Source organism: Peromyscus maniculatus, chromosome 2, assembly GCF_049852395.1.
Source record: "Peromyscus maniculatus bairdii isolate BWxNUB_F1_BW_parent chromosome 2, HU_Pman_BW_mat_3.1, whole genome shotgun sequence".
In the NCBI taxonomy this organism is placed as follows: domain Eukaryota; kingdom Metazoa; phylum Chordata; class Mammalia; order Rodentia; family Cricetidae; genus Peromyscus; species Peromyscus maniculatus.
In genome coordinates this window covers 89,371,467-89,948,182 of record NC_134853.1, presented here as the reverse complement: position 1 = coordinate 89,948,182, position 576,716 = coordinate 89,371,467, and positions in this window count along the sequence as shown.

The following is a 576,716-nucleotide window of genomic DNA, read 5'->3' as shown; positions in this document are numbered from 1 at the left end:
TGCAAAATAAATTGTGTGATTAGGCTGGAAGAAATGGGAACAATCAAAACAGAGATCTTGCCCAGAAGTTTGCAATTTAGAACTTTTTAGTAGAGGAGATACATGCAATGAGTGCTAATCACATATAAGAGCCTGCTGAAGTAAGGATCGTTGCAGATGCATGTGAAAACCTTAAGGGTGTTGAAAAGGAAATACTTCTTGCTGTGAAGTTGGTGAAAGATGATCAAAATGCTGCATTAGGGTTTTTGATAAACGATAAAAGTCAGAGAAACAAGATACAACAGATCCAAAGAGTGATGAAAATAAAAGTATGCCCTGTCGAACATGCTTATAGATTATCAAAGAGTATATCTCTCATTTTGCTCTGGGAGCAAATAGAGTTTTGGCAGGTTCTCTCAATTTTTCGCTCCTGAAAGCCATAGATGTTACCTGATTGTCAACCTGAGACTCTTTTAGTAATTTGACCAAGGCATGAGGGTTCAGAAGTGCCTTGATGCTGGCTTCACCCACTGAAGTTTTTAACATGATTGCCACTGTTTCTCAGCAGGGTAACAATAACTAACACTTGTTTGCAGCTAGTATCTAATTCCCAGTTTAAACCATCTGTTCACATCAATGAAGGAATCTCTACCTTACCTCTGCTACCTGCTTGCTCCTACTTAGGACCCCACAGAGTAAATGGTCTTGTTACTTTCTAGTTATAGGCAATGCAAATGCTTTGTGTGTCTGTCAGTCAGAAAGAGTACTTTACAAGAAGAAAATCCAAGGAGATTCATAGGGATGATAAAGAGATAAGCAAGAATGGGTCAAGGAGAATAATCAAAATGTATTCTGTACATTCATGCAATTTTCAAATGACAAAACATCAATAAAAATGATAGAAAACAATACAAAACTTAAAACTGTTTTATCATTGACTTGACCTACAAGCAAAGCAGCAGGCTTGGGGTAAGAAGAACTGGGTAGGATCTGTTTTCAGTTCTGCTCTGCGACTTTTGCTGTGCCATTCCTCATGAGCCTCTGGTATCTGTCATTGAAATAAAAGCAACAACATTGAACCAAAGCTCCTATGCTTTAACATTCTTGTTAATTACCTAAAAGAAGAAATCCAAGGGCATGGAACACAAAAACGTAGTTACAATTTAGATTTCCTTTGGAAGTTTAGAATAAATGGCCACTCTTCTCAAAAGTTTTTTTTTTTTTTTTTTTTTACCTTTTGTCCTATTGACCAACTGCATGTGGGGAAGAAATTTGTCCTTGAAGTGCTTTGTCTTGATCCAAATCCAAACCTTTATCTGTGCCTCTACTATGTGTATAGAACCAATGTTACCAGCCTTCGTTTTTGCTCCTTTGTTCCTTATGAGTTTTGTGATTGTAAGTTGAACACTGGTAGGCACTAGAGTCAGAAAGCCCCTGAGACCTCAGTTTTTTTCCCTTCATTTGTAACTTTCTTGCCATCCAGCCTTGGATGAATTGTTTTGTTCCTTAATTTATATTTCTGTTGAATGAAACAGTTACCACTATCTGTCTAGGTCAAGGAAGATCCTGCAAATGGCAACAGCTGATGCAAAGACTAATAGCTGTTCAAACTAGAGACAAGAAGTGAAGGTCAACTGCCCAACTGAATGTGACATCGATATCACTATTCTGAAGGCACAGAGAATATCACACAATGGATGACAGAAGAACATTTTAAAGGATGTATTTATTATTGTTAGTTGTGTGTAAATGCATGCATGTCATTTGTGTGCAGGGTGCTGGGAACTGGAATCTAGCTCTCTGGAAGTGAAGCAAGAGCTCTTAGCCACTGAAGAATCTCTCTGTTTCATGAAAGAAAGAGCTAGAAAATATCAATGAGTTTCCTGAAACATTGCCTTTCAGATATAACCTGACTATTATAGTCATGAATACATAGCAGCTATGAGTGTCTGCCCAAGATTGAGTTTATCAGCATTCAGTCATGGATATAGGAGGTGCCTGAGGCCATGTGCCTTCCCTAGGAGCTATCAATTGTTAAGAGTTGCTAGAAGAGGAACTTTCATTTATTTTAACAGGCACTGTGAGATTAGTTGAAAAGTAGGGGACAGAGGGAAAAAAAGGGGGATAGCAGAGGTAAATGGGAGACAATGTAATCACAATATGAAATTGTTATATAGGTATAAAACTGTGAAAATACATAGGAAAATTACTTAGTACAAAATCTTATAACATAACAAAACTTCAGTTACTTCAAATAAATAAATAGCAATATGTTATTGTACAGATTGTACAGATTAAATAGGACAAAGTACTTCACCTTGACTAGTATTGCCCAACCCATGCAAAAGACCTACTACAAATTATATTAAACAAACTAGGATGAACATTTTCCTCTTTAGTGTTTTGGAGTCAGTCTATAGAGCAACTACAAGAGTAAAATTAAAAATATGGCCTCGCCATCTGAGTTATGCCCCTAATCCTGTGCTCTTATGCTTTATGGAAATCTATCTAACCATGGTATTGTGAGTGTCAAATAAGGTAATGCCCATGTAATGTATGCATGGTAAAGAATAAATGAATTTTTAGCATTGTTACTGATTGGTTAATTATTCAGACTTTCTGTCATCAACAATTTTGTCCTCCAAGAGATTTATTGAGTACTAATCAAGTACTAGATCCTCTGATATGTGCTGAGCACATACCAATTATTGTTTTATTCACTCAGTTCCTCATAAGCCTTTACTCTCAGAACAAAAACAAACAGACATATACATGTTTCCAAACCAGTAATCTAGAGGTTAAACAAGAAGATGATCTTAAGCCCAGAGGTGGTGGTGCATGCCTTTAATCCCAGCACTCGGGAGGCAGAGGCAGGCATATTTCTGTGAGTTCAAGGCCAGCCTGGTCTCCAAAGCGAGTTCCAGGAAAGGAGCAAAGCTACACAGAGAAACCCTGTCTCGAAAAACCAAAAAAATTATTATTTTTGGAGCAACATAGCTACATTTGGATCAGTTTGTGTGATTTTTCTAAAAGAAAAATGTGACAAAATGTTTTTGTGTTCTATTAGAGTTACCCTTCCACCTTTGAAAGGACTCAGTCCCTAAGCTTCTTCCCATATCATTGAAAATACAAGTCCTAGGCAAGAGAACAGACTTTGGTATTTCTGATTTTGTTTTTCACTTTCAATTATTTTTTTGAGAATTTCATTTATGAGCCCTGGATTTACATTATTTCCTCTCCTTCATTTTCTGCCTCCAACTCTTTCTATGTTCCCCCTTCTCAAATTCATGATTTACAATCCTTAATTATGATTTTTACATATGTGTTACAGATATTGTTATATATTTTGTATTGCTCATGAATAGACATGTTTGGGATTGGATAACCTAACAGGGAGTTCATCCCTGAAGAAAACTGATTCTCTCTCTCTCAACAGATATTGATGTTAGCTCTTCATTTACAACCATGAGAAATTTCCCACACCCAAGTTGGCATGTCAGTTCATCCTGTCTTTATCCAGATCATCATCATCTTAGTGCTGAGATGTTCTAGGTGCAGCTTCCTTAGACGGTGATATCAAGCATTGTCATTATTCATAGGCTTGCCAGATGGGTCAGCCTTTGGGTTGTTTTTTTTTTTTTTTTTTCTTTTGGCAGCTTGCATAGCACCTCACAACACTATGAGAGCAACACATCATGCAGCTGACTTACAGATCAATTCCTGCTCACTTCCTTCACATATTTGTCCAATGTGCATGGTGTCTTCAGAAATGGAGCCTTACCTTCAAGTTCTGAGAGACAGCAGAGAAAATGACATTATCCTCCTGAACAACAACTCAAAAAAGTTTCCCATGCTTGACAATGGTGTTTTTGTTAGATAATCTATGCCTTTGAGAGACAGCACTATAACCTCATGAAAGATAATTCCATTTAAAAATATATACACACATATATTATATATGTATTTTAATAAAAGTTAACTATATTTCCCTAGAGCTTTCAAAACTTCTTAGTATCTATTGTTGACCTCTCCTTCCTCTCTCTTCATCTGTATTATTTTTCTCCCTCCTTGTCAGCTGATACCATCCCCCAGTTTCCTATTTCCCCTCACAACATTTGTGTGTTCTTAAGGCTGCCTCCATGATTTCAATGAAGATTGATTTAAAATATGGTAGTGCAAGTACTTTGTGGATAGAAAACAATCATTTTCTGAAATACGCTGGGGCAAATGGCAGGCTTTGGTAGTCCATCAATGAATCTGTTCTTACCATGAATATGGGAGTCAGTTATTGTGGAGGTTAGGGGAAAGAGAATAGTAGTCATGCTTTTGTTTTGGAAGATCTTTTCAAGCAACTGAGTATTGAATATCAGAGGGATCCAAAATAAAGAAGTTGACAATATCTTGCAAAAATATTGAGTCAATAAACTGATCCATATCAACTGAAAGCTCTCTATATATTTTCTGAGGAATATATGTCAATGCCATGCATGCTGCTCCCCAGGTTTTGGTTTCTGGATCTTTAGCATTTTCAGTCTTAGAAATGTCTACAGTTGATAATGAAATTCTTACCAAGGACCCTGGTGAAAATTCAGAGGCTACTCAGTCCTCAGGAGTAACTAAAGATGAGAAACACCAGAGAAGATGAGGCAGGAGGATTAGTAATTGGATACTAGGTTATATACTACAATCTTGTCTTCAAAGGTCCTTATTCCCCAAGAGGATCAGATGAGCTTACTAACAAGATCAGGTTTGAGACAGACATCTCTGGGTCTTCTCCTACTCTTCACTTCTCCATTTTCCCTTGTGTTCGTCTGTTTGTTTATTTCCCTCCATGTACTGGCTGCCTGCGATTCAATTTTCCCCATTTTTATTTCTGTTAAAATCAGTAATTTTATTCAGTACAAAATTGAAATGTGCCACTGATTCCCTACTATCACTGGAGTCACCGCGAATCTGAACCCATGCTGAGGAATGGGATGATTTATCCACTGTGAAAAGAGCAGTTAGGCTCAGCAAGTCTTGGGGTTGACTACTAGTAGGGGTGCAATCCCTTCCTGCACAGATGCATAAAAGCAGAGCCCTGTCAACAGCACTTCAGGGCAGATCGAGGACAGATCAGCTCATTAAGCAATAGCAGAGGAAGCTGAGGTCCACGCTGACATGCACTCATCTGACTGGACACTTCTCACAGTGAGGCAGGGAGAAAGATGACCTACCCTGACCCTAATGAAGACACACAGCCCAGGAGAAGACAAGCAGCCACGCTCAACTTCCTGCTCCTGTCTTCTAAAGAGAGACAGTCCTTAAAAGCAAGCTGATAGTTGCTGTTGTGTGACTCAACAGTGACACCCAGTGACTCTCTCTGCCAATCCCAGGTGACTGCTCCCTGTGAGTCTTCTGGCAAATACATTTCAGTCTCCATTACCTTACACTGAAACAGCGGCAGCAATCATGTCAAATTCAGTCCTAAAGGAGAAAAACCATAATAATAAATCCCAGTTTGTATTAACATAATTATCAAACTGGTGAAGCATATTCTTTTCAGTTCTTGACTCATGTCTAATGTCTAACACAGCATCACAGTGTAGATGTGTTATGCCTGAATTTGGCATCAGAAGGGACTGATTATTTCCTTCATATTCTGGGTGTAGAAGGGCTCTTATTTTCTGTCATCGTGGAACATTCAGATAAACTCACACACATTCACACACATACATATTCACACATATTTGGGTTAACAAGGTTTAGATATGAAGAAGAGAAGAACTGTGTGGAGACAGGAAGATAATCCTCTGAACATTTTTACATAGTAATAGGGAAACATGGATAGGGAGAAAATTTTTTAATTAAATTTAATTAAAATAGAATTATATCACTTTCCTCCTTCTTTTCCTTACTTTAGCCCCTCTGATATGCCCTTCTTCAAATGTCTCTCATGCTCCCCACACTTTCAAGTTGATAGCCTCTTTTTCTTTGATTTTTTTTTTTGTGTGTGTGTACTCACACGTGCAGGTGTGCCCATGTAGTCATGTACACTCTTAGGGAGAGTGAGGTTATGGACATCCTATAAGAATCTACTACTCACACCTTGCTAAGCCAGTATAATTCCCTACTACATTTTAAATCTTATCATATATCTATAGTACATCCATAGCAAAAGGAAACAATTACAGAAAACCACAACTGGGCACAATGCAGAGGTCAAAGTATTGTGGGAAGTCTATCCCCAATTAATACACATACATTGAGAAAAATATAATAATTTATAATATGTCATGAAGGAAATGACCAGCATGCCCAGTGACATTCCAAAAAGTGACATATATTGAAAAAGTGTGAATCCGAGGCTTTTTAGTGGATGATACAAAACTTGCTGATTGACTAGTGAGGAACGGATATTTTCTTCAAATATTGAAGGGGCAGGTATTCAAAAAAAGAGCTTACTGCTTTTATTTGGTCCCAGAGGACAGAGATTGAATAACAGAGGGAAGTTATATGGGAACTGCCTTCCACTCAACGTAAAGGAGCACTTTATAATGATTGGATCTACTGGGAAATGAAAGAATCTCAGAGGGCAGAGAATTTTATGCCATCAAAAATGTATCCTAGATACATCTGTCATAAAGAATTCTACTTTAAAAAACAAAAGTAAGGAGTGAGTGTATATAGAAAAGTTATAGGAAACTTTAATAAGTAAAATAGGGAGGCAGTGGTCAAGAAGGGAGGCAGCAAGATATTTGTTCAAAATATCAAGGACATACTGATTGAAGTATTTCTCTAATCATCAATTTAAAATTAGATTAAAATATACTTTATTTCTTCCCTTACCAAACTAGCATCATTTTTTCTTAATTTGTATCTTAGGTAGATGTTTTCTCTTTCTACTTATGTTGGTGCATCTGCTACAAAAAAAAAGATAATTGTTTCAACCCACAAATCATCCATATATCATTTAACATCCTTTCTATCCCTTCATTCTTTCTCAAGGGTGGCTAAATTAACCAAAATGATCTGGTACTTGGTACAGCTAACAATGACTAGCACAGAGAGAGAACTGCATTATAAAGACACCTCATCCAAGGAAGCCATTAGGCAGGTGCTCTATTAAATCCCAATGCACAGAATGATCTAGAATGGAGGAACTTAGAAGGCCTATGGAGATGAGAATGAGTACACAAAACAATAGTACTCTCTCTTCAAAATGGATACCAAAGTCTCATACCTACTGTGATTATGAAAAGAGGAGAAACCTTGAAGAGATGATAAAGTCACCAGAGACTGGATTTTGTGAATATCATCATGGTCCTTAAAAATTTGAAAGAACTTATTTTTCTCTTCTGGTATATGAAGCCACAGAGAGTCATCATATCTGAGAAAAAAGAAGCTAAACAGACATCCAAGCTGTTAATGCCTTGATGTCAGACAGTCTACCTTGCAGACTGTGAGAAATTAATATCTATTGCTCAAGGGTTACTCAGTATAAGGGTTCTTGTGGAAATAGCACAAAAGGCAGCCTGAGACAGTAATACAAGATTTCTCCTTCAAACATTAAATTTGCTGATTCTTTACTGGATATCAAATACCATCATTTGATATCTCATCTGGTTTAAACTTTCCTGACACTCTTTGCCATTAGATGTTAATTTTTCCATCATTGGATATGTGGTGGTATTGTGTTCCCGAAAATATTGTGCACCCTAACAAACTTATCTGGAGTCAGAGACAGAACAGCCACTAGATACAAAAGCTAGAAAATGGTGCCACTCATACCTTTAATCCTAGCATTTCAGAGGTAGAAATCCCTCTGGATCTTTGTGAGTTCAAGGCCACATTGGAAACAGCCAGGCATGGTGACACACACCTTTAATCCCAGAAAGCGAGCCTTTAATCCCAGGGAGTGATGGTAGAAAGGAAAGATATATAAGGCGTGAAGACCAGAAACAAGAAGCATTTGTCTGGTTAAGCATTTGTCTGGTTAAGCTTTCAGGCTTTGGAGCACAATTCAGCTGAGAGCCATTCGGATATAAGGACACAAAGGCTTCCAGTCAGAGAAAACAAGACCAGCTGAGGTCTGACGAGGTGAGGTAGCTGTGGCTTGTTCTGGTTCTCTGATCTTCCAGTTCACCCCAATACCTGGCTCAGGTTTGATTTTATTAATAAGACTCTTTAAGATTCCTGCTACAGGATTACGCACTCATTATGGAAAAAGAATGCAAAAGAAACAAGGCTTGAAAAGACACAGCAGAAATTTATAAAATAAACAAAGATCACTTGGGGGCACTAACTCAGTTGTAGGGTGTTCTTCAATAAGAACAATAAAATTAAAGTACATAGGGTTGAGATACCTATCTGAGCTAATATATTTATAAGAGGGGCAGAGGGAAGAGGTCAAGAGTGGTAGATAAGTGACTAATTAGAAGAATAAGGCTCCTAACCATGCACAGAGCAATTCCAGGTGACTCATGAGATTTAGTAGGAGTTTCAACCTTGGAACTGAGAGAGATCCCTAGCTCTTCTGCCCACTAAGAAAGTTACAACTACTGGGAATGTCCTATGATTTGATATATGAATTTTAATTCAGGTTCATTTAATTCTAGTGATATGAATTGAAATGATTAACTTTCCATTCCAAATCTTTGTCTCCCTAATTTGTAAAATAAGAGTGTGTGCATTACCCTAATGTAAGTCTACTGAGGACAACAGAGGCATTGCACATAAAACACCTCAGTATAATACCAGGCATCATGTAAATGTTTAAAAGTAACCATTAGTGTTATAATAAAACTAAGCAAGAACTGAGACAGAGGTGAACCACAGACAATCTTGTGCATATATGGATATGGGAGTTTCAGATCACTGTCTTTTCATAAATGATTGGTATAGATTCCATTGCCTTGATAATATCAATTTGACAAATTATACGATATCTGTTGTTTGAATCTTAGATAGTCTTTTAATAAAAAAAAACCCAGAGCCAGATATCAGGGTGAAAGCTGAAAGATCAGAGAAGCAGAGCAGCCAGCCACTCGTTCATACCTCTATGAAATTCTCAGCCTAAAGAGAGTGTGCTCCTGTTTCCTCATGCCTTACATACATTTCTGTAGTCTGTCCTATTACTTCCTGGATTTAAAGGCACATGTGCTTCCCAGGCAAAGGCATGAGATCTCAAGTGATAGGATTAAAGGTGCGTGCCAAAACTGCCTAAACTCTATGTCTAATTTAGTGGCTGGCTCTGTCCTTTGACCCTCAGGCAAGTTTATTAGAGTACACAATATATCACCACAGTTATCCTTGTGTGTTTTCTGTTGTTCGATTGTTCTGTTGTGTTTTGTTTTAAATCCTGTCTTATTTTGCAGCCTAGGCTGCTCTTGAACTTCTGATTCTACTGTCTCAGCTTTCTGAATTCTGGGAAAGCAAGTCGGTATCATTGTGTCTAGAGAAAAGTTCCTGATGTCAGCTCTCAAACTACATAGAGACAGGTAATGGCTTCTGTGATTCTGTGCTGAGCAACTACTTTCCCTTTCATTTCATAGTATCTGATCCTATCATGCTGCCTCTGATCTTTGCTATAGCAACCAGCCAGTCACATGTAGCCTAACAGGACCTAATATCAGCCACCTGAATATCACTTGCTTTTCCTTCTAAATAATATGTTCTGTAAATATTAACCCCCCACAGGAATTGTCCAGCTATTCTTGATCCTACACAAATTGAAGGAACCTTCCAACCTTATGGATTCTCTTTCTTCCTAGCTTCTGTTTCCAGATTCACTACTCATATGATACATAAAAAGCCTGAAAACAAACTACTCCCTAAAAAACAAACAAACAAACAAAAAACATTTCATCAGTCTGATTTTTCAGGATGAATTGTAAAGTTGTACCAGCTTAGAGTGCAAAAAATTATACAATGTTATCACTAAAGAACTAGATAAAACATCAAAGAAAACTTAGTGGATTCTCACATTTTATGGTTGGTTATAGAAAAACAGATTCACTGATTTCTTCAGAGTTATACCTATATGTACCTTGTGTGAAGAATTGTGGGGGTTGGGATAAAAGGACTGAAAAAGAAAAAAGTTGCCTGGGTGATAGTGGTTGAGAGCAAGCCATTAAAACATCTTAGCACAGTGGGGATGACATGTATTGAATCTATCCTGTCAGCAGAGCACAGTGCAGCACCCACCCTGATAAATGCCAGGTTGCCTTGCTGACACTCAGTAAAGGTTCCATCCAGTGACAGAGCAGCAGTCAAGAACAGGCTGATGGTGCTGATCCTTGCTTTCACCTCCTCTGTTCTCCTGCTTATCAGGAGCCAAATTAGTATTTGTGGGAGAAAGAGGAAATTGGTAAGGTAAAACCCTGAGTTTCCAACATGAATACACAACCCTTACACTTATGCAGCTAACTATATAGGAGAACATTTCATTTTTTCTTTCTTTCTGATTTTGTGTATGTATGTGTGTCTAATCATTAAAAATATTTTAAGTATGAGTGTCAAAGGTGATTCTTGACTTACTGTAAATACATATACATATATGTACAGATACGCATATAAAGTATCATATGTGTATATACATATACATATGCATATGTGTGTTAAACACAGAATATTATGTATATCACATAGATATGCAGCATATATATATATATATATAATATATGTACATTTCAAGTATAGTCACTCAAGTATTTGAAAATGTTACCAGACCTCACTCTTTCATTTTAATATTTCTTCATTTTTTTTACAGCAAGGTTTAGGGGTGCAGCATTTAGGACACACATTGTGTGTATGTGTTATTTTTACTTCATTTTCTTACTATCATGCGATTTGTGTGTCATTTTCTTACTGCAGTGATTTGTTTTGTGTATATACATGCATGCAGGCAGAAGTACGTGTGTGTGTGTGTGTGTGTGTGTGTGTGTGTGTGTGTGTGTGTGTTATTTTTACTTCATTTTCTTACTATCATGCAATTTGTGTGTCATTTTCTTACTGCAGTGATTTGTTTTTGTGTATATACATGCATGCAGGCAGAAGTAAGTGTGTGTGTGTGTGTGTGTGTGTGTGTGTGTGTGTGTGTGTAGGAATCAGAAGTTGAGGTTAGGTTCCTTATTCAACTGCTCTTCACCTTAATTTTTGAGAAAGACACTTTCACTGAACCTGAAGCTCACTAATATGGTAGCTAGGGTAGCTAGAGAGCAAGCTCCAGGGATTTAAGTGTTTCCTCTTCCCCAGTGCTGGGATACCAGGTTCGTTGCTCCCATTAAAAGGTTATGTATCTATCTATCTATCTATCTATCTATCTATCTATCTATCTATCTATCTATCTGCCTATTATCTATCTATCTATCTATCTATCTATCTATCTATCTATCTATCTATCTATCATCTATCTATCATTATCTATCTATCTATCATCTATCTATCTATCTATCTATCTATCTATCTATCTATCTATCTATCTATCTATCTATCTATCTATCCATCCATCCATCCAGCTAGCTATCCTCAATGTTGGAGCTAGGGACTCCAAATTAATGTTTCTGTGCTCACACATAAGCATTTTACTAACTGAGCCTACTATTTCCAGCCTCTTATGTTGTGTTTTCTTCAAATCAATACTATTTTTAAACAAGTTGTTGAAATGATTTATTTTAATCATTCAAATAACAACACAGATATAAATGAATAGCCCAGTAAGTACTGGGTCTAGACACTGCTATTTTTTAAAGCTGAACAGATAAAGGCAATCTTTACATTTAGACAGATCCTTGTGATCAAACCTTGTCCTTAAGTTTGAACTTCATTTGTAGAGAGTGAGAAAACCAACTTACTGAATTTACTTGTTAGAACAGAAAATAACTTAATTGGTTCTAACATATCTCAACTTGTGCTGCTCAAGTGTTCCAAAGTTATACAGAGCTGTGCTCTGTCTCATGGAAAGAAGGGTCTACAGAGCTAAATTAAATGCTTTCTCTTATTAAAACTATATGTCCTCTCTTAATTGTCACCTATACTGAAGAAAGTATGATGCAAAGTTGTCCTACATCATCTTTTATAATTCTTAACACATTTTCAATTACTTGGCTAATATTTTTCATTCATGATATATGACAGTATTGAACCCAGCTTATTGGAATAACATCTAAGTCCTTCGTGTGGGGTTTACAAACTTATTGTTCAAATAAACACATATTTATAGTGAGAATGCAAATATATGTTTCTGAAAACTACAGTAATATTTTATAAATATATATATATTTCATGTTATCAAATAAATTAAATAATTTTATATCATGCTTATTTAGCTGAGAAAAGCAAGGTCAAAAAAGTTTTCAAGGAAACCACGTTTTTCCTGAACTCCTAGTCCCTTTGGAATGTTAAGAAAATAAGTGTGTGCTTTTACATTATGGAGTAGAATTTTTCTTTTCTTTTTTTAAATGTTGCTTTTGATTCATGTTTTCATGTAGATACTCTCAAACTTGTTAGAAGGCTAAGGATGACCTTGAATTCCTGATCTTCTTGACTTCATCTCTGAAGTACTGAGATTATAAATACGGGCAACCAAGTCCAACTAGTATCACTGCTTTTCTAGCCTCAAGATTTGAATATGTCACTGAAGGCATCACAATCTACAAAATATGAGGAAAGAATAGCTTTATATTTGCCAACTCCATGTTTACCTTTTGAGAAAGTACAATCCTAGTAGCAATGCATTAAAGAAACAAAGTCAGAGATATAATATTTGTTGAAAATACTGGCTCCAATGAGTTTCAGACCTATTGAGCTAAAGAGTCTTGGCAGATTACAATATTTCTGCCAAGAACTCACTTCTGAGTGGAAAATAGTATCATAAAAAGTTTCATAATTGGTTGGAACATTTTGATAGTTTTGATAGTTTTCTGTCTTGTAGTCACTCTCTGGTGTTGTGGTCATCGAAAAAACTTCTGCAAGAACACTACACCAAAATGGATTATTCTGCCTGTCAATATACTCAGTCTCTTAAATTATGTTTACTTAGCAGGAAACAAAGAAAATGGGCCAGACATTTGCATTGACAGAGTGACCAGGACGATATGAATACCACCCTAGAACCAGTAAATAAATGAAATGTTGTCTAAAGCACAGGTAATGGGGGAAAATAATAAGATGCAGTTTATGAGAGTGATAATAGCATTTATGGTCTCTCAGATTCTCCTCTGATGTTTAGCATGCATTATCTCATTTAATCTATGATACAGATATGTGTTTTTGCCACACACTCTCTTTTCATCCCAACTAACTTCATCTGCATATGGGATGGGTAATTTCTAGGTTTAGAGCTCATTTCCTTAAGTACTGGCACTTTTCTGTTACTTGACTACCTGTAATGTGACTTGCAAGGATATTCTCAGTCTGTAGTGAGATTATACTTAGTATCTTTAGGAAAATTACTAACAAATGAGGATTGTGATTGATGGATGAGTGCCCCACTTTTCATGCCATTCAGTGGGACAATTTTGAGTAGCATTCTACAGGACTAGTAACAAAATAAACAGATTCCTTACTTATTTCTTATCTCAATTCCTAACCCTTTCTTGGCCATACTGTATGATATTGTTTCCCAAAGATGCTACCTGTTGACAAGACCAAGTCTTAGCATTTGTTTTTGAGAAACAATGGGTTTGATAAATGAGGAGACTTTCTTGCTGTATTATCCAATGACAGAAAATAGGATGGAAATAAGTTATACTCAATGGAAAAGAAGAAAAGCCAAATTTCATCATTTTAGCACTGGTTTGGTGACAGCTAACTAGTTCCTACAATAATATCACTAGTCCCTATATTAGTCATGGTTCTCTAGAGTCATAGAACTTATGGAATCGATTTTTCTCCCTCCCTCCCTCCCTCCCTCCCTCCCTCCCTCCCTCCCTCCCTCCCTCCCTCCCTCTTGCTTCCTCCCTCTCCCTCTCCCTCTCCCTCTCCCTCTCCCTCTCTCTCTCTCTCTCTCTCTCTCTCTCTCTCTCTCTCACACACACACACACACACACACACAAACACACACACACACACACACACACACACACATTTGTTGGAATTGCTTAAGAATGCAATCTCACAATGGCTAGCTGTGAATGGAAATTTTCAAGGTCCAAAAATCTAGTAGTTGCTCAGGCCCACAAGGTTGGTGTCTCAGCTGATCTTCTGTATATGCTGGAATCCTAAATAAGTAGGGTCAGGTGCCAGTAAGGAATTGATGTGCTGACAGGGCAAGGGCAAGGAGGTAAATAATGAACCTATCCTTCTTCCAATGTCCTTATAATGTTTCTAGTAGAAGCTATAGCCCTGATCAAAGGTATGCCTTCTTGCCTCAAGATCTGGATTAAAGGCATGTGTCATCTTACCTCAAAATCCAGATGAGAAGTCTATATCTTCCCACCTCATGATCCAGATCAAAGACATGTTTTCTTCCTGCCTCAGGATCTTGATGACGTGTGCCCCCCATTTCTCAATTGTGGTTCATTTCAAATACAGTCAAATTGACAACCAACAATAGCCACAACAGTACCTTCAAGTAGGCAGAGCTCTTGTGAACTAATTGTCTCTCACAATCTCAACTTCTCACCACAGTTTTACTAGAGAATAAGTGACTAGCATTTAAATTTGTGAATTTATATATTCCAACCATGTCACATGGTTAGAGTCAATAGCTCTGCTATGGAGCAAAACTCCACCTATAGAATATGATAACATTTACCAACAAAATTATGAGGATGGAGGACAATGTGAGTGAAACAACTCTGCCCATGTGCTTGCTCGTTGGAAATACACATTGTTTTGTAAGAATATTTGCATCCATATACAGTCTTCTCAAGTTGAAAATGCATTTCCTCCCACAAGATATATAGTCATTTCTGGGGTTGAAAAAGTTCCCCTTTGGCTCCTTATTGTCACATTGAGACCATCCTTACCTCCTTTCTTAAACTATTCATCTTTAAATCTCATTTTCAGTCTATATCTCTATCTAGACTATTACAAAAATACAATCATAATGGAAACTAACTTGGAAGTTCTTGAACTCTTGTCATCCAGATTAGTTATATTGTCACTATAGTAACATCATTAATAGTAAAAGATCCACAATCTCAAACTAACCCACCTTTGGTCTACCACCTGCACAGTTTCAGAACACTATCTCTTATAGTGAGACTTACTCTGTCAATTCTTTTTACCAAACTAATGCAACATAAAACTTAATGATCCAATAATCTAACCACATTTCTATCTTCTTTTGCATTTTCAGTGTCTAGCAAATTACATTCTGTGACTTACTATTACATTAACTTTCTCACTCTTTTATCCCTTCATTGCATTCATATGGCAAAACACTAGACACGGTGACATATAATCCTCAGTCAACTTTTATCCTGCACAACAGCAGCTCAACGTAATAGGGAATAAACAGATATGCACGTGTACTGCACTTCAAACCTATGGTAATAAGTTTCAGATGAATTCCCGTTGATGTTGTGTGACCTTTCTGTATTTGCTGATCCTAAGCAGCCTCTATACACCTATATGTCTGTTAGATGCCTTTTATATTTTGCTTAAACCCCCAAAACTTACATTGCCATCCTTATATTCAGCTACTGACCCTGAATCTGGTGCAGCTAAGTAAAAAGTAAATAGATAAGAAAACTCCACATATAAATTTTGGAAGTTGATATTATTTTCATTATAAAACATTAGATTCAGAAATACAAACTTCATATAAATAGTAGACTACATCTCATCTTACCTACTTTATTTATTCATATACAAACAGCACTCTTTTCTTTCTTTCTGTCATGGCAAATCACTCTGTGCTCATGAAATCATTTCTTTTACATATAGATACTTTAAATCCCACCTGTGCATTAAATTTATTAATATATGTATATATACATATCATTTAACCTTTCTTTAATTCTGTTCCCTCCAATTATTGCAAAGTTAATATTCTTATTAGAGAGACATTTCTATTTTAAACTTCCCTCTATTTATTGTCTTCAATTCTTTTCTTCCATTTTTATCTTAAACAAACCCAATGAAGATTTTTTCCCCAAATACATCTCAAAAATTATTCTTGTTAATGTCACTAATGGATTCTTCACTAATATTGTTTTGCCAATACACACAAATGAACACAAATGAACATCAACTATATGTGGATATGTATCATTTGTGTAACAGTGTTCATTTTATCTTCTTTTCCATCCTTGGCCTTCAGGGCATCATGTTCTATGGATTTACAGCCCATGTTGTTGCCCACTCTTCACTGTTTTTCAGCTTCCTAACACGAGAGAACTAGTGTTCATTATCTAGACTTCTCTATCTACAATAATTTTTGCTGAGTTTATATAATTTCATATATTGACAGTTATCAGGTTAATACCATAAGTCAACACATATTTCTTAAAAACATATATGTTTGTCTACTAATCTAGTAGGTACCACAAATTAATAAAACTATGAACCTACACATCCCTACCTCAAAACTAATTGTACTGTTTTAAAATTTTAATTTAAGAAACTCTATTTTTAAATTTCTTAGAGCAAAAAGCTATTGATTAACAAAAAGACAGTTATAATGAAGGCACATATAAACATATTTTTTAACTGCTACAAGAGAAATACAACATTTTTTAATCCCACAACTTTTAGCCAAGTATTTTCTCTCCAGTGAAAACATTTTTTGAAGCGAATAAGATACATACTTTTTTTTTTTTTTTTTAGTAAACCAAATCTGAGAGAATTTATTGCTAGCCAACTTAAACAAGAAAACTAAAGGCAGTTCTAATGCTGGTGGGAAAATAATGCCATCTGGAGGTTTGAATCACCAAGAAGTGAGGACATGGGTAATGATAAACATGTGGTAAATATAGACAGTATTTATTCCTCATTTCTTTAAATCTCAAAAAGTGTGTTGAAGGCTTAAAATGAAAAGAAGTCCAGATACAGAGTTGGATTTACATCATGTATATGTATATGCATGTGTATGACAGTATGGTGCTAGGATGTAAATTCATTCAAAGTATTATCTTAAAGTTTTCCCATATCATATGCTTTCACATAAGTTCAGTAAAAACTTCAAAAGATTTTAGAGTGAATATTTCAGTCTCTATGATACCTATAAGAGGAAAAATATGAATGAGCATTCCTAAATATCTAGGACTAAACAGACCCCAAAAGATTGAGGGTGAACATGGATTTTAAAAAAAAACTCAAGCAGAAGATATGGAGAAGGAGTAAAGAGGGAGAAAGGGAAGGAGAAACCAGGGAATAAGTAGGGGGAGAGAAATTATGCGCAAAATTGTCAATAATTTACGTTAATTCCAAATTGGGCAATGCACTCCTATCAAATGATTTTAAACAAAAACATTTAGAGATGTTCAGAAGCAGTAAAGTTAAATAGCAATAATAAGCTGTTTACAAGAGGCAAACTTTCAAAAGACACAGACAAAGTTAGAAGTAAGTAAAATAACAGTATGAAATAAAACTCTTACATCAATGAAAGTAGATGAAGTGGTATTAGTCACATATAAAATGGACCTCAAGACAAAGAGGGTCATCAGAAATGAAGTTGTTTTAGAATAATTAAAGGTAATTTTAAAAGAACATGGCCATCCTTATTGTACAAGTGCCTTAGAACAGAACTACAAATTCCATGCCAATAAAAGTCACTACTAAATCCTAATGTTAAAGATTGTTAACACCTTCTCATTAATAAATATAAAAACTATCATCCAGTAAAAATGTAGCAGAGACGAATAGCACCTTATATCCTAATAGGTATTTCTAGAGAGAAAATAAAAGGAAAAAGAGGATTGGAGACAAAACTCATTTTCAGAACACTTGCTAGAATACGTAATGCCTTAGGTTGAATCCCCAGTATTGCTCCTCTTTTACAAACATGTACTAGGGAGTAATACATTGCTCAATATTATCAAAGTATCAGAGTAATAAACATGGTCTTATTAACAACAAAAGAAAAATCATTTGAGAAATCTCACTAATTCCATGGAAAATTTATCAAAAAATAACACCAAGGAAATCTCTTGAGTAGATAGCAATTGATAGATAACATATCTCTAGATTTTTTTTTTTTTTTTTTTTTTTTTTTTATTTTTATTTTTTTTTTTTTTTATTTTTTTTTTTATTATTATTATTATTATTATTATTATTTTATAACACCATTCAGTTCAACATAATAGCCACAGAATCCCCTGTTCTCCCCCTCTCGCCCACCCCTCCCCCCAGCCCACCCCCCATTCCCACCTCCTCCAGATCAAGGTCTCCCCCGAGGACCGGGGTTGACCTGGTAGACTCAGTCCAGGCAGGTCCATTCCCCCCTCCCAGACCGAGCCAAGTGCCCCTGCGTAAGTCCCAGGATTCAAACAGCCAACTCATGCAACGCGCCCAGGACCTGGCACCAATGCACAGCTGCCTCCCAAACAGATCAAGCCAAATGACTGTCTCACCCGTTCAGGTGGCCTGATCCAGTTGGGGGCCCCTCAGCCTTTGGTTCATAGATCCTGTGCTTCCATTCATTTGGTTATTTGTCCCGGTGCTTTATCCAACCTTGGCTTCAACAATTCTCGCTCATATAAATCCTCTTCTTACTCACTAATTAGACTCCCAGTGCTCCACCAGGGGCCCAGCCGTGGATGTCTGCCTTCAGATTCCTCAGTCCTTGGATGGGGTTTATGGCACCACTATTTGGGTGTCTGGCCATCCCATCACCAGAGTAGGTCAGTTCCTGCCGTCTCGCGACCATTGCCAGCAGTCTTTTGAGGGGGTATCTTTGTGAATCTCCGTGGGCCTCCCTAGCTCTCTGCTTCCTCCCCTTCTCACCTTCTCATGTGGTCTTCATTTACCATGGTCTCCTATTCCTTGTTCTCCCTCTCTTTTCTTGATCCAGCTAGGATCTCCCACTCTTTCCCTCGACTGTCGCCCTTCATTGTTCCCACTCATGACCAGGCTATTCATGTAGATCTTGTCCATTTCTCCGTGTCTTTTTTTTTTTTTGGGGGTCCCGTTTTCCAGGTAGCCTCACTGGTGATGTGAGTAGCAGTCTAGTCATCCTTGTTCCACATCTAGCATCTTCCTATGAGTGAGTACATACCATATTTGTCTTTCTGAGTCTGGGTTACCTCACTCAGGATGATTTTTTCTAGATCCATCCATTTGCCTGCAAACCGTGTGATGTCGTTGTTTTTCTCTGCTGAGTAGTATTCCATTGTGTATATGTGCCACAATTTATTTATCCATTCTTCAGTTGAAGGGCATCTAGGTTGTTTCCAGGTTTTGGCTATTACAAACAATGCTGATATGAACATAGCTGAGCAAGTGCTCTTGTGGTATGATTGAGCATTTCTTGGGTATATGCCCAGGAGTGGTATAGCTGGATCTTGGGGGAGATTGATTCCCAATTTTCTAAGAAAGCGCCATATTGATTTCCAAAGTGGTTGTACAAGCTTGCATTCCCACCAGCAGTGGAGGAGAGTTCCCCTAGTTCCACATCCTCTCCAGCATAAAGTGTCTTCAGTGTTTTTGATCTTAGCCACTCTGACAGGCGTAAGGTGGTATCTCAGAGTTGTTTTGATTTGCATTTCCCTGATGATTAGGGAAGTTGAGCAATTCCTTAAATGTCTTTCAGCCATTTGGGATTCCTCTGTTGAGAATTCTCTGTTTAGTTCTAAAGCCCACTTCTCAATTGGACTGTTGGTCCTTTTGATGTCTAATTTCTTGAGTTCCTTATATATTCTGGATATCAGTCCTCTGTCAGATGTGGGGTTGGTGAAGATCTTTTCCCATTCTGTAAGCTGTCGCTTTGCCTTGTTGACCGTATCCTTTGCTCTACAAAAGCTTCTCAGTTTCAAGAGGTCCCATTGATTGATTGTTTGTCTCAGTGTCTGCGCTACTGGTGTTATATTTAGGAAGTGATCTCCTATGCCAAGGCGTTCAAGACTATTTCCTACTTTTTCTTCTAGCAGGTTCAGAGTAGCTGGATTTATGTTGAGGTCTTTGATCCACTTGGACTTAAGTTTTGTGCACGGTGACAGATATGGATCTATTTGCAGCCTTCTACACGCTGATATCCAGTTATGCCAGCACCATTTGTTGAAGATGCTTTCTTTTTTCCATTGTACACTTTTGGCTTCTTTGTCAAAAATTATATGTCCATAGGTGTGTGGGTTAATGTCAGGGTCTTCAATTCGATTCCATTGGTCCACATGTCGGTTTTTATGCCAATACCAGGCTGTTTTTATTACTGTAGCTCTATAGTAGAGCTTGAAGTCGGGGATTGTGATGCCTCCAGAAGTTGTTTTATTGTACAGGTTTCTTTTAGCTATCCTGGGTTTTTTGTTTTTCCATATGAAGTTGAGTATTGTTCTTTCCAGATCTGTGAAGAATTGTGTTGGTATTTTGATGGGGATTGCATTGAATCTGTAAATTGCTTTTGGTAAGATTGCCATTTTTACTATGTTAACCCTGCCTATCCATGAGCATGGAAGATCTTTCCATTTTCTGAGATCTTCTTCGATTTCTTTTTTCAGGGACTTAAAGTTCTTGTCATATAGGTCCTTCACTTGCTTGGTTAGTGTTACCCCAAGGTATTTTATGTCATTTTTGGCTATTGTAAAGGGTGATGTATCTCTAATTGCCTTCTCAGCTTCTTTGTCCATTGTATATAGGAGGGCTACTGATTTTTTTGAGTTGATTTTGTATCCTGCTATGTTGCTGAAGGTGTTTATAAGCTTTATCAATTCCTGGGTGGAATCTTTGGGGTCACTCAAGTATACTATCATGTCGTCTGCAAATAGGGAAAGCTTGACTTCTTCCTTTCCAATTTGAATCCCCTTAATCTCCTTATGTTGTCTTATTGCTCTGGCTAGAACTTCAAGTACTATATTGAATAAGTATGGGGAGAGTGGACAGCCTTGTCTCGTTCCTGATTTTAGTGGAATTGCTTTGAGTTTCTCTCCATTTAATTTGATGTTGGCTGTTGGTTTGCTATATATTGCCTTTATTATGTTTAGGTATGTTCCCTGTATTCCTGATCGCTCCAAGACTTTTATCATGAAGGGGTGTTGGATTTTGTCAAATGCCTTTTCTGCATCTAGTGAGATGATCATGTGGTTTTTTTCTTTGAGTTTGTTTATATGGTGTATTACATTAATGGACTTTCGTATGTTGAACCACCCTTGCATCCCTGGGATGAAGCCTACTTGATCATGGTGGATAATTGTTCTGATGTGTTCTTGGAGTCTGTTTGCCAGTATTTTATTGAGTATTTTTGCATCAATGTTCATGAGGGAGATCGGTCTGTAGTTCTCTTTCTTTGTTGCATCCTTGTTTGGTTTAGGAATCAGGGTAATTGTAGCCTCATAGAAGGAGTTTGGTAATGTTCCTTCTGTTTCTATTATGTGGAACAATTTAGAGAGTATTGGTATTAACTCTTCTTTGAAGATCTGGTAGAATTCTGCGCTGAAACCATCTGGTCCTGGGCTTTTTTTGGTTGGGAGACCTTTAATGACTGTTTCTATTTCCTTAGGGGTTATTGGACTATTTAAATAGTTTATCTGGTCTTGATTAAACTTAGGTATGTGGTATCTATCCAGAAAAATGTCCATTTCTTTTAGGTTTTCCAATTTTGTGGAGTAGAGGTTTTTGAAATATGACCTTATAATTCTCTGGATTTCCTCAATGTCTGTTGTTATGTCCCCCTTTTCATTTCTGATTTTGTTGATTTGGATTCTTTCTCTCTGTCTTTTGGTTAGTTTGGATAAGGGCTTGTCTATCTTGTTGATTTTCTCAAAGAACCAACTCTTTGTTTCATTAATTTTTTGTATTATTCTCTTAGTTTCTAATTTATTAATTTCACCTCTCACTTTGATAATTTCCTGGCGTCTATTCTTCCTGGGAGACTTTGCTTCTTCTTGTTCTAGAGCTTTCAGATGTGCTGTTAATTCACTAGTGTGCGATTTCTCCAACTTCTTTATGTGGGCATTTAGTGCTATGAATTTCCCTCTTAGCACTGCTTTCATAGTGTCCCATAAGTTTGGGTATGTGGTGTCTTCATTTTCATTGATCTCTAGGAAGTCTTTAATTTCTTTCTTTATTTCTTCCTTAACCCATTGGTGATTCAGTTGAGCATTATTCAGTTTCCATGAGGTTGTAGGTTTTCTGTAGTTTTTGTTGTTGTTGAAATCTAGCTTTAAACCATGGTGATCTGATAGAACACAGGAGGTTATTCTGATTGTTTTGTATCTGTTGAGATTTGCTTTGTGGCCAAGTATGTGGTCGATTTTAGAGAAAGTTCCATGGGGTGCTGAGAAGAAAGTATATTCTTTCTTGTTAGGATGGAATGTTCTGTAGATATCTATTAGGTCCAATTGGGTCATGACATCGGTTAAGTCCTTTATTTCTCTGTTAAGTTTCGATTTGGGAGATCTGTCCAGTGGTGAAAGTGGGGTGTTGAGATCTCCCACTATTAATGTGTGGGGTTTTATATGTGGTTTAAGCTTTAGTAATGTTTCTTTTACATATGTGGGTGCCCTTATGTTTGGGGCATATATGTTCAGAATTGAAACTTCATCTTGGTCGATCTTTCCTGTGACGAGGATGTAATGTCCTTCTTGATCTCTTTTGATTGATTTTAGTTTGAAGTCTATTTTGTTGGATATCAGGATGGCTACCCCTGCTTGTTTCTTAAGACCATTTGATTGAAAAGTCTTTTCCCAGCCTTTTATTCTTAGGTAGTGTCTATCTTTGAATTTGAGATGTGTTTCTTGTATGCAGCAGAAGGATGGGTCCTGCTTTCGTATCCATTCTGTAAGTCTATGTCTTTTTATAGGTGAATTAAGTCCGTTGATATTAAGGGATATTAATGACCAGTGATTCTTCATCTCTGTTATTTTTGGTGGTAGTGTGTGTGTACTTCTCTTCTTTGGGGTTTACTGTTGTGGCTTTATCTATTGCCTGTGTTTTCAAGTGTGTATCTGACTTCCCTCGGTTGGAATTTTCCTTCTAGTGCTTTCTGTAGGGCTGGGTTTGTGGATAGGTATTGTTTAAATCTGGCTTTGTCTTCGAATGTCTTGTTCCTTCCGTCTATGATGATTGAAAGTTTTGCTGGGTATATTAGTCTGGGCTGACATCCATGGTCTCTTAGTGTCTGCATTACATCTGTCCAGGTCCTTCTGGCTTTCAAAGTCTCCATTGAGAAATCAGGTGTTATTCTGATGGGTTTACCTTTATAGGTCACTTGGCCTTTTTCCTTGGCTGCTCTTAATATTCTTTCTTTATTCTGTACATTTAGTTGTTTAATTATTATGTGTCGAGGGGACTTTTTTTGGGGGTCTAGTCTGTTTGGTGTTCTATAGGCTTCTTGTATCTTCATAGGCATTTCCTTCTTTAAGTTGGGAAAGTTTTCTTCTATAATTTTGTTGAATATATTTTCTGTGCCTTTGAGTTGGTATTCTTCACCTTCTTCTATCCCTATAATTCGTAAGTTTGGTCTTTTTATGGTGTCCCAGATTTCTTGGACATTTTGTTTCATGACTTTGTTGGCTTTAGTGTTTCCTTCGACTGATGGAACTATTTCTTCTACTGTATCTTCAATGCCAGAAATCCTCTCTTCCATCTCTTGCATTCTGTTGGTTATACTTGCATCCGAAGTTCCTGATCTTTTACTCAGGTTTTCTATTTCCAGCATTCCCTCTGTTTGTGTCTTTTTCATTTTTTCAATTTCCCTTTTCAGATCTTGGACTGTTTCCTTTGTTTGTTTCATTGCTTTTTCATGATTTTCTTTCAGTGCTTTATTGTTTTCTTCCAGGATTTTAATGTTTTCTTCCAGGACTTTATTGTTTTCTTCTAATTTGTTTGCCCTTTCCTCTAGTTGTTTACAGCGTTCTTCCAATTTTCTTGTCTTTTCCTCTACACAAGCCTCTACCTTCTTCATGAAGTTACTCATAAGGCTACTTTCTTCTGCTTCTTCCAATTTTTGGTGTTCAGGTCTAGATGTTGGAGGCGAGCTAGGTTCTGGTGATGCTGTATTGCTCTTCATTTTGCTGTATGTACTTCTGCTTTGACGTCTGCCCATCTCCTTGTGATTCCTTCTTGGTCTTATCAGTGGACTTGTTTCACAAAGAGCTGACAGACTCAGGAAGACTCTCTCTCTTGTCCAAAAGGGAGTTCTCTTGTCCAACTCTTTGGTCCAGAAGGGAAGTCAGGGGCAAGCTCTGGTCCAGAATGGCAGTCGGGGACAGGCTGGGAGCTGGGGGCCGGTCTCTAAGTCTCAGGATGTGGGTGGGGTCTTGGGCAGATGGGCGTGGGGGCAGGGCGCGGAGACTGCAGGGGCTGCCGGGGGCTTGGAAATGGGGATCCCTCCCGGTGGGGCTAGAAGGGGAGCTGCCCGGTGGCCCGAACCTGGTGCCAAGTTGGGCAGGCCTCTCAGGAGTGGCTGGTGGCCAGGGATGGGGTCCTGGCTGGACCCAGGCACTCACCTCTGGTCCAGAAGGGAAGTCGTCAGGGGCAGGCTGGGAGCTGGGGGTCGGTCTCTAAGTCTCAGGAAGTGGGTGGGGTCTTGGGCAGATGGGCGTGGGGGCAGGGCGCAGAGACTGCAGGGGCTGCCAGGGGCTTGGAAATGGGGATCCCTCCCGGTGGGGCTAGAAGGGGAGCTGCCCGGTGGCCAGAACCCGGCGCCAGCTGGGCAGGTCCTCCCAGGGTGGCTGGTGGCCAGGGATGGGGTCCGGGCTAGACCCAGGCACTCACCTCTGGTCCAGAAGGGAAGTTGTCGGGGGTAGGCTGGGAGCTGGGGGCCGGTCTCTAAGTCTCAGGAAGTGGGTGGGGTCTCGGGCAGATGGACGTGGGGGCAGGGCGCGGAGACTGCAGGGGCTGCCAGGGGCTTGGAAATGGGGATCCCTCCCGGTGGGGCTAGAAGGGGAGCTGCCCGGTGGCCAGAACCCGGCGCCAAGCTGGGCAGGCCTCTCAGGAGTGGCTGGTGGCCAGGAATGGGATCCGGGTTGGACCCGGGTACTCACCTCTGGTCAAGAAGGGAAGTCGTCGGGGGCAGGCTGGGAGCTGGGGGCCGGTCTCTAAGTCTCAGGAAGTGGGTGGGGTCTTGGCAGATGGGCGTGGGGGCAGGGCGCGGAGACTGCAGGGGCTGCCGGGGGCTTGGAAATGGGGATCCCTCCCGGTGGGGCTAGAAGGGGAGCTGCCCAGAGGCCAGAACCCGACGCCAAGCTGGGCAGGTCCTCCCGGGGTGGCTGGTGGCCAGGGATGGGGTCCTGGCTGGACCCAGGCACTCACCTCTGGTCTAGAAGGGAAGTCGTCCGGGGCAGGCTGGGAGCTGGGGGCCGGTCTCTAAGTCTCAGGAAGTGGGTGGGGTCTTGGGCAGATGGGCGTGGGGGCAGGGCGCGGAGACTGCAGGGGCTGCCGGGGGCTTGGAAATGGGGATCGCTCCCGGTGGGGCTAGAAGGGGAGCTGCCCGGTGGCCAGAACCCGGCGCCAAGCTGGGCAGGTCCTCCCGGGATGGCTGGTGGCCAGGGATGGGGTCCTGGCTGGACCCAGGCACTCACCTCTGGTCCAGAAGGGAAGTCGTCAGGGGCAGGCTGGGAGCATATCTCTAGATTTTTAATCTGTGATAGCTATTTAATGCTTTCTATGGAAAAGAAAAGTAACATATCTTACCCCTTACATCTTGAATGTTTGATAAAATGGGAGAAAACAAAAATAGAAGTCAGAAAAGAAGACAAAATAGCATATTGTATTCACTGCAATGGCGCAGATAATCATGAAGAATTTATAGACCACTAACAGATACATATTAACAAAACAAGTGAATTTGGGATTACTACAGAGAACAGGATTAATGTACAAAAATTATGTGCATCAATATGAAGTTTTGTGAATGAGTTGTAAAATGAAGTTAAAATGAAATATTGCCATTTAAAACAGTAAAACAATAACTTTACTTAAGTAAACATTTAAGCAAATGCAGAGTTTCCACAGTGAATCTTATCACTACACAACATTTCAGAGAGAAACAAAGTAAAGGAGAAATGGAAGACACCCCTAATTTCAAGGATTTATTAAATAATATTGACATCTCCTGTCTCTCTACATCAATCCATTTTTCACTGTAGTCCTTGTGAAACTGCAAGCAAGAACTTAGTAGAAGATAAAAAGCAGAGTTATACACATATTGTGAACTTATTTTCATGAGAAAGAATCAAGGAAATTTAGGGGAAAATAACTCTCAGCAATTCCTCTTCAAAGGACTGGATCCCAATGTAATTTCAAGATTTGTAACACATATGTATACATAATCCTTGTACAGTATATAAACTTATTATAATATTTATATATAAATCTAAATGTAATAAAAGTGAAACTATGAAAATTTCAAATGTAAACTTAACACAAATCTTAATCATGTCATAAAAATTATTCAGTAACATTAATATAATTAATACCATTTGTGTTTCTTCAAAAACAAATATTGTGTTTTTATAGATAATGGTAAAAATAGAAGAAAAACAAAAGCTTGCACAAAATATTGTATGTATCCACTCTAAGAGACTATATATAATGGGTATTCATGTGTGATATAATAAAAGCAAAACTTATTTTTTAATTAATATTTTTTTGTTCATTGTACATATCAACAATAGATCTCCCTCTCTTCCCTCCTCCCACCCCCAGCCTTACCCTCACAACCCACCCCCATTCCTTCCTCAGACAAGGTAAAACCTCCCATGGGAATCCAGCAGAGCCCGGTACAATCAGATGAGGCAGATCCAAACTCCTCCCCCTGCATCAAGCCTGTGCAAGGTGTCCCACCACAGATAGTGGACTGATTATGGGGTCCCCTGGCAGTAGGATCAGGATACATCCCTGGTGCAAAACCTAATTTTAATGGACATACTATTTTAGAAGACATCAAATGAAGATACATGAGTAATAATCATAATGAAGTTTACCAATTTGCCCTAAAATTGAAAATAAATCTGCAAATATGTTTTATATCCAGTGGAATTGATGATTAAAAACAGTTAAAAAACTCTTACAATATCAATTATTGACAAGAGTGTGGAACAACTGGAATAAGTCCACACCATATGTGTGGGACAACTGGAATAAGCACACACCACTGATAATGCTGAACAGTACAGGGCTATGTTTTCTAGAAGGATGGACACTTCGGAAAAAGTAAATTACACACCCAATTGCTAGAATCCATGAATTTCATATCAATGGAAACATATAGCTACAAAATCCCTTGAATAATAAAATAACATATTTTATTATTAAAAAATTAACATTTTTTAAAAATATTAATTTTATTAATGTTATTTTTAAAAAATAACATATTTTTATTAATTTTTTGAGAATTTCATCCAATGCATTTTGAAGATATTCACACCCTTGTGTCCTCCCTTTACTATTCTCACAACAATATTCCCATCCCTTTCTTTCAACAAGGAGATTATTTGCTTTTGTTTGTTTGTTTAATTTGCTTCTTCTATTTTCTTCCTTCCCCATCAAGATGACTTTGTGTTGTCCAGCTGGTTTTGGGATTAGGAACTCTTCCAGTGTATTGTCAGCCACTAGGATATTCATATCGACATTATTTGCAATAGTGAAAACTGAACAATGCTCATGAGCAGAAGATGAGAAAAGGTTTCTTTAAATTATTCATATATAGGATGTTGTTCTGAGGAATAAACTCTGTCCTTCTCCATATATATATATGAAGAAAAGCCTGCTAAAATTGCCCCAGTAGATTTAAATAAGCACACACACACACACACACACACACACACACTCACACACAGAAACACACACACACACACACACCTGTAATATATTATTCTATTCAAAATATTTTGAAAAATAAAGCCATACTAAAAGAAATGATTTGCATGCTAGCCTTCAGGAAATTGAGGAATGAAAAACCATAAAAAATGTGCATAAAGATATATGCATACTGAGATGTGAGCATTGGTTATATGAATATACATATTCTCAATACTCATTAATGTGTATTTAAATATGTTTATATTATGTAAATTTAGCTCCATTCAATGATCCAGGTGAAGTAGTTATCATTGGCTACATCTAATATGCCAACCAATTACTCTGATCATTTATATGAATTATGTGGCTTACTTCTCAGAGAAATCTTGAGGGTGCTCTTTCCCATTTTACAATGTGTCACCAGAAACTTCATCAAGGTCAAACAGCAAAAAACCCTCTAGAGCTGAGAGTCAGTTCTAGTTAGTCTTACAACAGAACAAGGACAGTTCTCATCTCTGTTATAACCAACCCCTTCCAAAAGTATATAGCCTTTAAAACCAACACTCACTTCTGCAGGATAAATGTTAATGCTACTTCCTTACTATTTCTAAAAATGTGTCATCCCACAGTGGATTCTCAGATACTAGAATGTACCTGAAGTGAATGGTAAGGAAATATATTCCAAGTTCAAATGGTGAATAGAGTCTCTAAATAGAAATCCTTGAACTGCAGACAGTGAGGTGGACTGTCAAACAATACATCAAGGAGAGAGAATTGCTCAGTGTGAGGCTGATGAGGCAGTGCCTAGAATAATGTAAACAGTTCTGGTCATCTCAACATGAGAGAGCTGTCAAGAAATTGGAAGAGATTCAAAGAACATCAGGGAACACGATTAAAGGACTGCAAAGATTGATTTATGGGGAAAGATTAAAAGAAATAGGTAATGTCTATATAGATGGAGCATAGCTGAGGAGGCACATACTAAACACATAAATATTTGAAAGGCACATATCTGGGAGGAGGAAGCATGCTGAAATTGCTCAAAAGAATTTATAGGCATTATAGAATAAAATCCGGAAATGAATATTTAGTCAAACTATCATGAAACATACCTTAATAATAAGATCAATTAGACTTTGAAAAATCTTCTGAAAGGAAGAGTGAAAATCCAGTTCTCCAAACCATTGAGACTCAGCCCTGACATTGAAGTACAAAGTGAGCAAAGGTAAAAGTTCAAGAGAAGCTCAATGGGCAATGTTATAATTCCTGTGACATTGTGAAAGTGCAGGGAAGTTGCCAACATGATTTCCTAAAGAATAGGGATCTGAAAACATGACATCTACTGTTATATTATTCCATGCTCTTTTGCAACTCCTGACTTTTTTCTTGACTACAAATTGATTAAATAAACATTAACAAATATGATTAACATTATTATAGATGCCTGGAACACATTATTAGATATAATTTTTCAACTAAACATGAATATTTTTATGGATATGCAACAAAAACACCAACCAAGAGATCTCTCTTATATCATTTTACAAAATATGAATTGGTAACTTAGTCTGCATTTTTAACAACTGTGTGTGTTATGGTAGTTGGGTTTATCATATCATTTCAGTTTAAATTTACATAAACAGTTGAAAAGGCTTGAACAATAAGGACTAACCTACCACCTCTGGAGTGATCAAGGGCAATAACAATAACATATAACTATTTGAAAGTCTCCTGAACAACTCTGGCCAACAACTCAAAGTAGGTTTTCTCATGCTTGGCACTGGGTTTCATTAGGTATCTATGGCTCTTGTGGAAACATGGTCATTCCAGATAGGAAAATTTCTTTTAAACTATATATGCATATTTATAAACATCCAATGGGTATGTATGTATTTTTAGGTAGTTATTAATAGCATGGTTTCTTGTGATTTTTTTCAGACATCCTTTTATTTTATCCTCCTTATTTTTTGTACAGTATTCCCTTCCCCTCACTAGGGCCCCAAATATTTTCCCTTTCAGATCACTGTACTCTCCTATTTCCTATTTCTCTCCTATTACTCCTCTGCCTTCTCCCACAATGTCCCCTTTTACTCTCCTAATTTCTGCTGTTACTATTGCCCTTTTATTATCCCCCAGAGTTAGAAAGTAAATCCCTATTGCTGAAGTCATCAGACACCTTCACACAGCATCCAGAGGTACCCCAAGCTAGGTCTGACCTCAAGAACTCCTCCATGATAACTAGAGAACAACTACAAGCATGGCATGATAAACCTAAGTATGCAGTAAAGGAACACATACCGTGGTGGCAATCAACAGATCTCTGATGGCTAAGACCATATCAACAAGAGGGTCTCCATGCCTGATAGTAGAGACATATCCAACTACCCAGAACTAATGAAAGCGTGAATTGTGGTAGAAAACCTGTTACCACTACTTTAGTAAACCAGCATAAATCCTAACTACATTCTAATATTTGTCTTTGTACACATGGATAAGTGTAGTTCTCATTCCTTATCAATGAAACCTCTTTTTATAGCAAATGCAGACCAAAAAAGAAAACCACAAATACACTATAAATATATATATATATATATATATATATATATATATATATATATATATATATATATATATATATATATATAAATGAATTTTATGGACGCTATAACCAGTACTTACACCTACACCACATTTCCTGCATCTATAGCTCAGGGAACATCATGAAAGAGGAGAGAGAAAGACTGTAAGAGCCAGAGTACCAGGAATTCTGCTGTGGAAGTCTTTCTTAGAAATAGCTTCATAAACAAGACTGGAACTATGGCAAGTTCAATGGACACAGAAGTGGGAAAAGGTATATTGTGTCCCACCCCCAGACAAAGAACTACAGAGAACTGATGACTGTTGAGAGAAGGAAAACTAGTCACTTCCAGGTATGAACTTCCTGATTGGTTCTCCAATACAGAGCTGTCAGCCTTGAAATCATATTCAGAGAAATAACTAAAACATACTGGACAGGTATTATTTATATACATTTGTGTGTAAACATACATATATATGCATGTAATGATAATAATCTAGAAAAAAGGGCTACATTTTTGATTGTGGGAGTGAACCTGGAGGGGGTTGGGTGGAGGGTACCTGGGAGGTGCTGGACTGTGAAAATGGAGGAGGGACCATAGCATAAATATATTTCAATTAAAATGTTTAAAACTTTTTTTTAAATTAAAAATATGTTAAAACAAAGCATTCTTCAGATACATACAGATAATAGGAAACTACCCACTCCTGACATCTAAATATGAAAACAGATAAAAATAAAGTAGAATCCATCCTGAATTAGACAATGTTCATTCAATTGGGTTTGCATTTAAATTTTGAGTTCTTTTTGATAGATGAGTTTGTTTAAAGATCATCTGCTGTAAAGAGTGCCTGGCTGAAAGAAGATCCTTCTCAAAACAAAAAAACATTAAAAATGTTCAGGGCCGCTGGTCACTAGAGATGAATAAGAAACAAAGATAAAGCATTCTCCAATATTAATGGATATTGATAGGAAATAGGATTTCACTTATGAATTGTAGGTAACAATTTTATTTTCTCTTTTATTATCAGAACACCTGAAGTCCCACCTCCATTATAAATTGTTTTTCTGATTCTAAAGTAAAACTCAATAACAACAAAATCCTTATTTTCCTTAAATTAATCTTAAATCTAAAAGATCATTTAAATATTTATGTTTATTATTCAAAACATGCACTTCAAAGATTAAGAACACAATATGAACACAACTTTTGAATGAGTGAATGGGTAAATTAATTAAATAAAGAACGAGTGTAAAGCTTTCCTATAGTATAAAAGGAAAAACAAAGGAACAGTAGATACCAATTGTGTAGCCTGGCTTATAGTTATAACATGCTAGCTAAAATATGCATAATCTTGGGACATTTCTGATCCTTGACTTCTTCATATGTAAAATTAATCTTACTGAAATATGTAAAAGTTATGAAAGATATTTCCCAATAAAAAATACTCCATAATTCTACCTGCTTAGCTGTGATCTCTGGAAAAGATTTCCAGTTTTAATGTGTTCAGACTAACCTCCACCAATCTACAGAGCCAAAGGCAGGCTTAGTAACTTCCTGCCTTACTAGTTAGCTGCCTTCCAGACAGTGAATTTCAGCTAATATTATTCAGAACAAATACTAAAAAGAAACAACAACTGCAGAAGCCAACATTTTCTTCTTCGTTTGATTTGATTCTCAAGTTGCATAAAAAATAATACTAAAGAAAGGAGGTAAACAAAAAAATCTTTCTGCACAAACAATGAATTCACCTGAATTATGTTAAAATATATATTAAAAAACTGTACATGTGTATTGGCTTACTGTCATGAAAGTTATCAGAGCTATTTTGGGGCTTAATTCAACTCCAACTTCCCTCTGAGACATAAAGGATTTTTATTTAAGTCAACTTTATAAGAGAAGGGAATTCAGTTTTCTATAGTATGCTTCTTACTCTGAGTTTTCAAAAGAACATCACACAGCAACATGTGAGATGCTTGCTTGTGGAGAGTACAGCAGGATTCCAGAGCCTCTGAGGAGCAGGCAATGCTTCATGCTGCTCTCTGATCAGCTGATTTTTCTGTTACTAGGAGCCAGTAGTGTGTTTAGCTGGGCCTGGTACTGTAGAAAAGGCTTAAAAAAAAGCAGCAGTTCACAGAAGTTGTACATGGTGAGAAGGGCCAAAGAACTAACCAGAGCAAAAAGGTACAAGTATGGAGAAATGAAAAATAGGATGAAAAATAGTAAACTGACTCATCTTGGAGAAACCAGCTATTGATCTACCTTAAGCTAAACTGATGGGCCTGAATTTATCAGCGATTCAAAATCATCTCATTTGTGCTTTTAACTGGGATACATCTTTAATTGGAAAAAATAGTCCAGTTATTCTTAATGTTTGCTGCACTTTCTCTTCTCTCAAACATGTAGTGAAGACATTTCTCACAGAATTGTGTCATGATAAAAATTTTCATGGGTTTCTTTGAATATATTCTGTGCTGCTGCTGAGTTCACAAAACACAAATCAGAAGATTAGATTAGTCATGCCACTTTCCTGAAATGTGTAATATCCAATCCAATAATCTATGGAGGATGTAGGTGATAGCCAGCGAGCACAGAGCAATTATCAAACATAGAGCTAAAAAAGGGAAAATTGGTTCTCCATACTGTGTGCTCTCATTGTTCAGTTTCCATATTACTACCCTTGAGAGTTTGTGTTGTATTATGTCCATTTACGTATCCATTCTTTAAAACAGTGTCGATTCAGAGATTGGGATCCTTTTAAAACTATATTTTTAATTGAAAAATAATTATATCATTTTCTTTCTTCCCTTTCCTGCTTCCAATCCCTCCTAACTATCTTCCTTCAAACCCTTTCCATGTATATCCTACTCTCAAGTTGATAGTCTCTTTCTTATTCTTACTGTTATTATTGTTATATGTATGCATGCACACACACAGATGTATATATGTGGATACATATGTGCATGAAATACAAATTGCTGAGTTCATTTTTTGTTGATGGTGTGCATTTGGTTCCAAGGCTCTTCACTTCATATTGGACAACCAGTAAGTGGGGGTCATTTTTGGAAAAGGATAATTTTCCTTCTCCCCACAGTCAGTACTTTCCAGTAGTTCTTTGTGTAGGCATGGGACTTCAGAAAAACCCCCCTTTCACTTTAACATGACCATTGATAATGCCATCATTCCCGTCTTGTTCATGCAGACATTTCTAACAGAGTCTGTTCCACAGCAGACTTTCTGATATTCTGGCTATGACATCCCTTCAGCTTTTTCTTGACATTCCTTGAGCCACAGATTTGGTAACTTTAATGTAGATTCACGTTTGGGGGTTGGCTTCCTCACAATCTGTTGATATTTGCATTGTTTCCAGTTGTGGTTTTCTGTAATAGTCTCCTTTGCTTCATTGATGAGGGTTAGTAGCTACACATATCTGTGGGAATAAGAAGACAGCAAGGGGTTATACTCATTTAACAAACTGGTGGTAGTAGTAGACTCTTCTGTAAAGTCTATGACCACACTAACCCTAGGAAACTGAGTAGACTTCCAGTATGATGAATGACTTTCCTCTTGATGAGTGGGATTTAAGTCCAAACGGACAGCTGTTTGTTACCATCAAAATGCAGCTGCCACTTATTGCACATGGTGGAATATGTTTGTGGCTGGTCATTGTCATGGTTCATAGGTGTTTCAGTTGGATAGTTCTGTTTAATTGCTTCAGTCCCTCTGCAATCTGCATAATATTTTTTGGTATCATGGAAGGTAGGCTCAGGAAAAGTGGCTTTCACGTCAGATCCATCTCAGGTTGTATGATGATTTGTATTTCCTAATTTTTGGTGTTCCACCTTCTAGTCCTGATAGATAACAAAGAACTAAACCAATTGTTCACACTCATCTTCATATTTCTGTTCTCAAGTATGCATGACATGATGTGAGTTACTGTTTGAATGAGAATATAAATACATAGGTGCATACATACATGAATATATGAATAAATTAAGGTATCTTAAATAATTAAGATCCCTTCACATTGGAGTTACATGTGCTTGTGAGAAGCCTGGCATGGGGAATAGAATGTGGTCTTTTGAAAGAACAGCAAGCTTTCTTAACCACTAAGCCAAACTTCACACTCCCATTTCATTTCTGTGTCAGCTTTCTCTAGGCATTCTCCATTTTACAAAGAAGAATTCATTCTTGTCCCAAAGTCTAGTAATTATGACACACATATAATTCTGAGAATCCCTGGGGTAAAATGACATACGTTCTGAGTCTTTTAGTTACTATCGATGAGAACTATCTTAGAACTGGGAAAGTTCATAGAACCAGACAGAAGACAAACAGCTCTTAGGTTCACAAGTTCAGCACTGTGGCAGACTGAATCATTTGTCATGTTCTTGAGAGTTTAATATAAGCTTTTGATGGTGTACTCTTCTCTTGTGTTTGGAAGGTTCCAGAGGTATTTCAAACAACTCTTCTGAAGGGTTTAGGTTGGAAGGAAGGCACAGTTTCAGTAACTGAATCAAATACTGGGAATGTTTTATTCGAGATAAGGGACAGACACAGAGCTGTGTGCATTTCCCAGCCTGAGCAAATCTGAAGAAATCACAAGTCAGTTCTCAACACTGACTCACAGTTCCTGAAATGGTGAAGATGAAAACTCACTGCTCTGAGTAGCAACAAAATGAAATATTTTTGAACACCTTTTCCTGACAGGTTTAAAAAAGCAAAGGAAGCAGTGGAAGGTAGAGTTGCCGGCTGCAAAAGCCAGGAATGAATGTATTGAGAGCAGTTATTTTAGTGATGCCGGCGATAAAAATTAAATGGGGGCCTTATGGGAATATACATTCGTCAGAAAGTGCTGCGACAAATGCACGTTTTAAAGACATTCGCACCAGCTAGGCAGACATGGCAAGGAATGCCAAGCCAGAGTGGAGATGGAATGGAGAAAAGAGAGCCCAAAAAAGGATACAGCTTGCCAATGCATTTAGGGATATCTGGGACATCTTTTAAAGTGCTCAGTTCTAGAAAAGCAAAGAGAATTAAGGGTGAGGGACAAAGAAAGAAAAATGAGGTTTAAAAGTAAAAAAATAAATAAAAAGATAAAAATTTAGAAAGTTTTAAGGCCCAGAGAAAGAGAGAAAAGAATGATTGTGCATCATTGCTAATTAATGAGATATAGTCTAATAAAACTGCCAACTTTGTAGGATCAAGTGAATCAAGCTGAGAATCCACCTCTTCTACTTAGTAACTATAGACCACATAAATCATGTAAGTTCTCTGAATACTTCTTTCTCATTTTGAAAATCATAATAGGAATGAATATTCCTCATTAAGTTTAAATTAAATAATCGTCCTAAGGGTCTGGAACAGAACCTGACAAATGGATAACACTTAAGCTGGTCCACTTAAAAATTTAGTAGAGTAAATTCCTAGGCAAAAAGAACAAGGCAATATTCTTGTCAGGAGGAGTTCTAGCCAAGTATGTCAGTTTCTATTATGTTTGCAATAGGGTCATCACAGATTTGATATATGCTTAGATATTTCTGCAAAATTGATGTCCTATAGAGCATGAAACCTGTTGATAGTTCATAAGAGATTATACATATACATATATGAATAAAATAGCAATTAGTAAAAAAAATAAAATAAAGGAGGCATGAATTTGATGGCGAGTGGTATACAGAAGGGTTTGAAGAGAGTATTGAGGAGAAAATGTAATTAAATTATAATCTAAATAGTTGAGTCTAAAAAATAATATATAGATTATATCTCATGTGTGTGTGCATATGTTCATAACCTGAAATTACAAAAACAAATCCCTACTGAACCTGGGAATATGGGAAACTTAGCAGAGAATTCAAATTTCAAAGGAGGTGCTGACCTTCTCATTGTGCAGAACTAGACAATAAAATGAGCCTTCGGGGATGACTTTTCACCTCTATGGGTGGACACCAATTGACAGGATGACTTTTCTTTTCTCTTTTAACTTTCTGTTGATTCTTTGTGGAGTTCATATCATGCATCCTGATCCCATTTATTTTCCCATCCCTTTGTATCTGCCCTCTGCCCTTGCAACCTGCCCCCCCCCCAATAAAACAAAATAAAATTTAAAAGAAAAGAATTCCATCATGGAAAATGTAGTGTGACACAGTGAGTCACACAGTGTACCCTTTAGTCTATACATCTTTACTGGCAAGTGTTCATTGCAATGAGCCATTGGTCTAGTTGAGGTCTTTGGCTTCTGCTCTACTATCAATATTGTGTCCTTACTGGGACTCCTCTTGGATATCTTGTTGTTGACATATGTCATGAAGATCCCACAACTTGGATCCGCAGGACAGGCCATTTCATGTGCTCTAGCAGTTCATAGATAGGGTGGATGTTGGGGTGGGGTGTGTTGGTCAGCCTGCCATCTTTTCCTCATCCTCACCACCAGCGTTGAGCTCTCCAACACTGCCCTGGCTAGTTCACCTAATGTATCAGGCAGCAAGGGATGGGGTCAGTTCTCCTGATCTCACCCTTAGGGGCTGGCTCATCCACATACACACACACACACTGCCAGGGCCAGCTCTATTGCATTGTCTAGGTGAAGTACAGGGTCCACTCTCTCAAGTGCTATAGCTGGTGATGGGCAAGACCAGCTCTCATGCCCCGAAGGCCAGCTCTCCCACCTGCCACAGGTGGCAGGAGGCAAGGCAGAAGAGGTGGGTGTGGTCAACTCTCCTGCTCTCAAGCCCTCAAGGCCAGCTTATCTGCACCCCGGCTAAGAGAGTAAGCTCTACTGTGCCTTTGAGGCAGATGCAGGCAGGGCCTGCTCTACCACTTTCATGTTGGTGGGCCGGCTCAACTGGACCCCATCAACAGGGTCAGCGCTACTGTATTGTCCCTGTTAGCTTCAGGGTTTGCTCTCCTGAGTGCTGCCTCTGGTGAAGGGGAGGGCCAGTTGTCCCTAGTGTTTGTAGCTAGTAACAGGTGGGGACAACTCTGGGCAGTCTTATCTGCACAGCCTTCAGGGGTAACAGGAGCCAGGGACATCAATACAGACTGAGGTTGGGGCAGGGCCACAGACCCAGCCATGGCTGTTAGCAGCAGCCCAGGCCAAGACATCACCACGGCCCTGGGTGGCAAGAAGGTGAGCCATCAGGTCTGCCTCTCTCCCCAGGCCTGGAATCACTTTTTGTGCCTCTCTCTCCCATACCCCACCATGTATTTGCTCACCGAAATGGCTCTAGACTGCCTACCAGTGCAAGCACCACAAGGCACCAGTGTAGCACCACTAGGCATAGATTCTCCTCTGCACCCAGAGCAGGCAGTCACAGCTGGGCATGGGTGTCTCCTTCTACTGCTGTTTTTTTTTAAATAGTACTGTCAGGCCCTGTCCCCTGCCCCCAGTGAAATAGGACCAAGTCCTGCTGGCTTTCTATAGAAATCCCTGCAATTCTCAGGTATGCACTACCTTCAGTCTAGGAAGTAGAGACATTCAAGCACTGTTTCTTACCAAGACACCGAATCTGCTCTAAACATGGAGCAGGAAAAGTTATACTCTAAAATGCTTAGAGTAACAGGGTTTAGGGAAGGCTTCTCAGGGACGGGAATAGGGAATCTGGAAAATGACAAGCAAACAAAACTAAACAACAACAACAAAAACTACCTAGAGTAGTTGATGTTACATCTGTTCACATATTTAAGACACCAAAATATCTGCATCAGAAGAATTGTGTTCATCTTTATTTAAGAGAGCCTACTCATAACACCCTTATCCCTTTAGCCTGTTAACATCTGAACATATCACAGAACAGTCTATGATGCCCGGGGTATATGCAATGGTAGAGCGGAAGAGAAGAGTACATCGAGGTTGAGTGCAGGCTGTAAAGAATGGTGACTTTACACAGTCCCATTTCAGAAGTGAGGAAAGGTGAGCAGAAAGAAATGAAAAGAGAGGAGTGTACTGAGAGGGATTGGGTGGGGGTGGGGGAGGCAATGGAGGAGAAGAGGAAGGGGAACTTTGGTCAGGATGTAAATTAAATAAATTAATTAAATTTAAAAAATGAAAATAACCATAGCTGGTATGCAATTAGGTGGCAATAGCCCGATTCTTTAAATTCTTGATTAGCATTGTAATCTCACATCTGTTTGGCTTGCAAGGTTGTTGTTGACCAGCATACCATTGAGCTGCCTATTCCAGAGTCCTTAAGCCTATTACACTGATATTGGATATTGAGGAAAAGCCAATGGAGAAATCACAGGGATGGGATACAGCTATTCTATAAAGGGAAGAATATCTGGAGAACAATCACAGAATAGTATGCATGCTAACTTCAAAGTTTCTTCCTCCATTATTCATCAAAACATTTTAATTTCTGTGAGACAAATTAGGAGTGGTTGTCAATCACCAGTGACCTTTACTCGCAAGTGATAAGAAAGCAAGAAGCTGTGGAATATGGATGAACTCAGTGTGCAGACCAACAGTCCTTCCTGCTCTGTCTTCATGTTCACACCGACCACATTAAATAATTTCATTTTGTCTTCTTAACTGTAAACTTGATCATAAACCTTTAAGTAATTGCCTTCAAATATTATATAGCAATTTCATGTTTCATTTGTAATAAAGAACAGCTGTTTTATAAGATATGACTATTGAGTGAGTGACATTTTGATATAGATGAAGTGTGTTTATACACACATGCACACACACATAAAACTGTAATAATTAATGAACATATGAATTCGAGAGACATGGTAGGAGTTGTAGTGAAAAGAATGAAAGGAGGAATGATTTAGATACAGTGATCCTGTTTGAAAATCTTTAAAAAAAAAAACCTTTAAAGATCTTTGTAAAGAAAGCAATAAAGTAAACTTGACCTGCTCAATTGGTTGACTACATCTAACATAATCTGTTTTACACATGGTTATCAACATTTGTTTGTCTACATGCAGAGAATGGAGAACAAAGGCATGCAAGCTTAGTTATTTGTAAAACTGAGCCTCCACTAGATCAAGTATATTTTAATTTTAGTAGTGGGGTTTCTGCTTTAATGTTGTGATTGTATATTGATCATATATTTTGTTTTCAGTAACCCAGTCTGTATTTTGCAGTAACTTACCTCATTCAGGTTGACTATCACATGAATTAATGAGATGACAATGTTCTTGGAAGTATTTGGAGACCTATTTAGTAAGTGCTAATGTTGTGACTTACCTAGACTATTAATATTTATAAAATTAGACTGACTCTACTTACCATATAGAAGACCAAAATAGTATTGTTTATGAAATATTTGGTGTGTGATGAGCATTTAAAGTTATAATTATTCATTTTAGTGGGATGTTAGTTCTTCCATAACTTAATATTTGTTTATTTCTGTATTATCTCTCTTTTCAATTATAATATTCTAACTTTTCTTAGGCATGCCTGTTTACTACATCACCTAAAACCTACAGTATATCAAATTCTTACAGGCTACCTAGTAGTGCTTTATTTATTCTCCATAATTTTATGAGTATTGCCTTCAGCTTCCTTTCAGTTGAGAAAAGTCTATCTGCTGATATCACTGAGCATATCTACTTTTCTGATCTTAGTTTTTCCAATATGGTGTCTTTATCAGCACTTGTCTACTATTCTTAGACTTGATGCTGGATACTCATCACCCTAGCCATATGCCATTATCTATGTTCATATAAGACCAAAAATCAGTTGTCTCATGAAATACTTACTAAGATTTAAGAAACTAAAAAACTAAAATAAAAAACATTGTTTCTGAAGTTTTTCCTGTGTCCTGCTCAGACCCAAATAAACACATAGAAGCTTGTGTTTATTATAACTGCATGGCCCTGGCTCTAGCTTTCTGCTAGTTAGCTCTTTATCTTAAATTAGCCCATTACTATTAATCTATGTATTGTCACATGTTCCATGGCTTTACCTGTGTCCCATTATATGTTGCTCCTTGGATGGCTTGCTGGTGTTTCTCCCACCTTCTTCCTGTCTCTCCCTTTAAATTTCCCACCTGCCTCCAATCTGCCTTTCTATAGGCCAAACAGATTTATTTATCAACCAATCAGAGAAAGACACATTCACAGCACACAGAAAGACATTCCCCCATCATTCCCCCTTTTCTGTCTAAGCAAAAGGAATGTTTTAACTTTAACCTATTAAAATTATATATAACAAAACAGTTATCAAGCAAGAATTACAGTTATAATATCTAGTCTATTTGTATTTTGTAAAATTAAAGGAAATTTTTTTCTATCCTATATTTGTGACTCTAAGGTTTCATATCTAACTCATCTTTAATTATGACCAAGGAAAATTATGATTATTACTATCTAGTCTTCAACTACATCGAAAACCTCAGAATGATACAATATTATCAATGTAAATAGGAAGTGCATTGTAAGCAACTTCCAAAAATCTAGAATGACAGAGATAGCTGGCTGCTTGCACAGTCATCTAAAGTTCCTTGACAATGCTGGGGCATCCATCTTCAGCCTATAGGCTTATAGTCTCTCACTTGCTTCTCTCTATGTTCTGTAGAATGTTTGGCAGTCTTCTGTGTGAAGCAGGAACTTGAAGAACCCCTCATCTAGCAAAGTTCAGTGGTCACCTTCCTATGGGTCCTGCATGTCCACTTTATACAACATACTGTCAAGCAGTTGTCACAAGGGCACTTTTTTTGCCCAGTGGCTAATTTTTGCCACAAAGAAAGCAAACTCCATAATGAGTTTCTTCAATGCCCGTAATCTTCTCTAAAGTAGATTGGTGCTGCCTGGAGCAGACATGTCTTATTGTCCAGAAAGTCAAAGTTCTTAACACATTTTAAATGCCGTATTCTGTAGGTCTTTGAAGTGTTTGAAGATTACCTAACTAATTGAATTATATCTATGTATACCTAGAAAACTTAACTAACATGACTATAAGTTTGATTATCATAGAAGACTAATTATTAATCTGTATTTTTAATTATCTGTTACAATTTAAATGAGTGACATAAACATAATACCTTAAACAAGAGTAGAAATACATATACAGAATAACAAAATTAATTTTAAATTTATATAAATAAACTAAAATCTATAGCATGTAAAACAGGTTAAAAAAGTTGCTCTTTAAAAGTAGGCTCAATAATCTTTCCATTCATCCTATCATATCTATATACTATCCCCCTTTTACCTTCAGAAAGATATTGACTATAACCAATAACAATTTGTAACCAATCTCTAAACAAAGACAAATATCCATAATCCATTTTTTGGGAATGTGGGCATAGTGTTCTAGACTACTTCCTGCTGCTAGGGGACACTGGTAATCATATGGGGACACAATAAAACTTTTAGGATTATGGTCAAGTCCTGACAGGAGTAATCTGTGACGCTGTATTCTTTGAGCCTGCTGCCTTGAAACTGTTCTGGATGTTCAATCATCTGGGCCATGGTATCATTGAAGACCTTTCAGGGGGTCTTGGCTGGTCAAACCATATTAGCCTGGAAGCAATTCACAGGTTCTCATCTTCTGTGGAAATAAAAGCAGAACCTCTTTTCCAAAGCAACATATACTTAGACATAAATTTTGAAATCGAGATACCTTTAAAATATACATATTTATTTAACTAGGTAGCTTTTAAAATCAAATGTCTCTCTACAGTTAAAAACTCTAAAGACAACATAATCCAAATTCTCTGTGTTGATTTCCATCTTTATGTGGCTTATTTTTTATATTACCTTTACTTTCTCTTTAAAGACTTTATATTGCAAAACTATTTCTTTATATAACTGTCTATATTCATTTTCTTCTCTCTTCCAAGCCTATATACATTTTACATACATTGTAAACCATTTAAAATTTTATTCCATCTAAATCTGCCTTATTGTGAATCTACTGCTTTAAACTGCAGTATTACTAGGGCTAAAATAGCAGCTTTGGCTGCTGGCTCCTCCCACCTCAGCTTCCCAACAAGGTAAAACTATTTTTACAGACAGCTCTGGGCACCATGCTCAACTCCAACTCTGGGAAGCTGTGGGTCTATGCTTCCATCCAGCAGCATATAGCCCAGAAATATCTCTCTCTCTCTCTCCCTCCCTCCCTCCCTCCCTCCCTCCCTCCCTCCCTCCCTCCCTCCCTCCCTCCCTCCCTCCCTCTCTCTCTCTCTCTCTCTCTCTCTCTCTCTCTCTCTCTCTCTCACATAGCAAACACTATATCTACCATGCACCATGTTGCATGGCTTACAGAAACCTCCATATAACTTTGTGGGACTATGCCATGTTGCAGGTCAAGTTTACATGCCACAAACCCGACATAGAGTAGCTCAATCCCACATGTTGATCTTACCACCCACATGAGACATGAAGCCGGAACCTGTTTTTGGCTCCATTTAGAATTGTTTATTAAGTGTTCTCAGGTTTCAGGTGGAAATTTGAGTCATTGGGCACCATTTGTAGCTGAAGTTTTCTATGGTCCTACCCACAGCTGCTTATAAAATAATTACTCAGAAGCTTATATTAATTAAAACTGCTCAGCCATTAGCTCAGGCCTACCACTGACTAGCTCTTACATTTAAACTCAGCCCATTTCTTTTATTCTATGTGCCATTACATGGTGTTCCCTGGACGGTGAGCTAGCATCTCCTGACTCAGCCTTCCTCTTCACAGAATTCTACTTGTCTGCTTATACCACCTATACTTCCTGCCTGGCTACTGGCCAATCAGTGTTTTATTAAACCAGTGTACAAAAACATTATCCCACAGCAAAACATGGCATTGATATCACAATATATATATAATCTCTAAAAGAAAAATGATTCACAAATCATAGTTTCCCAAATATTATTAAAAGAAAAGGAATTATTCAACCTCTAGAAAGCTCACAGTCTGATGAAATTATTTAAAAAGTCAGTTTAAATACACGAGCTTATGAGGGAAGAGGAATGTTGCTGGCCACAAAGTGGAGAACAAAAATGCATAGAGTAGTATTGTGAATGGGAACATGTCCCTTAGAAAGGACATTAAAGTCTCCTGCATGGAATTCATAAAACCTCTAAGAGAAGAGGACAATTTAAGGATCAAGAGAAATTGATTGAAGTTAATAAAAATATATAAGGCCAATTTTTGATGGTTAGCAGATATTTATTCTTATTGTTTGAAACTACTACTGGGGAGTCATGCTATGGAAGATACCTAATATGTAGTGTATACTTAACATACACACTAGTCCAGAAAACACCAAAGAAAGAACCTCACAACATTTGAATATATATATATATATATATATATATATATATATATATATATATTCCATCTGAATCTACTGCTTTAAACTGCAGTATTACTAGGGCTAAAATAGCAGCTTTGGCTGCTGGCTCCTCCCACCTCAGCTTCCCAACAAGGTAAAACTATTTTTACAGACAGCTCTGGGCACCATGCTCAACTCCAACTCAACATATACATATATGTATACCATATACATAAATTCAAATATAATAATATAATAATTCATATATATGGTGATTATGATGAACACGATGTTTTATAAACCATATTTAGTGGCATGCTTTAGTGACACTAGTTCAGGGAGCACTGGATAAGATTATCACACTATGCAGGGTGTTCCTCCACCACTCATGTAAATCTTAATTGTTTATGGCTTCTAATGTAGATCTTTTTATTGAGCTAAGGTTGTGACCAGTGAACAGTATTCATTTTTTTTTCATATATTTCAGGTCACATGAAACAATACTTGGTCATAAACATAAAGTCTTTGAGTAAATTTATGAAAGAATAACTGATTTCTCTGCTTATCACTTCCCTTAGGCTGCAGTTTAGCATTACAGTAGGCTTCAGTTTGATAAAACAAATGAGTATGCCTTATGAGAAACTCCTAATTTGCTTATTGTTTAACTATCTTTATGATCTGACAGAGTTGATGATGCTATTCTCTGTGTGGCAGGTGTTTTCTGGGAAGATCTCTTTGTCTTTCTGTCTCTGTTTCTCTGTCTCTGTCTGTATGCCTGTATCTGTCTCTGTGGATCTCTTTCTCTCTCTCATACACACAGCCCAGAAAAGGAATCCATAGCTGACCAAAGTAACAATCACAACAAAATCCAACTTAGTGAACTTATGTGTTTTTATTGTGGTTACTAACAGGAATATGGGTGAAATGTTACAACAGCAGAGATGAATGAAAAGAAGCCATCAGAAAAGGCCACCCCAACATCAAATGACTACCCCCAAAAGCTGCACTCTCTCAGGTTCTGAGAATCTCCTCTCCACAGACCAGCTGGTTAGTCTCTTCTGGTATCTGTTGACTTTCTTGACATCTGAGAGGGAACTTTGAGATCTCTCATGTTTCTGCTTAACCAGACATGTAATACTTTGTGTACCTCCAGAATCTGATGAACCTTCCCCTCTCCTCTTAAGAAAATGTTTTAGTTCAGAGGAAACTGCTATCCAGCAGCCCTTCCCATATCTTCCTCTCCTTATATGCTCTTCCTTCCTCATTCACCCCCTCCAAGTTGCTTCTGCTGATTTCAACTTAATCATACCATCTTACCTCGAGACACAGCACTGAAATGTTTCTTGAGGATTCTTCAGTCTTTGAATAATATAATCCTTGGTTTTGAATGCCTTCCTCTCCTTAGGATTAATAAAGTTTCTGAATTAGCCTGTAATACCATATTGATCCACATTAATATCTACCAAAAATTCCCCCTTATTTTATACTAATCACCACAAATATAAAAATCACTAAAACTGAACACATGAGCTACATGTTTTCTCTACCCCAGAGACCACTTCAGAACTTTCTAATTCCAACTCTAATTTCATAACTCAAACCACATTTTCTCAGACTAAAAATCTTGAAATTTTTCATCCTTCCCCTCTTTCTTTTTAACTAATATCCGATCTCTAGCTCATTTTATATTACACTTGAAGAAAGTTAAGGATTTAACATTCACTCTGTCCTAATGGCTTGAGGCAATATTATTCTTATATGGGCTGCTACAATAGCCTTCCCTTACCCCTCTCCTTCCTCTTACCCTGACAAGCTACTAGCATTTCTAATTTTAAAAGAGACTATGAATTAATCAGGTCAAACGTGATGTGATGAATATAATGTCCATCATATGTTCTTATTTGCCAACTATTGCATCCTTCTTTTTTTTTAAACAAGGAAGTGGCTTGCAAGTTTCCATCTGGCCTGAGGCTCCTGTCATCCTCATCTAAGACAAAGCTCTTCTCTAGGCACACTGGCTTAGGTCAGTGAATGTGACAAGCATATTTTTAAGCTCTTGAATATGTATCCTTTGCTTAAATTATTTTCCCCAGATATTCAACATTTGTTACCTTGATTGAGTTGCTTAAAAATACTACCTTTTGGTGCCTACCACGACCACCTCAGTTTAAATTACATTTCTTTCTGAGTATTCTTCTCCTCTAAATAATTGTCTATAAAATGTTTCTATTGCTTTAAGCACATTCAATATTCTCTTTTAGTCTTTTTTATTGTATGGTGATCCAATGCAATGCAAATTTAAGGGGGAAAACTTTACTTTTTGTCACTAAATAATTTCTAGGGTTCAAAATTGTATTTGGAAGATAGAATTAATGATTGCATCAGTACAAAATTCTAACTACAGATATATGACATTATAGGGTTGACTATAAAAATAAGTATATTGAGTGAATATATAATATTAATACTCACCTGGGGGAAAGACTCACCTATGATAATCACTTTTGGCTTTTAAACATTTATGTGTTAACATCTGAAAAACAAAGTGATTGATCTTTAAAAAGCAGCATAGGTCTCCAATGATCTTGGAATGTCCAAATTTTCGACATTCCAGTTTTATGACATCAACAAAGTTTATGTTTGAGAACTGCACAAATGATGAAAAGAAATGCCCCAAATCCTAGAAATGATTTAAGTAAGTTTACTATATCCTTCACTATCACAAGCTTCATGTGGCTTGTAGGCAATAGGTTGGATGCATCCAGTAGACTATCATTTTTCTTCCTATATCCCACACTCCAGTAAAATCCATTTCTTGAAGCATAATATGCCTTTTCTCTTTTAATGAATATGTTCTACGTTGTTTTGAACATACTGTATTACCAAACTTTATTTCATACATGATGAAGCCACAGATGGTAAGTAAAAACAAAGTACCTTCACCAAAGTCTATTTTAACTGTGGAGTATAAATGGACAGGCATTTGAAGTTTCTTAGTTCACATAACCACACCTGCTTTTCTTCTGCTATTACACATTTTCTTGGGACTTTTCTAATAGTATGTCCACCCTGAAAATGAAAAAAAAAATCTTTATTATAATTGTGAAATAAACAACTATTTAATAAATTTAGAAAGTGCCACATCCCTAATTTATAAATATTTTTTAAACATTAATCTCCTACACTCTGCTGGAAACTATTTCAATTCCTTCTAAAATATCTCCACCTAGCTTCTTGGCCTTCTTTATATTGTAAATCACTGAGATATATTAATGCTGCCTGTGGGTTCATGGCTGTGGGGTCATTCAACTAAAAAGCTTTGATACCACAAAGAACACTGTCAATCAAGTGAGGAGGTAGTCCACAATAGTATAAAATACTTACTATTCATGGTGTTGACAGACACATAGTATTAGGAACATATAAACAACAACAAAAAAACTCTTAAATCTTAAGAAATAATAGAATTAAAAATGGGCTAACTAAATAGGAAGTTTTTAAAAGATGAAATTGAAATAAATGGCTAATTCATAGTTTAATAAGCACCCTTAGCTGTCCTTAGGTATCATGTGAAATCAGTTTGGAAGGTTCTCTGAAAACAGAAACCAGACATTAATAGACAGTAAACAGTGTGTTTATTTTTTCAAATTTTAAATATTGATAGGGCAATGGGTAAGTGTTGGATATAGTAGGCATTTTGTTTATCCCCATGATGTTTATAATCCTATTAAGCATACACATTAATAAAATAATTACACAAATTTACAACTCATTATAAAGGGTGACAAGTACAATGAGTAAAAATTCATGATGATATATATGCCTTTGAGGGTAGAGAGAGTCATGGCACAGGCCCTCTCTACCTGTTAAGGTGGATGTCAATGATAAAAAGGACTGTTGTAAGTTTGGGAAGGCATATATGAACTGAAGAGACTCCAAGAAGAAATAAAAATGTATGTGCATTTTCTGAGGGTTCATGAGATATAGGCAACACTTATAAAGAAAAGATCCTTGTATTCTTTCTTGGAATAGGGAGCAAGGACATGGTTGCATTTGTAATAAGGACAGTGCATATTGTTTTAAAGAACAAATGTAGGACTTCAAATGGGAAAGATTTAATCCCCCTCTGAACACAATAGTGTATATAAGTTAAGATGCTAAAGTAGAAATAAGAGCAAACAGGATAAGATTTTAATGATCAAAATGTAAAAAACTTGGAACGTTTTTCTCCCCTTTTTATATGTGTGTTTCATAGTGTATGTGGATGCTGATACATGAACATGCATGTAGAGGCTGGAAGTCAATCTAATGAAATCATTCCTCAGACACTGGCAATCTAGTTTTTATGAGACAGAGAATCATATTAGCCTGGAGACCTCTGAATAAGCTAGGATTGGTGGCCACATGAATTCCAGAGACCCACCTCTTTCTGCCTTTTTGGTCCTGGGATTTTTAAATCAACATCACCACATCTGATTTTTGCTATCTGAGTTCTGTGATTGGAACATGGACCATTGTGCTTGAGCATCAAGCACTTTACTGACTGAGTAAAGTAAAAAAAAAAAAAAATCCTTCCCCTTCTCTTTTTTTCCAATTAGAATATCACTCTTTGCAGTTCTAGGTCTTTGAACACAGTCATTTTCATTGTTACCACTGCATGCACACCTCTTACCTGCCTTCTTTAAAACCCAAGCTTAAGCAGATTTTTCTTTTGTTGTGTTCCAGAAAGCTCTCTTAGCATTTGAGATTTTAGAAAAAAAGAGTGAGTTAAATCTCAGTTCATTTTGAAATTTCACCTGGAGCTCACCCCAGTTCTTGATTTTTTTGAAGCACTATACTTTCTTGGGCATTATTAATCTTGCCTAGGTCTGGTCTTTAATTGAAATAGAGTTGATAGCTAAATTTCACAGGAATTCATATCAAAAGCCATTTTTCGTTCAAATAATAACAATTTCAGGGAAATATAGTATGGCATCGAAATTCTAAAACTGAGAATGATAGACTAGTGTCGGATTGACTCAAATGTTTAATTGCTTGTTGAGGGAAGGTTTGTAGAGGTTTTATTCAAGAAGATACTGTATTGATTTTATTGTTAAGGGGAGGGAATAATTTTAATATACAAAAAAGGGCAGAGTCCATTTTCTCCATTAAGTGATAATAACGAAATGTTTGTCAAAATATTGCTAATGACTGAGGAAATGAAGGTGCCAAAGAGTCATTCTTCTTTATTTCATGCCATCAATCTTGCTGGTACCAAACCTGCAGAGAATGTCACAATGATATGTTTCATTCAAGGTATTTTGAATGATATTTGAGGAAAAATACACCAACTTCTTTTTTTGTTGTTGTTTTTTGTTTTTTCTTTTTTTGAGACAGCGTTTCTCTGTGTAGCTTTGTGCCTTTCCTGGAACTCGCTTTGGAGACCAGGCTGGCCTCGAACTCACAGAGATCCACCTGCCTCTGCCTCCCAAGTGCTGGGATTAAAGGCGTGTGCCACCACCGTGTGGCAACCAACTTCTTTTGAATGTATATCTGTATCAGGCTGATGCCTCTGACTAAATATACTGTAATCACAATCCCAGCAACTTGAGACCTTATCTATATATATAAGGAATCTTGTAGTCATTTACCATTTGTAGATAATGGCCATCTGAATTTCAAGGTCTAACTGTAGAAGGAAGGAAATGAATGCATTTCACATGGTATGGATGAACAAAACCAGATGGGATTTATGAAGTAGATTAAGAATATGTAACAGAGGAAATAATATTGTAACAGAGTCTAAAGTACTCAAGACAACACAGAGTAAAAAATGTTTGGTGAGTTGAATTTTATAAGACCTAAGCTTTAGTTTTAATTTCTACTATTGATGGGTAGGTAAACTATTTGGGGGAAAAATATCTGTCTCTATGGGGCCTCACTTTCCACATTTGTCAAGTGGAATGTAGTAAAATATTCGTATATACCCCCAGAGATTTTCTCTGATCTAGAGATCACTGTGAAAATAACAGTAGAGTTTATGAGCCAAGGGTAAAGTTGTCTCAAGGAAAATTAGAAAACATGAATGAAAAAGAAAACATACTTTGCACAAAAGAGTTTATAACCCATGACTGAATTTAAGGTAGATATATAAATGAAAGACAAGGATGGGGCACTATGAGGGTAGACACAGTGTTTAAATATAAAATGACAGGAAGGAAAAGTTCTTTAAAAACAACTTGTTTCAAGCCTGAAGCCATCTGTGCTAAAATTGTCAACTCTGCTATATCCTTAGTCAGTAGAAATTCAAAATACCAATTCTTAAACATGACCATAGTTAGATATGCATAGATTCAGGTTTCTCTCAGTGGTAAAATATGATTTAGCAAACAAAAATCATATTGGTATAATGGTCATTTTATGTATACATAATTGGTATTTGAATTATCACTCCAAAAGTGAAGTGGACTTGTTAGATATGGCAAACATTGCTTCATATCTATTGAACATCAACTTCAGACCAGTCCAGCAGTATCTCAGCTCAGAAAATCCTGAAATATGTATCAATTTTTCTCATTTATATATGGAAAATGAATTGTCAAAGAAATGCATTGCAATTCTTAAGTGACAGTACACAAAACACAAAACAGATCTTCAGTTATTTTTAAGTTTAGGTAAGAGTGCTCTCAAATGTTCCTTCCCTCTGCTGACTCTTTCAGATCCCTTATACTGAAAACAAAGAATCCATAGATATCCAGTGGACTATAACTGGACTGTTACTATAAATTGAGAAAGTACTAAAGCAATTATAAGCTTTGCTGGATAGTTTGACATTTTTTTAAGTAGATATTTTCCCATAAGCTAGCCTTTGTGTGCAATTTATAACAAAGATATATTGAAGAGTTCATAAAGTAAAGTGTCTTTTACAAATAAAGACAGGTTATAGGTTAAACTATCTTCAATATAGATAAAGTAGTAGCAGAAGAGGAGTAGTGAAATTTGCAGTAGATAGTTTAAAAAGATGATTTAACTAAACTTTATAGTATGTATGCTATGGGCAAATGAAGAAGACAGTCTGCAGAGACGTCTCTGTTTGGAAAGGACTGTATAGCAGTTAAGAGCAGAAAGTATTAAACGGTATAGCAAGAGATCTTTATCTTACCACTTATCCCATTCCATTAATGTACTCTTATTTATGTGTAACTTGAGCCATAGGCATTGAGGCTCAAGTAACATATATGTATATGTGAATCTAACATAGCCTCACTACAGGCCACACTTTCTGGCATTTCTTTCCTCACATTTTTGATTTTGCCAAAAGAATCACTGTAATCCTGACTCTTTTGTTTGTTTGTTTGTTTAGAAAGGCAAAGGTTTCCATGGGAAATGAAGTTACATTGTATAGTATTATATAGAGTGTTGAATTGTCATGCATGTATCAAAACAACAAAACATATATATCTCAACTTCATGATTTAAGGTTTTATGTGATATTTAAGGATGGCTCTTGCGCCAGTTATTTTTTTTTATTCATTTTACATACCAAACACAGATCCCTCTCTCATCCCCTCTCCCCAACTGCCTCCTTCCCCTCCTCCAACAGAGTGAGTTCTCCCTTGCGGACAGCTAAGCCTGGTACATTCAGGTGAGGGAGGACAAAGCCCCTCCCTGCTTCATCAGCTGTGAGCAAGGTGTTGGACCATAGGTAATGGGATCCAGAAAGCCAGCTCATGCACCAGGGACAGATTCTGATCACACTGCCAGGGGCCCCTCAAACTGACCCAGCTATACAACTGTCTCCCATATGCAGAGAGTCTAGTCTGGTTCCATGAAGGTTCCACAGCTGTCGGTCTAAAGTTCTTAAGTTCCATTGAGCTTGGATCAGTTGTTTCTGTAGATTTTCCCATCATGATCTTGAGCCCCCTTGCTCATATAATCCCTCTTGTCTCTCTTCACCTGGACTTCTGGAGCTTGGCCTGGTACATGGTTGTGGATCTGTTTCCATTCCATCAGTTACTGGATGAAAGCTCTATGGTGACAGGGTGTTCACCAATCTGATTACCAGGGTAGGCCAGTTCAGGCACCCTCACCACTGTTGCTAGTAGCCTAATCTGGGTTTGTCCTTGTGGATTTCTGGGAACTTCTGTAGCACTAGGTTCCTCCCTTACTCCAGAATGTCTCCTTCTATCCAGGTATCTCTTTCATTGCTCTCCCACTCTGTCCCTCCCCCAGCTCTACTACCTTGTTCTCTCATGCTCTCTTTTCTTCTTCCCTATCCTCTATCCCCTCCCCCATCCTCAGTTTACTCATCACAATCTCTTCTGTTTCTCCTTCCCAAGGTGATCCATACATCCCTCTTAGGGTCCTCCTTGTTTCCTAGCCTCTCTGATTTGCTCCAGTTTATAATTTTTTAATGATTTTTTTTGTGTGTGAGTGTGTGTGTGTGTGTGAATGTATTGTGGTCAGTTATGAGTTATGTCATAGGATTTCCCAAGACTGTTAATCTTTAATCACTGGAGATGAGACAAGGATGTATTGGAATAGTCATTTTTCCAGGGTTTCAAAGACTTCTCTAGATACTTTGGATTAGAATGCATCCTTTCCCAGCTCCTCACCTCCCTACAAACTGACTAGGATTCATTGTAGTTAGAAGTGATTCAGTACATAAGAAAGGCACCTGCCATGTTCACTCATTGTTCTGAGAGATGACAATGCCCAGGAAATGAAAAACAATCTTCCTGTTATCATTGGACATTGATCTGACATCAAGACTCATAGTATGTAATAGCTTAAAGGAAGAGGGCATAGAATCAAAGAAAATCATAATAATCTTGGCTCATGTGTTTGGGAGAATGGAAACAGTTTGAATTATTAAACTGTCAAGTTGTCGGGACAAAGACAAACTCAAGTCTGGAACTAAATCCCTCTGTGGTTCTGCTGCAGGCAGCGCATAGCACAGAAGAAGGGGGAAAATATTTTAAAATCCAAACACCTTTTGTCTTGGTTATGAGTTTCCCTTGTAATTCCCCAAGAGCCAGATAGCTAGTCTGTCTCTTTCCGTCATAGGCATGTTTGCTATCCTTCGGGAGAAAAGAAACTAAACAAGAGTTCAAACACTACTGAAAGCTAAGAGAACAAAGTTCCTGAGAAGTGTAGAAACCTAAAATAAGCCTTCTTATTTCAGTTTTGATTTTTTAAACTATGCACATTTATCCATCAACAATGGTACAAGTTAGAATCTTATAAGATTAATAATAAAAAGGCACAAGCAAGTTCAAGTTCCCGGCATGTTACTGTTTGAGAGACAGGGACATTAACTTAGTATTAGAAAGTTCAGGCCTAAAAAAGAACTTTTTTTTTTCAATTTTAGAAAGCTCAGGCCTAAAATGATTTTCTTAGGTCTCATTTTTTTTTCAGAATTATAATATTGTAAACATGTTTTAACAAGCTTCACACTCCATAAATTGAGTAGTTAAGTTTCTTGATTAATAAAGTACACTAAATTTAATACTATGTATAAAGAACTATATCCCATAGGAATATTCAGTCAAAAGTATAATTTAAAATTCAGGTTTCCCAGTAAGGTAAAGACTTCATGGAATCACATGTGGACACTTCCTTTCTGAGGAGCTTTTTGCATTGAAAATGTGTTATTCCTTGAGAGATCATTCAAAGCAATTTTAGGAAGTATCATATTACATTCCATTAGTAGGCATTTTTGCATTTTGCCTTTGTTATTACTCTTTCTTCTTCTCCCTTCTAAATATTATAATATACCAAAACTCACATTTATTTACATAAATATATGCATACAATACAGGCTATGATCAGCATGTGAGAAAATATATGTATTTTTTTTCTTTCTAACACTGGGTGATCTCACTCAATATTATACATTCTAAGTTCATTTGTTTTCTCACTGATTTTATGATTTGAATTTTTTAGGTTTGAACAATGTTATTCCACTTTATATATGTACAAGATATTCATTACCTATCCCTCTGCTGTTGGCCAAAGTTGGTTCCATCTCCTTAGTGTATTGAATAGAGTCACTATAAACTTGGGGTTACAAATATATTTATGATAGGATCCATAACTCTCTGGGCTCAGCTCTAAGTTCAGTGATAAATTCTATCTCAAGGGCAAATTTTACAGACTGATTGACCAGGATATAAAACAATCTTCTCTAGCTCTGTTCATGCAATGGGACATGTGTGTACACACATATCCACAAGCCATCCACTCATGTACAGCACATGTGCACACGTACACACACACACACACACACACACACACACACACACACACACACACACACACACACAAACTCCCACCAAAACTTTTCTGTGAAATCATTCATACTTCACATCTGATTTACCACTCTACTGACCAATTGCTCTAAATGGACAAAGGAAGGAAGAAAGAGGGAGAAAGTGAGAAGGAGGTAGGAATGAGGATGGAAGCAGGATGAAGGGAAGGTAGAAAATAAAGAAGGAAAGAAGGAAGGACTTGATGTGAAAATATTTGTTGGACCTGAAGATCACAAAATAACATATAAAAAGATATTACTTGGTGATTTCTTTTATACCACTCTGTATACATATACATATATAAGAGATATTTCTAATATTGCAGAAGTTTCTCTCTATCTATATACATGCATGTGGTTTTAGTTCTCCCTCCATCTATGGGCTCTGTTGACCCTTCTTCCCTCTGCTTCCCTGTTTGATTCTCTTACTCCAGTCATCCCTCCCTCTATCTATTCATCACTATCTATTCTATTCTATTTCCTCATCCTAGGGAGATCCATTACTCCCCATAGGCCCTTACTCTACTCAGATCTGTGAGTATATGGATTATATCCTGCGTACAGAAGACTTAACAGCTAATATCTACATGCAAAAATATACATACCAAATTGTCTTTTAGGGTCTGAGTTATCTCACAAAAAGATGATTTTTTTAGTTCCATCCATTTACCTGCAAATTTCATTTTTCTTTTAATGGCTGAGTGATATCTTTCTATGTAAAGATATCACCTCTTCTTTAATCATTCATCCATTGACAGACATATAGGTTGTTTCAGATGTTTTTCTTATTATGAATAGTCCATGATAATCATGGTTTAGCACGTGTCTCTTGTATAGGAAGAAGCATCCTTTGGGCATATGCCCAATGGTATAGCTGGATTGTGAGATAGATTGATTCACAACTTTCTGAGGAACTACCACTCTGATTTCTGTGCAAGATTGCACTCCCACAGCATTGGATAAGTGTTTTGAGTGTTTTTCTTACTCCATGTCCTTGCCAGAATGTGCTGTCATTTGTTTTATTGATCTGGTCCCTTATGTCTGGCATAAGATGAAATCTCAAAGTAGTTTTCATTTGCATTTCCCTGATGAATAAAGATGTTGAACATTTTTTTATGTGCTTCTCAATCATTTGAGTTTCCTCTTTTGAGAATTCTCTGCTTAGGTCTGTACCCCATTTTAATTGGGCAATTTGGTTCCTTGATGTCCAGTTTTTGGAGTAGGGAGAGAGGAAACCATAATCTGAGTAAGTGATGTGAAACAAATCTATTTTCTATGGAGAAAAATAATATAGAGATAGTACTTTCTTTTATTCCACTCTCCCCAAATGTGAATAAAACAAAAATAAATTCAACATTAAAATCATACTCATTTATTTCAACCTAACACTACTGTTGTTATTACAGAAGAAAAGCAATGCAACCAGGTCTGGTGGCTCAGACCTATATTCTTAGCTACTCTAGAGGATCACAAGTTCAAGTGAGGTCTGCCTGGGCTACAAAGCATGCTCAGGCCAACCTAAGAAGTTTATTAAGAAATGGTCTCAAAAAAAAAAAAAAGGTTTGAATGCAACAACAAAGTATTAGGCCTTGCTGTATTTTAATATTCATTGCTCAAAGCTATTCCCAGTTGCATTTTAAACATCGAGCACATGTTTATTTTATTTTCTACAAAGTTCCCCTTAATTCAATAAACAATTATTTAATAAGCTCCCCTTCAACCAATACATCATTCTTTAGGTCAGGACAGGCTTTGATAACATTTTGTCTATGTGTCTGCCTTTCTGAATTTCTCTTCACAGTTTTCACAGAAACATATTTTTGCCAGGATAATCGGATCATCTCCTTTTTATTCTTTGTTTGGCCTCTGTAGCTTTTCATCCATGTATTATCCTTCTTGGATGGGAATGTAATTACCCATCTTGTATTACTGTCAAATTGTAATCAAGGAAGCTTGATTCAGAAAAAGGAAAGTTCAGCCTGCATAACTCCAGTGTTGATGTGAGGAGAATCTTTCCCACTCATAGTTGATTTTCTTTTTAGAGATAATATATACCTCCCTTTCTATTTGTATCCTTGTCTCCATCAGTTAGTTTATCATCCTTATCTTTTCTCTGTTTTTATTTTTTTTAAAATCTCTGGACTTTCTCTGTTATTTGCAGTGTCTCCAGGTATTATTTGTTAGCTGATTTCTTTCATTGTCTTTTGTATGAAATATATAATGTATAACTAGTTCTTCACTTATTGGCCTCCTCAGCTGGATGACATATAATTTAAAATACAAAAGAATTTCCATAATCCAAAAGATCGAGCTACATGCCTTCAGATACTTAATTTCTTCTTTTGTGTTTTTTGTTTTTTTCCTTTATTAAGAAATTTTCTACTCATTCCTCATGCTATCACAGACACCCCCTCCTCCTTCTTCCCACTCCCTAGTCTTCTTTCCCAAGCCACCCCACATCCCCACATCCCCCAAATCGAGGTCTCCCATGGGGAGTCAGCAGAGCCCAGCATACTGAGCCTAGGCCGGTCCAAGACCCTTCTCACTGTACCTAGGCTGTGCAAGGTGTTGCACAATAGGCACCGGATTCCCAGAAGCCTGCCCATGCACCAGAGACAGATCCTGATCCCCCTGCCTTGGTGCCTTCCAAATAGTTCAAGCCAAACAACCATCTTCCATGTCCAGAGGGCCTAGTCCAGTCCCATGGGGGCTCCACAGCTACCAGTCCACAGTTCATGGGCTTCCACTAGTGTGGTCTGTCATATATGCATGTCCTCCCATCATGATATCGACATCCCTCACATGCAGTATCTCTCCTCTCTCTCATCAACTGGATTCTCAGAACTCAGCCTGATGCCTGGCCATGGATGTCTGTATCTGCCTCCATCTGTCACTGGACAAGGGCTCTATGATGACAGCTAGGTTATTTGCTAGGCTGGTCACCAGAGTAGATCAGTCCAGGCACCCTCTGGACCACTGCCAGCATATCAAGGTGGGGTCAACCTTGTGGATTCCTGAGAGCCTCCCCAGCACCCTGCCTCTTCCTATTCCCATGATGTCCTCATCTATCATGGTATCTTCCTCCCTGCCCTCCCACTCTGTCCCTGTTCCAGCTTGACTCTCCCATTTCCCTATGTTCTCATCCCCCACTCCTCATCCTCTGCCATCACCCCCCGACACACACACCCAGTACACTCATGTAGATCTCATCCACTTCTTCACAGGTTCATCCATGTGTCCCTCCTAGGGTCTTTTCCTGTTAGCTAGCCTCTGGAGTTGTGGGTTGCAGTCTGGCCATCCCCTCCCTCCCATTTAGTCGGATAATTAATTTCTAATAATCATTGATTAAATACTTGACATCTCTGTGATTTCATTAAGATTACATTAGAAAACTGATTCTGACATTGTGTGAACATTTATAACATCTGGTGTATAAGAAATAGACTTACTTCTATACTATTGGCCAGCTTATATGTGACATATGATGTTATCTGTCATAAACGTTACATGTATTAAGTAATATACATATATATATACACACACATACATATACATACACACACATGCATACACACTTCCTAAATTTTAAGGTTATTATTTGCCTTTCTTCTGAGTAAAAACCAAAACTTACTGTGAATATGGATATCAAAGGAAGTAGTAGGGATATGTTTGTCTGGTAACAGAAATCATACCTCTTTTTCCTCATTTGCAAATGGAGGCAAGAGAAAATGAGTTCACTTGTGAAAAATGTATGGAGCTGATATAGATAATGATAGGATAAAAAGGTCGATTATTGAATCTACTTTTAAAGAGAAACTTGTTTAAAATTCTTTACATTGGTATAGATTTTAGTTTATTGATACAAATTTAGAGTTGATTTTGTTCTATTTTATATATATATATATATATATATATATATATATATATATATATACTCTTGTTTGAGGTGTTATGTTTATGTAACTTATTTAGACTGTAATGGATAATTAGAAATTGATTTTGTTCTAATATATATTTCTACTCTCATTTGAGGTATTATGTTTATGTAACTCATTTAGACTGTAATGGAAATACAGATTAACAATTAGTCTTCTATGAATTTATAGCTGGAGTTTTTTCCAGTCCTCCCTGGACCATGGTCAGGACAAATATCTCTCACCTGACAGTCCCTTAGCAGCTTAGACCCAACCAAGTAAATACACAGAGACTTATATTACTTATAAACTGCATGGCCATGGCAAGCTTCTTGTTATCTAGTTCTTATATCTCAAATTAACCCATATCTATTTGTCTATAAGTTGCCACGTGGCTCGTGGCTTACTGGTACCTTACATCCCATTTTTCATAGTGGCAGCTGGCAGCTTCTCTCTGCCTCAGCTTTCCACTTCCCAGGATTCTCCTCTCTCTTTGTCCTGCCTATACTTCCTACCTGGCTACTGGCCAATCAGCTTTATTTATCAATCAATCATCCACAGCACAGAGCATGGCCTGTTTCATATTTCTCGAATATGGTTTTGTGTGTGTGTGTGTGTGTGTGTGTTTATGTTTGTATGTGGTGTGTGTGTGTGTGTGTTATTATTGTGTTCATCCTAAATCATATCATTTAATTTTGCATAAGAACAACCATGTCAGTTCCATGTAACTAGAAATGATATGCTGATGGAAGATGATGGGGACTGGGTTGTATGAACACTGTGAGGAGAAACTGGTAATGGCAAATGTGAATTGGACCACCAGATATTCAGTATGGTAGAGATGTGATAAAATGAGTTAACTGTTCAAAGCAGGGCGATTGTTTTAGATACAGCATATAGTGTGTGTGTGTGTGTGTGTGTGTGTGTGTGTGTGTGTGTGTGTGTGTGTGTGTGTGTATAATTACTTCTGTGTTCAAAAGAACACTAACCCTCCCTAGACTACTAGTGCACTCTATCAGTCCACAGGCTCTACTCACAGAACAAGAGCTGTACCTGAAGAGCAGCAATATGGATGACCATGACATATCAAAATATAATTTGAAGGGTGCCTTTCTGCCTAATATTAGAATTATCCTGAGTGTTGTCACTTAGAAACACAAATTCTTGTTTAAACTCAAAGTTTAATTTTTATTATTTTTTTATTTTTTCATTAAGGAAATTTTTTTATTCATTTTACATACCAATCATAAATCCCTTTCTTTCTTTCTCCCTCCCCTCCAGCCTCCCTCCCCAAACCACCCTCTATTTCCTCCTACAAAAAGATAAGGTCTCCCATGGGGAGTCAGCAAAGCCTGGTATATTTAGTAGAGGTAGTTCCAAGCCCCTAGGCTGTGTGAGGGGTCCCACCACAGGTAGTAGCCTCAAAAAAGCCTGCTCATGCATCAGGGATGGATTCTGATACACAATTAAAAAAAAGTGACATCATGAAATTTGCAGGCAAATGGATGGAAGTAGAAAATATCATCCTGAGTGAGGTAACCCAGACTCAGAAGGACAAACATGGTATGGACTCACTCATAAGTGGATACTAGATGTAAAACAAAGAATAACCAGACTACAACCCACAGCTCCAAAGAAGCTAGCTAACAAGGAGGACCCAAAGAGGGACACATGAATTGCCCTGGGAAGGGGAAATAGATGAGATCTCCATGACTAAACTGGGGATGAGGGGTGGGCAATGGAGGGTAGGGGATGGGTTTGAGAACATAAGGGAATGTGATGGTCAAGCTGGAACAGGGATGGAGTGGCAGAGTAATGAAAGTGACACCATGATAGAAGAAGACATCATGGGGTAGGGAGAAACTGAGTGCTAGGGAATTTCCCAGGAATCCCTAAGGATGACCCCAGCTTATCAATAATGGAAAGGGTGCCTGAACTGGCTTACCCCAGTAATCAGATCGGTGAATACCCTAAATGTCATCACAGAGCCTTTCTTCAGTAATTGATGGAAGCAGATGCAGAGATCCACAGCCAAACACCAGGCCGAGCTCTAGGAGTCCAGTCAAAAAGAGAGAATAGGGATTCTATGAGCAAGGGGCATCAAGATCATAATAGGGAAACCTACAGAAACAAATAAACCAAACTTGTAGGAACTTAGGAAATTCAGATCAACAGGTGTGAAGCCTGCATGTGACTGGACTAGGCCCTCTGCATAGCAAGACAGTTGTGTAGCATGATCTACATAAGAGGCGCCCTGGCAATAGAAACACAAATTCTTAGTTTGGGTTACCCTATCCACAGTTTCCTGATCTATGAATCTATACACACCTTATATAACCTTAATCCAGTGTATCAGTGCACATATGTGAGTGTGTGTGTCTGTGTGTGTGTGTGCGCGCGCGATATCACAATATATATGATATAAAGACCTTACAAACACACACATACACATCAGAAGGAATTTCGAAAATGGTGGACAATGCTGCTCCTAAAATACCTTAATTTCTTAATGAGAATCAGATTGCCAAGTATGTGGCACCTCACTGTCTTTTTTTTTTATTTTTTATTTTTTTTTTTATTTTTTTATTTTTTTTTTTGGTACTAGGGATCTTAGAAGCACCCAAAACAAAACAGGCTACTGCTATTGTCTTTCGTCTTGGTTGCACACTACAAATATGCGATAAGATCTTATTGTTGAACACATTATCCACTTTGGTTAGGTGATACAAAATGACTAATCTTTAACTGACCAGAAAACTCTCTTTCTGCTTAAAATAAGTCTACAGTATATCTCTAAATTTATAATGGGGTTCTCAAAAGAGGTAAAAGCCATCTTCAAGGCACATATTCTGATTGCACAGCCACTGGAAGCTGTATGAATCACAGGGTACATTTCTGGGAGTGGCTGTCATATGTCTCTAACCAATTCTACTTCAGATGGGCTCTAGGATGCTTAGCATCAATTTTGAGAAGGCTACAAGCCATGGAAACCTCAGTCACCCTTAAACATTGGGAAATGAACACTTTGATCCTACCATATTCTCCCCTTGTTCTGACTCACAACGCTAATGCTGCTTTTCCCCCACTTCACATGCTTACCCTTCATTTGTTGTTCGCATTTTTCATAATGCATCTTTTTTTTTTCTCTGTGACTAGAAGACAAGCTTGGAGTTTGCTATCTACTTTTCAAAAAGAAGGAAACAAGAGACTATGTACACATTGTACATTTTTGTTCAAACCCATGGTGTAAAATATTCTTAGCTGAAATAATTTCTTGCTCTCCCTTTCCAGTTAAATGATGCTATCTGGGGTTATATTGCAAGTACTCTGTGGTAGTTCAAAAGTGTTGTTTAACTGTGATTTTTATGGAGAATACTTTATATCCAGATATGGAAATGTTCACATCTTAAACTCTGTCATCAAAGAATGCATTGTTCTCCATGAGAAGGGGACTTAATAGTTGTTAATAAGTAAAGAATACTGAGATGAAGGAATGATTCTGGTTTATCTGAGGTGGCCCCTAATATTCACAAAGATCTTTAAGGGTGGAAGATAAAGGAACTATAAAAACACTAATAACAAGTACTAAGAATGAGAGTCATACACATTCATAGCTACCCCTTCCCCCAAATGTGGACATCCTCTAGAAACTGCCCTGGGCATGGACCATGTTATCCCATCAAAGGAATACATTCCTGTTAAACTATACTTCTAAGCACTGGAATTTTAAGATAATAAAGGTCATTCCTACAAATTATAAATTTGTGAGCTTTTGTTGTACAAGTAATGAAAAACTAATGCCATCTTGGAATGATGGAGTACACAGTTACTGATCCATTAACAAAGAATATTCATAATTGATTCATTATGTACAAAGGAATAAAGGTTTTGTTATTATTACTATTAATCTACTAAAATAATGATACATAGATTTTTGCAGTAGATAAAACCATACAAAAGACCACACCAATCAAAATACAGAATTGTGGGGCACAGTCCCAAATGATACAGCTACAAAATGCCTCTCAAATAGAAGCATCAGGGATTAGTGCAGAGAAGGAGATAAAAGATATTAAGAACCAGAAGATCAGAGAGTTTACTGTGAAATTGTGTTTCTTACAAATACCAGAAGTTACACCCATAAAGTCTCACTAATATGATAATCTATATATGTATTAAATAAGGACAACAAATGTAGGCATGCTAAAGTGAACAGGGAAATACCTGTAGCCTCAAACCTACACAAGGAACTCTAGGCGACTAAGGGATGCTGAAAGTGGGTGAAATAGTTTCCCTCAGGGAAGAGACCACTAAGTGGTTATATAAAGGTAAATGTTCAGCCCTGAAAACCTACATACAAGTAACATATAGATTGAGCAGCTTATAAAACTGAGTGTTTAGGAATATCTATTTATATACATATGCAAATATATATGTAATAACAATTAATGCAAAAAGATACAATGACTTTGAAAGAAAGGAAGAAGGATACATAGGAGGGTTTAGGTGAAGAAAAGGAGAGGGAAATTATGTACTTATAATCTCAAAAATTTTTTGATGTGAGTTGTACCTTTAGTCTGAACACTTTGTCATACTGTGGAATATTTAGGGTAACAAAATCAGGTGTTAACCAACCATGGTGTTTTACTTTACTCCACTTTTTCATTCAAACTTTTTCAATGTCAAGTAAAATTGACTTCTGCTTCCTTACAGTGGCATTTATGTACTTGCCAGACACAAAATAAGTTTTCAAAATTCCTTAGGCATACAAAATAAATTAAGGAGATAAATATGGTAAAAAACAAATGAGACATCTCAACAAGAAATTGCCAAGAAGAAGCACAATTTTCTGCAGTACACCTGTTCACATACCTTTACTACCATTTTTCTCTTTACCTTTTGACTTCTCCTTCTGGTGGCCCAATTTTATTTGGCTTTTGCACAAATTTCACAGCATCATAGTTGGCATTTTAGGCAATGCAATGCATGTTGTTTATATGTGAATGTAATCTCTTCTAAGGTTTCATAGTTTTCATAAATGTGATGATGGGCTTGTTGCATACTCCAGGATGTATTTTCAAAAAGACTTTAATAATTTTATAATTGCTACCAATTCACAATTTCTTTTTTTTTTTAAGGTGTCATTCTTTTTTTTTTTTATTATTATTATTATTATTTTATAACACCATTCAGTTCAACATAATAGCCACAGAATCCCCTGTTCTCCCCCTCTCGCCCACCCCTCCCCCCAGCCCACCCCCCATTCCCACCTCCTCCAGATCAAGGTCTCCCCCGAGGACCGGGGTTGACCTGGTAGACTCAGTCCAGGCAGGTCCATTCCCCCCTCCCAGACCGAGCCAAGTGTCCCTGCATAAGTCCCAGGATTCAAACAGCCAACTCATGCAACGAGCCCAGGACCTGGCACCAATGCACAGCTGCCTCCCAAACAGATCAAGCCAAATGACTGTCTCACCCGTTCAGGTGGCCTGATCCAGTTGGGGGCCCCTCAGCCTTTGGTTCATAGATCCTGTGCTTCCATTCATTTGGTTATTTGTCCCGGTGCTTTATCCAACCTTGGCTTCAACAATTCTCGCTCATATAAATCCTCTTCTTACTCACTAATTAGACTCCCAGTGCTCCACCAGGGGACCAGCCGTGGATGTCTGCCTTCAGATTCCTCAGTCCTTGGATGGGGTTTATGGCACCACTATTTGGGTGTCTGGCCATCCCATCACCAGAGTAGGTCAGTTCCTGCCGTCTCGCGACCATTGCCAGCAGTCTTTTGAGGGGGTATCTTTGTGGAACTTCGTGGGCCTCCCTAGCTCTCTGCTTCCTCCCCTTCTCACCTTCTCATGTGGTCTTCATTTACCATGGTCTCCTATTCCTTGTTCTCCCTCTCTTTTCTTGATCCAGCTAGGATCTCCCACTCTTTCCCTCGACTGTCGCCCTTCATTGTTCCCACTCATGACCAGGCTATTCATGTAGATCTTGTCCATTTCTCTGTGTCTTTTTTTGGGGTCCCGTTTTCCAGGTAGCCTCACTGGTGATGTGAGTAGCAGTCTAGTCATCCTTGTTCCACATCTAGCATCTTCCTATGAGTGAGTACATACCATATTTGTCTTTCTGAGTCTGGGTTACCTCACTCAGGATGATTTTTTCTAGATCCATCCATTTGCCTGCAAACCGTGTGATGTCGTTGTTTTTCTCTGCTGAGTAGTATTCCATTGTGTATATGTGCCACAATTTATTTATCCATTCTTCAGTTGAAGGGCATCTAGGTTGTTTCCAGGTTTTGGCTATTACAAACAATGCTGATATGAACATAGCTGAGCAAGTGCTCTTGTGGTATGATTGAGCATTTCTTGGGTATATGCCCAGGAGTGGTATAGCTGGATCTTGGGGGAGATTGATTCCCAATTTTCTAAGAAAGCGCCATATTGATTTCCAAAGTGGTTGTACAAGCTTGCATTCCCACCAGCAGTGGAGGAGAGTTCCCCTAGTTCCACATCCTCTCCAGCATAAAGTGTCTTCAGTGTTTTTGATCTTAGCCACTCTGACAGGCGTAAGGTGGTATCTCAGAGTTGTCTTGATTTGCATTTCCCTGATGATTAGGGAAGTTGAGCAATTCCTTAAATGTCTTTCAGCCATTTGGGATTCCTCTGTTGAGAATTCTCTGTTTAGTTCTAAAGCCCATTTCTCAATTGGACTGTTGGTCCTTTTGATGTCTAATTTCTTGAGTTCCTTATATATTCTGGATATCAGTCCTCTGTCAGATGTGGGGTTGGTGAAGATCTTTTCCCATTCTGTAAGCTGTCGCTTTGCCTTGTTGACCGTATCCTTTGCTCTACAAAAGCTTCTCAGTTTCAAGAGGTCCCATTGATTGATTGTTTGTCTCAGTGTCTGCGCTACTGGTGTTATATTTAGGAAGTGATCTCCTATGCCAAGGCGTTCAAGACTATTTCCTACTTTTTCTTCTAGCAGGTTCAGAGTAGCTGGATTTATGTTGAGGTCTTTGATCCACTTGGACTTAAGTTTTGTGCACGGTGACAGATATGGATCTATTTGCAGCCTTCTACACGCTGATATCCAGTTATGCCAGCACCATTTGTTGAAGATGCTTTCTTTTTTCCATTGTACACTTTTGGCTTCTTTGTCAAAAATTATATGTCCATAGGTGTGTGGGTTAATGTCAGGGTCTTCAATTCGATTCCATTGGTCCACATGTCGGTTTTTATGCCAATACCAGGCTGTTTTTATTACTGTAGCTCTATAGTAGAGCTTGAAGTCGGGGATTGTGATGCCTCCAGAAGTTGTTTTATTGTACAGGTTTCTTTTAGCTATCCTGGTTTTTTTGTTTTTCCATATGAAGTTGAGTATTGTTCTTTCCAGATCTGTGAAGAATTGTGTTGGTATTTTGATGGGGATTGCATTGAATCTGTAAATTGCTTTTGGTAAGATTGCCATTTTTACTACGTTAACCCTGCCTATCCATGAGCATGGAAGATCTTTCCATTTTCTGAGATCTTCTTCAATTTCTTTTTTCAGTGACTTAAAGTTCTTGTCATATAGGTCCTTCACTTGCTTGGTTAGTGTTACCCCAAGGTATTTTATGTCATTTTTGGCTATTGTAAAGGGTGATGTATCTCTAATTGCCTTCTCAGCTTCTTTGTCCATTGTATATAGGAGGGCTACTGATTTTTTTGAGTTGATTTTGTATCCTGCTATGTTGCTGAAGGTGTTTATAAGCTTTATCAATTCCTGGGTGGAATCTTTGGGGTCACTCAAGTATACTATCATGTCGTCTGCAAATAGGGAAAGCTTGACTTCTTCCTTTCCAATTTGAATCCCCTTAATCTCCTTATGTTGTCTTATTGCTCTGGCTAGAACTTCAAGTACTATATTGAATAAGTATGGGGAGAGTGGACAGCCTTGTCTCGTTCCTGATTTTAGTGGAATTGCTTTGAGTTTCTCTCCATTTAATTTGATGTTGGCTGTTGGTTTGCTATATATTGCCTTTATTATGTTTAGGTATGTTCCCTGTATTCCTGATCGCTCCAAGACTTTTATCATGAAGGGGTGTTGGATTTTGTCAAATGCCTTTTCTGCATCTAGTGAGATGATCATGTGGTTTTTTTCTTTGAGTTTGTTTATATGGTGTATTACATTGATGGACTTTCGTATGTTGAACCACCCTTGCATCCCTGGGATGAAGCCTACTTGATCATGGTGGATAATTGTTCTGATGTGTTCTTGGAGTCTGTTTGCCAGTATTTTATTGAGTATTTTTGCATCAATGTTCATGAGGGAGATCGGTCTGTAGTTCTCTTTCTTTGTTGCATCCTTGTTTGGTTTAGGAATCAGGGTAATTGTAGCCTCATAGAAGGAGTTTGGTAATGTTCCTTCTGTTTCTATTATGTGGAACAATTTAGAGAGTATTGGTATTAACTCTTCTTTGAAGATCTGGTAGAATTCTGCGCTGAAACCATCTGGTCCTGGGCTTTTTTTGGTTGGGAGACCTTTAATGACTGTTTCTATTTCCTTAGGGGTTATTGGACTATTTAAATAGTTTATCTGGTCTTGATTAAACTTAGGTATGTGGTATCTATCCAGAAAAATGTCCATTTCTTTTAGGTTTTCCAGTTTTGTGGAGTAGAGGTTTTTGAAATATGACCTTATAATTCTCTGGATTTCCTCAATGTCTGTTGTTATGTCCCCCTTTTCATTTCTGATTTTGTTGATTTGGATTCTCTCTCTCTGGCTTTTGGTTAGTTTGGATAAGGGCTTGTCTATCTTGTTGATTTTCTCAAAGAACCAACTCTTTGTTTCATTAATTTTTTGTATTATTCTCTTAGTTTCTAATTTATTAATTTCACCTCTCACTTTGATAATTTCCTGGCGTCTATTCTTCCTGGGAGACTTTGCTTCTTCTTGTTCTAGAGCTTTCAGATGTGCTGTTAATTCACTAGTGTGCGATTTCTCCAACTTCTTTATGTGGGCATTTAGTGCTATGAATTTCCCTCTTAACACTGCTTTCATAGTGTCCCATAAGTTTGGGTATGTGGTGTCTTCATTTTCATTGATCTCTAGGAAGTCTTTAATTTCTTTCTTTATTTCTTCCTTAACCCATTGGTGATTCAGTTGAGCATTATTCAGTTTCCATGTGGTTGTAGGTTTTCTGTAGTTTTTGTTGTTGTTGAAATCTAGCTTTAAACCATGGTGATCTGATAGAACACAGGAGGTTATTCTGATTGTTTTGTATCTGTTGATATTTGCTTTGTGGCCAAGTATGTGGTCGATTTTAGAGAAAGTTCCATGGGGTGCTGAGAAGAAAGTATATTCTTTCTTGTTAGGATGGAATGTTCTGTAGATATCTATTAGGTCCAATTGGGTCATGACATCGGTTAAGTCCTTTATTTCTCTGTTAAGTTTCGATTTGGGAGATCTGTCCAGTAGTGAAAGTGGGGTGTTGAGATCTCCCACTATTAATGTGTGGGGTTTTATATGTGGTTTAAGCTTTAGTAATGTTTCTTTTACATATGTGGGTGCCCTTATGTTTGGGGCATATATGTTCAGAATTGAAACTTCATCTTGGTCGATCTTTCCTGTGACGAGGATGTAATGTCCTTCTTGATCTCTTTTGATTGATTTTAGTTTGAAGTCTATTTTGTTGGATATCAGGATGGCTACCCCTGCTTGTTTCTTAAGACCATTTGATTGAAAAGTCTTTTCCCAGCCTTTTATTCTTAGGTAGTGTCTATCTTTGAATTTGAGATGTGTTTCTTGTATGCAGGAGAAGGATGGGTCCTGCTTTCGTATCCATTCTGTAAGTCTATGTCTTTTTATAGGTGAATTAAGTCCGTTGATATTAAGGGATATTAATGACCAGTGATTCTTCATTTCTGTTATTTTTGGTGGTAGTGTGTGTGTACTTCTCTTCTTTGGGGTTTACTGTTGTGGCTTTATCTATTGCCTGTGTTTTCAAGTGTGTATCTGACTTCCCTCGGTTGGAATTTTCCTTCTAGTGCTTTCTGTAGGGCTGGGTTTGTGGATAGGTATTGTTTAAATCTGGCTTTGTCTTCGAATGTCTTGTTCCTTCCATCTATGATGATTGAAAGTTTTGCTGGGTATATTAGTCTTGGCTGACATCCATGGTCTCTTAGTGTCTGCATTACATCTGTCCAGGTCCTTCTGGCTTTCAAAGTCTCCATTGAGAAATCGGGTGTTATTCTGATGGGTTTACCTTTATAGGTCACTTGGCCTTTTTCCTTGGCTGCTCTTAATATTCTTTCTTTATTCTGTACATTTAGTTGTTTAATTATTATGTGTCGAGGGGACTTTTTTTGGGGGTCTAGTCTGTTTGGTGTTCTATAGGCTTCTTGTATCTTCATAGGCATTTCCTTCTTTAAGTTGGGAAAGTTTTCTTCTATAATTTTGTTGAATATATTTTCTGTGCCTTTGAGTTGGTATTCTTCACCTTCTTCTATCCCTATAATTCGTAAGTTTGGTCTTTTTATGGTGTCCCAGATTTCTTGGACATTTTGGTTCATGACTTTGTTGGCTTTAGTGTTTCCTTCGACTGATGGAACTATTTCTTCTACTGTATCTTCAATGCCAGAAATCCTCTCTTCCATCTCTTGCATTCTGTTGGTTATACTTGCATCCGAAGTTCCTGATCTTTTACTCAGGTTTTCTATTTCCAGCATTCCCTCTGTTTGTGTCTTTTTCATTTTTTCAATTTCCCTTTTCAGATCTTGGACTGTTTCCTTTGTTTGTTTCATTGCTTTTTCATGATTTTCTTTCAGTGCTTTATTGTTTTCTTCCAGGATTTTAATGTTTTCTTCCAGGACTTTATTGTTTTCTTGGAGGGCTTTATTGTTTTCTTCTAATTTGTTTGCCCTTTCCTCTAGTTGTTTACAGCGTTCTTCCAATTTTCTTGTCTTTTCCTCTACACAAGCCTCTACCTTCTTCATGAAGTTACTCATAAGGCTACTTTCTTCTGCTTCTTCCAATTTTTGGTGTTCAGGTCTAGATGTTGGAGGCGAGCTAGGTTCTGGTGATGCTGTATTGCTCTTCATTTTGCTGTATGTACTTCTGCTTTGACGTCTGCCCATCTCCTTGTGATTCCTTCTTGGTCTTATCAGTGGACTTGTTTCACAAAGAGCTGACAGACTCAGGAAGACTCTCTTGTCCAAAAGGGAGTTCTCTTGTCCAACTCTTTGGTCCAGAAGGGAAGTCAGGGGCAAGCTCTGGTCCAGAATGGCAGTCAGGGGCAAGCTCTGGTCCAGAATGGCAGTCGGGGACAGGCTGGGAGCTGGGGGCCGGTCTCTAAGTCTCAGGAAGTGGGTGGGGTCTTGGGCAGATGGGCGTGGGGGCAGGGCGCGGAGACTGCAGGGGCTGCCGGAGGCTTGGAAATGGGGATCCCTCCCGGTGGGGCTAGAAGGGGAGCTGCCTGGTGGCCAGAACCTGGTGCCAAGTTGGGCAGGCCTCTCAGGAGTGGCTGGTGGCCAGGGATGGGGTCCTGGCTGGACCCAGGCACTCACCTCTGGTCCAGAAGGGAAGTTGTCGGGGGGCAGGCTGGGAGCTGGGGGCCGGTCTCTAAGTCTCAGGAAGTGGGTGGGGTCTTGGGCAGATGGGCATGGGGGCAGGGCGCGGAGACTGCAGGGGCTGCCGGGGGCTTGGAAATGGGGATCCCTCCCGGTGGGGCTAGAAGGGGAGCTGCCCGGTGGCCAGAACCCGGCGCCAAGCTGGGCAGGCCTCTCAGGAGTGGCTGGTGGCCAGGAATGGGGTCCGGGTTGGACCCGGGTACTCACCTCTGGTCAAGAAGGGAAGTCGTCGGGGGCAGGCTGGGAGCTGGGGGCCGGTCTCTAAGTCTCAGGAAGTGGGTGGGGTCTTGGCCGATGGGCGTGGGGGCAGGGCGCGGAGACTGCAGGGGCTGCCGGGGGCTTGGAAATGGGGATCCCTCCCGGTGGGGCTAGAAGGGGAGCTGCCCAGTGGCCAGAACCCGGCGCCAAGCTGGGCAGGTCCTCCCGGGGTGGCTGGTGGCCAGGGATGGGGTCCGGGTTGGACCCAGGCACTCACCTCTGGTCCAGAAGGGAAGTTGTCGGGGGCAGGCTGGGAGCTGGGGGCCGGTCTCAATTCACAATTTCTTATGCCCTGTTTTTGTTCCTGTCTTCTGTGGGTATCTGTTTCGGTTAAGGAGGTTGGAAGCACTATGTGCCAAGGGTCTAAGTAACAACACCGTTACATAATATATGAAATCTGGGTGCCTGAGTCTAAATTGCTCAGAGAAGTTGTCTTAACTAGGGTTTTCATTACTGTGAAGACACCATGATCATGGTAACTCTGATAAAGAGAACATTTAATTGGGGTGGCTTGCTTACATACCCAAAGGTATCAATGCATGAATTTTGTTGACCATAGACCAAAACCAGAAAATAGATAAAACTTAATATATCCCCTAGTATGCATTATTATGAGAGCTGTTGTGATATTAGGAAAATCAGTACAAGGGGAACAGGGAAAATAAAGAAATGTGGAAATATGGTCAAGTATTAGAAAATCATGTATCTTTCATTCTTTGGTGCAGATTTTCATATAGCAAGTTAGAGATAAAGGTTCAAGTAATAGTAGTGATTTGACCAAGAATCATCACTTGGTTCTTGTCTCACCAAGAAATCTCCCTATGGTCATGGAATCCAGCATAATACTTTAAAGTCATGAGTATGTATGGAACCTGGGCATACATCTTGAGGAGTTTGTCCTGACTGAGTTATTAGTAACATAATTCTAGCTCATGACAGAAGTCTACAGTTATGGGAAGCGGTGACAGTAAATAGAGAAGAAGAAAAGAAAGAGTGTAGGTGAGGCACCAGGGCAAGTATCAGATAAATACATAGGAAGATTAACTGTAATTGAGAACAACATCTTTTCTCAGGAGCTAGAATTAAGCTGAGTAAGGAAAGAGAAACAGAAAGAAACATGGCCTTCGGAAGAAACTAGAACTTCACATATACAACCAATCACTTCATGTTCTCTTATAAAAGACATGTTCTCTCTCTTTTTTTTATCTTTTAAGAACAGTTTTTTCCTTTTATTTTATAATACTATTCAGTTCTATATAACAGCCACAGATTCCCTTGTTCTCCCCCTTCCTGCCCCCCTCCCCTTCGAGCCCACCCCCCATTCCCACCACCTCCAGATCAAGGCCACCCCTGAGGACTGAGATCAACCTGATAGACTCAGTCCAGGCAGGTCCAGTCCCCTCCTCCCAGATTGAGCCAAGCATCCCTGCATAAGTCCCAGGTTTCAAACAGCTATCTCATGCAGCGAGCCCAGGCCCTGGTACCACTGCCTAGATGCCTCCCAAACAGATCAAGCCAATCAACTGTCTCACCTATTCAGAGAGCCTAAAAAAAAAGACATGTTCTCTATTAAAAGACACTGGCTTATTTCTAAGACCAAAGGAAATTGTTGTTAAGGTTTCAAGTAGAAGTGTGTCAATCAAAGGATTTTGACTATAATATTAGAAAAGGAATTGAATACTAATGCAAAATATTAATGGATTACAGATTAACACATCAACAATATAAGATTCACAATAAAATCCTTCTATGTCCTTGTTGAGGAATTTCCTGGGAAAATGATGAGGTTTCATTTTCAATCATGTTCTGCTACAGAAATAATAAATAATTAACTGTTATTAGGACATGAATGGCTACCATAGGCTAGTCATTTTATTTTTCCATAGGACATAAACTAGGAGTTAATTCAACTAATTTTTGGAAGAGAGAGATAAAGTTGAAAGAGTTCCTATAACTTGAACATATGTTCATAACAATCAAGTAGGGGAGATAATGTGAATCCAAGCCAGCTTATTCCTGGATTTTTGGCCTTAAATATGGTAATATAAAATCTGAAAGACTCCAGGTAAATGAAGTTGGACAATCATCCATGTGTTCTGAACTTCTTGGAGAACAAATTGTGAGAAGCAGAGAAATCATTAGATTGTTTCAGATCTGACATTAACATTCTAGCATTTGGTAGGCTCAAAGCAAAGAGACTTCCTTAAGGTCACATATTACAGAGGCCACCCCATGTGCTTATGTTTCTTATCTGTCTTAAAGCACTCTACTCATGTGTTCAGTGTTAAAGTGCTTTCTCTAATCATTTCCCACTCCTTTCTACTCTCTGTTGTTGGAATAAGTAATGTGTACCTAGACATAAAATAGCCAAGGAAATGTCTAGGAGCCTAGCTCATATCATCCTGTGGTACATTGATTTTATACAAGATTTATGGCATTGACCTGGTCTCAATGAAGAAACTAAATCCAATTCACTAAGGAATTACAAGCCTGTCCGATCAATAATCTATTCATCTCCTTCACTTTGCCATCTTTAGATTCTCCAAACTTGTCATGGGAAATTGAAAGCATTTTAAAACTATCATTATTCAGCCTCAGGAAAAGTCTTCAACATTTCAGAAGAGTTTCAATTGCCTTTGAGGAAATACTACCCTGCTTTGGGTAATAAAGCTTTCACTCTGGTCATCAGCCAAGCACTGGGGTCTGAACTCATTAATAGAAATACAGTGTCAGGATAGTGTAAGCTCACTATCACTGTATTTCCTGAACTAGAAAAATTTACCATGGGATATAAGGTTTGAATCTGGGACCCTGGTTTTGGACTACCTAACAAAAACTGCAAAGTAGGTAATGGAAAGCAACTGAAGTGGTTGTCATGGGACATTTGTGCAATCATATGTTTGCTGTAATATTAATAGTTTTTAAATCAGACAGGCTATTGTAGAAACCTTTCTTTGTGTCCAACAAGAAGTCCTCGGACAAGTAACAGAAAGGCTATGGTAACAGCAAGTATAGTTGGAATGAATAGATACAAGGAATCATCAAAATTTTTAAGAAGAGCTCTTGTAATTCTTCTAACAGATTGTAAATATTTAATAGGTATAACATGTCCCATCCTACATAAACATATTTCATGCTGGGAGTGCAGAATAAGTATTTTCACAGGAAAAAGTCCATCCTATGGGCAATCCTTTACCAAAGGAGAGGGTGTGATAAGAAGTGGAATTAAAATAAGAAGGGACATTTGTGCAATCATGACATAAACAGTGTAGGAAAAAGACATTATCAATGGGAACATCACCCACAGTCTTTAAAACATTAGTAGGGGCATGCTCCAACTTGTCCCCCATTATCCTTGTATAATTTTAATTAGAAACCCTATACCATATAAATTTCTTTTTAAGAGGCAGGAATAGAGGGATCTCCTCTGACACATAAGGAGTTTTCTCATCGACTTTTTAGTGCTAAATGGACCCAGAGATTGTAATCTACATTATTAATTACAAACAGAGTAACTGTGAATATGTTAAATACAGTTGAAGTGGTTATTGAATCGTTCTTCCCCTTTTTATTTTAGTACACCTGTAATTTCCATTTTCATAATCCTATAAAGAATATTTGCTTGTGCTGAAGTCTATGTTACTATGTTGGGATTGGTCAGTTAGATTAGTCCATCCCAAGTATCCTCCATCCATCTGGCTAAAGATTATTTTTCCCCTTTGTCCAAACTATAGACCTTGGTGGATAAAGGCAGTCTTTTGCATGACAAGACAATATCTGGGTGTTTCCAATAATAGGGGTGCCTCTTATTTCCCCTGTCAAGGTGTATTTAGTTTCTGTTTGCATAGGTTGAAAATAAAAAAAAACAAAATTGTTAGCCGTAGGACAATTATGATTCAAATTTCAACAGAAAAATACAAAATTATGTTAGACATAACTTTAGAAAGTTTTATGTTAATTGTAGTGGGTAGCCATTCCAGCTTTGGTCTGGAAGTCCCAACCCCTATTGAGGCTTCAGTAACTATCAAGCCTACAAGGCAGGGCCAAGAGAAAGCCCTGAAGACTGGAGATCCAGATGCACCGTGCTCTCCTTTTTCCTGGACCTTGGACACTAGAGGTAGACCGAGAAGAGTTCTCCAGAGAACACCACCAGACTGCGCTGCGTCTTTCCCAGAACCCGCAACCTACCTATCTCTTCATTTGTAAGTTATGCCACTAAATAAATCTCCCTTTTAACTATGTGGAGTGGCCTTAATAATTTCACCAATAGTTAATGGTCCTTTTTTACCTTTTTGGGTTGGGCTCCTCTTCCATGGGTTGCTCAGGTGCCTTCTTGAGGTGTGAGTAATGAATACAGGCAGAAATTCCAGTGACTTTAACAGCAGTAGGAGCATGGAGAATCACAATGTATGAGACTTTCCATCTAGGTTTAAGCCAGTCAGTTTTGAAGCACAGACTAATATACCATCTCTGGGCTGCTGGAATGGGTGATCAGATGAGTGGTACCCAGCAGGTTCAGCAGACTGGACCTGTGGGAGAATCTTATCCAAAGTTAATTGCAATCCTTTTAAGGACTAAGAGATTGGAATAGGGCAATCTGAAAACAGTCCAGCATGTACTTGCTGGACCATGGGAGGTAGCTGCATGTAGACTATTTCATATAGGGTAAACTTTTATTAGTAGGCGGTACATCAGACTCTGAGAAGAGAATAAGGGAAGAAGTCAACCAAGTTACCACCAGTTTGAAGGGTATATTTAGTTAAAAGCTTCTTTAAAGTTCTACTCATCCTCTCCATCTTTCCTGAGCTCTGAGGATGATACATACAATGAAGTTTCCAATTTATATTAAGTGCCTTAGAGAGCAATTGAGATAACTTTGCCATGAAGGCTGAGCCATTGTCAGACCCCAGGATTATGGAGAGGCCAAATCTTGAAATAATTTTCCTTATTAATTTCTTAGCTACCACTTGGGCCACTTCTGTTTGGGATGGAAAGGCCTCTACCCACACATGATGATATCAACAAAGACCATCAGATGTTTGTAGTTATACAGTCCTGGCTTGACTTCAGTAAAGTCCATTTGCCAAAATTCACTGATATTGTACGTTAACTCCTATTCCCTTGGTAAAGTATGGCCCTTGGGGAAAGGTTTTGTTTTTGTCTTTCAGGAGATTGGAGGCTAAGGAATCTGAAGAACAAATGAGACATCTGAAGAAAAAGGCCAAATCATCCAGAAAAAAAAAATGTCCCAAGAGAAAGAGTAAATTGTCTACTGGTATATCATCTATAAATTTTCATAAGTCTTCCTAAATGTTTGTTTCTGCCCTTTTCTAAAGACACTTAACACAAATGGTCTTCTTGTAGTCCCAGTTCAATTAACAATTAAACCTGGCTTTGGAGTTGGAGAATGGCTTTCTCCTTCTTTAAACCCAAGCATGTTGTTAAAAGGAAAATGCAAAATCTCTTTATCATGCCAGAAGAAAAAGCCATCTTCTGATATGGGACAAAACGAAACAAAAAATTAAGGGACTAATCTATTGTCACTAATCTCAATTCTTTGAAACTTTTAATTCTTTAAACTTTTCTTAAGGTATGAATTTTATATCAAAATTTATAATATAATATATATACATATATATTAAACTTTTGTTATGATATTAATGGTCGTATAGACTACTAACTAATTCTGGAAAAAATGCTTCAATTAGCTGCCTATACATGTTTTTATGTTTGAGACTCTATCAGTTTTCTGCAGGGAATCACAACCAGGTCTAACATTGAATTTGAAGTCTCCAGAAAGATAATGAGGCTCCACAATATGGACAATAATAATACCATTCAGCTGACAAACATCACCCATGGATAAGCTTTGGGCTACAAACTGCTCAGAACAATTTCAAAATGGGGAGCTGAGATGATCCAGATTCACAGACTACTTGAACAAGGACTTGAGATAAGCCCTGAACTTTGGCATTATACAGAGTTTGGACAACGAATGATATTGCTAACTTTCCTAGAACTTGACAATTAACCCAATTTTTTTTTTTTTAGAATCCCCTAAAGATGCCTTCACCCACAACCAGCAGGATGCAATTTTAAGAACACTAGGTCCATATTCCCAAAGATGTGATATGAGGCAGGTAGTTTTTGGTCTTTCAATAGGTTTCAGGTCTGGGATAATTTTCATTGTTTAGGAGGGTTGGTTTCAAGTTGTCATTGTTAATGGTTAGGAAAAGGGCGAAGAAAAGGAGGTTAGATTTAAAGTTCTTATTTGAAAAAAAAGATACATAGGAATGATAGAATAGATGGTAGATTATTGAATCTACTCTGAAGAGAAAAGAGGATATAAATAAAAAGGTAGACTATTGAATCTACTTTTAAAAGACAATTACTAGTTTTAAATACTTTATATTGGATTGGATTTTTACATATTGCATATAAATTATATATATTGAGATTGATATTGTTAGAAAATGCTCATATGCATATTTCTAATCTTGTTCAAGATATTATATTTATACAGTTCATTTAACAATGTAATGCAATTTGTTAATCCTTGAATGTTATTATTACCAACTATTAGGATATAAAGAAATGAAAGTTAGTAGGAAGACATTACAATTGAACTTGTAGTCATATTAGGTATGTTTTCAAGGCTAAGCAGAGGTATATTTTATATAGGCAGTTCATTTTCAAATCTTTCAGAGATCTACAGAATTTGGCATTTAAAATGTTTTAATAACTTAGAATTTTTTTATGACTATGAGACATGTTGGCTCCTGGCAGCACCTATCTACTTCAAAGAATATGTGGACATTGAAGAAACTGCATATGGAGTTAACTTTCATTATGACAAAAGTTAGCCACTGGGCAACAAAATGCCCTTGTATTGACTGCTGACAGTGTACTGTCCAAAATGGACAGACAGGACACAAAACAAAGTACTACCGATACTTACCAAGACAGGTGTGGTTGTGCTTTTAGCAACAGGTGTCCTCTGAGGCCAGGACAATATGGCACCATCACTAAAGCGGCCTTTGAAATCCGGAAAAGGTACAGTGCCCCTTTCTTTGATGGCAACTCAACAGGTAATGGACCAATGGCTTCTGGTATGCAATGGAAAATTAGCTGAAACAGTTATTCTTGTAAGAGTAACTAGGTTGACAGAGTCTAACCACCATAGTAGACTGGAATTTAATAAGAGATGAAGCCACCCACAAGCCAAGAAGAATGGACAGCCGAATTCTAAAAAATATCAGCAATTTCCAGAATTTAAAATCCTGAATCATGACAGGACACTGGTGGAATTCAGGTTTATCTGGTACATGGACTACTCTTACCAAATGTGAGGTTGAACTATAGGCCTTCTGTACATCCTACTTAACAAGTGTGTCTGTCAGATACTCTAAGCCTATAGGCTGAAGAGGATGCCCCAACATTGTGGAGAAACCCCAGGTGACTACCCAGGATGCTGGCTGTTTTTGTCAACTCACTTTTTTTTTGGAAGTCGCTTGTTTGTACTTCCTATTTTATTAGGTAATATTAGTTCCTTCTTGGTTCTCTGAGGGAGTTGAAGATTAGATAGTTATAGTTATAATTAGTTGAAGATTAGATAGTTATAGTTTTTCTTCTTAAGAATTTCAGAAAAGAAACTCACTAAAGAGATGTAAAGTATATAAAGTTGAAAGATATTATAAGATAGTTCTCTGTTAGTAATAAAAGTTAGTACAAAAAGTAAATCAGGTACATTTTGGACTTATCAAAATAGGATAGACAATGGAATATTTTCTTTGAGTTTGTCAAATGCAAATATGCTAGACGTTGTTGAAGTATTTATTGCTTGTATATATTATATATAGTTATTATACTTATTGTATATAGTTTTTCTTAGATTAGTTATAACTATTTTTTATATAACTACTTTATTCGAATAAAAAGGGGAAATTTGATATTTTATTTTTGCTGAAATGTAATATATTATTTGTATGGTAATAAATAAAGTTTGCCTGGAGATCAGAGGTCACAGTGAGCTATAAACAGAAGTCAGGCAGTGGTAGCAAACATCTCTAATCCCATCACATGGCAAACAGAGTCTGTGTGGTCAAGGACACAGAGAAGCATGGTGACAAATGCCTTTAATTCCAGTACCAACCCTAGAGACCTGGAGGTATGCATAAACAGGCAGTGATGAGGAAGTGATGTGGCTGGACTTAGAGCCAATGAGAAGGCAGAACAGGTAGGCAATGAAAGCACAGGTTAGACAAGAAGAAGCTCACTCTTGGGAATCTATGACGAGGTGGTAAGCTAAGTCATGGCTATTCTTGATTTCTCTGATCTCTTTAGCTATTACCCCTGTATCTGGCTCTGTGTTTCTTATTTAATGAGACTGTTTAGAAATTCGTCTACAATGCTCTTCTTTACATTTATCTGGGCACAGGTCATGCAGCAGTCTGAAGTGCTCTAAAGTTTTTCTCAGTGTCCAGGTAGCCAGACTTGAGGGGAGATGAGTTCTGAGATCTTCTTATGTGACAGCTGAAGAGTGTGACACAAGGCACTTAGCCAGTTTGGGCCTAATACCATTGACATGCAGATTCTTCCTTCAGGCATGATCCACCATCCATTGTACTTCTCCTGAGGTCCCAAATCATAATATACCTTGATTTCTTCTGAATCATATTCAAGAATATCTTCATCAAGGCAGAGTCAGGACTCAAGGAGAGCAGATAGTTCCAGAACAGTCTGTGGTTTGGGTTCTGCAAGAAAAGCCTCTTGGCAACTTGATCTGCAACATTGTTACCTTGAGTTTGGGGGCTTTTGTCTTTTTGGTGTTCTGGCCAGTGAATAGTGGCTAGGTCAGTTGGTAGCCAGATGACTTCTAGCAATTGGACAATTTTATATTTATTTTTAATAGTCCTTCCCTCTGAGGTGAGTAAGCCCCTCTTTTTTACATATCTGTCCATGATCATGAGTTGTGGAATAGCATATTTGTTGTCTGCATAGATGTTCATCCTTTTTCCTTCAGCTCATCTTCAAGTCTGTGTCAGAGCAAGTATTTCTGCTCTCTGGGAAGATGTGACCCTGGGCAAGGCTTATACCCAAATGTCTCCCTTCTGACCTGTAACCACTACCATCCCCACATACCTGGTTACTTCTTGAATGAAGCTGCTGCCATTCTTATAGAAATCTGCATCTCTGGTAGTGAAAAGAACATCTTTCAGGTCAAGTCGCCTACCTTGGATTATGTTCAGCATCTCCAGGCTGTCAGGGATGTGCTCCCTAGGGTTGTCATCCAGCAGCAGGGTTGCGGGGTTAATGGCCAAGTATCTATAAAAATCAGTGTGTCCTTATATAAAAAAAGGGCTTGTACTGAGTTAGCTGGACAGTAGACATCTACTGGTTCATGGCATCTTTTAGCAGGGCTTCCACAGAGTGTGGAGTGTTACAGTTAGAATCTCCACCATGACCTTTACAGTTTCTTTTACAAGAATTGCATTGGCTGTGATGGTTCTTAAAAAGCTCTTGGCCTTTTCCAGAGACCCAGGGTCCCAGTTAGGACTCCCTTGGAAATGCCCTTTCTTTCATGGATGTGAAGATGAAAGGGCTTGGAGATATCAGGGAAAGTTTTTTCTGGGGGCCTATACCAGGGCCTCTTTTAAGTTGTTAAAGGCTTGTTCATGTTCCTCAGCCTATTCCATTGAGATGTTGTTCCTAGTCATAGCAGAGTACAAGTGTTTGGCAATTTCACCAAACCCCAATATCTAAAGATGGCCATATCCAACATCATTCAGAAATTACCTAACTTTTTTCTTGGTGGTAGGAGTTGGGATTTGCAATATGGCTGCTGTGTGTGTCTGAGACACGAGCATTTTTCTTTTTCTAACCTCATATCTCAAATAAATATTGTGGGGTAAGCAAATTTGTCCTTTTTTTTTTAATAGAAATTCTATACCCTAACTGAGCTAGAGTTTCTAAAAGATCTCTGGTGGTTCTAAGCAGTCTTCCTCATCTTTAGCAGCCAGTAATAAATAATCATCTACATATTGAAGCAAGGTTACTTCAGAGTATTTACTACAGAAGAGACTTAAATCTTGGTGAGTGCTTCATTGAAGGTGGTAGAAGAGTTTTTAAACCCTTGAGAAAGTTTGCCCTGGTTAGTTGTCCTGATATCCCATTTAGGGTCAAGCCATTCAAACGCAAAAATGGACTGACTTAATTTTGACAGAAGGATGAAGAAGAATGCATCTTTTATGTCCAGTACAGTGTAAACTTTATGCTTTGGTTGTAATAAACTGAGCAATGTATAAGGCTTTGGAACAGTTTGGTAAATGTTTTCTACCCTCAGGTTCACTCCCCTCAAGTCTTGTACTACTCTAAAGTCTTGAGTTCCAGGATTTTGGACAGGCTGACTGGCAAAAAATAAGTATGCTTGCTTCAAGGAGATGCCTAATGTGAATCTTAACCCATTCCCTGGATTCTGAACTGATGAAGTGCTGCTTGACTCAAATGGGCATTGTCGCAGACGTTAAATGCACTATGATGGGTGGTACATGTTTTAGTAGCAGGATTGTCCTCTTCCCAAACTGTAGGACTCTCTGGTATCAGCAACATTTTCCATTCTCCTTCCAGGGAATTGGTTGATTTTTTGAGAAGCAGATATTCCTTACTTATTGGACAGGTTATACTCAAAGCCTTACCAAGTCTTGCCAATTCCAACCTAGGAGACTCCCCTGAGAATGATATTGTTGCCTGAAGCTTCTTCAAGTGTCCTGCCCTAGTAAAAGGTAGGGGTATCCAGATTTAACAATTTTAAAAAATGAGCCACAGTTCCTTGTCCTAGACTAACACTCCAGTCAGTGGTCCATTTGTACTCTTTGACATCCCCTGTTGCCCCCTGTACTTCCATTGTTTGGTTGGTAAGGGGTCCCAGGGGCTCTTGTAATACTGAATGAGTAGTCCCTGTACCCAGCAGAAATTTTACAGGTTTCCCCTCTATGGTGAAGGTCACCATATGCTCCTGGGGGCCTAGTTCAAAGGAGCCTCAGCCTTCTAATCCTTTATAGTGAGGGTTGGCTTGGGTTTGGGTGAGCCTACCTATTTCTAGAATGTACATTCAGTTTCTTAGTGACCTACTTCTTTGCAGTTGGCACATTTGTCCTTTCGTGAAGGTCTCCTCTTTTTGTTGTGCTGTGCATGGGAAGAGTTGAGAGATGTTAGGACTTGTAGTACAGCCACAGTGAAATGCTGTATCGTCTTTATCAGAAGGTCTTCTTTACTGTCTCTGCCATCAAACACTTTCTGGGCTATCTCTATTAGTTCTGATCTGTTTGTTCCTGCAAACCCATTCATCTTTTTTTTTTAAATCTTTTTATGTATTTCAGGGGACAATTGAGTGGCAAAGCCCAGGTTAATCACCTTGAGATTTGCCAGGTCCTCTGGGTCTATAGGAGTATGTAACCAATAGGTATCCAGGAGGCGCTCCAGCTAAATTAAAGGCAATTCATCTGGGCCCTGTTTCACATCTCTTAACTCAGAGAGGTTAGTGGGCTTCCAGGCTGCCCATTTCATCCCTTGTAGCAGAACCATGTGGTATTCACTGAGTGATCTCCTACCTCTCTATGAATTGTAGTCCCATTGGGGTCTCCTTCTTGGCAGAGCTTTGTCAATAACCTCTACCCTCTGGTCATTAGCCATTGAGCTATTCTGGGGAGTGCCTCAGTTGCTTTCATTAAAATCCCTTCCCCTTCTTTGGTAGTGAAGAGAGAATGGAGAATCTTCTGATTGTCCCACATGGGGAGATGCCAGGGTCCAGCCTAGGCTCAGGTTCAGGTTCTGAGATGGGGGGGGGGATTGGTGCAGGGAGAAATCTGACCACCAGGTGAATTGTACTCAAGTGACTCTAAATAGCTGGATTCACCTTTATTTACACTTTAACAGAGTTTTTTTTTTTTTCTCTGCCAGGTGTATATGAACAGCATTGTTATTTGTTCCTATTTTTAACTTTTAAGAAATACATCATATTTTAAGAGCTACACCATGATTTTAAAAGCCCCCATTGTTCCCCTTTATGGTTCTCTGAATACATTTTCACATCCTATACCTCACCTTATTCTAGACATAGAGTTCAGCAATTTTGCAGGCTTAACTAAATATCAAGCCAGACACTTCCTGCTCTTTTAGAAGTTATGTCAGCTGGCAGCTACTTGCAGTAACAAAGTTAAAAAGTAGTAGACATGGGTACAATGCTTTTTGGACAACAGTATTCAAACCCAAATAACTCTTTCAGGTCTGTAGGATACTTCTTTATACAGTTTTCCTACAAGAAGATCCCATGTTTCAGTGTCTCTGTAAAAGACAGACTTTGACAAAGCACTTTTTTCCCATCTCACTATATACCATATTTCTTCCACCAATAGATGCTCCTATGTATAGTAAAGATGGATATCTCCATCCCATATTTTTACATTGCCTTTTCCCCCCATTTGATTATACTAGATCCTATCATTGATTCTATATATTTGGTGTCCAGGGAACTTACTCTCAACAATTGACACCATGTGTATTCCTGTAGCTAGTGTTTTCCTGGTCCTGCCTGGCCCATGCTCAGGACAAATCTCTCTCACCTGCCAGTCCCTCAGCTGCTCAGATCCAACCAAGTAAACACATAGAGACTTATATTGCTTACAAACTGTATGGCTGCAGCAGAATTTTTGTTATATAGTTCTTATATCTTTTTTTTTTATTTTTTGGTTTTTTGAGACAGAGTTTCTCTGTGTAGCTTTGCACCTTTTCTGGAACTCACTTTGGAGACCAGGCTGGCCTCGAACTCACAGAGATCCACCTGTCTCTGCCTCCTGAGTGCTGAGATTAAAGGCGTGTACCACCACCGCCTGGCATTAGTTCTTATATCTTAAATTAACCCATTTCTATTAATCTATAAGTTGCCATGTAGCTCGTGGCTTGCCAGTATCTTAACATGTTCCTTCTACTCACAGCAGCTGGCAGCATCTCTCTGATTCAGCCTTCCACATCCCAGAGTTGTCTACTCTCCTTGTCCTGCCTATACTTCCTGCCTGGCTACTCTCCAATCAGTGTTTTATTTATTAACCAATCAGAGCAACACATTTAACATATAGAATATCCCACAGCATATTCCTGAGGCATATTCCATACTTTGTGTATGCATGCCTTACTCTCCCATCCAGAACTGTGAGTCATGGTTAATGTTCCAAGTGTTATTTTCTTGTATATACCTAAGTGTCTCTATTGAGTCAGCAAAGTTCCAAGGATTAGGAGTTGCACTTAGTAGTTCCAGATAAACAATTTAAGAAGCATTAGCCCCCTGTTGAATCTTTGGGGAAAATATTTGAGAAAGAACATAATTTCTAGAGAAATTACAGCTGTTGCATGTGTGACTGACAAAGTAAAACTGAAAACTACCCAAAGAATCTCCAATATAATGAGAGAGAAAAGAGCCTGCAAGCTGCAGGAATTCTGCAAATTCCTATCTTGTCCCATGGTCTACCGGTCCTTGCCAAGTGAGAGTTCATTTCTACAGGTACCTTGCCCTGAGGAAACCCATTGGACAGGTTGCCATATTCTGATCTGAGATTAGGTTCCATGACTCCTGAGAGGAAGATGATTCAGAAAGATAGAATCAATTATAAAAATTAAGGAATTGGGGCTAATGATAAAAGGAGGGGTCTGGTTCTTCCAGTTGTAGTGATCTGTGGTGGAGAAAGGGACATAAAGGCAATTATTATTAGGAAACAACAGTAAGAAAGTGAGGACTGAAGAATGTGCCTCCTGAGAACCAAAATCAGAGAAGTCCCTAAGGCCACATGGAACTGCCTGGTGGGTATGAGGAGGGGAAAAGACAAAGGGGGGTAGGGAAGAGCTTGGTAGGGGAGAAGATAGGTAGGGGTAGTCAAGAAGTAGGTGGTTGGGTAGGGTAGGCACAGACAATGGGGCAGAGTGAGGCCTTGGTGGTGGGGACTGGGGTGGCAAAGGTGGAGGTTGAGGTGAGGAGGAGAAAAGAGGGTAAAGATGGTTATACAGAGGGAGAAGGGTTTCTTCCTCCTGTGAGTCCTGCAGAATGGTCTTCAGAGGAAGATCATTGGTCTCTGCTATAGGTGCTTGAATGGTCCATCTGCCTACAACCATAGCTTGGCCACCTTGACTGTTGCAGATTAACCAGGGGAGTGGATTGGAAGTAGCTTCAGCCCAAGGCAAGATATATCCAATTGGATCAGGCTGACTGGGAGTACAGAGGGTGACATTAACCACCGCACAGGCTATCTGAGAATCAAAAGTACTCTGGAAAGGCTGGTCAATCCCAAATGTAGGCCATTCACTTTCACAGAATGTTTGATGGCAACTCTTGGTGATAGGGTAATCATAATCCTCCTTAAGTATAGGGGGTCAAGTTCTTCATACTTAACATTATTACAATGGCTATTAGATTTGAACATGTACCAGAATCACACAGAAGACTTATTAAAACAGAGTTTTGTGTCAGAGTCTACATTTTCTGATTCAGTGGTTTGCAGTAGGTACTAAAATCTTATAATTCTACTGAGTTCCAATTAGATGTTGAGATTTCTCATTATCATGTCATGCTTTAAGATTATAGAGCTCCTAAACTCTATTTGGTAAGAAGGCACTATGACATCTTTGAGGATTGCAGTGTTAACCAATAGCATCCTCAGTGAGTTTCATCATTCTTTCTTTTAAGAATATGAACTATGCTTAATAAACTCTTTAGGAAGATCACTGTTGTATACTTATTAGATGCTAGTAACAGCTCTTACACATCATTTCAGTTATTACAATAAAAAATGATGCAATTGCCATCATGCAGTCAAATTAAAAACTATTAAATTAAAGACTACTTCTCAGTTACTTTTCTTGGTGTTAGGAGCAAATATTCTGACAAAAGCACTTAAGAAAGAGAAGGCTTATTTAATCTCACAGTTGGGTGTCATAGTCCATGACAATGAACTGATAGTAGACTAGACCATTTTAAAGCAACTGTCCATGTCATATTTATTCTATTACAGGGATATATTAGAGTCTGTTGAAATCCATAGGGTTCTAGCAAATGTAAGCCAACTTCTGTACCTTAAACTTTTTCATGATGTGATTTTTGATAAAGAAATATGAGTTACATCAGTACACTTATGTGTTCTTCCTAAAGAAGTTTACTAAAAGGTCTTACTAAAAGGATTCTGTTGGCCTACTTAAATATTTCTTTACCTTTTTTTTTAATTATACCAGTACCACATATGTGAGAAGATACCACAAGATGTGAGCATATAGCTGGGTAGGATTGTGGTTCATTCCAACATAAAATCACAGTACCTGAAGGGCAAAGGTAAGGGCATAAAAAGTTCAAAATTTTCCTAGGATATATTTCAAACTAAAAGAAGCCTGGGCTACACACAAGACTCTGTATCAAAACAAAATCAATAATTATATATAGATAGCATGAACGTGAAAAAGATCTCAGCAATTTAAAATGCAGTAATTATATCAAACTGTAAATTTGGACTTCAGTATGATAGATTGTTATTAACTTACCCTGAGAAGAAGTTGAAAAAGAGATATGCAGAAAGATTGTAAATGTTCACTTCTCTGTTTCCTATTTTTTTATGTTTTATATAAAGCATATATTCATAGTATAAATAATTAAATTATCAAATTTGGATAAATTAAAGCTATGGAGGGAGCTTAGATAATATCTTGAGAGTGGTATTAAAATTAAAAAATCTACTCTTCTATGATTCTACTGTCTGAATTTTCAGAAATGTATCATAAGACCCACTAAATGAAGGCTGCTATCTGAAGAACATGATATGAAACACAGACCAATTGTTAGCTAATGAGTAGGCATGAGGTGGGATTGGGATGTACAGCCACAGTAACAGCTAAGCGGAGGGCTTAAGGACTCATACCTCTTAGAGTAGCAGTTGGTTTTGAGTAAATGTTTGTTTGAAAAAGCATGTTCCTCCTTAAATACAACTGAGAGATCAAAAAAGAACGTCCCATATATGTTTCTCATATTGTTGTGACCTCATTATACTACATACCTTTATACTGGTCCTTGTAGAAATCTTTCAAAGGTGGTATCAATGCCTTTCTTCTAAACAAGAAAATCAAACTTCAAGGCTATAATGTGATTTCCCCAATATTAGATAATTATCACCAGAAACAAAACCTAAGACAAAGGTTTCTCATTCTATGATTTTGTTTGAACCACCATAAATTCTCTTTGAGAAATATCACTAGGCAATACATTCTTTCCCATGTGTCTGAGATACCACTTCTCTCCAAATAAGTCACTGATGAAGGTGAGATTATAAAAGTGTGTTTCTCGCTATACAGTCATCCTGAGACTAGGATACATAGTTCTCCACTACCTCTAGAAATTTCTTGATATCAGGAATTTTAATAGTGCCTTCAGTACATCAAAAGACATATACAAGACATTGACTAATCTGGAAGTTGCAGGATGATTCAAGAGTATGAAGAATATCGTATTTACTGAGTGTTCTTTACCCTAGGCCAATGTCACATTTATATCAAGGATCTTGGATGGTCTTCAGAACAAGTCTACAAAATATGCTTTGCCACTGTCTCTACAAACAAGGAGAGTAATTTTCTGTGTAGTGGTATGATGCACATCATATAGAGACCAGATCATAGTAGGGTAGTCACCTGATAGCTGTCACAGCCAGAACTCAAACCCAAGTTTATACATTCTGACTCTTACAACTATTTTCAATATCCCATAGGATGAAAAGGCATTTTATTACCTCCTGTTTATTCATTTTTTGTAGTGCAGAGATGGGTTTTGACCCGTCAAACCTGTGAGATGAAGATTTTGGGTCCCCAGTTATCATGTCCAATGACAAAGAAATATATGTATTTAAGGCAAAGTTTGATATCATTTCCTTATTTGTGTATTAGGATAATAATTTTATTTCCTTCACCTGGTCATTAAAAGTGTAAAATAACTTACCCTGTTCAATTAAAGATACATACTAAATAAAAGATTATAATGTGCTTTGTTAATACTCAAGCAGTGAAGACTACCTATGCATATTCAAAATTATATAAAAATTCATTTTAAAATTTATATAAATTACTGCACATATTCAATGCTGGGATCTTAGAGGTGGGCTATTTGGGATACATTTTAATTTGATTGAAACATTTTTTACCTTATTCAGGGAGCTATTTTCCCCCTATTTAGGCAAAGATAATGAACCTTAGATATAGAAAATTATTTGTTAACATAATGTTTTATTATAAACTATCTACTAAAAGTGTATATGATATTGGTGTTTACTTTAGAAAGGTCACAAGACTTAAAAGCTGAGAACTTTCTTGAGCACAAGAATGTATGATTATGCATAAGAACATTCCACATACAGACATAGTATTTAATGTTTCTTTTCCTAATTTTATCTTCTACTCTCATTTCTCTATATAAATGAAAAAAGACTTAATACTTTCTAAGCAACTAACAACAGCAAGAGATGTCTGCAATATATTTAATCATTGTTGTGGGGAAATGGGTTGTTTCTGCATTTTAAATACTAAACAAGGCCCAAATATTTTAAAGAACTTAGTAAAAATATACAGTAAATGACTACTAGATTTCATTTTTTCCCTAAAAGTCTTTGCCCTTCATACTGGTGACATCTCTTGGAATTTTTCATATGATACACTTTCTTGGGCTTAATATTCTGTATCTCTTTTGTTTTGTTTCTGCCCCTCAGGAATCCTTAGTTATTCCACACTAGTCATGTCAAGAGAAGAAAAATTTTCTGGGAAATGAGATCTCTCTCCTTTTCTCTATCATATTTTCATATCTATATTAATATACTAATATATGTCATAAACTTATATACATTTATCTCATATGCATGTTTACATCTCATACATACATAATAAGAGAGAGTACTCTTTCATTGATCTTATCCTACCTCTTTCATTTTTAACTACTGATACTTTGAAAGACAGGCCTGTTGTGTAGGCTGTTGTGATCACGCACTGGGACATATGGGGGAGAAAAACATCTCTACTAAGCACGGAGCAATTGGAAATATATGTTAGCACATTTTGAGCATCACAGAAAGACTGTCATCCATAATGCTCCATATGTCCCAAGTTCGACGCCCACAGCCCCAGACATCATCATGACTGAATTCGTGTTGCAATGTAGGACAGCTTGAATCATGTAGCTCATGTGTCAACATTTTACTGTGAAAGATTATCTAAATTTTGGACTTTTCCAATTGAAATTCCTGTAAAGCAATATTTCTTCTTACTGGCATATATTAGTTACCCACAGAAATTCCTCCAGAAAAAGAAAATTTTGTGCTTTTGTCAATTTTTTAATTTCCTATTTTTCATTTTTATTAATTTTCTCATTTGATGATTTTAAACATGTCTATAATGCATTCTGATTCTTCTCTTCTCATCCTTCACACACTTGGCAATCTCTTTACTTCTATAGAAATATCTTTCTTATATTCATGTCTTTTGACTGAATTTTGTTACCCACTGAGTTTAACCAGGGCTTCTTTTGTTATCATGGGTTTAGAACTATCCACTGGATCCTGGTGAACTTACCTGTGGGTACACAACTAAAGATAATGACTTCCTTCTCCTAGAATCTATAAATAGTCAATAAATCAGTAGAGAATGGTAGGACCCCAAGAGCATCCCTTCATCTGTGACTGATGGCTGACAAGACCTATTTTGACCAAGACTAGTACATATGACCAAGTTAATGATTGCAAGGTTTGTGGCATGTCCAGAAGATGGAATTTCACAGTGCTTCTCCCTATCTTCAGGCTTTTGCATTTATTTCAATCGTCATTTCACCAGTAATCCTTCACCTTTACACAGAGTGGTCTAAATGTCTTCTTCAAGGCTATATTCTCAGCTGACCCTTATTCTCCAAATTTGATTATCTTTGTGTTTTGCATATACCTCTCTTTACTGCAAAGAGAAACATTTCCAATTAAGTCTGAGAGTCATATCTGTTTATGTATACAACCACATTTTGAAGGCAATTTGATAATATGTCAGTTTAACTAAGAGCACCTAAATTCCCTACCAAAGCCTCTGACTTCCCTAATCATGTGTGTTTGATTGGGCTCACAATATCAGGTACAGCTCTGTTCTGTTGATATCAAAATATGTAGAGTTCACAGCTGAGTAAAACTGTCATTTCTTTTCTCCCTAAGTAATTCATATAGTGACTTCCTACCCTATGAAAATTACTCACAAAGGGATGGGGGTAGTTTATACCTAAGATCCAGCTTGATTTCTCTGTATATTATAACCAAAATGTATGATGTCTAAACCAATAAGTTCTTATAATCTATTGCACTGAGCAAACAAAAAAGTATATATACACCCCATCTCCTTTCTCACTCAAGTTCTGGACCCCCTCTGCTTTTTGTCCTTGGTTAGGAGAGCCTTCTAAATTTTTGGCCTGGTTTTGGGGCACCTCTCCTTTCTTGCCCTAGTTCTGGCCCCCTGGCAACAATGATGTAGACTTTTAATCTCAGGCATGTGGGGTTGGGCCCCACACTGGGTGCCAGATAAAGTGAGAAATCCATGGAGTCTGTTTAAACAGCAAATAATTTATTAAGGGGAAAAACTCATTGTACAGAACAGAATTGGCACAGCTTCTGGAATGCTGTTCCTGGCACCTGGATCCAAATCCCATGAGGGTGCAAAGAGCATGATGCCTATGTACATCTCAGGACTTGAGGGTCACTGATAGGCTACAGCTCAGGTGCATGTATTTTAAGGTCATAGACAGGTGGATCAATTGCCTGCTGCATCTCTAGGTGTTATACTTCAAGGTTATAGACAGAGCAGCTACCCACTACATACACGAGCCTGCACTGTGTTGGAGGTCACTGGGCCTCTATGAGCATCAATTCATTTGCAGCTATCTCACATCTGGCTTGAGGTTTTTGTTTAGGTTATTGTTAGACTGCTTCCTGCTAAATTGGGATGTTGAGGTTCTTGGAACAATCTTGATCTTCTTCCTCAGAATGTAACCAGGTTCTGCAGATCTCTGGCTTTGTCAATAGGAACTGGTAATCCTGTAAGATTAACTGGTTTAGTTACAATTTTTTTTTGATCTGTTGGTGAAGAAAACTAGCCAAGAGTTTTATGAGGCAGGGTGCAATTAGTGGGGCTAAAAAAAAGGAAGAAAAATAAGGATAAGATGGTTAGCATCCATTTCCATATCTGAAGACTATTGATCCACTGTCTAGAGGTGTCAAGATGTTTCTGAGATTCAAGAACTGTTTGGAGTTGTTGGATCTTATCTTTCACTACCCCTGATTGATTGACATAAAAGCAACATTCTTCCCCAAGTAAGAGGCAAAGACCACCTCTTTCCACTGTTAAATCTACTACAGTGGCCAGTGAATCTATTTATTCCTGAAGAGTAAGGACAGTCTGAGCTACCTGTTGGAAATCCTAGATGAATTGTGAGGAAAGCTGATAGTAAATAGCTAGAGAAGTAGTCAGTCCTGCTGTTCCAGTGGCTATACCTGCAGTTATGCCCAGGAGTGCTGGAAAGGTTATTATTTGGATGGCTCATTTATCATTCCTTGCAGTTATGAATGGGCAATGGGAATTGCCAAGGGTTCTTTACCAGGTACCACCCCTAGGAAAACACTGTTAGGAAACAGAATACCATGGCAAAAGTCCCAGACTACCTAGCAGGTAAACAGTGGGAGTACCACAGATAATAAAGGCATTGTGAATTTTTGGACATACAGACTGGGTGATAGTACCAAGGGTAATGGTATTATTGCAGTCTGAAGAATCCAGAGTACCCACAAAGTGTATTCCTGAGGAGTTAAAGCAGTCTATATGCTAAAGAGAGGAATTTGAGAGAGATAAACGGTAGTAACGACATTTGGCTTGGAGCAATTAACAAGTGGTAAGGTAGGAGAATCTAATAGGACAATGGATGAGGCCACAAATAGTGGGTGAGCATTTGACCCTAGGGGGACACATAACCAGCATTCTCCAATATGGTCAGTCTGAGCATCATTCAATAGCTGATATGCAGTAGTTAGGTTCTGAAACAAGAGATGGTGTGACAAGGAGGTGGGATCAAAAAGGGGTGAAGTTAAGGATGTAAGAGACTTTGAGGAGCTTGGGCAACTTCTACTACATATATTCCTAGGGTTGGAGAGGGTGGAATGTGTGCCTTCTATATTTGAGCATATCTGGTGGGTAGGTTTGATAGATGCCTTATTTGTGTAAAGCTTCCCAATGATTCCCATTTTCCAGTTGGGTTGCCATGGGTCCTTAATCAGAATGTAGAAGATTCCCCATTCTTTATAACAGAGTGTTTTATGCATTATGTTTCCAGCAGTCTCTGGACCCTTCCACATGAGTGATCTGGTTGAACTGCTGGGCATATATCTCCTGAACCTTAAGTCTCCAAATGTAGAGTTTGATAGCAATTTGAGTGAATGGGAAGAAGTAGAAGGAGAAGAAGTAGGGAATGACCTGATAGGGTGGGGCATGAACCTTGACAGGTTGATGAGGTCTCATTATTCTGAGACCAGAGGCAGGCTGGAAGTCTGTATGTAGTTTTGGGGATTGTCTCTGTGCTAATTGACAAGACAGGTTAGAACTATCAATTCAGCCTGCTGATTTGTGGTATAGGCTGAAAGAGCTTGTGTTTTGACCACTATGGTGTCTGAGATGATTGCATATCCTACTTTATGTACTCCTTCATATAGGAAAGAGCTGCCATCTGTATACCATGTGTAAGTGGCCTGAAGTAGTGCTCCTTCCTATATATGTATAAAATAAGGTAATAACTCTCCTAGGATTTTGATGCATGAGTGTGATGGAGTGTATGCCAGGACTGGTTGGGAGAGAAGATTTGAAATGTTAAGATGTGGACATGTTTGAAAAGTCCTTGTTGTGTCCTTTACCAGTGCCACCTGAAGGGAGAGAACTTGAGGAGGTAATGTTTGAAGGCCTTTTTATGTTAAAAGGTGTGACAGATGTTGAGGAGAAGTACTGTAATGGGGGACCCAAATGTTGGCTTCATAAGGAGATGCTTTCTGCCTGGGGTCTCAGGATTCAGGTTGGTACATTTCGAGAAGGCCTTTGTAAGGTGCTTGAGAAATTGAGATTAATTTTGATTTTTTTTCCTGGATGACCTCGTGGACTTTTTTATAATTACTGCCTTAAGGGCAGCTCTGTGGAGATCAGAAAGGAGGCAAGTTACAAATCTATTCCTAGCTAGGATGTCTCCTGGGGTATTGTAATCCTATTTAGGTCCCTAGTCTGGGACTGCCCTCACCCCCACTGGGTAGGTATTATCCATTTGATGCAGTTCATCTGCATGGACCTCAGCCTGATCCCAGACTCACCTATGCTATTCTTGGAGGAGACTGTTGATAAGGATCATATAAACATCATGAAAGGTAAGGTCATAGGATTGAGTAAAGTACTGGAAATTTTTAATAAAAGTGGAAGGATTGGCAGTATAGAATCCTAACATTTTTCTGTTTGGGAGAGCTCAGATAGTGAGAAGGGGGCATTTACTCTAACTAAACCATCCACCTCAGCAACCTCTTGCAAAGGGAGAACTGGGGCTGGTTTAGATTGTGGAGGTACAGGAGGTCCCAAGGTAGAGCAGGAGTAAGTAGCAGGAGGACTAGGGGCTGTCACTGAGTTGAAATTGGGTGCCAGGGAGAGTTGACCTGGTGAATGACCTCTTTCTGAGGAGGGAGAAAGGGAAACTGAAGGGACTGGAAGAGAGGGAGCTGTGGGCTTTGGCTTTGATCTATAAGGGGGAGGCTCATTAGCTGGATCAAAAGAAATTGAATCATCCTGTTCTGATCTCATAGCTAACAAGAGCTAGGTGGGAGAATTGGAGGCACAGAGGGGAGGCTTGGAGCAAAGGTAAGAGAAGGCTTTACCATATAGGCTCTCTTTCCATTTCCCCAACCTCTCACAATAGTTGTTAAGGTCCTGCATAATATTTGGATCTAGTGTGCCATTATGTGGCCATTTGGATTGATTATATAAAGGATAATGAGGCCAAACTTTATTGCACAGATGAACAAGTTTAGGGCCTTTCAAATCAGGTACCAGCTTTAAAGGCTTGAGATTTTCTAGGATGCATCCCAAGGGGATATGGCAGGGTATGGAGTGCGGAGTTATTATGGATGAGAGGTGAGGGAAATAGTCACTGCAACCTGTAGTCATGGGCATCCCCTGGACTCAGGGATGACTGAACAAGGGGCCAAGCTGTTCAGAGAGTCATCACCCAACTCAACGGGGATCCAGCTTAGCCTGGCTAAGCCAATGGAGAGACTTTGGTGCCTGGTACCAGGGCTTCTGTAGAAGTGAGAAGGTGAGAGCTCTAGGGGGAATGACTCATCCAGAGGAAAGAGCTGAAAAGGGGAGACTTTTGTGGTTCCTTTTGTGAGAAGATGAGAAAGCACAGAAAGGGATGCTTAAAACTGCCTGATTGCAGCTCTAAGCGGGGGGGGTGTGGTCAGGTGAAAAGGGCCATCTCTAGCCTAAAAGATTGTGGCTGGGGGTACCTCCACTCCCAAGAGTATTAGGGGGTGCCTGACACTCAATGGTTACTTCCTCAGACCCAGGGAAACGTTTACACTGACCAAAAGTGGAACTCAGATAATTGACAATGTTGGATGGAATGCTGAGCAATCTGTGAGCCGGAAGTTTAGTCTGTTGCAGATGGGCTGGAGATAAGGGATACAATCCTAGTGTGGCTCAGACCACAAACAGAGAGGACAGAGACCAAGGGAGTCTATCCTGGGTTTCAGAACCAACAATGTAAGTAAATTTGTTGCAACTCTGTGGGTTTGGTCCCAGGTTTTGGCACCAAAATGTGAGTTTTGCAACTCTGGCGACAGGTATCCTGACTACTTGGGGAGTGAGTCAGGCAACACCTTGAGCTGCTTATGACAGCTCTTACAGCTGGAGCTGCAAAAGAGACAGCTCAGCCCTGGAGGGTGTGGTATCCCGGATACTTCAAGCTGCTCAGGATAGCTAAGCCCTGGAAGGGAAGTTTTTCTGACTGCTTGGGAGATTTGGGCCTGGAACTGCTACAACAGGGAAGGGTATCCTGACTGTTTGGGAGACTCAGGCTATACCTGGTGTGATGGGGGATGGTTTCCCCACAGGATATAGCAATCCTTGTCCTCTCCTAGAGAGCCACTACAGCTGAGCTTTGCTTAGCCCCCACTTAAGAGCTCGGCTTCTCCAACCTAAGATATTGCTTCTTTTGCTTCATTCTGCAAAAAGAGAAACCCATGCAGAAATGTCGCAATCTTCTCTGGCTCCAGAGAAAAATGTTACTTTTTCAGCTCTCTCTTGCTCTGTCCACTGAGGGATATCTCAGCAAGGATCTTCTCTACACCACTGAATGAAGATCTTCACACCAAAAACTCTTTTGAGAAAGAGATTTATTGGGAAAGGAGGAGGCCAGGATAGTAGCTGCCTTTGCCAGGGTGGAGAGAACAGCCCACAACTGAACAGGCAGGGCAATTTATATAGTATGTTTTGGGGGTGGAGTCAGCCAGTGATTGATAGTTTTCTGTTTTTTGTTTTTTGTTTTTTGTTTTTTGTTTTTTTTCTGTCCAGGGATTGGCCAGTTTTGTGGGTTAGGGGCAGAGATGGCTCTGATTTGATTCAAACTGTGTTTCTGTCACTGGCCTTATCTGAGCCATCTTTCCCTAGTTCTGGGTTCCAGGGTAAGGGTGGGTTTCTTTAGCCAGCCCCCTTTCCCTACAAATATTATTCTCTAGTCATGTAGGGTATCACTATTGTAACTTTTTAATTTTAAAATTACATTTTTCCTTGAGACACCATGATAAATGAAGACCCCATGGGAATAGAAAGAAGCAGAGTGTTAGAGAGGTCCCCAGAAATCCACAAAGATACCTCCACTGTAGACTACTGGCAATGGTCAAGAGAGTGCCTGAACTGACCTACTCTGGTAATCAAATGGCTGAACACCCTAACTGACATGATAGAACTCTCATCTAGTGACTGGTGGAAGCAGATACAAAGATCCACGGCCAAACCCCAGGTGGAGATCCAGGAGTCCAATCGATGAGAGAGAGGATGGATTATATGAGCAAGAAATATCAAGACCATAATTGGAAAAAGCAAAGGGACAAATAGTCAAACTAGCCGAAACACATGAACTATGAACCAATAGTTGAGGAGCCCCCAACTGGACCAGGCCCTCTGGATAAGTGAAACAGTTGATGAGCTTGAACTGTTTAGGAGACCCCCAGACAGTGGGACTGGGACTTGTCCTTGGTGCATGAGCTGGCTTTTTGGAACCTAGGGCCTATGCTGGGACACTTTGCTCAGCCTTGGTGCAGGGAGCAGGGGACTGGACCTGCCTCAACCTAATCTACCAGGCTGGGCTGACTCCCTATGCGAGACCTTGCCTTGGAGGAGGTGAAAATGGGGGGTAGGTTGGGGTGGGGGGAAGGCTGTGGGGTGGAAGGAGAGAGAACAGGGAAATCTGTGGCTGATATGTAAAATTAAATTAAATATAAAATAAAAATATTTATTTAAAAAATAAAAAATAAAATTACATTTTTAAATTAGGTTACAAGGTTGTATATTTCCATATGACTTTCACATTTATTTAGTTTTATTAACCCTTCTCCTCCTCATTTCCCCACTCTCATCACTACTTAAAACTTTCTACTCTTGTAACATGAATCTTGAAAGGTTTTATTAAATAAAAAACTCAGTGCCAGCTGTTGGTGTAACTTCTGAAAGATCAGAGAAGCACAACAAGCCACAGCTAACCTCACCTCGACAAATCTTCATTGTATCTTGTTTCCAGGAATCTTCAGACTGAAAGCTTCTGAGTCCTCACCCAAATGGATTTCAACTGAACTACGGGTAAAAGCCTAAAAGTTTTAAAGGGCCTCTAGTTCCTGGTTCTCATGCCTTATATACTATTCTGCTTCCTACCATTACTTCCTGGAGTTAAAGGCATGTGTCCTTCCCAAGCAAGACATGAAAGCTCAAGTGCTGGGATTAAAGGTGTGTGTCACCATGCCTGGCTGTTTCCAGTGTGGCCTTGAATTTACAGAGATCCTAGTGGATCTCTGCATCTGGAATGCTGGGATTAAGGACATGTGCTACCACTGCCTAACCTCTATGCTTAATATAGTGGCTGTTTTGTTCTCTGACCCCCAGATAAGTTTATTGGGGTGCACAATATATCAACCACACACTCTCAGTATCTGACAACTGTCCTTCTATTTTACGTATGTTCTACTTTCAGTTCTTCCTAAAAGCATTCTCCCCCATGGCTTTTTTTAGTTTTCTGGCTTTTATAATTACTCCAAGTTAAACACATAAATCCAAATATTCAACTCTTGGATACAAATATGAGACATAACACATGATGTTTGTCTTTCTAAATCTGACTTTTCCCATAGTAAATTTTTTTCCTATTTCATTCTTTGACAACAAATTTCATTTTTTACTGTTGAATATAATTCCATTGAGTATATATACCACACTGTGATTATCACACATTAGTTAGCTGAGGTGCATCTGGGCAGATTATATTTCATAGTGATTGTGAATAGACTATCAATGAACATGGATTTGTAAGTATCAGATAAAGGTTTTTCATGAATACCTGGAAATTAAGAGACGAGGACCATAATCTTTAGTACATAATACAAACTCTTCTAAATATATTTTTCAAACCCAAACCAGTAACTTTGTTTGTGCAGTTCCAAACATCCTTTTCATGATCCTGTTTATGTCTCTGTGAACTCCACCCTCTTCTGACTTCTGATTGTGCATCTTTCTGATGCCTCATTGAATGTGGTAATGGGAGATACTTTAGCTATGCATTCTTAGCTCGTGTTCACTACTGGGGTCAATAAGCACAAACCTCAATAAATAGAAAAATAATATACTAAAATATTTGTCAACACTGAACCATTAAGAAAGTGCCATTAGATATGCCATTTTGTAGCATTATTATGGTGACTTTCTGAGGATATATGCCTTTCCCACACCCTTTTGATTATATAGCCAGTATTATCAGTTTCCAGGATCATCATAAACTCCATGGCTTTACATATACACAGAGATTTATAGTCTCAAAGTTATGGAGACCAGAAGTCTGAAAGTTAGTTCTCCATAGCCTTATCTCTTTGGCCACAAAGGAAATGTTTCATGCCTCATTAAAAAATTTTTCTGACTCCTGGGAAATGTTGCCTTCCCTTTTTTGAAGGCAAATCCTTATTTCTGTGTCCATCACCTCATTGACCACTTTCCTGAATCTTCATGTTTCAAATAAGATTTTAGCTGTCCTTTGTCATTTATCTCAGACTAAAATAATCTCACTTCATATTTGATAGCTTAATTATGTACATATACTCCTTTTTCAGATAATAATACATCCATGGCTTATGAATGGCTGGTCCATTATTTAAATAACTTATCAGAAAATCTAAGGGAGGCACTAAATTCTATGAAGTTTATTTTGGGAAGAAAAAAGATGAATGTTTATGACTTAGTGATTTAATGGTTATAATCCCATTTGAAATGTTGGAAAACTTTTATATTCATTTGGACTTGAGATTTTAAAAGGTAAAATTATAATGATATTTTCTTTGTAATATTTATTAGGCAAAAATGTAATATTAAAATTAATGCTTCAGCCAATTTATGTCTGTTTTACTAATACTAAGTATAGTCACATCGTTTTTGAATGGATCTATAATTTCTCTCATTTTGAAAATATAAACCCTGTACACATTAAATACTATCCTGTCCACTACAATTTTACAGTCTCTGGAAAACATCTTTTGACTTTCCATTTCTATGTTGATTACTTTAGATACTTCTTATGAATAAAATTGCATAGCATTCGCTGTTGTTATGACTAGCTTACTTATCATCAACTATTCATGGTTCACCTATGTTTCAGCACATGGTGTTCTTCTCTTCCTTTTAAAAGCTACATAAGACTTCATTGCATGTGTATAATGCTGTGGATGATTGATTGATAAATAAAACACTGAATGGCCAGTAACCAGGCAGGAAGTATAGGCAGGGCAAAGAGAGAAAAGGCTGGGAAGTGGAAGGCTGAGGCAGAGAGAAGCTGCCAGCCGCTGCAATAAGGAGTAGGATGTAAAGTACTGGTAAGCCACAAGCCATGTGGTAAGATATAGATTAATAGAAATGGGTTAATTTAAGACAGAAGAACTAGATAGCAAGAAGCCTGAGCCATTAGGCCAAACAGTTTAAGTAATATAAGTCTCTATGTGCTTACTTGGGGGACATGAGTAGGAAGGATTGGTTCTGACCCTGGGACAGGTAGGACCAGGGAAACTTCAGCTACAAATTGCGCCCAATGGATTGGCAAGAGTTTACACCTAAAATATGAAAAAAGAAGATTCTAAAACAGCTAAAAACAGCTTCCTAATTGTCTCTCTCAAGTTAGCAACTGCCTGCAGGTTTGAACTACTATGGCGGGTTCCTGGCATGCACGCTTGACCAGCAATATGGTGGGAATGTAGTATCTGCAAGCTGCATATTACATTGCTTGGTGGATTTAGTCTTTGCTAGAACAAATAAAAAAGGTATAGTTTAGATATGATATGATGAAAGGATAGATTAGAAATGTTTTACATTGCTATGGATTTTAGTTTATTGATACAAGTTTAATCTTAATTTTGTTATACTATATATATATATATACACTCTTGTTTGAGACATTATGTTTATGTAACTAATTTAAATTATAATTGATAATTAAGGCATAGATTAATAATTAGTCATCTATGATAATTACACTTGTAGTCATGTTAGTTAAGTTTTCTGGGTATACATAAATATAATTCAATTAGGTAGGTAATCTTCAAACATTTCAAAGACATACAGAATATGGCATTTAAAATGTTATAAAAATTTAGCCTTTCTGGACAGTGAGACATGTCTGCTCCTGGCAGCAATGATTTACTTCAGAGAAGAGAATGGGCATCGAAATCACTCTATATGGAGTTTATCTTCTTCTTGGCAAAAACAGCCATTTGGGCAAGAAACTGTTCTTGCCTGGACTGCTTGATTGACTAGACATGCAGGACCCATAGGAAAGTGACCACTGAACTTTGCTTGGCAAAATGGTCCTTCAGATTCCTGCTCCGCAGGGGAAATGGCCAGACATTCTACAGGACACAGAGAGAAGTGACTGAGAGACTCTAGGCCTGTGGGGTGAAGACAGATGCCCCAAATTTACATTGGAACTTTGGATGACTGTCCAGGCTGCCAGCTGTCTCTGTCTACTCTCGCAAGACTCCTGGAAGTTGCTTGAGTCCTTTCTCCCGTTTCTCAGGTAATAGTATAACCTTCTGAGGTCTTTGATGTAGTTGAAGTCTAGAAAGTTATAATTTCCTTAGTTATGATAATAGATAAGTTAGATATGAAACCTTAGACTCACAAATATAGGATTGATAGGATATCTTCTTTAATTTTACCAAATACAAATGACTAGATATTATAAGTAGACTGGATATTGTAACTGTAATTCTTGCTTGATAAGTGTTTTATTATATGTAATTTTACTATGTTAAAGTTAAAACTTTCCTTTTTGAACAAAAAAGAAAAGGGGGAAGTCCTGTGGATGACTGATTGATAAATAAAACACTGATTGGCCAGTAGCCAGGAAGGAAGTATAGACAGGACAAAGAGAGAGGAGAAGTCTGGGAAGTGTAAGGCTGGGGCAGAGAGACACTGCCAGCTGCCACAATGAGGAGCAGAATGTAAAGTACCAGTAAGCCATGAGCCACATGACAAGATACAGATTAACATAAATGGGTTAATTTAAGATAGAAGAACTAGATGGCAAGAAGTCTAAGCCATTAGGCCAAACAGTTTCAGTAATATAAGTCTCTGTGTGTTTACTTGGGGGACTAAAGTGGGAGAGATTTTTCCTGACCATGGGTCAGGTAGGACCAGGAAAACGTCAGCTACAATATACCACATTTTCTATCTCCATTCAACTGTTGCTTGATATTTATTTTTTTCTTCCCCATTGGTTAGAGTGAATAATGTTAGAATGAGCTTGGATTCACAAATGTGAATCTTTAAAATATTGCTCAGAATTCATTAACATACATACAGAGATATCAGTATTAAGACCATATTCTAGTTATATTTTAAGTGTTTAGATACTTTTTTACTGTTTTCTATAATGGTGGAACCACTTTAAATTCCCTGAAAAAAAAAGATAATTGTTTCAATTCATCTGCATCCTCACTAACACTATTTTTTCCATAATAGCCATCTTGAGATTTAAAGGTGCTAACTTTTTCACCCCCCTTATTAATTAAACTTGTTTTGAATAATCCCACACATGTACACAATACATGTTGACTACTCTTCCCTCTCTACTATCTCTTTAACCTCCTCTCCACTAGCTTCTTTTATCTCAATTTGCATTTTCTTAATGATTTGTAATATTCAGTGCATTACCTTGTGCTTATTGGCTATTTATATAGCTTCTTTTCAAAAAATATATGGGAGTGTGTATTTTGTGTGTTTATGTATTCTTCTGATGCCTGTCTGTCTGTGGTCATACATATGTCACAGTACACAATTGAAGGTTTGAGACAATTCCAGTCATCAGTTCCTGCTTTCACCTTGTTTGGGAGAGACTGTCTGCTGTTTATTGCTTTGTGAGCCAGCTAGCCTATTAGCTATTAAGCTTCTCCTGTCTCTGCTCCACATCTTCCTCCAGGAGTACTGAAATTATAGACATATGCTATAACTTATAAGAGTTCAGGGAATTCAAACTCTGACTCTCATGATGGCATCATAAACACTAATACCACCTGTTCCATCTCCTTATCTCCCATTCCTATTTTTTCTAGGCATGAAAGTTTGCTAAAAGCATCTGCAATTATTTGCTTTTTGTTCATTAATAGATTTTATATATTCAACACATTGTCTATTAAATATAAAAGTAGTTTCTACTCTTCTCTAAGATAACTTTTAAACACATTTGTAAATTTTTATGATGTACAGACTTTTGTTTAGCATGAGCATGTTAAACTATGTTTACAGTATTATAATTTATAAATCATTTCCCAAATACAGTGTGTTAAAGATTGCCCCTCTTTTATTCTAAGACCCTTTCTGTTTTACATTTGAATTCACTTTGAGTTAATGTTTAGACATGATGTGATATAAAGTACAATTTGTGAATTTATACAGCTTGCCATTGGCATTTGTTGAAGAGACTGTCCATTTCTGCTGTGTAGTAATTCAGCTTAGTTACAATGATAAAAACATACCTAATTCTTGATTACTATTATATTCTGGTATGTTTTGAATTAAAAATTTGTGAGTTCTCCAAATTGTTTCATTAAAGATAATTTCCATCACTCATGGTCCAATGAGCTTGCTAATTTGGGGAGGTTTTTCCATTTTTGCAAAGAACATTTTTGTGATTTTGACAGGTATTTCACTGAAACTTTAGGTTTGGTTCATGTTTGAATTTCCAGTGTTCTTATCAGAATCGGGTTTTTGGGCCCTTGGTTCACATTGGTAGTGCTATTTTGAAAGATTGCAAAAATTTTTATACATGTGACCTAGCTGGCAGATAAAAATCACTCAGGTTTGGGCGTTAAAAGTAGTTGGTTTCTTGTTCTTCCCTGGGATCTCTGCTTCATGGCTTATTACAACATGAGAGGCCTCTGCTGCACATTCTACCCGTCGAGGCTATGCAGCACCAAGTAGCTCCTAACAGCTTATCTTGTATGCCATGATGGGCTAAGATCACAAGACACTATGAACCAAAAGAAATCTTTCCTGCTTTAAATGGGTTCTACCAGGAATTTTATCACATATATGATCAATTTGGCCAAATTAATATCTCTGAGTATTCAACAAATCTAAGCACTACTATTATCAAACCATTAGCATTCATTTATAAATTTCTTTGAGTTAGAAATGTTTTATAACTTGCAATGTAGTCTATTCATTTCTCAGGCTGACTTATTGTTAAGTCGTTGCACTTTCTGATGCTCATACAAATAGGATTATTTTGTTCATTTTCTTTTCTGTTTGAATGTTGTTAGTACATGGAAAGATACTGATTTTTGTGTGATGATTTCATATTCACCAAATTTATGGAAATTTCTGATTGTTTTTAACTGTGTGTGTGTGTGTGTGTGTGTGTGTGTGTGTGTGTGTGTGTTTCTGATAGGGTTTGTCAAATTATTAATTTACTAGAAAAGGTTGTAATTGCTTTAGTGCTTGGATGAGGGAATCAGATTCTAGCAAATAAATTATTTTAAAATTGCACACTAGGCACTTGCTTTCTCTGTTTTACTTTCCTTTTAATTTTATTCCCATCCACCCCTCCCCTCTTTTCTTTTGGTGCTAGAACTCAAATCAGTGCCTTGGTGTATGCTAGAGAGTGCTTTACTATGAAGCTATATCCCAAATCTGGTCTTTTATTTGACAAAGTTTTACACCTCATTGCAAATTATTTTCTCATCATCAATAAACTGCATTCAGCCTAGAGTCTTTGATTCCTGTTATCCATGACACTTCATATGGTAGTCTACTCATAACACACACACTTTATATTCTAGCAAAATGAGACACTATGTAATACTATGAACTGATAAATCCTTAATACCTGTGCTTCCCCAAGCACTGTTCTCAGTGTGATCCCTTAACTCACTCTAATTCTTTACTGGATCCTATTCTGTAATAGCAGGAGTAGTGGTTATATTTAAAAGTCATATCTACTTTAACATTTTTTCTTTCTCTATTTTTTCTTTTATTGAAGATTGATTTTTTTTGTACAATATATTCTGATTGCAGTTTCTCCTCCCCCCACTTCTCCCAGCACCCACACTTCCAATCAGGATCTATATCCTTTTTTCCCTCATTAGAATACAGTGCATTTAAGGAATAATAAAAATAAAATAAAATAAAACAATAAATCAGAAGAGAACTAACAATCAAACAGAAGGAAAAGTGACAAAAAGTTTAAAAATCACATATAGATGCAGAGACATACCATAAAAACAAAAAAGTGGAAACTATGAAACATACACAAAGAACCTGTAAGGAAAAGAAAAACACATGCACACACACACACACACACACACACACACACACACACACACACACACACACATACACACACACAATTACAAAGCATTATGAGACGAAAGAGCCTCCAAAAGAACCCTTGAGTTTATTTTGTGTTGGCCATCTATTTCCAGGCATAGGGCCTGCTCTTAAAATTAGTTTGTATACCCAACAAGACTCTGCTGGAAAAAGTAAATATTTCATTTGCAAGTGCTTATCAATTGGAGATGGTTTGGGTTTTAGGGATGGTGGCATGTGTCCACTCCTTTCAGCTCCAGAATCACATCTGGTGCAGACCCTTGCAGGATCTGTGCTTGCTGCCACAATCTCTGTAAGTTTATATATGTGTCGGTCCTGCTATATTTAAAAGAACTTGTTTTCTTGCTATCCTCTATCCCTTCTGGCTGCTACACTCTTTCTGCTTCCTCTTCTGTAGAGTTTCCCTAGCCCAGAGGGAAGGGATTTGATGGGAACATCCAATTTATGGCTGAATTTTTCTAAGGTATCTTACTCTCTGAACATTGTTTGGCTATAGGTGCTATAGAATAATCCTTTTGTATACTGTAAATATTTGTCACTGGAATTGGTTTAGTAAAAAGTTGACTGGCCAGTAGCCAGGCAGGAAATATAGGTGGGTCAATCAAACCAAGGATGTTGAGATGTAGAAGGGCAGAGTTAGAGGTGTTGCCAGCAGTGACAGAGAGAAGCCAGAAGGGCATCCTGTACTGAGAAAACGTACTAAGCCATTTGGCAAAGCATAGATAAAAGTATCAGTTTATTTAAATGTAAGAGTTAGTTAGGAACAAGTCTGAGCTATTGACCAAATATTTAAAATTAATATTAAGACTCTGTGTAGTTATTCATGTACTGGTTGGTGGTAAAGAAATGTCTGCCTACCTGTAGGTCTCTGTCATTGCTTCCATTTGCTGCAAGAGTAAGCTTCTCTGATCATAGGTGAGTGAGACACTGATCTATGAGTATAGCAAAATGTAGTTAGAAGTTATTTTAGTGCTGTGTTCCTTTAGCAGATAGTAGTATTTGGTTTTCTTCTAAGTCCTTGGCATATCTAGTCTCAGGTTCTGGGCCACTCAAGCATAGATGGGACTGGGTTCTGATGGGAGTGGGCTCCATCCCCTTGAGTGGGCCTTAAATCAAATCAGATATTGATTGGTTACACTCACAAGCTTTGGTTACTATTGTACCAGAACATCTTGTGGGTAGGTCACTACTGTAGATTGAAAGGTTTTGTTTGTTTATTTTTGTTTACTCTGGATTGGTACATGCCTTTTTCCTTTAGTAGTATGCAGAGTACACTCTGGTACTGTGAATGCTAGTCTGTAAGGGTGAAAGCTCTAGACAGACACCAGGTTAATTTCTCCATTTTCAGTCAGTTGTCAGTTTATGGAAAGTAACCAATACCCTTGGAAATAGCCTGGATTTTGTGGGGATGGAGGTTCCAATTAAACTCAATTAGAAATAACCCATTCCCAATACTGAAAATTTCATTTGGTGATAAGAAATGTTCACTTGGGGCTCTGTCTACCCTGTTATTTGGTGATTTCATTTAGAACCCCCTTCCTGTATGTATGTATTTTAGGACTGTATTAGGTTTTCAATAAACCCCCCAAATGGCCCCTAGTTTTAGCTCTTCCCCATATCTTCTTATTTGCCCTCTTCTACCTTCCCCCTAAATTTGATCCCCCCTTCCAGTAACCCCCCCAGTTCATCTATAACTATCTTTATATTTCCTCCTTCCTAGGGAGAAGCATCCTTCCCTGCATTCCATTACTCACTGTCTAACTTATGTGTTTATATGACCTGTAGCCTGCTTGTCAAAGACTTAACACATAACATTCACAAATAAGGAAACACATACCATATTTGTCTTTCTGCATCTGGGTAACCTCACTGAGGTGATTTTCCCCCTTCATTCTATCTATTTAACTGCAACTCTTGTGATTTCATTTTTTTAACTGCTGAGTAATATCCTCCTGTGTAAATATACCACCTTTTAAAAAATTCATTCATCCACTGATGGAAATCTTTATTGTTTCTAATTTCTGGCTATTATGAATATAGCAGCAATGAACATGGCTGACCAATTGTCTCTCTATTAGGATGAAGAGCTCTTTGGGTATGTGCACAAGAATGGTGCAGCTGGATCTTGAGGTAGATCAATTGCCAATTTCCACAGGAACCACTACACTGAAAATACCATCATTTTGTGTTCCAGAAACTGCTATTCTTAGTCACATAATCAGAAAGGAATCATGATAAAGTTTATCTAGTACAAGTCTTAATCTCTTTGATGGAGATTAAGACCATTCTCTTGGTTCAATCCATTTGAGAAGAACTGTTGGAGAGGCTTCTTGAAAAGACGTGTCGTCAGGCGGTGGTGGCGCACGCCTTTAATCCCAGCACTCGGGAGGCAGAGGCAGGCGGATCTCTGTGAGTTCGAGGCCAACCTGGGCTACTAAGTGAGTCCCAGGAAAGGCGCAAAGCTACACAGAGAAACCCTGTCTCGAAAAACCAAAAAAAAAAAAAAAAAAAAACAGACAGAGTTTCTCGTTACGGGCGGTGGTGGCTCACGCCTTTAATCCCAGCACTCGGGAGGCAGAGGCAGGCGGATCTCTGTGAGTTCGAGGCCAGCCTCGTCTCCAAAGCGAGTTCCAGGAAAGGCACAAAGCTACACAGAGAAACCCTGTCTCGAAAAACAAAAACAAAAACAAAACAAAACAAAGACGTGTGGTTTCTTTCCAAAAGAAACACATTAGAGTTGGTCTGAGATACATAGCTACAATTTCAATATGATGGTAATTAAAACAGTAGGACTTAAGGTTTGATGCCAGCATGAGTTACAAGGTAAAACCTTGTCTCAACCAACCAAACAAAACAATTAAAAACTCACCAAAACAAATAAGTTATTTAATTAGTTAATGTCTCTTCTTGCTTTGCAGTATTTTGAGTCATTACTACTTCTTAAACAACTGCAGACAAAACTTCTCTGTGAGGGAAATTATTTTTAATATACTGTCTCATTATCTATCCATGGCTAGCATTGAGATGCATTTTTCTCCTCATGTGACAGGGATTGCAGACATGTATCATTACATCCAGTCCATGAGGGGAATTTTCTAGGGAAGATTTAATTTTATTTTTGTATTATATATGTATGGGTGTTTTGACTGCATGTATGTCTGTACCCATGTGCATGCAATGTATGCAGGAAGGACATTAGATCCTCTGGAACTGGAATTATAAACGGTTGTTAGACACCATGTGCATACTGTGAACCATAAGTGAGTCTTCTTCAAGAGCATTCAAGACTTTAACTACTGAGCCAATTCTCTAGTTCAGAGAAGAGAAAAGACTTGCATGTTGAGGTTAGTTGAGTAGAAAGATTTTTAAATCTGTCATAAATTAATGTGTTGATCCATTGAAATGAATGATCTTCTTATTATTCTAAAGACTTGGATACCTGTAAGAATCTTTTGTAATTAAATTACTTTAATTCACACATTTAGTTACTTAGTTTCCATATTGTAACATCTTATATAGGATATAATTATTATTATTATTAATCATATATATTGATACAGTTATTGAAATCTGACTATAATTGTCTCTCCCTTAAAAAGTTCTGTGATCATCTAAATTTCAAATTTGAAACTCATCTTTCTGTATCTTATTCATACACGGACATATTTGCATTAACATCTATGTTCTTTGTCGCCTGCATATGTGTTTCTGTATGCTTGCTTGTGGGGAGGTGCAGATGCATATGTGTGTGTAGGGGGTACAACGGAGTACAAGAATTTGCAAGCAGGCTTTGTGCTGTACATTTCCTCTGCAACCACTGAGTACCCTACAGAAGAGATATTGCCCACAATTGAATCAAGTTTCTTCCTCAATTTCTTTCCATTTTTGTTTATGGAAAAGCTCTTTATCTGAATCCAGCACTCAGATTCAGGCTAGTCTGGCTGGCTGCATTGCACTGGAGCTCCCCTAATTCTGTCACTAGAGTGTGTAGATGACAGGCAGCTAGTATGCCTGACTGTATTCTAAATAGATTCTAGGAATCTATTCTCTGATCCTCACATTTGTAGTACATCACTCATCTTCCCATATCTGTGGTCTTTTCTCTTAAATGACCAAGTTTTAGTTTTAAAGCCATTTCTTTTCAGTTCCAAATTTAAAATTCTTTATTGTTATTTTTACTATAAGAGGGAGACTGCCAACATCTCTTTTGTTAGCATTACTTATTCTTAGTCCTCTCTACTCCTTTTGTAGTTAATCTGAATTTACCAGTAAATAATTACTAAATACTATATGACAAAAATGACTTGTACATGCCTCCCTTCTTCTACTCTGCTTGACACATAGTGGATATTTTGCATTTAAGAAATACAATTAGTAAACTGATCTACAAGAGAAGAGAGAATACTGGGACTTTTTGAGGAACAAGTGTAGTCTTTGTCCACTGAATCTATATTCAAATTATTCTTTCATTAAATAGACTAATGATAGATACTGATGTGTATTGTATGTGTGGGAAAACATCATAAATACAGAGGGTCAAGTATACCATTCTAATAGAATTTATAATAAATCTATAAGTAAAATAAAGTAACAGAAAACAAAGGGTTATGGAAGCAATAAGCATCACAAGGAACACAAATAATGAATGAGAAATATCTTCATGATGCAGAAAAGTCACTACTGAAGGAGAGACATTGCACCTTGATTTAAATAATAAAGAGAACTAAGTTAAACCAAAACTAGCAAAAAGACATTTGTAATAAAGTAAAGAGGATGTGCAAATTCATGGAGAAGAAAATAGTTTGTATTTCCTAGGATTTAAAATATAGTTGGAACAAACTAGTATAGAGGAAAAGAATCATGAGATGCAATTAATGAAGAATGTACAGTATAGGTCATATGGGACAGTGGAGATTATGGTTAGAAATTGAGAAATATCCCAAATGTACTGAGAAACCACTGAAAATTTCAAAAAGATTTGGCTACTGTGATCTGATGAAACTTTTTTTTTATTATCATTGTTATTGTTCAAATTGATGGTAACTTTTGTGGTGTATGGATTGACAAGAGAAGTGTATAAAGATAAATTCATTGGGTTTCTGAAGTAGCCTTGGAAACAGCAGACTCGGAGGAGGGAAAGACTTACATACATATTTCTGGAACAAATGCAGACTCTATTTTAAAGAAATGTACATAAGTATTATTATGTAATGCAACATGGCTATACAATCACTCAGAGGATGCACAATATGAGCTGCTTCAATTAGCATCAGAGAGAGAGGTCACAGAAAGAATGGGAGAGAAACTGGTTCTTACAGTGGTGGAGACAAGAGAGTTTGTTTTCACAATCTAAGGAGCTGAAAACAGGCTTTGTGTTGTGTATTTCCACTGAAATAGCTAGGTTCCCTACAGAAGAGATATTACTGAATATGATGACCTTCCACTTATTCTCGATTGTTTGTGGTTATGATTAAACTGCCTCCTGGCAGGAGGAAGGCCTTTCTGGGAAGGGCAATGAGAGGTTTTCAATTTCCCAGAAAATCCTGGCAGTCATTAGACTCTGCTAATAGTTGCTGATGAGTTAATTGTCCCCCCTAACAAACCAACCTCTAAGAGGTAAAAATAATCACCAGCAGGACTTTGTATGAAGAAAAAAAACAGGTTCTCTGTACCAGCCTCAGAGGTCAGCAAGATATGTGTAATTTACTGTAGGTGCTCAGGGTGAATTTGCTTGTCCTGGTCAGGAAGTTCAAGATGGTGAGTAGAATGATTTAAAAGCAGATGAAAAGCTATAGTTTTATCTTCATGTGGTACAAGTATTAGTAAGTATTAGTAGATTAGTAGCAGAGTGATCTAACTCAATTCATTTCACCCACTTTGCTGAGTCTGCCTTCTGCTAACTCGTATTTTAGACTACTCAGTACCCAAGCCCTTTCACACTCTGCCACCCACACAGCCAACAAAAGTTTCTCCTTGGTTCTCAGGACCACATTAGTATGTCCTGGGTTGCTTAATGCTTGGAATTGTAAAATGGCCAACAACTACTGATTTCTGATATTCTTAGCCTAAGGGATGCTAAGAGCAATTTTGCTTAGAGGCTTCCTTAGAGGATATTCATCCAAATACTGAATTCATTACTTTTGTATATATCATTTTAGTTACTTTAGTTAGCTGCCCATGAAGGTCATCCCTAATCAATAATGCTCTATGTTCTTTACAGTTAAGAATAAAACCTAGTAATTTGTCAGTAATTATTATTTTCTTATATATGAAGCAGAGTTGAAAAAAGAGAATAAATATTATAAAAGAGCAGAGGGAAGGAGAAGGTATTTGATGTTATTCGGTATGACTAAAATCCAGGATTCCAGAGTACATGGATGCAGCCCATTTTGACTGAAAATTCCTGTATTGTTTATTATACCTCTGTATATTCCCAGAGCATACTTATGGCCAAGATTCCATAACTGCATTTGCAATCATGGTTTATGATAATTACTCATTTACTGAAACATTTTTCTTTAATATATTGTCACATACCATGAATGATGGAATCTTCAAATAAAAGCAAAACTACACCTTCAGATTTACTGCAGTAGAAACTCTAGGTTGTCAGAAATAGAGAAGAAATTAAAGACTTCCTGCAATTCAATGAAAATGACTTTACAACATATCAAAACCTATGGGACACAAAGAATGGTGTGATAAGAGGAAAGTTAATATCACTAAGTGATCACATAAAGAAATTGGCGAATTCTCATACCAGTGACTTAACAGTACACCTGAAAGATCTAGAACAAAAAGTAGAGAACAAATCAAGAGGAGAGAATGGCAGGAAGTAATCAAACTCAGGGCTGAAAATAATAAAATAGACATAAAAATAACAATATAACGAATCAATAAGCCCACCCACACCACCACCAGACTCTCAGGTCTGCAAGGTGCACATTCAAAATAGGCACTGCCCCAACTCTGGCCTGAATCTGCTATGGACACAGAGGGTGCCACCCCTCATCCAAGACTCTCATTCGGGTCTGCAGAAGGTCCCCCCTCAAGCAGGAGCCACTAGCCCATACTGAACCTGAATCATCAATGGACACAACACAGCCGAACACGGGCAGGGGATTCTAATCCCAGCCCACATCAGAACTCCAGTCAAGTACCTACCCCATGCCATGTGCCCAAAGGCACCTAAAGGCATAAATAGGAGCCTGCCTGTGTATGACTCATGGTTCAATGCTGAGCCCCGACTAGGATTCTTCTTGGACATCCCATTGATGCTCTGTGTTCTGGAGATCCTGTAACTTTGAGTCTGCCACTCAGGTCCCTTCACATGCTCCAGCAGATCATAGATGGGGTAGATGTTCGGGTCTGGGCAGCTGCAGGGTTTGTCCACTAGATGGGAAAGGAGACAGCTCTCCCATGGTCACAGTTTCAGTGCTGACTTCCCTACACCAATGCTAACAGAGCTGGCTCTATTGTGCTGCCCTAGCGAGGTGCAGGGCCTGCTCCCATGAATGTTGCAGTTAGTAGGAGTCAGGGATGGGCATCTCTCTCACCTACCTTTAACATTGATGGGTGTGCACATGTGTGCGCGCACTGGGCAGGGGGGCACTTCTACCCTGGTTCTGAAGCTACAAGACTGATAGGTAATAGGGACAGCTCTCCCATGGTCACAGTTTTCGGGTTTTTTCTCCCACTCCTACCTAACAGTGTTGGCCCAACTGTGCTTCCCTGGTAAGGTGCCGGGTCTTCTCTTCCAAATGTTGCAGCTGGCAAGGGTCAGAAATTACTCTCTCACCCTTATGGCCATAGTGCCTGCTCTCCCACCTGCCTCTGGCATTGATGGACTTGGGGACATCATTCCCCTTCCAATGTTACCTCAAGAAAGATGAGAAGTGGAGACATCTCACCCATCTCACAACTTTGGGACTGACTTACTCACACCTCCACTAACAGGGTTTGCTCTGTTGGGCCCTGAAAAGCTGCAGAGCCTACTCTTCTGAATGTTGTAGCTGTTGAGGGTCATAGATTGCCTTTCCAATCTTATGATCATAGTCCAGCTCTCCCACCTAGGCCAGTTGTTGATCGGTGGGGGAGTATCTTTCTCCAACCCACGTCACTATGTGGCAGATGAGGGGGGCTAGATTACCCACACTCCCATACTCAGAGTTGGCTCATCTGTGCTCTCCTCTGTAGCTAGAGTTTTCCTGCCTGGCCCACAGTCAGGACAAATCTTTCTCACCCGCCAGTCCCACAGCTGCTGACACCCAACCAAGTAAACACACAGAGACTTACATTACTTATAAACTGTATGGCCGTGGCAGGCTTCATGCTAACTGTTCTTATATCTTAAATCAACCCATTTCTATTAATTTATAAGTTTCCATGAGGCTTGTGGCTTACCAGTATCTTAACATCTTCTCATGGCAGTGGCTGGCAGGATCTCTCTGCCTCAGCCTTCCACTTCCCATAATTCTCCTCTCTGCTTGTCCCACCTATACTTACTGTTTGGCTACTGGCCAATCAGTATTTTGTTTATTAACCAATCAGGCAAAACATTTAACATACAGAACATCCCACAGCATTTCCCCCTTTCTTTTTTTGTTCAAAAAGGAAGTTTTTAACTTTAACATAGTAAAATTACATATAACAAAACAATTATCAAGCAAGAATTACAGTTACAATATTAAAGAAGATATCTATCTTATATTTGTGAGTCTAAGGTCTAAGATATATCTAACATATCTTTTATCATAACTGAGGAAATTATAACTTTAGTCTTCAATTACATCAAAGACCTCAGAAGGATAAAACATTACCTGAGAAATGGGAAAAGGATGCAAGCAACTTTTTGGAGTCTTGCAAGAGTAGTCAAAGACAGCTAGCAGCCTGGACAGTCATCCAAAGTTCCTTTGAAAATTTGGGGCATCTGTCTTCACCCCACAGGCCTAGAGTTTTTCAGTCATTTCTATGTCCTGTTGAATGTCTGGTAGTTTCCTCTGCAAAACAGGAACCTGAAGGGTCATTTTGCCAAGCAAAGTTCAGTGGTTACCTTCTTATGGGTCCTGCATGTCCAGTTGATACATTTTTTTTTCAAACAGTCCAGGCAAGAACAGTTTCTTGCCCAAGTGGCTATTTTTGCCAAGGTGAAGATAAATTCTATATAGAGTGTCTTCGATGCCCATCCTCCACTCTGAAGTAAATTGTTGCTGCCAGCAGCAGACATGTCTCACTGTCTAGAAAGTCCAAATTTTTAAAACATTTTAAATGCCAAATTCTGCAGGTCTTTGAAGTGTTTGAAGATTACCTACCTAATTGAATTATATCTATGTATATCTAGAAACAACATGACTATAAGTTTGACTATCACAGAAGACTAATTATTAATCTGTATTTCTTAATTATACATTACAATTTAAATGAGTTGTATAAACATAATACCTTAAACAAGAGTAAAAATAAACATGCAGTATAATAAAATTAACTTTAAATTTGTATCAATAAACTAAAATATATAGCAATGTAAAACATTTTTAAACAAGTTGCTCTTTAAAAGTAGGTTCATTAATCTACCCTTTCATCCTATCATATCTATATCATATTCCCCCTTTTCTTTTTTAGAAATAGATTGCATTTATAATTAACCTGTTTTATATAAAAATATTGTTTTTTCTCTGTCCCACACCAGAGGGTTCTTCTGATATGGGACAAAAGAATCTCTTAACTTTTTTTTTTTAGCAGTATGTTTGGGTTTAGAGAAGGAGTAAGCCAATTCCATCTCCAAAGCCAGCTTGGTTTATTTGGGAATTTGGGTGTAGCTTCTCTTACTACTTCCTGCTGGAGGGGGGTGCTGTATCTTATGGGGACACAAAGAAATTTTAGGATTATGGCATAGTTCATGAGGGTGTATCATCTGAGCCAGTTGCCTTGAAACCATTCTGGATGTTGGATCATCTGGGTGGGCCATGGTGTCGTTGGAGACCTTTCAGTGGGTCTTGGCTAGTCAAACCTGATGTATCTTAATCTGGAACAAATCCATAGCTTCTGGCTTTCTGTGGAAATAAAAGCAGAGCCTCCTTTCCAAAGCAAAATATCTTTAGATCCAAATTTTGTAGTCAAACTATCTTTAAAATATACATATTGGTTTAACTTCACTGCCTTTACAAACAAATATCTCTCTTCAGTTAAAAATCCCAAAGACAACACAATCCAGATTGTCTGTGTAATATCCATCTTTGTGTGGCTTATTTTTTATATTACCTTTACTGTCTCTTTAAAGACTATTTTTAAAACTATCTATTTATTTATATAATTGTATACATCACTTATTTTTGTCTCTTTCAAGCCTACGTATATTTTATACACATTGTAAACTATTACATCTGAATCTGTCTTATTGTGAACCTATTGCTTTAAACTGCAGCATTTTAAGACTGAAACAGCACCATGGCTGCTGGCTCTGCCCACTTCAGCTTCCCAACATGGTGGTGGTACAGTTTACTACCAGCTCTGTGTCTAGAACCATGTGTACCATCATCTATCAGAAGCAGTTCTATCCAAGCAGGGTATAGTCCAGAAAACCTTTTTTTAATAGCAAAGGCTAAATCTACCACACAGCATAATCATTCCTGCCATATTGCAGATCAAGCACACATGCCAGGAACCTTCCATAGTAGCTCAAACCAGAAGGCTGCTATTTACTTGAGAGAGACAATTAGGAAGCTGTTTTAACTCCATTTTAGAATCTTTTTTTTTCCGGTTTTAGGTGGAAACTCTTGCCAACCCCTTGGGTACCATTTGTAGCTAGAGTTTTCTTGCCTGGACCATAGTTAGGACAAATCTCTCTCACTAGACAGTTCCACAGCTGGTGACACCCAACCAAGTAACCACACAGAGACATATTACTTATAAACTGTATGGCAGTGGCAGGTTTCTTGCTAACTGTTCTTATATCTTAAATCAACCCATTTCTAGTAATCTATAAGTTTCCACGTGGCTTGTGGCTTAACAGTATCTTAACATCTTCTCATGGCAGTGGCTGGCAGGATCTCTCTACCTCAGCCTTCCACTTCCCAGAATTCTCCTCTCTCCTTGTCCTGCCTATACTTCTGCCTGGCTACTGGCCAATCAGTATTTTATTTATTAACCAATCAGAGCAACACATTTAACATACAGAACACCCCACAGCATTCCTCAACAGGGCCATCTCTGCTGTGCTGCCCAAAGTGCACAGCTTGCTTTACCACATGCCAAGGGGTCAGCTCCCTCACCATCTCAGTCCACTCCATTCCTCTCATCTTGTTACATTTGCCTCTGTCCACAAGACTTAAATCATTCAGTCTCTCTCTCTCTGTCCCTCTGTCTCTGTCTCTCTCTCCAATAAGATACCATACCATACCTCGGCTCACTCCAATAGTGGCCTTCTAGCTGATGCTGCAAGGTAGCAGGTGATCTCATGTCTTCTCTTCAGAGCCAGGGGAGGGCAGCCCCAGGGCTGCATGTGTCTCCCTGTCTCACACAGGTAGCTGTGATATAGGGCTGGGCCATGCCTCCTCATCACAATTCCTCTTTGCAATAAACACTTGCAAGTAGAGATGTATGGGAAAGGGTATACAATGTGATTTGTTGGATCACAATGCAGCTTCCATAATGAGCCAAGATTTTTAATTCCTTCCTTTTTTAAAAAAAATTCTCATTTTATTTTCTTATTTTTTTCTTTTGAATTTTGTTTTATTTGGAGGGGTACAGGGGTGGAGGAGAAATTCAAAGGGATGGTGATGAATGGGATCAAGATACACAATGTGAAAACACATAGAATAAATAAATTTTATTTAAAAAGAAAATATAGACAATGAAATATGTGAAGAAAAACAACAAATCCCCCAAAACAAAGAATTATTGGACTGTATTAATGCAGATATATATGTTAACTTTAAAAGTCGGTGCATTTTCAGAAAGAAAAAAAGGACCAAACACCAATAAAGAAAATTATCCTAGCTGACCCAGCCTCTCAGAATGCCTCTGTTTCAGTTTCCTCAAAATTCTGCATCCAGAACAACTTCAAAGCTGCTAGCTGATGTGGTTTAGCCTCACAAACTATCCAGCAAAAATTTCAGGTAAACTGTAAACTTCCCCACCACACAGAAACTAAGTGAAAAATAATACATATAGCTTTCTCAGGGCTTGATCATTATCCCAATTTTCTCAGGGTCTCCTAAAGATACTGTTGCCTTCAGACAGCAGGAACTTGTAGATAAAATTCTAAACGGTCTTAATGAATAAGAAACACAGAGCCAAATACAGTGGTAATAGTCGAAGAGATCAGAGAATTAGCGAAGAGCCACTGACTACCATTTAGCTTACCACCAAACCATAGTTTCCCATATGAGAGAAGTTCCTGCCTAACCTGAGCTTTTATTGCTTTCCTGTTATGGCTTCTCACTGGCTCTAAGTCCAGCCATATGATTTCCTCCTCACTGCCCATCTATACAGCCCTCCAGGTCTCTATGGCTAGTACTGGGATTAAAGGCTTGTGTCACTATGCTTGGCTTTGCTCTTGAACATACTGAGACTCTGCCTGCCATGTGATCGGATTACAGGGGTGGGCTACCATCACCTGACTTTTTTTCCCGACTCGATATGACCTCTGATCTCCAGGCAAACTTTATTTATTAACATACAAATAAAATCACATTTCAGCACAATTAAAATAACACTACAGGAACTAATTTTAAGAATATGATGCCCACATTCTGAAGCAGTGGTGGTGGTGGTTTTTGGTCATTTGGCGGTTTATGGATGTTTGCCATCATTTAGTGGGTTGGTTAGAAGTTGTTATTGGTAATGATAAAAAAAAAGCTGAAAACAAGATTAGATTCAAGGATTTCTTTCTGTTAGTAAAAAGGGGGAATACAGTATAGAAATGATGGGATAAAAGGCTGTATTGTTTGTTACAAGAAAGCATCAGCAAAGGTCAGTTTGGAGAAGTTTTGTGAGGCAAGTGGTGGGAAGAAGAAGTTGCTGTGAAGATATTCTCTTTTAGGGAAGAACATTCATGGTTCTGAGAGGCAGACATTTATCAGAATGTGATTGCTCCAAACCACAGAGGAGGCACAAAAAAAAAATCTTCAGGGAACCATGACCACGCCTAACAGCAACTTTGAAATCTACAGAAGGATGATGGTACCCCAAAACAATGATTCCACATGGACAATAATAATACCACTAAGCTGACAAACATCACCCAATGATCAGCTTTGAACTACAAAGTACTCAGGACAATTTTGAGATGGCTAGCTGAGATGATCCAGCCTCACAGACTGCTCGAACAAGGACTTGAGACAAGCCCTGCACTTCCCCATTATGCAGAGACTGGACAAATGATACAGCTAACTGTCCTAGGACTTGATAATTAATCCAAATTTTTTTCAGGATCCCCTTAAGATGCCTTTGCCTTTGGACAGCAAGAAGTAATTTTAAGAACAAGATGCCCACATTTCCAAAAGATGGGGTAGATGGTTTTTGGTCGTTTAATGAGTTATGGATATTGTCATTGTTTATGATGGTTGGTTACAAGTTATTAATTGTCAATGGTAAAAAAAAGCTAAACAAAGGAGATTAGATTCAGGGTTCTTGTATAAAATGAAAAAGAAAAAGGAAGATATAGATAAGAGGTAGATTATTGAATCTACTCGGGAAAAAAAGGGAAGATATGAAAATAATAATATGAAAGGTAGATTTTTTTTTAAAAATGAAGATTTTGAAAGGATAAGATAAAAGACTTTTGAATCTACTCAGGAAAAAAAAGAGAATATGGATACGATAAGAAAAAAAAGGTAAATTATTGAATCTACTTTTAAAAAGGAACTATTTGTTTTAATTAGGAAAAGAAATGAAATTTTTTTGCCTGAATTTGTCAAATGTTAGCAGATTGGACATTGTTAATGTATATAATGGAGTTTTTGTCTGAATCTGTCAAATGTGAATAGGCTAGACATTGTTAATGTAATTCTTGACTATATATATATATATATATATATATATATATATATATACTTTTTCTTATATTTCTTATAACATTTTTATTTTAAAACAAAACAGGGGAAATGTGGTTGATATATTGTGCACCCCAATGAACTTATCTGGGGGTCAGAGAACAGAAGAGCCACTATATTAAACATAGGTTTAGGCAGTGGTAGCACATGCCTTTAATCCTAGCATTCAGGAGGAAGAGATTCATCTGGACGTCTTTGAGTTCAATGCCACACTGGAAAGAGTCAGGCATAGTGACACATACCTTTAATCCCAGGAAGTGATGGCAGGAGGCAGAAAGGTATATAAGGCATGAGGACCAGGAACTAGAGCCCTTTTTTAAGCTTTTAGCCTTTAGCAGTAGTTCAGCTGAGATCCATTCAAATGAGGACTAAGAGACTTTCAGTCTGAGGAAACAAGATCGGCTGAGGAGTTGGTGAGGTGAGGTTAGCTGTTCTGATTCTCTGATATTTCATAATTCACCCCAATACCTGATTCCTGAGGGTTTTTTTTAATAATAAGACCTTTTATGATTCATTCATACAATTTTTGAGTATCCTTTTAAACTTAAAAACAGTTTCTAGTCATTTATTTTACATTGATATGGATTTTTCTATATGGACTGTATAACCAAACCTCTATCCATGCCATGTGAAAGGAAGGCATGTTATAATAAGTCATGAGGACTCTCCTTTTGTTGTCTTATTTAAGTTTTTTGTACTGTGTATATGTTTCTACTCTTGTTAAAGGTATTGTAACTATGCAGCTCATTTGAAATTGTAATGTGTAATTAAGAAATATAGGTTAGTGGTTAATCATCTATAATAATGAAACTTGTAGTCATGTTGAATATGTTTTCAAGGTTAAACAGAGATAGAGTTCCCATAGATAGTGGTCTTCAAACACTTCAGAGGCCTACAGAATATGGCATTTAAGATGTTTTAATAATCTAAGGATTTTCCTGACTGAGACATGGTACTGAGACATGGCTGCTCCTAGCAGCACAATTTATTTCAAAAAAGGATGATGGGCATTGAAGAACCTCCATATGGAGTTTTCTTTCACTGTGGCAACTGTGCAATATACTGTCCTTGCCTTGACTTCTGTTAGTATGTTATTCAAAGTGGGTGAGCAGGACACAAAAGGAGGAGACTGTCAAACTTTGCCAAGACAAGGTAGGACAGTCCTTCAAAATTCCTGCTTCAGAGAAAAGGATGCCAGATATTCTAGGCCTATAGGCTGAAGATGGATGGCCCAGTTTTACAGAGGAAACTTGGGTGACTGTCCAGGAAGCCAGATGTCTCTGTCAATTCTATAGTTTTGGAAGCTGCTTGCTCTGTACTTCCTCTTTATTCAGGTAATATTATATCTTTCTCAAGTCTCTGATGAAGTTGAAGATGCAATAGTTGCAGTTTTCCTTGTTAACCGAATTCAGAAAAGAAAGTCACATCAGACATATAAAGTGTATAAGGTAAAGAGTAACAAAAGCTTAAATATTTTCTCTAAGAAAATGTTTTGAGGTACAAAAATATAGCTTTAGGAATAGTAATACAAGTGATGATAGAAAATCGTTTCTGTATAAAACTTTAAATTCATCAAGATATACAATATAGTATTTTCTCTGACTATGCCAAATACAAATGGCCTAGACATTTTGAATGTAATCTTTCCTGATGATTGTTCTTATTGTACATAATTTTACTATTTAGAGTTAAAAATCTTTCCTTTTTATTTAGACAGAAAGGAGAAAATGTTGTGGGATAGTTGTACACTGTATGAAAATATATTGCTATGGTTGATGTAATAACAGAACTTCCAGAGACAGAGAAGACTCTGAAAAGAAGAAAGGCAGAGTCATCAGCCATGATGCCATGAAGCAGCATGAGCCATATGGAGAGCTGAGGTAATAAGCAATGCCACAGATGTAGATTAAAATAAATGGGTTAATTTAAATTATGAGAGCTACTGGGACAAGCCTAAGTTCAAGCAGTGCTTTCATACTTAATAGTAATTCTCTGTGTTGTTATTTGGGAGCTGACAGTACAGAAAAAAAACTCTTATTACATGACAGACATATTCAGTCTTTTCCAGGGAAAAGCACCCTAGGTGGTTATTTAATTTTAAGTAATCATCTCTAAATACATTTTTACATATAATCAGCACTTAATGGACTCCTGCGCCTCTGTGTGTCTGTGCATGTGTTTGTGTGTCTGTCTATTTGTCTGTCTCTGTGTGAGACAGTTTAACAAATAATTATTAAGAAGATGTCATGAATTTGAGAGGAAATGAGGTAAACACAGGAGGAATTAGACAGAAAAATGAGGGGGTAAAAATGATATAAACATAGTTTCATGTATGAAATTCTCAAGAAAAAAATAAAATGAATGGAAAACAAACAAAAAACTTAAGTGACCACAGATTTTCCTGATTCCATCCAGAAAAATTACTCAGCTTCCCACATTGTCTCTATCATACATGGGAAATGGAGCTCATACATTTGTTCATCACTTAAAGATATCTATTTTACTCAACATCTTAAACCAGCACCAAAATATCACAGGACAACATTTTATAAATAAGCAAAACAAATAAAAATTTATACAATATCTTCAAGAAGACTGTGTTTGACATAATTGGTGCTCATTTAGATATGCAGTCTTTTCCCTTTTAAAGGTACAGAGAAGACTTCTTAACATATCCTAATGTGGGCTGAAGCATCTCATTAGTTTGGAAAGGTGAGCTGTGAATAGGCTAGACACTGATGCTGAGAAACAGAAATCTCATGGAGGAGCTTCATATTTTCTCTCCCACTTACAAAAATGACAATGGGGGCTTCCTACAGCAATGATAAAGCCTTGAGATTTAGCTGACTAAGAGTACAGATCACATTCTATGAAGAGGTTACCTGGAGATCACTGGATCTTCTATGGCTTTTGACAGGACTGTTGATATACCAGAATTTACTTATCACAGAATAAGTTTTGCCTGTTTTAACTGACATCAACTAATTTGTTTTTGTTTTTTCCTTCCTACTTTATAGAAGTTACCTGTTTGCTTTATACATTAGGATAATTCAAACTGTCTCTGAACTTCATATTTTCTTCAAATGTGAAAGAGCTAATTAATGACCCTTATTTGTAGAGGCTGCTAGAATTAACTGAGAAAATATATATTCAACATCATAAAAGCATAGTAAGCACTTTGGCTTATATTTTTTTTATTTTTCATCTCCATTCTCTGTTTAAATTATTCATTTCTTTCTTACATATTTTATTCTTTGTCAGTGGTCACTATTTCAGGCTCATGGGTCCAGGTATACAACTATTAGTGGTCATGATGAAACTGTGTCTTAGGCTGGGTGTGTTATGAGTGTCATAGAGTATTATAGAGAAACAGACATAGCTCATGTGTTTCCAGTAATTGAACGATGAAGATTTAAAGACCACAGGAGGGAAATAGCAAAACTCATTATTGTCTTGTGAAATATGAAATATATTTTGTATATAATTTATAAAAAAAGTAATAATAACTACTTAAATTTATGGTTAGTAGGACAACAGAGATCAAGTGTATCCATATGTCTATATGACAATTAGACCATTAGTGTATTACCCCTAGATATAAATCACACTGTTCTTTATAGCTTTATAAATATCCTTAATGGCTATGCCAATGGTATGCTGGCCAGTGGAGGAGAGGGGACTCATCTTTTTCAATTCTCTGGTTCCATGTGTATAAGATTCTTGAAACAAATATAATGCGGTGGTATTGAATCAAGAATAGTTAATAAATGGCAGACTTTAGGAGGCAGGGAGTTTAAATTAAATCATTCTATCTTTCTCTGGAGGAGAGGCTCCGGAAGTCAATCATGCATATATGTGTGAATGAATAGGGAAGCTAGATGTTGACATTGGGAAGTTTCTCTTCATCAATTGCCTTCCAATTTACTTTTTTGAGATAAAGTTATTCACTGGATCTGAAGTTCACTAATGTGGCAAAATTAATTGGCCATCAAGGCCTATGGATCCATTTGTCTTTGTCTTCTCAGCACTAGAAGTATAGAGGCACAGTCTTACACTTGGCTTTCTACTTGGGTATGGAAGATCCCAACTCATGATTTCATGCCTGCATGGCAGTCACATTACTGGCTTAGATATCTCTATGTCAATGATCTTTCCAAATAAAGGAAATGTTTCATTCAGGTTGTTTACCCTTGCTCCTATAAAATTAATTATGGTTTCAATTAAACTGTCCATTTTCCTTCCTATATTCTTACCATTCAACCTGGATTAAGTAACCTGAGTTATAATGGAGCATAAAATGAGAGAGAAATTGAGAAGATTGACCAGGTTCTCAACTGAACAAACAATCCCCTAAGGGAATATACAGAGGATTTGGTCTAAATGTTTCCTAAATTTCACTCCCAATGGTGATTACTTAGTGTTAACATTCAGACTCTATCACCATCATAATTTTAACACATAAAGTACTATTTTATGGGGACGTTGAACTTGAAAGCATAGTATATGATAACAGTGATGAGAATATTAGCATCTGTATCTCCTTATTAGCTGCTAACCATATGGTAAACACATGGCAGGGTATTAACTCCTACCACTTAAGTCACAGTGATTTTCAAAGTAGGTGATGGTACTAAATTCACTTTAAAATGAAGAAACTGGGGTTCAAAGAGGTTAAATAACTTGTGTGTAGTGACAGAATTTTGTAAGTCTCTCAGGAGGCCTACATCAATTGTAGAAGAACCGTTTAACTGAAAGACTTTTCCCTTTGCTATAAACAATGACCTTTATCATTGTCTTTTTCTGCCGTAACAGAATCTCCATGATACTCTAATGAGCGACATTGATAAAAACTATTCACATCACTTTGAGACTTCATGGGCAACTCAGATCGACATATCTTTAAGTTAATATAATCTTTTCTTCCTGAAGTTCTCAAATCTCTTGTAACCTTAATAGTATCATATTTTTATCTCATATATTTTAGCTGAGCAAATTCAAGTATAAGGAAGTCAAACATCCTATCTATGATCTAATTCATTTCTGTGCAACCAAAAATTAAAATCTAACAATTTAATCTAGTGTATATTAAATGGATGCTTTAGGGAAATTAATTATTATATTCATCCTTATTTACTTATTTGTAAATAAGACAGAGTAATGTCCATGATGTCATATTTTTTTAATGATTAAGAAAACTATTATAAAATTTGCATCAACAAAGTCATGGGGAAGCTGGTAGAAAAGTGCTGGAGATTTTTCTATTAGTTTTATCGTCAACAGTATTTGTGTGTGTATGTGTGTGTGTGTGTGTGTGTGTGTGTGTGTGTGTATGCACAAGCATATATATCAAAGTCAGGTGTCTGCATTAGTCACTCTGCATCATAGATTTTGAGATATATTCTATCCTCCTGATGAACCTAAAGCTTCCTGATTGAGCTAGATTGGCTGATCAGGAAACCACAGTGATTTCTTTGTATCTGCCTTCAGAATTTGGGGGTTACAGGCATGCATTGCCATCCATATTTGAGTATTCTATCCACCATTTCTGAACTCTAAGATCTCTAAAATATAAATATATATCTAAAATCATTACACATGATTAATTATGTCAGAAGTATGAAGAACTTGTAAGTTCTTTAAAAATAGAGAATCAGGATGTGATATAATGAAACTATTATACTTTGACTTAAGGGAAAGATGATGTGAGATTTTGTAAGTGGCTCACTCATCAGAGTTATCCCTGTCTTATATCATCTTTGAACTACTTTATAACCCTGTAAGTTGTAGAAAACTGATGGTAATATTAAGACTCTTGTTCATAGTGTGGGAGGCTTCAGAATACTCTTCCATATGAAAGAATTGTTGAGCTGAACATAACTAAGAAAGATAAGAAGGAAAAAAAGTGTTCTGCCCTCCTAATAGTTCATAAAAACAATATATATGAATATATATAAATTGTATATATATATATACATACATATATATATATATATATTTACAAGGCTTATATGCTTTTCTGAAGGCAAGAACAAAGTTTAATCACTGAATGCAGCCTTAGACCTCTCAGCTTTTAAGATGTAACCAGAGAGATCAAGATGAACAATGTTTAGTAACTATCCTTTACCTTCAGGGGAAACAAAAGTTTAGTAATTAACCTTTGTCTTCTTGAAAAAGTTTTCATAACTAGATTTCATCCTCTTGAACAAATTTAGTAATCGGTTTTACTTTTACAAATAAGCTTCACTAACTAGTCTTTTTCTTTATAAAAAAATCTGCTAATTAGACTATCTACATGAACAAATTTGCCAACTAGCTATTAACTTCCTGCACAAGATCTACTAAATGCCTTTTCTCTTATATATAAGCTTTACTCACTAGTTATTACTTTCATGAACATGTTTCACTAGCCACCCATTGTGTACAATTTGCCTCTCTCTGCTGTGTCTCTTTTGTTCAGAAATTGGTCTAGCTACAAACTCCTAAAGTAAAAATTTAAATTATTTTATTAAATGGCAAGTATCTTCACATTGTTGACAGTGAACAGATTTCCTCCAATTTGAAACTTGGCTTGTAGCCCCATAGGAGGGTTGATTTGACTATAAATGTGAGAAATTCTGAGTTTTCCTTTAACTGAGTTACAGCTCCTTTATTAACAAGCTAAATAAAATATATAGCATGCATATTTTACATTTGCGTGAGTAACAGTTTTTAAAAGTCAAAAGAGAGGCTTCACCCAGCAACTGGTTTGAGCAGATGCAGAGTCCCACAGCCAAGCATTAGGCCAACATAAGGGAATACCACAGAAGAGTGGGCGGAAGGATTATAGGAGACAGAGGAGTCAATGATACAACAGCTCACAGAATCAACTATCCAGGGCTCAAAGGGCTCACAGAGATGATAGCAACAATCATGGAGCCTGTATGGGTTTGACCTGGGTCTTCTGCATATGTGTTATTGTTGTGTGTCTTGGTGTTCTTGTGGGACTTCCAACAGTGGGAGTGGGTGCTGTCTCAGACTCTTTTGACTACTTTGGGGCTTTGTTTCTTCCTGCTCAGCTGCCTCATCCAGCCTTGATATGAGAGTACGTGCTTAGACTATTGTAACTGGTTATGCCTTATATAGTATATTTGCCATATTTGATTTTCGTGGAAGGCCTGCATTTTCTGAAGGGAAATGGTGCAGGAGTGGATCTGGAGGGGGGGGACTGGGAGGAGAGGTGGGAGGAGAAACTGCAATCAGGATGTAATATATGAAAGAACATTAAATAAAAAAAGAAAAAGAAGTCTAAATCATAGAGTTCAAAAAATATTCCATTTTTTATTTTAACAAAACCTTAAGTAACCGTTTTATTGACTATATTGTTGGTTTTCTCTTCAACAAAATGGTAAAGAAAATCTATACCTGTGTCAATGTATAATAATTCTGAGTCTAATGAAAATGATATCACAGTGATTTAAACTAGATTTCCTTGGAGTGTCAGGGATTGTAAGCACTGTACTTGGTGAGTAGAAGTAGACTATTGTTTATTAGTGAGGAAAACTACAACAGATTGGTTACTGTCTATTTGAGTATCCTCTCTGGGTCACTATATTCTCCCATAAAGATCAGAACATGCTGGCCTAGAACAAGAGGAAACTGGGAGCAATGTGATTGTGTGTTATCAACAAGATAATAAGTTCAATAAAGCATCCATTAGTGCAGGCCTGCAAGGCAAGTGGATTTCCTTTGTAAATAATCCCGGACAGCCTCCAGTGCGACTGTTCCCTTCTGCACTGCTCTGGCCCATGGCGAGCTCTGATGGAAGAGGCAATTATGAGGGAATGGGAACTAAGATGCTGAACTCCGAGCTCACACATGTAATTTTCAAGTTTAAAAAAAGCTTACCTTATCTTCCATTTCTCTTCAACTTAACAGCTTGGAGCTGCTAAATTTAGGGAGACAACTTTCTCAGAGAACTGAACTCTTTGAGCCAGAAGAAACTTGAAAAAATTCATAATAGCCAGCCTCTCTTACCTGCATCCTATGCCTTTGTTGGATGTGGTGTTCTATTTGGATGTGTTTTACATAATTCCTTTAAATAAATATGGTATATTTTAGATTCAAATGAAGTTACTGTGACATGAAAATATTAGACCCTAAGCCCATGGAAGTATTGTGCAGGATCACAATTAGATTGCTAATTATCAGTCACAGAAAGAGAAACATCTTCCAATGAACTTTTTCTATTGAAAACTGACACAATCTGCTATTGTAGTTCTATTCATCCAAAACCAGTCAACCAGCATTGATGTGGTGATATATTGTGTACCCGAGTAAACTTTGCCTGAAGATCAGAGGACAGAATAAGCCACTAGATTAAACAAAAAGACCAGACAGTGGTGGCGCATGCCTTTAATCCCAGCATTCCTGAAAGAGAGGCCCAGATGAGACTGACTCAGTCTATGAGAGAAACAGAGCCAGGCAGTGGTGGTACACACCTTTAATCCCAGTACTTGAGATTTCATGCCTTTTCTTGGGAAGCATACACACCTTTAATCCCAGGAACTAACATGGCAGGGTAGAGAAAGGTGTATAAGACACGAGGAGACAAGAACTAAAGGCTTTTCTGCAGAAGCATTCCTTTCAGCCATAGGGTTTTCGACTGGAGCCTTTCGAGTGAGGACTCAGGATGTCATTCAGAGGTTTCTTGGAGTTGGCAATGTGAGATGTGGCAGTGGCTTGTTCCCTTGTCTCTCTGATCATTTAGTATTTACCCCATATTTACCCAATATCTGGTACTAATTTTATTATTATTATTATTATTATTATATGACCACTTAGATTTCATCCAACACATTTAAATCATGAAAAGAGAGAGACCAAGAAAGGATTAGAAAAAGGAAGAGATTTAATTTTTTTAAAAAGGAATAATATTAATCCAACACTTTCCCCAAAGACCTAACTTTAAGTAACTATTAGAAAAATGACACTGAGAAGTGATAATTCCTTCTAGAAATAGTCCTCCAATTAAAACAGATGCCTCCTCCAGGTAGCTATGTCTTTTACGATAAAGTCAAGAACATGAAATTATTTTTGTTGTTGGTTTCAGCAGTGTACTCCCAGTATGATAAGACAGAGGCATTCTCTGCCAGTGTCATCAGGAGAGGGATATTTACTGCCTCTTGCTGTGGGAAGAGACCTAAGCTCCATAGAACTCACCAAATACTAAATGGCTTACTGAAAATCCTTGTAGGTCTGCCTCCTGGATGCTAATTTATCAACTCTGAATTACCCTTTATATTACTTGACTTTGTGCATAAACCAAACTGCTATGTGGAATGAAAAATCAAGCTGCATTTAGGGACCATTTTTACAGTACATTTAAAGAGTTGCTATATATCTATTTCAAGGAAATATTCAAAAGACCCAGAGGAAAGAGTAGAAGGTTAAAGTTGAGAGAAAGAATATATACCATGTGTTCACCATGCTCTGTTTTGAAATTCTCAAGTCAAAAGACTGGAAAGGTGGGTAAGGCTCAGGAGTAGAATCAGAAGTACAGTCTTCATCCTCATTATCACCATCATCTTCTTCAACTCTATGAAACCAGATTTTCCTCAGTGTTCTTGTCTTTACTAATGGCATTATTATTTTAATTAACATCCTGAACAATATTAAATACAAAGCCAGACCTTCTGTATTGCATTTGCCTCAGCGTTGTGAATTTTCTCCTGATGCCCTTCTTTTGTATGTCAAAACTTGATTCCTAGCACCCACATTGATCCCACATTTTAAATAATTTTCTTGTACCCTAAAAGACAGGTTTTTATAATAGGGCTGGTACATGAATAATGACATTTAAATTATGTTCACTTGTTCTCCTGGCTAAAGCCAAAATCCTTGATGAACATTCCAATCTGCTCCTTTCTACTATGGAGTGTCCCTAATCACTCCAGACAAAACCACCTCTGTTTACCTCTACTCTATAGTATTCAAATTTTCTCAGATTTCACTATGTATGCAAGACTTCCAGAGATCTTGTAAAATTACTGATGCTGATGCAGTAGCAGTAAAGTCAATTTGCTCTTTTTGAAATCTGCCAGTTAGTGCTGATGATGCTGATGCATGGACCGCACTTCCAGCAGTATGCTCTACAGAATTTCAGTTGTAGAGTGTTCATGGATATTTACTGATTCAAACAGTTGTGTGGGAAGAATAAAGGTTGACTTAATTGAAATAATTAAAAAAATTAGCTGAATGATCATACATGTAAAAGCTATTCCATATTAATTATTTCTTATTATAAATAAGCCACCATTGATTATACTTTTCCCTGAATATATGCTTAATACATCCAGGAAATAATATTGTATAATTTCATATCTCTGAAAATATCTTATAAAAAATTCTACATATGAGGAACCTGGATAGTTTTATTAAATGAATAAAATATGAGGTTAGATGGGTAAGGGTTTTGCTGGTGATAAAGCTGATAAAGTCTGAGAGATGATTCGGATACCTCTCCTTAACACTATGATCTATCTTCTGAAAAAGGCTTCAGATTTTTTTTTCTGAAATGAGAGACACTATTAAAATAACTCTCAAGTACCAAAGTAGCAGAGAGAGAAAAATGATACATTAAAATAAAAGAAAAAAGATATGATTAAGTTCTCAGTGTTCTGGCATCTGTTACTAACAGTTCTTACTTCCTGTATGATTAGCACAGCATTACTTAACCTCTCAGGACCTTCTTTCCTCATCTGCTAAATGATGAGCTTGGACTACATTAGGTTTCATCCAGCTCAAACCATCAATGAGTCTGCAATGTCTCTTGTTGTGGGGACAGGAAGGAAAGGAAGATAGTCAGGGCAGAGTGCAGTGCAGTTCTCCACTCAGTCTCTTTCATTCTCAAAAGAGGTAAAAAGGGCATCCTGTGCTCTGGGCACCAAGGCAGCTGCAATTGCTATGCTCTTTTTGGACTTAATCTGTCACAGCTGCCTGTAAACTGCAACTGAGTGGTGGGTGATGGGGCTGCTTGAATGAGCTCCATCAGCGATCAATTTACTATCCTCTAGCTATTCAAGATTGCACCTCATTTACTCAAAGAATGAACTGTTGCAAGACAAAATCTCTGCTGACATGACTGAAGTAGGTCATGCTTCCACTGTTACTCAAGAAGCAGGTTGTTGGGTTCCCAGTCCCCAGAAGGGCTGCAATAAAGGAGAGGGTGTGGTTAAGCCATGGTATTTGGGGCTGGGGAAATAATTTAAACCTGCCCATTGGGCTTTGTTGGGATACAGACTCTAGATACAGAGCAAATTAAGGCATTTGATTCATAGTCAAATGTAGTTGGATTTTTCTTTGGGTTGCCAGCTCACACAAAATGACACAGAGACTTATTATTAATTATGAAAGCTTGGCCTTAGCTTAGGCTGGTCCACTAGCTCTTATAATTTAAATTATTTTGCTATTATTAATCTACATTTTGCCTTATGGCTTTTGACCTTTCTTCTCTTCTGTATGTCCGACTCCCTTCAGGTCTTGTTGGAGTCTCCCTCTGTCTTGATTGTCTCCTCCAGCTTCCTCTGTCTGTGCCCAGAAGTCCTGCATATACCTCCTGCCTTGCTATTGGGCATTAAGCTTTGTATTATACCAAACACAGCAATACATTTTCACACCATGTACAAATATCCCACAGCAGTCAAATGATTCCTAAACATGACTACTAAATGCTATCATATAATCCATATACTGAAGAAATAATAGTCATTTATTATCATTAAGGCATATGATAGTGGTAGAGTATTCAATGCAGTGCTATGTGTACACTAAGTATTTATTGAATAGGTGAATGTGCTTATTCAACAAATAATTACTAGGAACTTTGCATGCACATACCTTAGTTCACTATCATTTCTTAACAAATCATCCTCAAATGCATGTTTTACCCATCTTATTATCCTCCTCATTTGTAGGTTTAATGGATTCACTAGGTTGTTTTCCTGTTAACTGAATATAATCATTGAGATGCTTGCCAAGCCTGCACTGTCTGAGATAACTTACTTGGTGCTTCCTGCTAACACTGTGAGAGCTGAACTAGGGTTGTCAACCAAATTGTCTCAGTTCTGCAGGATATGGTCATGTGAGAGCTGTGCTCCTAAAAATATAATGTAGAGGAAGAAAGTATGAGTTCTCAGTAATCTTAATCTTTAACTTCAAAGTCCATAGGACACTTCTGCTATGCTTTATGGGTAAACTTCAACAGAGTCATAACCCTGACTGACAAGGAGAAAGAAAATGATGTGGACACACTATAATGAGGGGAAAGTTGGTTTGAGAATCTGCAGAGGCTTGATCGATTTTTTTTTTTTTTACTAATCTAGGATATTTGATTTAATTTATAGAAATACTAGAATTAAATACACAAAGACATGCAGTCACTAGCATGGTTAAGTTAAAAAAATGACAGTAACAAGTATTGATGAATTTGTGAAGCAATTAGAAGTTTCATACATGCTGATGAGAATGTAAAATGGCACAATATCCTCAGAAAACTGCTTGACAGGTACTTAGAAATTCAAACGAAAAAGACAAATAATCTATAGTGACACAAAGTAAACCAGTGGCTGCATGGTGCCATGGGGGATGAAGGATAGGGTGATTGACAAGAAAGGGCACAACAGAAGCTTCTAAAGTGAGGAAAATATTTCTTGCCTTGATTATGATGACTGTGCTGGTAGTTACATCAGTTTTTTTTTTTTTTAAAGAATTATCAAGTTGCACACCATTAGTGGTGTCCTTTACTGCTTGTAAATTATAATCCAATAAAACTGACACAAAATAAAACTCCAGATGTACACTTTTGGATGCCCAGAGTTTTCAGTGTCACCCATGGGTATGGGTAAGTGGCGGTCACCTTTCTCATGAGTCAGTCCACATATCACCTGGCTTTATTAAATTCACCAGATACTTTACTGTTTCTATTAGCAGACCCAGGCCCTACCATTGTTCCACACTGACTTATACATGCTGTGTTTAACTTTATTTCTCCAAAGCAGGAGTAGCATAGCAAACACATTTCTGCAAGATTTGAGGCATGACAGGTTGTTTATAAGTACATCCCAGTTTAAACTATGATTAAACTCTGAACACTGAATTAAGCATTGCTTTTCTGAGTTTCCTTTCCTAGAGTACCACAGAGAGGACACTGAACAAAACTTACCAACACACTCCAGCCTTCATGATTCTATAACATCCCCACATTGTTGATAAATGAGCTCCTTTTACATACCAATTGGCCTGCACATAAGTTTTCTCTCCAAAACAGTTATTCTCCTAGGAAGGAAGTATGACTTGTTCTTCAGTTATTCCTAAGCTAATACAGAAGAAGATTGACACCCTCCTTCCATTATTACCACCAATAAGAAAAAATTCTCGACCTGCAAAGGGGCCACAGAGGAGAAGAAATGACAGTGACAGAAGACCCGAATTCTGTACAATAATAGCGATGTCTACACATGTTAGAGACTGCCAAACTTGCATACAACACAACTGGACAATGAATAAGGGAAATCGAACTGTTGATACAGAAAAAGAAAGAAAAATACATACTCGTGTAAAATTCAGATCCATACAATGGCAAATAAATGAGTAGGAATTTGGTGAACAACAGGTATGGGTTCATTTATTTCCTTATGGATAGCTCTTGATACAATTTAACTCTTGCTAGCACATCTTATTTACTTTATTATTATTATTATTATTTATTTTTGGTTTTTCAAGACAGGATATCTCTGTGTAGCTTTGTGCCTTTCCTGGAATTCATGTTGGAGACCAGGTTGGACTCGAAATTCACAGAGATCCGCCTACCTCTGCCTCCTTGCTGCGGGCCGCAGAAATATATCATAAGAACTCAGCTGGTTATGGCAAAGTCACTACCTGGAGGGATCAGGGAATTCCTCCAGAGGAAGCCAAATCCCAAGGAGTTTTTGGTGTTACTTGGCTTGTTATATATCAGCTGTCTTCTGTTATGAAAATCATGTGTGCCTTCATAGTTTTCCCAATTGACTTTCCCCTAAGAAGGACTAACAGTGTAGACTGATGACTCTCTGGACATACACATTCCAGGTATTTGGAGAACAGCCTCAGGAAAGGCTTTCTCTGGAACCAGTTATCTCCCTTAGCCACTTTCAAGGACTACAGGAAACACCACCCAGGTGGACGCCCAACTGCCAAAGACTAACAATGATAACAGCCCACCTGAAAGTCTCCTGACTTAAATTCCACAAGGAGACACCATCCAGGGGGGCGCCCAACTTCCAAGGACTAACAAGTGATAGCAGCCCACGTACAAGTCTCCTGACTTACAGTAAATTCACAAGAGGACGCCGCCTAGGCCAGGTGGACACTAAGTAATAGTTTTACACAATTTAGCTTAGGCCCTCCTTTCTTACAGCCTTACTAACTTTATAGACCTCTAACTACTTACCTAACCACTTCTAGGAATATTTAGATAAACTTCTGTGCTAACAGCTATGCTCAGCCAGAACTCCCAGTTCAAGCCTCCCTGTAATTATCATTATTGGTAGCATCTGGCCAGGTCCATCACCAGATGGAGGAAAGTACCTTATCAGAGATACCTCTGTACTCTCTAAGAACAGACTTAAGCATCCAGGCTACCTGTTTGAGAAGGCCTGGCGGATGTGCAAATTAAGCCTTACTTCCTCTTTTCCCAAACCTTACCTCCAGTTCCAGATCTCCCTTTAGCTATCACCAGAGGCATCTAGCTGTACACAGGTTGCCTAGAGATTGAGCACACTTTTCCCCACCCTGCAGTAAACGGCAGACAGCTTGAACAGATAGGAGCCACAGGAAAAAAGAAGACAGTTTTATTTTCTCCCATTGACCTAGCAACTTATAGATTTTTAACATCCTTTACCAAACACATTTAAGGTTATAGTTGTGCACGTAAGATCCCTCTTCTTAGATATTACCCATATTTAGCCTTTAGTTAATTCATTAGTCACTTCCCCTTTGGGTCACAAATGGTAATTAACAACTAGTGCCCCTCTTTGTAATTCTTATCAACCCTCCATTTGATCCTGATAGCGGACAATCACTGCCTGAGGAAGTTCAGGCTGAGTGTCCTGGGTGGAGGGGAGGATTGTGATTTTGGGGAGATATATAACTGTAAAGCAGAGGACAGGACAAGGAAGAGAGAAGAAAATGGAAGAACGAGATGGGTAAGAACTGGAGAGGAACGAGCTGAGATGGGGAAGAACTAGATTGAAGAGCTAAAAGAGAGGACTAGAGGAACGAGATGGAAGATGAGGAAGAGACAGATGGGGAAGAACAAGATGAGAAAGAGCCAGATGAGAGAGAAGGAGACCGGAGAGAAGCTGATGGGGGAAAGAACTAGATAGATGAGAACCTAGAAGGGACAGAACTAGATGAAGGAATTAAAGATAGAACCTAGAGGGGACAGTAGATAAATATAGAGAGAAATCAGACAAGAAAGGAGCTAGACATGAGAACAGAACTGAAGCTGAGTATAAAGGATGTTATGCCAGAGGAATTAAAGCAAATGGACCAAAGAACTCTGTGTGCGTAGACTGATTTACCGACCTTAAAGATTCTCTGCTGGTTGATAGAGCCTTCCGCGGACCCTGGGAGGGGACTATTGAGGGGCTGAACCCCCATAGTCCTCGTTACCTCCTGAGTGCTTGGATTAAAGTACATTAATTTATTTTTAACAAAATAAAAATGAACAAAAGTGGAATATAAGCTATAATATCAAGGGGGTAAATGACTTTATTATATTTCAAACAAATAATATAACCACAATGAAGATGAAAAATAATGAATCCAAATGACTTTTAAACAACTGGTTTAATTAAGATGATCAGTGAAATTCAATCTACGAGGAAGAGCATGAGCCATGAACAAAATTATAGCATACTCTCCAGGAAATTGAACAAAAATAAATTTACTGAAGTGAGCCTCTTCCTTATTCTGAGTTTCCCTGTGTTTCTCTTCTAATAGAATAGATCAATGGCCATCATTAAATCATTGGCTATAGGACAGTGAGATGTCAAGGTTTGATTAATATGAAGGGTTTAGTGTGTCCCAGACACAAATGGAAAGTTCCATCTAAATGTTATGAGAAGCAAAGGAACACAGACAGTTGTTCAAAACAAATATAAATAATGCTACTTAAGAGAAGTGGGAAAATGATGAAGTACCTTCACAGATATTAAGGAAAGAGGTCAACACATACGATGGTGAAGTTTGCTTGCCTATTCCTTGGGTAGAATATTGACCAAAAACAACTTGTGGAAGAAAATATTTAATTGCTCACAGGCTATAAATTATTATCCAGGGATGCCTAGCCAGATGCTTAAAGTAGGAACCTGGAGGCAGGAACTGAAGTAGAGACCATGGAGGAAGACAACTCATTAGGTTGCTTCCACAGGTATGTGCCTTCTCATCTTTCTTACATAAACAACTCAGGGACATCTGCCCAGGGATGTTACTGCCAACAGTAGGCTGGGCCCTCCTCATCAATTAGCAATCAAATAAAAGCCCCTATGCACACGCTCATGGACAATATGACAGAGCCAGTTTCTTATTGAGATTACCTCCTTTCAGGTACTTTTAGGCTTTTGTGGAGCTAACAAGGAAAGGTATAACATTTACCCTGAAATCCACACACACCCTTCCTGGTGAACAGAAACAGAAGAAATTGTGGCCCAGAATTGAATACTCACTACTGTGTGTAGGCATCAAAACTGCTTTTGTTGAGTTTCGGAAATGCTCACTAATTAGACTAAACATAAAATGAAGACAAAAAGTAGATTCTTAGAGTCCAGACAATAACTGGAAACATTATCAGCAAATGCATGGAAGGAATGACCTGTTTTATAATGTTCAGACGTACTATAGTACTGGAACAAGCCAGGAATCCCAAATCTTAGTGATATTCAGCATAAACTGAGTACTTCTCATATTGCAAGTTTATTGGGCTTCAACAGATAAAATCAATAGGAGAGTTTAAATCTGTCAAATATGATTATAAATAAACTACTAAGAGGAATTGGAGGTTGGTAGTTTGAGTACATTTTGAGCATCCCCTATGGTCTATGATGGGAATATGGTACCACTTACCAAATTGTTTATAGGAGTGAAAAAGAAGATGAATTCAGGTTCAAGTGATAACCCTATTATGGGACTGACTAATATCTCTCCTAATAGTTATATAGTAGAGAAAATATTTATGTATATTTACATAGCCTATGCAATTTAAGTACTGTAACAAGCCTATAAGGAGCTGTGGATGATTGATGAGATAACATGCTTACTTAATGAAAGTTAATAGAAAGGATAGGATCTTCCTGACTCTGGGTATGGAGAATCCACCATTTTACTGACTTTTATCAGTGTATAAAGGGAAGACCAAAATTGATAACATCTCAAATCTTAGGAATTGGGGACTGGACAATTTGGTAAATATCTGCCAACTGGATATCTTGGCCTTGAGGAAAATATATTATTTGGATTGTGATAAAGACTGATCTTCTGGGAAAAATGATTAACAATGAGGAAAATCAAGTATACCAATATATTACTCCGAATATTGGGGTTGAGGTAGGCTATAGCCATTCTTAAGGAAAGGATATATCATGGACCTTGAATTATGACTGTATCATGGGTAACTCATGAGTTGGATATGATGTGTTGTCAGTCTCAAAGAACCTATTTATAAATTAAAAGTGCCAATCTTTGTACCTAAAAAAGGAAATGGTGAGAAAATAATGTGTTGGACATGTTTCAGAGGAAAAGAAATTAAAAAGCAAGTGACATGTATGGTTGTAGTTCCACATACATGGGAAATTGAGGCAGCCTCCTGCTTGGTCAGAGTTGGTTGATACTATCTTAAGCCACATTAGAAAACATGAAATAATAGAAAACATTGAGGATAGTCATAATTCTAGAGGATTTGAAGAAATCCAAATTGGCTAATTCTGTGCAAACTATAAAGCATGATTGCATTACCTACTTCTATTGTTCATGCAACTTTAAACCTTACCAGAAACAACTTAATGGAGGCAGGGCTCATTTGGTTCATGGTTTTAGGGTACAGTCCATCTAATGAGGCAGAAAAGTCATGGTAGCATAAATAGTTTTCAGAAATCAAGAGGAGCTTCTTTTCTTCTCAGGATAGCAGAAAGCAAAGAGGAAAAGAATACTGGGACTTATTTCGCTTCCTTTTTTTTCACTTTTTATTTGACTCCAGCCTTTGGGCTGGTGTCATGCACATTTTGACTGGATAAACTCCTTTCAGCTAATCTCTCTGAAATTACTCTCAAACACACACATAAGATATCTCTCATTAATGCAGGTATGTGCAGTTACTGACATTGCAGCATGTTTTTGTCATTTGCAAAATCACAGAACTCAAAAATAAAGAAAAAGCACATTTTCAATGGGATATCTGATGGATTTTCCTGAAGCATACAAGACTATGGCTTGGTATGATATGGAAACACAAGAGAAGTTGCAATCCACTCTTTTAGTTAGAAGAAACTTTCCAGAGGAATGATGATAAGAATTATAAGAAGTGAGCTCTGTCTGAGAGGTCTCAACATCCTGCAAAGGCTACACATAGTAACACAGTGGATCTAAGAAGCAGGTGTTTAGCGTGACTATTTTTTTCTAAGCCTCCTCAGTTTTCAGACTTTAAAGACATCAGTGTTCACTTACCACATTTCTCACATGGGGTACAATTCCTTTTCCATAAAGTATAATGCAGTTTGGGGAAGACAATAATACAATAACCTAACATGCTGGACATGGACAAGGACTCTCTTTTAGGCTACCAGTGAGAAAATTGGGAGTTACTCCAATACCGAGTCATTGCTTTTAGAATTCAATTTCTCCTCTGGAAATCTATTTTCACTAAGGAAAGAAAAGTTGTTTGAGAAATATGGAAGGGCTTCACAGAATTTTCCCCTATCTCTACCTGTCCTTCTCCCCCTCCTCTTTGTTTCTTTCTCAGACAGAGGGCAATTTGTATAGCAGCTGAAATAAAAGCAGCTTAACAGATGAAATCCGTGGTCAAAGCCTGTGGACATCATTGAGGAGTTAATGAAATTTCTGTGCCTGGAACCGATTATTAGGCAACAGCTGAGATTGGAAAAAGATTAAGCTACTGAATTGCTGGCAGAACCAAAGGAAGGAGTCTAAAGTCAGCATTCATCATGCCCCACAGAAGATGAGCAATTCAGAAAAGAGAATTGGGTGATTTGTTCTAAGCTCTTAAGCCATTGTACTCTGTCCCTCTCTGACCTAGATGGGTGGGCATTGTTTTACTTGCCCAGTTCTCACACCCTTCCTGCTCTAATACTCTCACTAGCTCCCCAGTGCTCCCACATTGACCCAGGAAGGACCTTTTTCTTGTCCCTTTCCATTATATATATAATTGTTTCTTAATATAAATTATTCTGGGGGTACATTCATCAATTTTTCATATAGTAGGCATTTATTGATTGATATGTTTCTACATGTTGGACAATCTACAACAAATCCTTCTTTCCATGATGTTTAATAAGACACATTATACTTCATAGATCTTTCACTAATGATGATAGATAGACTTGCTTTCCTATCCACTGCAATGTACAGACTTGTGTTGATGCCCTGATTAATCAGAAATATTTTCTGTTTGGGAATAAATTGAGTCTCAAGAGGATAGTTAAAAATTAGGATACAATTCATTTTCCAATAAACTTTTATGACATCTTCTCATCACTTTACATGTTGTGAGTGTTTGTTAAGTATCAGGATTCATATAATTAAACAACTATATGTTTTATTATAAACAGGTCGTTGATGACTCTATAGCTCTTTACCAAATTTTACATATGAATAGACTAAATAATTTTCCTAGAGCTAGTAAATAGGAAACTAGAGATATATTTGGTTGACTGCTCAGTTTCCTCTGTAGACTGAAGTAGAGATGAGAGGAGAACTCTGGAAAGGATGACTCAACAGGATTTTCTAGACAAGAGTTAACAAACACGTAGACAAAGGAGTGAAGATTGAAAGGAGAAAATAGTGATTGAAATGCCAACAACCCTTTAAATATCACCCTGTGGCAGGATGCAGATTACACTGAGGGTTGTCTTTTAAGACACTAATACTCATCACTAGGGAATAAGAGTATATGAAGAGAGAAGACAATGTACTTTATGGAAACATAAGTTTTCCTGTAAATCCACTGGCCCAAAATCTCATCTTGACAAAAGTCCTTATGTTTCTTCAAAAGAGCAATAAACCTTATGCTCTTAATTCTTCAAGCTAATGATCACTAATCACACTGGATGGCTGTCACATGCCAGAAGCACTAGCTGCTCTCCAACATGATTTCTGCTCTTTCTTTAAGGCAGCGTAACAAAAGACTCCACAAGATCGACTAGGAGTGGTCCCTCTCCCTTTAGGTTCAACCACAGTGGGTTGAAGTCAATTGCCTTACCCTTGATTTTTTATTTAACTTGTTTGTATAGTAAAATGCTTTAGATGCAAATTAACTTTCTGCACTCAATACTTCCTAATTGATTCACCTACCTGGGAGCAGAAGTTTGCCAGTCCTTTGAAAAAGAGATTGACTGGCTTCTTTGCTTCATAACTGACTCTGTAAGCACTAGGGCAAATAGGATAACGAACATAAATCTTGTCCAGTGTTAAAATCTTCCAGAGGAGTCAGAAGGAACAAAATCATTTTACATCATGAATGCTACATCCATTTTACCAGGCATTTTATCCATTTGTGCTACTGTGACATTAACTGAGATAGCATACTTCGTGGAGAACAAATATTCATTTCTCACAATTCTGGAGGTCTTGAGTCCAAAAAAATTGCTGTTAAGAGTCAAGTCTCTACCTCAAGATTGCACACTGTTGTTGTATCCTTGGGATTAACATACACTATCTTCACCTGGTAGGTTAAGGTAAAGGCAAGACCTTGTTCTTTTCTGCTTTAAGTCCACCCATTAGGTTGGATCCCTCTGAACTTATTCACTATCCAAAGGCCTATCCCTCAATATTGATACACCAGCCATTAAGTTTCAACAAGAATTTGGGTGAGTAGATGTCATTGTGCAAGACTCAATATAAGGTAAACATAGTAGTTTGGTAAATCCAGTCTGAACAGTACAGGAATTGATGTTCTGAGCATACTATGGAACAGAAACTGTATATTAAAAACACACAATATAATGTTTGTATTCCAGGAAGATCTCATTTGATAGACTTCATTATTATGATAATTGATTCACAGAGATGTTACATAATATGTCCAAAGCTGCCCAGTTAGGAAATAGTGGTAATGAAATATTTACTCAGACTTTTCAAGCACATAATTCATGTTCTTACCTTACTGTGTTTCTTTCTGCCACCGTAAAGCCATCAGACCATTTTCTTTCTTTTCAGAAATAAATTCCAACATTTGTTCAAGCTGATACTGGAAACTACAAAACCCACCTTAAGACAAAATTTATTCTCAACAATGAATCTCAACTGTTCTTTCTATGGCAGGAAACAGCATCAGCCTAAGGAGGAGGGAGGACACTTCCTTCAGGGGAGTGTGGAGAAGGTACCACTGCAGCGCAGGCCAGGGAAATGTGTTTTTGATCATTGAACAAAGGTGTCACTCTCACAAGAAAGGGCACTAGAACAAGGAGCCCCTGTCCTGGCTCCAGGATTAGACAGCAGCCGCAGGGCCTGTCTCCAATACAAAGTGAACCCCAGGTTTCCTCTCCAAACCTGGCACTGTTGCTCCTATTTGATCACCAAATGGATATACCTCCTGCAAAGAGAAAAGCCATCTTGTAGACTTTGCTCACAGTAGTCCTTATGCCTGCCTGTGCTCAGGCCCATCTCCCACATACTCCTGCAGAGTTTCTTTCAAGGTGTGTGAACATTCAAATGCACATGGTATCTTGCTCTAGCCCACAAGTCATTATACATTCAAGAGAAAGCACTTATGGAGGGAACTGTTTACTGTTGAGTTCTTTCTATCATTCCCTCGATTGACCAATAGTCATCAATTGAATGAGATGTACTTTTTTGAGCAGTGAAATATGTAACTTTGACTTTTGAGTAGCTCAGACATGTGAGAAAAAGTGATGCAATACTGATCTAGTTCCAATGAATGATGGGTTCCAGATAAATATCAAAAACAAATACACTATCTTGAATGATATTAGAAAGTACATTTCACCATTAGTGATGCAATTAAAAGAGAAACAAAGCTTTGATAACAGCAAGTGTTTCTGTGCTCTATACTCCTGGGAGTTACTGCTTTTAGATACTATGTCAGTGCTGTTATAAACATGAAGAACAGATCAGATGTGATGTCTAGTCCAATGAAGTGAAAAAGACAAGTACTTCAATGTGTGAGATAATGTCAAAAAGCAATTCAGGCTTTGAGAAAAGTAAATCAGGTTAATATTATATTGAACTGAGTGTACTCACAGAAGACCACCCAGAGATTTGACATTTAAATTAATGTTTAAAGAAATCTGAGCAAGTTGAATGCCACATGGGAAAAGTCATGCAAAAGAACTTGGTTCAAAAATATGTCCCATAACCATGTATAATGTCATATTGTTTGTTCAGTGACCTGGAGTTAAGTTAGGAAAATTCAAGTTTTCTTTCTCCTTCCATAGGATACTGATGTCCCCAAGGATATAACTTATGTCCCAAATATAGGTTCCATATATCCATCAGACCATGCTTCCACCAGCTGTTGACAGGTAATGAGTTGTTGTGATGGGGCATTTAAAGGGTCCCCTAGTGAAATAAGCAGCTAAAAGAGTGGTTGGCTTTACCTCAACTTCTCTGCATTGGTTTCCCAGGTCTTTTCCAGATTTTCAATAGTCTGGCACTCCTATTCCAGGCTTCCATTCTTCCCTTTCTGCTTACACAAGTGTTGGATCAGTATTGCAGTCTGCAACCTCTATCTTCTTCTGCTTCCAACAAAAAAATACATCTTTCATATGTATTATCTATTCTTAGTTCCTTAGGGGAGGCACATGAACATAACTGTGAGCAGAAGTTACTCAGTAGGGAGCCTGCCTTGGGAGAATCAAACTAGAAATTGATAGATAAATTCAAAAGGATACAAGGCAGTGTAATATGCACAAATGAACAGTAACATGATTTAGATGAATAAAATCAGAGATATGGAGGGAAGAAGAATGACTCTGGGGCCGATACATAAAAAATGTAAAATTTAGAACAAATAGCTCATAGTTTGAAAAAAGGCAGAGGTCCAGTGCTCATGATAGAGGTAGGGAGCTCAGAATTTAGTGGCGATGGAGTCTTCAGGAAGTGGGTTTTCTAAGGGTAGCTCTATAATTAAACTATTAATTAAAATAACTAAAACTATTGATCAGAATACAATGATTAGACTCCTGAAAACTAAATACAATTTTATGTGAATCTCCAGTCTATGTTTCTAAAAATTATTATATTGTCATACCCTTGTCATTTCTTAGTTTTATATGAAGTGAATTCCTTACTTTTGTAACTCTCCTTTACTCATTCTCTTATTTGACTCATTGATTTTAGGTAAGCATAATTATTAACAGATATGTTTATGTTCAATACATAGGAATTTCTAAAAGACACCTTATGAAGATAATTTTAGTCTTGTCCAAATTTGAAAGCTATGAGAAGTCAGAATTCTCACCATAGTAAAGTGGCTGAGACAAAAAGACCACCAACATTGTATGAAAAATTTTTCTTCATAACATCACAGTCACAAAGACATGGCAAAAACGTCTTAATATTGTAACACGTAGGTCACTTTAATCTTTTATGTATTTTTTATAGGGACTACAAGAATAAGATAGGTAGTGTTAAGTTCCTATACCTACAACTGAAAGTACAATGGGAAAGTAAGGAAACTGAGAACAAATTTGAAATTCATCAGCAATTTTAAGATTCCTGTGTAGACTATATTGAGAATATTTAGGTAGATAATCAAATTCAAAGAATTTGTTAAGAAATTAGACACAAAAAATGTAGATGGGAAAGTCATAAAAGTGTGAGGTCAGATGTGTGTGTGTGTGTGTGTGTGTGTGTGTGTGTGTGTGTGTGTGTGTTATTTGCAAGACTGATGCTCTCATTTTCTGATTTAAATTACCTGAATAATCTAGTATGTGATGTACTGTACAGAACCAGTGATTACAGTTACAGCTGATCAGCCAATAAGGCCAGGTGATTTTGAGTTGTTGAAGAAGAAAATCATAACAAATAAAAATTAATAAGTAATAGAGAGATAAAAAAGCAAGAGTCGGAGGAGAAAAATAGAAATGCCATCCATGGATGGTAACTATCAGACAACAAGTAACTGATAAGCATATATACTTAAAGAGACTCTGGAATTCTAAGTCATGTATAAGGAAAAAGTTCAACAATTAAAGGATCATGTCACTCAACTCCAGAGCTGTGAGGCCCTTTCCACTCGTCAGGCAGGCCTGAATGAAATAAACAACATAAATAAAAGTATATTCTTTGTTCATCTTGTGTTATAAAATGTAAAATAGACGGGCGGTGGTGGCACACGCCTTTAATCCCAGCACTTTGGAGGCAGAGCGGGGTGGATCTCTGTGAGTTCAAGGCCAGCCTGGGCTACCAAGTGAGTTCCAGGAAAGGCGCAAAGCTACACAGAGAAACCCTGTCTCGGAAAAAAAAATGTAAAATAGAAGTTTTTGCCAGAAGCACAACTTTCTGGGTACCGTCACTAGTAATATGCTTCCCAATATTCAATATTATGTTAATACCTTATAGGATCATCAAACTACCTTATTGAAGAATGAATGGTACAGCTGAAAGTCTAAAACCTCTAATTGTTGTGCATGAGATCCTAGACTGTGGGATGTACTTCTGAGGTAGAAGGAAAAGTGTTATAGTTAAGTTGAATGGCAGGGTATAACAGAAGCATGTCTGTAATCACATAGCTTGGGAGACAAAAACAAGAGAATCTCAAATCAAATGAAGAGCAGCGAAGCTAATACTTGCAAAAGATTTAAAAGAAAAAGCAGAAATTAAGACAGAAGCCAGACCCTAGAGTTGTCCTGCAATCATGTTTCAGCTTCCACTGAGGTTTTTTGTTTGTTTGTTTGTTTGTTTTGTTTTTTTTCACTTTTACTGGTATTATTCACTCTTCTTCCTTCTGGGTCCTTTCTCAAAAATGATCCCTTTTCCTCCTCCTCTTCACTCTTCCTCTTCTTCCTATTCCCTCAGTCTGCCTCTTTCTCCTCTTGCCCTACTCACCTCCCTCTTCCTCCTTCTTCTCATCAACTCTTCCTCCCTTCCTCCCCCTCCTTATCTTCCTCCTTCTCCTTGTCCTTTTCCCACTCCTCCTTGTCCTCCTCTTCCTCTACTTTTTCCTTCTCTCATTTGTCTTTTTTTTTTTTAACCTGTCTCTGTTATGTAAACCAGCCTGACAGGAATTTGAAAATCTTATTCCTCAGCTTCTCAAATGCCAACCCAGAAATATGCACTACCACATGTCACTCAAGAATATCCTTCTGATCTGATATGTGCCTCTAATCTAGGCGTTTGCTTGGCTGTTTCTGGTAGAAATTTTAAAGAAAGGATGAATCCTCAAATTTACATAGCTATAGGTACTTTTTGTTTTTCTGTTCTTTTTTTTCATTGCAATAATTTTTCTTTTCTTCTAGGTAACAAACACGCTTTTCAAAGTATGGGTCTCTGGAAAAGAATCTGAACCAGCTAATCTTAGCTTTATGTTGTATGACAGGAACTTCGCGTTTCTATAGTAAATGCTCCCAGCCATACAATAGTCTTTTGAGTATCCATTCCAGTAGACTCACCTTAGGTTGATGCCTAACTCTTTTTGGCTTCAACTACAATGATTCATGGAGGTGTTCTGTGCTTCAAGTACTGAGCTGAGGGACTTGTTCAGCACTGACCTTTTGTTACCCATAAGAAGAAGGAGATGCAGGGAATAGTAGAGCACCAAGAAAAGACTGGGCTGTTACTGAAACACTCAGTACTTAGGTTCACAATACTTCTCTATAAATAGCATACAAGTGCCAATGGGTAAACAGGAAAATGGAGTAATAGCTGTGGCTGTTTTTTATAGACACTATGAAGCATTGTTTTACCATGGGAGTGATTATGTTTGTAATTGCTACAGACTTGTTTAGTATTATTTTGAGCCTTTTGAGCCTTCAAATGGGCTCAAAATAGTAGACAGAAGCCCTAGTATTTTAAAGTGTACTAAAAATGTCAAGGCTTCCTTATCACTCTCTGGATTTAGATTTGGCATGTCTGTGTGTCTGTCATGGCTATCTGTCATATAAACCAAAGCAGGTGTACATTGCTGAGTGCTGTCAATGATAATGTCAGACCAAGGAATCCTGAAAACTTTCAAAATAAGTTGGGGAGTGCTATTTATTGTAGAGTGGAGATTTTGTAATCTAGAGGCTATAATAAAGACTTTACCTACATTATATCTGAAAAGGTCTCTGGAAATACATCCCAAATCAGCAGAAAGAGACATAGAGCCATGTAACAGAAACTGCTTGGTGATATGATAGGAAATGAGGACTTTTATGATATGTATTTACCTTGAATTATATATTGCTAAGAGAACTTTCATTTTTCTAACAGTTCTGTGAGCCTCTCACCAAATTATGTAAGCAGATAGTAATAGAATTAGACTATAGAGTTACATGATCAACACACAAACTGAAAATTTTACCTTTCCACATTTTTCAACAGATTGCTCCTACCAAGTATAGTTTGCAAACAACAGCTCAGCATGGATTTCTGGTTCTGATGACTTTATGCAGCCTTGCATTAGCAGTAATGCTGGCCATATACCCAAGACACCATGCTAGGTTTTTACAGAAATCATCTCAAATTCCTCAACACTCACATACTATGGTATTATATCATCATAATTTTGAGCAGACATAAACGAAGAAACTGAGCCACAGAGGAGATATACAATATGACAAATTTTGCAAGGCTTCAAAACTGCAGAAACTGAATTTGAGCTCCAAACAGAACATTCTCAAGCTTTCTCACCCTTTCCATTTTCATTATCTCTTAAATCTATCATTCCTTAAATCTTCCTTTCAGAAATGTGTTGAGTTTATATGTGTTGATTTAATTTTGGATTACTAACCATTGTTTCAAGATTTATATGGGACACAACCATATTTTAGGTACGGGGAACAGAAAAGTCTGAGTTGGGTAGAAGTTCCAGTTGAAGAGAGGAAAGAGAGCATTTTTCCCCCTGTACATAAAACAGGTCCTTCATTACAGAAATTACATAAGGTCATAGGTTTGTTAGTTTTCTTGACACTGTGACCAATTCCCTGCCACAAAGAGACTTAAGGGAGGGAGGTGGTAATTTGATTTACAGTTCAGAGGCCTAATGGAGAAGCATAGCAGGAGGAACCTGAGGCTTGTTGTCTCCTTGTATCCAGATGGGAAGTAGAGCGTGTTGGGTGGGAGTGCCAACTTGCTTTGCTTTTTATTTATTTTTTAGTTAGTTCCAGGCCTCTGATTCACAGAATGGAACTATCTACATTTTCTGTGGATTGTCCCACCTCAAATAACCCAGTCTAGAAACTCCCTCACAGACATATCCAGTTACCCGTGTCCAGTGATTTTTAGATTCTCATGACTTGATAATCTACACAAGATCAGTCAGTTGCTATAGATGTTTCTATATAGAACAGTAGTTATCTCTGTGTTTGGATAAACAGTATCACAAAATTATTGCTTTCTTTTAATTCACATGTATAATGACATTACCAGGAAAAACTAGTGTCTGGGTTTGATCCTGATGTCTTGTGAATTATAGTGAGACTACAAGGTGTGACATTTCATAAATACATCCTGCTCAGTCTGTATTTATATATTTTATAAATTTTATACATATATATGTATTTATATATTTTCAGGGCTGACCATCTGGTAAAAAGAGACCATGAATTTGAAAGAGAGAAAGGAATAGTATATTGGAATATTTGGGGGATAAAAGGAAAAATGGGAAAAGATGCAATTATTTTAATATATAAAATTAAAAGAAATAATTAGTAAAAAGTTTGGCATCTCATTGAGTACCTGCTATAGTTTCCAGGAACAATTCAGTTTTGGCAACGAAATGGATGACAGTGGTTATTAACTTGGAAGAAGAAAGGGAAAAATGGTGGAAGATGATGAAAAATATGTATTCAAATAGAAGCCTCATGGCTAAATAGCTGCAAAGAATGGAAGAGAGAACAATCCTCCAAGGGAAAACTCTGGAGCCTCTCCAATTCCATTCCTTCCTCTTGCCATCAAGTGATGGAGATTTGTCGAACATGACACCTGGCTGCTCTGCAATTTAGATTTGAATGGAGAGACAAAAGAGAGAACTAATTGTTTTCCTTGCATTCGAATTTAATTTGGTGCACTTTTAATGAAGCACTGAGGGGACAAGGAATCAGCTTCTGCATGGGCAGCACCTGACAGCAGGTGACTGTATCAGGGAAAGGGATTATTATGGAAGCCACTAAGGCCACATTGGCATCACTGCAACATTCACACAGATAATACTGGCAAAAGCCAATCTTGGTGCCAAAAGTGACTATTCAGATCAAAGGCATTTAACATGATGTGATGCATCTGAGCTCAGGCCCCAGGGAAAAGGCATCTGGATTCAAAAGTAGCATAAATGAAATCTTCACTAAGAAAGAGGAGTGTCGGATATTTTGAGGATCTTGTTATGTGACTTGAGTGCACGGAGCCATAAACTACAAGGTCTGTATTTTTTGTTATCCCAGTCATCTCTCATTCACATTAAGTTTTTTTTTATTTATTATGTATACAGTGTTCTGCCTCCATGTATGTCTACAGGCCAGAAGAGGGCACCAGATCTGATTACAGATGGTTGTGAGCCACCATGTGGTTGCTGGGAATTGAACTCAGGACCTCTGGAAGAGCAGTCAGTGCTCTTAACCGCTGAGCCATCTCTCCAGCCCCTTCACATTAAGTTTTAAATATGGAAATCACAAGTGAGTAGTGCTGAGGCACTTTCCCAGCTTACAAAGCTAACCAGCAAGAGAATCAGGCAACAGAATTGATATAGGTCCAAGCTGAAGATGAAGTTTCAACCACAGTCATTGCATCTCCCTATCAAAATCTCTAGGAATGTCAATCCTTTCTGCCTTCTATAGTAAGCAGTTAATGGTTATAGAGGTAGGAGTGCCATTTTCTTCATTGGTGAAGGCTTTGGTAAGTTTCCCTTGTTTCCAGTAAATAGCTCCCAACCCGCACACTGGCTAGAAACTTTAATTAATCTCAGTGTACCACACAAAAGTAGAAAAAATGTAAGAGCAGAATGTTCAGAAGATACTTTTCTGTCAGAGAGAGGGTGTTGAGAAAAGAGAATGAGTAAATTTCCCTATGTAAATATATGAAATTCTCAAAGTTTTAAAAGTTGAAAACTACATGTACCTAATTCCAGAGAGAATTAATACAGGTTTTATTTGTAAATTACTAATGTAGTTTATCTGTAGATTTTGGGGAGGGTTATAACTAAACTTATCTATTACATTTAATTATAAATCAACTTACTAAGTACTTTGATAACAGCTTCTTATTCAAGTTATCCAGAGGTTGTAGCAAGAGAAATCTTGGTAGGCAAGACAACGCTGTTGTAGACAAAAACACCTTTGACATGAACTACAAAGATGTGTCTATGGAATACCCAGAAGACAACAACGTGCTAAACATGTTGTTTCCTTCTATGTAAACAAGAATGTTTCCACTGAAAACAAATTTAAGTAATGTTAAGTATTAATAATAGATTGGCTAATACAACTTCTCAAGTGTTCAGTGCAAAGAAAGGAAATCGAGTAGCTACTCAAGAACTTTTTATCTGAGTGTGCTTATTCAAATAAAAATAGATGTTTTATCTGCAAAACCCACTGCAGTGGTTTGATGTGTTGTCTTATCATGTGGGAAGGTGTTAAGCTTTTAATGGTACAGCAGTCTTCACATCTTTTTTAATGACTTGAGTGTTTTTCAATAAGTAAGAAAAATGCAGCCCAATTGACTTCTCTCTGAACAAAGCTGATCTTTCTTGGAAGAGAGATAAGAAATCCTGCTGGCCTTTGCCACCACACTGCAGTGATCACAAAAGGTCTCTAACCTGCTTCCCTGACTTTGCCCTCACTTGCCTTTAAAGTGATCTCATTCTAAATGCTGGATAATATATTTCAAATTTTTATTGTCAAATAATACAGATAAAAATCATAATATGCAAAAGTTAATGAGTTATGACTAGGAAAATATCATTGAATCCACTAGCAGGGATAAATATAGATTTTTCTCACCCACTGGGAGGCTTCTCTATATATCTGACTGCTTCTAATTTCTAATGTATCCCTTTACCCAAAGCTAACCACCACCAATACTCTTAGGGTACTCCCTTCATAATTGTTTTTATTTTGCCACTAGCTTTTTAGAATATACTGTTTGTATTTTAATGTATGTTTATTAAATATTGTTGAATTTACAACCACCCTCAGCTTGGAGTCTCTTTTCCTTGTAGCTTATCTGTTGAAAAGCTCATGGACTTATTTGTTTCTAGCAGTCTAGCTTTCATTGATTTCATGGTCATATGCAAACCAGTATCTTCCTGGGATTTTAAAATTGTGAGCTAGACTAACTAAGAACCTTAATCACCCTCATATGAAGTCCCTAGGAAAACGCTAAGAGTTGCTGAGTATTGTCACTGTGAGATCCTGCATGTTAATGTGCTTTTGGTTTGAGATGTTCTCACATTTTGAAGTTCAGTACCTGAGTTTACCCACACACTCACCTGATAAACTTTGAAATTCAAATTATTTCTGTTTTCTATTTATATTGAGTGGTGCCTTAAAAGATATTCACCTTCCATTTACTGTTTTATTAGCTAGTGGTACATTCAAACTGAGAAAGTCAGAATAAATATTTAATTTTTTATTTATAAATGCTAGATTTTAAAATGAATATTTGGGTCTATCTTATATCTTATACATGTTACCAAATAATTTTTTTTATTTTTCGTTTTGTTTTTGCTTTGTTGTATGTATCATCAGGAACTCATGGACTTTGACAAGGTTGATAGATTTCAGTTAATAATTATCTTGAAATTCAATTGTCTCATATTTGCCAAGTAAATTGTCCATCTGAAACATTTCAATCTCTCCCATGACATCATAATCAAGAGTCATTTCAGATACTCTCATATCTCTAAGTATCTGAGTTCAAACAAGTGAATCTATTCCTGATAATACAGAATTAACTTCACTATTTACAAGAAAAATTTTTTAGCTGCTTCTCCTCTTCCTTCTTGAACATTCTCCCTGCTTCCTTATCTCCCCTGCTTCTCTTCTCAATTGTCTTCTTCCCCCTTTTACCTCCTCCTCTTCCCTCATTTCTCTTCTTTCTCCTTCTTTTGAAAGTGGAATTTGAAAACTAAAATCTGTGCTCTGCCCATGCTCATCAGTATTAGTGTTGAGGAAAATTACTTTAACTATGTAAAGGTGTCACATTTGTTTATGCTCCATTTGTTTATGGTGATTTGTTTAAGGTTATAAAGATGTGTTGCTTTGATTGCCTAAGGCACCTGATTGGTCTAATAAAAAGCTGAATGGCCATTAGCCAGGAAGTAGAGGAATAGGCAGGGCTGGTGGGGAGAGAGAACAGGTAAGAAGAGGAATCTGGGCTTGAGAGAGGAGAGCAAGAGAAAGAGAAGGAAATGTCAGGGCTCGCCAGCCAGGCAGCTGCCAACCAGCAAGACATGAAGAAGGTTATAGATGAAGAGAAACCCATTGTTTAAGTTATAAAAGCTAGTGGAACAAGTATAAGGTACAGCTGAGCATTCATAATTAATAATAAGTTTCTGAGTCATGACTTGGGAGCAGGTTGGCAGCCCAGAGAAAGACTGCTACATTTGTTGTTCCAAAGTGGGGCCTGGATTTCAACATAGGGCCCGAGAAAGCTGAAAACAACAATGCAGATACAGCTCCTGTAGGAGGCTCTGCTGTTCAGCAAGCACTTGAGTAGCCACTGTGTTAAGTAGAAACAAAAATCTTAGTTTAAAAAAAAAAAAAAAACGACTGCCACAGTGTAGGCATCAGCTCCCTAGAGCTAGGATGGTTAAATGCAGCTCCTGCTTAAATTTTAATGGGCTTAAGGTTCTGCTCTCATGTACCTGAGACAGGCAGAGTCACCTGCCAGTCCAAAGCCACAGAGGGAGTTTAAGGTTTGGTTCATATGGCAGAGAATACAGCAAGTGCACAGCTACAGGCACTCAGTAAAGAGGTCCAGACTACTAGTCTACATAGTTTACAGTGTGTTAAAAAATATGCATAGGCACTTAAGAAAGAGAAGAAAGTGGATATCCACAGTCACAAGAAAAAATAAATAGTTTAAAAATAATACTAAAATCTTTAAAGGGAGAGGGAAGCAATAGAAAGGGAAAAAGCCAGGTAAAGATGTGAAATATACGGGGAGTCTGGCTCTTGTATGGTGTATTCTTGACTTTTAATTTTTTTGTATTATGATGAGCATACAATAGCTACTGAAAGAAATGAGATTGTAAAAGGGAATTTCTGAATTAAAGAAACCTGCATACTTTAGGGATTTTTTTCTTTTTTCTTTTTGGTTTTTTGAGAAAGGGTTTCAATGTGTAGTTTTGGATCCTGTCCTGGAACTCTTTCTCTAGACCACGATGGCCTCGAACTCACAGAGCTCTGCCTGGCTCTGCCTCTTGAGTGCTGGGATTAAAGGAGTGCACCACTAGTGTCCCACAATTTAGGGATCTCTTAACTCCAAAATGAAAGTCAGAAAATGTATTAGGTTGGTGAAGATGTTATGCTTTTGTTTCCACAGTATTTCAAGGTTAATAAAGATCATGTTTTATCATGGGAAACCTGCTGGAAATCTTGGCTACAGACTTAAAGTAATAAACCAAGAAAAACTATTAGACAGGTGATGTATATACTTATCCCTCTGTGTGGGAACAATTCTGAGAATGGACAATGAATGTTACAACTAATTTTCCCAGGACTTGACCATGATCTCAATTTTCTCAGAGTCACCTGGGGATGCTGTGTCCTCAGACAACAAGAAGCAGTCTAGAGAGTACAATGTCCACATTCCCAAAAGTTAGGATGGTCATTCAGTGGGTTATGGATGCTTGTGGTCATTTAGTGGGGATAAAAGAATATAGGATAAAAGACAACTAATGACTTCAAATATTTTTCATTTGGTATGGATTTGGTATATTGACAAAAAATTAAAGCTATTTTTATATTGAGTGTGTGTTTCTGTCTTTGGGGTATTATACCTATTCAGATCTATGTATAATTAAGAAATACACATTAGTAGGTAGTCATCTATAAGAAATTTGTAGTCAGATAGGGTTTCAAAGTTAAACAGGTGTATTTTCGATAGATGATTTTCAAACACTTCATAGTCCTACAAAATATGGCATTCAAGATATTTATTAACATAGGGATTTTCATGGCAATGAGACATGTCTGCTCTTGGCAGCACCAATCTATTTCATAAAAAGTTGCTGGGCATCAAAAAACCTTCATATGGAGTCTATTTTCAATATGTCAAAGCTAGCCATTTGGGCAAGAAATTGCAGTTGCCTTGACTGCTGACAGTATGCTGTGAAAACTAGACAAGCAGGACACGAAGGAAAAAAAAAGCTGTCAAACTTTGCCAAGACAAGTTGGGACAGCCTTTTAAAATTCCTGCTTCACACATAAGTCTGCCATATATTCTAGGCCTGTAGCCTAAAGCTGTATGCCCCAATGTTGCAGAAGAACCCTGTTTGACTAGATTCCTGGCAACTAGAGGTCTCTGCCATTTCTAGAGGTTTGGAAGTGGCTTGCACTGCACTTCCAGTTTACTCGGGTAATATTATATCCTTCTGGGTTCTTTGATGGAGTTGAAGACTAGATAGTTATAATTACAGTTTTCCTTAGTTATGATAGAAGGTAAATTAGATACAAAACTTTGTACTCATCAAGATAGGATAAATAATGGAGTATTCTCTATGAACTTGCCAAATAAAAATTGTCTGGCTATTGTAAATGTAATTCTTACTTGATAACTGTTATTATTGTACATAGGTTTACTATATTAAAATTAAACCCTTTATTTTTATTTAGACAAAGAGGGAAAATATTGTGTAATATTACTTTAACTACGTAAATGTGTGTTACATTTGTTTCTGCAGCACTTGTTTAACCATGTTAAGACGTGCTGCTTTCCCTTCCTAAGGTACCTATTTGGTCTAATAAAAAAAACTGAATGACCACAGTTCCAGGATAGGCACACACTTAGACAGAGAAGCCCTGTCTCGAAAAACAAACAAACAAACAAACAAACAAAAAACCCTGAATGACAAATAGCTAGGCAACAGAGGGATAGGTGGGTGTCGTGGGTAGAGAGAATAAGTAGGAGGAGGAATTGAGGCTTGAAAGAAGTGAGAAGGAAAGATGGAGATTAAAAAAAAAAATAGGAGATTTTTGGGGCTAGCTAGCCAGGCAGCTGCCAGCCCAGAAGACACAGAGTAGGACATACAGAAAGAAAGGTAAAAAGTCCTCAGGCAAAAGGTAGATGAAGAGAAACTGGTTCATTTAGGTTATAGGAGCTAGTGGGACAAGCATAGATAAAGCTGAGCATTCATAATTAATATTAAGTCTGTAGTGGGTAGCCATTCTAGCTTGGTTCTGGAAGTTCCAACCCCCATTGAGACTCTGGCAACTGTCACGCCTACGAGGCGGGGCGAGGGGAGGCGCCTGGGGACCAGAGAGCTGGATGGGCCAGCGCTCTCTCTGGGCGCTCTCTCGGTGCCGGAACGCTGACCGGTGGAGATTGACTGGGCAGAGCTCCGGAGAACACCACTGGACTGCATTACACCTTCCCCAGACCCTGCGACCTACCCATTACTTAATTTGTGAGTTACGCCATTAAATAAATATCCTTTTAACTACGTGGAGTGGCCAAAATAATTTCTCCAATATAAGTCTCCATGTCACAATTTGGGATCTGGTTGGCAGCCAAAAGAAAGGTTGCCGTGTATTGGTCTAATGGTTGATAACGCTCCTTCCTTGGACAGAACCATGAGATAGAAATAAAGTTGGAGGCACTTAAAATAGTATTTTTAAGTATCTTCTGAAAGAAAGTATCCTTCTTAAAATCAGTAAGTTTTCTACATTACATATGATATTTCTTCTCTTTTATTCTTGATGAAAACAGCAGAGTATAAGTTATCAGTTTATTTTCATTTAATGTTTCCATACATACACATATATGCATATACGTGTTATATATTATTGCCACTTCCTCCTCCTACATATGTCAACATTCAAATACAAATGTATGACAAGCAGTCCATCACTGAGATATTGTTAACTATTCTTAAGATATCTGTACAAGCACTACTTCCTTCCCATCAGGAAAGGTTCATACTGTTCTCTCCATTTCTCCTCATTTTTATAGACCTATGCTCACTACAAGGAAATATAAAATAATTATATACTATGTGCCACTGTTTAAAATTTGATGTATCTTTACTTCTATCAGAATAACTCTGTTTCATGCTGGAGACTGGTCACCCTGCTAACATTCTTTCCATTGTTCAGAAGCTCCTTCACTAAGAGAGCCCTTTAGAGCATCTTATCAGAACAATGTTGAGCCAAATTTTACCTGTTGCTTGTGGGTATATTCTGCATCTTCTGGCCAATTTAATTTGATGAGAATTCTTAGTCTAATTCAGTCTCTGAAAATCAAGTAGGTTACTCTATGTTATTGTGTCATAGGAACAGCTAATGAAAGTTTCTGTGATGATTTTTCCTTTCCCTTAAAAGTTACTTAATCTGTTTGTCTAGTTGTTCAAATAATTTTCTTACATGAAGTCTAATAATTGCACTGAAAAGTGGTTTACTATGGTTCAGTCTTCCTGAGCTGATACTCTCTTATGTCTATTTTTTCATTTCAATGTGTGTTTAATTCATTTTTTTAATTTCAAGAAAGTTCTGTTGAGTTACCACTTTCATTACTCATGATGCTCCAAAGATGTTTTCTCCTTGGTCACTGTAATATTTATCAAACTTGCCTACCTTCAGCATCTGTCACAAAATACTTTTTGTTAATTTTCCTTTTCTTCTATATTCTCATGTGTATCTTTTAAATATTGTCAGCCATTTTTTCACTTTTATACTTCTTCTATTTGAGATAAAAATTATTAAATTCTCTCTTTTATTGTAATATCATCTCCATTCTAGGTACTAATTTTGTGTTTGTTTAATTCTAATTTTCTTTTATTTCCCCTTATATCATTTATAAGTTTCCTTTAACCCTTTGTTTGCAAAATAGTTCAGAGTTCTACTCTTTCCTAAAAATATGTGATTTTCTGACATGCTTTCATTGTCTAAATGGATACTACCATTCCTTATTTTATTTGGTCTCATCATTTCTTTTGAAAGATTTAGGCACAATTCTTTGCTTGACCCTTATTTGTGTGTATTTACTTTTCCTGAAATTTTCAATAAATATGTGATTAAGAACTGAGTTCTCTCACTGTTACAATTACATAATTGTCAAAAGTGTGATGCTTTGCATTGAGAAATCTATTTTATTTACAGCTCTGATGTTAATCTTAAATTGTCTTTCCTATGTCTATGTTGTCATTGTTCTGCAAAGTTTTCATAACATTCCCAGCTGGAGGTCTTGGTTTGTTGTGGATTACTGTCTCAAGCTCCCAATCTTTATCTGAGGACTTGCTTTTATTTGGCTCAAATCCCTTTTTCTAAATTTCTAGAATTGACCTGCTGTGTTTCTAATGAATATTTGTTGACTTTTATTGGTTTTTATTTTATTGTTGCTCCTCTTTTTTTCTGTCTTGCATATAGTGATGTTATATATCTTCTATGGAAGCTCATTGTTTCATTATTTACTTATAGTGTTGTGTCTCTGAATACTTTGTCACCTTGTTTTATTGTGTATGACACCAAGCTAAATTTCATTTGTCACTATTGTTTCTGATATGTAGTTTCTCTGTTTAGTAGGTATTAAGAAAGAAAAAAAGTGTGTTAACATAATTCTCTTCCTAGAATCCCCTACAGTGATTTTTTTTTGATGCAAAACACATTATATCACAGTTTGCCTAACATGTTTCTGTTATTCTCATTTTTACTTATATTGAAATTAATACTTATTAACCCAGCTTATAAATGCTTTCAACACATGTCCAATCAATGATTTTTAAATATTTTCACTTGATAGGTCTTAAGACTGTCTCCTGAAAGTTCTTTGCATTTTCTCTATGTGTTCTTTCTCCCTATTTTCATGTCTGTCTCTCTTGTCTCATTAAAATTTCAGCTGGTGTTCTTTTTCTCAGAGGTCTACCCCATTATTACAAAGCAAAGAAGCCATTACTAACCTAGTGCTAGATTACCTGTATTAATTATTTACTTAGCTTTTACCACTAACTAATATTGTCTTAGTTTGCATTCATTTATATGTTAATTCAAGAGTAAGCAAACTCTAGTCCCCAAGCCAAATCTGGCCAGCCACCTGTTATATAAATAAAGTTTCAATGTAACACAGCTATTTATTTAAATATTATCTATGACTACTTTTGCATCATAATGGTAGAGTTGAATAATTGCAAGAGAGACCATATGGTTCTCAAAGCATAAAATATTTACCGTCTGGCCATTTACAGAGAAAAATATATTTCAGCCTCCTGTTAGTTCATTACTTGTTTTCTCCCACTAGAGTTTAAGTTCCATAGTAACTTGAATCTTGTCTACCTTTTCATTACTTTATCTTTCTCATCAAGACTAACAGTCAGCATATGGTTAGCACTCTCTAAATATTTATGCATAAATTAACCCAGGTTTTTGGATTGTCAGCATCTTTTCTTAGGCCTTCACATATAACTTTAGTAGATTAATAGAAGTTTAATGATAATCATATTCAATTCTCCACTTAAAAAGCCACATGATAAAATTAAGAGTAGACACTTAAAGGCGACGATTCTAAAATAAGGACTTTAGGGAATTTGTTTTTGCATCAATTAGCAAATATATACAGACATAGATGTGTGAGTGCATTCCAACTATAAAGTTAAGATGCCTATATTTAATGCCTAGAATATTCAGTTCTAACTATAATTGGTTTAATGAACTTTTATTACTTAATTAACATAGCTAGGTCTGCATTTATTTCACTGTGAAATGCTGATGGGTTGTCTATATGAGAGAATTATCATCAGTATTAAAAAAGAAGATTGGTGCCTAATGGTCATATATATGTTGGAAGACAGTGAAGAAAAAAGACAATTATGATGGCAAGAAAGAAAACAAAACCAAAGATAGCACTAAAGGAAGAAAACTGATACCAGTGGAAATAATAAACTCAATATAAGCAACTCAATAAAAGTACTTCTGCATTCTGGACACTTGAATTTGTTGTGACCATATTATGTACAATGTTTTCATTATAATAACCTACATTAGTATCCCATACAACAGATGATTGCATACCTATTATATTCTTAAACTAAATTATTATAAGCTTAACGTATTTGAAATGTAAATCCAGAGATGTATTCCAGGCCTGAGTAAATTTCACCTTCCAAACCTACATGTACATTCAAAGATCTACTTCTTATTGAAAGGTGACTTGTATAGACCTTTTCCCACAGCTATCTTTTACTTTTCCTTTCTAAGTATATTTTAAACAAGCTCAGCTTCATTTTCTTCTATATTCAAATACTGCTCTAGACTCCAAAATCAATACTGCTTTCTTCCCCTACAGGACTCACATTTAGTCTCTAGACCACAGCTAGCTGTCAAAACAAATCAATTTTAGAGACAGATTTCCACTGAGGTGTTCAAAATGAAACCTGTTTAATTGTTGTTAATTCTCTGCTCTTGTAAGTTTGGATTTTGTAACTTCAGACTTGTTGGCCTAGGAAAGGTGCCAGCCTAGTGTCAGGGTCTATCAATTTGGTTGCTTTGTAATAAAAAAGAGCAACGGCTGCTCTGAGCCAAGAATCACTGTACCCTTCATCTTTAGGTCTCCACCTCCTGCCTTGTGCCTGGTGAAGTGTAGAAATTCATTAATAGAAATGGCAGTAGAACCAGCAGTGGTAATGGTAGTAGAAGTCTCTTTGAAAGCAGGAGCATTTTCAATAGCAAAGGTAGTAAAAGTTACAATACAGGTGCCAAAAACATTCTAATCATATTAGACCATTATTTCTTACTCTTCTTACAAAACACTTTCATGATAGGTACTTGAAAATTAAGACTAATATGTGATCTTTCAAGGGTCACATTGCAATCAAATACTGAACATGCTCTCATATTAAATTTGAACATATAGTGAAGTTATTTTATAACTATGCAATATTTTTTTGGAGTTTTTCCACATTAAAAGTCAGAACAAATCTGAGGAGTTGATATCTCATCTCATCTGACAGATGGGAGGCTTGATATCTATCTTGAGAGTTTCTCAATACCCACCAATAACATATTTATTTTATGATATATTCTAAGCTTTTCATAAAGTATACCAAGAATGTCTTCCTTAAATCAAAATTCTACATTAAGCCATAGTCTACATGCACATACAACCACACAGTTGCTATTAAACAAATATGTTCAGTTTTGTGTTGAATGAGGCAATGACCAATTATGTAGCATTTTTCAACTTGCATTGTGTAAATGTTCTCATTAGGCTAATGGCACTACCAAATATGAACACAGAGTTGGGATGTGATACTAAGGGTTTTGTGGAAGTTGGTACAAACTGTGTTTTGCTTGTTCTCCATTTCCGTTCACTTTTGTATCACACACCATATTTACAGTATGTGAATTATGGACTCTAGGTTAGACCCAGATAACTTCCTAGGTCTACACTGAGATAAACACACATGAATGGTAAATAAACCACAAAGTATTGTACAACCATGATTCTACTGTAAGGTTCCCATACACTAGAAACTATTTTTTCAAAATTAATATGAAAAGTGTTGTCGGCCTCTGCTCTGGATGGAATGTTTTTGATCTTTCAAAGTTACTGGATTGGATCTCTACACCACATTGTGGTTATATTCTGAGACAGCACTTTTACAATAGGACTTATGGTTAAATGAGCTCATAAGTGATACGATTAATGATCATATTAGAAAAGATATCACATACTCATTTCCTCCCCTGCATACTCATTTTCTAGCTATATACAAGCATGGAAGACACAGAGGAAGGTGCCTTCTTCAAGCAAGGTGCTGATCTCTTGTCAGAAATGGTATTAGCTAGCATTTTTAGCACTTACCTCAATACCCTAGGACCATGAAAACATAAATATCTGTTAAACCCACTTTGTCTATGGCATTTTTTTATGTTAGCTCCTGCAGATGAGTGCATCCTACAACAGGATCACTATGTGGAATTGAGCCTTGCATTTTCTCTGATCCACAGGAAAAAGAAATGTTTGAGGTACAATATTTATGTCTTGCTGATTTAGTTTCATTTCCCTAGCATTTCCATTTGCTCTTTCTGGCTGTAGGCCAGATTTAAAATCTTACAATATCTAAATACTACCAATGGTATACTTGAGTGGTCATTATTTGTAAGTTGGAGCATACAATGAAATATTTTAAAAATGAAAAAAGAAAAGAAAAGAAATGCCAAAGGAAATCCTAACATATAGCCTCTGGTCATAAAAGAACAAAAGATAAGGTTAAGATTTCCCAATATTGTGGCCCAGTGCCAGCAGGTGAATTAGCATTACCTAGAGTAATTTGATAAACTACAAATTATGTGTTGAATCACAGGACTAAATCTTGCTAATTTATGGGTTAATTTGCAACTATTAGTACTAAATAGCCATGATTTAGCAAAAAATAAACAAAATAAAATAAGCAGAAAGTTGGTAAATAAAAAACAGAAAGTGATCACCAACTAAAAGTTAAAAAAAAATTATGTTGTAGTTTGAATTTAGTAATCTTGATTAAGGCATTTCTTTTGTCTGGGTCTCAATTTCCCCATCTATAAAATCAATGAGCTAGGTTATATGGTCTTTAATCTACTCTACAGCCCTCAACATATTAACTACCTTCTGATCAATATCAAGGTATTAGACACTTTTTCAATGTTAAGGTGGAAAGTAGTTCACCAAGGAATGAAACTATAAATTTTTAAAGTCTGACAAATCACAGCATATTGACAATGATGTCCCTTAGTTAATATTGTATCTGGCTTTAACATAACATTCAATAACCATACTGGTGAAAGAATGGTGGTTTCAGGAAATGCCATCACCCTGAATCCTGTAACAAGACCTAATAGGTGGCCTCTTCTTTGCATGAATTAAAATTTTAATCTAGAAGAAGCAATGTGACAGTCAATGAAGGGATCCAAAAGGCCTCCCAAACCATGTTATTTCATGATGAAAAACTCTCTGTATCATTTTATAATTGTGGCATGAATTTTGTGTAGGTCTCAGTTATTAAATTTAAGAAAATATTTTTTTATTACTGAGACTTACTGCAATTACTTTTAAGTAGTAAGTATTCCTTGAGTTTTTTAAATGCTACACTGTATTGTTGTTGGTATTAATTTCAGTACTCCAGTGAATTATGTGATATCTAGAATTTTTAGGAGAAGGATATAGGAAATGAAAGTATCAATAGACTCTCCTTGGTTGTCCTATAACTTAAACACAGAAATTGTATTACTTAAATATCGTTCTGTATAACTATAATTTGGCTATTGTAGACTTATAAGTTTTCATCTACTATAGGCAGATGCTTCTTTCCCACCTGCCAATTTCTAAATAAACAACACAGAGGCTTAATATCATTTATAAATGCTTGGCCAATATCTCAGGCTTATTACTAACTATCCAATAAATTTTAAATTAACCCCTATTCTTTGTTTACCCTCTGCCATGTGGTAGAAACTTTATTAGCATGGCATGTTCATCTTCTGCAACCTCTGTGTCTGGCTATTGTCCCTCTGACTCTGCCCTTTAGAATCCAAGCATCCTCAGTTTGATTGTCCCACCGAATTTTATCCTGTCTTGCTTAGACCAATCATCTTCTTTATTAACCAGTGAGAGTAATACATATTTATACTGTACTGGAGGATTATTCCACAGAATTTCCTCTTTTGTCTAATTAAAAAGGAAGGTTTTTAATCTTAACATAGTAAAACTATAGATAACACAAACAGTTATCAAGTAAAAATTATAATTCCAGTATCCAGTCCATTTGTATTTGGCAAAATTAGAGAAAATACTCAATTATTTATCTTTTCTTGGTGAGAAACCCTGTCTCTAAAAAAAACAAAAACAAAAAAAATTTGGCTGTTATAGATGACTATTAATCTGTATTTATTAAATATATTACAATTATAGATGAGGGGCATAAAAACAATACTTTAAAAAGGAGTAGAAATATTAATACAGTATAACAAAATTAACTTTAAATTTGTATTCATAAACCCAAATCCACACCAGTGTAAAATATTTAAGGCTAATAGTCAGTAGAGCATGAGTCTCTTAATCTCAGGGTCATGGGGTTGAGCCCCACATTGGGCACCAAATGTAGATGATTTTCTAATCAGTCTTATTAAATAAAAAACACAGAGCCAAATACAGACGTAATAGCTGAAGAATCAGAGCAAATAGCCATGACTAGCCTTAGCTTACCACCAGCATTAGCTTCCACAGAGAGAGTTTCTTCCTGTCTGATCTGTGCTTTTATTGCCTTCCTGTTTTGCCTTTTTATTGGCTCTAAGCCCAGCCACATGACTTCCTCATGACTGCCTCCAGGTCTCTATGGTTGGTACTAGAATTAAAGGCTCCTGTCACCACACTTGGTTGTGTCCTTGACTGCAAAAGAGACTTTGCCTGCCATGTGATCAAATTAAGGGAAGGGGCTACCACTGCCTGACTTCTGTTTATGGCTCACTGACCTCTGATCTCCAGGCAAACTTTATTTATTAACATACAAATAAAATATCACATTTCAACACAAGTAAAGTATCGTCACAGAGCCCAAGTTCTGCTCGATGCCAGCAAACACAGCCCATCCCAGAAGATGCAGCTACCAAGAAGCCAGTACTTGACTCTGATCCCGTGTGTCTAAAATTCTTTTTTTAAATTTATATATATATTGTCTTTATTATAAAAGAAGGTTGGTTTAACATTATTATATAAGTATGATTGTCTATTTGAGAAATATAATTAGTAAAAATGCAATTAAAACATGATATAGTAAACAGAAATATTTATAAAAATATTTACCTCTCCAATGAAAAGGACATAGGTCAATATAATATAAGCAAAAACAGTCTCCATCAAAGGACAAACCGGGTTTTTTAAAAAAATCTTTTTTTGGTTTTTCTTTTTTTTTTTTCATTTTCTTTTTTTTGTTTGGTTTGGTTTTTAATTTTATTTTACAATACTATTCAGTTCTACATAATAACCACAGATTCCCTTGTTCTCTCCTTTCCTGCCCCCTCCCCTTCCTCCCAGGCCACCCCCCCCCCCCCCCCCCCCGTTCCCACCTTCTCCAGGGCAAAGCCTCCTCCAAGGATTGAGATCAACCTGGTAGACTCAGTCCAGGTAGGTCCAGTCCCCTCCACCCAGACTGAGCCAAGCGTCCCTGCATAAGTCCCAGGTTTCAAACAGCTAACTCATGCAACAAGCCCAGGACCTGGTACCACCGCCTAGATGCCTCCCAAACAGATCAAGCCAATCAAATGTCTCACCTATTCAGAAGGCCTGATCCAGTTGGGGGCCCCTCAGCCTTTGGTTCATAGTTCATGTGTTTCCATTCGTTTGGTTATTTGTCCCTGTGCTTTATACAACCTTGGTTTCAACAATTCTCGCTCATATAAACCCTCCTCTTTCTCACTAATTAGACTCCCAGCGCTCCACCCGGGGCCTAGCCGTGGATGTCTGCATCGAGATTCCTCAGTCCTTGGATGGGGTTTCTGGCCCAACTATTAGGGTGTTTGGCCATCCCATGACCAGAGTAGGTCAGTCCCGGCTGTCTCTAGACCATTGTCAGCAGTCTTTTGTGGGGGTATCTTTGTGGATTTCTGTGGGCCTCTTTAGCTCTTTGTTTCTTCCTTTTCTCATGTGGTCTTCATTTACCATGGTCTCCTATTCCTTGTTCTCCCTCTCTTTTCTTTATCCAGCTAGGATCTCCTGCTCTCTTTCCCTTGACCCTCGCCCTTCATTGCTCCCACTCATGTCCAGACTGTTCATGTACATCTCATCCATTTCTCCGTGTCTTTCTTGGGGTCCTGTTTTCCAGGTAGCCTCACTGGTGATGTGAGTAGCAGTCCAGCCATCCTTGTTCCACATCTAGCATCCTCCTATGAGTGAGAACATACCATATTTGTCTTTCTGAGTCTGGATTACCTCACTCAGGATGATTTTTTCTAGATCCATCCATTTGCCTGCAGAGCTCTTGATGTCATTGTTTTTCTCTGCTGAGTAGTATTCCATTGTGTATATGTGCCACAATTTATTTATCCATTCTTCAGTTGAAGGGCATCTAGGTTGTTTCCAGGTTTTGGCTATTACAAACAATGCTGATATGAACATAGCTGAGCAAGTGCTCTTGTGGTATGATTGAGCATTTCTTGGGTATATGCCCAAGAGTGGTATAGCTGGATTTTGGGGGAGATTGATTCCAAATTATGTAAGAAAGCACAATATTGATTTCCAAAGTGGTTGTACAAGCTTGCATTCCTACCAGCAGTGGAGGAGAGTTCCCCAAGTTCCACATCCTTTCCAGCATAAAGCGTCTTCAGTGTTTTTGAGCTTAGCCATTCTGACAGGGTAAGGTGGTATCGCAGAGTTGTTTTGATTTGCATTTCCCTGATGATTAGGGATGTTGAGCAATTCCTTAAATGTCTTTCAGCCATTTGAGTTTCCTTTGTTGAGAATTCTCTGTTTAGTTCTAAAGCCCATTTTTCAATTGGACTGTTGGTCTTTTTGATGTCTAATTTCTTGAGTTCCTTATATATTCTGGATATCAGTCCTCTGTCAGATATGGGCTTGGTGAAGACATTTTCCCATTCTGTAGGCTGTCGCTTTGCCTTATTGACCTTATCCTTTGCTCTACAAAAGCTTCTCAGTTTCAAGAGGTCCCATTGATTGATTGTTTCTCTCAGTATCTGTGCTACTGGCGTTATATTTAGGAAGTGATCTCCTATGCCAATGCATTCAAGACTACTTTCTATTTTCTCTTCTAGCAGGTTCAGAGTAGCTGGATTTATGTTGAGGTCCTTGATCCACTTGGACTTAAGTTTTGTGCACGGTGACAGATATGGATCTATTTGCAGCCTTCTACACTTTGATATCCAGTTATGCCAGCACCATTTGTTCAAGATGCTTTCTTTTTTCCATTGTACCCTTTTGGCTTCTTTGTCAAAAATTGTATGTTCATAGGTGTGTGGGTTAATGTCGGGGTCTTCAATTCGATTCCATTGGTCCACATGTTGGTTTTTATGCCAATACCAAACTGTTTTTATTATTGTAGCTCTATAGTAGAGCTTGAAGTCAGGGATTGTGATGCCTCCAGAGGTTGTTTTATTGTACAGGATTCTTTTGGCTATCCTGGGTTTTTTGTTTTCCCATATGAAGTTGAGTATTATTCTTTCCAGATCTGTGAAAAATTGTGTTGGTATTTTGATGGGGATTGCATTCAATCTGTAGATTGCTTTTGGTAAAATTGCCATTATTATGTTGGTCCTGCCTATCCATGAGCATGGGAGATCTTTCCATTTTCTGACATCTTCTTCAATTTCTTTTTTTCAAGGACTTAAAGTTCTTGTCATATAGGTCCTTCACTTGCTTGGTTAGTCTTACCCCAAGGTATTTTATGTGATTTGTGGCTATTATAAAGGGTGATGTATCTCTGATTTCCTTCTCAGCTTCTTTGTCCATTGTATATAGGAGGGCTACTGATTTTTTTTTTTGAGTTGATCTTGTGTCCTGCTATGTTACTGAAGGTGTTTATAAGCTTTATCAGTTCCTGGGTGGAATCTTTTGGATCACTCAATTATACTATCATGTCATCTGCAAATAGGGAAAGCTTGACTTCTTCCTTTCCAATTTGTATCCCCTTAATCTCTTTATGTTGTCTTATTGCTCTGGCTAGAACTTCAAGTACTATATTGAATAAGTATGGGGAGAGTGGACAGCCTTGCCTTGTTCCTGATTTTAGTGGAATTGCTTTGAGTTTCTCTCTATTTAATTTGATGTTGGCTATTGGCTTGCTGTAAATTGCCTTTATTACGTTTAGATAGATATGTTCCCTGTATTCCTGATCACTCCAAGACTTTTAACATGAAGAGGTGTTGGATTTTGTCAAATGCTTTTTCTGCATCTAGTGAGATGATCATGTGGTTTTTTCTTTGAGTTTGTTTATATGGTGTATTACATTGATGGACTTTCATATGTTGAATCACCCTTGCATCCCTGGGATGAAGCCTACTTGATCATGGTGGATAATTGTTCTGATGTGTTCTTGGAGTCTGTTTGCCAGTATTTTATTGAGTAGTTTTGCATCAATGTTCATGAGGGAGATCGGTCTGTAGTTCTCTTTCTTTGTTGTATCCTTGCTTGGTTTAGGAATCAGGGTAATTGCAGCCTCATAGAAGGAGTTTGGTAATGTTCCTTCTGTTTCTATTATGTGGAACAATTTAGAGAGTATTGGTATTAACTCTTCTTTGAAGATCTGGTAGAATTCTGCTCTGAAACCTTCTGGTCCTGGGCTTTTTTTTTTGGTTGGGAGACTTTTAATGACTGTTTCTATTTCCTTAGGGGTTATTGGACTATTTAAATAGTTCATCTGGTCTTGATTTAACTTAGGTATGTGGTACCTATCCAGAAAAATGTCCATTTCTTTTAGGTTTTCCAGTTTTGTGGAGTATAGGTTTTTGAAATATGACCTGATAATTCTCTGGATTTCCTCAATGTCTGTTGTTATGTCCCCATTTTCATTTCTGATTTTGCTGATTTGGATTCTTACTCTCTGTCTTTTGGTTAGTTTGGATAAGGGCTTGTCTATCTTGTTGATTTTCTCAAAGAACCAACTCTTTGTTTCATTAATTTTTTGTATAATTCTGTTAGTTTCTAATTTATTAATTTCACCTCTCACTTTGATAATTTCCTGGCATCTATTCTTCCTGGGAGACTTTGCTTCTTCTTGTTCTAGAGCTTTCAGGTGTGCTGTTAAGTCACTAGTGTGAGATTTCTCCAACTTCTTTATGTGGGCATTTAGTGCTATGAATTTCCCTCTTAGCACTGCTTTCAACGTGTCCCATAAATTTGGGTATGTGATGTCTTCATTTTCATTGATCTCTAGGAAGTCTTTAATTTCTTTCTTAATTTCTTCCTTAACCCACTGGTGATTCAGTTGAGCATTATTCAGTTTCCATAATATTGTAGGTTTTCTGTAGTTTTTGTTGTTGTTGAAATCAAACTTTAAACCATGGTGGTCTGATAGAACACTGGAGGTATTCCAATTGTTTTGTATCTGTTGAGATTTGCTTTGTGGCCAAGTATGTGGTTGATTTTAGAGAAAGTTCCATGGGGTGCTGAGAAGAAGGTATATTCTTTTTTGTTAGGATGGAATGTTCTGTAGATATCTATTAGGTCCAGTTGGGTCATGACATCAGTTAAGTCCTTTATTTCTCTGTTAAGTTTCGATTTGGGAGATCTGTCCAGTGGTAAAAGTGGGCTGTTGAGATCTCCCACTATTAATGTGTGGGGTTTTATATGTGGTTTAAGCTTTAGTAATGCTTCTTTTACATATGTGGGTGCCCTTGTGTTTAGGACATAAATGTTCAGAATTGAAAACTTCATCTTGGTGGATCTTTCCTGTGATGAGTATATAATGCTCTTCTTGATCTCTTTTGATTGATTTTAGTTTGAAGTCTATTTTGTTGGATATCAGGATGGCTACACCCGCTTGTTTCTTAAGACCATTTGATTGGAAAATCTTTTCCCAGCCTTTTATTCTTAGGTAGTTTCTGTCTTTGAATTTAAGATGTTTTTCTTATATGCAGCAGAAAGATGGGTCCTGCTTTCGTATCCATTCTGTAAGCCTATGTCTTTTTATAGGTGAATTAAGTCCATTGATATTAAGGGATATTAATGACCAGTGATTGTTCATCCCTGTTGTTTTTGTTGGTAGTGTGTGTGTACTTCTCTTCTTTGGGGTTTACTGCTGTGGCTTTATCTATTGCCTGTGTTTTCGAGTGTCTATCTGACTTCCCTCGGTTGGAATTTTCCTTCTAGTGATTTCTGTAGGGCTGGGTTTGTGGATAGGTATTGTTTAAATCTGGCTTTGTCTTCGAATGTCTTGTTCCTTCTGTCTATGATGATTGAAAGTTTTGCTGGGTATATTAGTCTGGGCTGACATCCATGGTCTCTTAGTGTCTGCATTACATCTGTCCAGGTCCTTCTGGCTTTCAAAGTCTCCATTGAGAAATCGGGTGTTATTCTGATAGGTTTACTTTTATAGGTCACTTGGCCTTTTTCCTTTGCTGCTCTTAATATTCTTTCTTTATTCTGTACATTTAGTTGTTTAATTATTATGTGTCAAGGGGACTCTTTTGGGGGGTCTAGTCTGTTTGGTGTTCTATAGGCTTCTTGTATCTTCATAGGCATTTCCTTCTTTAAGTTGGGAAAATTTTCTTCTATGATTTTTTGAATATATTTTCTGTGCTTTTGAGTTGGTATTCTTCACCTTCTTCTATCACTATAATTCATAGGTTTGGTCTTTTCATGGTGTCCCAAATTTCTTGGACATTTTGGTTCATGACTTTGTTGGCTTTACTATTTCCTTCGACTGATGAAACTATTTCTTCTACTATACCTTCAATGCCAGAGATCCTCTCTTCCATCTCTTGCATTCTGTTGATTATACTTGCATCTGAAGTTCCCGATCTTTTACTCAGATATTCTATTTCCAGCATTCTCTCTCTTTGTGTCTTCTTTATTTTTTCTATTTCCCTTTTCAGGTCTTGGACTGTTTCCTTTATTTGTTTCATTGCTTTTCATGATTTTCTTTCAGTACTTTATTGTTTTCTTCCAGTACTTTATTGTTTTCTTCCAGGACTTTATTGTTTTCTTCCAGGACTTTAATGTTTTCTTCCAGGACTTTATTGTTTTCTTCCAGGACTTTATTGTTTTCTTCTAATTTGTTTGCCCCTTCCTCTAGTTGTTTACAGCGTTCTTCTCATTTTTTTTATCTTTTCCTCTATACAAGCCTCTACCTTTTTCATGATGCTATTCATAAGGCTGTTTTCTTCTGCTTCTTCCAATTTTTGATATCCAGGTCTAGATGTTGGAGGTGGGCTAGGTTCTGGTGTTGCTGTATTGCTCCTCATTTTGTTGTATGTACTTCTGCCTTGACATCTGCCCATCTCCTTGTGGTTCGTTCTTGGTCTTATCAGTGTACTTGGTTCAGAAAGAGCTGACAGATTCAGGAAGTCTCTCTCTCTTGTCAAGATGGGAGCTCTCTTGTCCAAATGGGAACTCCGGGGCAGGATGAAAGCTCTTATCTGGACCGGAAGTCTGGGGCAGGATGGGAGCTTTTGTTCAGACAGGAAGTCCGGTGTAGGATTTGCTCTTGTCCAGAAGGGAAGTGCAGGCCAGGATGTGAGCTCTTGTCCAGAAGGGAAGTCCAGGGCAAGATGGTAGCCCTCTCTGGTCCAGAAAGGAAGTCAGAGGCAGGATGGGAGCTGGGGGCCAGTATCTAAGTCTCAGGAAGTGGCTGGGGTCTCGGGCAGATGGGCATGGGGGCAGGGCATGGAAACTGCAGGGGCTGCCTGGGTGGGAAGGGGGTGGCATGGAGAAGGGGATCCTTTTCTCCTTCCCTGTGTGGCTAGAAGGGAACCTGCCCAGTGCCCAGAACCTGAGGCCAAGTTGGGCAGGTTTTCCAGGAGTGGCTGGTGCCCAGGGATGAGGTTCGGATACTCACCTCTGGTCCAGAAGGGAAGTTGGGGGCAAGATGGGAGCTGGGGTCCTGTCTCTAAGTCTCAGGAAGTGGCTGGGGTCCTGGGCAGATGGGCATGGGGGCAGGGCGTGGAGATTGCAGAGGCTGCTGGGGGGCTTGGAGAAGGGGATCCCTCCTGGTGGGGCTAGAAGGGGACCTACCTGGTGCCCAGAACCTGGCGCCAAGTTGGGCAGGTCTTCCCTGAGTGGCTGATGCCCAGGGATGGGGTCCAGTTGGGCCTGGATACTCACCTCTGGTCCAGAAGAAAAGTCAGGGGCAGGATGGGAGCTGGAAGCCAGTCTCTAAGTCTCAGGAAGTGACTGGGGTCTCGGGCAAATGGGCATGGGGGCAGGGCGTGGAGATTGCAAGGGCTGCTGGGAGGGCTTGGAAAAGGGGATCCCTCCCGGTGGGGCTAGAAGGGGACCTGCCCGGTGCCCAGAACCTGGGGTCAAGTTGGGCAGGTCTTCCCTGAGTGGCTGGGGCCCAGGGATGGGGTCCGGGTTGGGCACGGATACTTATCTCTGGTCCTGAAGGGAAGTCTGGGGCAGCTAAAATTCTTTTTTAAGCTTTGTCAGATTTTATGTGGAATTCTGGTCACATGTTTGAATGCCACATATAAACTGAGGCAGAGTTTTCCTGTACCAACTGCCCAGTTCCAAATAAAACACACAAAAACTTATATGAATTACAGAATGCTTAGCTGATAGCTCAGGCTTATTACTAACTTGCTCTATTAATCAATGTATTACCATATGCCTGAGGTTTTATCGGTCTTGTAGCATCTTACTTCTTAGGTAGCTCACTGGCATCTCTCTGAACTCTGCCCCTCACCCCAGTCCTCATTTTAATTGTCCCACCTGACTTTATCCTGACTTTCTATAGGCCAAATAGCATTATTATTAACCAATGAGTTAATACATATCCACAGCGTAAAGAAGGATTATCCCACAGCAATCTACAGACTGCCATCACCTTTATTTTCCTTTTCTTTTTAATTTACTCATTCTTGACAATGGATTGAATTCCATCACTGAAAATATCTTTAATCATCGATTATAATGCTAAAAAATTAGTTATTGGAAACAATATTCTGAAAAAATATGATTCATCAAATTTCCCTCAAAGGCAGAAGTTTACACAAGCTGATCTCTAAATAAAAAAAAGTCCAAGAGTAAACTCTCTCTAGGTAAAATTGGGAAGTTAGTTAGGGTGCCATAAGGAGATAACATAAAGAACATGCTTTAGATGAATCAATTTTAAAGTCATTTGTTTCCATATCCACATGGCTTGCGTTCATTGTATGCATTCATGTAGGTGTTCATTGTTGAATAGTCCTTTGTTCTTTCAGAATCCTCCTTTGATATGTTTATTGAGAATTAGGACTTCTGGCTTCCAGGCACTCAAATAATTTACTTTTGCAGATGTGGGGGTGCTCCACTGACTGTAGATTAAAGGGCATGTCTCTTTTTTTCATTTGTCTATGGAGAGACTTTTAAGTCTTTAAAGACACATTCATTCCTACCTCATGGATTCACACACTGATAACAAAGTTAGAAAGTTATAAAACTAAAGAAAAAAATAACCTCCTCTTAAATCAATTATCAAGGTGTTAAGAGCTTCTCAGGTTCTCCAATTATGTTTTTTCTTCCAACAGTGTTGAGGATGGCTTTATTTTCTATTTTCAATGGTGTGTATTAACTATAAAAGCAATGGTTTTCATTTTTTTTTTTTTGGCTTTTCAAGACAGGGTTTCTCTGTGTAGCTTTGCGCCTTTCCTGGGACTCACTTGGTAGTCCAGGCTGGCCTCAAATTCAAAGAGATCCACCTGGCTCTGCCTCCCGAGTGCTGGGATTAAAGGCGTGCGCCACCACCGCCCAGCTGGTTTTCATTTTTAATATTTTAATTCATAAATATACCATACATAGGTAGTATTTACCCCCACTATCCTCTCACATCCCATCTCTAGTCACCCTGTCCTTTCCAGAGAGTTTCATTTTTACTTCCATGTCTTTTTAAAAATCTGTATTCTACATTGAAGGGTAAACATAGATTGTAAGGCTATCTGAGCCTAGTTTATTTCACAAAACTTGATGACCTCTAATCTCACCCATTTTTTCTGTAAAACAGTTCAGTTTTGTTCTTTTAAGTGAATAATTGTGCATGCATGGCTTTTATTTTCTTCACTTATTAGATGGAAGAAACCCTATAAAAACTAATCCATGACATAGTTGTTGTCAATAGTGTTTTAGTAAATATCAATACTGTTATTATTTAGTACTCAAGCTTGTGTTGTGAAACCATGGTCCCCATCTAATGGCACTGTTTTGGAAATTTAGAGAGGCAGGTTCTAGTTGGAGAACATAATTTTCAGTAGATATAGGCTCTTGGGTATCTTGTCTCTTGTTTATCCCCTGTCCTCCCCTCCACACAAACAAATTCTCTCTGCTTTTAACCAGAGTTACAGCAAGCATCAGATGCAGAAGAATTTAAGTAACATGTATAGTGACCAGAAACATAATGAGTTTGTATTTGTAGTAAAGAATGGTTTAATTGTTACAGATATAAGTAGCATTTTAAAAAAAGCCTCATGGCAGAAAGGATCTAAGAAATGGTGGAAGTGATGGTGATGGGATGTGCAGGAACACTGTCATACCACAACATATTCTGGAACACTCAACAGCTGTGATTGCATGCACAAGATCTACAAAAGGGTGTCCTATCAATATCATGTAATGTAACAGAAGAGGCAAACAGGCCCCACATCTCCTTGAGGAATTAAAGGCAGTCAATGGTTGCTAAGGAGAAGAGCTCATGATGTCCTACCTTTGCCCAGGGATTAATAGGCATTCAGAGGTTATTGGGGTAGGAAGAGTCATTGTCTTCAGTAGTATAGACATTGAGTACTTGCTCATGTTCCTCAAGAAACCCACTGTATTGACACAAACAAAATAAAAAATAAATAGCCTGAAAGTAGAAGATGGAAAAGTTGAGAAGAAAATAGGAAATAATTGGAAAGAGAGAGGAAGAAGATGGCAATGGTGTGGCCGGGGCCAGGGGAGAAAGAAAATCACACATGTGAATGAAAATATACTAAACTCAATTATTACATATAATTAATACCGCTATTCTTTAAGGAGACAAAAGTGTGCACAAGGACAGAAGGAAACATGCTGTGAGAACATCTCAGGGATTTGCTGCTGCCTTCTTACAACAGATGCTCTGCTGTAGAAAACTCATCTGAATGACTTTCTCTTGAGAAGAAAACCATTAAGATGTCACCCTGAGCCGGGCAGTGGTGGTGCACACCTTTAATCCCAGCACTCGGGAGGCAGAGGCAGGCAGATCTCCGTGAGTTCGAGGCCAGCCTGGTCTGCAGAGTGAGATTCAGGAAAGGCACAAAGCTACACAGAGAAACCCGTCTCAAAAGACCAATAAACAAACAAACAAACAAACAAACAAACAAATAAATAAATAAATAAATAAATAAATAAATAAAAATATGTCCTTCTGGTATGAAGAATCCAAAGAGATACTTTTGAATTAAGATCCCAGACACTCAGCTGCCACTGAATTCTGGGCCCAAGGGATATTATAGAACAACTGAGCTGGTAGTAACTTCGGAATTATCATCATGATTCTATTTCACTGCAGTGCAGACTGAGAAAGTTAAAGACTGGTCAAGGCTCCCAATCACTTTTAAAAGGAGAATTGAGAAGGCCAGAGAATGTGTTACAGGATTGTGATTCCTGTAGGAATTGTATGAGGACACATGTGGAAAATATGAGAGAGAAGCCTAAAGTAGAATCAAGAGTCCCGTATGTCAGAAATGGTGATAATCGGAGCATCTGCTGAAGAAAGTGAAAGTAATCAATGAATCTTAACTAAGAGATAGGCCATGTGGGCTGCAAAGTACAAGGATCTATTGGTGACCTGCTCAAATTTTTAGTGATCAGACCAAAACACCATATGCTCACAGTACAAAGCAGGAAACTATAAAAGATTCACTATGTTAGGTATTAATTTTTATTTGGTATGATTTTTTAGGTATTTTTTTCTCTTCTTTCTTGTTGGAACAGGTGTTTTACTCTGTGGAAGTGAACCTTGAACACACACACACACACACACACACATACACACACACATGAAATTTGCTTTATATAGTAGTCATGAAGCTTAGAGGACCAGGATTATACAATTACTGCTTGAATTTGAATTATGCCCCTAGGTTCAAGTTTTGAAATATTTTTCTACAGCTGATACACTGTTTTCAGAGTTTCTGTCTCTCTCACACACAATTAAAGAAACTTCTTCTCCACCATATGTCCCTGTTACCATGACTTTGTACATACATATGTGCAGTAACTATTAGTTAAACCTTCAAAAGAAATAAGCAAAAAAAAATATTTGTAAGTTCTTTCTATTGGTTATATGGTCATAATTGTGAAAAATGCAACTAATATTAATGTGTAGGTACATAGTCATATCTATTGTGTGCTGTCTTTGAACAGTTTTGTGTGTCTACTTAAGAGAGTGATGTAATGAGAATAATATGCTGTTCTGGTTCATTTTCTGCAGAACTTTATATTTATTTCTATAGTACTTACTTAGAGTAATTTACAACTCCATTAAAGTAATCCATTTTAAGCGTCCTTTTCTCCAGCATTCTTTCCAGTATTTGTTGTCTTTTGTGTTCTTTATGATAGCTGCTCTGACAGGGAAAGGTGTAATCTAAATGTAAGCTTTGGTTGGCATTTCCATGGAAACTAAAGATATTGAGGATCCTTTTTTATATCTTTTTTAGCTATCTGTACCTTTTGTTTTGTCTGTTCAACTCCTGTGTCCACTTATAGATTGGCTTACCTCTTCATTTGACATTTTTTATTACATAATAAATTATGGGTAATGCCCTGACAAATGAATAGCTGGTAAATTGTCTCCCTCATTTTATGTATACTGTTTTTCACAGTTTGTTAATTATGTCTTTTTCTATATAGGAGATTTTTATTGCTAAAATCCCACAGCAAGAATGAGTTTATGGGAGTGGTTTAAGGGAGAAAAGGGAGTGGGAAACTCTAATTATGTTATAGCCTAAACAAGTAAAAGCTAGAAATTTTAAAATCCCATTAGTCAATTATGAATTTTATTCCTAGTGTTAAACCCTATAAGGACAAAATGATATATCTTACATTATGACCATTGATGAATTTTGAACTGCCCATTTTTCCATATTTTGATTTTGATTGTTTCATACACTTACATAATAAATTTCAGTTATTTTTATGTCCCTATTTCCATTCCTCATCTAATTTCTTCTCCTTCTGGAGTCTTTCTTCTCTATGAATCTCACTCCTACTTCCAAGTCTTGTTTTTGAGTGTGGTTTAGTACTTTCAATTAGAATCACTTGACTGAGGATGAGTGGGAAGTTGAGGATTAAGTGTCAGGTTTCTTAGTAGACATCTAGTTTTCCCAGAACAATTTCTCAAATGTGTTATCTTTTCACCAATAGACGCTTTGCTATTTCTCCTATTCTTTATCCTTCTATCTCATTCCATTGGACTTCAGGTCTAGTTTGGTGCCAGTCCTATGCTAGTTTTGTTACTATCACTCTATAATATAACTTGAAATAAAGTATTATGATGCCTTGAACTCTGGTCCTTTTGCTCAAGATTGCTCCAGCTATCTGTGGATTTGATGTGTCACTGTGTGTGTTAGCGTTATTCCTTTGATTTCTGTGAAGAAAAGCAATGTTGATGCCATTGTATGCAATGGTTTTTATTCCTTTGTAATATGGCCTTCTTCACAATGTTAATTATACTGATCTGTGAACTTGGGACACATTTCCATTGCCTGCTGTCTTTCTCAGTTGCTTGCCTCAGAGGTTCATAGCTTTTAAAGAAGAGATATTTTACCTCCTTTGTTTGCTTTGTTTTCTGGTAATTTTGAGGAAATTGTGAGTAAACTATCTTTCTGGTCTTTCCTAGATTATTCATTATTGATTTGCAAAAACAATAACAACAACAACAAAAACCCTGCTAATTTTGTTATACTGACTTTTTGTCCTAGTATTTTGTAAAATGTTTGTCAATGCTAAAAATATATCCAATCTTATTTTTGTGTCCTTTAGTGTAATATTATATTGAAAATGAGGAATAATTTGAGTTCTTTCTTTCCTTTATATTTACAATTTACCTCATTATTATGGCTAATGATTCAAATATTCTGTTGAATTAGATTGGGGAGAACTGTCATTCCTTTCTCCTTGAATTTAATGAAGATATTTCAATTTTCTTCATTTAGTGTAATTTTAACTATACACTTGTCACATGTTGCCATTATCACCTAAAAAAAATGATCCTTTGATTCCTGTTTTTTTTTTTTTTTTATCACAAAGAATGTGAAATTTTGTCAAAGGCATTTTCTAAGTCCATTGGGATGATCATGCATTTTTTCTTGGTTCTAGATCTTTTTACGTGTTGCATTACACTTTCTGATTTCAATATATTGAACCATCCTGGTATGTCTGACGTGAAATCAAACTGACCATGACATATTTTTAAAAATCTTTTAAAATCTATGATTGACTTTGTTTGGCAGGTGTTTTATTTTGTACAACTTCATGAGTTTTCTTGAAATCAGCTATAGAATACCCAAGAATCTGTAGCAAGATGGGCAAAACATCTATCACAAACCTTGCCATTTTTCACACTTACCTGGGTTAACAGATTTGAAGGTAAGTTTTTTTCTGAATATGTTTTGTTATATCAAAATTTCATACTTTGAATTAGGTTAGCCATTACAAATTATGTTCTTTAAATTGAGTGTATAAAAATTGTCTTTAAATTGTCTTTTAAGTGTAAAACACATTAGTGCTACACTGTCTTACCTTGGATTAAGTCTTGCAACAGAAAATTACCAATGAAGGCTATGTTAGCAATATATGAATAAAGCCAGGGATTATTTAATAAAAATCTGCTGTGCCAGTCTCAATGACTTAATATTATTTCCAGGCATAAATGACACAGACCTATGAGCCCAACTCTTAGATAACCAAGGCAAGATGGTGTAGAATTTAAAGCTCTTTATCTCTCGCCATAAAAAAGTTCAGTTTCTTAGTTTTATTAAATATGCTATGGTTAGAGACTGTTGGGGTAAGGATGAGAAGGGAAGTCTGTTTGAACACAGTCAAAGGAATGATGCAGAGCAAAGAGTTTCTTGGGGAAAGGTGAAAGAGGCTCAAGGCCAAAAGGCAGAGGGCCTTTGCCCTCAGGTGCATTTTGTTCTCTTAATTGTTCTTGGACCTTTTTTCATGCCTACTCTGTTAAACATTTACATTCAATTTATAAGACATGTTTATTCTTGTTGGATGTCAGATCATAGCTATAGAACTCAATCTGGTCAGTGTGCTCTGAATCTGGATTTGTCCTTCTGCCTTGCTTTCTTGCTTTCCCAGAAATAATCTATAGTATGTGCTAGACAATTGTGTTTAAATTGGTCTGTTCTGAGAAACTTCTGGGAAAGAGCTTCTCTGTTAATATTTAGTATGTGCTTACTGCTGTTTACTTACATGTTTTTCTGTTTTTCTGAATTCAAACAACCTTCCTCGAGTCATTGCTTTTATTGGTTACATTCATGGATAAAAATACACAAAAACTGATGTAACATTATCTTCAACATTAGATTATAGTTTGCCTCATTTTGTAGGATCCTCAGATCCCAGGTCTCAGAAGCACTGATATACATGGGTCATCAAAAGCCAACAGAAGTATATAAATAACAATTTTCAATTATAAATTATGTCAAAATAAAATTTACTTAAACACATGTAATTCATGTTTCTATATCAAAAAGAGCCTGAACAATAGACACCTATCCTTGGAGAATGCATATAATTATAAAATATAGCAAAAAATAAAACTCATGCCATAAAATCTTAACTTTAAAAGTATTATTAAATCATGAACCACATCGATCAAAAATTGTACATTATATAACTGAAAAGTGATTTCAGCTTTATTTAGAATTATCAAGATAAAATTTTCAAAATTCATACTCTGTGGCTTTTACTAGTGGGAAAATTAGAAACTTGGGTTGTAGCTTTAAATATAACACCAGTAGCACAGACACTGAGAGAAACAACTAATCAACGGGACCTCTTGAAACTGAGAAGCTTTTGTAGAGCAAAGGATATGGTCAACAAAGAAAAGTGACAGCCTACAGAATGGGAAAAGGTCTTCAACAACCCCACATCTGACAGAGGACTGATATCCAGAATATATAAAAAACTCAAGAAATTAGACATCAAAATGCCCAACAGTCCAATTAAGAAATGGGCTTTAGAACTAAACAGAGAATTCTCAACAGAGGAAACTCAAATGGCTGAAAGACATTTAAGGAATTGATCAACATCCCTAATTATCAGGGAAATGCAAAACAAAACAACTCTGAGATAACACTTTACGCCTGTCAGAATGGCTAAGATGAAAAACACTGAAGACAACTTATGCTGGAGAGGATGTGGAGCTAGGGGAACTCTCCTCCACTGCTGGTGGGAATGCAAGCTTGTACAACCACTTTGGAAATCAATATGGCGCTTTCTTAGAAAATTGGGAATCAATCTCCCCCAAGATCCAGCTATACCACTCTTGGGCATATACCCAAGGAATGCTCAATCATATCACGAGGGCACTTGCTCAGCTATGTTCATATCAGCATTGTTTGTAATAGCCAGAACCTGAAACCAACCTAGATGCCCTTCAACTGAAGAATGGATAAATAAAATGTGGTACATATACACAATGGAGTACTACTCAACAGAGAAAAAAACAATGACATCCTGAGGTTTGCAGGCAAATGGATGGATCTAGAAAAACTCATTCTGAGTGAGGTAACCCAGACTCAGAAAGACAAACATGGTATGTACTCACTCATAGGAGGACACTAGATGTGAAACAAAGATGACTAGACTGCTACTCACAACCCCAGGGAGGCTACCTAGAAAACAGGACCCCAAGAAAGACACAGGGATTGCCAATGATGGAGAAATGGATACGATCTACATGAACAACATGGACATGAGTGGGGGTAATAAAGGGCAAGGGTCGAGGGAAAGAGAGCTTAGGGGAGCAGGAGATCCCAGCTGGAGATCAAGAACAGAGAGGGAGAACAAGGAATAAAAGACCAGGATAAATGAAGCCTATTTGAGACTAGGAACAAGCAAAGTGCTAGAGAGGCCCACAGAAATCCGCAAAGATACCCCCACAATAGACTACTGGCAATGGTCGAGAGACAACCCGAACTGACCTACTCTGATGATAGGATGGCCAAACAAACTAATTGCCATGCTAGAAACCCCATCCAATGTCTGAGGGAAGCGGATGCAGAGATCCATGTCCAGGCCCCAGGCGGAGCTCCAGGAGTCCAACTGGCAAGAAAGTGGAGGGTTTGTATGAGTGAGAATTGTCGAGACTAAGGTTGGATAATGCACAGGGGCAAATAGCCAAACGAATGGAAACATATGAACTAAGAACCAATAGCTGAGGAGCCCCCGACTGGAAAGGCCCTCTGGATAAGTGAGACAGTTGATTAGTTTGATCTGTTTGGGAGGCATCCAAGCAGAGGGACTGGGTCCTGTACTCAGTGTATGAGTTGGCTGTTTGAATCCTGGGGTTTATACAGGGACACTTGGCTCAGCCTGGGAGGAGGGAACTGGACCTGCCTAGACTGAATCTACCAGGTTGAGCTCAATCCTCAGGGGAGTCTTTGCCCTGGAGGAGATAGGAATGGGGGATGTACTGGGGGGAAAGGCACGGTGGCGGGGAGAACAAGGGAATCCGCAGCTGATATGTAAAATTAAATTATATTATAAAAAAAAGTAAGAAAAAAAGAAAGAAACTTGGGTTGTGAGACACTATCTACATAGTTTTTAAAAGTTCTGTGAGTAATGTTGATGTGAATATAAAAATAAGCAGGGAAGACCTGACGCCAACCCTGCTGCCATTCAGGCCCATATCCTGTACTTCTAATTGGTCTACCCCAAGATCTACTCCATCAACAAGCCACTGGAACTGGTGGAGGAGCTGGTGTGCAAAACCAGATCCAGGAACAAGTCAACATGCTGTGATCCAAGCTCATATCCACTACCAAAGAGCCTGAAAGACTCATGGAAGCTCCAATGGGAAATAAGGGGGTAACAGAGAAGTCTGCAGAGCCTGCATTCTTCCCAGATAAACTAGAGAAGGGCAGGTCTGTGGGAAGATACTCTTAAAAACTGGACTCATGACATTGGAAGGAAAGATGGCAGAACAGAGCCAGATGCACAGAGGAGAGTGGCAAAACTACAGAGCCCGAATGGTCCATGCTATAGGCAAGAAACCATGAAGAAGTCCATGATCCGAGCTGCGGCTAAGTATAAAGAGAAGGGAAGCTTCTTTTTCAAGTGGTGTGGATGATGGCAGACTCACATTTAAGAAAGAGTGACATAGAAGGCTTTTATGACAACCTGTCTCCCCAAACTCCCAACTCCCCATACCCTCTAAAATGAAACTGTATAGACAGGAAGTCATTGAAAAGGACTCTTAAAATTGTGAGCTATGCTGTGGTGGCACACCCAGCACTCGGGAGGCAGAAACAGGAGGATCTCTGAGAGTTTGAAGCCAGCCTGGTCTATAAAATGAATTCCAGAACAGCCAGAGACATTACATAGGGAAACCCTATCTCTGAAAACAAACAAACAAACAAACAAACAAACAGAAACATTGTGATAAGGAGGCTGAAGTATAGCTCTTCATAGTTGATGGTTTCTGGCAGAGGTGGGAGTAGAGAAGAGATCAGCTGTCTTTAAGGGGTTGGCCACTGAGAGTTTGACCATGCTCCAGGATGTAAATGGGCAACACAAATTGGAAATGTACTTTTTATCTTTCTTTTCTGTTTTTGTTTTGGGGTAAGTAGTAAAGGTGGAGGTGAACCTGGGAGGACTGGAAAGTGAATGGGATTGAGGAGCACCATCTGAAATTTTCAAACAATCAATAAAAACATTAAAATAAAAAGTGAAATTTGAATTAAAGAGTAAAAGGAAAGTTCAGAAGTCAAGTACTGTGGTGATATGAACACCCAAAGGATTAAGGCCCTCAGCAACACAGACTTGTGATTACATAAAATAAATGCAGACTTCTCTCTCCTGGAATGATGATATTCAATATTCATATTACCACGCATTGTTGGAGACTCAGGGTCCTTTCCTCATTCTCAACAACACTTCTGTGTCTTTGATGTAGGGTGCAGATCGTGTAAGGCAGTCACAGTGAGCTAGGCCACTGCCAGTGTCTTCAATGAAAGGCATTGCCATCCTTTTCATCACCATATTCATGTACTAAGAATGGCCGTAAAATAGGAAAAAGCCAAATTTGATGCAGAAGGGGCTCATGTTTGTGTGTGTAACCTAAATGAATGGAATAACCAAATTCATTTCCCTTTTATTTGTCACTTATTGTCTCTGTCCCAGTGTCTGAGCTGTATTTTTCTCATTACTTATGTCTGTATATGCTTTTCCATGTATGCTGGTGTAGGAGGAAGTTTCTGTCCTCTAAGATGCTCCCATGTAACCACACAGAGGCTTAACATTAATTATAAATGCTTGGCCAATAGACTTGTTACTAGCTAACTCTTACATTTTCAATTGATGATTTATTTATTTATTTATTTATTTATTTATTTATTTATTTATTTATTTATGTTTTTCATGACAGGATTTCTCTGTGTAGCTTTGCACCTTTCCTGGAACTCACTTGGTAGCCCAGGCTGGCCTCAAACTCACAGAGATCTACCTGGCTCTGCCTCCCGAGTGCTGGGATTAAAGGCATATGCCACCACCACCTGGCAAATTGATGAATATTTTTATCTACACTTTGCTACATGGTTTGGTAACTTTTCTCAGTAAGGCATGTTGATTTTGCTTCTCTCTGCATCTCCTTGCTACTCCTCTTACTCTGTCCTTCTTCACAGCATTATGTGTTTGGCTCTTCCTTAACCTTATCCTGTCCAGCTATTAGCCAGTCAGATCTTTATTAAACCAATCACAATGACATATATTCACAGAGTGCAAAGGAATATTCCACATTTCCAAATTTTTGTCTAATTGAAAATTGAAGTTTTAACTTTAATATAGTAAAATTATGTAAACAAAATACTTATTAAGCAGGAATTATAGTTACAATAATCAGTCCATTTATATTTGGGAAATTTAGAGAAAATACTCTATTATCTTTGTGTCTCTAAAGTTTTATACCTAGTTTACCATTTATCATAACTAAGGAAAACTTTAACTGTGGCTATCTAGTCTTCAACTCTGTCAAAGACCCTCAAAAAGGTGAAGTATAGCCTAGTGACAGGGACATCTGGCTGACTGTACGGTCATTCTAGTTTCTTATGTAACTTTAGGACATCCAGCCTTGGCCTACAGGTCTAGTATATCTGACAAACTTTTCTGAGGAGCAGAGAATTTTGAAGGACTGTCCTACCTTGTCTTGGAAAAGTTTAGCAGTCACTTTTTTGGATTGTGCTGGTCAGTAACCTGTGAGCAATTGAGGCAAGGGCAGGTTCTTTGCCCAAATGGCTAGATTTACCATAAAGAAAACAAACTCCTTATGGAATTTCTTTGATGCCCACCATCTTCTCTGAAGTAGATAGGAGCTACCAGAAGTAGATGTGTCTCACTGTCATGAAAAGCCTTAGTAATTAAACTTATTAAATGCCATATTCTGTTGGTCTTTGAAGTGTTTGAAAACCATCTATCTATCTAAATACATCTGCTTATTACGTTGAAAACATACCTAACATGAATGCAAGTTTGACTATTAAAGACAGCTGTTAATTTGCATTTCTTAATTATATATTACATTCTTCAATGAGTTGCATAAACATAATACTCTAAATAAGAGTAGAAATATACATACAGTATAACAAAATTAACTTTAAATTTATATCAATAAACAAAAAATCCATACCAATATATAATACTTTAAACTTGATAGTTGTTTTGAATTAAGGTAGATTTAATAATCTACTTTTTTATCTCATCATTTCTATTTTATATTCTCCCTTTTTACCTTTAGAATGACCTTTTTGAATTTAATTATTTTGGTTTTGTTGTTTGTTTCTTTTTTCTTTTTTTAAACCAAGACCAATAACAATTTGTAACCAACCCCACTTAAATGGCAATAACATCCATAACCTATCTTTTGGGAATATGGGTGTCATTCTTTAGAGTACTTCCTGTTGTTTGGGGTCATTTTCATCTTTGGGAGAACCATGAGAAAAATCAAGATAATTATTAACTCATGGCTGAAGTATTCGGTGAGGCTGGATTATATCACTCTGCAGCCTTAAAGCAGTTCTGGATGCTGGATGAATTGGGCCAACATTTTTTATTGTCTGGTCCCCTTGTTTTGAAAATACATAAGCTTTTAAAGATAACATATATATCCGCATTAATATGACTATAGACTGTGCATTGTATACAAGTCAGCCAAAGATGATTTTCTGTATATTAATTTCTAAACAGTCTTGTTAATTAAGAAACACAGAGCCAAATACAGGGGTAAAAGCCATAGAGATCAGAGAAATAGGATTGCCACCAACTAAGCTTAGCTCACAAAGCCGCTGTAGTTCCCCAAGTGAACCAGCCCCTTCCTGTCTAACCTGTGCCTTTATTGCCTTGTTATTCTGCCTTCTTGTTGGCTCTTAGCCTAACCATCTCATTTCCTCATCACTGCCTGTCTGTATAGACCTCCAGGTCTCTATGGTTGGTACTAGGATTAAAGGCATATGTCACGATGCTTGGCTGTGTCCTTGAACACACGGAGACTCTGCCTGCCCTGTGATCAGATTAAGGGTGTGTGCTACCACCACTTGACTTTTGTTTATGGATGGCTATCTATGTCCTTTAATCTCCAGACAAACTTTATTTATTAACATACAAATAAAATATCACCACATTTCAGCACAAATAAAATATCACCACAATTTTCTGTTTTCTGTTTGAGCAGGTAAAATATACTTCAAGTGTCTTGTAGTTCTTCTCTGTTTATTTCTTTATGTTTGTAGCCAGGATTTTCAGGAGGTCTTCCCTAATCAAACCTGATCATCTTTAACCTGGAATGAATCCACAGGCCCTCATTTCTTTTGGAAATAAAAGCATAAACTCTCTCCCAAAGCAACATATCTTTTGACTTACATTTTGAAGTCAAGACATTTTTTAAATATACAGGTTGGTTTATTCCAGCAGTTTTCATAATCCAATATGTTTTAGCACCTGTCATTTAATAGCAGTCAGAAAATCTAAAGACAACACAATAACATACAGAATCTGGAGTCTCTGTGTATTTTCCATATTTATGTGGCTAATTATATTTTTCTACTCTATTCCTTTTTTAAAGGACTTTATTTTTTTTAACTATTTTTTAATCTATGACTGTTCCAACTCATTATCTTTTCTATCACAAGCCTATGTATATTTTTAAACATACTGTAGCCAATTTCGAGGTATTTTTCTATGATGATATTTTATTTGTACTGAAATGTGATTTTATTTGTATGTTAATAAATAAAGTTGCCTGGGGTCAATGCTAATAGCAAGCATTGCAGAAGCTGGGCGGTGGTGGTGCACGCCTTTAATTACAGCTCTTGAGAGGCTGATCTCTGTTTGTTTAAGAATACAGCCAGCATGGAGACACAACTTTACTCTCAATACTAACCATAGAAGACCTGGAGGTCTGTACAGACAGGTAGTGACAAGGAGGTTACATGGTTGGGTTTACAACCAATGAGAAAGCAAAACAGAAAGTCTATAAAAAGGACAGACAGGAAGTAGCTCTTGCTGAGGAAGACAGCAGTGGCAGTGGAGGGTAAGGTTTTTAGCTCTGACCTCTTGGGCTTTCATCTCTGCATTGGCTCTGTGTTTCTTATTTAATAAGATGGCTACATCTACATTTTTCTGTCTGGATCTGTCTTTACCAAGTATCTGTACCCTTTTCTGTCTCAATGAGGAAAACCCCAAACCTATCATGCAGTGTGCTGGAGGAGCTCATGCTGGCAGCTCAAGTCCATGGGCTGCTGCCACATGGCTTGGTAACTTGGTATGGCATGTCTATCTTCCTTCTCTCTGCATCTTCTCACTATTCCTCTGATTCTGCACTTCTTCCCAGCATTCTCTGTTTGGCTCTCCCCACTAACCTTATTCTACCCAGTTATTGACCAGTCAGCTTTTTTATTAAACCAATCACAGTGACATATATTCACACAGTGTAAAAGAATATTTTACATGCTGGTAATATCTTTAGGTCAGAGGCAGGTCTAGCCTTTCTTCTTTCCTTAGAAGGAAAAATCTTACTTATCCATATCATTGTTAAACTATTAACATTAATGCTTCTGTGAAGCATTTCCTATCATCATTTTTCTTTTACTTTTTAAAATTTTAATATCATGTTAAGGAACCAAAACATTAACAGCGAATTTCAATCTTTCAAATTATTGATTCTTGCCTTTCACATGTTCCAGGAAACAGGAGGATATATTGGTGAGAAGGACACATTATGGTCATAGTCAATCAGGTAACCCAGTCTCCAGCCAAACTATTTCATTGATAACATGGATAGTAACATTTAGTTTGTACAGCTCTGCCTACTCTTACTGTGAAACATACACAAAATTATCTTCTCTATTATTGGTTGGTCCTCAATATTTTTCAGTTTCCTCTTCATGTCTTTCACCATTTTATTTCTTGGAAATAACATGTCTTGGAATTGATAAATTTAAAATAATGCCTAATGTGTATAGAGCTGTTCTCAGTTCATATACTCTTATAACAGTCTTGTGCAATAAGTATTCAAATTCATTTTTATCCTTTGAAAAGGTGAGGAGATCCCAAAAGGATAAATATCTTCAACAGACCTGAGAATTTATCAGAAAGCCTGTTGAAAAAGACAGGTACTTGTAGCCAAGTTTCTTCTCTCACATTTCAACAAGCTAATAACAAGTGTTGTGTAGGTTAATTATCATTTATTCTTCTCGAATCAAAGGACTTACAACTTAGTTGCCAGTATAGCAATGGAAGAGAGTTAAAATATTTGTTCATGGAACTTAGTGACTAGCAACTGGGAAGATCATAAAACAAAGCAACTATGAATAGGTCCATTGGTGTTGAGGCCACTCATTCTTACAGGATGAAGTGTTACTATGATTGATGGGCTGAGATGAGTCAGCAGCACCTCTAATAGACATAGCTTTATGATCAGCACTACTCATAGACAGTGTTAGTTCCACAACTGAAATTGACTTACCCCTAGGTCCATCAAACCTGTCTCCTTGTCCTCATTAACATATTTCAGAAATTTCCAGATGCTAAGCTGCTTAAAATTGCTATAATTATAAAAATTGTTATCATCACCTTTGTCTTTCTCTTCATGGAAAAATGATTCTTTGGTGCATAGACCAAGAGACATTCTCTCTTAATTTCATTTTTCAGTAGGCAAAAATTCATGCTGACCTTGAAATGTCTCCTCCTGTGTTTATATTTTGAGGCAATGTAACTCTAGAAAATGCATATATGGGTATCCTATACATATATGTCTTCTACCAGAGTTGTAAATTACCACCCTTAGAATGTATTCAGAATATTATGAGCTCCAGGTTTTCCTCAGCCTCTCTGAATTTCTGTATATGGCCAAAATCAAAAAAATCTTATGTTCTCACTAACATCCATAACCTGTGTGTGACTCACAGGCCGGCTTGCTCCACTCCTCTGGCAATGCTCCCCAATCCTAGGAAGAAGAGTGAGTCCTCAAAGATGCCTGACTTTAGGCAGTTACTGCTTATTCCCAACTCTCACTTCCCTTTGCTTATATCTATACATGTTAGTTATATGAAATGTGCATGACAATGTTCCTTACCTTTGAAGAAATATGAATTTATTCAATACTTTCCCTACTTATAATCTATTAAATCCATAAAGTAGAATGGTCATGGCACTTAGTGTAGCAGATTGGTTGAAAACAAAATCTAGTATGATGACTTAGTATATATAGTTTTAGAATTGCTAACACATGACCCAAAGCAAAACTTATCCTCTTTGAATTCCTTGTAATCTCTAGGGGAAAAAAATCGTGAGTTTTAGTTTCCATTCTGAATTTCTGAAGCAATTTAACTAATAGTAACTATGAAGGAAACAATGACAAAAAAAAAAGACTGGTAATTTTGTAAGAAAAATATTGATAGTTTAGAACTTATCTCCATAATTAGGAGACCCTCTTAGCTTGTTCTTAATTTTTCTGTGGTTTTGCTCTAATTAATTAAAGGATTTCTATGTGTTTTATTACATACAATTTGATTTCTCTAAGCTCTCTTGTCAATTTAAGTTTTTCAACGGCAGTTTGTCTGTGAATTAATCCCATAATTACCATATAAAATGAAAAACAAACAGCTAGCTATGATTATAATAGTATATCTGGCTCAACTTTATTTAAGATTTATTATTTTAATTTTTGTTTCTTTTATTATTTAGAACCTGAGTACATAGTGAATATTGACACAACTTATTTTGTAAGTTGTCCCAGAACATTTGGATCATTTAAGGAGCAAAATTAAGATGTTCACAAAAGTATCTGATCCCATTCTTGAACCACTACAGAACACTGAAGAATTTTAGTCAATTTTTTCTTTAGTTGAATATTGACAATGGTGGCTGTATAACACTTCTAAAACAGGGGGAAATGTAAATTAAGCTAGGATAGCACTTTTCTTTCAAACCAAACATTATTGAGAGTAGTTTAAGAGTGATGGGGTGGGGATACCAGGAGGCTCTAAGCAACAGTAAAACCTGTTTATGCAACTGAGTCAATGCCACAGCAGAACAGAGCCCCTGGAGATTCATGAGCCTATGGCTTAATCAGCACACTTGGAGACATGGCACATCAATGGCCCTGCACAGCTGGTGTGTTTTGTACCATGCTGAGAGGGAGAAAAATAATCATTTTGTATCCCACTCAGTTCTTCCTAGCTAGTTTCCCCCATAATAGCCATGTAGGTACACAGAATTAAAAATACCAGGAAACATCCACTAGGATCACAGGGACTTGGCAGGTACCTTCAGGAAATCATTAAAGATAATTTTAGGTATAACAAAGTACCAGTATTGAAGCCCACCCCTGAACTAAAGGAGACTTGGTGTGACTGATTAAATACTTAGGGGAAATTTTCTTTCAAGTCCATTTCTAATTGTTGTCCAGCAAGCCTCTTTGAACCTCATATTCACTATCAATTAAATTTAATTAGTAATATTTTATTTTTGCTCCTGTGATCTATTGCATAGCAAAGTCTATCTTTTATATTTCAAAGATGAATTTCACCATTCAATTTCCTTCACTGTGTAAATTTCATAACTAAACACATTCTATTTACAAACATGTAAGAAATCTAAGGGAATTTTTTTGGAGTGAATTAATGGATAATTAGAATATGAAAAGCAATAACAACAATAATATATTTGTATGACTTTGCTACACATAATTGTATTAAATATAAAATGTTCAGTTGAAAAGACAACATTTTAAGGCTGTTATAGTAAAAATAGAATATGGAAAATAAAGAAGAAACATTTTTTCTCTATGTATTAGGTTCATATTATTGGTATAACAAAGCAAAATAGGCTTAATTTGCCTGTATCATGTCTATATTAACTTATAGCTTGGAAGAAAAAAAAAGTTATGAAACATTTTGCTAATATAAGATCAACCTGTTATTATGGTTGTGTTTCTTTTTAGAAGGTCAAAGGGAAAGTACATTCTCTTGCTTGTCAGCTCTGAGGGCTGTCACCTTCTTTGACTTATAATGTCTTTCTATTTTAAATACCAGCGGTGGGTGAATATGTCATTCTCATGTCCTCATCTTTCAGGTTTTGAGGCCCAAACCCCTTTTTCCATAGACTGACCATTATCCATATAGCAGTCACTGGATACAACCACCCAAGTCACTACAGATATTTTCTTTAGAATAACAGATCTTATTAGAAATATTAGGATGATTCTAAGCTATCTTGTTTGAAAGATATAATTTATTGTTTAGTGATATGTGTGTGTATGTATGTCTGTATAGGGTGTATCTACATGAGTTCATGCATCTACATGAGTACACAAGGATGTCAGAGGCATTCGATTTCCCTGAAGCTGGAGTTACAGGTTGTTGTGAAACACCTGATGTTCATGCTAGAAATGAAACTCATGTCTTAGACAAAAGCTCTGTCTCCAGCACCATCAGAATCTACCTTAACTCTTAAGTCTTTAACAGTCACAAAACCCACAGACATGCTTACAAGGTCATTACCCTGTTGGCCACAGCTAACAGGTGGAAATTTACAGATGCCAAATTGACCAGGAGGAAAAAAAAAAAAAACCACCTGTGTGAAACTTTTGTTCTCAAAAATCCCTCTTTCAATCTGTCATATGGATGATGAAGCTCTTTCCTAAGTGTGACATTGAGTGATTCCCTCTCCATGGTGATGCTTGTGATATCCTTGTGGGCATCTGTCTCTTTTTTCTTGTGTTTTCATCCAATAGTTTATTTATATCACCAGTCACTATAAATATTGTATAATGAATACGTAGGCTCACATAATATATTTCTTCATTTAAAATCTCAGGCTCTTGATAATAATTCATTTATGAATAAACAATAAGATACAATTTTTCATAATTTCTTTCATTTTTGGTAGTCATAGTTTCTCTATAATTTTTATTCATAGCAAGATCAAGAGTGATCCTCTGAATTTGTATGTGAAGAACATGCACATATTTATATAAGATACTGCTGTAAGGCAGGCAGTCCACACTTGTATATTTTTTCCCAGATTAAAGTATATTCTCTGAGTATATAAGGATCTTCTTGTTCATGTCCATTACCACACACCCAGTCCCAATGTATTCCTTGACAACAAACACTTATTGAAATAATACTTAGTGTTATTAGTGGGAATTTGTTTTTACCTTCCATTTATATGTACTAGAAACCAAGTGTCCTGTCAGAACGTTACCTGGTTCATTTGTGTGGGTACATATTCCTCAACTATCAGAACTTGGCACACTGAGAGCATTACAACTAAAAATTCAAAATCTTCCCGTCTGCCTGCCTTGGGCTCCCACCACTGCTGCCTGCAGACATCATTCCCTCCATCCTCTTTATCGTGCTATAAAGACAAAGGGAAGCATAATTTCTGAAATGAATAATTGGTCTTTCTACAGAGCAGCTTACCCTACTCTACTTGTTCTCTTAATTTACTCGGTTTACACTAACTGATGACAGAATCCCATTGTTTTGCTGAAACATTAACTTCACAAAGTCATTCTGCTTCCATCTGCAGCACTAAAATTAATGATTCCCTCTGCAACATCTGTTTAATTAACTATCGGCACCATAGAAGAGGCATCCAAATACCCCAGCGACTAAATCAGGCTCAAATTAGGGAAATACTATGTTAAATTGTATCAGGGAGAAGCAGAGTTTATCCTTCAGAGTGCTGGCATTCATTAGCTAGGAACTACCACATGCATCTTTATAATGAAGTAATGTCTGGGGTGCATGGCTGTAATGTTCTCATTTAGGGGTGGCCCAGCTACCTTCAGTCATGGTCACCATTGGAGAGCAAAGAAAAAAAGGGCTTAGACAATCCAGAGGTTGGACATCCTTCTATCATCTTTGTTCCTGTAAAGAGCAATAAGGTTTCAGTTGGTCATGAGCTGACTGATGGATACTGGGAAGCAGTAGTAGTGTGGTCAAAATGACACTTGTGAGTCGTTTCTACCAGAAAAGTGCTTTTTTGTCTCTGAATCACTTTTAGTATATTGGCATTACTATTAGCAGTGTACAGATGAGCTTGTGTGTCCTTATCATACACACTAGAGATGCTATAATTGATACGTCTAAGGGGAATGTCATTGTGTTTAAAGCATCATCCCAGGCACCAGAGAATTTCAAAATCAATGCAGATCTTGATCATTAGGATTTAACCTAGGCAGAGGACCCTTAATATTAATAAAAGCTTGCATATGTAAATAAATCATCTTACACCATCCTAGCTCTTGGGTTGAAAATGGACAAGCTAATATTATTCTCCTTTAAGTGAGCTTAGGATCTAGTTTGTGTCATCACAGAGTGAGAGAGGAATAGAAAATAAAATGGCAACTAAACATAATTATAAATTAAGAAAATTACAGGAAGCATAGAGAGAAAATACAGGAAATCAGGAGCAGAGATGCCATGTTTAATTTGAGGGCTATATAAAAGAAAGAGTTGAGGTGTTGATATCTCACAAGTTGCTTTTTAAAGTAAAATGTACATACATATCTACATGAAGAACAGTCAGTTCATAAGCAGGGCAAAGCAAAAGGGAAGAGTACATATATAGTTTATAGATGACCATGATGCTTGAAGAAAGAAGTTTCTACTTTCTCTGACCCTGTATACTCTGGCCTGAAATTGACACAGAAAAAAACAAGAGCAAGTTCATAGAGAGCTTTATTCATCCAAATCCACCTGGACTCCTTACCCTTTGGGTGTGGCACCCTGCTATGACATAGCCTTCCTACATTTCAAACATGTGTCTGCTTTCCTCTCTTAACTCTGGACCCTGTGTTGCACTTTAGCTGTACAATAGAAGTTGATCTTGAAAGAAATGCAGCTTCATTAGCTGACTCATAACATCCTCTTTCAGATCTTTCCTGACTTGATTTCATATTTATGTCTCTCTTCAATTGCAGCAATAAAATTTGGATGAAAATCATTTGAGTAGGAAAGGAGACAGTGCCAAACCTATCTTCTTAAATTTTGGTTATTTTCAAAAATTGATTTTATTCACCATAGTAAGTTATACCAAAAACCAGATTTGAAGTGTGGAAATAGAAAATGTTTCCTTTGGCAAGTACCAAACTTGGACCAAATGAAAATATTATGAAAAAAAAAAGAGGGAGTTGAGATGGGTGGAGGTTAAACAACAATCCTAAGGGACTCAGGCTATAAGTTCACTGTACAATGCACCAATGACTTGTTGGGCTAGATTGGTCCAACAAGACATAAATTTGATGGCTGAATCAACAGTTTTCCTCTTTGTAGGATATTTTTGTTGCTATGGTGACAAATGTGGCATGAAATTGCAAGTTTGCAAACTGTACCATCAGGGAGCTCTGGAAGTTCCAAGGGGTGGACAATGGCAAGGTATATGAAGACAGCAGAGGAAATAGTTGAAACAGAATCATCAAAGAAGTCATGGATCCTCATAGGAGCACTTGCATTAATGGGCTCCTCTGTGACTGTTATTAGGCACCAGACTGAAGTGGGCAGACAGAGGTTTATATATCAAACATACACAGATCTGTCAATTAAGGAACATGGACTAAGAGAAAATTGCCATGCAAGGCTCTAACAGTAATAAAAATAACATGCTAATTATTAAACCATTGACAATGTATATTTATTTATTTCAGGATTGAGACATTTTTCTTGTTTCATTTTTTTTTTACTTATTCTCCTGTTCTGGAAACCAGTGTAAATCTAACACTCAGTATACTTGGTATATGTTTCAGCTAAGTTGACCATGACACACGTTGTTTGGGGATCTAATGTCAACAGGACTAGGCTCCCAATGTAGGTATGCTGTTTATTCACAGAATAAATTCTGAGCCATTAGCCTGTTATTTCTAAGCCTTAAGTCTTCACTGTTGACTATGTTTTAATTCAAAACAATGTTTTTTTAAAGTACCTACCTCATAGGATTATGATATAAAGGAAGTATAAGTCAAAAATTATTTAACATTTGTCATTAGACAAGCACTCAATTCATTTTAGTTTCTATGGGTAGAATCAAGTAACTTCTACAGTCTTTAAGGGCTTGGGTGTTCATTTTCTGTCTTTTCTCAATAAAATGAAAAGTCTTGCAGTGATTGATGTGAAAAATAAATATGGAAAATGTTTGAAAATTAATTTATTTTTACCTTTTATCCATAATTAGGCTTAACTACATCTCTAGGGGGTACATCAGAAGTTCTGCTCTAGGACAGTGACAGAAAGAATACTGTTTGGAACATAAAGATAATTTCTGGTCAAGAGAGAGACTGGTTACAAGAAGGTAATCTGGAAGAGACACAAGTGCTGGGAAGACTTAGGAGGATTCCCAGAGCAGAAAACAGACAGGGAGAACACTTGGAGAGTCTAGAAAATTTACCTGGATGATTTCAAATTTTAGAACAGAGGGTGATCTTGACATCCAGTCTATGTACAGTCAAATTTTACAACACTTTCAGAGCAGGTTTCTAGAAAGAGAGCCAAAATTAATAACAAATGCTCTGACCTCTCTCTGAGAATGAGAAATAGGCCTGCACTTGAAAGCAAGCAGAAAGGGAAGTCCACTGGTCATCAAATTCTCAAAGGAGATCAACTATAAGCCCAACTGTTACAACGTTCCAACAATGTTAAAAACATGTTTTATTAGGTTTACCAATGACTAAATGAAAAGTCTAATCCTACTGTTCTATCACTGTACAACAGACATCAAAAGCACAGACTTCTGACTACAACCATCGTGCTGTTTGGTTGGGTAGTCTTCATATATATGGATAGGTATATTTGAATTCCCAGTAGTGTTCACCACCCAATTTTTGGTTTAATATTAGGTTAGTAAGAGATAAAGACTAGGGCTCAATTACTTTAAAGTCAAGGTTGGCTGACCTATAGCACTTTAGGATACAGGAAGGGGCTTTATCTGAATATTAAGGAGGAAACTGCACAAGTGCTATGATCTGAGGTGTGCTCTTCTAGAAAATCTGGCTTGACATTGTTTCTAAGAGTGCTAGAGATAAATTCTTTTCATATTTCAACAGAGGGTGGGATTGAATCCAAAGTCTGCAGTAACATGCCTATTTTGAAGTTCTCAGCAGATTATATAAGAAGAAGAAAAACCAAAGAGAGATATTTTTTGCAATGCTATATTTTAAGTGTTTACATTTCAATTTTTATGCATAAATTCTATTTGAAACTCACTTACATAAGCATGGGTATAATACCAAAACAGCATTTATGCCAATGTCACAATTTCTTTCAAAGATTTATCAATACAAAATTTGTTATACTAAACTCTTTGTTACCTGAGATATCCAGTGCAGTGATAGTGTATTAAACAGGAACAAGGAGGAGCCAGGTATTGCATCTGTCCATAAATTAGGAGCTGTAAAATCCCAGAAAGCATCAGAGTTCTATTCTCAGCAACCAAGTCAGATGGCTCACAACTGCTTGCAATTTCAGCTCCAGGGAAACTGATACCCCCTTCTTGCCTCCAAGGATACCTACACATGTGCTTATAAACCTAGACATGTAAATTAATAACTAATAGAATAAATCTCCACAAGAAGCCTATTAGTTCTTTGGCTGGATCCTTAAGAGGCTGGGTGGTTCAATGCCAGACTGTGGACACAATTCTGTATAGCTTCCTTCCTATGACAGAGAATTAAGAAGCCATGCTTCACTATGGTTTTATAGCTTCTAACTTACCTAATACCTGGCTCCCACATGCTTCTGTTTAATGAACTGTCTAAAACTAAGTCATGTGGTATAGAACTTCAGCCCCTGAAGAATATAAAAGTCATATATTTTCTTCATGGATGTCTCTGAAGACTCCTCTGGACCTCCCACAGTCATCCTGTTCATGGACACTGTCTGTATTTTATCTTGAGCTATCTGTCTTAGTGAAACTCCATTTCAGGTTTTAAAGAGAAGTTTTTCTGTTCTTTTGAGATCCCAACATGTGTCTCTGATATGCATGCTGCCCATTTTAAAGTTTTCCCACTTGCCTATTGTCCCATGGTTATGAGCCCCTCTGCCCTAAAAAAATCTCATTTCTGAATCATGACTTCTTGTCAGCTCCTTTTCTCAAGCCAGTCCCTGGTACACACACACACACACACACATTCATGCATGCATGTGCATACACACGTGCATACACAAACACACAGGCACAGAGAAAGAGAGAGAGAGACAGATGGAGAGAGAAAAAGATAAAGAGAGACAGATGGAGAGAGAAAAAGATAAAGAGAGACAGAGACGGAGAAAGATCGAGAGTTAGAGGGAAAATAGAATAATAAGGAAAGAAAAGAATGTCTGAAATCCCCACTTGACTTGGCTTTTGAGAGAGAAGTCTGATTCTCTGAAAAAGCAATAAACATCTCTCAGCTCAAGTTTTCTTCTTGATGAGAGATTTATTTGGTCCAAGTCAACAATACAGGACGTAGATATCAAAACTGGAGCAAATAGAAAGCATACATCAATTTAAAGGACTTAAACAGATATAGATTAGGATACAAATAATGTGTGCACACACTCATAAACAAGGGGAGGACACAGGAAAACTGCAGAGATGCCTCAGTTGTTAAGGATTCTTTCTGCACCTGCAGAGGGACCAGATTGAATTCCCAGAACCCATGTCTGCTGGCTCACAACCACCTGTAACTCTACCTACAGGACGATGAATGGCCTCTTGTCTTATGTGGCACCTGCACTGCTATGCAAATACCCTCACATAGGTACACATGCTTCCCAGAAGTTAAAATAGTATTAAAAAATGACACAGGAAAAAAATCTTCTAGAAAACATATAGAATATTCACACCAAGAAGAACTGAAAGTAGCATTAGACTACCCTCAATCACCAGAGAGACATGTCAGAAAAGTAGCTGTGTTTTGCATCACTTCCTAAAAGGGCAAGTTTTATCCAGGGAAATATTTGGTGATCACTAAAATTTTGGTTTGGTCCAAGCTCATGCTTGGATTGTCATTGGTTAGTTCGGTTTTCAGTGTGAGATATTTTGTCTGTGTTTTGTTTATGTAATATTTTATTTCTAGGAAAATATACGGAGTCAAAGAGAAGATATAGTTATCTGTAAATTTCACAGCAAACAGCAATAGAAAAGCAGAAAGAACTGTAGCTATATCTTCCTAGAGAGATTTTTTTTTGAGCCAGTAAATTAGGAAGTACTGGGTCTGATGTTATATAAAGGCAAATAATTCAGTATAATAAATTATAAAATAAGAAGAACATCACTAGAAAACATAGCTTTTAAGTTTTATTTTGACAGTTCCTTATTTGCTTTTAATATATTATGATCATTTTCTATCCTACATTATCTTCTCTTAGTCTTTGTTTTGTATCTGTTGCTTCCCATCGTCTAAGTAGCTCTGCTCTTATTCTTGTGTACATGCATGCTTGTGTGTGTGTGTGTGTGTGTGTGTGTGTGTGTGTGTGTGTGTGTGTGTGTGTGTACATGTCTACTACAGGTGAATAAAGCTTTAGTTAAATATTTATATTTATACCCATAGACTTTGGAATTCTCAGCCTTAGTCAGAGAAGCCTGAATTTGATTGTTGATGGTTAAAGCTTAGTTGGAAGTGGAACATTTGAATCATTCACTCTGAGTCCCATGAAAAATTGTGGAAAAGGGGAAAAACTGTAAGATATGGACATTTGGAGGAATATTAAACACTGTCTCTTGCATCTAATAAAGCATAAAATTTATTTAGAAATCAGTCATGGTTATGTTTAAGATTAAGATCATAATTATACTGAGGTATTTCTAACAGGCAAATGCTTTTAGACAAATCTCATAACTAATTGTCTTAGTTTCCATTCTGTTGCTGTGATAAAATATTTTGATGAGCAATTTAAGGGAGAAGGTTTAATTTTGTCCACAGTCTCAGGTTATATACCACTGTGGCAGGAAAGTCAAAAGATATCAGGAGCTTGAATCACCTGGTCACTTTATGTACACAGTGAGAAAAGAGAGCAATGAATGCATGTATACTCGTCACTACTGGCTAGATTTCTTTCTTAAGTAAAAAACACCTATTTTTGAGATAATTAAATCATTTCCACCTTCCCTTTCCTCCCCTCCAAACCCTCTCATACACCACTCCTTTCTCTCTTTCAAATGCATGTCCTCATTTTGAATTCATGTAATAAAGTTAATTTTTCACAAACATACTCAGAGTCCCTTTAATATGAATCATCACACTAATGCTTGTAAATTTTATTTAAGCCCCACTGACTCAATAGCTAATAATGAATTACTAATGGAAACATTGTCTTCAGATTTAATGGACATAAAGTGACACAAACATTCTGTAATCTGGATTTTAGTTGCAATTTGAAATTGCCACTCAAGGTGCACCCCATCTGGGAGAGGAACAATATATCTGTTAGGTTGTTCATCTCTCATGACATAGACAAATTCAAATAAGGAATACCTTGGCATTCAACATGTGGTCCATATATTTCAATCATATTTTTTTTAATCGTCATGACTACTTTATGTAATAGCTATGACTTTCTCCATTTTCCAGATTGTCAAACAGAGGCACTGAGAATTATTTTAAGCTACTTGATTAGAGAGTGGAATGGTCAGCTTAGTGTTAATATCAATCCCTTGATTTTGATTGAGTATATAATATTCTCTGAAGTAACAAATTATTGAGTAATATTATTATACAATAGAACAATTCCTAAATTGGATAAATTTTAACACATGTTTAATAAGATCATTAGATAGGATTTTTCTTTACCACTAGTAGATTAGGAAGACAGATGTTAGATCATCAATCAAACACAATTAAAAATGGTAATTTAAACTATATTCATTTTTCTTATAAGTGAGGAACTTGTGGTTATAAAAATATTAAGCCATACTTTCTGCTTATAAAGAAATGTGCAGTTTGTGAAATGGAGGAAGGAATATTTTGTACCTGAAAGATACTCACTATTGAAACTTATTTGTGAGTGAGCCAAAATTACCAAACCATGGATTACTTGAGGTCTGGTACTTAAATCTTTCCCAGGTTCTTCACTTCTTTCATAAATCAGGATTCACTGTCCCTCTATGGTGCACATATTATTCAATGATAGGAACATTATCTGCAAATGTCTTTTTTGACAGAATTTCAGAGTTAATAATCAAATGACTGTTAAAGGATTTCTTCATTACAAAATGGGTTATTTTATGAAACTGTTCTATTATCCACTGATGTGCTCAAAGTAACATGTAATACAACAAACAGTCCCTGTTTCATAATCCATTTTTGCAATGTTATAGAGGAATTTTCTATAGATTGTATGAATTAGCTAGTTGTCGTCTTTACTTAAGTATTAATTACTCCAAAGTAGTTAACTAAATGAGTTTGAATTTGTCTGTGTCAAGATGAGGAATATGTCATGATCTGCCCTCCAGTTTCCCATCCATTCTGTACTATGCATTGTTAAAATATCATGACATGTGGATGTTATCAGAGTTATTGGTAATAAAATTATTCTAGAACCCCACTGTCTAGAATTGACTGAAGTTAATATATGCATATATAAATATAATATATATTACTACTTGTTAATTATATTATATACATGTATTTATACATATGAATATACTTATATAAAATATAAATGGGTTAAAATGTACTCACTTTTCTAACACAACATTTAAACAATAGAAAAAAATGATAAGGCTTTACTGATACAATACTGAGACAGAAATTTCATTTCTTAAAGAGACATTTTTAATGAATAAGAATCAAAAAGCAGTAGCTTCTCATCTCTTGCAAAGAATGATGTGAAGTATTGAAGCATGAATGAGAGGGATCTGGGTAGCTGCCCATAGTCTAATGTTTGCTATTGGTCTCTTTTAAACTGTTGGGGACATTTTTCTTCCTGGTGGGAATTATAAAGCTGGCACATACCAGGAGAGTCATAAAATCCCCTCTCGTATCTTTAATCAATCATGACTAGTATATCTACCATACATTCTCCAAGTTTAAAATAGAATGAAGTCACATAATCATCTTTCTCCCAGCAGCTAGACTGCTTTGAGCACAATGACCCACACTCTATGGCTGTATTAACAGATACGATCTATTCTTTAATGGAGCTCAGCGTGGGGATTAGCTACCTGTAATGCAGTTTGGGCTGTCAAGCACTCTACCAAACTGCTAATACATTACAAGTTACAGGCATCAATTCTTTCTAAGTAAAAAGGCATTTCACATTCAAAACACTTCAGACCTCATAATGGTGAATTATCATGATGGATCCCCTTCACCAAGGGAAGGTAAAGAGATGGAGAGAAAAGAGACAGGCACCCAATCAAAAAATTTATATCAATTCTTTTTGATCTACCTGGGGCAGATTAAACTCTAGTAGTGGATAAGACTATCAGAAGCATCACAGGAGTTCAGTGTAGATCTGAGCTGTTTTTGTTTGATGGCAGTACACAAATCCTAATTGAAAAGGAGTAAAGTCTCATAGAAGGAGATTGGTCTGCCCAGTCTGAGTGGCCTGACTGGCCCAGGACATCCAGGCAATCTACACAGAGCATCAGACTTAATTTCCCTCATGCACAATTTCCTCCAGAGCATTGCAAATGCCCAAAGAAACTGACCTGAAACTGATCCTAGAGAAGGTTCAAACTGGTAGGATCAAAGCTGCAACATTCTGTTTTCCCCATATGACTTCATCAGGCCTTCTATATATGTTTATATATTTTTAATGTCTCTTGTTGTTACTGACAGAATAAACTAGTCAGTACTATTTAAATTATCCCATACTTGGGACTATATGACAAAATGAAGGGCAGTATTCATATCTGTCTCATATCTAGTCATTAGTATGTTTATTAATTCAATTAAGTTTCCAGTGTGATTGTATATTTATAGATTGATGTACAGAATGAGATGAGAGATTATTTAAGAGTCATATTGAGGGAAACAGTATAGGATTTTTATCATTTTTGTCATTTGCATTGATCGCCCAACAGAACTTGATAATAACATCCTTTTGCTGAAAATAACATATACATTGGTTACAGCACATATAGAAACCAATTTGGTACTGACTAGTCAGGCTCCTTCTAGTGGGAGATTTCATATTGGATTGTACAGTGTAGGCTTTGGGGAATCAAAGACATCAACCGTCTTACCTGGCTTTGGACCTTATATTCTATAATAATGACTGCAATGGCAAGGTATGCCTATGAGTACAATAGTGGCAAAATGTTATGGGGTTAATCATCCACTTTTTAATCATATTCATAATCATCCAGGCAGAAGAAACACATGTCTGGTGCATTATATGTGGTTAAGAACCATAGGCAGAGACTACTGGAACGCCAAGTATCAACCTATTACTATTACTGTACTAAAGGAACATATCATCAAACTGCCCTCTAAATTCCTATATCTTAGACCTTAATAGAGAAGTGGGTTTTTTGTTGTTGTTTTGTTTTGTTTTGTTTTGTTCAGTGCATAGTAGTTAAATAGAACCTCATAACCACTCAAAGTACATATAATAAGTGTCTCTGGAGTACTCAGCTACAGAGGAGGAATTCATATCATCCCTCTACCCAAAATCCAGGTAGGACCATAGAAGTAGGACCAAAATAAATAAATAAATAAATAAATAAATAAATAAATAAATAAATAAATAAATAAAAGCCAGAGTTGGAGTGAAACATTGTCTTTTGGACATCACAGGAATATTACACCCATGAATTCACAGCAGCTGTGGTTTGCCTGCCCAGGATCAAGACAATCAATATTCTAGAATAGAGGCGGAAGGGATTTACTAGCCCAACTCCTAACAAAAGAGCTATAGGAAGCTGATGGCTTCTAGAGGAAGGAATTGAGTTTCCCATAAGTGTGTGGCTCCAGATAAACTAACCAACTCCAGTGGGTGGCCCCACAACTAGAAGGAAAATGTGGCCATGACAACGCGAGTTCCCTGCAATATTAAAATAAAAAGAACAAAGAATTCATGAGTATGTGGAGGTGAACCTTGGAGGAGTGGGGATTAATATGATAAGTATACATTATATGAAATTCTCATAATATTAATAAAAATATTTGAAAAATAAGAGTTGTATTGAGGGGACTGATTCAGAGATTAATCTCTGCTTAGTGGTTAAGAAGGTTGGCATGGTTGAAGTATATGTATAGGAAATAAGAGAAGCAAAGAGAATTTCTGTCAGCCCTTCATGTTTCTAACTCTGGCATTGGCATGCTTAGTTCTCCTCTCAAACCTTAAGAAGCCACTAAATTTTTATGTTCACCATTTGATACTGGATGACCTGGGTTAGTGACTTCATCAGTCTTAATCTTAGCTTGCAAAGTATTTAAATGCACCTTACATGTTGTTTCTATATTTTTTATTTTAAAAGAAAGCATTTCATTGGGGTTTGCTTATTTCAGAATTTTAGTTCATTATCATGGCAAAGGAGCATGGCAGCTCACAGGCAGATATGGTGCTGGAGAAGTAGCTGAGAGTTCTACATCTTGATCCATAGACAGCAAGAAGAAAGAAACATTGAGCCTGGCTTGAGCTTTTGAAACCCCAAAGCCTACTCCCAGTGACAGACTTCCTCCAACAAGGACAAAACTACCCCAACAAAGTCACTCCTCCTAATCCTTATAAGTACTGCCACTGGGTGATGACTAAGCATCCTTTCTTCTATCTTACATGGGCACCAGGCTTGCATGTGGCACACAGAAAGGTATGCAGGCAAGACACCCAAACACAATATATACATACACACGAAAGAAAGAAAGAAAGAAAGAAAGAAAGAAAGAAAGAAAGAAAGAAAGAAAGAAAGAAAGAAAGAAAGAAAGAAAGAGGGAGGGAGGGAGGATGGAAGGAAGGAAGGAAGGAAGGAAGGAAGGAAGGAAGGAAGGAAGGAAGGAAGGAAGGAAGGAAAGAAAGAAGGAAGGAAGGAAGAAAGAAAAGGAAGAAAGAAAAAGAATCAACATGATTACAGGCCAAATGCAGGATTCATGAATTAGGGCATCTAAGCTCACATTGAAAATTTTTTGAAAATACACTAGTAAAATTTTGAAGGTTCTTAAACAGAGGAGACTTCTTTATAGATAAATGTTTTAAAAACATGTAGGCAGAATACTATATGCATAATAAATGAATTAAAAAAAAGAACAAAAACTGTCTCTCACAAGATTATAGAGTTCCTATTTGGGACCATATAACAAAGAAGCTGTGTTGGACAACACCTAATCTACTTTCACCTTTGCTTCTTTCAGAGAAACATATAGGAAGACATCAAAATATTAGCTTTTTGTTACGATTAGACAAATGGTGAGATTTAAAGTATAGAGATAGTTATAAAATTAGTGATGTACACATTTATGATTTTAAATATGGAACAAAACACATTATTTATTTGTTACTTACTCTGAGCATAGTGTTTTGCTTTCCTGTGAAGAATCTGAATGTTGGTCTTAATTAACTCTTCCAAACACTGTTAAGCAGTAATTACTATAATCTTTGTTTTATCTGAGGGTGCAAAATGTACCCAGACATGCCCCGTGGTTAGAATACAAGTCTAAACTTAAGTTTCAGGAAACAGAAGGAATAAAACTCAAGAAGGTAAACTGATACCTAAAAGAAGTCTCTTCATTGGCTGATTTATCTCCACACAGGTACTTTGGGATAGCCTCTGTTCCAAAGCTCTACTGTCCTTTCCTGCCTGCAGAATATACTCTGAGTCTACAATCTGCTGCTGAATCTCTCTCTTGATACACTAACACACAATGTAGCTGAGAAGAGACACTGGGGATGAAGCTAATTTTCCTTAGATCTCATTTTCTGAAAATCTTCATGACTGAAACAGTGACTCCATTTACATTTCTTACTCTGCCTGGAGCCTGAGGGTAGGACACATTTTCAGTCCTGTCAAAAGGGACTGAGGAAAGCATGGCTGTTAGTGCAGTTAGAGGATAGTCTAAGAGACACTGCTAAGACTGTCTCATTAGTCAGACAGCATTTGCACATTGATGACTGAAGGCAGAATATGACCTTAATTACATTATCATGCTAAATATGATGTTTTTCTTCAGGGCCAAAGGAACAAGGAGAAGTTATGATTCCAAGATGCAAAATGGCAAGATGTCCTGCGACTAATAATTAAGGGAGAATGTGTGGAGTCATGGAAAAGGAAAGAAAATAGCATGCCTTAAGAGTATTTTTCTTCTAGGCAAAAATGTTAACAAGATATATACATATACACCTGCATCTGCACATAAATATACACACATATAAATGTATTCACACAATTATGTATTTCTACACACACATACACATATATATGTATGTGTAGTCAATTTGTCTTAAAATAGCTAATAATGCAACAATCCTAATTTTTTGGAGTTTACAAAGAACAGAAGAAATAGGAAGGCACCATTCTGCTATTATTTGAGGAAGATGAAAGTCAACCACTTTTCCTTCTCTTAAATTCTAAAGTAACTGATAAATACTGAAATTAGACTAATAGAAATCATTATTTTGCTATAGTTAAAACTCAATGTGTTTGAGCCTTATGTTCCTTTTAAAATATCATTTGACTAGAGTAAGCATAGATTTGAACTTAGACTTAGCTCTCTAACAAGAAGCAAGGGAGCCTGGGATAGGGTGTCTAAAGGCAGGATACTGTGTGGAACTTTTACCTGAAGACCATAGCTTTTCCATTATCCAAGACTGACATCTTCTTCTTAAAGGGATTTCAGCTGCAGGAAGGGGCCGGAAGTTTACCTCTCAAATGGCTTCCTCAGAAAAAAGCAACATGTAACAAGTTCCCATGATCATATTGGAATCTTCAAATATCCTGAGCTTAAAGAAAAACAGATGAGTCACTTCCCATGCTATTTCCTATATTTCTAGTAGTAAATCTGGAGTGGTGACATATTTTACTTCCTTTATTGAGGCACAACATAAGTGCACTATGTGGGATATATCACATCATTGTAATAAATGTATATAAAGTGTAATATTCTAATATATCTGGTAACCCTCTTTAGACACTAATTATTCTTATATAAATCTTATATATTGGTGATTTTGTCCTCTCATTCTTTAGTCATTTTATAATATAGATTTTTTTTTTTGCCTATAGTCACTCTACAATGTTAAAGATGAACAGGAGGTAACTTTTTTTGAGACTTTGCTTTCTATTTTTCAATTATACATATATGTAGGGAGATGGGTATATGCACTTGAGAAAGATGCCATTGGAGGACAGAAAAGGTGTCAAATCCTCAGAGCTTGTATTACAGACAGTTGTGAACAGGCCTATGTAGGTGCTGGGAACTGAACTCAGGTCCTCTGCAAATGCGGAAAATGTTCTTAACAACTGTGGCATCTTTCCTGGACTTGAAAATAGTTCTTCCACTTGATTTTACTGCACTTTATTAAATATCTTTATACTCTTCCACTTGTAGCAATCTAGTAACTACAATCCCCTTTGCTAAAAGATTGACTCATCGGCTTCACAAAATAAGGGAGAACATGTAATTGTTCTTTTGTGTCTGTATTATTTCACTTCACATAATGACCTCAAGTCACACAAATGAAACAAACAATAGAAGCCATTTCTTTTGTTTTTCTGTACAATATTTCCTGATATATACATATACATATACATATATGTGTGTGTGTGTGTGTGTGTGTGTGTGTGTGTGTATGTATTCTCACTCATCTAACAAAGGACATCTGATGACATGAAGATATACATAGAGAGATAAAGTTATACATAGAGAGATAAGCACAGCTATTCTACCACAAAACTGTGTGAAGTTATAAACAAACACAAAACATCATGTGATACAAAATCAGTACAGACGAAAATGTAGTAGCTTAGTTTTACAACAATAGTGAGCTTTTGGAAAGCTGTTTACAATAATTCTAGATACAAACTATTCAGAATTAAATTTAGTTACAGAAGTGAAAGACATCTACAGTAAACCTTAAAGAATACTATTGGAAGGCCTTGCTGGCTGCTCAGAGGTTGCCATCTATTATGTCCTGGCAGCTTTTTCCAAAAGCTCAGGGACATGGAGACTTCCTCCCCAGAGAAATTTCCTGATCTCTGCCTGCCCTTATCTGGAGAATGTCTCTGGGCCTGGAGGACCAAACTTACCTGAAAGCTATCTCTAAGCCTGATGCCTGATTTATCTTTAGCTTGACCATTGGCACAGATCCCTGCTAGAAGCCTTCTCTTCTGCACATATGATAACTAGGCCTTGTACTAGAAGCCTTATAATAGGACCATGACACTTAATGCAAAATTGAATTTGTTCCCCAGGCTCTCTAGTCCTATATATTCCTTATACTCTGGAATATAGTTAAGCCAATTCACCAAAGTCTGTCTCTGGAGGGCTATCTCCATCATGTTCACAGAGCATACAAAGATCTCTTCACTTCTGTGCTTTGTTTACATGGACTGATAGCCAGCAAAGTGTAAAAACAAAGGGGATCCCCAGAGAATACTATTGGAAAAACTAGGAAACACAATTAAAAATCAAAGTTATTGCATATCCAAGCATCAGAAGAATCAGCCACATGTAAAAAGTGATTTACAGTGTCAATGATATATTCACCAATGACAGTATTTAGAAGAATGAAAAAAATCTAAAACTCATTAAGTGGCAATGTCATATGTAGTCTCAGATATATACTTATTTAAAATAATTGGTAATGTTTTCATCTTGGTTCTTCTGAATTAACTTTAATTATTATCTATTGGAAATTACATAAAAATGCTGTAATAGTTAACATTTATATTCATTTCTCAGGTTTTGGTGTCCTAGGATGCTATTGGACAACACATGAAAGTTAAACAAATATTGTTTTGCTCTTGTTGTTTTGTGTAAAAGTCACTACTGTATGTGAAGACATGCAATGCAAAACAGTATATCTTTGTAAATAATTGTAACAATTTAGTAGGTAGCCTATAAATTACTTGTAGTGTTATAAATGATTTAAGGATTTAATAAACATAATCTTTAGCACATTGACAGCTCTGTGTTAGTTCTATAATCTCTCATATATGTATATGTATATATATATAGTCAGTTAAAACTATGCAATTATATTAAAAGTTTAGTTTAGTACAATAGCTAAGAGGAAAGCTGAGAAGGAATTTTAATTTAGTTAATCTAAAGAGTATATGACTGGTAAAAGGACAGTCTGCAGATTGGGTAAACTGTCATAAACAAATGCATAGATGACTTAACTTTAGAAAGGCCTAATATAATATATAAACATTTTAAAGTCTGTAGAAAGAGTATGATATGAATACTCTGGTATATGTACAGAACATGAGTAAAAGTAACTGAGTGAGCAATAGTAATTCATGCACCCCCACCAGCTCAACTAATGGACATTTGTGAAGACTTTGAAGAAACAGTAATTGCATGAGGTCTTAAAGGTTGAATAAATATCAAGAGACAGAAGTAAGTTAGTTTCTAAAGCTCTGAGGTTCAATCTATATACATCATTTTATTCTGGGGTCAAAGCCTATTGCACTATAGCTTGTCACATTGCCATGTGTGAGGAGCTGGTTGCATTTCTAATCTCTGCAAAGAGTTATTTGTTTTACACATTAAGGTCACCTAGTTGATTACAATAATTTCCCACCTCTCCCTTAACATTGTCTGTCTTCTAAATATATGCATCATGCATTTACAGCCAAGACTCAATTAAGGGTGTTTATACCCCCCACAAGTGTGATCAGCAGCATCTGAAAACAATAACAACTTGTTCCCCCAAACATGCTCTCCTTGTAAATTTTACATCACAAAATGAAAGCCAGTTATAGATACATTAAGAGAGGTTCTAATGGGAGGGAGGAGCAGGGAGCTCTATCTGGGTTGAAGAAGATAAGCTGCACTAAGTCAGTGCACCTTGCAGCTGAACATTTCTTTAAATAGCTGAACAGGAGGAGAACACGCTTCTTCTATTAATAGCACCAGTATTTGCTCCTGTCTTTGGTAGAAATCTGCACAAAATGTAAGGAAGGGGGAAGTGCAGCAGCTTAGTGATGAGGCTATGTGAATTCAGCATTGGTTGTGCCTAGTCATTTCTGCTGCATTAAACTCATCCTGAGGACAGAATTTCTGTCCCTACCTCATTTATGGTTACTCATTTTGGTCTTCACTCTACAAGTTTTCATTTCTTGGAGACACAGAGTTAACAAATCTAAGTGTTGATTTATTTTATGTGGAAAGATATTATGTGTGTGCTGCTAAGTTTATAACTCCCATTTACAAAATTCCCCTTTCATGATTATAGATTTGTGATGAAAATTTACTTTACTCTGTTATTGTATGTGTTACACATACTCAAATGAAATGTTGCAGATAGCAAAAGACAAGAAAACAATGAGGGACTGAATAGATGTCTCCACTACTGAGAAAGATAGCTTCACTTCCATTGGACTGGTATTCAGTTTCCAGCAAACACATGGTGTCTCATAACCATATGTGACTCCAACACCAGTGATTGTAACTCTCTATTCTAGCCTCTGTGCATATCACATGCATATGGTACATAGACATACATGCAGGCAAAGGACTCATTAACATAAACAAAGGAGTTAAAACAAAGGATGCTCAAAACTCACTTCCAGCAAAGAAAACCATTTTGCTGTGATGATAAATAATAAGTTCACAGTAGCTAGATATGTTTCAGAACTGCTCTTGATTTGAGCATGTTGTTTCAGAATATACTCATTATCTTCCATGCCACTCACAGCAGATTCTAAGGCAGGATCAGTGGAAATTGTGAATCTTCACATTATATGAACCTTATTGATAGATAAATTCATGCCAGGTCTAGTTAGGTTCAGTGTGCTGTGATAGTGAATATCAAGGTGTATCTAATTTGTGGAATGTTTCTGGATTTTCAAATTGAACACTAGGGCTCAAACTATTACTATTGGTCCACACTGCATTTCCCATGAGAAATAACTAGGAACAACTTTCCTTGTGAAAAAAAATGCCAGTACCATTACTGAACATCAAGATTCCACTGTCAAAAATTTAATGCAGCCATATTTGTAATGCAAATTATGCTGAAATCCCAAATTAAGATGCTATGTACCATTTTAAACCACCTCCAGAGATAACCACTGTTTACTGGCATATGCCTATATCAGCTTCCATTTTATTCCTATAATAAACTGAAAAAACACACATACACACACACACACACACACACACACACACACACATATATATGGATATTATTCAGAATGAGAAGGTTGTATTATGTAGCTAGGAATATACATACACACACTCACATAGTTAAAGGAATAGTGGTCAAAAGATTGAAAGGGTGCCAGGAGTGGTACATGGGAAACTTTGGAGGGAGCAAAGGGAAGGGGAAAATACAAAATAATTATAATCTTAGAAATGAAAAATTAATAGCAATTAATTGCTGTGGGATGGTCTGTGGTGATATTTTATTTGTACTGAAATGTTATTTTAATTTTATGTTAATAAATAAAGTTGCCCTGGGGTCAGAGCTATTAGAGCCATAGTGAGAGCGTGGTGGTTAGAAGAGCTAGGTAGATTTCTGTGTGTTCAGGGATACAGCCAGTATTGGAGACATACGCCTTTAAGACCTGGAGGGCGGTACTTACAGGCAGTGATGAGGCAGTCATGTGGTTGGGTTTACAACCAATGAGAAGGCAGAACAGAAAGATTATTTAAACAGGGACACAGGAAGTACCTCCCTCTCTCGGGGAAGCTAGGAGCACTGCAGGAGGTAAGATTTTATCTCTGAGCTCTGACCTCTCGGCTTTTCTCTTTTACCTTGGCTCTGTGTTTCTTATTTTAATAATACGATTGGTTACATCTACATCTGGCGCCCAACGTGACAAGAATCCATTAAAAACTGCTTGGGGCCGGCTCCCTAGCCGGAGCAGCCGGCTCCCTAGCCCCAGCCCAGGTCTGCTTGGGCTCAGGCCGGACTGTGAGCTGCTTGCTTAAAGCCAGTGCTACAAACAGCTCAGGCCTGCCCTGCTAAACAGGGCCCCTGGCTGTAAAGCCAAGCCTTGACTCGGCTCAGAGGGAACAAGTGGCTGGCTTTAAGCTTTAGCCGGCTACCCCTTCACTTTCACTTTCACTTTCACTTTCACTTTCACTTTCGCTTTTGCTTTCTCTCTTGCTTTCTCTCTGTCTCTCTGTTTCTCTCTCTCTCTCTCTCTCTCTCTCTCTCTCTCTCTCTCTCTCTCTGGATTTACACCTAGGACTCTAGGTGGCTGTTTTGAAATTCGCTCGGATTTCTACTGTTCTACGCAGATTTGGTAAGTCATAAAGGAAACTATTTAAAAGACAAATTTTTTCCACATTTAAAAAAATGGGTTTCCTGTGTACATTGGAAGAAAATTGGGTTTTGTTTGAAATTTTAGGCAGTCTAACAATGGAACAACTATATGAAAAGATTAGTATTATGGGAATTATGCAGTTAATCACCATGCTTATTCTCATTTTACTATTTAAAAAGATAGTCGATTTAAGTGCCAGGATAACAGCTTTAGAAAAACCTGTTAATTTTAACAGTGAAGTTGGTTCAAGTTTGGATCATAAGGTTACAGAAAGAAAGCCTGTTTTCACACAATCATCCTTAATTTATCCTGTAACCGTACAGCAGATGCCTGATCAAATGGCTACACAAAATATCTGGGCTCCAATTGAACTGATGGATTTTAAAAGGTTTAAGGAGGCAATAGTATCTTATGGCATGCATTCCCCATATGTAAAGCAAATGTTAAACTCTTGGTCAACATATAATAGGATTATACCACAGGACTGGCGGGACCTTGCACAAGCTGTTCTGGAACCCAGCCAGAGAATTCAATTTCTGACTTGGTTTAAGGAGGAAGCTAGAAACGTAGAAACACAATGGAGGGATAAAGGAATACAAGTTTGTCAGGATCAGCTTATTGGAGAAGGCCAATATGCTTCAATACAAACACAATGTTTATATGATGTTCAAACCGTAATTTTATGTCGAATGGCAGCCTTGGATGCATGGGACAGAGTTGATGAACCAGGAAAAAAACATGAGTCATTCACAAAGGTTATGCAAGGCCCTAAAGAATCTTTCACAGATTTTTTAGAAAGACTGGCTTCAGCAGTAAACAGAATGGTCTCAGGATCAGAAGCTAGTAAGGCAATAATTGAAGCTTTGGCATTTGAGAATGCGAATGTAGCATGCAAAAGAATAATCAGGCCGTTAAGGGCAAGATCTGCACCTTTGGAAGATTGGATTAGAGAAACAATTAATGTTGAGGTTGATGAGCATGATACGTGGGTAGGAGAAGTAATTTCAAAAGGTTTGAGGAGTGTTAGATGTTTTGGGTGTGGAAAGCAAGGACATTTTAAAAGGGACTGTAAACAGGTCAATCCTAGAAGCAATGTTTCTTCAAGGAACAATGGCAACAGAATGCCCCTTCCTTCTGGAGTATGCAGAAGGTGTGGTAAGGGAAAACACTGGACCAACGAATGTAGATCAACAAAGGACAGACAGGGTAATCCTTTGCCTCAGTTTTCGGGAAACTCCCGGAGGGGCCTCATGCAGGCCCCCATAGCAAAACCAGTTCAAACCTTTCCTGCAGCTGTAGAGGAAATCCCTGCTCTGAGCGATTAAATAACCAAATGACTATTGGAATAAATCAGGCTGGTCAGGATGATGAAAAAGAGAGAATAGAAAATTCAGGAGAAAACATAAAGAAAATTTTTTGGCAAACTTCTATTAATGAACAGAGACCAAAATTAACGATAAAAATAAATGGTGTTTTGTTGTCTGGTCTGGTAGACACAGGTGCGGACATTACCATAATTGCACCAGAATTTTGGCATCCAGCTTGGCCTCTTCAGGAGGTAAACGTTCAACTGTTAGGAATTGGGACATTATCTGGAGTGAAACAGAGTGCAAGATGGCTGGAATGTATAGGTCCAGAAGGACAGAGAGGAAAATTAAAACCATATGTCGCTAACATAGCTATGAACCTGTGGGGTCGAGACTTGTTGCAACAATGGAATACTCAGATTAAAATCCCTCCAATCTCAGAAACAAATCATAAACTAGCACATGTTTCTGAGAGAAATATTAGAAGGCATTATTTTGAGTGGTCACCAGCCATCCATATTATACAGGAACAGGGCACAACAACTGATAATCTTCCAAAAATACCAACAGCTCTACCTTTAAAATGGTTAACAGACAAGCCTGTATGGGTTCAGCAATGGCCTTTAACAACAGAGAAACTCCAGGCTTTAGAAGAGCTGGTAGAAGAACAGTTAAATGCTCAGCATATTGAACAGTCAACCAGCCCTTGGAATTCTCCTGTATTTGTTATTAAAAAGAAATCTGGTAAATGGAGAATGGTAACAGACCTTAGAGCAATTAACAAAGTAATTCAGCCGATGGGCTCTCTACAATCTGGAATTCCTTTGCCTACTCTGTTACCAAAAGGATGGCCTCTCATAGTTATTGATTTAAAAGACTGTTTCTTTTCAATACCCTTACAAGAAAAAGACAAAGAAAGATTTGCTTTCACAGTGCCTACTTATAATAATTCTCAACCGGTTAAAAGATTTCAATGGAGGGTCCTCCCACAGGGAATGTTAAATAGCCCAACTCTGTGCCAATATTTTGTACAACAGCCATTGGAAGTGATACGTAAAAAATTTCCTAAATCTATAATTTATCATTATATGGATGATATTTTACTAGCTGACTCAAATGCAGAAACTTTAGAAGGAATGTTTGAAGAAGTAAAGAAAATTTTGCCTTGCTGGGGATTACAAATTGCTCCTGAAAAAATACAAAGAGGGGATTCTATTAATTATTTAGGATATAAAATAGAGCTACAAAAAATTAGACCCCAAAAGGTGCAAATTCGGAGAGATAGACTACAGACTCTTAATGACTTTCAAAGATTATTTGGAGATATTTCTCATCTACGAACTATTGTTGGGGTAAAAAATGATGAACTGACTAATTTGTTCAAAACCTTAGAAGGTGACAAGGACTTAAATAGTCCAAGAGAATTATCACCTGAAGCTGAGAAAGAATTGGCCTTGGTAGAAAAGAAAGTACATGAAGGGCACGTGGATCGTATTGATCCAAAGCTGGATTGCATTTTGGTTATTTTACCTTCTAGGCATTCCCCTACTGGAATATTAATGCAGAGGGAAGATATTATATTGGAATGGATATTTTTACCAAATAAACCAAATAAAAAATTAAAAACTTATGGGGAAAAAATCTCTGACTTGATTTGGAAAGGAAAATTGAGACTTCGTCAATTAGCAGGAATAGACCCAGCAGAAATTGTCGTACCTTTAACTAAGGAGGACATTGAAAAATTATGGACAGAAAGTGAACCTTGGCAAAGAGCTTGCAGTAATTTTTTGGGAGAAATTAACAGCAAATATCCCAAAAGCAACAGAATTGATTTTATAAAGAGAGCTGATTGGATCTTGCCTCGAATTGTACGGCAAAAACCCATATCTGGAGTTCGTACATTTTATACAGATGCCAACAAACAAGGAAAGGCAGGTTACAAATCAGAAAATTTAAGTAAAGTGGTACAAAGTCCTTATAATTCAGTGCAAAAATCAGAATTGTATGCTATTCTGTTGGTATTAATGGATTTTTCAGAACCTCTCAACATAGTAACTGACTCTCAGTATGCTGAAAGAGTGGTATTACATATTGAGACTGCAGAATTTATCCCTGATGCTTCAGAATTAACTTCACTATTTATTCAATTACAAGATACAATCAGGAAAAGGAGTCATCCTTTATATATAACTCACATCCGATCTCATACTGGTCTGCCAGGCCCTCTAGCACAAGGCAATGATGAGATTGATAAATTATTGATAGGAAATGTGCTGGAGGCCTCAGAATTTCATAAAAAACATCATGTCAATAGTAAAGGTTTAAAAAAGGATTTTCCCATAACCTGGCAACAAGCCAAAGAAATAGTAAAGAAATGTCCTACTTGTTCCTTCTATAATCAAACACTATTACCAGCAGGATGTAACCCAAAGGGTACTCAGAGGAATGAAATCTGGCAGATGGACGTGTTTCACTTTGCAGAATTTGGAAAACTGAAATATGTACACCACACTATCGATACTTATTCAGGATTTCAATGGGCAACTGCTTTGAGTTCTGAAAAAGCTGATTCTGTAATCACTCATTTGCTAGAAGTTATGGCCATTATGGGTATACCTGCACAAATCAAAACTGACAATGCTCCATCATATGTCTCTGTTAAAATGAAACAGTTTTTTGCTTATTATAATATAAAGCATATTACAGGTATACCACATAATCCTACAGGTCAAGCAGTTATAGAAAGGTCAAACAGAACTCTAAAGGATATGCTAAATAAACAGAAAGGAGTAACAAAAACCCCCAGAAATAGACTGCATAATGCTCTATTAACTTTGAATTTTCTGAATGCCAATGAGAAAGGAACAACAGCTGCAGAGAGACATTGGGTAATAGAAAAAACTACAGAATTAAATCAGCCTATATACTTTAAGGATGTGCTGACCTCAGAATGGAAACCAGGGTATGTATTACGTTGGGGACGAGGTTTTGCTTTTGTTTCTATAGGAGAAGATAAGCTGTGGGTACCATCAAAATTGATAAAGGTTCGATTTGAACAAGAGAAACCTCTTAATTAGAGGAGGTGATAGTTCATCAACCAGCATGAACATCCAATTTAAACTAACTTGTACCTGTAACACATGTCTTTTCATTTAATCAGATAATAACTTGCCAAAAAGGAACATCCCCAAAATTAGTCTTGGGGAAAGGTTTTTGTTTTTGTCTTTTAGGAGAATGAAGGTTAAGGAATCTGAAGGACACAAGACAAATGAGACAACTGAAGAAAAGGGACAAATCATCTATCCCAGGAAACAGAGTATATTGGAGTATATGGCATATGGGTATATATTATCTAAAAAATTTTATGTCTTCTTAAATGTTTGTTTCTGCTTTTCTCTAAAGATTTAACACTATTGGTTTTCTAATAGTCCCAGTTCAATTAAAATTTAAAGCTGACTTTGGAGTTGGAGAATGGCTCTCTCCTTCTTTAAACTCAAGCATGTTGTTAAAATGAAAATACAAACTCCCTGTATCATGACAGAATAAAAGAGCCATTTTCTGCTATGGGACAGGACAAAAGCCAAATTAATTAAGGGACTATTCTATTACTAATCTCAACTCTTTGATTCTATTCTGATTCTTTAAACTTTTCTTAAAGTATAAATTTTATATCAAATTTTACAAGATTAATATATATATACATTTTAAACTTTGTTAAGATATGAATGGTCATATAGAGTACTAACTAATTCTAGAAAAAAGGCTTCAGTTAGCTGCATATATATGTCTTTGTGTTCGAGTCTCTTATCAGTTTTCTGCAGGAAATCACGGCCAGGCCTAACATCAACTGAAGTCTCCGGAAAGAAGATGGGGCCCCACAACAACAACAACAACAACAATTCCACGTGGACAATAATAATATCACTAAGCTGACAAACATCATCTACAGATCAGCTTTGAACTACAAGGTGCTCAGAACAATTTTGAGATGACTAGCTGAGATGATCCAGTCTCAAAGACTACTTGAATAAGGACTTGAGATAAACCCTGAACTTTGGCTTTATACACAGACTGGATAATAATGAAGGATATAGTTACCTTTCCTAGAATTTGACAATTAACCTAAATTTTTCTTTCAGGATAAAGATAACTTCACCCATACCCAGCAGGAAGCAATTTTAAGAATATGACACCCACATTGCCAAAGAAGTGGTGTGGGGCGGGTGGTTTTTTGGTTCTTTTAATGGGTTTTGGGTCTGGGATAATTTTCAATTGTTTAGGGGGGTTGGTTACAAGTTGTTGTCAAGGGTTAGGAAAAAGGCTAAGCAAAGGAGATTAGATTTAAGGTTCTTGTTTAAAAAAAAAAAAAAAGAAAGAAAAGAAAAAGACAATTACTAGTTTTAAATACTTTACATTATTACCAACTATTAGGATATAAAGAAATGAAAGTTAGTAGTTAGACATTACAATAGAAATTGTAGTCATATTAGATATGTTTTAAAAATTGAGCAGATATATTTTAGACAGGTCATCTTCAAACCCTTCAGAGATCTAACGAATATGGCATTTAAAATATTTTAATAACTTAGAAATTTTTCTTTTTTGAGACATGTCAGCTCCTGGCAGTACCAATCTACTTCAGAGAAAATATGGGCATTGAAGAAACTGCATATGGAGTTAATTTTCATTGTGGCAAAATTAGCCACTGGACAACAAAGTATCCTCAAATCAACAGAAAAAATGGACAGACAGAACACGAAACAAAGGACTACCAATTCCTGCCAAAACAAGTGTGGTTATGGCTTTATCAAAAGGCATCTTCTGAGGCCAGGACAATATGGCACCATCCCTGAAGTCGCCTTCACAATCTGGAAAAGGTACAGTACCCTTTTCTTAGAAGGCAGCTGAACAGGCAGTGGGCCGATGGCTTCTGTTGTGCAATGGAACAGCAACTGAAAGCTCACGCCTCTCAATAGTAGACTGGCATTTAATAGAGGGATGTGGAGAAGGGCATGCTTAGATGAAGCCATATATACACAACCAAGAAGAATGGACAGCTGAATTCAAAAACCATCAACAATTTCCAGAATTTAAAATCCTGAATCATGACATGACACTAGTGGAATTCAGGTGTTTCTGGTACATGGACTGCTCTCATCCAGTGTGAGGTTGAACTGTTGACCTTGTGTACAACCTACTTCACAAATGAGTCTGTCAGATACCATAAGCCTATAGGCTGAAGATGATGCCCCAACACTGTGGAGAAACCTCAGGTGACTGTCCAGGCAGCTGGCTGTTTCTGTCAACTCACAAAATTTTTGGAAGTTGCTTTTGTGCACTTCCTGTTTTTATTTTTGTTAGCTAATATTATTTCCTTCTTGGGTCTCTGAGGGAGTTGAAGATTAGTTAGTTATAGTTGAAGATTAATTAGGATAGAAAGTGAATTAGATACATTTTGGACTTACTAAAATAGGATAGATAAGGGAATTATTTTCTCTGATTTGTCAAATACAAATGGACTAGACATCGTTTAGGTATTTGTTACTTGTATATATTGTATATAGTTATTGTACTTTTGTATATAGTTTTTCTTTTGTTAGTTATAACCTTTTGCCTTTTTTCTTTTTATTAAAATAGAAAAGGGGAAATGTGGTGATATTTTATTTGTACTGAAATGTTATTTTAATTTTATGTTAATAAATAAAGTTGCCCTGGGGTCAGAGCTATTAGAGCCATAGTGAGAGCGTGGTGGTTAGAAGAGCTAGGTAGATTTCTGTGTGTTCAGGGATACAGCCAGTATTGGAGACATACGCCTTTAAGACCTGGAGGGCGGTACTTACAGGCAGTGATGAGGCAGTCATGTGGTTGGGTTTACAACCAATGAGAAGGCAGAACAGAAAGATTATTTAAACAGGGACACAGGAAGTACCTCCCTCTCTCGGGGAAGCTAGGAGCACTGCAGGAGGTAAGATTTTATCTCTGAGCTCTGACCTCTCGGCTTTTCTCTTTTACCTTGGCTCTGTGTTTCTTATTTTAATAATACGATTGGTTACATCTACAATGGTCTGTATGTCAAATTGCTCTGATTGGTCAATAAATAAAACACTGATTGGCCAGGAAGGTGGAAGGATACTGCCAGTCTCCGCCATGACAAGCAGCATGTGAAGATGCTGGTAAGCCAGGACCCAAGTGGCAAGGTATAGATTCATGGGAATGGATTAATTTAAGCTATAAGAACAGTTAGCAAGAAGTCTGCCATGGCCATACAGTTTGTAAGCAATATAAGTCTCTGTGTGTTTACTTGGTTGGGTCTGAGCGGCTGTGGGACTGGCGGGTGACAGAGATTTGTCCTTACTGTGGGCAAGGTAGGAAATCTCTATCTATAATTAATTTAATATTAATAACATTAAAATAAAAATAAAGAATTGGAATAATAAGAATCATAACATTCTATTTCTTTCTTCAGTACTGGTAACTGAACTCAAACAGAGTCTTACAAAATCAAAAGAGAAATCAGTTTGTGTTGGCATGTGTTTTATAATTAATTTGGTACTATTAATATAAGACTAGCTGACATCTTAGGAGCATACTGATAATAGTTTAAATATGTGGATTTTTCCTCACCCTCACTCCTTTCTTCTATCATTCCACCCTTTATTACTTTCTTCTTTTTAGGGTGAAAAATGAACATTGTTATCTTAAGTCTTAGGGCTGCAGCAAATAAGAATCCTTGGATTTCAAAAGCAACTATTTGTAGAAAGAAAAGCAATACTCAACACCAAAAAAATCTAATAAATGTTATCTTCATTATTGAGGTGGAACACTGTTAATAATGTGTCAATCTTGGAAGCATAGTTCTGAGCTGTGAGCTATATGAACACTGTGAGGTCACAATAATGACTCAAGAGAGAGGAATATAGTACATTGAATAAGTGAGGGTATGTGGCCAGCCAATACCTGGAAGAACAGCCAAAACAAAGAGGCATCAAGTGCAAATATTTTAGTGCATGAAGCAGCCTAGAGAGCTCTGGTGGCCTAAATTAAACTACCAATGTGGGAACCAAGTGAATAGATGGGACAACAGTGAGAATTATCAGAGGTGAAGTTTGTACCTAGAATGCAGGCCCTTTAGGTCATTATAAAATTACGTTAGAAGGGATTTTCAGAAGAATTTGAAAAGAGAAGTGAATTTTATTTTAATAGGACACTTAATGATTATTTAAATTAGAATAAAAGAAGGGTGAATGCATTGAGTTTGTAAAGCCATTGTCAGTGGCTTCTAAAATGATAGAGATAGATGAGTGTGATAGCTATTTGCTGGAGAAAGATAGAATTATAGACATATGTTGAAGTTCTCAGTAGAAGTAACCATTGTAAATGGTAAAATAGATGCTAGCTGAGATGTGTAAGAATGTTTATAGTTCAGGCAGGAATAGGTTTACCTTGGCTATACTAAGACTGACATATCTAAACACAACAAATGGAGGTGTCAAAACAGTAATTTTAAGATATTAAAACAGCTATTTTAAGATAAGAAATGATGCAATCTGTAAAGATGGATTCAAAGTTACAAAGAACGATTTTGCTGAATTGCCATCCAATTTTTAACACGATTTTTTTCCTGAGGTTGAAAATAAAAATCTACTTTATATCTATGTATTGAATATGGGTGTAATTATTTTCTTAGGTCTTTCTTCTTCCATGCTTAGTTGCTTGAACTCAGAGTTTTATTTGTTTTCAATCATTTTAGGTCTTTATGAGAGACAGCCTGTCCAATGAAGATGATTCCCAACTGTGATATTTGCCAGGACATGCCCTTTATCTCCCATTTACCAACTATATGATTTGTTCCTACAATTTATTGAGAATATCTGACCCTCTGTGCCAGGACTTAGGAAATCAACTCTACCAGCTTTCTTCTGCCCATTTCAGGTGGCTATTGCTATATTCAATATATATACTGAATAGAGATACACACAAAGATACTATTTGAAATGAATTTTATAGCTATGGAGTGTTCCACTGAATTATACTCTAAAATTATTTTGTTTCTAAATTCATTTGATGTCCATGGAGTGTATAAATGTATCAACGGTTGGATAAGGGTTTTGTTATTAGAGATTTTGACACATCTAATTCAAATAATTAATCACTTGCTGGTTGCTCCATGGTTATTGAGATTAATAACTGAAAGCAGCTTCTATTCAATTTTAACTCAATTGATAACACAGAACTCTTGCTAATCTGTGTCTTTATATGTAGGAGAATGCAAATTTCATTTTAGCCTAGATTAAATTAAAACAAAATTTGAGTTTGTGACCTTTTATTCTTTTATCAGACAATTTTGTAGATGGCTATTTTCATGTTGGTTAAAATCTTGTCCTGCCTGCAAAATATGCTAAGGTGATGGTTACACAAGCATTGTAGGAACAAACAACTAATGTTTGATTTGAGTTAAGGCTTATCTCATGAGATGGAAGCCATGACACTATTTGTGTAACCAAGAGACTGGATAGCCCAAGGACCTACATTTAAAAAAAATACTACTGGTCTAGAAAAACGTAATGAATTGATCCTAATGATATTATGTTATCCTCATAGATCATTGCCTTATTCAGCCATCATGAGAGAGGCTTCCTCCTGCAGGAGATAGGAACAAACACAGAGACTTACAGGCAGATATTACACACAGACACACAGAAAGAGAGAGAATTTGAAACACATACCTCTAAATGAAATGTTTCCATCAAATTCCTCCCCTCAGAGCTCAAGGAATCCTGCAGAAGTGGAAGACAAAGGAGTTGGGAGACAGAAAAGGAGGTAGAAGGAATTGGAGAGACAGAGGAGAAGGAGGACACCAGGAAAACAAGGCCCTCTAAAACAAGTGAGTACTCATATGAACTTAGATACTGAAGTGGCAATCACAGGGCCTAAAAAGCTCTGTATCAGGTCCTCTGCATATACACTAGAGCTTTCAGTTCCATAATCTTATGACACTCCTGAACTCTGTTCACATTCTGGTGTGAACAAGTGGTTCACTGATTCTAAAGCCTTTTCCTAGAGCTCTTTTATTTTTCTGTTGACTTGAATTGTCCAACTTTGTTATGATGGTTTTGTTTTATCTTATATTTTATTTTGTTATGTTTTGTTTTTATTTCTTAGAAGCCTGTTCTTTTATAATAAAAGGTAGGGAAGGAGTAGAAACAAATTGGATTGTAGTAGGTGGAGAAGACCTGGAAGATGTAGGAGGGGAAACTGTATTCAGATTATGTTATATGATAAAGGAATCTATGTTTAATAAAAGGGAATATAAAGTAAAAGTCTTAAAGATAAATGAAATAAAATCCTCTAAGATTTTTATTTTTTTACTTGTTAATACTTGAAAAGTCACTGATCTTCTGAAATAGAATCCAACTCTAAGAATAGAAGGCTTTCATGTCTAATAAAATGCACTATCTCATTTAGAGATATAACGTCCAGTAATTCATATGAGACAGAAAGGGACATAATGGTCAAAGGCTTGAGCTGGGTTTTCCATGTATTGCAACTTCAAATAGTAATATTTTAAGAAGATTCTGTTTTAATAAGGCCTCAAACTTTGATGCTACTGGTACATAGACTATAGCTGATACCCAGTTCACTTATTTTATTTGTTTGTTTCTTTTCATCCAACACACTTCTAACCAACATTTTCTGCATAATTTTCATATATAATCACTCTGAATAAATAAATATATCTATACCACCTCAATTCTCCAAGAGGTTCAAATGTCTTCTTTGTCAGTTATAAACTATTTTAGAGGAAAAACTAAATCTCCCAATACATAGCAAAGCAATGGGATAATATTGCATGCTTGATAAACCCCTCCTGTTATTTACTCATACTATATACGAAGACACATTTCAAATTGTTAATCAAGACTTTTCTCTAACTAACCCATGATCTTAATAAAATTTATTACATATTGTCTTCAAAGTTTTCAGACTGCCATATCTATTTCTTCATCTCCAGATACTCAAATGTTTCTGAACTCAATAAATACTTGATTTGAATTAACCCTAAAAATGCTTTTCTGAAGTGATGGTTTAAAGAACAAATTTAAACATTGTTATTCTTCCCTTTAAAATGGAAAGCCTTGGGGCAGGAGTAGTGACTCATCAGTTAAAAGCACTTGGTGCCATTTTAGAGGACCAGTGTTCAGTATCTAACAAGCATATGATGTTCTATAACCATCTGTAACTCAATCTCCAGGGTATCTGACACCATTTTCTGGACTCCCAAGGCAACAGTCATGCATATGGTACATATATGGTGCGGGTAAAATATTCATACACACAAATAGTTTTTTTTTAAATAAAAAAGAGGACTCTAAGACATAAACAACACTTTGGGTTTTAAATATTGTAACATCCAGGAAAGGTATACTAGGAGCAAAGAATGTAGGGACATTCAAATGAGGCCAGAGACCGGACAGCAGACACTGTGTGAGACACTGATTTTAAAATTTGCATTGAAAATGACAATGGGGGGAATTGGTTTAGACATTAGACTTTCAGGATGTTCTGTGATTGGCTTTAAATTCCTGCTCAATGTTCAGTGTGTCTGAGTAAAGCCATCATTCTCTGGACCTGTTTCCTCACCCAGCACACATAGATTATAAGTTTTTATACCTGTCCTCCTATTAAAAATAAAAACCTGTCTTAAATGCTTATCATATTACCTAGTGTATATTGAAAACTAAATAAATAGAGATTTTTGATGTTGCCTTAAATTGAGACATCTTAGCAGTTGGTTTATCTTATATTTCCCCATTGAATGTTGCCAGACCTTTGCCCTTCCAGCATTGTGTTTGGATCAGAGAAGAAAATATCAGACAAAGACCATTTATCTTACATTGTTGAGCCAATGCAGAAGAGAAGAGTTAAGAAAATGACCTAAGGAAACCTCTCCACAGGAGATTCCCAACACAGTTTGAGGGTCTTGTGGATGTTCAGAACACACCTCAAAGTTTAAGTTGTGAAGATTTGCCTTCCTTGAATCAAAGCCACACTCTGAAACTGTTTAGCATTCAGAAACCAGCTCCAGCTGTTTCCTCTTGGAGCAAGTTATTCACCCTCTCCTTCTGTTATCATGGTGCCCTTTGGCCCACTTTGAAGGTGTATCTATGAGCCTGGGTCATGGCTCCCTTGCATTCTCCACAATGCCTGAAAGATTTTAAATGCAATTCATTAAAAGTTGCAGCAATAGTGATTCCAGTTATTTGAAATATCTAAAAGTTTGAATAACCTTATTCAACTTCCATTTAGTATTTAGTACAGAAATAGTGCACATTCATTCATTAATTCTTCATTTAGTGCAATGGATCTCAAATGGAACAATGATTCCTTACACTATCATTGCTTGACATAGCTGGAGACTGAAACTAGTGCATATTCATCCATTCACTCATTCACTCTCTCACTCCTTCATTTATTCATGAGCCTCAGATAGAACCAAGCTCCCTGATATTTGTACAGCATAGCAGATCTTCACAAATGCTTCATAGATGTAAACTAAAATCACTGACCATGGTTCATCATCCTATCCCCAACATTGCCCAGCACTGATGGGGGATTTTCTTTTTGTATACTGTGGAAATATGTTGCTCTGATTGGTTGATAAATAAAGCTGTTTGGCAAATGGTGAGGCAGAATATGGTTAGGTGGGACATTCTAACTAGAGTGGAGGAAGGAGAAAGGCAGAACTGAGAGGAAGCTGCCAGCAGTCGCCATGAGAAGCAAGTTGTAAAGATACCAGTAAGCCAAGAGCTACGTGGCAAAGTATGGACTTATAGAAATGGATTAACATAAGATGTAAGATCTAGCTAGTGAGAAGCCTGAGCCAATAGGCCATACAGTTTGTAATTAATATAAGCCTCTGTGTGTTCATTTGGGTCTGAGTGACTGCAGGACTGCAAGGCTACAGGAGCTGGGCAGGCACAGGAAATATTTCAGCTACACAGCACACAGTAAATATTTCTTATACATCTGTCAACTAACAGTGGAAAAATCACGTAAACTCTCTAGACTACAATTTTTATGTCTATAATATCAAAATAGTGGCAAAATCAAATTCTCAAAATAACTTTGATGATTCAATGAGAAGTTACTGGATGTTCTAAGAACTGTGAGTTACTTACAATCAAATCTTAACTCGACCATGCCAACTGAAATGGAAACATTGAATGGAGGTTAAATAATTTATTAATATATTAGTTATTATGTGGATAATGTATCTTAAGTGGAAATTGCTCAGGTACCTTAAAAATATGAAGTTACTCTGATTAAGTTCAGTACTCCACAGGAAATTAGAAATCTAACTACAGAAAGGACATTTAAAAAGTAGGTTGGAAGTATCCTCAAATGGAAGTACAGAGCAGTCATTAGACTTATTCTGCCTTATAAAGAACATTCATATCCTAAACATATCAACTATCTGTCTCTGATTTCTGAAGTATTCCTATTCTGGAGATGGTCAAGTCAAGGTCTATTTACTTGAAGTAATAGGTGTTTCTGTGGTGGAAACTCACTTGACTTGTTCCTATCCTGTCCTGATCAGGCATGCCTTCTGCTCATTTATCTTTCCACAAAACTGGTCTAGGCTGACATAAAACGCAGTCTACATTGACTTTAAACTTTTGGGTATAAATTACCAGAGTGTTCTGGTTCCATTACCCAATCTTTTGTGAAATTCCTTAGTATGAATTTGGTAAACTCAGAAACATTTTTAAACAATTGATATCTAAGCCAATCATTCAGTACAAGGTCAGTCTTGGCCTTAGATCAAGCAAGATAATCATACCCATGGGAAGGATGGAAATAAGTAAACTTTGCCCACTAAACTCTTCCTGTGGTTTAGTTTTAAACACCACAGCACCAATATCTTCTTTATAGTCACTTCTATTTTATGTGTATGGATGTTTTGCCCAAATGTATGTGTATATACCACATATGTGCAGTAATCACAGAGCACAGAAGGGAATATTGAACCCTTAGAACTAGAATGATAGATGATTATGAGCTGCCATATGTATGTCAGCTATCAAACCTAGGTCCTCTAGAAAGGTATCCAGTGCCCTTGACTATTGTGATATCTTTCCAGCTGAACATACATATTCTCTATGGCTATATTATATTGTGCTGTCACTTTGCACATTAATTCAATAAAAATAAAATCATTAGACCTAGAGAGGTTTTTTTTTTTTTTTTGAAAAGGAAAGACAAGGAACATGGCTAGCTTTCAGGGATTCAGAAGTAGAAGAAAAAGGTCATGAACATGCTACACTTTTCCTTGATTGAATTTTAAGATATGGAGATGTCAGATTACTTATAAAAGGGGAGAAATAATTAAATTTATGTCCATCTACTATTGTTAATTTTTCCATTGTTATCCAATATAGCATCAAATGAAAGAGTAAATTCAATTACAAAATAAAAAGAAGCTGAACTCAGATCTTGACCGGAATAACCTTAAGTTCTACTTGCTATTTTTTCAATGTGTTCAGTGAAGCATTTCTGTTGAGGCCACAGATTTCATTTCATCACATGGAATGACCATAGACACATGATGTACTTATTTACATAGACATTCTCAGAGTTGGAAAAAATAGCCAGTAGAAACAAGTATGTGAAATTTACAAGATTCAGGATAAAACTAATAATACAAATTTTATAAAATTGTTACAAAAAAGGAAATTAAAATAAACAATTATAATTTAAAAATAAGAATTTTGTAAAATTAATAAGAGCCAATTAAAGAACAGATTAACTAAATGAAAACTTCAGAACTGAGGTTCCTGCCTGTCATCTTTCAGGGTTTAAGGAGTCAAGTTTTACTATTATTTTTTCTTTTGAGACACTTGATTTTTTTTCCTCCTCAATATTCTTCTTGGATTTGTTTCATGACTACGAATGAAGTTCATTCCTCTCCTTATGTTACATGGCCTTTCAGTTTCAATGCCAGCTGCCAAGAGCGAGTCCCTTTAATATCAGTGAATATGTACCTCATACTAGATGCCTTCATGATTTTTATGAGTTAGCTCCTTTTGTTGGTCAGTTTTATCACAACTGTCACCAAGTACTGTTCATAAAAGGAAAGGCTCATTTTGATTCCTATCTTTTGTGATTTCTGTGCACTGTCCTTGGCTCCAGCAATTCCCATCCCATGGTGACGCCAAATACCATGATGATATGTGAGTTTGAAGAAGTAACTGTTCACTTCATGGAAGACAAGAAGAATAGATATAAGGGAGGAAATATGTAGACAGATAGAGATAGATAGATAGACAGATAGATAGATAGATAGATAGATAGATAGATAGATAGATGATAGATAGAATGATAGACAGAATGATAGATAGACAGACAGCAGACACAACACAAACATATCAGGTGTAGCATTCTTAATGCATCCATACTTCTCCCTTACTTTCTAAAAGTTCACAAATGTAACAAAGTAGCATCACCAACTGGGAACCAGTTGTTGAATGTGTGTTTCTTGGGAAGTTTGGATAATCAAACTGACATTTCCTTGCCTGGAACACAGTTATCTCCATTTCTTCCTTCTATAATCCTTTACTTGTTGGATAAAATCTCCCTTATGCAGTTCAGGCTACACAACTGTCTCATGGAAGGCCTTCCCTTGGAGGAGGTGGTAATAGGGGGTGGGTTGGAGGGAGGGCTGGGGGGGCAGGAGAAGGGAGGAGAGGGGGATCTGTGGTTGGTATGTAAAATGAATAGAATATTTCTTAATAAAAAAAAAAAAGATGTTATCCTCATCCATTAAGAAAAAATAATCTTCCTTATGTACAGGATCTTTCTGAACTTTGACCTTGGTTCAAGGAATATAATTGTGTTAGCAATTTTTGGTCACTTTACTGCAAGGGACTGGAATTTATGGGAAAATGATTTGTGAAATAAGAATATAGCTATTTTAATTGTAGCTCATTAGAAGCAAGACAAAAATTATTTAAAACAAGTGAGACTGACTTCAATGCCATCAACTCACATATGTGCTGGACTCTTTCATACCTATTGTTTCTGGTTTTAATCTTTCAGTGTCCCGTTGTGTCTCCGTTCAGCCTCTCTTATGTAACTCTCCTTGGGTCAAACATTTTAAGGTATCTGAGAGGAAATCCAAGTTGTTCACTTCATCTTTGGTTTTCCTGCTGTTTTTGAACAAATCTTCAATGGGAATGTATGTCTTGTACTATTATAGCTTGTAAGTACATCATTTTCATTTTCACAGGGACTCACAGCTAAATTGGTCTTTAGTCTCAAAGAGAATTTTTGACATAAACATTTGAACTAGACAATTGTAGAGCAAAAACTACAATTAAAACTTAGGGATATATTAAATGCACCTTTCAACATGAGATCAAAGGAAGCTTCTGGAGACCAGAAACAGAAAGTTATAGCTTATATCTCAGATATTGTTCAAAGTCCTATATGTTACACACTTAGTGTTCATGTTGTGTATTTGAGAGGTAGTAGAAACTTTAAGAAATGAGAAATGGTAGAAATTTCTCTTTTCACGGGGACCATGTTCTGGAAAGGATAGTGAGATCATAGCCTCATGTCAATTCCCAGGCCCTTCTCTCTCAGGTTGTGCATCACAGTGTCAAGGATGTGGAAGACTTTGATCTGCCATGGCATTCTGTTGTGATGGACTATACCTCCAGCCATCTAAAGAAAGAATCTAAGAATAATTGATTTCCCCAATCACAGCCTGAATCTTCTAAACTATGAAACAAAAATAGCCTTCTTCTCTTTTTTAATAGATTTCAAGAAATTTCTATATAAGTAGAAAACAGACTAATAACAACAACAACAAAAAAATGCCAAAACTAAAAGCTGAAGACCTGGTATCTCCAGATGAGGTCATGAGAAATAATGTATTTTGAGGTTGGTCAGTATAACTCTGATATATCATGAGAGTATGTACATATTTCCATAATAGAACTAAAACCTTTAATTCCATTCTCATCTTTCTGCCCTATATGATTGACAGCTTAAATGCATTAATTAAATTTTCTTTGTGATTATGCATCCACTTAGCCAACTTTTTTGTTCTGTATTTAAACAGGCTTCTATCATCTCATATTCTGAAGAAACAAACTTCGAAGCTCTGTCTATGTCTTTCTATTAACAATTACATGCACACATCTCATGTAGAATGCTTGTCTCAGATGTTAAAAAGAGCTCAGAGTCAACCTGTATGGTTATACCTCTTCTCTTTACCAGGTCTGAGCACAAAGACAACCAACATCATGAAATCAATTTCCATCAGACAAAGATAAACACTTTTTCATGTATATTTACTATTAGGAATATTTTTATCAGTAAAATTGTACAAATTACATCTGGCTAAATGGATTTTATTTGTGTTTTCTCTCTACACATCAGATTTTAAAGAGCCAACAAATTATTTTTTTCTATGCTATAAGAATTAAAAAAATCATAAGATATACAACCAAACTCTACCCAATGAGTTACATTTCACATTTTTGAGATGAATGTAATATTTTACACCAAAGTTGAACATGTATCAGTGACTCACCTTCAGCCTGAAGACATTTCTGTTATTCTTACGAATAAGCTAATGGGAATACATAAAAAGGAAGCATAAAGACTACATATTCCATAGTAACTTTGAGTGCATAAACTCTAAAAATACCTATAAAATGCTTAGAGCTGCATAAATTATTAAAAGGGTTAATATGTACCTGTCTATTCTTCCAGCATAACTCTAGAGAGAAGATATCCAAAGTTATCACTTTTCTTAGTAAAAGTTCCCAGGATCAATTTTATTGTAGCTCCAATAATAACAATATCCTTGGATTACTAAAATCTGTCCTTGAGTACCTCTTGCCATTATACATCCTTTCATTTGTATTTTAACATACCCTTGTCACACCTAGCTACTGGTATTCTCATGTTTATTATAGTCATCTTAATAATTTGAGGGTTGACGACTATAGTATATGTGTTAGTCACATTCACATGTCACATTTTTGTCTCAAAGATTTTTTTCCTAGAAATCACAATTGTTTTTTTCTTAATTCACTGTAAATAGCAGCGCTACCCCAGAGCCTTTTATAGTCTTTCAAAGCCACATGGCTATATTGTATCAACTACTGCAGGAATTTTCAAAATCTATTCACATGTTGGTCTTCAACAGACATAATTTTAACATACATAATTACCACACCCACTAAGCTATGAGGCTCTTTATAAAGTTTATTTTATTAAAGTATCTATGCAGGCCTGGATGAATAATGTCAAACACTTTATTTTAAAAAGGTGTAGTGGTTATTAAAATTATAGTCTAATAGCTAATCCAGGAAAAAAAAATAGGGAAGAGGGATGAGATGAACTTAAATGCTGTGGGATGTTCTGTATGTCCTGTGGGAGCCCGTTCTTGGGTTCCTCGTGGCTTTACCCAGCAGGCCCGCATAGAGGATGATTAGGACCACAAGCCTGAGTGCAGGTGTCTGAGATGGTCTGCACTTGGCTGTTCTGGGGAATGGTCTGTATGTCAAGTTGCTCTGATTGGTCAATAAATAAAACCTGATTGGCCATGGCTAGGCAGGAAGTATAGGCGGGACTAACAGAGAGGAGAAATAAAAGAACAGGAAGGCAGAAGGAGTCACTGCCAGCTGCCACCATGACAAGAAGCATGTGAATATGCCGGTAAGCCACTAGCCACATGGCAAGGTATAGATTTATGGGAATGGATTAATTTAAGCTATAAGAACAGTTAGCAAGAAGCCTGCCAGAGCCATACAATTTGAAAGCAATGTAAGTCTCTGTGTTTACTTGGTTGGGTCTGAGCGGCTATGGGACTGATTTGTCCTGACTGTGGGCAAGGCAGGAAAACTCTAGCTACACTTAAACATCCCAGAAATCAAGAAAATTTTTGTAGTTCTTGCAAAAATCATAAAATGTCTTTAAACTAAAACTCACTCATGTCAATAGCTCTTCGTGGTTCCGAAAAAAAAAAAAAAAAAAAATAAGCTTTCTAGTAAGTTAAAATAAAAGGGAACTACACAAATCTGATAAAGAAAAATCACCTCCAGAAACTCCTCAATGAACCTCATAAACAGTGATAAAAGTCTGAGTGCTTTCTCTTTGAAGCACTCCACTCTTAACAGCAGAGCATTGAAAGCTCCCAACACTGAGCTTTTTTAGTACCAATGAGGCCCCGTGAAGAAGAGAAAGGCATGCACATTTGAAAGGAAAGCAATCTATTTGCAGAAGGCTGTGAAAGCTGGAGAGTTAATGGAGTACATACACCTGCAGGAACTAAAATTCCCCAAGAAAAGTCAACATTGGATACAAATAAATCACAATAAGTCTTATTTGTATACATTAACAGTGAACTGATGTAAAGAATTAAAAACACAGTATTATTTACCTAGAGTTACCAAATCTGTATGTGTTTATATTAAGATACAGGTATTCAACTGGCATTGTATTCACAATCTGTCTGCAAAAAACTATAAAATATCATTGAAAGATATTAGAGAAACCAAAATGGATAATAATGAATACTATCTCTACAGCTTGAATTGAAATACAAAATAATATGATATTTTTTGAGTTTATAATCAATTTCTTATTTCTAATTTAATGTAATTATCACCAAAATCTCAACAAAGTATTTTAGGAAACATTGAAGAATTTATATAAAATTTTAAATGTAAATTAAAAAAGATTCATCAAAGAATATGTCCTCAACCTGATTTTAGGAACCAACATACAGCTACAATAATCACAATAGCATAATATTTTTATTAAGAAAAAATTTTTAATGGCAACCATTTCATCCTAAGGGAAACTGAATAGTAAGTCATGACTTCCCACCTCAGGAGACCCAAGTCCATGCACATATATGATGGAAAAACAACCCCAATGCACACTTCATCTTTACACATCCACTTGTGCTGCCCAGCAGAAAACCAGGGGGGCAGCATTCCTGGACACCATTACTGATAAGTTCCTGTAGCATCAAGTAGCTGTGTCTCACTGTGTGGCCGGTGCCTCAGTTTCTCCATCTGTATAATAGCAATTTGTTGGTTAATTTTTGTCAACTTGATATGAACTGGAGGTACCTGGGAAGAGACAACCTCAAGTGAGGAATTGCCTCCATCATATTGACTTGTAAACGTGTGTCTAGTGGACATTTTCTTGAGTAATCATTGATGTAGGAGGTCCCTGCCAAATATAGGCAGTGCCGCCCCTGGGCAGGTAGGGTTGAGTTGTACAAGAGAGAAGAATAGCAGAGCAAGCCATGGGGAACAGGCCACTCAGCAGTGTCCCCCATGGTCTCTGCTTTAGTTCCTGCCTTGAGTTCTTGCCCTGACTTCCAACAGTCAGCTGTAACCTACGAGCCAAATAAACCCATGGGGGCACATTAAAGCCTACAAGAACCAGCTCAGAGTAGCCATAGCCACAGTTGGATCTGTCTGAACCTCAAAATAAAAGATAGCTGTTGATGTAATCAACAGTCTTATTAAATAAGAAACACAGAAACAATGTAAAAGAGAAAGCCGAGAGGTCAGAGCTCAGAGCTAAAATCTCACCCTTCCGCCTGCGATGTCCCAGCTTCCCGAAAGAGAGCTATTTCCTGTGTGTAAATCATTTCAAAGTCATTCTGCCTTCTTATTGGTTGTAAACCCAAACACATAACTGCCTCGTCACTGTCTGTATGTACAGCCTTCTAGGTCTTAAAGGCGTATGTCTCCAATGCTGGCTGTATCCCTGAACACACAGAGATCTATGGGATTAAAGGCGTGTGCCACCACCGCCATGCTCTTTCTATGGCTCTAATAGCTCTGACCCCTGGGCAACTTTATTTATTAACATACAATCAAAATCACATTTCAGTACAACTAGATTACCACCACAGACAGCATCAATGGATTATAATGTACCAAATAACACAGGATGCTATGCATCCATTCTGATGTAAGCATACAAACAATAGAACCAGTTCCTCCTTCCAGTAAATGCCAATAAATGTGAATGATAGAGTCAAAGAATGCTTTTGCAGGCACCATGGTCATAACGGATTTAGGAAAAAAGCATCAACGAAAGTTAAAACAGTGGGTAAAAGTCTAATGAGGAACAAAATATTCATTTACTTAAAAAAAAATTCCTCACATGGCACCTACTAAAATCAGAGAGGACAAGAATTGCTGGTGGTGAAAGAGTCCTAAGAATTTTGTTATTCACTTTACATACAAATCACAGATCTCCCTTTTCCTTCCTCCCACCCATCCAGCCTTCCCCCCAAACCCACCCACCATTCCCTCCTACCAGAAGGTAAGACCTCCCATAGGGAGTCAGCAGAGCCTGTTACATTCAGGAGAGGTATGTCCACCCACCCCACCCTCCATGCCTCAAGGCTGTGTGAAGCCAGTTCATACAGCAGGGGTGGATCCTGATTCTACTGCCAGGGGGCCCCTTAAGGAGATGAAGCTACACAATTGTCTCACTTATGCAGAGGGCCTAGTCTAGTCCCATGGAGGGTCCACAGATATTGGCCTTAATTTTCTGAGTTTCCACTAGTTTGGTATGGTTGTCTCTGTAGTTTTCCCCATCATGATCTTGGTGTTCCTTGTTCATAGAATCCCTCTTCTCTCTCTTTGACTGGGCTCTTGGAGCTCAGCCTGGTGTTTGACTGTGGATCTCTGCATCTGTTTCCATCAGTTACTGGAGAAAGGCTCTATGATGACAGTTAGGGTAGTCACTGATCTGATTTCTTGGGCGAGCCAGTTCAGGCACCCCCTCCACTATTGTTAGTAGTCTAAGCTGAGGTGATCCTTGTGGATTCCTGTGAACTTTCCTAGCATCTGGTTTCTCCCTATCCCCATGATGTCTGCCTCTATCATGGTATCTCTTTCATTGCTCTCCCACTCCATCCCTGTTCTAGCTTGACCATCCCATTTCCTTATGTTCTCATGCCCCATCCCCTACCCTCCATTGCCCTCCCATCCCCAGTTTACTCATGGAGATCTCATCTATTTCCCCTTCCCAGTGTGATCCATGCTTCTCTCTTTGGGTCTTCCTTGTTAGCTATTTTCTCTGGAGCTGTGGGTTGTAGTCTGGTTATCCTTTGCTTTACATAAGTATCCACTTATGAAGTAGTACATACTATGTTTTTCCTTCTGAGTGTGGATTACCTCATTCAGGATGATATTTTCTATTTTCCTCCATTTGTCTACAAATTTCATTACGTCATTGTTTTTTTACTGCTGGGTAATATTTCATTGTGAATATGTACCATGTTTTCTCAATCCATTCTTTGGTTGAAGGCAATCTAGATTGTTTCCAGGTTCTGGCTATTATGAATAATGCTGCTATGAACACAGTTGAGCAAATGTCCTTGTGGTATGATTGAGCATTCCTTGGGTATATGCTCAAGAGTTGTATAGCTGGGTCTTGAGGTACATTGATTCCCAATTTTCTGAGAAACTGCCATACTGATTTCCAAAGTATCTGAACAAGTTTGCACTCCCACAAACAATGGAGTAGTGTTCCCCTTTCTACATACCCAAACTTATGGGATACTATGAAAGTAGTGCTAATAGAAAAAATCATAGCACTAAATGCCCACATAAAGAAGTTGGAGAAATCTCACACTAGTGACTGCCAACTAAGTTCACTTAAATTTCCAAAATAGTGTTTCATTTGACTGTCTTTTCCCTGGGCCTCAGATGGACATATATGGCAATAGAATTGTGGACAGAAATACAGTAAATAGAGCTGAGGAAGATTTGTATTGACACTAAGAGGAACAGGATATTCCATTAGTTAAATATGGTTGGAAAGAAATTGTTTGGGTTATTTAATGTGATTAAAATATCTAGAAAATAATTTGTTTCTATTTTATTCAGTGAGTCTATAGTTTGTCTTATTCTTAGCGGCAAAAGGAAGGAAATCTTGCTAATATAATTAAAATAGAATTATGGGGAAATTATCAAGATATCATGAATATCTGGAGGTCCAGGATGTAGACTTAATGATAATGTAGCCTGTGGCAGATTGCTAGCATAAACATACTACCAGGTTTACCCTCAGGAATAGGATGGTGTGAATGTTCGGTGTGCAATCCCTGGGTTTCAGGTTTCCCTACCATACTGAAGTCATGTTCTCAAGTGCAAATACAGAAGAGAGAATTCTATGATTTTTGGTTCTATACTCACAGATGCTTTTATGGGTGTGGAGAAAGTGCACCTGTCCTGTTTAATTTATGTGAAGGAAGATAGTCTTCCTGGAATACTCTCTGAAGTCATTTTCTATTGGTATATAACAATTAAAAATTACTTCATGATCAACAATGAGAAAATATACTTATTATCTATGTAGGTCAGAGTTCTCAGCACGCTTATTTGGATATTCTACTTAAAGTTTCTAAATGCCAAAATCAGACTTTGCCTTCATTGAACTATCATCTGGAATCTCTGGGCATGAACTTCTTCCCAGCTCATCAGACTGAAACTCAGCAGTCTGAGTTTACCATTTTCTGGGTGGCTTTGTCTCAGAGGTCACTTTTTGCTCCTGGAGAATCTGTACTTTTATATTTTAGCTTTACAATTTGTAGGCACAACCTTTCAATACCACACTCATGGTCAGTCTCTGTGACTTTCTTTTCCACTAGCAATTAAGAGAGGAGCTTTTAAAAATTACTGTAGGTTCAAGGTACAAAGTGTGCGCTTCATAAGGACATTTATTCTCAAGTGAATCCTGTGTTTTGATCATATTTGCTCCACAACATGTTGTCATACACATCCTCTCCTCTCACTGATTAATTACTCTCCCCAATCATTTTATGTCATATGTATGTGCATATAAAACTATGTTCCACATGAGAGAATTCATAAGGCTTAATGTTATTGTTTCCATTTTTTTTTACAACTGACCTATTCCAGTATACTTTTGGTTGAATATAGTTCCATTGTTTCTGCATATGACATTTCCTTTCTTCATTGGGATGCTGAAGAACATATACATGCTGATACTATAACTTGACTGTGGTGAGTAGCACCAAAGTAAATATGTTTGAGTACTTGTCCCTGTGGTATGATGGCTTAAATTCCTTTTGATGTATTCCCAGGAATCAGACAGCTGGATGCTACCCTGTTAATATTTTTAGATTTTTGAGGAAAACTCTGCCACTGCTTTTAAGAATTGACATACCTGTTTATTTTTCAACTATCAATATAAACATAATCTTTTTCCTCTACATACTTAAAAATTATTTGTGTGTATGTTTGTGTGTGTGTGTGTGTGTGTGTGTGTGTGTGTGTACATGCATGCATGAGCACACTTATCCATAATCACTGTCAGTGGCGGGAGTGAAATTTAATATCAGTGTACTCTCAGCTTTCATTTTCCTGAAGACTGAAGATGCTGAGCATATTTTATATACTCTATCTCCACATGGTTTTTCCAGAAGTTTCTTTATATTATACTTTCTTTTTATTAATAGAATTTTTCTTCTGCCTTTAATTTTTGGTTAATTTTAGACTATAAATATAAATGTGTTCTGTCTATATCTGGCAAAGATTTTCTATTCTGTGTGCTCTCATTTTAGTGTTGATTATTTACTTTCTGCTACAGAATCTGTCCAAGTTAATGTGGTCCAATTTGCCAAAACTTTTTTCTGAGCTATTGGAGTCCTTCACAAATTCCATACCCATGTGAATTGTTCTACTTTCCTTTCCTAATATGATAAACCACTTTCATCAAACCAACTTATGGAAGAAAAGGTTTATTTGGCTTATAGTCTAAGGTCACAGTCCATCACTGAAGGAGGTCAGAGATGGAACCCAAATAGGAATATGAAATAGAAAAAGAACCATGGAGACGGGCCCAGCGGCGGCAGCCGACAGGGACATTCAGGCCCGGTGGAAGCCGGCAGAGACATCCAGGCCCAGCGGCGTTCCACAGAGGTACACAGGCCCGGCGGCAGAGACAAGCAGACACAGGTAGGCCTGTGGCGGGGGCCCGTGGAGGTAGACGGGCCCAGCGGCGGCAGCCGACAGGGATATTCAGACCCGGCGGCAGCTGGCAGAGACACTCAGGCCCAGCGGCGGCCCACAGAGGTAGACGGGCCCAGCAGCGGCCCGCTGAGGTAAACGGGCCCGGCAGCAGCGGCCAACAGGGACATTCAGGCCCGGTGGAAGCCGGCAGAGACATTCAGGCCCAGCAGCGGCCTACAGAGGTAGACAGGCCCGGCGGCAGAGACAAGCAGACGCAGGTAGGCCTGCGGCGGCAGCCCGCGGAGGTAGACGGGCCCAGCAACAGCCCGCTGAGGTAGACGTGCCCAGCGGCGGCAACCGACAGGGATATTCAGACCCGGCGGCAGCCGGCAGAGACATTCAGGCCCAGCGGCGGTCCACAGAGGTAGACAGGCCCGGCGGCGGAGACAAGCAGACACAGGTAGGCCTGTGGCGGCGGCCTGTGGATGTAGACGGACCCAGCGGCAGCCCGCTGAGGTAGACGTGCCCGGCGGCAGCGGCCGACAGAGACATTCAGGCCCGGTGGCGGCCCCCAGAGGCAGACAGAACCAGCGGCAGCTGACAGGGACCACAGGCCCGGCGGAGGACCGCAGAGGTAAACAGGCCCAGGGACGGAGACAAGCAGACGCAGCTTGGAACAGGGACGCCCCTAACCCCAACAACTGGGGAAGAAGCTATCTCCGTGGGTCAGAACCAGAACGAATCTGAACACTCCATCTGAGGACAACCCAGGGCCCAGCTGCTGATCCTGTGAAACCCAACAACTTGGAGGTGTTGGTGAGACTACCCTGCTCAGCTGAAACCCATCTGGGAGAGGATTCAGATGCCTACAGTTTAAAGTCTGAAGAAACAAGATCAGCTGAGGAGTTGACAAATGAACAAAAAGTGACCTGAGAACACAGAAGAAGGCGCTACCCAGACACCAAACCAGATCACCAGAATCATAAGTATATAATTCACCGATCGAAATCAGCTGCCCCTGAAGAAATAGCCCAATAGCACCAATTTAACCAAGAACCACTACTAAACCAAGACTAAAAATTAGAACAAGAGAGGCATTCTCAGACACAGACACCACCTCACCTCAATGAGGAAGAGATGAGTAGACGCCAGTGCAAAAATACAGGCAACAACATAAAGACCTATATGGCAACATCAGAACCTAGTGATTCTACACCTGCAAGACCTAAACATACCATGACAGAAGAAGCAGAAGAAATCAACCCTAAAAATGACATTAAGAAGATGATAGAGGCCCTTAAAGAAGAAATAAAACATTCCCTCAATGAGGAAATAAAAACTTTCCTTAAAGAGGAATTGAAAAACTACCTTAAAGAGGAAATAAAAACTTTCCTTAAAGAGGAAATAAAAAACTCCCTTAAAGAGGAAATAAAAACTTCCCTTAAAGAGGAAATGAAAAACTCCATTAAAGAGGAAATAAAAAACTCCCTTAAAGAAATGGAAGAAAAAACGAACAAAAAATGGGAAGAAATCAAAGAAAGCCAAGAAAAAGCAATTAAACAGATGAAAGAAACATTCCAAGATCTGAAAAATGAATTTGAGACAATAAAGAAAACACATGCTGAGGGAATGCTGGAAATAGAAATCCTGACAAAACGAACAGGAACTACAGAAACAAGCATAACCAACCGATTGCAAGAGATGGAACAGAGAATCTCTGACACTGAAGACACGATAGAGAAAATAGATTCGTCAGTCAAAGAAAACAATAAAGACAAAAAAGTCCTAACACAAAACGTCCAGGAAATTTGGGACACCATGAAAAGACCAAACCTAAGAATAATAGGGATAGAAGAAGGAGAAGAATACCAACTCAAAGGCACAGAAAATATATTCAACAAAATCATAGAAGAAAACTTTCCTAACCTAAAGAAAGAAATACCTATGAAGATACAAGAAGCTTACAGAACACCGAATAGGCTGGATCCAAAAAAAAAGTCCCCTCGCCACATAATAATCAAAACACTAAACACACAGAATAAAGAAAAAATATTAAGAGCTGCAAAGGAAAAGGACCAAGTAACATATAAAGGCAAACCCATCAGAATAACACCAGACTACTCAATAGAGACTATGAAAGATAGAAGATCATGGACAAACCTCATGCAGACACTAAGAGACCATGGATGCCAACCCAGACTATTATACCCAGCAAAACTCTTAATCACCATAGGCGGAGTAAACAAAATATTCCAGGATAAAATCAGATTTAATCAATACCTGTCCACAAACCCAGCCCTACAGAAAGCACTAGAAGGGAAAATTCAACCCAAAGAAGCTAAACACATCCATGAAAAATCAAGCAATAGATAATCCTACACCAACATACACCACAGAAGGACAACACAACACAACCAAAAAAATAACAGGAATTAACAATCACTGGTCATTAATATCCATCAATATCAATGGTCTCAACTCACCTATAAAAAGACACAGGCTAACAGAATGGATTAGAAAACAGGACCCATCCATATGCTGCATACAAGAAACATACCTTAACTCCAAAGACAGACACTACCTCCGAGTAAAGGGCTAGGAAAAGGTTTTCCAAGCAAATGGACCTAAGAAACAAGCTGGTGTAGCTATCCTAATATCTAATAAAATAGACTTCAAACTAAAATCAATCAAAAGAGACCAGGATGGACATTACATATTCATCACAGGAAAAATCCACCAAGATGAAGTCTCGATTCTAAACATTTATGCTCCAAATACAAAAGCACCCACATTCATAAAAGAAACACTACTAAAGTTTAAAACGCACATCAAACCCCACACATTAGTAGTGGGAGACTTTAACACACCACTCTCACCAAAAGATAGATCTACCAGACTGAAACTTAACAAAGAAATAAAGGACCTAACAGATGTTATGACTCAAATGGACCTAACAGATATCTACAGAATATTCCATCCTAACAAAAAAGAATATACCTTCTTCTCAGCACCCCATGGAACCTTCTCAAAAATTGACCACATGCTTGGACACAAAACAAATCTCAACAGATACAAAAAAATTGGAATAACCTCCTGTATCTTATCAGACCACCATGCCTTAAAGTTAGAACTCAATAACAACAAAAATTATAGAAAACCCACAAACTCATGGAAACTTAATAATACCCACCTGAAACATCAATGGGTCAAGGAAGAAATAAAGACAGAAATTAAAGAGTTCCTAGAATTCAATGAAAATGAAAGTACAACATACCCAAACTTATGGGACACTATGAAAGCAGTGCTAAGAGGAAAATTCATAGCTCTAAATGCACACATAAAGAAGATGGAGCAATCCCATACCAATGAATTAACAGCACAACTGAAAGCTCTAGAACAAAAAGAAACAAACTCACCCAGGAGAAATAGACGCCAGGAAATAATCAAATTGAGGGCTGAAATCAACGAAATAGAAAACAAGAGAACAATACAAAAAATCAATGAAACAAAGAGTTGGTTCTTTGAAAAAATCAACAAGATAGACAAACCACTAGCCAAATTAATCAAAAAGCAAAGAGAGAACACCCAAATTCACAGAATCAGAAATGAAAAGGGAGACATAACAACAGAAAATGAGGAAATCCAGAGAATCATCAGATCATACTTCAAAAACCTGTACTCCACAAAAATGGAAAACCAGGAAGAAATGGACAATTTTCTGGATAAATACCAAATACCAAAATTAAATCAAGACCAGATAAACCATTTAAATAGACCAATAACCCCTAAAGAAATAGAAACAGTCATCAAAAGTCTCCCAACTAAAAAAAGCCCAGGACCAGATGGTTTTAGTGCAGAATTCTACCAGACTTTCAAAGAAGAACTAATACCAATCCTCTTCAAAGTGTTCCACACAATAGAAACAGAAGGAACACTACCAAACTCTTTTTATGAGGCTACAATTACCCTGATACCCAAACCACACAAAGATGCAACAAAGAAAGAGAACTACAGACCAATCTCCCTCATGAACATTGATGCAAAAATACTCAACAAAATATTGGCAAACCGAATCCAAGAATACATCAAAACAATCATCCATCACGACCAAGTAGGATTCATCCCAGGGATGCAAGGATGGTTCAACATATGGAAATCAGTCAATGTAATACACCATATAAACAAACTGAAAGAAAAAAACCACATGATCATCTCCCTAGATGCTGAAAAAGCCTTTGACAAAATCCAACACCCCTTCATGATAAAGGTCTTAGAAAGAATAGGAATACAAGGAACATTTCTAAACATAATAAAAGCAATTTATAGCAAGCCAACAGCAAACATCAAATTAAATGGAGAGAAACTCAAAGCGATACCACTAAATTCAGGAACAAGACAAGGCTGTCCACTCTCCCCATATTTATTCAATATAGTACTAGAAGTTCTAGCTAGAGCAATAAGACAACAAAAGGAGATCAAAGGGATACAAATTGGCAAGGAAGAAGTCAAACTTTCACTATTTGCAGATGATATGATAGTATACATAAGTGACCCCAAAAACTCTACCAGGGAACTTCTACAGCTGATAAACTCCTTCAGTAAAGTGGCAGGATACAAGATCAACTCAAAAAAATCAGTAGCCCTCCTATACACAAATGATAAAAGGGCTGAGAAAGAAGTCAGAGAAACATCACCCTTTACAATAGCCACAAATAATATAAAATACCTTGGGATAACACTAACTAAACAAGTGAAAGACCTTTTTGATAAGAACTTTAAATCTCTAAAGAAAGAAATTGAAGAAGATATCAGAAAATGGAAGGATCTCCCATGCTCATGGATAGGCAGGATTAACATAGTAAAAATGGCAATCTTACCAAAAGCAATCTACAGATTCAATGCAATCCCCATCAAAATCCCAACACAATTCTTCACAGACTTGGAAAGAAAAATACTCAACTTTATATGGAAAAACAAAAGACCCAGGATAGCTAAAAGAATCCTATACGATAAAGCAACCCTTGGAGGCATCACCATCCCTGACCTCAAACTCTACTATAGAGCTATAGTAATAAAAACAGCTTGGTACTGGTATAAAAACCGACATACGGACCAATGGAATCGAATTGAAGACCCTGACATTAATCCATGCACATATGAACACCTGGTTTTTGACAAAGGAGCCAAAACTATACAATGGAACAAAGAAAGTATCTTCAACAAATGGTGCTGGCATAACTGGATGTCAATATGTAAAAGATTACAAATAGATCCATATCTGTCACCATGCACAAAACTCAAGTCCAAGTGGATCAAAGACCTAAACATAAATCCAGTTACACTAAACTTAATAGAAAAGAAGATAGGAAGCACTCTTGAACGCATTGGCACTGGAGACCATTTCCTAAATAAAACACCGACAGCACAAACCCTGAGCACAACCATTAATAAATGGGACCTCTCAAAACTGAGAAGCTTTTGCAGGGCAAAAGACACAGTCAATAAGACAAAAAGACACCCAACAGATTGGGAAAAGATCTTCACCAACCCCACATCTGACAGAGGATTGATCTCCACAATATATAAAGAACTCAAGAAACTAGACATCAAAGCACTGAACAGTCCAATTAAAAAATGGGCTAAAGACCTAAACAGAGAATTCACAAAACAAGAACTACAAATGGCTGAAAGACATTTAAAGAAATGCTCAACATCCTTAATCATCAGAGAAATGCAAATCAAAACGACTCTGAGATACCACCTTACACCTGTTAGAATGGCTAAGATCAAAAACACCAATGACAACCAATGTTGGAGAGGATGTGGAGCAAAGGGAACACTCCTCCACTGTTGGTGGGAATGTAAACTTGTACAACCACTGTGGAAATCAGTATGGCGGTTTCTCAGAAAATTAGGAATCGAACTACCTCAAGACCCAGCCATCCCACTCTTGGGCATATACCCAAAGAATGCTGATACATACCATAAAGATACATGCTCAGCTATGTTCATAGCAGCACTATTTGTAATAGCCAGAACCTGGAAACAACCTAGATGCCCATCAACGGAAGAATGGATGAAAAAAATGTGGTACATATACACAATGGAGTACTACTCAGCAGAGAAAAACAATGAAAGCATGAAATTTGCAGGCAAATGGATGGAACTAGAAAAAATCATCCTGAGTGAGGTAACCCAAACCCAGAAAGACAGTTATGGTATGTACTCACTCATTGGTGGATTCTAGATATAAAATGAACAATCAGACCACAACCCATAGAACCATAGAGGCCATATATATAGCATGGAGGTCCCTAGGATGACTGTGGCATATAATCAATTTCAGTTTTACTCAATTATTGAAAAAAATAGCCAAATGAATGGAAACACATGAACTATGAACCAAAGGCTGAGGGGCTCCCAGCTGGATCAGGCCCTCTGAATATGTGAGACAGTTGATTGGCTTGATCAGTTTGGGAGGCATCTAGGCAGTGGGACCAAGTCCTGTGCTCATTCCATGAGTTGGCTGTTTGAAACCAGGAACTTATGCAGGGACACTTGGCTTAGTCTGGGAGGAAGGGACTGGACCTCCCTGGACTGAGTCTACCAAGTTGATCACAGTCCTCGGGGGAGGACTTGTCCTGGAGGAGGTGGGAATGGAGGGTGGGCTGGGGGTAAGGGGAGGGCGTGGGAGGGGGGAGAATAGGGGAACCCATGGCTGATATGTAGAACTGAATGGTATTGTAAAATAAAAAATATATATCACAAAAAAAAAGAAAAAGAACCATGAAGAAAATGCTTTTTGCTGTCTCCCTTACAGACTCATTCTAAGCTAGCTTTTTTATACTCCTCAAATCCATCTGCCCAGTAGGTTCTATCATCTCACAGTAGTTTGCAATCAAGATAAGCACAAGGATCAAATGTGATCTGGTCAATCCTTCAACTGAGATTCCATTTTCAAATAATGAAGTTATGTCAAATTGACAATGCTAGCTACATCACAATGTATTTTGAAATAATGTCAAAACGTAGCTTTTTAAGGGCTGGTATAGTTCAAATAACTCAAAGTATATAATGTACCTGACTCAAACCAGTGTATTAATTTCTTAATTATATCTACAAAAACCTCACCACTATGTAAGTTCTATATATCTTCAGGAAGCCATTTAGAATTTTGCCTAAAATATTCTCTACAACAAAGAAATATGGTGATGAAGAAATAATGATACCAAAGAATATAGAGGTCTTATGGGTAGACTCCTTAATACCACAAACAAAGTACTTTAGAACATCTCAAGTGTATAAATCTTATTTTTAAAAATGACAATACATGCTTGACATAAACATATACATGCAGACATGGATTTTATAGTACTAACAATAAAATATTTATAACTAATATTTTCAGTTATACTCATCCTTGTGGTTATGAAGCTCCAGGGACTCTGAGATGATGTAATGAAACATTGAATGTGTTGGAAGGTCAAAACTCAATTATCTGCTTCAACACAATGTACTTAAATCATCTTGAATAAATCATTGACTTTCTCTAGGTCTCAATTTCTTGAGTTGTAAAATAAGTGAGTTGAGCCTGGCTGTGAAATATTTTTATAGTGAATCCTAAACTATAAAATAATTGTAGTAAACTACTAGAAATATCCTTTTGTTCATACCCAAATAAAAGGGTTAAGTACTTATATTCTTCATTTTCAAAACCATGTGCATAGTATAGATTTTTTATGATAGAGTTATAGGAAAATGTTGTCAATGAATATCTTCTAAAAGTATAGGGCTGATTAACATATAAAACATTAAAAATGAATTTATTTTTGTTATATGTTTTCACAAAATTTCTGATATGCATAGATAAGTTTTTATTGGTCCTCAGAAAGTATGTCTAACTAAAACAATAAATCTCTTCTAGCAGCTATTTTCTGTCATTCATCCACCTTCACTAGAACAAGCTAGAAAAAAACAATCATTTTAAGTTAAGCAGTCTAAGATAATATTTATTTCTTATGGATGAAAGAAGACACAAATTTATCTAATTAGTACCTTACATCTTTAAACAAAGTGTTACTGGTAACAATTAAAGATCTTATCTTCATTCATGTCTACAGCTGTCACTCAGTTTCTGCCATGGACAGATGGTCGCTTAAATAAACATACTATTTGTATGTACCTATTTCTACTCACCTCCTTCCAATTATTGGTCTTAAACACCGAAGTTCTTTCAATATGCACCTATATTCTGACTACATAATTAGTACTGCTTTATTTATTTATTAAAAATAAATTGTTTGTTTTTTCCATATTATAGACTGTTACTAGTATGGTATTACCAGATCTCCAGATTCAGGGTCCAGACTTCAGATATAAAGGTAAATAGAATTAATTAAGTAACATCTGCCAAGACTACAAGGTTAATAGGAGTATGAGTTAGTTTGTTTGAGAAATGCCCACAAGTTACTTTTTGTTATTTATTTTATGACAGCAACAATAAGCAATTCATACAGAGGAAGGTAAAAAGTAGCCAAGTCCAGTGCTGAGAATGAAACCAAGGAAAGAAAGAAATAGAGAGCTTAGGCTAACACATTGCTTTGGTGGTATCCTCTTAATAGCTGACACTTCTGATGAGCAATATAGAGCAAATATATGAGAGAGAGAGAGAGAGAGAGAGAGAGAGAGAGAGAGAGAGAGAGAGAGAGAGAGAGAGAGAGAGACTGTTAAGAGAACTTAAAACAGGTGAATGAGTCAAATGAAGTAAAGCACAGAACCCTAGGAAGTAAATTCTCTGCAAATACCCCCCAAAAACAAATAAATATCTCAAATGTTAGTACATCTGACTTCCAGTAATTTTCATGACTAAACACAATCACCCACTAAATACTTGTATCCCAAATTAATTCTCCAGCAAACAAAACCTACCAGATTGAAAATTTATTGGCACCTGTTGTGTTATGATTATGGCTTTTAAATTGATTCACATATGACATGTAAAATGCACAAATATATTTCACTATTGCAGAATGCATAGCATTTTAGTTATATATAATGACAGATTTTTATCTAACATGAGATGCTGCCTTTTTTATTGCTCCCTACAGAGAAAATGCTTGGAATGTTATTATTGGTTTAATATAATAATAAAATGAAATTGCACCCAACACGGAAGCCAGAAGGACATTCATGTTGAAGAAAGCAGATTAATTGATTTCTCTGAGGACATAAACTGTCTTTGTGAAGTTAAGAATAAGGGTTGTTTGAATAATTGTGTTTTTAGGTGTCTATTCTCCAAATGCAGTTTCTGATGTAAACGAAAAAATATTTTACTCAACAAATGGAAAGGTTTTATGTGTTTATGTGAACCTCTATGATTTCCAAGGTGACCCACACTTAGTAGAGGAGGCTGTAAAAACTGTGAATTGAAAATTCTCAGAGAATAGTCTTGGATTACACTAATATTTGAGTTTCATAAAGACTGTTTCCCATTTGTTCATCAGCAAATAAATCAATAGAAGATGTGAATCTGTAGTGATTTAGATTACTCAGTGCTTTGTGTCTCTCTTAGGGGATTATAACTGAAGGATACAATGAGTTTCACTGAAATGAAATAATAATATGTTTTTTATGAAATTCAAATGAATAAGAAATGAAGAAAGAGATCCAAGTGGCATTACAACACATCTCAAGCTTTCAGTAAATGATTGATACATGGATGAATGAATCACTGAATGTGTGTTTACCATGTGGTAAGAACACAGTGAGGATTTATATTGGTGCATCTACAAGACAGATACCTTAATCCTGAAATAATGAACTAAGATAGCATAATGACATCATGCATAGTTTATGCATGAATATGGAAGAATAGAAATCACCATTTCTTTAGCACATTAAGTCTCTACCTGTAGACAGGATATTTAACCTGGCTATGCTTCTCCTCTCTTACTGAAAAAGAGTGGTAGAGATTAATAATAGCTACTGTCTACACTGTGGTGGTGATTATGAGTCAGTATTCCTTAGAGACTTTGACTGTCACTCAATACATAAGAAGTAAGATTCTGGCCAACTATATATATTAATTTTATATAAAACCATTGCAATATAACCTGAGTTTTGATCTATTTCTTAATTCTCTTTCTTCTGTCCCATCATCTGAACATAATAAGACACATTAAGTAACTACTCAAATTATTCTTGAAAATTCTAATATATGGGGATTTGAAATGGAGATTTTACATAGAGTTATAGAGAGGATGCATGGAATTTTCCATTTCAATTACTTTCAAAATTCTAAGCATCAATAATAAATTTTAGAGGCTTTAAAGAGAAACTAACATCTTAAATATAAACCTGAACTTCTCAATTTCAAAAAGAAACAAAGGACTAAAGATTCCATTTTAATTAGTTTCAACTTTGTTTCTTTGAATAATCCCAGGTACCTTTCACAGAAATTTCTATAAAAAATACAGAAACATAATGAATCCCTCCAGTTAGGAACTGAATGTAAAAATGATATCTTTCACCAGAGCAAGAACTATAAAACAAAAATGTTGTGGGATAGTGTTTTTATACACTGGTTTAATAAAATGCTGATTGGTCAGTAGTCAGGCAGGAAGTATAGGTCAAATAAGCAGACAAAGAGAATTCTGGGAAGAGGTAGGCTGAGTCAGGAAATGCCACCCTGTCATCCAGGGAGCAGTATGTAATGACACACAGGTAAAGTCACAGAAAATGTGGCGACATATAGATTAACAAAAATGGGGTTAGTTTAAGTGCAAGAGCTAGTCAGTAGGAAGCCTGAGCCATTGCCTAAGCAGTTTTAATTGATATAAGCCTCTGTGTGTTTACTTGCTGGACTGGCAGGTGAGACAGATTTGTCCTGACTGCAGGCCAGGCAGACAATTCAACTCCATTGGGCCTATATTTCAAATGTCAATAGTGTTCATTTTATTTTAAATAGTGGTTTATTTCAGGAATCAGAATTTTTTTTTATGGTTTTTCAAGATAGGGTTTCTCTGTGTAGCTTTGTGCCTTTCCTGGAACTCCAGGCTGGCCTTGAACTCACAGAGATCTGCCTGCCTCTGCCTCCCAAGTGCTGGGATTAAAGGTATACGCCACCAACACCTGGCAGGAATCAGAAATATTTTTTCCCTGGACACAGGGCTTCTCTATGTAGCTTTAGCTGGCCTGAAATTCACAATGTACAAAAGCTTAGTCTTGAACTCATAGAGATCCATCTACCTCTGCCTCCTAAGTATAGGTTTAAAAGAGAGCACAACCATGCATGGGCAACACTAGAAATATTCTTAGTGATGAATTTTTTCCTGAGTTTATGGAAATACTATGTTTATATAAAAAGAAAAAAAAACTGAGACATAGTACAACTATGTACTGTAAGGCGATTGTTGTTAGCAAAAAAGACTGCAACATATTTTAAAATACTTACTGAAAGTACTACTAATAAATTTACTTTAAAGAAATGATACATGTTTTAGGAGATAGATTCATTTAACCTTATATAACCATTACATAATACATGTGTACATGTATAGAAATATCATGTTTATATTATATGCATAATTATATTTTTAAAGATACAATTAAAATTTTCAAAAGAATAATACAAAATGAAGAAATAATAAATAAAGACAGACCTGGTGAAGTGTGACTGAGTTATCATAGTATCTTCCCAATGAACTAGCACCCTGTCTGTCTCTTGTCAGTTCCCATGCCTTCTGTGACCAAAACTACAGGTCTTTGTGAATTTTATTATCTGATATTTTGTCACAACTCTCTAGAGTGTATGGTCAGCGATGTGGATTTTGCCTATCTGAGATCCTTTCCCTGTGCTCTGTTGACATGTGGGACCCCCTCCAGTGGATATAAAATTAGATTTGTGTTTGTCAGGAACGTAACATATTTTGTTCATGTCCCTCCTAGACATTTCTTTCACCAGACAGATTGTCTTCTGGATTTTCTGTAGAGCTAGGTTTATTCTTCCTTTGACAGCCTTCAACATCCCATGGTCAGAACATTTTCTCAGCTGAGGTCTATATATTCTAGCCATACATATATCATGGACCAAGTTACATCTGACGTGTTTCAAGATGATACAAGTAGCAACCATGTCCTGGGTACTTCCTTATTGTCTTTTACACAACAAAGCTCATTCAATAGTTTACCCATGAGTTTTATTACATATTATTCATTGGTTAGTTATCTTGCCGAGTTCATAGGGTGTCACTCCTGAATCACTGTTTTCTTTCCCATCAATAGAACAGCCTAAGTGAACTCAGGAAAACACAATCATATTTACACAGACACAGACACAGACACATACACAGACACACAGACAGACAGACAGACAGACAGAGAGACAGACAGATACATACACACACACACACACACACACACTTAAGTAAGATATACTGTGTATTTTACCTCTACTATGTTCAGGAATTTATAGAATGAAGACAGCAGAGGACTCTCAACACTTATATACTAAATAAAATGACTTCATTGCACCTCACCGTGGCTCAATTATCACTATAGTGCTTATTATGTGCTTTCTGTCTGTGATGCCATCATTTGCTGAGAAGGTGTGATGTCCCAAGAGAACAGCAACAGTTTCTGTCAACACTGTACAAATACAGCATCATATAAAAGACAAACACAATCCCTAACACTCATACTTTTAGTCCATTTCCATTAAAAAGTTCAGAGTGAAGACTATTCCAAATTATCAACTATGAACTGTTACAACTATGCTGTTCACCCATCATTATTATTTATGGAGACCTATAGGGTACTGAACAGCAGAATGGTTCAGGCTAGGACACTGAAGCTGACATCTAATCATCCTTTGACTTTCTACTTAATGTTGTCTTTTCAAAGTCAATATATGAATATTTGCATGCTTCCAGTATCTTGAAACATATGGTTGCATGTACTGTAATTGGGACACATAGTGAAGGGTAAAGGGGTCATTCCGTCCCTATGAGGCTTCATAATGTATGAAGTCCATAAGTGATTCCTCTGTGGCCAGTATCTATGGAAGCCTTTCAAACATGGAAGTAGACACCAGCATTTGAGGTTTTACAAGGCCGGAATTAAGAGGTAACATCAACTCTACTATAGTACATTTCGATTTAACAAGTAACATAGGTAGAAATATATGTCTCTCTTAAAGGCATACTTGATTTTTTATGTTAACCTCATGATTACAATGATGTATTTAATTGCATGGTTACATTCTACATTGCAAGTTCCATGCTTATATAAGAGACTGGGTTTTTCTCATTTATCAATATACCATATCTGTCTATCAAAGTATATGATATAAAATAAAAATTAATAAATTTTATTTGTCCTAGTAAAATCACTGAAAGCATAATGAAGACAGTTTCTTGGGAAGCATGGCCTAAGAATCAGTAAGTAAATGACATGAATAGAAAAGCGAATAATAATCTCTACTTTTCAATTCATATATAAACTTGTGGTATCACTTTGAGAAAACTATATATCAATAATCATAAAGGGAAACTTTTATTTATGTATGGGCCACCAATTAAACAAAAATTATAATTGGATGATTTCAAGAAACATTATTTGTTCATTAATGTACTTAAAAAACAAGTCCAGACTGGTTTATAGGCTGGAGAGATAGGTCAGAAGTTACAGGTACTTGCTTCTCTTGCAGAAGTCTGACAGATGTATGTTCATAACTATCTATATCTTTACTTTCACATAATCCAATGCTCTCACTGCCTTCCATGGACAAAAAACGTGCATGTGGTACACAGACATTCATGCAGATACATATACATAAAATAAAAATAAATCTTTTAAAATATCCAATACTCTTATATTCTTAATTTCAAATTCATAATGTTTTATTAATACTATAAATATTTCAGAGCCATATTACAGTGATATAATTTAAAAGCTAAACCTGAATATAAATAATATAGGACTTGTAAATGATATAATAGTTAGATGCAATTGCAAAAAAGACTAACAGAAAATTATACATTAGATAAATAATTTTGTCAGAAGCACCATAAATCAATGTGATGCATAGAGTATATCTGTATACAAGACTGAAGAAAACAGATAGTTGATTAATTAACTGAGAACAGCTTTGAGTATATTCTCTTAAAACATATTTAGAACACCACTGGATTATTACACTAACCCTGGGGATCACATTTATAATGGAAATGTATCCAACTAAAGTATGTTTGTCATGGGTAAAAAGACACCATTGAGAAAGAATGACTTGTCTATAAAGAATAAAAAGGATTATCATGAGGTATAGTAGACACAGCTGGAATGGTCTGATCACACCCTTACAAGGACTGATGAGACATTGTGAGCATGTAATTCAATACTGCTTTATTCAATCTTAAGAATAATATGTTGATTAATATTTTAAATTGAGAAGAATCTTCAAAATGGGGATTTTATTTAAAATAGGAAACTTCCATGAATATGTGGTCTATGCTATCTTGGATATATATAGAGGAATCACCAAATATGGGGCATGCCCTGTCAGCTCAGTAAAGGTATCTGTTAACAGTCTCAGTATTTTCCATGATGCCCACAAAGAATTTGTGAGTACAGAACAGCAAGAATCCATTTCTAGTGGATCACAGTCAGCATGAGTAGTGACAGCATTGTTCTGCTCACAGTAAATGTGGATGGCACAAAACAGATTCCATAGCTTCATTGAACAATAAAATCAGATCTTGAATTTCAGAACAATTCAAATATCCAGATTTCCAGACATCAACCAAGGTCTGGAAAATACCTTAGTCCAGGAATCTCTTTATGAAAACTTAACTCAAATGACTCAATATGGCCAAGTTAATACAGACTTGAAGCTACTATTTATCAGCAAGTGACCTACTATAAATATTTGCATCTGTGACTTTAGAAAGCTAGATGATTAGGAATAAACATGCATATATGCCCTTGAATATGTGGGCTCATTTTGCTTTTGTTTATTTATGCATGTTTATTCATGCATGCAACAGTCATGAGTGCCACATGAGTGAAATTATCTATGCATCTCATCCCACTGTGCAGATTTATGTGTGTTTCAGACTCCTGACTTGTATGGACTGGATGAATCATACTACCTGTTAGAGTATGAAAGAGCAAACATTAGTAAAACTGATAATACGCCTTGTGGTGGTAACTCAACCAAAACCAGCACATCTGTCACAGAGGAACAACCTGCCAGCTTTTCACCAGGGGAAATGCAATTGAATGATAATGTACCACACATAAAGACACTTCAATAATGCTTTCCACCTATTGAAATTCTCCTGGTTGGAAAAATGTGCACAGATGAGACAAATGCAAAGTCACATAATATAAACAGACTAAAAAACAAGTGTCAGACATAGAATTCAGAACTGAGGGGACAAGGGTGAATACAACATAGTCCCTACACCCTTGGTCTTCCCCGTACAGTAGGAAACATACAGAGTGTTATATTTGGAAGTGTGTTGGTTTGAATAAAAATGTCTTCAAAAGGCCCATAGGGAATGACACTATCAGGAGGTGCGGCCTTGCTGGAGCAGGTGAGGCCTTATTGGAGTAAGTGTGTGACTGGGGATTGATTTTAAGGTTTCAGAAGCTCAAGCTAGATCTAGTTGCTCTCTGTCACTTCCTGCTGCCTGTGGATCCAGATGTACAACTCTCGCTACCTCTCCAGCACCACGTCTGCCTGCATGCAACCATGCTTCCTGCCATAGTGATAATGGACTAAATCTTGGAACCATAAGCCAGCTCCAAATAAGTTTTCTCCTTTATAAATGTCTCCATGGTCATGATGTTTCTTCATAGCAATAGAAATCCTAAGGCAGGAAATAACAGAAGAAGCTGAAGCAAAACAGAGCTAACTGCATAGAGTCTTCTCCGATGAGATACATTAAGAAGTTTAACCTTTACATGTCAATTGGGAGGAGTGGCGAGTGTAGAAACTTTTCAAAACAATTAGTATAGTTTCCATCTTACACGGAACACTTGAAGTGCTAAGGATGTAGCTTAATGGGTAGAGTGACTGTATTGCACAAAGTCCTGGGTTTAATCCTTTGCCCTGCATGAGCTGAATTTCTTGAGCACTGTAGAGGGAAGTTTCTGTCCTGCCTGGTCCTACAGCCATTCAGTTCCAAATAAACACACAAAGACTTATATTAATTATAAATTGTTTGACCTGTTGCTAAAGCTTATGACTAACTAACTCTTATGCTTAAATTAACCCATAATTCTTGTTTATGTTTAGCCACATGGCTTGATGCATTTTCTCAGTCCAGCATTCACATCCTACTTCCACTGTTTCTGACTGGTGACTCCATCTCTGCCTTTCCTCTTCCCAGTCTTCTCCCAGTCTTGTCACCCTGCCCACACATCCTGCCTGGCTACTGGATAATCAGTGTTTTATTAAACCAATAGGAATGACAAATCTTTACAGTGTAAAAGAGTATTACCCCACAGCAGAGCATGCTTGTAACACCCGCACTCTAAAAAGAAGGAGACTTGGAAGTTCAAGATCATTTTAGACTAAGCTATATTATGAGAAACACCTATATTAAAAGAAAAAGATAAGACAACATCTTAACAACAAGAGAAAATGCACTGGGCTATGCTTTAGGGACAGAAGGCCAGCCATGATGTATGAAATAAATGATTAAGAAATAGATGTCTTTGTTCCCTTGTCTACATAGACTATGTTTATGTGTCATATCCATGCATGCTATAGATATGTTCCCATGAAAAGATGGTGCATTAGGCCACTTCTTCTGGATTAACAGATATTACCTCACCATTTACATCCAGTCTGAGTTCAGTGACTTCACCTTGGTGATTTAAAATTTGTGTGGCACAAGATTATTTGCCAATGCTACAGACTCTGCTTCAAAAAGATGCTGGAAAAAGTCTTACCTGCATACTCATTGATGTCAAATATATTTTTTGCTTCCCATAGAGTAAAATAAAAGCCTAACTCCAAGGACTAATTCACTGGGAAAGGATATTTCATGAGGAAAGAGATTTACTGATCAAAACCGTTACTGTTCATAAATGTATGTTTACAAAATAATTCCATACTGTTCTTCTATTTACATTTCTTCTTTTGTGAAAGAAATATAATTATGTTTTAGAGACAAAGAAGGAAAGTTTAGCAGAGAAATTGAAATTTTGAGAAAAGTGAATGAGACATCCATATAAGATATTACATAAATTATCAAGAAACCCTGTCACGAAAACCAACAAAAAACAACAACAACAAAAAGATCAAGGTATGGTGATATTTTATTTGTACTGAAATGTGATTTTATTTGTATGTTAACAAAAAGATCAAGGTATGGTGATATTTTATTTGTACTGAAATGTGATTTTATTTGTATGTTAATAAATAAAGTTGCCCAGGGGTCAGAGCTATTAGCAAGGCATAGCAAAAGCTGGGCGGTGGTAGTGCATGCCTTTAATCCCAGCACTTGGTTGGCAGAGTAAGTAGATCTCTGTGTGTTGAAGGATACAGCCAGCATTGGAGACACACGCCTTTAATCTCAATACCAACCATAGAAGACCTGGAGGTCTGTATAGACAGGCAGTGACTAGGAGGTCATGTGGTTGGGTTTACAACCAATGAGAAGGCAGAACAGAAACTCTATTAAAAAGACAGACACAGGAAGTAGCTCTCTTTTCAGAGAGGTAGGACCACTGCGACAGTTAACGGTAAGGTTTTTAGCTCTTATCTATTGCTCTGATCTCTTGGCTTTCATCTCTGTATTGGCTCTGTGTTTCTTATTTAATAAGATGGTTGGTTACATCTACATCAAGGTACATAGTAAATACCAATAAAATTTAGCTATTATTAAAAATAATATTTTATTGTGAAAACCCTTCTATACCCAGGTCTAAGAGGCTTAACTGTATTTCCTGGGTAATAGATACTGAGCTCAAAAAGCTGTAAAGAAATGACTGAGCCCTGGCAGAAATGACAAGATACTGATTAACAGATAGAAGTGGTTTTTACTTCTCTCCCAAGAGATGTCCACATTGCATGCTCAAGCTTACTATTTATTAATACATCTGGAAGTATATACAGTACATTTAATAATGGTTCTGAAATGGAGAAACAAAAGCCAAAAATTACCTTTGTTTCCATGAGAAAATATGAAAGTAAACCATTAAATACATAATAAGATAGGTGACTGTAAGAGCTGTCAAGTAGAAAATATCTGTCTGAACTAAGGACTGACAAGGGTGCTGTTGCCTTAGGTAAGATTCTCCTCTTTTCAACCATCTCAAGGAAGAGAGAATGTATTGGAGAGAACACTCTGAAAAGAGAAGACAGTTAATGCAAAGGTTCTGAGCTACCAGATGATTTGGTATCTTAAAAAATTCATGGAAAGCACAGTAAATGCAGTAAAATGAGCATGGGTGAATGAGTGGGCAAAGGAAAAAAAAAAACAGAAAGCACATGTCAGAAGCTAGATTACAGAAGCATAATCAGGTCAAGTTGTAGCATTCAGTATTGAAATGTGTGCACAGCAGTAATAAGCATGGACTGATTCGAGTAATGGGGGATGTCTCCTCTAACATTGTCAAAGTTTTCCTGGTAAGCTAATAGAATTTTTCCACCACAATTCAGAGAGTTGGTTAATCTATATGACTTTCATTAATCTCTTAGTTCTGTTTTATATTGAGTGTGTGTGTGTGTGTGTGTGTGTGTGTGTGTGTGTGTGTGTAGGTCTATGTGTGAACTCTGCTGGAGATGTCTTTCTGTATGCTGTGAATGTGTTGCTCTGACTGATTGATAAATAAAGTGCTGATTGTCCAGTAGCCAGGCAGGAAGTATAGTATAGGCGGGCTAAGCAGAGAAGAGAATACTGGGAAGTGGAAGACTGAGTTGAGAGACATTGTCAGCCACCACCATGAGAAGCAAGATGTACAGATACCTGTAAGCCATGAGCCATGTGGCAAGATATAGATTTATAGAAAAGTGTTAACTTAATATGTAAGATCTAGCTAGCAAGAAGCCTGCCATGGCCATACAGTTTATAAGTAATATAAGTCTCTGTGTGTTTACTTGGGTCTGAATGGCTGTGGGATCAAGCAGGACTAGAGAAAACTCCAGCTATAGAACTCCCATGCATACATGCTATCATGTTTTTTGTGGAGATCAGAGAATAACTTTCAGGAGTTGGTTATCTCCTACCAATGGGTCCTGGGGATTGAACTCAGGTTATAAGGATAGTGACAGTGCTTTTATTACATCTTACTGGCTGGAGTAAACAGTTTTAACTAATGAATTAACTTTTATTTAGAATGTTACTACTATGTTCATGTCATTGGGTTAAACTCTGGAAGAAATCAGTGATCTAGACAAGAAAAACTGATGTTTTGAGGCACTGACAACTCAGTAGGAAATGCATGCATTATCATAAAAATACAGTCCAGAGTAGAAAGTGCTATATGTTCAAAATGTTCGGGGAACTCTTGCATGATTCTGTGGCCATTCATGCTCATAACTACCCTGGTGCTGGCCATTTTAAAATGCTGTTCTATGGTACACAGGGTGACAGACGTCTATGAGTGAATACAGAATGCAGCATTTTTTATTTTGCCAAGTCTGGAGAAAATAGCAATAAAGACAGGAAAACATTATTTTGTTGTTGTTTTTAACTAAACTCAATAATTTAAATAATATTCCCCTAAATGAGGCTGGGGAACTTCCTCTGAGAAGTCTAAAGCCCTTTGCTAATGCTTTTCCATTAATTCTCCCTGTATCTGGAACTTGGCACCTGAAGCACAATGCATTATGCATAACCAAAGTACACTTTGCACAGAGAAAGGATTGCGTTTCAATGTTTCCCTAGTGCTTAACTTCAAAATACCAGCAGGTCTGACATCAGGACTGTGTCTTTAACCATGCTCTTGATATTGAAGTCATCCTAAGTGGCACATATAATCAAGATTTTTTTATATGCAATATAAATATAAATACAGGCACACTTACAAAGAGAGAGAACAAGACAGAGATAGACAGATGGAAACAAGATTTTACTTGGCACCCATGGGCAAAAGATTATATCTCCAATCCTATACTACATTAAAAGATAGAACTGTAGGCAGTATCTAAACTAACATCACTGTTTGTGAAGTTCTGTGAAAACTCTGAGTGCTTAAAAGCTAAGTTTACATCTGAGATGACTCTGTTTACAAAACAAGTATGAGGATCTGAGTTCAGATCCCATCCACATAAGAAACCTTCAGTGGCATGTTTGTAATCCCATTACTGGGAGAAGGGAGCCAGGAAGATTCTAGTAGATTACGAGCCAGACAGTCTGAATTAGTTGATGAGCTCTGCATTTAATGAGACTTTCTTTCACAAAGTAAGATTGAAAGTGATTGAGAAAGACACCCAATATCAACCTCTTGCCTGAATATTAAACATGTATGTCTATGTGTGCATGTCAACTATGTACACATACATGTATACAACCACAGGAGCATATATATATATATATATATATATATATATATATATATATATATATATATATATATAATTATAACACACATATACACAAAAAGCATGGGGATGGATACATGAGAAAGTAAATTTTGATACAAATACCATGTGCTTAGATACTTGATATTTTAAGACAGAAAATAAGATTAAGAGAAGCTGTATATTTCAAATTAGAAGAAATAAATGCTTTTCAAAATGGAAGTACTTCACAAAGCAAAATAGAAAAGGCTAGAATAGATGGTTTAGTCTCTAAGTGCTTCTTAGAGTTCAAAGACAGTAGAGATCAATGTCATCTGAAAGGAAGAGAAGATATTTATGATGAACAATAGATTTGAACTGATCTTTGAAGATTGCAAAATGTTCAAAGGGGCTGTTACAATACCTTTCCAGGGAGAGAGATGTTGTCTGAAATGTAGACAATCTTAAATCTGAGAGTAGTCACAAGACATCCATTCTCTGTGATGATAGAGAAGGATTCAACAACATGCAAATTATTTCCTGTTCCTAAGAAGTCCCTAAACAGTGGTGTCATTTCACTAATCTTGTAGGCTCCTTGTCTACTTCTCATCTACACTCCTTTTTGGTACTTTTTCTTTCCACGTTGCATTTTCTTTGTCCCATACTTCTTCACACATACTCTGCCATTTTTGCCATCATACCTGTGTCTTCTTCCTGTTTCTTCTCCTTAATGATTTACTTAAGTCCATAGATACATGATGTAATCTTCAGTGCTTCACTTCCCAAACAGCTGTAGCCTCTATTCCTCATACTGTGTTGCCTTACCCAGCCTTAATAGAAGGCTATAGCAGGGTCCTTGCTGTTGTTCCCTTTGTGGGCAGGGGCCAAGTAGGCACAGAGACTGCAAGAGAATGTCGAAACAATAAGCTCAGTTTATTCAGGAAGAGACAAGCCTTATATACCCTCCACCCCACCCTGGGGGGGAGGTCTAATGAATATGCATCTGCTGGTGTGACATGGCTACCTCTCATTGGTCCAGGTCATCTCCAGATCATGTTTCAGCAGCTGTTGCTAAGATCATCAGGCAGGCCCAGACTGGCTCTCAGAAAGTATCTTTTTTACTGGTTTGAGCATCTGGCCCTCAAGCCCGTTAGGGATGAGTCATCCCACACAAGGCAAGGTGCAAAGCCTTACACAACTCAATATGCCATATTTTGTCAATGGGAGTCATATCAATGTCAATGTCTATGGGGTCATGCCCTATTCTGAATAGAAATGGAGGAAGAGTGGATGGGAGGGGCAGAGGGGACTATGGGGAGGGAGTAGGATGGAAAGAGTTTCAGTTAACTTGGGTTGGGATGTAAAATAAATACAATTTTTAAAAAGACATAATAAAAACAAATTTCTTGCAAACTGAAACAAGAAAGTAATATATATATATATATATATATATATATATATATTATGAATATAGTATAAGAAACCATCACAACTTAAGACAATGAGCGTCTCATTTCCTATTCCCTCCACAGGAATGTCTTATTACATACCTTCAATTCACTGTTAGACAAAATACCTAAGGCTGCATGTCAGTAACTTCACATTAGTGTTGTGAGAACGTGAACAGTTCCATCTCATGTAAGATAGAAAAAACAGTACTTATACATGGAGTTATTCTAGGGACTGAACAGGTTTGTATAAAGCACCCAGTACTTAGGTAGTTTCGAGACTATCTGATAACTATTAGCTATGAACATTATAATGACTCCCTGAAAGCAAATAGTATTTAATATGCATATGTGTGTATGCTTATTTCCCAAGAGACCAAAAAGAAACATGTAATCTGTTATTTGAAGACTCATAAGAATTAGGCTTCCTGTATGTTGTCCCCTCTTATTATGTAATATCCATCCCTCCCTTTGACAGTCTTTCCTATTGTCCATTTAGCAATCTTCCAAAGGGAAGAGATTGTGTCCCTAAAATCAGCTATCTTCTTTAAGTGTAATTCTTTCCCTACCAGAGTTGTGAAGAATCGTATAATCATAGAAAAACTAGAGAGATGAAATGGTCCTTAGGGATTCATCGAGACCAGCTGCCTCATTTTTCAGATGAAACTGATACTCAAAACATAAATACAAGTTTTCAAGATTACTTTCCCAATTAATATCAAACAAAATTGAAGCTTTGATTTCTTCCCTCTCTCTTCGTATATCTATATATCTTCCTGGGGATGCATCACTGTCAAACTCTTTTTGTGAATGAAAATACATATGCTCAATTTGAAAACAAAGCAGGTTATATTCAAACTATGATCAATCCAAACATTTTTTTTTTAATTTTTGAAGGCCACCAATCAAATTCACTTTAATCTTTCCCTTATCTTAAATTTAGACAAGTTTTCCCCTGACTATAAGGTCTTGACTTGACTTTTCTTAGAACGTTAATTTGGAGGTGTTATAACTTTAAATTATTTCCCTGACCCTTTGAAAAACAAACTTCTTGGAGAACCTAAGAGCACGTGATCATTAAAATATATCCCATTCCCATCTCTCATTTTTTGTGGGAGGACAGGAGTCAGGGCTTATTAAGGAAAAATTAGCAAATGCAGATTGCCTCACTTTGACCCAACTCCCCACCAATTTTCTGAAGCAATTTTCCACTGTCTTTTTACAATGTTAAAGAAAGACCAAGCTTCTAATTTTTTCTTCAGTAGGGCTGACCTTAATTTCCTGAAGATCTCTTTCTTCTGTCACAGTAGCCTGAGCAAGAACAACAAAATATGTATTGCCATTTTTAACAAGTGCCCATGCAATTTTATTTTGAGACCACATAGTTTAGGACAAAAGGTTGCTCTACTATAGTTTGCCCGTCTTTTGGGAAAGTGCATGCAAGTTAACTGGAAGCAGACCAAATATTGCCAATTCATTTGCATTTAAATTGTCCAAATGGCATTTGGTAGGAGCTATTTGATGTCCAAAGAGGCTTTGGAGGCTTTTAAACTTCAAAACAGAAGGTCAGAATTGATTAGCAGGAAAAGAGCCTCTGTACTCAGTGCAGAGTTGATTCCAAGCTCCTGAGCTCAGGGGCTAGGATTGGACTGAAGCCCTCCAGAGAGGTGACTCACAGCAGCTCACTCCAGGAAGCAAAGCCATGCAGGATTGGAGAAGGAGGGTGGGCACTGTCTTGAACTATTACTTTTTCAGGTGCCTTGCTGTAGCTGCCCCTCCTTTTCCATAATTTCCTGAAGACATGGTAGAAAGGGATTAGCATACAGCTAATACTCCACTTTCCTCTTACACAATATTTACAAATGCTGAAACATCATTTTTAAACCTACTGACATGTCTGATATCCATGAAAACTGGAATTAAAAACAGTCATGCAACTGTGGTGACCCTTTCTTATTAAAGTATCCTGCATTTAAGGTTGCAGTTTACCATGTCCTGATAGCTCTCTGAGCTCTGCTTAATATGGAGGATTCCCTTTGCAACATGACTCCCTACCCAAAGCTTATTTGGATAGTGTCTCTAGACATGGATGCTTGACCTCATTAGGAAGTTGTCCCTGAGCTTGGATGTCTAACATATCTGAAGTGTGACTCTGACACAGTTCCTTGCAAATGCTCTCCCCCTGCTGCCCATATGATAATTTGCCAAACATAACTTAGGTGATGTCCCTGCTGCTGTCCCTATTCTATATATTTCCCTTACCATGAAATAAAGTTGAGCTATTTCACTGAAGCTAAGTCCTGGAAGGCTGTTTCTACCATACTCACAGACTGTACAAAGCCCTGCATGCTTCCTCTGTTCTCTTTGTCCTGGAGGAATGGAGGCCAATGGACCACAAGGGAAAAGGAGACCCCACACCTTCTTATAATTCCATTATTTGTGAGGCTAAAGGAAGGAGAATTGCAAGGTAAATGTCAGTCTAGGTAATGTAACAAGGTCAAGCCTAGTCTGGGCTATGAACAACACTAGAAAGCATGCCTGATATACTGTAGCTCAAATTACAGAATTAAAAAATGCTACATTAAGGATAGTGAGAAATCTGAAAATGTCAGAGGAAATAAGAAATGGATAAAATGTTTATGCTTCATGTTTGGTAAGTGATATGTTACAGATAAAAAGCATGATAAAAGTGTGGGGATAGGAGATTATCAGAATTCAGACATAAGGATACTGTTCTTGGGGGCATCAACATTAGCAACAATGGCAATAGGTAAGAAAGGATGCATAGAGTAGAATTTGTAAGAGTCAGGCATTATGGGATTCTCTTTGTACCAGATTAAAAACTGGACAGTCACACCTTGCTTTCTCAAACACATTATCCAAATGACTACCATTTGGTCATTTGGCAGAGGAGGAGAGGCCAAATACACAGGTTCAAACTTAACCTTCCCGTCATCAAAATCCTCTAAATTTCTGTAAGGCAGAGTGTATTTACCTGCTACCTATCCAGGTGTATTCATTTATAGGCCAACAGTTATAAAATGGGTCTTGGGAATAATCTTGCCTAATTTCTTTGTTTTACTCCTAAACACAATTTTGTTTAAAGATGGAAAGTGAAGAGGTTTACCAATGTCACACAGCTATCTAGTGACAAATATGGAACAGAATTAGGGTTAAGACCTTTTAAGAAAGGGAATTAAGGACATACTGAAATTGAGTACACTACATTTTAGAAAATTGATTTAACTTTCTTAATTAAATCATGAGTCAAATATTGTAAATGCACGATATTAAAGATTTTTTCCAAGATGCATCCAAGAGGTGCAAATAAATTGAATATAGACATCATTATTTACATTAACTCATTTAAAAGCCATAATGGGAGAAGAAATTCAAGAAGCAAATACACTAATATAAAATAAATAACATCTCCTTAAGTGAATAGTTTCTTCACTCCAGTGACTAGGAAGGAACATCAATATCTTATAAATAAATACTACAGATATTAGAAATGACATGAACAAAATGGAGAATAGGAAAGAACTGGGCAAGGGGGAAGAGCAGAGGTGGTAGAAGCAAGGATGAAGACACTTGTAAATGTTGCAGTTCATTGCAAATGACTCTATTTCATTCCCTTGTTGCATCATCTGGATTGTCTAGATTCAAATCCAACACAAACTCACCATTCTCAACACATACCACTCCTGACTGGCTGGTGTCACAGGAAATGAATGAACTACCTGGATTATCTGACTTCTTCAATAGTACCACAAATCCCAAAGTAAAGATGAAGCTGGAAAGAAATTATCATAACTGTTCATATGAGGACACGTGCTCAATTTTCTTCCTACTTCTGTATCTTTTTATTTCTACACACACACACACACACACACACACAGAGAGAGAGAGAGAGAGAGAGAGAGAGAGAGAGAGAGAGAGAGAGAGAGAGAGAGAGACTCACACACTCACACACACACCACATCTCTTTGTACTTAGAGATATCATTTAGAGCATGTGGAAGAGAAAACATTTTCTTGGGCTTAGTCAGGGTACAGATATAATAAGTTATATGCATGCAAATAAAGATGGCAAAAGATGTTAGAAGGTAGCATCAAAGTTTGTGAATTGTTAAAAACTAAAAATGGTGATAGAGGAAGTTAGGCTTGAGCTTCCACTCTTTGTCTTTTTTGTTTGTTTGTTTGTTTGTTTGTTTATATTAATTTATTCACTCAGGAAACGAAATCTAGAATCTTCACTTCATATCAATAAATTCTGTTCTACTGCTTCTTTGAGCAATCCTAAATCAGCAGTGGAAAGCATGATTTTGTCCAGAGTTTAGGCAACGCACGCACTTAAGACAAACTTATAACAGACTGAAGAATTGCTCTGTGGTTAAGGACACTTGCTGCTCTTTCAGAGGAAGACTCAAATTTTAGCACCCATGAAGAGATGCTCCCAACTGTCTATAACTGCAGCTCCAAGGAATTCAACTCTTCATGCTCTCAAGTGCTTATACCCACATGGAGGCACATAAGCCTACCCTTAAATAAAAATATTATTTTTTTAAAAAAATCATATATATTCTATAACAGATAAACAACATCAAAAGGAATATTGTCGATTTTGCTATAGGAAGGTCTTCTTGCTTCGTGTTTAAAAAAAATTCATTTTGAGTGTGTGTTTGTGTGTATCTATGTCTGTATGTAGGCCTATGTATGTATTTTTTGGCTGTTGTGAGTTGCTGTTGTGGGTAATGGGAACCAAAGTCAGGTCCACTATAACAGTAACACATTTGGAGTTTTTGAGGCATCTCTTTTGCCCTCTTGAACCTATTTTACTAAAAAAACAAACAAACAAACAAATGGAAACTCTGAGGAAGGTAAGCAAATTGCCCAGCATATACTAGTAACTCATAAACAAAGGACTTGGTACTGAATTTGTCTATATCTCAAGTTCATTTGTTGATGTGTGGCTGTTTCTAACATTAAACACCTTAAGTTATTGAAATACCCTTTGCTGTTGTTTACAGTTTCCATTATGCTTCAAGTATTTTCCCTCATAACCACAGCCTATTACCAATTCCAAATTCATAACTATCCTTTGAGGCTTCTTCCTATGTCTGTTTTAGCTGTAAAACTTTATCTGAATCTATATAAAGTAGAATACTAATTTTTCTCTTGTTCTTTTTCTTTCTTTCTTCTTTCTTTCCTTCCATCCTTCCTCCCTCCCTCCCTTCCCCTCCCCTTCCCTCCTTCCCTCCTTCCCTCCTTCCTTCCTTCCCTCCTTCCCTCCTTCCTTCCTTCCTTCCTTCCCTCCCTCCCTCCCTCCCTCCCTCCCTCCCTCCCTCCCTCCCTCCCTCCTTCCTTCCTTCCTTCCTCTTTCTCTCTTCCTTTCATTTTTTTTTGTTTATGAGCCAGTCTAATTATGTAGCCCTAACAGGCCTGGAACTCACCATGGATATCAGTCTATCAGGCTGTCCTTGAGCTCTCAGAGAACGACCTGCCACTGCCTCTGTCTCCCAAGAACTAGAATTTAATGAGTGAACCACTTTGCCCAGACTAGGAAAAGTGTTTCTTGCCTTTGGAACTTTATAGCATTTTATATCTATATTTCTTATCTTATCTCATATTAAACCCAATGCCATAACTGTTTACATAATTATACTACAATTCATATAATTTCATGCTCCCTTTTAGACTGAGAACACTTACTTTTCTCTACTACAATATATTCTGAAACTTATATAAAGTAGCACTTGTTTAGTCTATAAATAAAGCCTATGGGTTAGGTGCCATAGGCACTGTAAATTCCACTTCTATTACCTATGTGAAATCAACTGATGTTCTTCAATTTCTTAATACTTAAAACAAGCCATACAAATTTGACTTTTCTGGTCTTGGTTAGGCACACATATTTTTTTTGTGGTATAATGGGTATAAGACATTGGAAGGGTTCAAGTGATTAAAGGAAGGGGAATGATATGATTAGATTTAAATTAGAAATTTCTAATTTAAAAAAGGTAGAGAAGGGTTGTCATCCCATTCATTATCTGCTTGAGAATCAATTCAGTTGAACAGGTAAAACATATTTTATCACATATTAAGTGAGTGAGTAAAATAAATATTTGGTGTTAAGAAAGATACTCCAAAATAAAAAAGTTCCAATATAAATGAAGGTTTATTATCTTACACAAAACATTATCAAGCAAGTATTTCTTGTTGGGTGTTTTATCTCTAGTTGATAAAGTCATATAGGACTATGGGTTCCTCTGGCTTGTTTCTTCTTTCCCATTCACTTTTTCCCTTTTGAATTGGTTCTTAGAATCAATCATGATTCTGCTAGCAGAAAGAAGAAAATGTCTAGTCAAGATTCACTGCTTTCCATCTAAGAGAGATGATGCCCCAGGCATATGCAGAATTTCTTCTAATTTCAGTGAAAATAATTTAATCTCCTTGTTCAAACTCATATATGATGTCCTAAAAAAAGAGAGCTAACAGTAAAAAGGCCAGGAGTCAACTTAAACTCTAGTACTGTAAAGAAAGAGTTAATGAATCTTCATGAAAAATGTGTAATTTTTAAGCATCAGTAACCACTAAGGCATGAAAACTCAGAGTACATCTGATAGATAGGTCTTGTGTAGGCAGAATGATGTAGATCAGAGCAGCTCAATAAGCATAATGAGGTTAATTGGCTTGGAGAAATGATAGGGTTATTTGTATATGCTAATTGTGGGTATCAGTGAATTTATGTATGATTTTGAGAGCAAGTGCAGCTGGAGAATACTGTACCATCAAAGCAGGTGACGTCATGCTCCTTTCAATAGCAACTTCAAAAAATTCTTTCAGTCATCTACAGTAGAAAGGCTCATTGTTTATTAGTTTGTTTTCCCTCTCTTAGCTTCATGGTACCTGATAACACAGGTTATTAATAGAGTGGTTATTCACATGACACTTATTTTGAAGGAGGTGGGAGAAAGATTAAGAATGCTTGGGTTAAGTACTAATGAGAGGTCCCTTATTAAGGAGTGGTAAGTGGTACTAACACTTTGACTAGGAAAATATAGCATATCTCACATGTAGACAAAGGAGTAGTCAAGACTACACCAGGAGGACCTCACACATAGCCAATTGAAACAAGCAGGAATATGGGACTGATATGGTGCAGATGCCCTTTCCAAATGAATGTCAGATGTTTGGTAAGATAAACACAGGCAGCTAAGAGCAACTCTACATCACACAGTGCTAAATGTAACTTGTTATTTCTTGTTTATTTCCAGTGAAGGAATATTTTTGGAAACTACTTGGTAAATGTTAATTATTAATGAATGTAACAAAAATATTTATAAGAAAATAGTGTTGAAGTAAATCAAAGAACATTTAATTACTAGACATTCAAGAAGCAGATAAACACAGTGAGGCTCTTAACAAGTAGATGGAGACAGAGTCTCAGGACCTGAGTATCAGATCTGCTGTGGACACACATTAGCCACATGGGGCTACTTCAATATTATTGTCACATGTAACTAGAGAGAAGGTGCTGCTTGTGTTAATTTTTACACCAATTGTGTTCTGTTTTTACAGTTCAATTTAAAACTATAGTTGAACAAACTTATCTACTATAGATACTTTATGCCATAATGAGTTTCTCATGTTTAAGAATCATATATTAACAGTGAATCATAAATCATGTGGTGGTTGGGGGTAGAAAGTTTTTTAACATGTTATATCTTCTTTTATTATATTAATTCATCAACTATATTTGGGAAAATATAGGCTTTTAACTTGAAAACTCCCTGTGACTATAGCTCAAAAAAAAGGCTCTCATAGAATTCTCTAAAATGTGAATACAGATGGGGTTGAGATTGATCAGTGATACAGAGTGCTTACTACTATTGCAGAAGACCTGGGTTCCATTCCCAGCATCCTCATCAGGCAACTCACAACCTTCTGTAGCTCAGTTTCAGGGAATCCCATGCTTACTTTTGGCATCCACTATTATCTACTCACACATGGTACACATAAACTCATATAGGCACACATATGAAGATATATATATATATATATATATATATATATATATGTGTGTGTGTGTGTGTGTGTGTGTGTGTGTGTGTATTCAAAATAATTAAAGTTTATTTATATAATGGAGTCTTTGAGACCATGGCACAGGTTATAAAACACTGCTTTATGCAATATGAAGTGATTCCTTCCAGTGTTATAATTCTCTTCCCAGTTCACAGCCATCACAACACCTCTGGAAACTGATCATTTTGCCACCACCCCATGAAAATAAACAATTAATATTTAAACATCTATAGCTTACCACTTACAATCCCAACATGTATTTGTCTGTAGGACAGAATACCTATGACAAAATAATTCCAACAGTTGTCACGGCATATGGAATTAGGACTGGACTAGACATCATTTTGTGATAGATTTTATGTTTTGAAAGGCTGTGATGTGAGTTTGGCAATACTTTCAAAATTTTAGCCAAATAAATGCAAATATGTCTTTGTATAGAAAACGATAAAATCCCTGGTCTACAAAGCGATCTACAAAGCGAGTTCCAGGAGAGAATCCCTGTCTCGAAATACCAAAAAAAAAAAAAAAAAAAAAAAAAAAAAAAAAAAAAAAAAAAAAAAAAAAAAAAGATAAAATCAAAGTCACTGATAAAATAGATATAATGTGTTTCTTCTAGTCTAATAATTTCTAAATCTGTCCAATATAGATGTCTATGGATGTTTCTAAGTTTTTAAAGCCTAAACCACTCCTCAGGTCTACTAAATCCCAAATGTCAGAGTATAGGATTTGGTACCAGAATTTTAAATCTCTCTTATTCTAATGTTCTGTGGGATGGCATTCTGTATGCTGTGAATATGTTGCTCTGATTAGTTGATAAAACGCTGATTGGCCAGTAGCCAGGCAGGAAGTATAGGTGGGATAAGCAGAGAAGGAGACTTCTGAGAAGAGGCAGAGCTGAGTCAGGAGTCATCAGCCAGACACAAAGGAAGCAAGATGACAAGGCAGAATTGAGAAAAGGTACCAAGCCACATGGCTAAACATAAATAAGAATTATGGGTTAATTTAAATATAAAAGCTAGTCAATAATAAGTCTGAGCTAATGGCTGAGCAGTTATAAATAATATTAAGTCTCGGTGTGATTATTTTATAAGCAGGCCACAGGACTGCATGGGCCTGGTGAGACCAGAGAACCTTTCAGGCTACATTTGGTACCCAATGTGGGGCCTGAACACCAGCCAGCTGGGACCCAGAAAAATTTCCAACTACATTTGGCATACCAATGTGGGGCTCTCAAATTTTCATAAGGCCTAAAAGAGTTTAAAAAGGGCTTATAAACACACATAAATGGAGCCAAAAATAGCTTTGTACTTCATGACACATGTGGGCTGATATATAGAGATGCCAAGGTACAGAGATACCATAGCATGAGAATTTGAGCTACAGTATGGAGGGTCCACAGCATACGGGCTTGATTACAGCATGGCGGATTCCTATCACTGTACACAGTGGCATCTGCAAGCTGTGCAGTATTGTGAGTGGCGGATATAGTATTTGTTAGTACAGAAAAAAAAATAAAGAAAAAGTTTTTGGGTTATATGCTGCTGGATGAAAGCACAGACCCACTGCTTCACTGAGTCAGTCATGAACATAGTTACCCCATAGTTGGTGGTAAACGTAGTTCTGCCATGTTGGAAAGCTGAAGTAGGTTGTTCCAGCAGCCAAAGCTGCCATTTTAATTCTAGTAATACTGCAGTTTAAAGCAATAGATTCACAATAAAGCCCCCAACTGAATCAGGCCCTCTGAATAGGTGAGACAGTTGATTGGCTTGATCTGTTTGGGAGGCATCTAGGCCGTGGTACCAGGTCCTGTGCTCATTGCATGAGATAGCTGTTTGAAACCTGGGGCTTATGCAGGAACACTTGGCTCAGTCTGGAAGGAGGGGACTGGACCTGCCTGGACTGAGTCTACCAGGTTGATCTCAGTCCTCGGGGGAGGCTTTGCCCTGGGGGAGGTGGGAATGGGGGGTGGGCTGGGGGGAAGGGGAGGGAGGCAGGAGGGGGGAGAACAAATAATCTGTGGCTGATATGTAGAACTGAATGGTACTGTAAAATAAAATAAAAAGAAAAAAATATGAATGTTTGTCTTTGTTTAGGTTGTTGGTTACAAATTGTTACTGGTCATACTCAATATCTTTCTAGAAGAAAAAAATGGGGATATAATATAAAAATATAGGATGTTGATTTGATAAGATAAAAGGGTAGATTATTGAAGCTACTTTTAAAGAGCAACAGCTTGTTTAAAATATTTTACATTGCTATGGATTTTGGTTTATTGATACAAATTTAAAGTTAATTTTGTTATATCTATATTTCTATTCTTCTTTAAGGTATTATGTAACTCATTTAAATTATAATGGATAATTAAAGAATAGATTAATAATTGGTCATTTATGATAATCACACTTGTAGTCATGTTAGTTAAGTTTTCTGGATATACATAGATGTAATTTTAGGTAGGTAGGTAATCTTCAAACACTTCAAAGACCTACAGAATATGCTGTTCAAAGTGTTTTAAGAACTTAGACTTAGCCAGGCAGTGGTGGCACATGCCTTTAATCCCAGCACTTGGGGAGGCAGAGTCAGGTGGATCTCTGTGAGTTCAAGGCCAGCCTGGGCTACCAAGTGAGTTCCAGGAAAGGCGCAAAGCTACACAGAGAAACCCTGTCTCGAAAAACCAAAAAAAAAAAAAAAAAAAAACAACTTAGACTTTTCTGGACAATGAGACATGGCTGCTCCTGCCAACACCAAATACATCAAGAAAGAAGATGGACATTGAAGAAACTCATTACAGAGTTTGCTTTCTTTGGGGCAAAGTTAGCCACTGTGTGGGAAAATTGCCCTTGCATCTACTGATTGACAGTATGTTGTATAAACTGGAAATGAGGGACTCATAGGAAGGTGACCATTGAACTTTGCAAGGAAAGATGGTCCTTCAGGTTCCTGCTTTGTAGAGGATACTGCCAGATACTCTACAGGACACAGGAAAAATGACTGAGAGACTCTAGGCCTATAGGCTGAAGATGGATGCCTCAATGTTGCAGAGGAACTTTGGATAACTGTCCAGGTAGCCAGCTGTCTCTGTCATTCTAGATTTTTGGAGGCTGCTTATAATGCTCTTCCTGTTTACTTAGGTAATATTATTTCCTTCTTTGATCTTTGATGTAGTTGAAGACTAGATAGTTATAATTTTCCTTAGTTATGATAAAAGATAAATTAGATAAGAAACTTTAGATTCACAAATATAGGATATATAGAATATTTTCTTTAATTTTTCCAAATACAAACAGACTAGATATTATAACTGTAATTCTTGCTTGATAACTGTTTTGGTATATGTAATTTAGCTATGTTATAGTTAAAATCTTTCTTTTTGATTAGACAAAAAAGGGGAAGTGCTGTGGGATGCTGTTTTGTTATGCTGTGAATATGTGTTGCTCTGATTGGTTAATACATAAAACACTGATTGGCTAGAAGCCAGGCAAGAAGTATAGGCAGGATAAGCAGACAAGAAGAATTCTGAGAAGAGGAAGAGCTGAGTCAGGAGCCACCAGCCAGGCAGAAAGGAAGCAGGATGACAAGGCAGTATTGAGGAAAGGTACCAAGCCACATGGCTAAACATAAATAAGAAGTATAGGTTAATTTAAATATAAGAGCTAATCAGTAATAAGTCTGAATTAATGGTTGAGCAGTTATAAATAATATTAAGCCTTGGTATGATTATTTTATAAGCAGGCTTGGTGGGACTGGAGAAACATTCTGGCTACACTAATGTATAGAAAATTTGAAACTATTGCTCCTGTTAGTTTGTAATTGAGTTCACAATATAACCCATCCATGTATTATTATAATAAGATAACTTTACATTTGCAGGTCATTAAAATCAAGCAGTGTGTTCCCAATGCTGATATACTTTATATTGTATAAAACAGTGCTTTTTTTTTGTTTTGTTTTGTTTTGTTTTTTTGTATGACCTGTGCTATGCTCTCAAGGACTCCATGACATAAGTAGCCTTTAATTATTTTGGACACAAATGAAGAAACAAGATAACTTTGTCCATTACAGAATATATGACAGTATCTCTTTACTAAAACTTATAAAACCAGAACTTATTGCTAGAAGGAGAAATGTGTTCATCCTAAAAATTTATCAAAATAAATTGGGACTGAAGGAGCATAAGAGCATACTAAATTCATATCGATAAAAAAAAAGTCTGAAAAGTTACCAAGATGCAAGACTGAGAAAGAGTACAAAACCCTCATGTGGGACTTCAAAAAGAAAATACTTAACATTGCACAGTGATGGCCTCATTGACTTGCTATCTAACTATTTGATGTGTACATCAAGGACCAACAGGCAGAGAACTCCTGGCTCATCAAGAGGCTTCATCCCGAATTATTTTCAGCTGTTTACTCTGCCTACTTAAATTGCTGTTCCTCTGTCTGTCTTTTTACTTCTTCTTGCTATTCATGTAAACTCCTTCCACAGTACCTCATTCTTGATGTTCATCTCTGACACTGTGAGTTGATTCTATGGACGTCTCAGCAGTAGCAGCAGTAGTAGTAGCAGCAGCAGCAGCATCAGTGTCTACTCCCCTGGATCACTCCCCTGGATTCATTATCATATTCCTACAGAGACCATTTTTCATCTTTATCACTTTGCCAGCTTTGCACATTTGGGGAGGAGAGTCATTTTAATTTAGGAGTGTGCACACTGGCAGGTACCTCATGCTCTATTGGTTGAGCTTACACCTATATGTTTATGTGCCAAACAGTTTGATTCAGTAATTTAAAAACAAATCAATGTTTTAAATATGAATTCATGAATTTGGGATGGAGGTATAAAGTATGATGCTGTGGGGTGTAATGGATGCATATGACAAGTATATTTTATGAAATATGCAAAAATAAGTATTTAAAATGATTATGGCCCCTGGTAGGTAGAACATGCTCCAGTATACAGCCCCACAACTATGCATATAAGCCAGCACAAATTAGTCCCAATGCATAACTTACCAAAAAAAAAGACAGGAACTAGGAGAGATTAGAAGGATTAGACTTGGATTGGGGGAAAGTTGGAGGAAGGAGCTGGGATAATATGATCAAAATGCATTGTGCCCATATGTGAAATTTCAAAAAAATAATCAAATAATATTAAAAATTAAACCTCAGCAGATAGAATTTATTTGTCTTAAAAAACTATTTTAGACAATCCTCAAATGGTACCTTTATTATTTTCCACTCTTTATTTTTATCTTCAGGCTCTATTTACTGGATATTTATTAGATCTATGCACCATCTTTCTCATAAATCTTGTTAAATATATCTTTTAAAAAAGTTTTTTCGTTAAATTTTGTTTCCACTATTTCTAAGGAAAAAAATTGAAAATTTGGGGAATACATTGAGTATTTCAAGGTTACCAATGCACAGATACTAAAAAGAGAAAATGAGACATTCTTTTTTAAAATAAGACATTAAAATATGATATTTTGTCATACAGGAATTTGTTTACCTTAGAGTGTGAATAACAAAGAATCATATAAGAAAGTCAGTGCAGCTCATGACTCAGTTTCTTCACTGCCAAATTAAGGATAACACTGATTTTAAATGAAGTTAGAAGACTTTAGAGGAAACATGGCTTCCAGGTACAAAATAAGATTAGCATGACAAGAAGCATAACAAATTGATCAAGCTGCTGGTTAGACACCCAGAGTTCTCACAAAACATCATCTAGTAGCACTAAATGCCAATCAATGAGGATTAAATGGATTGAATGTTCCTTGGAGAAACGTGAGTTTTTAAAATGAAAAGGAAAGAGTCTTGGATTAATGGCTACTTAAGCTTTTTCAGACACAATACTGAAGAAACCAGGCATTTGATAAACTGATTTTTAGAAGTACATGCATAGAGCTCAGAATCATGGAAATATGAAGAATAAAGAAGTGTAAAAGGAACTATGTGAAAAAAATGTTAGTATTATGACACTAAATTGTCAGTGTATCCAGAATACAAGGAAGAGAACCATTATTCAAGTTGTATTTTAGAGTTCAGATTTTATATAAAGGATTCTCAAAGGGATATACAGAAAAGGCATAGTACTATAAAAATGCCTACAGATATTTCTAGGGAGAATAGTGTATATGAGACAGATGTTTTATCTCTGTATATCATATACTTATAAATATAATTTTAATGACGTGTGTATACTTAGTGTGGTGGTATGAATGAGAAATATCCACTATAGTCTCAGACATTTGGACATTTGAATTCCAGTTAATGGTGATTTATAAGGGAGGTTATAAAACATTTAGGATGTGGAGCCTTGGAGGATATATAGCATTGGAGGTTTACATTGTGGGTTCAGAGAGTCTTTCCACTTCCAGGTTGATTTCTCTGTTTCCTGGCTGTAGTTAATGATATGATCTCTCAGATTCCCGTTCCTGCATCCTGCTGCAAATGCCTCCCCTGTACTATGGGGTCTCCCTCTGAAACCATAAACCAAAATAAACTCTTTATTCCATATATCAACTTTGTGGTGCTGTTTATCCCAGGAATTGGCAGCTGAACTTGGTAATGTAAGAGTCACCTATTAGTACTGATTTTGAAGTCATGTAGGGGTCAGGGAGGGCAGCTGAAGCTTAATTCTGTAAAAGACCAGGAGTATCCATTGGTGGAGGTGCTTGCCAATGGTAGAGAAAAATACAGAATGGGTAGTAGAGGAAAGTAGTTATAAATATCAGCTAAGGACATGTGATCAGTTGCAGAAAAGAGGATTACAATTGACACAGTGTTTCTGTAGTATTTTGTTAAGAATGCATTTGTACAGATGTTTGTATTTTCTTTCCTCAATTTCCTCAAATTATATGTGATATAATTTCAATTAAGAAAATATTAATGGTTGTCATATTTAACTTTGAGATACTAAAAGAATGTCCCTCAAGGGTCATTGTCCCTTATTATAAATGTATAATGGATTTGCAATTGTATGAAGGATAGTTATAACATGTTGGGTGTAATGGTGACCTAATTAAATATAGAATGCATTTGCAATTTTATTTGGGATAGCTGCATCATGTTTAAGTGTTATTATGACCTGGTTGTTTTCATTTGGAAATTTAACACAATGATTATGTCTCAAGTTCACAAGGAGTGGACTTGTGATGGCTATTCTTAGTTGCTAACTTGACTACATCTGGAACTAAAACACAAAATGCTGGGAACACCTGTGTGGAATTTTTTATTAAATTTAAGCAGAAAAATCTACTTCTAATTCAGATATTTTAGGTAGATAGATAGATCTTTAATCCAGATGTTTTGAGCTGGGAAAGATACACCTTTAATCCTGATTTTAAGGTGGAGAGGCATACCTTGAATCTAGCTCTTTAATCCAAATCTAATCTGGACCTTGCCTTCTGCTAGAATCCTATATAAGGACATAGAAGAAGAAAACTTTTGCTTCTTGCCTGCTTTCCCTTCTCTTGCTAGCAAGTTAATTCCTTCACTGGCTTTAGAGCCTTCTTCGGACTCCAGTGTATACTGTAGAGCAGCTGAGACATCCAGCTTTGTGGACAAAGCAAATACTGTATTCTTGGATTTTCTGTTCACAGCTAGCCATTGTTGGGTTACCACTGCCCATAAGTCATTCTAAAAAATTCCCTTTCTATATATATTTAGAGAATCATTCTACATGTTCTGTAACTCTAGAGCAGTGATTCTCTATAGATGAAATTCTAAATGGTCTTATTAAATAAGAAACACAGAGTCAAATGCAGAATTAAAAGCCCAGAGATCAGAGCAGTAGCCAAGAGCTAAGACCACCTTAACTTATGACTTGCTGCCATCCTTCCTCTGGAAGAGAGACCTTCTTCCTGTGTCCTGTCTTTTTATTGCTTTTCTGTTCTGCCTTCTCATTGGATATAAACCCAATCACATGACATTCTCATTACTGCCTGTCTATACAGACCTCCAGGTCTCTATGGTTGGTACTGAGATTAGAGGTGTGTGTCACCATGCTGGCTGTGTCCTTGAGCACATAAAGACTCTGCCTGCCATGTGATCAGATTAAGGACATGTGCTACCACTGCCAGACTTCTGCTAAATGGCTTGCTATTAGCTCTGATCCCCAGGCAACTTTATTTATTAACATACAAAGAAAATCACATTTCAGCACAAATAAAATATCACCATAGTTCTCAACCTTCCTAATACTGTGGGCCTTTAATAGAGTTCCTCAGGTTGTTATGACCTCAATCATAAAATAAATGTGTTACTTCATAACTGTAATATTGCTACTGTTATGAATTATAATGTTAATATGTGTTTTTTGATGGTCTCAGTCAACTGCTGTTAAAGGGTCCTGTATGTTGAGAACCACTGCTCTAGAACATCCTGACTAATGCAGTAATCAATATGTTTACATACATAGAATGGCCTATCATAAAGAAAAGGGAGCCACAATGCTTATACGGACCCATTACTGTTACCTAGTGTTTAATCAAACTCAAAACACTATGCCTAATATGGACCACAAAAGAATAGGACCACAAAAATAATTTCAGTTGGTCAATCCACTGACTACATTTACTACACATTCCTTAACTAAAGATCTTTGTGTTTACCAAGTATTTGAGGGGTCTTTAAGATGCCCTAGTAAGCAGTGATCTTATATTGGTTAATAAAGATAACAGAGGTACAGTGAGGTAGATGCGTCTGTATACTTTCTTCAGCTGTTTAGTGGGGGTGCTTGACCCCGTAGATACAATGTCAACCCAGATTTTCAACATGGGGCTCTCTTTACCTTTGTCATTTCTTCTCTGAATTGTTGACTTCTCTTTTGTTTGAGCTGACAGCATCACCAGGCTGTCAGCACCTGGCTCTTACATTGGTGATCTATAGCCACCATCTAAAAGTTTCTTCTTGCTCTTAACCTTGAATGTCCCTGCCTTAACTTTAGTCTTCATTCTCAATATCGAATTAATTCATTCTGAAAAATGTGTGCATTTATTGACTCTTCTGGGATGTTAGAAGGGGCACTCTGGAGATACCACATCAGCAAGATTAGCATATTTTCTGCCCCCTTGAAACTGAAAGTTTAAAAGGAAAGACAGACGATGAAACAATCCATTCCCATTAGTGTATTAAGCAATCTTGTGGGAAGGATAACAGAAGGGCTCCTGACATGTTATATTGGAGTCACAGAAGAGATTCTGATGCAGGTAGCAGTTAATATAAGATGGTAAGAAAGATGAAAGTAAAGACAGCACAATTGGTGTTCAAGTAGAGAAAACAGCACATGCATGTGCTTAGAGGTGAAGGGGGTCAAATGTCTTCAAGGGAGAGAAGGAAATGATGTGAAGCAGGGTAAGTCATTCAGCTAGAACCTTTACTAAGGAAGAAATTAGAGGGGTGGACAACTAGCCTATGTGTAAGAGCCTTGAAATCTGGGATAAGAAATTCATAATTTGTTTCTAGTATAAGGAAGGTCCATTAAAGGGACTTAAGGGCCAGATAGGTGATGAGAAAAATTATTAGAAAAAATTATACTCATGAGTTAAGAGAAAAAGAGCTGTCCCCCTTTCCTACCCTGATAGTGGCAACAATGAAGTGAATCTTAACAAATCTGTGTGGATTGAGTTGTTGTTCTACTATGGATGCTGGCAGAGTTGGCTACCTCTTTGGGTACCATTAATAGACAATTAATATGTGCCTGGCAGAGAGTTTCCATATCTGTTCTGGTGATAAGACTTGGAAGTCCAGGTAAGTGGTATCTCTGAATAATAATAATGCCCAAGTGAGGCCCACTATTTCTTGTATAAGCAAGCAAGCAATGACTCAGACAGTAACTGAAAACCAGACATTTTATATATCATTCCAAAGACCACTGAGGGTAAATACAATTCTAAAAAATGCCATCCATCATCCATCCAGGCAATTGTCTGCTTTGACAGCTTACAGAGGAACCAAGGACATATTGCTGGGAAACTTGTGGCTGCAGGGGTGAATTTTGTGCTCTGTGGCCTTACAGGTGGGTTTTAGATTGGGACTATCAATCAATTTCTCATCTGCAAAAGTACATTTGTCTAATAATCATTGAAGAGTCTTCCTAACTGGTTAACATTTTTAATGTATATGGAAAAGATAGTAAAAGCCATCATGAATTAGCTCCAGAGATTTCAAAATTAGTATTTGTAGATCTTATGATTCAAGGAGTGTGCTTTAGTGCCAGCAACCCACCACCTGCTTTAATGAGAACAGCTCCATTATCTCAGCTAATGTATTGAGATACACTGATATATTGGATTAAGTGAGCAGTTTTCTTATTGGGGTGGGGGATACTAAGAATTAGTCTGGTGAGAAAGGAAGTGAAAGACTCAATTTTAATTACTTGTTTGATGTTTAATAAGTACCTTCTACTCTCTGAGCCACTATCTCCTGGCTTGAACATGAATAAACACTAGGGTTGCTTTCAAACTCATGATTCTAATATATGTTTTAATAGCTAAATGAATGTAATCCAAATGTATACTAACCTCTTATAAGTGTCTTTGGTGGGAGAAAATGGTCATATGTTTTATTTATGAAACACCCATTTGTATTAAGTTTTATTTAATCAATTGAACCTACATTTCCTTCATTATATCATTCTTCTCATTTCAAGCTAATTATAATAAACACACTTATATTTTTAGTCACTTGTTCTTAAACAAGTTGAAATTGTGAACATGTTTCCAAGGACTGTTCACGTATACATTTAGATTTCCATAAAACTTTAGACTCCAGTCCACCCCTTTATGAGTATGTTAAAATTAGTGTATTTTTAACCAAGTATTTACTCTGTCCTTTATTGTCTCACATTTTACTTGCAAGAAACTATATAACAGACACAATTATTCATGTAGGATTGTCTTTTATTATTGCAGAGGCCCACAATCAACAGAAGTAGGCCGATATGCAAATAAAGCAATGGCCCAATAGTGGCAGGGACTGTGATGTCAGGGCAGAGTGGGGAGTTGGCAACCACAGCCACACAGGTAATAAACAATAGAGGGAGAGGGGTTCCAGTCTTGATGGATCATTGCCAAATGATTTTTTGTATATAAGATCACAATAGTAGATAGAATTTATTCCAGTTTTTTGTTCTGTGAAGGACATCAAATGCTATAAGAAGACATTAGATGGTCCTTGACTAGAATCATTAGAAAACTAAATTACAGTGAAATAGTCCATAAATCATCAAATGAGTGTGACTCACAGTAGTGGCAAATGTGAAACGAACTTAACATGAATGACAGACACCAGAACCAGGTTGAAATTTTATAGAATACCTATAGGGCTCATGCTAAGCATACAAGGTACTTCATTTTGGCATGTATGTTTTCCAGGAAAATAATGGAAGAGGTTTCATTTCTAATCTCTAAAATCACTAGATTATCTGCGAGATCAGATGACTTGGTTTCAAATTCAGTGCATTATGTGACCTTGGACAATCTATACCATCTTTGAAAGATATTTTACTAACTCCATATTAATATTCTTTGCTTATGAAATTTTCATTCAACTATATAATAAGACATGAATCATACTCTTCCATTCTTTGCCTCTCCAATTTTTTCCAACCCTCCCTGACATAATCTCTTCTTAACTTAGTGTATTTTTTAATAACCCACTCAGTTCAATTAGTACTGCTTATGTGTGTGCTGTGGATATCGCTCTATATAAATAAAACACTGATGGCTAGTGACCAGACAGGAAGTATAGGCAGGACAAGAAGAGAGGAGAATTGGGGAAACAGGAAGAAGGAGGGAGAGACACTTCAGCCACCGCCAGGACAAGCAACATGTAAAGACGCCAGTAAGCCACCAACCACGTGGCAAGGTATAGATTTATAAAAACGGGTTAATTTAAGATAAAAGAACAGTTAGCAAGAAGCCTGCCATGGCCATACAGTTTATAAGTAATATAAGCATCTGAATGATTATTTTATACTTGGATTGTTGGACTGCGGGGTTTGGTGGAACCTGGAGAGAAGCCCTCCAGCAACAAATGGTGCCCAATGGCTCAAGTTTCAACCTTAAACCTGAGAATATTTAATAACCAATTCTAAACAGAGCCAAAACCAGGTTCCTGCTTCATGTCTCATAAGGGCATCTAGACACCACAAAACGTGGGTTTGAACTACTGGCGGGTTCCTGGCATTTAAGTTTGACCAGCAGTATGGCCATAATGAGGTGTCTGCCAGCGGCACATTATGCTGTGTGTTAGATTTAGTCCTTACTAGTATTAAAAAAAAAAAAGTTTTCTGGGCTACACGCTGCTTTGATAAAAGCTTAGACCCACTATTTCTGAGACTTGATGACTCACAGAACTGGCAGAAAATGCCATGTTGGTAAGCTGAAATGTGTGGAGCCAGCAGCCACAGCGCCATTTCAGTCTTAGAATACTACAGTTTAAAACAATAGATTTATAATAAGACTGATTCAGATAAAATCATTTACAATGTGTGAAAAATATACGTAGGCTTGAAAGAGACAAAAAAAGATAAATTAATATAAAAAAGCCACGTAAAGATGAATATTACACAGAAAATTTGGATTGTGTTGTCTTTGGGATTTTTAACTGCAAAAAAAAATTAATCGAAAAAGATGTTGAATTAAACCAATATGTATATTTTAAAGGTACCTCCACTTCAAAATTTGGATTTAAGGATATGTTGCTTTGGAAAAGAGGATCTCCTTTTGTTTCCACAGAAAGCCAGAGGCTATGAATTTGTTCCAGATTAAGATACATCAGGTTTTACCAGCCAAGACCCCCTGAAAGGTCTCCAATGACACCATGGCCCAGATAATTTAACATCCAGAGGACATCTTCTTTAATATTGTAATTGCAATTCTTGCTCAATAATTGTTTTGTTATATGTAATTTTACCATGTTAAAGTTAAAGCCTTCCTTTAAAAAAAAAAAAAGAAAAGGGGAAGTGCTGTGGATATCGCTCTATATAAATAAAACACTGATGGCCAGTGACCAGACAGGAAGTATAGGCAGGACAAGAAGAGAGGAGAATTGGGGAAACAGGAAGAAGGAGGGAGAGACACTTCAGCCACCGCCAGGACAAGCAACATGTAAAGAAGCCAGTAAGCCACCAGCCACGTGGCAAGGTATAGATTTATAAAAATGGGTTAATTTAAGATAAAAGAACAGTTAGCAAGAAGCCTGCCACGGCCATATAGTTTATAAGTAATATAAGCATCTGAGTGATTATTTTATATGTGGATTGTGGGAATGCGGGGTTTGGTGGAACCTGGAGAGAAGCCCTCCAGCAACATGTGTGTTTGATGTACAAGTTAACAACTGAAGAAATGCAATTATATCAGTATCTATACATTTTAAAAAAGAACAAGAATAAAAATTATCCCTCTGCTCATCTGTTATCAACTTCTATTAGCTCCCCAGTCAGAAAGGGACCTAGGAAACTCCCCCCATCATATATGACAGAATTTTGGCTGGGATGATCTTGCTCAGATATCACATTAGTAATTACAGTTTATGTGAGTCCATAAATATGATAGTTATGAAGTCCAGAAGTTCCCATTGTACAACATTTGTCTCCATCATCTAGCTCTTACACTCTTTCCTCCTCCTTTTCTGTGACATTCCTGCAGTTTGGTGGGGGCAGTAACATTACATTTCAGACTAAGTAAACAATCTATTATTCGCATCACTTTGCATAATTATGCATCTTAACATTGACTGCTACCCACTTAAGAGGAGAGGCGCTTCTCTGAGCAAGTCTGAATGCACTCAAATATATGGCTAAAAAAATAAATATTTATAATGTAATTTGCACATCTAGAAAAATAACAATAGCAGACTAATCTATGGACTCTGTTTTCTCGACCATATGTTTTTTTTTTTCCCCAGTATGACTTGACTCCATACCCCAGTAACATAGTGTCAATTCTGTATTTGCAGTCTGCATTTCATAGCTCTTTCTTTTTAGATATCCTTGGAAGCTTGGTATATATAAATGTGATAGGAATGCTATAATAGTATACCACGATTTGGGAGTATGAAGCCATGAAAATATGTTTACTGTTTTGGAGGCCTTGTATGTAAGATCAACATGGTATGATTGATTTATGAATGATTTATGCTATAAAGACTCTATTTAGAAGATAGTTGGTCTTTGCCTATCTTGGTTACTTTTCTATTTGTATGATAAAACATCATCACCAAGGCAACTTACAGAAGAAATAGTTTAAGTTTACGGTTTCAGAGGGTCAGGGTCCATAATAACCAATGAGAGGCATGGCTCAGGAACAGGTTTGAGCTCATAACTCATCCACAAACTGAAATCAGAAAATGAAACACAAAATTCCATAAACGTTTTGAAAACCCAAAGCCCAATTCAGTGACATACTTCCTCTGGTAAGGACAAAACTATTAAGCTTCCTCAAACATCCACCAAGTGGAGGTCAAATATTCAAATATACTCAATTCATGGAGGACATCTCAGTGAAACCACCACAATGACCTTCTCCTAAGGCCTACCTTTTGATTGTGCCCATACCCACAACCAATTATTCTTCTAAAGATGCTTGGCATGTAGGGTAGGTGCCCGTTTTGATGACTGTAAACTTCATTAACTTTTTAAATGCTGTATCTGCCTCCAAATAAAGTTGCATTCTGTAGTAATAGATATTAGGATTTTGACATGCAAAGTTCTGGGGGAGAACCATGATTTAGCTCACAGGATAAGAACACAGCTTTGTACTGCATTCTGGTTATCACTCTTTTTATGCCAAAAAAAGGTTTAATTTAATGCGAAGGCCCATGGTTTAGAAAATGTGTCTTTTCTGACCACAGACAAAAGACAATGATAATGCCAAACCTCATCAAAGAAGTAATGATCTTGAGTAAATGTGATTTCAAGATTATTGATTAAGAAGTGAATTTATGGTGTAAAATTACCTATACCTATAGTCATTGTCATGAGTGATTTTATGCATGATATGTTTAAGTTCTTATAGAAAAGGTACAAAACAATTGATGCTTTAGTGTAAGAATAGGAGTAAATTTGCCTTATCATAATCTATATTGGATTGTTGGCATTTGGTGAAAGATGCTACTTGAACTTTTTTTTTTTTTTTGGTTTTTCGAGACAGGGTTTCTCTGTGTAGCTTTGCGCCTTTCCTGGAGCTCACTTGGTAGCCCAGGCTGGCCTCGAACTCACAGAGATCCGCCTGGCTCTGCCTCCCGAGTGCTGGGATTAAAGGCGTGTGCCACCAACGCCCGGCTACTTGAACTTTTAAGTATTTCATAGGCACATATGATGGATACATCATACACTATGCTACATGCAGAAGTGGCTGTAAAGTTATGAATCTAAAATTTTGAATTTGAAGAGGAATTCAGATCAAGCGTGTCAAAGCAGAGTAGGGGAAAAGGCATAAATGTGCAATACATCATTACCTTCATTACCTTCATAATCCTGTATAATTTTTATAGTAACTATCCTTTTTTCTGTTGTGTCTCTCGGCATTTGGGGAAAGATGTAACAGAACTCATTGTTCTCCAGTCCTATCTTCCATAACATTGTCCTATTTGCTTTAATTCAAGCTACAGTCATAACTGTACAGGCTCCAACTTAATTGTGATGAGATAAGGCTGGTGTTAGGATCCCATCTTTCTCATCTCTATGCAATTGTTGAGACTGATTGCCATTTATGCTTGTAGATGGTGACAGAGTTGAGATAAGGGTGATTCAACAGGATTTGCCTGACAGAGACCACAAATTGAAGTCAGTATTATGACAGAAAAGTCATTTCAGTCAGCAGATGAGGCCATGTCCATATGGTGGAGGTCAGGGAGTCAGTGAGAGAATAATGAACAGGTTTTGGAATTGTGGTTCCTGGATGAAAACGGTTCACTCAATGTTTATTTAGAGTTTTTATTTTCCTAAAGAAACTTGATATTATGCATCATGCTTAATCAAAAATGTAAGTCGATGGCACCACAATTTGACAGAGACTTTAATGTATTAAACGTGTTAAACTTGAAAAATATTGGCATTCCCTCTTTGCTTTTTTTAACACATCCTTAAGTAGTTTGTTTACATACAGAGTTCAACCTTGTTTCTTTTATTTTGAAGGACTGTGGTATTGGTATTTACTTTAATCTCATAATTTTCTTTTCCTCTATTGATATTTTATATAGTAACTATGTTTACATACCATGGAATTTGGAAAGATCTGTAGGTGGATCAGCAAAGAATATTCTGAGGTTTTCCTTGTTGTTAAGTTTTTTTTTTAATTTATTATTTAATGACAAATTTGCCTTTCAAATTGTTCAAGGTTGCTTGCAGTTTTCAAATATCTTCCCAAGACTAAATCGGTTTTCTACATTCTCGATTTTGTAATTCTGTATTTTAAAACAATAATAGAGCAAGTTTAATTAAGAATGGGATGAATTGATGCTAGCTGAGGAGGTGAGTCTGTGCTGTGGGAAGGAGAAATTTATGATCTGCCATATGGTGAACATTCTAGTCAGTGCTGGTGATGGGAGAAACTTGTTGGGTATAATTCACAATTAATTGTACTCAGTAGTTCAATAATAATTTACATAGAAACAAATAAAATAACTAAATAAAAGTACATATAAATAAAAATCTAGTTTATCTGTTCTTTTATATATCAACAACTAACCAAAAACCAGGCTTCATTTTGAGGAATTGTGCTATTGTTCATTTGTTTTAAATTTGCTTCTTCATATCCATGTTAGCTTTGTTCCTCCATCCTTAACTTTTAACACATACATTTCACTCTTCCAGAGGCGCTCCCTTTTTAATCAATCTCTGCATATACCCCCACTACCCACTCTCTTCCTTCATCTCACCGGCCAGAGAGCAGTCTCTGACTGAAATTTCCTCCCTCTAGAATGGCAGGCAGCCCAAAGATTGCAGTCAGAGCTTATGTCAGAGTGAGATAACAAGGAGTTGGAAGTATGCAGCTATTTTCTGCCATCATCAACAGAAAATACAAACAAGTACAATTACCTGCTTAATGATAATTCTCTTCGTATTCCTTTGCTGAATGTGTCCTATGAGAAGGTAGGGAGTATTTGAAAAGGGAGAGGGTTCTTGCTGATTTTCCTAAAGGGTGATAGACAACCAACAGACATCCTTTACTCTGTCTATAATCTGCTGTGAGGGCAAGAGCAGATTCAGCAGTTTTTGCAAAATTACCAGCACAGCAAGAAAGGCAGGCAAACAGATTGCTCAGACGTACGGACTTTTAATAACTGGATCTATCAAGTCCCAGATTCACTGCTTGCTGGAAGACTTCAAAGTGGGGCTGTTTTTAAATAGGGGATTTCCCCAAATCAGAGAAAGTCCTCTGCAATATGGAGCAGTATGAGCCCCACTTTGGAAAAATCAGAAGGACTGGCTTCAATGTCATTTCCAGGACTTCACTCCTCAATTTCTCTTAAGACTTGTGTAGATACCCTTTTCTTTATCTATGAAGGAACCAACTGTGTATATTAACTGACCAGTTCCCTACATTTTCAATGCTTGTTCTGTGCCCAGAAGACTGGCTGTTATTTCTCATGAGATAATGTGGCTTATGGTGGGTTTAGGCAATAGGTCTCTTCCTTTTAGATTATTGTGGTTCAACTACATAACACTATGGAAACACTGGGGCTATTAAGTGGACTGTTAACTTTGTTAGTTATAATTTAAGAATCCAGATTCTGAAAACTGTTATTCAAGTTAATCACAGAATGCCTTGAGACTAAGGACATCAGTAGCATCATGTTTCTGGGAGGACTATAGTACTTCTTGGTTTCTCTGAACCATATTATTAAAAGTCATTACATTAAGTTCTTAACCTATTTTTAGTTTGGTACTTTGTATTTGGCCAATGAAACATAAAGGTAAGTACTACTTGCCACTGAAGGCACAGATACAATGTATAAATAAATTTAAGTTTACATATCCATATAGAGACTTGAGGTGGTTATGTGTTTTACTCAAGGTCACAAGAAATCTGTTAGTTGAAGGAAAAATTCATCTTCTGCATCTGTGTATCTGACATAAAGTTCCAAGTGTATTCCCATGGGTTAATATGTTTCTAAAGATAGAAATACATATATTTAGTAAAAGTATCTCAGGGAGTCACAAAACACATTATTACTTTATAGGCTTTGTGAAATCCTGTAGTAGGGAAACTGGTTAAATGCAATTTTATTTAAACTAGAATTTGCTACACATATACTGCAGAGCTTTTTCTTTTTCCTTCTCCTAACACCCAATTGCATCTCATAGATGTAATGGTCTGTGAAATCCTGATTGGATTTCTCTGCTCCCCTAAGCATACTTGAAAAACAGCCCCATTCTAATACTTGAAATTTTGTGTTCCTTCTTTCAACCCCCTGGAACGTGGTGGGTAGAATATCTTAGTGCACACTCAGTAATGAGATGGGATGTGATGGGGATTCTGATGAAATTTTGCTGGTGTTGGTTCCAATAATGAGTGTCCATATTGGTGAACACATATAGTTGAAATAACATTGATGAAAAGGGGTCTGTTTTGGGAATGTCTAAGGCATGTCTAAATAAAAACACTTTCTTCTGAAAGCCACCTTCTTCTCCCATTTTGTGCATAGATGTCTTTCTGCACACAGGTGTGTGCACATGCTCTCATACACACAATGCCCACTGCTCTTTTATAATACTCTCTATTTCCTGTTTCTTCTTGTGCCACTTAGTTCTAATAATACAGCTTCTGCTATTAAGATAAGAATGGAAAGGAAAGTAAGAAGTATTGAAAACATCTATATGCCAACTTGTTCATATCTTGATATTCTATTTATTCTTCAACCTACATAAGGGAACTGAGGCTTACCACAGGTTTTTTTTTTTAATTTTAGTAGGTCAATGCTATAAGGCTAACATGTGTTCTGACATCTGACTGCCTTACCTATATTCACTTATTTTATTCTGATGTTATTTAGTAATGTCTGTTGGCTATGCAATTGCTACAGATACTGAGGATAAAAAGGTTGTGTAAAAATGATCAACTTGCAGCAATTAAAATATGTCCAAAAAAAAGGAGTCTAAACATCAGACAGTAGCTAATGTAGAGATGGAATATAAATAAAGGTAAATTTCATAGGAGGTCATTTAAAAATATCTATGTGTATGAAGTGGTTTGGGGGTGTGTATATGTATATACAGCACATTGTCATCTGTGAATGAGGGCATGTACTATAGCCTGTGTGTAGAGGTCAGAGGAAAACCTCAACTGTCTTCACGTTTTCCCTAAGAGTCAGGAGCTAATGTTTCTGGCTGTGTATGTCTGGCCAGCTGGCCTGCAAGTTTCTGAGAACTCTTCTGTCTCCAGCTCTCATCTCCTTGTTGTAGTGTTTAGATTAGTTGTGGTATACCCACCTGTGTCTCCAAGGCTTCTGGGAATTTAAACCCAGTTTCTGATCCATGTATTGCAAGTGTTTTTTCACACTGATCCATCTCCACAGTTCTGACAGCTTGTTTTTCTTTTGTTTTTGTTTTTGTTTTTGTTTTTGTTTTTGTTTTTAATAAAAGAGTATTGACTGGATATGTTAAGATGTGAGTCCTAGGCAATGGGGAAGAGTGGAAGCAAATGCAACCAGCAAGGCTTTGGCAAATGTGTTCAGAAAAAGATGATTCCTTTAAGGTTTTTGTAGTTGTTGTTGTTGTAGCTCATTTAGGCTTTACCCAGCAGGTCTGCATAAAGAGGATAACTGGACCACAGGACTGAGTACCAGGTGTCTGAGATGGTCTGTGTGTGGCTGTGCTGGGGGGAGGTCTTTTGCTCCACCCATTTGCATTCCTTTAAAAACCCTAGGGCAGAGACAGTCAGATCCAGATGGATTAGGATCCAGGCCCTCTCAAGGCTATCCTATATTTTCTATCTTTTTCTCTCCCCTCTATCCTTCTAACTAATTTTTCTTGCTGCTTCTACTCAAGAGTACACTGGGGAATATGTGGGGGTGAGTGATGGCACCCACATTTTTTGAAAATAGGAAACAAAAAATCAAGAGAAGCAAGGAAGAAAATGAAGCTGTTATTGTAGACATTGTTCTAGTAACACAGAGGCACAAATGCCATTTCAAAGCTAGCAACTATTGTACAAAATGCACTAAGGCAACCCAGCAAAGCAGGCTGCATGACAGCTGTAGCAATCTGAGGTGTGATAAAGAGGACAGAGAATTCAAAACTTGGCCTGATATTAAAAGTAGAACAATAGAAGTGGTAGATATGTACTTCTCTCATTAGCTTGGTCACTTTGGTTGAAAGACCAAACATAGGAGCCTGAATTACATAAGCATCTGTCTTAAAACAATGAAAACCTACTGGCTTATTTTTGAGAATTCAGCATGCACTTCAAACAAAAGGCCTGTCTCAGTGAATATTTTCTCATTGCTCTCTATACATCAACCTATAGAATTTTTTTGGTATATGAAAAATGTCAGCAACACCTGTATAACTGTCCACGTCCATCCGTGAAACTGTGTTGTTGGACAATTGAGTTTACAGGGAACAATACTAGTTTACTTTAACACCCCTAATAGGAAGTTTATTTCCTCTACTCAAGTTCCCCACACAGGTTGTAAATTTGCTGGTTTAGCACTATTCCTGCCTATAGGTTGTACAAGTCTCCAGGACTTCTTATCCAGAAAAATATCCCAAATTCTTCTCTGTATGCTAATTGATAATATACTTTTTAAAAGTAATGTTTCCATTTTGTGCTATTTGAATTAGATTCAGTGTAAGTTAAAATAGGGAATGATACTGCTAAATATTTGCAGTTGATACAATACTAAAATAGGTGACATTCTCCAAAGTTCCTGAGAGAACTAAACCTTTAACCTCGAGATTCTATTACAAATCAAACAGAGTGTATTATGAAACTAACTAATTTATGAACTTTTAAAAATGGAATTTTGGGAAACAAAACAAATATTTTGTAAAATATACTGTGTTTGTTCCTGTAATTACTCAAGTTCAGATGCACCCATTCATTCAACGTTTAATTAGATTTCTTGTTTATAACACATTGAACTGGGCACTATTGAAAGACAATCTGGCAGTACTGTTGTAACAGTATCATTAGAATGTAAGTTCTCTAAATATAGGCACCATGAGGAGTTAAGTGGCTACATCCTGCAACACACTAGAAGTTAGAAACTGAGATGGATTTGGTGATCCATCTCTCATTTATCATTCAGTAGAGACAGTGTAAACATTTATTTATAATCCCATCTGATGTGGTAATATAGTAAGAAAATACAACTGATGTCTCATATAGTGGGTTTTGATTAATGTTCTAGAAAATATTGTATTATGCCAAATATAATGCTCTGAAAAAAATATTTGGGAGAATTCAAATTCTACTTCTTTATGTAAAGTGGTCTCTATTGTGAGTCTATTTTGCCTATCCAATGCAGGTATTAGAATTGAAATAAGTGAGTCTAAAAGTAATGGACCAATCCTCATTTTCCAAGTCTGTTCATGACAATTTGCAATGCCAGTTTCACAGAAACAAAGAGTGCTTGAGAGATTAAAGAATCCATAAATATTATACCAAAATTTCCCTACATCATGAGAGCAGGGTTACCAGGTGCTTGTATTTACACACAAATCTTTGAAATCACAGAAGTTCTGCCTACAGTTATATCAGGACCAAATAAATGTCTCAATATTCCCTGTTCAAACTACATTCTTCTTGATGGGCCTTGACTATGAGGCTTAGAAGTTTGAACTGCATCCTGCAGGCAAATGTTAGCTTTCAGTGTGGCAGCAAAAATGAAGAAGTAGCATGGAGCAGTTACTTTGTAATGCCTGAGCAGTAGTAGATGTCTCTTTATTAAAATGGTAGCAATGTGTATCTATACATGGGATTTAATCACATTAGAAGCACATGCAGAAACACAGACATACATACTTGCACACACACACATACATACATACATACACACACACAAGCATAGACACACAGACACACACACAGAGATCAGACATAAATAAGAACTGAATATTTACAGGTGTCCTGGCATTAATATGACAGTGTTGGTATTCTGATTGTGGCATAGCACTAGAGTTTCACAGCATGTCACCATTGTCAGCAAGAAGTTAGAATAATACTTGAGATCTTTGTACTATAGTCACTCCTTGAACATTTATTTCATAAAAATATTTTTGAGAAAGTTTAGATGGGGATATATCAGAGAAAGGGGCCATAAAGGAGATGGGAGGAGGAGAGAGAGAGGGGGCAGATTCCTATTTCTTCTTCACTTGTAGACTTTCTGAGTTTTGGCAGCAGGGAGTATTGACATAAAGAAAGGGCAGAGGCAAAGTCTTTCTGTGGAAACTCATTCCTCTGTCTCTTCCATTATTACATTAGCAAACATCCATTTTTCTAACCCAAAATTTTTGACTTTGAGAAAAGATTAAAAAATGTATCACAGATACATAAAATATTTAAAAAAAAATAAGTATTTTCATCATGTGTTCAAGTTTAGTACATCCACTGTGGGAGAACAGCCTAAAGTCAGGAGAAATGTGTAAATGCTAGATAGGGATAGGCTGTCTTTAGAAAACAGAGTATGAGTTCTTCTGACATTAAAGCTTTAGTGAGTCTTCACTAAGCTTTAATAGCATGTCAACATTAGTTAAAATTTCCAGATCCAGAACAAAATATAACCCAAGGCAGAGCGTGCACCATAGAAGTATAACATATTTAAGCAAAGGAGTTTCTAACACCTACATTTTTTAACCTATTTCTGGGATTGTAATAATTATTTAAGAGAATTTCTGATTAGTTCTTTAATTATCTTTATATATGTAATAATAAACTGGTTCTTTATTAACTCTATTTTACTCAGAGGAAATTGAGACATGGGGTGATTAAATGAGGGCCACTTACATCAGCCCTTAAGAAGATCAAATGAAAACTGAAACAACTCTGACCTCTGGAAGAAATGCCACTTGACCATTGCCTTAGTTAGGTTTCTGTTACTGTGATAAACACCATGACCCAAAGCAACTCACGTAGTAAGTGTCTTATTTCACCATACAACTTACAGTCCACAATGAAAAGGAGTCAGAGCAGGAACTCAAGAAACAGACACAGAACTGAAAGAGAGAATGTACAGGAATGCTGCTTTCCTGCTTATTCTCCATAGCTTCTTCCTTATACACACCAGGACTACCTGAAGAGGGCTCGAACTGTCTACAGTGGGCTGGACCTTCCATATCAATCATTAATTAATGATATGCCCCCAAAGACTTGCATATAGTACAATCTGATGAAAAATTTTTTCTCAGCTGAGAGTCATGCTTCCCAGATGACAACCCCTACAGTTACATTGATTTAAAAAAAAAAGCACAGTTGTGAGTCTTTGTGACTACACTCAATGGTTGCTATCAGAACAAACACCTTATATTGAAATATACATGAGAAAAAGACAAAGATATATGTTCTCAGGGAAAAAAAAGCGAATATATTTTTTCTCAATTTTGCAAATGGAATTGTAACCATTTGCATGAGGCTTTCATTTAGATCACAATCCAAGAATGTTAAAGTAACAGAAGTTTAACTACCAATAGTTGCTAAACTTGAGGCTTGTTGAAATCTGTAGTATAGCACAAATCTTAACAGGTCTTATTAATAAAATCAAACCTGGAGCCAGGTAATGGAGTGAATGCTGGAAGATCAGAGAAGCAGAACAAGCCACAGCTTCCTCAACTTGCCAGTTCCTCAGACTGGATGCCTCTCAGCTGAACTGTGCTGCTCAAAAACCTAAAAGTTTAACCAGGCTCTAAGTTCCTCATCCTCACGCCTTATATACCTTTCTGTATTCTGCCACAACTTCCTGGGATTAAAGGCTCACTTTCTGGGATTAAAGGCGTGAGTCACCATGTCTGGCTCTTTCCAGTATGGCTTTAAACTCACAGAGATCTGGATGGATCTCTGCTTCCCACGTGATAGAATTAAAGGCGTGTGTGCCACCATTTTCTGGCCTCTGTATCTAGTAGCTGTTCTGTTTTCTGCCCCCAGGTATGTTTATTAGGGTATACCATATTTTGGGGAACACAACATCACCACATTGTAGATTTTACTATAGATATCAAGCATATCCCTTTCCAAAAGATTATCATTCCTCAGACATAAAACACAGTGTTAATTTCCCCATATTTTGCCAAACAGTAGGGAATATAATTCCTAAATTGCTACCTAGTTCACTGTTTGGATGAAATTACAGTGTCAGGGGAAATGTTGTTCTCTTAATTGGGACTAAAGGGTTCAAAACAAAACAAACAAAAAAAAAACTGTATTAAGTTCGGGAAAGGATTTGAAACTGGTTTGTAGTATTCATCAGTTTAACTCCATCAGTTAAAGACTTAAAAGTCATGAAGAAAATGAAGTCATAAAGAAAATGAAGCAAATTTGCAAGTTTTATAGACTTCTTGGATAGATCATGAGCACCCAGAACTCTGGGATGACCACCACCTTTAAGGGGGTTTGTGTTTTCCTTTGCATTAAGGTGTCCTGTCAGGTATTACTATTCCATCTCTTTTTCTATTGGTGTAAAGATGTCTACATGCACTTTCTGTAGTAGGAGTTGGATCTCTGTCCTTGTTCACAGGCATGGAAATAAATGAAATATTGACTGTAAGAGTGATCACCCCAACTTCCTCTACTCTTTGTTGTATAGCAGATTCAAAGAGATCGACCACCAGGCAAGCAAAACAGGCTATATTGCAGAGATATAGAAACTTACTGCTATGGATAAAATCCACAAAGAAATGAAAATGTGCTTTCTGTTGCTGGGGATACAGAGACACTAAAGAAAACAACATTAAATCTGTGCTTTTATGCTCCTTTGTTTCCCATCCTGGGGTTTCAAAACCACAGATTATTGTCCTAAATGTAAAGGAAAAAGAAAAAGATAAAGACTTAAAGAAAATCACAAGAGAGCACTGAGAGTAGGCAAAGAATTTTAAACAACCAAAGAAATATCAGAGGAAAAATATAGATGGAATTATGATTAAGATCAAGTGTTTTATTCACCAAAAGATGTTTTTTTAAAGTGGTGTGTGTGTGTGTGTGTGTGTGTGTGTGTGTGTGTGTGTGTGTGTGTGTTGCACTTGTATGCAACCTCCATGTAGTCAAAAAGAGGGCATTAGATGCTCTGAAACTGAAGTTACAGGAGCCACGAGCCACCAACATGTGTACTGGGAAATCAGTTCAGATTTCTGGAAGACCAGGAAGTACTCAAACACTGAGCCATGCCCCCAGTTCAAAAGAAAGTGTGTAAAGTGTTCACACTACATGCCAATGTGGAAGAAGAAATATTACTAAGCATTAAATATATGTGTGTGTGTGTGTGTGTGTGTGTGTGTGTGTGTGTGTGTGTGTGTACAGACATCTTCAACTGCTTATAGGGATAGAAAGGGATCAGTCAATTCATAAATAATGACTTTATTGATATTTGTCAAAGTAAGATATCAAGAAATAATCAGGAAATAATAGAAAAAATTGATATATTTTATTCTTAGTAAGAAATATAAAGTGACTGATGAACAAAAGAAAGCCAAATAAACATGCTGATAATATGGTGGTACAGTTAAAATACTCATGCACTGTTAGAGGGATGATTAAATAGCCCAGACACTTTAGGTCAGTGATGGTGTCTACTAAAGCCAAATATGTAAGTCACTGAGTGTACGATTCACATATAAGTGAACAATTAGATACATACGTGCTAATGAAAACATATCTACCTATCTACTATCTGTTGGGAGCTATGCAGCATATATGTCAGCTTATGGCTACCTGTCCAATGGGCTTTCTGGTAGCAAGGCACCCGTGGAAATAGATTCTCACTTGGCAAAGACCAGTTCATGGGACAGTGTAGGAATCTGCTAAATTCGTGCAGCTTGCAGGCTCTTTTTTCTCTTATTATATTTGTGATTCTTCAGCCAGGTTTTAGTTTTAATTTGTCAATCACACTTACAATAGCTGTAATTTTCCCTGGAATTTCTGTTCTTTGTTGCGGGATGTCTTTCTGTATGGTGTGAATATGTGTTGCTCTAATTGGTTGGTAAATAAAACTGCATTAGCCTACTGCAAGGCAGCTTAGAGGCAGGCAAAATCCAAGCAGATAGACAGGAAGAGAAAGGAGAAGCAGAGAGATGCCAGCCTATGGCCCAAGGAACAACTTGCCAGCAGAGCAGTAAGCCACAGAACATGTGGCAAAACACAAATTAATAGAAATGGGTTAATTTAAGTTATAAGAGCTAGCTAGCAAGAAGTCTGCCATAAGCCATGCAATTGGTAATTAATATAAGCCTCTGAGTAATTATTTTATAGGCAGCTGTGGGACTATGGGCTGAGCAGGACCGGGGAAAAACTTCTGACTACAGTTTTTTTTTTTTTTTTTTTTTTTTTTTTTTTTTTTTAATATGTTCCCTTAAGATTCAACAGGGGTCAAGTGCTTTTTAAATCTCTTATCTGGAATAATTAAGTACAACAACTAATCCTGGGAACTTTTCTGACTCAGTAGAGACAGTTAGGTACACATGAGAAAACAACACTTGGAACATTAACTATGTCTCACAGTTCTGGAAGGGAGAGTAAGGTATGCATACGCAGAATAAGGAAAAAGCCTCAGGAATACACATAGTTGTAGATAAATTTCTAAATGGTCTTGTTAAATAAGAAACACAGAGCCAAATACACATGGTAAAAGCCTTAGAGATCAGGGAAATAGTGATAGCCACCAACCTTACCTCTCCAAGCCCTGCAGCTACCAAAAGTAAGCTACTTCCAGTCTTACCCACGTCTTTATTACCTTGCTGTTCTACCCTCTCATTGACTCTTAGCCCAACTACCTCACTTTCTTGTCACTGCCTATCTGTACAGACCTCCATTTCTCTATGGTTGGTACTGGGATTAAAGGTATGTGTCACCATGCTTAGCTGTTCCCTAGTTTGTCCTTGAACACACAGAGACTCGGCCTGCCACGTGATCTCAGATTAAGGGTGTGTGCTACCACTGCCTGAATTCTATGTTTACTTAAAAATGACTGACCTTTTCCGCCTTGATCTCTAAGCATGCTTTATTTATTAACATACCAATAAAATATCACATTTCAGCACAAATGAAATATCACCTCACATAGTATCAATTGTTAAGAGTAAGTTCCCTTACACCAAGCATATAGAATCAATGATAGGATATAGTATATTCCAATGGGGAAAATGCAATGTAAAATATGGGATGGAAAGATCTGTGTTTTACCATACCAGGAGCTTTTATTGGTGGAAGAAGTGTGGCATAGTAGGATGGGAAAAGAGTGCCTTATCAAAACATGCATTTTACAGAGAGGTTGAGACATGGGACACTCCTTCAGAAAAAGGAACTTTACAAAAGAATATCTTGCAGATAGGAAAGAATTATTTGCATTTAAATACTGTTGTCCTTGAAGCACTGTACCCATGTCTACTACTTTTTAACTTTGTAACCACAAGTAGTTGCCAGCTGACAAAAGTGATGCAAGAGCAGGGTGTGTCTGGCTCAATATTTAGTTAAGCCTGCAAAAATGCTGAACTCTATGTCTCGAATAAGGTTATGGGAAAGTGTATTTGGGGGAGCATAAAAGTCAAAAATAAGAGCCAATAATAAAGTTGTTCCTGTAACTCTGATAAGAAAAATTCTGTTTAAGTAAAGATGGCTCAAACTATTTGAGGCCACTTGAGTGCACTCAACTTGGTGTTCAAATTTTTCCTTGCGCCAATACTCCTTCCCCACATTAGGATGTGAACCAGAGCTGAGGCTGGACCCCAGCAACTATCCTAGCATATTCACCCAGTTGTTATTAGTTACTTCCCATATTCCCATCATCAAAGTTAATAAATAAATTAATAGAAACACACATACTGAAACAATGAGAATAAAAGATCCATCATTTTAAATAAAAGATAATGACTTCTGTGTTGAACACAGAAAAACTGAATTAAAATGGAAACAAATGAGTTCACAGTTGATGTCTTAGTTTATACAAAGAGTTATAAAACAAAAAGCAAACAACAATAAGAAAACTAAGCACATGTGTCTGTTGTTAGGATTCAGGACCATACTTTCTCTGTAGAGTAAGGATGGCAGCAAGAACACAGAAGACAGGTTGAAAGGTTAGATGGAATTTTCTGCTCCTTAGCTCTCAGAGGAGGTTGCCTGGATTTTTAAATCATTTGATAATTCATGGAATATTATACTTATAATGCTTGATTATCTCTGAGTACATATATTCTAAATTAAGTGTTTTCTTTGAACATTTTTTGAGTTTTTCCCTCAATCAGTTTTGCATCTATCCATCCATCCATCCATCCATCCATCCATCCATCCATCCATCCATCCATCCATCTATCCATCCATCCAGGGAATAACTCTTCAGAGAGCCTCTTCTCTGTATTTCTAGGCAAATGGGTGATTGCAGTTACATATCTCTGATGTACTTGTTTACAAGACCCTTTCTCTAGTCCACATTTTAAGTTATCTTCTTTGACTGTTGAAAGTTTCCAAACTTGCCTCTTCATTGTATACCTCACACCATTCAAATGCATTTTTTTATGATATCAATAAAATGATGTTTCTATTAGTTAGTCTTCCCTATGTCTCCTGGCAAACAAAATTGAATGTTAATTCCTTCATAATAAAAGTTATAAAGCAAATGATGACCTAGCTATAATTCATGTAATTATTATTAGGTTCCCAAAATGTATTTATTTTCAACATTTACATTTACAAGCTGTCCCTTGGTTCTGTCCACTTGTGTTCTGATAACTCCATGGCCAACAAGTATTCATCTTGTCTCTTTTTCTGAAACTCTTCCCATTGCTAGAGTCACCTTTAGAAAAGTATCTCACAAAAACCTCTTGAAAGCCCCAGTTGCCCTTCTTGACAATAGTTTGCAGGTTGCAATCTGACATTGAAGTATATTGGGCCTTGATCTTCTGTCATAAACCTTCTTCTCTATATACATTCTTAATTACTCCTGGATATTTTTTAGCCAATCCTTTCAAATTCACTTTATTTTAATATTTTGCATTTTCTCATGCCTTTAAAATTCCAGTTTCTTATTTTGGACCATTTTAATTCTACTTCAGTGTCTATATTTTGATTCTTTTAAGATCCACTGAAATACGGTTGTTATATGGTTTAGACATAAAATGTCTCACAAGTGTGATTTATAGGTTCTGTCCCCAGTTAGTGTTGGTATTGAAAAGTGATAAGAACATTAGGGTTTTGACATAAACAATGGACTAATCCACTCATAGAATCAAACATTGATTCATATTGAGCATTGGTAAAAAGTCAAGGTAGAGCCTATTTGAAGAAAAAAGATTACTGGAGAAGTAAATCTTTGAAAGGCTACACTGTGTTATTTCCCATATCTGGTGTCAAATTCCCATATCTGGTGTATTCAGTTTAATTGACCACTGTGTACAAAAAGGTATACACTGAGCATGAACAGGTTGGTGTTAGTGATAATTTCTAAGTTTCCTTCCCATTATATGGGGAAGGGGAATCATAGTATTCGTTTTGCTCAGGGTTAAAACAAAACAAAACAACAACAACAACAACAACAACAAAACAGATAAGGCATTGGAAAACAGAAAAGGAATTGGAAACAGAAATGGAAAACAGAAAAGTCATGGGAAACCAATGGTACTTTATTTGTCTGATTAAAGAATTATTCTGATGAATGAGGAAGAGTAATGATCTACTTACAGAAGCCTAAAGCAGGCTGGGCAACTATAGGCACGATTTCAAAGAGAATTTCAAACAGAATTCCCTGATCCCTTATATCCAGGGTCACTTCTTCCTCAGAGTGGATGAGACCTCACTTAATGGTCTGCATTGCAAGCTACACATTCCTGGTTGAGCTATAAACACAAGCCCTCCTATTAATTTCAAATGATGCATTTCTATCTCTGGCTATGAATAAAACAGATCAATGCCACCCGCATGTTTTATTGGGCCTCCAGTGAAATGAATCTGTAGGGAGACAGCCAGCAGGATGGAGTTGACATGCAGATGAGATTTGTAAGTGAGGACATATTGATTATTTCCATCGCAGCTCAGGCAGTAATTCCACCCAATGCCGCTTCCCCCGTTTGAGCTCATTATTTATGCCATAAAAACACTATCTCAATGATAATAACAGGCTTCATTTACAAGCCAGAACATAAAGCATCAGCGCTTAAGACTTCAGGAGTAAAAGAAGAGGGAGAGAGAAATTTAACAAGTCCTAGAGAGATTGAAACTGCCAAGACTTATCTTACAGCTTTTATTCCTCCAACAGGCAAGAATGAGAACTAGTGCTAGACTGCCAGGCTCTTTATTCATAACTCCAGACTTGTGCAAGTATTGGATTGATGGATCCCTCAGAACTTTCACCAGGTTGAACACATTTTATGGGCCTATGAATTAAATATGTATATACTTGATTCAGGGTTTTAATGTGCATCCAGGACTGACCTGGAAGCTCCTAGTTAGACTTGGGTGCCCTGTAACTCATAATCCTTCTTTTTCCTGATCCTTGGTGCTAAGATTTCCTGTGCACCTCTGTTCCCATCTTCACACCTCTGAATTTTAATATGAACAACACCATCTCCGTTCAAATTGATCTGATCTGCTTGGGATGTGCTGTCATATTCTGAAACTTGACTACTCTCATTTATCTACCCATATGTCCACTCAAGTAGAATCAGGTCATGAACTAAGTAATTCTTCAAGGTAAAGTTTAAATGATATATTCAGTGTTTAGCATAACCTACACATATGATTTTCTTATAAAAATTTTTAAGAGCCCTCTTTGTTTATTTCATTATATTTTACTTATTTATCTATGTATTTATTTGTGTCTGGGGTTGGAAGGGAACCTACTATGACGTGAGCTTGGTAGTCAGAGTCCAACTTGAAGAATCGGTTCTCTCCATTCACCATGCAGATTCCAGAAATCAAACTCAGGCCATTAGGTTTGGAAGCAAGCACCTTTACCTGCTGAGCCATCTCAATGGCCCTAAAAATCCCCTTTGTAGGTCAATAGGGGCAATTCCATTCAAGTCAACAATTAATGGCCCTAGAAACCTTTTTTTTTTTTTCTGCTATTTTTGGTAGTGAGGATGATGTCTTAGTTGATAAGACATGTGTCCTGCCATGTGAGAATTTAAGCCTTAGGTAGGAGTAAAAAATACAATACAATCAATAAATGTAATACAAAAACCACAATATAGTATGATAGTCTAAACACATATAGTAGGTTACTCTGGGAAGGTAAGAAATAATGGAAACAGTGAAACATGATTTCATTGGGTAGAAACCTCCTCAGCTAGATGTAAAAATTACTAAGATTCTTCTGCTCTGTATTTTCACATTAAATTGTTTAATTTGTTCTATTACCAAAGCAATATTTATTGGATTCATTTAAGACAATAAAGTTGTATTAGAAAATAAAATAATGAAAATCCAGCCATCAGCTGATGTAATAACTGTTACTAATGTTATAGTGTGTTGTAGATCTTTTCCTATTTTTATTTTAATTACAAAAATAGATATGTAATTTACATTGTATTTTGCACCTGTGGGTTTTCACCTAGAGATATATCAGGACCCTCATTTTATTGTCATAGTACATTTTTCTCTATTATTCTAATGACTAAAATATTTCCACTATAGGGATATCTCATGCCTTATATTATCAATTTCCTAACATTAACACAGCATTAACAATGGCCTTTTGAGTAAAAATTATTCTAACAAGCACACTAAAAGGTAACTATCTACTCATTTGTATGATGATTGCTTTACAATAAATTGCTAAAGCTGAAATAATCAATTTCATAGAGTTTTTATTTTCAAATTGTGGAGAGATATCAAACTGTCATATTTGAGAAATGGCCCATCAGTCTCTTTGCCTAGCAGTGACATAGGAGTATGATTTCACAGCCAGCTTATTCACAAACAAAGTTAATGAGGAGTGTCGGCTCAATGACTAGTTATACTTAGTTGTGATTCTGCTATTTGGAGAATTCAGGCTTCATGTTGGGTGTTGGTTAGGCACGCAAGTGAAAAGGAGAGTTGGAACAAATGAGAAAGGAAAAAAAAAACAAAAACAAAACATAAGCCTCATTTTAAAAACCAACACCAATTACATATAAATGTTTTAATTTGTTTTTATTTCATTAGCATTATTAAAATACTCATGTACATCAAAAAATCTGAATTTATAGGATTATTCGGGAATAGCAACAGTTGCATCAACATCTGGTCTGATTCTCTCCACAAATCTAATCAATTCAGAGAGGTTGGTTCATCATTCCAAAGGAATTTAGTTATTCAGTTATGATCTGTGAACTAATGACATATAATAAAATAGGAGCACACAAGAAGTTCTACTTGCAATTTGTATTTAATAATAATTATTGGAGTCTGCTATTTTGTACATATGTGGAATGATCTGTGTGTTACGGGGGAGGAACACCTATGATTTACGTTCTGAATTTTCTACCTTACATAGAGATAAGAAATAACAACAGTAGCCTTACTTTTTTTCCTACTGGCCTATGGCAAGCCCTCCTGAATGAGTTGACTTTTAAGACTGAAAACCTTAGGGAAACTTGCCCAAGCATGTATTTCTAACCTTATTGCTTTGAGCTTTTCCCAACTTATTAGCCCAAGAAGCATACAGTGTTTCCTATAGCTGGGTTTGTCTCCTGGTCCTGCCTGGCCCAAGGTCAGGACAAATCTCTCTCACCCATCAGTCTCACAGCCAAGTAAACACACAGAGACACTTATATTATTTAAACTGTTTGGCCTAATGGCTCAGGCTTCTTGCTATCTAGTTCTTATATCTTAAGTTAACACATTTTTATTAATCTATACCTTGCCATGTGCCTCGTGGCTTACTGGTACTTTACACCCTACTCCTCATGGCAGCATCTCCTGACTCAGCCTTCTTCCAACCAGCCTTCTCCTCCCTCTTTGTCTTGCCTATACTTCCTGCCTGGCTATTAGCCAATCAGTGTTTTATTTATCAATCAATCATCCACGGCAGTATCCTGTCCTTGAAAGAGCAAGGTCTGCCTTGCAAAGGATCAAAGCTTTGCAGTGGCTACTCAAGGAACCCAATTTCCCTGCAGTTAACAGCTATGCTATCTATAAGTGTCCTTACTGATATTTGGAAGTGCATTTGCTTACTACATATGCCTTTCCCCATTTCTTCAGTTAGTGTTGAACATAGAAAGGGAGATGATAGGCTGTTTTATGTGTTTTCTCAAATAACCCTGTGCACACTGGGGTGGGTAATATAAACAGCAGCAGTCTGTTCAATATACATATATACATACATATATACCTCTATATATTTATATGTGAATGTGTACATATAACTATCATCTGTCACACACAAAGTTAAAAATGCAGTTACAAAAATGTGAGTATATAAGAAGCATATAGAATGATCATTTGAAATATGTACATTCTTATAAGCTGTGAGGGAACAACATTGACCTCTTGGAATTTTTTTTTTTTTTTTTTTTGCTTTCACAAAACTTTAATCTCATAAATAGTTAAGCCAGACCTGTTTCTCTTAACCACTCAATCACCCACAATTCTAAAATTCTGATTTTTTTCTGACAAGTGACAAACAACAACCTATTAAGCATAATTTGCATTTTCTTTTTTTTAAACACTCAGTTTTTAATGAAAAATAAGCTGAATTTACAACTACCTGTGAATTACTGTGTCTATTTACACGAGTGGTTCTTAAGCTTAAGTGATTCTATCATGTAAGAAATATTCTGAAATCACCTATAAGGTACTGTTTTTCATGTTTATTGACCATTTGTATGATTCTTTTAGCAGAAGGATTGTTCAACTTTTCCATTTTTATATTAGGTCATTTGTCTTTTCTCTTATTGATTTTCAAAAGCTCTTTGCATATTAAGTAAGTATTTGGTTTTCTCTGTATTATGTACTGTGAATAATTTCTCCATTTATTACTAATCTTTTGATTACTTTTAGAAATTTTTGTCTGTTGGTTGAGACACATGGAAAATGTCCAATTATCTTCAAGACATATTTATGTATAGACAATTATTGCCAACCAAATGATCCTTAAGTAAAGATAAGAATTAAAATGCAAAATTATCAAAACAAACATAGTCAGAGGATTATAAGGATTTTGATAAATGAGCAAGACTGTTTTAAAGAAACAGAAATGAGAAGGAATTGTGTATAGTATTTTACAGAAAATGACATTGTTCAGGAAAAGCAGAATGTGACTGGAAATTGTGAAGGATAAAATCCTAATGCTAACAGAGCTGTGAGACTAGGGAGCTGTGCATGCAAAAAATAATAAAAGAAAGAAAAAAGATTGTTTTCCACTTTTCCACAAACCAAGCCCTTATACATGTTACGCAATGATTCTACAATTAAACTGTAGCCCAAACTTGGGACTTATGTGTTTCATTGCTTCTCTCTTAGCAAAAATATTTTGGCTAGTAGGTGTTCCAGTAAGTTCTTTTGAAGTGACTGTCATCCTCCCTTCATATACTATCCCTTCATGTTCGAATAAACTTTAGTAATTATAAAATATATTTCACAAAATATTTTGTTTGAATTTTGAATGTCACAATAACTCTATACATTAGGTTTTATCTCTACTTTATTAAGTAGAAAACTTGGGCTCAAATCTGTGATGTGACATTTCCAAAACCATAGAAGAGAATAAAATAATTACTACGGCCTACAGTTTTCCTCAGTGTTGTTTCCACATTGCCATTCCTCAAGTTTAGAGTCCTATAAACATCAATATGAAAAGGTTAAAAATGTTCTAAATGCTTCCAGGCTTGGTAGTTCACAAGACTAAAAGGAAGTTGTAAACAAATAATGAAATAATGATACATTTTCATAGGATGGTATATTCCAATTGCTGTGGTGACTTTTCTGTTCAGGGTCCAAAGTATTATTAAGAGAGACACTGGATTTCTCCCCCCCACAACTGGTTTCAATATGAAAATAAATATGTAGCTTCGATATTGGGTGAAGAATGACTCTGGTTAATAAGCAAGATGATGATAGATGTTTTAAATACCACTGTGACTAAATGTGGTTCTAACTCCATTTTGAAGATTTTTATTTAATTTTGCTCAATTTTATACATATGTGTTACATGTTTTTATTGTAACTCCGCCATACTACCTCTTGAATTCTTCTTTCATTTAAGACCCTGGCATAATTTCATGTCTTTAAAACAATCACCCACTGTGTTTAATTAAATTTGTTATATGTACATGGATAGGTTATTTACTACACCATTGGCAACTTACTAGTACACAAACACCTAGGAAATATCTCTCCCATTCCCCTCAATCACTAACTGTCAGTAGACTCTCAGCTAGGGCTAAGGTTTTATGCTCCTTCATCCATTCTATTCTGATGATAGGACTCTTATCTAAGTTTTGTTCAGCTAACCACAGCTTCTGTGCATCTCTAAGTACAATGCCCATGTCATGGCCAGGCACTGTTTTCAACCCTGATTGCATCCCCCAACTATTACATGCTTTTGACTCTTTTTCGCTTCTACAATATTCCTTGAACCTATGAGGTGTGTGTGTGTGTGTGTGTGTGTGTGTGTGTGTGTGTGTGTGTGTGTGTGTGTGTATGTGTGTTAGATGACCTGTTTAGGGATGGGTCCTAAACAGTCACTTATTCTCAGTGCTTTAACAAGTTATGAATCTGTATTTATCAATGCCAAGTGCAAAAATATAGCTGAAAGTTTTCCTGTGCCCATCTGGCTCCCATGGCCTTGAGTTCCTGCAGCCATTCAGACCCAAATAAAGACACAGAGGCTTATATTAATTAAAACTGCACTTTCTTAGACAATTGGGAATCAATCTCCCCCAAGACCCAGCTATACCACTCTTGGGCATATACCCAAGGAATGCTCAATCATACCACAAGGGAACTTGCTCAGCTATGTTCGTATCAGCATTGTTTATAATAGCCAGAACCTGGAAACAACCTAGATGCCCTTCAATTGAAGAATGGATAAATAAAATGTGGTACATATACACAACGGAATACTACTCAGCAGAGAAAAACAATGACATCATGAGGTTTGCAGGCAAATGGATGGATCTAGAAAAAAATCATCCTGAGTGAGGTAACCCAGACTCAGAAAAACAAACATGGTATGTACTCACTCATAGGAGGATACTAGAGGTGGAAAAAGGATAACTGGACTGCTACTCAACATCACCAGGGAGGCTACCTGGAAAACAGGACCCCAAGAAAGACACAGGGATTGCCCAATGACAAAGAAATGGATGAAATCTACATGAACAACATGGACATGAGTGGGGGTAATGAAGGGCGAGGGTCGAGGGAAAGAGAGTTTGGGGGAGCGGGAGATCACAGCTGGATCAAGAACAGAGAGGGAGAACAAGGAATAGGAGACCATGGTAAATGAAGACCACATGAGAATAGGAAGATGCAAAGTGCTAGAGAGGCACACATAAATCCACAAAGATACCCCCACAATAGACTGTTGGCAATGGTCAAGAGACAGTCCGAAATGACCTACTCTGGTGACAGGATGGCCAAACACCCTAATTGTCATGCTAGAAACCCCATCCAACGACTGAGGGATCTGGATGCAGAGATCCATGGCCACACCTAGGGTGGAGCTCCGGGAGTCCAATTAGAGAGAAAAAGGAGGGTTTATATGAGCAAGATTTGTTGAGACCATGGTTGGATAAATCACAGGGACAAATAGCCAAACGAATGGAAACACATGAACTATGAACCAATGGCTGAGGGGCCCCCAACTGGATCAGGCCCTCTGTGTGGGTGAGACAGTTGAATGGCTTGATCTGTTTGGGAGGCATCCAGCCAGTGGGACCAGGTCCTTTGCTCAATGCATGAGTTGGTGTTTGAAACCTGGGGCTTATGTAGGGTCGCTGGGCTCGGCCTGGGAGGAGGGGACTGGACTTGCCTGGACTGAGTCTACCAGGTTGATCTCAGTCCTCGGTAGAGGCTTTGCCCTGGAGGAGGTGGGAATGGGGTGTGGGCTGGGAGGAAGGGGAGTTGGGCGGGAGCAGGGAGAACAAGGGAATCCGTGGCTGATATGTAGAACTGAATTGTATTATAAAATAAAAAAAAGATTAAAAAAATAAATAAATAAACTTAAAAGACTGTAGGAAATAAAAATAAAATGAAAAACAAAACTGCTTAGCCATTAGCTCAAGCTTACTACTGACTACCTCTTACACTTAAACTCGGCCCATTTCTGTTACTCTATATGTCACCACATTTTTCTGTGGCTTTATCTGTGTGCCATTACATGCTGCTGCTGGACTACAGGCTGGAGTCTCCTGACTCATCCTTCTCTTCCCAGAATTCTCCTTGCCTGCTTATCCAGCCTATACTTCCTGCCTGGCTACTGACCAATCTGCATTTTATTAAAGCAGTGTATAAAAGCAATTCCACATCATAGAAAGTAATTTCTGTGACCAAGTGAGAGTCCAGCATTAATTTGTGAATATAAATATAAATATTTAAAAAGCATTTTAGCAATGCATGCATTTAGCAAAATGACCATAGTAGGTTCCATTTTGACTAGGTCAGTATCATGAAATACGGGGTCCATCACTGGTAAAACCTCTATGACTTTTCTTTAGGTTTTTTGTACCTGCTAGCACTATGAAAGCTAATCAGAAGGAGGAAGTTTATAAGCCAGTTCCAACTTGCTCTCTTTATGTGTTTGGTGTCTTCAGTAATAGGGTGTTACTTTCTAGTTGCAACAGGCAATCAGGAGCAATACCAATAGCCTGTACTGTTTGAGGGGACTGTGTGGCCTCCCAGACAACAAAGTAGAGGAAACTTCCACAGTGAACACTAGAATTTTGTAGTTATTTTTAATTGTAACCTTAAAATTTATATTTTTGGGGGGATTTCTACCACTATATATGTTTTAGTCAAATCCTCCATCTTTCCTCTTACTCCCACCATCATTTTTTTCTCCCAAATTCACATGCTGTTTCAAAATATTCACTGAGTCACTTAGTGCTGCCAGTACATGAATGGCTATAGTCCAATCTACCAGACAACAGGTCCCCTTGAGGGTCCCATCTCTGAAGAAAACTGATTCTCCTTTCTACAACCAGCCATCAACTATAAATGGCCCTTTAAGTAAGTCAGGTATTTCTTGGGTCATTTCTCCATCCGTGTTGACTTTGCCTGTCTTGATCATATACATGTCCTTTACATGCAATGACAGCTTATGTGAATTCTGAGTATATAGGACCTGTCATGTGTTGCAAATACTCTTGCTGTAGACATCCACTATCTTATCTTTGTCAGTCACTAGTGTTTTGTCTATTATCTCAGCGATTTATGAACATTATCCACCCATTCAGTGTACCACAATTCATATTCATTAATAATAATAATAATAATAATAATAATAATTCACTTACACAGGCTTACGAAGTGGCAGCTTTCAACAAGTCAAATCTAATTCAAATGGCAAAATAAAGCAGTTTTTTTTTATATATTATAGAGTTGCCAACTGTCTTCTTCTGGTTTAAACTGAGACTGCCCATTGAAAAATACACAATACTAAGTTACTCTTCTAACAAATGCATATAGCTTGCTAGTGCCAGCCTCTTTGCTAAGAGTCTAGGATTCTACCATTGACAAGTGGCACAACTGCATGCCTTAAGGAAAGACATGTTTGTTGCAGGAATCTTAAAAGTTCTTATTAATAAAATCAAACCCGAGGCCAGTTATTGGGGTCAATGCTGGTAGATCAGAGAGACAGAACGAGCCACAGCTATCTCACCTTGCCATTTCCTCAACTGGTCCTGTTTCCCCAGACTGGAAGCTTCTGCGTCCTCATCCCAATGGCTCTCACCTGAACTGCTGCTTAAAAGCCTGAATGCTTGACCAGGCCAAAAATCTTCTAGTTTCTGGTCCTCACGCCTTATATATCTTTTTGCTTTCTACCACCACTCCCTGGGATTAAAGACTGGCTTTCTGGGATTAAAGGCGTGTCACCATGCTTGGCTATTTCCAGTGTGGCCTTGAACTCACAGAGATCCAGAGGGATTTCTATCTCTGGAATGCTAGGATTAAAGGTGTGAGTGCCACCATTTTCTAGCCTTTGTATCTAGTGGCTGTCTGTTCTCTGACCCCAGATAAGTTTATTAAGGTACACAATATTTTGGGGAACACAATACCACCACATCTCCTCTCTTTTTGTCTAAAATTAAAAAAGCTTATAACTAATACAAGAAAAACTATCTAATAAGTATATACAATATATACAGACAAAAATTACATTAATGATGTCTAGTCCATTAACATTTGACAGATTCAGATAAAAAAACTCCATTATATATATTAACAATGTCCAGTCCAGTAACATCTGATAAACTCAGACCAAAAAATTTTCATTACTTATCTTGTTTAAAACAAGTAGTTCCTTTTTAAAAGTAGATTCCATAATCTCCCTTTTTATCTTATCATATCCATATTTTCTCTTTTTTCTTTTCATAATAGATTCATTAGTCTACCTTTTGTCATTTTTATATCTTCCCCTTTTTCTTCAGTATAGATTCAATGATCTACCTATTTATCTTATTATTTCTTTATCTTTTTTTCTCAGAGTAGATTCAATGATCTATCTCATATCTATATTCTCTTTTTCTTTTTGCTTTCTAGGGGTGAAGATATCTTTAGGGAATCTTGAAAAGAAAATTTTGGGGTTAATCATCAAGTCCTGTATCATTTGTCCAGTCTCTGGATAATAGGAAAGTTCAAGGCTTGTTTCAAGTCCTTGTTTGAGTAGTCTGTCAGGTTGGATCATCTCAACTAGTCCTCTCAAAATTGTTCTGACCAGTTTGTAGTCCAAAGTCGATTTTTCCATGGTGTTAATCGGCTTAATGGCTTTATCATAGTCCATGTGGAATCATCGTTGTAGGATCCTGTCATCTTTTTGAAGATTTCAAAGTCACTGTTAGGCATGGTCATGGTTTCCTACAGACTTTTTTTTTTTTTTTTTTTTTTTTGCCTCCTCTGTGGTTTGGAGCAATCACAGTCTGATAAATGTCTGTCTCTCAGAACCATGAACATTCTTCCCTAGAACAGAAAATCTTCACAGCAATTTCTCCCCACCATTTGTCTTGCCAAACTTTTCCAAACTGACCTTTGCCGATGCTTTCTTGTAACACGATGGTCCTGGCAATTCTTCTCTGAACCAGCAGCAGTAAACCCTTTGTCCCAGGTAGCAGCATCACCGTAGTCACCAACACGATGAGAAGGAGCTGGCAATGTGGAGCAGTAGCCACTGCTTCCATGGTCCCACCACTGTTTGTGGCTCAGTCCAGGCCAAAGCTTCTCCCAAGCCTCCTAGGCTGGCCTCAAACTCGGGATCATCCTGCCTCTGTCTCCTTCAGCAAATCCTACCAGCGTGTGCCACCACCACCACCACCGGCTGAGTGTAGCTTGGGCCTGAGCTGGGCTCACAAGGCCACAGGCAAACAGCTTTTTCATGAATTCGTAACACAAACGTTGGGCGCCAGATGTAGTAGGAATCTTAGAAGTTCTTATTAATAAAATCAAACCCGGAGCCAGGTATTGGGGTGAATACTGGAAGGTCAGAGAGACAGAACAAGCCACAGCTATCTCACTCACCAGTTCCTCAGCTGGTCTTGTCTCCTCAGACTGGAGGCCTCTGAGTCCTCATCCGGAATGGGTTTCAGCTGAATTACTGCTCAAAAGCCTGAATGCTTAACCAACCAAAATCTTCTAGTTTCTGGTCCTCACGCCTTATATATCTTTTTGCTTTCTACCACCACTCCCTGGGATTAAAGGCTGGCTTTCTTGGATTAAAGGCGTGTGTCACCTTGCTTGGCTATTTCCAATGTGGCCTTGAACTCACAGAGATCCAGAGGGATTTCTATCTCTGGAATGCTAGGATTAAAGGTGTGAGTGCCACCATTTTCTAGCCTTTGTGTCTAGTGGCTGTCTGTTCTCTGACCCCAGATAAATGTATTAAGGTACACAATATTTTGGGGAACACAATACCACCACACATGTTTAGTTAGGTGACAGAACATAGTAAATGGAGGCATAACAAATCACAACAATTTCCAACTCCTCCTGTAAAAATATAGGCTGGATAATAAGTTAAAATGGGACAAATTATGAATGAGACTATAAACAAAGTCAGAGAGGATTGCAGAGAGGAGGAGACAGCAAACTAAAACTGAATGTTGAGCTAAGTTCCTTTAGAAAAATAAACATGACAGGAAAAATATCCAGAGTTCATGAATCTAAAAAGCAGGTATGGACTTGAGTGTAGGAAGTCAATAGAATGGACATGATGTGGTTAAAAAAAATGGACAAGTTAATTTGGAGGCACAGAACATGGGAAACTATTGAGGTTTTAATCAGAAAATGAGAAACATTGATGAGTTTTAAATGAGGGAAATGTTTCAATGTCATAAGCTTTTTTTCTGTGAGTATACGATTTTTAGATAGAAAATAAAATTATATTCAGAACTATGGACATTAACTAAAATTTGTTAAATCCCTGGCTTTGGAGGAACCATCAAATCCAAGGGACATCAATTACTTTAGAACTAAATCAAAGAGGGTAATAAGTGAAAACATGTGACCTTGATTTGTTAATCACAAACAACTTCTTCTTCTTCTTCTTCTTCTTCTTCTTCTTCTTCTTCTTCTTCTTCTTCTTCTTCTTCTTCTTCTTCTTCTTTTTTTTTTCCGATACAGGGTTTCTCTGTGTAGCTTTGTGCCTTTCCTGGAACTTGCTTTGTAGACCAGGCTGGCCTTGAACTCAAAGAGATACGCCTGCCTCTGCCTCCCGAGTGCTGGGATTAAAGGTGTGTGCCACCACCGCCCAGCAAGTTTTTTTTTTTTTTTTTTTTTTTTTTTTTTTTTTTTTTTTTTGAACCACAAACTTCTTAAAGCACCCATTCTTTAGAGAATGTCTTCTAGCCATTTGTGTCCAAAATTGATCACAACACACTGGCCATTTACCTATAAGAAGTCTGAGAAGTAAAGTGGGGAATGACAGGGTTGGACCTCATGATATTCTTCACTGAAATAAATGAATAGGCAAATGAATAAAATGGGCATGCAGATGAAATGTCTACTGTGTGTCACTGCAATATTTGGTGGCAGTTTATTATGAAGCAATATACATGGGAACAAACTGCTTATAGTGTTTTGGCTGGGGATGGGATACAAATTAAAGTAGTGATTTCCAACCTCGGGCAATAGTAGGAGACATTTGGGAGGCTTTGTGAAGATTAAATCTTCTAAGTCCCACTTGTCTGGTTCCTAACGGATGTATCAGTAGGACTTTGTGCCCAGGAATCTGTATTTTTATAGATCTCCATTAGATATTGATATTAAGCCAGGTCTGAGAACCACTGAATTTAATACGCTTGCCAAGACCCATTCAGCCCATTGAGTCTGTAAATTATCAAACTGCAGTAGAACCAACATGAGACTGTAGCTTGATGGAGCTAATATGGATTGCCAAATGTTTTATTTTAAATCTCATTTGAGGAGAAAGCCAGATGATATTAGCAAATAAAAAAAAGTGATTAGTGCCAAATTCCCCCAGCTGCTAGGCACTGAAGACACAAACTATTAAACATAGATTCCAGTTATCATAAGGAGTAAGCATGTCTTGACTTATGTCTGAGGAATGTTTAGCCACAGGGAGAAGATGTATATGTCATGAAATACTGATTTTGAAAATTCAAGAATGATTTTACAACAGGTTTTATTTTTCTGAGGTGAATATCATATATTTTATTCCCACACATTAGTTTTTAAACCAAGCAGCCTAGACTTAATTGAATGATCAGCTAATGAAAACAAAAAGCACAGGAAGAGGTCAGCTACTGTCACTGTACTTTGACTGAATAATAATAATAATAATAATAATAATAATAATAGCAACTACCACTGATTAATTTTTTACTCTTTATTGGGTACTATAGTCTGGAACTGATTAGTTAACTCATCAATGGCTTCATTTTTTGAATGGTCGTGAAATGTTCTTCATGCTTCTTAAGCTCATTTTACAGATTACAGGACAGAGATTTACAGAGAGTGTTGTTTGTCTTGGCAGCCATGTTTCTAGGATCTTGCCTCAAGCATTTTAAAAAATGCCTTAGCTCTTCAACTACAGCTCAGATAAAAATCTCCAATAATTTATTCTCATTTTCTTCTCTTTCTTCCTTACCATTCATTCACCTTTAATGCCTGAATAGTGGTATTTAGAGAAAGAACAAGATCATAGACAAGGGGAAAGGTGAGAGGTGGTCTGACAGAAATCAGTAGAACAGTTATATCCAAGGATCATGGGTTTTGTTCATCTTGTTTCATATCTTGGTTTCCTTAATTTTCAGCTCATGATCTAGGTCAATTTATTTCCCAAATCTAATTCTCCTCATTTTACAAAAGAAGTTAATAAGGATTGTTGGATAAACAAATGAAATGCACATATTAACTATTGGCAGTGTACACAGCTCATGCCAAGCATTAGTCATTGTTACTAATTGTCATCACAGAAGCAGTGGTACGACTAATAACAATAATAGCATTAGCATCAGGCTGTGGATGAGAGTGTATATGCAAATTGTGCTTTTCTTCTGGGCTGTAAAATCTTTCTCCTTTATCTGTGTTTCTCTGTCATGGATCTTTTCATTGTATTTGAGCCATTTGAATAACTATAGTGTTTTGCTTTGTTTTCTAATAATATAACTGAAATATTATAATTGTGATACATTAAAGTTCTAAAAGGGAGGAGCTTCAAAATACCAACCATATGCCAGGCACTTTTTGTGTATTAAATAGCTACATTCTAAATTAAAATTTAGGTTCTTAACACTACTTGATAAATGTAAAATTTCTAAAATGATAACTTTAAGGAAATGGAAATATCCCTCTGCTGCTAATGGTACTTGCTGATTCAGAGGACCAGAACTTGGTTCCTAGTACCTACATCAAAAGGCTCATAAACACCTTTATCTGCAGGTTCATGTATACTGATGCCATTCTATTGTCTCCACAACCTATGTGCTCTCACATGCATACACACACACACACACACACACACACACACACACACACACACACATACACACACACAAATAGAAGTAAAATAATCTTTAAAATATTTTAATACGGTACAGAAATAAATTGAACAGGATGCTAGAAGATGGAGAGACCTTCTATATACCTGGATTAGTAGAATTAACACTATAAAAATGGCTATTTCAAAACAAACAAACAAAACTCTATGTACAGATTGAATCTAATTCCTATTAAAAGACCAATGTCACTCCTTATAGAACTAGAAGAAATCAATCTCAAAATTCATTTTATATGGAAACATAAAAGGTCCTCGAATAGCAAATACAATGCTGAACACAAAGAATATTGCTGGAGGAATCAAAATAGCTCATTTTAAACTTCGCTAGAGCATCTGAGTAACAAAGATAGCATGATTCTGCAAATATATAAATTAATGGAATGGAGGAGGATCAAAATATATATTCATATAGCTCTAGGTACCTATGTTTTGACAAATGTCACAGAGGAATAAATTGGTGGAAAAAAAGTCAACCTCTTTAACAAAAGTTTTGGGGAAACTAGACATTCATGTGTAGAGAAATGAAATTCAATCTATATCTCTCTTATCCTGTCCAAAAATCAAGTATATCAGGCTTTAATATAAAACTTTGAAACTTCGAAGCTGCCAGGAGAAAACGTGGAACACTCAAGATAAAGCTAAAGACAATAACTTTCTGAAAAAAACTTCAAGAGTATATAAAAGAAGTCTGAGAAATGGTGAATGGGATCCTGTGAAACGTGAAAGTTGCTGTAAAGGAAAGACTAAACACAAAAGAAAGAGAAAAAGAAAGAAAGAAAGAAAGAAAGAAAGAAAGAAAGAAAGAAAGAAAGAAAGAAAGAAAGAAAGAAAGAAAGAAAGGAAGGAAGGAAGAAAAAAGAAAAAAAGACAGTCTGCAGCATGGGAGACATTTTTTCCACTATTTATCAGCTAGGTGTTTGATAACTAGAACATAAAGAATATAAAGACAAACAGAAAAGGACAATGCTTTCATTAAATTAATGGTCTAAGGAATAAAAAAATTAAGTTATCTTAAGAAGAAACACCAATGATCTTTACATATTTGAAAAAGTGTTTAATATTGTTGTTATAAATTAGAGAAATTCTCATTCAAACATCTATAAGATTCCCTGGTACACTAGACAGAATGTCTCAAGAAAACTAACAACAAAGGCTAACAACAAATGTGGAGAAAGGGAAACATTAATCTGTGTCTAGAATACTGGTTCTCAACCTGTGGGTCACAATCCCTTAGCCAAACCTCTATCTCTAAAAATATTTACAATAGGATCCATAACAGCAGCAAAATTACAGTATAAAGTAGCAACAAAAGTAAGTTTATGGTTGGGGTTAATACTACATGAAGCATGTATTAAACTTGTATCAAGGTTTTAATACATCCATTACACATGTGTTTACATGTGAAAAAGTATCACAGCATTGGGAAGATTGAGAACCACTGGTCTAGAAGTTGACATCAGTATGGACTTTCCCTAAAGCCTAAAAATAAACCACGTTACACTACTGTACCACTCCAGGAAATGCATCTACAGATTATGAATATTGGACCTTAATATTCAAACTGATTGCTACATAATTAACAAAATCTAAGATTTAGAACCAAACAAAATGTCTACCAACAAGTAAAGAAAGAAAGAAATGATAGCACATATAAATGTGTGATTTTTTTCAACTGAAAAGAAAAATGAAATTATGGAACCTACACTGAAATGGAAAGAACAAACACCACAGCTTTTTATTTATAAATACCATATACATTAATTTTTATATAATATGTATTTATATTATATATTATATAATATATGAAAATATATGTCTCTCTGTTGGTGTGTATGTATGTATGTATATATAGGGGAGGAAGCCATGAAAGTAGTGGGGCCAGATGAGAGAGGAAATTCTCAAAAGGAGGAAGAAATAAAGGAGAAGACAATAGAGTAGTATATGTGCCATGAACACAGATTGTGTATTCTGTGCTACTGGGAGCATGTAAAAGGGCCATAGGTGTTAAATTTCAAATGGCTGAGGTTCATACTTAATATAATAAAGTATTAGACCTGGCCATCAGATTCTCCCTGCATCCCTCAGTCCCTACCCAGAGGCTGGGTTGCCCTTCCCAGCTGCCCTTCCCTATAGAATTCAAGCATTTTGTTTACCTGGTCTTTTTTTGTCTGTTCTCTTTTAGTCCTCCTGGCTGTTGTACCAGGTTCCTCTCTCTCCTCTCTCCTTTTCCCTGTCCACTCTCTCACATGGCTCAGAGTCATATCAACTCGGGACTCTCTCAGATGTCCCTGCCTCTGACTATGCTCCCTGACATTCTCTAATAAACGTTCTCTTCCACTATACCTCAGAGCAGTCATGTTCTTCCCTTTTTCTTTCTTTCTTTTTTTCCTATTCAAATAGGAGTCTAGGAGAGCATAAAAAGGAGGTAGGAGAAGGGATAAATAAAAACAACTCATGAAGAACCTAGTTCCACATGTGGTCCACTGACTGTCATACATTCATCTTTCCATGTACATTCACTCACCCTCACACATAAAATAAATAAGTATAATTAAAAAGTTGAAAGAACCAACAAGTCTATTTTTCATATCTTTTACTTTATTTAATATATATTATTTTTAGTGAAGTATATCTTTCTTTCTCAATCTAGCAGAAATTAATTATGTTGGAAAAATAAAATGAAATCAAAGTTATACAAAACTTAGATTCTTTTACTCCCATGCTGAGAACAAGCTACTACAACTATCTATGTGAAGGAGGATGATCACAGGGCAATGACTGGAAGTAGAAATCATGAGATATAATCCAACTGTGAATGTATTTTGTAAGTTAATCTGTTTGTATTTGTGGCTAGATAAACCATAGGACTTAAAAGAAACAGAAATACTTTGAATGGCTCATGGGAACCCATTCCTCATACTGAATTGCCTTGTCCAGACTGAATACGGAGGAGGGGGGGTTGTGCTTAGTCTTAAGGCAACTTGATTTTCATGCTTTCTTGATACCCATAGGAGGCCTGCCCCTTTCTGAACAGAAACAGAGGAGGAGTAAATGGGGAGGGGTATAGGGGAGAGGTATAAGGGAGGGAGGAGGAAATGGGAGGAGAGAAAGAAGGAAAAACTATGGCCGGGATGCAAAAATCAAACAATAAATTTAATAAATAAAAAATAGAAAGAAAGAGAATAAAATAAAACCAAAAACAACTCATGAACATGCACTCATGAAATCAATCATGTTGCACACTCAAACAGCTAATTAAATATATATGTATATTTCTCACCACAAGGAAAATAAAATGTAAGAGTGAATAAGAAAATGTTAAATGTGCTATATTAAGTATGGAAGTGCTGAATGTCTAAAGAAAGATTTCAAGGAAATATACAAGGTGAAAAAATTAGATATGATGATATAGGGGTAAAAGGAGTGATTCTTTTCTTGTTTTAAGAAAAAACAGTTAGCAACTGAAAAGCATGTTATAAGCATTTTAATTGTTTTACATTATATGGAAACATTCAGATTGAAGGCCCAAAGTGTAAGGGACAAAGTTAACCTGTAAACTCTACTAGCCCAGGGATGGATAACTTTCTGGAATGCTGGGGGCTGTGGATCTTGGGAAATAACAAGACATATGTTTTACTCCTCTTAACAAGTCTTCGTGGCTCAACTGCACCAGATGTGCTAGATTGGATGTAGGCTGGAGGTGTACAGGCAGGAAGTACATCAGGATATATGCTTGCCCTGATTGGACCTGATTAGAAATATGTAGCCTTATGGTTTTGCCTTTTTAGGCCTCTGCAAAATAACTCTTCCACGTTTACTGGGAACTCTGTAGTGGTCCTTGCCAGAGCCTATCCTCCTGGACAGTATTTAATTAAAGCTTATATCAAATTTGACTCAAAATTTTGGTATTGTTCTTTCTCTCATGATTCTCAGGTTTAACAAAATAATCAGGATAGATTATCCATTTTTTTTTTGAAGAACCATGGACAAATTTTAATATGACTGAGAGGGTGTGGTCAAACAGTGACACACCAGGTAACAGAACACAAAGAGCTCTCTGCATGGGTTATTTTTGGACCTTCACTTACAGTATTCATTTTCTCCCTTGGGCAATGAATAATTCTTTATCACATAGGGTTCTTATGATTTATAATCAAACAAAATAGGTCAGATCATTTATTATGACCACTTCTAACAAAAGAAGGATGAGGAAATGCAGTTATGTACTAGGGTTTTACATGTGCCGTTAGGGAAAAGAGGTGCTTTCTGTGACTCACGTTGCAAAGAATAATTCTAGTCTCTTGCCTCTATTGCTTATGTCCACAAAGAAAGATAGATGAGTGGCAGAGAGACTGAATGTCGAAGAGCATCTTTGCTTCTAAGGTTGTTTCTAAGGCCTTCATTTTGGGGTATTACTTTCTTACCTCTCCAGATACCCTTAAGTTCTCTCTTGGTATCTTACAGAACATAGACTAATCCAACTCAGCAGAAGGTTACAAAAGGATAGCAGAGCTTACATCTGTTAGGTTGATTTTAAGCACCTCTATTCCCCATTCAAGGAGCTGGTGGTGTAGTGAAGTAGGGAGAAACTCTCAAAACCTTATCACCATTCATTAATTACAAGCAGTCATTGGAGATAGAGAGGAGCTATTGTGTTTTTCTTCCCTGGGGCCTTGGCTAGGATGATTCCCCACTGGGGCATTTCTATTTTGCTTGAGTTAATGATTCCAGTGTAATCAACTTCAGCCAAAGAGAGTACAAAATAAAGAACAAACAAATGAAAATTGTAGGGATTACACAAAAACTCTCTTTGGACATATGTGGGCTTGTGCAGTTAATGAGCTCCCCATTCAGGCTCTCCAGTGGCAGCCTATTGTAATGGCCCTGAACATTCTGAGAAAAGTGCTGTGGAAGTTGGAGAGGGGTGCCTATTATGGATGGATGCTGAGGATGGCACTTTGATTAGAGAGGAAAGCCTTCCTCATGCTGGCTGCCTTTTATAGATAGGAAAGTGTAGGGCCCAGGAAAGGCACAACAGATGCTTGGCAAGATCCATTTTTCCATTGTATAAAATCACAAAGGAGATGGGAAAAGGAGTGGGGAGGGGAATAGTAGGACAGACCAGTTGTGTTCTTGGAGGACCTAGACTTTCCTGGGGTTTGAATAGAACATTTTCAGAATAATTCAACTGCATCCAAGGAAGGACAGTAAACAGAAAACTCATTACATTCAGCAAATAGAAATGGGGTGGAAAGAGATAAATTTGATGACTAATAACACCATTGCTTGTAAAGGGAAAAAAGATATTTTAGATACATGAAGTGTTATTCTTCTCATTGGATTTAACTATATGGAAAAATATTCTACACATTAAAAAAAAACATACAAGACCAAGTATCTGCAATCTTGCCTGGAACTTCAACCAATAAAACACTAATTTAGAAAGGTTTTTGAGTTTAAGAAAGATGAGCCTCTGATACCTCTTGCCCTCTAAGACCGTATAGTTATCTTGTGACACCTGCGATGTCCCAGAAAGAGTCTAGCTTGGTTTTCACATGGGTGTTGACATTACCTATGGAGAACTACTGTTTGAACTTTCAGAGCTTCTCTTCTGTTATCTTCAAAACCACAAAATGAAACCCTTGAAGACTGTGGGAGGCTTAATGAGACAGGCAGTCCAGCACTCAGAAAGGAAAAATCTTTTAGCCTATGCCACTTTTAATTTTGCCACCAAAACTCACCATTTTCTGCAATTTTTTCTTAACATTTCAACAAATGCAAACCTATCTATTCTATAATTGTTATTGCCTTTTCAATAGTAAAGCTCTGTACTATGTGACCATCTGCAAGTGTTATTATTAAAATAAAGGTTTTACTATTATTAATTATGTATTCTATACATACCTCACCACCTGTTAGAATAATTATTTTTCCTTTATAAACATACAGAATACATGAAGTAAATAAGTCAAGTGGGAGATTTAACAATTGCCTCAACCGTGTACTTTGCCTGTGGTAAAGGAAGAGATAGCCTTGTAGTATAAAAGCATGTCAACCTGGTTAGTTCAGAGTGGATCTGTGTTTGAGTGACAGCTATTGAAATAAGTCAGATGTATAACTGGGGATACAAACAGAGTGTTAAAAGTGAGCCCTTACCTTTTTAGGGCTCTCTACCCCGAAGCCTTTCTCAGCTTGCATTCTGCCTGTAAATCACAAGCCACAAAATGACTAGCATAATAATTGCCTACGTTATTACCAGCCTGATATGTAATTAGGGCATAGGAGGTTCATAAGAGAGAAGTTAGTCCATCACTTAATAAGGACTCTTGGGTCTTAAGCATGTAGTACTATTATTTTCCAAAGTATGTTTGATAATGGCTTTAGTAGAGAAAATATTTCCCATGATATCGGGTTCAAAGGGTTTAATATTCATTCTACAGGATTTGATATTAGTTCAAGAAGACAGCCAGCTTCATACTACTGGATCAGAGAGAGAATAAGGAGTTTTTAGACTCATGCATCCAAACCAAAAAATGGGTAAAGCACACAGAACTTTGCACACATGTACTTCAGATTAGTATTCCAAAGGATGCTACTTTGTCCTCTTTAACTTCTTAGAATGTGAAATACTCCACCTGTTCTAAATTAAACCATGCAGTAGCTTTCCCACATTTAAATGTGTGAATGTTTTCATGTCCACACACAGATTCCTCAGAACTCATTATTAAACTACCTGGTTGTGTAGTGACTATGTATGGATGAGCTCAAGACACTAATGGTCAAATGATGTTAGTAATGTGTGCAAGATGCTTGATCCATAGATCTTCAGGAATTAAACTATCTCCTAAGTTCTTACATGCTTGGAGAATTCTAAAGATTCCCAAATTTTGTGAAGCAAAATATAGTTTTAACAGTAAAAAGACATACTAAGAGCCCAGAGATCTTGTTGTTATTTTTATATAGTGTTTAGGACACTTTCACTATTCACTGTTAATATGAATGAAGAAGACAATATGATATTTTGGACATAGATCTGTTAGAAGAGAGAAGATATGTAGGCTCCAGTTTACAAATACTTATGAGATGTCATGTGTGTTACACTTAGCACATATGTATTTAACTTAATTGAACTTTATTAGATATGACATAGAAGGATTTGTTAGCACAATATTTGCTAATAATTCCACACTTACTTGTTTATGTTTCTATTGTCTTTTGGTCTCTTCCACTAGAAAAATTCCTCACTATGTATTCAAAATTTAAGTTGATAGTTTAATTTACTATAGTATTCACATTATTTAGGATATCTGAACTCTACTTGGTGATCAATATATATTTGTTAGATGAATGAATAACTTTTCCTTGAGCTTTTTGAAATATCCCAGGCACTGGTCTCAGCAAATTTCATCTATATAATGACAATTAACCAAATGTGTCTCCAACATTCTTGAAATGTTGTAACTTCTGAAACAGATTCTGTGGAAGAAGCTAAGATGGGTTTCTGAAGAGATTTTTGATTCTCAGAAGTTACTAGGTTCATAATAACCTGATGGTTCATGACTGCATCTGCACCAAAGAGAAAAATACACATGTTATTACATTATTTATGTATTATTTGCATTTTATTGTATAGAGAAGTATTCAGAATTCTGTATATTGAACATTATTAGAAGTCACACAGCAGGAAATAAGAACAGGAAAGTTATCTTTTCACTGCTTCCTGCATCACCTCCGTGTCATCAACCTGTTTTCTGTCTCTAGGAATGTACCAATTAGGCTATGTCTCAGAATGGAATGATATTTCACATTCTATAGTGTTGGCCTCTTTCACTCAGCTGCTGGTCTCAAGGCTCTCTAAATTATTCCATGTGTCTGTACTTTATTTCCATGCCAGAATAACATTGTATTGTACAGATTACTTCATTCTCTTTCATTTATCAGATGGAAAAGGCTGTGTTTAGCATCAGGCTATTATGAATTGTCTTTCTACAAACAGCTTGTACACTATTTTAGTTTTGGATTTTTAAAAAAATCTAATTTTAACTTTTGAATTACATATCTTTGATTTTTCCTGTTTGTAGATGTAACCAACCGTCTTATTAAATAAGAAACACAGAAACAATGTAAAAGAGAAAGCCAAGAGATCAGAGCTCAGAGCTAAAATCTCACCCTTCCTCCTGCGGTGGTCCTAACTCTCTGAAAGAGACCTATTTCCTGCGTGTATGTCTTTAAATAGTCTTTCTGTTCTGCCTTCTCATTGGTTGTAAACCCAAACACATGACTGCCTCGTCACTGCCTGTAAGTACAGCCCCTTAGGTCTTAAAGGCATATGTCTCCAATGCTGGCTGTATCCCTGAACACACAGAGATCTATGGGATTAAAGGCATGTGCCACCACCGCCATGCTCTTTCTATGGCTCTAATAGCTCTGACCCCGGGCAACTTTATTAACATACAATTAAAATCACATTTCAGGACAAATAGAATACCACCATATTCCTGTTGCTATAACAAAATACACTAACAAAGTAATTTAAGAGTATGAAGGAGTATATTTTGGCTCACAGTGCAAGGCTATAATCCAATGTGATTTAGAAGTTAGCTGCAGGAGCTTGAGCAGGTGATCACATTGTGTTCACTGTCAAAAAGCTGAGAGTGAAAAAAAAAAAACAGCTGACAGTGATGAAGGCTTATGCTTATCTCACTTTATCTTCTTTATACATTCCAGGATTCTAGTTTAGGGAATGATGCTACCTACAGTGGACAATCTTCCTAGCTCAATTAACATAATCAAGATAATCCCCAGCAGGCATACCCAGAGGCCTATCTCCCATGTAATCTTATCTCTAAGCAAGTTGAAAATTAACAATCACACATATCTACAAGTGGAACTAATGGATCATATTGGGATATTATTCTTATTTATTGGAGATATGATAGACTTCTTTCCACAGAGGCTGAACAAGTTTAGATTATCAGCCAAAACACGAGGGTCTCATTTTTTTCTACCACCTTCAACCTTATCTATTTTTCAATCAAAGCCATTTCAGTAGGGAAGAAATGTTTTTCTTGGTGGACATGATTTTAATTTTTCTAATGACTAATGGCTATAGACAATATCCTAAATGTAAATGTAAAATTTACTTCCTTTTGGATGTTCTTCTCCCCAGTGTAAGTCTTATTCTTTCTTCCTTTAAGCTTAAATCATCAAACTGTACCAAAGCTGTGGGTATCTTTGGTGTTTTGATATCCTGCATTTGTTTTCTGGTGTCCAAAACATTACCAGACTCCTTCTCGAGTTATGTTTGGCAGGCATTGCAGACCACAGTGTCTATCTATCAGAAGTCACACATATTAATCTATATGTGTAAATCAAAAATATTTTCCCATCCACATCTTCAAGAATGAGGAGATAACGGGGTCTTCTAGTGCTGAGAGGTCTCACTTAAAGGCATCTCTTTTTTAATTTCTTTACTCTTCATAATTTCTGAGAATTCCTTCTGTTCTCAGGGCATAAGTATTATGAAACACATCTGATGATATTATTTTTATAAATTCTACTTATGGTTATAATTGAGCATAATTAGGAATTATTTGTTCCTTATTTTTAACTTTTGTGTTATTGATTCTTTGTGTCTTTCACATCATGAATCTCAATCACATTTGTCTCCCCCTCCCTTAATATCTGCCCTCTGCCCTTGCAACCTCTCCCTCAAAATAAAATTTAAGAGAAAAGATAAAGGAGAGAGAGAAGAGAAGAAATAAAAATCTCATCATGGATGCTGTAGTATGGCAAAGTGAGTCACAGAGTATATCCTTTTTCCACACATCTTTACTTACAGTGTTCAGTTACAAAGAGTTATTGGTCTGGTCACAACTCCTTTGGTTTCTACACACCATCAATATTGGAGTCTCATTGCAGCTCCTCTTGGATATCCTGTTGTTGCTCTGTGTGGTACAGGTCCTGTAGCTTTGGATCTGCAGGACGTGCTCCTTCATATGCACTACCATATCATAGATTGGGTGGATGTTGGGGTTTGTCACCTGATAATTCTAGTTCTGGGCCTCAGTAGTTGACACTGTCCTCACCATCACAGTGAGCTCCAGCATTGTCCCAGCTAGTTTACCCTATGAGCAAGGGGCAGGGCCCTTTCTCCTGCTTTCGTACCCTCGGGGTAAGTTCACCCATACCTACACCAGCAAGGCCATTTCTACTGTGTTGTCCAGGCAGGATGCAGGGGCCACTCTTCTGAGTAGTTCAGTTGGTGAGGGGCAGGGACAGCTCTTCCAACTGTAATAGTCAGCGAGGGGTGGGGGGAAAAGAGAAGCCTCTTGCCCTTGTCCATGCCACATTTGGCAGATAAGGGAGGTGGGTTCAGATTGCCCAAGCTCACATGTGACGTGTTCACCCTCTTCCAGTCAACAGGGTCAGCTCTACTGTGGTGCCCAGGTGAGGAACCGGACCCATTTTTCTGAGTGCTGCAGCTGATAACAGGAGTGGTCAGCTCCCTTGTCTGAAACAGGTGGAAAGAGACGAGGGGCAACCGAGGGATCATCTCTCCCCTCGCCCACACTGCCACCTGACAGACTAGAAGTGGGGCCAGCTCTCCCACATTCTCACATTTGGGGCCTGTTCCCCTGCACCCCTGCCAACAGGGTCAGCTCTTTGGTGCTGCCCAGGCAAGGTGCAGGACCTGTTCTCAAGAGTGCTGCAGCCAGTGAGGGGCTGGATCAGCTTCCTGCCTGACACAGATGGTGAGAGGCAAGGAGAGGACATCTTTCCCTCACCTATGCCACCATATGGCAGAGGAGGTGGATGGGACCCACTCTCCCATTCTCATGCTCTTAGGGTCAGCTCAGTCATGCCACCAAGAACAGGTTAGGTTCTATTGTGCTACACAGGTGAGGTATAGAACCCACTCTCATGAGTCCTGCAAACGGGGTTATAGTGAGCAAATACATGGTGAAGTACAGGAGAGACAGAGAGACAGAGAGAGACAGAGAGACAGAGACAGAGAGAGACAGAGACTCATGTCTTGTGGACAGAGGCAGATCTGAAGTGTTGCAAGCTGTGAGGATAGGGCTGAGGAGGGTGTCTTGATTGCCACCTGGGACTATGATGATGTCTGGGCCTGGACTGCTGCCAGGGCCTATGTGTGGGTTCATGGTCCTGTTGCAGCAGGAGTCTGTTTGGGGGCTTCTGATACCACTCAGGGTCGATAGGATAGGGATGTACAGAGTAGGCCCTGCCCTTCACTGGCTACAGCACTAGGGAGTACTTGCTTTTTAATTAGTAGCTCCAGTGACAGGCTGGATTGTATCTTCTTCAAAATTTATGTGCTAGGGATGCTGGAGAGAAGACTTAGTAGGTAAGAACACTTGCTACTCTTGGTAAAGAACTTTTGTTTGGTTTCCAGCACCCATACAACAGTATATAACTAAATGTAATTTCAGTTCTAGGGAATCTGATACTCTCTTCTGGCTTCCACATGCACCAGATATGCACATGGTCTACATATATACATGTAGGCAAATTGCTCAAACATAAAATATGCACAAGTATATCTTGATAACAACAAACTTCAAAACTATTTTGGATACTAAGCCACTGTGCCTCAAATGTGATGATATTTGGATATATGATTACTATAAATTAATCATTAAGTTAAAATATAGGTGTTAAGATAGTCTTTAAATAAAGTCCTGCTTATGTAAGGATAAGAGAAATTTTTATATCCAACAAAAAAAAATCTAGAGTATGTGTACACAGAATGGCCATGTACAGGACAATAGGCTGAACATTAAGTTAGTCTTCACAAAGATCCCACCACAAGTGAAAACAAATTTCTATTGTTGAAACCACCCAGTCTGTGATACTCTATTATATCAACTCTGGAAACCTAGACAAAAAGCTGCCTTCTTCAACACCCTATAGCATACAATTAGCTTGATGATGACTGGTATCATGGACTTAATATTTTTCCCCTGGATTCATACACTGTTGTGATCTTTGGAGATAATTAGGCTATAAATGACCCTCATGGATGGAATCAATGCCTTTGTAGGATAGCTGTGTTCTCCATCATATGAGTATGCCATCAGAAGGAGACAGCTGTCTGCAAATGAGGAAACATACTCTCACTAGACATGTTGATTTATTTACACTAGTTCTTATATACTCCAACAGCCAGAACTATGAGTGGATAAAAGTCACATTTGTAACCTGCTTGGCAGCAGTATATATCTGAGAACAGCCTGAACTACAACTGGCTCTAGATTCCCCGCTTTTTGATATAGGACAGCCTTTAACCTTTACTTGGTGAGAGCCCTTGGCCAACTGACATGTATTTTAGAATAGCCAGCCCCTTATATAAAATAAGGACACTAATAGGCAAATGTTATTGTTCTGCTATTACAGAGGATTTTAAATTAATATGCAACTACTTATTCACCCCAATGAATCTCATTCCAGCATTTGAAGGATTGTGAGACTCAGATGAGATAATCGGTGAGAAGATGCTTTATATATTCTAAAGTGTTATAAAATGCTCACTAATAAAATTACCACATCTACAAAACTGCTAATGAGAGGAAGACAAAATCAATTGGTGTGTTACTTTGTTTTGAGTGTAAGGTCAAGGTGTAAAGTAGTGTACACACCCCTTTGCCCATCAGCAGCCAAAAATTAATCAGCCTTAGAGTATTTTTACACATAGAGAATCATATATTTTCCATCCTCCAGCTGGAAGACTGCCATCTGAAATAGCCAACATCAGCTACAAGTTGAGTTAATACTTGCTGCTACCAAGAATTCAATTCCTGCACCTTTTTTTTTCTCTTTAAGCCCATGCAAAACAGCCACTATACAGCTCTCTAGAGTTGAAGTCAGGCATAAATCTGAATCTATAATATTCATATCTATATTCATGGGATCACAGACCCATCATCTGGTGAGTGTCCATATGGGCTGGGAAACGTGCTAGACATTTTACATATATTTTCCCACTTACCACTCATGACAGCCCATTATGGTGAGGGTTAATAACTTGATCTTCAGTTAAGTAAATTGAAGTTAAGCAAGATCAGTGATTTTCCATGCACTCAGATAGCATGCTACTAATTGGGCACTTTCTCTTTGCTAAGTATAGAGTTTATGCTAGAGAGTGCAATACAAAACTTGCAACCTTGATGGGAAAACAGACCATGACAAAATAAAGGATGAAATGTAAATAGATGCTAATTTGACAAAGATGATTAATGCTATAGATAAAAGTTGGGCTTCCAAAATTCTGAAGGAAGAACTTGACAGAGGGAGTAGTAAAATTTAGAAGTAGATAGGGAATTACATCACTTCCCTAACAAAACAATGAGAAGTAGGCATTGGTCTCAAAGGTTCCTATGGGGGCAAAACCCAAGTGCAGTAGTTAAGCATTCACATCCAATCACAAGGAGACTCTTTGGTTCTTGTATAGGAGCTGATATAGCTACCTTTTAATAAAAAATGAAATTTTCATACATACTCAAAGACAGAACAACCAACTGAGAAGACACATTTAAAAATACATATGTGATACATTTATGGAATGTCTTATTTTCTGCAGTATTAATTTTGAAAATATTTCTATGAATGTTTCCTATTTACTTTTTTCCTTTTGTGATGCCAATTTTGCCTTTCTTAGATTCCAATTTATAAAGACTCTTATCTTAGGATAACAGGAAATAGTTTAGAAGAGGAGCACTTCAATATGCTACAAAAATGTAAAATATTACCTTAAAAAATGCATCCTCTAGGAAAGCAGTTAAGATCCCAGTATACCATTTGGGCTCATGGTTCCCGAATAGTAAATGAATTCCAGGAGAGCTGATAAAACCCATCAAAGAAGCTGATGATAAGAATACATACATATACCATGAGTGTAAACAAAGCCAATTCTTAGATACTACTACGATAATAGATTGCTTGATCACCCCCTTGCTTAGGACCCAATTGTTTCCAGATGAAGAATGTGACACCTGTTCACCCCATCAGTCTGTTACCCTCAAACTACTGTTGCTATTGTCTCTACAGAAGTACCACAGTCATCTTCAGGAGTCCATCCAGAAGTGATAAATATCCAGATTTCAGAATTTAGTTTTAGACTAGCTGAATTTTAAGCCACATATCTGTGAGTGTTCAATAAACAATATGGGTTGATTCAAGTAACTAATTTACTCCGAGAAATGCTACAAGGAATTGGATCCTGAACACATATGTAAATAAGCTTAGCCTAGGGAAATTATGAGAAAAAAAACCACTGGAAATAACTTTCAATAAAATTTCTATTTCTGTTTGTCTTGGAAATGAAAAAAGGGTTACATTTTTAATACACTTTTCCTAACTGTTTTCTGTGGTCAGTTCCTTGAGCAGAAGAAACAGTGGTCTAGAAGAACATAAGTCACCATACTCTGCACCCTTGGAAGGCCTGCCTTCCAACCTCTTACTCCACTGTTTTCTGGCAAATTGAATTACATTAATTTAAATATATATTGCATCTTCCTATATTCTACATTTCTTAATATATTGAAAGACAACATATGAAGACTCAGATGATTCTCTGTGATATGGCCTGAACTATTACCACTAGATATTGGAGAGAAGACAAGGGAAGATTGAAGAACAGAGGAAGGAAAAGAAAGAAGAAGGAAGAAGAGAAATGGAGAAGGGGAGAAAGGAAGGATGGAGGGAAGGAAGGAAGGGAGGGAAATATTTCTTAAATTTACAGTTAGAAATGTTAATGGATTACAAAACACTCCAGAATTGGGAAGCCCAACTGAAACATGTCTCTTCCATGTTTACATGGAGAACAAAAAATAGTGTTATTCTTTTTAGTGATAGTGTAACAGATTGATGTCCAATTCAAGAAGTGGCTGTCTTCTTAGAATAGGAGGGATATGATAATTTTGATAATCTTGAAATGTTCTCCAACACTAAATTTTGACAAATCCATGTTTTAACTCTTGGGAATATATCATTCCTTTGCCAAAATGGATTGAATAACAATGAACAAGAGAATATAGTGTGTGGGAAAAATAAAGATCACTATTCAGATCATCTATATATTTTATTATCACATACATAACATTTCTGAATCATTAAGACTCGTGGGGGTTGCATTGAATCTGTAGATTGCTTTGGTAAGATTGTGATTTTTACTATGTTAATCCTACCTCTATCCATGAGCATGGGAGGGACCTACCTCAACTGAATGTCCCATTCTCTGCTGACTACCCATGGGAAACCTTGCCTTGGAGGAGGAGGGAATTGGGGGTGGGTTGGGGAGGAAGGCTTGGGGGTGGGAGGAGGGAAGACAGGGAAATATGTGGTTAATATGTAAAATGAATGGAAGATCTCTTAATGAAAAACAATGAGGACTCTCGGTTGCCCATGTTGCCCATGGCTTTCCAGATTTTCTGTAATAATGAGAGAACAATGTCAGAAAATGTGCTTTAAAAGCAGAGTAGAAAGCTAGAACTGCAGGGATTTTAGGGTGGGAGAAGCAGAAAATACACAAATGAGGAATTACAGACACCTGTCTACAGAATCTGTTTTACTGATAGCATTCCATTTACTAGAGGAGGGCCTCAGACTTTTTCTTCACACCACACCACCACTGCTGAGATAACCATATGCCTCAGCCAGGTTTTTCTTCCTGGAAATTCTCTTGTATGTCATGGCTTCTAATGATTCTGCTTGGTTCATCCTCTTTCTCTTTCTATGTGGCTTCTGACACTGGGGGAAACAGATACTGAAACCGAACGCTCACTTCGACTCTTTTCTCTTTAGACAGAAATTAAAATTTGTCCTGGTTGCCACCAAAAGAATGTAGAGGTCTTTGTGATTCAGGTGACCACAATATTTGGTCTTTTTGAGAAAGAAAAACAACCTGTGTATACCTCATACCATTTGACTCACTTTTTCTCCAACTGTTGAGGAGCTCACAATTTTGAGGGGATTCAAAAGATCTTTTAACTGAACTACCAAGTTTTTCCAGCATTTGGACAATGAGGCATATTTAGTTGTTGAAACATTCTCACCTCCCTCAATCAGTTGAATATCTTCATAGATGCCCTGCATATTTCCCAGGAAACCACTGTTCATATAAAAGGAATACTGAGACTCACAGTTACTCCTTAAGAAGAACTGGACAGACAAACTTCTCATATAGAAGTCAAATACAACACCTCTGCCCCCAGAGAAAGGCAAATCTGCTTTGGAGGCATAAAGAAAAGAACTTGAAAAAAGTGACAACGAGAGATGTATTATGGAATTGATTATAAAATTGTATAAATGTAAACAAACCTGATATTTAAATAAATAAATATAAATGAAAATAATATATCATTTCTCCTCTTTCCTTTCCTTCCTCCCACCTTGTCCATGTACCACTATCCTCTCAAATCCCTGGCCTCTATTTCTTTGATTGCTAATGTTGTATACATGTATAGCTGCATATATATACAAGAACAACGTGCTGAGCCCATTTAATGCTGCTTCTATGTATGTGATTTCAGGGCTGAACGCTTGAAATTCCGTAACCAATTAGGAGCCATCACTCCAGATGACTAACTCTCCCCCTCAGCAGTCCTTGTTTACCTGTAATTCTTTGTTTAGAAGTAGGGCTCTGTGAGATTTCCCTCTTCCACTATGGTGTGTTTATTGGTGTTTAGGCAACCATATTGCTGGGGTATTTTACACCATAGTCTAGTCCAGAGTGAGACTAAATTTTAACTCCTCAGAAAGTTATCCTCAGGACAGTTTAGTTAGGTGTGGGCTGCTAATTCTCAGTATTTTCCATTATGTCACACATTACAATTATAAGTAAAATAACACTCAAGTATTGGGTCTAATGATTATTAAGTTCTCTAGTTGTACACACACAAACGCCATAAAGGCAAGGAGAATAATAGGTTTAATGTCCTCAGACCTTCCTACTATTTAGGAAACCAATAAAATATTTTGAGAGAATTTTAAATATGAATGAAGTGTGAGTGTAACAAAACTCTGAGTGCTGGTTCTGCTCATTTTTTTAAATAAAAATAGGGTCTTGTCTCATAAATTACTTATATTAAAAATAATTATTTCAAGGTTAAAAAATATAATGAAATCACATATAATACTATGAGATAAAGATGGGAAAATCTAAGCTAAAATCTCATTAAAATCCCAGCCTTTGTGGCTGCAGGTAAGTTATTTAAAATTTCCACCTTCCCATTTGTCTATCTGTGAAATGAAAATACAAACACTTCTAGATTTTTTTAGGTTTATAAAATAATAAATCACTTTATTATTTATGTCAGTTTATAATGGTTCATTCCTTGGTTGCCATCAAAAGCTTGATGAATAGTCCAGTGTTATTAACTTGTTTATTAATATAGAGGTTTCCCTATTTCAGCCCCAAGTTCTCAGTTCACTTCATCTATATTTCTATATTTGCTTACAACCACGGCTTGGATTTAAATACAGTAGGAGCCACTATAAGGATTAACATACTGAAGGTAATCATTATTTTATATTTAAACATGCATCATATAATAATCCAACACAGTTCTGATTACAAAACTCTTTCCTTCTTTAACTAAATTATAACCAAATGATAAAATATATTTGTACATATATGTGAATGTGCACCAGTACTTCAGTGCATATATATGTTCAGCTGAAACTTGCTTTCTCCATGGCTTATCTAAACTTCTTTTCATCTCTCCATACTACAGCATTTTCCTTCGGAAATCATATTGTATATCAACAGAGCAGAAATAAACTGTTGTAAATTCTAACCCCATGTAAAGTATGTGTTGTGGTGATGCAGTGTGTCCCCCAATATACAGTGTCTCCCAATAATATTTACTTGAGGTTCAGTGGAAAAAGCCAGTCACTATGTAGAAGTCAGGCAATGGTAGCACATACCGTTTATCCTATCACTTGGCAGGCAGGGATCTGTCTGGATGTCTGTGAGTTCAAGACCACACTGGGGACAGAGCCAGTGTGGTGGCACAAGCCTTAAATTCCAACACTAGTTAACGATGGAGGTCTGGAAGTCTGTACAGAAAGACAGGAGGTGACAGAGCTGGGCAGGAAGAGGAAGTGATATAGTGGACAGAGAGCAAATCAGATGGCAGAACAACAAGACATATAGGTGTGGCTAGACAGGAAGTAGTTCACCTTTGGAAGCTGCAGAGTTGGTGAGGTGAGGTATCTCTATATCTGTTTCGTGTGTTTATTTAGTAAAACTGTTTAGAAATTTCTCTACAATGTGTCATTTCTTTGTCATAATGTTGGCTCCAGATGGATAGGATTCTTTGTTTGATCATGGTGAAATCTACCCGGTTTACAGCCTTTCTACAAATACCAAAACAACCACCACACAACCAACAAAGAGACCATCCTACAATAAGGAAGACTGTGTAGAATGTGGTACCAGAAGAAATGTATGGAAGTGGAAATGAAAGCCTTGGGTTAACCATCCCTGAACCAAGCCCTCCAAATGCTTTATCTGTGTCTTGTAATCACACTCACTTTATGATTGGCGTTAATGACAAGTGATCATAAGAACAGACAAACAAAACTGTGTTGGTGAATCTTTTATTGGTACTTCTATGATAATTTTTCCATCCAGGTTTATTGCTGTATGCTTTCATATTTTCAAAATATAATTATTTTTATTTGATAAGATTGAAACTACTTCCAATGATTTTTTTCTTTCATTAACCATTGGACCTTTCACCTATTTCCTTTTCTAAATGAATATAAAATCATTTATTTGAGTTTCAAAGATAAAACCATTAAGATTTTAACTTGAATTAAATTAAATACTTTAAAAAAACATGAGGTTAATAGAAATTTCCTAATATTTTTTTCTTGTCATTTAGGATGTGCTCTCTCCAATCGTTTAATCAAATCTTCTTTTAAATTCCCTGTAATATGATTTTACAGTTTTATTTATGACTGCATATTACAACTTCAATTTATGTTTCATTATTTCACATCCTATTGCTCATATGAAAGGATTTTAAATATGTTTTCCAAATAGTATTGTCATTATGCTAATATTCTTCTTGGAATCAGATTATAGCTCCGTTACCAATTACCTTGTGTCCTTGGGAAATATACCTAACTCTACATACCTCAGACAGAACATTTATAAAATGGGACATACACCACAGGGATGTTATAAATAGGACATGAGTTAGTGCATGGAATGCAAGGTCGTATCTAACACACAGTGAACCTTATAAAGACTTAGCTGATTTTCTTATCATGATTGTTGCTGTGATCAATCAATTACTTTTATTTATAGTAGAACTGGATTGATATCAGCAAATACCTCTCTAAGTGTATATCTCTATCTGTGTTCTCTGCTCCATGGAGTATTTTATGTCAGTGTATTTTTGAATATGCATGCCATTAGGACAGGAGTGGTAAGCTTAGTAAGAGCCATATATAAAGAAAAAAAATTCGATGAGATTTCTTCACTGAACTCACGTCCAGGACAAGTGATTTTAGAGTGGCTATCTGGTATATTAACAATAAATTCTTCTTCTTTTCCTCTTTTCATTTTTTTCCTCTTTTACTTCTCAATAGGTGATATTTTTGTGTGAAAAAGAAATGAGTGTTAAAGAAAGTTGAAACTTAGTCTTCAACATTGATTCCAGCACTTATTCCTGCCCCCAAATTTCCCAGTGAGGAATGCCCTGTGCATTGTTAAAGGGTCTAGTTGAATGTTTATTTATGTATGTATATGGATGCTAATAAAATTTAAAGACTTTGGCTTACCTTATTAGTAGTTGTTCTAATTATCCATTTATATACAAATTAATCTGTATATTTATTATAATTGTTGTATGTATATTACTCCATAGTAACTACATAGTAATCAAAAGTAGTACACTGTACTTTATTCAAAAACTAACATTTTAATATCATATTGGTTGAAAGAGTAATCATTTACGCACTTTTAATTATTATATGAAATAAAAAGTCATGTAGGTGAAAATGCAAAGCTTTCTAATAGATGAAATGATGACACATTTATTTTTATTTGACATATACTGATAAGTTCTGTTTAAACATATTTTTAAGTTCATATTCTTCTTTTCAAATTCATTTCAATTAAGGGATAGATTATTATTTAAGAGCAGATACTACCCTTACAGAGGACTGGAGTTCAATTCCCAGAACACATATTGGGTGGTGCATGGTCACCTGTAACTCCAATGCCAGGGGTTTCAATGCCAATGGCTTCTGTGAGCATCTGTACTCATAGGAAACTACACAACACACACACACACACACACACACACACACACACACACACACACACACACACACATAATTTACTTAGATAAATAAAATGTAAATTTATATAAATAAGATGAATTAAATGAAAGAAAATTTAAAAAAATCTTAGGTGCTAGAGTTGTGTTGCAGATGTATCCACTCAGACTAGGCTACACAGCAATGCATTTTAATTGGTTGTAGTTATCTGTATTGGTCTCTGTCTGTTACAAAGAAAAGTTTCCTTGCTGAAGATGAGGACTACACCTATCTGTGGGTATAAAAACCAATATTTATAACATAGCTAGGAATTCTACTGGTTAGTTACTTGTACATATGTGTAACAAAATTTGATTTAAAAAAAATGAGACCATGAAGAGAGAGAGGAATGGCATATGGAAGGAAGAAAAGGGAAAAATAAAAGAGATAATTTCAAACAGAACAAATTTTAGTTACTCTTAAATATCAACTGTTAAAAAGTATATCAACTGACAAATTGCATGCACACAAATATAAAATAAAACATGCAATTTTGAAATATCTATGCAATGTTTTACATTCATGATGTTCAAGTCAGTGTTAAGAAGAAATTCTGTTTGATTTCATTTCTGGCCTCAGGCATGCATCTGTTTAAGCATTTGCATTTACTTGTTTCCTAGTTTATATGTCATTGTGATTCTTAATTTCAATCATTAGTGTATTCCTGTTCACAAATATATGCATTTTGAAAGATAAGAAAATTATAATTACAATGAGGTAATTAGGAAATATTAATTAAGCAATTATTTATGAAGACATAATAAGTAGGAAAAATTGCTTTATTTCTGACAAAAATAATAACTATTTGAAAATAAAAGATTCTGTGACTATGAATTATACTAATTAGTTGTAGAACTGTAAAAAAGAAGATAAAACTACCAAATTTTAAACCATAAATTGATAGACTGTGTTTATGTAATGTTATGAGTGTTTTTCAATAATTTTAATAATGATGAATAATTCTAAAATTGGACTTTTATTTTCTGAATCATCCTGGAATATAAAACATGCAAAAATCTATACATCCAGAGGTACTAAAACAATAAATATAAAATAAAAGTGGTTTTAGGCCAATAAAAATTGTGATTGTCAATATATTGTTACAATGATCTACGCAGCCACAGTTTCACCCATCAAAGCTGTAATGGGCACAACAGCTCTGAGTGAAAGATTCTATAAATCATTTCTGATGAGGAATATTTTTAAAGCAAGGTGTTACAATAATGATGGCTGTAAACACAGCCAGACTCACAAACTTAGAGCAAAATTACTGAGGGAATTGTCCTGTGTCCATCTTAGACATTCTTGTTAGTCACCTCAGAGTCTTAGGAATGAGTGGGCCAGAGCTCATCACAGTGAACAGACTGTTTTTTTGCTTGGGGTTCTGATGACTTATCCATATGTGCTAGGCCAGCCAAGGGAAAGAAGTGCAACCAAGAAGAGTTGTGATGGAATCCTGGATTGTACTGAACCATAGTCCAAAACCAAGAGGTCTGGCCTGTGGCATCCTATGGAGACTGGGCCAGAAATAAAGAGGTAGTCTGGTTCCACTTCTTTCATAGAATGAAAAGCTGTGCTAATTTCTGCCCCTGTCCTAGCTAACATGGTCTACATAAAAGACTTGATCTAACGTCCTATATAGATGTCTGTTGTACCATGATGACAGGGTACTTGAGCACAAATGTGATATTGATAATCATAGAAATATGAAATCAAATGCTTGGTACATAAAGAAACAACTTTCAAAACACAGAACCAAAACATAATTAAAGTTGTCAGACTCAACATCATCACAGAAAGCAGGTAATACCCACATGTAAAATCACTGAGAGTCTTCTGGACGTAGACTTGTTCCTTAGCTAAATATAACCTTGCATTAGGCAGGACATTTTCATCATTCTTCCCTCTTCTGTCTTCTGGACTCTGAGTTTATGTGGAACAGTCACAGACTCTTCTACTAAGGAAAATTTGTTAGGTCCTCTTCTTGCGGGGAACATAGGTAAAAACTAACAGAAATTTGCTTGTCTTTAAAAATGTGAAAATAAAATAAAATGCACCAGTTAAATAAATGTCCTTCCATGAGTTACTCAAGTTCTTTTTCTGTAAATAGTTCTTAGATAAAGACAATGGAAACTCTACTAATTATATTGCAGATTTAAATGTACTTCAAATTCTAAGATGAGTTCTTATGACTTAGAAATTAACAACAAGGAAGAACATTTGAAAACAGTTTTGTAACTTCAATACCAAACTAGCAGGCAAAAGGTAAGTTGAGGAAAATAAAGATAAGAAATTTTAAATATAGGAATAGTTTAAAGTCTTTGTTTCTTAAATGCTCAAAGTTTTATCAAAAAGAGTTCAAAGTTTTGAAAATCAAAATTTCTTTTTATATTTATTTATAATTGATATAATGTATATAATATATTCATTATTTTATATTTTATAACACTGAATGACCAGGAATCAATTAAAGAAAATCAGACAAAACTTAATAATTTCACAAAACATGATGCAACAGGCAAAGAGGCAACAGGTGGATCCATACTGCAAGTTTAGGGGGAAGCCTTGGCTTAAACTTATAGTTTTCAGAAAACTGAAGTGAATAAGATTTCATGGTACTATAAATGAAGCATCATTAGACCCAAACTCTCCCACTTAATGCACTGGAAGCAGCCAACACACAGCTTCTGCATATGGAAATGACATTTCTTAGTGAAATTGAAGTGAAGAGGGCTGACGGAAAGTAGATGTTATCTGATATAGCAGGAAGCAGGCATATAAAAGAAAGTGTTGCTTATATGGAAATGCACATAATGAGTAAAGAGATCCCACAGCTACTTTCTTCCTCCAACTTTCTTTGACAGGTAATGATCAGAAATTCCTCCAAAGTGGAGATTTGAGATTCTTCTTAAAGGAAATTCATCCAACTTATACACGAGAAATAAGAATTCTTCAAAATTAAATTCAAATATTTTTTTTTAAATAAAGAAACTGGTTTTTGTTCATCCATCATAGAAGAAAGGATATGATGGAACAGATCACCCCGTGACATGGCAGTCCAGGGAGCAAAGAAAGGAGATTGATTAAGCTCACTGGCTTTCTCCTTCCTCCTCCTTTTTTCAGTTCAGGCCCATACCCCATAGGATGGTGTTCCCCATCTTCAGAGTGGGGCTTTTCCACTCAGTTTATACTCTCTGAATGCTCCCTGACAGGTACAAATATTGATTTCCCTTAGTCTCCTAGGCAGTTCTAAATCCTTTCAAGTTGAACATTTGAGAAAGACAAGATACTAAGATAAAGATAAGATAGAAGAAAAGGCAGAGCATTTTGATTTGTAGAATAATCAAAATCTGTCCATATCATGAAAGTAAAAATAGAGGCTATGGAATACAGAACTATTAGGACAGCAATACTTTCAGCAATAAAGGGCGTGCTGATATGAATTAATAACTAATCATACTCAGATCTACAAAAGCATCCTCTGTATGATTTGTCTCAATATGGATTTGTTTTCACATCTCACCACATCACTTACAGTTATTCACATCATTAAAAATCCAAGGAATTCATTCATGACTCTCTTTCATCATCTCTTCGGTTTCTTACAAATTAGCATTAAGCCTCAAAAGTCCAAGTATAACATGATCCTCTTTTTTTGTATGAATCTACATTTCCCTGCTGGCCATAGCTCTGTGTAAATACAATTGAAAGAATTGTAGACTTTCAAGATGCATGACATATGTTAATATGTTTTTCAGACTAATCTAGTTAGGGTATATAGCATTATACCTCACTGCATATATACAATAAAATGATTATCAAAATTAAGCCATCAATTATTGTTAAATATTCCAAAGAAAGGCTTAATTACTATGTAAGTAGGATTATGAAATACAGAGACAGTTCAATATATGCAAAATAATAAGCATTTAGATCTTTTCCATCTTTGATATTGAGGTAATTTATCGTTTTAAATGTTCTCATCTGACTTTGGTATCAGAGTAATGGTTAGTTCATCAAGCAGCTTATTAGTGTTCTTTATTCCTTGTATTTGGGTGGCTAAAGTATCAAAATATTTCTTATTGGGTAGAAAAATAAAGGAAATTTAGTTAAGTAATTAAATACCAGAATGACAGGTTCAGTAAGAGATAATGGATGTGTACCACATTTTCTTAATCCATTCTTCAGTTGATGGGCATCTAAGATGTTTCCAGGTTCTGTGTATTATGAATAGTGCTGCTATGAACATAGTTGAGCATATATCTTTCTAGTATGATTGAGCATTCCTTGGGTATATGCCCAAGAGTAGTATGGCTGGGTCTTGACATAGATCGATTCCCAATTTTCTGAGAAACCGTCATACAGTGGTTGTACAAATTTTCATTCCCACCAACAGTGGAGGAGTGTTCCCTTTGCTCTGCATCGTCACCAACATAGACTGTTATTAGTATTTTTGATCATAGCCATTCTGACAGGTGTAAGGCGGTATCTCAGAGTCATTTTGATTTGCATTTCTCTGATAACTAACAATGTTGAACATTTCTTTAAATGTCTTTAAGCCATTTGAGATTCTTCTTTTGAGAATTCTCTGCTTATCTCTTTAGCCCATTTTTAAAATTGGATTGTTCAGTATTTTGATGTCTAGTTTCTTGACTTCTTTATATAATTTGGAGATCAGTTGTCTGTCAAATGTGGGATTGATGAAGGAAGGTCTTTTCCCATTCTGTAGGCTGTGTTTTTTGTCTTATTGACCATATATTTTGCCGTACAAAAGCTTCTCAGTTTCAAGAGGTCCCATTTATTAATTGTTCTCAGTGTCTGTGCTGCTGGTGTTATATTTAGGAAGTGAACTCCTGTGCCAATACATTCAAAAGTACTTCCTACTTTCTCTTCTATCAAGTTTAGTGTGACTGGATTTATGTTGAGGTCTTTTTTCCATTTAGACTTGAGTTATATGCATGATGACAGATATGGATCTATTTGAAATCTTTTACATAATGACATCCAGTTATGCCAGCACCATTTGTTGAAGATACTTTCTTTTTTTCCATTGTATAGTTTTGGATTCTTTGTCAAAATTCAGGTGTTCATATGTGGATTAATGTCAGGGAGTACTACTCAGCAGAGAAAAACAATGACAGCATGAAATTTGCAGGGAAATCGATAAAACTAGAAAATACCATCCTGAGTGAAGTATCCCAAACCCAGAAGGACAAACATGGTATGTACTCACTCATAAGTGGATACTAGATATAAAGCAAAGAACAATCAGACTGCAACCCACAGAACTAGGGAGGCTACATAGCAGGGGGGACCCTAGGATGACTGTGGCTTATAAAGAGTTCTGATTTTACTCAATTACTGGGCAAGCCTCAGTGAAACATTTCACTATTAGGATAAGAATTTGTACTGTATAAAGCTGATAATAGAAAAACAAACAAATAAACAAACAAACGAATGAATGAATGAATTAAAATGAAAAAAAGAGAGATAGTGAATGAATGAATTCAACTCACTGAAGCAAAATGACAAACCCAGAATGACAAAACCAGTCAGACTGTTGATTAAAATAGAAATTAAACAGAATTCCTATAACATATACTTCAAAAATTTTTGAAGATCCTTGGAACCCAAACTTACTATGCAATGTTTTATACAAGAGAAAAGATTAAACAAATATTTTATTAAATATGAGAAAAATAAAGACTACCATCAAGGAAAGCCAGGAGGGAGTTTTCTGGTTTATGATGAAACATAACCCAGTGATAGCAGATAGGAACTAAAGAGGAAAATATTCTAAGGAAAGAAATGGGATTCGGGTTTAAACATATCCAAAGTGCTTCCAAGAACAACTGAGTGAATATGAAAGCTAAACAACTTGAAATATAGTTGGCTAATAGTTTAAAGAATAATTCTTAGAAATGGAAGACATCTTATTATATTTTGTTGTTCATCTTTGCAAAGTATTTATGCATTTATTTTAGCACAATGGATGAACTATACTGATATCTATAAAGGTAATTTACTTCTAGAGCAGGGTATAAGCATGCAAATTTTGTAAATAAGGGAAACAGGGCTTAATTTTCACATGTTTAGATGGGAACCATCAGAAGGGAAAACTGCACCTAGTCAAGAAATGATAAAAGTTGTTTGAAATGAAAAACTGAATGTGTTGGGCAACTGAATCATGGGGAAAGCTATTGCTGGAGAATGCTGGATTTGAAACACTGAAAGCTTTGAACATGCATAAAAATGAAAAAGGAGTGTAGAAAGCATAGTGTGTGTACAGAGTGTACACAGAAGAACAGAACCCAATGTCCTTGAGAACTCAATACAGAACCAAGCTTTCCTGAAGTCAAGGCATGCATAGATCAGAAGGTCAAGGGAGGGAAGGAATTCCAGCATGTTGAGTATATTGTGTCTGTTAAAAAATGTACTTTCAATTATTTTTATAAATGAGAAATGTATTAGTTAGCATAGCAAATTCTGTTTCAAAAGATAAGCTTTTTAAATATGCCTTGAAAAATACTGATGTATTTTTGTCAAATAAACTGTTATGGTAATTATGTATGGATAATGCTGTGCTTTGGCACCTAGATCTATGACCATGAAGAGTGAAATCAGCATAAGAGCCTAATGGAATTATGAATATGAGAAACTTTGCTGTCTTTCTTGCCTGATTTTTTTTCACTTGTTACAGAGAAGGCTCATTGAAAGTAAGATATAACTTGGGCAACGTAGAGAGGAGATGAGAGGCATGGTTTTGCTCCTTATATTAAGGAATAGTCTAGGGTCCTCCTGGGCTATCAGCTCACTCATTGTTCTTTATTTTCATTACTTGTTAGTTTCATTGTCTTTGTTAAAAACACTTGTGTAGAAGATTTGATGTAAAAAAATGGGATTAGGTATATTACATGATCACTTGCCACAGTTACGTGTTCAAAGAAGACTCCCCTTTGCCTAAGAGAGCACTCTCAGCCTCTCCCCATTTCCGCTTTCTCTGGGTCACAATTACCTTTGTGGGTACCATACTTGATGTAATTCAAAAGCACAATTTCTCTACAAGGTATATATTTTTTCTACCATTGTATTCTAGCATTTCCTCTTTTCTTTATTTTCATCCTTTTACAATATTAATATTTTTTTCAAATCTCTATACACGTGAAAAATCCCTGAGGGCAAAAATGCCTACCATGTTCTAGTCTGTATCTAAAGGATGCTAGTATCAATGTTCCATATTAAACTTGGGGAAAATACAACCATAGTAAATCAATTTCATGCATTAATATTTTTGAACTGTTATACCTTAGGCAAAGTTTGCTAACCACTAACCAGATAGGATAGCTCACACCTACAATCTCAGTGCTTAAGAGGCTGTATTGGGAAGATTGCTGTAATTTTTAGGGAACATCATGCTACATACCGTTTTCTAAGATAGCTTGGGTAGTCAATAAGATGCTCTCAGAAAGAACAAAAGAAAGGAAGAAAAGGTGGGAGGAAAGAACAAAGAAAGAATGGTTACTAACGAAAATGCTATCATCCATTATTCATCTATTCATTGATTCTTTCATTAACACAGAATGAGTTTCAATATATATATATATATATATATATATCAGTTACCAAGCTCCCGTTCCATATCCAAATACTTCAATAATTGCTGGGCCAAACCATGAGTAAAGCAGCCAGCAACACGCCTTTCAGGGAACTTACACTATAACTGCAGGAAGGAGACCAACTGGAGCGTATTTGTTCACCACCACTTAGTTGTGCTGCCAGTAAACATTATCCAGAGGAATACTAAAGCCTAAATATAGATGCAAGCTTGTTTTAATGTTGAATTCTACCTCCCGTAACTGCAAAGAACTGCTTTCTGCCTAGCAGGTGTCAATAACATCAGCTAGAAGACTAGGTAGGAAAGCATCCCTAAGCACCTTTGGGTCTGGCAGTCATCCTGTCTTCATCACTGCTGAAGAATGCCTGTCTACTCTAGGCTTTCTGCTGCCACACAGTGAGTTAACTGTTCTTTTAAATATTGATAACCAGGCTCATATATCACAGAGCTGAGAGAATGACAGTTTCAGTGCATAATGGCTAAAGCTTTCTACAATAATCAGATACTCAATAATTCATGAAAATATATCCCCCCAAATCAAATTGGAAACTATTTTGTGTAATATATTATTTAAAATTCAATATTATCATGCACACAACTTCTCTTCAGCTAGAAGAGCACCGTTTCAGAATGTGATTATGTGGGGACTCTATTTAAAAGTGACAATTTTGCTTTTCATTTGTTTAAGGGCTTAAGCAGAGGATTTCAACTGGAACTAAGTCATCTGACAATGAAACCAGGGCGGTCTCAAGCAACCTCACAAAAGTGACATTAAGGTCTGTAAAATGCCTGAATATTTGGATGGGAAAAACATGCATGTTGGTTGGTAAAAATCTTAATTTGATCAGTTCTCTGTCAACTTGCTCCCAAATAGTCTTCTCTAAATTAACTGCAATTTATCATCATTCTAAGATGGATTGTGACCTCCGAAATCTGACAGTTAGGATGCCTTCATCTTTCCCTAGTGCTGCAGCAGCATTGGCATATTGAATCGCAGGGCGTGGCTGCCATATGCACAAGATTAGTCTGTATTCCGGTTTGTTACGATTTTCTCGTTGTAAACACTTCTATTCCCTTTATGTCTTACCTGAAAATGTATTTAAGGGAATATGATTCTGTATGAAGCTTTATCTGGCTTTCTAAGAAATGACATATCTTTCTCTTGAATAATTATGTTGTAAATTGCTTTATATATAAAGATATATATCACTTATGATATTATAATACACATGACTTGTAAGCCAAAAGCTATGGTAAGCCTGGGACCAATATTATAAGCTAAAAATGTTTCTTTAGACACTGGGTCACCATTTGCTAGCCCTGTTTTATTTCAAAGAAAACTATAACATCACAGCATTCAAATAATTATATAAAAACACAAATTGATTTAACAATTACCTAGTGCCAAGAATGAATTTTAATGTTTCATTATGACTGTCTATCTGGTAATGGAATGAGCCTTTAGACAAATCATTCACCATTGAATGACATATTCTTTCTTATCCTATAGGCAGCTTGGTTGGTAGAGGCCAACACCATTATATAAAGTGAAAAGAATGATTTCTTCTGTGTTAGGATGAGCAATGGATTTTAGAGATCAAAATTTGTATTTCAATACATACTTGTCTAACTGTGCACAAGGATATTACCTTTTATACATCTCAGTAAGCTCCTTTGCAGTGGCTTCACTCTATCTACAAGAGGAAGGCTTCCTTGAAGACATACAGAGTTATTGCTAAGAGTGTAATCTCTTGAGCGAAATGTCTCAGGTATATATTTTATCTGTGATTTACAGAGCAAGAGGCAATTTACTTGTCTCTGGGTCTCAATTTTCTCATGTTGAACATGGTGTGAGTAGTAGTATAAAGGGACTATGAGTTTGACATGCTTTCCTATATGTGAATCCTAAGAAACATTTTTACTACAAAAAAGGCTCATGATTCATTCCCTCATTATTATGTATACATAATTAGCATAAAAACATACACACAGTAGGACCTCTGGGAATGATATTTCTCAGCATCTTTGAAAATTCACTTAATTGCTCTCATTTAATTCTGTCTCATTTATTAAACATTGTTATGGAAATTGACCTTTCTCCAACTAGAAGGTTAACAGCTATCTTAATAACACTTGAAAGTCTAAGATGCCAATAGCATACATTTGCTTCAGAATCTGTGGGCCAGAAATAGCATCACCATTAAAGAGTGTTAGAATAGAAGGCATGGGAGCTAAGAGTGGTGCCCCATGCCTGCAATCTCAGCACTTGGAGTCAGAGGCAGAAAGACAGCAATGTTAGTCACCATGGACAACTTAGTGAGACCACGTCTCAAAATCAACAATAGAAAAATAGAAAGCACAAAGTCAGATACATGGAAAATTGGAGAAGAAAATAAAAGTCAAATATTTTATTTGAATATTATACAAATTGATGAGAACAGCAATTATTAAAAGAACTAAAAATGCATGAAAAGGGAACTGTTTCATACTGCTTTTCTGTCACAGTTTCACAAAGAATGACTAGTTAGATAATTTAAATGTCGCAATGCATTCCTGGTTTTAGAATAATCAAGGAAAACCTAAACACGAAGAACCTCTTTGATCATGAAGGGATTTTCTTTTAAAGCTCACAAGCTGTGTTCTATATAAAATCTTCTGCAGAGGTTAGGGAAAGGAGTTCTGCAGGGTCAAGCCACTTTACCATGTACATTCTTATGGCTATGGCTCCTTTTGGGGATAGAGCACATCCATGAATTCAGCTCATAGTAATCCCTTATATATTCTCTCTTTTGAGTTTTTGGCTGTGTTGTTCCAAACAATAATGAGTTTAATGAATTAGAATATTTTAAAATAAGTCCTTCCCTTCTCTGTAAGACTCCATTAGCATAATGAAATATGCAAATCATTCATTTTATATCATCTACATTACAACAATCACATTCTCTCCCCCTTCCTAAAAATACCTCTTAAAGAGATTGAGCTGGCCCAGTTAAATATATTCATAAAAACAGAGAAAGAAACCAGCATCCATCAAACCATAATTAGCCAAAGTGCAAAGAACAAGGGAAGGTGTAGGGCTCAATTCTCCATAGGAGAGTTTTATCATTCCTCTAAGGTTTAGGAAGCACCACAGAAGAGAGAACAGGAAGAATATGGGAGCTAGTGGATGGGAGGATATGCCACACACACAAAAAGAGGGTATGGCTCAATCATTATAAAGAACAATTGTAAAATTCTTCTTAAGACTTTCATAAGTTTGAATCCACCAACATTTTATCATGGATGGGGGATCCCAATGAGGCTTTACCAATCCCTGTGGGACTAGGGGCAGTTAATGGTTTTGGAGAGTGAGTATCATTTTCTTTCATTATTTGGCCACTGAAAAGTTGCCCTGGTTCAGTTAATAACCTCCTATGCACACTGGAGAAAGAAACTCCAATTAAATGCAACAAACTACACACAAAAAGAAGGTGAACTAATTGAAAGAAGGCCTGTAGTAGCAGTGGGAGGAAATGAGAGGGAGGTGTGATTGGTGAAAGAACTAAGATTTATTATGTGAATATAAGAAACTGTCAATCAGTAAAAGTATTGAAAAGCAAAAGAGCAACCAAGATATAATAGGGTTCGGGTGGTCCTACCTCTAGATTTAGAAAGGTTCAGACAATAGAGTATCCACAAAAATTCATGGGTATTTCAGCCTGGTATACTGCCATCAAATCCACTCAAATGTATGAGATGTGATTTAAAGATCATAGACTTTTTTTTTTCATTAGTCTAGTACAAAACATAAAATTCTTAGTGATTTCTTTCATTGGGTTCATTATTTCACCATTTCTGCCTACTTTCTCAGAGTATTACTTGAATTCCTGCTATATGTCCAACCCTGTGTTGAGACAAAGCGTTAACTGATCATGAAGAAAGACATAAATTCTGGCTTCATTGAACTAATGGTATGCTTATGGTAAAGGTTATTACATTTTTTTTATATAAAAATGTGCATGAATATTACCTGGAAGATACTGTACACATGGTATATGAATAAAATCTAAAGTAAATGTGTGTGCTCTCCTTGCCTCTGCCAGGAAGTGTCTGTTTTGAGGTGATATGAGCTATAGTCACATGTTCTAGACAAATAATAATAATAATAATAATAATAATAATAATAATAATAGCAATAATAATAAAATTACAACATAAGATATAAAATTTGGCAACAAGAGAAAACTAGGTGGGATTGTTCTAAATTTACATAAGCCTAAGCAAGTGTCAGGTGTGGCAATTCTATAAATGATGGTAGAGAGGCAAGCAGAAACAGAATAGTCTTCAGTAGGAGTTTTTACTTAATTCATAAGACAATAAGAGACTGTGGAACACTGGATATGAAAGAGAGGGAGATAAGACTATTTGTTGGTGAGAACTGTCCCTGTAGCTACAGGTAGAGGAAAATGAGAAGTGTCATAGAAGTAGACCTGTATTGGGAACTGAGAGACTTTGTCTAAATGGAAGGAGTACGTGCTACTTTTCACAAATTCTTTCCCTGAGGGAAAGAAGGTAACAAAACATGGAAAAACACTATCACAGGAAGTCACCAAGGCTGTCTCCTTGAAATTGTGACACTGTCTCTGTGTGAGTGATTAGGGAATTCCTGCTGACCTCAAGAAGCAAAACTAGGACCAGTGGGCCAAAATCACCAGTTTAATCTAAGAAAAATCTTTTTGTTGATCCAAGTAATGGATTTTCACTGGCCACCATCTGGCTGTAATCTTTTAAACTCTGCATTTTTGCCTGTCCTTGTTACATGTGGTCAAAAACTCTTTCCAACAAGAGACACTTTATTGTCTTTACTTGTTGGCGGTTTTGAGAGTATAACTAATCTTAAGAGTGCACTGAGTTTTGGAACTGGAAGAATTGAGTTTTCAGTCAATGGAAAATAGAGATAAACACCCATTGTCCCCTGTGCATGTCCAATAGGCCTACTTAACAGAGACAGCAGACACACAGTATGTTCTCCAGAAAACCAACTCAGTTCACTCACTTTTTCAGAATGACATGCGTAAAGACTCTCATCTTAACCATAGGCAAACATCATCTCTGATTTCAAGACTAATGATATTCCTGGGATCTGGTAAAACATGGATACTTAAACTAATAATTACTAGCTAGTCTCACTTTCCTGAAGATTCTGTGGCAAATATCAGAATAAAGGTGTCTGAAATGACACACATGTATTCTGTGGATTGGAAGTGTGAAATATAGTTGATTCCTGATGCAGTTTCCGGTAATAGATTTGTTCCTAGCTTGTACATAATTGCTTTCCTGTGAGCAGACTTCTTTATTTTCTTGGGTAGAGGAGTAAAAGAAGGACAAAGAGGGAGAAGTGCCTTATAAGGATATTAATCATCTCATATAGGAGGCTCAATCTTGTGAATTTTTTATCCTTAATTACTCCCATTCTTAGAACATAGCCATAGTGGGAGTTTTGGTATTGAATGTACTTATACATTAGAGTCCACCATGTATATTTTACTGAGGAGTTCTTAAGGTCAAATTTCAGTGTACTGTTTGTTCTGTGGACTAACCATGAGAAGTACAAACTTGTCTGTGTTAATGATTGGCTTTTGTTCTGCAGTTCACTAATCTTACCCACTTCCCATTTCATTCCACTTCCTTGTATGCTTATAAGCATATTTCTTTTACTCTCTGATCTCTGCTTGAAAGGTATTTTCATTGTCTTTTCTAAATGATACTTGGTTCAACCATTTTCCCACTAGTATTTCAGAGCAAGACTAGTATTTCAGAGCAGTGTTCCCTATGGCAACACTGGAAAATCCATTTCTTGCTATTTCCAAATTTAATCTTTTGAAAAAAATCACAATGAACTATGGAGATGGCTCAGGGATAGTGTTTGCTACCACTATCAAAACTAAACAAAAGGCTCTGAATTCAATTCCTAGTTCCCACCTGAAAACTGGACATGGCAACATGCACCAGCACCTGAAATGTTGAGGGAAAAATGTAATCCTACAATCTCTCTGTGATGTCTGGTTTGGCATTATGGCAAAACTGAAGACTTCCAGGTTCAATGGGATAGCCACCTCAATAAATGAGGTAGAGATTCACTGAAGAAAGGTTCCAACATTGACTTCTGATTTCAACACGCATATGTTCATGTATCTCAGAATACCTGTACCCATAAACAAACAAGTACACACGTAGACATGAACACACACAAGCATATAAGTAGAAACATTATCAGCAATTACTACCCATTTCAGCCAAAATCTCCTTCATGGGTTTGTCATTTGTATAGTCAAATGGGCATGGGAGTTAGGATGCCCATGCTTTTTTTTTTTTAACATCCATTTATTGTCCTCTTGAATTTTTAGTGCTATTTGTGCAAAAAGGTGTCTCCCCTGTATTAAAATCCACAAATGGTGGGAACGGTCAGTGTGATTCTGTCATCGACTGCCATTAAAACTTCCAAGTCACTGCTTTATAAGTAATGCTTATTATTACATTATATTCTAGAGACTTTAGAATTTACAGGGCTCTAGCTGCAATTCTTAAATTCCTTGGATAACTCAAACTTTCCTATAACTCTTGGTTAACCCCAAGCAAAGATTTACCTGACACCTTGGCATCCATATTCTTTCCATAACTCCAGACTTTAAGTGTATAAATTAAGTGATCCAAACCTTAAATCTCATTATTCAAATTCTACTTAATATTAGTAATTTTTAGACCTTCTCAATATTCCTAATCCATTCATGGAACCATTTTTTTTTCATTTTTCAGCTATGTAGAACTTTATAATTATGAAAGATTGTGTATATAGGGTTGGGAATATGACTCAGTGGATAAAGATACTTGTCTTCATTCAGACAACCTAAGTATGATCCCTGAATCCTTCATGGAGGTAGAAGAGAACCCACTGGTTTCCCTCTGACCTCCATATGTATGTAGTGCTGTGAACAAGCCCCCACCAACCCAAATAAATCAAAAGTTTAACATATATGTATAATAAAGATTCAATACGCAATAAAAAGATAATTCAGAACTTTATGGCTTAAAATATATCACTTTTAAAATCACTGGACTACACAATATGTTTCTTCTTTATCCCAGTCCCTTACAATAAAGCAATAAATTTTGTTCTTAATTACAGGTACATAATGAGTTATTTCATTTCTACACTTTTACTATGTACACACATATTTGAATACAGACTCATTATTTAATAAATTTTTCATAGTATATTTTTCCCATTCAAAGTGGTGTTTCCAAAATCCACTTACGCAATGACTAGCTATACTAACAAGAATTAATCTTAAATCCACACATGAGGACTGAATGACAGGATTATAGGAACTGTACTGGTTCCAATTAATGGCAAAGCCTAATTATTTCCTAAGCCACTTATAAAAATACATTTTTCTATTTAAAGTTACATGGAGAATGCTCTACATTCTTACCAATGATGTATGTAAAATTATCTCATGACTTGACAATCCACCAGTGTGAAGGCTGAACATTTTTATATAATTATTTTGCATCATTTTTTGTCTTCTAAAAAAAATGCCTTCTTGAGCTTTTGTCAATAATAGTAGCACATTTTTGTCTCATTTTCTAATGATTTATGAAATATTTTATGCAGTCCTTTAGCATATATCTTCCAGTTGTTAGCTTGCCACTTAATGTTGTGATCTGTTTTGACAAATAGGAATTTTAATTTTAATGCAGCTGAATGATCAGTCTTGTTGATGGGATCTTGTTGAATATGATACTCTCTAAGCAATACTCTTAAAATATTCATGATGTTTTCTAACATATTTGGAGTTTTGCCTTTCCTACTCTGTTGCTGGAGAGCTTCTCTCCAGGTTCCACCAAGCCCCACAGTCCCACAATCCACGTATAAACAATCACTCAGACGCTTATATTACTTACAAACTGTATGGCCATGGCAGGCTTCTTGCTAACTGTTCTTTTATCTTTAATTAACCCATTTTTATAAATCTATACCTTGCCACGTGGCTGGTGGCTTACTGGTGTCTTTACATGCTGCTTCTTCTGGCGGTGGCTGGTGTCTCTCCCCCTTCTTCCTGTTTCCCCAGTTCTCCTCTCTCCTTGTCCCGCCTATACTTCCTGTCTGGTCACTGGCCATCAGTGTTTTATTTATATAGAGCGATATCCACAGCACTATTCATTTATCTGGGATCAATATTTGCAAAGTTAGGTATATTTAAATGTTATTGGAGTAAAACAAATGAAAATATCAGGTGTTCAAAGTGTACAGTTGTGATGGTCTTACTACTACCACCACAGATGATAAAGAACATTTTACCTGATGAATATTTGGTTTGTTTCTAGTTTGAAAAAATGATGAGTAAAACCATTAATAACATTTGTATACACCTCTTTGTTGGTGTTCTGTGAACACATGTTTTAATTTACTTGAGACAATTACATCACTGGTTCATATGATAAGGTTATACTCATAAACTGATATTTCTCTAGAGTAATCTATACCTATCAGCAGTGCTTGGTGGACCTACTCACTCCTCTTTTCTTGTGCCTGTTATGACCAATTTTTATTTTAGACACTTTAAAAATATATATATATATAATATTTATTATATTAAGTATATATATACATATATATATATATAATATTTAAGGAATAGAAAGAAAAATCAATGGTTTTGAGTGCCTACAGCTCTTGCACAGGACCATTGTTTAGTGTCCAGCAACTACCTGGTAGTTCACAAACACCTATAACTCCTGTTTCAGGGGAACTAATGTCATCTTTTGGGGCCTACTTACTACTGCATGCACAAAGTGCACATTAACTGTCACAGGGAAACACACACAGCAAGCCAAAAATCAATTATTAATTAATAATAAAGAAATTTTTATTTTCTAACTTACTGATTAAATTCAAGGTGTGTATGTGTGTGTGTGTGTGTGTGTGTGTGTGTGTGTGTGTGTGCGTGTGTGTGTGTGGTGTGCAGGCTGCACACACATTATGGTGCAGATGAGGAAGTAAAGCAGCAAATTTTGGAAGTTGGTCTCTCTTTCTACCTTGTTAATCCTTGTGGTGCAACATTGGTGGTGAACATAACTGCCTTCTACCTTGTTAGTCCAAGTTCTCTTACTGTACGTGTTGCTATGATTTGTATCCATGAATTCCTGCCTAGCTATGTTTCAAGTTCCTAGAAGAGTCTCCTATCTCAATATCCTACTTTATCATAGGAGTGCTTAGATCACAAATATGTCCCCCAAATCTGGCTCTTTATTTGACTTTCCAGATATCAATCATAGGTAGTCAAGCTTGCAAGACAAATATTTTTACCCACTGAATCATCTGCCCAATACCCATTTTTTCCATTTTAATAACCATATACTACTAGGGCCTTGTACTTTATAATGGTTTTTATGACAATTGATTATTATCCTATTGCCACGTGCCTTTTCTTTAGCAAAATAACAGTTCAAAGTACTTGCTGGCTTCTCTCTACTTGGGTTATTTATTTATCATTGAGCTGAAAGAAAATTTGAATACTATAATAATGTTTTCCTATTAGATATTTTTATTGAAGATATATATATATATATATATATATATATATATATATATATATATATATATATATATGGCTTTTCTGGAACTGTGGATTACAGTCTGGTTATCATTTGCTTTACATCTAGTATCCACTTATGAGGGAGTACATACCGGGTTTGTCTTTCTGAGTCTGGGTTACCTCACTCAGAATATTTTCTAGTTCCAACCATTTGCCTGAAAATTTAATAATGTCATTTTTTTTTTACTTCTGAGTAATACTCCATGGTGTATATGTACCACATTTTGTTTATCCATTTGTAGCATGAATCTTAAAAGGTCTTATTAATAAAAACAAACCTGGAGCCAGGTATTGGGGTGAATGCTGAAAGATCAGAGAAGCAGAACAAGCCACAGCTACCTCATCTTGCCAACTCTTCAGCTGAACCTGTTTCCTCAGACTAGATGTCTCTCAGCTGAACTGTGCTGCTCAAAAGCCTAAAAGCTTAACTAGCCTAGTTCCTGGTTTTCATGCCTTATGTACCTTTTGCATTCTGCCATCACTTCCTGGGATTAAAGATATGAGTTACCATGCCTGGCTGTTTCCAGTGTGGCTTTGAACTCACAGAGATCTGGATGGATCTCTGTCTCCAGAATGCCAGGATTGACGGTGTGAGTGCCATTTTCTGGCCTCTATGTCTATGTAGTGGCTGATCTGTTCTCTGACCCCAGATAAGTTTATTAAGATGCACAATGTATTGGGGGACACAATATATCACCACATCCATTCTTCGGTTGAGGGGCATCTAGGTTGTTTCCAGGTTCTGGCTATTAAGAAAAATGCAGTGTGTGTGTGTGTGTGTGTGTGTGTGTGTGTGTGTGTGTGTGTGTATGTGTGTGTGTGTGTGTGTACACATATACATCTTCCTAAGTTTGTTTTTCTGGTTTGTTTCTGCATGATTTCAAGGATGAAAGGAAATCCACTCTGCATTGGATTACCACCTAGTTTGTCAATCAATCCCAGATGTGAAATTTCTTTTCCTTAATTGTGTCTTTGTGTGTTTCCTTTTATATTCTCTGGGATTTGTTGCTTGTTCTTTGCTTATTGTGGACCAATGAGTTTATTGGGGCTTGCTTACCAAAAGTACTTCTAAGGCCTTATAAAGGAGAAAAACTTACTCAAAGACATTTGCACTGCCCAAAGCCCACTCTGGCATAGATGATAGGTTATGAAAGCTAGAAACCTGGATCACATTGCACAACTTGTAATAAGCTCAGTAGATTGGAGAATGACTCTTCCAGTCAGCTCACCAGGCCTGAGTACCTTCCAGCTGCTCTGAGGGTATCTCTCAGCAGTTCTCTCTGCTTTAATATTTTAGAGAGGAGCCTAGTGAATCTGGAAGGTTTCAGGTATTTCCTGGAGGTATTAAGTTGTTCACTTTCTGAGGTTTTAGTAGGCTGGAATATACCATCTCCCTTTATTGCTTTTTTTTAAATATATATTTTTGATAGGAGAAAATAAATAAACATGAAGAAAAGATCCCAAGAAAAGGCACAAGACACAAATATAGACACAAGAAACAAATATAGACACAAAAACACACTTGTTTACACATTCAGGAACTTCAAAAAATACACAAAACAGGCATCCATGATATATACATACACAAAACCTGTAGTGTAATCAATTAAAGTAAAATAAAAGTAGCAGTAGCAATAAGACAACAGAAGGAGAACAAGGGATACAATTTGGAAAGGAAGAAATCAAAATATCTCAATTTGTAGATGATATGGTACTGTGTATCATCAAACCTAAAATTTCTACATTGATAAACACTTCAACAAAGTAGCAGATTACAAAATAAACTAACAACATCAGTAGCTCTCCTAAATACAAATGACAAATTCATTGAGAAAAAATCTGGGGAACAACTTTTATAATAGCCTCACAAAAGTAAATTGGGGTAACTGTAACCAAGCGCATGAAAGACTTGTATGAGAAAAACTTAAACACATTGAAAAACACTGCAAAAATATCAGAATATGGAAAGATCTTACATAGCCATGGACCATTAGGATTAATATGATAAGAATGGCAATCCTAACAAAAGCAATCTACAGATCCTGATTAAATCTTCAAAATACCAACACTTTTTTGCATAGATTAAAAGAACAATGTTCATCTTCATATGGAAAAACAAAAAGACCCAAATTTCTGAAATAAGCCTGAATAAACAAGGAATGGCTGGCAGTCTCACCATTTCTGACCTCAAATTGTATAACAAAGCAGCAGTAATAAAGACAATATAGTATTGGTGCATAGGGTTTTGGAGAAAATCCCACTAATAAGTCTTTTCCTAACCTGAGGTAATGAAGATTTTGTCTTTTAGATTTCTTCTGAAGATTACAGTTCTAAGTTGTATGTTCCATGTCCAATGTTAGTTAAGCACATGATCAAACTTCAAGTTATTTTAAAAATATTTTTAAAGTTTAGGATCATGTTATGGTTAATTTTATTTTAATATGAGTAAATATTATAAAATTTGTGAGATGTTATGTGTTTACTCAATTAAATTGTCTTTGGACATTTGCTGAAAATAAGCACACTGAAATGTGGAGATCCATTTCTGAATTTTCAAATTCTGTACAAGCTCATCTGTTTGTTTCTGTGCCCAAAATAAATATGGCAGAAATCCAAGTCTTAAAATTTGATAAATATATTAATCATATATAGAAAACCCACTGTTGTGGAATATTATTTTAAGGTGTGATACATTTGTTTTTGTTGTGGAATACATGTTGAATGATGCAAAGATATTTTGATTCTTTCATGTTGCATTTGTTTAACTCTATGAAGCTCTGTTACTTTGTCTTTCTAAAAATGACCCAGTTGGTCTAATAAAGAGCTGAACAGCCAATAGCTAGGCAGGAGGAAGGGTAGGTGGGGCTGGCCGGCAGAGAGAATGACTAGGAGGAGAAATGTGGGAAGAGAGATCAGGGAGCTAAAGGAGAAGCAGGGGAGACCATCAGGGGCCAGCCACCCAGCTACACAGTCAGCCATGGAGTAAGAAGACAGGTATACAGAATAAAGATAAAAGAAGCAAAAGGTGGACAGGATAATTAGTTAAGAAAAACTGGCTAGAAACAAGTCAAGGTAAGGTCAGGAATTTATAAGTAATAATACGACATAAATGTGGTCACATGTTTTCAGTCCTATCTCTTACGCTGTATTTCCCTCCTGCCTCCAACCCCAAATAAAACCAAGAAACACTCAAATTTTATTTTAAAAAAGAAAGAATTCTCTTTAAATTTTACTGTGATAACATTAAATCTAAATTCCAATTTTGAAAAAACAAATTGTTTCCACTTCTAATCCATGAGTCCTCTGTTTCTTTCTTCTTCTTTTTTAACTGCTATTTTGTTTCTTTGCATCAAATACATTTAGGAAGCCAGTTAATCAGGGTTGAATCAGAGAAGCAGAATCAACTATATGCAGAGAATGAAATGAGATGGATAGGCTGGTCAACTAGTATAACAGTATAGGAAGTATCCCTCTGATTTCGGGTTCTTCATTGCTCAAATTGATGAAAAAGGCTTATAGTAACACATTATACAACAAAAATAGTTTCAAAAATTATTTTAATATGACCACAATACAGATGACAAAATTTAGATTCATATGCTAATAACTGTGACTTGGCCCCTGTTTAACACATGACAATGTGTAAAGTATAAAATCACTAGAGGGAAAATGATGCTAACTTTAATGAATCCATTTACATGATTGTAATAATTTGCTAGGAAACCTCACCATATGTCAGGCAGGCCTCTTGGAAGGCTGAAGGCATCATGAGTTACCGGAAAAAGCCCATAAACAGCAGCTGAAACTCTGGTCTTTGGGAAGAAGCCTTAGCTTTGCTCAAAATACATTTCTGCTGAGTAACTCATGCCCACATAGATTATTATTTACAAGTTTTGATTTAAATTGAGAACTTAGAATTCAGAGATCTCTGAACTGAAAAAACTGTTGTGTCTATGTCCTAAAGCATACACACTTGTCACCCAGTGTACTTCCATCAGCAAAAATCAGATTGTAAGTGATGCCTAAATGCTTTTTATATGCTCAACTGTGTCCATTCTTTCAAGACATACATATCACATACAATTAATTCAGTTAGACAAGGTACAGTCACAAGATCTAGAAGTTAAAAGAATAATATACACAGCATCAATATACAAATATAAAGATTACATGGTTGTTGCAATAAACATATACCTACATATAAAGCATAGATTCTGCAACTACCTTTGAGTTGTTGTTTTTTGCCTTTCTGAATTTGTTGTGAAAGAAACCAAGTATGATTTTATTAGACAGCATTTTCTAAAACTCAGAAGCTATAAACATGTGGAGAGATGAAGGATCTAGTTAAAACTTTAAAAAACTCAAGGACATGCTCTTGAATATTTAATTCATACATGACATAGAGAACATTCAAAAGAGTAAGGATCATTCATAAGGTAGAGAGTCATATCATGTAGAAGACATTGGACAAATAATCTGTCAGAGAGCAAAAGCATAATCCAAAGCAAAACACTATTTTGCTGCCTGGGGAGGGCATATTTGTCATTTTTTTTTGGTTTTTTTATTATTATTATTATTATTATTATTATTATTTAACAACACCATTCAGTTCAACATAATAGCCACAGAATCCCCTGTTCTCCCCCTCTCGCCCACCCCTCCCCCCAGCCCACCCCCCATTCCCACCTCCTCCAGATCAAGGTCTCCCCCGAGGACCGGGGTTGACCTGGTAGACTCAGTCCAGGCAGGTCCATTCCCCCCTCCCAGACCGAGCCAAGTGTCCCTGCATAAGTCCCAGGATTCAAACAGCCAACTCATGCAACGAGCCCAGGACCTGGCACCAATGCACAGCTGCCTCCCAAACAGATCAAGCCAAATGACTGTCTCACCCGTTCAGGTGGCCTGATCCAGTTGGGGGCCCCTCAGCCTTTGTTTCATAGATCCTGTGCTTCCATTCATTTGGTTATTTGTCCCGGTGCTTTATCCAACCTTGGCTTCAACAATTCTCGCTCATATAAACCCTCTTCTTACTCACTAATTAGACTCCCAGTGCTCCACCAGGGGCCCAGCCGTGGATGTCTGCCTTCAGATTCCTCAGTCCTTGGATGGGGTTTATGGCACCACTATCTGGGTGTCTGGCCATCCCATCACCAGAGTAGGTCAGTTCCTGCCGTCTCGCGACCATTGCCAGCAGTCTTTTGAGGGGGTATCTTTGTGGATCATGTGGGCCTCCCTAGCTCTCTGCTTCCTCCCCTTCTCACCTTCTCATGTGGTCTTCATTTACCATGGTCTCCTATTCCTTGTTCTCCCTCTCTTTTCTTGATCCAGCTAGGATCTCCCACTCTTTCCCTCGACTGTCGCCCTTCATTGTTCCCACTCATGACCAGGCTATTCATGTAGATCTCGTCCATTTCTCCGTGTCTTTTTTTGGGGTCCCGTTTTCCAGGTAGCCTCACTGGTGATGTGAGTAGCAGTCTAGTCATCCTTGTTCCACATTTAGCATCTTCCAATGAGTGAGTACATACCATATTTGTCTTTCTGAGTCTGGGTTACCTCACTCAGGATGATTTTTTCTAGATCCATCCATTTGCCTGCAAACCGTGTGATGTCATTGTTTTTCTCTGCTGAGTAGTATTCCATTGTGTATATGTGCCACAATTTATTTATCCATTCTTCAGTTGAAGGGCATCTAGGTTGTTTCCAGGTTTTGGCTATTACAAACAATGCTGATATGAACATAGCTGAGCAAGTGCTCTTGTGGTATGATTGAGCATTTCTTGGGTATATGCCCAGGAGTGGTATAGCTGGATCTTGGGGGAGATTGATTCCCAATTTTCTAAGAAAGCGCCATATTGATTTCCAAAGTGGTTGTACAAGCTTGCATTCCCACCAGCAGTGGAGGAGAGTTCCCCTAGTTCCACATCCTCTCCAGCATAAAGTGTCTTCAGTGTTTTTGATCTTAGCCACTCTGACAGGCGTAAGGTGGTATCTCAGAGTTGTCTTGATTTGCATTTCCCTGATGATTAGGGAAGTTGAGCAATTCCTTAAATGTCTTTCAGCCATTTGTGATTCCTCTGTTGAGAATTCTCTGTTTAGTTCTAAAGCCCATTTCTCAATTGGACTGTTGGTCCTTTTGATGTCTAATTTCTTGAGTTCCTTATATATTCTGGATATCAGTCCTCTGTCAGATGTGGGGTTGGTGAAGGTCTTTTCCCATTCTGTAGGCTGTCGCTTTGCCTTGTTGACCGTATCCTTTGATCTACAAAAGCTTCTCAGTTTCAAGAGGCCCCATTGATTGATTGTTTGTCTCAGTGTCTGCGCTACTGGTGTTATATTTAGGAAGTGATCTCCTATGCCAAGGCGTTCAAGACTATTTCCTACTTTTTCTTCTAGCAGGTTCAGAGTAGCTGGATTTATGTTGAGGTCTTTGATCCACTTGGACTTAAGTTTTGTGCACGGTGACAGATATGGATCTATTTGCAGCCTTCTACATGCTGATATCCAGTTATGCCAGCACCATTTGTTGAAGATGCTTTCTTTTTTCCATTGTACACTTTTGGCTTCTTTGTCAAAAATTATATGTCCATAGGTGTGTGGGTTAATGTCAGGGTCTTCAATTCGATTCCATTGGTCCACATGTCGGTTTTTATGCCAATACCAGGCTGTTTTGATTACTGTAGCTCTATAGTAGAGCTTGAAGTCGGGGATTGTGATGCCTCCAGAAGTTGTTTTATTGTACAGGTTTCTTTTAGCTATCCTGGGTTTTTTGTTTTTCCATATGAAGTTGAGTATTATTCTTTCCAGATCTGTGAAGAATTGTGTTGGTATTTTGATGGGGATTGCATTGAATCTGTAAATTGCTTTTGGTAAGATTGCCATTTTTACTATGTTAACCCTGCCTATCCATGAGCATGGGAGATCTTTCCATTTTCTGAGATCTTCTTCAATTTCTTTTTTCAGGGACTTAAAGTTCTTGTCATATAGGTCCTTCACTTGCTTGGTTAGTGTTACCCCAAGGTATTTTATGTCATTTTGGGCTATTGTAAAGGGTGATGTATCTCTAATTGCCTTCTCAGCTTCTTTGTCCATTGTATATAGGAGGGCTACTGATTTTTTTGAGTTGATCTTGTATCCTGCTATGTTGCTGAAGGTGTTTATAAGCTTTATCAATTCCTGGGTGGAATCTTTGGGGTCACTCAAGTATACTATCATGTCATCTGCAAATAGGGAAAGCTTGACTTCTTCCTTTCCAATTTGAATCCCCTTAATCTCCTTATGTTGTCTTATTGCTCTGGCTAGAACTTCAAGTACTATATTGAATAAGTATGGGGAGAGTGGACAGCCTTGTCTCGTTCCTGATTTTAGTGGAATTGCTTTGAGTTTCTCTCCATTTAATTTGATGGTGGCTGTTGGTTTGCTATATATTGCCTTTATTATGTTTAGGTATGTTCCCTGTATTCCTGATCGCTCCAAGACTTTTATCATGAAGGGGTGTTGGATTTTGTCAAATGCCTTTTCTGCATCTAGTGAGATGATCATGTGGTTTTTTTCTTTGAGTTTGTTTATATGGTGTATTACATTGATGGACTTTCGTATGTTGAACCACCCTTGCATCCCTGGGATGAAGCCTACTTGATCATGGTGGATAATTGTTCTGATGTGTTCTTGGAGTCTGTTTGCCAGTATTTTATTGAGTATTTTTGCATCAATGTTCATGAGGGAGATCGGTCTGTAGTTCTCTTTCTTTGTTGCATCCTTGTTTGGTTTAGGAATCAGGGTAATTGTAGCCTCATAGAAGGAGTTTGGTAATGTTCCTTCTGTTTCTATTATGTGGAACAATTTAGAGAGTATTGGTATTAACTCTTCTTTGAAGATCTGGTAGAATTCTGCGCTGAAACCATCTGGTCCTGGGCTTTTTTTGGTTGGGAGACCTTTAATGACTGTTTCTATTTCCTTAGGGGTTATTGGACTATTTAAATAGTTTATCTGGTCTTGATTAAACTTAGGTATGTGGTATCTATCCAGAAAAATGTCCATTTCTTTTAGGTTTTCCAGTTTTGTGGAGTAGAGGTTTTTGAAATATGACCTTATAATTCTCTGGATTTCCTCAATGTCTGTTGTTATGTCTCCCTTTTCATTTCTGATTTTGTTGATTTGGATTCTCTCTCTCTGTCTTTTGGTTAGTTTGGATAAGGGCTTGTCTATCTTGTTGATTTTCTCAAAGAACCAACTCTTTGTTTCATTAATTTTTTGTATTATTCTCTTAGTTTCTAATTTATTAATTTCACCTCTCACTTTGATAATTTCCTGGCGTCTATTCTTCCTGGGAGACTTTGCTTCTTCTTGTTCTAGAGCTTTCAGATGTGCTGTTAATTCACTAGTGTGCGATTTCTCCAACTTCTTTATGTGGGCATTTAGTGCTATGAATTTCCCTCTTAACACTGCTTTCATAGTGTCCCATAAGTTTGGGTATGTGGTGTCTTCATTTTCATTGATCTCTAGGAAGTCTTTAATTTCTTTCTTTATTTCTTCCTTAACCCATTGGTGATTCAGTTGAGCATTATTCAGTTTCCATGAGGTTGTAGGTTTTCTGTAGTTTTTGTTGTTGTTGAAATCTAGCTTTAAACCATGGTGATCTGATAGAACACAGGAGGTTATTCTGATTGTTTTGTATCTGTTGAGATTTGCTTTGTGGCCAAGTATGTGGTCGATTTTAGAGAAAGTTCCATGGGGTGCTGAGAAGAAAGTATATTCTTTCTTGTTAGGATGGAATGTTCTGTAGATATCTATTAGGTCCAATTGGGTCATGACATCGGTTAAGTCCTTTATTTCTCTGTTAAGTTTCGATTTGGGAGATCTGTCCAGTGGTGAAAGTGGGGTGTTGAGATCTCCCACTATTAATGTGTGGGGTTTTATATGTGGTTTAAGCTTTAGTAATGTTTCTTTTACATATGTGGGTGCCCTTGTGTTTGGGGCATATATGTTCAGAATTGAAACTTCATCTTGGTCGATCTTTCCTGTGACGAGGATGTAATGTCCTTCTTGATCTCTTTTGATTGATTTTAGTTTGAAGTCTATTTTGTTGGATATCAGGATGGCTACCCCTGCTTGTTTCTTAAGACCATTTGATTGAAAAGTCTTTTCCCAGCCTTTTATTCTTAGGTAGTGTCTATCTTTGAATTTGAGATGTGTTTCTTGTATGCAGCAGAAAGATGGGTCCTGCTTTCGTATCCATTCTGTAAGTCTATGTCTTTTTATAGGTGAATTAAGTCCGTTGATATTAAGGGATATTAATGACCAGTGATTCTTCATCTCTGTTATTTTTGGTGGTAGTGTGTGTGTACTTCTCTTCTTTGGGGTTTACTGTTGTGGCTTTATCTATTGCCTGTGTTTTCAAGTGTGTATCTGACTTCCCTCGGTTGGAATTTTCCTTCTAGTGCTTTCTGTAGGGCTGGGTTTGTGGATAGGTATTGTTTAAATCTGGCTTTGTCTTCGAATGTCTTGTTCCTTCCGTCTATGATGATTGAAAGTTTTGCTGGGTATATTAGTCTGGGCTGACATCCATGGTCTCTTAGTGTCTGCATTACATCTGTCCAGGTCCTTCTGGCTTTCAAAGTCTCCATTGAGAAATCGGGTGTTATTCTGATGGGTTTACCTTTATAGGTCACTTGGCCTTTTTCCTTGGCTGCTCTTAATATTCTTTCTTTATTCTGTACATTTAGTTGTTTAATTATTATGTGTCGAGGGGACTTTTTTTGGGGGTCTAGTCTGTTTGGTGTTCTATAGGCTTCTTGTATCTTCATAGGCATTTCCTTCTTTAAGTTGGGAAAGTTTTCTTCTATAATTTTGTTGAATATATTTTCTGTGCCTTTGAGTTGGTATTCTTCACCTTCTTCTATCCCTATAATTCGTAGGTTTGGTCTTTTTATGGTGTCCCAGATTTCTTGGACATTTTGGTTCATGACTTTGTTGGCTTTAGTGTTTCCTTCGACTGATGGAACTATTTCTTCTACTGTATCTTCAATGCCAGAAATCCTCTCTTCCATCTCTTGCATTCTGTTGGTTATACTTGCATCCGAAGTTCCTGATCTTTTACTCAGGTTTTCTATTTCCAGCATTCCCTCTGTTTGTGTCTTTTTTATTTTTTCAATTTCCCTTTTCAGTTCTTGGACTGTTTCCTTTGTTTGTTTCATTGCTTTTTCATGATTTTCTTTCAGTGCTTTATTGTTTTCTTCCAGGATTTTAATGTTTTTTTCCAGGACTTTATTGTTTTCTTGGAGGGCTTTATTGTTTTCTTCTAATTTGTTTGCCCTTTCCTCTAGTTGTTTACAGCGTTCTTCCAATTTTCTTGTCTTTTCCTCTACACAAGCCTCTACCTTCTTCATGAAGTTACTCATATGGCTACTTTCTTCTGCTTCTTCCAATTTTTGGTGTTCAGGTCTAGATGTTGGAGGCGAGCTAGGTTCTGGTGATGCTGTATTGCTCTTCATTTTGCTGTATGTACTTCTGCTTTGACGTCTGCCCATCTCCTTGTGGTTCCTTCTTGGTCTTATCAGTGGACTTGTTTCACAAAGAGCTGACAGACTCAGGAAGACTCTCTCTCTTGTCCAAAAGGGAGTTCTCTTGTCCAAAAGGGAGTTCTCTTGTCCAACTCTTTGGTCCAGAAGGGAAGTCAGGGGCAAGCTCTGGTCCAGAATGGCAGTCGGGGACAGGCTGGGAGCTGGGGGCCAGTCTCTAAGTCTCAGGAAGTGGCTGGGGTCTTGGGCAGATGGGCGTGGGGGCAGGGCGCGGAGACTGCAGGGGCTGCCGGGGGCTTGGAAAAGGGGATCCCTCCCGGTGGGGCTAGAAGGGGAGCTGCCCGGTGGCCAGAACCCGGCGCCAAGCTGGGCAGGCCTCTCAGGAGTGGCTGGTGCCCAGGAATGGGGTCCGGGTTGGACCCAGGCACTCACCTCTGGTCCAGAAGGGAAGTTGTCGGGGGCAGGCTGGGAGCTGGGGGCCGGTCTCTAAGTCTCAGGAAGTGGCTGGGGTCTTGGGCAGATGGGCGTGGGGGCAGGGCGCGGAGACTGCAGGGGCTGCCGGGGGCTTGGAAATGGGGATCCCTCCCGGTGGGACTAGAAGGGGAGCTGCCCGGTGGCCAGAACCCGGCGCCAAGCTGGGCAGGTCCTCCCGGGGTGGCTGGTGCCCAGGGATGGGGTCCGGGTTGGACCCGGGTACTCACCTCTGGTCCAGAAGGGAAGTCGTTGGGGGCAGGCTGGGAGCTGGGGGCCGGTCTCCCATATTTGTCATTTATGACAATTATGATTTCATTGCTGCTAGAAGATAATGGCTATGCTTTATACCTTTCTATTTTGTTTACATTGTGGTACCAGAGATTCATTCTTACTACATGTTTATGTACGTGGTATTTGATGGTAATGTAGATATGTATGTATTCATTCACAAGTTTTTAGACTCTCAGAAGCTACACTAAAAGAGGAGGAAGTGATTGTACATGGACATGCATTTATCTGAACTATTATTCAATGGGCAGATGGTAAATGTGTGAATTATATGTGGATACCTGGATGGTAGGAAAAGTAGGCTCTGGCAAAGTATGTATATATATATATATATATATATATATATATATATATATATATATGTATGTATGTATGTATGTCCCTACTCAATGATTCCCACCTCTGCTTGCCAATTTTTTAGCCTGGTTCATGTTCATCATTCAGGAAATTATATTTTCTAGTCTTACCTATTGCTATGTATTTGGGGTAACACAGTGCAGTTGAAATTAGTTAGCAAAGAAATATCAGTTCCTCAGTTAACCATATGGAACTTATTTCCTGTGATAATGTATATTTCTATAAAATTTCATCAGAGAATTATTAGTAGAATTCCCCTTAACTTCAATTGCAACAATGAGTTTATCACAAACATATTTATTGAATATGTACACTACAATGTACAATATCTTTTAAGGTTTTGAAAAACAAACATTTTTTAAAAAGTAATTATAGCATGTTATCATACCACAAAGATAAAATCTGGAGGTCAGAAAATTTTATTTTTATCGAGAAGTTTATTTCTTCTGGTTCTACTTATTTTTTAAGGAACTTAAAAAAAGTAAATACAAATCCAAACACTACAGGGATCTTTGAATAATACTGCAAAAACTTTCATGAAATATTCTTCTTCCTCAAATGAAAAACATCTTCCTCAAACTCAATATATATATATATATATTCAATGATATATCCCCCTGTCTCCAGTTGAGCAATCTAGAATTAGCTATATCAAGAGCAACTAAGTTCTAACTCCTTTACTATAGACACTTACCTTTGAAGTAACTATTATTTATCTGGAGAAAGTTTTTGTTAGACCAACTTGCTCAAGAATATAAACATTATTTAAAATGATCTAACTATAATTTATCAAATTCTTCTGCTTAAACACTTTCTGAACATATTACAGATAGTATCTTACTTTCCCCGACAAAAAGGCTTATGATATATAGCATAGTTTGTATCTATTTTTATTTTTCATTAGTTTCTGTGTTCATGAACTATGCCTCATAGCTATTCAGTAATATAACAAAGGCTGTCTAGTTATTAAGCAATAAGTAGCAACCAGAATTTAAATTTGAGTCCCTTCTTCAAGGTCTCATACCTTCTTACTTTCTTAAAGGGAACTCTATTTCTTTTTGAGGAGTAGATACCAAAGAGAAGTATTATGGCTGGATTCCCTTCTATGAAAATACTGATTTGATCAGGGATAGGATGCATTTCCTTGACATTTTCTTTCTTTCTGTTTCTTTTTTTATTAAGAATTTTTTTATTCATTTTACATACCGTTCACAGATCCCCCTCTTCCCTCCTATTGCCCCTTCATCCTTTCCTCCCTTAATCCCTCTCATTCCCTTCTACAAGAAGGTAAGGCCTCCCAGGGGGAGTCAGCAGAGCCTGCCTGGTACATTAATTAGAGGCAGGTCCAAGCTAACGTCCCCCTCCCCCGACTCAAGGCTGTGCTAGGTGTCCCAACGATAATGGGCTCCAAAAAGCCAGCTCATGCACCAGGGATGGATCCTGCTACAGGGCATCAAGCTACACAACTGTCTCACTTATGCAGAGGGCCTAGTCCAGTGTCATGGAGGATCCACAGGTGTTCTAAATTTCATGAGTTCCACTAGTTGAGTTTCTTTGTCTATGTAGTTTCTATGAGCAAGTGGCATCAAGATCATGATGAGGAAACCTACAGAGACATTTTCTTAAACTTTACCAGAAAAGAAGATCAGAAAAATATAGAGTAGAAATTGAGGACTGCTGCAGATCATAAGACAGGACAGGTTTTTTTTGTGTTATATGATATCCTTTAATACAAACACTATAAGGTGAGGGCATGAAGTTGAGAAGGAGATATGATGCAGGGCCTGGAAGCATAGTGCAGGGAGGGGTAGAGGTGATGAAGACAAAACATATGCATATATGAAGTTTTCAAAGATTAAAGATAATTTTTGGAGCTCAAATCTTTCATCTGCATGTCAAATTTCTGAACATTTGATAGTCAGTAAGTTTTCTGTCTTCAGAATTATGGTTTCATATGGCTTTTTTCTGCTAAGACACACATTTGTGTGGGGAGTAAAATGAAGCATATTGCAAAACAATACATCATTTGATGATTATCAGTAGAATGCTCATTTTAATCTTCCATTATAAAAACTATTGCATTCATTTCTGAAGGACTAAGCAGGCTTGGGGCATATTGGGAAGGAATCAAAATGAGTGAATCATGAGGCCTGTTGGGATATTGACTTTCCAAATTCTCTTCTAAAAGTGCATCCATTTTCCACCAAAGAACAAGGTTTCTGAATGAAAGAACAACTAATAGAAGTTGTCAAAAAGGACAGACAAACTGTATTCTGACCAGCCACAGGAGAATCAAATACCAATGTTAACACAAAGCCCTTTCTAAAGGTGCAGATTCCTATGGTGGTCAAATTAGGCATAGGGCAAATCAAGTAATTAGACTTAGGAGAAATTTTAAGAGTATGAAAACCTCCAACTCTAAGAACTAATTTTCAGTGTGACGCAGTATATGGACATAGTGCATCAAAGCCTACAGAAATGAAGAAAAAGCATTAGCTGTCAGATTGTCAATAAACATTGGAATATCAGGCATTTAAGTTCAGAGACACACAGATCCTTGTGACTTGCTGACTAGTCAGACTAGTCAAATGTGTGAGCTCTGAGTTCAGTGAGGAACCTTGTTCAATAAAAATAAAGTGGTAGGATAAATGGAAAGAGGCCAACCTCAGCATCATGCTTCTGTACACAAGTGCATTTGTATACCCACATACACAGGTTTATACACAAACACATGTATATACATGTATAACACATAAACACAGAAAATACTAAGAACTATTTGTATTGTTTGTCTCCCATCGTTTCATTATTATTTTAAAAGGGTGTTTTACTTTGTATCTTTTCCATTTAAATCTAGGCTTTATCTTCTAATAGTCTTTGGCAGGTTTCATTTTGTTTCTCAACTTAAAAGCCTTTAAGGATGCCCAGAAATAAACATTACTCCTGAATGGTTTTTGAAGGGTTTTGACATTCTGATGTCAAAGCTTCAACCTCACCAGTATAGAAATGAGTCACCATTAATTCAGAATACATATGTAGCACATAAAGCAGTGGAGGTATGACTTATCAATCTCAGTGGTTGAGGTCTCTGTATATCTTTTTCTATGTTTTTACACCTTTATTCAGCACTTCTAAACAATTTTTAATTTTTTTTGTTGTTTCAATGAGCTTTTTTTTAATTTCTAAGGGTAGAATATGACTGGTTCTATGGCCTGTGATAAAGATCATTACTGAGAATGTGGGTGCCCAAATATGGATGATAATTTTTCTAGGTCATTTCTTGGCTTCACTATTGAAGACTTAGAAAGTTTACTTTATTTTATCTTAGTGCCACCAACTTGTCCTTTTGTTCATGTACATCCCCAGTCAGAGGCAGATTTTATGTTCCAACCCACCGCTTTACCTGCCTATCCAATGTGACCCCATGCTCAAGCACTGAGTTGCTTCAAGCAACTCCTTACACTGAAAGCACCAAACTCACTCATGCCTGTAAGACAAATTGCTAAGCGGTCTTATTAATAAAAAACCCAGAGCCAGATATTGGGATGAAAACTGAGAGATTAGAAGAACAGGACAAGCCACAGCAAACCTCACCATACCAAGACTTCGCCTCACTTAGCCACTTTCTGTGTCCTCATGCCTATATCCTTTCTGTTCCTGCCATCTCACTTTCTATCTCTGCCCAGTTACATCACTTTCTCTTTCTGCCCAACTCTGTCACTTCCTCTCAGTCTATACAGATCTCCAGATCTTTATGGTTAGCTACTGTTGGAATTTAAAGGCGTGTGCCACCACACCTGGCTCTGTTTCCAGTGTGGCCTTGAACTCACAGAGATTCAGATGAATCTCAGCTTCCTGAATGCTAGGATTAAAGGTATGTGCTACCATTGCCTGACTTCTATGTTTAATATAGTGGTTGGCTTTTTCCTCTGATCTCCAAGTAAGCTTTATTTATTAGAGCACAAATAAAATATCACCATACCTGCCATTTCTTTTTGATATAAAGAAAATGACTACTAAAGTGTTGATATGAAATGCCAGAGACAATAAAATAAATTAAATGTAGATATTAGTCTACTGTCCATTGTTCTTTAATATATGAATGTAAAGTTAAGACATTTGCTTCAGCCAGTAGTCAATTGTTTGGTGTCAATTATTTTCTTTCATTCACTTTCAATGTGCTTTTAGACAAACAAATTAGGTTTATGTAGTTTTCATTTCCTCCTTTGTAAAATAGGCTCTGAATATTAATCTCAAAGAGACAGTAGTGGAAACTGAATGAGATCATATGTAGAACCTATTTATCATAATGCTTGGCCTACATTGAGAGTTTAATAAGTTTGGGCAAAAATTCAAGAAATAGCAATTCTGATAAACAATGTGTCAAGGAATTGAATGCATGAGATGGACTTTGTCCTAAGTTTAGAGATAGCAGCAATCTCTGAAAGTCCAGAGGATGTATGCAAGTATTTGAAGAGGGGTCTGAACAATTTCTCTAGCCAAGCATACTTGCTTAGTAACATTAAAAATAGAAAAAAAAGAGAGAAAAAAAGGAACCTGCTGTCTAAGCTGCTGGCTGGAATTGAAAGATACAGTGATGGTTAGAGGAACTATTTAGTATGAGCAGAAAAAAATGCATTGGAAGTGAATCATTTGTCTGGACACAGAATGCTGAGTCAGGGAGAAAAGACTGTCATGTAGGCAGGTTAAACTAAAGCCAAAACATTGTTCACTGACTGCTCTGAGGAGGAGCACTTTCAAGCCAAGCATTAGTACAACCTCTGTGTCCCCAAGTACCCCCAAGTTGAGTTGGTGCCCCAATTAGCACTGCAGGAATGCAGGCAAAGATTGGAAAGAGAAAAAAAAAAAAGAGTGACCTCTACCTAATTATTGATGTTACCTGGGTATCTTGTACAAGGAGCCTCCTAAGACAGAGAAAACTATCTTGACTCAGTGTGGGGAAACAACATGTAAAAAGAATTGTCTCTTTGGTACCTCAGAACTATGTTCTGGAAACTTCTCCCAAATTTCAGACTTTCTATCAGATACTAAATTGTAGCCCCTGGAGACAGCATGCTTAACAAGAAAAAGTCTGCCTTGATGACTTTGAACCCTGGCTCCATCTTGACATTGTCTATTCGGGACGAATCAAACATTTGTTTTACTGACTGAACAATGAAAAGACTATGACTGAATTAAAGAAAAATAATGATTATTATAATAAGTAAATAAATAGTCATTAAAAATCCTAGTTTTTAAGAGATAATTCTTGAGGTACTATGAAGGATAGAGAATCCATTGGACATAGTTTTCACTGTCTTCTAACCTCAGAGAGAGGGCAAGTATTTTACTTTATTGAAGTAATTCTTTCTAGCAGAAGGTAAAATTATTCCTTATTGAAAATATTTTTCAGGTTCTCTGCTAGGACCCCTGTATGTGACAACAAACTTGCATAATATTCTTCAAGGGAAGGGACACCTACTGTGTGTGTGTGAAATGGAGCTGCTTATTTTTTCAACTAGACACAAGCTAGAGTCTTTTGGGAAGTGGGAAACTCAGTTGGATATTTGTCTCTATCAGATAAGCTTGTGGGTATTTTCTTGATTAATGATTGGTGCAGGAGGGCTCATTCGACTCTGGGTGGGGACACCCCTGAGCAGGTGAAACTGGGTTGCATGAGAAAGCAATCTGACTTATACTAATTTAATGTATTTTTAGGTAGATAGTTAATAGGGTGAGTCCTTATGACTTTTTCATACAGTCTTATTCTTATTTTCCCCATTCCTCCATCTATATTTATTTCCATTTCTATCCCTAATTAGAGTCTTTTTATACTCACTTTAGATCATCCCTTTTTACTTTCCTAGTTTCTGTGTTTACTATAGGTATATCTTCACATCTGAAGACTGGGAGCTCAGAACCTCAGATGAAAGATAACACTTGGCTTATATCTTTCTGGATATGGATTACCTCACTCAGTAGTACCTTTTCTGTTATTATTTATTTATCTGAAATTTTAATTTTTTAATAGTTGAATTGTATACTATTTCCATCTGGGCTGACAGCATTTTATCCAAGAGAAATAGAATATTTAACAGCAACAACAACAACAAAAAACCAACACCAAGTATGAGAAGCCCACTTTTAATTTGGTCAGGGTTGTCCAAGAGATGCACAAAGCTTTATGGACCATTCCTGAGTGAATCTGTGGTCTCTTTTTTTTTTGTCAATGAAGTCTCTAATGCTTATTAATAAACACTTTTACTTCAACCTGTGATGTTTTCTATCTTTTAATTATTTAACTGAAAGAGAGAGATAAAGAGACAACTTGCCAGTTAGTATCTCTACAAGATTCATTCTCTACATGCTTCCAATCTTTCCTAGCAACTGAGGCTCATGAAAAATGCTGCTTATGTTTATGAGGCCACCTGTCCACTATTGATTGAATGTATATTTTGTCAGTGACGCAAAGATCCTCCTTTTGCCCATATCAGAAGTCACAGATGGAGGAGCATTAGATCACCTACTTTCAGTTGATCTGGATATGAGCAGTGACTTGCAACATAGAAACCTTGGTTGAATTCCTCTGAGATGGGCTTTCTGGTGGTGAATAGATAGGCTTTCTTGCAAAATGTCAGGAGACAATGAGGGGACTAAAAGATTCACAGCTTCAGTGCTTTACTGGAGGAGAAATAGGGCTGATATCCAAGCAAGAGGCTTTGTTGTTAAGTATATGGTTTGTATTCTCATCATCAGTTCTTTTTTTATTTTTTATTTTATTTTTTCCCTTTTATTTTTATTTTACAATACAATTCAGTTCTACATATCAGCCACAGATTCCCTTGTTCTCCCCCTCCCGCCCCCCTCCTCTTCCCTCCAGCCCACCTCCCCATTCCCACCTCCTACAGGGCAAAGCCTTCCCCTAGGACTGAGATCAACCTGGTAGACTCAGTCCAGGCAAGTCCAGTCCCCTCCTCACAGGCCGAGCCAAGCAACCCTGCATAAGCCCCAGGTTTCAAATAGACAACACATGCAATGAGCACAGGACCCGGTCCCACTACCTGGATGCCTCCCAAACAGATCAAGCCAAGCAACAGTCTCACCCATTCAGAGGGCCTGATCCAGTTGGGGGCCCCTCAGCCATTGATTCATACTTCATGTGTTTCCATCCATTTAGCTATTTGTCCCTGTGCTTTATCCAACCTTGGTTTCAACAATTCTCAAACATATAAACCCTCCTCTTTCTCACCAATTGGACTCCAGGAGCTCTACCTGGGGGCCTAGCCGTGGATCTCTGCATCCAGATCCCTCAGTTGTTGGATTGCGTTTCTAGCATGACAATTAGGGTGTTTGGCCGTCCCATCACCAGAGTAGGTCAGTTCGGGCTGTCTCTCGACCATTGCCAGCAGTCTATTGTGGGGGTATCTTTGTGGATTTCTGTGGACCTCTCTAGCACTTTACTTCTTCCTATTCTCATGTAGTCTTCATTTACCATGGTCTCCTATTCCTTGTTCTCCTTCTCTGTTCTTGATCCAGCTGGGATCTCCTGTTCCCACAGGCTCTCTTTCCCTTGACCCTCGCCCTTCATTACTCCCACTCATATCCAGGCTGTTCATGTAGATCTCAGCCATTTCTCCATCTTTGGGCGAACCCCGTGTCTTTCTTGGGGTCCTGTTTTCCAGTTAGCCTTCCTGGTGATGTTGAGTAGCAGTCCAGTCATTCTTGTCCACATCTAGTATCCTCCTATGAGTGAGTACATACCATGTTTGTCTTTCTGAGTCTGGGTTACCTCACTCAGGATGATTTTTCCTAGATCCATCCATTTGCCTGCAAACCTCATGATGTCATTGTTTTTCTTTGCTGAGTAGTATTCCATTGTGTATATGTACCACTTTTTTTTATCCATTCTTCAGTTGAAGAGCATCTAGGTTGTTTCCAGGTTTTAGCTATTACAAACAATGCTGATATAAACATAGCTGAGCAAGTGCTCTTGTGGTATGATTGAGCATTCCTTGGGTATATGCCCAAGAGTGGTATAGCTGGATCTTGGGGGAAATTGATTCCCAGTTTTCTAAGAAAATGCCATATTGATTTCCAAAGTGGTTTTACAAGCTTGCATTCCCACCAGCAGTGGAGGAGTGTTCTCCTAGCTCTACATCTGGGCTCAACCTAGACCCCATCCCCGGGCACCAGCCTTCTTAGTTCTAAGTACGGATTCCTAGGTACTGACCCTTGGTGGATGGTCAATACCTATAAGCCTCTAGATCATCCACTAAAACTTGAGGATAGGTTGACTAGCATCCAATCATTATTCTAGTTATTTCCACAATATCCTCTTTTTCCCCTGCAAACACCTCTTTGTTTTTGTGTTATTGCTGTTGGTAGTTGCCTTCAGACTGTCCCAGAAGAGCTACCTACACAAAGGCACAAATGGGTCATGTGATGAGTAAGAACATGACAATGATAACTCAGGGAACACACATTACAGTGGGTTTCATAACCGAGTAATTAACAGATAGGCCTTGCTCCATAATATAAGCATTTGGAATTACTGAGAACTCAAGATGGCTACAATTTTCTGTAAAAGTCAGAGACCTTATTGAAACACTTGTCACAAGTGATACATAAAATAGAGTGTCCAACTTGGGGTGCTTAATGTGCATTTCTTCTTTTCATGAACCTAGCTAAAATTGAGAATAGATTTAGGCCCCACCCTTTGCAAGCAGGGGAAGCCTTCTTATCATTGCTAGTCCTCTCATCTCTGTGTCTGATTTTTTTGCATCTGTCTTTCTTTCAGTCCTAAAGGTAGGATAGGTATCTGGTCTTTTCTATCCTTCTTATTCCTGCTTAGATTTACTGGACAGCTCACCATCGGTATTTTCTGTACCTGCAGGACCCCCAGGTGTCAATAGAACTCATAGAGAGAGTGCAAATACTTCTTTATAAATAAGTTTGCCCAAACGTAAGAAACTTCAGGATGACCTGACTTCATGGAATCCTGTGCAACTAATTAATTGTACTGGATGGACAAATGACATAACTCTTCTGATTTCATTTACCTGAATAGAAATTAGGAGGTCAAGCCAGGTTACTGAGGATGCAACTCCTTGAACTTCTGGTGAAGATTTTTAATGACTCCTCAAAACCTAGGGTTTTATGCATTGAACTTGAGTCCTATGCTGTGCAGAAGTTTCCTTGACCTTAAAAATCATTCCTCTGGGGCTTGCCTTCCACTGAAACATCTTCTCAAGTAAGTGTACATTCCCCCTACGTATAGAATTTGGTGATGGGCAGGTTGCCTAAAAAGATATTTCACTGCAATTAGTTTTCTTTGCTCCCTGTCAGAGGGTTTCAGAGCCCAGAGGCAACTTCCACCAGGATAAAAATACTCTGCAGTGTCAGTAAAAGATATTCTTATATAACACGCGCTGATTTCTTTCCCCTATTTTGCAAGTACTCAGAATGGTAAGGTTTGCTGACAACCTTAAGCAGGTCAACACGAATTAATGCTTTACTCCCTTGCCTGATGTAAGCAGAACATTGCTGATTTCCACTGTTCTCTGGGTAAGTTTCTGAGTGAGTCCCAGGTCAAGGATAAAAATTACTTTAATTTTTATCCATGGGTGTTTTTTCTTTAAAAATAATATTTAGAAAATAATAAAAATACACTCATTAAAATAGAGATACACATTTTGGGGTGTTTATACCCCCTGATATTTGGCAATGTATAAATGAAGTTTGTCAAAGCTTGGAAATTATATTTAGAAAAGTGCAAGTTAGGCACATGGCTAATGATTGTATCATGAGAATAAAAAATTTCACCCCAACAAAGGAATAGCTAGACCCTAAATTTATGGTTGGACAAAATACTCAAAAATAACATATATATGTGTCCATGCATATATATTGACTTTAGCATAACATCTGATTTAATTTTCCTGTTATTCTTTTATCTTCCTTTCTAGTAATTATGAATGTTGTGACATATAATGAAAATTTACATATAATTTCTGACTCTATTGCTTATATTATTAAAATATTCTAAAATCCAAACTTACAGTTATATGTTTCTGTTTATCATTTTAATGATGACCTTACAAATCAGTGTGCTGCCCTGCTTAATACCCAATATCATTCTATTACTATTGATAATTGAAGCTATTTGTATCATTTGCTTTCTTTTTCAATAAATTATTCTGGCTGATATTTTTAAGGGTGCCCTGGCATCCATGTGATTGAAATTCAGGGTTCAGCCTTCCAAATGTTTTTCACAGTTGATTTGGAAATCTGATGTATCTTTTCAGAGATTTGATCAATATTACTTTTTTAAGAAATCATAGCAATGCAATGATTTCTATGATAGTACTTTCATCATGTGTGTCAGAGTTAACATGACCTTATAGAATGAAGCCAAAACCTTGTGTTAATTTCTATGTTGAATCTATTATGTCATGCTTATTACTCAAACAAAAGAAAAGGTAACACATGTCTCTAATTTTCCATAAATACATAAATTACAAGTTCAAGAAAAAAATCAGAGCAGTTTGCAATAGTTCATATGCCATTTTAAAGACCCCAGAGCTATAGTTCCAAGTTAAAAAAAGATAAAAGAAATAAAAAAAGAAAGAGAAAATAATTGAAATCACCTTAATATTCTTATTAGAACTAAAGAGGCAATCTATGGATAGAAGTTACTTTTCCCAGAAATGCTTCTTTTATTCCAACTAATAACTTTTTAGTACTCTTACCTTCTATTCTTCTGTCTCCTCATCTTACCTTCATCACCTAGGTTACTAGAGTCCTAAAATAACACATAGGGCACTGATCCTTTCATCTTGAGTTGCATTTATCTACTTGATTAATGGACAAGCCAAGTAGGTGATCTAAGGAATGTTTTAGTTACTTAAAGAGAGTGGGGATTAAGGGCAAATTAACGAAAACAACAATCATCTATCTAGAAGGATGATAGATGGTAAATCATGAGAAGTGGAATTTCAGTTAGGCATTGAATGCAGAGCAGGTGTTCATTACAAAGCAGTGTAATGAAGACAGGTTCTTGAATTAAAGGATGTGCAGAGGGCAATGAATGAACATGCAAAAATAGTGTGAAACCTTCAAGTTGTTGCCCAAAGTCCTTCAAGTACAAAATGCTGCCTGAAAGCCATCTCTCCCTGTTCTTAACAAATAAGTCAGGTGAATCTTCCCCTTTAGGGCTGCTTAATTTTGCAGGTTTTGTGTTTACTGGTTTTAACGAAATGATCAGTGAATGTGTATTTATCACAGGGATAATTAAAGGAAAACCAAATATACTGGTCTCCTTTCTGTTGTGCAAATTTTGTTTATACATTCAAATATGGTTTGGAGATTAGGTAGTGATGCCTGTGGCTTACAATATCACAAAGAATTTAGAAGATTTTCTTAAGAACAAGTTAATTTCGAATAAGACTGTAGATAAATCTCTAGTCTTATTAAATAAGAAACACAGAGCCAAATAAATAGGTAACAGCTGAAGAGATCAGAGCAATAACCATGACTAGCCTTAGCTTACCACCAGCAGTAGCTTCCATACAGTTTCTTCCTGCCTGACCTGTGCTTTCATTGCCTTCCTTTTCTACCTTCTCATTGGCTCTAAGCCCAACCACATGACTTCCTCATTGCTGCCTGTCTATGCAGACCTCCAGGTCTCTATGGTTGGTACTGGGATTAAAGGTTCATGTCACCACACTTGGCTGTGTCTTTGACCACACAGAGACTCTTCCTGACATGTGATTGGATTAAGGGCATGGGCTACCACTGCCTGACTTCTGTTTATGGCTGACTATGTGACCTCACTATGTGACCTCTGATCTCCAGGCAAACTTTATTTATTAACATACAAATAAAATATCACATTTCAGCACAAATAAAGTATCACCACACAAGATGTCAATAAAGAAGAAGACACAAATGACTGGGTTGCATCAGTTATCTACTGTTGTATAACATGACAAACAGATTTCAGTGGCCTGAAATAATAAACACCATCTCATGGCTTCTGTGGATTAGGAATCTGAGAAAGCTCATTTGAATCCTCTGTAAAGTCTGTCAACCTGATATCTTCCATTTCAAGGCTGAAATGAAAAAGGGTCCTTCACACTTCCATCCTTAAATGTCATTTTTAATGGGTGTTTTAAGGTCTCATATACTTGATGGTTGGTGTCCTGAGACATCTTCCCTTTGTCATGCAGGACTCCCCTTCAATAAAGGAAAGGTTTCTGAGCAACGCAAACCTTATAACATTTATGACCTCCATCATGATAGACATCTTAGACATGACAGCCATCACATTCTGCCTCTGGAAAACAAGTTGGGAGGTCTGATGTGCAATCAATGAGAGAGACTGGGACAGCACACACACTCAAGGTTGGAGCCCCTAAGAGTAAGTTGAGAGAAGAGTATTTGCATATGTTAACAAAGAAAATAAAATTCTAAAGAGAAGAATGGTCACAAAATTTAAGAAAAATATACCAAAAATGATAGATAAAAGAAACAACCACAAGAAATGGACAACAGAAAAAATGAGTATAAAATAAAACAAGAAAATAAATGAAGGCATGAGCTTCATATCTCTGTACTCATACTCTTTCTGTTTCATGTCAAACTAAGTTTTATTCCCAAAGTCAACCTAGTGAGAATAGACTTGGAAGTATTTGGCATCAGAATTAACATCCCAAGAGGAGAATGTGCAGCTGCAAAGAATACTCTTTACAGTTTATATTCTATATCATATCTGACTGTCTCATTGGGCCTGGAACAACCTTTTTAAAAAGAAGTTTTGATCCTGTAGCCTGGAGAAGAACGTTCTGCAAAATTCTTGACCTTTTCCAGTGTTCCTAGGGGCCAAAAGTGTTTACAGAAGTGAAAAATTCAATTTCCTTGCTTGACTTGTCATTCAGACATAGAAAAAAACAGAGAGACAGATAGACCATCAAAAATATCCTCATAGCTTTGTTTCAAGTCCAGAAAAGAGGGAAGAATGGGAAAACTGGACACACTCTGATGCCCCCTGCTCATCCATCATACATAACAAAGTATTCTCTAGATTTAGTTGAGTGTTTCCCACTAAAAAGTGTTTGAAAATCTACTCTTCCTCATCCAGTGATTGATAGAAGCAGATGCAGAGATCCACGACCAGGTCCCAGGAGTCTAATCAATGAGAGAGAGGAGGGATTCTATGAACAAGAGATATCAAGACCATGATTGGAAAAAGTATAGAGAAAACAAGCCAAACTATTGCAAACACATGAACTGTGGACCAATAGCTGAGGAGCCCCCATGGTACTGGACTAGGCCCTCTGGATAAGTGAGACAGTTGTTTAGATTGAACTGTTTAGGGAACCCCTAGGCAGTGGGAATGGGACCCATCCCTAGTGCATGAGCCAGCTTTTTGGAGCCTAGTGCCTATGGTGGGACACTTTGCTCAGCCTTGGTGCAGGGAGAAGGAGCTTGGGCCTGCTTCAACTGAGTGTACCAGGCTCTGCTGACTCCCCATGGGAGACCTTGCCTTGGAGGAGGTGGGAATGGGGGGTTAGGTTGGGGGAATTGGGGGTGGGAGGAGGGAAGACAGGGGAATCTGTGATTGGTATGTAAAATGAATAGAAAATCTCTTAAGAACAACAACAACAAAAAAGAAAATCTACCCTTTATGTTGCCGACCTTAAATTAAACATCTACATAATTTTATATTTAAGATTTATGATTTTAAGTAATTTTGTATGTTTTAATAAAATAAAAAGAAATAGATGAATCCAAAGCCCTTATTGTCATGTGGTAATTCCTCCCCTATTCTTGGATAGCATATGTAAAAGGGTGGAACTAATGTGCTGCCCACTCATGGTTTTAAGAAGAAAGCTAAGACTAATGCTTCAGTGTTACAAAGACAGGTGCTATACTCTCTTTCAAAGTTTTCTATTCTTACCAGCTTAGGCTACAGCAGATGCTTTGTAGATCAGGCTGGCCTTGAACTCACAGAGATCCACCTGCCTCTGACTCCCAAGGGCTGGGATTAAAGACATGCACCTGGCAATTATGCATATATTTTAAAAATAATCATCTATTAATAGCATCCACAAATACTTCCTCCTTTGTCTGAAATTTCTTCCTGTGAGCTCTCTCTGTGTATGTATTTTACCATCTTTTCACTTGAGGATTAGCTTAGTATTCATGTCTTAAATAAAATCTTCCTTGCCCTGGTCAAATCTTGAGTTTCTTTTATGATTCCTATTTAAAACTTACATGTGACTAAGGAAATCTTATCATAGTACATTCTATTTGTGTATTAAAACTAGAATCTGTAAATTATCATTTAGCTTACTGGATTACTCATTTACTTACTATATATTTGTTAAGAAATAAATGAAAATACATATATAACTATGTTTTAAACATACATTAGAAAATTTCCCATTTTTCCTTGATATTTTCTGTATGCCTCCCCCCAAACTAAATTCCCTTACAGTTGCTGATAAAGTGGCAATGGTCTTGTAGATTCTGATACCTAGCCACTGGATGTATTAGAAGCAAAAAATTAAAAATGGCTTACTCTGTTAGAGAAGGGATTATGCAAGAGTATAAATATCATTGGTCTGGGAATGGAGACCAGATCATACCTGAACCAATTAAAATATTTCCCATGGGAACTTAAACTGCAATGTCAGAGATCCTACCTAACTTCTCTAGAATATTTAAGCTGACCATTCATGAGCAAGAAGAGACAGCCCTTGTCACCCTGCCTATGAGTTTAATGTGGCTGCATTTCCTATACAGGGAACAGTGAGAAACACTTCAACAGTAGAAAGCTCTGATACAGCCAGTTCCTGAAACTGAGGCTTCAGTGTTTTCCATCTGCTTTCAATCAGTCATTTCTGGAGATCAGAGAAGGCACCCCTTCATCTTCAGAGAGTTAAAAGTGATTCCACTTTGTTTACTCATGGACATAGAGTAAGTTGTCTAAACTATGGTAAATCTGAAACCAAGGTGGAGAAAGAGCATTTTCCCCTTTTAAAAAATACACTTATTTAATTTGTGGATTTAGAAACTCAAGAGCCTCAAATTAGAGGTTTTGTCAACAAATTGCCTACAGCCTCTCAGTCTTGAGAAAGGGCTCAAGGAAAGAGTATTACAAGATTGCAAGGCAGTGCGCAGTAGAGGGTAATAAGAAAACCCTTGTCTGTTGACCTAATTCTATACTCAGCATAGTGTCAGTGGGTTATGTACCTTTCCATTTTAAGTGTAGACTAGAAAACAATTGAGTATGAAAGGCATATTCTGAAAAAAATTGCCAGAGCCTGTCCACAAATTTGAATAATAATATTTAAACAAATTGAAAGACAGCATGTACCCTAGTCTTCAAAGCAGCAGCTGTTGTCATGGAAACTTTTTTAAAGACCAAATGCATGAGCTTAGTGTTCTACTAATCTAATGGGTCTTACTCGATTTCTAAGATTCCAGTAGGTCTGAAAACCATCTGATATAAGGACATTCTCTCTCAGTTAATTTTGCTCTTAAGTACAGTGAAAACTCAATTATACCAGAGTTGCCTTCTCAAATTTATCCATTGTATCATTTTATCGTTTTCTCTTTGTACCCTCTATGTTGTTGGTCATGCAACTAAATTCATTATTTTCAGATTCATGTTTTGTTTTGTTTTTAACAAAAAAAAGCAATAAGGTGAAACAAACAAATACACTAAAACAACCCATCACATCAATGTTGGACAAGCCAAGCCAACATAAAAATAAAAGGGCCTCAAGCCCCAAGAGAAGGCACAAGAATCAGAGACCTACTGGTTTAAGCATTCAGGAGTCCCACAAAAATACTGAACTGAAAGCTATAGTATATATACAGAGGACCCAAGGAAGACCCTTGTAGGCACTGTGCTGGCTGCTTCAGTGTCTGTGACTTCATATGAACTTTGCTCAGTTAATTTAGAGGGCCTTGCTCTCCTAGTGGCTCATGTGCCCTCTGTCTCCACCACCCCCTCAACCTACCCTTCCACAGAGTTCCCTAAGCTCTTAGAGGAGGGATTTGAAGGAGACATATGTTCCAAGGTCTGTCTCTCTCTGCATAATGTCTGCCTCTGGGTATCCATATTTGTTTTCACCTTCTTCAAGAGGAAATTTCTCTGATGATAGCTGAAAAGGGCACTGAACTATGAAAAGAGCAGAATATCACTTGGAGTCATTTTATTTTTTGTCTCTCTGTGTTTGTTTGTCTGTTTGTTTGTTTTGACCAATAGTGTTTGGATTTATCCTATTTCAGGGCTGCTAGGTATGGGTTCCATCATCTCAAGGAGTATGTGTTAGGTCAAATGAGGTAATGATTGGTTACTCCCACAAGGCTTGTGCCACCATTGTCCTAGCATATTTTGCAGGTAGGGCAGATTGTAGATGAAAGGGTTTGTGATGGGGTTGGTGTTTATATTTCTCTTTTAGTAACCTGCATACAAAAGATACCAGAAGGTATCCATTAAGGTGCTTTATAAGCACCAGTTTGACCTCTCCATATTAAATGAGTTTTGTGGGTGTTGTCTTCAGCAATGGGGACTGGCTGTCAGTTTATGGAGAGCAACCGATTGTCTGGGTAATTGCCTGGACAGTTTGAAGATTTTCCTCGGACCTTTTAGAACTACAACTCTATTAGATGAAACCAAGTCCCAGTACTGTGAGCTTTGTTTGCTAACAAGAGATGGCCAGTTGGGGGCTATCTCCCTCATTATGTGGGGACTTCATTAGTACTGCCTTTATATATTAAGGGAAGTTTTTATTGTCCTAGGTTTCCATACTGCCCTCAAACTTCTTTAATTGTAGCTGCCTTTCCCCTCATTCCCTCCTTCAACTACATCTTCCCACCTGATCTTCCTGTTTTTGTCCTTTCCCCTCCCTAGCTCCAGTCAACCCATAACATCTATTCTATTTCCCTGTTGTATGGAGGTCCATGGTTTCCCCCATTCCAATCCCTTACTCTATGCCTAACCTCTTTGGTATATGGATTGTAGATTAGCTAATATTCACATATAAGTGAATACATACTATATTTATCTTACTGGGTCAAGGTTACCTTAAAAAAGTCAGAATGATGTTCTCCTAGTTCAACCGAATTGCCTGTAAACTTCATGATGTCATTTTTTAAGAGCTCAGTAATATTTCATTGTGTAAATGCACCACACTTTCTTTATCCATTCTTCTTATAAGGGACATCTATATTGTCTCCCATTCCAGGCTATTACGAATAGAACAGCAATGAACATGGTTGAATAAGTGTCCCAGTGGTAGAATGAAGTATTCTTTGAATATATGTCTAACAGTGGTATAATTGGGTCTTGAGGTAGATCAATTCCCTTCTTTATAAGGAACCTCCACACTGATATCCATAGAGACTGTAAAAGTGTATACTTCTACCAGTGTTGGATGAATATTTCCCTTGTTCCAACTCCACGACAGTATGAGCTATCACTTGTATTATTGATCTTAGCCATTATGACTTATGCAGAATCGCCTATATAAATTCTTGTAATTTATCTCATATCACACACACACACACACACACACACACACACACACACACACACATACACACACATACACACATGCACAAATGCATGAGCTGAAGGAAGGAGAGACCAAGAAAAAGCAGGGACAGAGAGAGATGGAGGATAATCCTCCAATTTTCTGCATTTTGCTCCATGCCAATTGTTTTAGAAAATGTAATTTGTTTGAAAAATTTTAGCTTAAATGAATGATTTTACCTTTATTTATCTATTGAGAATTTCATGGAGGAGCATTTACACCACTTCTGCCTCCTTCTCCTTCCCACCTCTCCTGAGTCTCCCAAATCCTGATCAAATTCATTGATTTTTATTCTGTAAATATTATAAGTATACACACACACACACACACACACACACACACACACATATATATATATATATATATATATATATATACAAAAATTCTAAATTTTCTCAGCTAAATTCAAAAATTCATTTAGTGTTGATCAAATCATATGCGTTTATAGTTGACTGCATGGGACTGGAAAACCTATTAGAGTCCTGTCCCTAGAGAAGATGCTTGTCACTTTTTCAGCAGTCCTTAATTGCTTGTAGCTCTTTGGCACTATAAGGAAAATCAAATACACAATTGGGAGAGTCTTTATACAAAAGATCAGGAGTGGAAAATACTCAAAAGATCCTCAGTTCTTCAGTTCTTGAGATTTTTAGATGGAGATATAGACACTACAATTGTATCCTTTGCAACCATGAAACTATGTGTAGGATTCAGAAACCCCAGTTGTATCACCCAAATATTATATTTGGAAATTGACTCTGTCATTTGCAAGCTTTTACATATTTAAAAATAAGCAATATATCTCCACTTGATATCCTCTAACTGTAGGTTTACTGTGGTAATTACTAACTATACATAAAGTACCGAAACAGATTCTGGTACACCATGCAATATCAATTAATGCAAGATATTGTTATTTAACATTAATGTAATTATTGTAATAATTCCTTATGACAATGGCCATGTGTAAGTATTTGATCAAAATAAGTTAATTCAATAAATGAATCACTGATACTACCTGTTCCATGTAGTTTTCCTGGGTTGCTTTACACAGTGTTATGTAAATGCAATTATAGCAGGAACAGTTTTCTCTTTACATGTCAACATAATCAGCAGAATGTATGCTACACAAGATAAGAGTTGTATTTTCCTTTTTAACTGCCATGAATCTAAGTAAGACAGTAACAGTTGTTCTTATACTAGTTGCCTGGGACTATCTTTTTGGTGTAATAGACAACATGTACATATATACACATGCACACAGATGGATGGAGAGAGAGTGACAGAGAGAAAAAGAGAGGAGAGTAAATTACTTAATGATATTTGAAATAATAGAACCTAGGAACTTCTAAAAAATAAATAGTTCCCTTTGTATAATCATCTCCATTATCTCTGCCATTAATATCATTGTTAATATTGAGAACTTACTCTATGAAAAATATTAGTGTCATATTAGAAAAATATTATTCTAAGTCAGGTGTTAATCATAATCCTTCCATTGAAAATGAGAACAGGTATGTTCAGAGAGTTCCTCTAATTTAACATTAATTTTCTTAGAATTGAAGGAGATCAAAAGTGCTGTGCTCCAAAATTTAAATTTTAACTATTGTGTCATGTTGCTTCTGGCCCCTTTTCTATTTATGCATTTTTGCCGAGTTCATGAGCTCTTAATTTGCAGGGGGCTTTCCTGAAGTAATGTTTGGTAGTACTCCATCTTTGAACAGTTTCCATAAGGTGTAGTCTGAGATAACTTCTGGTTCTCCTGGCCTACAAGTTCATATTTCACCCATAATCCTTTTCTGTGCTTCCAACCAGCCCCCTTCCTATGCACTCATCCTCCCATTTATGAATGGAAAGGGAAAAGAAACCCAATAGCCCTGTTAATTCTCTTAGTGGCATAGCCACGTTTTCTTGGCTCTGAAGGACTTGCCCTCCTGACTCAATACACTGTGTACCAAAGGTAATTAGGGCAACTTATTTAAAACTTACGATCTAATTAGTGACTTTTAATGGTAGTTAATTACACAGAGAGCAACAAAGCCACTACATTTGCAATAGAGCTCTTCTCCCAGACTGAGGCAGGAATGGGTATTTATTCAGAGTCATAAAGGAGAGGGGACACTAGAGTTAACATCTAATTACACAGAATTGTCCCTGGTAATTATGAGCAATGTGATTTTATTTATCTGACAATTATAGGGGCTTTGCAAAAATCTTTGACCTGAGAGACTTGGAAAGGAGGCAGAGAGGAAATTAAACACCATACAATGTCCAGGCATATTTTCAAAAATTACACAGGTTACTAGAAGTTTACCTAGCCAGTTATGGAGAGGTAAATGACCTTATTTTTTATTAGAAATGTAATAGAAGATGCTCTGGAATATGAAATATAAATTATGTAAAATTAAATTAATTGATGAAAACTAATTCAAAGCCACTCTCTGGCTTTACAGAAAACTAATCACTCAGAACCTCAGTTTTCTAAAAACAATATTTTCATTGAATGCATCATAAAGACATGAACTCATTTGTCTCTTAACTATTAACTGCATGAGCATTTACAGTAGTACCTGATTTAGAAAGAAATGTCATTCTCTTTGCCCTCAACAGTTTTTAAGTTTAGTAAGGGAGATAATATGCAAATAAATTACATAAATAGAATAATTTTAGGTTCTCAAGAGTGTTCTCAGACCATATGAAAATGATTTAACACTAAAATTATCAACATTAGTATCCTTCATGTATTAGTATAAGTTTTGTTTAGTCATAAATTTGTTTCTACTTCATTTTAATAAGTGTTACCTCAGAGCAGAGTACACCTGTCAGAGGATGGTATTACATTCATGAAGACTTAATACAAACTATGACCTCACATACATTGTTGAGTGTGCTTTGATAATACCAGATCAGAAGAACTTGTATAGTTCTTCCACTTCCTAGTATGTCTTCTTGAAGGCAATCTGTGCTCCTTTGTAGAGACTTGGGTGCTTAATGGGTATAGATGCAAATCTAGACCCACTCCTTTGTGCTTCTCAGAGCACTAGGAAGCCAAATGTCCCTCCTCTGAAAAATAGTTTTACAAAAGTATAATGTTTGGGCAATGAACAAAAGTTCCAAGTTCTTTCACAATTTCTTAATTGTCTTCTCCAAATGTTTCTGGTTCAGCTAATACCAATAAACTAGCAGTATCTATAGTGGTTACAAACTTTGTATTTAGAATCAAGAACAGTTTCTGGAAGCAAATAGCCACTGTATTAATGACCTCTTTTCAAGTATGCACTTCCATGTTACCCTCATATAATTTCTGTTCTTTAACTTTGGTATCCATTTATATTACACACACACACACACACACACACACACACACACACGGTAATTTTCAATGGCATCTCCACAATTCTTTGAATGTCACCAATAGTAATATTTTTAAAGTTAAATGCAGATTGGAACTGGGGAGTGGTTCCAAATTGAGAATCATATGACTTGCAATGTTGTCCCTATTTTCACTGTAGGTGTGTGACAATTGGTAGTATCATTATCTCTTGCTTTTATGACTGGATTTGTAAAATGAAGGGCTAGGCTAGAGGATCAGGATAGGCCAAATGCTTTCTATTATTAACAATTGATTGTTGAAAAAAATTTACGTTCATTGTTTCTATCTTTGCTGCACATCTGTAGAATATGAAGAAACAGTCTCATCCCTGACACTATTTTGTCTTATCTATAACTTTAAAGGGACAAGAAAAAAGGCACAAAAGTTCCTTTGTGTCTCCAACATGCTTGAGGGTTAGAAGCTCAGTATTAGGATCCCCTACGTATCCACATGTAGTCATTGTGAGGTATTACTAATAAGGAAGGTGCATAAAATTCCCCTTACCTCACCAAAAGCAAAGAATGAAAAATGTCATTGTGTCTTCCTTTAGCTGATATTTCATGTCCATAAATTTCTACACACTGAATATCTACTTACATTTTAATTCTAAATACAAACTCATAAGGCAATGTAATTCTAGAAATCTGTGGAAGATGTTAACTGATTATTCACAGTATGTTTTTGTGCCTGTGTGGTTGCAAGGACAGTATGGTGGTGACCAGTAAGAGCTGGATCTGAGCCAGACTCTGCCACAAAATCACTCAATGACATCAAACGAGTCACTTAACTTCTGACTCCAGTGATATGGCCCTGTTTTAGCAAAGCACTGGACCAATAACTATTTCAATTTATGTTCCCAGGTAAAGCTTTCTCTTCTTCGAGTAATTTAAAGTGCCAGTTCCAGCAACTACCTGCCATTTACTTTTCTTTGCTTCTGCTCCTTCCATTTTTCTTCCCGCTGATTTGGTTGTTCAAAATGTATCTTTCACCAGTTAGTCATTTCTCTAATGACTACAGCCACAGAAAAGTAAAATAACAAAACTCCAAGTTCTTACTGAGTATACTATTTGTTTCAATGGACTCTAAATAGTCTATTATTTACACTGACATAACTAAGATAAAAATGTAATTGAGTAAAATGTATTTCACAATGCTTTGAGTGAGCTGGGGGGTTTTTAGACAGCAAAGCCTATAAGAAACATAGAGAACAGAGGAGTTGTAAGCTCATGGGGAGAAGAAGCCTTGGCAGGGTAAATAAAGACCCCTAAGGAGAACAGCAAGATATAAGGACATCTGGGAAAATAATATTCCTGGTAGAGCATGTATAAGTTGTCAAGTAGTGGCTAATGTGGGCTAGGGAGATAGCTCAGTGTGTAAAACACGTGCTGCACAAACATGAGGAACTGAGTTCTGATCATTAGAAACCATACACAACCTCACTATCACACTTAACTCTTTTCATTTGTGGGATAAAGCAACATAAGGACAAAGCAGGGGTGTATTTTGGCATACAGTTCTAGCTTATAGTCTAACATGTTGGTGAAATCATACCAATAAAAACAAGAGGTGGCTGGTCATATTTTAGGCACTCAAGAAGGAGAGAATAAATGCTTGTACCCAGGTGTTTTTTTTTTTATTTTTTTATATACAGTCCACTATCCCAGCCCAAAGTATGGTGCACTCATAGTGGTTCTTCCCACCTCTAATAACTTAATCAATCAACCACCCAGAGACATACACAGGAAGCCATCTTACAGATGATTCTAGATTTCATTATGTTGACAACTGAGATTAGCCACCCAGAATATGGTAGGATATATCTACAATTCTAGTGGTTGGACAGAGAACTAGATCCAGGAAGTTTGTTGGCTAGCTAGTCCAGGCAAACCAGTGAGTACTAGGTTCAGGGAAAGACTCCCAAAAAGCAAGGTATAGAAGTGCTTGAGGAATACATCCTAACATCAGCTTTTAACCTACCTAAGTGCTCTGAGATGAGTGAAAATACAAACACATACACACTACATACAAATACATGCTCATGATATCTTTGACAATAAGGATAGTGCCTGGTATATTTGAAAATAAGGATAATAAGACTCACTGTTCATACCATGTAGACATGTAGATAGCTGTTGAAGACAAGTTCAGAATATTTAATCAACAGCCAGCTCAAGGCTTAGATTGTTGAAGTTTCCATACAGCAAGAAGCAAAACCTTGGTGGGATTTGGAAAGAGGCCTTGCAGGATCATATCTGAACAGAAGCACCCAGGATACCAGGAAGCTCAGAAACTGTTTCAGAATTCCTACAATGAATCAGAATACAGATAGCTGTGAAATAGATGGTGGTAACAGTTGAATGATAGCAGGTAGGCATATTTTTTAATATATTTTGAGTGTTTTTCCATCATGCTAGATGTAGACCTTAATTTTTTTGTTCAGTTAGAATTTTAAAAACTTACACACTTTTAATTAAAATGCAACAGTGTCACTATTCTCCATCTCATTGCTTCCTTAAGACTCTCTCAAGTACCCTTTCTCCAACCCCTCTCAAGTCTTTTATGTCAGTTTGTTAGCCTCTTTATATTTGATGATTATTGTTACTAACATATACTCAGTTATTATTGAGTATATATTTGAATATGAAGTATGTATATTTACATACACACCTATAACCTGTTTAGCCCATTTTTGTTGATTGTGCATATGGTATCAGGGATGAATAGTTTGTATTAGATAATCAGCTATGGTTCTCATTCCTGGGAGAGGCTAATTCTTGTCTCAGAAGTTGTTTGTAGTTATTTGTCTAGTAACCATGAGAAATTTCTCCCTTCTACATTAGCATGTTCATTGATATTGACATTGCTTGGGTCTTGTTTATTTAACTATTTCTAGAAGAGCTGTAGGCAAATGTTTATGTCCCATCATCCAGTTCCAAATAACAACTCAGGGACTTAATATTAATTACAAATGATGGGCAGATAGCTTAGGCTTGTTATTAAGTAGCTCTTACAACTTATACTAACCAATATTTCTTATCTAAATTCTACATGTGGCTCATGGCTTTTTATTTAATTTTGTACATGTCCTGCTTCCTCTGTGTCTGGCTAGTGACTCCTCCAACTCTGTCCCTATTCCAAGCATTCTCTCTGCCCACCAAATCCTGCCTAGCTAACCACCAAACAGCTTTTTATTCACAGTGAAAACAAGACATTTTCACAGTGTACAAAAAGATTATTCCACAGCATTACCGCCATTTTGTTCTTTTACACTGTGTGAATATGGGCTATAGTGATTCGGTTAATAAAGAAGCTAACTCTACAATAATTGTATAGGTCGAGGTAGGCAGGGCTTGCAGAAAAAAGAGAACACAAGGAAGAGGAAGAGGAGTCTTGGAGAATCTCAAGGAGACATAGAAAGTAAGAAATAAACTGGCCATACTGAGAAAAGCTACCAAGGCACATGGCAGAACATGGATAAAAAATATGAGCTAAATTAAAATGTAAGAGTTAGGAAGTAATAAGCCTGAACTATTGACCCGTCATTTATACATACTTAACATTAAGCCTCTTTGCGGTTATTTAGAAGCAGCTGCCAAACACAGAAGAGTCTGCCTACATATGGTGCCTAAATGTCTAACACAAACAACCACATATGCCCTGAGGAAGCTTGAAAAGGGTTTTAAACATACAAAAAAGTGGAGTAACACGTGGCTTCCTCGTCTCATGCCTCTCATTCCAGCTTTAATACAGAGAAGTATCTCCTGACAGCTTCTAGCATGCCATGATCTAATCCACAGGAAAGATTTCTGTAGTCTCTCACAAGGACCATGGTCTAGAGAGGCATCTCCTAGCCACTACCTGTGGGTTTGAGCTACTAGTGCAAGCTCTGCCAGTGTACTGTATAATGAAGCTGGGTTTTTTTTTCATGCAGACACACACACACACAAAAAAAATGGTTTCAGATGTTCAGTAAAGACATATCCAGACAAAAAGAAAAAGAAAAAAATAAAAGAAAAAGAACTCTAAATGGGTTAGAGTATGCTTAAAAATAAACATAGATAAAAGAGTTAGAAACATTCTTAGATTAAAAAAATAATTTAAAAATAATAAAGTTCTCAAAAAAGAAAGTCAAAAAGTAAATATGGAAATACACAGAGTGTTTGTACTCTGTATGTTATTGTGTTATCTTTAGATTTTCTGATTACTAATAAAGAAATGACAGTTTCTAAGACAAGTTGTATTATGAAAACTGTTAAATTAAACCAATCTATATATTTTAAAAATGTCTTGAGTTCAAAATGGAATTCACATATTATGTTACTTTGGGGTAGAGGTTATGTTTTTTATTTCCAAAGGAGAGAAGAGGTTGTAGATTAGTTCCAGGTTGATATGGATTAGTTTTGATCAGGGAAACATCCCTGAAAATCTTTACTAAAATATAAATAAATAAACCTAGAAGAACTATAAGACATGTGATATATATTTTGTCTGCTCAAACATAAAACAAAAACTCATCTTTGGCTCACTTGTGTACAGTGCAAGTCTATACTGTATTAATATAGATACCTATGTTACCTTTAAAACTGTATGTATTTTCAGAGCAGTGGAGGGGCAGATCCCAATAAAAACAGATGGCCCAAGTGATCCAAAATATAGAACTGCTTTAAGGTTGCTGGCTGAGATGATTCAACCTCACAAACTACTCCAGCCAATACTTAACCATTATGGTAAATTTTTTCAGGGTTCCTCAAAGATGCCAGCACACCAAAACAACAGGAAACAGTGTAAAGAAAATAACACCCATGTTCCCAAATGATTGGTGATGGATGTTTGTTATCATTTAACAGGGGGTTGTTACAAGTTGTTATTAGTCAAAGTAAAAAAAAAAAAAAGTTAAAGAAAGGAATTAAATTCAAAGACCTCTTTCTAAAGGAATAAAAGGGGAATGCAACTTAGAAATTATGAGACAAAGGGGCAAATTCTTTTATCTACTTTAAGCCAAAAAAAAAAAAAAACTCAAAATATTTTACAGTGGTTTTGGTTTTAGTTTATTAATACAAATTTAAAGTTAATTTTGTTAAACTGTATGTATGTTTCTTTTTCTGTTAAAGGTATTGTACTTATGCAGCTCATTTAGTTATGTAAGGTAAAGTTTTATTCCTTGAAAGTTATGTAGGATAATAAAGAAATATAAGTTAATAGTTAGTCACACATAACTATCAAACTTACACTCATGTTTTCAAAGTCAAACAGAGATATATTTTAAATAGACAAATGACCTTCAAACACTTCAAAGACCTACACAATATGGCACTTAAAACCTTTTAATAAAATGTTTTCATTTTAAAAAAGACTTTCTTAACAATGACACATGTCTGCTCCTGGCAGCACCAATCTACTTCAAAAAAGAATGATGAGCATCAAAGAAAACCAATATGATGTTTGCTTTCTTTGTGGCAAAAATTAGCCACTGGGCAAGAAATTGTCTTTGCCTCAACTACTAACAATATGCTGTCCAAATTGGAGAAGCAGGACACAAAAGAAAGTTACTGCTAAATTTGCCAAAACAAGGTGAGACAGTTGCTGTGGGATGTTCTGTATGGCAAATGTGTTGCTCTGATTGGTCAATAAATAAAATACTGATTGGCCAGTGGCTAGGCAGGAAGTATAGGCGGGACTAACAGAGAGGAGAAAAGAAAGAACAGGAAGGCAGAAGGAGTCATTGCCAGCTGCCGCCAGGACAAGCAGAATGTGAAGATGCCAATAAGCCACGAGCCATGTGGCAAGATATAGATTTATAGAAATGGATTAATTTAAGCTATTAGAACAGTTAGCAAGAAGCCTGCCACGGCCATACAGTTTGTAAGTAATATAAGTCTCTGTGTTTACTTGGTTAGGTCTGAGCGGCTATGGGACTGGCGGGTGACAAAGATTTTTCCTGACTGTGGACAAGGCAGGAAAACTCTAGCTACAGACAGTCCTTCAAACTTCCTGCTTCACAGATTTTCTAGACTTGTAGGCCAAAGACTGATGCTACATTACTGAGGAAACTTGGGTGTCAAGGCAGCCAGATGTTTCTGTCATTTCTTAGTTTTTGAAGTTGTTTGCTCAGCACTTCCTGTTTACTCGGGTAATATTATATCCTTCTGAGGTCTTTGAGCAGGATGAAGACTAGATCTTTACAGTTGCAGCTCTCCTAAACCATAATAAAAAGTAAATAAGCTATAAAACTCTGAACTCTTCAAGAGAGGACAGCTGACTATTTTTTCTTTACTTGCCAAATACAAATAGACTGAATATTATAACTGTAATTCTTACCTGATAATTGTTTTCATTATAGATATCATTATAGATAATTTTATTATGTTATATTTAAAGCCTTCCTTTTTAACTTGACAAAAAGGGGGGAATGTGGAACATTCCCTTATACTGTGTGAATATGTGTCACTGTGATAGGGTTAATAAAGAAGCTGACTGACCAATAGCTGGACAGATAAAGGTTAGGTGGTACTTGTAGAAAAAGAGGGCATGAAGAAGAGGGGAGAGAGTCTCAGAGAATTTCAAGAGATGCAGAGAGAAGCAGATAAACTTGCTATACTGAAAAAAGCTACTAAGCCACACAACAAAGCATAGATAAGACATATGAGTTAATTTAAACTGTAATAGTTAGCTAGTAACAAGACTGAGTTCTTGGTCAGTCAGAGTTAATATTAAGCCTTATCTAGAGTTAATATGAAACCTCATCATGCTTATTTGTGAACAGCTTCTGAGACAGAGAAACTCCACCTACAAGAAGACCTGTTTCATAGCATACTTCTTTGTATTCCTGGCTCTTAATATATCTCTGCAGCTTCTTCTGCAGGGTTCCATGAGACATAGATGCAGGAACTGATATGCATGTGTATTCAGTGGGGCTGTACTCACCATGATATGTTGATTTCTGTGTTTTGTCAAGTTGCAGTTTTCTGTGACGGTTTCCATTTGCTGTAAAGAGAAGATTCTTTGATTATGAGTGGTAGCTACACTCATCTGTGGGTATAAGGATACATTTTAGAACGTAGAAAGGTATATTAAAAGGTGGGAGTTTATTCTTATGTAAGGGTCATAACCTCATAAGCCCCACATTTAGTCTAGGGTTCTAGCATAAGGCATGGTTTTTCTCCTGTTGATTGGGCCTTAAGTACAATTAGACAGTTGTTGGTTACCACACACATGTGAGTGGTACTTATTGAACGTTTATAGATACTATCCCCCATCAGTCACTGTTGTAGTTCTTAAGTGTCACAGCTAGGTAAGACCATTCATTTGTTTCCCTACCTTGTGAGCTTGCTTATATTTTCTGGTACCATAGGAAAGGGGATTTTAAGTTAGATCTAGCGTGAAGCATCCAAGTTCTATATTGTTTTGGGAGACACTAGGATTATCTGACCATTTGATAGGAGGTTTCTAGTGCCTGGAATTGGGTGTTATGGTTCTTGTGAGGAGCATTGTCAGATAAAGTAGCATAACTTCTGTTAAGCTATATAGTCACTTGCATGAGATGTTATAAGCCACTATATACTAAACATGGGAAGTTTAAGAGGAAATGCCTCATATTATAGTTTTTATTTGGCTACTTACTTTGCCTTCATCCTTTCACCAAGACTGGGACATTTTCTTATATTTTGCAGTTAGCCATATTAATAACTTATGGTCATGTAGAATTATCTGTTAGTCAGCTTAATGGCAAATATATTACAAACCAAATTATGTTAATGATGTACTACATGTAGCCAATTTGTAAATATAACTTCTAAATACTCAGGCTTTTGCTAGGTTTTCTTAAGCAGTCAGGAAAGCAGACTGTTATCAGATTTATTTTTTCTATACACCATTCTGGGCTCTAATTGATTTGATGGCTAATGTGATCTTGTCCCAATGTGACCTCTTTCTTCCACTACATTTATTCTCATTTATTCTATTGTGGAATTAAAAATCTAAATTTCACATTGTTTAATGAGAATGTCTTGGAATTTCATGGAGTAAATCAAAACCAAATCTGCTAAATGAACCTATTAAAGTGCAAATCCAGATGGTTTTGTAGGTAGTATCTTTGTATGTAAACATATAAACAGTAACTATCACACCTAAAGCCTAAGGTGAACTGAGTTTGTGACACTATGCTTTTTTTTAAACAAAGGTGCACTAAAGCATGAGTAGCTTTTACCCATGATTGTTATATTTAAGTTTATTTTTTCTATTAAGACAATTTTACATACTACTCAAAGATTTCCCTCTTCCCTCCTACTGCCCCTCCAGCCCCCTTCCCAACCCACCCCTTATTCCCACCTATGAGAAAGTAAGACCTCTCATGGGGGGGTACATTTAGTAGAGGCAGGTCCAAGCCCCTCCCCCTGCCTTAAGGTATGCCGTCAATGGTAGTGAGCTCCAAAAAGCTTGCTCATGTACCAGGGATGGATCATGATCCTACTGCCAGGGGGCCCCTTGAGCAAATCAAGCTACACAACTGTCTTGCTATGCAGAAAGCCTAGTCCAGTCCCATGCAGGCTCCACAGCTATTGATCTAAATTTTATGAGTTCCCACAGTTTGGTTCGGTTGTCTCTGTAGGTTTCCCCATCATGATCTTGATGCCCTTGCTCATGGAATTCCTTTTCTCTTTTCGACTGGACTCCTGGAGCTCTGCCTGGTGTTTGGATGTGGATCTCTACATTTGCTTCTATCAGTTACTGGAGAAAGGCTCTATGATGAGAGTTAAGGTATTCACCGATCTGATTACTGGGGTAAGCCAGTTCAAGCACCCTCTCCACTATTGCTAGTCGTCCAAGCTGGGGTCATCCTGGAGGATTCCTGGGAACTTCCCTAGGACCCAGTTTCTCCCTATCCCCATGATGTCTCCCTCTGTCATGGTATCTCTTTCATTGCTCTCACACTCCATCCCTGCTCTGAATGGATTAAGAAAATGTGGCACATATACACAATGGAGTACTACTGAGAAGTGAAAAACAATGACATCTTGAAATTTGCAGGCAAAAGGATATAACTAGAAAATATCATCCTGAGTGCGGTAACCCAGACTCAGAATGACAAACATGGTATGGACTCAATCGTAAGTGGATACCAGATGTAAAGCAAAGGATAAGTAAGCTATAACCCACAGCTCCAGAGAAGCTAGCTGACAAGGAGTACCCAAAGAGGGATGAATGGATTGCCCTGGAAAAGGGAAATAGATGAGTAAACTGGGGATGAGTAGTGGGCAATGGAGGGTAGGAGATGGAGATGAGAACATAAGGGAACAGGATGGTGGAGATATTTAAGCTACTCATCCCCAGTTACATCATCTCAGGATATTAATTGTTGACACTAATTATCTTGAATCTTTGCTTTCCCAGGAACTTGTTTTGTAGGTTTGGCTCAGGAGTTAAGGAGATCCTAAGTAATTGAAGTTCTTGTGTCACCTAGTTCTCTCTTTGACTCTATAATAACAACAACAACAATGAAGAAGAAATGAATTTCGAGCAAGTGAGACCGTGGACACCATCAAAAGCTCAATAAGTAGACTTTCAGGGGCCTTTTTAAATGCTACTGACCACTGTCTTTTTCTGTTCTTGTTACACTGTGCTGATTATCATGCTTAACTGACTTCCAAAACAGAAAGAATCCCAACAGCAAAAAAAATTCCTCCTAGTTTTAATTGTAATACAGTTCAATATGCCAAATATACCTTCAGTTGTACAACAAATCCTAACAATAATCCTATTCCAATTTTTGCTATTTTTACTCTATAAAACATACAGTGGAACCAAGGCACTTAACAATCATTCCCTCAGGTCATTTCTTTGTTGTAACAGATCTCTTTCTAAACAAGTAACTCTAATTTTAGATTAGCTGTAAATACATATGGATCTCATTTTTCACCTAAAAATACTACTGTGTTTATAGTATTTTTTTGACATGCATATTTTTTTTCTATCAGAGCATGAACCCATCTGAGTTATAAGATATGCACATGGACATACACAGACCCTCACATCACACATGCATCCACTTTTATCAGACTTGTGCCCTAGAGCCATTGGCATATGGAGTCCAAAGGCTCAAAATATCACTAAAACACACTGAAGAATTATAGTAGTTTCCTTGTGCCTGTAGAAACATTTGAAGATCAGGAAATACACTCAGAAACATGGTTTTTTTTAACATGCTAAACACAGCAGATCTTTATGTGTTATACATCTCATATTGTATGTTATACATATCCTCATAGTTTAGTAAAAAGTACATACTCATCTTGTCTTTGCTTTTTATAGTGTTAGTGATTAAACACTAGGTTTTTCATTCTAGGCAACATACTCCCACTGAGCTATATTCTCAGTGCCTTATTATTTTTTAGAATTTGGTAATTTTGAAGTTAGGTAATGACATATCGTCCTGGTTCTTATGTAGTTGGAGAAATTGAGGCTTAGGAGATAAGCCAGTTCTCCCATAGTAAGAGCTGAATCTGTGCTCAACATAGCATTGATTCACTACTTTCTTTTTTCATTCTTTGTCCTTACTCTGATCACTGTTGCATATGCTGAGGCATCATTGATGTGTAATGAGAAGTGACACTGGCTATCCATTTGTGGATAGAACATAGCAAAAATGTAATCTATGAGACTTCCCATTACCCTTTGGGAAGTCTCAGAGTAACGTGTTTGGAGAAAATATAAGGCATTTGAAGGTCATTAAGTTTGTACCTATGAATCGTAATGGATTTCTCTGTGAAATGTCAAAAACGTCCAGACTGCCTTATTTATTCCTATCCATGGACAATCTGCCTATGGGTCTGCTGGGTATTTTAGCAGCCTTTAGCCCCCTAGAGTGTGAAACATCTCAACCAAAAAATCAAGTGAGCTGGTGGTGATGCTATTAAACTTCTTATCACGTTTCCACCGTCTACTTGTTGAACCACATTTACTAAGACACAAAGAAGGCCATGATGGGATGATAAAGATGACCATTTATACCCTACACATGTCTGTGGGCAGTTCTCATGGGTTCAATTGACAGTAAAAATTGAACTGCATTAGGGGGTTTGAATTTTTCACCCATAAGGGAATAAATACTGCAACTCCCCTCCCCCCTCCCCCCCCCACACAAAGAAACCTGAAAACTGGACTTTTTTTTTTTTCAGATCCTGGGCAAAGAAGCAGAACAAATCATCATACCTTTGAAAATAAACCAATGAGCTATTGTCGCGTCCGCCTCGACCAGTAAGGAAGATGCAACACCAGGCTCTTCTCTAAGCAGTTTATTCAGAAACCTTGAAACAATCTTCTGACTCCAGGAAAGCCAACCCACAACCTAAATAGCTTCTGGGCAGCCAACCCCAATCTGCCACGTGGGTACTGCGGATAGGTCCAGGTACGCAGAAGCAAGCCAAATCCTTAGCCTTAGCCAAATAAGGAGTTGTTTATCAAAGAGAGCACTAACCGTCGGGAAGGTGGAAGGTGGAAGCCAGCGCCATCTTTGAGGCACAGCTACAGGCAGCTCTCTACAAGCTATGATCTATGACGACCCAGAATTTATGTTTGGAGGAAAGTTCAAACCCACCACACAAGGTAAGTCCAATGGACTGAGTCATCTACAGAGATATTAAAACTAAAACATGAATGAATGTATAACCACACACAGGCAATATTACTTTACTTTTCACTATATTATTGATGTGTGTGTGTGTGTGTGTGTGTGTGTGTGTGTGTGTGTGTGTGTGTAGAAATGTGTGCATATGTAGGATTCAGAGGACAATTTCTGAAATTGTTTCTCTCCATCTACTATGGGTTCCATGGATAAAACTCAGGTTTTCAGGCATGCACATACACAGCAAGCATCTTGACTAACTGAGTCAACTCCCGAAACTAGCTAGATACATATTAGTTACATCAATGACAAGCAATAACTCTAAGAGTACGGTAGTAGAGGCACACATTTGTGGTAACCAACAGCTCTTTAATTGGACCTAAGACACACTCAAAATGAGGGACATCATGCTTGGCACTGGAAACTTAGATAACTATTCCATGCTAGTAAAGTCAGAGTAGTTGGCAGGTAGTCTACCAACTCTAATTTGCTAAATAAGCACAACCCCTAACAACAATCTAAAAAAAAATATTTGTCTTTATACCTACAGATAAGTGTAGTCTTAATCTCTTATCAAAGAAACTTCTTTATTTTTTTTTCATCAGAGACCACTATGGTAAACCACAACCAAGCAAAATGCAGAGTTGTTAAGTCCAGTCCCAATGAATATATTTAAAAAATGTTTCCACAACTAAGGCTCAGAAAACATTATAGAAGAGGGGGGAGAAAGATTGAAAAGCCAAGAGAGCAGTGAGTTTACTGTGAAAGTGTGTCTCCTAGTAATATCAGAAGTAATATCCATGAAGTCTTACCAACATAACTGCCCAAATGTGAACTGAACAAGAATAAGACCAAAGAACATGTCAAAGTGAACAGGAAAAGCCCAGTAGGCCTAAACCCTACACAAATAACTATAAACAACTGAGGAAATGGGGGGGGGGGTAGGAAAAGAGAACTTTTCCAGGTAGTAGCATAGCAATTGATTGCTCAGTGCCAAATGGCAATCCCTGAAAACATAGAAGCAAGTAAGTTTATATAAACAGTTTATATTTAGAATCATATCACTACATATGTGTATACATACGCACACATATACACACACAGGCACACACACATCTATATGCAACAAAAGAATTTTGGGAGGTATTTATTATTGTTTTGAGAATTCAGGCATGAGAATCATGTTTACAGCATTCCCAAAAGTGGCAGTACTACATTCTCCCCTAGGGTCCATGATCTTAGCTTACATAGCAACCTCTGATGTAATGAGAACCATCCCCCAGGGAGGAAGCTTCTAGATCAGTTGAAACTACATTCTTTCAAACCTTGTATACAAAGTATGTAGTTTCTTCAGCAACAGGGCTGTACCTTCCACTTCCAAGTGGTCACTAAGATCAATGGCAATATACTACATTTTCTGGGATAGAGGTCTCCAAAAATGGGAGTAAATGTATCATAGTTTTGTAAAATCATTTGAACACTATTTTCACAGAAATGAAAATACAGATCACCACCAATAAGCATATAAAAGGTAGGCAAGCTCATCAGTTAACACCAAACAGGGCCATGAAATGGCAGTGAAAAATATACTGCACAATGATCATAAGAGACAATACAGAACTGGAAATATCATATATCACTAATAAGATCGTAAAATGACACATCATTTTTAATAAAGACAGCTACGCATTTTCTTATGTAGTTAACACATATGTAACTTAATACTTAACAATTACACTGTTAGGTATTTGCTTGGGGAAAATTAAAATATTCCCACAGACCAGTTATATCTATAAGTTTATAAGGTATTTATTTCTAAATAGCTATTATCTAGAAACAAGCCAAAATTCTACAAGCAGGTGAATTTGGATATGCAGTTCCAAAGGACTTATCAGTGTTGTATATATGTTGTCACATGATCACTTATTTTATTTGCTAAGTAAAAGAATGCTGATGCTATATTCCAATGAACATAACTTCTTTTGACTGAAAGCAGATTAGATACTGCCAGGTACAGTGATTAGGGAAGGTAATATAAAAGACTTAGGCAGATGATGAAAATATTTCATGTCATGATTTGTCGTTAGGTATATGACTAACATTTGCCAAAAATCCAAGATTTCTATAATTTAAAAAAGAGCATTCTCACTCGCTTCGGTAGCACATATACTAAAAAAGAGCATTCTCATATATAAATTAATCTTAGCTATGATTAGTAAATAATATTATATCTAACCTACAGTATACCAAGTCTCCCTAATGCCACTAAGTATCCAGTCCCACTAGCATTCCATTTTATTCCATTTTTCCAGACATTGCTCTCTAAAATGCCAGCAAAATTTGCCTTGAAGCTTCATCTGGCATTACTTGTGCCAGAGATATCATTTGCTTCTTTTTCTTATGTTTTTTAGAACTTCTTTCAAATGTTAGTTCTGACTGGGAATTCATACTTGAAAAACTATTTTAAAACATACAGCCACTTCCTGGAAAAAGAATTATTCTAACCTCATTTTCCAATTTATTTTTCTCTATGTTTCTTAGCATCCCATATGCTAAATATTCTACTTATTTGCTTCTCCTTCTACACTACCAAAATTTTAGATCCACATGGCCAGATACTATTTATTTTGTTCAATATTACTGCCTGCCAGTGTTCTTAGAACAAGGATGGGAAAAAACAGGTACTGAGTGAGTAATTTCCCATAGATATGGGAACATTGTAACTTGAGCATTTTTTTCCTACAATATCAATTCATTTATAATGTATTCAGATTCTATTTTGTTACAAGTGTTTTCAATCCATATCAAATAAAATTACAAAACTGCTCACTGTGAAATAGTCTAATGACACTTCCTAAGAAACTAGCTTTGAAAATCAAAACAAAATGGTATGGAGGGCTGCCGAATTATGGAACAAAGCCAAAGGATGTTGAAATAATTTAATATTTTCCAGTACCATACAAACTTTTTATAATGAGATTCATAACAAACAGCAGCATGAAGAAACCACTTTCTAGTAGTAAGTCATGTAGAATCTTTGAGTAAAAACTCTAACCACTGAAACTAAGAGTTGAATGCATGGAGAGCTGAAGATTCCTATTTCTAAACAGCTAATATCTAACACTAGATGTTAGCTAAAATTCTATTGCTGCTGCTGAAGAAAACCCAATTTCAGATGTTTAACTTTTCCAATATGACCCAGGCCATGAAAGTTAGAAAGAGAACAGAGGGAGAGTGAAAGCATCTATGCATATCTCAGTAGCAATGAATCCTTGACCAACTACTCAGCGAAGACTACCATAGAATTTGCAATTCATCAAGTATATAAGCATGCCTGCTTATTTGAAGAAAATAGAGGGTAGTAATAAAAATCCAGAAAGTAAATGCAATGGCCAATGATGGTGAGAAAGATAAAATTGGTTTGTAAATAAGTCACCCCCAAATTTCCCACATATCCTCATTTACTCAGAGAACCATATACTAAAACCAGTAGTAGCCAGTAAGCCCACACCCTGGAGATGAATGAAATGGCCTTAGTGTCACCAAGATGAGTGGCCACCCCTATATGATTTCAGATTTCTATGGATCCAGTTGCTGCCGTTTTTATGGTTCAGTGCCACAAAGCAATTAACACTGAAGGACTAAGCTTTCTCAACCTTTCCTAGAAACAGTAGCTGTTTATCATTGTGTCACACTCTTGGCACATTCAAGAAATCTAAATTTAACAGGTGACTGCTTTCTCCATGAATGAATGCAGAAAATGGATCTTCAGGATACCTAGTCTCAAGCTGGTGATCTGGACCAATGAAACAAGCTGCTGAAAAGAAAGGGGATAGATGAGGCCCATTCTTGAATTTATCATGCACAAGGACTCTACACAGTCTGTGCTGCTGCTCAATGGCCTTTTCAATTGATTTCAGCAGATTTTGATGAGTTGTTCCAATAGAAGATACGGTGGCAGAAAAAGAGATGGAGACGGGGTAGGTAGATCTACATCTACATGTATATATGCCAGTTTAATTTATGCATATAAATAGGTAACATCATCCATATCATCATCAGCTTTCCTTCTAGAATACTTCAAAGCAGTTATTCTTTATATTGTATTAATCCAAAATTAGACCATACAAAGGCATAAATAATACAATTTAAACCCTAGTTGCTTTATGTTAGTTATCATGGTCCTAGGTGGGCCATTATTTAATTTTATCTCGTGGTTTGTGATAGCAGGGCAGTAAATACTATCTAATGCTGAAATTTGCTGAATTGGTAGATGTATGGCAGGGCTTAACAGCATCATTTATTCCCACTAATAAGGAAAATAACAATACACAGCAATGGATCCAGTATCTATTACTCACAAACCAAAAAAAAAATTGATTATGTTCCAGGAAAGGTTAATTTTATCTGCATGATAAGACAATACATGAGGTGTTATTCCCCATTAAAGATAAGAAGAATTAGACTAAAGGAACTATCTCAATTATTTAATTCCACACCAATCAGAATTTATAAAAAAAAGGGCCTTTTAATGTAAGCCTTGGAATGGTTGGGGATTTCCCTGATTGGTATAATGAAAATTCTATATGTACTATAAAAGGGACTTTCCATTATAATATAGTTAATAATAAATAGCATATGATATATACCTACAGCAAAATAATAATCAGCTTTTAACAAGAAAGAGAGTGTTACTCCATTGCAAAACTTGAATTAACTTTGAAAATGCTATAAAATGAAAGCCACACACTATAAAAAAGGGGGTTTCTATTATATGATTCAATCTACATGCAACACCTTGGAAAAGAAAATCCATAAACATGCAGAACAGATTTGGTAATCCATAGTTGAGTGGAGACACAATGGCCGAGTAAGATGTCATGCAGAGTAAGATGTAATGTGTGATGTTTCTCACAAATGTTAAACGACAATCTGGAGTTGCATAGTACCAGCTACTGTATAAACTTGGTTACATATTTTTTTTTTAAAAAAAAAATCACTATTTTACATGGTTTAAATAGCAGGTTTCGTTGCATAGAAATTATTACAATTTACAAAATTATATAGTAAATACTGGAAGAAAAGAGAATAAAAATTAACATTTTCTTAAGATCCAAGCCAAGAATTCTCTCATTTAATTCTCATGACGACTGCAGGAAGTGGGCACTACTGTTATTACCCTCAGTACATACAAACAATATGTGCAGGGAGCTGGAATGACTTGCCCAAAGTCAGTGGGTAAATAGCTGAGCAGAAATGAAAGCAGTTGGTTTTGATTGCAAAGGCAGCATGCTGGTCAATATCTATGTCCTCCTCTCACTGTGTTTCAGTCCTGGTCTGCAAACAAGATGCAGAAAAAAAAATAATAAAAGCCAAAAGAGGGAGGTGATCTTGATAAATATTTAATACCTTCTGTTTTCACAGTCTGATGTCTGGAACTTGAATGTGTCACACCTGGGCCACACTGCATAAGTAGGACAGAAGGTGACTATGTGCTCAGAGCAGAAGGGAACAGAGGAGCCCCGGCTGAGACAGCTGACTGAGGCTGGAGCTTCTGACGCCAAACAAGATGTTTCCCTATGGCTAATACCAGACTTCATCTGTGTGTGCATCTCCAAAATGTTCAGGCTTAACATTGGCTTTCAGTAAAGAGAAACACTCAGGATTTGTAAAATGCAACCTTTATCAATATCAGACATAAAATTTATGTTTGAAGTATTTTCATGAGTCAGTAATTGTGCTATGCTGTGACTATTTCAGAGGTATTCATAATGAATATTGGAAGTAAATACACATATCAATTCATTTTTAGATAGTAATATTGATTATAAGGCTTGGTTATCAAATATTGGCTCTGTTATTTATAACCATGTACAATCCTTAAATATAACACCCATGACTTAACTGCTTAGAAAACTGAGGTTAGCTCAATGCTTCCAAGATTATCTAAGATTTACATCAACTTAATAAATTTCTTTAGCATACTGCACAATTGTAATTATTATATACTTAGCTAATAAGTACACATTTGAAAAGAACTTTGCTCTCATATTTATTTTGTAAATGTCTTCCCCAAATATTTGGCAAACATTATAGATGAACATTTCTTGGAAAAACAAACAAACAGAAAAGAGAATAGCCCTCAGAGTTGGGAAAGTAATGGATTTGGTTATGTAGAGATATCTGTTCACACATAATGTAAGTGGGCTTAGGAGTACCTCAATGGAGTACGTTTGCTCAGCAAGGTTTTGAGGTTTTTTTTGCTTGTTCCTTTGTTTGTTTGTTTGTTTTGTTTTGTTTTATCCATCATAATAAAGGGAAACTTACTACAACAGGAATTTCCTGGACCCAAAATAGCTTCAGGAAGTCCCTTAAACTTACCATTCCATTAAAAGTAACCAGATTAACTAATTTCCTCCTTTCCCTACAAACAAACAGTAAAGCTGCAAAGAAGACTCTCAGACATCCCCAGACAACTGGAAGAAGCAGAGACCTGCCAAAGAACTGAAAGAAACAGAAACCAGGTGAGTTGTCTGGAAGAGGCACAGGCCAACTGAACAACCTGGAAAAAGGACATTCTCCAACATCTTGAGCTCTCTGCAGGCTGTGCAGTGTGCTCCCAGTTTCCCCCTTTTGTGAGCTGTCACACATGCTTTGGTAATGCAGCTGTTCTTCTGTTTTCTGTGTTCCTGTAAGTATCCTTTCACCTGTATTCCTGCAAGCAACCCCAATAAAACTTACTGTCTCACCAAGTTGAACTTTGATGGTATCTTCAAGGTCTGTCATCAGTTCCCTATCTGGGGTGATTAAACATTGGTTCACATCTCCTCAGGAACAGTATATCACAACATACATGAAACTCTTGGGCAAAACGGTCAATAAAATACTTAGAGTGCATATTTCTCAACAAAATGTTGCTAATAACAGTTATTAAGGCTGCCTTAACTGGTAAAGTAAACACTCAAGAACAAATCTATGCATACCTAATACAGATATGCAATGCTATCACCTGGTTTTGATGGACTCATAGTCTCAGAAATTTACCTGCCATTAACTTGCTGTAAAAAATTGGAGGGACAAGAATACTAGAAGCATCTATTGGATGTCAATTAAGTAATAATAGTATTTGGAGAGGGCTATACAGGGATGGAGAAAGAGAAAAGTCTCCAACTTTGTCAATATTTAAAATTGCCTTCTTAATTATCTGGTTAAAGTGCCATAGATTCCTTTTTTGCACCTTGAACAATTCATACTAGAAGAATGTCTGTTTAGTCTGGATGCCACCTCTACCAACAGCCTGTTTAACTGGTTATTTCCCAGTGTCTGCCTTTGCTTCTCATTCTGGATAGGCGGTCTTCCAATAAATTAAAAAGCACTTGTGACCTTCACCATCGGACTAAGGACTTTGGCTGCCATTCTCCAATAAGGACCAGAGTAATAAGAGACAATAAACATACCAGTTATTTGTAGAAATGCTGTCCCTTTGGATAATGCTTGCTAGCTAAGAACAGTTAAGGCTGTTGCTTAGAAACAATGGTGTGACATTGACTGGCCTCATAAACTGAGATGGGCACAATGAAAGAGAGAATGAGAACAAAGAGAACAAAAAGGTAGAAAAGGACTTGGCAATTGCCAGCTCCCTGATCCTAACCTGCCTCAGTTTTTGGTCTCTGTGCCAGGCTGAATGCCAGCTGGAAATGCCCCAATTGCTGTGGTCAATCAAGTTCCAAGAACTTTTAGGCTGGACTTTCATCTTTTTCTTTTATCAAACTGCTGTGAAGTCAGATGTGCTGCCTCTACAAATGTGACCTTCCACCCTTTCTATGCCAGATGTGAACAGATGTGCTCGTAGCATGACTTCTTTATGCTAGCCCACCAGTTAGCAGAGTAGCTGATTAGAAGAGACAGGATAGAAAAAGGAAGCAAATGTGACAATTTAACTGGCTAATTCAGCAACACAGCTTTGCAAGCTAAGCAAAGGTTGTGAGACTCAAGAAAACGGGACCATGCTTCAAGAAAGCAAGGTCAAGGGAAAAGCAAGTGAAGAGAGAACATAATGGAGAGAGGAGCATGGCTGGCGATCCATTTCTTTTATTAGAATTTATGTTTTATGAGGATTCTGATAAAAGCAGTCTTTAGAAACTTAATAATACAAGCATGCTCACATGTACACATATATTTACTTAAAAGCAAGAGACATATTATCTGATCTCAGACTGCTATGAAACACTGGGTTCACTTGCATAAAGAAATGCATAACACTAGTAAAAGGAACAGCTAGGTGACACTATTGTTCATTCAACAAATGCTTACTAGAGGCTTGCTAATAAAGCATTTATATAGGAAGACAAAAAATAGATCTTTCTTTAAACGAGTTCTCAATACCATGAGGGAGGAAGATACATTAATGTGGTGATATTGTTTTCCCCCCCCAATATATTGTGCACCTTAATATACTTATCTGGGGTCAGAGAACAGAATAGTCACTCAATAGACCTAGAGGCCACACACCTTTAATCCTAGCATTCTGGAGGCAGAGATCCACTCGATCTGTGCAAATTCAAAGTCACACTAGAAACAGCCAGGCATGGTGATACATGCCGTTAATCCCAGGAAGTGATGGCAAGAAGCAGAAAGGTGTATAAGGTGTAAGGACCAGGAACAAGAGCCTGGTTAAGCTTTTAGGCTTTTAGAGCAGTTCAGCTGAGATTCATTCTGAATGAGGACTCAGAGGCTTCCAGTTTGAGGAAACAGGATCAGCTGAGGAATTGGCAAGGTGAAGGTAGCTGTGGCCTGTTCTGTCTCTCTGATCTTAAAGCATTCACCTCAATACCTGGCTCCAGGTTTGTTTTTATTAATCAGGCCTTTTAAGATTCATGTTACACATTCTTAAATAATTTTTGTGAGACACAATAAATGTTTGGAAAATGTGATAAATACTGAGCACTGGGTTTGAGGTGGGGAGCAGAGGTAGGTGTGTACTGCTCTCAAAACCAGAAAGGTTTGTCCTCTGAGGGACGTTTGACATTGTGGACATAGATTTCTGGCTTTCATATTAGAAGATAAAGTTGAGTGTCTAGTGAGTTGGGGATAGAAGCCATGGATGACAATAAATATAATATGTTGCACAGATCAACACCCCACAGCAAAGAATTATCCAGGCCCAAAATGTCATGTTTGAACAGGTAAGAACATATTCCTTAGCTCAAGTGGTGCTTCTGATAAAAGAAGCAAAGAGCTGACCCAAGAGCTGAATCTCTTTCAGAGCAGCGAGCAAAGTACTAACACTGGAATATAGATATCAAGAAAAGGTGTTTTGGCCAGGTGGCGGTAATGCATGCCTTTTATCCCAGCACTCGGGAGGCACAGCCAGGCCGATCTCTGTGAGTTCAAGGCCAGCCTGGTCTGTAGAGCGAGATCCAGGACAGGCACCAAAAACTACATGGAGAAACCCTGTCTCAAAAAACCAAAAAGAAAGAAAGAAAGGAAGGAAGGAAGGAAGGAAGGAAGGAAGGAAGGAAGGAAGGAAGGAAGGAAGGAAGGAAGGAAGGAAGGAAGGAAGGAAGGGTGCTTTGACCTTTTTTGTTTTTGTTGTTTTTCGATACAGGGTTTCTCTGTGTAGATTTGCTGCCTTTCCTGGAACTCACTCTGGAGCCCAGGCTGAGCCTCCAACTCACAGATATCTGCCTACCTCCACCTCCTGAGTGTTGGGATTAAAGGCATGTGTCAACATGGCCTGGCTGAGTGTTTTGGACTTTAAAGGAGGTGACCACTGCCTTTCATAGTGTGAGTCCAGGGAATAGTGGGATGAATGAGTCAAGTGTGCTGTGTCTGGGCTGTAGAGTTCATTCCTCAAAGCAGAACTATGACCTGGATAGTATGGGTTTTCTTTTATTATGGAGTATCAGTCAGAATGACCCATAACCTGCTTGACCAGGATTAAAAAGTCCCTGAGAAATGGTACTTCTAAAACAGGGAGATAGGAATAAGTTGATCACTCTCACACATGAGACTATAAAGCCAAGTTGACCAAATTAACCTCCTTGGAAGGAGAAGAGTCACCATTCATCCTCTGCTCCCTACAGTGTGTCAGGGTATATGTGGAGAACACAGGACAACTAGTATCAGGACAGTCTGTTCTCCTCTTCTGCTTTATCAGTCTTGGAGACAGAATGCAGCTTTTCAAAGTTGGCTGTAAGCACCTTTACCTCATAAACCATCTCAGCAGCTCTAGATTAAAATTTCTTCAACTACATCACAGAGCTGTCCCCATTTGACACACTAACTTAAGGGAGCACCCAAAGCAATACACATAAAGGCAATGCCCTACCAGAAGAACATTGGAGTTTGTCCAGAGAGGAAAGCGGAGTGGTGAAATGCTCCATTTTGGAAAATCAAGTGTTCTAAGGGGGGGCTTTCACCATTAACTTTTACAAAGACCTTTTGTTTTTTTTTCTGATACTCTCATCAGTACCTCATCTGTGGATTTGTTTAAAGGCCCAGTGAAAAGTAGTGCTTGTCATGAGTGGACAATTTTCTATACCTTAAATTTGAGATACAAACGCTGGGTGAAGGAGTTATTTACATCTAATAAACATGTATCTACCCAGTTAATGCCTATCCCAGAACTCACTTACTAAAAGAAGCAATGATAGATTTAGTATGGGTCAGACTAGACTGCATCCCTGGCTGCAGTGCATCAAGGTTCAGGCCTCAGAAAAAATAGTGAGATGATAACTCAGTGAAGGAATATAGAATCTCATCATTCCATTTGCCCTGAATTCATATTCACTTTTTTACTAGGTTGGAGAATGGATGAACCCTGACCAATGATATCAAATCTACCTGAGCACTTAGGAGACATTCAAACTCACAGCCCCACCCAACTTAAGGAAACAGAGTCTTTATGCTGAGTCCCAGAGATGTGCATCCTTAGAAGGATTTAAGGTGAGTATCATCATGATTAAAGATTTTTAATCTTTTCAAGTCAAAGATAAAACTGAAGCATTTGAACAGGTACCAATACATTATATAGTTTGTCAGCACTACAGGGCTCAGCCACTAAAGCATGAAAGCCTCCTGAGAAAACACAGAAAATAGCCAACTGTGGTGGAACATTACTAATGGGTAAAGACATTTGAACAACATATAATTTCCAGTTGTCATGAAATATTCCTTTGAAGTATATTTGTCAAGTTATAAAAATATTCTAACCATTTTTATATCTAACAGCACACTTTGAATGGGCAAGTCAGGGCTGTGGTTTAAGAAATTCTAATTTGGGGCCATTGAGGTAAGGCCTCAGTGAGTAAGGGCACTTGCAGCTCAGTGTGATGGTTTGAGTCCAATCCTCCACCCACATTGTAGAAGGAGAGATATTATTGCCCTCTTGCCATTTGTCCTCTAATCTCTACTTGGATTATGGTAGTAGCATACGCATCCACACACACACACACACACACACACACACACACACACACACACACACCTCTCTCTTTTTCTCTCTCTCTGTCTCTCTCGAGCACACACACACACACACACATACACACTCACACGCACATGTACACGCACACACAAATCCCACATACATAAATGATAACAAATATAATAAATGAATTAATAAAAATAAATATAATAACCAAAATAAAAAAATCCTAATTTGAAGAATCTAGCTTGTGTGTTAGTATCATTATATCTACTGTTGTGATAAAATACCATATATAAAAGCAGCATGGCAATGAAAGGATTTATTTCATTTGGCAGTTCACTATGAGGGAATTAGGACAGGAAACTTAGGCAAGAACCTGGAGCCAGAAACTAAAGCAGGGGCCATGGAAGAATGCTGCTTGCTGGCTTATTCCTCATAGCTTGCTCAACTTGATTTCTTATATCACTTGGGGCCATCTGCCGAGGGGTATCACCACACACTTCGGGCTGGACCCTCCCACATTAATCATTCATCAAGAAAATACTACCCCAGACTTGTCTCCAGACCAATCTTATGGAGGCTTTTTCTCAAGTAAGATACCCTTTTCTCATATATGTCTAGGTTTGTGTCAATTTGACAAAAAGCAAGAGTCTTTTTGGTCTATAAATTTAAGAAAAGTATTTTAAGTATGTAATACAATGTATGAAATGGAATTTGCTTCAAAGCAAAAATAAGTTGATGTAAACGATAGAATTTGACTATAATGTGATAATTTGTAGAAACTATAAAATAGAGCACATTCAGATTTAATTTTCCATTTTTTTTTAAAAAAAATACAGCTCTTCTTAAAATTAATTTCATCTAAATGTTTTTCTAGTTTGCTTTTCTGCTGCTGTAATAAAGTGTTCTGAGCAAAAGCAACCTTAGGATGATAGAATTCATTTTTTCTTACACTTCTACACTACAACCCATCATTTAAGGATGTCAGGGCAGGAATCAAACATGTACCAGTAATGAACAATGCTTATTCTCTTACTCATTGCTTTATGCTCAGCCAGATTTCTCATAGAGCCCAGATCAACTAGCCTAAGGATGGTGCCACCCACACGGGACTATCCCCTCCAACATCAGTCATGAAGAGAACCACTCATAGAAATGGAAACAGGCCAATGTGATCTTTAAAATTCTTTAGTTGGTGTTCTCTCCTACAAAATAACTCTAGTTTATGTTGAGAATAAAAATAAACTACCACATATGTGAAAGCTGAGGAAGATGAAGGTATGTTGGTAGGATCCTACACCTACGGTTCCTTAATGATGGGGGTATATTCTGAGTTACATGTCATTAGGAGGTTTACTTACTATAGGAGCATTATAAATTCTGTTTATGCATAGAAGTTTATTGGATACAGATTATTCTCTTGGGGGTATGCCTGTATAGCATGTGTCTAAACAAAATGATGTGTACAGTTATATTACAGTAACTTATGAAAACTAGGTAAAGCATAAATGCCATACTATGAAATACAGCTCCTTTTTCAATATGGTCTTACTGTATCCCATCCAGTATTTCAACATCCGACTTCATTTTCTAATATACCCCTTTCATTTAGTAAAATAAATAAGTACATGGCATTTAAAGTTATAAAGTCAGACTCACTAGGGTCTGGCTATGTGAAATTAGAAAAAAAAATCCCTCTTCCTTTGTGAACATCAGGAGAATAATCTCCAAAAATAAGAATCAGAGAAATTCTGATCTCATTGGCTGCCACACAGAGTGATACAGTACATCAAAAGACTGGCATTGAACAAAAGCTCAGTAAAATATGTAATCACCCAAAAATGGTTAAGAATTATGATTAACCACAAGGATAGATTCATTTATTAAGTTATTACCAAGAATCAGAATCAGTGCTAAATTCCTTTGATGTACAGATGGGTTTTTATCTTACCTTTATAGTCTCATAGCCTGAGTGTGAGCTAGTGAAAGAACATTCTGTATTTTCAGTTACATATTTCAAAAAGTAGATGATATCATTCTTGAATAGAATTTGCTTGCTTTGTACTGACATTCACTAAGGTTATCACACTGTACCTCAAAAGAGAGCCACCAACTCAATTCACCATAGTATGAAGTTTTCACTCTTCAGTTTAATTGAAGATGAGGAGACACCCCGTAGCAGAAAGGAAGAAGATGAGTGAAATATTAACTCTCAAACCAGTGGCCACATTGCATCAAAAATTAAAGTAAAGGAAACAGCAGCATTATAATGACAAATTACTTTTTCCAGAGTATTAAAATGAATGTCAATAGGTACAGGGAGAATCTTAGGTATTTGAGTTCACTTATCCATTCAACAATATGCACTTTTTCTATGCCTGGCACCCGAAAATAAACTGACCCTAAATTTGTGTCTTCTCCATGCATTATGTTATGTCCATGTCAATGTGTAAATGTTTTCCTTGGTGTGTTCATGTTCTATTAACAAGTTACAGTTACAGTTGACCCAGCAAATATTTCATTGCATAGGAAAGAGAAAATGGTAGCCATGGAATAGGACTTGGCTAAATCCAATGTTTTCTTTTGTAGTCAAACAAGTAAATTACTTCCTGACTGCCATTAAGATTCTTGTTTCCAGGGTTTGGCTATTACAAACGATGCTGATATGAACATAGCTGAGCAAGTGCTCTTGTGGTATGATTGAGCATTTCTTGGGTATATGCCCAAGAGTGGTATAGCTGGATCTTGGGGGAGATTGATTCCCAATTTTCTAAGAAAGCGCCATATTGATTTCCAAAGTGGATGTACAAGCTTGCATTCCCACCAGCAGTGGAGGAGAGTTCCCCTAGTTCCACATCCTCTCCAGCATAAAGTGTCTTCAGTGTTTTTGATCTTAGCCATCCTGACAGGCATAAGGTGGTATCTCAGAGTTGTTTTGATTTGCATTTCCCTGATGATTAGGGAAGTTGAGCAATTCCTTAAATGTCTTTCAGCCATTTGAGTTTCCTCTGTTGAGAATTCTCTGTTTAGTTCTAAAGTCCATTTCTCAAGTGGACTGTTGGTTGTTTTGATGTCTAATTTCTTGAGTTCCTTATATATTCTGGATATCAGTCCTCTGTCAGATGTGGGGTTGGTGAAGATCTTTTCCCATTCTGTAGGCTGTTGCTTTGCCTTGTTGACCATATCCTTTGCTCTCAAGAGGTCCCATTGATTGATTGTTTCTCTCAGTGCCTGTGCTACTGGTGTTATATTTAGGAAGTGATCTCCTTTGCCAATGCATTCAAGACTCCTTCCTACTTTCTCTTCTAGCAGGTTCAGAGTAGCTGGATTTATGTTGAGGTTCTTGATCCACTTAGACTTAAGTTTTGTGCAGGGTGACAGATATGGATCTATTTGCAGCCTTCTACACGTTGATATCCAGTTATGCCAGCACCATTTGTTGAAGATGCTTTCCTTTTTCCATTGTACCCTTTTGGCTTCTTTGTCAAAAATTATATGTTCATAGGTATGTGGGTTAATGTCAGGGTCTTCAATTCGATTCCATTGGTCCACATGTCGGTTTTTATGCCAATACCAAGCTGTTTTTATTACTGTAGCTCTATAGTAGAGCTTAAAGTCAGGGATTGTGATGCCTCCAGAGGTTGTTTTATTGTACAGGATTCTTTTGGCTATCCTGGGTTTTTTGTTTTTCCATATGAAGTTGAGTATTATTCTTTCCAGGTCTGTGAAGAATTGTGTTGATATTTTGATGGGGATTGCATTGAATCTGTAGATTGCTTTTGGTAAAATTGCCATTTTTACTATGTTGGTCTTGCCTATCCATGAGCATGGGAGATCTTACCATTTTTGACATCTTCTTCAATTTCTTTTTTCAGGGACTTAAATTTCTTGTCATATAGGTCCTTCACTTGCTTGGTTAGTGTTACCCCAAGGTATTTTATGTCATTTGTGGCTATTGTAAAGGGTGATGTATCTCTAATTGCCTTCTCAGCTTCTTTGTCCATTGTATATTGGAGGGCTACTGATTTTTTTGAGTTGATCTTGTATCCTGCTATGTTGCTGAAGGTGTTTATAAGCTTTATCAGTTCCTGGGTGGAATCTTTGGGGTCACTCAAGTATACTATCATGTCATCTGCAAATAGGGAAAGCTTGATTTCTTCCTTTCCAATTTGTGTCCCCTTAATCTCCTTCTGTTGTCTTATTGCTCTGGCTAGAACTTCAAGTACTATATTGAATAAGTATGGGTAGAGTGGACAGCCTTGCCTCATTCCTGATTTTAGTGGAATTGCTTTGAGTTTCTCTCCATTTAATTTGATGTTGGCTGTTGGCTTGCTGTAAATTGCCTTTATTATGTTTAGGTATGTTCCCTGTATTCCTGATTGCTCCAAGACTTTTATCATGAAGGGGTGTTGGATTTTGTCAAATACCTTTTCTGTATCTAGTGAGATTATCATGTGGTTTTTTTCTTTGAGTTTGTTTATATGGTGTATTACATTGATGGACTTTTATATCTTGTACCACCCTTGCATGCTTGGGATGAAGCCTACATGATCATGGTGTATAATTGTTCTGATGTGTTCTTGGAGTCTGTTTGCCAGTATTTTATTGAGTATTTTTGCATCCATGTTCATGAGGGAGATCAGTCTGTAGTTCTCTTTCTTTGTTGCATCCTTGTTTGGTTTAGGAATCAGGGTAATTGTAGCCTCATAGAAGGAGTTTGGTAATGTTCCCTCTGTTTCTATTATGTGGAACAATTTAGAGAGTATTGTTATTAACTCTTCTTTGAAGATCTGGTAGAATTCTGCTCTGAAACCATCTAGTCCTGGGCTTTTTTTGGTTGGAAGACTTTTAATGAGTGTTTCTATTTCCTTAGGGGTTATTGGACTATTTAAATAGTTTATCTGGTCTTGATTTAACTTAGGTATGTGGTACCTATCCAGAAAAACGTCCATTTCTTTTAGGTTTTCCAGTTTTGTGGAGTAGAGGTTTTTGAAATATGACCTTATAATTCTCTGGATTTCCTCAATGTCTGTTGTTATGTCCCCTTTTCATTTCTGATTTTGTTGATTTGGATTCTCTCTCTCATATCAACATTGTTTGTAATAGCCAAAACATGGAAACAACCTAGATGCCCTTCTTCAACTGAAGAATGGATAATAAAATTGTGGCACATATACACAATGGAATACTACTCAGCAGAGAAAAGCAATGACATCATGAGGTTTGCAGGCAAATGGATGGGTCTAGAAAAAAATCATCTTGAGTGAGGTAACCCAGACTCAGAAAGACAAATATGGTATGTACTCACTCATAGGAGGATGCTAGATGTGGAACAAGGAAGACTGGACTGCTACTCACATCACCAGTGAGGCTACCTGGAAAACAGGACCCCAGGAAAGACACGGAGAAATGGATGAGATCTATATGAACAGCCTGGACATGAGTGAGAGCAATGAAGGGCAAGGGTCGAGTGAAAGAGAGCGGGAGATCCTAGCTGGATCAAGAAAAGAGAGGGAGAACAAGGAATAGGAGACCATGGTAAATGAAGACCACATGAGAATAGGAGGAAGTAAAGTGCTAGAGAGGTCCACAGAAATCCACAAAGATACCCCCACAATAGACTGCTGGCAATGATCGAGAGACAGCCGGGACTGACCTACTCTGGTCATGGGATGGCCAAACACCCTAATAGTTGGGCCTGAAACCCCATCCAAGGACTGAGGAATCTGGATGCAGACATCCATGACTAGGCCCCTGGTGGAGCTCTGGGAGTCTAATTAGCGAGAAAGAGGAGGGTTTATATGAGCGAGAATTATTGAAACCAAGATTGGATAAAACACAGGGACAAATAACCAAACAAATGGAAACACATGAACTATGAACCAAAGGCTGAGGGGCCCCCAACTGGATCAGGCCCTCTGAATAGGTGAGACAGTCGATTGGCTTGATCTGTTTGGGAGGCATCTAGGTAGTGGTACCAGGTCCTGTGCTCATCCATGAGTTAGCTGTTTGAAACCTGGGACTTATGCAGGGACGCTTGGCTCAATCTGGGAGGAGGAGACTGGACCTGCCTGGACTGAGTCTAGCAGGTCAATCCCAGTCCTCAGGGAGACCTTGATCTGGAGATGGTGGGAATGGGGGGTGGGCTGAGGGGGAGGGGAGGGTGGCAGGAAGGGAGAGAACAATGGAATCTGTGGCTATTATGTAGAACTAAATAGTATTGTAAAATAAAAAAAAAATAAAAGTTCAAATTTACCTTTAAAAAAAAAAAGATTTTTGTAACTTACAATGAGAATTCTTTCTAATCATGATTTAGAGAAATTGTCGTAATGGCCTACTTTCTGCTTCCTAGATTTCATGGTTGTGTGGATTAGACCCGGCAATGGTTCATAACTTTGTCAAAAGAACAATTTAAGATCTAATGATAACTCTCAATTTCATCCTCATGAGTGACAATTTCACCCACACACCATAGCATACAAATAAGCAGTATTGTTATATTCATGGGGTTGAATTTTTTTTTTTTTTTTTTTTTTTTGGTTTTTCGAGACAGGGTTTCTTTGTGTAGCTTTGCGCCTTTCCTGGAACTCACTTGGTAGCCCAGGCTGGCCTCGAACTCACAGAGATCCGCCTGCCTCTGCCTCCCAAGTGCTGGGATTAAAGGCGTGCGCCACCAACGCCCGGCGGGATTGAAAATTTTAATGAGAGCCTATGATTTGTCGATTAAGAACATTGTAAACCTAGACAAATCCTATGTCTTGGGAACATCACAGGCCATAAGGGCAATTTATGATTGTCATTTTTCCTAGATAAACATGTTATTGTCTTCCAAATATTTGTGTTTATATACCGGAACTAAAGATGGTATCTTTCTGGGTTGGGGGAGTTTCTTTTTTCATTGGACAATGAATGGTTAATGCATAGGCTCATAACTGGTTCAAGGACTGAAAATAAGTGACGGTTGATTGCAGACATAAGTAAAACATCTGAATCACCCCTCTAAGTGCCAGTGAACATCAGGAACGGAGAGAAGAATGTTTCTAAGAGCTAGAGGATGAACAGGAGTGATAGATGTTGCTATCTTCTGGATATGGCATGACTATGTCAATTATGAACATATAGAGGCTGTGGATACTTCTATGAGACCTATAATGCCAACCCCCCAAAGAGACATGAAATTAGGAGAGGAAAAGGAGAATGTACTGTACCTGGGAAGAGAAGCAGAACAATATGTCAAAAAGTTGAAGTAACAGGGGTGCATATGGTTACAATACAGTTTGCACACATATGAGATAGTTCATAACAAAAGAAATCAAAAGGACTGATGGATTCAAAGCTCCTAGAAACTGATTTATTTTAATGTTTGGATTGCATATTTATTTAATTACTTATTTTGAAACAACTTTATTGAGATAACAATTCACATATTATAATTACTGATTTAGAATTAAAATCCAATAGGTATATTCACAGAGTTGTGGTAACTTCAAAAATGACTTTAGAACATCAGAGATTTCATCACACAAATACAAATTCCTTAATCACTCATGTCCATCTACTGTTTCCCCTACCTCATCTACCTTTTCTCTTTACATGTTTATGTATTCTGAATAAAAGTATTTTCATATTCTTCCTATATAAATGTAGTTAATTGTATGATTCTATTATGTTTATTTGATTAAAATATTTTTTCCTATTGAGTCTTTTAGAACTAGAGGGTGGTATGATGAGAACTCCTATTCCAATTCACTGAACCACCTCCCTCTGTGTAGGACAACAAAGCAAAATGCTTGGCAAGCAACTGCACTCCCAGCCACAATGGTGTTGGTTGGTGGGGAAAAGAAAAAGAAATGGGGATTCTAGGCATAGCAAGATGTATGTCTCCTGCCTGCCTTGCTGGATTTCACTTATTGAATTAGGACAAATTGGGACTTTCATAAACTGTGATATAAATCATTATCTTGAGTTAGCAGATGCAGTCGCACCAGGATAGAGCACTGTTAATAACTCTGCTGGATTAGGACTGATTGGAACAATTTGAAACTTGTTTCTCTCAGCTTGATCAGCCTCATTGTAACCACGGCAATTATCCCATTTCACTTTCAATGGCTCAGCACAGACATGTTGCTTTATATCCATCCTTCTTAATGAAGCCAGCTCAGACTTTTGTTCATTTGTCAAAGCACTATCCTACACAAATAATAAATAACTCCACCCCTTGGGGTTTAAGGTAGATATTTACAAGGCTGAGATCTCCTATTGGCTGGACAAAAACAATTATTTATGATAGTTAGTTTATGGATTTATGTATTCGCTGTAATTTTTTGTATGTGAGCAGCTGCATCTTTTTAGGTAATAGGAATGCATTAAGCTGTGAGATCAGACAGAGTTGGGTTAAACTGCATAGTTTTGCACCTGTTTCCTTTATTTTTGTCCTAATTGGGTATATATACACAATTGTTCATGTATATTTAGGAGTTTCATGACAAGGGATGTCACATAATTGCAAAGGATTTTCTAAGAGGAAACTCAGGGTTTGCACTGAATTTATTGGTAAAGACATCATTACTGTACAGGCAATAAGCATACACTGAAAGAACATATATTGAGGGGCTGTGATCATAGCTCAGTGTGTAAATCGGCATCTGAGGTAGGTTGTGCAGCACACATGTAAAATGTCAGGCACCACAGTGAGGCTCTGGAAACTGAGCATGGGGAGACAGAGGCAGACATGTGCTATAAGCTCACTGGTCGATTAGTTTAGCTGAATCAATGAGCTCCATGTTTAGTGAGAGACTGTCTCAAAATTAAGGTGGGTGAAAACAGAAGAATGTATCTGATGTCAGTCTCTGACTTTCCACAATACACAGAGGGGAAATTTGTAGTGGTTTGAAAGAACATGGCTCCCAAAGTTAGTGGCACTACTGGGGGTGTGGCCTTGTTGGGGTGGCATGGCCTTGTAGGAAGAAGTGTGTCACTGTGGGGGTGGGCATTTAGTTCCCCAACACTCAATCTTCTCCCAGTGTCACAGTCCACTTTGTGTTGCCTTTTGATTAAGATGTGGCCAGCACCATGTTTGCCTGCATGCCACAATACTCCTAGCCACCATGCTGTCCACTGAGATGATAATGGACTGAACCTCTGAAACTATAAGCTGCCACCTCAATTAAATATAAATATAAAATATTAATTATTAATATAAATATAAATATTAAATTTTCCTTTATAATAGTTATCATGGTCATGATGTCTCTTCACAGTAATAGAAACCCTAAGACAAAGTTGGTACCAAGAATGGAGTATTGCTATGATAGGCCTGACCATACTTTTGTTTGGAGAAATATGGTCTTTTGAAGTTTGGATTAGGAAGGCAGTGGAATGCTTTAAGTGCTGCTTATTTGGCCATACTAGTAGAAGCATGGAAGACAGTGCTGCAAAGAGTTATTTGAATTGTGGGGTGCAGGCTCAAGTGATTGCAGAGGAAAAGAATATTAATATGTGGCCTAGAAATTGTTCTCAAGATATTTTGGTGAAGAATGTGGCTGGTTCTGGCCCTTGCCCAAAGATTTTGCCTGAGGCTAAAGTGAAGCGTTTTGGGTTAATTACATTGGCAGAGGAAATCTCAAAATAGCCTAGTATAGACTCTGCATGTCTTGTGGTTATTAGTGTTAATTCTGATAAAGATTTATAATTAAAAGGAGCTGCTGAGCAAATAAAAATACAAAATATACAGATTGAGAAAAGGGTCACTAGGACATGGAATAGAGCTAAATCCTGTGTTCAAGGAGATAAAAGGATTAAGAAATTGAATAAAGGAAGTGGTGACCTCAGGGCAAGATCCCACCCAGCTAGGATTCCAACTTGTGAAAAGGAATTAAAGAAATGCTTAGAGCCAGGTAGTGGTGGTACATGCCTTTAATCCCAGCACTTGGAAAGCAGAGGCTGGTGGATCTCTGATTGTAAGGCTAGTCTGTTCTACAAAGCAATTTCAAGGAGAGCCAAGCTTAGGCAGTGAAAGAAAGAAAGCTAGTGAAGATGTAATTGAATGAGGGTAAGCAGCAGAAATTGGCATCTTTGGCCACTTGCACTGTTAAGGATAGAAGAATGAGACATTGGGGAATTTGCCCCTAAGACTAAGGAAATGAGCTAAACGCAGACCTATGTCAGGAGAATTTCTGAATGGAGGCCTAGCGGAGTCATTGTATGAAGCTGAGAAGTTGAAGCCCAGCTTGCTTTGGAGCCCCATAGGTTTTAGAGATGTGAGAGCTGTGGGGTATCTGCTGAGGAGAGCTACTGAGAGGGAATGGAACCAGCCCAAGAGGTAGAAGTGTCTTACAATCAACAAAGAATGAAAGGAGTTGGAGCTCTGAAGAGCATTTGACATCAGACATGGAAATGGAGGTTTTAGTTAGCCCAGCTGGTTTTTGCTCTTGCTTTGGTCCAGTACTTCCTTGATATGCTCGTTCCCCTACATTTTGGAATGGTAACTGCTTTCTTGTGCCATTACATGTTGGAAGTATGTGATTTGCTTTTTGCTTTTGATTTTATAGGTGATTACAGTTAAACGATTGAATGAATCTCAGAAGATACTTTGAACTTTAGACATTTAAGGAAGTTTGGGAGTATTACAGACTATGGGGCCTTTTGAAGTTGGACGGAATATGTTTTTGCATTATAACATGGCTACAAGCCTTTGGGGGCCAGGGAGTGGAATGTGGTGGTTTGAAAGAAAACGACCCCAAAGGGAGTTGCACCATTAGGAGTATGAGCTTGTGGGAGTAGATATGGCCTTGTTGGAAGAAGTGTGTCACTGTGAGGGTGGTCTTTCAGTTGTCCTGTGTTCAAACTACTCAAAGTGTCACAGCCTACTTCCTGTTGCCTTTTGATCAAGATTTAGCCAGCATCATGTCTGCCTTGCCACCATACTCCCAGCAGCCATGCTGCCCACTATGATGATAATGGACCAAACCTCTGAAGCTGTAAGCTACCACCTCAATTAAGTGTTTTCTTTATAAGAGTTGTGGTGGTCATAGTCTTCACAGCAAGAGAGACCCTAATTAAGACAAAGTCCATCTGCATAAACACACATACACACACACAAGTGCACGCGTGCAAGAGAGAGACAGAGACAGGTTGAACCTGATAAGTGAATGATAAGGAAAATAATGGCAGAAGAAGAGCATGAAATTGATTCAACAGTTATCTTCATTATTTTCTTAGAGAGCCTATCAACATGTAGGTGCCCAGATAGGTAGAAACCATACAAAGAAGGGTCCCTTTCTATGCCTTATTAGCTATTTGCATTGAAATACAGTTAAAATCATTAATGTTTCAACATTTAGCATATTTGTGACTAGCAGATTATGGGAGGTCCAAGATCTACAGATATTATTTTATATGTATATCATACATCAAAAAATACTCAATTTATTTTAGTGAAAAGGCCTAAGACTCAGGGTCCCCAATTTGGGGTTTTAGTTTAGGAAAAGAACTTGTTTTATGTTGGATTTTTATATCGAAAATAATAATGAAGTCAGAAAGGAAATGTAAATTGAGCCTGTTCCTATTTTACCCTTCATCTCCACTTTTCTTGGCTGAATTTGACTTAGGAGTATTACTTAGGGACAAGGAGAAGCTATAGCTTTCACAGGCCCCTTTTAAATAAAAGACTCCAATCTAATCACTGAGTTGCCTTCTTGTGGGGAGGGAGTTGGGGGTGGGGTGCGATGAGGAGGCTGGGCAGCAGGATGAGGGAAGATGGGAATATTTGGTGTATAAAATAAATGAAAAAATTTTCTTAATTATATATATATATATATATATTTATATATATATATATATATACACATATACATATATAAGAGACTACTACCTTGGATTTAATATTACAATGCCATTTAATACATGCTTTTACAACTTGTAATATCTTTTAGTTGGAATATGTTAGGAATTATTCCATAAATATAATATTCAGATATTTTCCTTCAAAAGAGAAAAATATAATGGTCCTGGCTAGCTGAAGACATCCACAGACCCACCTTGGTCCTCATGACCCTTTCAGGTGGAAGTCATTAATAGGCTTGCCTGGGTACTCATGGCTCAGGCTGGGGTAGGCACCATTATGGTATGCAAATATAAGGTGGAGAAATGGGGGAGAAAGAGAAGCAGACTGGTTCATTTGCTATGGAAAGAGGCAGAACTGAAAAAGTGAAGACAGTAAGAAACAGGCTGATGTGGGTGGCTTGCTTGCTACCTTGGGCCATGGTGACTTCCTCGCCCAGACTGTTGCCAAGGGTTATGTCTAGGTCTATGTCTGCCACCAATGGCCACAAGGATGTCTGGGGTCTGGGCCACCACCTGTGGCCATATTGGTGTCTTCCATGTAGGCTCTTCCAATACTCAGACCAGGCAGATCTGAGTAGCCTGGGCTGACATGAGGGACCATGGTGTCATCTGGGCCTAAGTTGCTGCCAAGTGACATGCCTGGGTTCATGACCCTTCAGCATCCAGGGTCTGAACTGATGTCCATGGCTCCTATTACCACCAAGGACCTTGAAGATATCCAGCGTCTGGTCAGCCACCTGAGATCATGTTGGTGTCCGAGGGCCATGTTGCCTCTGAGGCCTGGCCAATCTGAATGGCCTGCACTGCCACCTATGGCCATAGTGACATCTATACCTGGGCTGGTGCTGAAGACCATGTCTGGGTCTGTGATTCTACCTCAGCAGGGGTCTGTGTTGATGTTTGTAGCCTATGCTACCACCAAAGGCCATATGGATGCCCCAGATCTGGGCTGCCACCTGTGACTATGTTGGTGTCTGAGGACCATACTGCTGCTAGGGCCATGCCTATGTGGGTGGCATGTGCTGCCACCAGAGCCATGATGACTTTCAGACCCAAGCTGCTGGTGAGGGCTATGTCTGGACCCATGGTCCTGCTGCTGCTGGGGTCTATTTTGATCTTCATGGCCCATGTTACCACAAGGGTCATAGGAATCATGTTGAAATCCAAGGGCCATGTTGATTCGGAACTGAACTTCTTTGGCCCTGTGGAAGCTGGCCCTACATTTGTAAGAGATGGTATCACCTCTCAGCACCCAGCAGGCATGAGAAAGCTGGCCTTGATGGAATGGGCATAGAAGAGCTGCTTTCACCCCTCGATTGAGGGGATTGGTTCCCTAAGTCTGGACTAACCAAAACAGCTACCATTCAAACCCACATCTAGGGCTTTGAGTTGGCCCACTCCAGTATCTAAACCACTTACGACCTGCTGGAGTATGTGAAGGAACTGGTTGTGCAAAACCATAGTCACAGGATCCCCAAAAATCAGGGCAACAGTAGGATATCTGAGAGGATTTTCAGTAAGGGTCCAGTATTGATTGTGTACCAGAAGCCAGAGACCTTGAACCAGACCCTCAACTCATTGCAATGAACATTGCAAGTAAAGCTGAGTAGACATAAGGGTACACTGAGTGGCACACTGAAGATCCCAGTGCCACTAAGATGAAGAGGTGTTGGAGAGGTGGGAAAGACAGAGTTGTGATGTGGTTTTTTGTTGTTGTTGTTGTTTTGTTTTTAAGTAATATTTTAAAAATTTTCTTTATGAGGACATGACAGGAGTGAGGGACAGATATGGAGGACTGGGAAATGAGCAGGATTGGGGTATATGATGTGAAATTCCCAAAGAATCAATAAAAAATTATGTTAAAAAAAGAAGGTCCAGGAAGAGTAATGGCCACATTTGAGACGGAATATATTTATAGGTATTGAATAATAACAATATGATTGTTTCCTATATGATAAAATGATGTTTAAAAAAAGAAAGAGAAAAATAAGATTTACCTGAAGGAATAAATACCATCTATTTGCCTACTATTGTCTATTCAGGCAATGTTAACATTATCTGAATTTGACTTCTAGTATTCTGTCAATAGTTATGAATTCATTGTGAGACTCTGTAGAGTATACTACAATAACAGATCCTACTGTTTTTTTTTAAATGCAATAATAAATGTAATATTAGCTCCTTCATTTTTGCTGTTCCTCATGTTCTGTGTGAACAAAGGTGGTTATTTCTACAATGTAGGGTTGTGTGCCTCATGCACTAAAGTCAAAGCCCCTGTATATTGTCCTACATCTGCATTCACAATACCAAGTGTGACACCTAAAGAAGGACAGAGCTTCAGTGACTCTGTTCAATGTGATACCATGTCCACAAGAGAGGAAGAAATTCATTCCATGTGAGAATTGCAAGAAGAGGGAACATTCATGGTTCATTATTCATGAGAATTTTAGTCAATTGTTCCAAGTCATATAAAGAATGAATAAAACCCATGAAGGTACTGAATTAGGGACATAGATGGGGAAGAATGGCTTGACCTATGTATCACAAACGAATGACAAATAGAACTGGAGTCACTTTATGTAACTGAGGGTGGGGAAAGAAACTTAAGAATAACCAACAGATAAAGGAGAACTTTGATTTACCAGTTTCCTTCTGTTACATCTGTTGTTTTCACTCCATCCATACTGATGTTTAGAAATAAATAGCATATCCCTAATGTTTGTCAATAATGAAAAAAGCCCTGAAATTGTGGTGTGCTACTTTGACACTACTGTGGCCAACTACTTACCAGAAGCAATAGGGATATTATTTATTTTTGTTCACATGTTCAGAGGCATATAAGTCCATCCTAATTCAGAAAGCATGTTAGAACAACTCATTTAAATATTGTGAATTCTTGTAACAGAAACTGTTCACACATCCTAGTGCACAAGAAAGCAAAGTAAGGAGGAGCACGTAAAGCAGGAGTAAGGTATAACCTAAAAAAACTTGTCACTGTTGATATACTTAAGAAGGCTCCTATTTCTTTATGTTATTTTTCAAATAAGCTGAATAAATGACTTTACAAATTAAGCATTGTATATAATCATGTAGCATGGAAGATGATTAATTTAAGTTACATTTATAAGTCATATTACAAAAATCATGTAAGTATGTTTCAACCATTGCTTAACAGAGTTGAAGATACAAATATTAACTATATATACATATATATATATATATATATATATATATATATATATATATATATGAAATCTATCACATCAAGGTTGGATAAGGCAAAAGGAAAAGAACCCGATGAGCAGGCATAAAAATCAGAGACCCGCACCTTCACATACTCAGGATTCCCATAAAAATACTAAACTGAAAGTTAAAATATCTACACAAAGGACATGTGGCAGATGTATGTAGGTCCTCCAATTGTTGCTTCAGTCTCTGTGAATTTATGTGAGCTTTGCTCAGTTAATTTTGGGAGCCTTGTTCTCCAGGTAGCCTCCATCCCCCGGATTTTCCACTCTTGCCTTCTCATCATTAAGTGAGCCCTGACTTCTGAGGGGAGGGACTTTGTGGAGACATCCCATTTTGAACAGTGTGTTCTAATCTCTCTCTCTCTCTCTCTCTCTCTCTCTCTCTCTCTCTCTCTCTCTCTCTCTCTCTCTCTCCATAATATTTGGGTATGGGTTTCATATTTATTCCCTTCTTCTGCAGGGGGAAGTGTCTCTGATGATGGCTGAATAAGGCACTGATCTATGACTATAGCCAAATAGGAGTCATTTTAATCTTACCTTACATTTTAATTTTTATTTTAGACCAGTAGTATATGATTTTACTCTAGGTCTCTGAGCTATCTAGTCTCTTCTTCTTGGTCATCCAAGCAGTGTCAGATATGGGTTTCAATCTCCTGGAGTAGACCTTGAGTCAAATAGATATTAGTTGGTTACTCCTAAAAGCTTTGTGTCACCACTGCCCTTGCATATTTTGCAGGCTCTTATTTCTGAAGAATTTCTAATTCTTACAGGCTGAGCAGCCTCCAAAATAGCACCAAGGTTGGGAGACCAGGCATTCAAAGTACAGGCTAAAGCATAGTAGAATATAGTGGTAGCTTCCAACTGCAAATCTACAAATTTGAAATACATATTTCAACTAACCTAAAGCTTAACCCTTTGCTTTAGACTAATCTTAAATTCTCTTTTCCTACATGTTCAGCCAGGATTTTGCTAGTGGCAAAAATATCTTCATTGATAATGTTTAATACAAGACTGTGCATCATTTCTGATCTTCATAAATTTATTTTTAACAATGGATTGAATAGTGATAATGATGGTAACAACTGCAATTATTACATGTACATGTCTGACACTAATACAACTACTGTCTGACTAAAATACAACTGCTGTCTATAAATTACTGTATCCATTTACAAAAGGGTATCTGTGAAACTATAGAACAGCATCTAAATAATATGGAGTATAAAAGTATTTTCATCATTTCCATTTTTATATTGTACAAAATAAAGTTTTGTCACAAGGATGAACAGTTAATTCAAAGAAAAAGTTAGGATTCAAATTTTGTCCTGAATACCAAGATACAAGAACATTTGAAGGAAGGATACCTGCCAAGACTTACTTCCTAGTGAGTGCACTTACAGGTAACACTCCAACTTATTTTTGATCTTGTCAACATGTGACATATTTAATCTTTAACCTTATAATATCCCTCTACCTTCTTATCCCAGCAGACTTTGTTCCTTCAGTGATTTCTTTTTTACACAGTCTCGTTTTTCCACATCATCTTTATGCAGGAATTCAGAAATGAAGTAGGTCAGAATTAGATCAAATCAAGGTTAATTAGGAGCTGGAATACTCCAACAGGAGTGATCTATTTGCCACCTCTGATCATAGTAGTGTTTTATCAACTTTGGTCACAGCATCCTACAAAGACCCTGTCTGTTCTAAGTTTTTGCCCTAAAGTAATTGCTGGTTGGCCCTGCCTGCTTGAGGCAGGAAGTCTACCTTTCTGAAAGCCATTCCATTAAAGTAAGTCACAGGAAATTGCCATCACAGTCACTGAGTCCTCAAGAGTATAGAGGATGTGATTAGAGGTCATTAGTTCCAAAGTCCTGGGCTAAGATCACGTTCATGTATGGGTCACCATGGAAACAGAGTTAAAGTGACCTACCTCATTGCCCCCACCTGGATCTCTCCCTGGGAAGCTGATTGAAGAGGAGCCTTAGATGGTGCTCAAAAGAGTAAGGGCTCATTAAATGACCTTTTATTTGGAAGCTGAGGCCCCAAGTGAAGACTGTAGCATAGTGTATAAGGAAAGGGTGATTGATGGTGGGGAAAAACCTCAAAGCATTATGGGATTCAGTGCTGATTACCTTGTAAACTGGAATAGAATAGATAGTATTTCAAAAAACAAGTGTTCATCTTTTTGAAACGGTGATGATTCATATTGCATAAATTTGCTAAAATTATATCTAGAACAAACCAAATTACATGTGTTTAGAATATTGAAGAAGTGATACCATGTGCAGCAAGGGATAAACAAAACATATGAGTTCCTGTTCCCATGTGCTTCTTAACCCAGGAAACTTTGAATACCTTTTACACAAAAAGCAAAATGAGCCTTGCAGCCGTAGGAACCTGATGTCAAGTCCACCTGCCACAATCACTCATCTTCTCACCAAATCTGTTAACATTTGACTGATTTAATTTCTTTATCTGGAAAATGAGAGCCAATATAAGTGATATTAAAAGGGATTTAATGTAAAATTAAAGAGTTAGGTAAGCATTCCTAGGGGAATTTTCACAGAAGGAGGAGGTACATTAGCTGTGTAATACTGTCTAGTGTGCTTCACTTGGTAACTGGAGCCTTTGCTCAAGGCATTCAGCCTTTTCTCACATGTCACCTCATATTTCAGATGTGGATAATTTTCCTGAAAGGGTTTATAGTGTATATAAAACAAATTAGATATCAAGAGAATATCACAGCTCATTAAGCACAGTAGCCACTCAATAAATTAGAATAATTATTCTTCTTTAAATTTTACTGTGGGAAGACTTTAACACGATAGACTGTAGAGAAACCAACTTCCATGGTTACAAGTAAGTTATTGATAGAACTTCATTCTGATTGTCAAACTAAGCAAACATAAGGCATAAGTAAGAAAACTACATAGTATATTGAAAAATGTAAAATAATTTGGCAGAGAACAGTGGATGCTCAGCAGATGAAGATGTAATTTTAAATGGATTGATGTAAGCTGGACTCAGTGAGGTGAAGTTTGGACAAAATTTTGAAATATGTGATAGAGTACACTACATGGATATTGATGTAAGACAATGATAAACAGAGGGAAGAGTTGTGGGCTTTCAAGTTGGGTGTGTCATTAGCAGTCTTGAAAAACCTGTTTTTGAAAGGTTAGTCAAGGTATTCCAAATGACTCAAAGAAAATGGATTGTGGATGTTACCTCTGGGTGCCTCTCAGAGGTTGAATGATTCCCTGTTGCTGAAGACAACATACATTTAACATGCAGGACTACAATTTTCAAGTTTGATCTAACCTAAATTCTCCCCATATGGGATCTAGCTCCCATAGTTCCAGAAAATACAATGCTAGCTGAAAATGAGGGAAACAATTAATAACCTTACTCAGATATGACACTTGTGAATCACAGCAATAACCAGCATGGAAAGACCCAACAAATGTCACTTGCACGTTGCTGGTAACCAAGTACTCTCTAACTGTACTTAAGGCCCTCTCAACGGGAATGAAATCCTTCCTGGTACCAACTAGAAACCTAGCCAACTGCTTGGCAGAGTAAGGTCATGGATCTTTAAAGAGACTCTACTACAACCATTTGGCTCAACCAGCATAATTCCTTAACTATATTCTAAACATTTAAGTTATACTCACAGACAAGTGTAGCTGTCACCTTCATCAAAAAAAGTTCTTTCTATAGCAAAAGATGAATAAAAATGGCAGGACATGACTGCTTCTAAGAATAGGAAGGAGGAAGTTTACTGTAGATAAAAGGGAGAACATAGCCAGTGGCAGAGGCATCTGAGAGAGTCCAGAGTGAACATGACTATGAGCTGACACATGTGAGGAGAGTTGGAAGGGGAGAGGGAAGAATCAGGAGACCAAAAGATCAGAAGGGTAAAAAGTAGACAAAAGGGGCTGGGTAGCCAAACTGGTTGAATTATATAGGCAAGGGTAGCTCAGCCCATGGGTGGAGAAGTTTAGGGTAAGGGGTGGGGTATGCTAGCCATATGCTGTAATAGGTAGGGACCAAGGAATGTTGGGAAAACCTGATGACCAGGTTCACTTTGTTATGTTAAATAGGCATCTCATTTAGCCATTTGTTCTGGGTTTGAGACCTAACAAAAGACCATCACAGAAAACCATAGTTGGACACAATACAAAGGTAAATGAATTGTGCAGCATCCAGCCCCAATGGATATTACTTCACCTATAACTAAAGGATCATCACAAAAGTTGGGGGGGGGGGTAGAAAGATTATAAGAGCTAGAATATGAGAATTTTGCTGTGTGGCTGCCTTTGTCTGAATTAGCTACATGAACAAGACCAATATAATGACAATATTAATAGACATGACACTGTTAAAGGGGATAAACTTCATGGGATCCCACCCATAGACAAAAACTGCAAACAACTAATGACTGCTAAGATAGGGCGAATTAGTAGTTCCCAGGCATGATGAATTAACCTCTGGGAGATGATCCCCTGTTGATTACAAAGGGTTAACAAGTTGTGTTTATATATTTGTGTATACTCACATATTTGAATATATGTATTCAAAGAAAATGAGGTTATCATTTTGGAGTAGGGAGCTTGGGATGTGTTGGAGGGAGAGGCTGGATGCAGAAAAGGAAAGTAGAACTAAAATAATTATATTTCAATTAAAATGTAAAATTAATCAATTAATCATTTTTTAAAAATTGGGCATATTCAATATCCTCGTGTGGTCAGAAGTAATTATTATAAGGAGGTAAAAGAAATAAAGAATGCGGAGGCTTAATTATCACATCCATTCATTAGTAAAAGAAAATGAAAGCAAAGAGAAGGGAGAAGTAAAGGAGAGAGAAGAGGGAAGGGAAGAAGGAAGGACAGGGTAAACAAGAAAAGAAAGAGGAGAGACAGAGGATGAAGAGATAACAATTTAATTTATAAGCCAAAAATGTATAAATATGGGAAGATAAAAAAAGGAGTAAAGGAGCAGTGAGAGAATGTAACAGATGGAAATGTCAGTCAAGGGACAGCTTTTAATGTTCAGAATCAGACCTGTGGGGCTTTCCAGGCATTAGAGGGACACATGGCTTCTGAAGAACAAAACAGTAAGTGGCAAGCAGAAAGACACGAGCTCACTACATTTAAAAATAAAGTTAATTTTTAAAAATGAGAGAAACAAACAAACAACAACAACAACAACAAAAAGATAACAATACTATGAAACATTCAAAAATTCCAAAGGAAAGAGGATCCCCAAGCTCATTGTTTTGGAAAAACATTTTTCATTATTTCACAAATTACATGCTAATTCACACCTCTTCCTGTTCTGATGACTTCCTCTGTCAATGAATCTGACATCATTTATGACTCTATGCTGAAATTCTTTTCTGGGGTGAGGTGTTTCACCCAGATTCTGGATAAAGGTTTCATCTCCTTTCGTATGTCCCCATAAATTCTTGTCCCTTTAGTAATGCTTCATCACCACCTTGACTATCTCCAGAGTTGAGGGGAGAATTAAAAATTTAAGTTGTTAAGTTGTTAGGATCTTTTATTTTAAAAATAACCCACACAGAAATTGACACTGAAGAATTCATTTTAAGATGAGATCCACAATTAGGTGAAGATGATATATTTGAATTTAATTTAAGATAATATATACATAAGGCAAAGGTGAGGATATAATCTAGGACTGTGGTCCCACAGACAATAACCACACATAAATGCCAAGTACATTGAGTATGGCTGGTGGGGCTCAGAATTACTCGAAGCATTGAATGTGCAACAAACAATAACAAGTCAGTAGGGGGTTGCATGAAAATATCTCAATATTTTGTGTTGATTACATATTGAAATGACAATGTTTTGACTCAATGGAGTTAAAGTTGTATAATAATAAAATTATAATAGTTAAAATTGTCTGATAGATTTAGGGAGAAAAATAAAGTCATAAATAATGTCAGATTTATTGAAAAAGGAAGTCATGGGAACAGGAAGAGGTGTGAACAATATGAGTTCCAATGCAACTACAATGAAATCATGATGAAAACTGGCTGAGATCAGAATGTGGAAATGTTGTGAATTTTACTAATAATAGCATATAAGAAAGGAAGGGGGAGCAAAATTAGCATATGAAAGTGCTAATTTTCTCTAATCAATGGTTATGTCTTAAGAAGAAACAGAGATTTTTAAAATAAAAAGATTCTAACAACTTAACAACTTAAATTTTATGTTTCTCTCCTTAAATCTAGAGATAGTCAAGCTGGTGATGAAGCATTACTAAAGAGACAGGAATTTATGGGGACATAGGAAAGGAGATGAGCCCTTTATCCAGAATCTGGGTGAAACACCTCATCCCAAAAAAGTAAGAATTTCAGCATAATTAAGAACTTTATAAAGTATTTATCCCTTCATGGCTATAAATTTTTAATTTTCTATTTTACTCAAAACAATACTGATAGAGAAAGGACTTATATGTACTAAGCCACTACACAATTCTGGTCATTCATGGATTTACCTTGTCAGATTATAATTCTACCCAGAGCTGCTCTGTAATATCATTTGTCAAAGAACAAAAGGGGGAAAATGTTTCTCAGCAATCTTTGTAGCTTGAGAGTCATCTAGTTAGTGTATACAAGTGCTAAGGCAATCGAGACTCTCCCTTGTGGAGTCCATAGTCACATTTGGGTGTGTCTGACTTTCTGCCATTCTCCACTGGACAAAAGGAATATTGGAGAAAATTACTCAGAAAGTTGTACTAGAAGATAAACACGAAACATGAAAGAAAGAGCATCAGAGGACAAACCTGGAAGGACCAAACATGAAAAGAGTTGGGCCTTCTGGCATAATTCTGTACCCGTTATTCAACTTGGAGCTGTGCATGCCATAAACATGTACATACATCTTTGCTGTCAATATTTCCCTGGATGGCACCTGTTAATAACTCTAAATACTGTTCACGTTGTGTTATGTATTCTCCATAACCTAAAGGTAATTTCAATATAGGATGTGATGTGTGATGGTCTTTCATAAAGCCTACACTAGTGTGTATGTGACTCAAACATTCTCATTCCTGGGTGTTCTTGCAGAGCACTGGAACAAATTTTCCGAATATACAGAAGTTAGAAAATATCAATGAAGGAAATTATATTTGTGTAAAATATATATTTATATTCTCAGATAAGTGTAGAAATGTAAATTGTGTGTGTGTGTGTGTGTGAGTGTGTGTGTGTGTGTGTACCAGTAAAAATAATAATATCTGGTCCTATATTCAACTCTTTCAACAAGTGTTTACTCAGAAGAATGGGAAAATGTTCTTGCTAAAGTAGCTGTGGATAAGTTTCCACAGCAAAGACACAATTATCCAGAAAAAGACCCAGCATTATGCTGCTCAGTCAACTCCCAGTACAAGGGGATAATCCTCAAGTTTCTGGATGACAGCAGAAACCTAAGAATAAGAATATTATGGAAGTGTGCATCTGGTTCCCTCAGTCATTGGATGGGATTTCTAGCACGACAATTAGGGTGTTTGGCCATCATATCACCAGAGTAGGTCAGTTCGGACTGTCTCTCTACCATTGCCAGCAGTCTATTGTGGGGGTATCTTTGTGGATTTCTGTGGGCCTCTCTAGCACTTTGCTTCTTCCTATTCTCATGTGGTCTTCATTTGTCATGGTCTCTTATTCCTTGTTCTCCCTCTCTGTTCTTGATCCAGCTGGGATCTCCTGCTCCCCTGAGCTCTCTTTCCCTAGACCTTTGCCCTTCATTACCCCACTCATGTCCATGTTTTTCATGTAGATCTCATCCATTTCTCAGTCACTGGGTGATCCCTGTGTCTTTCTTGGGGTCCTGTTTTCCAGGTTTTCCTGGAGTTGTGAGTAGCAGTCTAGTCATCTTTGTTTTACATCAAGTATCCTCCTGTGAGTGAGTACATACCATGTTTGTCTTTCTGAGTCTGGGTTACCTCACTCAGGATGATTTTTTCTAGATCTATCCATTTGCCTGCAAACCTCATGATGTCATTGTTTTTCTCTGCTGAGTAGTATTCCATTGTGTACATATACCACATTTTATTTATCCATTCTTCAGTTGAAGGGCATCTAGGTTGTTTCCAGGTTCTGGCTATTACAAACAATGCTGCTATGAACATAGCTGAGCAAGTGTCCTTGTGGTATGAATGAGCATTCCTTGGGTATATGCCCAAGAGTGGTATAGCTGGGTCTTGGGGGAGATTGATTCCCAATTTTCTAAGAAAGCGCCATATTGATTTCCAAAGTGGTTGTACTAGCTTGCAATGGCCAAGCCCCAGGTGGAGCTCCAGGAGTCAAATTGGTGATGAATAAGGGGGGGTTGTATGAGCGAGAATTGTTGAGACCAAGGTTGGAAAAGCACAGGGACAAATAGCCAAACGAATGGAAACACATGAACTATGAACCAATAGCTGAGGAGCCCCCAACTGGATCAGACACTTTGGATAAATGAGACAGTTGATTAGCTTGATCTGTTTGGGAGGCATCCAGGCAGTGGGACCGGGACCTGTCCTCAGTGCATGTGCTGGCTGTTTGGAACCTGGGGCTTATACAGGGACACTTGGCTCAGCCTGGGAGGAGGTGACTGGCCCTGCCTGGACTGAATCTACCAAGCTGAACTCAATCCTCATGGGAGTCTTTGCCATGGAGGAGATGGGAAAGGGGGGTGGGTTGGGGAGAAGGCGGGGGAGGGGGAAGGGAATCCATGGCTGATATGTAAAATTAAATTAAATTATAAAATAAAATTAAAAAAGAATACTATGGAAGAGTTTCATTACAATTCTGATGGAAAATTAATTCCTGCCAAAGAAAACTTAAATGCAGATAATCTATCATTATACATCACAATAGAATAGATACTTTTAAACACACTTGCCTACAAATGTATTTTTTGGAAGTATGCAAGAAAGCATAGAGGTAAACAAACATGTATGGGGCTGTAGAATAACATTAAGAAAGGGGAACAATAAATGGCAGTAAGAAAAACATAAGGCATACTAATGAACTCACATGTATAATAAATTTTAAGTATGTCCTTTGAATGACGTCTAAAGGTATAAGAAATTTTCAGTGCAAAATTAATCCTTAAGTGGCCAGTGCCCACATGTGATTCTATAAGAGGATGTTATCATACTGGGAGATCTGATTTTTGCATTGCATTTTTAATTGTTTGAATATTCTAATAGGCTGTAGTCCTTTGTAAGTGCTACTAAATTTAGTACATTTTATTCTTTTAACAAAAAATATGCTATCTAAGTAATTGTAAAAAGATTGTTAGAAGTATGTTCAAAATAATTATAAGTTTGAAATTTCTGAGAATTATTAAGAATACTCATTAATATTGTTCCTGAATCTTAAAGAGTAACATGCCATGGATTTGAAAACACCGAGAAACTTGATTTTTGTTTTCACTCTGTTATAATTCTAAATTTTATCATTTTGCTGTATAAATACATATTTTTAAAAGCAATAGAGTATGTACTGCAATGACACAAAGGTATAAAGTAAAACAGAGAAGACAGAAGACACAGAGTATACAACAGCATATCCAATCAAATAAAGAGAATTAGTAACTTCAAATTATAATGAAAGAGAGTCCCAGGAACTGGCTATGAGCCTCTCCCATATGTAAGAGAAGCATGCAGCAAAATAAAAGCCTGCAGAAGTGGGTGCTTCTCAGTATAAGTAGGCATACTGTGTTGTTCATGAGCACAAAAGTGCTGGGCTTGATTTTGTTGACAATAAAATAGTATCTAAAAGTAAATTAAAGAAACCAGGGTGGTTTATTAAATCAGTGAAAGTGAGTAAATAGAAAGCCAATGTAATCCAGTAGCTATGGCTTGAATAGATATCCTCCACACTTCACATTGGAATATAATCTTCATGGCATCAATATTAAGCTGAGCTTGGCTGTAGGTGAAAAGCAGAAGCCTGGCTCTTAGATACTGCTCAAACTTCAATTTCAGAATGCATATGGTCCGTAGCTATGAGGAAATGAGGATATGTTAAATTTCAAGTATCAAATTAAGAATCACAGTAGGTTAAGCACATAGTAACATAGTTGTGAATATGCATATGGTTGTTTTATATATAATACCTCTATATGATCAACTGTACATGATGATAAAAGGAAGCATATGCTAATTTGTTGGTGTAAGCAGGGGAAGAGAATGTTGGAAGCAGAATTTGAGAGTTCAATCCTCAATTTCTCTAGCAAAAATTAACAGATTTCACTAAAAAATAAAAGTTCACGACATGTTGCATGAGCACATCACATTTAATACAAAAAGCTGAAACTTTTTTTGTCTGTGTGTGATTGTGTATTATTTGTATGAGTCTGTGCATGTGTGTGTGTATTTACATATGTATGTATCTTAGTATGTGTGTCTGTATTTATGTGTTTGTGAATATCAGTGTTTCAGTGTGTGTCTATGTGTATATCAATGTATAAACCACTTTTTGTCTGATGCAGGTATTCAGAATAAGTATTGGCAAGACATGCAAAGGGACCTTTATTTTACAAGGGATACATAGAGAGTGAAAATAACTACTGCTTGTTGAACATCCTGCTGTAAAATGTGATCAAGTAAATGTATAGATGGGGTGCCACTGAGGCAGAGAGATCAGGACTTGGCAGCAGACAATATGAGGAAGATGAAATATAATCACTGGCTCTCTCCGCAGTCTGCTCCTTGAAACGCCAGCCTTTGCTGCCTGATAAGAAGTCTTCCTAGAACTTGTGATACCCACCCAAGCAAACTGAATGTCTCCACAGTGGCCATAGCTGACTGCCACTATAAAACATTCTGATTCCCAAGGATTCACAATGTATTTTATTCTTAACTGTAACTTACTCCCAACAATGCTCCTGCTTCCATTGTATGGCTGTCAGTCAACTCTCCAGGTAGACTCTGTTATTATCTACTCTGTCTCCTGACTTCAATTCTTTTATCTTTATAACTGCTGTTACTATCTAACAGTGTACTCATGGCCAGAATAATGGTTTTCATTTCAAAGTGCATGTAGAAAAAAGGAACATTTAAATGTATATAAAATATTGGAAAATTATAAACCTAAAATAAATGAAAATTCTGCTCTCTGGCAGAGCTGGCAGAAGATGGTAGTATGGGGAGTAATTTTTATTTGCACAGGAGGAAACCTTTACTCAGAAGTAGCCTTGATTTCATTATCATATTGACAATAGAATGTGCACCCCTACGTGGAGACTTCAATGGGTACATGGCATGTGATGTCTAAGGAAGGATGATACGATACTGTGCCAGCATTACCTTTGCCCTCCTCTGAAAGTAATGCTGAAGTCAGAGGGCTGCACCCTGGTGGAGAGAGGTGTAATAAAGAAGGACATCCCTATGACCAGAAAGGTTGAGCAGACTTTTTCACCATCTCTTTCTGAGGATCCCTTTTGATGTTCACTAGCTGGAGTTCCAGCAACATTCACAGGGCTCCATGAGTGTATGACAGCTGAGTTATATCTTCAGTGTCCTCTGGAGTGATTTCTGTTCATTCTTAATGCAGTATTTGCCTTTCAGGAAAAATTGGGCAACAGATCCCTGAATTTATTCAAGTGACAGTTTTCAATGGACTCCTGAAGATGTCTATTATGTCCACGTCTCAGATAGACACACCATCCCTATCCTTCAAAATGACCAAAAATGTATCACCTTTTTTTTCCCATGGCATTGATGTATGAAACAAGGAAATAAGAACCTTTCACCAAGCAGATAAAAATCTCATTTTCAGAAAAATTAAACATTTTATGAATTCATAATAGGAGGTTATGTCAAGGCAGAGTAGTGTTTTCTTAGTCTGAAATGACTGTTTGTTGAAGGTAATGATGACCTGACTGTTCTGTGTGCTGCCTTGCATTGCAAAGGGAGAAGTAAGCAATTATCTGTTTATGATGTTATCACTTGAAAGCCGTTCATCTTCTATGCACTAACCCCTGAAATAAATAGAGCAGGAGGTATGAGACTCTAACATACGGATTATTCAGCCAAAACAGAGAAAGGTTGGATAAATTACTTGAGGTCAGCACTGCTTTAGGTGAACTTAGATGTGCACAATGATTAGAAACACTGATTCTGCCTGACAACAGTACTATAAACTGAAGGGCTTTGATACTATTAGAGTCATACATCATAAAACACATATTTGGGAACAAATAATGTTTTAAACATTTAGTAGATACTATTCAATTCAATTCTAACACAAATTTACAGTGTAAAATCATGAAGTTGTGCAAAAATCCCATGAAAATAATAGGTGAATTTTACACCTATAGTTTTCTAGATGTATAAATTTTAGTACTTTCTTCATCTTAAATGAGGTATTTTAAAATAAAACAACATTAATTACTCAAATTAGTACTATATGACTCAAATTAGAACAAGAATGTGAAGAGTTACTTATATAGTTAACATACAGTATTCAAAACCTACTTAGGTTTCTTGGAAATATTTTTTTACTTATTTTTATTTTATGTTTATGAGTGTTTGCCTGCATGCATATATGTGCATGGCAGGTATGTGATGCCCTTGGGGACCAGTAGAGGCCACTGGATTCCCTTAAACTCAATTGAAAGAAAATTTTGAGCCACTGGGTGGGCTCTGGAAAGAAAGGCCAGGTTTGCTGCAAGAATACCAAGTGCTAATTGCTAAGACATCTCTCTTATGTTTTTGGGAAAAGGCACATTCGTTGACAATCTAAGTTCCATTTAAACTGATGGGCTAAATATTAGAAATAATAATGATAGAGCAAAGGATGACTATTATTCCAAAATTCTGGTCAAAGGACAATATGTGTTGTGAGGATCAAGACAGATTATACTCCAATAACAGAAAGGGAGGAGGAATTTAGAATCATATGCAAGAGAGTCTTTGGTGTGTGTATATCAATTCAGATATAATTTTAACATGAAGGAGTTTCCATACTAGAATTTGTCACACTGAACACTTAGGATGTGCATTATATTCTATGTAAGTATTCTTTTTAAATGGTCAGAAATTATGTATCTATGATGATTTATCCATATGTCCTTTGTAAAATTCCCTTGATGTTTATTTTTATTATTTTCTTTTCCCTTTTTATTGAAAATAGATTCTTTTCTCATACAATATATCCTAATGTCAGCTTCCCTTCCCTGTACTTGTCATAGTTCCTCTACACCTCCCTCCTAATCCAGATCTACTCCCTCTTTCTCTCATTAGAAAGGAACATGTTTCTAGGGATAACAAAAAAACATAACACAAAATATGTTAAGATAAAACAAAACAAACAAACAAACAAACAAAAAACACGTCAAAATTGGACAAGGCAAACCAAAAGAAGAAAAACAGACCAAAAGAAGGCATAAGAATCAGACACTGATTAATTTACACTCAGAAGCCTCGTTAAAATACTAAACTGAAAGCTATAATATATAAGCAGAGGACCTGGTTCAGACCTGTGTAGGTATTGTGTTGCTACTTCAGACTCTTTTATCTTCATATGAACTTTACTCAGTTGGTTTAAAGGGACTTGTTCTTCAGGTTTCCATGATTCCCTCTAGCTCTTAATTCATTCTACTCCCTCTTGCTTGGAGTTCCATGAGCTCTTATGGGAGGGATTTGATGAAGACATCCCATTTAGAGACTCTGTGTATGTGTGTGTGTGTGTGTGTGTGTGTGTGTGTATGCTTAAGAGTAGTATGCCTTGATTTAAGGTAGAACAATTCCCATCTTCCCAAGGAACCACCATACTGGTTTTCATAATGGCAGTACAAGTTTGAACTCCTACAAACAATGGATGAGTGTTACCCTTATTATACAACCTGAACATCAGAGCTGTCATGTGTATTATTGATCTTAGACATTCTGACAGTAATAAAATTGAATCTCAATGTAGTTTTTTTTTTCGGTTTTGTTTTGTTTGGTTGGTTGGTTGGTTTTTGCATTTCCCTCTTGGCTAAGAATGTTCAACATTTCTTTAAGTGTTCATTGGCGTTCATTGGCCACTTGAGTTTTCTCTATTGAAAATTCTCTGTTTAGATCTTGTCTTAATAATGGTTCCTATTGCTGTGAAGAGATACCATGACCACAGCAACATTTAATGGAGGTGACTTACAACTTGATATAAAATATCAAGTGTTCATATTTGGATTTACATCTGGGTCTTTGATTTGGTTCCATTGATCACTCCATCAGCTTTTATGCCAATATCATGCAGATTTTGTTACTATAGTTCTGTAGTACAGCTTGAAATTGAGGATGGTGATACCTCCATAAGTTCCTTTATTGTGCAAGATTGTTTTAGCTATTCTTGGGTTTTTGTTTTTTCATATAAAGTTGAGTATTTTTCCTTCAAGCTCTGTAAAGAATTGTGTTGGAATTTTGATGCAAATTATGTTGAATCTATAGAATGCTTTTGATATAGTGGACATTTTTACTATGTTAGCCTTATCAATCCATGAGCATGAGAGATCTTTCCATCTTCTGATATCTTCTCCAATTTCTTTTTTCAAAGACTGGAAGTTCTTGTCATACAGACCTTTCACATGCTTGGTTAGAGATACATCAATATATTTTATAGTATTTGTGGCTATTATGAAGGGTATAGTTTCTATTTCCTTCTTAACCTATTTATCATTTGTATATAGGAAGGCTGTTGATATTTTTCAGTTTATTTTTATCCGGCTAGTTTGCTGAAGGTTTCTTTTTTTTTTTTTAATCAGTTGTAGAAGTTTCCCAGGGGGAATTTTTCTTGTCATAAATTTATAATATTGTGGTGGTATTGTGTTCCCCAAAATATTGTGTACCTTAATAAACTTATCTGGGGTCAGAGAACAGAAAAGCCAGTAGTTAGGCAGTGATAACACATGCCTTTAATCCTAGCACTCCAGAGGCAGAAATCCATCTGGGATCTCTGTGAGTTCAAGGCCACATTGGAAACAGCCAGGCATGGTGACTCCCACCTTTAATCCCAGGAAGCAAGCCTTAATCCTAGGGAGTGATGGTAGAAAACAGAAAGGTATATAAGGCGTGAGGACCAGAAACTAGAAGCATTTTGACCTGGTTAAGCATTTAACCCGTTAAGTTTTCAGGCTTTGGAGCCACACAGTTCAGCTGAGATTCATTCTGGATGAGGATTCAGGCTTCCAGTCTGAGGAAACAGGACCAGCTGAGGAACTGGTGAGGTGAGATAGCTGTGGCTTGTTCTGTCTCTCTGACCTTCCAGTATTCACCCCAATAACTGGCCTCGGGTTTGATTTTATTAATAAGAACTTTTAAGATCCATGCTACATAGTATCACATCATCTTCAAATAAAAATACTTTGACTTTTTCCTTTGCAACTTGTAACATCTTTTTTTTTTCGGGGGGGGGGGGGTTCCAGACAGGGTTTCTCTGTGTAGCTTTGCGCCTTTCCTGAAACTCACTTGGTAGCCCAGGCTGGCCTTGAACTCACAGAGATCCGCCTGCCTCTGCCTCCCGAGTGCTGGGATTAAAGGTGCTACTACCACCCCGGCCTCAATTTTCTTAATGCTCTAGCTAAAACTTCAAATATTATATTGAATAGATATGGAGTAGATAACCCTGTATTGTTCCTGATTTTAGTGGAATTGCTTAAAGTTTCTCTCCATTTAGGTTGGTGTTGACTATAGACTTGCTGTAAATTGCCCTTATTTTATTTTATTTTTTAAGACAGGGTTGCTCTGTGTAGTTTTGGTGCCTGTCCTGGATCTTGCTCTCTAGAACAGGCTGGCCTCAAACTCATAAAGATCTGCCTGGCTCTGCCTCCGGAGTGCTGGGATTAAAGACCCATGCCTCCACCACCTAGCCTCCTTATTATATTTAAGTATGCCCCTTTTTCCCAGAGTTTCTTCAGGACTTTTGTCATGAAGGGGTGATGGATTTGTCAAAGGCCTTTTTTTTTCTTCTGATGAGATGACCATCTGTTTGTTTTTATTTTTCAATTTTATTTAATTTGGTGGATTACATTTACTAATTTTCATATATTGAACCATCCCTCTATCTCTGAGATGAAGCCTATTTGTCCATGGTGGATGTTCTTTTTCATGTATTCTGGGGTTTGGTAAGGTAGTAATTTATTGAGTACTTTTGCCTGCTAGATATTGGTTTGTAATGCTCTTTCTTTCCTGGAACTTTATATGATTTGGTTATAAGAGTAACTGTGGCATCATAAAATGAATTGGACAATGATTTTTTTTCTGTTTCTTTCTTTTTCTTTTTCTTTTTTGATTAGTTTGAGGAGTATTTATGCTAAGTAATCTTTAAATGTTTGGTAGAACTTTGCACATAAACCATCAGGCCCTGTCCTCTTTTGGGTTGGGAGACTTTTAATGACTGCTTCTATTTCACAAGGGGTTATATCTCTGGTTAAATTGGTTATGGGTCCTGACTTAACCTTGGTAAGTGGTACCTATTGAGAAAATTATCTATTTCTTTTAGCTTTTCCAATTTAGTGGAGTACAGGTTTTCAAGGCAAATCTTCATGAGTCTCTGGATTTTCTGAGTGTTTGGTGTTACGTTTCTTTTTTATTTCTTATTTTGGTAACTTGAATATCCTCTACCCTTTGGTTAATATGGATAAGGGTTTTTCTATCATATTGATTTTCTCCATGAACCAACTCTTTCTTCCATTGATTCTTTACTCTCTTTGTTTCTATTTTATTAATTTGAGCTTTGAGTTTGATTATTTTTTCCTCTGTACTTTTGAGTATAGTTTCTGTTCTTTTAATTCTAGAGTTTCCAGGTGTGCTGTTAAGTTGTTAGTATGAAATCTCTCCAGTTTCTTTTCGGTTTTTAATGTAGGCATTTAGTGCTGTGAACTTGCCTCCTAGAACTACTTTTATTGTGCTCAATAAGTTTTGGTATGTTGTTTATTCATTTTCATTGAATTCTAGAAAGTCTTCAATTTTTTTTTTTATTTCTGTATTAACCTATTTCTCATTCAGTAGAGAGTTGGGTAGTTTACATAAGTCTGTAAGCTTTCTGATATTGTTGATATCTGCTGTGGATGATTGATTGATAAATAAAACACTGATTGGCCAGTAGCAAGGCAGGAAGTATAGGCGGGACAAAGAGAGAGTAGAAGTCTGGGGAGTAGAAGGCTGAGGGAAGGAGACACCAGCCTGCCATCCAGGGAGCAGCATGTAAAGGTAGCAGGTTAAAGCCATGGAACACATGGCGACATACAGATTAACAGAAATAGACTGATTTTAAGTGTAAGAAATAGACAGTGGTAAGCCTGAGCTAATGGCCAAGCAGTTTAATTAATATGAGCTTCTGAGTGATTATTTTATAAGTGGTTGTGGGGTCCGTGGGGCTCGCAGGACTGGAAAAAACTCCAGCGACAGATACAACTTTAATCAGTGGTGTTCTGATAGGAAACAGGGAATCATTTCAATTTCCTTGTACCTGTTGAGATTTACTTTGTATCTAAGTATGTGGTCAGTTTTGAAGATAGTTCCAAGAGGCACAGAGAAGAAGGTATATTTTTTTTTGTGTTTTACATTTTTGTGAAATGTTCTGTAAATATCTGTTAACTCAAGTAACAAATACTTCTTGCTCTGTGAGTTTGCATGTTTGGAACAGAGTAGCAAACTCTAAATAGTAGCTTCTCTTGCTGTTGTCTAGCACTCTTTCTTTATCCACCCTACTACAGATTCATTTAATTGATTGGTTTATAGTGTGTTCTGAGATCTGTTTCACAGTCATCTCTTCTCTGCTATGCTTTCCTGAAAATTTTTTGAGTGTCCATTGGCATTTCTTCTCCATCATATATTCAATGTTTGGGACACAATTTCAAAATCCTTATTAGATTTTTATGTGGAAATGCATCAATTGGAAAACATACATTCAGATATTGATTACATAAAACATAACTTTAAATTTTACTTTAATATAGTGCTTTGTATTTTAACTATGTGTTATAATTTTAGTTAAATTTATATTTTATAGCATATTAGTGTTTTCTGCTAGTATAAAGAATGCATATTCACCTTTAGGAAGCTTAGGTTGTATGCTACCACCTTACTCAATTTCCATTAAATTTTATTATTGCATTATTCTTACATTTTTTTCATTTTAACCATTTATCTTGATTTGTCATATTTAATCTGCCAAAGGTTTTAAGAAATAGTAAGATATTATTTATATGTGTGTAGTACATTAATTAAATTAAGTGATTTTGTATTAGACCCCTTAAGATTCAAAGTAATGTAGACTTTGTAAACTATTTCTTATAATATCTAAATTGTTGGCCAAGTTGTGGTGGTGCAGGCCTTTAATCCCAGCACTTGGGAGGAAGAGCCAGGCAGAACTCTGTGAGCTTGAGGACAGCCTGGTCTACAGAGCAAGATCCAAGACAGGAACCAAAACTACACATAGAATCCCTGTGTTGAAAAACCAAAAAAAAAAATCTAAATTGTTTTATTTTATGCTAATTTTATTTAATATGCCTGCTTGCTGCTTTTTTATCAAATTCTTTCTCTACAAATATTGATAAAATGGTGCTGTTTTCTTTTTATATACAGTACATCAAATTAAAAAAGAGTTTGAACCACTCATAAACTAAACATTTACAGAATAATTTAACATAGATATTCCTATAAAATGTATATTTTCATATGTAATTATATACACTTTCACATTTTCCTTATTGGCTTTATAGTAGATTTCAACTTGTAAGTCCTACTTTCTTGTCAAATAAATTTAAGGGTTGTCCTTTTCTGGGGAGAGGCATGGATTAAGAATATTGAACTTTACATTTAGTATCCACTTATGAGTGAGTAAATACAATGTTTGTCTTTCTGAGTCAGGGTTACCTCACTCAGGATGATATTTCATTGTTCTATCCATTTGGCTGCAAATTTCATGATACCATTATTATTCTTTTGTGGTGGTATTGTGTTCCCCAAAATATTGTGTAACCTAACAAACTTATCTGGGGTCAGAGAACAGAACAGCCACTAGATACTTAGGCTAGAAAATATTGGCGCTCATGCCTTTAATTCTAGCATTCCAGAGGCAGAAATCCATCTATTCAAGGATACAGCAAAGCATGGTGACTCACGCCTTTAATTCCAGAAGGTGAGCCTTTAATCCCAGGTGGTAGAAAGCAGAAAGGTATATATATATATATATATATATATATATATATATATATATATATATATATATATATATACACATACATATATGGCACGAAGACTAGGAACTAGAAGCACTTGGCTGATTAAGCTTTTAGGTTTTGAGCAGCACAGTTCAGCTGAGAGCCATTCGGATATGAGGACACAGAGGCTTCCAGTCTGAGGAAACAAGACCAGCTGAGAAGTTGGCCAGGTGAGGTTAGCTGTGGCTTGTTCTGTCTCTCTGATCTTCCAGTGTTCACCCCAATACTTGGCCTCAGGTTTGATTTTATTAATAAGAACTTTTTAAGATTCACGCTATATACTTTCATGAAATTTACTAGATTAAATTTTTATGTTACTAGTTGGAATTGATTTATTTACCTGTTCTAATTATATGAGAATTTACAGATTTCTAAAAAATAATCTTTTTCTTTCATTTTCACTATAAATTTTAAGCACTAATTCCTCCATCAAATTTTATTTATTCCTATGTTTATTTTGGAAATTCTTCTTTTAGGAAGTTTTTTAATCATAGTCCATCTAGTTCCTCCCACATCCTTCCCCCTACTCCCTACTGACTCATACTTGTGTTTTTACGTTTTTGTTTAATTTTAACCCACCCAATCGCTTCATAGTGCCTATATAACCTTGAATGTGTAGTTATGCACTAAACATGGAGGAACCTTTAAGAAAACTGACTTCTTTCATCCAGGCTCTGTTAATAACCCCTCAGGTAGCAGTGGGATCCGGGGACCATGTCTTCTCTCTATGCTGGGTTTTGTCTGGCTTGAAGTTGTTCACACAAGGTGTCACAGCCCTTGTAAGGCCATGGGAGCAGCTGCCCTTTTGTGTCCAGAAAACAGAGCTTCTTTATAACCATCCCTACACCTTGCTCTTACAGTCGTTCCGTATCCTCTTCACAAAGTTCGTGATGCTTGGGAGAAGGGCATGTGATATGGATGTCTTATTCAGGGCTAACCACTCTGTAGTTTCCTGTTCTCCACACTCTGATCAGTTGTGGGTCGCTGTGTTAATCACCATCTACTGCAGAAATAAGTTTCTCTGATGAGAGTTGACCAATGTAATATTCCATGGTCATAATGATAAGTCATTAGGAGTTGGTTTAATATTATGTCCAGATAGCACAGTAACAGTAGTAGATTCTCGCTTTGGGACTCTGACATGTGTAGGTACAGATTCTTGACCCCAATCATGGTGCCAAGTATAGGCTATATCTCAGGTAACATCCTTAAAATCCAATCACCCTGTAATATTCATACCCTTATTGAATCAATGGGTATAACTTATTAGGTTGTTCAGATTATAATTCACAGGGCTCATAAACAGGTAACATTGATGATTATTTTTCTTCTGGCACTTGAAAATGCATAGCATAATGTTTTAAACTTCCCTAATATATAACATTATTTAATAATATACAAAGTATTATCTCTCTCTCAGTAAATAGTGAGTTTACTGTTTTATATATCAAAATTTTAAAAATTTATAGGAGAATTGTCTAAATTAAAAGATGTTTAAGTTCCTTATGATAATTATCTTTTAAAAAATTCTCACACTGTCACACACATTCAGAGGGCATAGTTCAATCCCACTAGATCTGTTTGGGGAAGCCCTGACAATGAGACCAGGACTTATCCTGTGTATATGAAATACCTTTTTGGAACACATTCCCTAGGGTGGGATACTTTGCTCAGCCTTGACACAGGGGTGAGGGTCTTGGTCCTGCCTCAACTTATTTTACCAGACTTTGTTGACTCCCCAAGGGAGGCCTTATCCTCTCTGAGGAGTGGATGTGGGGCAGGATGGAGGAAGATGGGGGAAATGGGAGGAGAGGGAGGGGCAACTGGGATTGGTATGCAAAAATGAGGAAAACATGTATTTTAAAATAAAAAAACTTCATGTTTGTAAATAATTTTCTTTTTAGTTGCTATATTCATCGTTGCATAAGGATTTGTTTATCAGTGTTTTAGCTTAAAATTCTGTCATACTAATATTGTTGTGAATGTTGTTTTTTTGGACATTTATGCTACCTTTTCCATTTCTTTAATATGCCATACATTATTGCTATAACAGTTTAAGCTATTTTTTTGTTTCAAATATTGATTGTAAATGGCATATAACTGAAATAAACCCATCTAATGACCTTTGACTTTTAGTTACGAAATTAAAATTGACTCAGGCAGTATAATATGTGAAACTCTGCTCATTATATGTACTTGGTCTTCATTTTATGTAATTATTTCCTTATCGCACACTTCTAACTTTGAGCTTGGCTAACTAGCTATTAACACCTTTTTTCATTTTTTTCTTGAACAGTTAGATAGACTTACCTACCATTGCATCTAGTCTTCTTGACTAAGTCAATGATAGCTGATAAAATATATTTGTATATATTTAATCAGACTTGATTTATTCCTTTGTTCTAATTTGGGGGATCTTCATAATAAATTATAAATTTCTATTAAATGTTTGGGCACATCTGCATGTGTTTGTGTGCCAGTGTCTGTATATTTGTGTAAGGATATTTGTATATGTGTATGAATGTGCATGTGTGTTCAGGTACACATGTCTATGTATTTGTGAATGGAGGACACAGGACAGCATCAGACATCTTCAGAGAAGCCATCCACATATTTGGAATAAGGTTACTCACTGGCCTGGAGGTTACCAATTAATCTAGATTGATGTACTAGAGCCCACCCTCCCAACTTCTCCTGCTTTAAACTTTCAGTGTGGGAATTAAACCCACCATCACACCCCAGATTTTGTATAATGTCTGGGGATCACACTCATGTTTGCAAGGTAAGCATTTTAGTGAATAAACTGTCCCCCGTGATTTGATTTTCAAATAACAAAGAAATAATCATTTCCTCCCATATTACTTTAAGTAAACTTCAAGTTTCCTCAATAATTTCCTTCTTTAACACTTACTTCCTCCATTTATGACCTCAGAATCAACATCAGTTTTCTGTACAGTTACATGATAATATAATACTGGCCTCCAGAAGTTAGTTTGGTCCCTACATTTCTTTCCTTTCTCAAGAAAACTCTTATTTATTTTCCCTTCTCCCCCCGCCCTTTCTGATTTACCTGAGGAAAGAGTCTGAAAGTTTTCTATTGAGTCTCTTCTCTTTGACTATTTCCTAAGTGTCACTGAGAATACTTGAATTAGTAATTATAGAAGAGTGCCATGGCCATTAAAATATCAATTTAAGATTTATATTACTCACTTCCAATAAATTCACACATTTTCTGCACAAGCATATGTGTGCGTGCGCACACACACACACACACACACACACACACACACATCGTTTATCTTTGCCTAACTTACAGAATCTGTGTATTTTTATTGGGAGGTGAGAGTCCTTTCCCATAAGTCATTGTATGTAAGTATATAAACAATATACTGGCACTCTCTTCAGTCACAATACAAGTGTAGAATAATGGGCTCTAATATTAGTTTCATGAATTTATTTCCAGGAGAAAATTCTTAAGAATAATAATTGTTATTGTTTCTGTTAAGTCTGAAAAGCGATTAGGTTTATAACTTCATACTTGAATGCCTTCCCGAATCAGTGGATTTTTCAAGACCATTGTCTATTTTCCTGTTTTAGCTCATGGATCTCTCTTCTGTCTTTTTGGAATTAACTAAGGTGATAGCTGTCTCAAGCATTATAGCAAACAAAGTGTTGACCATCTCTTGTATTTAAAGTCCCAGCAGAAAAAGAATTTGTACTAATGAGGCCACCAGTGTCCCTCTCTGCTGTTCCTGTAGCAGAGATGGGGTATAGTATTGATTTCTCTTTAGCCCTCATTTATTGTCTGGTAGCCAGGGAAATTAAGCTCGTTCACACGACACTGGTATCCCATCCCCTCCATCAAACCTCAAGACCTTTGAAAGTGAACCCTTAGGGAATTTTAAGTTTCAGGATAATAAGCTACATAATTGGTTCTCAGATGTTCTGTCACACAGCCAAGTAGACTTCCTCTGATTTTTCTGGTAAAAAAAAAAAATGTTTACATTAAGTTTCTATTATCTCTGCTAAGTGTTGGACACAGTATGAGCATTCAGGTTACAGTTGGTTGACAGAGCACATCCAAAACAACAGGCTATCACAATTGTATGGTACCTTTGACTTAAGGCTCTCATTGTGAAATTTCAATATTATCTTAAATTGTAACCTGAAGTGTCACAATCTTTTGGAAATTCATCATGACGTTTTGCCAAATGTCCTCTTCTTTCTGTCTTCCTTCATCACCTCTCTCTCTCTCCCTCTCTTTCTCTCTCTCTCTCTCTCTCTCTCTCTCTCTCTCTATCTCTCTATCTCTCTATCTCTCTATCTCTCTATCTCTATCTCTATCTCTATCTCTATCTCCTTCCTACTTGAGGATTTCAACTATTCTAAACAAATCATACTTCTACCTTTTAATAGCCTTCTCTTCTATACAATCCCGTCCACCATCTGATCATTTGCTGTATTCTAAACAGCCATTTCTTTATTTTGTCTATGTGCTCTTTCCTTCAGCATGGACTTCATGCATGTTACCTGCCAAATTTTACTCTTCTTTCTTTGTTCTTCTCAAACTAAATTTATTTATCTTACTATTTCCTCATGCCTTCTATTATTTCAGTCTTGAAAAATCAATTTTATATAGTTTTGAATCTCATTGAATCTTAATGCTTTTGCCAAATACATGAGTATGCATATGTGCATATATCATATGTGTTTTCCTTCCTCAATTGGATTGTGAATCCCTAGACAGTTTGAATTGTGATTTATCCCATTTCTATATTGAGACATTATCTAACATAGTTAGGCACACTTCTGCTACTCACATATTCATCTGATTTTAATGTAAAGAGACACAGTGCTTATACCTCTGAAACTGTGACTCACAAACCCTAATCCAGCCAGTGATTCTGTGAGGATAATATATTTAGGCAAAAATGACTTCAACTAGCAACCCTGCATCAATATTACCGTCCCTTCCTTGATTTCCGCCCCTAACTTGCTGTCCCAAGTTCCAATAGTTTCTATTCAGTACTGTCAAAATGTCCAGGAATGCAGGAGCACATTCAGAAATGTTGTGAAATGCAGCCACACCATGTTTAACAAACAACACAACAAAGGCATCTGTCACAACGCATTGCCGTCTGTTCCTGCGAGACTTCTGCCAGCACGGTGGCATGCCCACTGCCTTTTCTCTTCCCCTCTGCTCATTCTCTCTAATTACATGTGGCATTCTCTTTCCATCACACCATGAAAAGGGCCCTCATTTTGGCAGGGAAATGGGGAAGACTGGCTAGGGAATAAATCATGCCACAAGCAAGGTTTCCTTCTCAGATAGAGCTATTGAGCCAGGTCACCTTTGTGAATTGATTTACAGGGATTGAAAGACCCACATAAGCTCCTCTAAATGACAGGAAAGCAAAAACAAAAACCAAAAAAACAAAAAAAAAGAAAACATCTCTATTTTTGCACTCTGATCATTAAACCCTAAACCCTTAGAGCTACGTGCTGTATCCTTATCATGTGAAACTTTCCTCTTTTTACATCTCCACTCTGCTCTTCATATTTCACAAACAGTGCTGATTGTAACTTGCATTTCATGGCTTCTTTACACCCCGAGTTTATGTCGCTTCACCCCATGGAATATAAACTCAAGTGTAACCACACTGATAATAGAAGCCTCTTAGATTCTGGACTTATGGTCTAGTGGGAACAGTGCCAAAGGGTTTTATGCATTTATCTCATGTCATGTTCATAGTGATCTTTATCTGATATGGCATTGTTTTTCCCATCTGTTATAGGGAAAATGAAAAAAAATTAAAAAGATGAGAAATACAGCTAATAAAAACAAACTGCACACCTAACGACTGGTGCCCTGGATGTAATTTATTGCACCAGTTATAAACAAACAAATATGTAATTACTTGTCAATCTTCCCTTATAAAATCTGTAGGTCAGTCTGTCAAAGGTGGTAAATTAATGAAACCTGAAATCCTACTTTACAAAATCAGCTTAGATTTCTGTATGCAGGATCCTATCTTTCTGGACTGTGGCCTCCAGTTTCCCTTTTCTGAAAAACTCAGATAAGGTCAACAGCCCAAAGAATGAAGTAATCATTCAAGCTGCTATCCTTGCTCTCCAACACAGAAGTTACTTTCCAGAAAGTAGCTTGCTATTCTTCAGATCTGCATTGAATTAAGGTAAAGGCAACAGCATCAAAAGCAACTTGAAAATTCAAATCAATATTTATTTATTTACTTATTTATTTATTGTTCATTTGTGTGTCTTGTCTGTTTTTGAGTGTTTGGATTTTTTTAAATTTAATTTTATGTTTTTTACAATATAATTTAATTCCACATATCAGCCATGGATTCCTTCATTCTCCCCCCTCTCGCCTCCTTCCTCTTCCACCCAGCCCACCCCCCCCATTCCCATCTCCTCCAGGGCAAAGACTCCCCTGAGGATTGAGATCAACCTGGTAGACTCAGTCCAGGCAGGTCCAGTCCCTTCCTCCCAGGCTGAGCCAAGCATCCCTGCATAAGCCCCAGGTTTCAAACAGCCAACTCATGCACTGAGCACAGGCCCCAGTCCCACTGACTGGATGCCTCCCAAACAGATCAAGCCAATCAATAGTCTCACCTATTCAGAGGGCCTGATCCAGTTGGGGGCCCCTCAGCCATTGGTTCATAGTTCATGTGTTTCCATTCATTTGGCTATTTGTCCCTGTGCTTTATCGAACCTTGGTCATAACAATTCTCACTTATATAAACCCTCTTTCTTACCAATTGGACTCCCGGAGCTCCACCAAGGGCCTAGCTGTGGATTTCTGCATCCAGTTTCCTCAAACATTGGATGGGGTTTCTAGCACGACAATTAGGGTGTTTGGCCATCCCATCACCAGAGTAGGTCAGTCCCGGGTGTCTCTTGGCCATTGCCAGCAGTCTTCTGTGGGGGTATCTTTGTGGATTTCTGTGGGCCTCTCTAGCACTTTACTTCTTCCAATTCTCATGTGGTCTTCATTTATCATGGTCTCCTATTCCTTGTTCTCCCTCTCTGTTCTTGATCCAGCTGGGATCTCCCGCTCCGCCAAGCACTCTTTCTCTCGACCCTTGCCCTTCATTACCCCCACTCATGTCCAGGCTGTTTATGTAGATTCATCCATTTCTCAGTCATTGGGCAATCCCTGTGTCTTTCTGGGGTCCTGTTTTCCAGGTAGCCTCCCTGGTGATGTGAGTAGCATTCCAGTCATCCTTGTTCCACATCTATTATCCTCCTACGAGTGAGTACATACCATGTTTGTCTTTCTGAGTCTGGATTACCTCATTCAGGATGATTTTTTTCTAGATCCATCCATTTGCCTGCAAACCTCAGGATGTCCTTGTATTTCTTTGCTGAGTAGTATTCCATTGTGTATATGTACCACATTTTATTTATCCATTCTTCAGTTGAAGGGCATCTAGGTTATTTCCAGGTTTTGGCTATTACAAACAATGCTTATATGAACATAGCTGAGCAAGTGCCCTTGTGGTATGAATGAGCATTCCTTGGGTATATGCCCACGAGTGGTATAGCTGCATTTTGGGGGAGATTAATTCCCAATTTTCTAAGAAAGTGCCATATTGATTTACAAAGTGGTTGTACAAGCTTGCATTCCCACCACCAGTGGAGGAGAGTTCCCCTAGCTCCACATCCTCTCCAGCAAAAGGTATCTTCATTGTTTTTGATCTTAGCCATTCTGACAGGTGTAAGGTGGTATCTCAGAGTTGTTTTGATTTGCATTTTTCTGATAATTAGGGATGTTGAGCAATTCTTAAATGTCTTGCAGCCATTTGAGTTTCCTCTGTTGAGAATTCTGTTTAGTTTTATAGCCCATTTCTTAAAGGGACTGTTGGGCATTTTGATGTCTAATTTCTTGAGTTTCTTATATATTCTGATATCAGTCCTCTGTCAGATATGGGGTTAGTAAAGACCTTTTCCCATTCTGTAGGCTCTCCCTTTGCCTTGTTGACCATATCCTTTGCTCTACAAAAGCTTCTCAGTTTCAAGAGGTCCCATTGATTGATTGTTTGTCTCAGTGTCTGCGCTACTGGTGTTATATTTAGGAAGTGATCTCCTATGCCAATGCATTCAAGACTACTTCCTACTTTCTCTTCTAGCAGGTTCAGAGTAGCTGGATTTATGTTGAGGTTTTTGATCCACTTGGACTTTTGTGCATGGTGATAGATATGGATCTATTTGCAGCCTTCCATACATCAATATCCAGTTATGCCAGCACCATTTGTTGAAGATGCTTTATTATTTCTATTGTACACTTTTGGCTTTTTTGTCAAAAATTATATGTTCATAGGTGTATGGATTAATGTCAGGATCTTCAATTCAATTCCATTGGTCCACATCTCGGGTTTATATGCCAGTACTAAGCTGTTTTTTTTTTTACTGTAGCTCTGTAGTAGAGCTTGAAGTCAGGGATCATGATGCCTCCAGAGGTTGTTTTATTGTACAGGATTCTTTTGGCTATTCTGTTTTTTTTTTTTTGTTTTGTTTTGTTTTGTTTTGTTTTTGTTTTTGTTTTTTTTTACCATATGAAGTTGAGTATTATTCTTTCCATGTCTGTGAAGAATTGTGTTGTTGTTTTGATGGGGATTGCAATGATTCTGTAGATTGCCTTTGGTAAATTTCCCATTTTTATTATGTTAGCCCTGCCTTTCAATGAGCATGGGAGATCGTTCCATTTTGATATCTTCTTCAATTTCTTTTTACAGGGACTTAAAGTTCTTGTCATATAGGTCCTTCACTTGCTTACTTAGTGTTACCCCAAGGTATTTTATATCAGTTGTGGCTATTGTAAAGGGTGATATATCTCTGATTTCCTTCTCAGTCTGTTCGTCAATTTTATATAGGAGGGTTACTGATTTTTTTGAATTGATCTTGTATCCTGCTATGTTGCTGAAGGTGTTTATAAGCTTTATCAATTCCTGGGTGGAAACTTTGGGGTCACTCAAGTATACTATCATGTCATCTGCAAATAGGGAAAGCTTGACTTCTTCCTTTCCAATTTGTATCCCCTTAATTTCCTTATGTTGTCTTATTGCTCTGGCTAGAACTTCAAGTACTATACTGAATAAGAATGCAGAGAGCTGACAGCCTTGCCTCATTCCTGATTTTAGTGGAATCACTTTGAGTTTCTCTCCATTTAATTTGATATTGGCTGCTGGCTTGCTGTAAATTGCCTTTATTATGTTTTGGTGTGTTTCCTGTATTCCTGATAGTTCCAAGCCCTTTATCATGAAGGGGTGTTGGATTTTGTCAAATGCCTTTTCTGCATCTAGTTAGATGATCATGTGGTTTTTTTCTTTGAGTTTGTTTATATGGTGTATTACATTGATGAACTTTCATATGTTGAACCATCCTTGCATCCCTGGGATGAAGCCTACTTGATCATGGTGGATAATTGTTTTGATGTGTTCTTGGAGTCTGTTTGCCAGTATTTTATTGAGTATTTTTGCATCAATGTTCATGAGGGAAATCGGTCTGTAGTTCTCTTTCTTTGTTGCATCCTTGTTTGGTTTAGGGATCAGGGTAATTGTAGCCTCATAGAAGGAGTTTGGTAATGTTCCTTCTGTTTCTATTGTGTAGAACAATTTAGAGAGTATTGATATTAACTCCTCTTTGAAGATCTGGTAGAATTCTGCTCTGAAACCATCTGGTCCTGGGCATTTTTTTGCTTGGGAGACTTTTGATGATTGTTTCTATTTCCTTAGGGGTTATTGGACTACTTAAATAGTTTATTTGGTCTTGATTTAACTTAGGTCTATGGTACCTATCCCAAAAATTATCCAATTCTTTTAGATTTTCCAGTTTTGTTGAGTAGAGTTTTTTGAAATATGACCTGATGATTATCTGGATTTCCTCAATGTCTGTTGTTATGTCCCCTTTTTCATTTCTGATTTTATTAATTTGGATGTTCTCTCTCTGTCTTTTGGTTAGTTTGGATAAGGGTTTGTCTATCTTGTTGATTTTCTCAAAGAACCACCTCTTTGTTTCATTAATTTTTGTATTGTTCTCTTTCTTTCTATTTTATTGATTTCAGCTCTCACTTTGATAATTTCCTGGTGTCTATTTGTCCTGGGAGACTTTGCTTCTTCTTGTTCTAGAGTTTCAGGTGTGCTGTTAAGTCACTAGTGTGAGATTTCCACAACTTCTTTATGTGCACATTTAGTGCTATGAATTTCCCTCTTAGCACTGCTTTCATAGTGTCCCATAAGTTTGGGTATGTGGTGTCTTCATTTTCTTTGGTCTAGGAAGTGTTTAATTTCTTTCTTTATTTCTTCCTTAACCCATGGGTGATTCAGTTGAGCATTATTCAGTTTCTATGAGATTTTAGGTGTTCTGTAGTTTTTGTTGTTGTTGAAATCTAACTTTAAACCATGGTGATCTGATAGAACACAGGAGGTTATTCCAATTATTTTGTATCTGTTGAGATTTGCTTTGTGGCCAAGTATGTGGTCTATTTTAGAGAAGGTTCCATGGGTTGCTGAGAAGAAGGTATATTCTTTTTTGTTAGGATGGAATGTTCTGTAGATATCGATTAAGTCCATTTGAGTAATGACATCAATTAAGTCCTTTATTTCTCTGTTAAGTTTCGATTTGGGAGATCTGTCCAGTGGCGAAAGTGGGGTGTTGAAGTCTCTCACTATTAATGTGTTGGGTTTTGTATGTGGTTTAAGCTTTAGTAATTTTCTTTTATATATGTGGGTGCCTTTGTGTTTAGGGCATAAATGTTCAGAATTGAAACTTCATCTTGGTGGATCTTTCCTGTAATGAGTATGTAATGCCCTTCTTGATCTCTTTTGATTGATTTTAGTTTGAAGTCTATGTTGCTGGATATCAGGATGGATTCACCTACTTGTTTCTTAAGACTGTTTGATTGGAAAGTCTTTTCCCAGACTTTTATTCTTAGGTAGTGTCTGTCTTTGAATCTGAGGTGTGTTTCTTATATGCAGCAGAAAGATGGGTCCTGCTTTCATATCCATTCTGTAAGCCTGTGTCTTTTTATAGGTGAATTAAGTCCATTGATATTAAGGGATATTAATGACCAGTGATTGTTCATTCCTGTTATTTTTGGTGGTAGTGTATGTGTACTTCTCTTCTTTGGGGTTTACTGCTGTGGCTTTATCTATTGCCTGTGTTTTCGAGGGTGTATCTGACTTCCTTAGGTTAGAATTTTCCTTCTAGTGCTTTCTGTAGGGCTGGGTTTGTGCATGATTATTGCTTAAATATGGCTTTGTCTTTGAATGTCTTTTTCACTCCGTCTATGATGATTGAAAGTTTTCCTAGGTATATTAGTCTAGGCTTGCATCCATGGTCTTTTAATGTCTGCATTACATCTGTCCTGGTCCTTCTGGATTTCAAACTCTCCATTGAGAAGTCTGGTGTTATTCTGATGGGTTTGCCTTTACATGTCACTTGGCCTTTTTCCTTTGCTGCTCTTAATATTCTTTCTTTACTCTGTATGTTTAGTTGTTTAATTATTATGTGTGAGGGGACTTTTTTGGGGGGTCTAGTCTGTTTGGTGTTCTATAGGCTTCTTGTATCTTCATAGGCATTTCCTTAAGTTGGGAAAATTTTCTTCTATGATCTTGTTAAATATATTTTCTGTGCCTTTGTGTTGGTATTCTTCTCCTTCTTCTATACCTATTATCCATGGGTTTGGTCTTTTCATGGTGTCCCAAATTTCTTGGACATTTTGGGTCATGACTTTGTTGGCTTTAGTGTTTTCTTTGACTGATGAACCTATTTCTTCTACCATATCTTCAATACCGGAGATCCTCTCTTCCATCCCTTGCATTCTGTTGGTTATACTTGTATCTGAAGTTCTCATTCATTTACTCAGATTTTCTATTTCCAGCATTCCCTCTGTTTGTGTCTTCTTCATTTTCTATTTCCCATCTCAGGTCTTGGACTGTTTCCTTCATCTCTTTCATTGCTTTTTCATGATATTCTTTCAGGGCTTCATTGTTTTCTTTTAGGGCTTTCTTGTTTTCTTCTACTTTATTTGTCCTTTCCTCTAGTTTTTTAATGTGTTCTTCCCAGTTTTTGTTTGTCTTTTCCTCTATATAAGCCTCTACCTTCTTCATGATGTATTCATAAGTCTGTTTTCTTCTGCTTCTTCCAATTTTTAATGTTCATGTCTAGATGTTGCAGGCAGGCTAGGTTCTGGTGATGCTGTATTGCTCTTCATTTTGTTGTATGTACTTCTGCCTTGAAGTCTGCCCATCTCCTTGTGGTTCATTCTTGGTCTTATCAGCGCACTTGGTCCAGACAGAGCTGACAGATTCAGGATGTCTCTCTCTCTTGTCCACATGGGAGCTCTCTTGTCCAGACAGAAAATCCGGGGCAGAATGGGTGCTGGGGGCCAATCTCTAAGTCTCAGGAAGTGACTGGAGTCTCGGGCAATGATGGGCATGGGGGCAGGGCATGGAGATTGCAGGGTCTGCCGGGTATCTTGGAGAAGGGCATCCTTCCTGGTAGGGTTGGGGTTAGAAGTGTTCCTGCCCGGTAGCCAGAACTTGGGGCCAAGTTGGGCAGGTCTTCCCCAGAGTGGCTGGTGCCCCAGGGTGGGATCTAGGCTGAGCCCTGGCACTCACCTCTAGTCCAGAAGGGAAGTCCGGGTCAGGATGGGAGCTCAGGGCCAGTCTGTAAGTGTCAGGAAGTGGCTGGGTACTTGGGCCTGTTTTTGAGTTTTAATGTGCACCACATAGGTACCTAGTGCCTGTGGAGGTCAGAAGAAGGTGTCATATCCCATGAGACTGGAGTTACAGAAGGATGCAAGTCACCATGTGGATGCTGGGAATCAAACTCCTGTCCTTTGTGAGAACAACAGTTGTTCTTTACTACCAAGTCAACTCTGAAGCCCCTCAAATTACTTGAGAGGTGCCCTTAAAATAAACTGATACTTAGTTTCCATCTTTCCTTATTCAATGATAGTATAGTATTTTCCTCTCCATCCACAATTCAAAGTCACTGACTTATAAGCAGCGTTCTTGAAGTAAGGGAGACTTAGCCATTTTGAAAATGTTTTTTTCTTAAAATATTGATTTGCTATCACATCAATTTGTTTATTCATCAAATGTTTACTGAGCACCTATTTAGTTCCACATTCTACATTTTAAAGAATTGGTAGTAAAAAGCTTAGATTTGGGATTTCTTCTAAATAACTTATTTTCTAAACTCATTAACTTCACAGTTAACAGGAATAAAATGCAGCAAGTTATGGGGGAAAAGCTAGGAATTCCTAAAAAGAACAGCACATATTACTTTTACTTATTCTTTGACATTTTACTTTACAAAGATTAAGTAGCTATATCTTTATGAGGTCAAGCCCACTGTTATCACCGTTGTACAGATTACTTAATAAGATAAATGTTATCATCCACATCATACAGATGAGGAAAATGATGAGGAAGAACAGGTTCTCAGGAGTTAGGAATTTAGTAATTTAACAAACTCACCAAACGATAGAGTTGGGATTTGAACCTTGTCAGCCTGAAAGTGTCCCATCGTACTGCCTCTCATGTCATTGCTAAGGCATCATGAGATATTTCCAAGCAAAGTCCAAATTAGCATGACTCAAGAGTATTTTGTTTAATGACGTTCATAAGTACATCCTGCTTTACACTAAGATAGAGAGCAGCTCTCTAGAGAGGCACACTCAGCATATCTTCTATCTGAACATTAAAGAATGACAATTAAGAAGCTGCTCAAAGCTCTAGGAACGAGTTCTCATAGAGGAGACTTCATAACATTGGAAGATGCATTTAGTTCCTCAACAGGGGACATTGGATGGATGCTACTGAGCTTTCCACACTCTGATAGATATCTGTGATGATCAAATTATAAATTGCAATTTTGTCATGTTTCATAGCTTTGTGTGTTATCCTCCATGATCAGGTGGTCCTGTTTATTTGTGCCCATGGTGAGGTATTATGTCATGGTGGGAGCTGGAAATCAGTGGATGAAAAGTGACTTGGTTCCTACGACCTCTGTTTTATGACTTTCATAATATCTTAATAGAAGGGCATGGTTTTATTTTAATGACTGAAAATGTTAGTTTAACATTTTTAGAAATAGTGATTAGGAAGCTGACTGAATATTTACTTTATTTAGATGTTTAAAGTGGCTGTGAATCCTAGCATTCAGTTTTTAATCCCTAGAAATTCATATTTGTGGAATTCAAGTTCAACATCAATACAAAATTCAGTGTCATATTTGTGAAATTCATGTTATAAATTTTTATCAACCTTGGTGCAAGTCATACTGGAAAACACAGTAGAAAATAGAGCACTTGTCTATTTTTTAAAATTTTGTTTTTGTTATTATTGCTTGATTAATATTTGAGTTCTTTGAGAGCTTAGAAAAAATGCGTGTTGATTATATTTAGCCCCAACTCTTCCCAGATAAACTCACTTCCTTGCCCACCAAATGCTGTGTCCTTTGTTGTTGTTATTGCTGTTTGTTTATTTGTTCATCCCTTCATGACAAGTTTGTGCTGCACAACCACTCTTGGGTGTGTGGTCTTCCATGGAAGCAGTGTTGCTGACCATCCAGAGCCTGCACTTTTAAAGAAAAATCTAAAACTCTCTCAGCAGCTAATAATTGCAAGTAGTTCTCAAGCTGATAATGAAATTTCCTGCAGAAGTCCCATCTCTGTGCTCGGGTTTGTCTGTCTGGGGCTTGTAAAGCTGTAAATGCTGTCACAATTGATGTTTGTTTGCAGCTAAGTGTCTGCATACATGCCTTGAAATGCATTACAGATCTTCAGTTTGGGACACCAATGAGAAATTCTGGAATTCAGGCACCAATGACAAACTGTAGAATTCAGAGTGGAGAGATTGATTGAGAGCTCCTTTCATGGTCCTAAACAGACATATAACTTAGAATATGAATCATCTAAAATGAGAAGAGAAACTAGTCACCAGGGAAGCAAATAGTTTAAAACTCCTTACTTCTTCTTGGTTTTACCCTCTGCAAACATTCATTCTTTTGCCAAAACTCTCCACAGCTCTCTGATGTGTATATTCCTCTTTTCCCTTATAAGCAAGCTCTCATTTTCCAACTAAGAGAAGAGAAATCTCAAGATGTAGTAAAGACGTTCCAATTGCTACAACGCAATGGAACAGAGCTGGATTCCATGTCTGCTGGCTTCTGTTAGGGGAAATAAAAAGAGTTGTATTATTTTTAAAATGTAAGATATGAGGAAAATAAAGTCAAAACTGATTCAAAGAAAAGTAGAAAATGGTGTTTACTGCTTGAAAAGCATGCAGACAGCTGTACATGGCATGCTCGGGCTTTGAAGTACTACAATCTCCAAGCTTTTTCCTTGTTATTATCTCCTCATTCCAGCCTCCCTCGGCCATTTCCATTAGATGGATATAATGACCTCCATCTACTGGGCTATGAACAAAAACAAATTAGAAAAAAAATGTCTATATGTCAGATTGTTCCTGGAAATGAAACACCTGTCACACTGTACTGAAACAGACATCATGACCTTCTTGAGAATATTTTGATCATATCCCAAGTCTTTAGTCCCCACCACACACTGCCATGATCATTTTCCTCACCCAATGAAATGGGTGTAAAGAAGGAAGACAACCCAGCCAATATATTTCTTTCTTCAATATATTTAAATAATAATGTATTAATAATGTATCCACATTTATTCCCCAAGGAGTTTATAAGCAGAAGAGAAGCTATTGAAAGAAAAGGGGAAAGTTCATCAGGCACTAGTCTAGCAAGCAGTAAAATGTAGTTAGTGAAACACTGTAGTCTTTCCCCTGAGTGGCTGATCTCCTGAGAGTGACATTTTTTATTTATAGGCTGGTAGCAGAGAACATCCAGTGTCGATCTGCAGCTAATGCTACTTTCTTGCTCACTTTTTCATACATGCTAGGAAAATGAACCTTACTTTCTGTAGCAACTGTTTCAAATAGTTAGCATGTGGGCTACATATGCGTAGATATAGCATGATGGGAGTCTGCTGTGTGCCAAGTTAATTACTATTGAAACTACTATAGAAAAGATCAGTGACTTGATTAGAAAGAGTTGATAAAGGTTGATGCTAACTTTAAGAGAATGTAAGAACATATCAAACAAAGGACAAAGAATATTGAATCTTTGACAGCTTCAGCAAGAACTACCAATTCTTAAACTAAGAAGAAGTTTGCCTTGATAGGTCAAAGTGTGAAAGCGCAGGAGGAAGAAAAGATTTGGAGTAGAAAGAAAAAGGAAAATTATGTTTTAATACTGCACAGGATTGATACATGTCACACAAAGCAATCAAAACCCAGCATCTATCACACTCCTTAGAATAGACTCTTGTTCACAACAAGGGTTATAAGAATATTTGTTGATGTTTGATCTCTGCTGTAGCCTGTTCAATTATGGTTCTGGTTGAAGATTAATATCTTTGCCACCAAATCTTAAAATCCTGAGTATAAACCAATGTGTCCTTCTAAAAGGAGGCTTGTGTCACCTGTGTCTTTAGGAGAACTTTAGCCTCATACTAAAATGCTGTTAAGGAAATTAGCTTTTAAGGTATGTTTCCTGACATCAAAAAATTACGATGGTTTTAGAGAGAAAAAAAAAGGAGACAAAATGCAGCCACAATCAAACAAACCTTGGGACTTCAACTCATTATCAAAATCTGCAAAATGTGATAGCAGTAAATTACATTTACTGTAAAATATAAGAAATGGAGCAATTGCGGATGAATTGAATTCACACAGAAGGTATCCTGAAAAAATACGGTGACTCATGGACTAAGATGAGTAAGTAAGTGTTGATAGCAATTAAGAATCTAGGGGATAAAAAGAATCTAGGAGGCCACGATGATGATGATATGAGGAAAATGCTGAGGTTATCATCTAAAGGCAAGGTATCAACCTCAGCCAATCAAATGGGGAGGCTGAATAGGAGGAGTCATATGAAGCTTGAGAGAGTATATTTACTTTGGGAGAATAAGTCTTAGCTTTAAACTCTTTATTAATGATCAGTGATGTGCCGTGAAGATAAATCAGCTGAACCTCCCAAATAAATAGCTATGACATATGTTTAAAACAGGCACTATTTCTTAGAGAGGTTTTTCCTCTTCCATTCAAATTCTGTGTTTGCACAAAAAATGCTATATGTTTTGATATTTTACATCATGTTGCCCATGTTGTCTTGATGGAGAATGTTCACTAAAGACATGCTTTCATGAACAAAGTAGTTTCTAGATAACATACATGGAATTTCTTTAGGAAAAATAATTTATTCTTATTTTGTAATAAACCCCCTTTTAACTAGACAAGTGTCAGGCTCTAACTTTTGTTTTGTTTTGTTTTTACATTTAGAAATATATGAAATCACTGAATTCTTGCTACTTGAGTACTAGAGATGCAATGCAAAGGTACTTCAGCAATGTCATATAACAGAAAAATATAATATATTTTAAAACAATTATATATATACACATATATATGTATATATATATATATATATATATATATATATATATATATATATATGGAGAGAGAGAGAGAGCGATCTTATTGGAAGAATCTCATGAGTTTGCCCATGAAGAAATTTAAATATATCTTTATCTTCATGCTTGTCTATGTCTATTTTATATTGCTGTAATAAAATTCTTGATGCTAGGCATTTACAAAGAAAGGAGGCTATCTCATAATTCTAGGGGCTCAGATATCTAGGGAGCATGACACTGATATGACACAAGGGCTTTCTACCTATATTACAATGAGGTACAAAGCAAAATGGGAATGACCTTTGTGTAGAAGAGGCCCAACAAATAGGTAGCCTTGCTTTATAATATAATATAATTACAAGAATTTACTCTGAGAAAGGAAACTTCTCTATGTACTTGAGACCTGTTAGCTCATTCAAGAATGTGGAGATCCTCTATTCTAGTTATCTTTCATTAGATCCTGACTCTTTCATGTTCTCCTTCATCAGTGAAAAACACAGAGTAACATGATTCTAGATCAAGGACCTAGAAAGGGCAAACTCTACCCAGTTGTACAAACCATATCAAACTTATTGTAGCCTGTAAGAGTTCCCCAATAAACCAGATTTTTAAATGGTCACAAATTGCTCTTCAGTCCCTTAGAATCACAAGATCCCACTTAACACATTTCTAAACCAATTTCCTTACAACTAGAAGTAAAATACAAATCATTTATTCAAATGGTCTCTAAAGACTGAGTAAGTGTGCATGAGAACCAAATAAACTTTTATTATTATTGGAAGAAAAGGAGGGAGACTGGCCTCACTATGAAATGGTATCTCTAGTTTGAACCATTGATACTATTATGTGAGTTGGATTTACTGTGCTATTAGATGCCATTTTGTGGGAGAAAACAAATGCATATTTACTCTCTTTTGAGCTAGTCACTTCTCTCCATAATTCCATAATTCCATCCAATGTCAGTTCTCTCTCTCTCTCTCTCTCTCTCTCTCTCTCTCTCTCTCTCTCTCTCTCTCTCTCTCTCTCTCTGTGTGTGTGTCTGTTTCTCTGTCTCACTGTGTATGTGTGTGTGATCAGAAGTTCAGCAATAGGTAATTGACAATAATACTCTGCCTCTCCCCAAGTCTATTTTTCCCACCACTGGTATTCACATGAAGAAAAAGAACATATCATTGTTCAGGAAATAGGAAATAGGAAATGGAAGGGTCAATAAAGACATGTCCCAATTGTATTAGTATATTCTCCTATCACAGAGGTGCAAGTGTATTCCCCCCTGAACCATGACACAGCAACATTTTCTGCTAGATTTCCTTGAACTGTGATATGTCTCTCACCTAAATGACCTTACATTTTCTTAGTCCTAAGTTTTGGATTATTGAGTTTGAACACAAGTCACAGTGATTGCTAGCCCTGTTAATGTCCTGTAGAGTGAAATAAGATAAGTCACTTAGCACATAGTAGGTATTAAATAATGGCATTTGTTTTTAGAAATCATGGCTCTGAGGTGTGGTATAGGAATCACTTTTTGGTTTTGTTTCATTTAATATCACCCCAAGATAGAGTTGGGTGCAAGATTTTTCATTTTCCTTCAACAATTCAATTTGTTTAAATAAATGCATGAAGAATCAGCAGGTAATATTATATCTTTATCTAGTTTTCTGCTTTGAGCGGAAGCATAGAAAATTATATAACCAAGACACAGAGTTCAGATTGTAATTATGATTATTATTAGCTATAATAATAGATCATAATGGCATCTGCAAGCAGTACCGACAGAACTCTGCCTGGGCCTCATTAGTCTAGACCCCACTAATATGCAATGTGTAGTAATTTGACTATAACTAGATCAAAGAGCTTTGCCCATGTGATCTCCAGGTTTAATTTTTAATGTAGTTCAAAAAATATTTGGTAGAGGCCTGTGTATCAGACACGTGATGATAATAGACTCTGCTGTGATAATTAAAAAAAACAAACTAGAATTTGAAAAGTCACGTTTACTTTTATTGAAATCCAGAGAATACCATGTTCATTTGTGAATGAACTTGGCTATCCCTCAGCACTTTTCAATTATTAAATGAAAAACATTACTTGAGTTGCTATAAGATGAATTTTTAAGCTCTACAAATAAAAATTGTAGCAAAATGGTACTAACCAATTTACAGCTACATGCTTCTTGTCAATGATGATGATAGACAAACCAGGGAATAATACACACACATATTTTGCACATAAAAAAAGATCATCAATGTATTTACAATACCATAAGCTAGAATGCAGGCTTGGAAATATTTGTGTAGTGTGGTGGGAATGGATAGATTTCCAATAAATTCTGTCTACAAATCCCAGGACAGTTATTGGAAGAAGATCTTATAAACAATAACAAATACCTTGTGTTCCAGGAGACAATGGGATTACTACTATAGAATAAATGTATAGTCAAGAACATTATGTAGAAACATCATAGAAAATACAATAATCTTATATGATTATGGAAAAGGAAAAAAAAGCCAGCATTCCTAAAATTAGCAAAACGAAAAACTTATTGAGCATATTAAAGAGGTAAACATTTTTTTCTTCAGTGTCATAGCATTTAGAAAGCTTAAATAATAACTCCATTACAGTGGCTTGAAATCATATGAGCTCTGATAATGATGTATCTTATCTATTGAGTTCCTTCACATTTCTGTAGCATTTCTGTTAGTGAACTTCTCACTGTCTTCTAGAGAATCAAGACAAATGTGTTTATTTGAAAACATCATTTTAGGTGTCTTATCCAATCAAAGTAAGTTTTTCCAAATAATAAAGACTATCAAGGCATAACAGAGTACAGACAAGTTATGCACTACTGGGAAAATTCGGCATCATCTCTAGATCAGGTTACCAGAGTCTGTGAAAGGGCACCATGTATGTATCTAATCTTCCTGTTAGCAAAGAATAGCATCTGTTCTACATTTGTTGTTTCTGCAAACAGAATTTTATATGAGTTCTGGAGAGTAGATTTCTTATGAAAAGTTCTCTACCAGAGATATAACTGGAAGTACATAATCGTTTGGACTGTATGGAAGAAGTTGAGTAATGAAAATGTTACCCTACGCTAAATGAATGTAAGTGAACATCCTCACTAATGTGTTCTTCATACTAGAATATCAGAGAAAGAATAACTATCATAAGTACCAAAGGTTTCTTGGGGAAAATTCATTATCTTTGATCAGCATAACATTTTTATACTAGTTAGATAACAGTTTTTTCTTTCCTCCTTTTCTTCAAGAATGACCCATTCTCCAAGACATAGATGGTTCTATTACCATTTGCAGTTCAAGATAACATTGAAGAACTGTGTCTTGACTGCTGCTATTATATGTGTGGTCAAAATCAACTATTAAATGATCCCTGACTCCATGGAGTGAGAACAGCTGTCACAAGCAACGCAAACTTAGAGTCATAGCCAAATCTCCTCTACCATGATAATGAAAGAAAATAACAAACATCACAACTAAATGATAGTATACTCACTCAGTGAGAGAATGTTGAATATGTGATGCTACAGAGGAAATCATCTCTCCTGATGCCTGTTGCAGTCCAAGATCCAAAGTATTACCTTAATAAGTCTGAGAGAAAAACATCTATGTGCCTACTACAAAGACAAGAAATGCATAGTGCAATGAAATAAACTGTTAAACATTTACATATGATAACCAGGAAATAACTATTATTAAATATCCATCTTTCCTCCTCAAGTCCCATGGTATTCTTCCTTCAATATTATTTCCAAAGCATTTCATCAAAGTTAAAATAGGTAAAAAAAAATTAATGTTGGCTAAAACAATCTTGAAGGGTTTTTAAAACAACAACAACAACAACAACAAAACCTTAACTGTTACTTGCAACCAGAATTTCTAGAATAGGACTGTAGATTACAGACATTTCAGCATGTTCCTCAATGGGATCTTTTTCCCTAATTTATAATTCCTCATAGCAATTTAAAGTTGATTGTTTTTAAGCATTTTATATTTGTGTAAAAGGTTTATTGAATTACAATTAATTAATCAAAGATTTGGGATTAAAATGGTTAAGATAAAGCTCATCTCCTAAGCATTAATTAGTAAGTTAATAAAGAATAAAAATCCAAACTCTATCAGGTAGCTTTTAGAGACATAACTGACTTTACTCTGATCCTGACACCAGAAAGAGTATATTTGAAAAGAAATAAATTCAATAAATAATTGTCATTGTGTAAAATAGGTGCTGTTAATTCATGATATGAGTGTTTCTTGAGCAATTCATCCTGGTTAAGCTTTCAATAAAAAGAACACTAAATCCAATGGTGATCATGTGTGGGAAACATTTCCTAATCTCATGGAACTCAGACATGGAAAAATGAAACAGTGGGAAAATAAAGGACACTACAGGATAATAGATATATAGATAAGAAAAGAATGAGCTAGATGCAAATGTATCCTTGATACAAAACTAGTTTAGGAAGCCAAGAGGCAGGCAGGATCCAGTCTATACACATATAATGATTAGTGTTGATTGTCATCTTTATAGAACCTAGAATCACCTTGGAAACCAAAGACCAGCCACAGGGTATGCTGGTGATCAATTACTAGATTAGGTTAATTGAGGCAGCAAGGAGTACTCTGAATGTAGTTGGCACCAATCTCTAAGCTGTGATCCTAAAACTGCAAAAAAGGCAGGAGTGAACTGAGCATGAATGTTCATTTCTCTCTCTGCTTCTGGACTGTGTATGTGTCTAGTGCCATGCCTCCCTCATCACCACTGAAGGGAATGCTCAAGTGTGGAGCCAAAGAAAACCTTTCTTGGGTTGTTGTAGGGTATTTTGTGGCAATCAGTCATGCAACTAATAAAACATGTTACAGATTGTCATAAGTAAATTGAATCCTCTATGTGGCCTCATGCCAGAGAATATTTTTAATGGGGAACAGGAGCTGGAGGTTCGGGAAAGCCTTTAGAATAGAGATATTAGAGACAAAGGGGTCTAGGTGAGAGGTAGAATGTGAGGGGAGATGAGCAATGAAGTGGGTACCTTAGATGATAACAGGATTAAAACAAGCCTTTAAAATCTGCTGGCAACTTTTGATTCTATACCATCCACACTAAGAAGATCATAAAGCTGATTTAGCAATGGAATGGAGAGAGCCATTCAATTTTTTAGAAAAAAATTTTTGTAAATTTTTTGTTAAAAATAAATCCAAGTAAGCACGGGAACTTTAAATAATATTTGTGTTCAAATGGAACACTTATGACAAGCCAGCCCCTTTTAGAGAATTTTTTAAAGAATTTAGGATAGACCTTACCTTAATAGAATATTAATCCAATTTTCAAGAAAAATAGTTTGGGTATCAATATATTTAAAAGGATAAAGATTTCACCCTTGCAGCATGAGATAGGAGTGTCTATGATTGTTCTCACATGTTTTGCAGATGAGAATGATCTAAATAGGTAAATTCTATGCAGTGAGAGATTAACTTCAAGCTCATACCAAAGTGGTCAGTTCCTCATGGTTTCCATAATGTTTCAGAAAAATTTCTAAATTTCTTCTGCTTCTTCCTCATTTCTTTGGACAAGAAAGAGGGCTGACTGTACCCTATATATATCCCACTACATTTGCTTTAGGGTCCCTTAAGACATTGTTACAAATTCATTGCGCCCTTTCTAAGTCACCAATGGTTGAAATCTCTGTCAGATAGGTTATTCTGGTCTCCTTCTTCCAACATGTCGAGGCATGTTCTGAAATACCAATATTTTTGATGAAGTTTTAATTTCACTTCTTCATACATTTGTCAGGAAAATACAGTGTCTCCTGACCTCCTTTCTCACCTTAAGGTAATTAAAGAAGGTTTATTGTAACAATTTTAATCACTCTGCTTCCAATAATGTCAGCCCTATTTTGTGTGTTCAACTTGCTCCCAGAATAAAAAAAAAAGGCTCAAAGGAATGTAATGAAAATGGCAGTACCCCCCTCCTTTGAAGGGGGGTTGTGGATGATGGAAAGGCAGAGCAAGTACTGTGAGAACATTTAATGGTGACATACCATTTTTAGAGCCAATTATGTAAATTCATCCTGCAATATTGTGAGTGAGGGTTGGATGAACATTTCCCCTACTACCACCCACTCTCTTTTTCATACACACACACACACACACACACCCTGGGATTTACAGCAATTATGCCAATTGTCCTATTTATGGTACTTGACACATTTAATGTAAGAAAGGGACAATGCATCCTATTACCTCTTATTACAATGCAGACTGGTGATGAATGCTACAACAGTGATGGTAATTAAAATGTGTTGTGCATACTTAAATGTGAGATTCAGGGTTTGAAGAAGTGCCTATTATCTCAGCTTTTTTTTTCCTTAAAGAAAGACTTGGTACCTTCCTCTGCTTGCCTGCAATTACTTAGGTGGTTTAGAAAAACACTCATATTACCTGTAGTGGTACCATTCTCTATTTCTCTTTGCTGTTCTATGTAGGACCTCTTTGTGCCCTCAAAATTTCTATCTTTAGCTTTTGTAGCTGGCAGTTCTTCATGCAGAAGCCCCTGAACTCTAGCATCTATGAAAGTCATTAGACTTAAATTGTCATAGAAACACTAGAGAATAATGCTAAGTTTGAGGGTGTCAATTTGCATTCTTCCCATTTCAATATATTTTTTCCTTGATAAATCAGCTGTTCTCCATTTCTGTTGGGGAAAAAGTGGCCTTGGCAACTTCTAAATGATTCATTTAACCATTTGAACATTGCTCTGCTTCTCTAAAAAATAAAAAAAAAAAATTAAAAAATGGGAGAATGCTGAATTGTGATATACTGCATCCAATGATGTGATATACACAGGAAAGCCAGAATAAAATCTCTGTTATTATACATGATAACATATAAAATAGTTAGAACACCTCATGAAATGACTTGAGATAAGCACATAAGGAAAAACCATGAACATGACAGTTTTCAGCAAATGACGAATGTGAACCTAAAGTAATTTCTGCACTTTAAAGCTGTGTCATGAATAAAATTCAATGCATTGTTTAAATGAGGAAATGAAAGCTTAACTTTACCAAGGCTAGAGTCATAATACTATTAAATGAATAATTTATTAAATCTAATATGCAAACATTTGGACAAAGACTGTTGCTACAAAAATGTATTTAATTTTTTTTTAGATTTTTCCTTCCTATGTCTTTTCTATTTCCCACAGACTTGTATTTTCCCACACTCTCTATAGTCCTTCTTTTATTTATGCATTTCTTGTATGTGCTGTTATTGCATAGTCACAACAAACAGATGTGAATCTCTATCATCCACAACCTCTCTATTGTCATATCTATATACTTGCACAGAGTTTTTGACCACCCCTAACTGAGTTGTCATTGAAAAAAGATACCTTAGATTTTTGTCAGTGTTTTTTTTTCCCAGGCTGTTGTCAACACCTTCACTTTTCCAGAAGTTTAATCTTATTAAGACATTTAAAGAAAAAAAAATCCTGGTATTTTATGTTTTTAATTTTGGCCTCTATTACCCATTCCTACAATATTTACCAAAAAAATGTAAGTTATTCTATTCCTTTTCTGTAATACCTCACTGTTGTTCTCTCCTGAAGTACTCCAATTCCTCCTGACCATTAAACCTACTTCCATCAAAGACAGTAATGACATTCAGAGTATGATATTCAAGTGTCTCTCCCTGGGTGATTTTGTGCAGTGCTAAATCCCAAGCTACTCCTGTGTGTCTCAGGACATGGATTATGAATATCTGATGAATGAATAAATGTATGTAAGACAGGGCTAGAGAGATTGCTTAGTGAGTAATAGCACTTGCAGCTGTTGCTGAAGACCCAGATTTGGTTTCCCAGTACTCATGTTGAATATTTCACAAATATCTGTAGCTCCAGCTCTTGGGATATGATACTTGCTTATAGCCTTCTTGTGTACCCACACACATGTGGCATATACTGACACAGGCAATCACAAATACCCATAAGAAAAACATAAAATAAGTCTTTGAGAGAATGTATGTAAGGCAGACTCAGATTTTGTTTTAGTTATTTCCCTCTTGAAAACTTCAATTTACTCTGAACCTTCATTTTATCATCTTTGAAACAGGGATGCTAACAATGACCTGCCATCCACATGAGAAAAGGAAAATTAACTGAGACATGCACATGACTGGCAACAAGGAGATGCTTTGTTGTTACAGCTCTTTTAAATGTTGTATTACATGGTATTTATAACCAGGCTGATTAGTAAACTGGGAGATTTCTGAGTGTATTTCAGATGCTTAAAAAGTTTGCATTGAGGATTAAACAACAAATTACAGAAAAGTGTTGCTGGTTTGTTTGAGGTTAGAATTTCTTGATGAGTCTGGGACCTCCAAAGCATAACTGTTGAACATATTGAGCAGACAGGAGTCTCCAAGGTAAGACAATAGAAACTTTGTAGCATCATTATCTTGTGTGATTGCTAAACCTGGAAAAATAAAGCACATTGCCCATTATGACATCCTAGGGGTGCAGTGTGGAAAGGAAGCACGTAATTCATTGCAAACAGGTGATGACTGCTAACCCTGTGCTTGCTCATTTAGCAGCATAGAAAGGGTATTCTGTCAGCAAGCCATGTCATCAATGGCTTCACAGAAATCCCCTCGCCTTTAATTAGTGGACCTCATGTGGCACCTTTCAGAGGTCAAACGGTGTTATCTAAGCCTTTGATTGGTGATTTCATTGTTTCTGTAAGGCAACCTAAAATATCAGAGCTGAGTTTTGTTAAATACTAACTTATTTACATCCCCCTTGCCAATATTTCCTTGTTAAGGGCTTCATAATGATACTGATGGGCCTAACCCATTTATTTAAGTGATTGTTGCTGTCTTCCTGTAGCAATATCACAGCCCAGAAATAAGTTTGCAAATGAATACATAAAACACTGAACTCAGGCAAAGATGCTTAAATTAAGAACACAAATCTCTACTTGGAAAAAATATTGAGAAAATTTTAATTTTTTAAAACTAATTTATTAATAGTATATGTGTATACAGGGCTGCATGTGCCATGGTAAGCATATGGAAGTCAGAGGATAACTTTCAGAAGCCAGTCTCTCCTTCAAATGTGGGTTCTGAGAGACACACTTCAACCTGCTCTTCTTTTACTTGCTGATTATAACCATCTTTAATTTGTTTAACATTTTTATTGTCATAGTTTTATTCTATTTATTTATTTAGTGTGGGGGACCCCTATGTAGAGGTCAGAGTAAACTTGAGGGAGGCAGTTCTTTCATTTCTTCTTAGGGGTTTCTAGGATCCAGTTCAGGTCATCAGACTTGGCAGCAAGTACCTTTACTCACTGAACAGCTCACTAGTACCTTAACTATTTTAAATAAGTTCTTTTTCAAATATACATTCCTCATATTCACATACAGATACTCATGTATGTTCAAATCATCCATTCATTCATATTGTATTCATATTTATGCATGTATCCATTTCTATTTATAAGCACAAATACACACACGCACACACACATACAAAAATATCAGAACACCTAAAGCATATACCCACTGGCATAGAGAATCTGAGCAGTATGACATCAACACTTACAAAAAGTTATAAATAATTTCAGAAACTCATGCAAAAACACATTTAATTAACATGGGCTACACAATTAACTGAAATTTATGCACATGCACATAGATATATGCATGCATAGTGAAAGAAAATACTAACTTCATAACTAGACCTTTCTCTAAAGTGGTATGAATGTTTTCAAATGGAAGACCTTTTCTATTTCTTCTGATTGTCACATTGATGGATTTGTAATATACAACTTACAGTGTATTTTTTGTTGTATCCTATCATTGTGTTTAAAGCATATCAACTCACAAAGAATAAACAACAAATATTTCATTGTGACAGAGAAATAGATGGGCAAAGAGATGAAGGGCCATGAAGCAAGAGAATGTGAGGGCGAAACTCTGTATTTCCACCATTGTTGTGGGAGAAAAAAGGTGAGAAAAGATGAGCTGGGCAAAAAGGAAAATGTGATGTGCTGAACTTCAGAATCCTAAAAGCCTGAGGTGTTAACTATTTCACCACATAGCTATAGAACAAATAGACATGTTTTAATGGTGGAACCCATAACTATTGGGAATTTCCTCTTTACGATATCAAGATTTTAAAATGCAATCAACCCCAGTTCTGTGAATAATCTTTCAAGACAGAAAACAGTGAAACAGTTAAGAAATTCCAGTAATAAAATATAGTAGTCATCTGTGGCTGTATAACATGCTGTCCCTCAATCCAGTGATTTAAAACCATTTTGATTTGTTATTTCTCTCAGTTCAGATGTTCGGCAGAGATGGTTTTCCCTGGAATTTCTTATTCAGCTCTATTCAGTCAGGTTGGAAGGTCTAAGACATCAACATTTACATATCTGACAGTTGTATACTCTGAGCGGCTTCTCTTCATCTTTCTCCTGGTTTCTAGAATGCCTTTGTAGATACACAGTCCTCTTTCACAACCTCTTGTTTGTGACTTTATATTTTTTTTTAAAGATTTATTTATTATGTATACAGGGTTCTGCCTGCATGTACGCCTGCAGGCCAGAAGAGGGCACCAGATCTCATTACAGATGGTTGTGAGACACCATGTGGTTGCTGGGAATTGAACTCAGGACCTCTGGAAGAGCAGCCAGTGCTCCTAACCGCTGAGCCATCTCTCCAGCCCCCATATATAAATAAGTCATGATCCCTGTCCATATCCAGAGAGTGGAAGGAGAAACTAACTGCATGTCTAAATAAGCACAGTGTATCTTGCTGATATTTGAACTCCATGCAATCTGAGACTTTTTGAGTGTCCACAAGGGAGTTTATATTCATACTTAATGTGTTTGTGTTCTCTAAGGCTTCCTGATAAGGGACAGAGATTGCCTTTGCCTTCTAAAAGTGGATGGAAGTTGACTGATTCTCTATGCCTTCATAGTAATCTAATAGCCAAGGATCTAGATAAATACCTAGTAAAGTGGATATTTGTCACTGGGACAGGTGTCCATTAGAAACTGGACCAAAGCCAAGGAATCATTTGTTATGACTCTCAAGAGAACCTTCATCAATGATGAGTTCTGTATTCTAGAGGCCACAGTTAGTGCTAATGTAAGAGTTCATGGATTAAAGAAGTCCATTTTATGAGAGAGTGAGTGCAAAATTACATGCATGCACACTTATATGTTTTACTACAGATAAAAATAGCTATGAAAATATATAAATTGAATCGATTACTTAAGATGCACTATTTCATATTTATGTGGATTACATATTTGCAAACAAGATATGCATTTGTTATTTTATGCTCCATTTTACTAGCTATCATAACTTATTTTACTTCATAATACATACAAAGTGTATATCTCTCTTCCAAGCTTATGTGAAATATGTAAATTTTAAAAAGAAGTCCACAGTCTGCTGTTTTAAATTAATCTGGCTACAGATCTGGGTGTCTCTAAATCATTATCAGTTCAGGGATCCTCACTATAGTGCAGCCATCATTGTCACAGCCCTCATGATCATTTAGGGGATTAATTGAGCAACCAACATTAGCTACACAGTTTATAATCGTTACCTCCAGGACTCACACAACTCTAGAGGATAGTTTGTTTTGCACATATTTAATGAAGGTAAATTCTAAATCCCACAAGGATTTCTTTATGGTCTATAACTATTAAATAGTGAAAGGAGAACCCAGTTTCACTGTCTATACAGTGATTATGGTCCCACCCCCATCTTGAGGATGGATTGGCAGTTAATGGCTACCAGTGGAGGCAGAATATTTTCTTCAAAGGTACAGCCACCGGTTTGTTCTTCATGCTTCACTAAACAATTCCTCACCCATAATCATCCAAGCAACCTTAACTAATTTCACTATCTCACATAGACAAAGACAGGCAGACAGAGAGCAAGAGAAAGAAAATGAGAGAGACACAAAGAGAGAGAATGTGAAAGTAGGAGGAGAATTTGAATTTATTAGGACGAAGAAAAGGCTCACTTAGAAGGAGAAGGGGAGAAAAGAGGGTAATGTGTGTATTTTACTAAAATAAATCATATACATGCATGAAACTGTCAAAATAAATAATAACTAAACACATAAAGATAGATCAATATCAAAATTATTGTATGGGTTTCATACATCCTTTTATAGTTGCCATATATTCCGTTATGCTTAATGAGCAATTTAAGTAGCATTATTTTTGCATATCTTATGTTCAGGTATGCAGTAGTCACTGGAAATTTTACTCACAAAGTCTGATAATAATAGAAATATAACAGCACGTTATACATGACAAATGCTGCTTCGTACTACACCTGACTCTTCTACTAAAAGGAAGATCTTTTTTTTTTTCTTGTACAGTTATACAAAGAATATAATCGTGTAGATTTAAGGATTCAAAACCACGATAATTAAAAGCCAAAGACACTTTTGCTGAATCCTAATTATTATGGTATACTCTCTTATCCACATTAGAACATAACAATTATTTAAAATAGATATTATTATAGTATTAGCCTCTTAGGATGGTTACATATTGAGCAAGGAAACATGCCTAAAAAACGTATTACTAAGCACTCAGTATATGCTATGTGATTGTATTTCAACTCTACTGGGAGTATATAGGAAAGACAATGAGGTTCTTGATCACATTCTGGTGCACATCATACAATATTTAGTACCAGCAAAGTAAGTCTGCCTGAACAAAGCTCCATGTTTGCTACATTCAGACCAACTCCTAACTTTCTTTCATTACGTAATTCAACTGTCACTCTTCAAAGGCCATTCTAAAATCTGAAGCTAATCAACTGTCTTCCAAGTTTACTTCCTTCAAACATTGTTTCTGAATGGGTGTGGTGACCCAGTCTCACAATCACTCCAGGATCTGGGAATGGACACAAACTCTACACCAGCCTTGGCTACAAAGTGTGAGCATATCTCAAGAAAAAAAATATAAAATTTATAAACAGATAACTATTAAACAAACTTTCTTACAGAAGTATACATTTGCTTTTATAATTTTTTATTATATTCTTTTTTTTCTCTGTATCATTTCACAACAGAAAATCACGACTCTTTTTAATTTGTTGCATCTCTTAATTTAACAATGTGAAACCTCACAGAGAATAGACTACAGGACATTCATTCAGTAATCAACTTAATAGATGTGTGGATAATAACTTTTATTATGGAGCAAAATATCTCAATTTCTTCTCTTGATATTATTGTTTTATGAAACTCATCAAATCTCATGTCTATAGATGTTTACAAATTTCAATGCAACACAGAATCTGTGTCAAGTCAAAGGTTAGTAGATAAGAACAAAAAGATCTAGATGTTAGCAAAACAGGCTATACACATCTAGAGAGAATTGCATCATCATTTGCTTTATTTAATTAGGAAAGACAGACAGAAATTATTTTCTTGCAGTGCTTTAGCACAATAGTGACAAATCAATTGTAAAAAAGTATTTAACCACCTCTCATGTAATGTTATAAGAAGTCTGTCACAAGATGGTTCATAGCCAGGCATGATGGCATATGCCTCCATTGTTAGCACTAAAGAGGCAAAGACAGATGGATCTCTGAGTTTGAGGCCAGCCAGGGCTACATAGCAGGACCCTGTATAAAAATAAATAAAATGAAAAGATGGTTCTCTCATTTTCATGAGAGATGGATCCTCAATAGTAGCATGAACAACTGAATTTGAGTACTGAATGAAGGAGATCAATTCCACATGGGAAGAATTACATTTAAAACAAATGAAAAGAGAGGATTTGTAATTAGTGATATGGTAATGAGAGTGTCCAACTTAGAAATTCCATTAGTAGATGTTTTGGAATTGAGATTGAGAATCTGAATTGCAAGAAACTTTTCTGGATGATAATGATTGTGAATGTGTTTATGTGAAGACATGTTTGAGAATTTCTATATGTGTGACCAGGGAATATGTAAAACACATGAATTTGGTGTTAACGTTTTATAAGCATAGGTATTTGAACTTTTGCCATAGATAAATATGGTAAAATCATTCATGAACATATGAAGTATGGCTATGATTTTTTTCCACACCAATTTTAATTCAAACAAGAAAAAAAAAACAGGGAACTAAAATAGGAAGCAAATAGACTTCTCTATATCCCACTTCTACCAATGAATTCTTTTGCTATTATAGCTTATCTTTGCTTTAGCTTATTGTTTTATAACAACCAGAAAGTAAACAAACAGATTTTGAAGCTGATATGCTATTTCCTGCTGTTTATGAACCATGAAAAGAAAACACAATATTTTAAAGAAGCATACTGTGTTTTACATTGTCTCAAAATAATACTTTTTAACCTTGGGGAACATTTGCAGAATAAAAATCTTTTGATCTATATCCTTCTATATTACCAGTTAGGATAAAAATTTTAATTAAAGATAAATAAATGTGTTTCCATTGTGACTTGGGAAATAAACATAATAGCATAGTTACTGGGACACAGAATGCTAAATAGCAGAAAATGAGAGACTCAGCCCATTCCGTGTCCATTGGTCCTGCTCAGCAGAATGCAAATTAGGAAGGTGCTTAATCTCAGGCATGGCTTTTAATTTTACTTCTAGATGTGTATGCCTTTATAGTTCCAGATGCATTTGCAAAATTAAAAGTATAATTTATCTCCCAAAGCAGTAATCTGTCAGTGTGGTGACTTAGTTTTCATGAAAAACTGGCCCTAAACAATGTTCATTCACTGCTGGGTCTGCTCTCAGGAAGAGAAGTGAAACAGCAGTGTCCTGTGTCAATGATAGGTGACAAAGTCACAAGTCAGTTCTTCTGCCTCCTTCAAATATATACAGGTGACTGAACCAGATATGCCCTGTTCTTCACCCATCACCTCACATCACCAGCTGTTTAAAAATATATAAACAAGTAGAAAGGGTTAAGAGCTCTGTCACTAGAAGACCCCGAGTCCTGCTGTTTTTTTTCCAACCAAAATGAAAGATTCTTCTAAACTTTGAATATCAAATGTAAAAGCAAAGTCATGGGTGGGTTTAGGTGAAGTAGTGCCTAGAGTGAAATATGCATGAATACTGTAAGGCACAAGAGCAATATATGCTCATATTTTAAAGAGAATATGGCTGAGAATGGACACCAGTTGGGAGTTTACTGGAGAAGATGCATATGAGAAAACATTTCCCTTTGGCTGGTCTTCTTCATACTCTCCCTTGCCATCACCTAAACCTTCCCAAAATACAATAATGTACTAATTAGTTTATTTCACTCACAGACATACTGTAAGTTTTCTTCATATTTCTGTATATATCTGCTGATTTATTTTTTATTACTTTATATTTTTTAAAAATTCCTATGAATCACTTAAGGAAAGAGAGCTGAATGTAGCTATCTAAAGCATTAAAACAATTTGAGAAACAGCCAAACTTGGAAAATAGATCTACTGATTAATATCTATTAGTTGTTTCCCATGTAATTTTTATTAACCGAAGAACCAATCTCACAGTGAGTGTGGCTGTGAATTAAAGTCTACCATAGGAAGCTTTTACATTGTGAACTGACAGCTATATATTTTAACTCTGAAGTTAGTAGGAAGGAAATTATATGGGTTGAGAATTAATTCAGATTATAGTGGTCATACTTGTATTTCCTTAAGACAATAGGGCAAATTTTCATTTAATATAAAATTTACTGCTGTTATGATGTCAGTATGTTACTTTTAAAAATAAAACTTCATAAAACCAGTGAAACAGTGGTAATAGAAGAATTTGAGAATTCAAGAACAAACTGGGGGACAGACTAGTATGATTATGTTAGGAGTTCAAAGCCTTTTACCCTTTTACTTTTTACTTTAATTGCCCTTGTTTCAATTATTATGAATCAGTTTCTTTCCTTGGGTTTATACCTCTACACAATTTCTAACTGTGTATAACTGAATTGTCAATCAGAACTCAGAGGTCTTTGTTATCAAATTCAGATACAGAGATATCTACCTTGAACTTCTTGAGAGACACTCTGCAAATGTTTTGCACTTGAAAAGGATATCTTCCATAAACTGATTAGGTGAACTCATGGAAATCCAATCACCAATTACAAAAACTGCTTATTATATTTGAGGTTATAATTTAAGTATTTCCTCATTTCTAAACCATGCACATACTCCTGCATTTTTTCCTATTCAATTACCATAAGATGAATATTGGTTTTCAAATTAATACTAAATTTGAAATTCTGATTTCTCTTAAAGTTTTTGGCATATAAATTCATTGGATTGTTTTAAGAAAATTTTTGTATCCAGGTATGCTTCAGGACTTCTGAAAGTCATAGACTAAGCTAAACATAACAAGCCAGACTAGAAAGTTGAATGAAAGTGAGGAACTAGCCAAGTCTTGAAGTCAGTAGGTCCAGAAGATCATCCAAAAGAGAGAGATAGGTCTGGAGGCTTACAAGGTGAGTGAAAAGAAGTAACAGAGGTGTATGCTCAAACAAGGAGAATGGTGGGATACTCAGACAGAGCATAAGATAATAATTTACATGATTGATCAAGATCAGCCTTGACCTCAAAGATAACGTTCATATTTTTAAGCCAGATCAAAACCATGATTTAATGATGGTGGTAATATTTTAATACTTGTTGAAACATGAAGACAGTCTCCTCATATCAGTACATTCCTTAATGAAGAGAAAATACAGGCAAATAAGATTGCAACACTGTTAAAAGTTACAGATCCAAGGAAATAGTTAACCAAGACACCTTTAACATGGGAGAAAATATTTGCAAACCACACAGCAAATAAGATTTATATATTCAAAATGCATAACCCATGGGCTTATAAATATAACTGGACTTTATTTGCAGTAGTAATGATTGCAATTTAGGACACAAGGCAGAAGAAGAAGTAGGATTGTTTGTAGGCAGGCAATTCATGTTTCCTGCAAAGAAGGAACTTCTCTTTTCTACAAGAAGTCCATCTATTATTCAAAAGCAACAAGGTCTGTATGTCAGAAGCTATGTGACTGATAAACAATGTATATTTGAAAGGACTGGAACGACGGTTCAATGGTAAATAGCAGTTGTTGCTCTTGCAGAGAACCCTTGTTCTGTTCCCTGTTCCTTCATCATGGCTCACATCCATTTTAACTCCAGTTTCAGGGGACCTAATGATCTCTTCATATCTATTCAGGCACCATGCACACATATGGTGTGCATGGATATTTTCAGGCAAAACAGTCGCATAAAATAATCTAATTTCAAATAAAGTATATATGATGTGAAAATGTCTATAAAACACGAGTTCAGCAGCCAATGAATAGCATCTTAACATAATGTAATTATCCAAACATTTCAGATGTGTTAGTAGAAAAGAGTAAAGTTTCACATTCCTTGACATCAATTTGAAACATGCTTAAGTCATGCTTCCTTAGTGCTCTCCTGCCTTCATTATTGAAAGCTCTTTAGACATTGTTTCCATCATGATCATCCTTTCATTTAAAAGAACCTCACTCACTTTGTTTTCTTTCCTGCACTGTAACTCATCACCTAGAGAAAAGCTTGATGCCATCAGAATCTGGAAGCAACAAGAAGAGTTCAAACCTTGAGCCTCCAGATTTAGGTGATGTAATCTAAAACTGGGTGGAAATAGATATAATAGATATACTTTGTGATGATTTCTTAGAAATCAAATGGGCACATACTCAGTGAAGGATGAAGCATATTTGTTTATGCATGTCAAATAATAAATCCCCAAATCACAAGGTCCTGGAGGATTAAATGCACTCATTGTTAAGAAAATATCGTATAGAAACACTTCAATTTACAAATGACTTGTTAAATATAAATCAACTGCTAAGGTTTGTACATCATCTAAATAAAAATAAAGAAAATCTCCCTAAGGGGAGAGCCTGCAAATGTAATTGCCCAACTTCTTAGGACAGCCTATACCACCTATTTATAAAATTAGTAATGGATAACTAAGAGGAAACGTTAGAAGCTTTAGAAATTTATGAACTAAATTTAATACAGGAAAATCAGCACAAAAATAAGACAAGCTATTAGCTAAAAATGATTTAGGAATTCTGCAGTGTTACATTTCTTCTTCCAATTCATTCTGTTTTTCTCTTTTCATTTTTCTTCAGAAACTATGTTATACTTCTGTGGAGATTCAGCCATCTTGATGAGATGAGAGAAAAGTATAAGTATTTCAGTACTGGAGAGAAAGTAGTTAAAATTGTCTTCAACCACATTTATTCTTCATTTTTAGTTCTTAAAATAAACTACAGGATAAACAGAAATATACTCTCTGGCAAAGATGTCTATATGAATTGAAATAATATCTTCTAATCTTTTCACACCTGGAGAAGCATTGATTAATTTTATTTACTCAAGTCAGTAGGTGTATATTCCATCAGAATTCATCTACCAGATTTTCACTAAATAATAGATATATAAATATTTGTATATATATATACACAAATATATAATATGTGTAAGTATACATATAGATACATATATGTAGTAACTCAGCTTTAATTCCTTTTGCACTAGTAAGGTGTATGATCATTGGCTAGAATCCATAATAGCAGAAACCTCATAATACACCACATTTTGCACCTTTCATCTTAAGAGGGCTTTAAACTTAATGTGCATAAAAACAATTACTAAATATACCTAAATATATCAATCCAAATATGAATACTAAGATATTCGTATAGTTTATACATACATAACCATATGTGTATAGTTTATTCATATATATATTTATAAAACCAATAATAGTTTGATAAGAGAAATTTTAAAAGTTACAATTATTCTGTTTTTTGACTATGAAATATCTTAATCCTTTAATATTTAATTGCTGTAAAATTAACCTTTATATTAACAATGACATTCATTTTTTTTACCTATAATAAGATTAGTTGTTAATCCCTTATTCTTGTTTCTTGCTTAGTTAGATTCTCATTTCCAAACCTTCTCATCTAGTCTGTGAGAATAGCTGTAATTAACACATTTCTAAAATGGAACACAAGAATTCCAATGATTGAACTAGAATTCAACAGCTGGAAGTGACATAGTAGGTGTTTCAGTCACAAACTCCCTGCCTCCTCATTGCCTGTTCTCAACCTTTATGGTACATTGTCTACCAGTTCAGTTGCAAGGAAAAAAAAGTATCTGAGGGATGGGGGTTATATAACTTATCTAAAGTCAAAAATATCAAAGAATATCCCTAAACATTTCAAGTTTTAAAAACTCTTAAGTGGTTAATAGATGTAAGAAAAAGGATATCCAAACTACAATCCACAGCTCCAGAGAAGCTGACTAACAAGAAGGACCCTAAGAGGAATACATGGATCATCCTGGGAAGGGAAAATAGATGAGATCTCCATGAGTAAAGTGGGGATGAGGGGGCCAATGGAGGCTATGGGGTGGAGGGAGACAACATAAGGGAGCAGGATGGTTGAGCTGGACCAGGGATAAAGTGGGAGAACAGTGAAAGAGATACCATGATAGAGGGAGACATCATGGGGATAGGAAGAAATCAGGTGCTAGGGAAGCCTCCAGGAATCCAAAAGGATGACCTCAGCTTATACTACTAGCAATAGTGGAGATCACCCTGGTAATCAGATCAGTGAATACCCTAACTGTCATTATAGAGCCTGTCTACAGAAACTGATGGAAGCAGATGCAGAGATCCACAGCAAAACATCAGGCTGAGCTCCAGGAGTCCAGTCAAAGAGAAAAAAGAGGGATTCTATGAGCAAGTGCATCAGGATCATGATGGAGAAAACTACAGAGACAACCAAAACAAACTAGTGGGAACTCATGAAATTTAGACCAACACCTGTGGAGCCTCCACAACACTGGACTAGGCCCTCTGCTTAAGTGAGACAGTTATATAGCTTGACCTGCTTAAGGGGCCCCCTGATGGTAGGATCAGGATACATCCCTGGTTCATGAACTGGCTTTTTGGAGTCCACTGCCTATGGTGGGACACCTTGCACAGCCTTGAGGCAGGGATAGGGACTTGGACCTGCCTCTACTGTATGTACCAGGGGGTGAGTAGGTGGGGGAAGGCTGCAGGGGCAGGAGGAGGGAAGAGGGGGATCTTTGATTGGTATGTAAAATAAATAAAAAAAATTCTTAATAAAAATAAAAAAGCATTAAAAATTATATACATTATTATTTTCATATTAGACTGAATTTTTGTGTGTTTGATTTTATTACTAATTCAACTCCTTTTAACCATGTCTGCTGAGGACATTTTACTGTTACATTCACATTGATTTTTATGCAGCTATATGGATAGGAATTGTATATGGCTAAAGTATACAATTTGAGAGTGATACATTAATGGAAAATCACCACAATCAAGTTAGTTAACACATATTACTGACTGTAGCTGCTATTTTCATTTGTATTTGCCTATATGTGAGATAACAGTGTAAGATCTGCTTTCTTAGAAAACTATAACCATATAGTGCCTATAATTCTATATCAGTAGTGGTCTTCCATATATATATATATATATATATATATATATATATATATATATATATATATATGGTCATCCCTTATATACTTTTATATATTAGTTCTCCAGAATCTATTCAGCCTGTAAATGGAATTTATTCTGTTTTCCAACATTTCTCCTTTTTCCTTCCACTTCTGGACTTGGGAACAAACATTCTGCTCCATGCTTTGTGATTTCTGGTGAAATCATATAGTATTTGTCTCACATGCCTTTTTTTTTGCCTCCTCCTTCTTCCCCAACTCCCTGCCACTAGAAAGAGAAAAAATAAGCCAAGAAACTCCAACAAACATCTCAAGTTCCCCTTTTTACCCTTTTTATTTTATTTTGTGAAGGGTCTGCAAAATAGCCTAGTTTGTTCTCAAATTTGTGGTCCTCTTGTCTTCCTCTACTGAGAAGCTGAAATAACAAGTATGCATCACTGCACTGGGATCCAGTATTTGCTTTCCTATGAACAGCTTATTCTACTTAACACAATGTGTTCTTGGTTTATTTATTTTTTCAATTGTCAGGAAATTGAAGTTTACCTCTAGCATGACATTGTGACAAATGAAACTATAACATGGTCCTTCCTTCACTGCTGGTGTTGGAGTTCATTACATAGATAAATGTGAATTGTGTCACTGTATCAAGAAGTGATTTGTTATAAACACGCATTATTTAAAATACACAAATGTAAAAAATATATTTTCATTAATTCTTTGTGAATTTTATACAATGCGTTTTGATCATATTTACCCCTCATCCCTCACCTAACTCAATTCAAATCCACTCCCACCCATGTTTCCAATTTGTTGCCCCTTTCCAAAAACATTAATAATCCATCAATTTACATTGCCAACATACTCTTGTGTGTGTGTGATCATCCCCTGGAGAATATTCAACCAACCAAGAACCACACACTTATGGAAAACTGAGTCTATCTACCCTGGGAACCATCAGTTGTCCACAGCTCCTCAGTTATGGGTGAGAGATATCATAAGATCCTCCCATCTTCATGCTGTAGTATAGACTGGCTTAATCTGTGGTAGGTCTTATGCAGGCAACCTGAACTGCTATGAGGTCATTACTGCAACTCCTGTCATGTCCAAAAAATAATTATTTGCTACAGATTGCCTTAGCCTGTGGCTCTTACAATCTCTCTGCCTCCTCTTGTTATAGGCCCAGAGCCTTTGTCATGTGGGAGCATGATATAGATGCCCCATTTGTGCCTTGTCACTCACACAGCTCATTGACTTATTAATTGTACTTTGAGAAGTTGTGAGGTTCTATGTTAACCACTGTGTACAGCACAGAGGAACTTCTCTGATGAAGTCTGAAAGGCAAACCAATCTAAATGTCTATCTAAAAGTGTACTTCCTGTTACTTTACAAGTTTCAGATGCCCAACTCTATCATTCAGATCTTTGTTCTGCTTGCAACTGATGTATATTGAGGGTGAGAATGAAGGGTCAAATTTCATTCTTCTACATGTAGATTCAGTTTCTTCAATATCATTTGTTAAAGACATTGACTTTTCTCTAGTGGTTATTTTTGGTATCTTTGTCAGAAATCAGGTGGCTATAGGTACTTGTACTTACATTTGAATTCTTGAGTATATTGATTAATGTAAAACACACAAAACTTTTTGAAGTAGTAATTGACATTTACTGATATTGGAAAAGTATTAAGCTTCAACATTCTCAAATACTTAATAGCATTTAATAATAAAGCTATGCATCAGAGAGTGGCCTCTCAGTAAAAGATGATTATTATGGAGACTTAATGAAAGAATGCACTGATCAAGTTACATAACTTTACTTTGCTAAGGTGTCTGCATTCATTAAAGTTACAGATTTATGGGAAGATTAAGTAGGTTAATATACCTCAATGATGCCTGACACAGTGAACATTTAATGAGTTATAATGTATTCCAATTAAAAATAAGCAAAGCATACATTTATATAAGCATCATTAATGTTTTAAAATAAGGAATACTTCAAATAGGATGAAATAAGTTATTAAAAACTTCTTGAAGAAAATTTGAACTTAACTGTCTGGAAATTTGAATGGGGTGAGTTTTTATTCAACATGTGAACAACATAAGGAATTAGAAAAGCCTGTTTGAACACAGATGTCAACTCTTCTACTCTGTGATGAAGTCAGCCACAATTCAAGAGCAATTTTTCCTGGGCTGGTGTAATTTATATTTCTTCCCACCCCTGTTTTCCCATCTTGGGGCCTAGTAGTAGACAATCCTTCATGGAGGCCCAGTCAGCTGTCAATTCTGACATATGTGTTTTCCATTTCAGTTTTGAGTTATTGATGGACAAAAAACTTTCCTCATTTTTTTTCAGGTTGAAATGGACCCTTTAGTCATTCTCTCATGATTCAGCAATTGTTTTGTAGAAAGTGTGAGGATGTTTTTATTTATCTATGTTAATATAGTACTTTTGTATATTTCATGCAATAAGGTTTTCTTTTTAATTTTTTCACAAAAATATACTGCTTTTAGTTGTACTTTATTTGTTTGTAAATAAAGTAGTATTTCATCTGGACTTTCACATATAATTATATTTCTATTTCATGTATATTCAAACATATAGCTTTTCATATTTTCTTTTAAAATGTTCATGTATAATAATTTAACTGTGTGTAGGGGGTGTACCCTTTTGAGGAATGTCTGAGTGAAGTTATGTGTATGTGAGTACTGATGACCTAGAGACCAGAGGTTTTCCACAGTTAGAGTTACAAGCAGTTGTCTATATCTGACATTGAAGCTAGGAAATGAAAAATTTCCCCCTTTTATTGAAAATAGATTATTTTCTCATATACTATATCCCAATGTCCCTCCCTCTACTCTTCCCATTTGCTCCCCACCTCCTGTCCCTTCCAGATCCACTCCCTTTTTGTCTCTCATTAGAAAAGAACAAGCTTCTAAGACATAACAACAAAACATAACAAGATAAAACAAAAAACATTACATCGAAGTTGGACGAGGAAACCAACTGAAGAAAAATGTCTCAGGATAAGGGATAAGGATCAGAAACCCATTTATTCACAAACTCAGGAGTCCCACAAAGACATTAAATTTAAAGTCATAATATATACACAGAGGACACAGTGCATGCTGCTTCAGTTTCTGTGAGTTCATATGAGCTTTGCTTAGTTGATATGGAGAGCCTTGTTCTCCTGCTGTTCCCCAGGATATCCCTTTTGGATTTTATTCTCTTTCTATTTCCTCTTCCACAGGGTTCCATGAATTATGAGGATAAAGTTTAGAGCTGTGTGGGGCGTTTACCCACCACCCCCACAGCTTCCCAGAGTTTTCTTGAGTGCGAGCAGCAGGAAATATTAGATAGAAGGATTTATTGCGGAGAATCTTGCGGAGATAAACAGAAAATAAAGGATAGCCTCGAGAGGGCCTGGAACCTATTCCAACGGGCCCGGACTGTCTCTGGTCCAGGGTTTTTATAGAGACGCCAAGGGGTGGAGCAAAAGACCTCCTCCCCCAGCACAGCCAAGTGCAGACCATCTCAGACACCTGCACTCAGGCCCGTGGTCCTGATCATCCTCTATTTGGACCTGCTGGGTAAAGCCACGAGGAACCCCAGAACGGGCTCCCACAGAGCTGGGTTATTCAAGAGCTCTCTCTCTCTCTCTCTCTCTCTCTCTCTCTCTCTCTCTCTCTCTCTCTCTCTCTCTCTCTTCCATAGTGTCTGGCTGTGGATGTCAGTATTTGAGGAACTGAACTCTTAACTTGACAGTCCTCTTCCAAAATAGCACATGTCAAACCTCTCCAGAACCACATAATCTTTCTTGTAAAAACTCTAAGTGATTTTCAAAGTATTTAAGAATGGAAGAAATCTAATGACATACTTACTAAACATCTAATGATGAATGAATTTGCTAAGTCACATGTTACTTGAGATACTGAAGACAGAATAAATCATGAAGAAATCTTTTTGCGTAATATTCTTACCAAAGATGTGTCTAGCAGAACATTAAATGCTATGAGATGAGTTGATGAATGTTTGAATCCTAACATGTTTGCTATGCTTGGACAAGCTTGCAGGACAAGCTTGAGTTAGAATAGTTGAACCAATATAAAATATACAAAAATGGCAGAGAAATTGCAAAGAATGAGCTAGAGGTAGTCAAAGGAACAAATGGAAAGGAATGCATACCAAATTGGATTTGTAAAACATAGGTCTTACAGTGATGGATAATCTTAGCTGTCAACTTGATTGTAGTTAAAATCGACTAAGAGACACACTTTCGTATAGGCTCATCAGGGTATTTACTAGAAGGGATAACTCTTCCCCTGAATGAGTGGCACCTTTCAATATCATCCCAGTTGTAAGGAGATCCAAGTGCAAAAATAATGCTTTTTTGTGTGCCTGCCTTTGCCCTTTGCTGTTAAGTGTATCTACTTTTGCTGTTGATCATCAAAACCCAGCTTATTTAGCATTCCAATGTGGACTAAATCCCTGTGTTGTGTCGCTCCAGGATTCATCTAGACCTTATTGCCAGACTGGAAATTGCTGAAGAATCCAGCATTATGATCTGAGCAAACACCTGGTTCTCAGCCTTCTCAGTGTACCTTTAATCATTGTTATCTACCTAGTGGATATAGTATATGCCAATATAATAACTTCCCTGGTAATATATATTAATTCTATAGGTTACACTTCTCTAGAGAACCCTGACTAATACATTAACATAATTTGTAGTCTTACATAGTAAAATTCTTCACCCCAATTAAGATATCCATGTCTTTATGTGTAAAACTACATGTTTGAACTAGAGCGTGATGTTTTCCTGCCTCCAATCTCAACAGCATTAGTTGAGATGGTACAGTTCTCAGTTGTTTCCATTATCTACAGTTTCACAGAAACCACCCCAAAGGTTTATCCCTGAAAATAAGCATGGATTCATTTTTTTTGACAGTTCTGTGGGACCTCTGGGCTCAAACCTAGAAGTTCTTCTGCTTCACATAACATTAGCTGAAGTAATCTATGGGCTTTATTGGGCTGAAACTCTATGATGCTCTACCCATGGCTGGGCATTGATGTTGGACTTTGTCCAGAAGCTCAACAGAGTCTGCACAAGGAGCACTACAGCACAGCATCCTCATATGTCTTAGATTCTTGGAGGGTTACTGCTCCATACAAGCAGAAAGCATCTCAAATGCGATTGTTCAGTAGGGAGAAAATTATTAATGCTCTTAATGACTAGCTCTGCTACTGGCATAATGTCACTTCCATCAGCATTGTAGGGGCCAGACTCAGTGAGATGACATTGCAACATTTCATCTTTCATTAAAGCAAATGACAAAGGCATCTGTAGTCAGGTATTTATTTCCTAATTAGACACACACACACACACACACACACACACACACACACACACACACGAAATCTTTTATTTTCAAAATACACTCTTTTTCTTTTTTCAAAAATTACCTTTTTATTAAAAAAGGTTTTTTTTCATAGATTATATTCTGATTAGGGTTCCTCTTCCTCCAAAGTTTCCTAGATAAATCCCAACACCCTGTCTTTCCATGTCCACACCCTTTCTTGTTCCCATTAGAAAATAAACAGGAATCTAAAAAACAATAAAATGAAATAAAAACAACCCTGAGTAGGGCAAAACAAAGAGTCAAAGAAAGAGCACAAGAAATATATAGACTCAGAGACACACACATTGGAAGCACAGAAATTCCATAAAAACATGAAATTGGAAACCATGATAAACAACAAAACAACCTGTAGAGGAAGAAAACAGAAGAAGAAGAAAAAGGAGGATGAGGAGGAGGAGGAGGAGGACAAGGAAGAGGGGGAGGGGGAGGGAGAGGAAGATAAGGAGGAAGAGGAAGAAGAAGAGGAAGGAAAAGATGACATGCCTGGACAAAAAACTATAAGCAAAAGAAACATCTAAAACTATAACTGAGTTTGTTTTGTGTTGGCCATTTACTGCTAGCTATGGACTTGGCATTAAGAATGATTTGTATACTCAATGAGACACTTTTGGAGAAGATAAGTTTTCATTTATGAGTAATTATCACTTGGAAATAGCTTCTGTTAGGAATAGAGCCTTTTGTCCACCTTATCTATCATCATTGGGACACCAAGAAGCCCAGAACTGTGTAGGTATTGTGTATATTGCCACAGTCCTTTGTGAGTTCAGATGGGCATTGGTCTAGCTGTGTTGAGAAAGCCTTGTTTCCTTCATGTACTTCATATACTCTGGCTCTTATAATCTCCCTGCCTCCTATTTCAAAGTGTTCATTGAACTTTGAAAGGAAGAATCTGATGGAGAAATTGCATTTAGAAGTGACTGTTCCAATATCTCTCACATTCTATACATGGTCCAGCTGTGTGCCTTTGTATTTTTTTCCTGTCTACTGTGGGAAGAAGATTCCCCGGTGATGGCTGAGCAAGACACTGATCTATAAGCATAGCATAATACTGTTTGGAGTCATTTTATTGATATGTTCCTTTATCAGAACAGTATTTTTCCCCTAGGTGCCTTGCCTGTCTAGTCTCAGGTTCATGACTACCCAAGCAGTGTTGGGGATAGGTTAGATCTCATGGATTACATGGAGAAGCCTTAAATCTAATCAGTATTGTTTTGTTATTTTCACAAGGTTTGTGCCACTATTGTATTAGCTCATCTTACATGCAAGTCCCTATTGCAGATCAAAGAGTTTGGAACTGGACTGTTGTTTACCTTTCCCCTTTGGGATCATGTAGAGTACCTTCAAGTATTGTGAACTACTTTTCCATGTTCAATATGTTGTATAGATATTTTCTTCAGCAATAGGGTCTTATCCTTAGTTTCTGGGGAACAGCCAAACAGCAATAGTCTGGATTATTTAGAGTTTTTCATGGGCCCACTTGGTGAACAATTCTATTAGACGGAATATATTCACAGAACTGAAGTCTTCATTTGGTGATAGGGGAGGTAAGATGGGGCCCTATCTCTCCCCTTTACTGATTTCATTTAGATCACACTCATATATGCATATATTTTAGGAAGCTTCAACTGTATTAGTTTTTCATACAGCCCCTGAAATGTTTCTTGGTTTTAGCTGTCCCTTTCCATATTCCTTTCCTCACCCCCTTTTTCCTTCCCTCTTTCCATTTGATTCCTCTTTTCCAACCATCCAGTTGATTCATAACTACGTATTCTATTTCCCCTTCATAGGGTGACACAATTCCTGCCCACTCAGTCCCTTACTCTATACATAACCTCAGTTGTTATTTTTATTGTAGCCTACTTATATAACATATATATATACATATATATATACATATATTTATATATATAAAACCAATTACATACCAAAGTATACACTTCTTTAAAATCTAGATTCCCCTGCTGTTGCATGAATCTTAAAAGTTCTTATTAATAAAATCAAACCTGAGCCAGGTATTGGGGTGAACATTGGAAGATCAGAGAGACAGAACAAGCCACAGCTAACCTCACCTGGCCAACTTCTCAGCTGGTCTTGTTTCCTCAGACTCGAAGCTTCTGTGTCATCATCCCAATGGCTCTCAGCTTAACTGCTGCTCATAAGCCTGAAGCTTAATCAGCTAAAAGCTTCTAGTTTCTGGTCCTCAAGCCTTATATACCTTTCTGCTTTCTGCCATCACTCCCTGGGATTAAAGGCTCACTTTCTGGGATTAAAGGCGTGAGTCACCATGCTTGGCTGTATCCTTGAACAGATAGATTTCTGCCTCTGGAATGCTAGGATTAAAGGCATCCTAAGTATCTAGTGGCTTTTCTGTTCTCTGACCCCAGAAAAGTTTATTAGGGTACACAATATTTTGTGGAACACAATACCACCACACCCTGCCCCCTCAAATTCTTCTTTTCTTTTCTGATTGAACTCTAATAGGATATCATTATCCAAATGAAAGTCACAAACACACAGCATATCTTAAAAACCTAACAAGCTAAGGAGCAAGTCTTAAGAAATTAAGAGTCCAAGAGAGAGAAGGAAAGTACAATATATTCTTGTCCTAGGTAGCTCTAGAAATAGGAATATTGATTTGTGGCATTTGCTGATTTCTATGCAGTAAATAATTCTAATGTGCAAATTTTTAATGTGTTAATGAGCTGTCAGCAGTTGGAAAATTACTAGGAATTTAACATATATCTCTGACAGAACACACTTTTACCCAAGAAGGGAATTTGAAAAATACTAAGCACACCAGTTGCATGCATCTTTAAATCAAACTGGTGATAAATTGGCTTTTTTGTTTGTTTGTTTATTTTGTTGACAATTTATTAGTGATATGGACTTTGGGGGTGATTCTTTATAACATTTAACTGTACTGTGATTTACCAGTTCTTTCCTCTATGTCATTCTTCAGTTTACACACACACACACATACACACACACACACACACACACACACACACACACACACCTGATGTTTATGTATAATGAGTATCTTCACTTGTCATTCTGAATATAAGAATTTTGAAGCCAAAACTATCTTTCCATATTTAGTTTGTGTTTCTATCAAATGTATAGTTTTTAAAGTGTCTAAGTCTTATATGTATCAATGTATAACTCTATCCATAAGACAAAAAATCTATATTACCCTATTAACCCAAACCACATTTTGAAATTAGTTCCGTTTTACCTTAGCCATGGCCACAGAGTGTTATGGAATTCCCTGAAGACTGAAAATGTTAACAGAATTGATCTACTATGGAAGCCCATTTTGAAAATAAGCCTTAGTGCCTCAGGAAGAGGCACTGCCTTTAGTGTAAGAACTTAAAGTGCTTTTGACAGGTGTGTCTTTGAAAGTTCATGTTAGATTATATCTTTATATTTCCTTGGTAGTTCATCAGGTTTGATAACTGTCTACCAGGTGTGTTCAACATGCAGCTCTGGGATAATATGTATCCCAGAATAGTTATGAATGTAATCCAATACATTTGCAGATGGCATTATACAACAGTAACAAAAACTTAGACATCCTTGAAGGGTAATAAACAATCTTTTGGGGGGGAGTGCCTATCAAATATTTTTTTTCAGTTTTTAATTTGACAAATGCTAGGTATGAAAGATTGTTCTCTGTTCTGCTTAAAAACAGATGGCACACTACTTTAACTGGTAGTCTTCAGGCTCTCTGCATTTGGACCTGTTCATATGCATGTGGCATCAATTAGTGACCCATTCACCACTCATGTAATTTCTCTGCCCTTAGTTTCCCAAGTCCAGTAGGTTTGTTCCCACTTTCTATGTAACTAGACACTGCAGATCAAGCACTCCTCACTGTATGACATGAGAATTTTCCTAAATTACAACAAGAACATCCTCTTGTTCTTCCATTACTTCTTAACTTATTATTTTAAGTAGAACTATAATCTTCCCACTTCACATGACAAAACAGATGCTTAATAGACACTTTTTTGCTAAGACAATATCACAGTAGATAACAATTGAACTTTGGGTTATTTTGTTCCTGAATAATTACCAACTTTAATCTTGTAAACTTAAAATGTTTCAGCTCATCTGAGTGGCTCTCTCCTTCCTGTAACACTGACTTACCTTTTATAGTCCTCTAAGAACTGGATTTGTTTAGAACTCCATTTACATGGCCAGTGGTTAATCTTAGAAAGCAGTAATGAACTCAGTAGCTGGTTCTACCCATAGAATATTTTAGTTGTTTTATATTCTCAACTCACGGTTCTTTTTTTTTTTTTTTTTTTTCAGAGCTGAGGACCGAACCCAGGGCCTTGTGCTTGCTAGGCAAGCGCTCTACCACTGAACTAAATCCCCAGCCCTAACTCACAGTTCTTTAAAGTGGCAAGCAATTATGGGGACAGATACTCTGGGAGAAACATGAGAAGGAAGAAATGATGGCCTTTGATCTGTCAGACTAAATGCACCAAACAAAACCAAGAAGTTAAGAAACAAAATCCACTATATTCAATGTATTGGGGCTAAACATTTTAAAAGAATTCCTGGGTATGATGGTGCACGTATGTAAAGCCAGCTAATCAGTACTGATACAAAAGCATCACAAACTCAAAGTCCTCCTCATCTATATCATAAATTCAAAGCCATACTAAGAAATTTACTAAGATGTTGGTCAGTCTTGGCTTCCATCCAGACCACCTGTCTTAAGGGAGGGGCCTGGCCAGCTCTCCCATGTGCCAGGGCCAGCTCTCCCGTTGCTGCAGCAGGTTCAGGTGACAGCTCTCCCTCACTCATGTCTCAAAATGAAAAGTAAAATGCAGATTAGAAATGCAGCTAGCTCTCCATGGCCCCACCATGGCCAGGGTCTATGTGGATGTCAGTGGCCTATGTTAACACTGAAGGCCATACTAATGCCCATGATCTAGGCTGGCACCAGAGACCTTATTGATACAAAAGGGCCATGTGGCCACAAGACCATACTATTCTGAGGATCGAGTGCTGACACCCAAGGCTGTGGTGGCATCCAGGTCCTAATTGCAGCTGAGGGCCACATCTGGGTCTATGGCTTCTGATACCACCAAAGACCATAGGCCATGGAAGAGCTGGGCCACTTGACCTAGGCACCAGAGAGCTGGTCCTACCCCTAGATGGCTCCCTCAGGGGAGAGTTCCCCCACCCCACTCCAGCAGAACAAGCACCAATGGCATGGCATGGGTCGGGGAGAGCTGTCCCTACCCCTGCTGCAGCAACAGGAGAGTTGGCCCCTCACATGGGGGAGCTGGCCAGGCCCCTTCCCTGAGACAACTGATCTGGATGGAGGCCCTGACTGACCAAGTCAACTACCATGCAGGCCCACAACCAGGGTTTTGAATTAGTCCACCCCAACATATATCCCTTTTATGACCTGCTGGAATTAATGAAGAGATCGGTCCTTTCAGGATCGCTGTGATTGGTGTAACAGCAGGATATCTGAGAGAAGTTTCCCTGAGGGTCCATTATTGATGGTGTAGCCAGAGTCCTTGAACAAGACCAAAAACTCATTCCATTGAATGTTTGCAAGTAAAGCTGTTTGAGCAAAAGGGTATAGAGCGTGACACAGTGAAGTTCCCAAGGCTACTACTGTGAAAAATGAATATGTGATGGAGAGGCAAGGAAGAAGGAGCAAGTGTTTTGTTTTGTTTAGAATCACGTTTCTCATTTCATTTTTTTTTCTTTTCTTTTGCAAGACAAGGCTACAAGGGTGGAGTGAAGACATAACTGGGAAATGAGTGGGATTAAAGTGCATGATGTGAAATTCCCAAAGTTGGTAGAGGGCAAAAATGTAACTCCATTGTGATTCTCTTGCCTCTGCCTCCTTCAGCAAATCTTGCCAGTGTGTTGTCTGCTCTTGGGACCTTTTGCCTCCTATAGAGTTGCCTCATACAGCCTTAATATGAGGGTATATGCCTAATCTTATTACATTTTGTTATGCTGTATTCGAATGATAATACTGGGAGGCCTGGTCTTTTCTGAAGAGAAACAGTATCAATGGATCTCGGGGAAAGTCCAGGTGTAGAGAGAGGGGACATTGGAGTGGGGATGTATAGGACAAGAAAAGAATAAACAAGCTATTAGAAAATAAGAAATGTAACCCCTGATATGGTGATTTCCCAGCATGTATAATCCCTCAGTTTGATATTCAATATTTAAAAAATAAAGTTATTGCTTTGTTCTCATTATTTTCATGAGTTTCCATAGGTTATATATGGATAGCTGTGCCTTGTTTTCCTCATATCCTGAGCCAATGTAACTACTGAATTGGGGGAGATTCTGATTTATGGGAATGGTTGTACCTAATATAACCCTGTTTTAAATGATCATGAGTAACTTCCTGTGTGTATTTTTTAATTTCCCTGTCTAATTTCAGTGTTTGGTATCAACATTGAATTCCCTTTATTCAGTGTTATCACCCCTTTGGCTAGTGTCACTCATTTCTGAAGAGGAAAGAATAATTCAGACTTTGAACATCTATATACTAAGTGTTGTTCAGCAAGTTTCTAAGTGACCTTGGATGAATCAGTGTCTCTTTTAGAGTTCTCATTTATGATGTGTTGATAATCTTTTAAAGACATAATACAATGAGACAGCTTACAGAAAAGGGCTTTGTAAAGTGTGGTATGTTTGAAGCCGGGCGGTGGTGGCGCACGCTTTTAATCCCAGCACTTGGGAGGCAGAGGCAGGCGGATCTCTGTGGGTTCGAGGCCAGCCTGGACTAACAAGTGAGTTCCAGGAAAGGTGCAAAGCTACATAGAGAAACCCTGTCTCAAAAAACCAAAAAAAAAAAAAGTGTGGTATGTTTGTATGAAAGATAATGTTTCCCTTACTAAGAACCCTTCATCAGAATTCTCTGGGGAGGTAGCATGTGTTTACTTGGAATGTGCTTATAGACACTGACTAGTTAAAGGCAGCCATCTGATACTTACTGTATTATTGAAAATAAATTCCTCTGTATGCAGCCACCTCATGCACTATTGCCTTCAGAAAGAAGTCTGTAGACCAGTGGGACCCATCTGTCTCAAGCAACAGGCCAGCCAGCTCCAACCTGTCAAGCGACCACCTCCTAGCTCAGTTGGTTTCTCCACATTGCATCACAAATGCTATCAATTTCAATCAGCTTGGAGACTTGGTCTATAGAATGCCAAACCATCAATTTGACTAAACTGAGTACTGGTTGCTCTAGGTAATTTGGAGCTATATAGGCACATGGTTCATACAGAGAACCTTGTGTGCACCCCAGGGCTCTGGAGATTATGGAAAAGGCTTCTTGTAATACATGCTGTTGTTGATCTCAAATCTCATCCATTCCAAAATACTTGCAATATAGGAAACAAAGTTAACACCATGGAAAGCAAGAATGTGTTATTCAATTTCCAAATTAAAAATACTTTTTTTTACACTATATATTTATGTTCCTGACCTAGTTGATGTACTTGAAATTTTATACTTTTACACTCTTTGGAAATTAAAGACAAAAACAAAACCGCCAATTTGTTCCAAGAAACAAAATCATATTTGGGTGACATAATTGGATGAATTTGCCAAATAAACTTTTATACAAATCTTGAAGAAATAGATTAGAAGTTAGACAACATTATATAAGAAAATACAAATGTTTTTCATATCTATAAGAAATGATATAGCATTAGCTATTTTATAAACATGCCGAACACTGGGCCATGATTGAATGAATGAAGGCATTTTATGATTGACTTCAAAGATGTGGGGAAGGATTCCAACAGGGATGGAGTAAGTGTGGTATAAACTGTATAATGGATGGTAGAAGCTAACTTCTTTGGATATTATTATGTTCATTAATGTCTGTCTACCACATGTTAATCAGACAATATGATATGGGAATTATAAACTTACCCATGATATTTTTGATCAACTTCTCTACCTTCTATGCTTTGGTTGTCTTAGTCATTGCTATTGACCAATGGATATAGAGGAAAAAACAGTGTGTCAATAATGAGTCTAAGATTTAAGAATTTTCCAATTCTGCACATATTGTTCTCATAAACAATTGCTAATATATGAATAAATCCTGACCAGGTTCCTGGAAGATGAAAGTCAAAGAAACTAGGCACTACTGGCATCTCAATGGATAGTCCATCAAATCTTAGGTGCACAGCTGCATATCTTTTCCACTGATAATCAAAGGTGTACAAGTGAACATAGCTCAAAACAGCAGATCCACCAACAGTGTCCAATCTAAGTAACCCAGTGAATGAAAAATGAGTAGACTCTTCTTTAAGATATTAGATTATAAAGTGATTTATTGTGTGTACTGACAGCTAACATAATAATTGAAGCAACAAAAACAAAAACTCTATACTTTGCAAATCATTTGTGACTCCATGTGAAATCTATCCAGGAGTAATCTGAATTAATGGAAGACATACCAGAACATGGAACATAGAAGAAGCTGTGGTTATAATCTTCCTGGGTACAGATTTATTGGAGCTAAACTTCTTGCTTCATCAGATATTAGGCTTCCTCCTCTTCTGTAAGAGAAGGGACTCTTATGAATCTTATCAGAAGATAATGATTGATAGTAGATTTATTGACTGCCTAAGCAACATTTATATCTGAAATCACACTACCCTTAAGCAGAAATAATGATGAGGTAACTCTCTTAGGTGCTGAGGTAATAATGATACTTTGAGAAGAACAGCAATGAGGTGACTGGTACAATTATTAGGAAACCAAAACCATGCAGTTAGATAGGTCATAAGCCCTAGAGAATAATGTTCAGTAATGGTTTAGATTCTCAGTTGACGGAATTTAAAGGTAGAATAATGAAATACAAATGACAAAGTCATGAAGGATAATTTCTAGACTTTGTGATATAAAGAAAATATGCCAAATTGCCACTAAAAACACAGAATAAGCAAATCATGAAGTGGAGAAATGATTCAATGTTTCCAGATTACTTATATTCCATGTCTGGAAGCTACATTTAGAAACATATTTCACATGAATATGGTGGTCATGTAAATCAGATAATATTGTAATGGTTTCCAACAATCAGATAATTTTCAAGCCATGAAACTGGATTGAGGAGTTCATATAGGACATCAGAGATATCAAGAAATGATCCCATACCCACACCGAAAAACAGAAGTCAGACCAAGAAAGATAGAAATAGTAAGTTGAGAAAGAAGAATTAGAACAGGGGGTGGGGTATTAAAATCAGTGGTGTGTTGAATAAGAAGCCAAGAAGTAGTATTTACCAAAAGAGAAGATGAGAACATGAACAGTGTTGAATATTTCTAAGAGTTTAAAAAAGGGGAGGTAGGACAGAGCATCAGAGAATAATGGATTATTGCCATTTTAAAAGCCTGGTGACAATAAGGGGCTTACTAGAAGTGAGTTTAGCAGACAACAGAGAAGATAACATGATTTATAGTCAGTTCCATAGCAAATAAGAACATATCTTCAGGCTGGGGTGATAAGTGAATGGTTAAGGAGATTTCCATGTAAGCAAGAGGACTACAGGTTTGATATATAGAACAATATAGTAGTTTGTTAGTATGGTTGTTCACCTTTAATTACAGGCTAAGAAGGCAGAGACGGCATATATGTGATTAGCAAGACTGGCTACATCAGTGAGATGGATTGAGTAATCATACTTCATAAAAAGAATAAGGAAAATGATTTTTTACACATACACACTTTTGCTTTTACATTCACATTAACAAGTACTCACACAGAGGCAAGTACTCACAATTCATTGTGAATTCTGATACAATATTATCTGATTTACATGATTACACACATATACATATCCCCTTGCACACTCATACACACATACATACAAATGATAAGAAGACAAAGAGGACAAAGACAGGTGACAACTATGAAAATGCAGCAGGAAGAGCAAGTTGATGACAAATATAAGTACATAGAATGTTAGTTTAGAGAAATTGGCTGTTCAGTAACCATCCAATTATAGTTTACATGGTTAGAAATGCCATATGAAGAAGCAAAGGAAAGACATTTAATAAATAAACTCCTGAAATAGAAAAAAAACACTTGTCTTCAAGTCATGTTAAATTAATTTTAATGAAATTCCATGATAGGGCGCACTCCAAAGAACATACAACTTACAACATATATGAAAGTATTATATGCAAAGAGGAAGAACTGAAGTGTAAAGAAGGAGCTAGAATATGAAGCATCTGCTGATACAAAGAAGTGAAATTGTGTAAGATCAACAGGAAGTTTCAGTGTAAATTCAGCACTGTTTTTCTTACATATTTTTTTTCATACAGTATGTTTTGATAATATTTTCCCTCCCTAACTCCTCCCAGATCTTCCCCTTCCCTCCCCACTTCATGATTTCTCTACTTCTTTCCCCTCAAAAAGAAAATTAAAACAAATAAACAAGCAACAACAGCATCAACATTAATGAAATAGAAGCCAAAATTAACTATCAAAACAAAACAAAGAGCCCACAAACTCTACGAAAACACATTTTACCCTACTTTGTGTTGGCCAATAATTGTAATGTGTTGATTTATTTGACGCTCAATGGGAGAAAAACCTATTTTCCCTTTTCTTGAAACCTTAATTGCAAATAGTTTCCTGGTAGGGGCTGAAATTTTATGTTTACATTCCCTTCTCAGGATCAGGATTTTAAAACTCCACATATTTAATATGGGAAAGTTGAAGCACAGTAATTGGGTAAGAGAAACCAAAGAGGGGGAATGTCAGCCAGTTTTCTTGGTGAATAAACTGATATGGGCTAATGAAGGGAACTGGGATCAATAAGTAGAAAATCAAGGTCTCGTGTAATGTACAGAAATGTAAATGAAAAGCCTGACATAATGCTAAAGAAGACCAGTGACATTATCCAGACTTTTCTGTAAACCCAACATTTAATTGCTACTATTACGTGACTTTGAGAAGGTGGAGATAGAGAGACCTGCTCAGAAGGCAATGAACTAGACCAGATGAAAGGTAATGAGGTACAAAGTATGGTCTCAAATATAGGAATGGAAAATGGGAAAGATTTCAACAATGTTGAAAAAAAAAAACAGAAATAGCAGTTTGCTAATTGTTTCATTGCTGTGGGCACAGAGCAATCTAGGCTGGCTGTGGTCAAGTCCATGGTGAATCACATTGTCATCACTTTGCAGCACATGAATTAGTGGTCTGGGTATTCTGCTGGCTGCAATGTGTGAACAGTTTTGTGGGGTGAGACTGGGGGCTGTAATGAGAGACAGATGTAGGAAAAGAACAGTACGAGCAGACTGCAGCAATGCAAACTGCAGCATGTGGTGGCTTTACTGATGAGGACACTTTACTCTCACAGCTCACTGCAACCATCATAGAAGATTTTGCTTAACTCTGGCCATCTGCTTCATCCCCGGATACTCTCTCCTCCTCCACCCGTATGCCCGCAATGGTCTTCTTAACATAATGGAAAGGAAAGGGGAGAGGAGGAAAGATTAAGATAATACCTCCTCAAACTTTTCTTAGGTTGGATTTCATTGAAGGAGAGTATAATGCATGTATGGAATTAAAGGTAGGAAACCTGCTTCTACCATACACAATTGAGAAGGCATTGCTGCTTGGATTTAAGAAAAATGTTATCATGGATAAAGCCTAAAACCTATCTTTTCAGCTGGCTGCTGTGGCTCTTCTCAAGTCCTCTTTTAGGGCTATGGGAAATATAGTTAGAAAGCCATTAAACCAGAGCTGGCAGTATACATGCTAGGCATGCTAAGGTGAAAGGTAAAAAGCCACACAGCTTTTTAGGAACAGGATGTCTGAAATCAAATCCTCACCCTGTATTCTTCTTACAATACATTTTCTATATCATGAATGAACATTTGACTCTCTTTTGTTTGTATAATTTTTTAAATTATGTGTCTTTATTATAAAGCTTTGATTTGCAGGTAGTTAATTACTCTTGGAAGAGTGCTTTTGAATGTTCAAAACCCTATTACCACAAACTCTAGAAGATTAAGTTGCTGATATTTTTGACTGGCTTACCCAAGGCTACACTCCTGGCCTAGAAAATGTTCATATTGATTCAAAGAGCTCTTTGTCCATAAGAAAGCAAAAGGCATCTTAGACATCTTCAGAAGTTCAGTGTAGGCGTTTGATACACATTTCAGAATCTGACTCTATTTCGAGAACAGAAGCCTGCACCAGGTGATGAAAAATTGTAATGTGCTCCAGTTACACATACAGCCAATACTAGTATTGGTACTGGAACCCACACTGTAACTAACCCATGCTTTAAATCACCAGGCTATACTGACTGCTTAGCAACCCTCATTGCTCAGGTAAACATTACCAGTAAAAAATTTAGCAAATAAACATGTGTTCCCTCTGAAATTTCTCATCAGTTTGGGCATGGTGTTATTTGCACAAGAAGAAATGGAAGAATATTTCACTTTCTTATAGGAGTCAAGATACAAAATAAACCTGTGACTGAGGGAAATAATAGACCTTCTAGGTTCACTTACTTTTGAGTCTGGAGCTGTGTCAAGGCTGGATGCCTGTGCTAATGAAGAGCTTAAACCTTGAGGTTAACTGTTCCCAAATGTTTGTCAACGTTGCAGTTCAGTGATAACCAAGTACCAAGAACCAATTAACTGGTCAATAAGTACTGGCTAAATAGATGAATTATTCACTATCACTCTAGATTTTCAGAATTGGACTTTTCATCATAAAATGTGAAGTATGTATTTTTCACAAGTCTTTCCAAAGTTCTTTGAAGAAGAGTCAAGTATGAACAGTCCCTTCAAGCTAGTTTGATATATTTTGGAGGGTCAAAGTATATGTATCATGAAACATAGTATTTTACTAATTTACATTTAATACTTCACACTGGTGAAATATATAACACAAATATTTTTGTAGTATTTATAAATTATATATTTTTATATTATTTTAAAGCTTTTAATTCAGTAAGTAGCACTGGATACATCCACAGTGAAGTACAACTGTCTATTAGAAGTCTTATGTATTTGTAACAATATTATGAAGTTAACTTATCTCTTATATGGAGTATGACACTACACTTCTTTAATTTAGGTTTCAGTTGTTTTAGTGTTGAAAGCATCTGTATTACATGACTGACACATATTGAACTTGACAAGCCTTTTTTAACATAGTCTACTTATAAGTATTATTACCTTATATTTTTAAAATATTTTTTTGAAATCAAAATTCAGGATTTCAGAATCATTCTTTTCATTTTGTTTAAAGCATTTTCTACCTTACCAATATCTTTTGAGATCTGATTTAAATTAATTATTTAACTCTCATGAGTGAAATTCAAATGTCATATTAAGTCGTATGATTCCAGTCTTCTGACAAGATTTCTGTTACACACACACACACACACACACACACACACACGTAATACTGAAATACCTTGGATGTTATGAGTTTTTAAGACTATTGGGGAAGTGTAGACAAAGTTTTAGAAATATCGGTTTACCTACTTCAAAATCTATATCTATTCAGAACCTAACAAATACTAGTCACAACTACAGTAAACTGTGAACATTATTACAGAAATATAGAATTGAGTTCCTTATCGTATTAGTCATTGGAATATGCTGGATTTCTGTGGTAGCCATCCAAAATTCCTTGTCCTACTATATTCCCCGAAACCTCTGATGTTAGTATATCCCTATAATGATTATGCTGTTTTGTATATCACATTATAAATTTGATTCGTATTTATGTAAAGTTGAATAAAGTAGCAAAGTGGTGTTGTATTCTCAGGGAAATCCCCTGTGTAAGCCAACCACCCTTTCAGAGCAGAGAGCTTTAGGCAATTGATAGGGATAAACTCAGAGCGATTTGAAAAATAAAAAAGCTATGATGGGGTGGGTAGTTTTGCTTTGAATATGGAAAGGGAGACCATGTAAGAAGACACAAAATTACTCTATATGATCAGATGAGACACTGGGCTAGAAATGGAGATCGCAAACCTGTGACATCAAGAAAATGAATTATTTCAGCAACATAAATGAGTCAGAAGTAGATTCTTCCCCCAAAGCCCCAGATAGGAGCCAAGTCCAGCAAACACTCTGATTAGTCTTGTCAGTTCTGCGACAGAGCGTGGAGTGAAGCTTTCCCCTTATTTTTCAGGATCAGAAACTGAGTTATAACAAATGGTACTGTTGTAACTGTCTAAGTTGGTGGTAATTTGTTACACAGAAATAGAGACACAATATAGTAAGAGACTGGTCAGAAAAACAGAAACAACGCTTCATCCTACAAATTGAGGGAATTTAACTGATCAAACAGGTAAGAGAAAATAAATCTATAAACCTGGATAGAAGAATCAGAGCCAATTTAAGGATTCAAAGATAAAGAAACCACTGTCATCTCTAAACCAGGATATTTAATGAAAGATAAAGTTGCAATGGTCCAGAAATGCAATAGTATTGGGGACAGGCCAGTGGGAGCAGAAGCATAAGATGAGAGATATACAATGTGTGAGCCACACATGACAGAGAACAAAATCTGGGACACAAACTCTGGTATTCTGTTTACTTTTCATTACTTTTCTTCTCATTGACTAATGTGTTGAGAGACAAAAGAGTAAAGCTTTCTAGAAAATGTAATACTGTCTTTCTGTGTGATTCAAACCAAGGAATGGATGTGATCACAAGAATTTAAATGTATAGTAGAGGTCTTTACACTGTAGGAATAGTTGACTAGTAAACCAGATAATAAATTATTCATTTGCCATCTATATGGATCTATTCTTCAGGTAGGCAATTTCACATGTATATTTCACAAGCTCCTTCTGAGGGTACATCCAAACTCAGTATTGCCATGTGATGTCACCTACATGGTTCACATTTGAGAACATGAATTCCAGCTACAGAGTATTAGGGAAAAAACTCACATTTTCTTCAGTTAAACTTACAATTTGTTTGGGCTTCACTAAAAATTGTTCTTGGCTTTATGGGACCAGGACAATATGAGTTAGAGAAGCATGCCAAACTCTTCACCTCTCCCCAGAATTCCTATTCTTGCCTTAGCCTTATCCTGGGCTCGATCTCCTCCTCTACCCCTGACTCCTAAACTCAGACTTTTTTATTTTGCTTTGACCAGTAATGTGAGGGACTTGCAATAGTGTGTTCAATTCAAACTTGGGCCCAGAGACACTTCATGGTCTCACGGGATCTCATTTGCCTTTGCAGTCTCACAGTAAGAATGAGCTGTGGCTAACCTGCTACTACAAAGACGACGGGACAAGTAATGCAAGCAAGGCCAAGGAGCGCACAGCAAACAAGTGTGGGCTGAGCTGCTCTGAATCATCAGAAGAACAGGCCCTTGTCTGAGCCCACCTCCAGCCAATCATTGATAATAAGAAGTGGTTTTGTTTGAGCTGCTGAGTGTTTACTTGTCCTGCTATGCAAAATTAACATAGTGGAATAGTTCTATACATTCTCAGATCAATTCTGCGAGCCATAAACACAGACACTTAAGACATTTTTCTAAGACCACTAGTGTTAGAAAGCAGTAGAGATGCAATTTAAACTTAATTCTATCTGACCAAAGACCCTATATTCCTAATCATTAATCAATATAATCATTCCTTGAATTTGACTATCAGCTTAGAAATTAGGAGTGTGGGTTGGTGATCACAATTTTAAAGGCTCATTTCTTGTATGTATGTGTGTGTGTGTGTGTGTGTGTGTGTGTGAGAGAGAGAGAGAGAGAGAGAGAGAGAGAGAGAGAGAGAGAGAGAGAAAGGGAAGGAGGCAGAGGAAGGGAAGGAGTGAGAGATAAAGAGACACAGAGACAGAGACAGAGATAGAGACAGAGATAGAAAGAGATTGGTGTGTCTGGTGTTTACATGGGTATAATTATGAATCAGTATGTATTCATGCAGAGACCCAAGGAAGACACTGAACATCCTACCCTATCATTTTCTGACTTATCCTCTTATGATAGGATCTCATACTGAGCCTTGGAGCTTGTTTTTTTTGTTTGTTTGTTTGTTTATTTACTTGTTTTTGTTTTTTTCTGGTGAGGCTGGCTGGCCAGCAAGCATCAAAGATCCTTCTGTCTCTAAACTAACCCTGCCCTAACAGTGAGTTTTGAGGCATGTACATCTATGATCCACTTTTACTTAGGTACTGGAAATACGACCTCGGGTCTCCATGCTTGTTCAACAATTGCTCCTACCCACTAAGCCTTGTCTGCAATCCCAGGTTCACTTATTTTATGTGATATGGCTCTCAGAGTGGCTTTTATGTTGTTTAACAATGAGAGATAATAGGAAAACTCAGCTTCCACTGAGGAGAAACAAACACGGATCCTAGCAGCTGTGTGATTCCATGTCATCCATTGTCCCCAAGCCTCTCAGAGACAATGATGCAGTGCTCCAAGCTGCCTCTGAAACAGGAGAACAGCTAGACTGAAGCAGGAAGCTAGTGGCTCAGTGTGGTATCTGTGCTGCTCCATGCTGCCACTCTGCCCTCAGAGGAATTCACATAAGTGAGGAGTAGATGAGTTCTCAGGGGATGTAGTGAGGCCAGAGGAACTGGTGCACAGTGAAATTTATGACCCTATTTTCAATGGCTGCAAGCATACAAGTGAATCTATACATGCTTAGGAAGTCTCTTCCTTGCTTAATTACACTGTTGCTGCCATCAACTAGTTGTGATTTCCAGAGTTGCTATCATGGAAAGGACAATGTAAGCCTTATCAGTCAAGCTCTAGTCTCTTTATCCTTCCATCTATTAGAATTCAAAGATCCTTAGCTTTCTGTTATTATATTATCCACCCTGGTCAAAGAATCCTGATGGGAAAAGTATAAATGTAGAAATCAGGTAATTGGCTCTTGAGTAATAACTCATCTTTAAACAACTGAGTACCCCTAATAAAAAAATAATTCAGACTCTGTAACTAGGCAAGATCTACAGCATTTCCCATGGTCCTCAGCTTTTGGAGGAAAGTTTTACAACTTACCTAATGAAGAAAGATGTAGTAAAAATACTGGTTTCCAAACCTAGACGCCCCTCAACTGAAGAACAGATTAAAATAATGTGCTCCATACACACAATGGAATACTACTCAGCAGAAAAACAATGACATCATGAAATTTGCAGGCAAATAGATGGAACTAGAAAATATCATCCTGAGTGAGGTAACCCAACTCAGAAGAACAAACATGTTATGCACCCACCCATAAGTGGATACTAGATGTAAAGCAAAGGATAACCAACAACAAACCACAACCCCAGAGAAGCTAGCTAATAAGGAAGACCCAAAGAGGGACAAATGGATTGCCCTGGGAAGGGAAAATAGTTGAGATCTTCATGGGTAAACTGTCCATGAGGGGTAGGCAATGGAGGATAAGGGATAGGGGATGAGAACATAGTGGAATAGGATGGTCAATCTGGAACAGGGATGGAGTGAGAAAGCAATGAAAGAGATACCAAGATAGAGAGAGAGATCATGGGCATAGAGAGAAACCCAGTGTTAGGGAAATTGCCAGGAATCCCCAAGGATGACCCCAGCTTGGACTACTAGAAATAGTGGAGAGGGTGCCTGATATCAACTGGCTTATCCCAGTGATCAGATTGGTGAATACCCTAAATGTCACCACAGAGCTTTTCTCTAATGACTGATGGAGCAGATGCAGAGATCCACAGCCCAATACCAGGAAGAGCTCCAGAAGTCCAGTCAAAGAGAAGAGGGATTCTATGAGCAAGTGCATCAGGATCATGATGGGGAAACCTACAGAGATGACCAAACTAAACTAGTGGGAACTTAAGAAAATTGGATCAATGGCTGTGGAGCCAGAATGGGACTGGACTAGGCCCTCTGCATAATTGAGACAGTTGTGTAGCTTGATCTGCTTAAAGGGCTCCATGGCTATAGGAATAGAATCTATCTCTGGTACATGAGAACTTTTTGGAGCCCACTACTTATGATGAGACACCTCATGCAGCCTTGAGGCAGGGGAAAGGGCTTGGACTTGCCTCTAATGGATGTGCCTCCCCATGGGAGGCCTTGCCTTCTTGGGGGGGGGAGTAAAGGAGGTTGGGAGGGGTAGGCTGAGGGGGGTGGGAGGAAGGGAGAGGGGGATCATTGATTGGTGTGTAAAATAAATGAAAAAAATTTAATAATTATAAAAAAATCTTCAGATTCTGAAGTGTAGACTGTTTGTGTCCATCTGGAGATGGTCACTTTTATCACTGAGTTCACTGTTGACCTTCACTGTACTCTAAGATGCTAGTTGATTAAAGTCATCACAGCGCTAAAAAAAAAAAAATAGTGCTTCTGTGAACATAAAGTTAAGGATAGCATTTTGATTATAGGTAGACCAGGATTAATCTCAATAACACTGATTATCAATGAAACTAAGCCCTTTCTTCAGTTGGGTATACAAAAATAAGGCTTAAATAATCTGGGTATCAATTACTAAATTGATAATACTAAAAACTAATACTCCACAAAAATCAATAATCCAAGAAATTCCTTATTTACTTAAATAATATGTTGACTAAAAATCAACTATGCACTTCAAGTACAATTAACAACAACAATAACAATAATAATAACAGTAAGTATAGGCATGCTACAGTTCACAGGCACAAAGAGGATAGGTAGCAAGGAGGCCTCAAGTGGGGATGCTTGGATCTCCCTGGGAAGAAGAAATAGAATAGATTTTTGTGGGTGGACTGGGAACAGGTGGGGATGAGAACATGAGGGATCAGGTTGGGGGGTTAGAGTACTGAAAGAGTTGCCTGGAAAAGGGAGGCATTTCTGAGTCAGGTAGAAACCTAGTGCAAGGGAAATTCCCAGTAATCTGCAAGGTTAACCCCAGCCAAGACTCCTAGCAATAGGAAATACATAGCCTGAACTGGCCATCACTTGTTACTAGGCAAGACCTCCAACACAACCACATAACCTTCGACCTATAGTCTGTCCTGCCTACAGAAATGTGCTGGAATTGGTGCCTAGCCCAATTGTCATCAGAGAGACTTCATCCAACAACTGATGGAAACAGATGAAGATCCACAGCCTTGAAGGTGGACTTCAAGGAATCCTGTACAAGAAGTGGGGGAAGATTGTAGGAGCCAGAGTGGACAACAGCTCAAGAAACTCCACAAAATCAACTGACCTGGGCTCACAGAGATTGAACTGACAACCAAGGAGCCTGCATGGAACTGACCTAGGCCCTCTGTATATGTGTTACTGTTGGGTATCTGGGTCTTCTTGTGGGACTCCTGACAGTGGGAGCAAGGATTGCCCCTAATACTTTGGCTGGCTCTTAGTAATCTATTACTCCACTAGATTGCCTTGACCAGGGTTATCAACCAAATATGGCATATCAAGTTTCAGTGAGACAAGGGGAGATGTTTAGTCTCACTGCAACTTGATATGCCATATTTGGTTGATAACCCTGGAAGTCTTGCCCTTTTCTGAATAGAAACTGAGGTGGAGTGGATGGGGGCAGGGCAGAGGAGAGGTGTGGGGGTAGGAGTGGGAGGAGAGAAGGGAGGGGACACTGTGCTTGTCATGTAAAAATAAAGAAAGAAAGAAGAAGAAAAAAATTAAAAAGAAAATACAGGTTTCCCAAAATATAAAAATTACCTTTAGGATCCTTATATAATTTACATTTGAAACATAAATGAACTTCTTGTTGGACTTGGGCCTGATCCTTAAGTTATCTTATTATGTGCATGAAAATATTCCAAAATTCAAAAGCATTTGAACTTTAGAAACCCTTTTGTGCCAAACATTTGTATAAGAGATATTCAGCCACATATGTTATTAGAGAGCTGACATATTTTCTTCACTGTCACAAATACCTGATAGAGTTAGTAGCAGGAGGAGAGGTTTATTTTTGCTTTTGACTTCAGTGATTTAATCCATGTTTGCTTTTCCTGTAGCAAAGCAGCATATTAAAAATAGAAACATCTGGTGAAGAAAGCCAGCCCTGCTCACCGCAGCTGCAGAAAGGAAGAGAGGGAAAGGAGCAAGAACTCCAACGTCACGTGCAGAGATTAGTCCCCAGTGGCTGGACATCTGTCTAGCAGGTCACACCTTCTGGAAGTTTAACTAATTCTCTAAGTACTATAGCTGTGGAACAACCCTTCAATGCATGAATATATAGAGAGATTCAAGATTCAACCGAACACACTAACATTTATTTAATGATTCTTTGTTCTGAGGAACAGGTCTATAAAGTAGGACCATAATGCTCCTTTCTAGACAAACTCACATCATAGAATGGGAGCCCTGTCCAATGTCCTATAGCTAATGAATAACAGAACCAGTAATGAGCGACAAAAATTAGTTTGAATCCCTCAATCTTGTATTTGAAAGTCACAAATGGAAGTTTTCAGATATCCTCCTTCTTGATGAAAAGCATTGAGCTAAGAATGGCATTCTTTTAGACTGGTTTTCTTTAAACTAAAAAAAAAGTGCCATCTTCCTTGAAACTCCTGTGCCATGAGATCAGAGCTGAGGAAAAACTGAATTTGCAGACTGAATTTCAAGAGATTAAAGATGAGGCAGAGATCCATGTAAAATATTTTTTGTACATAGTGAAGGCTAAAGGAGCAGATGCTGGAGGCCAGGACACTGATACAGAGAGTTGGACTGTATACTCCTGTTGATAGAAAATATTGGTGAATCTGCAACTCATCTTCTCTTTGCCAAGACCACCTATGAGAGACGCCCTTTCTTACAATCAAAGCATGCACGGTGGCCCTTTGCTCTGGGCGTTGGCACTCTGGAATAGTTTGGTTCTCACTTGTGGCCAAGTGTAACTCACATACAATAAATTGTCTTTATCACAATCTCCTCAGAAAAACAAACAAACAAAACAGAACAAAGTAAAATAATATTAAAGGAAGTATTGGTTTATGTAACTATTATGCTCCATTGTTTGTTTTTCATTTTCCTTGGAATCAGAGGCATTAATAATTGCATCCCTTTCACTTAATGGTATTTGATTCTGTTTGCTTCACTGTATATAGAATTTTCATAGATGATCTTATGGCAAGTACAGGTTCATACTCCATAGTCCTAAGAAAACATTCCTTTGTTAGTAGTTTTACTAGATCACGAAGAGAAAGTTGTTGCACCACCAAAGATACATGTATTAATTGACAAGAGCAGATTATACCAGAATATAAACATAAATGTGCTGCAAATGAACAATGAAGGAAATTATTTTAGTAAACAATACTGTAAATGTTCTTTAATGTATACTCATATAATAAGTATGAATCTACTCTGATTCTAGACAATGGATCAGTTTATAAGTAGCGTGTAGATTTTTATTTAACTCAATCTGTAATTGGAGAAACTATGATTTTGAGAGAAGCTAATGAAATTTTACAAGACCTCACTCCATTTATTTTCAAAATCAAGACTCAAACCCAACACTACTAATTCCAGATTTTCTGAACTAATTTTAAGAACTGGTATTTATCCTTGGATTAAAATGGAAATGTATCCTCTTCAGTGGCAAACATCTCTTGGACAACATTTTCTGGGACATAAACCAATATTTGTAAGTATATATAGAATCATATCTGCCAGTCCACACAGAAGGGACATTGCCCCTATTTATCAGAAATGCACTATCATAGAAGACTGTATTGTGTTGGCACTAGCTTCTGCATGTTCCCTCTGCCTTAAACTTCTTTCCCAAGTGGACCACAGAGTTAGTTGAAAATACTACAGCCTTTGCTATGTATATTGTAACTTCAGCTCAATAGTATAATGGCAGCCTGAGAGTATAGCCATAGACAAAGTTGACTGATAAACAGATATTCTTGATCTAAAGCCTTGTGTATATGATAGTCTGTTAGGAGGTATGGAGGGAAATAAAATCTTGACAGGAAATACTGGAGACAGGCATTGAGATACAGTAGTTCTTAAAAAAAAAATGCTTCTCAGAGAACTCCATCTGGGAAATCCTTCTACACAGAGAACCAGACAGAGTCAAGTCTCAGGGTCTGATCCTCCATGTAGACAAACTCTATTGAAATATTATGTACTCATTAAATACAATACTGGAATTTATCTTCACTGGCAAAAGCGAGTAAATGTAGAAATGTGTGCAGAATATGAGGAAATAAAGTTTGAACTCTTCAGTTCAAATAGATTTCCTTAATCATCATTGCATGACTTTGTATCAGTAAAGCAATGAGCTGTTCACTCCAGATAGGATGCTGACAGGAGAAGAATGAATCAGTTTCACCCAACTCTGAATACCACTGTTTGATGTAAATCTTCGGACATGCCCTTACTTCCCTCAGTGATGGACTGTACCATGGAAGTTTAAGCTGAAATAAACCTTTTTCTCTCCAAGTTGCTTTTAGTCATGTTTTTAGTCCTAGCAACAGAAAACAAACCCTGTAATTTTTATAAAGGTCATTCTCTTAAAAGATGGTATCATAAGATTTTTTTCCTTTGTTTATTCTTACCTACAATGTTTTCCCTATTTTCATTACAGTGATAAAATATAAAAACATGTATCTGTATAATTACTCAAACCACTGTTGTAAATTAAATATATTATCAATTTATATTAATAAATATTAAAATAAAGTTATTTTATGATACACCTGGCATTTGTCTGAGCCCCATGGGATCCAAATGCAGAAAACACAGACTTTTCTTTCAAAGAGTTCAAAATCATAATTGAGCTATGACCTTTATGAATAAAGAATAAGCAAGTACTAACAGTGCTACAGGGATTTAGCTAAAGCTGTGATGGATGACTGTCTTTGTATTAGCAGCATTAATGATGTACAATAGTCATAGAAGAGTAAAAGGCTCATGAAATCCAAAGTGTCTATTATATAATTTGATTCTCAAAGTAACTAGACAAAGATTAAGAACCCCCTACTGTTAACTGCTAGGAAGAGTAAGGCTCCAAAAGTGGAGTGACTTCCATGGAATAGAGAACTCATACAAGGTATTAGTTCTCATTGCTAGAGGTTGACTGCAGGCTCAGAGCTCTGTTCACCCTGAGAGAAAAGCCTCTGGCATAAAATGGTGTGCTTTTGAAAATACTTCACATTTATCTCATTTACTTTTACTAAAGTAATTAATTTAACTAGTTTATACAGCATATTTACTATATGGCAAGGGAAGTAGTAGGGTCTGGGATACAAAACTGAATAAATTTCAAAAAGAAAATTGTATTTAAGGGATTAAACACTGAAAGAATAAATAAAAACACCACTATAGAAAGAAAAATATTAGATAGATTTCTACCCTTCATTTAGTTATTTTCCAACTATACATTTCCATAAATATTAAATTAAGTACATTCTATTTTCTTATAAATACCATAAAATTTTCCCAATCCATTATACATTTTTGTCTAAATATATTATTAACCAACTCTCATGCTTATACATAGAAATATAATCATAGCATATTAGACATGCAAGAAGCATTTAAGGAAGGCAGAGTAGGAACATTTTGCTTTTCAGTGAATGAACAAGTAAATGAATGAAAAAAAAAACTCTTTCCTTAAAGGCCCTGTGAAAGGATTGTCATATTTTGTGTCATGAAGAGCAAACTCTGTAGTTCAAAGTAGAGTACTTGTCATATCTTTCACCTTCTATCATAAGACTTGAATGCTGGAATAAATAAATATAATTCAATTTGATAAGATCCATGCATCCCTCCCATGTTTGTGTGTGTGTGTGTGTTTCTGTGTATGTGTGTGTAATAAAAAGTGCAAAATATATGGTGTGTGTGTGTGCATATGCGTGTGTAATAATAAGTGTGAAATATATGGGCGTATATGTGTGTGTGTTTATGTAATTTTTAAGTGCAAAAATGTCATATGCAAAGGAAAAATACATACCAGTATTTATTTTGTAAGTGATAATCATCTGTAACTCCTCAGAACCAACACATTAGTGGCATGGAATAAACAGTATCATGTATCTATGTATCAGTCATCATTTTTATGTTATGATTGAATATGTTCATGTCATAATATGGCCATAGATATATGTCTTGTCAAGACAAATGATGTAACAATATGCTCTTGTACTACAAATAGTGTTGGTTTCTAAAGCTATTAAAATAACTTCAGTTTGTTCTAAATGTTCATAGTTACAAGGATAAAGTCTGTATCCAATATATGCAGGTTTTACACTTCTATATTTTTTACTACCTGTACCATCTTGCACAGTTCAGTCATAAGCACCAGTTCATCAATAAAAAGAGATAATAATGTCTCTTTAATGATAGAATAGTGATGACCATATAATAGTGATGATCACTTCAACATAATGTGTGAGAGATTTGGCAAGGTACTTTGCACAAAGGAACAACATATTTATTTTCCTGACAATGGCTGATGGTGATTATCTATTTAGTTGTATCAGAATTACCATGAAAATAAGCCTTGGGATAACTTGTGATAGCTATGCTTGCCTGGCTTCTTGCCATGTCTGCAAGGGATCATCTTGATTAGATTAACGTAGCATGAAGGCTCATTGTGAGTGAAAGTGGGTGGCACCAGATCTTAGGCTTGGTTACTGGATAGCATCCAAAGCAGAACACTTAACAGAACAAATAACTGTTTGCTCTCTGCTCCTTGACGGGGGATGTAATTTGACCAACTGATTCAAGCTCTGCCACTAGGATTAGAAATAAGGTTCTTGGTTTAAAAAAGAGAGAATATGGATATGATAAGATAAAAAGGGAGATTATGGAATCTCCTTTTAAAAAGGAACTACTTGTTTTAAATAAGATAATGAAAATTTTTTGGTCTGAGTTCATCAGATGTTACTGGACTGGACATTGTTAATATATATAGATATAGATATAGATAGATAGATATAGATATAGATGTAGATATAATGGAGTTTTAATCTGAATCTGTCAAATGTTAATGGACTAGACATTGTTAATGTAATCTTGACTGTGTATATTGTATTTACTTACTGGATATAATTTTTCTTGTATTAGTTATAAGCTTTTTTAAATTTTAGACAAAAAGAGAGGAAATGTGGTATTGTATTCCCCCAAAATATTGTGTATGCTAATAAAATTGTCTGGGGTCAGAGACAGAGCAGCCACAATATTAAACATAAAGGATAGGCAGTGGTAGCACACGTCTTTAATCCTAGCATTCCAGAGGCAGAAATCCATGTGTTCAAGGATACAGACAGGCATGGTGACTCATCACACCTTTAATCCCAGAAAGCAAGCCTTTAATCCCAGGGAGTGATGTTAGAAAGGAGAAAGGTATATAAGGCATGAGGACCAGAAACTATAAGCATTTGGTTGATTAAGCATTTGGCCTGGTTAAGTATTCAGGCTTTTGAGCAGCAATTCAGCTGAGACCCATTCTGAATGAGGATTCAGAGGCCTCCAGTCTGAGGAAGCAAGACCATCTGAGGATCCTGCAAGGTGAGGTAGCTGTGGCTTCTTCTGTCCCTCTGATCTTCCAATGTTCAACCCAATACCTGGCTCAGGTTTGATTTTGTTAATAAGAACTTTTAAGATTCCTGCTACACCTGTTCATGGAAACTGTACTCTTGAACTGTGATCCAAAATAAACCCTTTCTTTTAAATTGATTTTACCATAACAACAAGAAATATAGCTAATAGATTCCTAAATAATAAATGTTATTGTCTGTATAATAAGTCATTATATAATGGAGAAATTGAAGAGAACAGTATCCCTGCAAATCAATGTCAATCCAACTGTCTAATTATGACTTTGTACAGATGTAAAGTATTGACAGATACAACTAGTTTAGAGGAAGTCACATTGCATCAGTGTGTGCTGTAATACATCTAGTGTTCTTTAAAAAAAAACTCATAAAAGAAAAAAGAAACAGCAGCATTCCTAGAGCAGAAGTCCACAGAGAAATACCACCACAGTGAGATGTGTCAATGGTCCAAGGAATGCCAGCAACCACCAGAAGATGAAAGAATGAAAGAAATACATGCTAGAATCTAGAAAGAGCACATCCCACAGACAACTTGATTAATTTTGGCTTTTAGACCCAAGAACTATAAAGCAACATGTTTCTAGTGTTTTAAGCTGCCAGGGAATGATTGCACTGGATATACAATTCTGGCAATTTAAATTGATTTAAGGAATACTATTGGTGTTATTGTGATTACTTGTTTTAAATGACATTCCATGGCATGTCTCTGATGCTATCAAAATCTTAATTGTTAAGTCCAGGATGTGCATACTTATAATATTGTTATCGATAGCTAGATTGTACTATGAGACACTTTAAAATTATACTTCCTCATTGAGACATTGGAGCTTAATAATGGCAAATAGATTCAATATTATTATTCTCATTTTACTATTTGGATTTTGTTTTGTTTTGTTTTCTAACTACATAATTAGCTTATGGACTTAACTATGTCCATAACTTATAAACAATGAGAAAATACATTCCCCCACTTATAACAAGTAGTGACTGGCTCATGACTCAGCTCTAACAGGTCAAGTGTCACAATATATTTCAAGGTGGCTATACTGTTCCAGCTTTTCAATAGAAAAAAAGTAGGGAAAGTAGGGAAGGAATGGGCTAAAAGTGGCAAAAAAGTATGAAGAGAATCCTTTGAACCCAATTATTCATGAGTGAAGTGATACAACTCTTCAAATCTCATTCCAGACAGAATGTTTGCTTTGATGATGAATCCATGTAGATGAGTCATATGGGAGAGGCAGTCAGAAATAAGTGACTTTTTAAATTTTAAAACAAAATACAACACACAGCAAATAATCAGTGTGGTGATATTTTATTTGTGTCCCCCAATAAAGTTTATTTGAGGATCAGAGGAAAACCCAGCTGCTATATTAGACATAGAAATCAGGCAATGGTAGCACATGCCTTTAATCCTATCACTTGAGAGGCAAGGATCTGCCTGCATCTCTGAGAGTTCAAGGTCACACTGGGAACAGAGGCAGGCATGGTGGCACATGCCTTAAATTCCAACACTAGCTAACCATAAAGATCTGGAGGTCTGTATAGACAGATAGGAAGTGACATTGCTGGGCAGGAAGAGAAAGTGATGTAGCTGGGCAGAGAGAGGAAATGAGTTAGTAGAACAGAAAGGAATATAGGTATGGATATACAGGAATTAGGTCTCTTTGGAGACTGAAGGTCGGTAAAGTAATGTTGGCTTTAGCTTTTTCTATTTCTCTGATGATTCAAAATTTACCCCACATCTGCCTCCGGGTTTTTTATTTAACAAGACCTTTTAAGATGCATGTTACAAATCAGGATATCCTAAGTCTCACATGACAATTAGGCTGTCACTGTGTGGCTAGTGTGGAGTGCCTCAGTGCTATGAAGCCATAACCAAAAGCCTGTTCATGACAACTAGTGATGACTATGATTGACACCAGAAGAATGAGAGCAAGCACAGGCTCCCCAAAGACAATCTTTCTACCCAAAATTTGTTTTAGGGCTAATTGAATGAGTCCAGAGAGATCAGGAACAGTTTGGCATTTAGATTATTTTGCAGTTTCTATAAAAAACCAAGGTTGGTATGGTCCTTTCTTGCCAGTTTTGTAACTGTGTTTCATTTACACTGGTGAACCATGCTCACTGTCACATACACATTACCCAAATCCATCCTTGCCTAATCCACCTTTAAGAAATCTAAATCATATAAGTTACATGATCCAATATCAGTTTGAACCTTCAAGCAAATGTAGTACACTTTGTCCAAAGTAAATGTAACAAAACAATTTTATCACACAAGAGTTGAAAATTTGTACCCAGTACTTACCTGATCTAGATGTTATTTCTTACATAAATAAGAATTAAATGTTATGAAGCATTATATTATCCCTGATTCAATAATGTCACAATTTTACCCTTTGCTATTTAATGGTGTGATTGCTCTTTTTTTAATTTTTTGTTCAAAATAGATTCTTCTCTCATATAATGCATCCTGACCACAGTTTTCCCATTCTCCATTCCTCCCAGGTATTTCCCCACCTCCCCACACCCCCAGATCCAGATTCCCTCCATTTCCTCTTCAGAAAAGAACAAGCCTTCAAGAGCTGACAGCCAAACAGGACAAAACAAGACATAATAAGACAAGGCAAAAACACCTCATATCTAGGAAAGACAAAACAATCCAATAGGAGGAAAAGAGTCTTAAGAGTAGGCAAAAAAGTCAGAGATACATTTGCTGCCACTGTTAGATGTCCCACAAAAACATCAAGCAAACAGCCATAACATGTATACAAAGGACCTGTTACAGACAAATGCAGGCCCTGTACTGTAGTGGGTAGCCATTCCAGCTTTGATCTGGAAGTTCCAACCCCCATTGAAACTTAGGCAACTGTCATGCCTATGAGGCGGGGCCAAAGGAGGCGCCTGGAGACCTGAGATCTGGATGGGCCAGGCTCTCTCTGTTCTGGGACCCTGAACAGTGGAGGTAGACCCAGCAGAGCTCCAGAGAACACTGCTGGACTGTGATACACCTTCCCCAGACCCCGTGACCTACCTATCCCTTAATTTGTAAGTTATGCCATTAAATAAATATCCTTTTAACTACGTGGAGTGGCCTTAATAATTTCACCAATACTGTACTGACCATCTCTGTCTCTGTGAGACCACATGAGCCCTACTTAGTTGATTGAGTGGCCAATGTTCTCCTGGTGTCCACTAGCCCTACTGACTCCTATAATCTTTCTTCTCCTCTTCCCTGGGGTTCCTTGATGATCTCTGTGGGAAGGAACCTGATGTAGACTTCCAGTTTAGACTCTTTCCTCATAATATCTGGAAGTGGGTCTCTGGCCCTGCTCCCATCTGCTGCCAGAGGAAGCCACTCTGATGACTGACTACTGGACAAGGCACGCACCAATGATATAGCAGAATATCATTAGGAATCATCTCATTGGTTTTCTTTTTTTTTTTTTCCAGTCGTGTTTGGTTCTACCCTAGGTTTCTGGGCTGTCCAGTCATTGGTTCCTGCCAATCCAGGCAGTGTATAGCATGGGCTCCCTCTCATGGTATGGGCCTCAAGTTCAACCATGTGTCAGTTGGCCACTATTTTTTAGGAGATGGAAAGATCCCTTGACGGTGAAATCTCTTGCTGTGAAATCATAAGGCTTAGAGTTCAGATGACAGTAACCACAAGTCAGGTGTTCCCCATTATTTGTAAGTTCAGCTCCATTTTCTGGCCTCCATGAACACTTATTGTGCATGCGCGTGCACACACAAATAATAATAATAACAATAATAATAATAATAATAATAATAATAATAAATAGGTCGGGCCACAGAGGCAGGCAGGTACAGCAACAGGTGGTGTCTGAGACACACTTGCAATAAAGACCAGAAACTGAGCTATTACCCCCTGAAGAGTTAATGAAAACAAGCTCTTAATTAAGAGCTTGGAACAGGAATGCCTTTAATCCCAACACCAGGGGAAGGAGCCATGTCCATGGGACGAGACCAGAACAGATCGGAACACTGTGTCTGAGGCCAACCCAGGGCCCAGCTGCTGAGTAACCCAACAACTTGGAGGTGCTGGTGAGACTACCCTGCTCAGCTGAAATCCATCCGGGAGAGAATTCAGAACCCTATAGTTTGAAGCCTGAGGAAACAAGATCAGCTGAGGAGTTGACAAATGAGCAAAACGTGGACTGAGAACACAGAAGAAGGTGCCACCCAGCCACCAAACCAGATCACCAGAATCATAAGTATACACTTCACTGACTGAGAACAGGTATGCTACCATCTCCAGACAGACAGATCAGCTCTGTAGCCCCTAGGCCCTACCCATCAGAGTCCCAGAGACAAGACAGCTATGTTTCCCTGCTCCCCCACCAAAAAAAACCCCAAAAACAAAAAATAAACATAAAAACTTACCCCTACAAACCTAACAAGCCCTGAAACCATAAGCACATCCTGCACCAACTGAGAACAACTGCTCCCAGAGACAGAACCCATTAACACTGATTTGACTAAGCTGCTCCTGAAGAAACAGATCCCAAGAGCACCAATTTAACCAAGAACTCCAAGTGAACCAAGACTAAAAATTAGAACAAGAGAGATACCTTCAGACACAGACACTGCCTGCACTGAGCAGAGGAAGAGATGAGTAGACACTAGTGCAAAAATACAGGCAACAACATAAAAGACCTATATGACAACATCAGAACCTAGTGATTCTACACCTGCAAGACTTGAACAAACCAAGACAGAAGAAACAGAAGAAATCAATCCTTAAATGACTTTAAGAAGATAATAGAGGCCCTTAAAGAAGAAATAAAAAATTCTCTTAAAGAGGAAATAAAAAATTCCCTTAAAGAGGAAATGAAAACCTCCATTAAAGAGGAAATAAAAAATTCCCTAAAGAAATGGAAGAAAAAAACAAGCAAAAATTGGAAGAAATCAAAGAAAGCCAAGAAAAAGTAATTAAACAGATGAAAGAAATATTCCAAGATCTGAAAAATGAAATTGAGACAATAAAGAAATCACAAGCTGAGGGAATGCTGGAAATATAAATCCTGACTAAACGAACAGAAAATGCAGAAGCAAGCATAACTAGCCGAAGGCAAGAGATAGAACGGAGAATCTCTAACACTGAAGACACAATAGAGAAAATAGATTTGTCAGTCAAAGAAAACACTAAAGACAAAAAAAGTCGTAACACAAAATGTCCAAGAAATTTGGGACACCATAAAAAGACCAAACCTAAGAATAATAGGGATAGAAGAAGAAGCAGAATACCAACTCAAAGGCACAGAAAATATATTCAACAAAATCATAGAAGAAAACTTTCGCAACCAAAAGAAAGAAATACCTATGAAGATACAAGAAGCTTACAGAACACCAAATAGACTGGATTAAAAAAAAAGTCCCCTTGCCACATAATAATCAAAACACTAAACACACAGAACAAAGAAAAAATATTAAGAGCTGCAAAGGAAAAAGACCAAGTAACATATAAAGGCAAACCCATCAGAATAACACCAGACTTCTCAATAGAGACTATGAGAGCTAGAAGGTCCTGGACAAATGTTATGCAGACACTATGAGCCCACGGATGCCAACCCAGACTATTATACCCAGCAAAACTCTCAATCACCATAGGCAGAGTAAAAAAAATATTCCACAATAAAACCAGATTTAATCAATACCTGTCCACAAACCTGGCCCTACAGAAAGCAATAGAAAGGAAAATCCAACCCAAAGAAGCTAAACACATCCATGAAAACTCAGGCAATAGATAATCCCACACCAACAAAACCAAAGAAGGACAACATAACACAACCACAAAAAATTACAGGAATTCACAATCACTGGTCATTACCAATGGTCTCAACTCAACTATAAAAAGACATAGACTAATAGAATGGATAAGAAAACAGGATCCATCCATCTGCTGCATACAAGAAACACACCTTAACTTCAAAGACAGACACTACCTCAGAGTAAAGAGCTGGGAAAAGGCTTTCCAAGCAGATGGACCTAAGAAACAAGCTGGTGTAGCTATCCTAATATCTAATAAAATAGACTTCAAACTAAAATCAATCGAAAGAGATCAAGATGGACATTACATATTTATCACAGAAAAAATCCACCAAGATGAAGTCTCGATTCTGAACATTTATGCCCCAAATACAAAAGCACGCACATTCATAACAGAAACATTACTAAAGCTTAAAATGCACATCAAACCCCACACATTAGTAGTGGGAGATTTCAACACAACACTCTTCATCAAAAGACAGATCTACAAGACTGAAAATTAATAAAGAAATAAAGGGCCTAACAGATGTTATGACTCAAATGGACTTAATAGATATCTACAGAACATTCCATCCTAACAAAAAAGAATATATCTTCTTCTCAGCACCCCATGGAAGCATCTCAAAAATTGACCACATGCTTGGTCACAAAACAAATCTCAACAGATACAAAAATTGGAATAACCTCCTGTATCTTATCAGACCACCATGCCTTAAAGTTAGATTTCAACAACAACAAAAATTATAGAAAGCCTACATTCTCATGGAAACTGAACTATGCCCACCTGAAACATCAATGGGTCAAGGAAGAAATAAAGAAAGAAATTAAAAATTTCCTAGAATTCAATGAAAATGAAAGTACAGCATATCTAAACTTATGGGACACTATGAAAGCAGTGCTAAGAGGAAAATTCATAGCTCTAAATGCACACATAAAGAAGATGGAGCAATCCCATACCAATGAATTAACAGTACAACTGAAAGCTCTAGAAAAAAAGAAAAACTAACCCAGGAGAAATAGATGCCAGGAAATAATCAAATTGAGGACTGAAATCAACAAAATAGAAAACAAGAGAACAATACAAAAAAATCAATGAAATAAAGAATTGGTTCTTTGAAAAAATCAACAAGATAGATAAACTCCTAGCCAAATTAACCAAAGGCATAGAGAGTGTAGTGGGTAGCCATTCCAGCTTGGTTCTGGAAGTTCCAACCCCCATTGAGACTCTGGCAACTGTCACGCCTACGAGGCGGGGCGAGGGGAGGCGCCTGGGGACCCGAGAGCTGGATGGGCCAGCACTCGCTCTGGGCGCTCTCTCGATGCCGGAACGCTGACCGGTGCAGATTGACTGTGCAGAGCTCTGGAGAACACCGCTGGACTGCATTACACCTTCCCCAGACCCTGCGACCTACCCATTACTTAATTTATGAGTTACGCCATTTAATAAATATCCTTTTAACTACGTGGAGTGGCCAAAATAATTTCTCCAATATCTGGCGCTCACGTGGGGCAAACTCCAAAGGCCTGGGCGGCTCCCGCCGTCTCCTCCCTAGCTGGCGGGTACCTAAACCCGCCTGCAAAGTCCCATATAACCAGGGAACACCTACACGGTTCCATTCCCGAAAAAGGGAGCAGCTAGTCCGATCTCAATTCCCTAGCCTAGTCCCAGACCAGTGAAAGAGGCAGGAGAGTGCTAGCTCCGATTTCTGCCATCTCCCTCCGACTCCAGCCAAGATCGCCAGCAGGCCCTGTTTCGGAGCTGTACAAACGCCACCTGCTGGCTGAAAAGTGCTACTACACGAAAGGTAAGCATATTGTTTCAAGTAAAGGTACTTGATAATTTTACACCTTAAAATTGACTAACAAGTTTTGAGTAATTCGTGTAATATGGCCGACAACATTACCTCACAAGAGTTTAAAAACTTTTTTGCCTGTATGATGAATGACATCTTCCTGGAAATATACGACATTCCTAAGGCATATCTGGGCTATACCATTTTGGCATTCATCATAATAATTCACACAGTGTTCAAACACTGGTTTAAGAACAAAGATGAGTCATTATTGGGACTGATACAGGCTTTAAAAGATAGCAATGAAGGCTTACAGAAAAAGATTCTCTCTCTGGAATCTGCTTTCAAAGATAGCAATGAAGGCTTAGAGAAAAAGATTCTCTCTCTGGAATCTGCTTTCAAAGATAGCAATGAAGGCTTAGAGAAAAAGATTCTCTCTCTGGAATCTGCTTTCAAAGATAGCAATGAAGGCTTAGAGAAAAAGATTCTTTCTCTAGAATCTGCTAATCAGGATTTACAAAACAGGCTTGTACCCAAAATTGATTTTATTGATAATAAATATGAATATTTAATGGATAGAACACTAACTCTCCAGAGTGAAGTTGTGGCTACTCAGACAGTATATAAGGAAGAAAGATTATCGTTAATTGATAGGATAAGGTCCATGGAATCATGTGTTTCTGAGGAACATAAAAACTTCTATGATTCCATGAGAAATATGGAGTCCCTTGCAAGAGAGGAGGTTCACTCCCTAGAACAGACCCTAGGTGCTCGTTTGCAAGCCCTAGAAGAAACTCTCAGTAAACATGACAAGGGAACTAATAAGCAGAAGGTCAAGACCATAGAGGTTGTAACATCTCCAAATGGCTCTCATACAATGGCTTATCCTGTTATTGTCCATGAGAAGCCAGCAGATGACACACACCCCGAGCCATATATGACATATACATTGCAACCAATTTCAACAAGGGACTTTAAAAATATAAAGGAAGCAGTAGTTACGTATGGGATACAATCCACATATGTAAAACAGATGTTAAATTCGTGGTCTACCTCACATAGAATCATTCCAGATGACTGGCATCAGTTAATTTCAGCTGTTCTAGAATATAGTCAGCAGTTACAGTGGAAAAGCTGGTTGAGAGAAGAGGCAAAAAATTTAGAACAACAAGGTAAAATCAGAGGTTTTGTGATCTCCCAAGATCAAATAGTTGGTGAGGGATGTTTCGCTGACAGGAATGTACAAGCCACTTATGATGAGCATACAATATCCCTATGCCGTACAGCAGCTCTAAATGCTTGGGAAAAAATTCTGGAACCTGGAATACCAACTGAGGTATACACAAAGATATTTCAGGGACCGCATGAACCATTCACTGATTTTTTACAAAGACTGAACAGAGCTATAACAAGAGCTGTGTCAGACAAAGAATTAAGAAAAGTATTAACTGAGTCCTTGGCGTTTGACAATGCTAATGCAGAATGCAGAAGAATACTTACACCATTAAAGATCAGATCAGCTCCTTTGGAAGAATGGATTCAATATACTAATGGTGTTCAGTCTCTTAACTACAGTAATGAGGCTTGGATAGGAGAGACAAATCCCAGAGGTGAAAGAAGGCCCCGTGTTACCAAATCTTTTAAGTGTGGTACACCAGGTCATATAAGTAAAAACTGTACATGGGGTACTCCTAGAAGCAATATTCCTTCTAGGAATAGCCTAAACAGGAGACCCCAACCACCTCCTGGATTATGTAGAAGATGTGGCAAAGGCCGACATTGGACCAGTGAGTGCAGATCAAAAATAGATATACAAGGCAACCCTTTACTGGCGGGAAACGCCTCAGGGGGCCTCTTGCAGGCCCCCAAACCAAACATAGTACGAACATTCCCTGCCACTGTGGAAGAAATTCCTCTCCAGGACAACTGAATAAACCAATGCCTAATGTAAAAACCGATACTGCAATGGATGATAAAACAGCTTTGATAGCTGGATCACAGTTTACAAAGAACACTATAAAACAAATATTTTGGCAGACTTCCATAAATGAACAAAGACCAAAGCTTAAAATTCGAATTAATGGCCTGGTTCTGGAGGGCCTGGTAGACACAGGTGCAGATGTGACTATAATTACACCACAATCATGGCATCCGAATTGGCCTCTTCAAGAGGTAGATGTCCAACTGTTAGGGATTGGCACCCTATCTCAGATAAAACAGTGTTCGAGATGGGTTGAATGCATAGGGCCAGAAGGACAGAGAGGAAGGCTGAAGCCTTATGTAGCAAATGTAGCAGTAAATCTTTGGGGCCGAGATCTGTTACAACAGTGGAATACCCAGATTAAAATTCCTACACTTTCAGAAAAGGAATACAGACCAATGCATGTTTCTAGGAATAATATCATAACATGCTATAAAAATCAGTCACCAACCATTCAGGCTGTTCACAAACAGAGCACGACTGTTGTTGAACTCTCAGAAGTACCAACTGCCTTACCTTTAAAATGGCTAACTAATAAACCTGTCTGGGTTGGACAATGGCCTTTGACAAAAGAGAAGCTACAAGCTTTAGAACAGCTGGTTCAAGAGCAGTTAAATGCTCAACACATTGAAGAATCTACCAGTCCTTGGAATTCTCCTGTATTTGTTATTTAAAAAAATCTGGTAATTGGAGAATGCTGACAGATCTGAGAGCTATTAATAAAGTAATTCAGCCAATGGGCTCCCTACAGACTGGGATGCCCTTGCCCTCTATGCTACCAAAAGAATGGCCTATAATAGTTATTGACTTAAAAGACTGTTTCTTTACCATACCCTTACAGGAAAATGATAGAGAAAAATTTGCCTTCACAGTACCTAATTATAATAATTCTCAGCCAGTCAAGAGATATCAATGGAAGGTCCTCCCACAGGGAATGTTAAACAGCCCTACTTTGTGTCAATACTTTGTGCAGAAACCATTAGAGATAATTCGTGTAAAGTTTCCACAATCCATAATTTATCACTATATGGATAATATCCTATTAGCTGATCCAAAGTTAGATACATTGGAAAGCATGTTTAAAGAAGTAAAAAAAGTTTTGCCTCGCTGGGGACTGCAAATTGCTCCTGAAAAAATACAAAGAGGAGATTCTATTAATTACTTAGGATATAAGATAGAGCTACAAAAAATTAGACCCCAAAAGGTACAACTAAGAAGAGATAGATTGAAGACTCTTAATGATTTTCAAAAGTTATTAGGAAGCATTTCCAACTTACTGGGTATCATGGGAATACCCAAAGATGGACTACAAAATTTGGCTAATACTCTAGAAGGGGACAAAGAATTAAATAGTCCAAGAGAATTATCAGCCAAAGCTGAGAAGGAATTGGCTCTAGTAGAAAAGACAATTTGAGAAGCACATGTGGATCGTGTGGATCCAGAACTTAAATGCATTCTTGTCATATTCCCCTCCAGACATTCCCCAACAGGTATTTTGATGCAGAGGGAAGATATTATATTGGAATGGATATTCCTACCACGTAAACCAAATAAGAAATTAAAGACTTATATAGAAAAGATCTCTGATTTGATTCAAAAGGGTAAATTAAGACTTCGCCAGTTGACAGGAATGGACCCAGCAGAAATTGTAGTACCATTAACTAATGAGGAAATTTCATCACTATGGAAAGATAATGAATACTGGCAGAGAGCCTGCAGTAACTTTTTGGGAGAGATTAACAACCACTATCCCAAAAGCAAGAGAATAGAATTCATAAAGAAGACTGAATGGGTCCTTCCTCACATTGTACGACAAAAGCCAATTTCTGGAGTCCTCTCATTCTATACTGATGCAAATAAATCAGGGAAAGCAGGATATAAATCAGGAGACTTAAGTAAAGTGGTGCAAAGTCCATATAGCTCTGTACAAAAGGCAGAACTGTATGCCATTCTTATGGTACTGATGGACTTCACAGAACCCCTCAATATAGTCACTGACTCTCAATATGCAGAGAGAGTTGTTTTACATATTGAAACTGCTGAATTTATTCCTGATAATACAGAATTAACTTCATTATTCATACAATTGCAGGAAATCATCAGAAAAAGGGAACATCCTATATATATAACACATATCAGATCCCATACAGGTCTGCCAGGACCTTTAGCACAAGGTAATGATGAGATTGATCAGTTACTAATAGGTAATGTTCTAGAAGCTTCAGAATATCATAAGAAACACCATATAAATAGCAAAGGTTTGAAGAAGGATTTCTCCATCACTTGGCAACAGGCTAGGGATATTGTGAAAAAAATGTCCTACTTGTTCCATCTATAACCAAACTCCATTACCTGCAGGGAGTAATCCAAAAGGTGTACAAAGAAATGAAATTTGGCAGATGGATGTGTTTCATTTTGCAGAATTTGGAAGATTAAAGTATGTACATCATACCATTGACACCTATTCAGGATTTCAATGGGCAACTCCTATGAGTTCTGAAAAGGCTGATTCAGTGATTACACACCTATTAGAAGTTATGGCCATCATGGGAATACCTGTACAAATTAAGACAGACAATGCCCCAGCATATGTCTCCAATAAAATGAAACATTTCTTTGCTTATTATAATATAAAGCATGTTACAAGTATACCACACAATCCCACAGGACAAGCAGTCATAGAGAGATCCAATCGAACTTTAAAGGATATGCTAAATAAACAGCAACAGGTAACAATGACTCCTAGAAATAGACTGCATAGTGCTTTATTAACCTTGAATTTTCTCAATGCTAATGAGAAAGGAACAACAGCTGCGGAGAGACATTGGACAACAGACAAAACTCCTGAGCTAAACCAACCAGTTTATTTTAAGGATGTGCTGACCTCAGAATGGAAACCTGGATATGTTCTACGTTGGGGAAGGGGTTTTGCCTTTGTTTCTGCAGGAGAAGAAAAGCTATGGATACCAACAAAATTAATAAAAATTCGATTCGAACAGGAAAAAACCCTTGATGAAGAGAAGTAAAAGATCATCCACCAATGTGACATCTCTACAAGTTGTAAGAAAAATTTAACAATCAAAGGATGGGGTAGGGTTCTGTTTTTGTCTTTCCAGGATAATGGAAATACCCATCTTCCAAAACTCATAAGGCCTTGGATATCCGGATGTTTACAGCAGAAAGGAAGAATCTATTGGTACCAATCTACACATGGTAAAATCTCACTGTCTAACATCTTTCTCTCTATCAATCTAGAAAAGTTGTGGTTCCAATTCAATTATAGCCAAGCTGGCTTTGGAGATGGAATTGGCTCACTCCTTCTCTAAACCCAAGCATATTGCTAAAAGAAAAGTTTAAGAGATTCTTCAGTCCCATATCAGAAGTGCCCTCTGATGTGAGACAGAAGGAAACCAATAAAAAGGGACCATTGTCTTCTAAATTCTAATTCTCTCCATGCTTACTCTTGATTTCTCAGAATCCTTTCTTACATGCTATGTCCTCTTTAAATCCAAACCTCCCATTTTTGATAACAAATAAGTTTTTCCAATAGCAATCTCAGAAGTCACCAGAAGGAAGATGGGGCCCCAACAACAACAACTCTACCCAATCCAGAATGATGCCATGGTAATCATCATCATACTACACTTCTTGCCAGAATTTCAGACAATCTTACCCATTACTCTAAAACTTGCTGCAGAACCTACAGTTAGTCTAACTGAGATTTAACTATCTGAGCTTTCTCACAGTACCCAACAGAGATAACATCACCCCCTAAACGGCAGGAAGCAATTCTAAGAAAACGACGCCCCTTCTCCCTTAGGTTTCATAATTCTCAGGGTTATGGATGACAGTTATAGGGTTGGGGGTGGAAGAAAATATTAACTCAGGATTGTAAAAAAAAAAAAAAAGGGGTGGGGGTGGGGGGAGAAGAAATGGAACAGATAGGTATAAGATATGATGGTAAATCATTGTATATACTAGTAAACAAACTTAGTAAAATAGCAACCTTAGATAATTTGCACTGTAATTTGTACTGTTATAGATTCTTATATGTTGATACAAATGTAAACTATTTTTATACTCCTGTTTAAGATAATTTGTATATTGATACAAATACAGAACTATATTTGTTATAATGTACATATATTTCTACTCTTATTTGAAACATTTTTATATTGATACAAATGTAAATTTATATCTGTCATACTTTATATATGCTCTACTTCTGTTTAGGATATTCGGTATATTGATATATATTTAATATTATTGTCATATTGCATATCGCACTATATATTCCTACCTCTGTTATAAATATCTTGTGTATTGTCACAATTTTGAAGTCATAGTTCTTCACCATACATTTGCTTATAGACTGTTTACCTTATTTATGTGAAGCCTTAGTCCTTAGGTTATTTCGAGAGATAAGATTTATAGATTTATAGTCGCCTATGCCTGTCATCTCTATAGTTATGTTAGTTAGGTTATCCAGATTTACAGATACATAGGTCAGATGGGCAGGTAATCTTCAAACACTTCATAGACCTGGAGAATATGGCATTTAAATAACTTAGAATTCTGTTGACGTGAGACACAATTGCTCCTGGCTGCACCAATTGATCCCGAGAGAATGTTGGGCTTCTAAGACATTTCCATTTGGAAGTTTGTCTTTTGGCACAAAACGGCCTACTGGGCAAAGAACTGCCCTTGCCTTGATGGCTGACAGTACAAATGCAATGCTGTCCTTTCTGGACAAGCGGGACACAAGGAAAGCGACCACTGTACTCTGCCAAGACAGGGTAAGATGGTCTTTCAGAAATCCTGCTTCTGAAAATGGTCTGTCAGATACTCTAGGCCTGTAGCCAATTTGAATGCACCAACAATGCTGAGAAACATTAGGTGACTGTCCAGGCTGCCAGCTGTCTTGGTCTACTCTTGCAAGATTCCCGAAAGTTGCTTGCATCCATCTACCATTTCTCAGGGACCATTATGTTCCTTCTCAGGTCTTTGATGGGATTGAAGACTAGCAGTTATAGTTACAACTTAGTATATATAATATCTTAGATAGAACATATTAAGTATTAGGTTCAGGTTCTTTAGGATAGGACACCTTTGAATGATCTTTATAACATGCTGTTTACCTATGCTCTATACTTCTCTGGATTTTAGTATGTGTTTCTTCCTTGATATTGTTTGCATTGGTTGTAGTTACATCTTATCTAGGTCATTATCTCTCATTATTTCTGGACAATATTTGATAACCATTCCTTTGTATATAGTCTTGTATTAGCTTAGAACCTTCTTATTTAGACAAAAAGGGGGAGATGTAGTGGGTAGCCATTCCAGCTTGGTTCTGGAAGTTCCAACCCCCATTGAGACTCTGGCAACTGTCACGCCTACGAGGCGGGGCGAGGGGAGGCACCTGGGGACCCGAGAGCTGGATGGGCCAGCGCTCGCTCTGGGTGCTCTCTCGGTGCCAGAACGCTGACCGATGCAGATTGACTGTGCAGAGCTCCGGAGAACACCGCTGGACTGCATTACACCTTCCCCAGACCCTGCGACCTACCCATTACTTAATTTGTGAGTTACGCCATTTAATAAATATCCTTTTAACTACGTGGAGTGGCCAAAATAATTTCTCCAATATTAACAAAATCAGAAATGAAAAGGGAGACATAACAACAGACAATGAGGAAATCCACAATGAGGAAATCCAGAGAATCATCAGATCATACTTCAAAAACCTGTACTCCACAAAAAAGGAAAATCTGTAAGAAATGGACAATTTTCTGGATAAATACCACATACCAAAATTAAATCAAGACCAGATAAACCATTTAAATAGACTGATAACCCCTAAAGAAATAGAAACAGTCATCAAACGTCTCCCAACCAAGAAAAGCCCAGGACCAGATGGTTTCGGTGCAGAATTCCACCAGACTTTCAAAGAAGAACTAATACCAATACTCTTCTAATTGTTCCACACAATAGAAACGGAAGGAACACTACCAAACTCTTTTTATGAGGCTACAATTACCCTGATTCCCAAACCACAAAAAGATGCAACAAAGAAAGAGAACCAATCTTCTTCATGAACATTGATGTAAAAATACTCAATAAATACTGGCAAACAGACTCCAAGAACACATCAAAACAATTATCCACCATGATCAAGTAGGCTTCATCGAAGGGATGCAAGGGTGGTTCAACATACAGAAAATCTGTCAATGTACTATACCATATAAACAAACTGAAAGAAAAAAACCCACATGATTGTGGTGGTAATCTAATTGTACTGAAATATTATTTTGATTGTATGTTAATAAATAAAGTTGTCCGGGGGTCAGAGCTATTAGAGCCATAGCAAGAGCCGGGCGGTGGTGGCACACGCCTTTAATCCCATAAGATCTCTGTGTGTTCAGGGATATAGTCAGCATTGGAGACATATGCCTTTAAGACCTAGGGGGCTGTACATTCAGACAGTGACGAGGCAGTCATGTGTTTGGGTTTACAACCAATGAGAAGGCAGAACAACATACTTTAAAAAAACGAACCGACAGGAAGTAGGTCTCTTTTCGTGAAGCTGGGACAGCAGGAGGAAGGGTGAGATTTTAGCTCTGAGCTCTGACTTCTCGGCTTTCTCTTTTACATTGTTTCTGTGTTTCTTATTTAATAAGACGGTTGGATACATCTACACATGATCATCTCATTAGATGATGAAAAAGCCTTTGACAAAATCCAACACCCCTTCATGATAAAGGTCTTAGAAAGATGAGGAATACAAGGAACATTTCTAAACATAACAAAGGCAATTTATAGCAAGCCAACAGCAAACATCAAATTAAATGGAGAGAAACTCAAGGTGATACCACTAAATTCATGAACAAGACAAGGCTGTCCACTCTTCCCATATTTATTCAATATAGTACTAGAAGTTCTAGCTAGAGCAATAAGACAACAAAAGGAGATCAAAGGGATACAAATTGGAAACGAAGAAGTCAAACTTTCACTATTTGCAGATGATATGATAGTATACATAAATGACCCAAAAAATTCTACCAGGGAACTCCTACAGCTGATAAACTCCTTCAGTAAAGTGGCAGGATACAAGATCAACTCAAAAAAAAAAAATCAGTAGACCTCCTACACACAAATGATAAAAGGGCTGAGAAAGAAGTCAGAGAAACATCACCCTTTACAGTAGCCACAGATAATATGAAATATCTTGGGATAACACTAACTAAACAAGTGAAGGACCTTTTTGATAAGAACTTTAAATCTCTAAAGAAAGAAATTGAAGACAATATCAGAAAATGGAAGGATCTCCCATGCTCATGAATAGGTAGGATTAACATAGTAAAAATGGCAATCTTACCTAAAGCAATCTACAGATTCAATACAATCCCCATCAAAATCCCAACACAATTCTTCACAGACTTGGAAAGAAAAATACTCAACTTCATATGGAAAAACAAAAGACCCAGGATAGCCAAAAGAATCATATATGATAAAGCAACCTTTGTAGGCATCACCATCCCTGACCTCAAGCTCTACTATAGAGCTATAGTAATAAAACAGCTTGGTACTGGTATAAAAACCGATATATGGACCAATGGAATCGAATTGAAGACCCTGACATTAATCCATGCATATATAAACACCTGATTTTTGATGAAAAAAAGCCAAAACTATATAATGGAAAAAAGAAAGTATCTTCAAAAATGGTGTTGGCATAACTGGATGTCAATATGTAAAAGATTACAAATAAATCCATATCTGTCACCATGCACAAAACTCAAGTCCAAGTGGATCAAAGACCTCAACATAAATCCAGTTTCACTAAACTTAATGGAAGAGAAAGTAGGAAGTACTCTTGAACACATTGGCACCAGAGACCACTTCCTAAATATAACACCAACAGCACAGACCCTGAGTACAACAGTTAATAAATGGGACCTCTTGAAACTGAGAAGCCTTTGCAGGGCAAAAGACATGGTCAATAAGACAAAAAGACAGCCTACAGAATGGAAAAAGATCTTCACCAACCCCACATCTGACAGAGGATTGATTTCCTCAGTATATAAAGAACTGTAGATGTAACCAACCATCTTATTAAATAAGAAACACAGAACCAATGTAAAAGAGAAAGCCGAGAGGTCAGAACTCAGAGCTAAAATCTCACCCTTCCTCCTGCAGTGGTCCTTTTCATAACCTTTTGTTCTGCCTTCTCATTGGTTGTAAACCCAAACATGTGACTGCCTCGTCACTGTCTGTATGTACAGCTCCCCAGGTCTTAAAGGCATATGTCTCCAATGCTGGCTGTATCCCTGAACACACAGAGATCTACCTAGCTCTTCTACCAAGTGCTGGGATTAAAGTCGTGTGCCACCACTGCCATACTCTTGCTATGGTTCTAATAGCTCTGACCCCTGGGCAACTTTATTTATTAACATACAATCAAAATCACATTTCAGTACAATTAGAATACCACCACAAAGAACTCAAGACACTGGACATCAAAATACTAAACAATCCAATCAAAAAATGGGCTAAAGAGCTAAACAGAGAATTCACAAAACAAGAATCACAAATGGCTGAAAGGCATTTAAAGAAATGCTCAACATCCTTAATCATCAGAGAATGGCTATGATCAAAAACACTAATGACAGTCAAAGTTGGAGAGGATGTGGAGCAAAGGGAACACTCCTCCACTGTTGGTGGGCATGTAAGCTTGTACAACCACTGTGGAAATCAGTGTGGTGGTTTCTCAGAAAATTAGGAATCAAACTAACTTAAGATCCAACCATACCACTCTTGGGCATATACCCAAGGAATGCTAATTCATATCACAAAGATACATGCTCAACTATGTTCATAGCAGCACTATTTGTAATAGCCAGAAACTGGAAACAACCTAGATGCCCATCAACTGAAGAATGGATTAAGAAAATGTGGTACATATACACAATGGAGTACTACTCAGCAGAAAAAAAATGAAAGCATGAAATTTGCAGGCAAATGGTTAGAACTAGAAAAAATCATCCTGTGTGAGGTAACCCAAACTCAGAAGGACAAACACATTATGTACTCACTTATAAGTGGATTCTAGATATAAAGCAAGGGATACCCTGTTTTGGGTAACTGTTGCCTTGCTTGAGGACCTTGACCTTGATATCCTCCCAATGCTAATTCCCTGCTGGGTTCCACCCTCATGAATGCTTAAGGGAAGTTCCTTGTTTGTGTATCCTGCATAATGGGCGTTAACAGCTTAGATGCAAGATTGGAAAACATCAGTAGTGAACTTCTGCCCTCCGGGGTTCTCCCACTGTGATGTAAGCCTATATTTAGACCTCTTCCCTCCTTCAATAAATAGCATTCAGCATTAAATAAAAACAAACAAACAAACAAACAAAAACAATAATATAAAAAAAAAACTTGAATGGTAGAAAAATGTTAAGAATCTATAAGTTGCTAGGTCAATGAAAGAAAATAAAACTGCCTTCTTTTAAATAAATAAATAAATAAATAAATAAATAAATAAATAAATAATGCTGATATTTGCTCTCCCCATGACCTTGGGCTATACAGCCCAAAGGAGGCAGTGCTTTCTGCCATTGTACATGACCTCTTATAATGAGTTGGAGAAGGGTCACATTCCTCTTCTCCCTGCTTCTGCCTGCGAGGTAGATTCACTCCTGTTCAGATTAGAGGTCAACTTTAGCTGTCTACTCTGTTCGGTATTTGTGAGTGTATTTCCTCAACTTATATCTTAATAAATTCTGTTATCCATGTAATAGACTCACATGGATTGATCATAATAATAAATAAATGCATAAGTCACATTTTTTTTATAAACTAAGTGTTTATCATTTGAATCCACTTATGTTCCTTGCTCTTGTCATAGGATTTGTATAAACGTTTAAAAAATATTCCAATGTACATAATTATTTTTGACCTCTATTTTTGTTAATACTTTTTCTTCCTTATGCAAATTTTTGTCCTAGGATACAGGAGGATGGAAAGTGGATGGCAGAGTTGTGTCAACCAATAGTCTGAAGCCTTTGTCAGATGATTATTGATGCAGACATGAGAATCACTCAAAAAGTCAGCTTTAGTTCACCCAGGCCATCAGAAATACTTAGATGACCTGCAATGTCTTTAGGGAAAAAAATTACATTATTATATTATATAATAATTTATTATTATTTTCATACTTATCATTTTCATATATATTCTTAAGATCAGACCAACTTTCCATATAGTCCATAACTGGAGCCATAATTAGGAGCTAAGGTTTAAACTGAGCCTGTTGGTTCTATTTTATCCACTACCAATATAATTTAGCATGAGAAGAAGTAAGTTTTTTTCTTTTTAATATGCCGTGGTACTAATTTTATCTACTGAAGTAGCATTCTTCATCACAGTTTCCAAGTGGCCTTAAGTGTCTCATATCACATTTTCCAGTAGGCTAGTAATTGGTCTTATTTGTTTAATTTCCAATATAAATAGATTAAAGAGAATTTAAGATTTAGTGTCATATGGCTTTCATTAATAGTATTTAATAACCACATATAGCTGGTAGCTACTGAACTGAAAGTAGTTATAGATCTCAGGGGCTCGTTATGACATATTCTTGACTTGGTCATCTTGGCACATTTCTTTCTTTTTTAAAATATTTATTTATTTATTATGTATACAATGTTCTGCCTGCATGTATACCTGCATGCCAAAAGAGGGCACAAGATCTCATTATAGATGGTTGTGAGCCACCATGTGGTTGCTGAGAATTGAACCCAGGACCTCTGCAAGAGCAGCAAGTACTCTTAACCTCTGAGCCATCTCTCCAGCCCCATATTTATTTCTATATTGCTTGCTTTCTTAAATTATTCTTAATACTTTAAAATTCTTTTCACTATAGTTATTTTTTAATTTTATGTACATGTATTGTATCTACGTCATTTCTCAACTCCCTCCCATCCCTCCAAATTGGCCCATGTATACTCCTGCTCTTCCTTTCAAGTTTCTGTCATTTTATCTTCTGGGAAAAGTATATTTCCAAATATAATCCGCCCCCCCCCCACACACACCCTATTGAAACATCTAGTGTTGCTCATAGTGTATGTTTTTGGGACTAACTACTTAATATTGAATAACCTATTAGGGGGTCATCCCTTTAGAACAGACAGCACCCCTTTGTCAACATTAATTGCCTATAGCTTTTTGTCTAAAAGTGGACCTCTTTGAGAGCCTCCCCATACAAGTTAGCCTGTTATTTTTTGTCATTATTTGGGTATTGTTCAGGCAGTCACTGTGCTGACATTTCATAGGTACAGTTTTCCTGTCATATACCAAATACACAATCTCAAGGCATATATATCCTGGACTTCTGATTCTTCCATTTATTTCACCTCTTCTATGATGTTTGCTGAGTCTTAGACACAGGGCTGTTATTTTAGATGTGTCAGTCATGGAGGGCATCCCATGGGCAGATGTTATCTGCATTTTTAAAGGTGTGTCTCTCTGAATTGTCTCTGTTTGCTGGAAAAAGAAGCTTCTTTGATGAAGGATAAGGACTATTACAAATACTTGTCCTAATATGTGAATTTACAGTTAGAAATTATACTACTTTAGGAAAATGTCAGTAATATATTCTTTGTGATACATAACCTCACTAGCTACAGGTATTTGGCCATGATTATACCACCAGGCATGAATTCCTTCTTATTGAGCAATTCTTAAATCCAATTACAGAGCTGTTGATTACTGCCAAGATATAAAAGCCGCTATTACACCTTTAGGTATATCTTGCCATGCTCATCATTGCTGTGCTTCAAAAGTCACAAATACATAGAACTATTGATTTCTTTTCTTCCTTGTAAGCTTCCACAGCACCTTCTAGTAATAAAAAAGCTAGTCAACCTAGAAGAGACTACCATGTCAGACACAACTTTTTTCCTGAGTTCTGTGTCCAAAGTACATGGTGTCACCAGCAATAGCGACTTACTTTCAAATTCTGGGAGGCAAGAAAGGCCAATATCAATAGCCTAAATTGTTTTGGTTGTTAATCATACATCCCTGACTAATGGCTTTGATTTTTGTTCCTTTGTCTACTACTGCTGTGGATATAGCTTTGTATGCTGTGAATATGTTGCTCTGATTTGGTTGATAAATAAAATGCTGATTGGGCAGTAGCCAGGCAGGAAGTATAGTATAGGCGGGGCAAGTAGAGAAGAGTATTCTGAGAAGTGGAAGGCTGAGTCAAGAGATGCTTCCAGCTGCCTCCTCTATGAGAAATAAGATGTAAAGTACCAGTAAGCCATAAGCCATGTAGTAACTTATAGATTAATAGAATAGGTTAATGTAAGATATAAGAACTAGATAGCAAGAAGCCTGCCACGGCCATACAGTTTATAAGTAATATAAGTCTGTGTGTTTACTTGGGTCTGAGTGGCTGTGGGCCTGAGCAGGACTGGAGAAATCTCCAGCTACATACTACATAGATTTTTGTTAGGTAGTCTATAGCTTTGAGGTATTCTCAATAGTTTAAAAGATTAGAATTCATTGTTAGCACCTTTCAAATGATATAGACAGAAAATATATATGGAAATTTCAGAATCACATTGGTAAGTGCACAAGCAGAGATTAATCCAGAAATTACTATATTAGACAACAATCAATAGGATAGCATTTCTAATTCCTTAGGAAATAACAGAATGGGGTCATTGAACTTTAAGATGACAATATATGAGAAGAAATATAGATGAGTAGATATATATGATATAGATATAGATGCTAGAGATACATATTTATAGATATCAACAGACAAATAGACTTAAAAGATGTAAATTTGGCTTGTCCATACATATAAGTCGGAATCTAAGTTGGCATCAAGATTGGTGAATTTCAGTTCCAACATTACAAATTTTGTCTACAAACTAAGACTGTGCCCTATTATTTTGCTTTTTAATAATTGTTTGCACATACAGTTCAATGAACTACCTTAAGAATATCAAGATATCTATTGATCAGGTTCCTTGTTCATCTTTCATCTCAGACAGTTTTACCCCTTTTTTTCTTTTTAATCTATAGGGGAAAGTACATAGCTATGTCCTATCATCCAGATCTCAGGATAGGGAATCATATGTAGTGACAAGTTGTTGAATGAATTAATAGATCTAATGTATATCTGCCAAATTCTGTCACCGTGAGTATGGCAATGCCCCATGGGATGTTAACATGTTGGACTCCATGGAAGAAGAAGTAAATGGTTTGTTCCTTTTCTCAAGCTGTGTTCACTAAATCCACTTCTTTCTCACAGAGATATGGTAAACAAACTTTACAAAAAGGGAACTTTGGAGGGATATAAATGAGGCAATTATAATATAATCTCAAAAAACTCAAAGAAATGATAATTAAAAGAATTGATTGAAAGACCTGCTTCTTTATGCCACATTAGGCTATATCAACACTGTTTCATTTGATAATGACAGTGGACTTATTTCACTTTCACTTATTTGTCTATTGTTATGAAGACTGTCATGAGTTTCTCTCTTCATTCTTTTTTCCATTCATTCAACAAATAGCTAAGAATTTAATATACACTACACTAGTGTTAGTCTCATTTGTAATGATATTCTTAAAATATATAAAAGATAGATTCTACCTTCAAGTAGAAGACACAAGATAAAAATGGTACAAACACTAGGTATTTAGCTTGCACATCAAATGCACTACAGTTTGGTATAGATGGCTAACAGGAAATCATGTGTAAATTATGGCTAAAAGTCATATCAGGGAAAATCTGGGGATCAGGAAATTAAATAAGTTCAGTTGTCTATGCTGACACTGGGGGCGGGGGCTCTGAGCAATGGTAGCTGGTCCTCAATAAAGTACAGAGCAACATGGGAGTGCATAGGTAAACAGGCTGCAAGAACAGAAACAATGCACAGAATAAACCAAGACTGGTATTAGAAATAAATCTGGCATGTATTAAAGACAAATTTTGGTGACAGAATAAGGGTTCATTGTCGAATTAGACCTGTCTTGGCTTAGTCTAAAAGTGCATTTTCAGGCATTCATATATTTTATTTTCCATCAAGGGCACAATTCTTATAATAATGCTTAACTCACAATGTTGTTCTAAGACATAATGAAAAGTTTGGGGAACTAACTGGCTATAGTAGAGCCCACAAAATGGTTTTCTGTCAAATAACTTCAGTAGACTTATAGGCTTTATTTCCTGGAAAACAACTCTCAGCCTCAAGCTCACCCTTCTTTGCTCCCACATACATCTTACACTTTGCATCTCCCTGGCTCTGCAGTCTTTTCATCTTGCAGCATATCCACACAGAGTTGCAACTGAGAGAAAGCAAGAAGGAAGTGGGAAGTATATGCTTACCTGATTATAAATTTATAAACTGTTTTCATCAGGAAGCACATATACAATTTCCCCAGTGCAGTTTCTACTTGGTCATTGCTTTGTCCTTAATTTCCCCTTTTCACTCTTAAAGGTTTCTATGCTGAATTACATATAAACAATATGACCATTGTAATCTTTCAGCATCTCCGGAAACTAAGTCTCTCTCTCTCTCTCTCTCTCTCTCTCTCTCTCTCTCTCTCTCTCTCTCTCTCTCTCTCCCTCCCTCCTTCCCTCCCTCTCTCTCTTGCCTCTCTCTGCCCTCTCTCCCTTTCTCTTCTTGTTTGTCACTTCCTCTTCCACTTCCCACTCTTTTGGCTCCATATCCATGCCTTTCAATCTCATTTTGTTCTGATTATATTACTGGCTTTTAAGCCTTTTCATACATACTTTTTCTCCTTTTTTCCTTCACTGTTTCTTCACACCTTTCCTAGACTTTTATCTATTAAACAACTATCCTTATTTGCTGTCCTTTTTGCCCACTTAATATCCTGTCTTGCTTTTCTAGGCCCTATTTCGGTCTATCTTCATCTCTGCCTCTGTTCCACATTTGTCTCCTTCCTCGTGATTGCTGCCATGCTCTGGTTCTAGTGACTCTACCTTCGTCACAGCTTGTACAGTCTGAGTGAACCTGAGAAACTGTAGGTACTTTCATAGGAGAGGATCCACTCTATGGCTCCTCTACCTTGGGAGTTCAGGCATGGTAAAGAGGACAGGCACACTTATAGAAGAGTGAGTAATGACAAGGAAATAATACATTTGTCACAGCTTGTTAGCTGCAGAGGAAAGTTTAAAATAGGATTTGAAAAGCAGGAGTGGTCCAGCCAAATATAGATGTCATCACGCACTGACAATTTTAAATTTTTGTTTTATTGGCAAAAGGTTTGGGATAAGGTTTTTCAGCCTTCACCACATACTCTCCGTCCTAGAATCTAATCACAGAGCAGCATCACCACAAAAATAGAAGTGGCTCATGCATTGCATTTGTCATCCCGTAGGATACAGCTAATCAGAGCATTCTGAGTGATAGTCAGAGAGCAGGACATTAAAGCAAATTTGTTGGTGCCACACAGTAATTGAGTTCAGGGTTAGGAGGCAGGACAGGATGGCTTCTATAACTCGTGGTGAGGCCTGTGACTCAGAAGGCTTATATCTTTCTGAAATGTGAGAAAGGCTGACTTCAAACTCTACATTAAAACCCAGGAGTCAGGAAGGCCTTCACACAGACCCGTTAAGCCTTCCCAGGAAAGAAAAGGCAGCATCCATGGTAGCCTAGGTCATAACAAGTAGACCTGATCTGAACTCTTTCTTTTTTCCCCTTTTTATTAATAAAAAATTATTTTTCTAATATAATATATACAGACTATGGTTTCCTTCACCAGCTCCTCCAATATCCTTCCCACATCTTAAACTCTGATCCTTCACACATTGAATGATAGCATACTGTCCATGGAAAATAGCTATAGCCAAATTCTGGTTGAGGACCATATTAGAAGACTTGAAGATATTATTAGATCAAGATTATTTAAATCTAATGTGGAAAGAAAACTCCCTAAAGATGTTAAAGGTTAAGATCCCTACTCTGCAGTCTAGAAGGGTCTATTTATTTCTAGAAAATTCTGGAGTCATCAATTGTGTTCTATGCATGAATCCCATTTTTAGCAATACGAATAAAAAATGTTTCCATGTATTTGAGGTTATAAAAAAGTTTAGAAGATAATAATATATCCAGGATCACCTTGTGTTTTGCTAGAAGAGCTAGACTAGATTGTCTGTTTACTTTACCATAAATTATTTCATTAGCACAACCTTGGCACCATCAATCAGACAAGTCCAATTATAAATATCAATCTTCTAAAGACAGTACATCTCTAATTTGTCAGTTTTCTCCTCCACAAAATAGATTAAACAACCCTTGTGTGTCAGCGAGTTTTAATAAACACAAAAATGCAGTGATTAGAATATAGTTGAACATCCAATATATGTTTGTAAGAGAGTACCTCTTTTCTTGCCCTTATTATATGATTTCCAGCTATAACTAATGAATAAATTCCTAAGTGAAAAACAAAATTTAATAGATATTGAAGGTTCAAAGGAATAGAGCAATTGCAGGAAACACCTTTAAAGTATTTATTCATTAAATAAAATGAAGTTTCAATTTTTAAGTGCTATAACATGTGGATACGCACATTGAGTAATGTTTGTTTGTAAAGGCCAGCATTCACATTTCACATGAAATCACATCTCTTCACAGCCTCGGCTGAACATCTATAAAGCACATGTGTGTGAAGACACAAGGATTTTATTTTTCATGAAGTTCCTTTTTGACCAGCTTTGGTGTGTTGCCTTTAATAGTCCATTAAAAGCCACGCCCAAGTCGGGCGGTGGTGGCGCACGCCTTTAATCCCAGCACTCGGGAGGCAGAGCCAGGCGGATCGCTGTGAGTTCAAGGCCAGCCTGGGCTACCAAGTGAGCTCCAGGAAAGGCGCAAAACTACGCAGAGAAACCCTGTCTCGAAAAACCAAAAAAAAAAAAAAAAAAAAAAGCCACGCCCAAGAGACCCATACAGCTTTAAAAACACACTTTCTCCTCCCCTCACGTTTTGATAATCTTTAGAGTACTGTTTCAAGGACAATTTGTTTGTCAAATATTCAACATGTGTTCTTTAAAAACTAAAGAAAATTTAAATTTTTATTTTTTAACATGGTTACCCACTCATTTTCTTCTAAACATTTCTCATGGAGCACTCCTCTAGTACCATTAACAATATTTAAGATTTTCACTTAAAAATTTAGACCAATCTAGTTTCTTTGTTAAAAATGCCTATGCCCTACTTTTAATATTAATCCAAAAGATGTCCAGTGCTTAGCACCAAAAATATGACCTCAGATTTGGAATTTCTTATTTGTATAGTGCTCAGGCAGTGAACTGAATTCTTTGTTACTTGAAAATGTATTCATTGTTATAATAACAGAGAAATCTAATAAAGTGGGCATTAAAACTACTGTTTTCCATTAGATTAAATTAGCATCAAACAGTGTTATGTGTACAACCCAATTTATTTCTACATTCGCTTTCACTAAGTGTCACAAGAGCCAAGGACTAAGTATTTCACCACTGATGGGGCAGTATTGAAGAGAGGTGAAATATCTTGCTTAAGATCTCCAACATCTAAGTTCCACAGCCAAATCCCGAACAGGATCCCTGGAATTTTTCTTTCTTCTATTTTTATTACTCCCACAGTAGGACACCTGGGAGACACGCAGAGAGTCAACTGAGCTGGACTGGGTGGGTCACAGATGTTTTGTCTTCTTCCCCACAGTCCATGCCACCTGGCACCACCTGTCGTGATTATCCAGTGCCAGGTGGAAAGGCCACCTCATTCCACAACAATCAGAGCTTGGAATGAAAGCCACAAAGCAAGCAGCTGCCCTTTCCTGTGCTCTGTTTTCATAGCAATTGCTGCTGAGATGATCAGATGTTTGTTCCAAGTGATAATTTCTTGTTTGTTTACACTGGCCATTTTATGCACAAGTGAGGCCATGGCTGGAAAGATGAGAATTCAGCAGGGTAGCTGGTGACATCAAAGCGTTTGGAGACAAAATTGGAGTCAAGAGATATATTCATGGTGAGAAATGAGCAGCAGGTACAGTTCAGGATATATCCAATATATCAAACATTTCCTCTGAAAAAATCTAGTCTTCAATTATCAGGACCAAAAATGTCAGTGAACAGAGGATCCAAAGCCTGCCAGTCCCCTGGAAACCCTTTTCTCTCTTGATCTTCTTTCTCTCTCATCTGTGAAAGAGAAGGACGATAAACAATAATGATAAGATAACTAAATAAAAAAGTACATTTCTATTTAAAATTACCTATTTTTTAAGCATCTCTATGTGTCAGACTCTAGCCATTTACAGTAGAAATAGCAGAGAACATAAAACAGCATTGTGGAAAGGAATTCACCCATAAGCACTTGCCATGCAAGCATAAGAACCTGAGGTTGAATCTACAGCACCCATGGAAAATGCTGGGTGTAGCTGTGCGCTTCCACAACCTAGGGGATGGGGGAAAAGAGACATGTGAAATGGTGAACATCATCAACAAGCTATCATCGACTAGCCCATGTGCATCAGATTAACTGAGATATTGGGTCTGAATAAATCTGTGGAGCATGATCAAGGAAAACTCCCAAACATGGGCCTTCACATGCACATATATTCAGTACCTTTGGCCATGCACATGTCAATGCACACATGCACACACAAACTGACGAATACCCACCACACACACAAAGAAAAAACAAAAGAAGAGAATCCGTTTTAGCTGCTCACTTCCTAGTGTTTCCAAACAGTCCTTGCTCCTTGCTATGGCTCTCTCTTACTCTTACATTCCTTCTACTCCATTCCTGCTGATAACTCACTCCCCAAGACTTTCTCCAAGAATCCCTCACTTCCACAATATTTTTGATCTGGGAATCTTCATTGCTTAATTCATTCCTTGCTCAAACCTCTGCTACAATGGGCCTCTCTCAAATCTGCCCTTCTCCAAACTAGAAGCTAAATGTTTCCCACCACTGGTGTCTATCCCTTGTATCATTTTCCCAGACTCATCTCCCATTAGCTGAGACTTCTTTAGCACAAACATGAACAGCATGAAAAACTGATGTTGTAGTGGGAGCTCAATGAGAAGAAGACTTTCATGTTTTGAATTCATTGCTATAATTGTAATTACTTATACAATGCCTGACACATAACCATTTTATAATATACTTGTATTTGTCTTATATACAAATATTTATTGAATACAAAACTGAGTGAATGAGCAAATGAATAAATTAATGCAGTTAAACTGGGAAACCACTTTTGTTTGAGATTATTTTAGTGGTTTTAGGATTTTTATTAGCTATAGGAAGTTACATAGTATGTGCAATGTTTAATCACCTCAGTTATAATTATGATTGCTTTTAGATAACTTAGTAAGTGTCTGGCACATTGACTTTCAATAACTTTATTCAGTTCATGCTCTACTTCCCTTTGCCACAACCCACAACCACAGGCTCCATCATTCAATATGATGGAATTAATTTCCTCTGATGAGAAAATACCTCTCTTTTCCATATTTATTTTGCTCAACCAAATCCAGCTCTCAAACACATTTGACAACACAACTGAAATACACCATGCCTTAAAAGGGATAATAAAAGCAAGAGGAGGTTTATTAGCGAGTACACATATTGTAAAATTTTCTATTTACATTTTGAATACAATGTGTTTTGCATTTGATCAGGTTCAGAATAGCCACACAATAGAGGTTAATCTTGTTCTGCATCCACCTCATTCATTCCAAAAACATTTCTAAAACACATTACCTATATTTAATAAGCTGTACAATGCCCTGGTGAACTGGGCACAGAACTCGACATTATTGCACCGGGAAACAGAATGGTTTGTTGAGAGACCAAATGGCCATGTTGGGAATGAAACCAAGGTCCAAAATTGCTACTGAAGCATTATTTTATATCTTCTAGCAATTCTGTTTTCATATTTTTAAAAAATGCACAAACCAGTTGGAGGCTAATGGGATTCTCTTTCTGAAACATATTCATATCCTGATATCATAACTTGAAATTGTCTTGGAACACCATCCTTGAATGCTTTCCCTATAAAGACATAATATGGCCTTGTGTAAGAACATCATTAATAAGGAATTAATAGACTGAGCTGAAAAACTCACTCAAGACATCATCAAGCTACATTTGTAAACATTTAAAATGGGAAGAAAATAAATATAAATCTGAGTTAAGCATTAGCATTGACTGGAGCTTCGTATGGAAAACTGGACAATTCAATTTTCAAAAATTTCTACTGGAACCTAAAAAATTGACTTGACTGATGATAACCAATAATTGTGTTGCCTGCTCTGTAGAACTGAGACAGCAAAGCTAGGTATGATATTTCTTAAAGGGTCAGCATTATGAGCGCATGCAATCATATATATAGCTTCCCTCTGTAGGTTAAGGAGATGTGCAGGTTGATAATCCCTGCATGTTTGAGGTAAAGAAATTGGAATATTTTTATGGTTTTATTTTCTTCAAAATGATCTGGCCGAAGGGCACTACAGTATATTATCCTTTGTTAATGTCAGTCATTTCCATAGATGCCATATAAAGTGCAGTTATCCAAGGGCATTTCTAGAATATCTGTCTAAGATACAAGCTAAAAATCAAAGACAGATTTAAGATAAGTGCTACAGTAATAATATGGCCAAGCCTCAGAAACATTTGGATATTATCACTATTCAAATGCACACGCACATATTCACTTGTGTGTGTGTGTGTGTGTGTGTGTGTGTGTGTGTGTATCCAAGATCATGTCATGTTGCTAAGACTTTATTGGTAATAGTAAGTTCATTGCATTAAAAGACTAGTTTATATCGTTTTCAAAGCATTTTAAAACCAAACACTACTTTAGATAATGACAGGTTATAATTTTTAAAAATTCACAGTACTATTAAAAGGTGTTTAGGAGCATTCGAAGTAAGGTTTTAAAATTGTAGATAGCATTGAATGACAATGCAGAGCATTCCACTTAGAAGGAGGAGCATTTATCCAGGACCTAAGTGGCTGATGAGCTCAGCTTCCTTGGGGAGGGGTTGCAGCAGGTCAGTGTGGCTTACTTAGAAGAGAACAAAGAGGAAAGAGGAGAAGAGGGAATGGAAGCTGTGGATTTATTTCCAGTTCATGACTCTAAGAAGCAGAAGTGTGGAGGTTGTGTGCCACTACAGGGATAGAGGCAACAGAGACAATCCTCCCTGGGCCATCATTTACAAAGAAAATTTCATTTGCAAACCCAAGCCCAAGCAAGTGAAAAACAATACTGTCAGGTGAAGAAGACCTGCTTATTCCTGATTTTGCTTCGAAGTGAGCTGCATACAAATCCTGCTTGAAAAATCAATGTTTCAGTTTTTCTCAGAAGTAAAATTTGAGTTGGATTCATTTATGAAGCTGAAAATTTTGACCGTTAAATACTTAATGTCTATAATATCTAATGTTGCCCTTACAATTCTTCTTTTCCATTTTGCATGAGAGCTTTGGCCCCATGCTCACTTACTTTAGTTGGCTGTTGAAGTATTTTAGAAACAATTATGTATTTAAATACTGTAGAAAAATCAGATGATCATAACTAATGACTTTAAGACCCTTTCAGGAAATAATGTTAAAACGCATAAGTGCCAGGAAGCCCAGCTTAAGGTACTCATGGAGATTTCTGTATTTGGTAAATAAGCAATGATTTAGGGACACAGAGAAAATAAGAATCACATGCCTGAGGAAATAATGCAGATTTCTTCACTTCATTGTACTTTTCATTTTTAAAATCTTTCAGTTTCATGCACCTGTGTAATGAATTTTAATTCTTTTTATCCCCCATTACCTTCTGTCATCTGCCTCCCCTCCCCATACTATTAAAACACCTTTTCTCCCCACAAAAAATCTCCCTTATACATTCATACCTTTTTTATGTGAGTGAACCACTGAGCCATAATTAGGTTTCCTTGCATTAATATGGGTGGGAGACTGTTGACTGGCACAAGGGCAAGTTATCAATGGCTATACCATAGGTAAACATAACCTGTCCTAGTTACCATAAACTGCCAAATCCTTGAGGAGTGATGGGGCCTTCTAGAGGATTTCCACATCCATGACTAAGTGTTGATGTGTCCAACCTTGTGCAGATCTTGTGAAGATAACTATAGCTACACTGAGTTCATGAGTGCAGTCTCATCCAGACTTCATCTTCTGCTTCACAGCTCATATTCCTATGTCTCTTACCATTCTTTTGTTTTGTTTAGTTTTTGGTTATTTTTTATCCCAACCAAAGTTTCCCCTTCCTCCTCTTCTCCCAGCCTGTCCTGGCCCCCAGCTCCCCTCTGCCTCCCTCCATCCCCATGCACTTCTCATATTTCTATTCAGAAAAGGGCAGGTCTCCCATGGATATCAAAAAAACATAGCATATTAAGTTGTAGTAAGACTAAGCACTTTGCTTTGTATTAAGGCTGGGCAAGGCAACTCAATATGAGGAATAGGGTCCCAAAAGCCAGTAAAGAAGTCAGAGAGAGTCCTTGCTCCCACTGTTAAGAGTCTAACAAGATGACCAAACCATACATAGTTGCCAGTTCCATAGTTGCCAGTTCAGTCTCTGTTAGCTCCTATGAGCCCAGATTAGTTGATTCTGTGGGTTTCCTTGTAATATTTTCCTTGAACCTCTGGCTACTACAATATTCCCCCATCTCTTTAACGGGATTCCCCAAGCTTGGACTAATGTTTGACTGTGGACCTCTACATCTGTTTTCTGCCAGTTGCTGGATGGAGTCTCTCTCTGAGGACTATTGGGCTAGGCACCAATTAATGAGTCTAGCAGAATATTCTACACCTCTTATGTGAGGTTCCTTGGGTTATAGACAGGGTGATGTAGATGTCTCATTTAGAGGTGAGTACTCTATGGTTTGCCTTTTTTAAATCAATTGAAAAAATCTTATGTAGTAAAATTAAGAGCCTTCTCATACACATGCATCTCCATGTGCACACATTTATATAAAAAATGCTGTTGCCGGGCGGTGGTGGCGCATGCCTTTAATGCCAGCACTCGGGAGGCAGAGGCAGGCGGATCTCTGTGAGTTCGAGGCCAGCCTGGGCTACCAAGTGAGTTCTAGGAAAAGGCGCAAAGCTACACAGAGAAACCCTGTCTCGGAAAAAAAAAATGCTGTCGTGTGTGTGTGTGTGTGTGTGTGTGTGTGTGTGTGAGAGAGAGAGAGAGAGAGAGAGAGAGAGAGAGAGAGAGAGAGAGATGTATGCATGTGTGTTCAGATGCTCTATCATTATATAGAGTAAAAGTCAATGCTAGATACGTTCAGTTATTGCTCTCTACCACTTTTTAGTTTGGATACAGTTTCACAGTAGACACAAAGATTGCTGATTTGGCTAGACTGGCTGGCCACTGAGCTCTGAGTTCCCCTTGTCCTCCTTGCCAGTGCAGAGGTGTGCTGCTATAACTATTATCCATGGGTGCTGGGGAATCTGAACTCAAGTTTTTATGCTTGCCCAGCTAGCTCATTGTATACTGATGTTTTTGCAAGGCAGCTGATCAGAGTAAATGCTGAAAGTCATTAGTCCACACTAGAGCAGTGACTGAACAGTTAAGAAAGCTTCATTCTCTTCAAGAAGGCCTAAATATGGTTCTAGCACTCGTATCAGGAGGCTCACAAAGGCCTGTAATTGCAGGAGACTGAATGTCTTCTGGCCTCAGTGAATACCTACACACATGTGGCAGATGCTTATGCAGACAATCAACCACACACTTAAATATACATAAGATCAAAATACAATTTTGAAAGCTTATGCCATGTTAACGCTGCATACACTGGTTTGCTGCATTGAAAACTGTACTATAATGCTCATCTTCCCCCCATAAAAACATAACCCCAACTAATAAGTCATGAGGAAAACACAAAAGAACACCCACTGAGAGAAAATACAAAATACCAAATAAATGCTCTCTAAATTGGACAATATAGTATCTTATCAGCTTGGATAGAATATCAAAACAGCATAAGCTGAATGTCTTACAGTTATTTTCTCGTGGAATGGAAGGTAGAAGTCCAACACCATAGTGCCAACATCCTTAAGGTCTAGTGAGAGCCCTCTAATACTTACAGATGATCAGCTCTGCCCTATCCTTCTCTCCTGTGTACAAGAAGGAAAGGAGGGAGGGAGAGAGGAAGGAAGAGAGGGAGAAGGAGGGAGAAGTGAGGAGGGAGGGGGATTAGGTGTGGCATCTCACAAGAGCATCAATTTTAATCACTAAAGTTTCACCTGCAAGGCCTTATGTAACATGTTGCCACCTCCCCAGAAAGGGCAGTAGGCCTTCTGAATATGAATTGGTAGAGATATAATTCAGTTCATCATCAAATAGAAGAAAAATTTACTTAAGTGTGGTAGCCAAAGGAAACTAAGGAATTATGATGACCAAATAATAAAGTATCTAGAAAAGTTCTATTGAAAAAACCAGGACATTAAATAGAAACAAGAAAATCTGAATAACATATGAATATTAGTTAACTAAGTACAAACATCATTTCATTAATTATAACATATGAACATATAAATATAAAATACTATTATTGAGGTAAATGGCAGGCGTATGTGAACTCTGTGAACTAATTTTGCAGATTTTCTGTAAATCTAAAAGTTGATTTAAAAAAATGCAAAATCAGAAAGTCCTTGAGAAAACCCTAAACTAAGACATGCTCAATAGCTGTAAAACTGCTTTCTCATTAGGAACTATAATCTCCTTTAAATATCCAGTCTAATCTACTTGCTTTGAGAGCAACCGGTGGCAGGGGTCTCTCCAGGTTAATTAAGTTGTTGTTGTGTGCATGTATGTGTGTGTGTCTAAAGCATTTGCATATGCACACTGTGCACTTGTTCACTTATTTATTTATTTTTATTCTTTTTGGCCATTTCACCCTTTGCCCCTATTTTACCATTACAAAGTGCTGGGTAAATTTCAATTGGCCCTTTCCTCTGTCCTTATTATTAGGTGGACCTTGTATTGTACAATCTTTATCACAGTGCAGACATCAGCTAATTAATCTGTGTAGCATCCTCCTGACAAGAGCATTCTATTCACTTTTATAGTGTGGAAAACTAACAGCTAAGTGACTTTTCCAACCCTTTGCTATAAGTTCATTAGGATGTTAGCTAAATTATTAACCCGGAATGGATAACATAGTCAAAACAGGCTGTTAGATGATATCTCAAAAATACTCTAGCTCATCCCTTTCAGATATTTTGAATTTCACTCCCAACATCCTTTTGGTTCATGCCATGATTTCCTAGATGTTTTTTAGGGAAAATGATCTTGTTATTTATAAGGTAATCCAGACAAAAGGAGATTGAAATAGTGATAGATGTTATTGCCAGAAATAAATGCAAATGTTTTTAGTTATATTTTTACACTCTAAAACAATTTTTAAAATTAAATATATTTGTTCATACTCTTCCCCTGACCCAACACCTTACAGATTCTCTGCCCCTCCATACCCAACTAATTTTAAGTTCCTTCTCAAAAAATAAAAACCAAATAGAACAACAAAACCCCTCAAAGCAAAGAAAACAAAATATAACACCACCCAAAAAGGAAAAAAAATACACCAACCATAGTTTAACCAAATAAAAGTGTACACACACACACACACTTGAAACTGTTTTTATGTTTGGCCAACTACTCATGAACAGGAGGCGTGCCCTTGAGTGGGTGATATACTCAGAGTCACTTGGAGAAAACTTATTTTCTCTCTCTGAGCAGAGATAAAAGTTCAGTTGTTAACCTTTATCCTTGTGGTTATGTTTTCATTCATTCATTCACTCATTCTTTTTTAAAAATATACCAAAAAATAAAAGATAAAATAAATATTATTACATTGAAGTTGGTCAACAGAAAGAAAAGAGCCCAAGAGAAGGCACAAGAATCAAAAACCCACCCACTCTTTTGTACACTCTGGAATTCCATTAAAATACTGAACTAGAGGCCATAATGTATATATGCAGAGAACTTGGTACAGGCTCAGTGCAGCCTGCTTCAGACTCTGTAAGTTCATATGAGCTTTCCTCGTGTTGATTTAGACGGCTTTCTTTTCTTAGAGTACTCTATCCCCTCTGGCTTTTATACCTTTTCTGTTTCCTTCCACAGGTTTCCCTGAGCTTGAGGTGAGGGGTTTGACAGAGATATTGCATTCAGGCCTAGGTGTTCCAATGTCTCTCACCCTCTACATATTGCCTGGCTGTGGGTCTTTATGTTTGTTCCCATCTGCTGTAGGAGGAAGCTTCTCTTATGACAGCTGAAAAGGCTAATCTATGAGTATAGCAGAATATCATCAGGAATCATTTAAAACTACATTTGTTTCTATATTTTAGACCAGTATTACTTCATGTAATCCTAGATACCTGAGCTGTCCAGTCTCAGGTTCTTGGTCACTAAAGCAGTGTTGACTGGATTCTATCTTCTGGAGTGGGCCTTAAATCTAATCAGTTATTAGTTGATTATTTCTCTAAGCTTTGTGCCATGATTGCCCTGGCATATCTTGCAGTCGGTGAACCCTTGTAGATAAAGGGCTTGTGGCTGGCTTGGTGTTTGTCTTTGGATACCGTGCATGTCTGTTTCTGTACAAAAGATGCTTTGCATGTCAACACACTGGATCAAAGATACTCTGACTATGTACTAGTAGGCGAATGACTGAGTGAATCTTGGAGATCCACAGATAATTTTTCAGGAAGAATACGATGACATAGGCAGTGGCTTGATTGACTGCCATTCCAGAAAACAGGTTTAGTAAGAATTTAACATTCTACAGTGTATTTTTTGTGCAACATTTTACATGTATATGTCATGAATATCTAAAGATGTATTTCATTAGTTTGAAGTTGACACCATAGGTAAATATTTACAAACAAAGTAGAGGAAGAGAGGAAAATACCCTACACTATCCTGTAACTTTAAATCTTGATGAATGGTCATATTTTGACAGTGTTTATATAATTCTGGGCAAATTTTCAGTAGTTGAAGTGAAGCTGTCTTCATGAATTTCATTCTAATATATTTTCTGAATAGTGATTTTGGGAGCATAAGTTTACCATAAAAACTATTCATTCAAAATAATGTATTACAAATAAATTAATAATTCATTTTGTGGTATTGATCTCATGTACTTTATCTGCATTTTGATTATTAGGATAGACCTTCAAGCATGATCAAAATTGTGTGTGTGTGTGTGTGTGTGTGTGTGTGTGTGTGTGTGTGTCTATCTGCCCATGCACATGAAAGTGTTTCAGTGAGCACATAGAGTTGTGAAGACAGCATGGAGGAGTTGCCTCACTCCTTCCACCATGTGACTACTGGGAATAATTTCAAATTCTTAGGCTTGGAAGTAGACTCCTAGACCTGCTGAGCCATTTCCCCTGCCCAGTTTAGACATTTTTAAGAAAGTCATATGTACTTTTCCTTAAGATATGCTTTCAGTTGAATAATTTCTATAAAAGTAGTAATCATATTGGAATTTACTGACCAGTTGCCAGTCTAGTATTTAGGAGGGTGGTAAAGAGAGTTGCAGATAATTCAGGTTTTATGTGTTTATGTGACTATAGACTTCTGGATTTTTACAAATGTTACCAATGGAGGCCTCTTTTTTTCTGAAGAGAAGATGAGTGAATGGGGGGATAGCACAGGTTGGGGTAAAGGACTGGGAGAAGAGGATGGAGAGAAGGAAAACTGTAATCAGGCTGAAAAAAAAATTGATTAGTAATTTTTTAAAAGATATAAACATTTGGGTGTGTAGCAGAAGCACTTGGGAATATATGTGTGTGTGTGTGTGTGTGTGTGTGTGTGTGTGTGTGTGTGTATTCTGTGTTATATATGATATATAATATATTAAAATATTTTCAAGGCTAAATCATTTTGTAAATATTAAGTAGAGTACAATCTGTAATTCAATGAAGAGCAAGACCAAAGTTCAATCCCACGTACCATAAAGGAATGAAGGAAGGAAGAAATAGTAAACAAACTGTAAGGTAAGTTAAAAACTCAAAAGCAAGGTAGCCTGATTTTAAACAAAGGTATCTTTGAAAAATTGGCAAGCATTACAAATTCTATTATAGTAACAAAGGAAATACATCTTTCTGAGAATGTCTACTGATTGTGCTGCAACTTATCAAACATAGTATGGCGATTTCCTATTTTTTAATTATTCTTAAATTACAATATAATTATAGCATCTCTTTTTCCCCTTTCCTCTCTCCTATCTCTACCATATGTCTGTTTACTCCCTTCTCATATCCATAACCTTTCTTTGATTATTAGTGATACACACACACAGACACAAATATATATATATATATATATATATATATATATATATATATATATATATATTATATATATAGTCACATGAAAGAGGGAATGCCACAGGGCCACCTGTTCAGATAATGAGCTACAGACACAGTGATTTTGGTATGTAGATAATGTTCTACAAGGTTGAATACTTAATTGGCCTATCATTCATATCATTATTCTCAACAAAATTCTTAAAAGTTAAACATTCTGGATTTGTTTGATGATGGTTTTTGAGGGTATTGTAAATGTGACAGTTTCCATAAATTCCTTCTTTTTACATTAGTACTTTGTATATCAGTCGACTACTTATTTTTATGTGTTATGTGTCTCCTGCTATTTTGCCAAATGTGAATCTAAGGTAAAGAACAAAGGTTATATGAAGGATAAATTTGGGAATAATAGAACAAGCAGGCTTAAATGGGGTCAGAGACTAGAGAGGTAAATGGAGAAGAGGATGGGGAGACATAACTAACACCAAAGGCCTTTCAAAAAGCCATGTGGAAACCTAGAGAATAAGAGTCTATAGTATGACTTGCCCTATATGAGACACTTATACTTTACTCCTTCCTCTCAAGACTCAGTAATTATCAAGAGAAAAGATGAAGATAAATTGTAAGAGCCAAAAGACAGTGGAAGTCTACAGAGAAAGAGTGTTTGGGACCTTTGCAAACATGAAGCTCACAACAGCTACTACTGCATGAACAAGACCTGCACAAGATCAAGTCAGCTAAAACCCCAATGCTTATTGGCAGTTTGGAAAGTCGCATGAGTCCTCACTCCTAGCTGAGAAGCTATTGGTAATAATGGCTTTGGGGTTGAGAAAGGTCAGTTTTGTTTAGTAGTTGGACTCAGAGGAGTTTCCCAAGCTTCAATAGGTCATCATACAGTCATGTACATCCAGGCAGTACTAAGTGCAATCAGAGGTTCAGGAAAAAAAAAAAGCACATGCTGTCAGGCAGAGAAAGTAAAGGTGGATTGTATCAAAACACAGTTTATGTATATATGAAAATATCAAACAAAAATATAAAAAATATAAATCAATACTTTAGGTCAAGTCTGTTGGGTATTTTATTATAATAACAAGAACAGTAATGAATACAGTAGAATAAACATCTATACTTTCCTTTGTGATTCATAAATGTATGATGTCATTGTATATTAGGTGTATTAAACACATTTTAAACTTGAAGAAAGTATTCAGTATCTTCAGATTGTCAAATTCCTTTTCTAAAATTATTTCTTTTTCTCCTCTTCAATATCATTAACCTTGAAACATAATCTGTGAGAATTCCATGTGTAGAAGCTAAATACCATTGTTGTTTTTACTTTTATAAAACATACTTTGCCAAATGTCAGGGCACTCTGATCTCAAAAGTCAAAAGTTTTTAGTCAATTTCTTGCCATATTTATGCATCTCTTTCATGAAAACCTTTCAACTAATTAAACAGCCATCAACAGATAAAGAGCGATTAAATTTTATTTTAACCATTGCCTTTGTTCTCATCCCTCAGTAATCTCATCTGTTCATGTGAAGCCAACTTCATGTTAGAGTTAGGTTTATCAGAACTAATTGCATTCAGAATAATTAGGATGATGGAACAATTGGCCTTGACCTCCCAGTATACATTATATCAATGTTTTGTCTATTTATAATGCCTATTTATTAATAATGACTATGTAGAAATTAAACATATCTGTAGGACATGTGGTAAATTTCCCAAATAGACCTCACACACCATGGTACAGCTTTTCCCACTGAAAGAAGGTAACATTATCTCATACTTTCTATGTAGATTCTTGCCTTACCTTAGTCTTAATTTCAGCTGTGCCCAAGGAAATGGAGCACATTCATGGAAGAGGAAAAAATACAATTGGTTTTTATATTTAAAGCTTTCAATTTGGAGACAGTGCCATTTGATTCCTAAACATGTCCATTGGTGTTCTTTCTGAGCTGAAAAAGTCAAGATTTGTTGTTACTTTTAATGGAGAATTCCTGCTCTGAAAAAGGGAAGTAACAGGTCTCACAATGTCATTTACCCTCTTGAAAAAGCTTTCAGAGACTTTGTCACAGGAAGGCAGTTCCTCTTTGTGATGTATACCACACATTAACTGACAAGTGTCCACTGAAATACTGAATAGATTTTTAGAAAAAGATTCCTACTCTTGCTCAAAAGGTACAATGTTTAATTTTAATTGTCAGCTTATTTTGAGTAAGATACACCTGTGCCAATAGAGAGGCACACCTCTCAATGTATCCATAAGGCCAATGTCATAGGGAAATCAGGAGGGGAGACCTGCTCCAGATGTGGGCAACACCAAGCCATGATTTGAAAGGGAAATAGGGCACTAGAAGCCACTTTAATCTGTTTCTTGGGATACTTAGTTGTGAACAAGGAAGCTCCCTCTCCTGCAAACACAGTCACAAGCTTCTCTAGTCATGCTATACATTGGCCATCAAGATGGCCTGTAAAGCCTTACACCTTGAACCAGGATAATCCTTTGCTTTCTTGATCTGTGTTTTGTCAGATATTTGGTCACAGGAATGAGAAAAATAAACTGATACTGTGTGGTCAATGCAAATAGCTCAGTATTTGTTAAGTTCCATTTGCAGAGATTTATTTTGCTGTTGTGTCCTGAAATTTCCATATCAAAGTCTTTCAAGTAATCTAAGTTTTTGACACAGTCTTACAAGTGTTTGGCACTTTCAAGACAGAAGCAGCCTGCCATCTCTGATGAATATGTATTCACTAATGAAAAGGCATGATGTTTGCTTATAGTGTTTTGAAGTAGCTCATCTATTTTACCTGCAATACCAACTAGAGACCAACACTCATAATTCCCATTTTGCAAATATAAGAATTGAAGCTGGGATATTTAAATGAGTTAGTCAAATCAAGTAAATTAATCAAAGGCTTAGAAACAAGACATAGATCACATATCTCTTAGATTGGTATGCATTTTATGCTGTTTCAATTGTTCATTGTTTTGTTATTTCCACATATGCCAATTTAAAAACATACTGATAACTTTTTCTTCATATGATGAATACATAAATAAATAATGACTAATGAAATAAATTTCATTAGAAGATTTCAAAACATTCAACAGATTTGTAGAAATAAAAAACTCTTATTTATATGTATGGTTTAGTACATTTACATAATTCTTATGCAGTAAGTTGTGATTCTATTGAGGCCTTCTAATCTTGGAAGTCATGCAGAAACCACAAACTTCATTGCCACATACCTATGTTTGATATTAAAATCTGAATTTTTATCCTTAAATAAGTAACACATTTACTTTTCCTTCATAACAGTATATGGTTTTCTGATTCTATGCCTCCATTCTTCTGTTAGCTATAATATATAAGCTTTACACATGGAAGGATTTAAAAGCCCTGCTCAATCCTTAATCATAATCCTAATTTCTTGAATCATTCCTTCTTTAATTAACATTCATCAATTAGATTAGATAGATTAGTCCCATATTACTTAAAGTATTGTGACCAATATAACACTAGAAGCTCAAATATTTGGCAAATCAAGCATCATATAAATGAGCATAATAGTCAAATGAGCTAAAATCACCAGTCTCCCTAAGAAGAGGGTCAGCTTAGTGAGCCCTGTGCTTTATATTGAGTTTCCAAGTCTAGTCACTCATGGTTGGCAAAGACGTCTTACTTATTTACAGGCAAATGAAAAGTTACAGTGGCTCATCATGAGAAAGATTTTATGCACTCAACAAAGAATAGCTGATATAATTTCTGTTCTTTTTTCTCTATCTGGTTATGAATGACATGGCCAAAAATTATACAAAGAATATTGGTAAATGTGTTCTCAGAAAACATAAGTGTTTTGGTCAAAATGAGAGAACTTTCTTTTTGTGTCTGTCACTGTTTCCAATAGTATGTGATGACAGAACACAAAAAAATGTTACATTGTGTTTGATAAGACAGACATAACTATAAAACAACATTGTTTTATTCTCCTTGCCATTTACCATTTACTGTTCCACAGTTTCATAAACAAACAGATCATTCACAGAGTTACATCTTATAATGTTTCAAGGGGACATTCTTGACCCCAATCTACTACTATCCCTGCACATATCTAATTTAGTTCTTATATCACTCTCTTAGCTCCCTTTTTTAATGGTTCTTTTCTTTACCATACTTGGGTAGTTCTCATAAGTCATTCTTAAGCTAATTTCCTTTGGATTCTATGGATTTTAATTTTCTATCTTTCCCTTTAGGTAGTTTCTAACTTACTTTTTTTCCCCTCTTAAAGTTCATCTAGCTAACAGTACCTGATATGATCTCCTGTGAAGATGTCAAACTTAATTATATAACTATCATTACAGCATAGCATTGCAACCTCCTTTAAATACCACTGACGACTCCCAATCTTTACTCAAGACAAAGTCAAGAATAGCTCCCTGTCTTTTAAGTTTTAGTGTGAACACTTCTCAGAACCAATTGTTTGTGGTAGTGTGGAATTAGTTCCACAAACTATGCCCCAATGTGACATTCATCATTACCTGTTTATTGCATCCCATTGTTCTCTAACATTCTGAATCCACAGTCTCTTCTCATTTGTTCATTTACCTTGCCACATGAATCATGACTAAATGGAATAATACAAAAGTGGGTTAGGATTTTAGCTTTGCTTAGCTTTGTTACTTACAGCATGTGTGACCTTCAAGATATCAATTAACATTTGTAAGACTCGGTTTTCTCATTTGCAAAACAAAAGGGGGTATTTATACCTGCACAATGATGCCATTTTAGATTTTATGTGAAACAACATTCATAAAAAGCCCAAATTCATTTCTTAAAAAGTAAAGGACAGGAAACAATGCTTTTACTTTCATGTTTGGGTGAAAGGACTCATAAAAGAATATTCATAGATTTAATTTGTAAGTACCTTAAGGTGCTACACCAAAATTGTGTGTATCAATGAATCAGAATGAGATAGTTCAATATATTATAAGGAAATTAATTTTACTACATCGTTAAATAGAAAAGTTTAACCTTAATATAAATGAGTTTTAGGGAACAGTTTAGAGTATCTTCTTATTTTCAATTGTATGTAGAAGAATTTCCTGTGAATTGTCAGAGCACACAGTTAAATATGAAGATCCATATTTGCCTTCAGCTTATAATTTAAAAAGGAAGAATTAAGTTGTCAGTAAATAAGAAGTGCTTACTCATATAAGTGAGAGGAAAAGGCAATTCTTAGAGAAATATTTATGCAGTCTGAGTCTTGGAGAATTAGCAGAATTTTGGCAGGTAAATTTAGGAAGTTGTCTTTGAAATTTCCTTTCTGCTAATTTAAGATCTAACTTGAGTGTAATTATTTAGGCTTCCATTTATGTTCAAATTTTGTAAAATTTATATTCATTACAAAAATCTTTCATATTTACATCTGTCCTAGTTTGAATGAGAATGGACCTCTTAAGCCCATATGTTTGAATACTAGAATCCCAATTGGTAGAATGGTTGGGAAATTATTGGAAGGCATAGCCTCATTGGAAAAGGTGTGTCATGGGGGTTGGCTTGGGATTTCCAGCAGACTCCTAGTATTCCCAATGTATTTTCAATCTCCTGTTTGTGGAACAAGATGTGAGCTCTCAGCTGTTCCTGACACCATGCCCTTGTTTTACCACCATGGACTTGATTGAAATAGAACGGCTAACTAAACATAAACCTTGGTAACATTATTTTGTCACAATAATTTAAAAATAATAACAACACTTACTTTGCCAAGAAATTTCACATGGGATGGATATTAATGTAAGAGGTATGCCATAGGTTTTTTTTTTTACTAAAATTCAACTTTTATACATATGCAACTCACACAGTAAATCCATTTTTAATAATGATTTTCACCCAAGAAATTGTTACATTTATTTTGTCCTATAGACAAATTTAATAATCCCTGTTTCTACTGTTTCCTCAAAGACCTGTGAATTTAGTCCTTACTTATTGTCTTCTCTGTGCCAAATACTCTTTTAAAAATAGAGGGAAGAAGATTCATATCCCTACAAAAAATATGTTATAATTTGAGCATTAAAAGATTAATGGAAAATATACAAGCATGTAATATATAGATATCTTGTGTGTGTGTGCATATGTGCATTTGTGTGTGTTTGGATGTGAGTATATATGCCATAGCACTCTCATAGAATTCAGAGGGCAACTTTCAAGAGCCTCTTTTCTCATTCTGCCATGTGTGTCTTGGATAGTGAACTTAAGTCATAAGACTTGGCTGTAGGAATCTGACCTTGCTGAGCTATCTCACTGGCTCAAGTCTGTAGTTTTAAATAAAAGAAACAAAGGATATCCATTAGAAGGTAATATTTCATTAGCTTTGTTACACTTGAAGAGGTGAGAACAAGCAGTTCCTAATACCGCTATGGAAAGTGCATTCTAAGAAAAGAGAATATAGCACATGGAAAGATTCTGAATTATGACTGTACTTGTTAAATAACTAAACAGCAAAAAGACTGCATAGCCTAGAGAAAAGTTGAGCCAGCATGAAAATATTGGAAGAGATATAAATGTTATACCAAAAACATGGTGATGATGGCAGAAAGATGAAACAGTGCCTTAAACATGCTTGGAAAGCCTCCAGCTCTCACAGTGGGTAAAATGTGGGACCATGCAGTCTGCACACTGAAGAGATTACACGTTAAAGGAATCATTCTTGTGTGGAGTTAGATCTGTATTGGGTGAAGAAAATGAAAGTAATAAAACAGGCTAGTGCCATAGCTTTGGTAAAATGAGGGTGATGCTGACCAGCATGGTACATGATTTGGGGTGTATTATGATCCTATAACAATGCAATTTGTAATCTGTTCATTAGATATGGGAGAGAGAGAGACAGAGACAGAGAGATACAGAGGTAGACAGATAGACAGATAATCATAGACAGAAACAAAGAAAGAGAAATAATGAGAGAGAGTAATACATCCAACGTAGGAATCAAAACTTAGATGAGAAAAATTTGAGTGTAGTAGATTTAGGAAGACAGATCACTTTAGTTTTTAACTTCTCATTTTGAAAGGCCAGTTCCATATCTACATGTATATATTCAATAGCCAGATGGATGTTAGAAGAAAAGTTCAAAATAAATGTGAGGTCTGGAGAGAAGACAGAGTGGTTATGAACACTTGCTGTTCTTGCAGATGACATGGGTTCAGTTCCCAAACACACATGAAGTCTCACAAAGGTCTGTAACTCCAGTTCCAGAGGATTTTAAAGCTCTTTTCTGGCCCCTGTTGGTGCAAGGTACATTTGCATACACGCATACAGAACACACACTTAAAAAAATAAATCACACACACATACTTATGATGTATGCATATTTGAATATCTTTACCACAAAGATAGTATTTTAATCCAGGTGTAAATAAGAGATCACCAGACAGACAATATTAGAAAAGGAAACATTCAAGTATTGCTCATGTAAACACACAATGGTCAAATTAAAGGGGAAAAGGTGCATCAGCCAGGTAAGTTATGAAGTAAAACAGGAGAGAACTCAACAGGAGGACAAAATAACAAGGGTATGTAAGAGCAATAAAGATGACCTGAACCATCTACCTAAGAAAGAACAGGAAGAACTGAGAATTGACCATCTGATAAGTAACATGGAAGTTATCAATAACTTCTAGATAAGCCATTCCTGGAGCAGGGGATGTGGGATGGATATATCTGTAGTGTGTGTGTGTGTGTGTGTGTGTGTGTGTCTATGTCTCTCTCTCTCTCTCTCTCTCTCTCTCTCTCTCTCTCTCTCTCTCTCTCTCTCTCTGTGTGTGTGTGTGTGTGTGTGTGTGTGTGTGTGTGTGTGTGTGTAGCACGATGGCAAGAGGAGGAGAGTCTATGGCTCTCTGTCTATTCCCTTGCTACAGGGTTTCCTACTGAACCTAAAGTTATAATGGTAGGTGGTGAGACACAGTGGTCCTCCTTCTTCTGCCCCACAGAGTGCAGGGGTTTCAGACTATGTGACAGACTTTAATGATTTTACCCAAGTGTTGCAAATTCAGACATAAGTCCTCCTGTTTGCTCAGCAGATGCTCTTTACCTAAAGAGACAGCTCTCTAGGCCTCAAAGACTACATTAAGTTTAACAAAATGTTATGAGAAGAGGAATAAAAGACAACAAATATAAGTAAGATAAGTGTAAGAGCATAAAGAAATAATGTACAAATTGGATTTCCTTCACATTTACCTGTTGCATGACATTTTTTTTTTTTGAGGAGACATAAGCAATACATATTCCCCACACAGAGAGGCCATTGGTAGATCAAAAAACTCCGTAAATGTTCAGCTTGATGAACTAAAGTTTCTTAATTTTACTTATAAGATGCATGGTAATGCAATGCAGTTACATCACTAGGATATCTTCAAGACCCGGGTTCTCAATTATGGGTCGTAAACCCTTTGGTGACCAAATGTGCTTTTCACAGTGGTGCATATCAGATATTCTGCATATCTGATATTTACATTACAATTCATAACAGCAATAAACTTACAGTTATGAAGTAGCAAGAGAATAATTTTATGGCTGCTTGTCACCACAACATGACAAACTGTTTTAAATGGTCGAAACATTAGAAAGGTTGAGAACCACTGCTCTAGACAATATATAGGCAGTTCCACGGCTAACTAACCACTCACTTAGCATGACATACATTCAGACTGAAGTGATTTTTGGCTAACTTCAAGCAGTTACCCTTCCAAAGTATTCCCTACATAATTCAACAACCAATTCGTTACTGCTTATGTATTCTCAGAGAATAGAAGTGTCTATGAGAATCTTCAGAAGGTTTGGAGCCTTCTAATTCTACCTCTTCCCTTCACCAAGTAATGTTACTAGTCGGTCCAATCTCCTGTGAGTCTCTGGTGAGTGGTCTCACCTGCCCTTATGTAACAGCAATGGTCCTGACCAACCCAAAGGAAACAACTACACAGCATCAGAATTTCATAGCAACTAGAATGAGCAAACATCTGATTTTGAATGAATAAAGAAGGAAATTACAGTATATCTCTTTTAATCCAACCCCTTAGGAAAAAAATGTACCATTAAAGAATTTGTTGCAGCAATTTTCTATCACAAGGTCTCTTCTTGTTCTACATTTAAAATCCACGAATGCCATAGATATTTTTATGAACTTTTCTTCTTATTGTTATTTTATACCATGTATAATAATTTATGTATTTTATTCACTTACTTCCATCCATGTTAAAAAATATAAATAAAATGTCATTACCCCACTTCTACTTAACTTTTTAAAGAGAAATTTGTAACTTACACCAACCACAGTCAATATAGTCACCTTCTCACTTCCATGTAAATCAGTTGTGGTCTCTTTCTTAGTTAGAAGTTATCCTACAATGACAGGAAAGACAATATCATGGATATTTAGCATTAACAAACTGAATCTTCTTCTTCAGTAGTTATTGCCAACTGAATAACCAGGTAACTGAGCCACCTTCCAGATAAATTCCAATTCTAGTCCAACATCAGACTGGAAACTTGCAGTGCAATAACTTCATGAAATGCTCAGAAATCCATATGGAACTCTAGAAACCAATGATAATAGAACCTTAGACTTCCAAAGCAATAGAGGTTTCAGAACGTAGCCTAACCATTAGAACCTTCTAGCTCAAACACTGTAATTATACATGTCAGACCTCACTAAATTGCAGAGAATACAGGTCAATATTCCATGAAAAAATAGTCTTCATCAATTACCACAAATTACTCCAGCAATGTCCATTTGTCAATCTAACTCATTGTTTCTAAATATTCTTTTCGATATATTGCCCAGTCCACCCACAATCTTCCTCCATAATGTTCCATGAGCCTGGTAAAATTCTAATTCTACTAAACTACAGTGGAGGTAAGTATCTTTAATTTATGCTTTTTAATTCCCTATATAAATTTTATTTCAATTCTTCAATTCAACAACATTTATATAGTTTACCACTTGCAATGGAAAGCCAATAAAGAAATGTTTCATCCTTCCTCTTGGCCAACTAAACGAAAAAGCTCATGACTTTGAGTCTTGTGGATGCAAAAAAATACAATATGTTTTGTAGGACAAGTGTGTTTAATATACTGGTAAGTACTGGATTTAAAAATCTTAAGAGGCAGGTGATAGAATTTACATCATCACTAAGAACCTGCCTGGTTATTGGGTAGTTGTTTCATTTCTTCCCTTGTTATTTAACTTTTTCATGTAATATCCTATTTCTAGGATGCCACATACACAAAGGATTTTCAAATATGCTAGGTGGATGCTATTGTACATTGCAGAAGATTTGACCCATAACTAGTCATATTTTTATAACATATAGCTGAAGGTCATAATACATTTTCTAAACAAGATGATGCATAAATCTGACAAACAAAATAATGACTACCAATATGTAAAGTTACAATATCACTGTATTTTCTCCTATTTTTCTGTCATTGTTAGTGCTGTCAATTTGAAAGAATCTAAAATCACCTGGGAGATGTGTCTTTGGACATGCCTGTGAGAGATTGTCTTGTGGGAGATGCTATCCCTGGGCTGGTGGTCCTGGGTTCATAAGAAAGGAGACTGAACCCGCATGATGATCAAGTCAATAACTTTTGCCTGACCTCTGCATCATCTGCTGTCTTCAGGTTCCTGTTCTGCTTGAATTCCTGCCCTCACTGCTTTAACGATAAACTGTTCTGTGGAACTATGAGTGAAGTGAACCCTTTCCTTCCTGAGTTGCTTTTGGTAATGATGTTTTTCCACACTCAGCTGGATGGATAGCTTACTCACCTGTAACTCCAGTTCCAGGGAGATTTGACACCTCTGGTTTCTGAAGATACTTGTGATCACATGCACATATCAACATACAAATTCATTTATCTATGGGGACATTCCACCACCTTTTCTCTGAAATCTCAAGCATATCATATCTACAATTATAATTACTAGTGAATATAACCATAATCATATAATTATGAATATATTCAACACCAATAGATTTGTATCCATTGTTGTTGTTTTCAAAATAAAAATGATCTCCTTTCAGAAAAAAATGAGGTTGCTAAAGATGGAAATATAGAAAAAACAAAACAAAAATAAAACACACACTCACAAACACACACTAGCACAAGACAGAGATACTATCTAAACTCTTAAAAGCTGAGATTTAGAGTTCAGATACAAAGAGTAGATTAAATCACTTCCACAATGCCAGTGACACTCAATATCATAGGAGATTTTCAAAACTCCAAATTTTTGTGTTTGTTCCTTGAACTGGATATTTAAGGGCATGTTGGTGTTTTCTATGAAAGCTACAATGTACAAACACAATGGCTTCTGTGCTTCTGTACTAATACATAATCATGTACAATCTCTCTCTCTCTCTCTCTCTCTCTCTCTCTCTCTCTCTCTCTCTCTCTCTCTCTCTCTCTCTCACACACACACACACACACACACACACACACACACACACGGATCTAGTGGGGCATCAAGTACAGTTAAAATAGAATGCTGGATATCATTAGAATTAAAATAGTTCTTTAAGTGCATGATAAGCAGACAATTTCTTAGTTCAGTTACCTAAACATAGGCATTTAGGTTAGAATCCATAGTAGGTTTGACTTTTAAGACTTTTACAGCTAAGTTACTTATATCTGACATGCTTATTCAGCAACTTCATGAACTGCCATGGAAGATACAGATTCACTGGACAGCCTGGATAATTAGTCTTCCCTGCCTTAGTCAAAGTATGGGAGTGGTGGGTGTTTCCTAAGACTACAGACTATACAGAGGAGTCAAGGAGATTTACTGTGAAATGGCTGTTTTGCAATCCCCTGTTTTAATTTTATAGATGAAGTATGAAGGAATGGGAAGAGTCATTTGAATTGCTGAAGGTCATGTGATAATGTAGCCCCAAAGTGCATTCTAGAAGTTACATCAGGTGGCTCAACTGTTCAGTATGCTTTCTGGTCTGTGCTCCTATTTCCAATTAAGAAGATGCTGCAGGTACAAAAATGTATCATTTGCTGGCTCACTACAGGGAAAGCGTGCTATACACTTATCTCATACTCTGAGAAATAAGCTCAGTTGGAAGGATGGCCACATTTGCATCTGATGTTTGGAGGACAAAGTTCTCTCTAAGCACAGAGCAATAAGACAATTTAGTAAAAGCGTTACATCCAACTAAAAGGAAATTTTAGTATGTCCATTATCAAAACTGAAATAAAAATGAAAAGAAGAAAAATAGTAAACTTAATGAGAAACAACTTGCTATTTGTGTGTTTGAGTATGTATTGTGTGTGTGTGTGTGTGTGTGTGTGTGTGTGTGTGTGTGTAGCAGAGATAGGAAAATGTGGGAGTACACATTCCTGTATGTGCCTATGCATATAGAAGCTAGAGGAAAAACTGAAATTCCATTCCAGGTACCTTCAATCTTGTTTTTGAGACAGGGTCTTTCACTGGCCTCAGGTCATCAAATAGGCTAGGTAGCTGTCACACAAACCTTCTTTCTGTTTCTGCCTCCTAGATGCCGGGTTCTTAAGAACATATTCAGGTCCTTATGCTTAAAATCATTTTACTCAGTGAATGTGACCCCCACCCAGAGATATGCTCATGATTAACATTTTTGTTTTTAGAAAAAAGGCCTCATTATAAAATATTTTTTAGAGTGCAATAAAAATATTCAAAGAACTTAAAAACAAGCAACCCAAGTGGCATGAGCCATGACCACAAAAACACATTTAGTATTTTAGAAGTAAATGAACCTGAAATTTAAGTAAAATTAACATCTCTACCCTAGTTTTTATAATATTCAAAAACGGTCATATACAGCATTAGCACAACTGTAGGGAATGTAGAAGTATTAAAATGTTGTAGACTGTGTTTTTTGTTCTGTGTATTTGTTACCGCTATCTGCCAGTTCTGTCTGCATAGGAGAGGGTGTGGTCTTCCTGAAAGAGAATCTTTAATCCTATGCAGCTATGCAGGCTACACCTGATTTGTTTTGACCTGCTTGATGTGACTACAATGGCAGGTGCCTTACTTAGCTTAGCAGCATTAAAAGTTATCACCAACATGTGCCAATATCTTTGCACTTTCATGCCAAGAACAGCATATCCCAATTCCATTCTAGGTCCTAGGACAAGACCCATAAATGAGCCATGGACAACAAGACACTGAGATCAAGAAATCAGAAATGATTGCAAAAGCCACAAAGAGGTTGATGTTGTTTTATTGGGCGTACCCTAGCATTCCTGAAACATATAAACATAGTGTGCACTGAACAGTGTGGTACTTGAGAACACCCAGCAGGTGCCTTATAATTTAGTTGAGGCTGTTGACTTGCTAATCCTTTGTATGAGTCTGTGTGCCAAAAGGTTCTTAATGCATCCCTTAATAGTGAAAACTGAATACAAGCCAAAGCCTTATTAAAGAAAGCATGCTAAATACATGTCATATGATAATATGGATATATTAAAAATGGGTTTTATGGTGATATTTTATTTGTACACAACAACAACAATTTCACGTGGACAATAATAATATCACTAAGCTGACAAACATCATCTACAGATCAGCTTTGAACTACAAAATGCTCAGAGTAATTTTGAGATGGCTAGCTGAGATGATCCAGTCTCAAAGACTACTTGAATAAGGACTTGAGATAAACCTTGAACTTCAGCATTATACACAGACTTTCTTAGAATTTGACAATTAACCTAAAATTTTTCTTTCAGGATAAAGATAACTTCGCCCATACCCAGCAGGATGCAATTTTAAGAATACGACACCCACATTCCCAAAGAGGTGGTGTGGGGCGGGTGTTTTTTTGGTCTTTTTAATGGGTTTTGGGTCTGGGATAATTTTCATTGTTTAGGGGTTTTGGTTACAGGTCATTGTCAAGGGATAGGAAAAAGGCTAAGCAAAGGAGAATAGATTTAAGGTTCTTGTTAAAAAAAAAGAAAAGAAAAAGAAAATGAAAAAGACAATTACTAGTTTTAAATACTTTACATTGGATTGAATTGTTTTATATTGTATACAAATTATATATATTGAAATTGATATTGTTAGAATATGCTATATGTATATTCCTAATTGTACTTATACCATTCATTTAACAATGTAATGCAATTTTCTGATCCTTGAATGTTATTATTACCAACTATTAGGATATAAAGAAATGAAAGTTAGTAGTTAGACATTACAATAGAACCTGTAGTCATATTAGATATTTTTTAAAAATTGAGCAGATATATTTTAGATAGACAGGTCATCTTCAAACCCTTCAGAGTTTGTTGCTGGAGAGCTTCTCTCTAGGTTCCCCAAGCCCCGCAGTCCCACAATCCACTTATAAAATAATCACTCAGACGCTTATATCACTTATAAACTGTATGGCCGTGGCAGGCTTCTTGTTAACTGTTCTTTTATCTTAAATTAACCCATTTCTATAAATCTATACCTTGCCACATGGCTGGTGGCTTACCAGCGTCTTCACATGCTGCTTGTCCTGGCGGTGGCTGCAGTGTCTCTCCTCCTTCTTCCTGTTTCCCCAATTCTCCTATCTCTTTATCCCGCCTATACTTCCTGCCTGGTCACTGGCCATCAGTGTTTTATTTATATAGAGTGGTATTCACAGCACTTGCCCTTTTCTTTTTTTTTAAAAAGGAAGGTTTTAACTTTAACATGGTAATATTACATATAATAAAACAATTATTGAGCAAGAATTACAGTTACAATATTAAAGAAGATGTCCTATCTATCTTATATTTGTGAGTTTAAAGTTTTATATCTAACTTATCTTTTATCATAACTGAGGAAATTACAACTATCTAGTCTTTAACCACATCAAAGACCTGAGAAGGAACATAATGGTACCTAAGAAATGGTAGACGGATGCAAGCAACTTTCGGGAATCTTGCAAGAGTAGACCAAGACAGCTGGCAGCCTGGACAGTCACCTAATGTTTCTCAGCATTGTTGATGCATACAAATTGGCTACAGGCCTAGAGTATCTGACAGACCATTTTCAGAAGCAGGATTTCTGAAAGACCATCTTACCCTGTCTTGGCAGAGTACAGTGGTCTCTTTCCTTGTGTCCCGCTTGTCCAGAAAGGACAGCATTGCATTTGTACTGTCAGCCATCAAGGCAAGGGCAGTTCTTTGCCCCGTAGGCCATTTTGTGCCAAAAAGACAAACTTCCAAATGGAAATGTCTTAGAAGCCCAACATTCTCTCGGGATCAATTGGTGCAGCCAGGAGCAATTGTGCCTCACATCAACAGAATTCTAAGTTATTTAAATGCCATATTATCTAGGTCTATGAAGTGTTTGAAGATTACCTATCTATCTGAAATATATCTATGTATACCTAGAAGACTTAACTAACATGGCTACAAATATGATTATCATAGATGACTAATTATTAATCTATTTTTAATTATCCATTACAATTTTAAATGAGTTACATAAACATAATACCTCAGACAAGAATAGAAATATATATATATATATACAGTATAACAAAATTAACTTCAAGTTTGTATTAATAAACTAAAATTTATACCAATGTAAAACATTTTAAACATAAACTAAAATCTATACCAATGTAAAACATTTTAAACAAGTTTTTCTTTAAAAGTAGGTTCATTAATCTACCCTTTTATCTTATTTATCTCCATATCCTCCTATATATCTAATCATATCCCCTTTTTCTTTTTTAGAAAGAGATCACATTTATAATCAACCTGTTTTAAATAAAAATATTGGTTTTTCTCTGTCCCACACCAGAGGGCTCTTCTGATTTGGGACACAAGAATCTCTTAACCATTTTTTTTTTAAGCAATATGTCTGGGTTTAGAGGGGGAGTGAGCCACTTCCACCTCTAAAGCCAGCTTGGTATATTTGGGAATTTGGGCGTAGCATCTCTTACTACTTCCTGCTGGAGGGGGGTGCTGTATCTTATGGGGACGCAAAAGAAAATTTTAGGCCTATGGGGTAGTCCTTGAGGTTGTATTGTGGGAGCCAGTTGCCTTGAAACCGTTATGGATGTTGGATCATCTGGGCCATGGTGTCATCGGATATCTTTCAGGGGGTCTTGGCTGGTCAAACCTGATGTATCTTAATATGGAACAAATCCATAGCCTCTGGCTTTCTGTGGAAACAAAAGCAGAACCTCTTTTCCAAAGCAACATATCCTTAAATCCAAATTTTGAAGTCAAGTTACCTTTAAAATATACATATTGGTTTAATTCAACATCTTTTTTGATCAAATGTTTTTTTGCAGTTAAAAATCCCAAAGACAACACAATCCAGATTGTCTGTGTAATATTCATCTTTACGTGGCTTTTTACATTAATTTTTTTGTCTCTTTCAAGCCTACGTATATTTTACACACATTGTAAACGATGTTATCTGAATCAGTCTTTTTGTGAGCCTATTGCTTTAAACTGCATCCTTCTAAGCCTGAAACAGCGCTGTGGCTGCTCGCTCCGCCCACTTCAGCTTCCCAACATGGCAGTGGTACGTTTTCCGCCAGCTCTGGGAGTCATCAAGTCTCAGAAATAGTGGGTCTAAGCTTTTATCAAAGCAGCATGTAGCCCAGAAACCTTTTTTTTTTTTTTTTTTTTTTTTAAATACTAGTAAAGACTAAATCTACTACACAGCATAATGTGCCTCTGGCAGACCCCTCACTCCCGCCATACTGCCGGTCAAACGCACACGCCAGGAACCTGCCAGTGTTCAAACCTGCATTTTGCGGCGTCTAGCTGCTCATATGAGACAAGAAGCAGGAACCTGGTTTTGGCTCTGTTTAGAATTGGTTATTAAATATTTTCAGGTTTAAGGTGGAAACTCGAGCCGTTGGGCGCCATTTGTTGCTGGAGAGCTTCTCTCCAGGTCCCCCAAGCCCCGCAGTCCCACAATCCACTTATAAAATAATCACTCAGACGCTTATATCACTTATAAACTGTATGGCCGTGGCAGGCTTCTTATTAACTGTTCTTTTATCTTAAATTAACCCATTTCTATAAATCTATACCTTGCCACATGGCTGGTGGCTTACCAGCGTCTTCACATGCTGCTTGTCCTGGAGGTGGCTGCAGTGTCTCTCCTCCTTCTTCCTGTTTCCCCAAGTCTCCTCTCTCTTTGTCCCGCCTATACTTCCTGCCTGGTCACTGGCCATCAGTGTTTTATTTATATAGAGTGGTATCCACAGCAAGAGTTCTACAGAATATGGCATTTAAAATGTTTCAATAACTTAGAAAATTTTTCTTTTTTGTTATGACTATGAGACATATCAGCTCCTGGCAGTACCAATCTATTTCAGAGAAAATATGAGCATCATAGAAACTTCATATGGAGTTAACTTTCATTGTGGCAAAAGTTAGCTACTGGACAAAAAAGTATCCTCGAATCAACTGCTGACAAATAGGACAGACAGGACACGAAACAAAGGACTACTGATTCTTGCCAAAACAAGTGTGGTTATGGCTTTATCAAAAGCCATCTTGTGAGGCCAGGACAATATGGCACCATCCCTGAAGTGGCCTTCACAATCCAGAAAAGGTACAGTGCCCTTTTCTTCGAAGGCAGCTGAACAGGCAGTGGGCTGATGGCTTCTGATGTGCAATGGAACAGCAGCTGAAATAGTTATTCTTGAAGAGTTACTAAGCTCATGCCTCTCAATAGTAGACTGGTATTTAACAGAGGGATGTGAAGAAGAATGGGTTGCTGAGATGAAGCCGCATATACACAGCCAAGAAGAATAGATAGCTGAATTCAAAAACCATCAAAAATTTCCAGAATTTAAAATCCTGAATCATGACAGGACACTAGTGGAATTCAGGTGTTTCTGGTACATGGACTGCTCTCACCCAACATGAGGTTGAACTGTTGACCTTGTGTACATCCTACTTCACAAATGAGTCTGTCAGATATGCTAAGCCTATAGGCTGAAGATGATGCCCCAACACTGCAGAGAAACTTCAGGTGACTGTCCAGGCAGCTGGCTGTTTCTGTCAACTCACAAATTTTTTGGAAGTTGCTTGCATGCACTTCCTGTTTTTATTTTTGTTAGGTAATATTATTTCCTTCTTGGGTCTCTGAGGGAGTTGAAGATTAGTTAGTTATAGTTGAAGATTAGTTAGTTATAGTTGAAGATTAGTTAGGATAGAAAGTGAATTAGATACATTTTGGACTTATGAAAATAGGATAGATAATGGAATTATTTTCTCTGAATTTGTCAAGTACAAATGGAGTAGACATTGTTAAGGTATTTATTACTTGTATATATTGTATATAGTTATTGTACTTTTATATATAGTTTTTCTTATGTTAGTTATAACCTTTTTCCTTTATTCTTTTTATTACAATAGGAAAGGGGACATATGGTGATATATTATTTGTACTGAAATGTGATTTTAATTGTATGTTAATAAATAAAGTTGCCCGGGGTTCAGAGCTATTAGAGCCGTAACGAAAGCTGGGCCATAGTGGGCCATCTCAACACTTGGTAGGCAGAGCTAGGTAGATCTCTGTGTGGTCAAGGATACAGCCAGCATTGGAGACACACACCTTTAATCTCAATACCAAACATAGAAGACCTGGAGGTCTGTATAGACAGGCAGTGACGAGGCAGTCATGTGGTTGGGTTTACAACCAATGAGAAGGCAGAGCAGAAAGTCTATATAAAGACAAACAGACAGGAAGTAGGTCTATTTTGGAGAGGTCTTTTGGCTGAAGAGGCTAGCTGCAGCAGGTGGGTAAGGCTCTTACCTCTGATCTCTTGGCTTTCTTTTTTGCATTGGTTCTGTGTTTCTTATTTAATAAGACAATTGGTTACATCTATAGGGTTTAAAAGGAATGTTCAGTGGGGGAAGAAAACAATCTAAGTATAATATGAGTTAATAAAATAGTGAACAAACTTGAAGATTGAAATGTTACCTGAATTTGCTTTTGGTATCTGTGTGTTTTCAGCACTCACAACAATTTAGGTGACCATTCCTTGGAAAGACCAATTCTCCTTTTCCCACCAGTCATTCATTGCTTATGGTTCTTTGTCAAAGAGTGGGGCCCCATGAAATTTTCCCACTTCCATGTACCCAGCATGTTGAATATATATACATATATGTATATAGAATGTATATGTATATATTCATATTTTTTATGAATTGTGTAATATATTCATATATCTATATGCGTTCATATATTCACATATATTCATATTTTTATTTGTATGTATATGTATTATAATAAAAAACTATCAATCTGAGAGTTGGGGGACATGGAAAAGGTTGAAGAGGGCAGCTGGGAGGGGCTAGAGATAGGAAATGGAGAAAAGAATATGATATAATTCTGGGCATGTCTTTCTGTATGCTGTGAATGTGTTGCTCTGATTGATTGATAAAAAAAAATGTTGATTGGCCAGTTGCCAGGCAGGAAGTATATTATAGCTGGGATGAGAGAGGAGAATTCTGGGAAGTGGAAGAATGATTCGGAGATGTTGCCAGCTGCCGCTGCCATGAGAAGCAAGATGAAAAGTACTGGTAAGCCACAAGCCATGTGGCAAGATATAGATTTATAGAAGTGGGTTAATTTAAGATATAAAAACTAGATAAAAAAGAGGCCTGCCATGGCCATACAATTTATAAGTAATATAAGTCTCTGTGTATTTACTTGGGTCTAAGCGGCTACAGGAGCTGGATGGACACAGAAAAACTCCAGCTACAATGTAATTCTATTTCAATGAAAATCATTAAAATAAAAATACAACATTAAAATCTGTAGAAAAACAAAAAAGAAAATGATACCTAACTTGTATATACAAATGTCCATAAAATTGAGAATGGTATATTAAAGCTTCTTTTCTGGATAACTGAGATAAATGGATATCTTATTTTTAAATATATTTTTAGGTTTCTAAAATGAGAGTTAGTGTGCTGGTTTTCAATGCTTCACATTTGCAAATAAAAATAAAATCTCACAGGATGCATAAGGATCTGGAGGACCCATATGTAGAACATGCTTTTATCTGTGATTTTCATCAATATACACTTATTGTATTCATATTAGACCACTGTTATTGTGGGCTTTAATACTCACTGTTGGAACATCATTATCAAGAAGACAGGAATGTAATATCTATTAATCTTCTCATCACATTTCTACAAAATCATATGAAAGACAGAATGGAAGCATGGGCTATTTTATCTCATAATTCTCTTTTCTAACATTTGTTTATTCTAAAATTATCTAGTAAGTACACTCTAGATTTTAAGGACTAAGATACTCACAGAAGATTAAACATTAAAGAGTAAAGAAATAATCCTTTCTCTTGGTGAGTTTCCTAAAATTTAGAAATCCTATACACCTTCTTTTCTTTATACCAACTTATTTGATCTTCAAAGTGTCACTACAGTTGACACAGTGATGTTTAATTATGTATTTTTGAAGATGTCATACACATCACTCCTGCCTCTCACTCCCTGTGCAAATCCTTTCCATTTCCCTCATCCCAAATTCATGTTTTATTCTTTAATTATTATTATTGTTGTTGTTTTGTGTGTGTGTACAACTGACTCCATTTAGTGTTGCATATATATATATATATATATATATATATATATATATATATATATATATATATATATGAATCTAAGCCTGGTCCCTTGGTATTAAGCAAACTATGTAGGAGCTCTAAGTTCCTAGTAAAAGTTTTTTGTGTGTGTTTATTTTGTTGATGATTGTTTGGATTGATTGACGATTAATTGATTTGAAACATGTTTCCTCATGTATCACAAGCTGGCCTCAAACCCTCTATATAACTGAGGATAATTTCTTATCCTCCTGCCTCTACTTTTATTCCTAGCACTGTAGGTAAAGACCACTATTTCTGGCTTATGTAATGCTGGGGGTGAAATCCAGGCCTTCATCCATGCTAGGTAACAATTGTACCAGCTGAGCTACAAACCCAGCCTCTGATGTTGCTCTTGCATACACATACACACAAAGCCACATACGCTGGTGCTGGGCAGTATTTAGTTAGGAATAGACAGGACATGTACTTGAGTTTTTAAAGATAATTTGTTGAAGATTCATAAATTCTTGACTCTTTCACAATGTTTGACTTTTATTTTTATTTTTTTACATTTTCCTTTATAAATAATGCTGCATATGGGTATTTCTGTTTTCTAAGTAACTGGAATTGCACATATATCCTCCTTAAAGAATATCTTCTTAATGTTTACTTAGCAAACTCCACTTCATTATTAAGAACATCCCTGCATCATCTCTCTCAGAAGATACTTGCCATCTCTGTGTTTCAACCCAATATTCCCATCCATGAGTATGCATTACTTTTAGTTTTTTTTTCCTAATAGTTGTCATTGCAATCTATCAAGTATCAGAGAATGGTGGTTTAGAAGACAGAAGTGTATTTTCTTACATATCTGAAAGCTACAAGTCCAAGACTGTGTTGTGGACACATAAAATTTCTCCCACTGTCTCATTTATTCACCACTGTGTTTCACATGCTCTTTTTGTTTGTTTGTTTTTTGTTTTGTTTTGTTTTTCGAGACAGGTTTCTCTGTGGTGATATTGTGTACTGTGGTGATATTGTGTTACCCAAAATATTGTGCACCCTAATAAACTTATCTGGGGTCAGAGAACAGAACAGCCACTAGACAGACATAGAGGCTGGAAAATGGCATACACACCTTTAATCTTAGCATTCCTAAGGCATAGATACATCTGGATCTCTATGAGTTCAAAGCCACACTAGAAACAGCCAGGCATGGTAACTCACACCTTTAATTCTAGGAAGTGATGGCAGAAAGCAGAAAGGTATATAAGGCATGAAGACCAGAAACTAGAAGCTTTTGGCCTGGTTAAGTTTTTAGGCTTTTTAGCAGCAGTTCAGCTAAGATTCATTCTGGATGAGGACTCAGAGGCTACCAGTCTGAGGAAACAGGATCAGCTGAGGAATTGGCAAGGTGAGGTGGCTGTGACTTGTTCTGCTTCTCTGATCTTCCAGCAGTCACCCCAATAACTGGCATTATGTTTGATTTTATTAAAAAGACCTTCTAACAATTAGTGCTACAGTGAACTTTTGGTGCCTGTCCTGGATCTCACTCTGTAGACCAGGCCTGCCTCAAATTCATAGAATTCAGCCTGCCTCTGCCTCCTGAATGCTGGGATTAAAGATGTATGCCACTGCCACACAATTTCACATGCTCTTTCTTTTATGAATAGCTTTCCTTTTCTGTTGGTCTTCTAATCATCTCCATTTGTAAGAACATTCATATGAATGAAGACCTATTGGACTTCATTTTACCTCTTAAAAAGTCCTCCCTTGAAGAACAATCTCATTTTGAAGTAGAAGGGATGAACATTTTGATGGATATATTTCATGGCTTTTAATTCAAATACTATGAGAATAAATTTGGATTTATTCTCAAATATTCTTATTATACTTTGGTAAGTTATGCTTAGTTTTCAATAGAGTACAAAAATGAAACTTTACATTATTAATAAAACCACTTGAAAGCCAGTTACCTTTTGGGCCAAACAGAAGGTATCTGTAAAAATAAATTTATAACTATTATTATAATGATTATAACATAGATACATACATCTGTGTAATCAAACTACTTACCACAATGGTTAACAGCTCCACAATTCTGGAGAAATTTATTAGGAAAAAAATCCTTTCTAAGTAAATCGCTAATTTGTTCATTTTTCTTTGGGCATTTTAGAAAATCTAAAATGTTCAAGTTATTATAAGGAAGCACTCCGACCTGGTATTGAGATGTGAGAAAAAAAAATGTTGACATTAATTGTTGGGAGGGTGGTAAATCAAGAGAGCAAGTTTCCTTGGACTTTTGCCCAGGTGCAAGGGCTGCTACAAAGAGCTTCACCGTGGTGCTTGCATGAAAAGGTCAGTCCCTGCACTTAGAACCAGGTTCCTTATAGTCCATGCCTTAATTTAAACTAAAAAAAAAAAAAAGCTCTATTTTAAGTAATTACAGATTAAACAATTCATCTACCTTCTGATTTCATCCGTAAATTTGTTCAGCAAATCCTTTCTTCATAAAGGGAAGAAAAGAAATTTTCTAATGAGCACCGATTTGAATGGGAACTTAACAGAGCTGTGCTTAAAAGACTCCAGGATCCCAGTCCTGACTCATTTCAGTTTACTTTGTGGCCTTGAGCAATCACTTCAGTGGACCTCAGGTTCTGCACCTGTCAAAAAACAGAATGGGACATTCCCTTTGGTCCCTGGAAGAAGGAAGTTCATCTTGGCTTCAGTGGTGAAAACGCAAGTTCTCGGACTGTCTCTAGACTCCCTCCCTAATCTATAAACTCTGGAAGACATCCAGCAATCCGTGTCTTAAATTTTTCCAGGAGATTGTGACACTGGATCTGACAAGCTACTGGACCAGAGGAATGAGAAGCTTCTAGACACTGTCATCTGGGAAGTGTTGTGATCTTGTGGTCTTTGATTTGGAAGGTGAGGAAGGGACTATCCTGTGATTTTCAGTGGGAGGAAGAGGTGGCTTGAATGAGCTGTTTGGAAAATGAACCCCCTCCATGGAGGAGATTAGCCTGACCTAACTAATGACTACCGATCCCATAGGGAGAGAATCCTGGGTAGTGTTTCTCTGGCCACCTAGAAAGGAAGCTGGGACTGTATGGGTGATGCCTAAGGACTAGAAAAGGCAGGCTGATAATGACTTCATCAGTAACAGTTTGGCACACATCGTGCATCATGTTTACAAACAGAAATTGTGTGTGATTTCAGTATTAGGGATAGGGTTTCCAAGGACCTGAAAACTCCCATAAGCTACTGCCTCTATTTTTGCTTTGTTTTGTTGTTTTCCTGTCTACTATGGGTAAGGAAATGGATAAGCCACGTGGTGGGAAAGCAAAGCTAGACCAAGAAAAGAGGAAGTTCCTCAATCATCAAGGCCATGAGGCATTTTCTGTCCCACACACTCTTGTGAGACCTAAGATTTTCTCAGAAAGCTAATTCATTCCAACCCCAGTGGAGCCTGCTCAGATCCAGGATCAGTGTGGGTGGCTGCCGGATAACTGGAGCTGGAGAGGAGGTAGAGGCAGAAAGGAATTCTCGCGCCATCTAGTGGCTCTGGGAAAAACGCTCGTGTCTTCAGCATCACATTTGAGAAGCGCGTTTTGCTTAAAAGTAAGCTTTTAATATAGTTTAATTGCTATTCCCCAGGGATTTAAGTAAACCCTATGCTCCCCACCGTGGCTAAGCACAAAGTAACAGCCTTGAGAGTAATGACAGAGATTAGTGGACAGGAGGTTGCTATTGGATCAAAGAAGCTTGAGTGCATTAATTCATTTTAATTCAAATGAGCTCTACAATTTGCATGTGGAATAGATCTTTCCATCCACAAATTAACCCTGAGTGGCACCTGTGGGAAGGTCATTCAGTGGATGCAAAACTGAGGACCAGAAGGACATGACCAAAGGTCACAGGGAGCAAATGACAAGAAAAACACAGCAACCTCCAAACTGATCTGTTCCTTAATGTCATGTCCATGATCTCCAAGAATTCCAAACAATGATCTGGGAAATGTAGCATGTGAGACGTACAAATCCATCCCTTCACTGAGCACCACCTGAATTCTCCTGGGATTTCACAGCTTTCAAGTGCCAAATTACAACCTGCTCTACTTTTTACCATGAGGGAATAAAGAAGGATGTTGTTCTTTTCCTTGCAGAGTTAGCATATTAAGCAGGCAGTTAGGTTTCAAACACAGGTAGTAGTTAGGAAATAACATTATATCATAATATGGAATGACCAGCTGAGTTGACTGGAAAAGACTAAACATACTTAAATTTCACAGGGACAAGAAAGAAGGATGTAATGAATCTTCTGTGGATGACCACAAGGCTTCCTGCTCTGATGTGAGTCTTGGGGACCACTGTAGCAGAACGCCTTCTTCATTGTGATGCATCTCCTGTTACCCCATGTATTTCTCACACAACCTTGCAAAGCAAATTGTTACATTTGTTTTCCTCTTGAAACTCTCCAGTACTTTTTCCCTTGCACACTCACAGAAAACAAGATTGCAAGCCAGATGATCCTGGGTTTGCCTTCTGACTCTTCCAGATCATTTTCAGTGCCACTCCTCCTGTCTGACCATCCAAGTCATCTAACAGTCCGGCAGTCAGCTAAGACCACTGATGCCTTTGTGAATGTGTGCAGAAGCAGTGTGTCCTGGGGAAAGCAGAATAGTCTTTGAAATCTATTTGAATGGTAACTGCCCACCTTCTAAGACAGGATCTTGGTTCTCTACATCATTCATTTCCCTTCTTTTCTTTATATTTTATATTCAGAAGATGCTAAAATTATTAACCATATTTAACAATAATTTATTATCCCATTAGGAACATGGGCTAGAATAGAGGTTGTTTCTTTCTTTTTTTTTTTTTTTTTTTTTTTTTGGTTTTTCGAGACAGGGTTTCTCTGTGTAGCTTTGTGCCTTTCCTGGGACTCACTTGGTACCCCAGGCTGGCCTCGAACTCACAGAGATCTGCCTGGCTCTGCCTCCCGAGTGCTGGGATTAAAGGCGAGTGCCACCACCGCCCAGCAGAGGTTGTTTCTTATATGCTTCCAGCAGAGGACTTAGGGAAGAGCATACAGGCAGTAAATACTTTATTTCTACTGCCTGGAGTTAGTACAGGAGCAGAGCAGAATATACATTCAGGAAATATTGTTGGAATATGCGGTGTCATTTCAATTATGGAAAAGATGAAACAGGAAGTATGGATGAGGAAACAGAGTCATTTCCATAAACGGTGTTAGATGAGCAAACCGGACAACCACATGAGAAACAATGGTCTTTATATTACACTACACAAAATTTAAGATGGATTTCAAATAAAATATTTGAAGACACCATAGAATGTGTTTATAACATCATTCAGTGAAACTCGTTAACCAGGACACCAAATGCTCCAAATATAAAGAAAATTAAATTAGGCGAGTTGATCTATGCTGAAATTGAGACTAGGGCAACAAAGGACACTGACACTGTAAAAAAAGATGATTCCCTGGGTTCAAGGAGCCATTGGAATCATGCATGTGTCACTCAGTTCCAGAATGAGTCAGAACTAATGTAGAAAAATATCAAAGCCAGAAACGCCAACAGAAAACTGGACAGAAAGAATTAAAAACAACAACAAAATAATAGAACACATACACAAATAAAACCACACTTGAGATCATCACATATCAAAATAATACAAAATAAAACTATGAAATATGGATACATATACATATATGTACATTGTTCACAATGAAGAAAACCCCCTATGTACTGTCACTACTGGTACATTGTAGATTATCTGTGATATGTGAGTGGTGCCTTCTGGAACTCTTCCTAAATAAACACCTCTAACCCTGCAACTCTGCTGTTGATATTGCATCCAACCGGTGCAGATATGCAGACTGTCAGACAGGTGTAAGAATGCTCTCAGAATTGCTATTAATAATAGCAGTTCATACTGCCATCATTTCTATTAGATTTAGATTCACTACTATTAATAATAGCCTCAAATTGGGGAAAAAAGCCAAACACTCACCAGAGTCCAATTAATAAGTTTTGATATGTATATAAATAGCATATTTGGAAATGAAAATAATTATAAACAGACTGAACAACCTGGAAAAATTCCTCAAGCAAAAGAAGTAATACATTAAATAGAGTACTATAGATGTCATTGCTGTGATTTTAGAAAACAAACATACAAAACCAAATTTTGATAGCATTAAGAAGAATTTTCATAGAAGGTGAATTGTTCAACAGAAAAGAACTAGGCCTGGGGCTTAACATCAGATGGCTGTATGCTGGTAACACTGTTTTTCCTCAGTGCCTGGTAGTGACCACCTTTGTGAAAACTCATCATCTGTGCTTTCATGGCAATGTAGATTTTTCTGAATGTAAGTAATCATTAAAAAAAAGAAAATAAATAAAATAATTACTTAACTGATAATGAAAGGAAAAAAGAAGAGGAACACTGAAGAAAAAGGTCCAAGTGAAAGGAAAATAAAATAAATTCATTATGGTGTGTGTGTGTGTGCGCGCGCACATATGCTCACCTGTGTGTGGGGGTGTAGAGGCCTGATTTTCACATTAGAATTTCTTCACCCTATATTTTGAGACTGTGTATCCTATTGAAACTGGAGCTGACAGTTGACTACATTTGTTGGCCAGTGAGCCTGTCAGTGTGCTGTCTCCCATTGCTAGGAATAGAAGCACACATTCTGAATTCAGGTAGGTCCTCATGCCTTCTTAGAAAGCACTTTACTTATTAAGTCATTCCCTTAGCCCTGGTCTTTATTTCTCATCAAATTTCACCTCACTCTGGAGTCTGGGCCATCAACAGTATCCGGTCCTTCCTTGAGCTTTGACATACAGTTTCTGGAAAGTTGTACCTGTTTCTGCTATATGGAACTCCTCTTCTTGAGTCTTCAACTTCTTCTGCAGCAGAAATAAGGGACACATTATTTTAAACCCCTTCCCATCCAATCATATGAGAGAAGTCATCTCTTTAAAAGAGTATGTGCTTAGTGCTAAACCTATAACTAGTTCTAATAAATTGTTAGAATACTAGTGTGTTGAGTAATCTATAGACAACCACATGGTCCCAATCACCCAAGGAACTGTCTAAACTGGAATTAACTCAGTCTGAAATAAAACCCCAAGAAGTAAACCTGATGCCAGCCATTTAGTGCCTCTTTCTCTTCTAGATTTCTCTCCTCTCATACCTCACCTCAGAAAACTTCCACAAGTCTGGTCTTCAGAACTCGCAACTAGCTTCTCTGGAGATGTGGACAGTAGCCTGGTTATCCTTTGATTAACGTCTACTATCCATTTATGAGTGAGTACACACTGTGTTTGTCTTTCGGGGTCTGAGTTACCTCACTCACAATGATTTTTTTTCTTGTTCCATCCACTTGCCTATAAATTTAATAATGTCATTGCTTTTTACTGCCAAGTAATACTCCATTGTGTAAATGTACCACATTTTCTTTATCCATTCTTCAGTTGAGGGGCATCTATATTGTTTCCAGATTCTAGCAATTACAGATAATGCTGCTATGAACATAGCTAAGCAAGTGCCATTGTGGTATGTGGGTTGAACATCTTTTGGGAATATGCCGAAGAGTGGTATTGCTGGGTCTTGAGGTAGGTTGTTCCCCAATTTTCTGAGAAATTGTCATACTGATTTCCAGAGTGGCTGTACAAGTTTTCACTCTCACCAGCAATGGAGTAGTGTTTCCCTTACACCACATCCTTTCCAGGGACACACAGGGATGGCCCCAGGAAAGGTGAAATAGTTAAGATCCCTTGGGTAAACTGGGAGGAGGGATGTATAAGGAAGAGAATAGGAGAGGGGAACGTGAGAGATCTAGATGGTAGAGTTGGGGCAGGGAAGAAGAGGGAGAGCAATGAAAGAGATATCTTGACAGAGTGAGCCATTATGGGTTTACGGAGAAACCTCTTGCTAGGTAAACCCCCAGGAACCCACAAGGATGACCCCAGCTAAGACTCCTAGCAATAGTAGAGAGGGTGCCTGAACTAGCTTTCTGCTCTAATCAGATTGGTGACTACCCTAATTGTCATCATAGATCCTTCATCCAGTAGCTGCTGGAAGAAGATGCAGAGACCCATAGTCAAGCACTTAGCTAAGCTCTGGGAGCTGAAGAGAGGGAGGAGGGATTACAGGATCAAGGAGGGTCAAGATCATGATAGGGAAAAGCATGGAGACAGATGACAGGAGTTAGTAGGAGGTCATAGACCCTGGACTGACAGCCGGGGAACCTGCATGGGACCGAACTGTGAATGTGGGTGACAATTGTGTGGCTTGATCTGTTTGGGGGGCCTCTGGCAGTGGGACCAGAATTTATCCTGGGCACATGGACTGGCTTTTTAGAGCCCATTCCCTCTAGTGGGATACCTAGCTCAGCCTTGATGCAGTGGGGAGGGGCTTGGTCCTACCTGAAGTTGGTATGCCAACCTGTATTGACTCCACAAGGGAGGCCTTATTCCTATGAGGTGTGGATGGCGGGTGGGGTGAGGGGAATGTGGGAGGGGATGGGAGAAGTGGAGAGAGGAGGAATTGTAGTTGGTATGTAAAACGAAATACAAATTTAAATAAATTAAAAAAGAACTTGCAACTGTAATCTGAGGATTATACAAGCATGCTCATAATTCTACAAAGATTAGGTTATGATACCCTAAATTAGTGGTAGTCAGTTCTTACTATTCTCAGAATTGCCTGAAGTACTTATTAAAAATATGTCCTGAATCTACATGTTCAGAAATGCTGAGGACTGATGATATTAGCAACTTTCCTAAGTCATACAAGTAGTAGGACATGCGATTAAAATTCTCTTTTCTGAATTACCAGGTTTCTGAAATTCCCAAGCTAACATATTACCATTATATATAATTTAGCAGTTTATTTACCTTTCTAGATTTCTTCTTTCTCATTCATGACACTGGACTTTACTTTTCAGCATTGCTTTGAGTTGTAAACCAAGTGCCAAGCCTAGTATTACGTTCTATATTAAGTACTCTGAAATGTTAAGCTGTATGTCCAGAGCTAAGCAAGCATTAGGAAACTGCTCTTTGAAAACACTTCACTCTCCCCATTTATGCATAGAATAGAGGCACAGTGAATAAAACTTACATTGTATATTCAAACAAAGTCATGTGATGTTAGTATATGCTATCCCCACTTACCAAGACCACATTTTGGAACACTTTTGCAATAGAAGGTAATTTACATATTCTACTGCAAGCTAAATGACTGTAATTTTCAAAACTAATTAGTCTACCATTCTATCAGATGTATTTAGCTTTCGATATAATATTGTCCCACACATGCAACAGATATACAAAACAGTGTTGCATAAACACAAATATGAACAATGATTGAAACATACAAGTCCTATGACACCAACCCCTGAATTCATCTAAGTAGCTTAAGACTTCAATATATTTTCCAAATATATGTATACACACACACATATACACACACACACACACACATACACACATATATATGCTACTCATTTAAATTTGGGTTTTAACTAACCAGCACATTGTTTCCAGAAAAGATTCATGCAATAATTGAAGCATTATTGTGACAAAGAATAGCACTTGTTTTTTTTTGAAATTCAGATTTAAATGGTGTCCCAGTTTCATGTTGTAACCCTGAATATGAACTTAATCTAATGAAGGAAAAGCTGTTGCATGTGGCAGGAGATAATAATTTACAAAATAAAGTTGCTATATAAAGAAGAGAACAACTGTACAAAGATGGATGGGGAGGAAATGAGAAGAGGTGGAGAGGAAAGGAAGAAAAAGAAAAAAAGGATAGAGAGGAGTAAAGAGAGGCAGCTATATAGACACAGAGACAGAGAGAAGGATTTTCACTAGAGGAAGCATGCACAGCTTAGAATTTTGATTAATATAAGTCTTGAGAGTTTCCATGGCAGAGGGTTCTGGGTTCCCAGCCAGTCCCTTGCTGTGCTCCTGTCTCTCCCTAAAGAATCCCATGTTCCAGCTCAGGAGTAATTAGCCTTCCAAACAGATGTACAAACAAGTCATTGAAACCTGAGCTTTCTCACTGTCCTCCCATATTATTTGATCTAAGCATATAGTGTTGCTATAAAAGAGATTCAATTGCTGGCTGAGGGATAATTAGATAATTTTAAGGTGCTTCTTTAACATGCATACACATATAATCCCATGTGTTCAAACATATTCTTGAGTAATAGAAATGTCCAGAAAATATTGCTCAGTGAGATGTTTTGATAAATGAGGTTTTCCCTGAGAAAAAGGATATTATCTAGACTGCAGTGAATGACAATGGTCAATTAGCTAAATACTACTTTTCAAATTTACCACGATTTACCTATTTGTTAACTTTCTGATTTACAGTGAACAAATATCACCTACATTTAATAATTTATTAATACATTCTTAGTTTTAAAAAAAAATTCATGAGAAGACAGCCTTGTTTTAAGTAGCTGGCCAAATTAGACATTTAGCCATCTTGAATAGGAAGCAAAATAGCTCAGGACTGTTTAGAGTGGATCGCAGGTCCAACTGCCTCCCTGGTGTTACCGCTATCATCCATGTCTAATGTCCCTAGGTTAACTTGGTCCTGGAGTCCTCCTCTTGAATCACCAACACTGGATCATTGCTTCCTCTTTCCCTGAGTAATTCAGTAGAAGGTAAGGTAGTATATGGAGTAACTATGTATCCCAGTAACCTGTGTTCAACTTCATTTCTTGTACCAAACAGCTCTCTACATTATCGCAGGGTGCATTACCTCATCTGTACAATTTAGGGATTGTGTTGGTTGAATTTGAAGCCACCTTGTCTTGAAGAGTCCTCAAACCTAAAAAAAATCTCTTAATTCAAATGTAATGTTCTAGTTCCTTGGAAGGAAATCGACATAAAATGTTAGGAAGTAGGGCAAGTGTAGTGATAATATCAGAGGGGCTCAAGAGTGTGGGAACTATAAAAGATTTTATTGATTTTTGCACTTACAATAGAGCTGCTTCTTGATACCTGCCTCTTAAAGTAGGAGAAACCAAGCACATTGTTCTTAAACATTAGGAGACACAAATATCGATTTAATTTACCATAATTACTTTAGCACATGGTTTTGCACAGTCAATTACTTCATATTTTATTATCTAATGGTGCCTTGTTTATACTAATGACAATAATAAATTTCATGGCTTATTGAAAACAAACTGTGTGCCAGACCCTGGTCTAATCACTTGATAAGGGAAATATAATTGGAAGTACCCTACAATCCCTGAGAGATAGTAGGGTTGGTCCTTATATTCCAGTTAAGAAAACTAAGGCTTCAGTAGTTAACTGCTATACATAATATTTCATATAATGGAAAACAAAGTGGAAGTTGAACTCAGGTCAGTGTTCTATATCTTCTAAACGTAACCCTCCATGAGCTGCTTTCTCTCTCTCTCTTAACTAGTATTAGCCCTGTGTCATGAGTAACTGTTCCAAACTCAGTCATAACTTTAAGCATAAACAGAGACTGCAACATTCATCTTCTTCACTCTTCACCCAAAATACTGTCCTCTATATATTCATAATATATTAAAATGTGTATAATGTTAGAAAAAATAATATTTTATTTGCACTACTTGCCTACATCATGATACCCATCAATGTTGGAGAAACAAACCCTTATTGTTTTGTGTCATACAATCATCAGAAGACATATAAATTTACAAAATATGTTACAGTATTAAAATGACAGGAATCAAGTACTTAAAAGATAGAGGAAAAAAAGGGTTAAAGACAATTAACCTTAAATTTTGGCCTGGAGATACATAAGAAAGAGACTGAGATATTCCTAGAAAAAAAATTAGGTAGATTTTTCAATTCATTAAGAGAAAGCACGTCTAATTTTATATTATTGTTGCTGTTGAGACAGGATTTCTCTGTGTAATGGTCCTGGTTATTATCCTGGTACTCACATTGGCATCGAACTCAGATACCTGCCTACCTCTGCCTCCTCTGTGCTGGGATTAAAGGCATACACCACCAACCCTCTGGCTGTGCCTCTAATTTTAATCCATGCAATTTCAATCTATCCGTTCTCTGGTATACTTATCCACTCTATAGGTAGGGGGTAGATGCTTAAGGTTCTAAAAGAAATAACAAATCTATGTCATTTTCCAAAGAGCCCTATGCTTTCTTGGGCTGTATTTGATAACGTCCTATAGGTGGAGAGAGAATGTACAAGGAGTCTTATAAGACAGGATTAAAGCCCTCTTCAAACAAAGCCTATGGAGCCCTCTGGAGAAGGACTATCAGTCCAGACTTGTGACAAAGATCAGTCAGGGAAAATATCCAACATGGCATAATATGTACGTTAAGACCTGAGAAGGAATAGGAGGAGATGGCAAGGAATAATAGAGGACAGATCTGGCAACAATATTCTTCTTGAACCAAGTCTTCTTTCTTTGTTATTCTGAGATTGTGTGCCTACTTTTAGCCAAGGAGATATAAAGGTAAATTCACCAGAGGGAAAATGAGATTTTAAAAACCATCTTTCAATACTTAAATCATGACACATATAATAAAATGGTGTCTTCTGCATAGACTTCTGCATTTGGCCTCTATATGCATTTGTATATGGACTGGAGCCACTGACTCTACTTTATAACCAAGAGGAAGGAGTAAGAGAGTCAATAATATGATCTTTTCTGGGCCATTGTGTTTCTGACTTCCTGAGTCACTACTGCTAAACCTGCTCTCAAATACAACTTTAAGTGAGAAGAGGAATGAATATTCATCAGTTTTAATTCCTGCACTTTGTGATTTCTTTCACCTATGGCTATTTTTTCCCACTTAAGATTAGAGTTAATCACTATAGCTCTGAGAGGGTGAAAAGCTCCAGAGTACACACAGTTATAAAATAAGTTTCTCAATAAATGAAATAATTATGGATAGTGGAGAAGGAATAGCAAGGAGGGGCAAGGAGGGGATGAGGAGAGAAACACACAGAAAGACAGAGAGACAGAGAGGGATAGGGGAGAAGCATTGCTTGTCTTATTTTATTCTCTTATTAATTCAGCAATATTTGAGGAGCATCCACCTTCTATGGGGTATTTTCCAGGCACTAGGTGTATAGGCCAAATAAAATGATAACAACTCATTGGCCAAGGGATTTTATAGGCTAAGAGAGAATAAAACGTTACACTTGGTGCATTTTCAAATGCACTGTTTATGAAAGGCCTCTATGAGGATGAAAACATTGTCCAAAGAGCTAAGTGCCGTAAGAGGCCTGGAGGAAAGACAGGCAGACAGAAAAGCAATGTCAGAGGTCTCAGAAGACATATCCCTGGAATATAATGACTATTGGCCATAGCAGAGTAAAGAGAAGGAGCATTAGGAGATAAGTTCTGAGAAGCAAGGGCTAGGGGACTGTGTAGAGAGTTATAAAACAATCAAAGGGTTTGTCTTTTATTTTGAATGAGCTATAGATATATTGGGAGCCTGGTGAGAAGGAACAACATGTGATATGTCTCACAATATTTCCTAGGTTGGGAGCCTGTTGAGAAGGAACAATGTGTGATATGTCTCACAATATTTCCTAGGTTGAAAGCAGGCGTAGGAGAACCAGGACTGAAGTTGAGACCATTTTGGAAACTATTGTAGAAATGAAGATGACTAGCAATGACTTGGACAAGGCTATGCTTGGCAAATATGACAACAGATGTTTGAACTATGTGTATTTTGGGTGGTTGCTTTTCAGGATTTACTAACAGATTGAAAGTGAGTTATAAAGCAAGAAGACTTAATATATAGCTAACAAATGAAAACTCGATCTATAACTTATAAAGATAGAGACTATTGTAGAGAAAAAGTTTGTATTGAATTTCACAGTTGTTTTAATTTCAAAAGATAAATGTTTGCTAATTCAGGAGGCATAGATTCCACGGCAAATGTGTAGAGGTCAGCTTTGTATAATCTTACCTGTCCTTCCACTTTGTATAATCCTATCTATCCTCTACTTTGCACAATTCTGTCCATCCTTCACTTTGTACAATTCTATCTATCCTTCACTTTGTACAATTCTATCTATCCTTCACTTTGAACAATTCTATCTACTCCTTCACTTTGTACAGTTCTATCTATTCTTCCATTTTGTACAATTCTATCTATCCTTCACTTTGTACAATCCTATCTATCCTTTACTTTGTACAATTCCATTTTGTACAATCCTATCTACCCTTCCACTTGTCTTTGTGTACTGGATAACTTAGGTTGACAAGTTCATATGAAAAACACTGCTACCCATGAACCAACTCACTAGAATAAGTTGTTCAATCTTTTGCTAATTGTATTGAGATATACATTTTACATTTAAAAATTGTGCACATTTGATAAATATATGTGGATTATTTGGGACACATATCCTAACATTACCATGAAAATGCCAGGTAGATATTTAATTCTGTGCCAAATGGTCAGGTGAATCCATGAGCCTGATATTCAGAGAAAAATTCAGAGCTGGTAAAAATATGACAGACTTTATTTATTTATTTATTTATTTATTTATTTATTTATTTATCTATTCATTTTAGTTACCAACCACAGATTCCTCTCTCATTCCTACACCTACTCCCCCCCCCACCAGCCTCACCTCTCCAGACCCTCCCTCCATTGCCCTCTTCCAAAAGGGTGCGGCCTTCCATAAGGAGTCAGAAAAACCTGGTTCATTCAGTTGAGGCAGGACCAAGTCCCTCCCCACTGCATCAAGGGTGAGCAAGACATCTGACCACAGGTAATGGGCTCCAGAAAGCAAGTACATGTACCAGGGATAGATCCTGATCCCACTGTCAGGGCCCCCTCAAACAGACCAAGCTCCACAACTCAATATGAAAGACTTCTAAGTATAGACACTGCTTAGTACCAGGCGACAGGATGAGAGCTCCCGAACACTGAATAAAGAGCATTTAAAAGAAAGATGGTTCATCGCCATAATAAGTTATTTCAAAAGTGAGGGGGAACATGGTAGGAAAAAAATTGTTATGGCAGATATAAAGTCCAGAGAAATGCTTGGAAGAGAACTTACTTCACATTTTTGGTTACTTAACAGGTATCAAATCATTCTAATTTCAACTCAAGAGGGATATTGGAGCAAGCCAATCAATTTCAATTTTCTTCAGTGCTTTGTGACATAGTGTATCATTATAGTTTCAGACACCATATGGCATAATGAAGAAAGAGTTAAAAATTCAGGTACATATTTGGAACTGAGACATACTGTTAGAACTGTTAGGATGCAAAATACTTAGGCCATTTTCTATTTAAAAGCCCTAGTAGTCATCCTGTGATGACAGAGGCTGCTTTTTCAACCAGTGGATAAGTGAAAAATATTTAAGATATGTAACTGCAGAAAAAAAGGGGCGGGTGTAGTGAGTCTTTATTCTGTAACCAAGGATGTCAGAGTGAGAAATTCCTAAGAAACAGAAAAATGAAAGGAAAAAAAAATAAAACACTAGAATGGAGATAAGTGTCTAAGCCTGGTACATCATCAATGACCAAGAAGGAAAAGAGGAATCCAGCTTTCTGCTATGTGAAGAAATAATGGAGTGACAAAATCTTATTACATCATTCTCTGTGCTTCATAAAGTAT